This window comes from Felis catus, chromosome F2 (genome assembly GCF_018350175.1).
Source record: "Felis catus isolate Fca126 chromosome F2, F.catus_Fca126_mat1.0, whole genome shotgun sequence".
NCBI classification, from domain to species: domain Eukaryota; kingdom Metazoa; phylum Chordata; class Mammalia; order Carnivora; family Felidae; genus Felis; species Felis catus.
The window spans coordinates 36,656,704-37,189,137 of NC_058385.1; the positions used below are offsets into that span (position 1 = coordinate 36,656,704).

Genomic DNA, 532,434 nt, shown 5'->3' on the forward strand with positions numbered 1-532,434 from the left:
TCTATGGGCATTCAGCAATCCTCTGTGTAAGGTTTATGCACTTGTCCACACTTCAGGCTTTCCTAGGCTGAAAGTCTCTAATGGGGAAAAGAGACACTGACAATGTTTTAAGTAGCTACATGGAGCTGTAGAGGATAAGAATGGGGCTTAAAACTTCTAAAGTTCTAGCACTATCAGAAAAATTATAAAATCACATTCTGTATTAGACTGTAATAAGCCAAGGACAATGTTGTAACTTCTAGAGTTACCATACAATAATAGCGATAGAATGTATAGCATTTTAATGAAATTTTTAAAAATTGCATATTTTTTGAAAATCTGATCAATCTAAAAGAAAGCAAAAGGAAAAGTTGAAAAGGAACATAAGAATGGGCCAAATGCAGATAACTAATAAAATAATAATATATTTCCAAATAAATCAATAATTAAAAGTAATTGGAAAAAATATTCTAATTAAAAGAATTGACTATAAGCATAGATGAAAATGAAAAACCCTAGAAGTAACAAAAAAGGGTGGGGACTCACAGCAACTAGTACATAATCTCTACAACTTACTATGGATCCTACTAACTGGTTCAGAGCTCTATTTGTGACCCCATAGTTCTCCTCACCCATGGACCCCCACAAATGGCATATGAGCTTCCACAGATGGCACTTGTGAGCTCCTAAGGACAGTATATAATGATTATCAGCTGGCTTGACTCCTAGTAGAGTCAAGTCATTGGGAGAAAGTGCAAAATCTTGGAGATTTCAAGGCACTTCCACAGGAAAAAGAAACTATAAGGCTATCAACACCTGGCCTGGCTTTGTGAGATTAAGAGAAAACATAAAAACCATAAGACTTTTTCCTAAAGAGGGAACAAGAGCAATGGAGCAGACACATCCATAGAAAAGGTCTGAGAGACAGACCACCAGAACCTCTAGTCAGGCAGACTGGTGAAATTCTTTCCTGAAGCCAGTCAAAAAACTAGAGGAGGTGACTGATTCTTCAAATGTGAAAATAGCAATGCAAGACTTCAAAGTATATGAAGAACCAAGGAAATATGACACCACCAAAAAACAAAAACAAAGCCCCAATGGTTGATCCCCTCCAAAATGGAGATCTATAAATTTTCTGAGAGAGAATTTAACATAATTGCCTTAAGGAAACTCAGTGCTATAATAGAACACAGATATATGACTAAATGAAAAAAAATACATGAACAGAGTGAGTTTAATAAAGAGGTAGAAATCATAAATAAGAACCATAGAAATTCTGGAGCTGATGAATACAATGGTTGAACTGAAAAAAAAAATTCCGTAAAGAGCTTTAATAGCAGACTCAATAGAGCAGAGGAATCAGCAAATTTGAAGGCAGATAATTTGAAATTACTATAATAGAAGATCAACAACAAATAAGAATGACAGAGAAATGAAAAAATCCCATAGGGCTTATGGTAAACCATTAAGTGAATCAACATAAACATTTTGGGAATCTCAAAAGTATCAGAGAAAGAGAAAGGGGTAGATATCATATTTAAAGAAAGAATGACAAAATATTTCTCAAAACTAGGGAGGGAAATGAACATTCAGATCCATGAAGACCAAAGAAATCCAAACAGATTGAACATAAAGAGTCTTTCACTAATTATTATTATTATCTTCACACATTATCATCAAATTTTTTAAAGGCAATGACAAAGAATTTTGAAAGCAGGAGAAGACTTATACAAAGGAACCAAGAAAACATATGAACATTTAAAACTCACTGATGAAGTACAGTTAGATTCAGAATACTCTAGTACTATAATCATGGTGCATATCTCACTTTTAGCTCTAATATAGAAAGTAAAAAGACAAAAGATTATAATAACTCTACCCATGATAATTTCTTAATGTTACATAATATAACAAGATTCAAGTTGTTAATGGTTATGTAATATACAAGATGTACATTGTGACATGAATACCATAAGATGTCAGGAGTAGAGAAAAGCAAAAATGTACAGTTTTGTGTGCAAATTAAACTCAAGTTTTTATCACCTTAAAATAGACTGTTATAAGATATTTAATGTAAGCCTTATGGTAATCACAAAGAAAAAATCTATAGTAAATACACAAAAGATAAAGAAATTAAAGCATACTATTATTAAAAACCACCCAGTAACAAAGTAAGACAGCAAGAGAAGAAAAGAACAAAGGAAGTACAAAATAGTCACAACACAAAACACTAATAAAATGTCAATAATAAGTCCTTACCTATCTATAATCATTTTAATGTAAACTGATTAAATCTTCAATTAAATAATATGGAGTGACTGAATTAATAAAAAATACAAGACCCAACTATATGCCACCAAAGAGATACTCACTTTAGCTTTAAGGATTCATATAGGTTAAAAGTAAAGGGATAGAATAAGACATATCATACAAATAGTCAACGAAAGTGATCAGATATGGCTATACTTATATCAGACAAAATAGACCTTAGGTTGAAAACTGTCAGAGACAAAGAATGACACTATATAGTGCTAAAGGGGTTAATGTATCATGAATATACAATAATTGTAAACATAAGTGCACCCAAAATCAGACCACCTATGACATATAACTCAAATATTAAAAGAATTAAAGAAAGAAATTGACAGCAATGCAATAATAGTAGACTTTATTACTCCACTGCAAACAGTGGATAGATCATCCAGACAGAAAAATCAATAAGGAAACCACGGAGTGGAACAACACTACAGACCAAATGCACCTAACAGACATACAGACCATTCTATCCAAAGGCTGCATAATACACATTTTTCTCAAGTGCACATGCAATAGTCTCCAAGATAGATCATAACAGAACAAGTCTTTAAAAATTTTAAGAAGGGTTAAATATCTCAAGTATCTTTTTGGTCTACAGTGGTATGAAACAATAAGAGGAAAATTGGAAAATTCACAAATATGTGTAAATTAAACAACAACACGCTCTGAAATAACAGGAAGGAAGAAATCACAAGGAAAATCAAAAAGTACCTTGAGACCAAAAAAAAAAAAACCCCCACAAAACAAGATGGAAATACAACATACCAAAACTTATGGGATGCAGAAAAAGCAGTCCTATAAGTCCTAAGTTTGTAGCAATGATGATTACATTAGGAGAAGAAGAAGAAGAAGAAGAAGAAGAAGAAGAAGAAGAAGGAGGAGGAGGAGGAGGAGGAGGTCTCAAAGAGCCTAGTTTTACACATCTAGGAGCCAGAAAAAGATGAACACACTAAGAACAAGATTAGCAGAAGGAAATAATAAAGATTAAAGCCAAAATAAATTACATAGGGACTAGAAAAACAATAATAGATGTAAACGAAACAGAGTTGGTTTTTTAAACAGATAAACAAATTTAACAAACTTTTAAATAGATTAAGAAAAAGAGAGAGAAAACAAAATAAGGAAATGAAAGAGAAGAAACTATAACACCACAGAAACACATAGGATCATAAGAGACTACTATGAACAATTGTATGCCAATAAATTATAAAAGAAACTAAAAGAAATGCATTAACTCTTAGAAACATACAGCCTACCAGGACTGAATGATGAAAAAATATAAAATTGAAAAGATCAATTTCTAGTAAGAAGATAACAAGTGCTGGCAAGGATGAAGAAAAGGAAACCCTGATGGGGATATAAATTGCTATAGCCATTATAGAAAACAATATGGAGGCTCCTCAAAAGTTTTAAAATAGAACTACAATATGATCCAACAACCCCACTTCTGGGTATTTACACAAATAAATTGAAATCAGGATTTTGAATAAATACTTGTACTCTCATGTTCAGCGCAGCATTATTCACAATAGCCAAGATACGAAAACAACCTCAATGTCTGTCAACAGATGAAGGGAAAAAGAGATTAGATTTGTGCTTTCAGAAGTCAAGGGGTGGGGGGAGGGGGAATTGAAGGAAAATGGTCAAAAGGTATAAACTTCCAGTTATAAGATAAATAAGTTCAATGGTTGTAAAGTACATGATAAAGTACACTGCTCTATGGTATTTTTGAAAGTTGTTTAAGAGCATAGATCCTAAGAGTTTTCATCACAAAGAAAAAAAAACTTTTTTTTAAATTTTTAAAATTTTTTTTGTGTGTGTACCAATATGAGATGATAGATGTTAACTAAACTTTATTGTGGTAATCACTTCACAATATATTTAAGTCAAATCATCGTCCTGTACACTTTAAACTTAGACTAACAACCCAGTAGAAAAATGGACAAAGATCTTGAAGTATATTTTATAAAAGAAGATATACAAATGGCTAATAGACCTGTCTAAGGGCAGTCATTAGGGAAATTAAAATGAAAATCAGAATGTTATATCAGTACACATTTATCATAATGGCTAAAGTTTTTTAAAAGACTAAAAGTACATGTTTGGCAAGTATGTGGAGTAACTGAAATTGTCATAGACCTGATACAAATGTAAATCAGTAAAACTGCCGTGGAAAACCACTTGTATGCTACTGCTCAACTTGTACATACCACATGACCCAATGTAACATATAACAGAAATGTGTACATATGTAAACCAAAAAAAAAACAAAACCAAATGAACAAGTACTAGAATGTTCATAGTAATACTATTTATAAGAGTTTGTATTGGAAACACCGAAAAATACACCAATAGTTTAAAGGATAAACACATTTTGATGTTTACACAATTGGACAGTATTACAAAAGCTCAAAATTATGTTCAAAAGCATAATGTTGAGTGATTGAAAGAAGCCAGACATAAATAAACAAGAACTGGATGCTTCCACTTATAAAGTCCCAAAACAAACAAAATTAATGTACACCGTTAGAAATCCTGGAGGTAGTGTCTAGATGGAGCTTCCTCTGATTACTATACGGGCTTGTCTGCATAGTGAATGAAATGTGCATTACTTCAATAAAAGTGTTTTTATAAAGTAAAAAAAATTTTTTCAGAGTTTTCAATATCTTTATTGAGGATTTTCTATAAATATCTCTTTATTTTTCTAGTTTAATAATGGCAGATTTCCTTTCTTCCTTTCTTCTCCCAATTTCTTTTCTGTATAAGAAAATGGATATGATAGGGGAAGCTGGGTGGCTCAGTCGGTTAGGCGTCTGACTTTGGCTCAGGTCATGATCTCGCACTCTGTGAGTTTGAGCCCCGTGATGGGCTCTGTGCTGACAGCTCAGAGCCTGGAGCCTACTTCTCATTCTGTGTCTCCCTCTCTCTTTACCCATCCCCTGCTCACTCTCTGTCTCAAAAATAAACATTAAAAAAAAGCTTAAAAAGAAAATGGATATGATATTCAAAAGGATAGTCAAATGGGGCACCTGGGTGGTTCAGTCAGTAGGGCATCTGACTTTGGCTCAGGTCATGATCTCACAGTTCATGAGTTCGAGCCCCGCATCGGGCTCTGCGCTGACAGCTCAGAGCCTGCAGCCTGCTTTGGATTCTGTGTGTGTGTGTGTCTTTCTCTCTGCTCCTGCCCTGCTCGTGCTCTGTCTCTGTCTCTCAAAAAGTGAATAAATGTTAAAAAATAAAATAAAAAATAAATAAATAAAAATTTAAAAAAGGATAGTCAAATGATAAGGAGACCATAACACCCTTTAGGGAGAAGAGCAAGTCAGGAAGCCGTCGATGTGGATTTAATAATACAGGTGAAGGGTCAAGGACAAAAAAAGAAAAGGGAAATCTCAGGAAAATGTTCAATAACCCTATAGTAAGTTCTCAGCGTTTCATTTTACCACCCAGCATATAAAGTAGACATTATGGCAGCTCCTCTCACTATTCTGAATCCTTTCTGACTGTAAAAATCTCGCAGTTCTCATTTCATTTTTAACTATATTACTCATTGATCTTAAATTATTTGCCAAGAATTTCAGCTCCATCATCGTTTCAGCCTTGAAAAAGTCTGTGATTTTACTAACAACAATAAACCTCTTTTGAAAGCTATCTTTGTTTCTAAAATTGCAACAGAGAAGCAAGCTATAGTAATAATATATTTAGCACCATGGAATTCATTTATTCCCAATGCATTAAAAACCTTAAGATCTAGTTCCTATTTATTATTAGAAGTCATAATTTTTCACATTGCTGATGTTAAAGAATTAATATAGCAATGTTTGGATGATCTGAATGTATTTTAAGTGAATTGTTCTCCATTTTCCACCTTTCATGCCTCTGTTACATGCATCGCTTTCATTTTCTATATATGTTCCCATGATTTGTTTTATACATAAATATATAAATATATATATATATATTACATATACTAATATTTATTCCTTAATATAAAAATCCACATTATTTGTGATAATTCTTAGAAATTATTGAGGGGCGCCTGGGTGGCGCAGTCGGTTAAGCGTCCGACTTCAGCCAGGTCACGATCTTGAGGTCCGTGAGTTCAAGCCCGGCATCGGGCTCTGGGCTGATGGCTCAGAGCCTGGAGCCTGTTTCCGATTCTGTGTCTCCCTCTCTCTCTGCCCCTCCCCCGTTCATGCTCTGTCTCTCTCTGTCCCAAAAATAAATAAACGTTGAAAAAAAAATTAAAAAAAAATTATTGTAAACTTAGAAAATACACAGACAATTTTACATGTTTTAGCTCTGTGCCTCAATTAACTGTTTTTGTGACGGGTGTCAAATGCACCCTAAATTAAGTAATTCAGATACCATGAAGATAATCCGTCTTAGCAAACTGAGTTTCCTAGAAAACCAAAATATAATTTTTCTGTAGTTGTTTCATTTTTTTTCTATTTTTTCTTTTATCTCTGTTTATTTTTTCATTTTTTAAAAATTTTAATTCAAGTTAGTTAACATATAGTATTGTACTCATTTCAGGAATAGAATTTAGTGATTTATCAGTTACATTAGAATACCCAGGACTCATCCCAACAAGTTCCCTCCCTAATGACTACCACCCATTTAGCCCATCCCTCCACCAACCTCCCTTCCAGCAACCCTCAGTTCTCTGTATTTATGAGTCTCTTATGGGTTGCCTCCCTCTCTGTTTTTATCTTATTTTTCATTCCCTTCCCCTATGTTCATCTGTTTTGTTTCTTAACTTTTACATATGAGTGAAATCATTTGATATTTGTCTTTCTCTCACTGACTTATTTCACTTAGCATAATACATTCTAGTTCCATCCATGTTGTTGCAAGTGGCAAGTTTTCATTCTTATTGATGGCTGAGTGATAATTCCATTGTGTGTGTGTGTGTGTGTGTGTGTGTATCCAAATGTATATATGTGTATATACACCACGTCTTTATCCATTCATCAGTCGATGGACATTTGGGCTCTTTCAGTAATTTGGCTATAGTTGATAGTGCTGCTAAAAACATTGGGATGCATATGCCCTTTCAAATCAGCATTCCCATCAACAGTACAAAAGGATTTCCCCTTTCTCCAAATCCTCACCAATACATGTTGTTTCTCGTGTTGTTAATTTTAGCCATTCTGACAAGTGTGAGGTGGTATCTCATTGTGGTTTTGAATTGTATTTCCCTGATGATGAGTGCTTTTGAGCACTTTTTCATGTGTCTCGTTGTCATCTGGATGTCTTCTTTGGAAAAGTGTCTATTCATGTCTTCTGCTCATTTCTTAACTAGATTATTTGTTTTTTGGGTGTCGAGTTTGAGACGTTCTTTATAGATTTTGTAGTAACCGTTTATCTGATACATCATTTACAAATATCTCCAATTTCGTCAGTTGCCTTTTGTTTTGTTGACTGTTTCCTTCACTGTGCAGAAGATTTTTATCTTGATGAGGTCCAAATAGTTTGCTTTTGCTTTTGTTTCTCTTGCTTCTGGAGACATGGCAAGAAAAAATTGGTGTAACTGAGGTCAAAGACGTTGTTGCCTGTTTTCTCCTCCAGGATTTTGATGGTTTCCTGTCTTATTTTAGGTCTTTCATCCATTATGAGTTTATTTTTGTGTATGGTGTAAGAAAGTGGTCTAGTTTCATTCTTCTGCATGTTGCTGTCCAGTTTTCCCAGCACCATTTCCTGAAAAGACTGTCTTTTTTCTATTGGATATTCTTTCCTGATTTGTTGAAGATTAGTTGGCCATACATTTGTGGGTCCATTTCTGGGTTCTCTATTCTGTTCCATTGATCTATGTGTCTATTTTTGTGATGATTATAGCTTTGTAATCCAGCTTAAAGTCTGGAATTGTGATGCTTCTACCTTTTGTTTTCTTTTTTCAATGTCACTTGGGCAATTCAGGGTCTTTTCTGTTTCCATACAAACTTTAGAACTGTTGTTCTAGTTCTGTGAAAAATGCTGGTGTTATTTTAATAGGAATTGCATTGAATGTGTAGATGGTTTTTGGTAGTACAGACATTTTAACAATATTTGTTCTTCCAATCCATGAATGTGGAATGTTTTTCCATTTCTTTGTGTCTTCTTCAATTTCCCTCATACGTGTTCTGTAGTTTCAGTGTACTGATCTTCTACTTCTTTGGTTAGGTTTATTCCTAGGTATCTTATGGTTTTTATATGCAACTATAAGTGGGATTGATTCCTTGAATTCTCCCTCTACTGCTTCATTATTGGTGCATAGAAATGCAACAGATTTCTTTATGTTGATTTATATCCTGGGACTTTGCTGAATTCATGCATCAGTTCTAGCAGTGTTTGGTGGAGTTTTCCATGTAGGTTGTCATGTAGTCTGGGAAGAGTGAAAGTTTGACTTCTTCCTTGCCAATTTGCATGCCTTTGGTTCTTTTTGTTGTATGACTGCTGAGGCTAGGAGTTCCAGTACTATGTTGAATATCAATGATGAGAGTGGACACCCCAGTCGTGTCCTGACCTTAGGGGCAAAGCTCTCAGTTTTTCCGCATTGAGGATGATATTAGTTGTGAGTCTTTCAAATATGCTCTTTATGATGTTGAGGTACGTTCCTTCCATACCCACTTTCCTGAGGGTTTTTATCAAGAAAGGATTCTTCATTTTGTCAAATGCTGTTTCTGCATTTATTGACAGGGTCATATGGTTCTTATCCTTTCTTCTACTAATGTGATATTTCATGTTGATTGATTTGCAGATATTGAATGACCCCTGCAGCCCAGGAATAAATTCCACTTGATTGTGGTTAATAATTCTTTTAATGTGTTGTTGGATCCAGTTTGCTAGTTAGTATCTTGCTGAGAATTTTTGTATGCATGTTCATCAGGGAAATTGGTCCGTAGTTCTCCTTTTTAGTGGGGTCTTTGTCTGGTTTTGGAATCAAGGTAATGCTGGCTTCATACTATGAGTTTGGAAGTTTTCCTTCCATTTCTATTTTTTGTAACAGTTTCAAAAGAATAGGTATTCATTCTTCTTTAAATGTCTGGTAGAATTCCCCTGGGAAGCCATCCGGCCCTGGACTCTTGTTTGTTGGGAGATTTTTGATTTCCTGATTCAATTTCTTTACTGGTTATGGGACTGTTCAAAATTTCTATTTCTTCCTGTTAAATTTTGGTAGTTTATATGTCCTTAGAAATTTATCCATTTCTTGCAGATTGCCCAATTTGTTGACATATAATTGCTCATAATATTCTCTTATAACTGTTTGTTTTTCTGCAGTGTTGATTGTGACCTCTCCTCTTTCATTTGTAATTTTATCTATTGGGTCCTTTTTCTTTTTGACAAGTCTGGCTAGGGGTTTATTGATTTTGTTAATTCTTTCAAAGAAACAGCTCCTAGTTTTGTTGATCTGTTGTTTGTTTGTTTATTTCTCTGATATCCCTGATTTCGGTTCTAATCCTTATCTCCCTTTTTCTGCTGGTTTTGGTCTTTATTTGCTGTTCTTTTTCCAGATCCTTTGGGTATAAGTTGTGTATTTGAGACCTTCCTTCCTTCTTTAGGAAGGCTTAGATTGCTATATACTTCTCTCTCATGACGACATTTGCTGCATCCCAAAGGTTTTAGACTGTTGTGTTTTCATTTTCATTGGCTTCTATGTACTTTTTTATTTCTTCTTTAATTTCTTGGTTAACTCATCCATTCCTAAGTAGGATGTTCTTGAACCTCCAAGTATTTGTGGTCTTTCAAAATTTTTTCTTGTGGTTGATTTCAAGTTTCATAGTGTCTGAAAAATATGCATGGTATGATCTCAATGTTTTTGTACTTGTTGAAGGCTGATTTGTGACCCAGTATTCTATTCTGGAGAATATTCTTTGTGCCCTTGAGAAGAATGTGTATTCTGCTACTTTAGCATGAAATGTTCTAAATATATCTTTGTTAAGTCCATCTGGTCCAGTGTGTCATTCAAAGCCATTGTTTCCTTGTTGATTTTTTGCTTAGGTGATCTGTCCATTGCTGTAAGTACAGTGTTAAAGTCCCCTAATATGATTATATTATTATCATTGAGTTTCTTTATGTTTGCTATTAATTGATTTATATATTTGGGTGCTCCCAAGTTGCTGCAGGTGTCTTATAGGCAGCATATAGATGGATCTTGTTTTTGTTTGGTTGTTTTTTGTTTTTTGTTTTTTTTTTTTGGCTTTGGTGTGTGTGTGCGTGTGTGTGTGTGTGTGTGTTTTAATCCATTCTGATACCCTATGTCTTTTGGTTGAAGCCTTTAGTCCATTTTACATTTAGAGTGATTATTGAAATTATGAATTTAGTGCCATTGTGTTGCCTGTAGATTTGGTGTTTCTAGTGATGTTCTCTGATTCTTTCTAGCCTTTTTCCTTTTGGTCTTTTTTTAAATTTTTTTTCTCCACTCAGAGTAACCCTTAAAATTTCTTGCATGACTAGTTTAGTGGTCACAAACTATTTTAATTTTTGTTTGTCTGAGAACCTCTTTATCTCTCTTTATGTTCTGAATGACAGTCTGCTAGATAAAGAATTCTTGGCTGCATATTTTTCCCATTCAACATATTGAATATATCCTGCCACTCTTTTCTGGCTGCCAAGTTTCTGTGGACAGATATGCTGTGAACCTGATCTGTCTTCTCTTATAGGTTAAGGACTATTTTCCCTTGCTACTTTAATGATTCTATCCTTGTCTGTGTATTTTGTGAATTTGACTATGATGTGCCTTGGTGATAGTTGGTTTTTGTTGAATTTATTGGGAGTTCTCTGTGCTTCATGGATTTTGATGTCTATGTCCTTCCCCAGATTAGGGAAGATTTCAGGTATAATGTGCTCACATAAACCTGACCCTTTTTCTTCTTTTCATCTTCTGGGATACCTATGATATGAATGTTAATCCTGTAATAATTCACTGAGTTCTCTAAGTCTTGTATCATGATCTTTTACCTTTGTTTCCCTCTTTTATTCTTCTTCATTATTTTCCATAATTTCATCTTCTGTATCACTGATTCACTGCTCTGCTTTGTCCATCCTCACTGTCATGACATCCATTCAAGATTGCATCTCAGTTATAGCAAACTGAATTTCAGCCTGACTAGATTTTAGTCATTTATCTCTGCAGATAGGAATTCTTTAGTATCTTCTATGCTTTTTTCAACCCCAGATAGTGTTATTATAATTGTTGTTTTATTTTTTTTTAATTTTTTGATGTTTATTTATTTCTGAGGCAGAGAGAGACAGAGCATGAGTGGGGGAGGGTCAGAGAGAGAGGGAGACACAGAATCGAAAGCAGGCTCCAGGCTCTGAGCTGGCAGCACAGAGCCCGATGCAGGGCTTGAACTCACAAACCGTGAGATCATGACCTGAGCTGAAGTCAGTCGCTCAACCGACTGAGCCACCCAGGGACCCCTTTATAATTGTTGTTTTAAATTCTAGTTCAGACATCTTACTTTTATCTGGGTTGATTAAATCCCTGGCTGTCATTTCCTCTATTCTTTCTTTTGGGGTGAATTCTTTAATCAAGAAAAAATAATTAATAAAATTAAATTAAAATTAAAAATTAAAAATTAAAAAAAAACAATCAAATAAAGGGAGCTAAATCCTAAGTGTGTTTTGGTCTCATTGAGAGAAGCTGCCAGGATATTTTGCTCAAATTATGCAGGTTGTTACATTAATCCTCAAATCAATTTCCTGGTTTTCAGAATGGTTTGATGCTGATCTAGCTGTGTTTCAGGGATGAGACAAGCTCAGGGTCCCCATACTACTCCACCCTCTTCTTTTTTCCCTGTTAAGAGAAAAAAGACCAAAATCTCAAATATTTTTCAACTTGTTTTATAAAAACAATTTAGCTTTCATTTTAACATTCAAATCTGATCAAACTTCTTTTGCCATTTAAAATATTTACTAGAATATGAGTATTATAGTCATACTTAGGAAGTTGAAAAGTAGGAAAAATAATACAGTGTGATTCCCACCCTCTCTTAATATATACACCATTAAAAGAACAGGGCTGAGAATCGCAAAAGTGCGAGATTTTTTAAAATAACTTCTTTAAATTTGCTAATGGAATTGAACTTTCAGGTCTTGTATGGATTTTTCTCAAAGACAGCTTTCTCTATATTGACCAAGACAACATTGTTTTAAGTTTATTTATTTATTTTGAGAGAGACAGTGTGCAGAAGAGGGGCAGAGAGCAAGCGAGTGAGAGATAATTCTACACAGGCTCCACACTGACAGTGTGGTGCCCAATGCAGGGCTCAAACTCATGAATCATGAAATCATGACCTGAGACAAAAATCAAGAGTCAGACACTTAACTGACTGAGCCACCCAGACGTCCCTGACCAAGACAACTTTTAATATTTCTTTAAGTTTCAGACTGGCTCTTTCCTGATTCTTGGCCTGATTTCCCATTTCTTAAAGCATTTATTTAAAAAATAATAATAATAAATAATTGTAGATTTTTCTCTGCTTCTCAAAGATGTAAACTTTTTAAAAGCCTCTTGCCAGTTTTATAACCTAGAAATGTTATTCTCAGGACTTAGGACCTTCTCTTTGAAATGTAAACACCAAGAAGAGAGCATTCCTATTTCCCAGTCTCTGTGCCAGGGTAGGGGGGTGAGACAAGGTGTAAAAGCCTAACTCTGGTGCATGTTCTGCTCCTGGTTGTAAAACTACTTCCTGTCATAAAAAAATACTAGGTAGCTTACTTTTCCTTGGACAAAGACAGTTAACAACACAGGTGGCCTGTATTCTTCCTCTCACCATAGAGCTTAAAAATCGTCCCACTCTTTTTTTTAGTGGAATTGAATTCAAACTGTGTTCTGGTTTCTCTCCCCTATTGCAATAGTTTTGAACAAAATCTTCCTTGTCTCTGTAACTTTACCCAGTGCATTTTTGGCTTTGACAATATCTACATTCATTTATTTTTGTAGTACATATATAGCCACCACCTTGCCAAAGATCTACAGTTGATGTATTTTTCCTTTGATTAGATTAAATGAAAATTTTCATGGAACACTTTATTGTTACCTAACTCTATACTGGCTTATCAAAAATGTTATGAACATGTGACATATTAAATTGCAAAATATAATTTTTTTAAATCCAGGTGATGGTGCAATCCCACTTACTTTTAACTAAGTTGTTCATAAAAATAAGACAACTATCATTTACTGAGTCTTTTCCTATGCCAGGTATTGTGTATAATTAAAAACTCTATAAAATAGGTTCTATAATTAACCACATTTTTACAAACAAGGAAAAGAGGTTAAATGACTTGCCCAATGTCACAAAGGTAATAAATGATACGTTCAAATTTAACATAAGTCTGTCTGATTTCAAAATGAATGCTTTTCCATTAGTCCATATTCTAGACTTAGAATCACAGCATCATTAATTTGAACAAACTAATTTAATATAAGGTACTGTTTAGGAATTTATACCAATTCGTCAAATATAAGCATCTGTAGGTATTTCATTTGAGTAGGAATTAATTGCCATAAAACTTTTATAATCAGCAAGCTAGTATATGATCATTATTTGGGTATTTGCAAATTAAAATAAATCTAGACACCTGGTTTTATCACCTATGAAAGCTCATCCACTTATTCTATAAATATTTTATTCATTTCAAAATGAAATAGGAAGAGTGTTAAACTCTTTGAGAAAATCCATCAGAAAAATTCTACCTGATAATCAAAGGGTAGAAGAATTTTACCATAAAATTCAGGAAGTTCAACAGAGAATCACTGAGATCAAGGAAAAAGCTTAATTAAATTTGACATCTATATTCAGTAATGTGTCCTTGTTCTCCCCATCTCTGTGTTGCCTTTGGGGTCTGTACTTATTGTGACATATCTTTTGGGGATATGGGATACTTCAAAGTGGCAGTTTAGGGTAACCATGTTGAAGCAGTTGCTTTGACATAGTCACGTTGATGAGCAAATATTCTGATGAGGTTTTAAAAACAAAACTTTGAACTCATTTGCCCTATTTCCATGTAATTTATAAAACATTCTTTTTTTTTCTTTTTAACTTACTCTTGAGCCTTGCCTCATTGCTGAACATCTCACCCAATCAAATTCCTACCTCTTGAAGAAAGATGGAAGATAGGGTAGGCATGAACATGGAAATTATTCATGTGAAAAAACAGTGCTCCGCTCAGAGTCCCTATTCATGGTCAATGTACCCAACTCCTAGCTACCAGGAATATGTCTCCTAGCTACTGGCAGCTCAACAGCTACTTCCCTCATGGTTATAGGGAAGTAATTTGTTCAAGGTTACACTTGGCCCCAGAATGTGGCCATAGCCAGTGACTGGCTGATGAAAGAACACTTAAATGTGAGGCATCTTTAAAATGGCATGTCAGCCCTAGAACATGCAATATGATTGCCTAAGGCCTCCATTGTAAATGGACTGCTGATCAGCTTCCTTCCCTGTCAATTTCTGCCTTCCTGTTTTTTGTTACTGTTTTGTTTTGTTTTGTTTTGGATGGGTATATTGCCCAAGAGCATTTCCAGGGAACTAAGCCTATGACATCACTTGAATTTTGAATGGTTTAGGACTCAAATTCTCTAACATTACCCTTAATATTCCATTGAGAAATTGATTTTATGTTTCATACTGGCACATCATAAGATTTTTATTCTTAGTTAAAAACAGCATATTTTATCTGTATTTGTAACTGGCTAGTAACTCTGTCTTTATTTATTTGGCTCACATATTGTGAGGGTAGAGGGCAGGATGGGAAGGTAAGAGGGATAGAAGAGGTTAATTTTGCTATAGTCTGATTCTTTTTTCTTTATGTCAGATACTCAAATTTTCAACTATTATATCAGAGTTCAACACAAATAATTTCTCATTATAAATATAATGCAAACTATTAAAATTTTGAAACAAATAAATATATGAAGAAGAAAAGTCCTACTTAATTGAGTTTAGAGACAACAAATAATGAGTTTTGTGGCAGACAGTGTAAGGGCTTATCGAGTTTTATAGTACAGTCTCTAATAGATATTGTCCCCAGGACGCCAATGAAAATACAAAAACTTGGGAGGAAAAAGTCTTGCCTTTTAAACTATACTTATTCAGATTCTTCCCCTGATATTTCAGTATATCCACATGAATACAACATTGTTTAGAAGTCTGATAAGTCAAAGGCTGTATATATACACTACTGCAATGCCTGGCAAATAGCAGACTCTCAACATATATTTTTTTAAGAAAATTAATGAATGGTGACTCACATGCAGTAATGGACTAGAAGGAACTAGTTGTGATAAAGCAACATTTTTCCAGCCTGATTGCCTCTGCCACAGAAGAAGAAAAACAACATGTACCTAGTCAACTGGTATATATATTTTTCTTTTTCCCCCTATTTTGGGGGATATTTGTGTTCTCTCTAAAATGTTAATGGTTAATATCAGAGCACAGTAAAGTATATACTGAAATGCACTAAATAATATGGAAGTACAAAAATTTATAACATAGTACGATAGCTCCCATATACCTACCAGCTAGATTTAACAGATATTAGAATTTTGCAATATTTACTTCAAAAATTTTACTTAGAAATAAATATAACAGATGTAGCTAACACCCTACTCTTCTCTTCCAAGTTTTCTCCTTCCATCAACAAAAGGCAACGCTATTATGAATTGTGTATATCGTGCTCATTGAATGTTTTATATTTAAAAACACTTACATGGTTTAAAATGTATATAAATGATATCATGCCATATGCATCTTTTTGCAGTTTGCTTTTTTACCATATTCACATATGTAGATGTATCTAATTTATATTAATTAGTATGCTTTCCAAAATGAAGAAATTACAGCTTACTTTACTAAGGGATAGTTGGGCTATTTGTACTTTTAAGACTCTTAAATATACTGTTTTAATAAACATATTTATACATACTGTCTTTTATAAATGAGGACACATTTCTCATTTAGAAATAGTTAGAAATAAAATTTTTGGTTTGTAGATTATGCATATCTTCAATTTCACTAGGTAGTGACAGTTGCTCTCCAAAATTGTTCTATCAATTTACACTTCCACCAGCACTGCATATTAATTTGCTACTTCTTCCCAATCTTTGCCAAAATATAGTGCTAACTTGAGCATGAAGTGGTACTCATTGTGGTTTTAATTTAAATTATCCCGCCATTAGGAAAGTTAATCATATGTTTGTTGGATATTGAGGTTTCCTTTTGTGCAATTTGCATGTTTATATTTTCCCTATATTTTGTTGTTTTTCCTATTGATATGCAAGACTTTTATTTAATATCCATGATATTGCATATATATTTTCTTAATTGGTAGTTTGTTTTGGCTGCTGCTATTCAAATGTTTTTAATTTTAATGAAATCAAATTGGTTCATATTCCCTTTGTGGCTTGTAATTTGTATATAATAGTGATTAAAGAGCATGGATTCAGGAGACAGCCTGTCAGGATTAAAAACCCATCTCTGCCACATACTGGGGAAATGTTTTTGCAAGTTGAATGCCATTTCTTCATCTGGAAATAGGAGTGGTGATAGAATTTACTTCCAAGGTCATTATGAGGATTGAATTAGCACATGCCAAGTGCTTAAAACAAGGCCTTAAAACGAGGGAAACCGTTCTCCCAGTGAGCATTAGTGATTATTATAACTGTTATTATTAGTAGTGGTGGTGGTAATACTATGACCATTAAAGAAATACTTCTCCAGCAGTTTAAGTGTCACATCTATTGATTTTGTTATGTTCAATTTTGATTTTCATATTTGGATATTTCACGTATCCAGATTTGGTTGAAATATGAGAAAACATTTATTTTTATATAAATATTCAATTGTTCTAATCCAGATCGTTTATTGAAGAGTCCACCAATTTCCCACTGAGATGTCATACTACCTCTGTTATATTTCATGTCAATTCTATTTATTAATTATGTATTCTATTGTAGTAGTCTAGTGCCCTGCGTAAAACTACCTGGATTTACTTTCTATAGATTTTTAAATAATTGTTACCTAGAGTTAACTTCCATTTCTTATTATTCTTCACAAAATTCTTGATGATTTTTGGAACTTTATTCTTCATGTGAATTTTAGGATAAGTTTATTAAAAGTCTCTGAAAAGTCTTTTGGAGGTTCAAGTGAATATTTGAGAAAACGTACATATTTTAATATGAGCCTCCCCATGTATGAGTATACAGTAGGCAGTTTTCTAAAGGTTTCCTTGGTTTTAATCCATTTCATTTTTAAGATAAAGGAGGTAGAGGGGCGCCTGGGTGGCGCAGTCGGTTAAGCGTCCGACATCAGCCAGGTCACCATCTCGAGGTCCGTGAGTTCCAGCCCCGCGTCAGGCTCTGGGCTGATGGCTCAGAGCCTGGAGCCTGTTTCCGATTCTGTGTCTCCCTCTCTCTCTGCCCCTCCCCCGTTCATGCTCTGTCTCTCTCTGTCCCAAAAATAAATAAACGTTGAAAAAAAATTTTTAAAAAAAAAGATAAAGGAGGTAAAGGCCATTTTATACCCATCTGCAGTTGAAAGTATGGACTTGATCCATATATGAGTAACACAAAGATGAAAAGACTATGTCCCAGTTCTCAAGGAGGTCAGAGAAAACAAAAACATGTAAGCCAACAATGTCACTAAAAGATAGATGTAATTATGATGAGGAGAATGTACAAGATGAAATGGAAGCAGAATGCAGTCTTGGGAAAAGTAGAAGTGTGTAACAAATGGGCAAAGGGTAGGAATTCAAAATCTAGGAATTCAAAATCTAGTAAAAAAATCATGACAAATAACATAAAATCAGGAGAAAGTTTTATGTGGAATGGGCACTGCAAATGCTTATTTATTCTTGGAATATAGAAGACAAAGAAGTGAAGGAGGATGAAGGCCAGAATGATGAAGGAACTGTTGAAGTCAAATTTGAGCAGGAGAGTAAGATTTGCATGCTAGTATGACAGCACTGTGGGAAGGACAAGAGTGGAGTCAGGAACAATAGCAAAGAAGCTACTGCCATAGCTGAGGGAGGTAAGGGTGCTTGTAGTAGGCATCTGCCATGTTAATAGAATTGGTCCATCTTCCTTCTGATTAACTGGGGCGTTTGGCAGAGGGTGGGGAGGCTAAAACAGCTTCTAGATTTCTGGTTGGATGACTTGGCAGGTGACAGTATAATTCACCAAGCGATTTCAAGGGGTCCTTTTATAAATTAGTCTCTCTTCTTTGACTGGTCCTACTCTGCAGCCATAGACAGACACAGTTGGTTCCCACTTAATATATTTATGTATAAATATACATATATACATGAAAATATACATGAAATATTCCTGTAATATCCTTGTGTACCCTGAAAGCATCAAGGCATTACATAGAAACATATTAAGAGAATACAGCTATTAGATTCGTTTTAGAAAAAAGGCAATGGAAGATAAGGACTGCATCTACCTTATAATTTCGCTTATATAGTAAATTATATAGCACCCTTATTGACTATTAGTTGTCATAGGACATTTGAAACAAATAAATCAAAATCTGAGAGTAATATAAATGTATTAAGGACTTAGTATTTAAACAGGTAGGCCTTGAAGACATGGCTATACATAATACAAACAAGGTTGTCCTCTTCATTGACTAACTTTCAGGGCCCTATAATATGTCAGTATATTATATATGGATAATCCATGCTTTTTGCAGCAACCTGAAGGTCAAAATAGAGTTCAATTAAAACTACTATTTCTCCATTTGTAACCTTCCTTGAATTAGGGGAATCTCTCCTCTCAGTTTTTGGAGTCTCCAAAAGATGTCTCACATCTGCTTTGTATATAAAGTTCCTTACACTCTGACTTCTCATGCTCTCACTTGCGCACTCGATAATAAATTTGATCACATTAGTTAAGATGCCATGCTCGCCAAGGGTGCTAGTGTTATTAGTGCTTGTTATTGTCTGCATTGAGGCTCCTGATTTGCTACTGAGGGCAGTGACCTTTGCCCATAGAGCACCCATGCCTGATGCTGCTGTAACTGTGCAACATCTTCTTTCAAGAGTTAGCAGATGACTTGTCTTTCATTATATCCAAAGCTCCTGGTCCCAGTATGCTTTGCCCTCAAGCTCTGAAATGCATTTTTTTCGTAGATATGTCTTCTTCTAGTAGGTCTATTTTTTTGCACGTCCTCTCTGCAGGACTCGAGATTGCAGCTAAGAAAGTTGCGTGGGAAGACAAACTACAATATTGATGCTATCCTGTATTAAGAACCACTTCATTCCTCCAACCTTGACCACTGCTCTTGAAAAGAACAAAGGAAAATTGGTTCTCTTTTCCTCCAGGATTATCTGTTCCCAAGAGAAAGTTAACTTTTAATGGAGACCTCATTCCTGCCCAGAAATTGCTAGTTAGATAAACAAACAAAATTCAAGCAATATTTGGGAACTAAGCCACTTATTTCACATGGCAACCATCAAGATTTTTCTGTTCCACAGTCCTTTAAAACATTATTGTGGATCCAAATGAACTAGTAAGAGAGTTTCAAGAAAATAAGACTGTATAGCTTCTTTCTCCAACATTGTGTTCTAAATTTATAAAGGAGCCATTTGTTGCAATATCTGCAAAAATGTTGTGGATGAGGAAATAATAATGGTTGTGATTTTGCACAAGGTAATACTAATTACAAGATAAATTAACCATTTAATAACCAGCATTCCAAGGAAGAGACAAAAGTCCTAAATTACAGTGTTTGATGGTTTTTATGTGGTTTGGCTGATTTTAAGCTACAGTGTGATGTGACTGATCATGCAGTTAGGAAGAGATGCTAACAATACACTCTCATAACATGAGCCAGCTCAGACACACTTTTGATTAAACTTTATTTATGAAGTTTTTAAGATATTTGGGAGAGATGGTTTGACCTATAGAATATCCACACCAATAATAAGCCACCCCATACTAAGAATAACTTATATTTCATAATGTCTTACTGCAGAAGGCAGTCTTTTCTTAAAAAGGAATCCCTCACTTTCCATACTGAGGATTTTAATTTACTTCCTAAACCATTGCTATGTGACAGAAAATAAATGGCAAACATCTATAGACTACCAAATTGGTGTATAATCTACTATGTCCATCTACCTGGGTTTGACAGGAACTAAAAGGAAAAAGAAAGATTCTTTCTTTCTTTGAGTCATTCAAGGAAAGAGATGTAAACTGCAGAGGAGCTCTACTCTTAAAGTCTCCACTATTTGTGAGACAAAGGTTACTTCCAGAAACTTAAATCATCATATGAAAAGTGAAAGCAGGTGACCATGTCATATCCCTTTAACATGACTCTTGCTCAAAAGTAATAGCTCAATTTCACTCATAGACAAGTGAACAAATACACAGAAGGCAATAGAAAGATGTAGCTTTAAAGACAGAATCACTTTTGTCTCCAAAATATAGGTCGAATGAGTGAGTAATCGCAGAAGTGGGAGATGACATATGAAACTGTTAATCTCTTCTAACTACATATTGAACCCAATTCTGACTCACATAGGAGCACATGAGGGGCAGAGCCATAGAGATAAGGCAGTGGCCTTGCCTTTCAAACAGAAGCTAAATAATATTGTCTGGGCTTTTTATGAGTTCACCCCCATTTGAGAGATTGACCTGAGGTAAACTGCTTGGGAAATAGTATTTTCCTTAGATAGGCTGAGGTTTCTAACAGAGTACTCTAATGCAATTTTTGACAATTCTTTTCCCTTCTTATTTTCTTACTACTGACAGGTAACAAGAGATCAGACTAACCTTTGGCTACTCCTTTAAGCACTATCTAAACTTAGCTATCTCCTGTTCAAATACACTAGAACACAAATTATTGTTAGGTGGCAATAAACTTAACCTGATAAACTCATTCTGAATACTATTCTTCACCTTGAAATATTAATGTTCCAAGTTTAAATTTAAAACACACACCATTGGGGTGCCTGGGTGACTCAGGAAGTTATGCATCCACCTCTTGGTTTCAGCTCAGGTCACAAACTCATGTTTTGTGAGTTTAAACCCCATGTCGGGCTCTGTGCTGGCAGCATGGAGCCTGCTTGGAATTCTCTCTCTCTCCCTCTCTCTCTGCCCCTCCCTCAATCACGCTCTCCCTCTCAAAGATAAATAAAATATTTTTTAAAAATAGAGGTAGATAGATGTTAGATAGATAGACAGACAGATAAAGCATGCACCATCCCAAGGATGCCTTTAAGAAGACAGTGGGGGACATCCTGGACACTGTGGGAAGGGGAATACATTTTGTAGTAGACATATCTTCCACGTATTCCTCAAAACTCACAGAAGAGACTATTTTCATCAAGGTTGGGCTCACCTAGAGTTATATTATATAGTGACGTCCAGGGGCATGAGTAAAGGAAGATTCATCACCAAAATTAATTCCCTCACAATGGTAGAATTTTTCTTTTTCCCCTTAGATTTAAAATTATTAAACACTTCAAAAATAATGTATAAAAATATTACATCATTAACTTCTACTACTACACATTACCAAAATGTATCAAACGTTATTTAAATAGTTGTTTCGTATTATTTCTTAATAAGTAACTTATTGCAGATGAGATCAATTATTACAGTCCACCACTACCAATTCATATTTCCTCTTCTCTCTCTCTAGAAGTAACCACTATTTTCATTTAGAGGTTTGTCATCTCTTAGATTATTTTTGTACTTTTACTACATATATATTTAGAAAACCAGATTGCTTTCCATGCTTAAGCACTTACACATGCTTAGATATCAAAGAATAAGCAAAATCTAGCAACTTCCTTTATTATTCAAAATTATGACAATACATATAGCTCCATTTAATTTATTTCAACTGCTGTCTTGTATTGGTAAATAGACTACAATTTATTTTTTGCCCATTCTCCAGTTAATAGGCATTTAGATTGTATCTAACATTTTGTTATTCGGAACAAAAAAAAAATTCTTATACATGCCTCCTTGTAACATGTAGAGAGTTTTCCTAGAGTAGATACCAAGAAAAAGAATTAGTCAGTTACAGAGGCTTTATATTTCCAAATTATTTTTCAAATTGCCAAATAAATTTATCCTCATAGGATCCAGCACATGCTCTACTTTCTTCTCAACATTTAGGATTATTGAATTTTATAATTAATGCAAATAAATCAGATGCATAACAATTACTCATTGTTGTTTTAATTTGTTATTTCTGCGATTACTAGTGAGAATAAGTATATCTTCACGGATTTCAATGGTTTGTAGCCATTGAATCATGTTTACTATATCCTACCTCTCTTTGCCCACTATTTCATTTTTGATTTTTTTTCCTGCTTAGAGGTATTCTAAGAGGTCTTGTGCTTATATGCACCACAAGTATCATCTCACAGTCTTTGCTTTGATTTATAGCTTTGTTTATAATAAATGTTGCTGAGACAAATAATTTTATTTGAAAAAGAAATTTGGATTCCTACCTCATAATATACACATAAAAAACTCCAAATAAAATATGGAGGAAAAAATCTTAAAGCTTTTGAAAAATTATAGAAGAATATCTTTGTGAAGTTGAAACACAAAGAATACATAAAACAAAAAGTAAATGACTAATAAATTTTCCCCATCCATACTTGGCACTTTTAAAGAAGGACAACAAAATCCAGACACTCAAATGTAGTATTTCAGTGTTCAGCAGAAAATAAAAAAAAACAGTTATAAAAAAAAAAAAGAAAACCTTGACAAAAAGTTGTCAATAAGACAGAATCAGAGATGATATAGGTATTGGAATTTAGGGGGAAAAAGAAATAAGTAATCTAATATAAATATGTTCAGCAATTTAGAGGACTAGATGGGCTTAGTGAGTGAACAGATAGTAAAAATAAAAAAAAGGAACTCTAAAAAGAACTAAGTGCAAAATTCTAAATATAAAAATTCTAGAGATTAAAAAAAATCAATATCAGAAATGAAATCTTCACTAAATAAGCTTAACAGCACATTGGACACTAAAGACAAAAAGATGATACCATGTGCTTAAGGGCAAGCAACCAATAGAAACAATCCAAATGGAATACCTTCTTTAAAAAAGTCTCAGCCAGACTGATGGGAGAACCCAAGGAAAAGATGTCTATTTGAGGAATCCTTTGTCAGACAGGAATGAGCTAGAACAAGGATCTCCCTGTTCTCAGTTATTGGCCAGCAGTCCAAGGGAAACCTGACCTTGGCCAGAACATGGTGATGGATCTCAAATGATGGCAGCTGAGGCAATTAGGTAACTCTGACCCCCACAGCAGTCTCTCTTGAAAGAAATATGAGGAACACACCTCCTCACTGCCACATAAGCATCTCAGAAACTGTTTCATGTGAGAATCAACCCAGAAGTAGGAAGACTTATCCACCTAAAGACAATAATGCTGAACCAGCACAGGCATGTTTCATGTAGGTGCAAGCATAGTGCAGGGAGCTGAAAAGCCTACCTGGCTAATACTGACATACTGATAAGGGAAGAGAAAATAAAGAAGTTAAACTCATTAAAAAAAAAAATAGTGGGAAGCTGACATGAGGTGACATGTGCACTTTATTTTTTCGTGGGAGCCATCCCCTCCCCCACCTTCCTGGAAAATAAGTGGGTAAAGGAGTAGAGAGGCTATCAAGGATAAGAAAAAGCTTGGAAGGAAAAATTAGAAGTGTCAAAAAGTGTGCATGGTAGTCGTTTTTGTTACCTTTTGTTGTTTAATTCTATTAGCGTACATAATTTTGTGGATGAAATTGATACTTTTCTACTTGACAAGTTGTTTATTGCCCATTTTTTTCCTCCCCCTCCTTATTTTTACTCCTGCAAACCACTTAATAGTTAAAAGGAATATGTGGACATATCAGTTTTAAGATGACAAAAAATCTTTTACAAGGTTAGAAAAATTGATTTAACACACATTTTCAAAATTTGATTGAATGTCAAAATTAGGTATATTTCATAAGGGGTTAAGAGTAGAAATTCAAATGTACAAGAAGACATAGTGCTGAAAACTAGAGTAGATATTGGGTAACTATAAAACTAGAAGACGACTGTGAACAGAAGAAGAAAGAAAACAATTGATATCTGCAACTAGCAGACTATTAATCTTGGCAGTTATATTTTAGAACTTTCATTATCTCAGTAAAACCTGTGAAAATCAATACCTGCAATGAGTGTGACTTTCCCTGATTTCTTATGTCATAGTTCCTGTTATCTTCCATATAAACTCTCTTGGGTGAGACAAAAATTAAATCATACCTTCAATGATGTCATTTAGTGTAGTTTATCATTTTTGTTTGTCTCATGGTTTTGTTGGTTGTTACAGTGCGAACACGACACAAACACATCCAATTAGTATATTTCAAAATTTACAAAAATTATCTCCGACTAAATAAAGTGCCACTTGTTATGTGACCACTTTAACTAAAATACTTTGTCAGGCAGTCTACAATAAAAAATAATTGTCATCCTGGTAGGGCTGAAACCACTTCTATTTGTGACTGTCTGTACCTTTACTTCACTTAAAGTGGATGCTTTCACTTTACCGGAAATTTTTATTTTATTTTATTATATATATATATATATATATATATATATATATATATATATGGAAGGGCAAAGGGAGTGGAAGAGACAGAATCCCAAGCAGGCTCCACACTGTCAGTGCAGAGCCTGATACAGGGCTCGAACTCACGAACCATGAGATGATGACCTGAGCGAAAGCCAAGAGTTGGACGCTCAACCAACTGACCCACCCACGCACCCCACTTTATGGGAAATCTTTAAAGAAATTAGTACCATTCTGGATTTGCAACTTAGTAAGCTTTCTTGATATAATATTTAATTTATAGCTACCTAATTGGGAGTCATAAAATTCTTCACAGTATTTTCCTACCATCAACAACTTTATTTTTGGAAATGTGTTTAATTATCCTTAAGGCAATAGAATCTGAACACATTTAACTGTTCTGGCAAGTTTCTTCCACTTTTTAAGATACTACCCTTTTTTTCATCCTCAATATATTAATAGGTATATTATTTGATTGCAGTTTTGTTTTCATAAAAAGTTATGAAATAGGGGCACCTGGGTGGTCCACTCAGTTGAACACCTGGCTCTTGGTTTTAGCTCAGGTCATTATCTCATGAGTTCAAGTCCAGCATCAGGCTCTGCCCTGACAAAGCAGAGCCTGCTTGGAATTCTCTCTCTCTGCCTCTTCCCTTCTCTCCCTTTCTGTCTTTCACTCTCAAAATAAATAAATAAAAACTTAGAAAAAACTTATGAAATAAATATACTAAGTCATGAACCTGCCAAATTTCCAGATAACAGCTTCTTCTGCCATTTATATATTCTAAATCATCATGTAATTTCTTTTCTATCGCTCACTCTGAGCCTATCTTATGTTTTAGCCCACATCTTTCCTTACTTTAGTTTACATAACAACTATAACATGGATTTCTTTTTTCTTCAAGATTCCATTGATCTACTGTAAAGTACCAACACTTCTATCATAAGCATCTGCATAATGAGTACATTATGCTCATAGGAGTACAGAGTTTTTACATTCATGTGGTAATAAGAACTTTGAAATCCCTTTAGTAAAATCAAGGTGAACAAACCTGTCAACCAAATAAAATGATAAAATAATCAATTATATAGCAATACATCTGATATGATAATGTAATAAAGAGTTTTTGTAGCATGCATGGAGTATATAACAGTAAAGCCAGGTGATATGAACGCTCCTTTTAGAGTTTCCATTTTATTTTTTGAGATTCACTGTATGTCCACTCATTCATCCCATCTGCAAACAATAGTGAGATACACTGAAATGTGGGAATTTAAGTCTCCAAAGAGGGATTCTGAATTGAGAAGGGAGCATAGTTTAAAATAGGCTATTCTGTAGCCTGACTAATTTTATCTTCAAAACACTTGACCCTCTGTGGTTGCAAACATGGTTTCCCAAGTTCTAAGATATTGGGTCCAAGGAGGCCTTCATAAGAAAAGAGATAATTATGGTCCGTAGAAATATTTGCTCCTAATTAGCAATATCTTTGGCCTCTGGTGTATAATTTAGTCAAATTCTCAAATTTAAGAGTCAGGTCTCGCTAAACAGTTACCACCACCAAATGTTACGCACCTTTGGAAGTAATTTGAACAACCAAACAACCTCCTCTGATGTTGTATTTTTTTACATTTTTTTCTATGTCAAATGTTTTTGTCCAACTTAGTTCTATTTACACAGTATGCTTCAAAAGAATATGACTATATATATTTACATAGTGTATATTACATGGTGTATATTTAGAAGTATACACCACTTTATATTTACTTTTTGCTTATTAAAATTACCTGCTCTCAAATGGTTGCAATTAGATGTAGTTTTATGGAAAACTCTAATATTCACAGGTCTCCTTTTTTATCAACTATTTTCTATTATATAAAACACATTAAATAAATTTAAAAAGCAAACAAATCTACATTTAGAAATTTCCTAAGCTAAGGATAACTGGTAAATCAGAAGAACACAAAACACAGACGGAGACCGAAGAAGAAAACAGAGGAAAGCAATGAAAAGGGAGAGTATTCCCATAACCTTTGCTAAGTCTGGACAAAGGCAGAGAAGGGCTGCGGAGCCAGAATTTTGTGATTCATTATGTTTAAGAGTAATGGTCTAAGAAAAACTAGTGTATTTATTTACATCTTCCAAGAAGTGTGTTTTCCAGGAATTAACCAACTTAACTAGAGGGCAGTATGTCTCCAGGCTGAACAATATATTGAGCATTTCTTATTTCTAAGTTGTGTAACTATCTTAAGTGCCCAAAAGCCTGTCTCTGACTTACTTGATGGCAATAAGGTAGATCTCTGATATTAGACCTTGGCATTCTTTATGCATGTCTGTGGCTGATGGAATGTTTAGAAAGTGAGAGTCAGAGGTTAATTGATTTGATTACCAAGTTGAGAGACAAATCAATCAGCCAAATAGGTTAGCCAAATCAACTCAAATCTAACCCAGAAAGCATTGTATTTCTAACAATAAATATAGTTATCTCTCTCTCCTAATTATGATTCAGGGACTGTGATATAATGAAATCACAAAGTACTTCTTTCACATGTACAAATGATTTGCTTAATGTGTATGTAAGATTCTTCCCACAATTTTACTGTACTTTGACAAAAATAGTTTTAAAGGAGGCAGTAAAGAAACCCAAAGCTAATACTGATCTCTCCAGTCAATTGCTTATGCTCAGTTACACTGTGAAACCATTAGGAATTAGTGATCCAAGAACTTTGCTATATTAGGCATGAAAGAGCAAGTGTTTTCAGTGCTTAACCTTGTCCGTGCATCAGAGCCTAGGGGAGGTTGCAGAAGATGTCCAGATGATTACAAACACCGTTACTGTCTGGGTAATGGTAATGCCATTACTGAGCTATGTCTAAGTAACATGCAATAAAGCGACATAGTAACAATTTTCCAATTCATTTACTAATCAAGTAAACAAACAAATTTTGGGGGCATGAGTATTTAGGGTTGCTTTAGTTTGCTCAACTAAATTACCTAGCTTGACCATGTTCGTTGATCATATTCACTGGATAATTTCAGTCTTGATTTGATTTGGAAAAAAATAGCCTGCTTGTTCTCATCCCATTATCCTTTCATCTATCATAGTCCTCTTATTAACATCTCATCTACTTTTGGAGGCAAATTTTACTGTGTGAATCTCTGGCCCTGACTTTGTTTCAATTTTCTATTCAGATTTAAATGCTTTAATCCAGTTATATCATCTGGTTTATTAATTGTTCTATCTTCCCAGTCATATTCTTTGGTATTTTGGTAAAATCTCCACCCAGCAAAGGAGAAGGCTGAAACCCTCTTCTTTCCTTGGGACAGGCAGCTGTAGGGCCTATTGGCCCCTGAATTAAAAACAAACAAACAAACAAACAAAAATTTCTATCTAAACTGAAGACAGGCTACTGGCACAGATTTGGAAGTCCTGGAGTGACCTAATCATGTACATGAAGCCAGAGGCCCCACTCAGTACAGTATTTCTGTCATCGTGGTCATTTGGTCAACTTAGGCTATTCTCTCTGTCCTGGGAGGAATAGGTACTCTGTCTGCAGAATGAGTGCTTCTAACCTTGATTCTTTAGCGCTAGGCTTTTCCAAGAAGCTATATGCATACTCTTAGCAACACCTGCTAAACAATTCTGGTATATCTGGATAAATCTACATATCTTTCTTGAGAGGGAACATAAGTAACTGGCTATTGAAATCTTCAGATAAAGGTCTTTTGTGTGGGGTCCAATAGTTGCCAAAAGCATGTGAACCCCTGCTGTTGGACTGATCCTGCATCCTTCCCCTGACTTCAGATGAGAGTGCTGTTTGTCCTATGACCCTTCCCATTGCCTATTTACACAATAGATGCTCTCATGAATGCCTATCTTACTATCACCTGACTACAGCTTTGTCCAAGGTTGTCTCATCCAGTAAAGGATTTGTTCAATTAACCACTGGCTAGCTAATGAAGAGACAATCAGTAATATACCTAAGTTTACTAACAGACAAGGTCTTATGGTTTTTTTTTAATATTTATTTATTTCAAGAGAGACAGTGCATGCAATCAGGGAAGGAGAAGGGAGAGAGGGACAGAGAGAATCCCAAGCAGGCTCCATGGTCAGCACAGAGCCCAATACAGGTCTCAATCTCACAACCATGAGATTATGACCTGAGCTGAAATCAAGCATCAGATACTTAACTGACTGAGCTACTCAGGCACCCCAGGTCTTTTAAATGAATCACTGGCAACAGTGTCATACTTTACAGAAATTATAAAACTAGGCCATGTAAAGGCTCACACAGAACTGTTCAGCTCACATTTAGTCTGGGTGCTTCCAACTAATAGATATTACCCATTGTTTTTCTGGGTGCATTCCAAGAGTCAGGAAGTCTCAAAGTCAGAACAAACTAGCCAGATGAGAAGCTTATTGAATCCTATCCTGTGAATAATAAAAAAACTACAAGGTATTCTCAAAATCCTTATTATATTCTTATATTCATAACATTTATAGAGAAGGTTTGAAATGTAAGTTTTATTGGTCCCAGTAGGGGAGAACCCATTCACAGAATATGAAGATAAAAATAATGACAATATTGAGTATTTATTACATGCTTACTATGTATCTAGTACTGTTCTAAATGCAATATTTATATCAACTCATTTAATCCACACAAAAACCCCTAAAGTAGATATATTGCAGCACCAGGGAGGAAATTGTGGCATAGAGAAGTTAAATAACTCTAAGTGGTAGAGCCACAATTTGAACTAAAGAGCCTGGTTCTGAAGCCCGTGCTCTTAGGTGCCTAGCTTAATACTGCATCAAAAAACAAAAACAAAAACAATCCCAATACTATATAATTTTTAGTAGCTCCTGGCTACGAAAGAAATCTAGCACTCTTTCAGTTCTTTCTGAGTCTTAGAACTATAAGTCAATTAGAGGCTGAGTCTAATGCCTTGATAGTCACATCTAGTTATAAACTAATCAGAAACCATTTGGGAAGCAAGACTACCAGAATTGGAAGAGAATGAAGCATTGACAATCCTGTACTTCTCTAAATGGGAATCTCATTTAAAAGACAAACCTTATACATTGTAAATATAAACTGGGCTGAGATTTTTTTTAACAGTTAAAGATGTCTACGAGCAGGTAGTTCCTTCAATGAGTTTACACATTGGGAATATATAATGATTCTTTTAGTTATTAGCTCTGTGGCTATGAGCATGTTACTTAATCTCTTCATGTCATAGTTTAGTCATTTGTACAGTGAGTCATTTAGAAAACAGTACATATATGACAAGGTTTTATAATAATCAGGGGAGTTGATAGCTGTAAAATGGTTTGAAAATTACCAGAGATATGGTAAATGCCAGGAAAATAGTATGCTCATATCATTATTATTATTATACAGAACTTTCAACCATTGTGGTCAGAAAAAAGTTCAAATAAATAACTATGATATCGTTCAAGTTTATGTTTTATCCATGATTCCATTACCATCTCCTCTCAGAGTCTGCTGGTTTCTTTTTGTAAGTAGAAAGGCGCCAACTAGTATTCCAACAGTCCTTAGGATCTTGATTTCTTCTTATACATTCCCAATCTACCCGTACTGATGTTTTAGGTTCCAGTTTGTTATTATCCCCAAGCTTAATTCAGCCTCAGAAGCCCAAAGAGGAAACAGAGCAATCACACAGCCCTCCTATCTTGATTCCCCCATTGGCACTGTGCTCTAGGCTTCTAGTCCATTCTTTGGGACTCCACAAAGCTGTTCACCTGCCATATAAGCCAGGACAGCTGCATCCGTAGGGGAGACCATCAGGCATACAATCTTATCCCAAATAACTCTTGTGCTAAACACCCTTACTCTCATTTTGCCCTAACCAATAATCAAACCTTATTTCCCCTAACTCCCACATACACCAGTCACTAACTTATTAAATTACTTGCAAGTTTTCATCCTTTCTTTATCCATAAATTTGACATTTGTGATTTTACTTCTCAACTCTGAACCTTGGCTCACCTAAAAAGAATCCAGATTCTCCAGCCTTTTTTTTTTTTTAATCCAAGCTATGATGCTTCAAGCTGACAGGAGAACTACTCCTGCAAATTAAAGAGTCCCCAGCAACCTGACTATCCAGTTCAGCTCTAGGGACAATGCCCTGAGAACAAGGTATCAACCTAGATACAAGCTATGCCTTCCATTAAATAAGCGGTGTTGAATGAATATAAAGTGCATGATTTTAGTTATGCAAAAATTTTTGTACGGCAAACAATATTTGCAATATTTTCATGTGTTTAATAATGCTCCTTTACAATTTATAACCTTTATCCACAAGAGGCAATACATGCAAAAAAGAGAGAAATTCTCCTGTATTAAATGTATGATGACATTTTTAATTCTGTAAAAAAATTATAAGTTGAAAAAGAATTTATTTATAAAATTAATGACTGATCCAAAGAATTTCCAAAGTTCTAATGATCTAAACTTCATTTTGAAATAATTAAGTAATGTGAATTTCCTGAATATGAAACACAAACAATTGGCTTGAAGTCAACTTGGTAATATTTAAAATCATACATATTCTTTGAAATATTTTATTGAACTAACAGAACATGTTTCAGGTCAATTATTACAGCCGATTGTGTTTCCCATTTATTTATTTATTTATTTCCAAGTTAGTTAGCATACAGTGACATATTGGTTTCAAGAGTAGACTTTAGTGATTCATCACTTACATATGATACCCAGTGCTCATTCCAACAAGTGCTCTAAATTTTTAAACTTTATGTTGGGAAATAATTATCTATGAATATAGATACATATAGAACATTTCCGCATGATCTAGATCTTCTAAGCAAAGGCATTTATAGTCAATTTAAGAATTGTTTATGTAAGGTGGCATTGCAGGATCATAAAATTTAGAGATATCTCTGTCTCTTGAGATGTTCCAGAGTGGTGAAGATAAAGACTTCTCTCTGGAGAAGATCTCCTATATTCAAGAGAAAAGATCAGGTCTCTATCTCCAAAACTAGATTCAGTTCACCAGCACTTGGGTACATATTCAGAGTTTTCTAATTCTAGGATTAATCCCATTATTTATTCTGCATGTATAGATACATTTGACTTCCAGCACATCACCCTGTGGGGACTGGAACTCAGGGAACTGGTGCTATGAAGTTACTCTAGCAGATGTTTTATTTTTTTACATTTGTTTGTTTCTCTGGTTTTTTGTTTTGTTTCGTTTTGAGAGAGAGACAGTGCGTGCATGTGAGCAGGGGAGAGACAAAGAGAGAGGGAGAGAGAGAATCCCAAGCAGGCTCCACATGGGCAGCGCAAAGCCGGGGACTCTCAGGGCTCCAACTCACCAACCATGAGATCACGACCTGAGTGGAAATTAGGAGTCAGATGCTTAACCAACTGCACCACCCAGGCATCCCTCCATCTGATGCTTTTGCTATTACTAATAAACTGTCTTTGTCTCTGACCCAGGTGTCTTGTGATTTTATATATATTGTTATGAACTGAATATGTCCCCTCCCCCATCAAAAGAATTATATTTTTTATGAATATTAGGAAGTAGAACCTTTGGGAGATAATTAGATCATGAAGGTGGAGCCCCCATGAATAGGATTCATGTTCTTATAAGAAGAAACATGAGAGCTTTCTCTCTCTCTCTGATCCCCACCATGTGAAGACACAATCAGAAGACAGTATCTTCAAAACTTGAAGAGAGCTCTCACCAGACACCAGAAAGTTGGCACCTTGATCTTGGGTTTCCTAGCCTCCAAAACTGTGAAAAATAAATTTCTGTTGTTTAATCGATACAGTCTATGTTAATTAGTTATAGCAGCCCAAACTGATCAAGATAGTTCAGATAGAGTTTGGTAAAACCTCAGACCCTTTACAGATTCTGACTTAACTTTATTGAGATATGCATTACATAAAATAAAATAAAATAAAATAAAATAAAATAAAATAAAATAAAATCATTTTAAATATAGAGTTTGATGAGCACTGTACATGTATACGCATCTATAGCCACTATGATAATCATTGTATAGAACATTTCCATTACCCAAAAAAGTTCTATTGTGTTCATTTCCAATCAGTCTCCTCCATACCCTCAGATACATGCAATCACTGATATGTTGCCTAAACTATGGATTGGACTGATATTTCCTAAAATTTCATAATGGATAAAGAAATTGTGGTTTATATACACAATGGAATACTACTTGGCAACGAGAAAGAACGAAATATGGCCTTTTGTAACAACGTGGATGGAACTGGAGAGTATTATGATAAGTGAAATACATCATACAGAGAAAGACAGATACCATATGTGTTCACTCTTATGTGGATCCTGAGAAACTTAACAGAAGACCATGGGGGAGGGGAAGGAAAAAAAAAGTTAGAGAGGGAGGGAGCCAAATCATAAGAGACTCTTAAAAACTGAGAATAAACTGAGGGTTGATGGGGGGTGGGAGGGAAGGGAGGGTGGGTGATGGGCATTGAGGAGGGCACCTGTTGGGATGAGCACTGGGTGTTGTATGGAAACCAATTTGACAATAACTTTCATATTTAAAAGAAACAACAAACAAAATAAAAATAAAATTTCATGTAAATGGAATCATGCAGTATATAATTCTGTTTTGGGCTTATTTCATTCGTGATTATTTTCATTAATGATTTCTGAGATCCGGTCATGTCATTGCTTATTATAGGAATGCATCCCTCATATTTACTGATTAGTATTCCAGTGTATGAGTATTCTACAATATGCTTATGCATTCTGCTATTAAGAAATACTCAGGCTGTTTTCCAGTTTGGAGTCACTATGATAAATCTGCTATGAGCAGTTGGCAAGTCTTTGTATGGAAACACATTTTATTTCTCTTGAGTAAGTACATAGGACTGGAACGATTAGGTTGCATGGTAAGTATGTCACTAGCCTTATACAATACTGCCAAACTGTTTTCCAAATTGTACCATTTAACATTCCACCAACAATGTATGAAAATTCCACTTGCTCCACATCCTCTCTAAAACGTGTACTGTTCATCTTCTTAATCTATCCATTCTAATGGCTACATAGGGATGTTTCACATGCTAGATACTGTCCATTTCCATTTGGCATCCATTTCTATACTCTTCTATTCCCCCTAACCCTAAGTGTGACGGGAAACTGAAAGCTGTTTTTCTTAAACTCCCTTTGGCTAGGCTTCTCAATACAGTTTAAGTTCTTTCAGTGAGATTAATCTTAACACATTTGGAAGGTGTCACGGAAGTGGGGACTATCCTCGAACGGTGCAGTTGGACAAGTGGGCTGGGGGAGCAGCTTGATTCCATGATTTTCTCCATCTTACCAGATTCATGGGGATGGGGAAGCTAAGATATCGAGTGGTCAAGAAAGCATCCGGTTCCTGACCTCAGGGTTGCAGCCATAGTAGTGTATGTTCCTGAAATCAGAAACGGAGTGGTGACTTCCTGACTTTTATTTCTGTAGGCAACCAATAATTTTGAAATCACTTAATATTCTTAATACTTTTCTGCTTAGAATGCCTAGAGTACTTTCTGTTACCTGAACTCAGATTGACTCAACAGACATAAAGAAAAAAAAAGTAAAAAAAAAAAAAATGCTTGTGAAATATAGACAGGAGATTTTAAGAGGGAAATGGTTCAGCATTCTCAATTTCTCCATCTTAATTCTCAGAGGGATTCTTTAATATCATGCTATTATTGTAATAATTTGTTAACAAAAATATGTCGGCCGTATATTAGCGATGCTGATATTTATTGAGAGTTTACTATGTACCAGGCACTGTAAGAATCAATTCAATGCTTATTACAAACTTAAGTCAGTCATAGTTCAGGCATTATCTTCAATCCATTTTAGCATTTCCTATTCTGTACCAGAGGAGGATTTAAACCCAAGTCTGTCTGAAACAAATTTATACAATTTCACTTCCACCACGTTGCTTCTCAGACAAAATTTGTCACTAACCATACTTTTCTACGTCACTGGGAAAATAGGCACGTATGCTCCCAAATCCTTGGTCTTACCTACAAACTAACTCACTCTGAATTCCTTTCTTCTTTTCAGGGCTGTAATGGAAATCATCATTTTCTCCTTCTACTTAAGAAAAAAACCCTATTAGAACTACTACGATCCAGCCATCCCTCTTCTGGGTACATATCCAAAAGAAATGAAATTAGTACCTCAGAGAGATAGCTGCACTTCCATGTTCACTGTGGCACTATTCACAATAGCCAAGATTCACAAGTGACCTACATGTTGTTGATGGATAAATGGACAAAGAAACTGTGGTATATACATACAATCCAATATTATTCAGCCTTAGAAAAGGAGATCCTGCCATATGTAATAATATGGATGAAACCGGAGGATATTATGCTAAGTGAAATAAGACCGACACAAAAAGAAAAATACTGTGTGATATCCCTTTTATATGAAATGTAAAGAAAAAATTGATTCGCAGAAGTTGAGAGTAGAGGGGTAATTACCAGCGGCAGGGAGGTGGGAGAAATAAATAAGAGATGTTGGTCAAAGGATGCAAAGTTGCCGTTTAGTAGGATGAAGAAGTTCTAGAGAGCTAATGTACAGCATGATGACTATTGTTAATACTACTGTATTGAATAAAGAAATTTGCCAAGAGTAGATTTGAGATGCTCTCACAAAAAAAAAAAAAAGAAAAGAAAAAAGTTAACTGTAAGAGGAGATAGATACGTTAATTAGCTTGATAGATACATGAATTAGATACATATCATCTCACTCTATACCTATATCAAAACATCATGCTATATACTTTAAATATATAATTTTTACTTACCTACTTACCTAATTTTTACTTACTCCCTATTTACCATATACGATTAAGTTAGAGATCTCAAACTCAAAACAACAGTGAATAAAATAAAATTGATGTGTATTTCTTTATTGTGTAACGTTTGGATATAAGAACTCCAGGACAGAAAAGAACTTCACAAAAAGACTGGAATTCAGATTCCTTCCATCCTGCTATTCCACCAGTCTGAGCATATAGCTTTCATTTTAGGGTTGAAGACAACTGCTCAAACTCCAGCCATCTTTTCTACCTACTAGCCCACAGGGAAAAGGAAACACGGAAACGTAAAATGGTGTCTTCCTCATTCTAAGCATACTTGCTAAAAACTGCACACACCTCTCTGCTTAGAGTCTATTGCTCATAAATTAGCCATCTTTAAGGTGAGGTACAGGAGGTGGGAGGGAGCAGTTAAGAGATCATCTTACCTACTAAGAGACTCATTCTATAAAATGTATACAAATCCATCATGATCTATAAGGTGTTCAATGACCTGCATCGTATTGATCTCTTCTGTCTCAACTTCTGCCATCTCCTAGTCTCCCTCACCTCCAGACACTGGACAATGCATTGTTTTACACAACTCTGTGTGTGACACTGAAGGCTCAATCAGATGAGCCGCATTAGAGATAAGGACCATGACCAATAATATTGAATAAAGAGCTTAGTATAGGAATTCAATGCTAAGCAGGAGTAGAGGTGGAAAAGAAATCCACGCAACACTGTTGTCTCTGAGCTTGAGGATAAGCCTGAAGAAGTATGACTCCCTTGGGCTAGGGGTCAGACAGAAAAGCTGAATATGGAGGGGAAAAAATGAGAAATCAGAACCACCAGGATGAGAATTTGCACCTGATTCTAGTGCCTCTGCTATCTGCTTCAATGCTAGGATTGCCCTGCAGGAAAAGCTGACTCCCCTGAGCACAGATCTGCTCACATCCTGGCTCAGGATTCAGAGAACTTACGGGAGAAAATCCAGCAGGAGAGAAAGGAGCTGTAGGTCTGCATGTCGGCGCTTGCCAACAAAGGAAGCCAACACTGCCACGCGCTCAGCACCCCAGACCAACCTCCAAAACATAAAACACTACCGGTTCTCTCAGGTCTGGCTGCCAAATCACATGCAAATTCATCTTGTTGTCATCCACAATCCAGAACAATGCTGGGAAGGGGACGTTTGGAAAGGTAGTTAGAGCTCAGCTTAATTGGCACAGTATAAACCTGGATGTGTTATTTGGGTCTCATTTTTAAAACATACTTCTTCAAGATTCCTTTCTGTAACTCCTGAGACCAGCCTAACTACTAAAATGTAGCTCTGTAGCACTTCTCTTTTTTTCTTCAGTCATACGTAGTTTTTGTTTGTTTGTTTTTTATTGCTTATATCAGCCCCACAAAATGAAAAAATAAAACTTTTCAGCCTGGAAAAAGGCACATACACGTTTTTCACTGGAAAAAAAAAAGTTCTGAAATAGTGCCTGCGAAGTTCAAGATTTCTCCATCTTCTCCCCATCTTCTCCCACCTAGAACAGTTTTTGGCATTTATGGAATTAATTTCATTGAATTATTTCATTTGTACAATTCTAAAAATTAACTCTGGCAGTTTCCATATACACAGAAGTTTTTTTTCTTTCCAAAAGGTAACTTCCATGATGGCACACAGTAAAATAGAGGCCAACGTGGTGAGTGGTTGGTGAATCTTACCCAGCCCAAAGGTCTGGGATGTTTGTTACGCAGTAGATTTTCATCTTTCTTCCCACATCTTTACCGCATAAATAAATGTTGGAAGCAATGCAGTATTTTCTTTTAAAACAAATTTTTAAGTCCTTTCTGTATTATTTAATAGAACGTATAAACAAATACATCAAGGTAATCAGCAAGAAAAATCAGTTGAGTACCCTGTCAGGCTGCCTGGCCCCCATTAGCTTTTCTACACCTGTAATAAAAATATCTCTAGTGAAAGGAAACATACAAAGGATGAAAAGTATACTTCTTCCATAAAAATTAAATTTTCAAAGTTGTTCCCAACACACCTGTTTTCTCCCTAGAGAAGTCAGTACTTTGTTGAACTTAATTAGGAGTGAAATGAGTTGTTCGGGCCACAGGCTAAAAAGGACCATGGGATTATTTAAAGCATCAAATTTGAAATACAATTTATATTTTTTCCGGAAAAATTTTGTCATATTTTCTGACTTGCATTTCAGAAATGTTTCATTGTATCAAAATATTGGTTGATTTTAAATATTACATGTTAACAAAGAACTTGCCTCTTTCAACTATGCTTCTCCTCACACCAAACGTGAACTTGCCCAGTTTTTTCAGGTTGGACACATATTGAACAAAGTGTCTTTATGCTAATTTGAAATCACTCTGCCCTATGCTTAGCAATGAATTAATATCAAGATGGTTTTTCATTTTTGAAAAATGAACTGTGATTTTTTAATAAAAATAAGTCGAGTATTATTTATTATATTTGACAAGCTACCCAGCTAGCTAGGCAACATTTAGTGATGTCCCAGATAAAGATGTAGGTAACATTCTTTAAAAATAGGAGTCCCTGGTGAATTCTCAGGACTTGGCACTGTATGTGATTGTTAGTTTTGCCTGTACCTCTGAAAAATGGCAAAACGTGAATCCGTTCATTAAAAAGCTGTCAGCCAACTGAAATTCAGAAATAGGCTAATGGTAATTAATTAAATTCTACTTTTTTTTCTTAGTGTGTTAAGTGCCTTGACTCAGTTACAAAAATGAAACCAACAACTTGTTGTTTTTAAGTCAACTAACAAAATGTTGCATCAGGTTTAAGAGAAATCAAAAATTATTTTTAAAAATGTAAACCGAATAAAACATTGAAATATTTATTCTTTCTCAACAGATAGTATCGCTTTTAAAATGGGATGGATAGGGCGCCTGGGTGGCGCAGTCAGTTAAGCGTCCGACTTCAGCCAGGTCACGATCTCGTAGTCCGTGAGTTCGAGCCCCCTGTCGGGCTCTGGGCTGATGGCTCAGAGCCTGGAGCCTGTTTCCAATTCTGTGTCTCCCTCTCTGCCCCTCCCCCGTTCATGCTCTGTCTCTCCCTGTCCCAAAAATAAATAAACGTTGAAAAAAAATAATAAATAAATAAAAATAAAATAAAATAAAATGGGATGGATAAAAGCAGTGCATTCTGCGGTCCCATGGACCTGTCTCTTGCTTCAACAGCATGTGGATGGAACAGACCCAGAAACGCCCCTTCTACCAGCCTGGACCACCCTCCAACTTTTCTCCCAGTTGCTACCTTCAGAGCCATCTTCTTGTCTCCAGGACATCCAACATCCTATCTTGAGCTTAGCTCCTTATTACCATCAACCCCAAGCTTTCAGATTTGTCAGAATTGTTCCACCAAGGGGAAGGGTGCCGTCAACCCTCTGGTTAACAAGCACCTGCACGCCTCTTACACCTACCTGTCTCAGGCTTCTATTTCTACCACCACAGGGCAGCTCTGGATTGTGTGGGCCACTTCTCTTGGCCCTGAGGAGAAGCACAAGCACGCTGGGAGTCTCTGGAAGTTACTAGTCCAGTATGGCCTCCATGCCCTCTTCCAGGACGTGCAGAAGCCATCCCAAGATGAGTGGCATAACACCCTGGACACCATGGAAACTTTCCTGGTTCTGGAGAATAACCCAAACCAGGCTCTTTTGGTTCTGCATGCCTTGGGTTCTGCCCCCGCAGACCCCCCATCTCTATGACTTCCTGTCAAACCGCGTCCTAGAGAAGCAGGTGAAACTCAAGAAGATGGACAATCCCCTGACTAACCTCTGCAAGCTGGCTGGCCCCCAGCCTGGGCTGGGCGAGCGGCTCCATTAAAGGCCAACCTTCAAGCATGACTTGGAGCCTTTGAAGCCCAGCAACCTTAGAGGGGCCCCTCTGACATCCCCAAGGTGCCAGGGCTTGGGCCTGAGCTTGTCCTGGGAGCTATTCAGCAGCTTTTTAACTAACCTGAAGCGCTCTGGCAGGTTGTGGGCCAAGTGGAAACAATAAATCTTTTGTAGCCAATCAATAAAATGAAAAATTAAAAAATAATAAAATCTAATGGATAAAAAATATTTTGGGGCCTTTCTTGTGAATTATCAATTAACAGTTCACATTCCTTTTTTTTTTTTAAGTGTACTTATTTATTTTGAGAGAGAGAGAGCATGGGGTAGGGGCAGAGACAGAGGGAGAGAAAGAATCCCAAGCAAGCTCCCTGCTCAGCACGGAGCTCCACTAAGGGCTTGATCTCATAACCCACGAGATCATGACCTGAGCTGAAATCAAGAGTCAGACACTGAACAGACTGAGCCACGCAGGTTCTCCGAAAGCTCACATTCTTATAAGCAACACTGTTATGAAAAAAAATCTAGATATGAATACATCTGGTTGCTGTATTACAGAAAACATGCAGGGAGGACTACGTTCTGCCCCTCTGAACAGATCTTCTAAACAGATTGCATCCACCAGTAAGAATTACTAAATATCCAGACATTGTCAGAAAAAGACAGATAAATGGAAATACTCAAAGTTAAATAGGAAAGACAGTCTTTCAGTTTTTACTTTGTGGTGATATGCTACTTGAGATATGCCAAGAGCTATAATGCTGTATATGTGGGATAGAGTTATTACCTGTATCCTGCCACACGATTTAGAAAAGCTTTAAGGACAAAGCAGAATTCTAAAGAAGTGAGGTACAGGTTGGGAATGAGAGAAAGGTGGGGACAAGAGGATCACGCATGTAGCAAGAAAGTAATGGCCAAAGGAACGCAGCTATATGAATTGTTACTACATTATTATGTATTAAAGACCATAAAACAGATGATACATTGATTTTTCTGCTAAACCAAACAACCTTAAAAGAGTTTCCAAGTGGGGTGTCTGGATGGTACAGTCGGTTAAACATCCTACTTCGACTCAGGTCCTGATCTCGCAGTTCCTGAGTTCAAGCCCTGCAAGGGGGTCTGTACTGACGGCTCTTTGCTGACAGCTCAGAGCCTGGAGCCTGCTTCAGATTCTGTGTCTCACTCTCTTTCTGCCCCTCCCCTGCTTAAGCTCTGTCTCTCTCTCAAAAATAAATATTAAAAAAAATGTTTTTAAGTTTCCTATCTACAGGAAAGCTTTACTGTAACAGATTCAAAATAGAAAGAATCCATAGTTATTTTACAGGGCCAAGGTTTTAATGCACCAAATGAAAACTAAACCCTAAAGGGAGGATGCAAACTAGCCCAGAGAGAAATCAGTCATATCACTCATAGGTGGTAATTGGATTTGATTGGTGAAATTTGAGTTTGAGAAGTGCTATGTTTTTTATTATGTGAGTGATCACAGCAACTTGAGACCAGATTAACTTTACCGAAAGTTTCTCCCCTTACAACTCAAATTAAATCTGCAATAGTGGTTGGGGAAACTGCCACATATACCCAAATGCTTTGGTCTCTCTGCCTATCAGTCAATAAGTAAAAGCATTTTGTAAACCTACCTGGAATGCCATCTATGATAGAAAGTGCCATTGTATCTAGTAAAGGACAAAAATTATCCTTGTTCATCAGAGACCTCTGTATTGGAAACTTCTACAGAAACTTACAGTTTTCTCCACATTGGAGTGGACCTACATTCTTGAACCACTAGGTAGCTTCCTGAAGGTGGGATCATGGTGTGTGCAAATGAATATTCCCTAGATGCCTAATAGAATGACTTGCACACACAGAAAAAGGGCTGTGTGTTGGATGAATGAATGAACAAATGAATTTTCTGGCCTAAATTGTGTTTATATAACTCAAAGCATAGTGACAAGAAAGGTTTGCATTAATTAGTAAAAGCAATACTCTTCCTTTCATTCTGCCCTAGTGGCAATAAGATACCCAGACTGAGATGACCTCTAGACTGTCTGTCTGACCTTATGTGTCAGCTTCAAATCACATCCTCCAAATACTCAGAATAATAAGGGTCTGCATCCGACTAGGAATGTTGAAGGAGATAAAAATCAGTCTAAAACTAAGTGAAGGTTTCCGTGAGTGGTTCTTTTTTTAGACAAATAAAGAAATTCAGATGGAGGGGATACACTTATGTTTACAGATTCTTGTTGCCTGCCTGAAGCGTGCAGAATATCCCTTATTTTCTTCTGAAGTCGTCCTGACATCAATAGTGCTACCCTCAAAAAATGCGAAACCTAATTTGAGAGAAGATCTACCAACACTCATGGAATATAATATAGCAATGAAATATAAAGCAACAAAGAGGGGGTAGCACAGAGTCATGGAAAGCTTAATCAAGGAAGGAGGGTTGGGCAAGACCTTGAAAATAAATAAGATCTGAGTGAGCTGGGATACATCTGAGTATATTCCATGTAAACAAAACAGTCTTTAGAAACCAAGGTTTTGCATTTGCTCCGTTCTACATGCTTCTAATAGTTTCTTCAGTCCCATTCCAGAAATTGAATCTTTACTATTTCTGTATCCCCTCATTTTATGTCCCATCTGCACTGGAAAAAAAAAAAAAAGGTGCCTCCTTCTCCTGATACCTGATTGTTCTAAGGTGCTTCAGAGAGTTTTCAAACTGTGTTTTAAGCTGATGCTTCCAAGATAAACAGGACCTCAGAGATAATACAGCTTAATTTCTTTATTTTAGAAAGAAAGAAAGAAAGAAAGAAAGAAAGAAAGAAAGAAAGAAAGAAAGAAAGAAAGAAAGAAAGGTCTAGAGATAAAAGGTGACTTTTCCCAAATCACATAATAATTAGTAGCAACTCAGTCTAGAACATAAGTATCTAAAATCTGTTTAGTGGAAAAGTGTAATACTGGCTGTTCAGAATCCAAGGCTTGCTATCTCCCAAGATCAAAGAAAATTCAATATGGTGGCTTATAGCTTTCTTTTCTCTTACTAATTATCATTGTTGATATCATCAGACAGAACAGGGGCTGGATTAGAGTCCCCTCAACCCTAACCACAAAATCCAGCATTCCTCAAGAGCTGAAACCCAGTGCCTCTTGAGTAACATATCTTGCAGGAATGTGGAAGCAGAATGCTAACCAAAGGAGGAACTCAACTACAAAGATTGGTGGACCCCAGAACTGACGTTTCCTTGATGTTCTCCGTATTATAATACTGAAAATTATGACCAGGGGTGGAGTTTAACAGGCAAATGAGGCACACAATGCATATTCTGTCCACTCTGCCAGTGCACCCAACTTCCTGTATTTCTACCTGTCCTATATGCTTAGATGTCACTCTTTTCCTGCCTTACTACCTTCTTTAAATTTCCCGGGCCTTTGTTCTGAGAGCCAGCATGAAGGACACTTTCCTGTATGCTGTCTCCTTTCTGCTGCTTTGCCTGGAAATTCCCTTTTGGCCCCAATTTCTATTGCTTGGAGAGCCCAAGGACCAGAGTAGGTAACAATTATATTCTGATAATATAAGTACTATGATTATTGTGTGGTACATATCAATTGCTTGCAATTGTCCCTTTTCTAAACTCTGTATTCTTTTATCAGCATACAAGAATAAAACTTATAAATGTCTACAGGCTTTAATGTATGTTCTTCAATTATGATGTGATTTCTATAGTTCCTCTATATCAATTGCATAGATTAATATTTCAGGCATACCCTCTGGTCTCCTTATTTTCTTACGTCTAAGCAGAAATAATTACATTATTTAACTAGCTTCATCTGTCTGTGAGTTTTCCCGTGCCATTACCTAAAGATTTTCCGTATGCCCTTTGCCTTACTCTGTAATTGTTAAAATATATATAATTGATTGACTAGGTTTTATATAATTTTTCACTTTATTCCTTACCTTTGCTTGTCACATTAATTTGCATTTTCTTCACTTAGTCCTGGAATATTTCTATTTCTTCTCTGCACCTAAACTGAATACTATATGGATTCAGCAGAAAATAATATATCTGTCTATGGAGCATCAACTTAAAAGCTTTCATGTCACCCATCCTTACCAAAGGATGCCAATGGAATCCTATGAAAGAAATTGGAGACTGTGTTTCTATACCAGAGCTGCTAATTCAAGCAAGGCATGACCTATTCAACAATGAGAACAGCCTGATTCCAAGGAACTCAAGGGGAAACATAATTATGTTCTAGTAACCAGTCACATAAACCAGATATTAGTCCCAGGGTGGCCAAAAGCACACAACATTTTCTACTTAATAAAAAATTATATTTGGGGGAATGATTTGAGTGCTCATACTAGCTGCATCAATTTTTTTAAAAAACTTTGAGAAAAAAACGTAGACTTTATATAAGAAGGAAAGAAAAGTCATAGAGATGTCTTTTCTGGTATGACAGAGATAGCCATATACATGCACTGAAACAAGAAAGCTACAATTCTCCAATCCCTTCTTTATTCAAAGTTTAGAGATAATATTTAATGAGTCATCTAGTGGTCAACGGAAGTTCACCCAGTCTCTTATCTGCAATTCTGATATCCAAAAATCAGAAAATTGAAAAAATATATAATTTATTTTGAGGCAGTCTGAAACCCCTATGCAGTCTGAACCCATTTAACCTCACTTACATTGATATGAACTCATTTATAATATTTATTTGTCCTACCTAGTATGAACATTCACAAATGTCCCTGCAGAAATATTTTATTAATGTGTTTGATTATCCAATGCCACTATTCTTCTCTGCTGTTTGTAGTACATAACAGACTACATTACTTTTCTAAAATGTAAAGATATTTGAATTCCAAACTCATCTGGCTATACAGACATATATTAATATTCTTACTATATATAGCAATATATAGCTTTCAAATCCTTTTCACATGTTTGATTCTCTATCTTCTTGAAAATGTTGAAAGTCATAGACACTTTCAGATTAAGAAGTTGAGACTTGGGATAGCTTGGTGACTTCTCCAGAATTATGAAGCCAGTAATAGCCAGGCCTTGAACCTATGACTGAATTAAAGTTCAATCATTTGATTTAACCTAATGAGTGCCTGCTGTTGAGTGCCTACTGCACAGTAGGGTTCTCTCCACTTTCCCAAATCTGATTCATTATCTGAAGTTGTTTAGTATTTGAAGAGAAAAGCTATTCACAGATTTTAAGGAAAAATTTCTAACTTTGGCAAACATCAGCAATTATTAAATGTAGGTTCAAATATCATAAATGAAGCTGGTATCCTTTCACTTTATCATGCAAATGTTGAGACTCCTACATTGTCTATCACTCAAACAATCTGACTACCTATTGAAATCTCTCTTCTTTATGAATATTTCTGATGGTTTTAGTTAGCAAACAAACTAAATCCTAAAAAACAATAGTTTTCCAATTCTGAAATGAATGTAAGATTCATTTTAAGAAAGTTCTGTATAGTCTGTCTTTGTAACTATATCTCAAATCTTGCTTGTGTTTCAACCTAAGATAATGAGAACAGCCTGATTCCAAGGAACTCAAGAAGGAAACGTGATTAGGTTCTAGTAATCAATCACATAAACCAGATATTAGTCCCAGGCTAGCCAAAAGCACACAACATTTTCTACTTATTAAAAAATTGCATTTCAAAGTATGAAAGTTCGTTTTCTTGGCTCCTGTAGTTTTTCTTCTTTGTTAGTGGAAAGGATACCACTTAGGCCAGGCATTTTTGTGTAGTGACCACTAAAAAAAAAAGTTCCAATCTAAACAGTGAGTGGATCAATTCACCAAAGACGGCAAGACATTCCTCCAGAACAAGTGTCCACCTAATACTTAAGCAGTTTCCCCTTTCTTGTTCCACAAGTATGGGTAAGGCCAGCTGACTGCTGTCGGCTAGCCTCTGCATCACCATCACAGAATTCCTGAGTTAGAAGTACCCTTGGAGAACACTGACCTTAATGACCTTATGAACAGAAGCCCAGAGAAGAGAGGAGTCTTGCAATTGGTCACATAAACAAGTCACCAAGTAGAAGCAATTGAGTGAGACAAAAAAACACCCACGCCAAGAACTTTTTGAAATAAAAGCAATTGTCTTCTGAACCCAAACTACTGACTGGAGTAGGGTGGGGAGGGACACCAAGAATGGGTTTTTAGTAGAGTAATTTGGGGATTCCTAGGACAAAAGACAAGAAAAACATGCCTACCTCTTTCCTTGCTTTCTTTCTAAGAGAAGCAAGCTGATATATAAAGCATAATGGGGAAATAGAAAAATTTTTAAATGTTGTCACTCTTAATGAGCTAGCTATATCAACTAACATATGGGTGAGGAAAAAGTAGATTAAAAATGGATTAGGTTTAGAAGAAACCACGCAAAGTTGGAAAGTAAGAAATACCAACCATGAGCCCATGTATACTTTCACCACATACCTGTTTTGTTCCAGTTGCCTATATATTCCACAAAATTCGATTCGTAAAATCTATTCTATTACTTTCTCCTTGAATCTGTAATTTCTGACCAGTGTTTGTGCCATTTTTTAACCCTACAAGTTAGGTATCCTTCTTGTATTTTTGGTACACTCAGCACACATCTAGATTTACCAGTAAGCCTGCCATCCTTGAACTGGTCCCCTCATTTTCTGCCTAGTGCCTGGTCACATGACTGCCCTGAAGCTGAGAATTTAACCTTACACAAATCACCTACATCAAGACAGGGGCAGGGGTGTTTTCACCAGAAAGAAAAATCACCTAGATGCTGATACCAGAGAAAAGGGAGAATGGATTCTGGGCAGGCAAATAGAGCAGATGTCCACTACAGATGGCCTGGCAGAGCTGAGCAGAAGCCCCTCTCGCTGCCATTCTCTACACCACACCTAGATTTAACCAGAGCTGGTCTGCCGCTCTCCTATGAAGCACCCAGGGTGTTTTAATTTCAGGAGTTTTACAAGATGGGAAAAGGAGACCATTTTGAAATGACTAAGTAGAGGTAACTAGCCCAAGCGGGACTATTATAACCACAATTCCAACAATTTCATGAATATCAAAACAAATGGCAAAGCAAAGAAATGTTCTGGAGGAGATTTAGCAGGTCAGCAATTCGTACCAGTGTAGGCTGACTGAATCAGCTCCTGCCACCAGAGACGAAATAACAACAGGCTGTTCTTGAACAAAATAATGGAGAATTACAATTGTCTAAAAAGCCATCCACCCTGGTAGCCCTGAAGTGTCTCCTGTAGTGAATTTCTCGAGTAACAACCCAGCAGGCAATGGGAAAGGGCTGTTTATCTCCCAAGGTTCTGAGCCTTGTTTCTCAGCTGGTCTGCCTGTGGGGGCTTTGCCTGTAAGCTTTGCCTGAAGAAATAGGGTAATGTGATTTTGAATGTGCTGAAACACATATTCATTAGAGAGAAATAAAATTGTCTGAAATTTTTTAATGGGTATTTTCAGAAACTTTAAGATGTTTAGCCCTTGCCCAGCACTGGCTTCTCGCTGTACTGCAGAGAAGCTATTAGGGAAATGATTTAAGCACTTTTGGGTAATGAAGGTTTTTGTGTCTATTAGTGTGCTTCTAATTGCATATTTAAAGACTGAGGTACTTGGAGTGATGGTGCTACATACCCAGTGACCAAGAAAAGAGCAATAGAGACAGCACGGTCTGTTGGATTAAAAACCCACAAGGTTCTACCATCCACCCCCTGCTACCAATAGAAAGTTGCTCAGCTGTGCCACGCCGAAACTCCTCCATCTGTAGGAAGGCATAAATTACTGGTAACATAATGACAATAGGAATGTCATCCACGGGATGTAGACATATTATATAGATATATACATATTTATTATTTATAGTACCCTTATGTGACTACATCAAATATGAAAATTGAATAGGAAAAAATATGTGCTACTCGGTAACGTGGGCTAAGACTGAAAGTCTGAAGCATGATTATTAAAGGAAATGAAACATTCTACTGCTACAAGAGAAAGGAATTGAGAAGATAAATTATGGCCATCTTATGAACAAGCCTAGAATTAAAATGTCCCAAAATTCAAAACACGGGACTCTAAAGGGAACTTGCTGTGCAGGTTGTCTGAGTCAATGAATTTGTCATTGTAGATACATTCACTGCATAAAATGTGAGCCCTTTTAAAAAGGGGAGCTGAAAATACAATGGTTGTTGCTTACCTGGCTCATGCAACGGCACTCTCCCCTGTTACTCCATCTACTCCCCTGATTGGCCTTTATTAATAATTTTCTACTCCTCTGTCTGGCCCTTATGGGCTCAGGATTTTCCTGGGATTCCATTTCCCAGGAGGTCACTTTTCATACCGATCTAAACCCTTTCTTTGAGGCAATGCCAGTCATCCATGATTTCAAATCCAGCTCTTTGCTACCTGTGCCCCAGGTGAATACTCCAGATTCAATTTGCCAGTTGCCCACTTGAACTGCAACCCTGAAAAGGCTCAACGGTACTTCACATTTCATCTGTGTTCAATGAATCTCATTATTCTTTTCCCTTCTTCCCCCTAATTTATTCTTCCTATAACTACTAATTTATTAAATAACAGTTCACTCAAAGCCAAATACCACTTCCCTACACAGACACTCTATTCACTCTCAAGGTCCATAAGTGGTATTATCAAAATGCAATCTCCCTCGTTTCTATTACAAATGCCTTAGTTAAGGATCTAATTACTTCTTTAAAAAAAATTTTAATGTTTAAAAATAAAAGTTTTTGAGAGAGAGAGAGAGAGAGAGAGAGGCAGAGTGTGAGTCAGAGAGGGTCAGAGAGAGAGAGAGAGAGAGAGAGACAGAATCTGAAACAGGCTCCAGGTTCTGAACTGTCAGCACAGAGCACAATGTGAGGCTTGAACTCAGGAATGGCTAGATCATGACCTGAGCCAAAGTCAGACGCTTAACCCACTGAACCACCCAGGCGCTCCATGATCTAATTCCTTCTTACTTACCCCTCCACCTAAGTATGGTCTCTTCTTTCCAATCCACATCTATTTTCCTAAACTGCAAATCTACATCACTGTCTTTATATCTAATATCTTTTCAATGACTACAGAAAAAAAATCAAACTCTTTTTAAAAGGCATTCTATGCATTTTCATCTAGCCCAAGCTGACCTCTGTCTTCAACGTGTCACCTAATTCTTTGGACAAATTTCCTCTAACTCTGGGCACAGCGTGTTTATCGATGCAGCCATGATGTTATTCCTGGTGTGCTCAGACTCCTTCCCTCCAACCTTCTCCTTGAAGAAAGCTTATCCATTGTTTAATATGCACATTAACTGATGCCTCCTTTCCCATGACTCCACAAATGATGGTTTGCTCCTGGCTAGATTCCTGTTCGTAGTCTCTGTTACTAGTTATCAGGTGGCAGTGAAAGTGTCTGTCAGCTTCCGCCATCGCCTCCTGTTCCCCTCTAAGCTCCTCAGTGGTAAAGATAGATTTTATTCGTCTGCTATGCACAGACCCTCTCACTCAGTACTGGGTAACGGAATATTAAATAAAAAGCAAGAGAGTTAAGCCAAATACATGACTAAAAAAAAAAAAATTAAGTAAATCAGATCATCTAGGTTTATGTCCTAAATCGTTAACTCCCTTAATGATCCTGAAAAATAAGCTTTATACTTCTGTCAGTGTGAGTTTCTTCATCTGTCAAAAGAGGGAGTTGGACTAGTTTTTTCTCAGCACTTCTATCCCATAATATCCATAATTCATAGTTGAAGTTTCATGCCTAATTTTTTTTAAGTTTTATAGAAATTTACCATATTCACTCATGAAAAGACAGTATTTCAAAGAGTCAGTGCCCCGCCCAATATCAAAATATTTTGTAAAGTTTTAAAAATGTAAGCAGTGTGATCTTGCCATGGTACTAGACAAATAGATTGCTGGAACAGAATAGAGAACTCAAAATTGATCTATGCATAGGTGGTAAGGAATAACAGAATAGGACTCACTAAGCAGTGGTTAAAGAATAAGCTAGTTAAATATGCTGTTAGGAAAATTGATCATCCCTATGGGAAAAATAAAATTATATGACTATAATACAACATACCCAAAAATATATTACAGATGAATTAATGACCTAAAATATGGGAGATGAAACATTTAAATGATTATAAAATAATATATTTCTATAGTGTTTGCTATATCTTAGACACTGTTAAGTGCCATACAGACATTAATTCTATCAATAACCCTAGTAGGGAGGGAAATTCATTTATCATTTTTTATTATTCAATTTACGGAAAAGGATAATTATGGAACAGAGAGGTTAGTAAATTTACTGATAATAAGAGACTGCGTTAGGATTTGAATTAAGCATTCAAATTTCTTGCCTCAGAAACTGAGCTCTTAAGCAAACTGCCAGCAATGAGAGACAGAAGGCTTTCTTTTAAAAGAACTGAAAAGCACAATAGCAAAGAGAAAGACACGCAAATGTAACTAAAAACTTTTTTTTTTAAGAATAAGTCAATTTCATGTTTTAAAACAAACCAGCCTGGGACAAAATACTTGCCTCACAAATGACTTGTAAATAATTGCTCTGACCCTACATATAAATAAGAAAAAAAAAAATCACCCAACAAAAAAGTATAGACAGTATATGAACCTACAACTTTAGAAAACCTAATCAAATTCTAATAAGTAAACGAAAAGACACTCAATACCACTGATAACCAGATAATTTTTTTAAAAAAAGGAGATAATATTTTTGTCCATCAGGCTGAAAAAAAGTCACTATAATTATAGTCTAACTACTGACAGATACTCTCCCTAAGAATGGAAATTGATCAACCAATTTGTAAAGCAATTAGGCAACACATAAAAAAGTTCAAAATGTGACTACCGTTAAAAAAAAGTGACCTAACATCTTCTCTTGTTAGTATCTATTCTAGAGAAATCACCAGTACATAAAATAATGAAAATGTACATAGATATTCATTGCTACAATGTTTGTAATAGTAAAATATTGGGAACACTCTAAGCATATATCAGAAGACTGGATAAATAAAAGATGGGATAGATAGATAGATAGATAAATCTAAAAGCAATTTTTGCATAAAAATAAGAGTTGTTCAATAGTGCAAAAACAGAATTCAATTGATATAAATGTGTAAATCACATAAAACAATATTATAAATTCTCTATGCCTACATATATGTTCATTTATAAGTTTATTTTTAAGAAAATAATATATACCAGTTAAGATACGATTGTATCAAAAGAAAAAAGAAGTGGGTAGGTAGAAGCTGGTCAGTTTTATCTCCACTGTTACAATTTTCTTTAAGTTATTGTGTTTGTATATTACCCACATAATTTTTCTTTTAATTTTTTTTAACATTTTTTAATTTTATTTTTGAGGCAGAGAGAGACAGAGCATGAACGGGGGAGGGGCAGAGAGAGAGGGAGACACAGAATCGGAAGAAGGCTCCAGGCTCTGGGCCATCAGCCCAGAGCCTGACGCAGGGTTCGAACTCACGGACGGCAAGATCGTGACCTGAGCCGAAGTCGGACGCTCAACTGACTGAGCCACCCAGGCGCCCCTATTACCCACATAGTTTTGAAAAAACATGAAAAATAAACTATTTGCTTTAATTATAACACAGATCGTATTATGGAAACCTATAGAGATTTCAAGGACTTTCAAAGTTAAATCTTAATAACCAGGTTGATGCAAATTATTGGAATTTTGAAAATATCAAGTAGGAAGCAGAAAGGGATGAAAACTTATGCAAACATTTTTTTTCCCATCTATCATAAGGAAGTGTCATTAAATTATATTTTAAGCTACGGAAATGCTATTACAGATATTAAAGCAATCTGTGGTAACTGGAGGAGAAATACGTATCCACTAGCACTCTGATAAACTGCTAGGGTTTCTGCTTTTTTATTTCTTATTCTTTGGAAAAGCATAAAGGAACTGATAAGATGGTTTAATTAAAAGAAGTAGAAAAAATAGTGTCCTGGGAGATAGCCTAATAATACTGCCATTACTTCCACATGCGCTCAGCTCTAGGTCTTATTGCCTATCTGAAAGAATACAGCATATTATGAAGCAAAATTCTTTTTTCTCTGTGTTACTTTTATCCCTGAAATATACATAAGAGAAGAAAGGTAAATTTCCTTTTCTACTCTAATTTTTCAAAATTCTGTTTGCAAGATTCACGTATTTGTTCTAATATAGACACTATGTGTGATTATCTCATCAACTGAGCAAACTATTTACAATCTTAAAACCAAAGCCTTATGCATAATTTTATTTAAGTCAATTTGTGATTCATTCATCTGTGAAAAATAGAGGCATGACATTTATTTAACAGCAGCTAGTGTGCTATGGGCCATTTTTCCTCCCTTGGCCGGGATACATTTTTCTTGGTTGGAATCTCATTGCAGTCTTTTCTCTGGGTAGAGGTGCAGTTTCATATTCTTTTATAGAATTCAGAGTTTGGTCACATGGCATAGAAATATCATTCTAGTTCATGCACCGTATCTTTGCTCCAATATTCAGTTTCTCTTACTATTAGCACAGCAAACACTTTCTAATTTAGAAATGTCACAGCGAGTTGATATGACCCATCAGTGACTACATCCTATGAGTCAATGTAGATTACCTGATTACATAGTGTAAACACACACATGCACATGCACACACACGCTATGCATATAGTACACATATATATGTATGTATATATTCATTTATGTATTTCCATTTGATTACTGAGTAATCATACTTACTCTATACTCTGCACTCACACACACACACACACACACATTCTTGCACATACATTTATGAGGTCTCAGATGGAGTAAAGCAAGAACTGACACAATGAACATAGCTGAAAGAGAAAAATAGGCTAATTTTATGCATAATTGAGGCTTAAAGAAATTAAATGACTTTCCAAATGCATACACTATACATCTACAATGCCCAAATCATTCTTCCTGGAGTTAAATCCACATAGCAAATGTATAACCTCTCATTTTATTCTTTATTCAGAATTCTTTTTTAAATTTTTTTATGTTTATTAATTTTTGAGAGACAGTGCATGTTCTAGCAAGGAAGGGGCAGAAACACAAGAGAACAGAGGTTCCAAAGTAGGCTCTGTGCTGACAGCAGAAAGCCCGATGCAGGGCTCGAATCCATGAACCATGAGATCACGACCTGAGCCGAAGTCGGATGCTTTAATGACTGAGCCACCCAGATGCGCCTTTATATGGAATTCTTAATGTAGAATTAGGTCAGAAAAACCGCGGGCTCCTCTAATGTTCTTCTGACTTTAAAGGAAACAGGTGAGAGAAGAAATGTCACATCCACCCAGATGGATGAAACAATTAGAAGTCCCACAGATGTACATCAGCCTGTGTATTATCTACGTATGGTCATATAATATATCCAAGGAATGTTCAGATTCAAACTGTATTACAAGTATCCTTAAAATTCTTACCTCAGGCAACTAAGTGGCTCAGTCGTTAAGCATCTGACTTTGGTTCAGGTCATAATCTCACGGTTGGTGAGTTCAAGTCCCACGTCGGGAGAGCTTGACCCCGCTTTGGATAAAAACATGAGCCCTGCTTCAGGGGAGTCCCGCTTCTCTGTCTCTGTCTCTCTCTGCCCCTTGTGGGATTCTCTCTCTCTCTCTCTCTCTCTCTACCTTTCACTCAGTTGCTCTCTCTCTCTTTCCCTCTCAATAAATACATACATACATACATAAAATTTTCACCTCATTAAATGTTTTCATCTTTACATGATTCTCTTTCCCAGAAAGACAAAGCAAAGAAAAAATACAGATAAGAAGAAATGATTAAGCCACCTGATGTTGATTTTCTTTTATACTGTCTCTTAGACCCGAGTTTACTAAGCACAGTTTCAACCAAAATGTTACCATTCAGGATTGGGGTTGAGATTTTGTTTATCTATAATACTAAAGCTAACTTTCCAGACTCTGGCACAATTGGTGGCAAGACCTCACAGTTTTGCTGAGTTGGGCCCTGGGCCTTAGGTAATACTTGGGACAGAATTTTAGAAACTCTAGAAAAAACTCGAGTTACTTATTAAGAAAGAATCAAGTAAATATTAAATGTTAAAGCTTCCTTTTCTTTTTCTCTTTTTCTTTGAAAGTGAGACCAAGAGTTGAGTTACTAATAAAATCATAACCATTAGCCTGCTCAAATTTAATATACACATTTTCTTGTGGTCTTGGACTTGGAGAGGTGACTTAACACTCACGAGGGCAGAATTTTTCTTTTATTGAGGTGGAACATAGCCTTAAACATAGTATATATGCATATAGTCCAAATTAAAATTCTTATTTTGATATGAACACATGTAAAAACTATTATTTTGCTGATATTTTTCAGAATTGTCTTCACAGTCTATGGCAAGAGAAAAAAGAGAACATTTTTTTAATGTCTATTTCTTCTTACTTTCACTAAGGCTTTCAACATACTTCCAGAGAATTTTATGGCTGATTTAATGCCGAGGAAAATGTTATCTTATATTTAGTTGAATAAATTATTATGCCCCCAAATAAGCCTTTCCTTTTCCTTTAATTTGCAAACAACAGTATAATACCTTGTTACAAACTTGCAGCAATTTCTTCTCAGAAATTCGGGATGAAAGTGACTCCCCTCCTGGTAACTATAAAATTTGTTTTGACAACCTCTAAACATGGGCATTCCATAATCTGGAATTTTTGATCATCTGAACTCTTCCTCTCCACAGAAAACATTTCCCAATTGTGCGTTAACTTCCCTTGCACACTGAGCAAAAACAGACCTCAGTATATCCAGAAGCATCTTTGCAAGGATCTGGAGTTTTCATCAGTGATTTTTGTTTATCAAGTTCAACCCGGATGGAATGTCAGTGGACTAGTGTATTATTCACTAGAATGTACTCAAATAAGTATATATGTGATATCACGAATTTTCCACGCAACACCTTTTCACTGCCAACTGCTTGTCAAAATATTTAGAAGTACAGGTTCCCCCACCAATTTCTCAGGTGGCACCAAATTACTTTAGGTAGCAAATCCTTAGCATTAGCAAAGAATGTGTGCAAAAATCTTCTAGAGGACCTGCTTTCATGGCTAACATCATAGCCTACTGTATCATTAATTTCTATATCCGAAAAAGAAAGCAATAACACCAGAATAACACAGTTCCTATGAGGTTTTCATGAGGTCAAGAGGAAGAGCTGAGATTTCTGGATGGCAGTGAAACAGAGTCCCGGGCAACCTGACGGCATCTGCCCTCCAGCCCCAGAACAGCTGCTTCTCCAATTTGTTCTTCAACCAAACGTACATGATTTTACCTGCTTAAGGTAATCAAAAGTCAGAATGTTAAATATATGAATACAAAGATTATACTCCATTTCCCTTTTTTGCAAAAACCCTGCAGCTTGTAATGAATGATCTTTTATATACTTCACCTCCTATCAGCTAGCATATAAGATCCTTCATGACTGTGACACGATCTCTATCAATATCCAGTAACATTGATTACCTCGCCCTCTTGCAGACACGAAACCTCCAATAATCATGGAACCAAAAAAAAGGCTGGATTTCCTCCTCTCCTACCACCAACACCAGAAGCAACAACAAAAATAAAATACCTTTTATTTTATATATCAGTGTCTCACATCTGCATAATCTTTGCTTCCTTGTTTTTTATCTCCTACTATTCATCATTAGCCTTGCAACATTATCTACAAATATATTTTAAATCTTGCTACTTTTCTCCGCTGCCTTTCAGTGCGAAGACCTAGAGTTTCAACCCCCTCCCTTCCCTGGATCAATGCAAGACTTTCAGTTGGGCTCCTTGCTCCCATTGGCATTTCCAAGTATTGTTCATGCACCTGAAGGGGCACCATTCTTATAATAGACATGGTATATTTGTTTATTTATTACAACACTTTTCTTAGGATGGAAGAATTGTCATATTCTGACAAAATCTTAATAATATGATAATACACATTTTCTGACAGGTAGAAGTGAAGTGTCTTAATAGATACTTTTTTCTAATTTACAGGAAAGCATTATGTGGGTTATTGGCATCTCTATTTCCTCCCTACAATCTATTCTCCACACAGCAAGCTGGAATAATCTTTTTTTAAACAGGTGCGAGATTATGTTAATCCTCTGTTTAAAACCCTGCTATGATTCTCATTATATCCTGAATAAATTTCTAATTCCCCACCATTGCTCCTCAGTCCTTAAAGAACTTGACCCTGGCCTATTTGCACAAGCTCGTCTTAAACCTATCTGCCAAATGTTCATCATAACTTCAGCCAACCTGGCTTCCCTTCATTTCCTCGAACATGAAACACTTTCCCTCGTCAAGTTTTATGCACTTGCTGTTTCTTCTGCCTAGAAAATTATTTTCTCTTATCTTCACATGGCTGGCTCTATTTCAATCTTTTCATCTTTGTTAAAATATTACCTCTTTGGAGAGGCCAACAGCATTAACTTTCTAAAGGAGTATTCTTTTCCCTTCCTAGTTAGTCTACCTTATCACCCTACTTGTGTATTTCATAGAATTTGTTGTAAGCCACAAACACACTTTTATTTAGTGACCATCTTTTAATCTTTGGCCTTTCTCCAATAAAATATTAACCCATGTAATTAAGAATGTCCCACAATTATCTCAAACACCACAAATGGTGTTTGGCGCTTAGCAGGCATTCACTACATTAGAAAAAAAGATTCTAATTCTTTTGGTCTTTTAGGTGACTTCTATGAACAGAATTATTTACCCCTAAAATTCCTATAATAAACCTCTAATCCCCCAAATTTGGATCTTTAGAAGATGATTAATGTTAAATGAGGTCATAAGGGCAGGGCTCTAATCTGACAGGTCTGATGAATTTATAAGAAAAGTCTCTCTCTCTCTCTTGTCTCTCTCTCTCTCTCTCTCCACACACACACACACACACACACACACACACACACACACACTCAGAGGACTGATTATGTGAGGTCAAAATGGCCATCTGCAAGTCAGGAAAAGAGCCTTCAACAGAAAAGGAGCCTTGTTTGGGGCATCTGGGTGGCTCTGTCCATTGAGCATCTGACTTTGGCTCAAGACATGATCTCACCATTCTGGAATTCAGGAGCCAAATCAGGCTCTGTGCTGACAGCTCAGAGCCTGGAGCCTGCTTCAGATTCTGTGTCTCTTTCTCTCTGCCCCTCCCCCACTTGCACTCTGCCTCTCTCTCTCTTTCAAAAATAAACATTAAAAGAAAATGAGAAAGAAAGAAAGAAAGAAAGAAAGAAAGAAAGAAAGAAAGAAAGAGAAAGAGAGAGAGAGAGAGAGAGAGAGAGAGAGAGGGAGCCTTGCTAGAACCTCAATCTTGGGTTTTCCAGCCTTTAGGGCTACTTGAAAATAAATTGTTGTTTAAGTCACCTAGTCTGTGACTTATTATGGCAGGCCATAGTCTTATTATGGCAGGCCACACAGATTAAGAGAGTGACCAGTGCTAAGCACTGTCTATGCCATCTGTGTATTGAAGCATAGAGTTATTGCCTAATTTTTTCACACTGTATCCCAAGTGTCTCACTAAGCCATAATAGGACATGAAAAAACAAAATGTGCTTTATGACCATATTTATGATCATATTTGATTTTGATTTCGATTTTAAAAACCTTAAATTCTTGAGAACTATACAAGAAATACAGTCAAATGACAGAGAAGAACTAGGATGAACTGCTGGTTCATGAGTAACAAAATTTAGATAGCTCTGCTCTCTTCATTCTCATTTGTTGACATGCTTTACATTTGGAGGATCCAACTCAAGTATGTTCTCCTTCTATCCTTCCCAGCACATTTAATCAGCCTTCTTGCACCCCCTAGGCCCGACGCATATACTCTTCTGTGGTACTGATTCAATTCTGCCTTGTCGTTAAGGTTATTAGTCAATACCTGATCTCTTCCACTAAGTTGGAATCTACTTTGGAGTCAGGGATTTGCTGTGTCCAGAAATCGTCCTCAACTATTTTTATTTTAAAGTGAATGAGTGAATAAACAAAATAAATGAATAAGCAAATGGGGAAGAAAGAAACACTGATACAAAAATAAGGCAATTCCTCCCAATTGTTGGAAGTTACATCCCTGAAGACACCTCATTAGCATGCCTGAGATTGGCAAATTTGAAATTCCAGAAAATAAGTAACAAAAAATATATATATGTATGTTTTCATGTATGTATACATGTGTGTATATATAAATATGTTTATATATATATATGCATATGTGTGTATATATGTTATGTAAAATTAAATTTACAGTGATATTTTCTCACTCTGACCCTCCTGTCTCCTTAAGATAACTCTTGACTACATTGGGCCCACCCAGGGAATCCAGAATATTCCCATCTCAAGACCCTTAACTTAATCACATCTGTACGTTTCCATTTGCCACTTTAGAAAACATATTCACTGATTCTGAGGATTGGGATGTGGACATCTTTCAGGAGCCACTATTTTATATACCACACAGCCTATTGGACAATAGCAGCAGAGCTTGTGACCATGATTTTTTGGAACTGGCTATCAAAAACTAGTGAGGAAATCAATTTCTCATGATCTAGAGAGAGTGAGGGCAAAAAACTTTTTCATGTTCTCTTTAAGAGCCTGCACCAAAAGTATATAAATATCAAAATTTAAGTTAGTTTGCAAATATTAAACTGTGTTAAGTTCAAATAAGCATTGATTACAGATACTTAAAAGAAAAAAAAACAAATCCTAGGACTTTAAATAGAATAACACAGGGGTGCCTGGGTGGCTCAGTCAGTTAAGCATCCGACTCTTGATTTGGGCTCAGGTCATGATCTTGCGTTCGAGAAATCGAGCCCTGGATCACACTCTGTGCTGGGAGTTTGGAGCCCGCTTGGGATTCTTTCTTTCCCTCTCTCTCTCTGTCCCTCCCCTTCCTCTCAAAATAAATAAATTAACATTTTTTAAAAGTTAAAAATTAAAAATGGAAAAACATACACACAACTGCTTAGTTAACATTTATTCAGTATTTTCTGTATTTTATATATACATATATATGTATATATACATGTATATATACACATGCAATATATACAAATATATTCTTTATATATATATATATATATATATATATATATATATATATATATGGAGAGAGAAAGACAGAGAGAAATTAACTACAGAAATCTGCTGACTGCAAGCTAGAGAAAAGTCACTGGTGTAATTCAGTCCAAGTCTAAAGGCCTGAGCAAGAGTCCAAGTCCCCAGTATTAGAGGGCTGTTGGAGTAAAGCACAGTCTGAGTCTAAAGGCCCCAGAACCAAAAGCAGTGATGTCTGAGGACTGAGGACAAAAAAGTCCTCTGCAGCTTAAGCAGAGAGGGCAACTTTGTCTTTCCTCCACCTTTTTGTTCTGTTCAAGCTCTCAGCAGGTTGGATGATTCCCATCCACATCAGTCTACCAATTCAAATGCTAATCTCTTCTAGAGACACCCTGACAGACTCATCCAGAAATAATGTTTCACAAGCTGAGCATTCCTTAGCCCAGTCAAGTTGACACATAAAATTCTTGCGAAGTGTATGTACATGTGTATATTGTAAATCCTTAGAGAAAATATAAAAGAAACAATGCAAAGATAATTAGATAAAATGCTAATCGATGTTTTAAAATGTCAGTAGAAAAGAAATGGTTATATTTGAATAACCAAAAAGAAAAAAGAAAAAAAGAAAAGGCAATAACAGGGAACAGGACAAACAAACAAAAGAGATGGGAGAGACTGAAAATATATAAAATTGGTAGATATTAATCCAACCACCTTATAATTACATTTAATGAAAATGGTCAGAACAATTAAAATTCAGTGACTGTCAAATTAAGTAAGAAGAAGTCAAGATCCAAGAATATTCTGTCTCCAAGAAAACCAATTTAAACATAATGACATATAGGTAAAAAGTGAAAGGATGGCAACAAATTTAATGATTAAATACAAATCAAAAGAAAGCTAGAATAGCTATACTGATGACAGAAAAAAAGTAGACTTCAGAACAAGGGAAAATACTGAGAAAAGGGGCCAATACATGACTATAAAGGGTCAATTCATTAAGAAGAAATAAAACTTCTAAATATATATGCACCTAACAACAAAGCTTCCAAACTCAGGAAGCAAAAATTTAATAAAACTGAATAGATAAAAAGGCACTTATACCTAAAGACTTCAATACTTCCCTATCACAGATAGAACAATTGGATGAAAAATGAGCAAAGATACAGAAAATCCTATCAACCAGCTTATCTAATAGATATTTAAAGATCACTATCCAACAATAGCAAAATAGATATTATTTTCAAGTACATGTGGAACATTCACAAACACAGACCATATTCTTAGACACAAAACAAACCTTTACATATTTAAAAGGATAGAAATCATACAAAGTATTCTCAGGCCATATAGATTTAAACTGAAAATCAGCAATAGAAAAGCAACTAGGAAATTCTCAAATAAATTTGGCAATTAAACAACATAATGTAAGTAATTCATGGAACAAAGAGGAAGACTCAAAGGAATTAAAAAAATATTTTTAAATGAATGTAAATAAAAATAAAATATCAAAATTTGTGAAGATAAAGTAGTGCTTGGGGGAAATTTGCAGCACTAAAATATCTCTATTGGAAACAAAAGATCCCTGTGGTAGTTTAAAATACATTGTCAAATTCTTTGATTCTCCTCCCTTTCAAGAGGTGAAGCTCCTTCTTTGAGGATAGACTAAAGGTTACTTGATTTCATGATGTATTACAAGGTCACAGTAATTAAGACAGAGTGGTATTGGTGTCATGATAGCCAATCAGATCAAAGGTCCAAAATATAGTCTGGAATTAGATCCACAGACATATACAAATAACAATTGTGACAAAGATACAAATACAATTAGGTAGAAAAAGCATAGATAGCCTTTTTAACAAGTAGTGTTGGCACAATTGGACTTTCATTCATCACAAAAACAATAAAACTTGACCCATACCTCACTCCTTTTACAAAAATTGGCAAAAAATAAATCATACCTAAAGAACTATAAAACTTCTTGAAGAAAACATTGGAGAAAATATTTGTGACCTCAGATTAGGCAAAAAGTGCACAATATATAGAGGCACCTGGATGGTTCTGTCAGTTGAGTTGACTCTTGGTTTTGGCTCACGTCATGATCCCAGGTCATGGGATTGAGACCCACATCAGTCTCCATGCTGAACGTGGAGCCTGCTTAAGATCCTCTCTCCATCTCCATCTCCATCTCCCTTGGCCCCTCTCCCCTCCTTGCACTCTCTCTCTAAAAATAAAATAAATCTTTTAACAAAAATGCACAATGTATAAAAGAAAACCATGATTAAATTTTACCAAAATTAGGAACTTTTGTGCCCTGAAAAGAATGAAAAGAGAAACCATATGTTTGACAAAAGACTAGTACCCAGAATATGTAAAGTGGTTTCAAACTCAACACTATGGTGACAAACAATACTGTTTTAAAAATAGGCAAAAGATTTGAACAGACACTTCACTAAAAAGAATATATGAATGGCATATAAGTCTATGGAAAATTGCTCAACATCACTATTCAGAAAATATGAATTAAAATCACAGTGAGATATCATTAAAGGCTCATTCAAATGACTGAAGTTTAAAGGAAATAAAATAAAATTAACAATAACAAGCACCAGTGAGGATATACAGCTATTGAAACTCTCATACATCATTGTTGGGAATGCAAATGGAACAGCAATTCTACTCATAGGTACTCATCCAAGATAAATTAATTTTAGTTCATACCAAAACTTGTATATGACTGTTTAAAGCAGCTTCATTCATAATTTCCAAAAACTTGAAGTAACCCATATGTTCTTCAACAACTACATGAATGAACAAACTGTAGTACATCTATAGGATGGAATACTCAGTAATAGTAGGGGGAAAATGAAGAACACAATATGGATGAATATCAGATGCCTTATGCTAAGTATAGGAAACCAGACCCAGTGTGGTAGGGTCCCCACCCTAAGGAGAAAAAAAAAAAAAAAACTCAAGGCAACCTGGCTATATGTGTACGTGACAACATCCCTCATGATCTTGTAACAGGAGACCAGTTAATCAGACTGCATTTTTTTGCGTGTTAACATATATGGGAAACAAAGAAATATAGAATATATAAAAAAACTATGCCACATGGCGTTCGGGACTCAGTTCTTCGGGTACAAACCCAAGTGAGCGGTGCCGGCACGAATGAAGTTGCTTCCTGGAAAGAAAAGCCTCAGTGTCACAACTCTCTGTGTGAGAATCCTGCTACACCAGAGGCTGCATGAGACATGATTCCATTTAGAAGACTTTCTAGAAAGACAAGACTGTCAGTACAGAAAAGAGATCAGTAGTTTCTAGGGGATGTGAGGTAGGAAGAGAGGTTGTTTACCAGGGAGTACCCCAGGGGAACTTTTGGTTGGTGGAACCATAGTCATAGACATTTGTGACAGTATGAACTTTTCAAAATCCATAGAGAAATCTGTGATGAAAATCAGCTTTCCTTTTCTTTTTAGCAAACATTTCTTTCACAGAACAGTTACCATTGAAAAATAAATAATTCTTGAAGCAGATGCATACACACACACACACACACACACACACACGCCGTCATTCCTTATTATTCATGGATTCCATATTTGCAAATTTGCCTGCTAGCTAAAATTTATTTGGACCCTCAAAAGCAGTACTTAGAATCCTTCATCGTCATTTATGGGCATGTGCATATACAGGATTTTGAAAAATTTGAGTCACATGGTCTGCACCTTTCCGGATGAGACCGAACAAGACAACACTTTGCCTTCTTATTTCAACTCTCATACTGTAAATGAGCGTCCTTTGGGGGGGTCTATCTAGTGCCACGTTTTTCACATTTTTGTGCTTTTCGTTGGTGATTTCATTGTTTACAATGCCCCCCCCCAAGAATACTGCTTCAGTGCCGTCTCATGCTTCCAAGGCTGGGAAGGCTTTGATGTGCCTTAGGGAGAAAATATGTGCATGAAATAAGCTTCATTGAGGCTGGAGGTACAGTGTGGTTGGCCATGAGTTCAGTGCTCATGAATCAACACCATCTAGTATACCAAGTATCTGTTTACAAAAACACACATAAAACAAGATTATGTACTGATCATCTAATGAAAATGTTGTGATCAGAGGCTCAGAGGATTCGCCCTAGGAGAAATGGTTCAGTATTCATTACGTCAGTGTTCACAGTGACATAGGACAGAACCACTGTGACTAATGAGAGCCAAGTGTATTATATAGATTTATATACATGTATAAAAGATATACATAATTATATATTTGAAATAGCATTACATTTAATTCTAAATCTTACAAAAGTCAGTAAGTGACCATTTTTTAAACTCCTAGACTAGGTTTCATGCTTGTATAATCTTGTATAACTTGTACAATGCTGAAATCATTTTTGCAGTCATATCCCTTCTGGAGCTTATTCTCAGTTCAAAGACTTTATGTAATAAAGTTTGGCATCACAAGTCACTTTTCTGTGGTCTTCTTCAAATTTCAAGTTGTTCAGTGATTTCCAGTGGGAAGGGTACAGCTTAATTCCCTCTTAGCGGTAGTGTGATTGCAATGGACATTTTGTTCAATTTACATTTTATCAGAACCCCGAATCTAATCTCTCCCTCTCTCAACCAACAGAAAGGATGAAAAGATGAGAAAAAAAGTCACATATTTCCTTCTATCTAGTCTCTGCTCTTAACTTTCAATAAACAAAACCATATAGTGTTTCTACCTGTATTTTAGGATCATGGTTATCATCATTTATTCTATAATTAGAAAAGCATTATTGATTAGTCTTTCTTAAAAATAGAGAACTTTCTTTATACATGAAAGTTCAAGAATTTAACTATGCTCTACAGGGGTTACTTGAAATACACTCACATCTCTCTTAAAAGCTGATGTTGCATTCAGCACCAGTAAATACTTCCAGGCTTCTTTAGTTAAAGGGACAAACACATCTGTGATGGAAATTTAAACATTTAAAGCCACTGAGGTTTTTTTAAAAGGATATTTAAAGTGTTCTCAGAAAATCAATTACAATTAAACTGTGATAATGTTTGAAGAGGTGGCAAAGAAGAGACATCAAAACCAAAGCCTTCCCAGGGAAATGAAACATAGTTCCCTTTTCCTCCCTCCTTCCCTCCCTCCTTCCTACCCCCTTTCTTCCTCCCTTCTTTTTACCTGCCTTCCTTCTTTTTTCCTTGTTCTTCCCTTCTTTTTCCCCTTTTTTCTTCCCTTCTTTCTTTCCTTCTTATTTTATTCATTTATTGAATGTTTATTGAGCCCTTTGCAAGTTTATATTCCATCCAGTTCAGTCTCTCTAACTTTATTTTTTATAAGGATATTTATTAGGACTAGTTCTGAACCAAAATGGGAAGTTTGTCTTCTCTGACTCTCCCCTTATGGTACCTACAACAGGTATCTCCCGCACCAGACTCAGAGAATCTCTTCTCATGGCAGCCAAGTAGGGTACTTACAGCTTATCCAAGTTTGAAGGAGAAAAATCACGCTATACATGCTTTTATTTTTCCTCTGTGATGATGATAATACCTTTGTAAACTTTAAATAATAGAGCATTTGTGATCTTTTTAAATTCTGTCGTAATTTCTCTAAGGTCTAATGATTGGGAGCACTGAGTCTTTTGGAAATACTAAAAGAGCTGAGAAAAAAAAATCTTAGGGAAAACGATAAGGAATTGCTTTGGAAATATCGGAGTACTGAACAGCTCTTGCTTATAAATTGGAAAAGACTTAGGAAATTCCACGGAGATAGAATTGTTTCTGGCTAAGGGCTTTATGTAAGGGATTTACACATTTTCTACTTTTTTTATTGTGAGTCATGGAATACATATCCCGTGAAGAATGCACATATGGGACTGAAACACTTTTACGTGCGTGTCTGGGCGGCACTGGAACTCTTTCAGAAAATGAATACGAACCAGTGAAAATTGTCAAATATTTAAGCCATTGTAAAAATGGACCTTGGGGCTACTGAACACACATTGGGAAAATAGCAAGATTTGGCTTAGGACTCAGACTGTGGGAGGAGATGGTCCTCTGTCCAATTTTACATTTCCTGGTAGGAAATGTTGGGGCATGCAACTTCAAAGGCCATTTGTAGGGCATTACTCTATAGAAGTCCATTTCCAGCCATGCTATTATATGCAGCTATTGAAAGCATGTATAGAAGTGTTTTAGGGGAGAAACGGACACCAACTAGCTCCTTTCACTCTGAATAAAGGTTTATTAATGCAATTAATTCAATAGATTTTTACTAAAGGACTCCTGATGGAGGCATTGCGTTAGACACCAGGAGAAAATGATGAAAAAGCAATGGTCCCTGTCCCTACCAAAGAGCTCATTGTTTATCTAGGCCAAGACATATAAAAAATAAACAAACAACCAAATAATTGAATGGCAAAATATATGCTATGTTATTAAATTGATTCAAACATATGTGCTCACATTCATACACATACTGTGGCTCCAACTAAATTTCACAATCATTTGGCTAAATTCCATGTTAACCAATATGCTTTGCTTTTATCATCAATATACTGTAGCCTTGTATGATAGTTCATATCATCAGAATATGCCACATTTTGAAATTTGCTATAATGTCATTCTGCTTTTTCCCAAAAAGACTGCCCATACTATTATGCCCATTACACTGTAACTTTGATTTAGTAGCAAGAGGCAGAATTTTTCACAGAGTATTAAACCACAGATCTGTAGGTTTGACTTCCAGGCTCAGTCATTCATTCTTGGTATGATATTGACACAATCATCTAATTTTCTGTGGCTTCCTCATCTGTCCAGTAGGAAAATAATACTTTCCCTGCTAACTAAAAATAAAACAAACATAGACAAAAAATATTTATTAACCAATAACAAGACAAAGTAGCAAATATCCTTAATTTTCACACTAACATGCAAAAACTTCTTTTACCAATTTTCTTACCTTGAAGTGTCTGCTTATATTAATATTTGATTAAACAAAATTATATAAATAAATTTGATAAAGAGGTCTCAAAATTTCACATTAATGTGCCCAAATAAATTTTAAAATTGAGAAGCAGGGGCACCTGGGTGGCTCAGTCAGTTAAGTGTCTGACTCTTGATTTCATCTCAGGTCATGATCTCATGGTATATGGGATCAAGCCCCTCAGGGGGCTCTACACTGGTTATCTCCCCCTCTCTCTCTGCCCCTTCCCTGCTCATGTTCTCTCTCTCTCTCTGTCTCTCTCTCTCTTTCTCTCTCTCTCTTTCTCTCTCCCTCTCCCTCTCTCTCTCCCTCTTCCTCTCCCTCTCTCTCAAAATAAATAAGCAAACATTCTAGAAAATAAAAGTTTTAATAAATAAACAAAATTGAGAAGCAAAGATAATATGTAACAGAAGTGACTTTTAAACTATGGTGCTCAACTTGAGATCTTTATCAGAGATATTTTAATTAGTGCCATGAAGTCATTATACTTTATCCTATAGCTTCCCTCGTGTCAAACATGTCAAAGTGCTTTTAAAAGAAAATAGAGATTCAATTCTATCTTTCAAGGAAATATGGTTTTATTTTTATGCCAAACTTCTCAGAGCTTATTAATAATCCACAAAGGAAATGCAGAGCCACAAAGCATTTTCACAGAAAGCATCACCTCAGATGCAAAGGAAATAAAAAGCCACCTGAAAACCCACAACTTTTAATGGCTCTTCTTTAATAATGAAAAAGCATTCAATTCTCTGCTCAATAATCCTATTAGAGCCACCACTTTGAAAATTTATACCAAAATAATCAGTTTAAAGTAAACGATTTTTCTCAGAAAGAACTTTTGGTCTGAAATCATATTTCTCCAGTTTTTATCTAGTATGATTTTAAGGGCCAATCCTAAGGCATGATAATAGAATGCTGACTGATCCTTAATCAAATATCAGCTAGTCGCTACTGCAACTGTGAGCAGTTCTAATAAAATGTAATTTTGTACTCTCTTTCTCATCTTCTTTGCAGAGAAGGTTGTTACTGCATAGAAATAGTAAATAATGGATTATCATACCAATTGTCCCTAAAGATTAGTGTGTGAATTAGGGAAATAAAAACCTATCAATCCCTTCTTTGTAAGTATTTTTCTGAAATTGAATTTGACTGCATGACTTTCTAGCTCTACAAAACAAAGATTAATTCTTAACTCTTATTTGTTCCATCGACTACAGAGCAGGTTGTGTTTTACTTGATATTCTTTCAAGGCCTGACCAGGAAATATGATAAGGCAGAAATTCTAGTAAGCTAAGAAACTGGGTTTGCCAAAACAGCTAAACAATCAGGCAGGGAAGAACATCATGTGCGAGCTAGGCTGGGCTCAGTCAAGCTGCTTAGGAGAGAACAGGAACAGCTAGGGAAACATTGGCATACAAAGGGCATGTACAGAGAGCAAATTTGGTTATGCTTCACATTGGTTTCTATGAACTCCATTTAAAAGGTGCAGAGAGAAACAAAAGGCAACCAAATTGGCAAAGAAGAAATCAAACTTACAATATTTGCAGATGACATGATACTCTATGTAGAAATGACGAAAGAATCCCCCACAAAATTGCTAGAACTAATACATGAATTCAACAAAGTCGCAGGATATAAAATCAACATGCAGAAATCTGTTGCATTTCTACATACCAGCAATGAAGCAGAAGAAAAAAAAATCATGGAATTGATCCCATTTTCAATTATAATAAAAACAAGAGGATACCTAGGAATAAACCTAACTGAAGAGGTAAAAGATCTGTATTCTGAAAACTATAGAACACTTATGAAACAAATTGAAGAAGACACAAACAAATGGAAAAGCATTCTGCACTCATGGGTTGGAAGAAGAAACATTGTTAGAATGTCTATAATACCCAAAGCAATCTACGCATTTAATGCAATCTCTATCAAAACACCAGCAGCTTTTTTTGCATAGCTAGAGCAAACTATCCTAAGATTTGTATGGAATCAAAACAGACACCGAATAGCCAAAGCAATCCTAAAAAAGAAAAACAAAATTGGTGGCATCATGATTCTGGATTTCAAGCTATATTACAAAGCTGTCATCGTCAAAACAGTATGGTACTGGCACAATAACAGACACATAGATTAATGGAACATAATAAGAGAACCCAGAAATAGGCCCACAATTGTATGGCCAACTGATCTTCTACAAAGCAAGAAAGAATATCTAATGGAAAAAAGACAGTCTCTTTGGGAAACGGCACTGGGAAAAATGGACAGTGACATGGAGAAAAAGAAACTGGACCGCTTTCTTACACCACACACAAAAATAAACTCAAAATGGATGAAAGACCTAAATGTGATACAGGAAACCATTCAAAATCCTAGAGGAGAACACAGGCAGCAACCTCTTTGAACTTGGCCACAGCAGCTTCTTATTTGACATGTCTCCAGAAACAAGGGAAACAAAAGCAAAAGTGAACTATTGGGACCTCATCAAGATAAAAAGCTTCTGCACAGCAAAGGAAACAATCAATAAAATTAAAAGGCAGCCTGTGGAATGGGAGAAGATACTTGTAATTGACATATCTGATAAAGGGTCAGCATCCAAAATCTATTAAGAACTTATCAAAGTCAACACCCAAAAACCAAATAACCTAGTTAAGAAATGGCCAGAAGACATGAATAGATATTTTTCTGAAGAAGACATCCAGATGGCTAACAGACACAGGAAAAGATGCTCAACATCACTCATCCTCAGGGAAATACAAATCAAAACCACGATGAGATACTACCCCACACAAGTCACAATGGCTAAAATTAACAACACAGAAACTCCAGATGTTGGTTAGCAAGGATACAGAGAAAGGGGTACCCTCTTGCACAGTTGGTGGAAATGCAGATTGATGCAGTCACTCTGGAAAACAATATGGAGGTTCCTCAAGAAATTAGAAATAGAACTACCCTATGATCCAGCAATTACATTATTTGTTATCTACCCAAAGAATACAAAAACGCAGATTTTAAGGGCTACATGTACCCCAATGTTTATAGCAGCAGCATCAATAAGAGCCAAACTATGGAGAGAGCCAAAATGCCCATAGACTGACAAATTAACAAAGAAGATGTGGTATATATATGCAATGGAATATTACTCAGCCATCAAAAAGAATGATATCTTGGGGCACCTGGGTGGCTCAGTCGGTTAAGCATCCAACTTCGTCTCAGCTCATGATCTCACAGTTTGTGGGTTCAAGCCCTGCGTCAGGCTCTGTGCTGACAGCTCAGAGCCTGGAGCTTGCTCCAGATTCTGTGTGTCCCTCTCTCTTTGCTCTTCCCCAGCTTGTGCTCTGTCTGTCTCTCTTAGAAATAAATAAATGTTAAAAAAAATGAAATCTTGCCATTTGCAATGACATGCATGGAGCTAGAATGTATTATGCAAAGCAAAATAAGTCAGGGAAGGAAAAATGCCATATGATTTCACTCACACATGGAATTTGAGAAACAAAATAGATGAATATATGCAAGTGGGGGGAGAGAGGGAGGGAAACCATGAGAGACTCATAATGATAGAGAACTGTGGGTTGATGAAAAGAGGTGGGAGATGGGCTAGATGGGCGATCGTACTAGGAGGGCACTTGTTGTGATGACCACTGGGTGTTGTATGGCAGTGAGGAATCACTGAATTCAACTCCTGAAACCAATGTTGCACTCTATGTTAACCACGTTTCTTTTGTTGTTGTTAAAAAAAAAAGTAATAAAAAACTAAGAAGTTGCAGAGAGTAAATGTGCACAGGCGAGGGCAGGACACTACTTTTAAATCCGCTTTCCTGACATGGATTTAGGAGGAGAACAAAGGGCAACAAGTAAAAATAGTAGAAATGTCAAATATTTATTAATGTAGACTGCCGATTCTTCCGCTGGTCTTCACTACTGCCTTTTCTTTCTCCTCCATGTCACTTCCCTATTCAAAACCTTGAAGTTGCCTGGTTGATAAAGTCCACGATGCCTGACTTTCAGATTCTCCTGCTTACGTCTACCTACTGATCTAGTCTCAGCCCTCATTACCTCATGCTTCCTAAAATAGTTATTTAGTCTTACTTCTAAAACTTCCACAAACCAGACCTAAAACTTTAGACAAACGAGAGTGTTCACTTCCCCAAACTCATTTGTTTCCTCACCTCTACCCCTTTATTTACACTCTATTTTTCTGCCCGGAAAATCTCCCTCACCAAATGCCATCCATACTCATAAAGGCTCTGTCCAGGGGCGCCTGGGTGGCACAGTCGGTTAAGCGTCCGACTTCAGCCAGGTCACGATCTCGCGGTCCGTGAGTTCGAGCCCCGTGTCAGGCTCTGGGCTGATGGCTCGGAGCCTGGAGCCTGTTTCGAATTCTGTGTCTCCCTCTCTCTCTGCCCCTCCCCCGTTCATGCTCTGTCTCGCTCTGTCCCAAAAATAAATAAAAAAAGTTGAAAAAAAAATTTAAAAAAAATAAATAAAGGCTCTGTCCAATGTCACCCTCTTCCAGGAAGCCTCCTGAAATTCTTATCTCAGCCCCAATTCATTTCTGCCTACTCCTCGCATCCACAGTACTACACTATTCCTTTTATTCTAAAATATATAGCATTCTGCACTCCCTCACAGTTACTTATATGCCTTACAACCGGAGTAGTATAAACTACTTGAGAGTAGAAATCCAATGTACACACTTCAGTTCTCCACAGTGGTTAAGAAAGTGCTGTCTTGTCTTAACAGTTTCCCGTGCCTGTTGCATAAATTAAGTCTTGTTCAAAGTTATCTCCTCTGAAAAATATAGCCAATGGACAATTAAAGGAAATATTGGGAAAATAGATGGGTGATAAAATTTTGGATGGGGAGAAAAATATGGCTGCTATCAAAACCAACTACAGTTCCCAGGGAATTGTTAGCTCTTTCCTCCTTGGTTTCTTAGGCAACTGAGCCAGACAACTTTTCTATGTGATGCGTTTGTTATACAATGTATCTCACACACTCTGACATTGATTAACTGCTTGAAACTTTAGAAAGAGGAAGAAATAGCAGAATGCATTATTTTTGCTTTTTAAAATTGCTTAGCATCAATTGCGTGAGGATATTTTTTATGGTAACTACCAGATAAAGGTGAGTGCATTTAGAGTGGATGGATGAAAAGAGAAATAGAGAGAGGGAAACAGAGAACACAGACGAGAGATGGAGATTATATATAGTCATGGTTGACAGAATGACTTACTTGTACTTGCTTCAAGCACAGGTAATAATCTTTCATTTTCCATTGGCTAGAAAATACATCAACTGAAACTTTCCTTTACTCATCTTCATATATGTGTGTATATATATATATATATATATATACACATATATGAAGAATATATTATATATGAATAATATATATATTCTTATATATATGAATAATATATATATTATATATATTATATATTATATATATAAGAATATATATATATGAAGAATATGTGTGTGTGTGTGTGTGTGTGTGTGTATAATCTCAAGGCCTTATAGCAACTGTGTGTGTGTGTGTATAATCTCAAGGCTTTATAGCAACCAGAAATATCCTACATTTTAAAATATTAATAAGTACTTTGTTGTCAGTATATAAGACAAAATATATAGAATACATACTAAGACTCTTAAGAGCTATAGAAAATTTTAATTCATTGGAAATGAAAGTGTCAAAGCCACATTTTTATTTTTACATGTTGTACCAAGAACATTAACTTCTACATTTTCAAATATTTCTTTTTTAAAATGACAAAATTTTAATATTCATTTTGTTGAACATTCTGAATCAATAGAAGTAATAATAATTAATTACGCTCCTGAAAGCCATCACCTGTTAGTATTTCTGTGTTAAGTTGCTCTGTAGGTTACCTTCATACTCTAAATAATATGCTTACATGGCTATTTCTTATCACCCTTAGATAATTTCCATTGATTTTCAGTCATGATGGATGAGGATTTATTTCGCATGATTCCAACCACCCTTCCTCAATTTTTCTAGTTAGATTGTTATTTTTAGTACCTATGCCTTTATAACATATATTACACTTAACTTTTAATTTTTTGTTCCATCAACCATGAACTATATCCTTGGACTCCTCACTTTGTAAAATGATGCTACATAAAATAAAATGGTCAAGTTTTCAAATCACAAGTGTAAGATCAAGCCTCTTTTGTTTAATAAAGAGAAGGAAGGAGACTGTGTCCCTACCCTCTCTTCCTTAGGGTGTCACCTTGAAAACCTAATAACTCTGATAAGATGTCAGATCTTTTAGTCCCTACAATGCAAGGTTGTGGACCGCATGATCCTTGAAACTGTGGACATACATGTCCAAGATTAAGTGAGAAGTCTCTGGCAAGTTATTCAGGAGACAGCCACAAGGTTATTCCTCTTATCTCTCAAGGAGATAAGAGTTTTCATTATTCTCTCTGACTTTTCTGTATAAATCTGTGTGAAAGTCTGTCCAGACTTTGTAAACATTTCCATACTACCTTTACATTCGCATCAATCTCTCATGTTTACTCACTGATAAATGCATTCTTTCTTTCTCCTATATTGGTATAAAGAGATGGGGGAGAGGGGTGTCTTTTGTTGGCATAATTATTTTATCTCATCTTTCCAATAGTTAGGAAGACTTGTACCCTTCCTTCTCCTTCTCCTAGTCAGTATAACTTCACTTTTTTACATTGTCAAGGCTAATAGAATTCACAATCTGTCTTTAATCAGAATATTTCCCATACATTGTCTGTAGGTTGATTAACATTGCAAGTCAATACAATAGTTTAAACTGTTATGAATATGCAGATATTATTCATTACCAAGTAATAAAATGATAATACATATTTTTATGCAATTCAAAGGAGAATATTCCTAGCATCAAGATCAAAAGGTCTATCCTTCACGCCAAATTATTTTCCATGTTAATCTACCTCATATTTGACATTTTAGTTTTCTTATATAGTTTTGAGGCTGCTCCTCCCTGTTTTGTTTTCTTTTTGAGAGAATAAACATATATTCTCTTTAGGATATTCCTGATGTCTGTATCTTCCCACTTATTCTGTCTAAATATCAAAATGCTTATCACTATTGAAGACATTATTCTTAGAGCCCACTGAACCATTCTAATTTGTACCAAATTTCTAAAAAGAGACCAACTGTTACACTGTGATTTTTTTTTCATTTGATGCCTGAATCGATTCCACTATTTCTTGTATTATGTATCTTTTTTTTTAATATCATTTTATGGAATATACCCTCAAATCACTTTGTCATAAAGAATGCATAGATAATTAACTTTCCCAATTACAACATACAGAAAAATGACTTCATATAAATTGATTGATAATTTGATTGAGATTAAATTCTAATCTCAGAATCATTTTCACTTAGAACTCCGAAAGCCTTCTTCTCCTATATTCCCAAACATGCTAGTTGTGACTAATGAGAAGTCTAACATCATTTGAAAAATGCTCTTTTGCAGGTGGTTCTTTTTGCTGGTGGCTTTGGGTTTTGATGATTTTTTAATCCAGGCTCCCTTCCTTGCAGGCATCCAATCCCTGACGTCTTTGTCTCTACTTCATCTGTTAGCTCTCTCACTTTTTATCTTCCCAGGATTTTTTTATGATTGTTAGTGAAGAAAAGGCCAACAATTTGGCCTTGGGGAATCTTTAAGGGCCCAGGCAAAATAGAAAAGGTGCCAAAAAGATACGATAGAAAAGTCGAGGAGGTAAGATGAGAACCAAGAGAGAATGGTTTGGGGGAAGCCAGAAAGAGGGACGCCACAACAGTGTCAAAAGTGAATGAAATTGTATATTCCCCAACTTTGATTTCATCTCTAGGATGGTGAAATAATCGCCTCAGAATTCCTCAAGGTTTTCCATGATTCTGTCTCTACTGCAATCCAGGAACTCTCATGGCTGCTCTTAGATCATATCTTCACAGAGAAATACTGCACTTCTGAGCTTCTCTATGCCAATATTCCAGTTTCTGACCACAGCAAAGGAAGCCTCACATACTAAGAAATTTTTTAATCCTCTATGTATCTATTGGTTTACATAGGAAACACAGACACAAGAAATAGTCTAACAAGCAGTGAAAATAATACCTACAAAGATGTAACCAATGCTGTTTTTAAAGTAAAATCATAGATTTATTTATTTTTATTTATTTTTAAAGTTTATTTATTTTGAGAGAGAGAGTGAATGTGTGTGTGAGCAGGGGAAGGAGTAGAGAGAGAGAGAAAGAATCCCAAGCAGCCTCCATGCCCAGCACAGAGCCCAATATGGGGCTCTATCTCACAACCCTGAGATCATGACCTGAGCTGAAATCCAAAGTTGGATGCTCAACCGACAGAGTCACCCAGATGCCCCTAAATTTACAGATTTAAATAGTCCAAATACTATTTTCAAAGAAAAAACTAATGCCCTTAGTCTTCAGGACAACTCAGAATCTAGTCTATGAATCATCTTGAGTTATTTTTGCACTACAGGATCATAGAAAATGTTTCAAAGTAGCTACAGATCTTCTAGATCCCTCTTGGAAATTTAGAAATCGGCTACAAGCGAAGTCCTCTTTACCACCTTGTGATTTGACTCAGACACCTACCCATTAGTCTTCATTAGCAAATATATTTGTGTTTAATAAGGATATTCTGCCACTTGGAAAACATAGGCAGCTGAAGAATTTCCAGGATGAGAAGAACATCTTTTTAACAAATGTAACCATTAGAAAACATAGTCAGAATTCTGTGTATGCATTCTAAGAAGGTTACCTAAAATCACAGAATGCCTAGTTAAATTCAGATTTCCAAAAACAACAAATAATTTTTAGTATAAGTATGTCCCATGCAATCTTTGGGACATCTTTCTACTAAAAAAGTACTTGTTGTTTATCTAAAATTCAAATTTAAATGAATGTCCTTTTTTTTTTTAATTCGGTGACCTTAGTTCCAACACAATTAACATATATTCAGTCAAAATATAACTTTTATATGAATATTGTAATTCTAATTTACCCAACAAGCTATGACTACCTATGGGGGTGGAACCATCAAAATGACTTTTTGGAATAGCAAAAGATAACAAGGACCAGTGTCCTAGATTGTTTCATGGATATAGATACACACACATACACACACACACACCCTTTAGAATTTCTAGAAATTGCTATAAGGGACTGGGATTTCTAAGTGAGCAAGGAGACTTTAAACTAGAGGTAACTGAATATTAGTATTTATATAACTTCTATTTATACCCTTGGGTTGATGGGGCCTATAACCTTCAAGATACCCATATAATGTTTTAATGTCTGCCAAATACAACCAATATACACCCTATTTTAATAAATGGCACCCCCATCCATCCAGTTATTCAAACTGGAAATTGTGGATGCATCTCTGATTTATCTCTATTCCTCACCCCTCACATCATGCTAAGTCCTATCAGTTCTACTTAAGTATCTCAAAATCTGTTCTCTTTGTGCATTTGCCACTATCAACACCCACAATGAAGTCCCCATCCTCTCTAACACAGACTTCTGATGAGAGCCAGCTCATTTGCCTCCCTCCATCTCCTCTAACTCCCAATCAATCCATTTTCTACATTGCCATTGCAGTAATCTTTTAAAAATGAGGTTCCGACGGTGGCCCTCCCTTGTTTGAAGCCCTTTCGTGTTCTCATTCTTCTTATGATATAGGTCAAAATCTTTAAGCTGGCACTGCATGATTTAGGCTCTTTCTTCCTTGGTGATTTTGGGAAAGCCTTATTAGCCTTACTAGTCACACAGACAAGGATAAATTCCATTATTCCACATTGTCTCAGTACCTGTTTCTCTCCCTCAGGGTCACATCAAATCAACACTTAATTATTCAGGTCATAATGTATGTCATATGTTTGTGTCATTATTGCTTGATGTCTGTCTTCCCTATTAAACTGTAAGCTTCTCATAAGCCTAGTTGTTATCTGTAGTTCTCCCTTACTACATTGCCAGTGCCTAGGCAATGCCTATATTTATGAGACAGAAGAAAAGTATTTACTATATAAATAAAAGAAAAAAAATGTGCAAATATTTGTAGATCCCCCATAAGTAGCTATTACAATGGGGATTTGTTCCCACCTAATGCACTTGCATTTCCCAGCAGGGAAGAAGCTGTATTAAAGAGATTTAAAAAAAAAAATTTAAGTAGATTTTTATATCCTTTCTAGGAATATTCATTTGAATATTCACACCTTCTTCTCCTGCCAACATGTCTCAAAGTCACACACTGAGAAAAAAAAAATTCAGAAAATTCTGAGAACAGCTGGTTAGCATATTTCTTGATTTTTTAAAACTTATATAGAAAATAAGTAAAGATAAAGTCATGAAGATCAGGCCTGTGTATCGTCTTTTCAAAGAGGGAAACTGAATATAACCCTTTCAGTTGAGTTTGCTTTAAAGAAATCAGTACATGGGGCGCCTGGGTGGCGCAGTCGGTTAAGCGTCTGACTTCAGCCAGGTCACGATCTCACGGTCCGTGAGTTCGAGCCCCGCGTCAGGCTCTGGGCTGATGGCTCGGAGCCTGGAGCCTGTTTCCGATTCTGTGTCTCCCTCTCTCTCTGCCCCTCCCCCGTTCATGCTCTGTCTCTCTCTGTCCCAAAAATAAATAAAAAAGTTGAAAAGAAAAAAAAAAAAAAAAGAAATCAGTACGTAACAAATTCTAGAAAAAATCTCCTTAGGTAAAGGTTAGAGACTGTCAGGGGACCTCAGTTCCTTTTCCGTTGTTCATTAAGTGAGCCCAAACTAAGGCTATTGAAAGCCATTCAAGCTTGGTGGACCCTGACCATGATTCCAAAAAAGTGGAATTTGTGCACCGGGGAGGAGGAGGGTAAAGAGTCCTATGCTATTTTCAAATCTTGATATTATACTCCCAATTTCTTTGGTTTTATTGCTCATCAGGGCAATTTAAAAGACAAGAATGAGTAGGCAACAAGGCACTATTTAAATAGATCATTCAAGCTTACGATAAAATCTAATCACTACATCTAATGACAAAGAAAAGGAATCACTAAAGAAATTATTTCAAGTGTATTAAGAAGAATACAATATGCTAAAAGTTAAACAAGTGGCTGCCATTTTATTGGCACTGTTTGAACAGATGTAAACAAAACATCTGAAAAGGAGGAAGGCAGTAACTTCTGACACCTTAGACCGTCTAGCATAAAATATATGCCGCCTTATATAAATGGATCTAAAAGAAATTCAGCTAAAACTACTGAAATTAAGACAGCAAGTATATTCATTTTCTAGGGTTACCATAACAAAGTACCTCAGACTGGGAGACTTAAACAACGGAAATTCACTTCCTCTCAGTTCTGGAAGCTGGAAGTCTGAGATCAAGATGTGGGCAAGGTTGATTTCCTCTGAGGCCTCTCCCTTGGCTTGCAGATAGCAAGTTATTCTGTGTCTGTCTGTATCCTAATCTCTTCTTATAAGAACAGCAGTCATATTGGATTAAAGCCCACCGGTATGACCTTCTTCTACCTTAACTACCTTTTTGGAACCCCTGTCCCCAAATACAGTCACGTCTGAGGGACTATGGGTTAGGATTTTAATGTTTGAATTTTGAAGGTACACAATTCAGCCCATAACAAAGCATATCCATTAAAAAAAAATCTCCTATTGTCCTTCTACTTCTATTTTTTTAATTGAGGCATAATTCACATACTGTAAAATTCACCCTTTTAAAATGTACAATTATGTTTAATAGGACTCCTTGGGATGAAAGTCTACATATATTTGCTTCCAGAAGGAATCTGAGTTTTCTTAAGTATGGTTTTATGGAAACCCAGTAGGTTTCAGAAAATGATAAAAGGAATTTAGTTGAGACACTGACAAAATTAAGAGGTGCCATGTATTTTTAGCAGTTGAATAGAATTTTTATACATGTATCAAATTTCAAAATGGTGACTTCTATTATTGCCTTTTAATTTGTTACCTCTTCAAACCAATGGTTTATTTAAAACTTGAAATTCAGGGGTGCCTGGGTGGCGCAGTCGGTTAAGCGTCCGACTTCAGCCAGGTCACGATCTCGCGGTCCGTGAGTTCGAGCCCCGCATCGGGCTCTGGGCTGATGGCTCAGAGCCTGGAGCCTGTTTCCGATTCTGTGTCTCCCTCTCTCTCTGCCCCTCCCCTGTTCACGCTCGGTCTCTCTCTGTCCCAAAAATAAATAAATGTTGAAAAAAAAAAGTTAAAAAAAAAACTTGAAAATCATATATAAGAGTTCATTTCCCAACTCAACCAGATTTATTTAAATGATGGTGGAGCATGGCCAAAAAATTCCCCATCCCCCCACAAGCCCTCCATAATGGGAAGATGGCACCTGAACAGCTTTCTTCCAGAAGGAAGTACAGTGAGGCACTCGTGTGTGGAACTGAACCCAAATGCCCCTAAGCATTTGTTTCATAATGATAGGTCCCTGTCCCCCAACTAAAATATCTCTTTGTTAAAACGTAGCTTTTCCTTTTCTCTCTGTGTGATTTGTTTGGAGGTTTCCTGTTCTCCTAAATGATAAACTTTGCTTTTTCTATAATAAAAGAAGTAATATATACTTTCTCCAACAGGAAATCAGATACTCTATACTCCTTACCCCACCACACACAAATACACATAGGGAAAGAGAGAGAGATGTACATTTAAGGAGGATAAATACTCAGCCTATACAATGATTGTAATCTTTTAAAGAAAAATAGGTACATTACATCTATCTGTAGTAATCTTAAAAAAGTTGTCTAATTTTTTAAATGAAATATATACTCCATTTGTATTTGCTGTTTGGTTTTATTAACTGTAACATTTCCATATCTGATAACATTTTGCAGAAAAAAAAAAAAGTTCCACCAAGTAAGTTGCTCTTACTAGAAAATTAGTAAGTCACATCATAATTTTATTGAGGGTAAAATATATTATTGTAATTCACTAGAATTGCCTTTTCCTTGGTCTAGAAACAAGCTATTACATAGCAGCATCCAATTAATATTTCTTTGTATTTTTCCACAGGCTGTTGGTATTCACGCAAGAATAAAAAGGGGCACTTAAATCAGTGCTATTTTTCTTGATGGCTCCATTGATCCAAAGCCCAATGAAGTCAATAGGATTTTGTCTTTAGCAGAAGTGTTGCAATGTTGCATTTACATTATCTCCATGGGAAAATACAGCCAAAAAAAAAAAAAAAATCTTTTAACTGGCCCAAATGGCTCAATTACTTTCAGATACCCAGCCTGGTTTATTTTAAAACATATTAGAGGTTTCACTAATCTTTAAAGCGAAAATAACAATTTTAACATAATTTAAGTAATGCTTATAATAGTGCTATAATGCATCAAAAACTCGACTTTTTTTTGATATTTTATGAGTTTCCTCCCTTTTTTGAAATATTAATTTTCTTTGGCTTCATGTCAACTAGTTTCCTTTAAAATACTGATACCATAGTTCCCCAGTACTCCTGGCTGGGAAATGAAAATAAACCAGTCCTGAAGCCTTTCTTCACTGATTGTCAAGGCAGATCTGATTACACTAGAGGCCTTCCTTCAGTTTCAGGACCGAAGCAAATGCTTCTCTATGTGGAACACCAGTTAGAGTGGCACGCATTTCCTCCGATCTGACTCATCATCACCGCAAGGTGAGACTATAGGAGAAAATAGGAAATATTCAGAGATGTTTTCTTCTTAACAGCTGAAGTCTTAAGTCTTCAAATGATTATCCTGAAGGTCTATCACCTCACAAAAACAATCAGGTCCAGAATCCCACCCATAAACAGGTCTCTCATTTAGGCATCTGGGCTGTAGAATTAGACACATTCCATTTTTTTTCTTTCTTTGGAAAAGTTATTTTGTGTCTGTCTCAGTATCCTAATCTGTATAGCATCTGTAAGGACTGCTGTGAGGATTAACTACAATGAAACTTTTGAAATACTTCACACACAGTAGCTCAAAAAAAAAAGAAAAAGTTATTTCTAGAACAACTTTACAATTTGTCCTTGCATAGATAAATCTTTTTTTTTTCTTTTTAATGTACAATAGCCCGAACAACTATTGTCACAGCAACATTTGTTTTCCAGAAAGCCCTTGGTTTAGGGTAATTAGATATTTATTAAATATGACAGTCATCTCTTAACATACACAGAAAGTAGACAATATCTGAATTTAGAGGATTAGACTCACTCAAGAAGAGAACACTACATGTCAAAAAATAACAGAATATAGCAGAAAAGACCTTGTAAGCTGAGTTTGAACCAACATCTCAGTGTAATCAGCTAGGTCAAAAGAGAAATAAATTTCATTTTTTTAATCTAGAAACATGTCAACACTATTGCTCGTATGTTGAGTCATATATTTAATTTTTCTCTGCTTTTGGAAAAAAAGTGTTTTGCTTTCTTTATCACTGTACAATATCTCTTCCCTTTTATTTTTTTCATTTTCTTCTTTTATTTACTCACCAGATAAGGCACTAGACAGAACTGAATTATGAAGGTTTTTAGAAGGGACCTCAGTCCAATGAGGAAGGCAGATAGATAAACCTACTTCCTTAGTGGGGACATACACATTGTGTCCTACTGTTTGCCATGGTTTTTATTTCCAATTGTTTTGCTTTGTTTCTCAAGTCCCAGTTTAAAAACAAACAAACAAACAAAGCTGATTCAATTGTGTTTAAATCAGAGAACAAACTCAGGGTCAGTTACCCAGTCACAGATTACTATTCTAGTGCTTAGTCAAAGGTTAAAATTGATTGAGGCTGTCAGGACAACTATTACCGCTCCAAAAAATAAATTTCCAAGGATTCCTTTTCAGATGCTAAGGAACGACAATTAAGTTATCGATGGCACCATTTCCACCCTCAACAACCATCCCATACCTCAATGGGACTCCTATGCAGCCAATGCATGAGGATGCTTATTCCACTCTTACAGTGACTTCTTTCATTACAGCAAGTTTCCATGCCAATATACCCTATAGTAGATATTGAGGAGGCTTCAAAAAACGAGTACAATTGGACATTTTTTACAGCTTAGCTACATTATGGCTTATATGATCAGTAGTGTTTAAAACAGGCTTTATACCTTTAAAAGTCAATTCCTCTTTATAAGAGAAAAGAGAAGCAAGATAATATTAATGAAATGCCAGTCCAGGCATAATATATCTTATAAGAAAAAGTGAAGACCCAAGACAAAGGTCAGCAAATTGTTCTGTAAATTTAGAGCTAGATATAAATATTGTAGGTTTGGGGGGCCACACGGTCTCTGTCACAACTATTCCACTTTGCCATTGTAGCATAAAAATGACCACTGACAATAAGCAAATGATTATGCTGATGTCCAATAAAACTTTATTGATGGACCCTGAAACTGGAATTTCATATAGTTTTTGTGTCTTGCAATATTCTTCTTCACTTCATATTTTTTCAACCAACTTAAACATGTATACACTATCCTTAGCACAGAAGGTACAATAAAAATAAGAGGCAGGCCAAATTTGGCCACAGGCCCTCCTTTACCAAAGCTTGACCCGAGATATAAAGAATTTGCCCAATCTGAACACAATGAGATCCCTCCTTTCCATAGTCTCTTCATCTTACCTATACCTCTTGCTAGTCCTCTAAAGAAGAGAGATACAGACAGTGATGCGAGAACAAATCATGGGGAAATTGGAAAAATTGCAAGAAAACCCATAAGAGCAAAGGGTACATTTCCAAGTTTCAATGCCTCTTTGGACAGATACATAGTCACAATAGTTAAGAGAAATTGGATAGGTTTTAATCTTTGAGTTCAATTTAGTTTGGAATCAGGTGGAGAATAGATAGGAATCAAGTTTGGATCCAGTAGTATGGATTTCAGCAGGAATTACATGTAAGTACAGTTAAACTATAAATTCGGGAACCAGGTTAATCACCTGTCACCTCATTTTTATACCACCAGCATTTACCCAGCTGCTACCCATGCCTGGAAACTTCTCTGTATTTCCATCATCTCCAACTCAGATTCCCCCCAATTTTTAAAAGCCATATTAAATACCACCTTTGCATGAACACCTTGTTTCCTCCATATAGAAGAAATAGTTTTCCTCTGTCCTTCAAAATCATCTTACATATTAGTGGAGACACATTAATTCTTGAGATCTACAAAAGCCAGGTAGCAGTTAAGCCCTTGAGAAAGGACATCCAAGTGGAAATTAGAGGGAATCAGTACACCAGTGTGACAAATCTGGGTTCAGAACATCAGCTGTAGGTAAGTACTGGAAATTGACCTGAGGTCAAAATATCCCAAGGAAGTTACAAGTTGAGGAATGTTTCAATCAATCTGGATGTTCAGACTGCAGGTGTGACAATGCAGTAATAGATCTAAGCCAAAGCTACAACTCCAAAATCAACCAGCCTGCAGCCACAGATCCAGAGATTTTGCTCTTACTGGATAGTAAATAGAGGCTATACAGAGACTATAGTACTAGGCCCCAAGTCATGAAAACTGAGAATAGGGTTCCCAACCAAGTAAGGAGTAGTAATTACAATCAAAGAACTGGAACAACTATTACTCCTACTGTTAATTACTACTAACAAGAGTCTTGTGGATTTACACCACACCTAACACTAAATTAGGTGTTTTATGTACATTAGATCATTTAATCGTCAAAATAATTTTATAGGGGAGGTACTATTATTGGCCCAAATTTACGTATAAGAAAACTAATCCCAGAGCTTCAGTGTCTCTCCCAAAGTTAAACAGCACTGGTGTGCTGGAGAAACCCAAGTTTCCTATAAGCCAGTGGAATTAGCCAGATAAATCTGCCCAGGAGAGTGAATGAGAACTGAATGTGTGGTTTATCTCTGACTCGCCAGTTTTCAGATGCAACTAAAATGAAGCATTGGAAGTACCTCAAGTGTTTGATTTGCCCCAGGTTTTGGCTATGAATCTTCATTTTCTAAATCCTATTTGTAAGAAAGCCTGGAGATTATGATAGCCAATTAAGATTGGCTTAGAAATTACACCAAACAGGGCCTACTAGTTTGTCCAGTGGGAAAGATAGATATAAAAATGAAAGGGAACAATTAAGTAACTGGAATTAAAATAAAAACTTAAAAAAAAAAAAAGAAAGGGAACAAGACAGCGTTTATACGTGAGATGGGTGAGGGAAAGTAAGTATCACAGGATGGTTTGCAGATTTCTGGTTTATAACATTAGATGAGTAGCAGAGACTTTTAAATGAGAAGGAATAGTGAATAGTTTTACATTTCTGAAGGATGCTAAGTAACACAAGAACTGAAGAATTAACATTGATAGCAATTCCACTTCTGGGTATTTATCCATGAATACACAATTGAAAACAGTACTTCAAAAAGATATCTGCATCCCCACATTTATTTCAGCACTACGAACAATAACCAAGATATAGAAGCAACCTAGGCATCATCAGTGATGGCTGAATGCCTAAAAAATATATACTAAAATATATATAAACACACACATAATGGAATATTATTCAGCCACAAAAAAGAAGGAAGTCTTGCAATTTGTGACACGGATAGAGCTTGAGAACATTAGGCTAAGTGAAATAAGTCAGACAGAGAATGACAAAAACTGCATGATCTCATTTTTATGTGGAATCTAAAAACAAAAACTCGTAAGAAGCTATCAGGAGTGGAGGGTGTGGGATGAGTAAAATGAAAAGGAGTCAAAAAAATTAACATTAACATTGAATTTTTCCAATTAGAAAGTCATTGGTGACCTTGACTTACACTCTTGTAGTGGACTAATTGGGCCAAAATGCAGAAGTAGTGTGGTCGAATGCAAAATGGGAGTGGAAATAATGAAGAAACTCTCAGAAAGAAGTCTCAAGAATCATACCCTCGGCCACATTTTCTCAAAGTGGACAAACAACATTTCCTCAACGTAGACACTACTGAAAGCAAATATGAGGTTCCTAAAATATTTTTGTTTACAAATAAAAGCATTCAGAACACATACACTAACTCTTCTACAACTGTGATGTCTCAGTTTAGATATTAACTCTTCTAGAAAACCGGTGCTAAGACCTACAAGACTAAACCTTGCTAAACCTGCAAGACTGTTGGGAACCCCTCTCATGTATTCCTACCACACCCTGTGATTTACAGCAGTTTAATGCATACTATATTTCATTTAAATATCTTATATCTTTTGTCTCCTTCATAAAGACAATAATATTAATGGTTTCATAGTGTTGCTTAAAAAATAACACTTGGCCCATAGGAAGCACCACATAATGTCAGATGCCGGCTACTATCATTTCATCATGATTACTGGCTGAATGTCAACTACCTTGAAGGAGGGATAGTTTTATCCACGTTACCTAGAAGAAGTATGAGTTTTCAATAAATTTTTGTCAGTTGTTGACTAGTGGGGAAGCAAATTTACAAACTATCAATTAATAAATACTATAAAGATAAAGTTTGAAGTTGACTTTTGAGAGTATTTTCTATTTTCTCAAAAGGAAAACCATTAGTGACATATAGGATTGCAAAGGACAATATTTCTCACTAGAACTATAAAAATCTCTAATGCTCCGAATATCTGTGTAGAAATTAGGCAAAGGTAGAAGTAGCCATTAAAACATTTAAATTTTTGCCACTAGAACTTACCTTATCATGAGAAAGCTTCTTTCACAGAGTGGAATTTCTAAAACACTTCAAAAAAAAAGTAGGTGGTTTTATGAATATCTTAAGACATAAACCTTCTGAAGATCAATTTGGCAATATTTATCGGAAGACTTAAATGCAGCAATTCCTTTCTAGAAACATCCTCAAACAGTAATAAGAACATAAATACATGTTTGTTTTTAAGGATAATTGTAACAACATGATTTGTAATAGTTAAAGACAGTAAAGAGGGACACCTGGGTGGCTCAGTCAGTTAAGCATCCAACTTCAGCTCAGGCCGTGATCTCACGGTTCGTGAGGTTGAGCCCCGTGTCAGGGTCTGTGCTGACAGCTCAGAGCCTGGAGCCTGCTTCGGATTCTGTGTCTCCCTCTCTCTCTGCCCCTCCCCCACTAGTTCTCTGTCTCTCTCTCAAAAATAAATAAAAAATGTAAAAAAAAATTTTAAAGACATTAAAGAATCTAATGCCAATAAGAAGATTAAATAAATTATTCCACATTTGTACTACGGAACACTGAGCAATTATTTAAATTGATATTTTTATGCCATGTTTATTATAATGAAAGATTTTCATGATATGATAGGCTACAAAACAATATGTAAAGAATAATGCCATTTTTGTTTTATTGAGAGAGTGGTAATAACAATAGGGAAAGACAAAGAGTATTAGTAAAATGGTAGTATGCAAGCCCAAAAGCTGATAATCTTTCTGGAGTACTTACTTCTCTTTGTATTCTATCCATCATCTGATCCTGTCCTTTCTATTTTTTAAATGTTATCTACACTTACCATTCTCTTCATCATTATTGTCATAATCTTCACTTAGAAATGGCATTATTTTTCCTGTTTTTGCAGAAAAACTAATAACTGATGTCTCTGTCCCACTGGTACCCTTCTCAAGCCCACACTCCACAGGGAAGGTAAGAGAATGGTCTTTCTTAAATGCCAGTGTGAATAGCGCATGTTTTCAAGGCAAAGTCTATACTCTTTGGTGTCACATATTCAACAATTAAAACTATGATCCCGACCTACTTACCTCTGCAACTCATTTCACATGGTTGCTCTGTCCCTTTACCAGGTGAATTCAAACCAAATTGAACTATTGGCATGTTTCCAAAGTTAACCATGGTCACTTCTGTACGACCCAAAGCAAGATGCTTTATCCACCAGAAACAAGTTGTCTCCTTATCTAGTGGCTATTCATCCTTTGTAGATAAAATCATTGCTGTGTAAAATCAAACTGACTATAGGCTGTTTTGCTAATGAAGGCATTCATTTCAATGATAAACCATAGTTCCACATTCAGAAATGGATAAGGGGCATGGAGACTAAAACTTCAAGGGCTCTGTGTGCTTTTCCATGAAGCTGAACAAGAACCAAAAATGAATGAAGCAAATAACCCTTTACTGAATGAACTCAACACATTTCTGATCCTTTGGGTAGGCAAAGAGAGTCCTTATTTGAGAAGGATATTCAGAGTCGATTGTTTTGTATAACATCAAATGTTGATTTGCACTTAGAAGCGATAGGACTGGCCAGAAATTGGAGAAGGGAGTCTTGAGAGAAAAATGGAGGTGAGCACTATTGCAGAAGGCCAGAACCGATGGAGGAGACTGACCAGTGAGAAACTGCCAGGTCAGAGTGACCATAGTAGAGGTGGTTGTGTTCTACTTATATCCCCTCTGACAAGAAGATGCAGGTGCTCCCACCCCCACCCCACCTCTGTGAGCATTGGCTGCTAACAGCTCACAGCGGCACCCTTCTTCTGAAAATCGCCTCTTAATTATAGTAGCACCAATACAGAAATGCCTGGGAAGATATACCCTCCTCTCAGAGGTAGCCTGCAGCTGACTAGCACAGAGGTACAAAAAGACTGGTCCTTTGTCCTCAGCAAGGACAGTAGTGTAGTACCATTTTGGTTCTAGAGCTCACTATGGGGGTCAGTTGAATCCATGTTTTTGCCTAGCTTTTCCCTTTGTCCTATGTCTTCTTTCCCTATGTCCCTTTCTTCTTTCCTGTACAAATTACGCTGGAGCCTCTCCCTAATAAATCATTGCCCAGGAAACCTTGTCTCAGGCTCCACTCCTAAGGAACCCTGCCCAAAATAGCGGCCTATGACTTTTCAAGGCTAAGAATGTGAAATACCAAATTTTAAGGTGTTTTTATTGCAGAGATGAAAACTCTTCCACTGACCTCATCTTATGAAGATTGTGCTACACACACATACCCATCAAAAGGCACCCTACAAAAATGCCTTCTGTAAGTTTTCAGAGGAAATTGAAGATAAATGGCCGAGTTCCACATAGGGTTGGCACAAAACGGAAGGAAGAAAATCGCTACAGTGAAATAGTTCACTGGAGTTAGGAACTCAAAACCAACTAAAAGCACTGGGAATTCATGAAAATTATAGGGAGGGGAAGACTTCACCCAGAAAATGGGAATTGTAGCACATGCATATTGATACTTTCCCCCATATCCCTTAGGCTCACCTCAATTTATCTGCTGCTAGTTCCCAGCATCCTTGCAGCATATGGCTCTTTTAGTCTGAGGGCTTTCTCTAGTACCACAGAAGCTTGTTCCACCACACACAGGTGAAACCAAGAAGTGCAAGGGAGATAAAGTTCCAAGAGGCAATACTCAACCAAAAAGGGGATGGATAAATACCCTGGCCTCCCTGGCCGCATAGGCGCTCCAAGAATCACCAGTAGGACTAAGTCTCAGGTGCCCATACTAATTAACTCATTAACACATGCTCTATTGGTTTTTTTTTTCTCCCCATACCTGTCTCATTTCTTCCATTCCGTCACTTGTGCTTCTCGGAATTACCTCCCTAATTTATTTAGGAGGTAATAATAAACTACTGTGCCCAAATCCTTGTGTCAGTGTTTTGGGAGAAAATAAAATTTAGGTAGAAATCAAGCCAGTTTTATTTAAATGTGTATTTCCTTGAAGAATTAATTTAAATATCACTTCTCTAGGAAGATTTCTATAGCCTGCTCTCTTCAAAACCTGTGCTTCCTTATTACTCCATGAATAAGTCTAATACATTGGAATAATGTGTGTGTTCTCTCAAGGATTGTGAGTTCCTTGAAGTTAGGAACAGTGTTTTATATCCATCTATATCCTCAGTGCCAAAAGCAGTGCCATTAATTTTGATGACTGTTCCAGTTAGAATTATTTCTTCTGTTAATAACAACTTAAGCCATAAAAGGAGTAGGGGGAGGATTTATTGTATTAAATAAGTAAGGAGTCCAGGCGTAGATATTCAGGCTTATTTTCATTCAAGGCTCAAATGACAAATGATGGCACCAAAAGTCATTTTCTTTACTTCTTTGGAGATGCTACGTTGAAGTTGGCTCCATTTTCCACCTGATTTCACAAAGACTGCAACAGCAGTAGTTACTAATCCTCTAAGGTACATATCCAAAGAGAAAAACAAAGACTCTTTATCCTAGCACACCCAGAAGAAACATCATTGCATCTTACTGACACTCAGATCACACGGCCATCCCTGGCCAATCACTATAGCCATAGGAACGCCATGTGTTAATTGGCTGAGATCTGTGTCCCTTACTTCATGGTTGAACTGGAGGAAGAGCCCCACATAACGCAAAGGACTGAAAAGGGATTGAAGATATTTCCTGGAGGAAATTGGAAAGTTGTTAGCAGAAGAGAGGAAAATATATGCTAGAAAGCAAATAATAGATGTTTAACTGCAATAAAATAAAAAATGATGAATGGTATTATATTGCAATACCACAGAATTTCTCCGTGATTTCCGCAATTGTATATCATATTTGTATGTGTGTGTGTGTGTGTGTGTGTGTGTGTGTATACAGGTATATATATGCATATGTACATATATATCACTTTACATAATAATATGTATAAAGTGGCAAACTAAAAGAATCATTTTAGTCTGGAAAGTTCTATCTTGCTTGATTAGAGCTTTCTTTGTTTCCTTACTCAGGCTCAGTGCTATTGTCTGCTTGACTGGATAGGAACATTTGTTTTAATAAAACTTGCTTAATACTTGGAACTATAACAACATATTTAAATTTATTTCTCGGACAAGACTGGGTGTAACCTCCAGGGAATAGATTTGCCCCATTAACTAGAGCTCTCATCGACTTCAAATATGGAGAGAGTTGATGTTCTGAGAATGAGTGTTAATAGGTGCTGAAAGAATGGGCACAATTTAATGCTTATAACAAATACAGGAGACTATAATGTGAAAATGTGTCCAGGGAAATCCAACACTTCCTCTGCGGTGTGTATTTTACCAGTTAGAGCATTAGAGAAATTAGTATTGTAGTTAAAGTGGAAAATAAAATCTCACCTTAGTTATAGTCCCCATTCTTTAGATTTCAAAATTAAATGAAAAATTCTTATTGGATAAAATAGTATTCAACTACACTATAATCTCATGAGATTCTTGTGGACATGGAGAGAAAATGGCAAATAAAAAAAAAAAAAAACACCGGGGATAATATACATTGGATTTGTTAAAGAAAGACTTACAAAAACAATCCTAAACAATAAAGAAATCCCTTTAAATAGCAAGAGGCCTTGTACAGTTTAGGCCATGTATTATTCTTATATTTTTCATATATATATTCTTTTCAGAAATGTATCCTAAAATACCCAAAAGTGAGAGTAATGAAAGAAAACTTAGCCTGTTTTATGAGTTTCACTCATGTCTCCTTTTTCTTCACCCCATAAGTGCTGGTAAGCCTTCCCACACATTCCTGGAGTGCAAAGCTGGGTCTGGCACTTTCTGATTCCATATGCTTCTATGCACTAAAAATCAGCAAGGATGAAGCTTTATCATCTTCCGCATAAATTAGGGGTGTGATTTGCCAATATGACTGGGCACTAGTCCAGCTGTCTTGAAAAATCAAGAAAAGGAAGTGAAGAAAGTTTTTTTTTTTTTTCCCTATCTCAACCTGGGAAGGGAAGACACAAGTTCAAACTAAATGGAATCATTTAGTATTTCAAACCCAAAGTACTAAAGTATCTGTGACTTTATGGGAGAAGGAAAAGAGATCCTTGCTTAAGTTATGGCCACTGCTGGAGATCATTTGATGATATAGTCTATGCCTTGTCAAGGATATTGCCAAATTTTAAACCCAGGTTTCTTGGTCATTGAGCAGAGTAGGGTGCAGAAAGTGAAGGAGGAATGTTCAAGATACAGCATCATTCTCCCTTTGGTTTTTGTATTCCTTAAGCATTATGCCCAAATAGATGCATATAAAACTTAGGTAACCTATCACATGAAGAGTCAAATATAGCTGTCATTGAGGATGAAGTCCTAGATATGGAGCAGAGGAGAGCTCTAAACCAGGAGAACCCAGAGTTGCGGGCACAGAAAAAAAAGCTAGTAGATTACTAAATATAACACTGAGAAAAGCTGTTCTCATCGCTAATATTTTATTCATGGACCTAGGAATCCTAACTTTGGAAGAAACAACACCATATTGTACCAGTGAATCAATCACTGACTCCGAGCATATACTATAGCCTACAGGACATAATTCCAGCTAGAAAGTGCTGCCACACAGCTGATTGTTCAAAAAAAAGCCATTTAACTCATCTATCAGGTCATCTGTGTTCCAGTGATGGGGAACATGATAAGATCAGTTAATTCCATAGGCATGAACCAATCTCATATTTTACTTCTTGTAAAATGAATTCCCATGTCAAAAGCAATGCTGTGTGAGTTACCTTGACAGTGAATAAAGGCAGTCTAAATATTCATGGATGGTAGATTTTGTAGAAGCATTTTGGGCAGGGGTATAAAGTGGATATTGAAAATATTCCAAAAAAAAAAAAAAAAGAAAAAGAAAAAAAAAGCACTGAGCTTTCCACAATGGAAGTGATCAAATGTAATCAGTTTTCCACAGGTAACTGATCCGCCTGAGGAATAATGCCATATTGGAGCTAAATGTTGGTCCCTGCTATTGGCAGGTAGGGCACTCAGCAACAGCTCTAACCATATTGGTTTCAGTGAGCAAAAATCCAGTTTGCTGAACCCATAATGATTTTATTAATGCATCTATTGGGCAAGAACAAGGTAATGAGTGAAAGAGGAGGACTGACATTCACAGAACAAGTGATCTTAACCACCTGATTATTAAGATTCTCCTTTGTTAAAAGTACTCTTTACTGAGCATTCACAGGGGATACAAATATCTTCATACTCTGTGCCCACATGGAGACATTCATCCATATACCACTTATGCAGACCACCTCAAGACCAGTTTTCCAATCGTGTTCCCTCTAAACCAAACTATTAGTCATTTCAGATAGTGTCAGCATGTCATACAGGAATATATGTAATCCAGGACCAGAAATATTCTTCCTCAGTATATTGGTCATAAGGAACCTCCCATTAAATAACCATAAGTGTGGGATGAGAAAAAAATTTTAAAGTGTAGAAGCAATAGACACTATGAGAATCTGTGTCACTTGTAAATGCAACTCGCTTATGCCTTTAGGACTAGCTCAAGCCTGATCTCATATAAACCACTACCACTTAACAGTGGAATAAAGCACCACGTACTCAAATTTATGGCTTAATAACTCAGACAACACCTGACTTTTCTGATGGTCAGATCAGGTTACATGATAACTTGATAACCCATGACAGTAGTTCAGGCTCTTCTAGGACCCAGTAGCAAGCTAGAAGTTTCTCGAAAATAGAATTGTCATCTGAAAAGGGTGGCGTGGCATATTCCAAAATTCTAAATGTTTGCACTGTGATTTACCTATAGGTCCTGATAAAAATTCTGTAAAACTTTTCTGTCTGCCACAGACATTTTAAGTACCATTAGCTCTGCTGGGTCATATGGTCCATGCCCCTGAATCTTTCTCTGGCCCCCACTAAAAATTGCAACCTTTCCAGTTATTCAATAGTGAGATATATGTTATCTATATAATCTAAAGAAGCTCTTGAGATAGAGACATTGAGCTTGTTTTTCCACAGAAGTTGCCAGACACAGCAACCTGTCCTTATCTTGGAATGACATATCTTAACATACCCCAGACCATTTTCCTGAGGTATGCTCCTTTAAAATTTTGTGGAAATACAATTACCCTCTGATACACATGTATCCTGCCAAGATGTCTAGAGCAGTTACTACTTTCTGTTCATCAGGTACAAACATTGATGTAGTGGAGGAGTAGGATGTTTGATGAAATGCAGAGACAATCAGAGTCCCTACAGACTGGTTACGGCCGAGAGCTGGAAGATTGCCATAGCCCTGGAAGTAGGATGGGGAAGGTGCGTTGCTGGCCATGCCAAGTGAAAATGCACTGTGTTAGGGGGTCTTTAGTAACAGGTAGGAAGACAAAAACGTGCACCAAATCAATAACTGTGTAATAGAGGATGTTTTGATCTGCTCCAGTGAAGAAACCGTATCTTAAACAGCTGCTGCAATTGATTTACCAGATGATTAATTAATTCTCTAACATCTGTCTTCTTCTGCACAGGCCAAATAGGAGAGGTGATTTGGGAATTTATTAGAAATGATCGTTTCTACAATCTTAAGTTTCTTATGGTGGCACTAGTCTTGAAACCCTTCCGAGAATGAGGTGTTGCCATTGGTTTACTATTTTTGTAGCTATAGGTTATTCTAGAGGCTTTCTCAAGTCAAGGAACCAATATAAGTATTCTGGCAATTTTTTAGTATGTCTATTCCAATTAGGCATTCTGTAACTGGGAAACAGCCACACGGTGTATTCGGGGATAACCCTGCATGAGACAAAAACAACCTAAACCTTATTAATATTCTGATCTCCAAAACTCTCCCATCTAATTGATGGGTCACAGTGGCATTTTGTGTCTCTAAGAATTATTAGCAGTTCAGAGCCAGTTTCAAGCAATACCTGAATTGTATGATGACTTTTCCTTTCTTAAGGCACCTGTCACCCTTAAAAAATGGCCAAAGATTCTTTTGGGGAAAGCTAGAGAAAGATATACTGGATGAGTTTATATGCAAACTATCCAGCTAGAGCCACACCTGCTTTATCTGACCTACGTACATCAGGAGGCAGTACTCCTCTGCCTTAATCATCCCAGGCTCAGATACCAGACAACTACAACTCACCCTTAGAGTTTAGAGCCCACTGAAATTATTCCAGCTAGCCAGTCCTCAACTGTTTACATTGCACTGCTTTGCCTTTCCCACAGAAACCCCAATAAAGGCTCTGGCCTAAACCTATCACTAGCTTCTGCTTCCCAATCAAAACTTGGTGTTCCTCCTGTGGCTCTGTGTAGCAAGCTGTGACTCTTATTTCTGGGGGAACTGTGAGTAACATTAAGCTTTTAATGGCATTGACCTCTTTGCAACTTCACTCAGTCTCCTTCATAAATTAAGAGCTGGGCACAAAATACACTGTAAGTGTGAACTGGCACAGGAATGGTAAATGATTCTTCATTCTGATGATCCAAGTCAAACTTCTATTCACCAGACACAGAGCTTTTCCATCTTTTACAAATCAAGTAAGACTTGAATAATGTGCCCGTATATTGCAGTCTTGGGGATGCCGTGATCAACTAGCTAAAGACGATTGTCTCTGTGGTTGAAATCCACTTCCTGATTACCTGATTACCACTTCAAATGTGCTACTCATAGTAATTCCACCTATATTGTCTCAGTTAAGTGCTATCACTTGGCCTCTGCCACCTTGAGACCCCATCATCCCAGCTGAATTCAGAGATCCTGTTTTGATGGCACCACTTCTTACTGTCATTCTTGGCCTGCAGGGAAAAGCTACTGTAGAGATTTTTAAAGACAACGGTCCTCCTTTCATCAATGTACTTCTCAAAGCCTTCATAAGAGAAATGTCTTCCAGACATATATAGGTAGGTGAGCCAGTCTTATAAGATAAATGTAACCCCTCATTCAAATATCTGTAAGCCTTTCCATAGTGTCCTCTATAGGATATCAAAAGAATTCTGGCAACTCAACTTCATTTTAGTCAACTAACCAAGCCCAAAGTTGGAACTACTTACCAGCCACGCAAAGTACACTGAATGAGAATCTGTGCTTAGTGAACAAAACTCAATATATTCAAATTGACCCAACATTACATTCTCCCGCCCTGATCCAATACCTTTTCAATCTACTTCCATACATATTCCCAGATTTCATTATATATGAATATAAATCGTATAAATTATTTTGGTGCATATAGCAGTTCTTTTTCATATCATAATTTTCCTCTGATCCCCAGAAGCATGCCAGAATCTGAGTCTTGCCATGGATCTAGAAAGAAGGAAGCAGAAGTGGTGAGGTATCTTTAAGGAGGAGATCAGCATTATCTGGCAAATTAAGTTCCTCAGGCTAAGACAGTTAAGTTCTTTAGTCAAGGGGAGACTAATTTTCCCAGACTTGGGACAAAAGGTGCTTCTACTGGCAGGTGAGGCTCAATAAAATGTAAAGATTCAAGTTCCTCTACATCGTCAAAACCAGCCCATGTATCTCCATCCCAATATTCATGGCCCTACTCCTTCTCAGTCAATGCATTAATTCTAATACAAGAAACCCTGAGAGATTAGATTTAATTGTAATTCGGCTACTCTGCACATTAGACTTTGATCTTCAGAAATTTTGTAGGAAATATGGATTTTTCTTAGAGCATTCGTAGAAGCTTTACAATCCATTACCCAAACTTTGATTTGGGAATTTAAAACCCTGAGCTCATTTTCATTCTCCACGGTTTCTAACACACTTAGAACCAACCAGCCAACCATTATATTTATTTTTATTAGAAGTATTCTATAGCAGCAACTATTTAGTGACTCAAAGCCTTTTTTTCTACAGTCGTTTGATTATAAGTGAAACCACAGGTGATAATTTAGGAAACCATTTTACCACAACATGCCATGGACTGTAGGTGTCCCCTTTGCTATTGGCAGCAAGAACATTAATGTCTTTAAATCTAATAAGACCAGAGAATCACTTATAAATTATCATCTTTGGGGCATCTGGGTGGTTCAGTCAGTGAAGCGCCCGACTTCGGCTCAGGTCATGATCTTGCAGTTTGTGAGTTCGAGTTCTGCAACGGGCTCTGTGCTGACAGCTCAGAGCCTATAGCCTCCTTCAGATTCTGTGTCTTCCTCTCTCTGCCCCTCCCCTGCTCACGCTCTGTGTCTCAAAAATAAATAAATGTTAAAAAAATTTTTAAAAATCATCTTTAATGGTCTGTTTTCTCAGAACCAATTCTGATACCAATAATTGTAGTAATCAGTATTCAATCATGAAAGTAGAACATATATGACTCATTTGGAATAAGAGATTTATTATAGGAATAAGATTCTATGCAATTGTTGAAACTGAGGACACAAGTTGCAGGATTAGAGAAAGAGACTTTTGGAAGCACTGATGGGAATAGACAAATTGGAGTTCTCTGAGAAATCCAGATCTGGTATATCCAGCTCCTAAAATGGGACCACAAGGATAGATGGTAGAAGAGAGAATGGAAGCCTTTTGATTTTGTATTTATTGTCAGTCTGGAATCTCTATTGTTCAGGAATGGCATTTGTAATGGAGTTCTTAATAGGTACAAGGGACTTGAGGTCACATTTGCAAAACTGTCATTATTAGTGACAATGAAGACCTCTAGCTCATAATGGCTCCTGCTTCCCTTCCACCTTCCAAATATCACAAAAATTTCTCTTTGGGCCAACTTTAACTTATAACCATATGGAAAAAGGAATTCTGGGAAATATAGTTTCAGCTTAGCCAAGTTGACAGTATAAAAATACCACAGCATATTTTCCATATTTAAATCCTATTAGACTTAAATCATGTGCCATTGGTATTAAATCATGGGCCTGTTGGCTTTTAAGTTACGTGCCAACTCTGACTAAAGAAAAATGGTATGGATTATGAGTTTTTTTGGTTGCAAGCCACAAATATTGGCTCTGGCTAACTTGTGCAAAAAGAGAAAGAAAACCTTATTGGAATAATATTATTGGGAAACTCACTATTTTAATGGGAACGCTAGAGAAGATGGTTTGAAATTTTAAAATATTTTTAAAAATAAAATTAAGCAGGAAAGTAGCAGGTAACTCTCTACTGTCTCATGTAGCTTTCTTGTCTGAGAGGAATGTACAGTTTTGCTTTTTTTTTTTTTTTTTTTTTTTTTTTTGGCATGGGGATGGGGGTTGTTGCTCTTGATTTTGTTTTCTTGTTTTTTAAATCCCAAATAGCTCTGCTCAAGATTCTAACTCCTTGGAAAGAATGTTTTTGTCTAATTAGGCTTAGATCACATGTTCACTTCTTGGTACTATTGAGAGTATAAGATCTGGCAAAAGTATCCTGCCACAGCCTTCAGGAAGCTCTTCATACTTCACAACTAAATTGTTTTATATAGTTTATGGTTTTACCCACCTTGTGAAAAATGGTGGCAAGGTAACTGCTCATAAGGAAATAGGACTGATGCTAAGAAGGAAGAATAGTTATGGATCAACCAAAAGCTTCTAATGAATACTTCCTAATAAGGGCTTTGAGGCAATGTGCAGAACGAGCAAAAAATTGCATATGATCTGTCAGCACTGGCTTTCACAGTTGCAAGAAAGAATACTAATAGCAAGATGGCTGAACATTTTGCCAACAACCCTTGGTTTTGATACAGCCTCTTCAATTCACAAGACAGCTGAAAGAAGGTTATGATTACTGAATAGAGAATGTTCAAACACTTCCTCTGCCAGACTTTGAAGGCCTGTCATAATCTAGATCCAGGTTTATTTTCATTATTACATTCCACCTGTGGCACATCAGCCCATGGTGGAGAAAGCGATCCTTCAGAGTTGGGCAAAACTGGATTTGAACACCATCTTCACTCTGTGACAGCTGTGTGGACTTTAATATTTTCTTAAAATTTTTGACATCCAGTGTCCTCAGCTATCCACTTGATAGTGTCAGTGACAGAATTAAGTGGAAAATCAAGCTAACAAACACAGTGTCAGAGTCAACATGGCACTTAGTGCACAGGGAACATTCCATATACACTAACTCTTTCTGCCTTTGCTCCCATAGTACCCCTTTCTTAAAAATTTTCTGTTACTTTTACCTAATTGAATCATGCACTCAAAATACAGCTCAAATGTTATCCTTTTCTTGAAATTTTCCAAACAACATAAAGTTTTCAACCTCCATATAGCTTCTTATATGTTATATAGTATTTATCTAGAACTTATAGATAAACACCATATAACTTCACATATAAGTGCAACATTAGACACTTCATTATCTCTTTATTTTTAAGTTGTTATTAATTAATTATTTTATGCATTATAGCATCTCCATGCTGGGTCATTATAATTATGAATATCCAAAACCTTCTTAACACTCAACATGTGAATGTTTTTCCTATTTGCTATTTACTATTTGCCAGGTTCTGGCTTGGAAATTGGTAGCACAAAAATAAATAAGGCACTATTGGTGCTTACTAGACACTCACAGCCTAATGGGGGAGATGACTAGGCAAATAGTCAAAATCAAGAAATATTCAAGAATCTACAAAAGAAGAAAAAAAATTACTGTTTGAAAAACTGTAAATAATTTACTATGACTGGAAGGTAGAGTGAGAAAGGGAAACAGCAAGATAAGAGATTAGAGAGGCCAACCAAGGAGCCATCATAAAAGGCCTTCTATATCACCCAAAAGGTTAAGACTTTATCTTAAACTCAGTGAAGAAACACTGAGGAAATTCAGCCAGAAAGAGTTATAATACGGATCCACAAAAACAATAAGAAGAATAACCATAGTAATAGCAGCAACCAAATACTGAGCACCATTTAATGCAAGCACTGTACGAGATAGATAACTTATTTAATTCTCAAGACAATGCTCTGATGTAGGTATTATAGTCCCAATTTACCAATGAGGAAATTGAGGCTTAGAAAGGTTAAACAGCTTGCCCAAAGTTACAGTTAGTAAGTATTGGAACGGGTTATAAATCCAGGTCTGTCTCATTCAAGAACCCACAATCTTAACCACAATGTTAAGATTTATGTTTTAGAAAGATCACTTTGGCAGCAGTGTAGAGAACTGATTGAAGGAGGCCAAACCTAGAGGCAAAGACTCCATTTATGACTACTGCACAAATACAGCTTTAAAAGGTTAAAACCCCATTTCCAGAGATAGTAGCACAGATAGAGAGAAAGAGATGAATTTAATAAATGTGAAGGAGATTTCATAGGCAAGAGTTAGTAACTGGCCAGATATGGGGATGAGAAAGAAAAATCAAAGGTAATAACCAAGTAACTGAGTTGATGTTGTATCATCAATATACACTGTTTGGGATAGAGAAATTGAAAGATAGTGAAATAAGTCTGAGGTGGGGCAAATGCAAGATGGCAAAAATCAGTGTTGAGATTGTGGCACTTAGAGAAAATTCATATCAAAGTAGGTATCTAGGAAGAGATCTGACAGGCCTCAGAACATAAGTTGTGGATGCAGCCGTGGAGCTAGAAAAAAATGAACTCAGGGAGAATCTATAGAGTAAATAAGATAATGAAATGAAGATATAAAACATTCGAAACATTAATATTTGAATGTATTTGGGGTACAAGATGAAAGTTTAGCAAAGACTGAGAAGCAACTTCCACAGGATTATGAATATAACCAGAATAGTTTTTTAGAGTGGGAGTTGCAAATAATTTGAAAAGTTGTAAATAATGGCGAAAGCCACAGAAAATAACTTTTCAATTCTTCATGGAAGAGTTACAGGTGATTTTATATTACTCTTTATAAGTTACTTAAGTATATTTTTAAAAATACAAATTTTTCAATCATAGAATGAAGCATTTCTCATAAAAGTTAGCAACAAGATCACTAGTGTTCATGCGAGAGAAGATTCATTGAAGTGCATTGAAGACACAAAGACACATGGCAATTGATGGAGGAAAGGAAGAGAACAAAAGCACAGTTATTTTTTAAACTAAATAGAAAGAAGAAAGAGAGAGACAGGGTAAGAGATGGTCAAGAGTATCTAAAATGTACAAAGAGTGAGTTTTGTGTTTAAGATGAGAAACACTTGAACATACTTATATTGTTAAAGAATAAAAGGCTGGCAGATAGAAAAAACAAAGCTGGATCGCTCTGCTTGCCAGCCAAGAGAGAGCAATCTCACTCAAGAAATGCATTCGAATGAGACTTCCCTAACTGAAAACAGAAGGTAGAAGGGGGAGTCGGTTCTGTATTAGGAGGAATTCTAAGAATGAGGAGAACATTGTCAAGCGTCCCTTGGGTTTGGTCATGCTCTGTTATATGTTACGAAAATATGGGCATGACAGAAAGGCTCTATCAAGGTCAGAACCAAGTAGGGACACTCTCCCCCGAGCATGCTTGGAATTGGCAACTTTTCCTTTAACACTATGCTGAGGAGCCAGATTTACTAGATATGAAGAGGTAGAAGACAGCAGAAAAAGAAGCTAACAGAGCCAGGTTCCTGGCCAGAAGCTTTTTAGTGGATTGGACAAGAAGTTGAGAAATTTTCCGCTTGATAGCCTCTATTCTTTCTGTGAAGTAAGAAATTAGACCCTTCATTGGAAGGAAGGAAAATGTAAAGATAATGTCTGATAAGATTAGGATAACAAATACATTCCCGTTTGCCTGGGAATTGCCTGGCTTTTTACTAAAAATCAATGTCCTCGAACCCTCTAGTCTAGTCTTGGGTAAAGTAGGACACTGGTCATCCCAGATAAGATTGTCATCAGTTATAGTTGTTGAAGAGAATGAAGAAATAATTAGAAGATAAAATAATAATAAATAATGATAAATAATTAGAATCTAAGGCTGGAGATCAATGATTTATAATCATTCCAATGTATTTAGTCCTGTGATTTAGCAATTTCCTGTGCTCAGGTCTGTTTCAATGCATCCCAAGTGGTGGAATAGAAAGGCAAATATTTTTAAGAGCTTTAAACACCAAATATCCTTGTTGTTTCTAACTTCTGTACTTCCTGAAGACGAGGTAGGACGAGCTGGGGCAGTCAGAGGGAATGAAAGGAGATTCAGAAATTCTGGTGTTCTGTCTTGCCTAAAGGGAAAGGTTCTCATGGGACTCTCTGATGCCATGCCGGGCCTAGAATTTCAATTTATGTTTTCCAAAATGATAAATCACTTATTTCTTCCTCCCATAGGAAGCAAAGCCAGATGAGACCAGTTTTAAAGACTCAAATACTATTGTGTTATTGCCAACGGAGTAGATAAAGAAAGAAAAATAAATCTTTCTCTGTCTTTAAATCAGAAATAGAGAACAGAAGGACATTTTAGCAGAGAGGCCTAACATTTCAAGATATATGTCTGCATCTCTGAGTCAAAACTGCTCGAGGTCATCAGGCATGGTTTTAAAACCTAGCTGTGTGTCTGAACCACCTATGGAGCTTCTTAAACAATTACAGGTGCCCGGGTGTACCTCAGACTTCCTGCAGAATCTCCGGGGCCTAGGCCTTGAAATCAATACTTGCAGCAGGCTTCCTTGGAGTGGTTCTGATAGACCACCAGCATCAGCGTCAAGAGATCTAGGGCAAGATCCAGAACAACATGCAACACTTGGAAGCTGCAATGGGAGCTCTACGAAAGTTTCTGTCCCTAGAGATGGCCCACTCGTAAAAGAAAAATAAATTAGAACCATCCTCGAAACTCACTGGAAATAGATTTCTTTCTCCCTAATCCTTTTTTTTTTTACAATGGGTTTTCATTTTCTCATACATAACTGATCAACACTATTTTTAGTTTTGCTCTTTCAGTGGCAAGGAATGGAGACTAATTTAATCTGCCTCAAGAAGATGAGAGTTTATTTTAGGAATACATGTAGACTAGGCCTGGAACTAGACAACACTGAGGAACTAAATCTAAAGCAGCTCTAGGGACCATCTATATAAGATTGCTCTCTAGGGGCAGAGAGACAAAGAGCTATGTGACATAAAATGTACCTCCCTAGAAACAGAGCTTTTGAAATCGGTAGTTTTCGTTAGAAGGGGATGTGGGTAGTGGGGTGCAGCGTGCATTTCTAGTACAGATATCTATGCTGTTTTTGTAAAATATTTTTTTACAGTAGAAAACTGAATCATGTTTCCATCTATGTCTTTATAAATACTTGAAGACTGAGTTTGTTTTTATTTTTATTTTTTTCCTAAATGTGCGTCAGATTCACTTTATCCCACATGCATCACTCCTGCTGGGACAATGAGAGCTCTTTTTACAAAATCTTTAAAAATTTCCCATTCAAGAGACTATACTTAAGCAAATCAAACTTACTGGAATGTCTGAGACATATGCCCAGGTAGATTGTAAAGTACTTGAAGTCAGATTCCTCCCCTACTTCCCCTAAACACATAACTATATGACTAGCACAGACAGACCAGACAACCTCTTAGGATTTTAGAAATGATAAAGGAAAGCCATAGACACTAACCCACCCACTGTAATAGTGAAGGATGACTATAAAACAAGTCTTCTGCCTCCATAATGGCTTCCTACTCCAAATTACCCATAGAATGAAAATTGATTTGAGTAAGACTCCAAACTTATAGGACTTCAAACTAATCATATAATAATTTTAGATTTGAGGACAAAGAGATTTTAATAAAATATTATTTGATCCAAATTCTCTGAAATACAACTAAAAACATTGATTTGTTTGCCTTGTTAAATGGCTGAAAAATTACAAGCTCAAGTAATTTTGTACTATCTACAGATTAATACACAGATTAACTTTGTGGCTTGTTCTTTAGGCAGTTCCCCTTACGCTGTTATTGCTTGAATCTGTTTACTCCCCTAGTTCTTTATCCTAATATCTTCTCAGAAAGCCAAAATATTCTGCCAAATTCAACCTAAAGTCATGTCTTCAACAAATTATTATTGGGCCTATGAATGAGGTAATAATGCTGAATATGGTCTGTGCTCTCCAGCTACTAGCTGTTGATTTGTTGGGAAAACAAACACATAAACAGGTAGCTACATTATAATGTGAAATGTACAATGCTGGGTATTGTAACAGCACTGTAGAGGGGACACTTGCCCCAACGTGCAGAGGTCAGAGAAAGCTTCCAGAGGTATGTGACACAGAACTGAATCACAAGACTTTTTTCTGCTCGGTCCCTAACCTGTGTTAACAGTCTTGTGTCTTTATCGCCATCAGCAAATGCTGGTAAATACATCTTGATTCCATAAACTTCTATAAACTACCATTATTTCTTACCTAGACTACTACAATAGCCTCCTGCCAATTTTTCCCAATTGCATTTTTTATTTCTACATATTTAGTTTCCACATGGCATCCAGAGTAATCAATAAAATCATGCTACATGTTTGTTGAATTCTTTCATGACTTCCCATCACATTTCAGAGAGCAACCAAATGTCTTCCTGCAGCTGAAAAATCTCATAGATTAATTTGGGCCTGCGTGTGTCTTTCCAGTCTTCTTTCCATTTTCCTTCCTCACTACCCTCCAGTACCACTGACTTTCTTTCAGTCTCTCAAACAAAAGTTCTATATCCCTTCAGGGGATATGCCATTTGCCCTGTTTGAGACACTCTTTCTCCTCTCAGTCTCTTTTTTCCTCAGGCTACTTTTCAATTTTCAGGTCTGAAGGTAAATCCCTCCCCTTCAGAGGTTTCTGATTATCTAAAGTAGACTTCCCTTGTTTTCTGCCTCCAACCTTTGTTTATATCTTCATAGCACCTATTACCACTTGAAACAGTATATTCATAGCTTGTTTATTACTTGCTGTCTGTCTCCTCACCAGGTTGTAATTTGCTCCATAAAGGCACAGACCAAATCTATTTCATTCACCATTGTACTCCTAAAATATGGCATTAGAACTAGGCATTCATTAACTTTTTGCTGCATGAGTGAATGAGTAAATTCACGCACTTTTGATTCAGCAAACCATTGACCACTCACTATTTTTTAGTTGACTTCACTCATGCTCCCACCTCTCTCATGAATACCCTCCACCCAGGCACTGCTTCTGCTGATTGTTGGGGACCAATTCCGAATTCCACTTCCTTCATGAAATCTTCCCTAATTTCGCCAACACCACTCATCACTCTTTTCTATGAACTGTGCATAGGATTTCTGCTTCTTTTGTGCCTGTTTGCATCATAAATTTTTGTGTGCTTGTCTATTTCTCTTACTAGATCATAAGTCCATTAAAGCCAGGAACAATATCTCTGTCACTTTGAATCGACCATAGCACCAGTTTATCCTTACCAGCAGTGACAACTCTGTAATGGTGATAAGTATGTCAACTAATAAAATAATTTTGGGTTAAGTTAAAAAGAGAGACCTTTCTGGAAGTAGAATTTAAAGATGGAACTTAATATGGCTCCAGAATCATTTATTATAGGTCTTAGTTGAGCTTATTCACTCTTAATATTGGTATCTTGATCACACTGTGTCCTTTTTCAGTGAAACTGTCAAAACCCATCTGGCTGGTCAGCAAAATGTTGGTGCTGCTGTGACACCCTGTCAACAATGACACTCTCCATACCTGCCATATGAAAAATAAAATAAAATAAAATTAGCGTGTTATACAAAAAAGAGAATTGCGTCAAGAGTAATATGAAGGAGTTGTTACAAAGAAGACTTTCTGTAGTATCTGGGAACAGCCCAAGATAGATAATATTCTATAAATTCCTATGACCAGTTCCACATAATTTGTTTTCGCATAAACACTGAACTCAAACCCAGGTTTCGATAACTAGAGACGCTAAGAGATATTAGCTTTAGCTTTAAAAGAAACTTCAAAAAAGGATTTCAATTAAAGAGTAATATGGTATGTACACGTTTTCAATATAATTCATCTACCACCTACCTTACATATTAAAATCCAATTTATACAATTTAGATTTCATGAAATAATAATGCTAGCCACAGTTATTTGTAGCACAATGAACATTGTTGAAAGTCTAAAACATGACAGTGACCTTTATATTAGTCTGTATTACTACCCAGAAAAGGCAATTTTATTTCATAGCCTATTGAATATAGGAGCCATTTTCAGATGCATCTAGTTTAAGTGGTAAAATTACAGAAAATTACACATACAGTATGATAGCTTTTTTCCTACTCTAAGGAAAGCACCTAAATGCCTTCAAATTCTGTAAAATCATTGCTCTTTTAGAATCAGTGGTTCCAAAATTATCAGATGCTGTCAAATTTTGCAAATATGTGCTTAGTTTATGGTTAATATATCTTTATTGATGACCATTGATTTAACATAGATTATTAGGACTATTACACTGGACCTAAGCAAACCTCAGACAATAGCATCCAGCATCATTCTGTTGAGACAAGAGGGGAAAAGGACGGTAGGAAGTGGAGGAAAACACGCCCCATGAGATCATCAGCAAGGAAATGCCTGGAGGAAGACCAGGCCTTAACCACTGTCAGTTCCTAGACACTTATGGGTCTTTCACATCTAAATTTATCTAAAGTCTCTAATTTTATTAATGTATACTAGTTACATACGTTCCTTGATGGTTCTCTAGAATTGTGATTCGTATGTTTGACAGATAGCTCATAATTCTAATACTGAGAGTTTGAACAAATCTCCCTGTCACTCCTTTTCACTTTTGTGATTGGATGAACACTGGTCTTCTTTCTCATTCATCAGCATTTGACTTTTCAGACTGGAGTTCAATATTTCTATTCCATCATTTTTCAGAGTTTAGAAATCTCCTTAGTCATTTAAATTGCCCTTCCTGAGAGCTTTCTAGCTGTTTTAGGGTGTTACTATTCTTTTTAACTCTGTCAAAGCCAGGTCATCCCTGCTTTTTGAGATCTAAGATTTTTAATATCCCAGCATTTAAAGATTTATGCATTTTCTAACAGATGCAGAAATCAATGGGAAATCTCATGAGATCTTGGAAACTATAAATTAAAAGTAACCCAAGGCTCACACTGTAGATACCTAGACAGCTAATATCTACCTGGTGGGCTAGTCTTATCTCAGTGTATCAGAACACCTGTCTATATAAAAAAGTCTTTTCTAACTTGTTGTATACTGTGCTATTTCCTATGTTAAAACTACTCCTTAACATGCTAAATTTACCTATCCAGGGAAGGAAGTATATTAGTACATTGTGATCTGATTTAAAAATAAAATATTCTTCAGTCCTGAGATATTAGTGTGCCAAACAGGTAGAATTTAATGGAATAAGGGTGTCAAAAAGTGGCTGAGTTTAAAGAAATATATGCAAAAGTAGGCCTGGGTAGGGTTTCTCGGGAGCTAAAGTATAATTATGTGTAAGCATCCAGAAAACAGGTCCTCAGAGATAGGGACCTGAAAAGAGGGGTAAAGGTAATAGTAGCAGATGCAAGTAGGTTTAAAATTAGTCCCAAATAAAACATTGCAGTTATCTTAACTCAAATGGCACAGTCGTATAAGAGACAAATTGAGTCTATAATATAATGCACTAAGTGGCTGCATAAATATAAACAATTACTTTAATCTTGATTGTTAACCCTTACAAACTGATAACGCATTAAAAAATACTGGCAAAGTGGATCTCCAATTAAAGACATAGAAATTCATTCTCTTTTTAAAGGTCATTCTTTATTTTTTAAAATTTACATCCAAATTAGTTAGCATCTAGTGCAACAATGATTTCAGGAGTAGATTCCTTAATGCCCCTTACCCATTGAGCCCATCCCCCCTCCCACAACCCTTCCAGCAACCCTCAGTTTGTTCTCCATATTTATGAGTCTCTTCTGTTTTTTCCCCCAATGTCTATCAATGGATGAGTGGATAAAGAAAATGTGGTATATATAATGGAGTATCACTCGGCAATCAAAAAGAATGAAATCTTGCCATTTGCAACGATGTGGATGGAACTGGAGGGTATTGTGCTAAGTGAAATCAGAGACAGACAAAAATCATAGGACTTCACTCATATGAGGACTTTAAGAGACAAAACAGATGAACATAAGGGAAGAAAAACAAAAATAATATAGAATTCATTATTAATTAAAAAAAATTTGTGCAAATAATCAAACTCACTATTAAACAAAGATATACAAATTAAAATAAGAATAGAAGATATTTTTAACCAACAAAATGGCAAGAATTAGAAAACATTATCCTAAAGACAGTAGCAATACACCTGGTAGGAATATAAATCGGCACAAACTTTCTGGGAAATACTTTGACAATATGTATCAAGGTCCTCAATAATACCATAGTGTTTCAGAAATCTCTCCTTTGGAAATAATCAAAGATGCAATAAAGGACATATTACCAGCATTACTTGTAGCAAGAGAAACTAAGAAATAGATCGATATTATTATATAGATGCATAGAAGCATATCCACAGGGTTAGATAAATTAAGGTTGAAATATAAAAGAATATTATATAACTACTAGACATTGTTTTTAAAAATATGTAACTATGGGGGGTACCTGGGTGACTCAGTCGGTTAAGCGTCCGACTTTGCCTCAGGTCATGATCTCATGGTTTGTGAGTTCGAGCCCTGCGTTGGGCTCTGTGCTGACAGCTCAGAGCCTGGAGCCTGCTTCAGATTCTGTGTCTCCCTCTCTCTCTGCCCCTCCCCCACTCACACTCTGTCTCTCTCTCCTTCAAAACTAAATAAACATTTTTGTAAAAAATGTAACTATGGGGAAAATAGCTGTGACTCTTAAGAAGAAAAGTGTGGAAGAGAACATTAAATCTTATGTGAGATTTTCTCTGAATAATGGAATTGTACTTGATTTTTTACTTTCCCTTTTATACTTTTCTGTATTTTCTACAGAATGATGTACTCCTTATCTATTCTGAGGGAAGGGAGAGTCACATTTGTAAAACAAATGAAACTCCAAAGGGGAACTTCTTAGGCCTTGCTATTAATAGTAAAATGCTTCCAAGAAAGTAGAATCCAGATAGGAACTGAAGTCTGGACACATTAGGATAGTGTCAATTGCTAACTTTTCTCCATAGTCTCAAAGTAATTTGAAAGACAAGTGCTTGCGTTATTACCTTACAATTTTTAATCTTGAAATTATGGATTCTAAAAGACAGAGTCCCTCTTACGGAACAAAAACTTAAAGACTATTAACCAGAATTGATCGAATATTAAATGCTTTACCTGTATTAATTTTTCTTCACAACCCTATTTCTGCAGATGAAGAAACCGAGTGCCAAAGAGACTAAAGGACACATGGTTGCCAGTAAATAATAAATAACACACAGTTGTCAAGCAACAGAGACAATATTGGAATCCAGGAAGCTAGACATCAGAGCAGATGCTTTTTTTTTTCAATTTATTTATTTAAATTTATGTTATTTAACATGGGTAGTATATTGGTTACAGGAGTAGAACCCAGTGCAGAACGCATGCTTTATCCATTAAACTATTCCACCTCTCTGATGGTATTGTGCCTCTTAAAGTTTCTAATTGACTAAATCCATTAGTTGCAATGGGCAGTGATTTATTGCTCACATACTTACTTCTCTGTGACTGTATTCACCAGGGCTACAGCTTATCTGGTTCCAGGCCCCTGAGACAATCATGTGTGCCCATATCATTTGCATGAGAAGTTTACAAGTGAAGGAGTGGGATGGGGGTGGTGTTAAAAGAGGGACCAAAAAAGAATACTTAATTTCATAAAATAGTTTTAGGTTATTGCACCAATCAGTTCTTTCACTGAGTTTGCAGACATAGAAGGACGATTGGCTTCTGCAAAAGTCCATATAACACACCCAACACGAGATTGCTTTCCCCTTATCACTTGCTCTATGGGCAAGAGTCTAAAATTCAGGGTGTAACTAAAATTTTAATGAAACACGTATTCCTTGTGTAGCTTCAATGTTATGGTTGGTTTAAAATTATTAAATTCTGAAACTGTCTGATTTACTTTGTCTTCCAACTGGACAAAAAACTTTTTCCTATAACTAGGAATCTGCCATTTAATAGCTTTATAAAAATTCAGTTGTCAACAAATTCTCCATCAAAAGCTCTCCTCAACCATCCTATTGCACTTTTAAATAAATCAGAAAAGCATTCTACTTCAAATGAGAAGCAGATTGAATATGCAATAAATTCCTTCTTTTATGACAATTTTCCCTGGAGCTATGTTTATCAATACCACTGAGATGCTGCAAACTTTTGTTGTAAGATCAAAAAATAGAAGAGTTGATACAATGACCATAGAAAGCTTTGTTCTCCTTTGTCTGAACTTAACAGAGAGAATGTTGTCATATTTTAAAATTAAAATAAAGGAGATAGGACAACTGGCTAGTCAATTATTTAAGAAAAAATAATAAACCAAGTCTTTTCCTCAGGCCTTCAAAGAAGAAGAAGAAGAAGAAGAAGAAGAAGAAGAAGAAAAGAAGAAGAAGAAAAAGAAAAAAAAAACAATCATATAAAACTTTAGCTGGATTACAGATATAAATTGAAAAAATAAAACCATAAATAATAGAGAAAACATGGTCACATTATTTTATAATCTGGAGACATGGAAGGCTGTCCCTAAGTTCAATATAAACCAGAAGCTATAAAGGAAAAGACTGATATGTTTTATTGCAAACAAATAAATTTTTTTATCAAAACAAAGTCAAAAACAAAGAAAAATGAGGGAAAATATCTTCCAGACCTGTGAACTACATTGAATTATGTCAATTTTTTAAGACCACATAACAGTAGAGTGGAAAGAAGCAGGATAGGTGAAAGAGACTTCCACATTTTACCAAATAACCTTCTAAAACAGGATGTTTGCCACAAACATGTATTTTTCTTAAAATTCAAAAGTAAAGAGAGAGTGAAAGAGCTAAAAGAAGAGTGAAGGAAAAGAAAATTTTAAAGACACCATATTTTCCGTACATATCAAAATTGCCATAGTCTAATATCTTCCACCATTGAATAACTAAAAGAGGCCACAATGATTTCCAGGTGCAAACACATCTGAATTCAATCAACCAGAATGACATTTTGGTACTCTTGACATTCAGAAGTCATATGCATCTTGCTTTTTAGAATTTTAAACCAAGTACCAGCCATTTTTACTCCACCTGCTGGTCAGAGTGTATGTCATAGAGATGCATTGGCATAAATTATTGCAATTAGGATTTATATTGATTAAATGAGCTTCTTTCAGTTTGTAAACTATACTTTTCCTTCATGACAATGTGTTTTGTTTTTCACTCTGCTAGAAATTGTTCTCATATCATACTTATCAGAAAAACAACGGGATTCTAAACTTTGTAATCAACATTGAAGAGGGCAACATACCTGCCAAGATCAAATTTCCCAATGACCTCCAAAATTCATAGTCACAGATCATAGTCCAAGCTTTGTAAACAGTGTGTAGCAGCTACAGTCTGTGTCATGAGGAAGAATAAAGAGATCAACTAGGTACAAAAATCTGGTTTTTTTGTTTTAATATTCTTTTCCTTGTCCACTTACTCTTCGTACGTGTCTTGCAAATGCACAGTATCGTGCTTATTTTTTTTAATGTCTACTTATTATTTTTGAGGGACAGAGAGAGAAAAAGTGAGAGAGAACACACACCCTCGTGAACAGGGGAGGGGCAGAGAGAGAGGGAGACAGAGGATCAAAGTAGGCTCCTTCCACCCTGACAGCAGGGAGCCCAATGCCGGACCCTAACTCTGGAAACAGGAGATCATGACGTGTCGTGAGCCGAAGTCAGTTGCTTAGCTGACTGAGCCACCCAGGTGCCTCCCCCCACAGTACTGGTTTTAAAAATAACAAAAGAGGAACACATGGCTTTACAAATTTTTATAGTTCGTGAATTTATATTGACTCTTGCAAAAGTACAAAAATCAATTTGTATTTTTGAAGCATAAGTAATGCATTATATTAATTTTTAATTTTTTTGTTTACATTTATTTATTTTTGAGAGACAGAGCCCTAGTGGGGGAGGGGCAGAGAGTCAGGGAGACAGAATCCAAAGCAGGTTCCAGGCTCTGAGCTGTCCGCACAGAGCCCGATGCTGGGCTTGAACTCACAAACCGTGAGATCATGACCTGAGTCGAAGTCAGATGCTTAACTGACTAAGCCACCCAAGCATCCCTATATTAATTTTTTAAATATGATTCTATGAAACCAATATTATCTTAATCCAGGATTAAATATGGAACAAGATTTATTTCCTCTAGGGTTAATTTTCCACTCTACTAAGAGACATTTCTTATTTTATTTTATTTTATTTTATTTTGTTTTGTTTTATTTTTTTTAATTTACATCCAAATTAGTTAGCATATAGTGCAACAATGATTTCAGAGGTAGATTCTTTAATGTCTCGTACCCATTTAGCCCATTCCCCTCCCACAACCCCTCTAGTAATCTTCTGTTTGTTCTCCATATTTAGGAGTCTCTTATGGTTTGTCTCCCTCCCTGTTTTTATATTATTTTTTGTTCCCTTCCCTTGTGTTCATCTGTTCTGTGTCTTAAAGTCATCATATGAGTGAAGTCATATGATAGAGACATTTCTTGAACAAGATACATATAAGATGAATTAAGGAAAAAAAGTCAGAAGATTGGTTTAGCCATGTACATGAAACAATCTTAAATGGCTAATTTTATAACACTGTTGCTGCATCATCAAATTCTGGTTATATTGAAACAAAATTCCAAGCTAAAGGGATTAAGTATTTAAAATATATTCTAATGACGAGTATCCAGGATCTATAATTCTTTTCTTGAAAGAATGATAAAGATTGTCTTTTGGAAAAGCTCCTTATCGCATTTTTTTAGAAACATCTGAATTCAATTTACATCTAAAGAGTAGACCTCTCTATTCAGTAGATCATATTATCAAAACAAATTTGCATCCATTGAAAGATATTGATATATTATTCCCACTAATACCCAAATGGAAGGTAAAACTCTTCCTTTCCAACAAGAACATTTAGATTAAGAGCTGAAAAAAACCCATCCACTAATATGGCAGCTGATCAAATGCATGATTTTTATTGGAATCTTTTCCCCACTCTGTTGGAAAGTGTCTAACGTTGTAGCAGATATTTCCTTTGAACTCTTGCCCAGAACTGGATTGCTAATATATATATTAGCGATGTATATACATAGGCACCACTGACTTTCAGTATTTTTGCTTGAAGACTATACAACATGTTGAGAATTTTTTTTCTAAAAAAACTTCTTTACTTACACCAGGATGTGTTGCATCTTACTTGTAAAAGTGTTGACACCATACCAAAGCTACCAACGATGAAAATTCTCTGACCCTGGGGAAAGCAATCAGTCCAATCACATATTTGAACTGAGTAGTTAAACATGCCAAGGCTCTTTTGTCTGTTTATGCTTAGAGCCGCAAATTTAGAATAAGAAACTACCCAGCTTCGATTATTCAATAATAATTTATTAATAGCTGAAAATAATACCAAGAACCTTGGTACAGATGAATAGAACTAATTCCTCTCCTTGAGGAGCTCCTATTATACAATCCACCCCAGTCTCACCTTCCTTAGGTGTCCTGGTGTGGATCCATGAGGGGAAAGAGAGAAAGCTAGTTGGGAGATGCCTTCGTTCCTAAAGTTATCCTCAAATTTGATGTTTCTCTAGATGAATTCACCTCAGTTTTCCAAATTAATGCCTTTCAGTCTAAAAATAGACATTCACCCTCCTTTCAAATTGTCCACATTAATCCCTTTAACTGAATAATGGCTAACTGTACCTGCAGGATATCCTCTCTAAAATAGAAAACATTTGATTCTCAGACTGAGGTAGGTTTGTGACAAGTACGTGTGAATTTGCTCTGAGAAGTTAATGGTGGTGGTTTTTCAAGGTGCAATCCTAGCAGTGTGTTGAAGGAAAAAAAAAATCTTTTTTGTCGATGATTCAGAGGAGTTCTCAAACTACATGTTCCTATATTTTAGGTGAGAAGAAACCCACAATTTATTAATTATCAGGTGCTAATTATGGATTATTTCACATAATCCTCAAAACAGTCTTATGTGTTGGTGTCTTTAGTCCAATTTTGCAGAAAATACAAAGTTAAAGAGGCAAGTAGCTTGCCTGAGGAATTCTAGGATTCAAACATAGGTCTGTATTGCTAAAAAGTATGTTTTACTGCTATTATATCACAAGGCCTGAACATGAAACAACAGGTATAAATGCATGTATCTTGAAACCATTTCCTTTAAGGTGATAAAGCACAGATAATGAAGACCACTCTGAACAAAAAAAACCTCTGAGCTTATTTACTCACCAGACAAGGGACGAGAGTGCACACAGGAGTGAAGAAATTCTTTAAGTGGGTCATTTAAGGAGAACATATCATGGTGGATGAGGAATTCATGGACTCCTTGTTCAGTTAAGTTCATTGTTCAGTTATCCAGAACTCTGGATAAGACAGAATGAGTCCATAAATCTGCGTGCTGTTGGTTAAAAAATTTCTATTGTATGTGGTCAGGAAAAGGTCTTCAATAAGAAAAAAAGTTTCTGCAAATGGAGAACTCAAAGTTTATGGTCATTTACCAGCTTCAGGTGATTATAACCAGTTATGGTGAAAAGTAGTATTCAGGTTTTTGGTTGTTGTTTGTTTGATTTTTAAGGACGTTAAAGATTTTTTTAATATGTCCATGAGGGAATTAGCAAGGTGGCAAATCTGGTTCAAAGGAGAAACACTTGTAATTTTAGCCACTAAAAGAAAGAAGGCTAGGATAAAATTGCTAAATTATGTGCAAAACTGGTTAATGTCCTCTAGGACAATACTGTGAACTTTATCTTGTAAACTCTGTTACATAAAAAGAAAATACATTTGCATATCTACTAGACAAAATTTATTTGCATCATTATTTATTGTAGCATTTGCATCATTATGTTTTCTGTGAGTTAACAGCTAAATATATAGAAGGGTAAAACACCCCAATGAACAGTAAACAGTAAGTCAGACAAACCTCCATTATCCTGAAGAATTAGAAAATTCTTAGGTGGACATATAAGATAATGCCTCAGTAAAACATTGAAAAATATGTATTTATTTTTTTGTCTCTTTCCAAATTTGGGTATTTTTTCCTCAATACTCCTCCTTTGTATTAAAAAAGGATCACCGATTAATTATTTTGATCACAGAAATGCTGAACGCATATGTTTTTGGCTTGCTGTCTGGACACAAGATTTACAATATTTGTTAACTTGTATAAGCCTCCTTATATTATGGTCAAGAAACGCAGAATTAAATGGTAACTAGCAACTACTAGAATCAGGCAATTATCTTCTATCTGGAGATTTTATAAAGAACCTAGGATGGTTTTCACAATGATCTCCACCATCCAGAGGTGTTTTGTTTTTTTTATTTGTTTGTTTGTTTGTTTTTTGAGTAACTTAGCCTTTATAAAGCCGAAAACAAACAAACAAGCAAACAAAAACCTAAAGCAGTAGAGGATTACCTTACACCAATGGCAAGATATGGACTGGCAGGTTAAATGAGAAGGTATCAGGTTAGGATTTCAACATATGAATTTTAAGGGGACACAGTATTTAAACCATATCAGACCACCTGTTGAGTCACAAAACAGGTATCAGTACATTTGAAAGGATTAAAATCAAATAGGAGATATTATCTGATAACAACAGAATTAATTTAGAAATGAAAAAATAAGATAAATAAGTATTTGGAAATCACGCCATGCACTTATAAATAACTCATCAATAAAAGAAATCCCAAAGGAAATTAGAAAATATTTTAAACTGAGTGATAATGAAAACATAGCATACCAAAATTTGTGATACACAGTTAAATGAATGTTTACAGGAGTGATTAGGTTTAATATCTTATACAAAGAGTTAAGGGTAAAATCAGTGATATAAGTTTCTGCCTTAAGGAACTAGGAAAAGTAAAGTGAACCTGAGGTAAGCAGAAAAAAAACAAAAAACAGTAAAAATAGGAATGGATGTCGACTAAGTAAAAAACAATCTGAAAGAGATAACTGATAAAGAAAAATTTGTTATTTTAAAGGATTCATAAAAATTGGTAAATCCTGATTAAACTGATCCAAAAAAAGAGTGATAATTACCAGTCTTGGGAATAAAAAGAAGCTATCACTACAGATTTGATAGACATGAGAATAATATTCAGACAAGACAGTGAACAACTTCATGCCAATAAACTCAACAAAAGAGATAGATGGAAAAACTCCTTTTCCCAAGAAACAACTTGATCAGAATATTGACAAGATAGGAAGTTAGAAAAATATGAGTAGTATTGAAACTATTAATGAAATTGAATACATATTTCAAAACATTGCCACAAATGACTGAACTAGTGAATTCTATTAAATATGTACAGTGGAAAAAAAACACTAATCAAACAGAAAACTCTTCCCAGAAATAGAGGAGAGTACTATCCACTAAATTTATGTTTAGAATAAAAAAAAAACACTAATTAAACAGAAAACTCTTTCTAGAAGAAGAGAGCACTATCCACCAAGTTTATGAAATCAACATTGCCGTGTTTAAAAAAAAAATCAAATAAGGTCATCACAAGGAAAAGAAAATATAGACCAATATCTCTCATGAACACAGGTGCAAAAAATCCTAACAACATACTAATATATCTCAGAGATAATGCAAGTTTAGTTCTAAACCGCCACAATAGAACAAATATTGCAATAAAGCAAATCAAATTAACTTTTTGGTTCCCCAGTGCATATAAAAGTTATGTTTACAGTATACTATAGTCTATTAAACATTCAATAGCATTATCTAAAAAAAGTGTACATACCTATTAAAAAATATTTTATTGCTAAAAAATGCTGACCATAGGGGCGCCTGGGTGGCTCAGTAGGTTAGGCGGCCGACTTCAGCTCAGGTCATGATCTCGCGGTCCGTGAGTTCGAGCCCCGCGTCGGGCTCTGTGCTGACAGCTCAGAGCCTGGAGCCTGTTTCAGATTCTGTGTCTTCCTCTCTCTGACCCTCCCCCGTTCATGCTCTGTCTCTCTCTGTCTCAAAAATAAATAAACGTTAAAAAAAATAAAAAATAAAAAAAAATGCTGACCATCATATGAGCTTTCAGCAAGTCATAATCTTTTTTGCTGGTGGAGGGTCTTGTCTCCAAGTCGATGGCTGCTGACTGATCAGAGTGCTGGTTGTTGATGGCTAGAGTGGGTGTGGCAATTTCTTTTTATTTTGTTTTTTTTTTATTTTTGGCAATTTCTTAAAATAAGACAGTAAAGTGCCACATAGATTGACTTTTCCTTTCATGAATGATTTCTCTGCAGCCTATCATGCTGTTTGATAGCATTTTACCCACAGTAGAACTTCTTTCAAAATTGGAGTCGATATTCTCAAACCTTGCTACTGCTTTATCAACTAAGCTTATGTAATATTTTAAATCCTTTGTTGTCATTTCAACAATCTTTGTAGCATGTTTACCAGGAATAGTTTCCATCTTAAGAAACCACTTTCTTTGCTCATCCATAAGAAGCAACTCCTCATCTGTTCAAGTTTTATCATGAGATTGCAGGAATCCAATCACATCTTCAGGCTCCACTCCTCCTTCTAGCTTTCTTCCTATTTCCACCACATCTGCAGTTACTTCCTCCACTGAAGTGTTAGCCCTTCAAAGTCAGCCATGAGGGTTGGAATCAACTTCTTCCAAATTCCTCTCCATGTTGATATTTGGATCTCTCCCCACAAATTACAAGTGTACTTAATGGCATTTAGAATGGTGAATCCTTTCCAGAAGGTTTTCAATTGACTTTGATTAGATCCATCAAAGGAATCACTATCAATGGCAGCTATAGCCTTATGAAAAGTTTGTTTCTTATATAATAAGACTTGAAAGTTGGAGTTACTCCTTGATCCATGGGCTACAAAATAGATGTTGTGTTAGTAGGAGAAAAACAACATTAATCTCATTGCACTTCTCCATCAGAGCTCTTAGGTGGCCATATACAATGTCAATAGGCAGTAATGTTTTGAAAGAATTTTTTTTCCTCAGCAGCAGGTCTCAACAATGGAACTAAAATATTCAGCAAACCATATTGTAAATAGATATGCTGTCATCCAGGATTTGTTGTCCCACTTTTAGAGCACCAGCAGAGTTGATTTAGCATTGCTCTTGAAGGCTCTAGGATTTTTTGAATGGTAAGTGAGTACTGGCTTCAACTTAAAATCACAAGATCCATTAGCCCCTAACAACAGAGTCAGTGTGTCCTTTGAAGTTTTAAAGCCAGACACTGACTTCTCTCTAATCCTAGATGGCATCTTCTTCCAATGTAAAGCTGTCTCATCTATATTGAGAATCTGTTGTTTAGTGCAGCCACATTCATTAGCTAATATTGTTAACTAAATTTTCTCAATAACTTGCTACAGCTTCTGCATCAGCATTTGCTATTTCACCTTGTACGTTGATTTTATGGAGATGGCGTCCTTCCTTAAACCTCATGAACCAACCTCTGCTAGCCTCAAACTTCTCTTCCTCACCTCTTGCAGTCCTCAGAGAATTGAAAAGAGTTAGGGTCTTGCTCTAGATTAGGCTTTACTAAGGAAATGTTATAGCTGGTTTGATCTTTTATCAAGATCACTAATACTTTGTTCATATCAGCAATAAGGCTGTTTTGCTTTTTTATCATTCATGTGTTCACTGGAATAGGACTTTTAATTTCTTTCAAGAACTTTTCCTTTGCATTCACCACTTTGCTATTTATCACAAAAGACCTAGCTTTTGGTTTACCCTGGCTTTTGACATGCCTTCTTCACTAAGCTTAATTTTCTCTAGCTTTTGACTTAAATTGAGAGATGTGCAACTCTTTCCTTCACTTGAAGACTTAAAGGGCACTTGTGGGATTATTAATTGTCTGAATATCATTATTGTTGTATCTCAGAATAGGGAGGCCCAAGGAGAGAAAGAGACGAAGGAATGGCTGGTCAGTGGAACACTCAGACACAACATTTATTAATTAAGTTCTCTGTCCTATGTGAGCACAGTTCATGGCTCCCCAAAACAATTAACAATGTAACATCTAAGATCCCTGATTACAGATCACCATAACAAATATAACAATAATGAAAAGTGTTGAATTATTGCAAGAAGTACCAAAATGTGACATACAGACACAAAATGAGCAAATGTTGTTGGAAAAATAACAGTGGTAGGTTTGCTCAGTGCAAGGTTGCCACAAACATTGAATTTATAATACATAGTATCTGAAAAACATAATAAAGTGCAATACACTAAGGTATGCCTATTACGCATATCAAATCCAGCAATATGTAAAAAAACATCATGAGCAATTAAGCTTTATCCCAGGAATGCAAGTTTTAACATCTTATAATGAAGGAATATAATTTAGAATATTAAAAATAAAGTAATTAAAAATAACAAAAATAAAAGAAAAAAACAGATGATCACCACACTTTATAAAGCACTTTTAATATTCAATAGTCATAAAAGTGGAAAATCTTAAGAAACTATGAATAGAAGGAAATATTTCAGCTGATAAAAAGGACTATCTATGAAAAATATAGCTAACATAATAATTAATGGTTACAAATAGAAAGCTTTCCCCCAAGATCAATAACAAGACCGCATTATCTACTCCCACTTTGTACTGAATTTCCTAGTCAGTTCAAGAAAGAAATAAGGAGAGAGACAGAGACAGAGAAGAGAGAGAGAGAGAGAGAGAGAGGTAGCAAGAGGGAAAGAGGTTAGATTGAAAGAGAAAAAGTAAAATTTTCAGGGCACCTGGGTGGCTCAATTGGTTGAGCATCCAACTTTCGCTCTGGCCATGGTCTCATGGGTTTATGAGTTCAAGTCCCACATTGGGCTCACTGCTTTCAATGCAGAGCCCTCTTGGAATCCTCTGTCCCTCTCTCTCTGCCCCTCCCCTTCTTGCACTCTCTCTCTTAAAAATAAACATTTTTAAAAAAAGAAAAAGTAAAAATTTGTATTTGTCAGTCAACATTAATTATTAATTAAGGAATCTATCAAAAAGATACTGTAACTAATAATAGAGCATAGCAAGGTCACAGGATAAAAAGGCAATATTTAAAAAGTAATCACACTTCTACATATTAGTAATAAACAATCATTAAGTGTAATTTCAAAATACAATTTATGATAGTATCAAAACCATTAAATACTTAAGGAATAAATTTTTAAAATATAGAATGTACAAAATAGTGGTAAGAGAAATTTTACAAGACCTAAATAAATGAAAACATATATTGTACTCATCAACTGAAAGACTCAATATTATTAATATGTCCATTATCTACATTTGGATCTATATATTTGAAGTAACCTCAATACAAAAATAAATAAATAGTTCTAAATCTTATGAAACTGCATTAGACCCAAAATAGTCAAATCAAAGGGTGCCTGGGTGGCTCAGTCAGTTGAGCGTCCGACTTCAGTTCAGGTCATGATCTTGCAGTCCATGAGTTCGAGCCCCGTGTCAGGCTCTGTGATGACAGCTCCGAGCCTGGAGCCTGTTTCAGATTCTGTGTCTCCCTCTTTCTCTCTCCTCCCCCGCTCATGCTCTGTCTCTCTCTTCTCAAAAAATAAATAAACATTAAAAAAAACTTTTAATAAAAAAAATAGTCAAATCAATTTTGAGGGAAAAAAAAGAAGGAAAGAAAGAAAGAGAAAGGATGTATGCTACCTAATTCAAGACTTAACAATAATAATTAAATCAGTTTGTATTGGCATAATGATGGGCATGGAGATCAATGAAACAGAACAGAGTTCAGAAAAAGACCCACATGTATATATGTTAAATTGATTTTTAATTAAAGCTATTGAGTAAATTCAATGAAAAAGTATTTTAAATAAATGGTACTAGAACAACTGGATATTCTAACGGGGAAAGACAAAAATGCTTACCTTGCCCTCTGCCACCCACCATACACAAAAGTTTATTCAAAAGGACTCATAAACCTAGACATATAAAACTATCAAACTCCTGGAAGAAAATGTGGAAGAAAATCTTAATGACCTTGGGCTAGGCAAAGATTTCCCAAGACACAAAAACCACAAAACTTAAGAAAAATAATTGATGAGTTGAACTAGAGCAAAACAAATACATTCCTAGCTTTGAAAGATATCAAAATGAAAAGACAAACTGGAAAAAGAGAAAAGATTCATGTATCTACATATGACAAACGACCGTATCCAGAATATAAAATAATACAGATTGGAGCAAAATTAAATGATAGAGATTAGTAAAATAATAGAAAATATTAACAATGCTAATAATTGTTTTTTTAAAGTTTATTTATTTATTTTGAGAAAGAGAGAGAGAGAGAGAGAGAGAGAGAGAGAGTAGGGGAAGGGCAGAGAGAAACAGAGAGAGAGAATCCCAAACATGTTGACAGCTCAGTGCAGGGCTTGATCTCATGAACCACAAGATCATGACCTAAGTTGAAATTAAGAGTCAGACGCTTAGCTGACTGAGCCACCCAGGTGCCCCAGGAGTTGGTTTTTCAAACATAGACAAAATTGACAAATATTTAGCTATACTAACTGCCAAGAAAAGAGAGAGGACTCAAATAAATTGTAAGCAAAAGAAGAGATGTTACAAATGATATCAAACAAGTAAAAAAATCATGAAAAATTACATGCCATCAAGTCAGACAACCTAAAGAAATGGATAAATTCTTAGAAATATACAACCTATCAAGATTGACCCATGAGGAAATAGAAATTCTGAACAGACCAATAATAACTAAGAAGATTGAATCAGGGGGTGCATGGGTGGCTCGGTTGGGTGAGCTTCTGACTCTTGATTTCAGCTCAGGTCATGACCCCAGGGTAACAAGACCAAGCCCCATGTCAGGCTTCACACTGAGCATGGATCCTGCTTGATCTCTCTCTCTCTCTCTCTCTCTCTCTCTCTCTCTCTCTCTCCCCTTCTGTACCTCTCCCCTGATCATGTTCTCTCTCTAAAAGAAAAAAATAAAGGGGCGCCTTGGTGGCTCAGTCAGTTAAGCATCCAACTTTGGCTCAGGTCATGATCTCAAGGTACATGGGTTCGAGCCTGACATCGGGCTCTGTGCTGACAGCTCAAAGCCTGGAGTCTGCTTTAGGTTCTGTGTCTCCCTCTCTCTCTGCCCCTCCCCTGCTCACACTGTGTCTCTCTATCTCTCTCTTAAAAATAAATAAACATTAAAAAATAAAGAAAGAAAAGAAGAAAAAAATTAAATCAATAATCAAAAATCTCCCAACCAAGAAAAGTCACCACCAGATAGTTTTACCACTAAATTCCACCAAACATTTAAAGAAAACATAACAACAGCTCTTCTCAAACTCTTTCAAAAATTTGAAGAGGAGGGAACATTATGAAACTCATTTTATAAGGCGAACAATTGCCCTGATACCAAAGCCAGATAGGGACACCACAAGAAAAGAAAATTAGAGATCAATATCCTTGATAAATATAGATGTAAAACTTTCCAACAAAATATAAGCAAACCAAATTCAACAGCACAATGAAAGGTTCACACACCATGATCAAGTGAGATTCATGTCTGCAATGGAGGATAGATCAACATATCCAAATGAAAAAATGTGATATCCAACATCACAGAATGAAAGATAAAGATCATATAATCATCTCTATAGATGAAGAAAAAACTTTTGACAAAATTCAGCATCCATTCATTGATAAAAACATCCAACAAACTGGATATAGACAGAACATACTTCAACCCTATAAAGACTATATATGGCAAGTCCACAATTAACATTAAATTCAGTGGTAAAAGTCTGAATATTTTTCCTCTAAAATCAGGAGAAAAAAACAACAATGATGCCTACTTTCACCACTGTTATTCAACATAGTACTAAAAGTTCTAGCTAGACAAGGAGGAGAAATAAAAGGCATCCAAATTGGAAAGAAGAAACTAAAACAGTTTGTGTTTACAAATAAGATGATCTTATATACAAAAAACCCTAAAGGCTCCATGAAAAAAAAGCTGTTAGAAATAATAAACAAGAGGCACCTGAGTGGCTCAGTCAGTTAAGCCTCTGACTTTATCTCAGGTCATAATCTCATAGTTCATGGGTTTGAGCCCCATGTTTGGCTCTGTGCTGACAGAGCCTGGAACCTGCTTCAGATTCTGTGTCCCCTTCTCTCTCTGCCCCTCCCCTGCTTGTACTCTGTCTCTCTCTGACTCTCAAAAATAATTAAATGCTAAAGAAAAAATAAAGAAATAATAAACAAATTCAGTAAAGTTGTGGGATACAAAATCACCATGCAAAAATCAGTTGTTTCTATACACTAATAATAAACTATCTGAAAAATAAAAAAAAAGAAGAGAATAATCCCATTCACAATAGCATTGAAAAGAAAAAAATGTTAGAAATAAATTTAACTAAGGAGGTGAAAGACCTTTACACTGAAAAACTGTAAGACATTGATAGAAGAAATCAAAGAGGACACGGATAAATGGGATGATATTGTGTTCATGGGTCAAGAGAAATAATATTGTTAAAATCCATATACCCAAAGCCATCTAGAGATTCAATGCAATATGTATTAAAATTCTAGTGGAATTTTTCACAGAAATAGAATAAACTATACTATAATTTGTATGGAATCACAAACAACCCAAACAGTCAAAGCAATCATGAGAAAGAAGAACAAAGATAGAGGCCTCACACTTCATGACTTCAAAACTACACTACAAAAGTATAATAATCAACACAGCATGGCACTAGCATCAAAATAGGTATGTAGACGAATAGACCAAAATCGAGAGCCTACATGCATACATGGTCATCTAATATTTGACAAGAGAGTCAACATACTCAATGAGGGAAAAGATAAATCTTCAATAAATGATGCCGGTAAAATTGGATATTCACATGCAAAACAATGAAACTGGACCCCTATTTTACACCACTCACAAAAAGTAGCTCAAAACGGATTAAAGTCTTGAATGTAATACCTGAAACCATAAAAGTCCTAGAAGAAAACATAAGGAAAAAGCTCCCTAATATTTATCCTGGCAATTTTTTTGTATGGCACCAAAGCACAAGCAATAAAATAAAAAATAAACAAGTTGGACTACATCAAACTGAAAACTTCTGCACAACAAAACAATCAACAAATTTAAAAGGCATCCTACAGAATGGGAGGAAATATGTGCAAATTATATATCTAATTAGGGGTTACTATAGAGAGAAATACTTGTAAATCATCTACCTGGTAAGAGGTTAATACATATGGAACTCATACATCCAGATGGCCAACAGGTACATGAAAAGGTTTCCAACATCACTAATCATTAAGGAAATGTAAATCAAAACCACAAAAAGATATCGCCTCACACTTGGGAGAATAGCTATGATAAAAAAGCTAAGAGATAACAATTGCTGGTGAGGATGTGGAGAAAAGGGAGTCCTTGCGCACTCTTGGTGGGAATGTAAATTGGTGCAGCCACTAGGGAAAACAGTATGGAGTTTCCTTAAAAAATTAAAAATAGAACTATCATATAATCTAGCAATTCCACTTCTGGGAATATATTTGAAGGAAATAAAATCACTATCTCAAGGAAATGTATGCTGCTCCATAGCTCCATGCTCATTGCAGTGTTCTTTTCTTTTTTTTTTTTTTTTACAAAAGCCAAAACATAGAAACAATCTAAGTATCCATCAGTGAATGGCTTAAGGGATAAAGAAAATGTGATATGGAATATTATTCAGCCACAAGAAAGAAGAAAAATCTGCCATTTGTAACAACATAAACGAATACTGAGGGCATTATGTCAAGTGAAATATGTCAGATATGAAAGAAAAATGCTATATTATCTCATGTGGAATCTCAAAAAACATTTAATTTAGTTTAGTTTAGTTTAATTTAATTTAAAAAATAAAATAGTAACTTAACCCTGCTAAAGAGGCTCTCTCTCTTTTTCCCTCATCTCATATCTATATATGTCACCAGATTATAAAGTGATTTCAAGATAAAAATATCAATTTAGGGTAGAAAATATCAATTTAGGGTAAAAAATATCAAGACAAAACAAAAAGATCAGCCTGCAAAGCTCTATGAGGTAAGTATATTTATAGTACTTATAGAGATAAAGGAGGATTAAAAATTCTAACGAGAGTTCACTATGTTAAAAAAAGGCCTATTTATAAAAAAGCATATCTTATAAAGGGACAAAATATAACATAGTAATAAAAAATAATCTTTGGAAATGAAACTTTGTATTAAATAGCAGATTAGTCATATCTGAAGAGTAAATTAGTGAGGTAAAAGGGTATGAAAAAAAGCAAGAATGCAAAACAGAAAGACAATTTAGAAAATAGGAAAGCGTTGTTAAAATGATGTGAAATATTCATCCAGAAGGAATTCCAAAAAGAATACGAAGAATTGAAAAATGGTAAGATTGACTCCATTAATATCCCTAATGTTTGCCACTCCCTGTATCATATTCTTTACATACGATTTTGCTGTTCCTCCCATAAAGAGGTTGAAAATATCTTCCTACCTTTCAATTCCGAGGTAAGCCATATAGTTTGATTTAGCCAATGGGTTGTTAGCAGATATAACATGAGCAAAGACTTGAGAAGTCCTTACACTTCCTGCTTATCTCCTGAGCTCTGTGAATGCCAAGAGAACATGCATGACCGGCATCCTGGAAGATGAACCATACGACACGGAGCCAAGTTACCAGCCATCCCAACTGAAGACAACCTAGATCAGGTGGCAAAGTGCGGATCCCAAGCATGGGAGTAAACCTAGCCAAGATAAACAAAGATGCCTAGATAATCCACAGCTGATCACAAAAGCATGGGCAGCCTGACCAAATCAATCAACCTTAACCCAGATCAGATGAATCCCATAGCCCATCATTTAAATTAACGTTCATCGCTAATCAAAACACAAGTTTTGTCGATGTTTGTTATGCAACATTATTGTTACAACGGAGAATGCCTGTAAGAAGATAACCCATATTAAAAGAATGGTGAGAATTTTCCAGAACTGATGAGAATGCAGCACGTTAAAAAATGTGACATCTTGGTGAATTCAGGAATGGAAACGTTTAGTGGTCTCGATTTAGAGGAAGGATGCCCAAAAATGTCTCAAGAAGTGTCAACAAATTTTTAAAAACAGGACTACTCTTACTTCACTATAATTTAAAATATATTAATATCAGCCATGCAGTTCTTTGAGGTAGAAGAATAATACCATAAAATCAAATTGTCCCAGGTCTGATATGGCAAATGATTGACAGGCACCAACATCTCTACCTTTTCACCACATACTACTTTCCTAGGGCTGCTGTAACAAAGTATCATGAACAATGGACAGCAATTTATTGTCTCACAAATCTGGAGATTAGAAGTGTGAAATCAAGCTGTAGGCAAGCATGTGCTCCCTCTGCAGTCTGTAGGGGAGAATGAATTTTCCCTTGCCTCTTCCAAGTTCTGGTAGCTTCCCAGCAATCCTTGACTTTCCTTAGCTTGCCAGCTGCAGCTCTTCAATCTCTACCTCTGTTATCACATGGGTGTTTTCCCCCGTATCTCTTCTCTTCCTAGAAGGACACCAGTCATATTGGATTAGGGTCCACCCTAAACAAATGTGACCTCATTTTGACCAGACTATATTTGAAAAGACCATACTTCCAAGTAAGTTCACATTCACAGAATGAGGCTTTGGATTTCAATGAATCTTTTTGGGTGACATAACTTAAAACATAGCAAACTCTATTTCCAAAGCTCATAAAATGCATCCATGGTTCTTACGTTGCATGTGCATTCTAATGTGCTCAAAGATCATGTGAATATTCTAAGTGTCAATTACATGTACTTGAGAGTAGCGTATGCATGCTATTAATTAGTACATTCTGGTTCTAAATTAAAATTAATGTACTGTCATTCACAACTATTAATCAATGAATATGAAATCATATTCTTTTGACTAAATTAGCTACAAGTATTCAAGATACATGAGATGAAGTATTTTTCAGAATGTGGCGGAATTCTTGGGATAAGATTGCGAATAGAGGTAGACTGTAAGGCTTTACATTATTGGATTCGGAAGGATCATAATATTCTTTAAGATGCTTTTCAAAACAAGAACTTTTTCAACTAAGAATCAACGTTTATTTTTACATTCCAACCAATTTGTGTGCGTAATAATCGAGATTATTATGAATAAGTTTTAATAAAATGTCTAGCAGAATTCCCACTGACTACATTTAATATATGTTAAATATTGCCTTTTCTGTTCTTGAAGTTAAGATCTTTTTAATCTTTGTTTTTGTTATAGAGACAGAGTTTTAAATTGAATTCTGGCGGAAATGATTCATTCCTTTTTAGTCTTGATCTCTCATGTAAACTTTTATAATTATTTATATTCAAAATACTTGGTGTTTTAAGCGCTCTGTTTTCTTTGGGAAAATAAATTTGTAGGAAGCTCAGAGTTCATATTGTCACTAATGACCACACATTTGTAGTTAATCAGAAATAAAATTGTTAAAAATTTTGAAACAGAAAGGTACACAAAAACCCAGAAACTTCCTCCATTGTATAAGATAGATGTTTGCTGTGGCAATGCCAATAGACACTCATCTGACAGGCACCAACCTCAACTATTTTAAACATACTTCCTAAAATGTTCCATGATAGTAAAGCTCCTTTCCAATGTGACATTATTAAAACATAGAGTTTAGAGAAATAAACCTCAGCATTTCTTCAAAGCCAATTTCCATGAGGTAGCTTTCCAAAAATATCATCAAGAACTCTGTTCTTAGGAGTGGAAATGCAGATGAACAACACAAACAGATTGGACAAGACTGGCAGATATGGCTGCCACTCAGAGGTTTTGCTAGCTAAAGATGATTAATTAAATAAAGAATTGTCTCGGTAAGCAATATGGTAAACATTAATACCATGGGCATCTAGAGAACATTGTCATTTCTTTAAAATTAGTGTACAATAGTCAATAGTCTCTAAATGGATGACAAGTAATTAGCAGGATTTTAAGTGAACTGATCTCTATGTACCAGATGATCAGATAATTTGTTAAAGTATTACAGCATTCCAAGTAGGAAACAATAAAAATGAACGATGAACTTAATGCTTTGTGGGTCAAGCCAGGCCAAAGAATGCTTATTGCTAATAATTTCCTAGAGCACCAGAAAGTATTGCTGAATTTGCCACTCTTGAAAGCTAGTCAGCGCTTTGTTTTTGCGCAGCATTGGTTTCCTATTAGAGGCATCAGATAAGAGTTTACATTATGTTGAATGGTTTTGTGGCTGCCTGTGTTCCAAAATTCTATGTAGTTCTCATTCACCTGAATCGTTATTCATAGATTTATTGAAAGGACAGAATAGCTTTAAGAATGTCAAAGAGGAGGGTGATATCAATCTACAAAATAGACATTTTCCCAGGCACGGTTGCATGATATATTTTAATGTGGTTTATCTAATGTTTAGTACCAAGTTTTTTAATCAATGAATACCTATTGAATGCTTGTGATGAGTCAGTTCATTATGCTTGGTGCTGCAGATAAAATACAGAGTAAAATCCAGACACAGTCCTTACCTTTAGTGAACTTAAATTCAGGTGGTGACGTCATCAAATCTCAGAAAATGCACACGTGTGCAACTCTGAGAAACGCGAAGAAAGAGAGTACATCGAGCTGAGAGCATGTTTAATAATAGGAGCTAGCTTTCTCAGAGAAGACAAGGAAAGCTTCCCTGAAGAAATGATGATTGCACAGAGATCTAAAGGATATTAACCAGGAAACTAAGAAAGGAAGAGCTCCTAGGCAGATAGAATAGAAAAGGTCAGGAGAAAGCAGTTGTGACCAATGAACCGATGTCAGGAAGACCTACCTTCCTGGGGAAGTCTTGGAGGTAAGTCAGACACATGAGGATTGGTTAGCAAATAATAATAAAGGAGGCTCAGTACAATGAACTAAGAGATTCTATTTCGTAGGTGACTCACAGATACAATCAAGGCCTCTGTGCCAAAACTAGAGGCATCCTGTACCATCTCACAGAAAGGATACAAAAAAGAATAACATGTTGCTTAGGAATTGAGAAATATTGGAAAATTAGTACATAAAGGCACAGACCTTTAAAAATAAAACAAAAATGTTTAAGTCATAAAAACAATCTAAACAGATGAATACCAGTGATGTTCTAGCTGTGGAAATTCATTATGATCTTCACAAACGTGGCAAATCCTTCCACAATTGAGATACAGTCAAACCAGGAATAAACCATTGGATGAGTGGTATTGGATCAATCCATGGAACATAATAGAAAGTTCACAAAGAGCTCCTAGTGTTTATAGAATGATCATGAGTGATAAAGTCTATATACATGCTTAAAAATTCCAGATATATTATAGATTAAATTCATGTATTCATATATTAATTCAAGATTTAATGGAGACCTACTGTGGCTTTTGTAGGAAGATGGAATACAGCGATGAAAAGATTGACTAGGTCTCTGCCTCGTGGAACTCGGGTCCAGTGTGGGACAATAATTTGAGAAACAAGAAAATCTATAAAATCAGGTGCAGAGTTACTACAATAAAATAACCAGAAGAAGCCTTTCTGAGGAGACACCATCTGAGCTGAGTCCTGAATGAAGTGCATGTGAGGGTTCTGTGAGTGACTAGAGAAAACATTTTCACTAGGAAAAAAAGGAAGTACAAAGGTCTGAGGAGGTGTAAGCCTAGCATGATTGCAGATCAAAAGACAAAAGTGGTGGCTGGAGGGAAGAGGGAGCATGATCTGGGGAAAAGTTTGAGAGGAAGACAGGGGCCCAATCATGAGGCACCTCCCAAGCAAAAGTTTGGATTTTATGCCAAACGAAAGGGGAAATCACTGGAAGGTTTTGAACTGTATTGTATATGATTTACATTTTGTAGATATAATACTGGAATGTCTATGGAGGACGGACTTCAGAGATAAGAGTGGAAAGTGGGAGGTCAGTTGGGGGGTTCCAGAAGCAATGTGATAGCCAACCAGCCAAGAAAAGAAATGGTTTCAAAAATGAAGGAGTGATCATCTCTGTCAAATGCTTCTGATGGTTGGGGGGATAAAACTCTGATGGAGTAGGTACAAGAAAGTAAGTGTAAAACAATTAAACAAATATTTTTGGAAGAAATATAAGAAAATATATCCAGACACTACAATGAAAGATTGAAATAGTTCACAATGGAAGAATAAAAAACAAAACCTTTCAAAAGCAAAAGATACCACACATTTAGTCAAAACAAAAATAGATCGCAAAAATATCTTCAATAACATTAATATGTGTAATGTAAAAAGAGTTTTCACAATCAATGAGAAAAAGCAACCAATAGAAAAAAAAAACGGATAAACGTTATGAATTGAAAATTTATATTTGAGGTAAATCAAACATCTATGAAACAAATGAGAAGATTCTCATTCTTACTGATGGTGAAACAGCAATGAATACACAATGGTATGTTTTTGGTAGGAAACACAATTTTTGAAAACAATCTGATACTGTCTAATAGAATTTAAAATACACTTATCTTTGGCACAGTTATTCCAGATCTAGGAATTTACCCCATAGGGAAAGAATGCACACACACACCAGGAAGTTCGCAGTGGTATTATTTTAAACAATCGAATGTGAATACTGATCAAGCGGGAAATAATCGGACCAACTTCAGTTCATATACGCACATAATATCCTACAAACTTTTAAAAAATGTTAGATTGATATCAAGGGACCTGGATTTCTACAATGTATTGATCGGGGAAAGCAAGATGCAAAGCAGTTTGTATAACATGATTTATATACAACATGATTGTGGTACTGTCACCAAACTATTAATGATAACTTCTCTCTGATGAGGTTTCTAGTGATTTTCACTTTTTTTATATTTAAGAGGAAAATTACTAAAACACATTCCAAGTATGATTTGTCACAAAAATTATAAATGCTAGTATTAATTAACCTTAATTTCTATATTTATCTAATCGTGTATTTAGACAAAACAAGCATTGAATTTCAGATAGGTACCACTTACCATCTAACATTTATATTTAATCCTTTCTTATTTACAACATTCTCATATATGCTATTGAATTCTCACAATCTCTGACTAGCATCATTTCAGATAGAAGAAAAATTAGACTTGGGGAGGGCAAGTATTAAGTGATTTGTAGGGTCCAGATCATTTAATTCGTAAATTAATGCTTTCACATTAATTTCACATGTAAAATTAAACTTACTAGTATGGATTAGAAAGTCAAGTAAAGGCTTGTCATCTCAAGTCTTATCAAGTCTTAGACTTGAACTAAATGATTGGCAAGGCAAAAAAAAAGCCTCTTCTAGCAGATGCACAGGTAAAGTACCCCCTTGGTAAAGTGTTTTGGTTCAAAACAGTGATCTGTTTTCAGTTGGAACTCTAGTCCTCATATGGCAGTGTGGAGGAACTTTCCCCGAATAGTACTCTTGACCAATCCTTGCCTTTTACTCAGTTGTCCCTGGCAGATGAGGAATGACGTAACTGACTGGGGAGTCCTAGAAAAGAAAACAAACATATAGGTCTGAGCCACTCTGGGCTCTCCCTTGTCAGTGCTTGCTTGAAGAGAGGGAACACTCAAGGCTTAGTCTTGCAGGTAATGGTCCCTTTCTCCACGATGTCTGTCGAAGTTCATGTAAAATACTGGAAGCCAAAGAATTAAGTCAGGTTCTCTAACCAACTCAGGAACAAGGCTGATGTTTTCTTTTTTCCTGCCCATCTTTTGATTGTATTCAAGTAAGGGGAAGGAAAAACAACAACAGAAAGTATTACAGATTGGTCCCCTTAAACTTGAGTATTTGGTTATTTGGGCCAGGAAATTTGCTAATCATATATAAGCCCTGGTATGTGAAGAATAAAGTAACATCTGTGGAGACTGGCTGTTTTTGGCCAGGATGCATGGCTTTAGGCTATGGGCTTATTGCACAAGGCCATAAAAGTTTTCAAACATAGTTGTTTGTAACACACTGTATTACATTTCATAGTTGGTTTATACTTTGTGCATATTGCTTTTATCAGGTACATCTGGGAGAACACCTTCAGTCTTTGGCTTTGTGAGTATGGGCGATACAGGAATTTAATTTTGTTAGGTCAATTTGTCCAAAGGTGAGTAGCTGTTCTAAATAGGCAGGGCTCATGTTAACAGGGTCTTAAACATAGGAGTACAGATTTCAATATGTATCCTCAGCTGTGGCAAAAAAAAAAAAAAAATAGGGAAAGAAATTCTAGCATTCAAGACTTTTAGTTATTAAGACACAAGAACATTTTGCTAAGTCTGCAAAGCAGGCCAGATTTTAAACTTCATAGGCAAATGATTTCTGCATATACTACATACACTAACAAGACTCTAGATTTAAATTTTAGTGGCAGCCATGAAAGGCCATGCCAAAAAGCCCATATTGCTGGATTTATATACTGAGCCTCTATTGTCATCACTCTGCCTTTTCCTGGGCCCAGAGTGTAAGAAATGGGATGAGCAAGGATACATCAATCACATTGTCATCCTGATCGTTGAGTGCCTCCTCTACAGTGCAGACTTCTGGGGGCATCTAAACACATCGAGCCAACTCCTGAAGAAGCATCCACATACCTTTCCTTCACACGATTTGCCTCCAATCTTTCAATCTTGTTTCTCTCATGTTCTGACCAACAACCATCCCTTCACCTCTGCCCAAGACTACTGCATACATATCTTTACATCAGACAACTTATCCCTCCACACAAAGTTATTCAATTGTTCCTTCCACAGCTCTTCGCCACTGGAAAGATTTCCCTTTACCACTGTTCTCTAGGACTAAAAAGGAGGTTTTATTGTGACAGTAGTCTGCTTTTTCAGCTCATGTCAGAATACTGAGCAGACCTATGAAAGGGCTACACCTGAATTTCTTCCTGCTGTAAGCTGGTCATAGGGAATGCTCATAAATAAATAGCTGTTGGCTGAAAAAGAGGCATTGACAAGAGTTAGGTGACATGTAGGACTAAGCCACTCGTTTATGCATCTGACACTAGTTCACATGTCTGAATCACGTACTCTGGATCTAGTCAGGCCCAACTCCAAATGATAAAACATGATGGATTGCTTTTGTGCCCACCTGACCTATGACCATAGTGGATCTGCCAGATCCCAGGTCATGATAGGCAACTCATTTTCACAGTAATTTAATACCCGATGGTCTGGTTCTCAGTTGCTACTGGCTCCCAACAGCATGGCAGAGATTGCTTTTCAAATAGATCACTATTTCTCTTCTGCATAAGGCATGGCCACGCTTTATAACTGACTGTAGGACCCTCTCAACCTCTGGGCTCCTCTCAAAACATCAATCAAAGTCACTGAATAAACGGATCAAAGAAGTATTCCTCAAAAATACAAAGAATGAAACAAACACGTTCACCTAATTTTTTCAGCGGTAAGAAGTACAACGTGAAATAATGTCATTCTCTTCAGAGAATTGTTTTAGTATGGCCCCAGATCATTGGACCCTTAACATCTTCACTAATTTTATCCATCTTTGAATCATTGTAGGGGGTGTTCCCCATCCTCTGGCACCCATGAGTTTTACCAAGGCATCGAAGAGAGGAAAATTAGTAGAGAAATTGAAGGGTTTTTTTCAATATGGTAGCAAATTTAAACTTTTAAATAATTTCTTTATATGCTACCATTTGAACTTTCTGGATAGAGATCTTCTGGATATCCCAGCCTACACTGAGTTAGTAGTTGGGTAACCCTCTTAGCATGCCTTTTTTTTCTTCACATTATCTGGAATATTTACTAAAAGCTATCTAATTCCAAAATCTCTCAAATGACCATTGCTCCCACATTTTCCCATGTGCTACACATTGCTTGAGCCAGTGCTTCTACATCTACTTGTACATTATCCCAATCCACCGAGAAGTGAGAGTTTAAGTGATTGTGCTACTGCAAATCACCCACTCACCAACAAAGGGTTTCTTGTTACCATCTGATGGACAATAGTTGCATTTCCAGGACTCTAGTCTGAGGGTGTGCTCTCTAAAGCAACTACCAGTACAAACTGTCTTAATTTGGGCTACCCACCTCCAAAAAAATAGTGGGACAAAGAGCTCGGTTGCAGATAGTTTATGTAGAAATGGTCTCGTGAAGCACAAGTGAAGGCATACAGAAATGAGACAGAGAACAGAGAAAACCCAACAAATTATACATTAATGAGTGGAACCATTAATGTAAATATATGACTAGACTTCATTTTCACTAAGGACCATCTGACAAATCATTTTGAGTTTGCTTCAGAATTTTCTCTCAACAGATGAGGAAGCTGGAATATTTATCCTCACAGTCTTTTCTCTTACCTACTAAAGTTTGACTCTTAGGACATTAAATCCCTCACTTACAGGCTGCCCTGTGCATGGGCTGCATAAATTTTTATAGCACTATAGAAAGCTCTCAGGCTGAGAGGCACAGGAACACAGGCCCTTAGAGTCAGCATATGTGTAAGATGGGATGGACATCAACAATGTCTACTTATCTTATGACTTGCACATTGTTTTTCTTCCAATTAAAAATAAAAGAACATTCTATTTACACATAATTTGCCCAGTTATACCCATAATTGCACTAGGCTCAGTAGGCATCTGTTTGTCCATATCTTTTCCCCAGAATTGGTATCTCCTTTTTGATACCAAATTTCCTCACATAGCTCTAAAGGCACTTCGTCATATGCCTGGCAACTACTTTTTAGCATTCCTATCAACTATAGTCTTCTACCCAATGAGATATCATGTCCAACCACTCATAATTTTACTGATATGCTCAGAACCATGTGACTTTATTCATAGTGCTCCTTAAGTCTGGAATAAAATTGAAATCCCTATCCTCCAACATCCAATTCCATCATGAAATCTTCCTGTACACTACCCCTGTGAGAATTAATTGTTCAGCATCTTCTCGTTAAGACATAATTCAATTTGCTTGCCTCTATTGAGGAGGCAATTTTTAGAAAACAACTTGTTTTTAGAAAACAAAATAGTCGTTTTATTCTATTGTATATATTATGTCTGCCTCTCCACCAATTGGGTCGTTGGGTCCCTTTTTACATTTCCCCTCTCTGTGATATCTAGTGTGGTATACTGCAGATGAGAAGTACTCAACAAATCACATGTAAATATGTATTGAATGAATGAAAGGCAAATCATATTTTCAGTGGGGAAGTGAATAGAGCTGAGAGCTGTTGCCATTTGTCCTGCTGTAGGCACTCTTGGGTCTTTGTCTCTGTCATCAGATAGAGGGCAAGAGAATGAACAACAGTGATATGAGGGAAAAAAATGATGGCAATTGTCACAGGGGCTGTCACTAGTTTGCAAAAGCTAGTTTGTACTCAAATGCCAGAAGAAGCCATTGGGCCTGTTTAGGTTACGATATTTTCAACTTACTAGCCCTATGGTTCTCATCATGCAAGACAGACTGACATCTTTTAGTAATCAGAATTGGTTTACTGAGGGACCAAATTTCCTAATCACGTGGTGAAAATTTTTCCAAATCTTTGTTTATAAAAGATGTCAAAAAGAATCAAACAGGAGGATAATAACAACCAAGTGGGGAAGCAGAAGACTACTTTGCAAGCTGAAAACTACAAAGGAAAGTGTGGTGGTAGTTTTCACCAGTTTCCTGTTTTCTCTTTCTCAGTTAAAAACAAAAAACTCAAAGAATCTAGGAACTGTATATTATATTTGAGGTACACAAAACATTTTGAAACACAAGAACTCATTAATTAACAGACAAATTGAATTTCATCAACTTTTTTCAAATTCAATTTACTATAAACAATTAAATATGAAAATGCTCAGTACAAGGTAAGTGCTCAAAATATGTTAGTGTTTAGTTTTCTTTTTTTAAGTTTAGAAACATATTTCATCTAGTTAATAATATTGAGTTAGCAAAAGACTAGCTCTGTTAATATTTCCACTACTATGTAGATATAGATAGTTAAACACAGATCTAGATCCTCCATTCAAAATTCGTATATTTAGTGTAGGTAAAATCATGACAGCAAACATTTACATCACAATTATCAATTTGTTACATGTAATATCCAGCTTCCTTAGGGAACTAAAAGAAGCTAAGTCCATTATCCAAAATGCTACATCAGAAAAGAATCCAAGAGATACCACTAGATTTGAAAGAGTATATGTAGGCATCTTATCGTGGTAATAGTGACAAGACTACAAAAAAAGGGACATAAAATACCCAGGTTCCAACCCATTTATATATATATATATATATATATATATATATATATACACACACACACATATTATTTTAATTCTACAATGGTCTCTTACACATGGAATTCACAGGTACCACAGAAACCACAGTTCATGAATTTCCAACGTTTCCCTAAGGGAGGTCATTTATTCATTTCTAAGAATCCCAACAAATTTTTTGACAAAAAGGAGAGGAGAGAGGAAAATATTTCTAATTATAGCAAATTAAGCTTGGAATCTGACATAACAAAAATAACACAAAATGTTTACTCCAAATGTTTACTGTTTTTATCGGTTTTCTTCTTTCAAATGGAAATATAAAAGTAGGAAAAATATAGAAAGTTGTCCATGATAGACTAAATCATCCTTGTTCTCTAACATTAAATGATTTACTGAGATCTGAAATTACCATTATGACTGAGATTTATGTACAGAAGTCATTAGGCTTTAGGTTTATTTACTCAGTATTACAAAATTACTCTGTAGGTAAATTCTCATTATTCCACATATCTGCACAGTAAATCTCCCACATTTGATTAAGAAGCAAGTGTGCAGAGCATAATTTGCCCAAGGGTCCTTCAGAGATGGACCCGCAATTAGAAACCAGTTCTCAGTATCACCTACCAGTCCCTAGCTCCTTCCACTCATCAAGATGATTCTGAAAAGAAATGGTCTTTATATATCAGAAGCATAGTTCTAAAACTTCAACGATGTTTTGTTTTTTTAAATAATAAACCTACAAGAATACCTTTTGCATGTTCCTGATAAATAATGAAGACACATGAAGTCTAATTTTTAAAAATGATCATGAATATAGGGCACCTGGGTAGCTCAGTTGGTTAAGCGTCTGACTTCCACTCAGGTCACGATCTCAGATTGTGATTTTGAGCCCTGCAATGGGCTCTGTGCTGACAGCTCAGAGCCTGGAGCCTGCTTCAGATTCTATGTCTCCCTCTCTCTCTGCCCCTCCCCCATTCGCATTCTGTCTCTCTCTCTCAAAAATAAATAAACATTAAAAATGATCATTAATAAAAATTTTGAAATTAAAATAAATAAAAGAACAAAAACACTTCCAAGCAATCTCTTCAATGAATTTTGAGACACTGATTTCAAATTAAATAATTATTTACTCTAACTGTGGGAATAGTAAATTACAATAACAAGACACAAGTGGTGACATTTTTCTTTGTTTCCTTCCCACTTCTACTCTTAGTCCTCAGCCACCACCCCTCCACGCCCCCCCCCACCCCCGTCCATCTTCTATCCTCATGACCACCAGGGGCATCTTTTCATAACCTGGCCCTCTTCTAGACATTAACTATCCATAACTGCTCATGTATATTAGCTAATAATGCTTCCTATTTAAATTTCATACAGGAGTCTAAAACAAACAAAAGCCATTAAGACCCAAATAAATCAACCTGAAGTGGTGCCAGTCTAACATAGTGACAGTTTATGAGCATATTTCGGATGTAGGGTTCTATGAAATACCTCTTATTCATAAAAATGATAAGGTTATGTGTGGTATGAAAATGTGGCAGAATAGTCATTCTCACAATTTGTGATTTACCATGTAAAAACTGGTAATGCCTTGCGTTAAGTAAACTCATCCATTTAAATGGTAAACACTTCCTAAGTGTTAGCTATTAGCAATGACATTTGTTCACACCTAAAAGTCCTTCAAGATTCTGTTGGTTTGTTTTACTTTTATTCTTTATTTGGAATTATAGTAGTGATTCCTGCATTCTGTAAATATTCAAGGCAAAAAAAGAAACATCTAAAGTGAAAAAGACTCTTCACTCCTTTTATCGTGTGGGATAATATCAAATTCATAGATTAGTAAAAGGAAAAAGGAAGAATTGAAATTGACATCTATATTGTGTGGCATCTTTTTATCCAAAAACAAGAAGCATTAAAGTATTTTCCATGCATTCCACACCTCAGTGCAGAATTATAAATAATATTTTTATAGATGTCTATACATTCCTTTTAAAAAATGTTCTTGCTTATTTTATGGTTTTTATTTAAGCAGTATATTTTCTTCTATTTTATTTATTATATTTCCTTTCATTATATTTGCTAGCAGTATATTTTCTTCCATTCTTTTAAACAGTATATTTTCTTCCATTATATTTCCTAACAGATTTTTGTTTGTAAATGGGAAAACGGTGGTTAATTTTTGTGTAAATATATTATGTTTGTACCTGACCTTGTTTCTTAACTGTCTTATAGTGTGTAAAATGAATTTTAGTCAACCTTCTTGTATGATTGCATATAATATTATCTCTTAGTAATATGCATGCTAAAGGCTTTGTATTTTTATCTGAGGACAGATTTAGTCATATAACATAAACTATGATATTCAGTGTTTTCATTATCCTCATTTTCTAGGTATTTCAAATATTCTGTTTTGAATCTTTGTTCAGAAAAAAGTTGGCTGGGTGGCTCAGTCAGTTGAGCGTCCGACTTCGGCTCAGGTCATGATCTCACGGTCTCTGAGTTGGAGCCCTGCTTCGGCTCTAGTGCTGACAGCTCAAAGCCTGGAGCCTGCTTCAGAGTCTGTGCCTCCCTCTCTCTCTGACCCTCCTCCGTTCATGCTCTGTCTCTCTCTGTCTCAAAAATAAATAAACATTAAAAAAAATATATGTTAAAAAAATGTTGAGAAGTTTATCATTTAGTTCTTTTTCTTCTTAACTTTTAGGTAATTGAAGTTTTAGGTTCCTATTTTTGATGTTTAATTTACTGCTACTTGTTTTAATGTTTATTTATTTTGAGAGAGTGCAAGCAAATGCATGAGTGGGGGTGGGGCAGAGAGCGAGAATCCCAGGTAAGCTCCACCCACACTCAGTGCAGAACTTGACATGGGACATGATCTCAGTAGTGTGAGATCACGACCTGTGCCGAAATCAAGAGTACGATGCTTAATCGTGCCCCAATTTATTTCTACTTCTATTCAATCACGGTCTATACCATTTTTACTACTGGAATTTACTGACATTATTTCGAGGCTTAATATTTGGTCAAATTTTGCAAACGTGGTTTCCAAGAAGTTTGCTCTCTGAATGGAGGATACAAATTTTGGTATGTTTACTAGAGCTACTTTATTTAGTACTCTATATTCTATATTCATAAGTATTTTTGACTACCCTTGCCATATTTTGTATTTATTTCAAATTTCCTAAAGCTTTTGCTTTATGAATGTTATGCTATGCTGTGGGACATTAAGATTCAAGACAGAGCTCTCTTGTGACCCCTCTTTACCTTGCTGAATATATTTTGTCTTGAAGTCAACCTTGTCTGATGTTTGTCTTTGTGTTCATCTGGTGTATTTTTGGCTTTCGTTTTCATTCAACCTTTACCTTACCTGACTTCCTGACTTTATTCACTTTACCATACTCTATCCTGCTTTATTCTTTTGAGCTCTAATTTCAATTAAACTATAGATCCATGAGGCTTGGTACAATATCTTTTTGTCACCACTGTATCACCTCACAATTAACATAGTATCTGCTGCTTAATAATCACTGTTCAAGACTTTGGAGGCACTTTGTTTAGATGTAGCTCTGAATAAGCGTCCAGTTGAATTCCTTTTAATCCAATCTTAGAATCTTTCGAACAACTGATGAACATCCTCTTTTTATTGATTGATATGATAGATATGTTTGATCAATATTTTGACACCTAATTTTTTGTTGTTTTTCCTGTCTTTAACTGGCTCTTCATTTTCTAGCTGTTACTCGCTGGTTTCTATTTTCTTGGAAAGTGTAAAGGAGAATTTTCCTTCTATTAGTTAATTTACAGCCTATATTAAATATTTCAGGAGCAATTTCTATGACTTCTAATAACATTTTGGTATCTATTTGTTGATTTATTAGTATTTGAAAGTAAATACCATGAAAGATAATGAAACTCATGCATTTGTCTCTCTATTCACCTTTTATTCTTCTCCTTCTTGTAACTCACATATATATTTTACATTTTCAGAGTATATTAATTTTATAATATATTCTAAATATGTCACACCCACAGTTGCTTACTTCTGTATTTAAATTGATTGATGCAATATATGACTACTTATATTTTCACATTACTACATCTGATTTCTTGAGCTTTTTATGTTTCCCCCAAAATTTTTACTTGGAAAAATTTTAAACTTTTGGACAGATAAAATAATATACCAATAAATAGCCATATACTCTTTACTTAGATTCACAATTATGTCCCCACAGTGATTTTAGTTATATATACTTCTTTTGCTAGCTATTTATTTACATTATTTATTTATCATTTATTTATTTTAAGTTTTTTTTTTTGTTTTTGCTTTTGATCTTTTTTGAGACAGAGAGAGAGCAGGGGAGGAGCAGAGAAAGAGAGAGACAGAAGATATGAAGCAGGCTCCATGCTGAGAGCAGAGAGCAGACACAGGGCTCAAACTCACCAATTGTGAGATCATGACCTGAGCCAAAGACAGACACTTAACCCATTGAGCCACCCAGACACCCCTATTTATTACTTATTTATTTATTTATTTATTTATGACACAGTGATACTTAATCCTAAATAGTGTATCTCCTAAGAATAAAGAATCTCCAACATAGTTACAATGCTGCTATTCATAATATTTAATATCCAGTCCATATTCTAATTTCTTTAATTGCTTCAAAATAGACTTGATAGTTTCACCGTTGTTGTTCTAGGATACAGTCCAGGATCATTATGTCCCTTAGTTCTCTTTTATTCTAAAGCAGAAACACAACTTGTTTTAGTAACATTGACTTTTTAAAGATTCATGCCAGTTTTAGGCAAAATATTCCAGGTTCTGAACATATCCAATTATTTCTTCTGAATATCATTTAAATTGTTCTCTTAATGGATATTAAGGAAGGCATTTGTTGTGATGAGCACTGGGTATTATACATAAGTAATGAATCACTAAATTCTATACCCAAAACCAATTTTGCCATATATGTTAACTAACTAGAATTTTAACCAAAAACTTGAAATCTGGGGCATCTAGGTGGCTCAGTCGGTTAAGCATCCTAATTCAGCTCAAATCATGAACTCACAGTTTGTGAGTTTGAGCCCCACATCAGGCTCTGTGCTGACACCTCAGAGCCTGGAGCCTGCTTCACATTTTGTGTCTCCCTCTCTCTGTGTTCCTCCCCCACTCTCACTCTGTCTCTCTCTCTCTCAAAAATAAAGATTAAAAACAATTTTTTAACTTGAAATCAAAATAAATAAATTGCTCTCCTATCCTCTTTATTCCAATAATTGATTTCTACAGAGTTGATTTGATTCAGATTAAAAATTTTTGATAAGAATATTTTATAAGTGATGTTTTGTTTTATATTACATCACATTAAGAAGCACATGATGTTACATTGCCCCATTATTTTCATCACTTCATAAGGTGAATTTAATCAAATAACTAAAGTTTTTTTCTTTTTCTAATAATTCACAGGGTCTTATGCATTTGAGAATGTGTCTGTTGCCATTTTATATGTGTATGTTTTCATTATAGGATATAAATATTTAAGTCACATCTTTTTTTATTTTTTTTTTAATTTTTTTTTCAACGTTTATTTATTTTTGGGACAGAGAGAGACAGAGCATGAACGGGGGAGGGGCAGAGAGAGAGGGAGACACAGAATCGGAAACAGGCTCCAGGTTCTGAGCCATCAGCCCAGAGCCTGACGCGGGGCTCGAACTCACGGACTGCGAGATCGTGACCTGGCTGAAGTCGGACGCTTAACCGACTGCGCCACCCAGGCGCCCCAAGTCACATCTTTTTTAACTCAGACTTTTGTGGACGTTGGTCTACTATTTTCTGGTTTTGTGACATTTCTGTGATTAGGTGGATGCTAGTCTGATTTTTGTCTCTAAAGGCAATCTGCTTTTAGTACTTAGAGAAAATAGTAATGAATAATCAGAATTTAACTTGGTGTTTAGCAACTATTATGAATTTTTCTTGTGATTGCTGCAACTTTTGCTCTCCCTTTGAGTGTGAAGTTTTTAGGGAAGGTTTTTTTTTTTCTTTCACATCGTTTAATACTATCTCTGTTTCATTTGCTATTTCTCTTCTTATATAGTACTATTTTTTTTATTTGAATAGAGTTGAACTACAATGTTACATCAGTTTTAGTTGTACAACATTGTGATTCAACTTTTTTATACATTATGCTATGTTCACCACAGATGTAACTACCCTGTGTCACCACACAACACTATTACAATTTCACTGACTGTATTTTCTATGTGGTGCTTTTGAGTCCAGGGACTTCTTCATTCCCTAACTCAAAGCCCATATCTCCCACTATCCTTCTGGAATACTACTGAGTATATTACATAGTCTTCATCGTTCATAGTAATCATTTTCTTATTGCTGGGAGGCAATTCTCCATGGATCTCTCATATTTCTGCATGTATTATAAGCAGAGTTATTAACTTTCTTTTCGTTCCAGACTATTTTCAAGAATACTTACATAGCAGAAAATGTTGGAAGATAAAGACAGTCTCCCTGCAGAAGAGAAGACAGATTTTGTTGATATCTAGTCCAATAAGGGTACTATTTCCTTCTGGAGCAAAGGTCGGGCAGATTTGGTTACTGCCTATTTTAAAAGATTAGGATTAGTTAAATTCAGCATTCCTCAAATGTGATGTAACCCAAAGCATTTGCAATATCCAACTGAGCTAATCCCAGGACTATGGGTTAAGGTCACACAAAAATAAAGTTTGTACTACTTACAAGGCTGTAAGTAGTTAAGTCCTTTGTCTCTGAACCAAAAATCTTGTGCTTTCTGCCAGCATCCACAAAAATATGATGGGCCAATTAACTTGCAAGAAGGGTAATATCTCGGACTTTTCATAGTTTTTGACTCATCCATCACTTTTGTCTTTTTTTTTTTCTCTTCCTCATGTTTTAAATAATTTTTATAACAGTTTTCTAAGACCCATAGTTTGTTTTCTAATCAGGTTATATAATCTCTGAGTTTCATTTTTCTTATCTGTAGGAGGACAATAATAATAATTTTGCTTCATAGGGTTATTATGAAGATTAACTTAGATATGTGTCACTGAGAACAGTCATTGTTACATTGTAAGTATCCCAGAAATAATTACTGATTATTTTATGATATTCTCATTCATATTTTCTACTTAAAACTTCATATCTAATAGTTTCATTTTTCTCTTCCATCTTTTTTATTCTCAACCAGTTTACTTTTCTTATCTGAATATGTCTTATTATTTGGTAATCTTATATCTGGTTTTGGAGTTATATGTGTTTTTCAATTTTGAATTATGTAGATGTTGTTGACTAACATTTCTTTGTGATGCTCAGGACTAGATATCCTGATATGTAGTCAGAAGTAGAGACAGTATTCAAAGCAAAGAAGAAATGCTGAAGGTTTTATGGGGGGAAAAAAAAGAATAAATGAAGATAACTGTATAAAGCATTCTTATAGGAGAGAAATGAAAAATAATGATGAAAAATATTATATTTGAGTTGATTGTGAGATGCCTTCAATCTAAAATGACAAATTTAACTTCAGGGGGAAAAAAAGTAACAATAAATAAATAAATAAATAAATAAATAAAATGAAAAATTTAGACTTTGTCCTGTTAGCAATGGAGATACTATGTGGGGTTTTTAAATGTTTATAGCAGAAACAATTAACTAATTAATGTGGCATTAATGTATATTAGAACTTCCCAACCAGGATATAGCAGCATACTGTTTCGCCTTCAAGGCTTGTAAGTGTTTCGAAATAACTTTTCCAATCAGCTCTCAGAATGGATGGAACTTTCTGAGCCAGTTGCTGCCAAATGAGCAGCCTCCTCTGTTTATCTCAGGATGCTTTACAAATTTATTTTCTATATAAGCCAGGAAGTAAAAATAATTGGGAAGCACAGGTTTGAAGGATGGTCGGGGAAGGGATAGACTAAAGATACGGGGAAACAATGAATAAATAATAAAGAAATAATAAAGATGGGGGAAATAATACATAAATTAATATTTATGTGAATGATGATAAAGGGACAAACTGGTCACAGGCCTTCAGAATGAAGAGAAAAAAGCTAATTCTGAAAATGGATCAAAGTTGAGCTGAATTGAACTTGGTGATTGACTGAATAAAAGAAAAGACGGAAAGCAGATTAAAATTGTACCATGGATTTCCTTCCTGGGTGATCAGCTGGATGATAATACCTACCAGCACATCAGGTATTAGAACCAAGAATCCAAGAAGAATGATTAATCTAACTATGAGACATGCAAATAAAATAAAAGACCTGGTACTGTAAGGACTTGGAATGAAGAAAATCACATAGATAGACAGGAATATCTGCTATGTGTACATATTCCTTAGGTGAAAACAGGACTCTCTAAAGATATGTAAACCTAACAGCAATGACCAGATGGTCCTGTTCAAATGCAAGTTACCAATCTAAACCAAGTGAAGTACCAATGCAATTTGAAAGCGATTTATTAGCAATGCAAATGTCAAGCTAACTCTGATTTTCCCAAAAGCAGGATAAACAAAATAAATGAGCCATTAGGCGGCACAGGTGAGACACTCAGGCTTCAAGGACCCTGCTTTGATTGCTTTGAAAGGCAGAGAAAGGCAGCATAACAAGTTTCCACTCGAACAGAGTGTGTTTATTCAGCTTGATGCAAGTCAGAGGAAATAGCCCTAATAGTTTTGAATTGCTATAAAAGGTTGCATGCACTTGTCAAATTTATGCGTTTAGGCCATAAAAGCAAAAGAGTCTTACAGAGGCATTTTCTTAATTAAGCAATTTATGTATAAATTCACGGATAGAGAAGAAATGCAAGCTTCACATACATCACAGCATGTGCCCCAAATGACCTCTCTTCCATTTTTCAAGCATAAGATTTCCTTTTCAGTTTTCAACACTAGCTCAAAGATTTCTGCCTCAAGAGAAGCATCTCCTGAACACCTCTGCCCATCACTTCTGCCAGCTAATGACTTCTAGCAACTTGTACATACTTCAGTTGGAACAGTATTTTCTTTCATAATTATTTTTCTATCTCTCTCTCCCCCTGTTCTGTGAGTCTGTGTTCTTGTTTTCAAAGGCAAACATTGTACACGATTTGTGTCATCAAACCTTCCACAGAGAGATTCTGTGTCTACTCACAACCAGAATCAAAATAGAAAAAAGATGATCCTTAATTCTTTAAAGTTCACTGAATTTTTATTGAGCTCATAATGGCTCTTATAAATTTGATAACAGAGTGCAAGATAAGTATGTTAAAGGAAAATTGTCCATAATGGATAAAATCATGACTCTCATAAATATATAGTAAATACATATTAATTATTTTATTTAACTAATTATTAACAATGGAATCAGGTAGATACTACAACTGATTCAAAGCAAGTATACGGGGTAAAATTCCCCAGTAAAGAAATGTTGAAATGAATTTACAAATGGATGCAAAACTACCTTTTTCCCCGTGGGAGGAGACAGGAGGAAAGTCAATTGAACCTCCACCAGACAGAATTTATTTGCATGTCTAAGAACAAGAATTATTTTGCATTGCTATCAGTTATCTACTATTTTCAGTGTTGTAAAATAGCTCAAAGGCAATGAAAGGCTGGGCTTACATAACTTAGAAAGTGTGCTCTAATCTAAACAATGCGTAGTTTTCCACTAGAGACATTAGTGATCTTTTTTGCTTATTCTAAATTTCCTTACAATTAGAAGTATCATCTTAAAGATGGAGTGAGGAATCACATGTTCTTAGATTAGAGGATCAATCTTTGATCAAAAATTGGTTTCCTCAGTTTGTAAGAAAATATGCCTACCCTCCTCACAACACATTGAGTTCTATCATTACCCTTTCCTTAATAACAACAACAACAACAACAAAATAGCATTAATTGAGAGCAGACTATTTTTCAGGGAGTGTGATGAATACTTTGCCTACAGAATTCCTTCAATTCTTGTGTCAACCTGATGAAGTAAGAATGTTATTATTCTTTTTTATAGAAGAGGAAACTGAACATTAGCAAAGGCTCTACATTGCATAACCAGCATGTACCAGTCCTGAGTTCTAAGCAGAAAGCTCTAGATCTCTACTGTCCATTGTGGCATCTCATTGCCACATTGAACTATTGAAACTTGAAATGTGGCTGGTCTGAACTAAGATGTGCTATAGATCTGAAACACACACTGGAATTTTAAGACTTAGTATCCAAAAAAGTTTTGAAAGATAATAGTTTGGCCATGGAGAAGAAGAAATGTTTTCCCTCTACTTCTCTAGCTTTGATGGCTAACAACAAGCAGATTAATAGAAGAAAAGGTATGGAAATTTATTAATTTTTAATATTACATGCCAAGAGGCAACAGGAAAAGAAAAAGTGACTACTCCAAAATGTGATGGGATTTGAGAGGTTCTATACCCTCTTAACAGGAAAAAAGGGAGGGGATATAGGCAACTTAGGAGAGAGTCAATAATTTTTAGAAAAGGTGAATGAACTCTTACAGGAATAAATGGAAAACATAATAGCTGTGACAAGTTTGTGTGGGTGTGGTATCCAAATCCAGTTTCCTCCTCTGTGATAAGACCCAATCCTTCCAAGTTGAGATTTTTGCCAACTGAATTCCTTTTGGAGGACCTGTCTTTAGCAAACTTTTATCTGAATTTGTTGTTTTTCAAAAGTTGTCTTCTCAGAATAATCAATAAAGCACAGCAGCATAGTTTAGGGTGGCATGTCCTGAAATTTTTCAGAAAGATTGGATTAAATAAAATATATTATTAACGTTACCACCTATTTCTTTTCATATTTTTTTATTTTTCTTAAGTTTATTTATTTATTTTTAGAGAGACAGAGACAGCAGAAGTGGGGGAGGGACAGAGAGAGAAGGAGAGAGAGAATTCCAAGCAGGCTCCACACCACCAGCACAGAGGCCTATGTGGGGCTCAAACTCAAGAAACTGTGAGACCATGACCTGAGCAGAAGCCAAGAGCTAGACACTCAACCAACTGAGCCACCCAAGTGCCCCATATTTTCATCTTTTTAAATACGGCTACTAGAAATTATATAATCACCTATGTAGCTCACATTATATCTTTATTGGACAGCACAACTCTAAAATCTGCATTCTTAGTAGCAGACTTGAACAACAGAGTTTTTTCAGCCTTAAATATAAAATAGTCAGTTAGTTTACTAGCAAAATGAATTTATTCAGGTAAGCAGAGGAATTGCAGTTCAGGACATGCAAGCTATGATGAACCATAGGCAAGTCAGAAGAGAAAAGGAAAAGTTCAGCTTTGTTAGAAAGGAGGAAATTGGGTGGGTTGTTTTAAACAAAAGTTCATTGGAGAAAACAAGAGTTTCAGGTTGTGGCAGTTTTTTATTAACTACAACTGGTGGTTAGTGCATTGTTGCTGGGACAGGGAGGGATCTTTCTAAATGAAAAATGTATTCTCGTATCAAAATAATTCTTATCTTCCTTCTTCCTGCTGGTTATGCAAGCTGCAACTGGTACTGTGGTATGTGCATGAAAGCTCACCTTGCAGGGTTTTCCAACTCCATTTTTTTTAATTTTTTTTTTACGTTTATTTATTTTGAGACAGAGAGAGACAGAGCATGAACAGGGGAGGGGCAGAGAGAGAGGGAGACACAGAATCTGAAACAGGCTCCAGGCTCTGAGCTGTCAGCACAGAGCCCGACGCGGGGCTCGAACTCACAGACCGTGATGAACTGAGCCAAAGTCGGATGCTTAACCGACCGAGCCACCCAGGCGCCCCTGCAACTCCATTTTAAATGAAGTTTACTTTATGTATTTTCACAGTTGCCAACAAAAATCATATAAGTTCCCTTTTTTGAGCAATTAGATGGGTTCTGATTCAAGATGGCAATGTAAGAAGGTCCTAAACTTACCTCTTCCCATGGACATAACAAAATCAATAGCTGCATATGGAACAAATTCTTCTGGGGGAAAAAAAAAAACCAAACACCTGACCTCAATCAGAGCAGAAAAATAGAAAAAGAAAAAAGAAAAGGAAAAAAGTGAAGATTGCTTAAGCGACTTATAGTACAACATTAATCAGACCAACATTTATACTTTAGGTGTCCCAGAAGGAAAAGAGAAAGAAAAAAAGACAGAAAAATTATTTGAAATAATGGGAGGTGGAAACCCATTTAACCTGGGGAATAAAACAGTCATCCACATTCAGGAAGTCCAGAATTCCAAATATAAACTAAAAATACTCATACCAAGACACCGTATAATTAAAATATCAAAATTTAAATACAAGGAGAGATTCTTAAAAGCAGCAAGAGAAAAAAAAAAAAAACCTTGTAACATACAAGGAAACCTCCTTAAGACAATCAGCAGATTTCACAGCAGAAACTTTGCAGACCGGAAAGGAGTGACATAATACATTCAAAATCCTGAAAGAAAAAGCCTTCCAACCAAGAACACTCTATCCACCAAATACTCTATCAATAAGATTTGAAGGAGAGATAAAGACATTTGTGAACAAGCAAAAGCTAAAAAAGTTCATCAACTATAAACTGACCTTATAAGAAATGTTAAAAGAACTTCTCTAAGCTGAAAACAAAATGGTGCTAATTAGGGGCAAGAAGACATATGAATGTATAAATCTCATCGGCAATGGTAAATATATATTAAAGATAGAGGATTGATCACTTATAAAGGCAATATAAAGGTTAAAAGATAAGGCAGTAAAAAATAACTGTAACTAATAGTTAAGAAACATGCAAGATAAAAAAATGTAAAATATGACACCAAAAATGTAAAATATGGTGGTGAGGGAAGAGTAAAAATGTAGCACTTTAGAATGCATTCAAACTTAAGTTGTTATGAACTTAAAATAGATTTATAAATAGAAGCTGATATAAGTGGTATAAATAAGCCTTATGGTAAGTACAAAGCAAAAATGTGTAACAGATATAATAAAGATAAAGAGAAAAGAATATAAGCATACCACTAGTGAAGGTCATCAAACCATAAAGAAAGAGAGCAGGAGAAGAAAGGAACAGAGAGGAAGTGTAAACACTCTGATATCAATTAACAAAATGGCAATAAGAATATACCTATCAGTAATACTTTAAATGTAAATGCAGGGGCGCCTGGGTGGCGCAGTCGGTTAAGCGTCCGACTTCAGCCAGGTCACGATCTCGTGGTCCGTGAGTTCGAGCCCCGTGTCAGGCTCTGGGCTGATGGCTCAGAGCCTGGAGCCTGTTTCCGATTCTGTGTCTCCCTCTCTCTCTGCCCCTCCCCTGTTCATGCTCTGTCTCTCTCTGTCCCAAAAATAAATAAACGTTGAAAAAAAAATTTTAAAATAAATAAATAAATAAATAAATAAATGTAAATGCATTAAATTCCCTAATCAAAAGACATAGAGTAGTTGATAAAAACAAGACCCATCCATGTGCTGCCTGTAAGAGACTTACTTTAGATGGAAGGAGACACACAGACTAAAAGTGAAAGGATGGAAAAAGATATCCAATGCAAATGAAAATATAAAGTAGCTATACTTATATCAGACAAAGTAGTCTTTAAAACAAAGATTGTAGGGGCGCCTGGCTGGCTCAGTGGGTTAAGCGTCTGGCTTCGGCTCAGGTCATGATCTCGCGGTCTGTGGGTTCGAGCCCCACGTCGGGCTCTGTGCTGACAGCTCAGAGCGTGGAGCCTGTTTCAGATTCTGTGTCTCCCTCTCTCTCTGCCCCTCCCCTGTTCATGCTCTTTCTCTCTCTGTCTCAAAAATAAATAAATGTTAAAAAAAAATTTAAACAAAAAAAATAAAATAAAACAAAGATTGTAATAAGAGACAGAGAGGGTTATTATATAATGATAAAGGGATCAATCCATCAAGAAGATATAATATTTATAAATATTTATGCACCTAACATATAGGCACCTAAATGTGTAAAGCAAATATTAACAGATCTAAATGGAGAAATTGACAATAATACAATAATGTGGAGAAATAATACAATAATAGTAAGGGATTTTAATACCCTATTTATATCAATAGATCATCCAAACAGAAAATCAATAAGGATATATCAGCCTTAAATGACACATTAGACCATATGGGTTAAATAGATATATACAGAACCTTTGTCCAAAAGCAGCAGAATACACATTTTTCTCAAGTTTGCACGGAACATTCTTTAAGATAGATCACATGTTAGGTCAAGAAACAAATCTTAATAAATTTAAGAAGTTTAAAATCACATCAAACATCTTTTCCAACCTTAATGGTATAAAATTAGAAATCAATTACAAGGAAAAAAATGGGGATTCCACAAATATATGGATATTAAACAACATGCTACTGAACAGCGAAGTCAAAGAAGAAATTAAAAGAAAAATCTTAAAAATACCTTGAGAAAAATGGTGATGAAATACAAAATATCAAAACTTATGGGATGCTGGAAAAAGCAGTTCTAAGATGGATACTTTTATTGATAAATGTCTATATCAAGAAACAAACAAGAAAATCTCAAATAAACAAATTAACTTTATACACAAAGAAAAAAAAACTAAGCCCAAAGTTAATGGAAAGAAGGAAGTAAATGAAATAAAGACTACAAGAACTACAGAAAAGATCAATGAAACTAAGAGTCACCACTTTAAAATGATAAAATTGAGAAACATTTAGCAAGACATGCCAACAAAGAGGGACAACTCAAACAAATAAAATCAGAAATGAAAGATGCAACATTACAAACATTACCACAGAAATACAAAGCATCATGAGAGACTTCTGTGAAGAATTATGCACCAATAAATTTGATAACCTCAAAGAAATGGATAATTTCCTAAAAACATATAAACTACCAAGACTGAATCATCCAGAAATAGAAAATATGAGCAGAAATATTCTACAAGTAAGGATATTAAATCAGTAATCAAAAACCTCTTAACAAAGAAAATTCCAGGACCAGATGGCTTCGCTATTGAATTCTACCAAGCATTAAAAATAAATACCAATACTCCTCAAACTCTGCCCAAAAATTGAAGGAACACTTCCTAACCTAACTCATACCAGCATTACTCTGATATCAAAACCAAACAAGGAAATCACAAGATGAATACTGATAAATAACCCTGATGAACATAAATGCAAAAATTCTCAACAAAATATTAACAAACTGAATTAAATAATTCATTAAAAGGATCATATAGTATGATAAAGTGAAATTTATTTCAGGTTCAACATCCACAAATCAATCAACGTGATATACAACATCAGTAAAATGAAGAATAAAAATTCTATGATCAAATCAACGAATTAGGCATAAGCATTTGACAAAGCTCAAAACCTACTTATGATAAAAACTTTCAACAAAGTGGGTACAGAAAGAGTGTAACTCACATCATACACGCCATGTATGACAAGCTCATAGCTAACATTATACTCAATGTTAAAAGCTGAAAGCTTTCTTCTAAGATCAAGAATAAGACAAAGATGTCTACTCTTGCCACTTTAGTTCCACATAGCATTGGAAGTCCTAGCCAGAACTATTACACACACACACACACACACACACACACACACACACACACACAAATACAAGGCATTCATATTGGAAAGGAAAAGGTACCTCTATCACTATTTGAAGATGACATAATATTAAATATAGAAAACCTTGAAACTACTAACCAAAAAACTACTACAACTAATAAAGAAATTCAGAAAATTGCAGGATACAAAATCAACATGCAAAAATCAGTTGCATTTCTATACACTAATAATAAACTATGAGAAAAATTAAGAAAATAATCCCATTTACAACTGTATAACAAAGAATAAAATATATAGAAATGACTTTAATCAAGGAGGTGAAAAACCTATGCACTGAAAATCATTAATAAAAAAACTGAAGACACAAATAAATAGAAAGATATTCTATACTCATGGATTAAAGAATTAATATTTTCAAAATGTCCATACTGCCCAAAGCAATCTACAGGTTCAATACAAGCCCTTTCAAAATTCCAGTGACATTTTCCACAAAAATAGAACAAACCACCCTAAAATTTGCATGAAACCACAAAAGATTCCGAAAAGCCCAAGCAATCTTTAAAAAGAACAAAGATCTCTGATTCCCTACTATATTACAAAACTATATTAATCAATACAGTATGACAATAGCACAAAAACAGATACAGAGATCAATCGAACAGAACAGAAAGCCTAGAAATTAACCCATGTATATATCGTAAATTAATTTGCAACAAAGGAGCCAAGAATATACAATAGGAAAAGACAGTCTCTTCAATCAATAGTTCTGGGAAAAGTGGACAGCCACACACAAAAGAATGAAACTCAACCAGTATCTTACATTGTACACAAAAAATAACTCAAAATAGATTAGACTTCAACATAAGAACTGAAACCATAAAACTCCTAGAAAACACAGACAGTAAGTTTCTTGACATCAGTCTTAACAATGATTTTCATCAACAGCAAAGGCAACAAAAGCAAAAATAAACAACCACAGCAAACTAAAAAACTGCACAGCAAAAGAAACATTCAACAAAATGAAAAGGCAACCTACATGTTTAGAGAAAATATTTGCAACTCATATATCTGACAAAGGGTTACTATCTAAAATATATAAAGAACTCATACAACTGAATAGAAAAAAAATTCAATTAAAAAAACAGGCAAAGTATCTGAATAAACATTTTTCCAAAGAAGATATACCGATGGTCAACAGGTACATGGAAAAGTGTACAACATTGCTAATCATCAGAGAAATGCAAATCAAAACCACGACGAGATATTACCTCATACATCTTAGAATGGCTAGTATCAAAAAGAGAAGAGGTAACAAAAACTGAAAAGGATATAGAGAGAAGGGAATACATGTGCATTGTTGGTGGGAATGTAAATTGGTGCAGCCACTATAGCAAACAGAATGGAGGTTCCTCAAAAATTTTTAAGTGTAACTACCACATGATCGAGCAATTCCATTTCTGGATATTTATTCATAGAACACAAAAAGACAAATTTGGAAATATATATATGCACCCCCATGTTCATTATAGCATTATTTACATAGCCAAGATATGGGGTGGCGGGTGTGGGGGGGGAAACCTGTGTTCATCAATTGATGAATGGATAAAGCAAATGTAGTATATATTTACAATGGAATATTATTCAGCCCTAAATAGAAACCTTGCCATTTGCAACAACATGGATGGATCTTAAGGGCTTTATGCTAGGTGAAATAAGTTAGAGAGAGAAAAACAAATACTGTATGACCTCACTTCTATGTAAAATCTAAAAAAAGAAGCTCATAGACACAGAAAACAAATTGACAGATTGTTGGTTCCCAAATGTGGGAGATAAAGAGATGGGTGAAATGGGTGAAGAGAGTCAAAAAGTTTAAACTTCCAGTAATAAAATAAATAAGTCATGGGGATGTAATGTACAGGAGGGTGACTAAAGTTAATAATACTGTATGAAATGTTGGAAATTTGCTAAAAGAGTAAGTCTTAAAATCTCATCCTACACACACAATTTTTTTATAACTATGTATGATGACAGATGCTAACTGTGGTAATCATTTCAAAATACATACAAATATCAAATCATTTTGTGGGGCCCCTGGGTGGCTCAGTTGGTTAAGCATCCAACTTCAGCTTAGGTCATGATCTCACAGTTCGTGGGTTCGAGCGCTGCATCAGTCGCTGTGATGACAGCTCAGACCCTGGACCCTGCTTCGGATTCTGTGTCTCCCTCTCTCTTTGCCCCTTCCCCACTCATTTTCTCTCTCTCTCTCTGTCTCTCAAAAATGAATAAATGTTAAAAAAATTTTTTAATTAAAAAAAATCATTTTGTACCACCTAAAACTAACATGTTATATATCAATTATACCTTAATTAAAAAAAGTTCATTTATAAGCTTTTACTCCACTTACATCAATTTAATTCACTTGTTCTTAGAATTGTGTTTGAATGTAAATTTATTAAACAAGTTTATCAAGCAAAAATAGCCATTAAAATTTATTTTTTTTTATAAATCAGGCAAGTTTTAAAATATTATAGAAGGAAAGAACCTAAAAAGTTAAACATATGGCTTTTCTCTTTTGCTTTTTTTTTTTTTTACCGCTTGGTATAATATACATTAAGCAATTTATTTTTTATTGTTCATCTCGGTTTATTCTTAGTTTCAATTTACAATTTTATTATCTTAAACATCTAGTAGAGATAATAAAATCTTATTCAACTAGTAAATCTAACTAGAATAAATGTATGCTCATGTTACACTGAATGTTGATAACTCAGAAGACATACCCATTTTTATTAAGCCAACAATATTAAACTAATCTTACTTCTCAGAGATTTACCCACATCACTTGTGAACGTAAAAAAAATTTGGGTTGGTTTCTATATTTCTAAGAATTTTGGAAATTAATTTAAATAAGTGGCTGTTTATCTCTAATCCAAAGTGAATAGAACCCCTTTAAAAGATTTTATAAAGTAATTTTTAAATTCTCTCTGGAGATAGAAAAATATTATATATACTTAACATATATGCATACATACACACATGCATTAACATATAAACAGTTACAAACATGGGTGCCTGGGTGGCTCAGTCAGTTAAGCTCAGCAGGTTAAGCATCAGACTCTTGATCAAGAGTCAGTAAGGCATAGTAATATAAAAATCACTGATATATCTCTATCTTGTTATCCAAATGGTGTCTCTGTCAGAAACGTGATGAGTTTACCTATTAAGTAAGGTATAAGTCTTTTACCAATATTTGTGAAGACTTTTATGACTTTCTTTTGCCCTGATATATAATCTTTCAATGACGCCATAGACTACGTTTTAGGCTGAGGACACATCCAGTGACTGTCTGGATGTCTCCAAAGCCATCTGAGTGGATAAAATACTCAGTCTATTTCCAACCAAACTTTCAGCCTCAAAAATTGACTTCCCTTAAGAGTTCTTTAAGAGACCCTAATGGGGGGCCAGGACCTAAAATTCAAATGACAGAGGGGCTGGAACAGGAAGGGAAACGTTCCAGCAGGGTGCAAAAAGGGATGGAGGTAAGGGGTTTGAAGGCCATTTTAAGGGTTCAGGGGAAGTGGAGGGAAGATCAAAGGCAGCAGTAAAAGGAAAAAGGAGGAACAGAGGTGATAAGACGAAAGAGGTTTTAAAGGAGCCAGTTTGTGGTGATGACCTTGTTTCTGAAAGAGGTTACTTAAGTTCCAAATTATCTTTAGTAAAACGGTACCAGCAAGAAAGGAAGCAGACAAAATTAGTTGCACATATAGTCGGTGGGGTCAAAAAGGAGATTCTCAGACGACTGAGAGGCTCCCATGTTCTTAACTAACGGTACCTTTATACTTACGAACAAAGAAACTTGGGATTTTTAACACAGCTTCTGTTCCTTGCTGTGGAACAGAGTCTCTTATAAACAGACGCCTAAGATTCTAAAGCAAATATTATAAACAGTTTCTTGCCTGAAACTCTAACCCAGCCTTTTACAAACAGAGAAACCTGGAAAGCTAACTCAGGCTCCATTCATCTGGGACTCAAACCCAGCTTCTAGAGTATACTCAGAATCTTAGGAACCAAAATTGTCCTTACCAGTTTCAATAGACATTTGTCCACAGCTATGGTTTAGGAGTTGGACCCACCAGTGGATCCCTAATTAATCAATCAAGAATGAACACAGAGCCTTCAAACGTGCCCACTTAAGGTCCCGAGTGAATGATCCAGGATCCAATGATGAATGTGATCCTATCTGAATCATAGCAACAGAACTTCCAAAGACAAAAACAGAGCTAGACAGTTATGCGGTAAAAACAGATTTTATTCAAGAATAATACAGAAGGGGAAAAGAAACCCCATAAGAGAACTAAGCTCAATTCTGAATACAGCAAGGGTAAGTGGGAATTTATGGCCAAGGAGCAGGGTTGGAGGCCAGTGGATGAAAAATTACCAAAGAGGAAACGTTAGAGGTAAGGAGGATTCTGGAAGAACTGACCCTAACAGGATCAGGATTGCTGAAGACAGGCCAGGGTGATCAGACATTAATCAGCTGGGATATGGTGGAGGATGAGGAACCTGATCAGACATTGATAGTGATCAAACATCAGACAGCAATGGAGGGAGGGGGTCCTTGCTAGGCTGACTTAGCAGGGTTCTTGCTAGAACTGGATTTTATAAGGAAATGCACAGATGAGCATAGAAGTTTCTGGAGCCTGAGTGAAGTTTGTTCAAGCAAAGCATCTTGGTCAATGATATGATTAAAATGTTTATTCCTCAAAATATCTGTTACCATTATATTAGCCACATGTGATTAGCAGAAAATTTTCTGCTTAAATTATAAAATGTTTTAATAATTTCCCTCTCATACAAGAATAGACAATTTCACATTTACTCACCCTGAAATAGCAAGAGCATTATTAACACCAACGTGGGTAGCATGGGATTTGACGTATATTGTAGCAGGGAATAATGTGTGTACCCGGGTAAGAAGGCCTGACTTCAAGTCCCAGCTCCATACTAACAAGTAACTGCCTGAACTATGATTTCCTCGTCTATAAAAAGGAAAACATTTAACTTTGAGGTCTTTTTAGCCAAAAGAATTAATTAGTTCTGTAATCATTCTGGACCTTCACCTGTTACCTTCTGTAGCAAGACTTAGAACAGCTGTTCTCAAACTTGAGCATTAGCAGAATTACCTGGATGGTTGATAAGCTTCCTGTCACAGGGCCCCACCTCCAGAGTTGCTGATTCAGTAGATCTGGGGCAGAGCTAAGAATTTGCATTTCTAATAGGTCCCTGGGGATGTTGGGGACCATACTTGGAGAACCAGTGTAATATGGCAACATCATAGAGCCATTCATGTGTGGTGGTACCCCAGGGGCTTCAGGACAGAATGAACTAAATCCTATTCAAGAGGTTAACTGAAAGTTAGGGATTTCTTAAAGCTTTTTATGGAAAGTGATTCTTTTCTATATGTTCCCATCCAGGAAGGAGAGAATTTAGACCAATAATGCCATGAACAATTATGTTTCCTGCTGGCATTTTGCCTTTCTTTTAAAGAATTATGCGTTCTAAATGGAAGTGTCAGATCAGGTTCTGAATTTTTTTATTGACTTGGTTTGAAACTCTATTGCACTTCACATGGGTGGTGGGCAAAGTCTCTATTTACACTATTACAAAGCAGACACACCTAAACCCATGTTTCTATTAATGAGCTGATGTACAATATGTTACTTTCAAAGAAAGGTCAATGATAAAAGGAATAAATTTCCCCCCTTATTTGCTATTTAAAATTTTTATTTATTTTTATATTATCACAAAGTCTGCTTTGTGCCTTTTGGGGTAAAGTCAGCTTGTTCTAATTACATTTATAAAATAAAAGCTTCCTCTGTTCCCCTAATGTTTCAACTTTTATTGCTTCGCATCTGGCTATTTTTAGGGCCTAATATGCAACTTCATGGTTCTTTGAGAACACCAACTGACTGTGCAAATACGCATTGAAGCTGTGGGAATGTAGGTTGCCTTGTCCAGACAATGCTGACAGAAGCACTGTGCATAGGAGATGGCAAATACGATTTTTAAAATCATAACAATGGCAAATGCATTTACCTAGCTGGGAAAATAATGTGGATTGTTTTTGTTGTGGTTCTTTGTTAGGTTTCGTTTTCATAAGTTTATAGCTATTACTAAATGTGCTGTGGGCAAAAAATCTGCCTCAGTTTCTTTTTTAAAAAAATTCAACCTAAAATTATCTATTAAAAATTTTGTATTTTTAGGTTATTTTCCTCTTAGGGACTCCAGGTAAACCTGATCTTTGTGAGAAATGAAATTAGTAGATATTCAGGTCCTTGTTTTTTTTTTTTTACCCATAAGTTATAAAGTGCTTGTGATTATCCTTAAACTCACTTATTTGGAATTATCGGGAAAATGACAAAGTCAATCAATTACCCAGATGGCATAATGTAGTTAAAGTACCCAATTGACAATGGATTTTGTTTTGTTCCTATTCTTTTTCTGAAGTTTGGTTTATGTGGATATATCTATGTCTCTGGTATGATTGATAGTTCAGCCATTTTAATACTTATTTTTAGGCTTCAGAGCTTTCATGATTATTGTCCCCTATCCTCGTCATTAATAATAGCCATCTGCACTTCTTTGCCTTTAATGAGTGGAGTGATTTTACTTTATCATCAGTATGTTCTGGGAATAGCACCGTTAATGCTATACTCAGACAAAAAAGTGCCCGAGGTAATTATGGAACCCATCTGAAATTTCAAAATTAAAATATTTCCCCAAGCTTTGTAATATTCATTTCAGGCACAAGCTCACCACCATTTTTGACTAACAAATATCCAGTAAAGCACTTCTATCAAATCTTTTTTGAACCTGAAATGAATAAAATCAGTGAAAAAATTAAAGTCGGCTGTTCTAATGGTGTTATTCTAACCAGTGCCCCAATTAGAGCTAAACTTTATTACTTTTTAAAATGTCTCTTACTTTTCCTCTTTTTTAAAAATGTAAAGTAAACCTGAAAGTAAAAAGAAAAAACTGAGTCATAGTTGCTAATGAATAATACCTAGTATCAGGACTAATGTCTACACATTTTGGCTATGTCTGCACAGTCCTTTAAAGGTCACAGTTTCTTAAAAATTTGAATTCTCTAAAGGGTAAATTTTTGTTCTATAGCACCAAATAATGATTTTGGCTCTGTATTTTCCATTGTCTTAAGTCTTTTTATTTATGTCTCTTAAGATCTATTTCTTTTGTTTGTTTATTTATTTTTAAGAGAGAGACAGAGTGCAAGTGGTGGGAGGGGCAGACAGAGAGGGAGACACAGAATCCAAAGCAGGCTCCAGGCTCTGAGCGGTCAGCACAGAGCCCAATGTGGGGCTCCACCCCATGAACCATGAGATCATGAAAGCCAAGGTCGGACACTTAACCGACTGAGCCACCCAGGTGCCCCTTAACATCTGTTTCTACTCACAGCAACTCTGACACCAAATGTGTAGAAGTTTCCTTCCACGTCAACCAGTTTTCCACCTCTGCCGAAACCAACTGGTTGTCTTACAATTCAATTCAATTCTGACACTTACTACCTGGAGTTAAAGCATACACCACAGGTTAAGGGCTCAGTCCCACAGGATGGTCCCCCAGTTCATATGCTACTCATAAATTCTCATCACACTTCTGAGCAACTGCTTATGAACCAGGAATCCCCGTGACCTCCTTCTCAGGTTCCATACCTTGCAGAAAGGCTCACAGAACTCAAGGAAACAGTTTACTTACTATTACCAGTTTATTATAAAGGATACAACTCATGAACAGCCAGAAAGTGACGTACAGGGCAACGGGCCCAGAGCTTTTTCTGCCCTTCCCAGGGGCACCATCCCTTCAGCACCTCCATGTGCTCACCAACCCAGCAGCTCTCCAAATCCTGTGGTTTAGGTTTCCTATGGAGCTTCCATTATATAGGAATGACTGAGTAAATCATTGGCCATTGGTAATTCCCTCAATCTTCACCCTCTCTCCACTCCCTGGAGGTCAGGTGGGTGGAGATTAAAGCTTTAACACTACTCACATGGTTGGCTGCTCTGCTAACCAGCCTCCATCCTAAAGGTATCTAGAGGCCCACCAAGAGTCACCTTATTAACATGAACTAGGTATGATTGAAATGGGCTCCTTATGAATAACAAAGGACACCTCTCTCACCCTATCAGTAAGGAAATTCTAAAGTTTTAGGAGCTCAGAGTCAAGAATTAGGAATGAAGACCAAATACATATTTCTTATTATGTCATACTATCAGTCATCATTAAACTTTACAATTAAGGCATAGGTAGGTTACAAATTCCAAATTGCTAGTAGAAGACACCCAAATCTCAGAATTACATTTGAGGAGTAGCATAATGAGCCCTGTAAAGTCAAGTCTGATATGTTCATCCATTCTGTCTTATCAATCAAGAAGTTCTAATGTAACCAACTTGATGTCACATCACACCGTATTATCTCAAAGTTAGTCACATTCAACTAATCAAACATGTTTATTGTTTTTCTTTTTCATTATTATTGCTATGAATATCATCACTATTCCTCTTACTCAAGATGTCACGCACAGTCAGTGCACGATGGGTACCAGACAAGAGTCTAGTTTCCATTTGATGATAGGCACTGCAGCCCTGAGACTCAGAAAAAAGAATTTGGAACAGTGCATCCAGATAATCTAGAAAGCTTTTAAAAATTGGCACTGCGTAATTCTAGTGTCTTATAGACAGAATCTATGCCTCTGATTATGATTAGAACTACAGCTCTTTCGTTAGTCATTTTCAATGTTCCTATCTTCCATGATTATTTTCTATGATTCTGCTTTGATAGGTCTGGGATGCGACCCAGAAATTTATAGCTTTGAAAGCTCATCAGGTGATTCTTCTGTGCAATCAATTTACAAACTCTTTAATCATATAGGTGGAAAGCTTAAAGCCCAGAAAGTGAAGGGACTTACCCTGTTAAGGTGCCTGAAATTTTACCATCACAATTTTCTACCTCAGAACTTTAAGACTTCTCAGTCTTCAATATTTAAATGGAAATATTTTCAAGGAAGTTTGTGTCAACCATATGACAGTAAGATCAAGGACCAAAACCCAGTATATATAATTAGGGAGAGTTGAGATTCCTAGGGAAACAAGGACACTGAGATTACATTCATTTTCACTTACACTATTGCATCGAAGAGTGCCAATGACCCAGGAAATAGGTAGAACAGGGGGTCTTTGCCCTGTTGTAAAGGGATAATGGAACTGGAGCTCTGAAAGTTTCAGTGACTTTCCCCAAATTTATACAATGTTATGCCAGAGCTGTGGCCTAAATCCCAAGTCAGGACCCCACACTCCACATTCTTTCTGCCATTTGTTGCCGAGTGATTATCTAATTTCCACTTTTACTTCAGGATGACCCCTGTAGTGGGGAATAGGTGCATAAGGGAAATCATAGTTAAAGATTTTTTTTAATAGTTCTATCAGTATCATGCACAAATCCTAACATATGATTAGCAATCAAAATTATTTTATATTTATAGTTGTCAAAATAACCCATAAATGTTTTCATCTTGTTACTTCCCACTTATTTTGCCATCTTTCCTTCAATCGAGTTTACTTAAAATTGTAATCCTGTTATTCGACAGCTTCACTTTCCATATCATAGATATGGATACATCAAGATCAATCTTTGTCCCACTGGTGTGTCATAATTTAGAAACGTAACAATAGGCTAAGCATAAGAATAAAGGAGTAAAAAGTTCTTTCTTGTATTTTGTTTTGTTTAGTTCTTCAGCAGAATATACCAAGATAGAATTTGTTTTTTTTAATGTTTGTTTATTTTGAGAGAGAGAGAGAGAAAGAGCATGAGTGGGGGAGGGGCAGAGAGTTAGGGAGAGGCAGGATCCCGAGCAGGGTCTGAGCTGTCAGCACAGAGCCCAATGACAAAACGTGACATCATGACCTGAGCAGAAATCATGAATGAGACGCTTAACCGACTGAGCCACCTAGGCACCCCTGAGGTAGAATTTCTGAAAGAGTTCATAGAACTTCTTAGCCAAAATCCTTAACCTGAAATTCAAGCCCTCCACAATCTGACCCAGTTATCTTCCCCCCCTCCCCAACTCCTTTCTCATTACTCTTCTCACATCTGCAACATTCCCCTAATGTTATGGAGAATGTGTGTGTCCCCCCCCACCCAAATTCATATATTCAAGCCCTACCCTTAATGTGATGGTATTAAGAGGTGGAGCTTTGGGAGAAAATTAGGATTAGATGAGGTCATAAGGGTGGGGCCTTCATGATTTAGGTTAGTATCCTTGTAAGTCAGGAAAGCCTGTCTCCTGTCTCTACTCTCCTCCCTGTGAGGATGCAACCAGAAGTCATTGGTCTGCAACCAGTATGGGGCTCTCACCAGGACCTGACTGTGCTAGGACCCCAATCTTGGATTTCTAGCTTCCAAAACTCAGAATAAATCTCTGTTGTTTATAAAACACTTAGTCTATAGTATTCTGTGATAGCAACCTGAACTAAATCACTTCATCTGAGCAAGCCAGTGTCCCCATGTAGTTCCTGTTCTTTCTTACAAAAGTATTTTTTTGTACATTCTGTTTGCCCTCCCAATTTCTGGGGTAGTCATATGCTACCTATTTCCCTGAATGGGAACAATTCTCTTCTTCATATACGTTACACTTATCATTTCTACCCTAAACGGTAGTTATTTCTGGACATTGTCTCTCCTACAGGACAATGCTTTGCCCAGTTGTCAATTATTCCATACACAAATGATTGAATTGATGAATGGATTATTGACCAGATCTTTAAATTTAGGACTTAATTTCAACTGTTTTTATTTTTATTGAGCAACTTAATTCACATTTTCCATGCCCATTAAAAACAACAATAACAACAAAGCACTGCAAAAAATAAATCTATATGATTCCTAAATGCATCATTTAAGTCTATTTTTTGATGTGATTACTGTAAAAGTCATTGGTACCTACTTACAATTGAAGACTATTAAAAACAAAAAGGAGTAATTCTGTTCTCTCCTTGTATACTTTTGAGTCAATATTCCCAATTCCTTTTTCCCATACTCACATCCAAATTTATAAAAATAGAGTGATCAGGGCACCTGGGTGGCTCAGTCAGTTAAGCATCCGACTTCGACTCTGGTCATGATCTCACAGTTAATGAGTTCAAGCCCCACATCGGGCTCTGGGCTGACAGCTCAGAGCCTGGAGCCTGCTTTGGATTCTGTGTTTCCCGCTCTCTCTGCTCCTGCCCTACTCACACTCTCTGTCTCTCAAAAAGTGAATAAATGTTTAAAAAAAATTTTTTTTTAAATAGAGTGATCCCTATAAAATAAATAATATTTTATTTAAGAAAGAAACTGCTGCGTTAAGAATTATTGAAATGTAATAATGATTTGTTAGGGTTTCATCTTAAAAGAATCACCCCAATTTAATTAAAAAAGAAATGTTGAAAAAGTAATTACTTATTCTAAATAATGTGAGAGGCATCTGGGTGGCTCAGTAGGTTAGGTGTCTGACTTCGGCTCAGGTCATGATCTCATGGTTTGTGGGTTCAAGCTCCGCATCAGGCTCTGTGCTGACAAACCGGAGCATGGAGCCTGCTTTGGATTCTGTGTCCTCCCCTCTCTCTGCCCCTCCCCTACTTGTGCTGTCTCTCTCTGTCTCTCAAAAATAAATGTTAAAATTTTTTTTTTAAATAAACAAAAAATTAAAAATGTGAGGGGCACCTGGGTGGCTCAGTCGGTTAAGCATCTGACTTTAGCTCAGTTCATGATCTCGTGGTTCATGAGTACAAGTCCCATATGAGGCTCTGTGCTGACAGCTCAGAGCCTGGATTCTGTGTCTCCCTCACTCTCTGCCCCTCCCCCGCTCACAGTGAGTCTCTCTCTCTCCCTCCCTCTCTCTCTCAAAAATAAATAAACATTAAAAAAAAAAAAGGAATAGAAAAAATGTGAAAGAAACTTCAAAAACTTCAAGCTGTTTGGGAGCATTTTCTCTGTGAGTTTTCTTACTTAAACTGCAGTTAAGGGAGATAGGTTTTTCTAAACTAAATATGACTTAATAAGTTTATGCTTCTGCTATTTAACAATTAATCATAAAAGGGAATAAAATTATGAGGTTTATGGGTTTTGCCTAAATATCTTAATTATAGTTTTTCTTTTAATTATACTGCTAAGAAATTCCATGATAAAAGAGAATCTTAATTTTAAATGTAGAATACTAAAATAACAAGGTAATCAGGATATTAGATAATATGTTGGGTCAAGAAAATGACATTAATTCATTTCTTAGACAAAATGTTGTGACTTTACTCTTCAGAGTTGGTAAGGAGATTATTGTCCTGTATAGTTAGGATTCTTGCACTACTTCTCAGTTAAATTCAGATTAACTGATGGAATGATGTGAGTATCTGGGCATACATTAGAACAAAACTGTTGATGGCTTTGAATGAAACTACAGCTATGTGACAGATTCTTCAGTAATATTAATACATAATGAAGGAAATGCAAACGGGCCTTAAATGCATAAAAATGCCATTTTGTTTCTACATGTTTATTCTAAAGAAATAACCACAAATGTGAACAATGATCTAGCAACTCACCAATGTTTATAAACTCAGCAATAAACCCTGTTTACCACAGAGAAAAATTAGAAAACGCCTGTTTCTAAGAAAGTGAAATCTTTAAATTATGGCTTATTTATACAATGGAAGAGTATGAAAAATGATGTAAAACAATGTAGTGGGGTAGAAAACTGTTGATATACTAATTTTATTTTTTAAATTTTATTTTAATGTTTATTCACGTTTGAGACAGAGAGAGAGACAGAGACCACGAGCAGGGGAGGGGCAGAGAGGGAAGAGACACAGAATCTGAAGCAAACTCCAGGCTCTGAGCTGTCAGCACAGAGCCCAACGCGGAGCTGGAACTCAAGGACTGTGAGATCATGACCTGAGCCTGAGTTGGAGGGACACTTAACCAACTGAGCTACTCAGGGGCCCCGATATACTAATTTTAAAATCACATCGTAAAATGTAACTTCATGATCAGATTTCAAATTAAATTAAATTAAGTAATACAATAAAATAAAATAATTCTCTATTTGTTAGGTACGAACCAAACTGCCGTAACAAAGATACCCCAAAACACAATGACTTAAGCAAGATAAAGGCTTTTCACTTATGTAACGTCCATATGAACTAGGACATGCAGTCACCTGATCCCCATGAGGATCTTCAGGAACCCGATATTTCTTCAGTCTTGACAATTCATGAACCCTAGGGCACAGATTTTAATTTTTTCTTTTGAAAATAGGGGTTCACAGATTTGATGAAAGGTCTGAACCCTCACCTCAGAAAGATGTGCATGTGTTTGCCTGTGTGCATGTGTGTGTGCACACACACACACACACACACACACACATACACACACACACACCTCTACACTGTTTCAGGCTGTCTTCAGGGGTTCACAGATCTCTTACTAGTATCTGCATGGCTGAAGCTAGCTTATGAGTGAATTTATTTAATTTACACTGAAGGAAAGCTTGGAGGGCAGCTGGAAAATGTAGTCACTACTTGGGTAGCCATGTGCCCTCTTAAAATCTCAAAAGAGAGTGGTGGTCTATTTCTATAGGGAAACAAGGAAGAGGAGAATGGGTTCTGGGAATATTTCGCTGCCTCTGCCACAAATTGCATAAAAATACTAAATCTACATATCAGATACTACGTATCTGGATACTACGTATATCTGGATGATGAAATAATGAGTTATTTTTAAATTTTCTCTTTCATTCATTGTATTCTTTCACATTCACTTTATGATATTGGACATTTCCATACTCTTCTGAATTCCTAAAGACATCCTTTGTAATCTAGTATGTGAAAATAATTGTAAATGATTCATATGTGCTGTTGAAAAGTATGTTTTCAATTTACAGGGTTCATATATATCTCTTACATTAAGTTTGATAATGAGTTCTTCAAATCTCAGTTCCTATACTAATTTTTGCCTAATGAGAGAAGAATATAAAAATCTTCTAGTATAATTAGGAAACATTTAAATGTTTTCCTTGCAATGAAATAAATATGTGCTTTCTATATTTGAGACTGTGTTGTCTTTGCCCATAAAAGTATCATTTTATACTCGTGGTGAAACATTTCCTTCATCATGTACTGACACCATTCCTGTTAATGGTTTTGCATTAAATTGTATTTTGTCTGATATTTATATTGGCACACCAGCTTTCTTTTGCTGAGTATTTCTCAGCAATTTTTTTTAATTTCCATATTCTTAACATTTCTGAATTATATTCCTTTATGGATATCTCCTGTGCATTGCATAATTTAATTTTCTCTCTTATGTAATCTAATTTCTGAATAATTTTACTTTTACCATCATTAATTTTTTGTCTTTTATTTACCATTTTTGCTTATATTTTCATCTTTTCTACGATCTGTTGGATTGAGTTTGCTGGGGCTTTTTTAAGTGTTCCAAGGCACCTTTATTTAGAAATTATGCACTCTATTTTTATTCTTTAAGTAGCTAACTTTAAATTTTTAACATGGATACTTAAAAAGATTTAACGTTAATCAATATCTCTATTCTCTTCCTGAATAATTGAAGGGCCTTAGAATACTTCAACTCTGATCTCTCATCCTAAACTACTTCTATATTATTGTAGTCTAATGATCAACCTAATATATGGCTGAAGTGAAAAAGGGAGTTTTCCCAACTCAGTCTTCCATGTTGACATGAGATCTATTTTAGACCTTTTATCCCATAAATTTTTATACCTACATGTAACAAATAAGTAATAATAAATAATAAATAAATATTTATATTTATAATTATTTATATTTATTTAATAATTATTAAATTATTTATATTTATAATTAGTTAAAATAAATAATTTAAATTTTTATACCTCCATATAATAAATAAATAATAAATAAATAAGTAATAAAATGATTATTTTACAGGGTATTTCTAGAGAGGAGAGACAATTAAGTGAAATATGATTCTGGAATTAAAATATATTTTACTGGAATAAAGAGAATATAAGGCAAATGACTAAATATCAAAAACAATATGAAAGTTCAAGTCATTTTTCCTAATTTAAGAAAAAAAGAACCAACTTACACAACTGATCAACAGCAAACAAGTTGAAGATACAAAAGTTGAGGATGTTTTTGCTGAGAGATACTGTCAAACTTCTCTTTCAGTTATGATCATTATTCCATCCTTATTTCATGATTTTCTTATAAGAAGGAGAACTTTTAAGCATGATTTGTAGATATCAATGTCTAAAGCTGTAAAACATGAAACATACTGAGCTTCAAAAATGAGGAAGGAATTAGAAACTCTGCACCCCTATCTCACCTCTGCTGTATTTTCATCTAATATTTTAGGCATAAGTAAAGAGGTGAGTAATAAAGTGGCATTATCTGAGAGGTGCCAAGAGTTCTGCCTATTCCCAAATCTTCCTATTTAGCCTAAAAGTCTCTAAAAAACCACCAAAAGAGTCACCTTCAGGTTTCAATCATTTTGTTTCAAAAAAAAAAAAAGATATATGCACAAGTCCAATATATACATTTGGTTGTATTAATACATAAAATACAACTCATGAATTATGTAAATGTTTTCTACTTATCTTCATTTGGTTTGAATCAATGTATCCCTTTTGTTGTTTTCTAAAATTCCTTATCAAAAACAACAGACCATGGGGTGCCTGGTCTCAGTTAAGTTAAGCATCTGACTGACTCTTGATCCTGACACAGGTCACGAACTCTCAATTCATGAGATGGAACCCCACATCAGGCTCTGTGCTGACAGCATGGAGCCTGTTTGGGGCTCTCTCTGCCCCTCCCCCATTCGTGCTCTGCTCTCTCGCTCTGTCTCTCTCAAAATAAATAAACTTAAAAAAAAAAAAAAACCTCTTAAAAAACAACAGACCAGCTAGAGTACACTATGATAGAAGTCAAGAATGAGTATACATCTGACAGGTAGGTATATTTATTAAAATCAAGAACCCAAAATACAATCTGTTTCTGGTAGTCTATGAACTGAGGTTACATAAATGGCATTTACCCTTGTTGAATCTAGAATTCAAAATAAACTTCTAGAGGTGCCTGGGTGGCACTCAGTCAATAAAGGTTAAGTGCTCAACTCTTAATTTCAGCTAGGTTATGATCCCAGGGTCCTGGGATGGACTCCTGCATAGGACTCCGTGCTGAGTCTGGAGCCTGCTTCAGACTATTTCTCTCTCTCCTTCTGCTCCTCTCCCCTGCTCCTTCTCTCTCTCTTTCAAATAAAAAAAAATAAAAATAAAAAAAAAAACTAAAACCAAAACAAAATAAACTTCTAGATGTCTCAATGATAATGATGATGATGATAGCAGCACTGAGAGTCCTCCCTGTATAAGTGATTCACATAAACAACCTCTTTATATTTATCACATTCCTATGAGACAGGTAACTATTACAAGGTCATTTCACAGGTGAAGAAACTGAGACTATGAGAGAGTAATTAACTTGGTCAAGTTCACATATTAAAATATGGTAGACCATATTTTGGGTCTACCTGCTTATTTAGGTCAGGCTGCTTATTTTCAAAGCTATGCATTTAACTATTAAACTAAGAGTATCTCCTGGCTCTGCTATGTTTACACAGCATCTATACCTTCCTTTGTTCCACTCTTAAGAGGCCCCCAAGTGTCCATACCATTTCTTTGTTTTCCCTATGGCAAATCCATATGGCACAGCAAGACCTACGAGGTACATTAATTCTCACATACACTGAAACATGGGTACAATGGGGAAACCTGCTTTAATTATTGCCAGCACCCTCTCAGGGACATTATTCAGTGAAAGGTAATGTTGAAATAAAAGTTGTCCCCAGGTATGAAACAGCCAATTTTGTAACAAGTGTAATCATGAACAGTCAGTGACTGTTCTTGGATGTTCTCCAGCACATGCACCATGAGAATGGCAATTCTTTGTCTATTGCTTATTTTAAATAGCAGCCAGTGAGGATTTGGATAGTCACAGGGTGTTTAGTGTTTTCTTCACATGTAGTAAGTAGAAAATGCCAGCACACTTTTTCACGATTATATTTTATCATCTTTAAAAGACTGAGATAGCCCTTGCTTATTGTTGAAATCGTGTTTGAAAAGAATCTCCAGCACTCTCAGTTTAAAGAAAAAAAATGCCTGTTTGTTTGTTTTTGACTTCTTATGTTAAAAACATATTGCATGAAAAGATATGATTTCATCATCTTCAGACAGACTGTCTTCTGCCTCTTTCCCAAGTGTGTTAGCAGAAATCAAAATAAACAATATTTAAAAGTAAAGTTATAAATATTTCTAATGGAGTGGAGAAAAACATCCAGAGAAGAGCTGCTTTCTAGAACTACAGTGACCTAGATTTAGGGCCCACTGGGTTCTTAACCTCTGTTCCCACTGTTATATTTACCTTGACCATCTATTAGTCTTTTAGTACAGTGATTACATAGCATATTTCCGAATAAAAGACCCATGTATACAAATAGTTGGATTTCTTTTACTTTCATAACCTATATTACACAGATGTTCAAAGCAAATTCTATCTTTAACTTCTCTTCAGAAAATGTTTTTACTTCTCTCCAGAAAATGTTTTGAAGGATTCAAAATACAAGTAACGCCTCACTTGTAATCTTATATTGGAGACTGATGACACTATATCATCTTTTCTCTTATGGATAAAGGACAGGGTTTTTCCTCCTTTTAGCAGTTAACGACGAACAAAGGCGTAAAATAGCAATGGAGTGTTGTAACTCTTTCACACAGCATTTTCCTCTCATAATACATTTGTTAGGTTGGTAAAGATTAAACAAATTTTTTTGTAAGCCTCATTTTAAGAAGGTGGCATTATCACATAAAATGCTTCAGTAAAATAGTGTCCTGTAGTTCAATGACTGTCATAATATTGCAGAACCTCGTTAAAAAGTAGAGATGACCAGAAAGTGTTTGCTAAGGGGAAAAGGTAACTGTCTAATTAAATAGTTGCTTTCATAGAAACAGAAACTTAAATAGTCAATCCGTCTCTTCTAATAAACTTCTTCCAGTCTTAGCAAAAAAGAGTTTGTTTGGTCAAGTTTTCTTCCTGTATTTGGAGAAATTAGAATATGTTCTGAGATTATGCTATAAAATATGGTGAAGAAAATAAGAGAATAAGTAAAACGTCAACCAAAGTATAGCACATGACCTTGGGGTGCCTGGGTGGCTCAGTCGGTTAAGTGCATGACTTAGGCTCAGGTCACAATCTTGCAGTTCGTGGGTTGGAGCCCTGTGTCAGGCTCTGTGGGGACAGTGCAGAGCCTGCTTGGGATTCTCTCTCTCTCTCTCTCTCTCTCTCTCTCTCTCTCTCTCCCTCTCTCTCTCTCTCGCTCCCTCTATGTCCCTCTCTCCTGCTCCTCCTGTGTGTTGTCTGTCTTAAAAATAAATAAATGAAGTTAAAAAGATAAAAATAAAAAAATGAAGCCCAGCACATGATCTTAATCCAACATATCCATAGCCCTCTGCACACACAAGCATACCCCCTACTGCCCCACAATTGAATATGAATCTAAAACTCAACTAACAAATACATGCATGTCTCTGGGAGTGGACCTTTGGTAAATCATTATAAAAAAGCAAAGAAAGTAAATAAAATGGTAATTGTTAGTGATAACTCACAAATGTAACCAATGAAGGAATAAAATACCTGACACACTGATGGCTACAAAAATCATGCACATGTATGGGAAACAGAGTTCAATGACTAGCGAGTATATTAGTGACTCATGATGCTGTGTACTTAGATTGTAGAAAGATGCAATGACTTTGAAACGATGCAAAATAATCAGCCTGCAACCTTTGTGATGTCTGTTTCTTTGCAAAAAATGTGTGAGAGTTCAGAAAAGTGTATTGATGTCCATTTAGCTCACCAATGATGCAATCCAGATGGTTACTAGGCAGTAAAATTATCTTCCCAAGAGACAGTTGCACAGATTGTCTTATCTGCTTCTGCAGTCTGAGTTATCTGTTCTCAAAAGTTCTCGAAGTATATTCTGGTTGAGAGGAAAGTTGCCAGCCTTTAAGGTAAAATCTGATGGACTAGTTCATGGGAGAAGATTTTTAAAGGACATTCATTCACTTAACATACACAAGAAATTGCATGTTTTCAGGAAATAGCAGTTGAATGCAAAATGTTAGGGAATCTTCAGAAGCTACTGCATGTAAGAAATGGCACTGCTGACCCTTTAGGAATGTGTCGTCTTCTGTATCGTATGAAATGAAGTGTCTACTTTGCCATTCTTCGGTAATTTGATCATGAGACTGGATTGTAATACCCATGGAGATGAAACCTGAAACTTACGTTTTTACTCTTGGCAATGACTCAGACACTAGAACTGAGAACGTTCTGACAAGATTTCCGAATGATGCCAAGCAATATCTCTATGTGACAGACCTCGATAAAGCATATTTTTCTTTTAAATCACTCACAGACTTTTTAATTTAATTTTATATTTAGAAAAAGTAAGAAAGTCACCTCCTGGATGTTTAGTGGCAGAGTAGAAACAAGTGGTCGAGGTTCTCATCTTTCATAGGAAAAGAGTGCACAGCTTTGGAGTCAAAGTTAGGGTCTAATCACAGCTCTGCCATTTACCACGCATGTGATACTAGGCAAGTCTGTCAACTTTATTGAACAAGTCTGTTTTCTTATCAATGAAGTGGTAATAATACATGACTTACAGGACTGTTGTGAGGGTTCAATTAAATCACAGATATGTAACATGCATGGTATACTGTCTTGTACAAACTCCTCAGATGCATTCATAGTATAGAAAGTCTAATTGTCTTCAGTACAAATATAAGATTATACCAAGACTATACCTGAAGTCCAACCAGGTATAAAGGGAAAAATTGAGTATCAGGATTGCTCTTGTAAGGCTTGCTTGATGACAAATTATCGGTTTGACTTTGTGCCTTCATTGAACCTATTTTGACCGAGAAATCAACCAAAACAGTTCCTGAGAGCTATATATATTTTTTAATTAATGTTTATTTATTTTGAGAGAGAGAGTGAGTGGAGGAGAGGCAGAGGGAGAGAAAGAGAGAGGATCCCAAACAAGCTCATGCTGTCAGCATAGAGCCCAACGTTGGGCTTGAACTCAGGAACCATTCAGATCAAGATCTGAGCCAAAACCAAGAGCCAGAGGCTTAACCAACTGAGCGGCCGAGAGCTGTGTTAACACAGATTTCAGTTTTCTCTTTCCTAGGTTCATCTAATATACGAAGGTAAATAAGACCAAAACCCGATATGTATATTGAATGCTTAAAGTTTCTATTAGTTGTAGTATTTATTCAATGAGTAGTCAGAGACAAGGGCTACTCAGCAGATGCCAAGAAGATAACTACCTTGTCTTTTCCAAATTGCACTATTATATTTTAGAGCCTCATCAAAGCCACATGGTCAGTGTTAAAAATTCCAACCATGGCAGGAAGTTAAGGAACAGGCTAGTGAAAACGGTAGTTCTTACAGGAATAACACTCATTTGAAATTACACTCTGGTTTAAAAATTAAACTCGGGGCGCCTGGGTGGCGCAGTCGGTTAAGCGTCCGACTTCAGCCAGGTCGCGATCTCGCGGTCCGTGAGTTCGAGCCCCGCGTCGGGCTCTGGGCTGATGGCTCAGAGCCTGGAGCCTGTTTCCGATTCTGTGTCTCCCTCTCTCTCTGCCCCTCCCCCGTTCATGCTCTGTCTCTCTCTGTCCCAAAAATAAATAAACGTTGAAAAAAAAATTTAAAAATTAAACTCTAAAATGCAGTAAAAACATCACTATGATGGGCAAATTTTTGTGAGCCTGGAAGAATTTTTGAACACATGCTTTAAAAAAAATGATTATGGTCACATAAGTTTAAATTAGACTGAGAAATAGAATACTCAGCTTTGTTCTTAGGAGGAGGCAGTCAGGCAAGAGAAGTACATTTTAGTTAAATGTCATATTCAGACAATACAATTAAAGTATCTGAAAATTAATAAACATCTTCTTGAGTTTCAGAAGAATTGGGCATAAAAACTTTTGCAGGATCCTGTTGCTAACTAAGATATCAGATTTCAAAATATGCATATTAAAATTAAATGGTTCTTTCAAAACAGTGAAAATAAAAAACCATTTGTATACAATCGAGACAGGTAATGATGCAAAAAATTGCTCCATAAATCAATCAGCTCTCTATACTTGTTTCATTAAAGGATAATATACTGGGATATCGTTTCAGCAACATTGCCAAAGCTTTCCAGAATTTGATTTCAATCCAAAACTTTTAGCAGAACTCAGCACTTTAGAAACAAAGCAACAAAGGGAAAAGGAAAATCCAGTGCACATGTACGTTTCCATGATATTTAGCGTGTAACAGCATAGTTGCAGCATAGTGGTCAACCAGTCCCCCTAAAATACTAAAGAAACTTGAAGGCAAGCTGAAGGTTTCTGTTCAATCCTCCCATAACAATATTGTAAAGGCCTTAATATTTGTAAACAATCTATTAGTTTCATGTGCATTTATAGTTATGTAACTGCATCTTTCCACAAATTTTTGAAAGTCTGGAAGTAGACTGTGGGGGTTGGAGAGAGGCAATGTATTACTCAATCATCAAATACTTAACAATATGCCCAACAAACCATGAGGCTATTTGAGTGAAACAACTACATCCTTGTCTGTTGTTGCTTCTAATCAATTATCAGGATTCACTGACAAGATACATACACTTCATCGTGTTACTTTTTCAAAGAGTCACCTACATATACTGAATCTAACATACACAATGATGTAAAAACTTAAAGAACTAACAAATGTATCTGAAAAAATAAAGCCTCAAGAACAGTTGAGTGTCAGTATAGCATAAGCAAACACTCGGAATTAGACAATACTTAAAATCTCAGATCTATCACTTACTAGAAATCAAGTTGAATCTCTGTATTTCTTCTGTTTCATGTATAAAATAAATGGCATAACATTGAAATGGAATGTCCCTATGCCTTTATTTTAGGGTATGATCATTTCCCTAGAAAATTTAAGGAAATTAATGAAAATATTCAAAACTAGTAAGAACCCAAGAAAAGCAACAACAAAATAATTTTCCAATATTCCAGCATGACCTTTGAGAAAAATATAATTAAAAAATATTATGCCATTAAAAATTTTTTAATAAAATAAAAAAAATACTATGCTGCAAATATTGAGTATCTAGGAATAAAGCCTATTAGAATTGTATAGGACAAAAATGAAATACATCATCAAAAATTTACTGAACAATATGAATATGAAAGGAGACTAGAAAAAATGGAAAGACCATGTCCCTGATGAAAAAAAATTCAGTACTTCCTAAATTAAGTTTACAAAGTCAAGAATTTTAACAAAAACTCCAACGGAGTGTTTTGCATCTTGACAAGTTGATTTTAAGGCTCATGTGCGGGGAAAAAAATGCAGAAGGCAACTGACCAAGACCACCTTAATTTCCTCTCAGCTTAGGCAGGTTCCTTCCTGATTTGAAGACTTCCCCTCACTTAGATCATTACTTTAGAAATTTGAAATTATGAATTCTCACTCTGCCATTCTGAGATATAAACAATTTCCTCCAAGCCTCTTGCCAGTTTCACATCCCAGGAATGTATTTGTCAAGAACCTGGAAACCATCCTTTTGAAACATAATCATCAAGTAAGGCAGTACCCTTTTATCCCAGTCTCTGAGGGGAGATAGAGCCGAATTTCCACTAAGCACCTAACAGCAGATACAGATGGTCTGGTCACATTGACCAACCTCCCCCTCATATCCTGGAATACTTTTCTACCAGCTCACCCCAGCACTTAAAGGTGCTCCCATCTTTTGTGTCAGCACAATGGAGTTCAATCTCTCTCTCCCATTGCAACAGGTATGCCAGTCTCCTAACGGGGTCAAAACTTGGAATCCCCTGGAGAGGTTTTTAAACCACAGACTGCTGGGTCCTACCTTTGGTTTCTGAATCAGTAGGTCTAGCAGGGACCAAGAATTTGCCTTTTTAAACTTGTTCCCAGATGCCACTGATGCTGCTATTTTGAAAACCAGACTTTGAGAAACGATTACCTAATTTTCACAACGTCACTGTGTTTATACAGTGGATCCTATTGTGTGTCAGATGAAATGTATTTTATAAATTATTGTAATGAGAGGGTACCATGGCTGCTTCCATGTTATTACCGCATGGCCAGGCAGACATTGGCAATCTTGGTGCTGCATTTCCAAAAATATCCGTGATCTTGGATTATTTTCTATTATGCTCTATATTAGTTTCTTAGGGCTGACAGCCCAAAATACCATGAACTAAGTGGCTTAAAACAACAGATTTTTTTCTCTCACATTTCTGAAGGCCAGGAGTACAAAATCAAGTTATTGGCAAATTTGATTCCTTCTGGAGACTGTGAGGATGAATCCGTTTCATGTGTCTCTCTTAGTTTCTTGTGGTTTCCAGAAATACTTAGGGTTCCCTGGTTTGTAGATCAAACATCGCTCAAATTTCTGATAGCCTCTGCCATCATGTAGATGTTCTCCCTGTGTATTAACTAATTAAATCTGCAAAGACTTTGTTTCCAAGTTCTGAAGCTCTGGGTGGACGTGAATTTGAGGGGACACTATGCAATTCAGTACATGCTCTCACCTGGAGTTTCTTAACTGCTTTGTCGTCCATGATGGCAAGTGACAAAATATGGTCTCTGGTTCTTTTTTAGCCTTCAGAATGGCTGGGAGCAGTGCAGGGCAGAAGGAGTCCACATCCTCGGGCACTATATCAAACCTCAACTGAGTATTCTGTGTGCCATACAAACATGGTCATTTTCTATGTACGCCACGATACGAAAAAGATTGGAAAGCGCTATAGCCAACTGAGCTAAATAAATACAAAGAAATGAAGGTAATAATGTTGTATTCCTCTTTCACCACAATCAAATCAAATTATGCCAAGTCCTCCTAGGAAGTAAGAAATCCTGTAGGAAAGAATATTAGTCCTCTTGTACTCCCTTCGTGGAGAAAATTAAATGGTCCTACTCCAAAATGGTTTCATTGGAGTTTTATACTCCTTAACAACTTTGAGGCTCCATTATGTTATATTTCAATAATTGGCAATCTTGCAGGAAACATTTTTTAAACTACTACTATGTGTCTGACTAAGGATGCAAAGATACTATATCAGCCGAAGGAGCTTAAAAATTCAGTGGGAGATGCAATTCAAAAGAGATAATTACAAAACAGTCTGTTAAATTCAGATACGGAGATCTACGACAGGAGCTGCGCCTTATAAAATGTGTCCACACAGATCTCATTTATTTCCCCAATGCCCTGTGAGATACGCAGAGGAATTATTAAGCCTGCCTTAGAGATGAGGAAATTGAGACTCAGAGAGGTTAGGGAATCTATCCAGGGTCATATAGCTAAAGCAGGAACCCAGGTTTTAGCTCCTCCTCCATTGCTGTTCCACTAACACCACTTTATCCATCTCGCACAGAGGATTTAGGAAACCACAGCAGGGTTCTTTCCTTCTCTGTACAGACAGGGAGGGGAGGAGGGTAACCTCACCAGTGCAGAGAATCTTGTGTGTTGTTACCAAGACTAAGCTTAAAAGCCATAAATTTATGACAGACATAAATATATAAAGAGCTAAGTTTCTAAGAACAGTAACTTGTCGACCTAGCAAGAATATAGTCCTCTTTTGCAGACGACTGACTCGAAAGTCATCCGAAGAAACCCTGTCTTATTACTGAGTACTCTCCATGGTCTTTTATTCGTCAGGTTCAGAAACGAAATGTTACCACTTCAGGAGTCCGCAGACAAGCCTTTTTGGAGCCCCAGAGCCCCAGTCAAGATCGTAGTCCCAAGGTCCTCTGAGGGCAAGTGGTGAAGCCAGGCCACACAGGACTAAAGAAAAGACAGGGTCAACCACAGCACTGCAACGCTTTCAGTCTCATTTCTCCTCAAAACTGGCTGCAGTTGTGTCAAATTCCCAGATAGTTCGCACACTTTCCATCCTCACACTCAGGCAGAAACAAAAGCAAAAACAAAAACGCTTCTTTTAAATACGTTCCCTATGCGAGCAGAGCTCCTTCCCCACTAGTCCACAACCCCAAACAACACTGCATTCAAAGTTTCCAAGGAGCAAATGAAGATTTCCCGGAGAGCTATAACTGCTAGACCTACAAAAGAGGTGTGTGTGTGTGTGTGTGTGTGTGTGTGTGTGTGTGTGTGTCTGCCTTCCTAAACTCAAACCAGACATGGGAGATGAAGAAAACATAAGGGAGATGTTTTCATTGCTATTAATAACATTTTCACTCTTTAATGTCAATAATGTATGATTTGATGCTTATATAAAAAATTCAAATAAAAATAGATACCTCAGGAATAAATCCAGAGCGTCGCTGTTCTGCATGCCCACAATTCCAAGTTCTCTCCCTGTCCAGTGGCCAGGCTTTGTGTTCAGCCTTTTGTTCAATTCCTATTGTATACATTTGCATACATATGTGTGTACTTATACATATGTATCTTTGGGGTTTTCTTTTTCATGAATAAATCATCTTTACAAGTTGCTCTGCAACTTGTGGTTTTCAATTTAACAATGTCTCCACAATTTTACTTGTGTCAGGGCATAGGGAGCAATCTCATTCTTTTGTAAAGACGGCTTGTTATTCCGGAGTATAAATGACTCATAATGTGTTTACTCACCGTGTTTACCCTGCGGTGCCACTGCAAAGTTTTTCCATGAAAATCCCACCATCTCTGGTGGACATCATTCCCATTCTCTGCCTCGTGACTGGCCTTTAAATATATTACACACCAGCGCTTGATATTTGGAAAGCATCCCAGTAAAACAGGATGGAAGTTTATATCTCTTATTTGCAGTTTTGTATAGAGCTACAAATATATACACATGAAGTCTGTGACACCTGAAAAATCAGCCAATAGAAAATCCATATGTTTTAATACAATTGATTCCTATTTTCCATTAGAGTTGCATATATAGAGAAAAACCAATATAATGATCTCTTCTTGAAATAGCACTCATAAATTACCATTGATGGAAAGAGTTTTATTGCTAAAAAGATTACAGAGTATGTAATTTTAAACACTATAAACAATGCATTCTCCCTAGTGTTTAAGTTTTCACATTTTATAAAGTTCTTAAGCACTCCCTCAGAGCCAAAACAGTCTGATTGGGGATTTCTTTGAGAAATTGTTTCAGGATTATTTTTGCTTTCAAGCATCTGTCTTCAAAGGGAAATGGCCCTCCAGCCCCAGGAAACAGTCACCCCTTGAAATTACTATGCAAAATTCACTAAATAGGGATAAATTAATGATTCACAACCAAAACCCTAGATCACTCTCTTTCCAGTCCACAGTTTACTTCTAAAATCTCATCCAGGGGCACCTCAGTAGCTCATTTGGTTAAGCGTCTGACTTCAACTCAGGGAGTTGGAGCCCTGGGTTGTCAGGCTCTGGGCCCACAGCTCAGAGCCTGGAGCCTGCTTTGGATTCTGTGTCTCCCTCTCTCTGCCCCTCCCCTGCTTGTGCTCTGGCTCTCTCTCTCTCTCTCTCTCTCTCTCTCTCTCTCAAAAATAAACATTACCAATTTTTTTAAATAATAAAAAAATAAATATCATCTAAACCAAAGAAAGGTAATCCTCTTGCATTGAAGAAATCTTCAAAATTATATCAGAAAAACAGGCTTTTTGAGATGAGAGAGAGGGCTGGTTGAGGATGTACTGCTTAACACTTAGGAAACAGAAACAATAGACCACAAGATCAGATGAACTGATCTGTCACTGGCCAGGAATAAGTGGCCTTATCGCTCCACAGGGAATGAAAAAGTCACTGGAGATGGATCTTGTTTCACTGGCCCTACTCTAACTTTGCTAAGGATGATGCTGAAATAATAAATCTGTACTTAAACTTTTGTTGCGGTCATATTAATGAGAATCTTAATACTCCTCTGTTGTCATCTTTCCAAGAAAGGCATGATCAAAACTGGAAAAAAAAAATGAATGTATACTAACTTTTTCTTATCTCCCTCCCTTCTTTCTTTCTTTTTAAAATTTTTTTTTTAATTTTTATTTCTATTTTTGAGAGAGAGAGAGGCAGAGTGTGAGCAGAGGAGGGGTGGAGAAAGAGACAGAATCTTAAGCAGGCTCCGGGCTCTGAGCTATCAGCACAGAACCTGACGCAGGGCTCGAACCCAGGAACCATAAGATTATGACCTAAGCCAAAGTTGGATGCTTAACCGACTGAGCCGCCCAGACACTCCTCCCCCTCTTCTCTCATTCCTTCCTCCCTTCCCCTCTCCATCCCTCCTTCCCTTCCCTTCTTTTCTTCCATCTTTCTATCCCTTCTGCCATGCTTTCATTTTCTCACCCTTGTTGGGCAGGGTTTCTCAACCTCAACACTACTGACATTTGAGGCCAGATCACGCTCGCCTGCGGGGTAATACCCTGTGCATCACAGGAAGTTTAGCAGCCACCCTGACCTCTACCCACTAGGCTCCAGCAGTACCCCCTCAGTTTGGACAACAGACATGTCCCCACATATGGTCAAATATACCAGGCAAAATCATCCCCTGTGGAAATCACTGTTGTAGTGTTTGTTAATTATGACATTTACTGCTGCAAATTCTTTATCCAACCTACTCTATCCACACACGTTGTCAGCCTAGGAACTGATGTTACTTCCCCCCCATGCCAGGTAGCGTCACCTCACGCACTATTCTCAACATCCTGCTCACCCCAGCAACAGCAACATAACAGAACTATTACAGTAAAAGTAATTATCAGCTTCTGTTCTAAGTGCTTTAACATGTTTTAACATAATCCCTGTGTGATTCAGTTTCCTCACCTGTAAAAAGGAAATAATAATAGTAATTAGCTGCAGGATCCTGTAAGAACCAAACAAACTAATGTATGGAAAGCATTTAGTTGGGTCTGGCATTTAGTAAATGCTGCCTTAAGCATTAACGATCTTTACCTTTATTATTATTGTTACCATCTTGCCAATTCAGTCTCACTACTGCCCTGGCAAATGGGGGAACTGGGATGTAAACACGAATCTACTAACCCCCCAAGCCTGGGCTCCTAAGCATTAACGCTGCCTTAGAAAGAGAAGCACTAAAAATAACGTACAAAGAGGTATATTTGTAATTTGTAATTTTCTAGGATCAAGATTTTAGGAGGTAAAGAAAAACAAGAGAAAAGTAATTTTATGTTTTACTTTAACCCAGTGTATCAAAAGTATCCTAATTTCAACATGCAGTCAATATAAAACATCAATGAAATAATTTACATACATATTTTTGGTACCAAGGCCTCAAAATCCGGTGCTTACAGCTCATCTCAGCCTGAACTAGACACTTTGCAAGTGCTCAACAGCCATATGTGGCAGGACTGTTATATTGGACGTACAGGGTCAGACTCAGGACAGATCAAGGAAACTATACACGTGAAGAGCCCCCTCCGCATCATGTGCCAGTCATGTGGTTGAATGTCTTGACATCCTCATTCAATGGGATCCTCTTTAGTGAAGTTCCTATAGGTTGCTAGTCATTGCATAGCACACACCAATTGGAAGCGCTTGATACTTATTGAACAGAAGCGTGAACGCAAAAATGAATAAATGCATGAATTTAGGACAGAATGACATAACATAAAAACCAAATAGCAGGCTGCATATATATATATTTTTTAACCTTAGAAAGCAGGCAAGTTGGGAAATTCAAAACCTCTATTGTAAGACTCATTTGGCTGCTGAGAGAAAAGTGTCAGAACTATAACAGATGCATCACTCAAGTCTCCTGCTGTCAATCTGATAAAATCCTGAATTTTTTCACATTAAAAATGCACATTAAATGTTTTTATGTATTCACATTCCGCCTGTAGAATTACATGATTGTATAAAATTCATTTTAAACTCTCTTGAGGATAGAATGTAAGTAAAATCTCTTCAAAAAATTTTACAGAAATACCACACAAGAATGGATGGTTGATATGAATGCCAAAGTCTGAATTGTGGCTAAATAACAAAAGTAGGAACCTCAGGTAACATGCTTTTCAAAAGTGAGCAAATACTCTCAGTCATGTGAGCTATTTTGTTGAACACGATTCCTTATTCACTTTTTTCTTAAAATATGGAGCCCAAGCCAGGCATAATATTCCAGATCATTGAACAAGCACAGGATACAACGGATTTATTACCTCTTAATACATTTTGCAATTATAAATCTGTTCCATTATACTAAATTTTAAAAGCTCTGCTAACTCACTTCTATGGGTCATTTTCTTTTTTTTTTTTTCAGTATATGAAGTTTATTGTCGAATTGGTTTCCATACAACACCCAGTGCTCATCCCAAGAGGTGCCCTCCTCAATACCCATCACCCACCCTCCCCTCCCTCCCACCCCCCATCAACCCTTAGTTTGTTCTCAGTTTTTAAGAGTCTCTTATGCTTTGGCTCTCTCCCACTCTAACCTCTTTTTTTTTTCCTTCCCCTCCCCCATGGGTTTCTGTTAAGTTTCTCAGGATCCACATAAGAGTGAAACTATATGGTATCTGTCTTTCTCTGAATGGCTTATTTCACTTAGCATCACACCCTCCAGTTCCATCCACGTTGCTACAAAGGGCCATATTTCGTTCTTTCTCATTGCCACGTAGTACTGCATTGTGTATATAAACCACAATTTCTTTATCCATTCATCAGTTGATGGACATTTAGGCTCTTTCCATAATTTGGCTATTGTTGAGAGTGCTGCTATAAACATTGGGGTACAAGTGTATGGGTCATTTTCATATACAGGCCCACAAATCAAACATTGCCCAACCTCTGCATAAACATATGTAAACAGAAATGCATACTACATAGATACATAGATGTAACACTAAATTTTAACAGTGTCACATGAGCTCCTATAACATGAAATCTTCCTCGATTTCAGTCATATTTCCAGATTTTAGGTCAAAATTCATTTTGCTCTGATGTCTACCATGTTAACTAACTTTTCTAGCTTTCTGGCAATCACAGATCTGATCAGCACACCCATATCTTCATTCAAATATTTATGAAAATATTAAACAAGGCAAAATTGAGGAGGAAGTGCTGTGGGGGGGGCACTAGGTGCAATAGTTCTCACATTTCGTATGCAAAAGAATCACCCTGGGGAGCTTCCTTAAAATGCAGACATCTGGGCCTCTCCTTCAGTAATTCTGATTCAGTGGGTCTGGAGTAGGGCCTAGGAATATAAATTTTTAAAAAGCACCTGTGGAAATAAAGGAAGAACACCAAATGAGAGCAAGCAAAGGCTATTTATTCCGAGCTTGCTCTAGCAAGGGAGTTAGTCCCATCTCTTGCATGTGGCAGACAGGCAGCGAAGCAGAAAGCCTTTATGGGGGGGGGGGGGGGGGGCGGGGATAGGACGAAGGCTTCAGGTGCTATGGACTGAATCTTTGTGTCTCCCTCCCAAATTCAAATGTTGAAATCCCGACTCCCAGTGTCATGATACTAGGAGGTAGGTCCTTTGGGAGGTAATTAGATCATGAGGATGGAGTGCTTATAAAAGAGACCCCAAAAGCTTTCTCACCCCTTCTGCCATGTGAAAACACAGCAAGAAGTCTGCCTATGAACGGGCTCTCACCAGACACCAAGCTGTCAGAGCCTTGATCCCAGCCTCCAGGATTGTGAGAAATAAATGCTTATTGCTTAAACCACCCTTTGTTATAGCAGCCCCAACACCTTAGAAATCAGATATGACCAGATTGAAGGCTGTCGGCATGGGAAAGCTGCAGGCAGGCAAAGGAGAAGGGGGACATTCCATGTGACTTGTTAGAAGTACGTATTTGGCTTTCTCCCACTAACCCTAAATTGGAAACAGGGGTAAAAATGAGGACACTTACAGTTATTAATCAAGTCCTGACACCTTGGGGCCAATTGTTGTAGGGGTTATTTTTTGGCTTCCTGGGCTGTTAGATACAGATAATAATCTGACTTCCTGCACTAGTTACTCTTCGCAGTAGGTTGGCTTATTAAACTGGTTGCTACAAATTATAGGTCAGAGTTCTATTCTTATATATAGTGTGATCATTGTCTCTGATGCTCCAGGAAATTCTGATGCAGGAGGTTCTCACACACGGCATGCCAGATGTTTAAAGAGCTTATCTTTATCTCCCTGGTTGACTCTGGTTAAACCAGGCTCTCCACCAGTTGACATTTCCCCAACTGGCTCCAGTCCATACGGATATTAAGATAAAATGACCAGTTGGAATAATAACCACTTCTTTGTGTAGCCTTTCACAATTTACTATTTTTTACATTCTTCTTCACATTTAGTCTTCATATCACCTTCATTTATAAGGGGCATGATTTTATATTTCCAACTAGTGGAGCATGCGTTCTCAAATATTGCTAGCAACAATGAGAAATGGCCTAGTCACTTTGGTTGGCTTCCAGTTGGGAAAACTGTTTCCAAGTTTCTTATAAAGTTAATATTCATCGATCATATGACCTAGCAATGCTACTACTGGATATATACTCTACTAAAATGAAAACTTATACTCATGCAAAAATCTGCATGTGAATATTCACAATAGCTTTATTCATTAACGCCCAAAACCAGAAACAACTCACATGTCTTTTAAAATGGGTGACTGGATAAATCAACTGTGTCACACCCAAACAATAGAATACTACTCGGCATCGAAAAGAAATAAGCTATCGATTCAAGAAACAACATGGAAGAATCTTAAATGCATTTGCAAAATGAAAGGCTACCTAGGGTCTGTTTCCATTTATATGACATTCTAGAAAAGGCAGAACTGTAAAGATGGACAACATCAAAGGCTTCTAGTGGCTTAGGAAGTATGAGGGAAAAGTAAATTACAAATGGGAAGCATAAGGAAATTTTGAAGATGGTAGAACGGCCCTTTAGGGAACAGTCATAGTGGATACATGACTCCATACATTGGTCAACCTTCATGGAACTGTATTGCACAAAGAGTAAATTTTACTCTTTGTCAATGTTAAAAAATCAGCCAAGATATTAGAGGAATCTAAAATAGAATGCAGCCTGTGACAAAAGAATTTAATTGTATGAATAATATAAGTACACAGAAGGGAGTGGGTAAGAAAGGAGCTGACCTAAGTTTGCAAAACAGTGACTTGACTAAACACTATAAAGCTAAAGATAAAAGAACTATATACAAACACAGTACTCTAGGTGGTAAATTTGTTTCTCACTGGGGTACGAGTTAGTAGTTCTGACACCACTATATATATATCTCTCTATATATATCTCTCTCTATATGTGTGTGTGTGTGTGTGTGTGTGTGTGTGTGTGTGTGCATGCATGCGATGAGTCAAACAAATATGCAAGTAAATTACAAATAATGAAAAAATGCCTGGAGGCCCTACTCTTGAAAAAAAAGGCAAGGTTTATAACATAGATAAAATATAAAATTGTTTGTGTCCAGGACATGGTAAAAAAAAAATGTTTGTAGCATGAAATTTGAGTCCTAGAGAATAACACATTAATACAAGGGAACTGGGCATTTCTAAACATGATACAGAAAATACAGCCTGTATTTCTTTCTGCTTTTGGTTTAGAGCTTATCTATAGCAAGAGTGGTCAATGATAAGATAAAAAATATAATAAACCGTTACAAGTATTTCAAAATAGTAGCAATAAGTAAAATCATCAATCAAAAAAATTGAAGGCTTTAAACCACCATGTAACATGATCCTATTACTACCTGTTATTGAAGTCAGCATAGTGATTACAAGAGATAACAAAATATATAAGTGCCAGATGATCAATGGTGATGGCTTTCCAAAGATTGTGCTTTGTGAAATGAAAATAAAAAACTGCTAACCTATGATCAGAATCAGTTTGCTTCTATGCTTTTCAATGGTATTGGAGTACATCAAATGAAGAATGCTGTATGGTAGGATCATTTTAAACCTATCATAGGTGAGGAAGACCACTCCCCTCATTTAACCTCAGGTTTCAGAGATGGGATCTGCTTTCCATGACATTTATTTACGATGTACACTCTCTGGGGTACTGAGCACATTCACTGAATTTTGTGAGCCATCTAGTCCATTTTGAGTCACTCTGATGCTCATTCAATGACAAGATTGAAGCATGTTTTGCCATTCCATGAGAATTTTGCTGTGTAAATACTATGGTCTTCATCAGAAAGGCAAAGAGTTCAGTAAGTAAAGCAGAAAACCTTAAGCGCAACTACCTTGAAGTCGGAATTTTGAGTATCAGTCTTGTCACTTTCTTGTTGTAGACAGAGCACTTACTCCGGGCCCGTTTCTTTGGCTGCCAGATCCTGATACTGATCCCGTCCCTGTTCTTTCCACACGCCTGTCAGGAGGTCCAAATGAAATTGTGCAAGCATCACTGCTTTGTAATCTCATTACGTTCATACATAGGAGAGTTGCCATGATGATCATAACTATTAACAAGAAAATTCTTGACATGAATGAAAATTGAAGAAAAACTCTTTATAATGACAGAAACATTACATAATGAGTGATTTGTTACATTGATCAAATGATGTCGTTCTGAAAATCACCAATATGACCATTAAAATGTTCTTCCAATTATAGAATGTTCAATGATAAAAATACAAGACAATTATAATGTAGTAACTCAAACAATTTATGAGTATCAAAAATTATGGGGGTGCGTGGGTGGCTCAGTCAGTTAAGAGTCCGACTCTTGATATAGATAGGCTCAGGTCATGATCCTAGGGTTGTGGGTTCAAGCCCACGTTGAGCTCTGTGCAGAGTGTTGAGCCTGCTTAAGATTCTCTCTTTCCCTCTCTCTCTTCCCCTTTCCCCCCTCAAAAAATTATGATTTTTTTTTTTTGGAAATGGAAGTCATGATACTCCCCTTCTTTCCTTGCTTGACTTAACTAAGAAATAAATAAAGCATGCAAATTCATTCACACAAAGACATTGGAAATTTTCCTCCCAGGTGTACCTCTGTGATTTAAAAGGTTGTGAAAGCTGAATATAAAAGGAAAGAGTTATTGATGGTAGAATCCTGTCATCAGGGAAAGATTGACCTCTTTTCAATCACAGGAGATGGCAATTATCTGTTCTTACATAAAGCTAGATCTACTTTTGTCAAGTTAATGAAAGTAAATAAAACAAGGATTCTTTTGTTAATCCTGGAGATCAGATGATATAAAGAGAAAACCCTAGAAAGAAGATCAAGAGGCCTATTTCTAATCTCAGTTCTCCCCTGTTACTAGCTACACTGAACCTCAGATTTTTTCACCAATGTAGTAACATTACCCCACCTACTCCAAAGGGCGAGTGCAGAGAGAGACAGAAAATAAGAAAAAAAAAATGTCAAATGAAACAAATGTGAGAGTGCTAAACAGTGGAGGTTATCAAGAGTGAGATTACAGTTTTCCATTTGGGAACTAATCGTACCACTCAGTAAACTCAGTGATTAAAATAAGAGTCTGCCCATAATCGAAAGATCAAAGTCTTTAAGACTAAATTCTTGGGAGTGGTGACGAATTTAACTTCTATCATTTCTTAAAAACATCAGTTCCTTTTTTGGAGGAGCACTGTGTCCCACCAGAGGCCGTTGTCCTTACCCAGGGGTCCACCTCTGCTCTTTAGTTTCAGCCTGACTGAGAAGAAGTAGAAATAAATTTGTGGAACTTTCTCTGTCAGCACCCTCTCAAGAAGTTGAATGTTACGTCCATTGCCCTGGGGCACTGTGGCAACTACCTGTACACTTTTCCATAGGTCCACTGCTGAAACAGGACTTAGAGACTTTATAAAGCCATGATCACTCTCAGCCTCAGTTTCCTCACCTGAAAAACGATATTATGCTAGATTATATCTTTGGTCCCTTTCTGCCCTAAAATTTCATGCTCATGTTCCGAATTGACAAGAAAGGAACCATGCGTACTTGGCTCCCAGTGGGAAACACTCCTGTCCCTGCAGAACACAGAGCCACTGTGCAAAGAGGCTTCTGAGTCTCCCAGGAGTGGACCCAGGATTTACGGGGCCTGAAAGTCATACATCTGGGGTGGGGGATTCTGCAAGCAGAAGAATACAATATTTTGAATATAAAATTAAATAAAGAAGACCTGTTTATTTACAATGAGAAAAGGAATTGCAACAAAATTATAAATTTTAAAATGCTAACAAATAAACCGCAAAATCAAAACAGCATGTTTTTCTTAATTAACTGCTGATATACCTCATAGGACTTTTTCCTAGTTTTTCAGCTGTGTGCTCTTGCCTTCTTTGTATGATAATGGTATTTACAATTCTTACATAAAGAGAATAAAATAATTTTGTTTTTCCTCTATCGTGGGCAATCCAAAGTCGTTTTTTTTTTTAATTTTTTTTTTTACGTTTATTTATTTTTGAGACAGAGAGAGACAGAGCATGAACGGGGGAGGGTCAGAGAGAGGGAGACACAGAATCTGAAACAGGCTCCAGGCTCTGAGCCATCAGCACAGAGCCCGACACGGGGCTCGAACTCACGGACCGCGAGATCATGCCCTCAGCCAAAGTCTGACGCTTAACCGACTGAGCCACCCAGGCGCCCCTAAAGTCGTTTTTTATTATCGATGCTTAAGATGCATCAAACATGTGACTGCACACACACATGTACTGTTTACACTACTGCTACCAGTGTGTGCCCTGCAAATGCAAGGCTCCTGAGAACTTCTGTATGTCTCATTACTGTGAATGCTACAACATTTCTGTTGTGGTGAGGCACTGATAAGAACCAAATTCTCCACTTACAGCTTTGCCCACTGATGAATAAGTATTTCTGGAAGCTATTCTTGAATTAGCATAGCTAGCAATAACTTCACTATACATGAAAGTGGCTCTAAATCACATCAATACATAGCACCGACCCAAATTAAGTGTATCCTTAATTCAACTTTTCATTAATGAGTTCCAATGCCTATGGTCATTCCAACACCACGTGACAGGAGGAGTCATTTGTAGGGAAAGTAGCATTGGGAAGATGCAGAGGACCTCACAAATTATACTTGGAATGTCTAAATTTTGAAACTTTACAAGGAAAAAAAAATGTCCTCTCAGGGCTTTGGAAAGCACAAGATGAGAGCTGCTGAAGGTTATATGTCATTAGATTTTCATGGAAAATCTTCCTCTGTCTCTCTCCAGGTGGCCTCAGCCTGCCCCTGTCAGCAGCAGCCTGGGTCGGAAGGAGGGAGACTCAGACTATTATCCAAAAGAGGACACCTGGGAAAGTCAAGAGAAGGAGCAAATTCTAGAGTATTTGGAATAGCTCCTAAAGAGAAGATGAATGTAGTTTGAAAATAGTTACTGCCTCCATCTTGCATGAAGGACGGTAGGAAACTAGACAGCTGCTTTCCTAGGTGTAAGAATAGGAAATGACCAAGCCTGGGTTAAAACTGGATCCTGCCAAAGGGGCCAGAGCGTTTGTGTGCACCGGAGGCCGCACCAGAGGCTGCCAAATGTGAAATGGGGTAAGAGTGTTGGGAGCCACGACTGGTTAGTGATATCTGTAGGGCACTGAATTCCAAGGTGGTACCATCTTTTTTTATTTTTTTTAATATTTAATTATTTTTGAGAGGGAGAAAGGCAGAGTGCGAGCGGGGGAGGGGCATAGAGAGAAGGAGACACAGAATCTGAAGCAGGCTTCAGGCTCTGAGTTGTCAGCACAGAGCTCGACGTGGGGCTCAAACCCACAAACCGTGAGATCATGACCCGAGCCGAAGTTGGACGCTTAACCAAGTGAGCCACCCAGGTGCCCCAAAGGTGGTACCATTTAATCCAGATATCCAACACCCCCGGCTGGATATGTCAATCCAAAGCAGAGAACATGAGCAAAATGATTGGAAATAGTATATAGAGATTCAAACTACATTCAAACTACTACTAGTATGTAGAGATTCATACTACACATTATGAATATATACATGTACACACACACACACACACACACATAAAACTGTAGGCACGTAAGAACAAGTAGAGAATATAGCTCAAGTGGAAAACACTATGTCCAAGTCAGATACATGTGGGGAGAAATTAAAAAATACTATAATCAATGAAGGAGGGAAGTCTCTCTCCTGGTTTTCAGCAGCTTCCCTCCTTTACCCTTCCCTTTACCTCCTTCCCTCTCTCCTGGTTTTCAGCAACTCAATGGTATGAGCAGGTAAAGCAGGCAGTCACGTTCTGTTACCTAAGCCTAAGAAGGGTTATTTGCAACTCATAACCACAGCACTGCTAGAAGAATCTGGAATTTTTTTCTGGTTCACCTAGATAAAAAAAGATAAAACATGATCTCTGCCTTCCCAGTGTATATGTTTACATGGAAAACTATATTAGGTCACAGAACCTGACTTGGAGATTTGCTTGCAGCAATCTTACGGGGAGCGCTCTCAGGAACCAGTAATTCAGTACCAGTAATGAAATGAGAGTAGCAGAATTGGGCAGAGAGAAGTCAAACCATAGTGCAGTTTCAACAGAGCTGTTCAGCCTATTCCCCAGAATGCGCTGGAGTGAGAATAAGTTTTCAGAGTTGCCTTGAAGTGAGGACATGAGGTCTTTGTACGCCTCCAGTGGGCCAGTCACTGGATGGAGGTTTCCCTGGGGAGGGGTGTCACCTTGGGTGAAGCAGCTCCCTTCAGGTCCAGGGTGGTTCCCATAGGGAGGCTCAGCTGTGAGTCCTTTGCAGCCAGCACTCCCCATAGCCAGTAGTATGAATGTCATTATCCTGAACAAGCAATCTGTCCAGCACATCAAAATGTACACTCCAGACGAAGTATGAAAAGAAACGAAAATAAGCTCTAAAACAGTAGTGTAAGATCTGGAATTTAGTCCTGGTTGATGAGTCAATTGCAAAATGAGTGGCATGGACAGCAGAGAGCGAGCATCTTTCTGATCATTCTCCTCTGTTTGAGTATCTTAGCTCTGAGCTGAGATTACGTATCTCTCACGACTTATGTTAAAATGTAATGAGTCCCTTGAAAATTGTGAGGCACGGAGCTAAGACACCAATGACCACTGGGAGAAGAGAATAAAGATAGGTGTGCTGGGGCGGACCGTGCTGTGAGTGTTCTCATTGGAAAATCACAATGGAGGGCCACAGTGCACAGGAGGGCATTTCAAGGGCAACAGCTACCCTCGAAAAAGACGGCAAACTGCAAGCCCTAGGGAGAGGGAGAGAGCTTTTTAAGTCGAATTTGCTATTTCTTCCTATTTTACTAGCCCCTGCTGCTCATGTCCTGTTTTGAATATTCTATTTCTGTTTAACTGCATTCTGTAATTCTGTCCCCCGACAGCAGCTGCTCGGCACTTGGCAAACTCTGTGGGCAATTCAAGGATTTGTTTACCTTTGCTCGGAAGCTCCATGACACTTGTTCTTACATTCCGATAGAGGCAACAGAAGGAGAATAAATGCATAACATAGAGAACCAACTACCGTTACCTCAAAAATAGGCTGGCTCAATGTGTGTTTTCCCTTAACCGCAATTAAATATTTTTTATAATAGTGAATGCCAAATAAGTGCAATGGTCCAAGAGAAAATAGAGAAAACAAATGCTAACAGCCGCCATGTGGCAATCCCAGTTGTATTTGGATATAATCATTAACTTTGATTCTCAAGAATTTACAGGGAAAAATAATGTTCTCTCACATTACTCAGGAACCTTGCAAATGAACTCTCTGTCAAGTGATTTCAAGATTTGCACTTGAAAAATGTGGAAAAGGATTAGGAAGTTAGCAGGTTGGGACTGAGGGATATCTTTTGTTTTTCAAAACATACCTAGCCTGAGCTTTTAAAGAAAAGTGGCTAGCGCAGGATAGAAACCTTACAGTCAATAATCCATGGTTTTATAAGGATGGTATTTCCTTGGAGACCATGATTTTGAACGATATTATTATGTACGTTAGCTGAATTCTTGAATCAATTTTCAATTTCCAGACACAGAGAATCACTTCTCTTTTCTTCTTCCTACCATAGTATCTTTTTATTTTTACAGACCCAACTAGATCTGCTAAGGCCCTGAATTCATACATACCTGTGGCTCGCTGTTTGACTTTACTGATCTTCATGAAATAAGGATCACTTTCCATACTGTTTGCATTGGGTTTTTGTTGTTGTTGCTGTTGTTCCTGATAAAAAAAAATATGACAAGCAGTACCTTAAGTGTTTCTTTCAATTTACTTTTATTATTCTGTTAAGTATTCCCTTCCTAGAGAGCCAGACAGATATTTTCAAAAGATTTTATCCACATGACCCAAAATTAGGTGATTTTGTTCAGTCTGGGAAATCCTGATTATACTATGGGTCATTTTATATTTCACTCCACTTGACTTCTTTTTTTGGGGGGGGGGCGGGGTGCCTTTCTCTCAGAGTAGATGACAATGGCCACTCTGGTCCCATTAGGACTTTAAGAAGAGTGTATACACATAACAGTTACCCTAAGATTAAATAGGCACTTGTAATATAAAATTCCTCTGTCAATTATAACTTCCCCTTGTGGTTTGTGAATTATTTTATATGTTTGAAGTATGTCCCTACACCAAAGTCAGGCCTTACAAGTTCTTCCCACTTCCTCTTAAGTATGGAAATTAATCATTTGGGACTATAATTAAACATAAGATTCACAAGAAAGGAAATCTAGCACAGAGAGTTTCCTACAGACATGTTAGATAACACTTAATGAAGCATTTTATACCCTGTTAGGACTTTATGCCATGTAGTCTGTGTATAAAGTGGTTATTGAAATGGTTTTAATATTTTAAAAATTATATAATTCCTCATCTAAATAACAAAGTTGGGAGTGACACTATAAAACAGGCCACAGGCAAGTAATGTATGATACTTGTTACTCTTAGTCATTACATTAATATTAATAATACTTATAAGGAATTAAACTATCAATTTTTCATAAGACCTAAAAAAAGTCATATTATTGCAATAATTCAATCACAGAAAACACAAAGGGTGCAGGATTCCAGCTGAATGCAAATAGAATTTAAATATGTATGTTTCAGTTTAACCACATCAGTATGTGCTGTAGATGTGGCTTAGTTTTTATTCTAGCTACGTAAAAGAATTCAACCAACTTTCTTCTTTGCATACAAAGGAAATATTTTTTGCAATATGGTTTCTGCTTACCTGAGCTACAGAAATTTCTCCTACCCTGGCCTTTAATCCATCTTTTGAAACATATTGGAGCCTGTCCTGAAGTGAATATCATTCTTATAGAACCAAGATTCTTGCTAACTGAGAAAAGACAACTTTTTTGTGCTTACTCTCACACAATCTGGAGCATTTGTCATTAGAGAGAGCTGCTAGCCTTACCATAGACACCCCAATCATACCCTCTTTCTCGTAGAGATTATAGCTGTGTTTGACGTACCTTTTTCTGCCTGGAAGCAAATATAACTGAGTTGTCATACCCCTAATTGTGAAAGGGAGGATTGAAACGGCAACACCAGAAGTCAGTTGGTCTCAAGGGTAATTCCTCTCACTCACCTCTGGATAATGCTGGGTGGTATTCAGTCACTATTTCTTTGGTCTGTTTAAGTCATCTCCATGCTCCATTTACACATTCCCAGTGTAGGGTCTGCCTCCCGGAGTGCTGGGACATGCCAAGTGCCTACCTCCTAAGTCAGTAAAGAATTTCCTGACTATATTAGTCAGAACGGGCTAGGCTGAGCTCTGGTAACAAATTAACCCTGAAATTTCAATGGCTGAACACTACAAAGATCTCATGAAGTCTGATGGCCTCCTGCAGTGACTCAGCGATCTAGCTATGTCTATCTCGTGGTTCTGCTTTCTCAACAATTGCAGAAGAAGATGTCACCTAAAGATCATACAGTTGCCCGTCCGTGTTGTGGCCCAGAAGTGACACAGGCACTCGCACCCTCAACCTATTGGCCAGAACTAGTTGTACAGTGTTTCATCTGGAGCCAGGGTAGGTGGGCCAGGGTGGTTGAATTCTTGTTGTACTCACCATTTTCCCAGTATAAAAGAAATTGTGGGGACATTTACACAGATCAATCTCTTCTAACCCTTTAAAAGAAGAGAGGATCAGGAATATAGGCCTTTCTTGAACTGATTCTTTAGTTTTGTCCTATTTGATATTTATGAAACAAGCATAGCCATTAGCTTAATATAACCTGAAACTTCAATTAGATATAAAATATTTTATAGGTAATTTTTAAAATACTTTTACATTTTACTTTTAAATTTACTTTTAAATTCCATTTAGAAATGCAAAGACTAATATTAATGGAGAGACACTGATGTTGCAATGCCTCTTTAAATTTTTTTTAAATTTTTTAAATTTTATTTATTTATTTATTTGAGAAGGGGGTAGAGAGAGAGAATGAGCAGGGAGAGGGCATAGGGAGAGAGACAGAGAGAGAATCTCAAGCAGGCTCCACACTCAATGCAGAACCTGACACAGCGCTTGATCCCATGATCCTGGGATTATGACCTAAGACAAAATTGAGTCCGATGCTCAACCGACTGAGCCACCCAGGCACTCCTGAAACTTTTTCCTAGAGCCCTGGCTTCTCATCTTTGCACTGGTAACATGACTGTTTATCATTGTTGATGATTAGTTTACCAGTTATTAACTTATTATTAATGTCTATGTTGTATCCACCCAGTCAAGCTGCGAATCAAGAAGGCCTCCTGCTCCTTTGTCTCATCCTTCATATGCAAGTGATCATTAAATTCTGTCAATTCTACCTCTCCAATATCCCTCACATCCATTCATTTCCTGGCTTCTCCATTGTCACAATATCTTATTTCACATTCCTACCATCTCTCCCCTGCATTACTGTGAAAACCTCATAACTGGTTTTCCCGAATCTCATATTGTACACCTCCAATCCGCTTTCTGCCATTCACCTAGATTCTATAAATAAAGCATTGTATGTGTTTGTGTATTCAAATGTGGCCATATCATTGTTATCACTCACTAGATGAAGTCAAACACCCAGCCTAGCCATAGCAAGACATGATATGTCCTGCTGACCACTCTGGATTTATCACCACCAACCTCACCCGCTGCAGCTACTGAGATCAACTTGTTTTTTCTCTGGAACGCTCTTCTCTCATTATTGGAGAGATTCACATGCATCTCCATATGACCTCATGGCTCCCAGTTCTGACATTTCTTTTTATTCTCCAGGACTTGATTTAGCAGCAATCTCTAAACATGGGTGAGGTTTTCTTCCTTCAAGCTTTCATGCCATGTGCTAGCCCCATCAGAGCTCTTGTTGCACAAGATGGTAATTTTTCCCTTGTTGCGGGTCTCTCCAACTATATTGGAATTGTTCAAATTAGACTCCAAAGAGCACCTTTATCTGAATCATGTACAGAGCTTGTTAAAATTATAGATCCTAAGATGCCACTCTAGATCAACTGAAACAGAATGCATCATATGAGGTCCAAGGCTCCATCATTAATTACCCAGATTATTCTGAGGCCGACCAGTGTTGAAGAACCATTACTGCAGGCTATAGGTCCTTTCGGAGACAGACTGCTTTGGTCATTTTCTCCACATGCGTCTCTTTATGGCTAGCACAGTGCCTGGCATGGTAGGCAAGCAAGGATTTAATGCTAGAATTTAATATTAGTTGTATTCAAATGACTTGATGTTTTCATATTTATCACTAAACTATTTTACTAAGTGTTTCTAATTTAATCATTGTTTTCTTTATGTTTCTATTGAAGTTTTATTTCTAATATTATTTAACATGTGTGAAATTTTAAAATAAGTTCTGATTTTTTTCTTCCTAGAATTATTTTATATTTTCCTTAGCATGAAAAGGTGACTTCTAAACATATTTAGAATTTCCTTTCAAAAAGCTCCAATAAAGTTTCACTATATGGGCTTCATAGGTAACCTGTCTCCAGATGGTTCAGCTATTCCTATGTGTATTTCTAAGATTCATTTATTGGATGAATATTAAAAAGCTCTTACCACATGTCAAGCACAATGTTAGACACTGAGTATACATTGGTAAATGAGAGACATAGCCCTGCCCTTACAGAGCCTGCTTGTATTATTATTATTGGGATACAAGCAAACAAATACATGCGTTGATGGAGAAGTCATGTATATGTTGGTGCAGTACAAAATGTTAAGTTCTGGGAAAGAAATAAGTAGGGTGTTACACGGGGATAATGAGATGATGAGTGTGGGGACTTATTTAATGTCCAGTCCAGGCTTCTCTGGGGAAACAGGCAAAGCTAAAGGGTGAGTGGAATCATCTATGAGAGACGAATGCTCCAACACAGAAGGAACAGCAAGTGCAGAGCCCCTAGGGCAGGAACTTGGGTGGTCAGGAGCCTGGAGGAAGCCTGAAATGTCTGGCTTAAATCAACAATAATTGCTGATGAGTTCTATGGGGAAAAGTGGGGCAAGGTGGAATTAGGGAGAAAGGAAGGCAAGTTCTGTCTTTAATATTTATGGCATCATTTACTGCTAGCAGAAAGCCTAGGAGAGAAACAAATTGGGAGTGGAGGAGGCAACAAGAGTTTGGTTTAGGAGATGCTAAGCTTCAGATGCCTCTGAGACATGTAAGTAGAGATCTCAAGTAGGTAGTTGATTAATTCATATAATATTTAAACCACAGAGGAGGCTCACAATGGTATTAACTTTAGGAGCACTTCCATTTTCTTTATTATTATTTTCTTAGCTATCTGTGACCACTTTCACAATTCATGTAGAGATAACCTCTAAATTTACCTTTCTACCCTGCTGTGTCGTTCTGCTCTGAAGAAACTCAGAAGACAGAACAAATTTATTTAAATTCTAAAGTAATTTCATATTTGAACTGGGGTAAAATTATCATCTATATTTAACCCCAAGACATGTCTGTGAGCAAAGTATGAATAAAAGAAATTGGCCTTAGAATTCAAGAAAATATATGCATTTATTCTCAATTTATTGTTGAATAATCCTAATGTCTCTTCTTGCTGTTTTACAGACTCTAAATTGACTATAAATTTGCAATGATAGCTGTTTTACATAGGAGAGAATAAATTAGTAACTGAGCTCAAAAAGCATTTACTGAGCAAAATCTTGATGGCAATAGAGAATTTCTACTAAGGGGTTACCAAGGTATAGACACCACTGTTTTTACATATAATTTTTAGTTTGAATCTCATAAACAGTCCAAGAAGCAAGTACTATTATAGTCCCTATTTTACAAGGCAAACCGAGGCTATACAGCAATTACATCTTTCCTTAAATCTCAGGAAGTAGCAGAGAGAGGACTCAATATCGTTCACCTGACACCAAAATTTCTATTAAGAAATTTTCTATTAAAAACTATGAACCATATGAAAGAATATAGTGCATTTAAATTATTTATAATTCAGTCAAAGGAGGAGAAAGTGAGACAAGGGATGCAATTCGTTGAGTGACTGCGCCCACTCTGTCATGTCTAAGGCACAGAAGAAACCTTTCTTCCTGGTGAAACCACCTTCCTTTTCCCCTCTGCTCCACATACAAGCATATAAATAGGGAGCTGTATTGAGCGGCCTCTAGAGCCCTATGGAGGCCATAGTCTACAGAGTTGAGGCTGGAATCCCAGGTGAGGCTGATTTCTAATCCCAGGCTGGACACAGATGGAAGAACCAAAGCAGACTGCTTAGGTGTCAAGAAATTGATGCCTATGAAACTTAGGGAAATGGAGTGTTCCATGTGTATGTGCTCAAGCCTCACTCATTCAGAGTCTTTGTTGGCATTTAGGAGTAAATTTCAGTTGATACGTGTTATTTTTACCTTGACTTCCTTCCTTCCTTTCATATATAAACATTATATATATATATAATGTTTATATATATATATATAAACATTATATATATAATGTTTATATATATATATAAACATTATATATATAATGTTTCTATATTTATATATATATAATGTTTATATATATATACACACATATATATGTCTATATATATATATAGAGACATATATATATATATATGTCTCTCTCTCTCTCTCTCTCTCTATATATATATATATATGCTTGGGATTTTCTATATATATATATATATATAGAGAGAGAGAGAGAGAGAGAGAGAGAGAGAGAGAGAGAAACCACGAATGGGGGAGAGGGGCAAAGGGAAAGAGAATCTTGAACAGGCTCCATGCTTGGAGTGAACCCTATGCAGGTCTCAATTCCACGATGCTGGGATTATGATCTGAGTCAAAATTAAGAGTTCAAACACTCAACCAACTGAGCCACTCAAGTTCCTTATTCTTCATTATCCTTAATACTTTTAATGTGTTAAGACTTTGAATACAGTTTATCCTTTTCTTCACAGAGATTATTTACTTTGAAAATATAATTGTGCCTTCTATGATGGGAGGCTCATAATTTGAGAATTCAATAAGCCAGAATTTAAATTTGCCAACTCTGCAAGATTCTTATACACTCAAAAACTACCTTCTTCTAAATGAACATTCTGTGTTAGGGGTGATTGTAGGTATTCTGTAGAGTTAAGAAATAGCTTATGGTTTAAACCCTGGCATACTAAGTGCATAATTTTGAGCAAGTCACTCAACTTTTCTTTCTTTCTTTCTTTTTTCATCCAACCTTTCTGGGCCTCAGTTGCCATAGATATAAAAGGAACGTGATGGGGCACCTGAGTGACTCAGTTGGTTAAGCGTCCCACTCTTGACTTCAACACAGGTCACAATCTCGCAGTCTGTGGGATCGAGCTCCACATCAGGCTCTGTGCTGATAACATGGAGCCTGCTTGGGATTCTCTCTCCTTCTCACTCTCCCCCTCTCCCCTGCTTCTCTCTCACTCAAAATAAATAAATAAATAAATAAATAAATAAATAAATAAATACATACATAAATAAATAAAATAGATAAACTTTAAAATGAAAGTATAATAAGATCATGGTAAGGTTCGAATGATATATACACTGGAATGCTTATACCAGATAATACTGACACACAGTAAGTACTCCAGATGCTAGATCCCATTGCAATATATCCTTTTGCACTTTTCACAAAACCTTTTACCTGCAATTACTAACCTACTAGATATTCTCTTAATTCCTGGACTATATCCCCTCAATGTCCCCTATGCCACTGAAATACACAACATAATCCATAAAAAGAATATCTATTGTGTCATTTTACTAAGTCTTTGCATCTCATTTCGATGTCTCTCATTTTGACCCATTTTTTTATACATTTTATATTTTATAAAGATTATCCACCTCTATTTCCCATGGTTTCTAGGTGATTCCAACTCTGCACTGCCAACAGCATTTTCAATATATCCCTTTTTCATTTTATCCTCATAAAAACGCTTCAAGATATGTTTTATTATCCCCATCTTACAAGGAAGGCAAATACATACCCAAGGCTGTGTATTAAAAGAGTCACCACCAGGATTCAAATCAAAACTATGCTGTTCCCCAAGTTACTCAGAAAAAATAAACTAGAAATATTAGTGATGTGTTAATTTAAGGGGTGCTTGCCTTGAGTGCAATGTGATCCTAAAAGAGAAGCCCAGAGAAGGTACAATTCTATATGGAAGGCTTCGATGGGAAAGTGAGGCCTGAGTTTGTCCTGAGGGAGAAGTTTGATTAGAAAGCAGATTAACGGCAGCTTTGCCTAAGCAAGTACATAGAGCCTGAAAATAAAAAGTGGCAAATCCAGGATACCATGAAGAATACTTACTTAAACAAAAGTTGACTCTTAAACAAAAGAAGGAGATATGGATAAGTAAAAAATGGGCCAAGATGCAGAGGGTTATAAAAACTAAGTGAAGAATTTTGAAATTAGTAAAATACAACTTTTCATTTTTGATAATTTTTAACATTTTGCCCCTCTACTAGTATCATGCTTATTCTGCTTGACTTCATTACAATTCTCTTGTATCCCTCAAATTTCAGCTGAAATGTTTTCTCCTCTAGGATGTCTTCTCCAGGGGAAGTGAAGCATCCTCCTCCCATAGATCTAAGCCAGAAGAGTGTAGCACTTCTCCCATTAATACAATGATTTCTCACCTATTTGTGTCCCCCACCGAATTGTGGAAGCACTGGAAGACAGGAAATGTGTTATATGTGTTCTTGGATCCCCAGCATTCCGTCCTAATGTCTAGCACACAGCAGGTATTTAATAGATTGTCTTTCCAATGCATTGTGTATTACATGCTTTTGCTGAATCACTATAATCATACAAGAGTTTAATCCTGTGACCCTGATTCTCCAGTGTTAGCCTATCAAAATCAATAATGGGAAAACATACTTCAGTTTAAATAGATTTGACGAATGAGGCAAATATGATTTCATGCAAATCAAAAGTTATGAGGCAAAAATTTGTGAGCAATTTTTCTAATGAGGCTCATATTCATATGATTCAACAGGAGGTTTTAGAGAATTATTGTTAAACTAAACTGTTCATAACTTTTGGATTTCTTTTTCATAGGCATAGTCTGGAGCAATAATTTTAATTCACCATGGAAAAGTACACATATTTGTAATCTATAAATAAGAAGATTTTATAGCATTACAAGACTACAGTGTCCCGTATCTATTCCTTTTACTCTTTCTTGCTTAGCATACAATGTACCAAGAAAATCTAGCATTCTTTGTGGAGGAAAAAGAAAAAAGAGTAAATTTCCATGGCCTTATTTCTAACTCTGGCCTTAAGCAATGGAAGATTTTGAATGTGCCAAACAATTAAAAGTCTCCATTACATTAAATGAATTGGCCTAAATGAAATTTTATCTATCGTACCTGGTGAAATCATTGCATCGACCTTCCTGAAGAATGATCCAGTTATTAAGAAGAGATTGAGTGTGGATTCAAGTTAAATTTTATATTAATATTAAAATATATTTCCCTTTAAAATTTTGTACATTTATTAAATCATTTTTATAGGGGAAAAAGAGGATAATTTAATTGATTTCCACCATTGCTCAATGAATACCACCAGCTGCAGGCAAAATCCATTAGAAGAACATCTCTACCAGAATGAAACACAAATCCAATGAACACTTATATGCAACATTTGGAAATTCAGGCTTCAGGCTGATGAAAGTGATTCAAATGACTGCCTCTCATTAAATGTTGAGAGCAAAACAGAGCTGATATGCCACTCTAAATGAGCAACTGTTTCAACTATTATAAAGGGTAGTATAGTGAGTGTCTTACACATTTCTTTTTTTAAAAAATGAATTAACCTAATAGTTAATGGCATAACTCAACTATGAATGCATAAATTACTATATACATAACATATATTCCAAAGTAGAAGACAAATAAAGAGAAGTCATGCTGCTAAAAATAGAACTAATAAATGCCATAATTTTGCTCACAGAATCACTCCCAAGTATAAGTAAATCTAAATTCATTTTTGTTGTATTAAAATGGCATACTATTTGAGAAAAAGATTGCTATTTTTAAATCGTATGCTTATTGCATTGGTGGAAGTTATTCAACACATCTCAAAGAATAACACTTTAATTCATTTTCCATTTTGAACATTTAACCAAAAAATCCTCTGTTATCTTTTAGATCATTTCAGGAAGATTGAACTCAATTAGTCTGGGGAAAAAAGATGGATAAAAATTGGTCAGCTCATATATAAAGAGTAGTCAAAGAATCACTTAATCCCAGAGATAGTTTATAGCATGGGTTTTTCAAATAATGTATTTTTGTGTCTGTCAACAAAGAGAATTAGAAAAGAGAGTTTTTCCTAAAAGAACATGGGGAAGGAATGGAAGAGAAAGATGTAGGAGTGTTTTGACAGCTAAAGGGACGACTAAAGGGAGTGGTGAGATGAATGAGAATGAAGAAAGGAGAGAAACACTCCAAAAAGGAAAAGGATCAAACAGAGTGCTCAGAAAGTTCACCCTTCACCTCCTGGGATTCTCCCATTCTATATATGGGATACAACCATACCATATAAAGGTTTTACAATTCTCTCCATCCTGGGGACTTTGCCCTTCCCATTTTTTACTAATATTCAATAGAGTAGTTCTTACCAGTGACCCCAGCTCTCCTTGCTCCGGCAACACATACTCCTCTCTTGCCCCTTCCTACCTATAGGCAGTAATGCTCCCTCTGTGGTCAGTCCCCGATACTTCAGTAGAATTGATCATTCATTTAACCCCATCTACACCACAGTGATCTGCTCATTAACTTCTCCTTAGTTAAACCCACCAAATGTGCCTTCTCTTGACTTTCAGGACCCTTATATAGCCCAGAAACAGTTCTGTATTACACATCACATGCTTCTCCCACAGTTCTGGGGCAGTCAGAGAATTGGTTGCTCTGGAAGGGTAGAGCTAGAAACAACAGGTCTATAAACATCATCTCACCTTTTACTGACCAGGATCCACATACCTGAGAAATTTATCAGAATGATTGCAAGTAACCCCAACACCTATCATATATGTGATTGACAAAGAAGAGGATATTGCTAATAAAATACAATGGGTTATCAGTGGGTATTTAAAATAAACAAATACAAATATTACTTACAATCTTCACCCCACAAAAATGTTACAGAAATATTTCCTTTAAGGTCATTCTATGACAGTTCTCTGTTTCTTTTTTTTTTTTTTAACGTTTATTTATTTTTGAGACAGAGAGACAGAGCATGAACAGGGGAGGGGCAGAGAGAGAGGGAGACACAGAATCTGAAACAGGCTCCAGGCTCTGAGCTGTCAGCACAGAGCCTGACACGGGGCTCGAACTCACAGACCGTGAGATCATGACCTGAGCCGAAGTCGGACGCTTAACCAACCGAGCCACCCAGGCGCCCCGACAGTTCTCTGTTTCTTTCTCACAATATTACAAACTATAGAAGTTTTCTTATTTGTTTTTGTTTATGTCTGTCTCCCTCACTTCACAGAAGCTACATGACAGCCCATGTCTGCATCTTTGTTGAGTATCTCCAGTGTCAGAGCAGAGTACGTGGTACAGAGCAGTAGCCCCAAAAATAATGTTTATGAATGAGTTATTGAAAATAGGTTTTCATAAATACTTTTTAGTTTAAAATGTATTTATTTTTGAAAGAGAGAGAGAGTGAGTGTGTGAGAGGCAGAGAAAGAGGGAGAGAGTAGGGGAGGGGTAGAGAAAGAGGGAGAGAGAGAGAATTCCAAACAGGCTCTGTACTGTCAATGCAGAGTCTGATGTGGAGCTCAATCCCACGAAGTGTGAGTTTGTGACCTGAGCTGAAACCAAGAGTCAGAGGATTAACAGACTGGGTCACCCAGGCACCCCTTTTCTAGGTACTTAATAAGCCCTGTAATAAGAGCTCTCATGGAGCTCATAGCCAAGAGGAAAAACAAAAAAGTAAACAACTGCAATAGGGTGTGATAAATGTGAAGTGCCAGGTAATAAATTAAGAACTTTACATTTATTATCCCATGTCATTACACCCACCCTCCAATGAGTCATGTATTACTATTATTCCCATTGATAGATGAAGAAACATTTCCAAAGAAGAGAAGTAACTTGCCTAATTTCACATAGCTAGCAAGTAGAAAAGTTGAGACTTGAGCCTATATCTGTCATCTATGTCCCTATTCTGTTTTAAGGAAGCTCTGAGTATTCATTCATCAATTTATTCAGTTAATATTTATATAATGTTTATTTTTATACCATACACTGTTCGAGGCACTGGACATATTGCAATAACAAAAGAGAAAAAGCCTCTTCTTTCATTGAGCTGACATTCAAAGTTGCAAAGACAAACAACAAAAACAAATCAATAAGATATATAATAAAATATCTGAGCCATTGTTTTTGGAAGAAAACTAAAGCAGAGTGAGGGGATAGAAATAGTCAGCAGGTTGCTATTTTAAACTGAGTGGTCAAGGAAGACCAATCTGAAAGCTGGACGGTTGCATTATAGGGCACATTTGGGCATTTTTCTCCAGGCATTTGCAGCCCTTCCTGGGCACCAGCATGGCTCCCTGTTTCCATAGCAATTACCCTAGTCCTCCTTTTCTCACATTTGGTTCAACTGCAAGAGTTTTCTGATTTGTCTGTCTACCTCTTCTGTCCTCTGCTATCAGATTAATCTTGCCTATGAAACCAAACAGAGGCAACATTTCAGCCTCCATTTCAATCTCATCCAGGCAGCTATGCGTAAGGGTCAACTCAATGCAGTGGCCTGTTTGAGGAAGGGATGTTTGACCAAAGCCTTGACTAAAATGAGAGACCAAGCCATGAGGACATGTGATGGGAAGAGCAATTAAAAGAAAAATTCCCCTAAAACGAGTGCATGTTTGGCCGGTTGCAGGTAGAACAAGAGCAGTGTGGGAGTAAGCAAGAGGAAAGTATGAGGAAAAGGGATTGGAGACATAGCCCTTGTAAGCCTAGTATGGACTTTAAATGTTATCCTAAGTGTAAGGGAAAGCCACTGGAGTAGGAAGGTATTAATTCGCTCTCTTAGCAGGAAAAAGGTTTCACGTAAGGATAAGGAGGTAAGATTTGGCCTGAAGATAGGAGAATGAGTTGGAGTTGTCTCATGGCTAGAGTGTCCATGTAGAAGGAATCTGCAAGGTTGGACGGCATGATCAGAAATAAAATTGTTAGACTACCTAATCCTTGCTCCTGGAAAATCTCACACAAACCAGCAGCATCAGCATTACCAGAGATGTTGTTAGCAGCGTAGAGTCTCTGGCTTTTCTCCAGATCCACTAAATTATAATTTGCATTTTAAATAAGATTAGGTAAATTATAAGCATGAAAAGGGATGGTGCATAAGAGGGAATAAATAATCAGTGGTCTGGTGTTGCAAGATTCCAGGGATTAGGCAAGAATGGGAATAGAGGCCCAAGGGGCTGGAGAGTTAGGTTGGACCCAAGGGGGAGGGCTTTAAGTACCATGATTAAGAGTCTGGAACATTCTGACAAGTGAACACATTTCCAGATCACCACAACATAATAACTGCCTCACAATGACTGGGTACAACCATCTGTGAAATTCAATACTTAAAAAAAAAATTTAGAAAAATTTCTTGTATTATTTCAAATAAAATCAAGTGGATTAAAAATATGGATAGAAATGCACTGTTTTTCTTTAAACGGGGCCACATTAATGTCTAATTCAGATAAAAATTGTTATCTGGTTAAATACGGTTACTCACCCCATGTTAGTTTATATCCATCCCTCAGAAGCCCTGAAATATACTGAACAAAATGAGAAACAAAATAGCCTTTGTAGATGTACATCAGTGAGTTGTTTATTCTTTTCCTTTTTCATGTTCCAGAGGGCAGGTTAAATTGCAAATGTGTTCTTTCTAGGAATGTAAATGTGATCAATTACAGGGCTTTTCCCCTCTTTGTTTTGGTACACAGGCTGTTCCACTTTCTCTTGCTTCTTCCTAAACATGATAAATAGGAATATTCAGAATTCACCACAACTGGAGAAGGGGTCAAAATAACAGAGAAATTGACAAATCAAAAAAAAACCGACTTGAACGTTAATTTTACTGGAATAATGTTTTACAAGATGTTTTTTAGTTTTCCTTGCTTCTTTTAATATTTTTCCTTCATTGTTATTTCAGCTTGAGCTTTAAGAAGCATCAGGATGGACAGATAGACATAGTAGATACCCAAGGGCCTGAGAGCTGCCCAGAGGGAAAGTATGAAATGAAGGGCACTGTAAAAACAGAGAGCTTCAGTCAGGCCTTGTAGACTTCAGAGATAGATGACATCAAGAACTTGGCAGAAATTCAGTGTGCAGGGACAGAAGTTCACTAAGGGAAGAGAGTGGAAGGTGGAGAGGTAATTGGGAGCCGGACCAGGAAAGGCCTTACATATGTGATGAAGAGGCTGTGTTTACCTTGACCCCTGAGCCATATGTATCTCTTCTTCTACCCCCTCCATCCAAGTCATGATCAATCCTCATCGACAATAGCTTCCTAAATGACTATATCACTTTCATCTTTGCCCTATCCTAAGGCCCCCAATTTAATCCATTCTTCACAGGGTAGATAGAGGGTAAATCTTGTCACTCTCCTGCTAACAGTCCTTCACAGACTTCCCAGTGCACTACAAATGAAGCCTGAATTCCTTAGTACTTGGTCCAAAAATCTACACACTGGGGCTACCACTCTCCTTCTTTCTTATACAGTGGCCTCTGATTCCTCCAATGTGTCAAATTGTTTCCTATTTCAGAGCATTTGCATCAAAAATTCTCTCTGCTGACATGTCATCCTCTATTCCATCCCAAGATTTCTAGCTCCCCTCTGTCAACATAACATCTCCTCAAGAGACACCTTTCCTGATTGTTCCATTTAAAGTAGCCATGTTCCATTTAAAGTAGCCACAGTCTAAATTTTCTATAATATCACCTTATTTGTTTCCTTCATGTGTTAACCCAATTTACACTCTTTATGTTTACTTGCTTGTTATCTTTCTCCCCGTGTTAGTTTTCTGTTGCTGCAGAACAAACTTAGCAACTGCAAACAACACACGGTTGTTATCTCACAGTTTCTGTGACTTAGTAGTCCAGGCAGGCTTAGCTCCATCCTCTGCTAGGCTGCAATTAAGCACGTCAGCCGGGACTGGGACTACATCTGGAGGCTTGATTCAGTTTCACTTCCAAGTTCACTTAGGCTGTTGGCAGAATTCATTTCCTTGTGACTGTAAGACTGAATGAGTCGCAACTTCTTGCTGTCACCTATAGACGATTCCTTGCCATGTGAGCCTCCTAACATGGCCCCTTCCATCTTCAAATTCAGCAAGGGAGGAAGTCTCTAAAATAAGTCTGCTAGCAAGATGGAGTTTTTCATAACATGATCACAGGAGTACCATCCTATCACCTTTTCATATTCCATTGGCTAGAAGCAAGTCACAGGTCCTACTTACACTCAAGTGGAGGTAATTATAAAAGGATGTGAACACCAGGAGGTGGGAATAATGGGTGCCATCTTAAAGTCTGTCTTCCATATTCTGTCCTTTGGTCCCCAATGATTTATATCCATTCCACATGCAAAATACATTCATCTCCCTACCAAGGTTCCTATTATAGCATCCTATCATGGCATCCTAACATAATGTCAGTTCAAAGGCCAACATCTCCTCATCTAAATCAGGTCCAAGTGAGGATGACAATCCTAGGTATAATTCATGAAGTGCAGCTTCTGAGACACTATTTCTCTACACCTATGGATCTGTGAAACTAAAAGGCAAGTTACTCCAATACTGCCTCCAACTGCCTCCAATACTGCCTCCAATACTGCCTCCAATACTCTCCAGTTAGAATCTTTGTTCTGTGAATGTGGAGATTAAGCCAATCTTATTCTCTGCTGTATCTTCGAATGAGCTCTATACCTAACTCACTATAGATGTTTAATAAATACTGCTTAATAATGAATATATAATCAAAATCTCAGCAAGCACACAGATCCTGGTCCTGAGGTTTGATAAGAACCCAGACCAGAGAATGAAGCTTGAATCTGAGAGTAAATTAGAACTAGAACTAGAGAGAGGGAGAGAGGAAGAGAGAAAGACAGACAGGTAACAGGACTGGAATATATGATCAGAACAAGACCAGTAACAAAGTGGATGCCACTGAACGAGGTTCTTATGTTATTTCATTAATCCATTTAATAAGCATTTATATGGCTCTACTACAATGCTAAAAATGGTGGTATCAGAGATATGATAGAAAACAAGATACAGTCCCTGCCTTGAAATAATTTACCGTCTAGTGGGAGAGACTCGATACAAAATGATAAATGCTGAAATAAATAAACAGAAAGTTAATGAAATACATGGGAAGAATAACTACTTTTTCATGGAGGGATATCAGAGAGTCATCTGAGGGGTAAATGCCCTCTAAATAGTCTTGAAGGTTACGTAAGAGTTACGTAACAGCTAACTCAACAATTGCTCCCTGGATTATGCAGGAAAGGGGGAAAAAATTTTGTCCCAGGAAGAAAAGAAAAATGCATGTTAAAATCCCAGCAGTGAAAGAGAGTGTGGCACATTCAGGAAACTAAAAGAAGGGCTCTATAGTAAAATGAGGAAAAGTGTCAAAAGATAAGGCTAGGCATTTTATAAAAGGGGACCAGATCATGACATGAAATTTGTACTTTATTTTGAGCACAGTGGAGAGGCATTATAGTGTTTCAAATAAGGAGATTAAAAAAATCCAACTTATGCTTTAGAAAGCACTCTGAGTTCAGTGTAGATAACCAACTGGAATGGGAAACACATAAAGACAGCGACTAGCTCGGAGAAAGCTGTTGCTGGAATGTAAGTATGACATGAAGGAGGCTGGAAAGGTAGAGTCAAAAAACACAGAGGAAACAGGTGAGCCACACTGGGGGAGTAGATGGATAGAAGAAGTTAGCAATCATTTGCATGCTGAGGAGGGGAGTGAAACAGTAAGGATATGAGGATGAGTTCTAGGTACCTGTCTTTGAAAAGTGGGTAGAGAGTGATACCATTTGCTGAGGTAGCCAATAAAGCAAGAGAAGAGGTTGGGTGCTGGATAGGATGGGGCTAAGTCAAGCTGGAATATTTTAGTTTTGAGTTGTCTCTGGGAATTCCAAGTGGAGAGGACTGGAAGGCAGTTGGATATACCTGGCTCTAGAGCTCAAGAGAAAGACCTCACTCAAGCTTTCTGACGTCCTTCTTCCTATCTCTCCAGGTGAGGGAAAAGATTAGCCACAAAGTCTAGGTACTAAGGAATGACTGTAATGGAAAAATGAGACATGCACACTGCCTGCTACGTAATGCAGAGGGACTTAGAGACAAGAAATCCAGCAAATAGTTTCCTAAATATTTCTACACATTATAGTAGGTAGCTCATCAGTTTAAGACTTCTACTCAAACATGGAAAATTGTGTTTATCTCTGCTCTCAATGGAAATAATATTAAAATATAAATACTGTTTTTTGAAAAAAAAAAGTATAAATCCTAACGACAAAGAGAAAATGAGCGGGAATGAAAGTGAAAAAATGTCAACAAGTGTTAACATGCAGAAAGGAAATAGTGGGGTAGCTAACCTAGTGGGTAAAAGGAAATTGAAACCTAGGCCTTTACAGCTGGAGCCAATACTAAAAAGCAGGTTTTCCCCTACAGATTACTGGAGATTTGGAACTTGAGACACTAGGCATATTGACTGGCCATAGTGAGGGATGGAGCTGGAAATTAGTTGAAAAAAATCTGTACATGGAATAATCAGACATCCTTCTTCCTATTCCCTCAACCTCGTCCTGCACAGCCAAGTTCATGGCTCTTTGTAACTTTTCCAGAAAACCAGATGTTTAGTCTCTGAGAAACTGATCCTTAGGGACTCTGGAATGGAGGGACCAAGAACAATAGAATATGATAGTGCTGAAGTGAAAAAGGAGGATGAAGTGAAAACATACATTTCCAAATAGTAATTTCTTATAAACTTTCCAGCATTATTTCATTTTGAAGTAACATAGAGGTAATAATTCAATAAAAATTTAAATTTGCCTAATAAGAGACTACCAAATCATTAAAGAATCCTTCCTCTGGTAATGTTTTGTCTTATTTTTATTTATTTATTTGCTTATTTTTGAGAGAGAGAGACCAAGCACATGAGTATGAGCAGGGGAGGGCTGAGAGAGAAGGGGAGAGAGAATCCCAAGCAGGCTCCATGCCCACTGCGAGCCTGGAAGGACTCAATCTCACTACCATGAGATCATGTCCTGAGCTGAAACCAAGAGTCAGATGCTTAACCAAATGAGCCACCCAGGTGCCCCAAGGTAATGTTTTACTTATTTATTTTTTTATGAAGGAAGAAATAGGCAAAACTATTCAGATCTTGAGACACCAACACACCTTAGGACAATGTTCTTCACTTTGCTTGTGATGTAAGGGAAAGAAAACAGGACACCAACTTTGGAATCAACATCTCTACAACATGGTCTCCTGCCTGATTCTTTTAGGACTAGGAGTATCGGTAATAACAAAAATATCAGCAGAGACTTGAGTCCCTGGAAAATTTGGATGGATCTTCTCAAGTTCCTCATCCCTCCAGTAGAGGATTCTTCCAGTGAAAGGATGTGGGCAGTTCCTTAAATGTGAAGATGTTGGAAGATTAGTACAGAAGAACCCAATCCTGCTCTTCCATAAGGGCTCCAATTATCTGCCCTCAGTTGTTAGAGTCCCTGCTGCATCACCTCTCCTGGGTTCCCTCCTGTAAGACATGGGGAGTGCTCCTGCATTGCCTAGTGATTCCAAAGCCTGCCATACCCCTATTTTCCCAACACTAACTCAGAGACCTGAAGTATGAGAAACACCTCTTTGTCTTTACCCTACTAGCTGGAATCTCTGGGTGGAACCTACTAACCTATCCAAATCCAATTGTTTCACCCCATTGTTTCTCCTCTCCTAACCCAAATCAGCAACCCTGCAACAGTGAAATTCTTCTCTAGTATCATGAGACAGAGTTGAACATCTGCTGCTGGTTCTGTGACCCTGAACGATTCAACCACTGTTCTTATACCTTCCTGCTGACTTCAGAGACTTGAAAGAAAACCCTCATTTTTCATAATGGAGAATTCTAACTCCTGTCCTTGGATGAAGTCTTCTTTTCTTTTTGTTTAAATGCTTTTTTTTTGTTTGTTTGTCTTCTTTTTAATCACTTCCCAATTGTTTCTTCATCTCTCCACTTAGATTTTTCTTTGGTCCCATTGTTTTCCTTTACCTCAACTGATCCTAGTGACAGTTCATTTTAGCTTCTTCCTTCTTCCTAATCACATGCTTCTGAAATTATATGTTCATGAAAACACACACACACACACACACACACACACACACACACACACAGAAGTGCTCATTCCCGGATGGCAGTTTCACTGTTACCATAGAGACATATCAGTTTCCTATCAAGTGAGGGAGATGAATCATGACTCATGAATATTTATTTCATTTTATATTTGATTATTCCATTTTTAACATCTGCAGCAAAAATGGATATTTTGTTTTCAATATCTTTTCAGTTCAACTTTTTTCTTTTAAAGGTAGCACTTTATTCTCATTCAAAAAAAAATGCAGTGAAACTGTCTAATGCTATTTGGGCCATTATCATATGAGTTAGTTTCTAAATAAGTTGATAAAGGTTTAATGTGTATAAATTTTGATGTACCACAGAGTATTGTTTTACATTGCATATTTGTTAACCAATATGCTCACCTGCAGAATTATACAGTATTATTAAGGGCTCTTCTAATTAATCACAAGTGTGTGTGCCTGTTGCTTACATAATGTAATTCCTGTGACTTATGTTGATGAAGAATCTTAGAAAATATCACTAAATCAGAGTATTTGAGTAACATTCACCCAGTCTTGAGGGGATTCAGTTTATACATTCCTTTGCATTTCTGGATCATTTTTCAGTTTTCCAAGCACTTTCACATATGTGACAGGATATGAGCATTCAACCTGATTTATTATAGAAACAACTGTTTTGCTCATCTTTCTTTTCTTCCATGCACTTACTTCTCCACACTTCCTAAGAGTGTTTGAAGTTTGAGATTTCCTTGACTTCAAAGAAACGAGACTAGTTTTTTTGTTTGATACTAATTCTAACTCTGAGTTTAATGGACCATCAAAGTCTTTATGAAAGCAATTGAAAATAGGGGGTGTTGGTCAGGAGGAGGATTCATGTGATAAAATAGAGAGTCTAGTGAAGGAATTAGAGAGGAGGAACAGGTTACTTTGATGATCAGATGGGACTCTGGGAACCTGAGGAGAAAGAAATGCCTTGGCTCAAAGAAAAACAGTGAATGGACTCAGCTAAGGACCACAGTAAAGGTACTATTGAAGTGTAGACAGATTTATCAAAAACTGACCATCAGGAAGGATAACTTTATAAGATACTTAGAACATCTCCAAACCCATATCCCAGAACACCCATAAACCCAAAGAGGGGTCCCTAGGACAAGTGGAAGAATGGTAGTGTGGAAATCCATGGTCAGTACTTTGAGGGCTAACCTCAATAAACTGCAGTCTTGTGTGTTGGGATGGATGTCCTAGGTTTGAAACACTGTGTTGATTATTTATTATCTCACCGAGCTTCACAAGAGTACAGTTAACTGGGTTGTGCAGGACTTTGATACCCACCTTTCTATAGATGAAGATAAAGTCACATGACAACATGGTTAGGAGCACAGACTTGGAGGTCAAGGAGATTTAGATTCTGAGTCTGACTTTTCCTCAGGAGCTGTGTGTTGAACACATCACATCTTATTTCTATAAGCCTCTCTTTCCCCATCTGAAATAAAATGAATAAATAGGAAAAGCAACTTTATAGGGTTTTTGGCATGATTAAGTGAGCCCACGAAAGTAAAAGTAACCCCGAGGCTGGATCACAATATGACCCAGTAAGTATGAACTATTACTACCATTAGGTAAAACACAAAGAGATCAAGTCATTTGCCCAAGGTACGATAGCTGGGTGATAACAGCATCAGGGATCCTTCCATTAACCCCTATTGTTTTTGAGCCATCTACAGAATATCTGGAAACCGGAAGCATCTCCTGGGAGCTGGAAGTTTCTCCTGGAAACTAGAAGCATCACTTGGGAGCATCCCCTAGGCTCCACCAACTTAACTGATGATAACTAGAGGGGACACTGGATTTCCCAATAACTTTGCCAGAAGTTGGTCTCTCTTTGTCTCTTGGTTTTGCACTACTCTGAGTTGGCATCATTTGTGGGTCTCATGTGCTTGTCAACCAGTTAAAATTTTGTCAAAAATAGAATGCATCTGTTTTTCAATAGTTCAAACAAAAGTCCTAGTCCTTTTGGATCACTTATTTTTCTTGAATAAATCATTATTATGTGATTTTTTTTTAATTGGCCAGGTTTGACATATATACCTAGCTCTGGAGAAAGGGGATTGAGGCGACACCTTCAGAAGCACATAGACTCAGAACAAAGAAGAATTTGGTCCCCTAGAATAAAGTTTAGATGCTTATATCAAAATATAAAAACAGTAGAGAATTCTTGATTGCTGGTAGCAATGAAAACTTCATAATTTTTGGACCTGCTGGGACTCCAAAGCAAATAGATAGCAATATCAAAAACCTTTGGATGAGATAGTTACAAGAAAACCTAGTGACAAGATATCCCTTGTTGAAATACAAGTAGATGGAGACAAGCCATCAAAAGCCATAAGTCTAGCATATTAGTCTTGTACGAGGAACTCAAGGATAAACACAAGGATGTCTGAATGATCTGAGAACCGGAGAACCATAAAATAAGCAATAGCTTTGGAATGCAACAAAGCATAATTTGAGAACAAAAGAAACTGAAAAGCTTTTCCCATTCTAGTAATGGCTTAGTGCAAGCAAAGTCTGAAGAAACTGATATAGTATAGCATATGTGAACCAGGCTTTCTTTTGTGGTAGGTCTAGTGGAGAAACTGCTAGGGGTAAAATCAGAAGTATAGGGGAGTCACAGTCTCATATAGCTTAATCTCAGAAATACTACCCCAATACTTTTGCTATATTCTATTCATTGGAAGTAAGTCATTACTCCAGCTTCAAGGGATGGGGATTACAGAAGAGTGTGAATACTTAGACGTGGGTACCATGTCTGGGAGCCATTTTATAAACTGTTAACTACAGAATTCATTCTAAAATGTGACCAGAAAGATTTCATAAATGAACTCAGCATCATCTATGTCTTGTAACATGGATAGGTGTTCATCAGGCAGACTAATATTCAAAGGGCAATCTAGACAGAGACTGCAGATAGCATAGGCAGAGATAAAACTCTTGAAAACATCTCTTCCCTTCTGGAAAAACCAGAACTACAGAGTAGAGAAACCAAGGAGTTTCTGAAATATGAGGCTGGAGATGTAGGGTGGTGTCAAACTATAGAAGGCCTGATGTATCACATTCTAAGTCTGATGCTTGGATGCAGTGAATTGCCAGTAGTTTCATGAAATTGATTAGCATCGTCAAGTGTATTTTCAGGATGGCCAACTTAACTCATTTTTCTAGCTTTGCTGCTTCCTTTTCCTATTTGCAAGAACATTTCCAAGAACATGGCCATACTGGAAGCACGTCAGGTTTGGGTCACACTTCCCCTCCAAGTTTGACATATTCCATGTTAAACCAGTCTGTTGTAAACAAAGACAGATTCCCTAATTATAATGGCAAGGTCAAATATGTTTACCTTTCATCAATAAAGAACTATTTCAGACTCAAATCATGAAATGACAACTAGTATCCATTGCATGATTCTTATATGATTCTTCAGAGTAAAATAATACTTGTAAAATATCATTTGCAATAAATAAAGATATTTCTACAATGATTTTTCAAAGGAACAGAAAATAAATCAGAGGAAAAGATTTTTTAGGACCACAGGCTATCTGAGAACAACAGATTGAGAATCCATGATATGTGCCATGTGCTTGGCACAATTGTCAAAGATAGAAACTCTCAATAGCATTTTACAGAGGAATTTCACACGTAACATTCGCTTTATGTCAAGAATATAAGCCTATGATAATAGAGTTTAATATCTGACATTAATATTTTCTTCCCCAATACTCCCATAGCATTGTGCTTGTGACGGTGTTAAAACACTTATTACAGTCTACCTTATTAGAGTTGTTAATATGACTGCCTCTCCCACTAGATAATGAGCATTGGAGTAAAGAGATCTTATCTTATTTGACTTTGTATTTCTGACTAAGCTCTATGCTTAATACAGAGAAGGCTCTCAGTGAATGGTGAGAACTTAGAGTGAATTTAAATAGAGACTCTTAAAATATAGATTATAAGAAGGTAATCCAAGGAGAATTGCTCTTGTTACCAATATGCTACCACATAATGAAACATTAGTTTTCAAACTTCAGTCAGCCAAACCACCTAAGAGAACAGAAGTAAAAATACTCAGTGATTATACATTTTGATGGTGAGGAAATTATCTTCAACAAATTCATTAATTATTCACTAACTTTATGTATTGATGAACTTAAATGCCCTATATCTGGCAGTGATGGAGCATCTATCCTTATATTAAAAATATAAGAATCAGGGGTACCCGGATGGCTCAGTTGGTGAAGCGTCCAACTCTTGAGGTTATGATCTCAAGGCTCGTGGGATCGAGCCCTGCATCAGGCTCTGCGCTGACATCACGCAGTCTCCTTGGGATTCTCTCTCTCTCTTCTCTCTCTACCCCTTCCCTGCTCCCCTCTCTCTCTGTCTCTCTCAAAATAAATAAATAAACTTTAAAATTAAAAAAAAAAGAATATAAGAATCACATTTCTGACTACAAATGATGAGTATTAATTAACACCTATTATTTGCTGAACGCTATGCTACGTAATTATGATAAATTCTGATACCAACTACGCAGAGTTAGGCCTAACTTTATAGGTTGAGGGGACAGTTTTACACAATACTACCTTTGCTTCAGACACTAACACAAGTTCAGAGCTCCCCAGATGGCAACAGAGGTCCTCAGAGGTCTGACCAGATGGTTACAAATTCAGGTGTTTCCACTACACTCTCAGGTTCACTAATCTGCTAGAATAACTCATTGAACTGAGGAGAGCACTATGTTTAAAATTACAGTTTCACTGCAGTGAAAGGATAAAAACCAGAATCAGCCAAAGGGAGAGAAGCATAGGGAGAAGTCTGAATCCTAAATGCAAAGCTTCCATTGTCTTCTCTCCTTAGAGTCAGGACACATCACCCTCCAGGCACATCATTGTATGATAACACCAAAAGCACTATACCGTACAATAGAAAAAACAGAGAAGCTCACCCAAACCCAGAATCCAGAGTCTTTGTTGGGGTTTCATTGTGTTGGCATGACTCATGGAATGGTTGGCCATGAGGTTGAATTCAGTCTCCAGCTTCTGTGTCCTCCTTGGGGTGGTCAGGCTAATATCACATGGCTCAAAGCATCAACCCTTTGATCATGGGGTTAGTCTATCTGGTATGACCAGCCCATCCTGAGTAATCTCATTAGGTTTAAATATCTAAGGCCCCACCAATTTTGTTAGCATAACTTATCATGGTCTACCAGGAATAAGAAATACTCCTAGTACTAGAAAAATTCCAGTTTAGAGCCTACCTCTCTGAAAACAGGAATAAAGGCCAAATTCATTATTACACAGGAGTGATTTTCATGTATTATTTAATGTAATTCCTCTGATTCATACATCCACCTGTTGAGGCAGGTGGTATTATTCTATACATAAGAAAATCCAAGTTTGGAGAATTTAGACAACTTTTGCAAGGCCATGTAGCTAATGAGTGGCAAAGCTGGGATTTGAAGTGATGTCTTCCTTTTTCCACCTCCTCTCACAAAATTGGCCTAATCTTCAACCTGATTGTGCCTCAAGTTCAATATTTATCAATAACATTGTAACAATTTTCCAGTTCCTATATTACAGTGACATGATCATATTTTCAAGGGAAAAAAGTATTTTATATGCAAGATATATAGCATGCGCAGTAATTATCTTCAAAGTCAGAGGAGGCAAAGAAATGTAAAAGACAGAAGAAGACTTGGGTTCTAATTCTTGCCAGTTTCTAATTAGACCCTAAATCTGTAACTTTAGTTAAAGCATTTATAATCTCTGGGCATCCGTTTATATCTATGAATGTTCTCCTATATCTCAAGATTATTATGAAATTCACATAACAGTCATTTTTAAAGCAGTGGTCACTTTTTTCTAATCCTTTATGTTCATTTATTTTTCTGTGACACTTAACACCTTGTAATATTTCATATGATTCAACAATATATGTTCAATAATTAAACCAGACTGCAAACTCTACAAATGGCAGAGAAGCAGTTTTTCAATGATATATCCCAAATTTCTTGATTAGGTTATGGTGAGTAATAGAAACCCAAGTTTCTGAACACTTAAGGACACAGTAGAAACACTGCATAGACAGAACTTTCAGATCAATCATCCCACTAGGGAAAACTAGAAATACTAGAAAGAAAGAAAAAGAACTTTTAATAAATGCATTGTCATAAGGAAGATAAGAAAATACCAAAAAAAAAAAAAAAAAAAATACTGGACCAAGAATCAAAAGACAAGTAAAATCAAAGATGTCACAGATTTTAGGCTCTGTACCCTCAAGGGCATCAGCTGATTGTAGAAGGTGCTGCAGAGTGGCAGGGAAACTGTGGACTACTTTTAACAAACTTGCGGTGCTACAGGCCAAGAATCACCAGCAGGGAGCAGGGAGAAGGCTGGTGGATCTCTGTAGCTTTGGACTGGATCCTCTGAGGCTACCCTTAGAGCATGGGTAAACTGCGAATAGACAGGTTCTTATAGGAATTGCAGCTCTCTGAATCCTGTCAGTCCTGGAGATTTTTAAAGTAGAACGGGGATAGTTAGTGTCCCTGAGGCACTTAGTAAATGCAAACATAAATACTCTCTGGATGAAGATAACATTTACAAACAATTTTGCAAATACAATATTTATTATATAATCAAACATAACCAAATACCCAAGGGAACAAAATTGCATGAATGAAAAGCAGCGGAAACAGGCAGTAGAAAGAGAAGAACAAAGACTACAACTATTGGATTCTCAGGAATAGAGGTAGAAAAAAAAAGAAGATAGAGAATAGAAAGGGGAGGGCAGAGAGAAAAACAGTAATATAGCCTAAAGTACATATAACCGGAGTCCTAGAAAGAAAGGAGGGGGGAAAAAAAAGAGAAAAACGGTAGTACGTACTTGAAATAGAACATTCAAAAAAGTTCCTATAAATCCCAAGATCAAAGAAGTCCTATAAATCCCAAGCAGAATGAATGAAAAGAAATCTCCACTTAATTACATAAAAGTATAAATGTTGAAAATATAAGTTAAAAGATCTTAAAAGTAGCTAGGGTTGGGGAAAGAGGGTGATAAAGATATTACCCTCAAAGGAATAATAGTGAAACTTTCAATAAAAACAACAGAATCCAGAAGGCAATTGAATGATATTTATAAGTGAAAATGGCCAAAAATGCCTTCTCAACCTAGAAATCTATATCCATTAAAAATATTCTTCAGAATGAAAGTGAAATAAAGGCATATGAAGAAAAAACTGAGAAAATATTTCTCTAATAAACCTATATCAATAGAAATATATTATACTAATGATGAAATGTTACAAACTTCCTCTCTGAGATCAAGAATATACAAAAATGCCTGATCTGACCACCTCCAACAAAGATTAGAAATGAAGGAAATACATCAATATTATTTGTCAATCATATGATTAAATGCAAAGAAAATCCAAAAGATTCTATAAAATTATTAAAATTAATAAGCAGAGATACCAAGATTTCTAGATACAAGGTCAACAATATCAATTACATTTCTATATACCAGTAAAAAATAGAAAATAAACTTTTTTAAAAGAACCATTTCTAATAACATAAAAATTATCAAATACCTAGAAATCTAACAAAAATTTCAAAAGATGGGGTACCCGAGTGGCTCACTAATTTAAGCATCCTACTTTGGCTCAGGTCATGATCTCGCGGTTCATGAGTTCCAGTCCCACGTCGGGCTCTGTGACAGCTCAGAACCTGGAGCCTGCTTCAGATACTGTGTCTCCCTCTTTCTCTGTCCATCCCTCACTTGTGTTCATGTTCGCTCTCTCTCTCTCTCTCTCTCTCAAAAATAAAAAAAATAAACATTTAAAAAATGCAAAAGACTTCTATGTAGAAAATTCTAAAATAATAATGGGATATTTAGGGATCCTTTAATTTTAAAGAAGGCCTAAATATATCAAACAATATACTATGTTTGTGAATTTTAAAACTCACAAAGATGTCAAATACCCCCAAATGTGTCAATAGATTTCATGAAATTCCAATCAGAATCTCAGTGTGTGTGCGTGTGCATAAAATAAGAACTATCATGACAATCTTAGAAAGAAGAACAAGAAGAGAAGATTTGTCTTACCAAATATCAAAAACTTTATTATAAGCCTTTAATAAGATAATGTAATATGAGAATAAGAACAGACCATTAGGATAGAATAAATAGCACACAAACTGACCCCCCATCTCAGACATTTGGTTTACAATAAAGGTGATACTTCAGAGCAGTGGAAAAAATCTTTTCACTGTATGATGCTAGGACAATGGGCTATCAGTACCCAATATAAATGAAACTTTACATCTACCTCACACTGATCGCAAAAATTTTTTAAAAATCAATTCCAGGTAGGTTGTAGGTTTATATATGAAAGAAAGAACAATAAAATTTATAGAAGGTAATATAGGAGAATGTCTTCATAATTTTGGGTAAGAAAACGCTTCTTAACCAGAATATAAAAGCATAGCCAGAAAGAGAAGGATGAATAATTTGGACTACATCAAGAGACACTACTAAAAAAGTAAAAAGACAAACTATTGAGTAGAAGAAAATTATTTCAGTACATATGTAACTTATAAAGGTTTGTACTAGAATATATGAAAAAACCTACACATTAATAAGAAAAAAAGAGAACTCAACTTAAATATTAACCATCATTAATTACTTATTAACCATCAAAAATTAGCTCAACATTTTTAAAAGAGGATATCCAAATGGTCAGTCCAAATGGTCAGTAAGCATATGATAATGCCTTTAATATCATTAGTCACAGAGAAATACAAGTTAAAACCACAGAGAGATAATATGCTATACATGCACCAGAATGGCTAAAATTGAAAAATTGAAATACTAAGTGTAGATCAAGATGGGGAACTTTAGAAAAACTCTCACATTGGTGGGATTATAAATTTGTACAAACACTTTGAAAAACAGTTCACAATTTTCTTCTGCTAAGGGTCAAGTTACACATATCCCATGATTCAATAATTCCAGTCCTAAGTATACATCCAACAAAAATGACAACACATAAGCATCAGGAGATAGGCTCTGAGAATATTTATAGCAGCATTGTTTGTGATAGTCAAAAAGCTGCAAACAATTCAAACATCCATAAACATTAGAATGGATAAACAATGCTACACACATACAAAAAACTTACAACAATGCATATAAACTGCAAAAACACACACTACATGGATGAATCTCACATATGATTGAAAAAAGATGCAGACACAAACTCTAACTACTGTAGTAATCCATTTACATAAGTTTAAAACAAACAGGCAAAGCTAAAGTATGGATGAGAAGATTATAAAGAGCTGCTTGGAAAACAATTGTTATTAAAGTCAGGATAGTACACGCTTTGGAGGGAAGGGAGAGACTAGTGATCACAGGGGTACAACATGTGCTTCTCTGTCTTGGCATTGTTCTTTCCTTGCTTAGGCAATAGTTAGATGATGTTTTGTGATAAATATTTGATCCATACTTTTTTTAATGTTTTCATTAATTTTTGAGAGAGACAGAGCACAAGCGGGGGAGGGGCAGAGAGAGAGGGAAACAAAGAATCAGAAGCAGGATCCAGGCTCTGAGCTGTCAGCACAGAGCCCCATGCAGAGCTTGAACTCATGAACAGTGAGATCATGTCCTGAGCTGAAGTCAGATGCATAACTGACTGAGCCACCCAGGTGCCCCAGATCCATACATTTTTTTTTTCCCTTTTCTATATCTATAATTTCCCCATAAAGGAAAGTTTATAAAAATATGAAGAGAAAGGATACTTGCCAACTTCACAGTGGTAACTCCCTCTTTGAAGGGGGCGGGGCAAATAGCACAAGCAAGGGTGTATGAAGAAGATTCAAGTATATCTGTAACATTTTATTTCTTAAGAGGCATCTGAAGAAATAATGTCAAAATGTGAGCAGGTCAAGTCTCTTAAGTCTAGTAGATATGGTTCTCTGACCATTTATGTAGGTTTGAAATACTGGAAAATAATTGTTTTTAAAAGAATTTCACTACTTTTCACTCCATTTTGTCAACTGCAAAAGCGCAATTTTAGACCCATCTAACGGATCAGTTCAATGCATAGTGAGTTTGAAATAAATAATTACTCATTAACTGGTTTGTGATTTATTGCAATTGTTTTCCAATTGAGAAGACAAAATATTCTTTTTTTAATTTTTTTAACATGTATTTATTTTTGAGAGACAGAGAGAGGCAGAGGATGAGGAGGGGAGGGGGAGAGAAAGAGAAATACATAATCTGAAGCAGGCTCCAGGCTCTGAGCTGTTTGTAGCACAGAGTCCCGACGCAGGGCTCGAACTCACCAACTGCGAGACCATGACCTGAGCTGAAGTCGGAAGCTCAACCGACTGAGCCACCCAGGCGCCCCGAGAAGACAAAATATTCTTAATTAGCCCTGTATCTATCCAACACTGATGGCCTTACTTCTCCTCCCAAATAGGATCTGGCCAAGCTGGCCTTGGCACTTTGTTGTTTTCTCTGTCCAAGTTGTTTCTCCTTAGGTTTTTGCAGGGCTGGGGATCTTTGATCAATCAGGTTTGAGTTTAAAGCCTCTTCTTTACAGCGACTTTTCTTTCTTTCTTTCTTTCTTTCTTTCTTTCTTTCTTTCTTTCTTTCTTTCTTTCTTTCTTTCTTTCTTTCTTTCTTTTTGAGTGTGGTAGCCATCATTCTCTGATTGAATAGTCAATCATTATCCTATCCCCTTTTTACTTTCTTTGGACATTAATCACTGAAGTTACATTTCCATTATTTTCTCACTGGTTTATTGCCTTATTCCCTTCATTAATCCACAAAGCCTAAGAGGCAGAATATCTGTTCATATCATTCACCATCGTGAGTGGCACGTAGAGTAACACCTAACAAATAGTAGCATTAAATAACTAGTTGTTGGATAAATGACTTGATTAAGGTAATCAGAATTTTGTTATGCATATCATTTTATTGTCTATTTATCTACAGTTGATCCTTGAACAACATGGAGGTTAGGGGTGCCAACCCTCTGCAAAGTCAAAACTCCACACATAACTTTTGACTCCCTCAAAACTTAACTACTATGTTGACCAAAAGCTTTATGGATAACTTAGTCAATGAACACATATTTTGTATATTATATGTAATATATACTATAGTCTTATAATCAGGTAAGTTAGAGAAAGAAAATGCTATTAAGAAAAATCACAAGGAAAAGAGGTGCCTGGTGGCTCAGCCAGTTGAGCTTCCAACTTCAGCTTAGGTCATGATCACACAGTTCATGAGTTTGAGCCCCACATCAGACTGTGTGCTGACGGCTCAGAGCCTGGAGCCTGCTTTGAATTCTGTGTCTCCCTCTTTCTCTGCCCTCCCCCTGCTCATTCTCTGTCTCTCTCTCAAAAATAAATAAACATTAAAAAAAAAAAGAAAATCATAAAGAAGAGAAAATACATTTATAATACCATACTATATTTATTTTTAAAAATCCACATATATTGGGGTGCCTGGGTGGCTCAGTCAGTAAGCGTGCGACTTCAGCTCAGGTCATGATCTCACGGTTTGTGAGTTTGAGCCCTGCATCAGGCTCTGTGCTGACACCTCAGAGCCTGGATCCTGCTTCAGATTCTGTGTCTCCCTCTCTCTCCGCTCCTCCCCGCTCACACTCTGTGTCTCTCTCAAAAATAAATAAACATTAAAAAAAATTTTTTTTTAAATCCACATATAAGTGGACCCATGTAGTTCAAGCCTGTGTTGTTCAAGAGTCAACTGTATCTATCTATCTATCTATCTATCTATCTATCTATCTATCTATCATCCAACCATTCATCCATCCATCCATCCATCCATCCACATACAGACATACATACATATAATTGAGGAATTAAAGATGAACTTGAGAAATTTGGGAAATTTCTCAGGATAAATGAAATTTACTAACAGTGCATGCTGCAAACTATTGTCATTTTATATTAACTACAAGCTAAAATTACATTGACTCACATTTCAGATAAGGGAGAAACTTTTAAATGCTTTTTAGACTCAGAAAAGAAACAGTTAAAAATAGTACCATTTGGTACCTAGCTAATACATTCTTTGTACTCAAAAAGATAATGCCATCTATTAAAACCAGATTACAAAACATTGCAGAGGAAAAGAGAACTTTAGATGGTCAAAGAAAGAAAACACATTTCCTACTGGAGTAAAGTCCTTACAAGTTATTATAAAAAAAGTGTTATTGGTGGAAATTTTGAGAGAAAAATTCTATTTTACAAAACATCCACCAAGATTGATCATGAAGCAAAAATTTGTTTTGTAATAGTTGTAAATTCTGCATGCTAAAATTGTAGAATTTAGAATAACTCAATAACAAATCTGACTTTATTTTCTTAGACTATTGTAAGAAAATTACCTCAGTGATGAAGAGTTCATTTGTAAGAATCAGAAAGTTTCTAGGAAGGGAATGCCATTTCACATATTACAAAGCCTATATTTCATCCCTAAGATGACCAGAAAATTGCTGTTTTAAAATGCGGAAGCTACCTAGGCCATTACAGTATTTAACTGAAGCAATAATAGTGATAAAATTAGTAAATTAATTGTTGGTTGATAGGCTAAGTTAAATTCAAAATAGCAATTAGCAATAACCAGGAAACATTTGTCTTGCTTAAATCACATATTTTTAAATATAATGAAGAAATCACTAAGTAAAAAAAGCTATAAAATTATAAACATAAAATTCACATAAAATTAATGTATATATAAATGTAAAAACACTATAAAGGGTGTATATAAAATCTTAGCATGGTGCCATAAAATACAAAAAAAAAGATGTTTAAAGGGAAAAAAAATTACAAGGAAGATATATAACTGAGATAGTAAACCACAAGGATATCTTGAAAAAAATAAACATTTTATAAAATGATGAATAATTATCTTTTTAAAATTTTGTGGTCATTTTTTAAAGAACCCCTTTCTAGAGGCAGAAATACATGCTTTCATTTTTTCTTTTTTTTTTCTTTGTGAACCTACAGTTCCTATTGTTAGATTTTTTTTAAAGTTACTTCTTTTCAGGGGGTGAAAGCAGGGACCCCTGTGTTATTATTTAAGGAGGTCCTTTCGTATTTGGAGGAAGAAACTAGTTGTTTTCAACTAACAACTGTGATATCAGTTGATATAATGTGATAATAACCAATGTTACCCAATTGTTTTCATTCAAATTAAAAGCTTGTGATTAGCTGACTAATTGTATTTGGTTATAGTTCAAGCCTCATTTTATTCATTTTATTTATTCACTGCATATAGTGGCCCCACTTAGGTGCTGAGTGATAAGAATAATAAAATAAATAAGACAAAATAAATAATAAAATAAATAAATAAATAAATAAATAAATAAATAAATAAAATAAAATAAAATAAAATAAATAAGGAGGTTCCCTCCTTTCAAAGGAACCAAAATCTACTGGCAGAGTTTGACTTATGAGTAGATAATTATCATACAATGCAGAAAGATGAAAACTAGTAGAAATACCTTCAAAACAAAATGAAACAAAAAAGTTCCTTGGATTTCACTTAATTTTCCAATTACTGTCATATGTCTTTGGACATTTCCCTATCCCAAAATCTCCTAAATGTTGTCTAAACTTTCTGCCAATTCTTCACCTCCCACTTGGTCCAGAACTCTAATTGCAGCTACCTCTTGCACCCATGTGACTCACATGTCTCCAATCCAATGGGCTTGGTTTCAGCTCTCATCTCACCGCCCTTCAGCAGTATTTCATACCTGGACTTACTCACAGACTTTAATCATTGTTTCCTCAGGTTTTTCTGGCTTTACCCTGTAGATCATTTCTTCTAACTCCTCTGTATTCTCATTCTCTGTCCTTTCTGTAAACGCCTTCTCCTCTCCAATCATTAGATGTGGGTGTTCCTCGGGACTTTCCCTTAGCCTGGCTTCCTTTAAACTCCACTCTCTTCCTGAGTGATCTCATCCACTACCATGGCATCAATAGCATTAATATTCTAACCACTTTCAAATTTGTATCAACAGCCCAGACCTCAGTTCTGAGAATTAGATACATTTGCGCAACTTATTTCTAAACACCTCAAAGTTTCTTCCATGGGATATCCATAACTGAAATCACAATGTTTCCTCCAGGAAAATTGTGTCTCCTTCCTTATTTTCTCTTCATAACATTGCACAACATCCATCCAGTTGCTAATGAAAGACACCTGATAGCCACCCTTCTTGCTCTCCCTACACTCCCAACAGCTCATATCAAGTCCATCACCAAGTTCTTTCTGTTCCAGAATCAAAATATCTACTAAGGTAATTTATTTTTCTGCATCACCACTGCCACCACTTTAGTCCAAGCATCCATGATTTCTTTCTTGGACTTCATTAATAACTTTAAACTTATCTCCATACCACAAACTCTTCAATAAATTCCTCTCACTGCATTCAGGGTAATCATTTTTAAAACAGTTCTACCTATATTACTTTGGTGCTGAAACCCCATCAGTGTCTTTCTGTGGCTGCGGAGATACGAAAAGGAACTGGGTTTAGAGATACTTCTGAAGCACAATAAATAGGATTTGACATATGGAATGGAGAAGAGAGAGGAGTCTAAGATGTTTCCCAATTTAGCTTGAGATATGGGGGAATAATATTTTAAAAGATCAAGTTTATAGGGCAAAGAAGAGAATATGGGTTTAATACCAGACCTACCAAACTTAAGAGAACCTATAGGAAATTCAGGTGGGTATCAATATCCATGGAGAAGGTGGGAGCTAGACACAGATTGAGTTGTGGAAGCCATAGACATGAGTCCAACAGTCAGGAAATGTTTGTGCAGTAAGAAATAAGAACTAAGAATAAAATCTTGAGGAAAACTAACATTTCAGGGGAAAGGGTGACAGAGGATGAAAAGTAAGTAAAGGAGACAGAATAAGGGGGGAAGGAAACAGGAAAATTATTTAAGTATTCAAATAAGGAAATAATGTATGTTGCATCTTATACACTGAGCTCGGTTCTAAATTGTGTCTTTTGGAAAAAAAATGAAATGTGGCAGAAAAATGCCTAGTAATTTGGTGTGATCATTCCTTTACTGATTGAACTTTGTGTTCTGAGACCTCAGGTGAACAAGGTTGAGTTAATGTTGCTTCCTATTTTGTTATACAATACCATTGACCCATATAAGGCCCTGTCTTAATTACTTATTTTATCACTTTTTAGCCTCCATACCCACCATTCTAGTAGATAGCCATTCTATTGTGTATAATGCATATCTTTCTCTTCTTTGTGTTCTTATAAAACAATCTTTGATTAATGGGAAAATATTTTTAATTAAACAAGTGATATTCCATGATACATTTGGTTCTGATCCTTCCTTTTCACAAGCTTGGTATTAGATCCATTCATTGCTATGTGTACTGCTAATTCACTACTCCTATTTGCTGCAAGGTAACTCATGAGGTACAACCACCACATTTTAACCTCTCTACATTCCCTATGATGGACACTCAGGTTGCTTCCAATTACTAACAACAACAGCAATGCTGCAATACCATTTCCATTTACATATGTCTCTTTGTGGACTTATGAAATAATTTATTCAGGTTATATATCCATGAGTAGATTGATCAAAAAAAAATTCTGATTGCTCATTTTGATTGGTCAGAATGCACGCATATACTTAATTTGGGTTACTATTGCCATCTTGGTCTCTGAATGGTGGCTGCCCCAGTTCACACTACCTCCAACGGGACATAAGAGTTCTTGTATCCTCACATATCAATCAAGAGTTGGCACATCAACCTTTGTTAATTACTGGCAGGATAATAGGTGAAGAGTTATATTTTACTTCAATTTGCATTTCTGACCATTCATGATTTGGGGCGTCTCTTCAGATATTAATTTTTTTAGTTTCCTTTTGTGTAAGTTGCCCATTCATATCTTGTATCCATTTTTTTCTATCTTTTTTTTTTCTTATTGATTTGAGTGCCTTGGATATTCTCGATATTAGTGCCTTGTCAGTTTTAGACTGTGCGGGTCTTCCATATCATCATACATCTGATATATCTGCCCATGACATCTCTATTTAGTTTCCTAGAGTTGCTATAACAAAGCACCACAAACTAGATGACTTAAAACAACAGAAATTTATTCTCTCACAGTTTTTAGGTTTAGAAGTCTGAACTCAAGGTGCAATCGAGGTCTGAAAGTTCTAAGGGAAGACTTCTTTGCCTCTTCCAGTTCCTGGTGGCACCTGATGTGCCTTGGCTTGTGGCAGCGTCACTCCAATCTCTGCCTTCATCTTCACGTGGTATTCCTGCCTCTGTGTGTGTCTATGCACCTGTGTGCTCACATGGTGCCTTAATCTATTTAGGCTGAATAAACAGCAGACGCCTATTTCTCACAGTTCTAGAAAAGGCAAGTTCGAGATCAGGGTGTCCGATGACTTCTCCTCTCATGTGTCAAACTTCTCACAGAAACCTCATATGGTAGAAATGGCCAACTATCTTTCTGGAGATTCTTTTATCAAAGTACTAATGCCATTAATGAGGCTCCCCTCATGACCTAAGCACCTCCCAGAGGCCCCGCCTCCTAATTCCATAACACATAATTCCACACACACATTTCAACATGTCAAATTTTCAGGGATAAAAACATTCAAACCGTAGCATATTCAGACATAGCACAGGAATACAAACACTCAGACCATAACATATGGAACCAGTTATTGGATTTAGGGCCCATCTTAATCCAGCATGATGTCCTCATGACTCAACAAATCACTTCTGCTAAGACTATATTTCCAAATAAGTCACATTCTGTGGTCCTGGGTGGACATGAATTTTGGAGGGACACTATTCAACACCATACAATACCTTTCTTTGAATAAATTTTAAAAATGTTTTAAGATTTTATTTTTACGTAATCTCTACACACAACATGGAGCTTGAACTTACAACCTGGAGATCAAAAGTTGCATGCTCTACTGACTGAGCCAGCCAGGTCCTCCAAATAAATGAAATTTTTGTCTAATGTTCAGCATAGCAATTTAGTTAATAATACTGCACTATATACTTGAGAGTTGCTCAAAGAGTAGATGTTAAATATTCTTACCACAAAAAAGAAATGGTAATTATGTGAGGTGATAGAGACATTAACTAACACTACTGTGGTAATCATTTCATGGTATACAAGTATATCAAATCAACTTGTATAAACTTATACAATGTTATGTGTCAATTCTTTTTTCAAATAAATGTGTGGAAAAATAAAAAATATTGGTATTGAAATATAGATAAAATTTTTTATAGAATAACATTGTTCTTCTGAGGGAGGACTTCAAACAAAATATTCATTAGACAAGACAGTTAAAGCAAGATTTTATATATATCTGTGAGAGAAATACAACTATTGACTGACTTCCCAGAATTTAGCTGGGATTCATGTAGCTTGAGAGAAACTAACTGTACCTTTAGCTTGACCTTGATTAAGTTTATTCCCATGGTCACAGTAATTGATTTAGGCCTAGACACATGACTCAAGGGGGAGAGAGATTTGCTGAGGATGTCTGGGAAAGAAACTTCTTTGCTGTTCTAAAAGAACTCCCAGAAGAGATTCTGTCTTCTAGTTAGAAGTGACCAAGGGGACTTGAAGCCTGTGGAGCTGCTTTCTACCATGGAGGAAGTTAGCCTAAGGATGAAACTAATGACAAAGTCAGAAAAGATCCTGAGAAACTGTAGATAAACTGAAATTGTTTCCTAAGCTTTGGACTTTCAGTTATGTGGTGTAAGTTTTTCTAAGTGAATAAGCAGGCTTAGAGTTCTACTATTCTCCAGCTTTATGGCATTAGACAAGTTATTTAATTTCTCTAAGCTTCCCTTTCCTCAACTGTAAAATGGGGTATCCATAGTATCTAATTCCTAGAGTTTTGTGAAAATTAAATAAGACAATTGATGTAAGTTACTTAGTCCAGAATTAACCATTTATAAGTGTGAGGTAATTGTGAAATACTATGTTGTTATCATCCTGATTTTTGTTTCTATCACTGACATTGTTATTATCAGATTAAGTAGCAAACCTAGGATGCACTCTCATATCTTCTGTCTTGCTTTATGCTTCTTCTTAAGCAAAGTAAAACCAAATTATTTGTTGGTCCTATAACCACTGCATTAATGTCTCCAGTATACTAGTTCATAGTTATTTATTTATTTTGCAGAGAATCCTATCAGATGCAATGCACTAGGCTAAGCACCATAGACACAGCTGTGAACACAAAGATGATTTCTAATTGTCGAGGAATTTATAGGAGGCTAGGAAAACTGGACTAAGATACCATCCACTGCTGACGAGTCAGCTATCCATGAACAAGGCATTTTTTACTAGATAATCAAGTGAATCAGGATTTCCATATTCAGAAACCATTGTTATAAAGCAATTAGTTTGGAAACTACAAGAACAAGAACAACAAAAACAAAACAAAGGAAAACAATTCTAGAAATTCTAGCCATCTAAAGCAATTGTGTCTTGAGAAGATGATAAAAGATATCTATCATAGATCGGAAGTATGGGGCAGGGTTAAAAAAAATGTCCTTTCCATCTGAATTCATTCCAATTCTCTTAAATAATAGGTCTCTTTATGATTGTTATTAAGAAACTGTTGCAAAAAGGCCTTCATAACCTTAACTTATTAATATTGCTCAACATAAAAAAAAGCATTCCACCTAAAAATGGAAATCCAAAAAATATAAGCACAACTTTTTCTTACCAAACTTGGTAAATGAGGCATATCATAGTAGAATTCTAAAACAGGTTGATTATTTTCATGACTTAAAAGTAAAGCCCATTGTTTACTGCTCATGCATGTATTTTCCCAGGCAGACAGTGGAAGTATTTTATCACAGAGGATAAACATATCAGAGGTGTAATGCTAGGGGGAAAGCTGTTCAAAAACATGTGGGGGGAAAAGTAAGCTGAGATAGAAATATTTTCTTTCTTTATGAGAAGATAGCAAGGAATAAAACAAGCAGGCAAACGAAGGAAGAAAAAAGGGAAAATAAAACACAACTACATACCCTGAGGAGCAAGAGACAGAAAATCTATGTAGCCAATAAATAACTCTCTTGTCAGAGAATCTATACACTGTCCAAAGAGGCCCATTCGGGAAGTGCCGGCAAAGATAGGGAAGGCTCAATCACACCAGTTATTGAAAAGGAGAAGGCAAAAAGAAACCAATAAAAGAGACAGGAAGCATGCACCTGACTCTTCTGTGAAAATGATTACAAATTGAATCTACTGGTTTCTATGTTTCCAGGGAGTTTTTTATTTTCTGGGTTTGAGATAGGTGAAAAAGGAAGGGCCTTTCCCCTTCCTCCTAGAATTCTAATTCCCTTTCACTGTGAACAGAAATCACACCAAAATACCTCTCAGAGCCACCATCCAACCACCTTCATTTCTGTCCAGTCTTGTGTTTTTCCTTTCCTGACCTATTTCTCCCTGTTGAGAAAGATTGGAAAGAAAATTGGAAGAGAAGAAGTACTGAGATGGGAAACAGACTGTATCAGAAGACTGTATCAGAAGAGAGATGTGGGGAGGCAAGAGTGGGGTGCATGTCTTCCACACTGTGCCCCACCCAGCCTCTAACTGCCCATCACAGAAGTTACCACATTTGGTTTACTTGTCCGTATTCCCTCTAAAGGCAAAGATCATTCTATGCAGTTGTCCACTTTCTCCTAAATCTTGAGTAGGGGAATATCCATTATTTTACAGCAGGAACTTTTTTAATTGTAATTTTAAATCCTACTTAAGAGCCAAGTATCCCAGATGATCTGTGTTAATTGACTATGGCAGAGCTCAGACCCAGTGGAGTCTCAAGCCAAGTAAAACCTTGTCCTCTCATCTAACTATCCAGTGCTCCAGCATCTGAGAGCCAGGTAATCACTAGGTCACGTCTTGTCCAGGGCCTACTGAGTTACATTAAATTCATGGTTGATATAAAATCATCATTGATGTCACATAGGAGCCAGGCCCTGAAAACTTAACAACAAAGTAGAATGAACCAGGCAGTATTGTATATTCAAATTATCTAAGGGTTCAACTTAAGGGCTAAATTCTGCAAAACAAATAATTGATGGATATGAATGCATATGGTAAATTCAAGTGCAAGTGCATTGTACATAGAAAATGAGTGCATCCTAAGGGAGGAAGGCAGAAGTTATTGGATATGACTTGGATTCAAAGATAATTACCTTGTAAGGAGATGAGTCATTTGGGGGTGGTTTTGGGGGGGAGTCTTTTTTGCTTTTTTTTTAGACTGTGAGATGTTTAAAAGAAAGCTTCTGGATGTTGTTTTTAATACTAGAGGATTAAAAAAAGAAACAAGAGTAAGTTTTTTGTTGTCGTTGCTTTTTTATTTTAGAGAGAGAGAGAGAGTGCCCACGAGCAGGAGGAGGAGGGGCAGAGGGAGAGAGAGAATAATCTTAAGCAGGCTCCATGCTCAGTACAGAGCTGGAAATGGGGCTCAATCCCACGACCCTGGGATCATGAACTGCACCACAATCAAGAGTCAGACACTTAACTGAGCAACTCAGGCACCCAACGAATAGCTTTAATTAAGTAAATTCCATTCATGTTTCTTATAGAATATTAACCTTCTTAAGGTATTGGTAGAAATTATGAATCTGAATACATGTAAATATTTTAAATCAGTAGGAGATAAGGTATTATTCATAGATTATTTAATTATCTCTTTAAAATCTACCCTCTTTCAAATTAAAAATTTTAAATTTAATCTCCTTAAAATTTCCCCTATTCTTAAAATATTCTAATTTATTTGAAAACTTTATCATCTAAAGTATAATATTTATTCAATTCTGGATAAAAATGGAATTTATATTAAGGTATTTTTTATTATACCAGAAACTCATATTCATACAAGAAATTGAAGAGAAGACAGATAATGAAAAGAAATTTTAATCACCTATAATCTTACTACTCAGAAAGACATTATTAATACTTTGAAATATATACTCTAGTCTCTATTTTAGAGAGACTATTTCTGCACATTTTATTAAAAAGTAAATCTTAGGGGTGCCTGGGTAGCTCAGTCAGTTAAGCATCCAACTTCAGTTAAGGTCATGATCTTGTGATTCGTGAGTTCAAGCCCTGCATCAGGCTCTGTACTGACAGAATAGAGCCTGGAGCCCATTTTGAGTTCTGTGTCTCCCTCTGTCTTTGCCCTCCCCTGCTCATGCCTTCATTCTCTTTCTCTCTCTTTCTCTCTCTCAAATAAATAAACATTTAAAAAAAAATTGTAAAGGAAATCTTATTATATATCTGCCTCTTGCCTATTTCCTTTAACAATTTATCATAAGTATCAAAAGACATATACTTAAGACCAGGAAAATTTTTAGAATTTTATCTTAGAACTTATCTATACAAAGTTCACTTTCAAATTTAACGTATTACTTATTGGATTTTTTAAGTGGTTCTATTTTTCTCCTCTTTATTCCATGATACGTGAATATGAGGAGCCAAATAATTTTTAACAGTTATGAAATCAAAAGGAATCTGAGAACCCTCTTACAATGGAACCAGGTGTGGTGCAGAGTCTGTACCAACCACAAGCACCAAATCAAAATATAGTCCCAGATGACAGAGATCACTATACATGAGTTCATGTTCTGGCTTTGTTAGGGAACATCGTTGTCCTCTTGGGAAAGCCACTCAGCACTTCAAGATGTACAGATGAGATATTAAATGTTAAATGACCTCTGAAACTGCCATGAGTCTACTCAGAAGGCAGGTATAGGATATTCCAGAAATGGGAATACTGATAAGTTTAAATATGCAGAGATGATGCTGTCATCCTCAAATTCATTGGCCTTGGTCTGAAGACTGTTTCCATTCTATAGGTTTCTAGAAGGTTTGAGTCTATAATGAAATCTATGCACAAAATGGCAAACAACTTTGGGCAATGTTCTAAAACCTACTCTTTAAAAAAGAAAGAAAAGAAAGGAAAGGAAAGGAAAGGAAAGGAAAGGAAAGGAAAGGAAAGAAAAGAAAAGAAAAGAAAAGAAAAGAAAAGAAAAGAAAAGAAAAGAAAAGAAAAGAAAAGAAAAAGAAAAGAAGAGAAAAAGAAAAAAGCTCCTTTGGAGAATCTATTTTGTTCACTAAAATAAAACCAATAAAAAAATAAAACCAAGCTATTTCCATATAAATGACTTTTCCTTTTTAAATATATCTGTCACACTGTAAATAGAAGCCATTTTATAAATATAAGCAAACACCAGTGATATATATACCCATATTTTTAGCTTTTAATGAGAAGTATAAACACAAATTGCTGAAAAATGACATGTGAGGGACACCTGGGTGGCTCCATTGGTTAAGCATCCAACCCTTGATTTTGGCTCAGGTTGTGATCTTGGGGTCATGAGATCGAGTCCCATGTCAGGCTCCATGCTGAGCATGGATCCTGCTTGGGATTTCCATTCTCTCTGCCCCTCCCCTGATCACTCTCTCTCTCTCTCAAAATGAACAAATAAACATTTTTTTAAAAAAATACATGTAAATAATCATCAAAAGTTATCACCAAAAAATTACAAACATTCACTTCACTGCCTGGAATCTGACTAAACAGGTTTTTGCTACATAGTGTATCAGTAGATGCTAAAAAAAACACAAAAAATATTTTATTTTGCATCAATTATAAATTGATGATCTCAGCTAGCTATCAGCACTGTCCAATAAAACATTCAGTAACGATGGAAATATTCAATATCGAAGGTGTCCAATATGGCAGCCCCTATTAAAACGTGGCTAATGCAAATGAGGAATTGATTTTTTTTATTTTAATGAATTTTAATTAATTTAATTTTAAGTAGCCATATGTCCATATATGGCTAATGGCTACCATACTGGACAGCAAGATACAGACCATATTTGGGACAGAAAATTTAGTTAAGTTCTATATCTCTAAAGTTAAATTTTTTAAAAATATTTAATGAACATTGATGATATTTTCCTTCTGCAAGACCACATAAAATAATTTAGCAAACTTTACAATTTAAATTATTTGAAAAAATCTCCATAAAGAAAAATTACTAAAATAATAATTAGGTTTAGCCCTAGCAAAGCAGATCTTCATAAATCATACATTAAAAATAGAAATATATAAAATTCTACCTTTATTCTAAAGCTCTTTTTAAAAACAGTGAAATCGGGGCGCCTGGGTGGCGCAGTCGGTTAAGCGTCCGACTTCAGCCAGGTCACGATCTCGCGGTCCGTGAGTTCGAGCCCCGCGTCAGGCTCTGGGCTGATGGCTCAGAGCCTGGAGCCTGTTTCCGATTCTGTGTCTCCCTCTCTCTCTGCCCCTCCCCCGTTCATGCTCTGTCTCTCTCTGTCCCAAAAATAAATAAATGCTGAAAAAAAAAAAAAAAAAGAATCTAAAAACAGTGAAATCATGGTTTATCTGAAGAAATGTTAGTAACTTAAAGTATATTTTTTTACAGCTTCAGAGCATTTAATTAAGTATAAGTTACTTTCCTCCCCACCCCCCAAGTGTTAGTATCTAAATATTAACATAAAGTATGAGAAATGTTCAGGCAAGGTAATGGGGTTATTAACGCCTCCTATTCATAATAGCATATATTACTTAAATAAGTGGAATTAAGTGTATAACTTGAGTTAAAATGACAATTAAGAGATATAATTAGCATTTAAACTTTTTTAAAGTTAAAATTCCATGAGTTTAAAGCAATTATAAACCATATTTTTCATATATCTTTTAAAAGTACGGTTAATTAAAATATTTCTTGACTCTCGAGTTTTTAACTCACATAAAATATATGTGTTGATGTGCATAAGGAAGTATACAATGTACCTCACCACACAGAACAAGATGGAAAAATATCAAAATCTCCAAGAAAATAAACCATGGAAATTAGTGTGTATTTAACAGTGAGTTAATTAGAGGAAAACTAACAGTTTTTTGCTCTCATTCTCCCAGCTCACCTCCATGGGCATCTTAGAAAGAGAAAGCCAGTATTCAAAGGGCCCTCTGAAAAGAGAAAAGGGAGGTGGTTTGGATGGGTGAAGAATAGGAGATGGGATTTGGAGCACACCACAGAAGCTAGAAACATAGTGGAGGTGGTTTTTCCTGGTACTAGGGTTAAGTGAAAACCTTTGGAGATTTTACGAACTGAAAAGATTTTGGGGCGCCTGGGTGGCGCAGTCGGTTAAGCATCCGACATCAGCCAGGTCACGATCTCGCAGTCCATGAGTTCGAGCCCCTAGTCGGGCTCTGGGCTGATGGCTCGGAGCCTGGAGCCTGTTTCCGATTCTGTGTCTCCCTCTCTCTCTGCTCCTCCCCCGTTCATGCTCTGTCTCTCTCTGTCCCAAAAATAAATAAAAAATGTTGAAAAAAAAATTAAAAAAAAAAAAAAAGATCTGAAAAGATTTTGTGTCTCCCTCTCCCTCTGCCCCTCCCCTGTTCATGCTCTGTCTCTCTCTGTCCCAAAAATAAATAAAAACGTTGAAAAAAAAATTAAAAAAAAAGGGGCGCCTGGGTGGCGCAGTCGGTTAAGCGTCCGACTTCAGCCAGGTCACGATCTCGCAGTCCGTGAGTTCGAGCCCCGCGTCGGGCTCTGGGCTAATGGCTCGGAGCCTGGAGCCTGTTTCCGATTCTGTGTCTCCCTCTCTCTCTGCCCCTCCCCCATTCATGCTCTGTCTCTCTCTGTCCCAAAAATAAATAAAAACGTTGAAAAAAAAATTTAAAGAACTGAAAAGATTTAAATGGCCCTACCCACCTATCCATGTTATTCAAAATAAAACATGGTAGAACACAAACTTTACAAGTCTACTGAGATTGTATTTCTTAATTGCAAAACCCTAAATAAGTTCACCAAGGTTAGACTTATGCTCTTATTTTTGTGCTCCTGTTTTGCCAGATCCCTAAAGGAAACGTTCTGAGGCCTTATACCTGATGACTTACTAAGACCTGGAAACACATGCAAATACCAGCTCCCAGAAAAGGATGTCCAAAATGCAATTGTACCTCTGATAGAATAATCTATGATTATTTGGTGCCAAGATTTGGTGCCAATCACAAAATTATGTGGTGATGGAAGATATAAATATTAAAAAAGAAAGATCCTAGCGCCCAAGCCTGGCACAGAACGCTGTCCATTTTCAAGATTTCAAGAAGGCTTGAAAGTCCATCAGAGGTATACTAGACACCAGCTCACAACCCCAGTTATTTCTATCTACCTAAGACCCAGTGATTCTTTTTTTTTTTTAATTTTTTTTCTTTTTTTTTTTTTCAACCTTTATTTATTTTTGGAACAGAGAGAGACAGAGTATGAACGGGGGATGGGCAGAGAGAGAGGGAGACACAGAATCGGAAACAGGCTCCAGGCTCCGAGCCATCAGCCCAGAGCCTGACGCGGGGCTCGAACTCACAGACCGCGAGATCGTGACCTGGCTGAAGTCGTACGCTTAACCGACTGCGCCACCCAGGCGCCCCAGACCCAGTGATTCTTAATTTGAGTCAGGGAGAGTGAAGGGTGTCCCAACAATTATTATGATTCAATCTCCTGCTAAGACAAGGAATGGGAGAGAAGCTTAAAAGAAAGATGCACTTGATTCAGGGAAGTAAAGGAATATATTTCTTAAATCCAGAAGTTGGAGGATCCTACTTCCTGATCTGACATTGAGGCTTGCTCTGTCTTCTATAAGAATGTCATCACATTAGTCTTAGAGCAAGTCTTTCAATGAAGATATTAATCAATGTATTTGGGACAGGACTATAGACAAGTAGTATGACTCTTATGCTTATTTGGTAATAAATGCCTAAATGTGTAACAAAAATTAATCTGAGATTACTTCTCAGATTAAACTGAGATTACTGAGATGATCATGTAATGTAAAGTTTCAGGGTGTAAATGCATACCCTACTTTGGCATATAAACAATAGATACTAGGATATTCACCAAAATGAGCCTCAAATTCACTGAATGAAGAAATTGGCTTGGGTGGCTTGCAACATATTATCTTACCTATAATTTTAATGTTTATTAGTATATTGCACTTACTTTTATTTTAAAGAGAAACAAGAGGAAATGCATGGAAGTCAGTAAAGCAATAGACACTTGCCATCCCATCTTTCTAAATATTTATTTCATGGGGGAAAAAATAAAAATAAAAATAATTCAAATCAATTTGAACACTATTACAGAAAACTTAGGAAAGTGAACCATCAAAGTCCACTGTAACAGAGGGAAGACTGGCCACCCTACTGAGGTGTTATTGGCTAATCTTAAATATTTTAAGAGAAGGGATAGAAAGAATGTGCTTTCATGTTTAATGGCTAAATGCTTGTCAGATACAGTAAGAGAGAACAAGAAGAAGTGAAGATAATCATGCTAAAAATCCCAAAGATAAGTAGTTGGGAAAATGATAATTCTTCTTTTTGATCCCTCATCAACTGACTCATTGCCTAGGGGAGTTTTGTAATGTTGATCTCCTGAGAGACAGCCACCCACTGAGAATATATAAATTAGTAATGAGCAAAGAATCAGCAGATGGAAAGAAATCACAGAAAAGGAAGTAAGGACTTCCACTGCACAAATGACAAAACATAGGGGAAGATATTTTCCCAAGAGAAAGAAAAAGTTGGATTGGCTTGGTTAATCAGAATTTACACTCGAGAAATGGATATTGTTATACTAACAAAAAATGAAATTAGAATACTTAGTGTCATTCCTGATAATACAAATATTGGGTCACACTTAAGGCATCCTAGAGGTCTGGTTAAATTAAGGAAAGCCTCATGGCTTTGCTATGTGTTTGCAGCCTAGTAATAGTTGCTCTGTAGTCAAAATATCCACCTTAATGGCAAAGAAATAAGCATTCTAGAAACAAAAGGCATATTTAATTGGTTGGCCATGACTGAGTTTATCAAGAGATACAAAACTCCATCAGAATTACTAAAAGCACTAAAAGGACCTCGCTAATTAATACATTATGGAATAAAAATATGCTATCACAATCACTGTACACCCTACAATTGGTAGAAGTATGTTCATAGATAACTAGCTTCACTTGAGCCATTCACCAACTAGGTAGACTTTAGCCATTAGCAATAAACTAACTAGAGGAGAGTTGTAGAGAATTATGAGAGAGTGAAAGGTCCCAAAGGATAAAGTTGATGGGCAGTAAAATGAAGCATTTTTAGGATATAATCATGAAACCAACCCTAAACTCCAAAATTAGCCCACCAGGGGAAAACAAGTGGGGAACAGTTTTGAAATATAGTTCCCCAACGCAAAATACATAAAGCTGAAGCTGGCTTGAAAAAGCCCTACCTGAGAATCCCACAGCTCCTTAACACAGAGGTGACAAAGTATTCTAAAATACATATCCCAGATAAAATCTCTTAAGACACACACATATAGGAACTTGAGTAATCAATTTATCAAATGAAATTAATATCTAAAGCATGTTCGTATCAAATAGGTAACTTAAAAATATTTTAAACTACTAATTCCTATTCCAGCCATGACAGAACATTTAGCATTGGGCTTATTCTTTCACCTTAAACAATTATACATACATGAATCAACCATTTAAAGTAATCAAGCAGCAGTCATCTCAGGTCTGTGATCCTTGGGAGAAAGGGCACATATACATGAGTTCCAAACTGCAGCATAGAAAAGTAGCCTGAACAAAAAATCAGTGTTCTTGCTGGGTATGGGAAATAAAGATCAGAGCTAAGGGCTACTGAGACAACGGAAACTTTCAGGATAAGATACTAGAGAAGAGTATGCCATACGGAGAAGTATCTCCAGACATCTGCAGAGATGTCCATTTGAGTCTTTGGATCAATACTCACCTGCATACGTTCAAGACCACAAGACTGCAAGACTACATGAGGCTTGGTGGAGAATTGTTACTATGACTGTAAGGTAAATGAAGGAAGGACTCAGTGATCACCTAATATTGAGAGACACTGAAGTTTTTATTAACTATAATAATATTATTTAGTAAGTGGCTTCACCAAACTCAATGTACATGCAGTTGAGACCCTAGAAAGACAATACATTAAAAGTAGAATTTTTTTTGGTTGCAGGTTAAAGACTCCTGTAAACCTTTCCAAACAGGCTCAACAAGATAAAATTTATCAGATAGGAAATTGCTGCCAGAAAAAAACTCAACACTCTAATAAAGATTAAAAAAAAAAAAAAAGTAGGTTCTCAACAACGGAGTATTCACAATGTCCAGAATAAAACCAAAATTACTAGGCATTCAAAGAAACGGTAATATGACATATAATCAACAGAAAATGTCTATGAAAAAACAACTAAAAATGAATAAATACTGAAATTAACAAATACTATGGCATTAGAAATATATTAAAGGATTTAAAGGAAAATATAGACTTAATAAACAAATGAATAGAAAATCTCAGGAAATAAAAATTTATGAAAAACCCAATGAAAATACTGTATTTAAGAATTCCAATACCTTAAATGAAAAAAAAAATATTACTGGATCTACTTAATAACAGTTTGGACACTACAGAAGAAGAGACAGAATACCAGAACCCATCCATACACACAAAGACAGAGAAAGAGACAGAGAGAGAGAAAAGACTGGAAAGTAAAATAGAGTCTCACTTAAAAAACAAAATCTCATTGACATCTGGGACAATATCAAGGAGGATCGCATACATATATATAATTGTGGTCTCAAAAACAGATGTGAGAAAATGGAGAAAAAATATTTGAAGAACTAATCTTTGAAAATTTTCCAAGTTTAATGAAAACTGTATAAATGCACAAACCCAAGAAGCTCAATAAAACACAAGCAAAATAAACACAAATAGAGCCACACAAAGGTCTATCACAATCACATTGCTGAAAACCAGTGATGAGGAAAGAAGCTTAAAAACAGCTAAAGCGAGGAAAAATTATACTACATAGAGAGGAAAAATGATGAGTTACCTTTTCCTTCTCATCTGAAACAGTACACAATAAGTCAATGGAATGACAAATTTAAAGTGCTGAAAGAAAATAAATGCCAACATAGATGTCTATATCCAGCAAAAATATTTTTCAAAAATTAAGATAAAATAAAGACTTTTTCAGACAAACAAAAACAGAGTGAACTTGTTCCCAGCAGACCTGTACGTCAAGAAATGTTAAGGGAAATTCTTTAGGTAGAAGGAAAATAACACCAAATGAAAAATCAGATCTATACAAAAAAAAAAAAAAAAAAAAAGCACTAGAAATTCTAACTATGCAGGTAAATACAAAACTTTTTTTATTTATAAATTTTCTTAATTGATAGTTCATTGTTTAGATCAAAGCTAATAACAGTGTATTTGGGGAGTTATGGCATTGTAGAAGTAAAATATATGGCAGCAATAGCACAATGAATAGTAAAAAAAAAATAAAATCGGAAATTGTGGCAGCATAATTACAAAAATGTAGTTTTCATTCTCTAATCCCCAAAAGGATTGTGAAAATGATGAGCTATCACCCCATGATTAGCTTCTGTTATAGGGCAAATGATATTTTTTTTAATTTTTTTTTAACGTTTATTTATTTTTGAGACAGAGAGAGACAGAGCATGAACAGGGGAGGGGCAGAGAGAGAGGGAGACACAGAATCTGAAACAGGCTCCAGGCTCTGAGCAGTCAGCACAAAGCCCGACGTGGCGCTCGAACTCATGGACCGTGAGATCATGACCCGAGCCGAAGTCGTAAGCTTAACCAACCGAGCCACCCAGGCGCCCCAGGGCAAATGATATTTTTAAGTGTAATTAAGGTTACTAACCATTCACCTTAAATAAAAAGATTAACTGTGTGGGCCAATGCTAATTACACAAGCCCTTTAAAAGTAGACAGTTTTCTCAAATTTTCGCAGAAGAGGAAGTCAAAGACATTTGAACACAAAAAGTATTAGGTTTACCGTTGCTGGCTACAGAATGGTGGTGGTCAGATGGGAAGGAATGTGGAAGGTCTTGCAAAATGAAAAGTGACCCTCAGCGGATAGCAAGTAAGAAAACAGGGACCACATTGGCACAATAGCACAGGACTGATTTTTGCCAGAAACCTAAATGAGCTTCACATCCAATTCTTTCCCAAAACTTCCAGATAAAAGCTCATCCAGGCCAATTCCTTGATTTCAGCTCTGTGATGACTTAGCACAGACCCCAAACTCCCTTGGACTTCTGACCTACAGAACTGTAGGCTAATGAATACGTGTTATTTTAAGCCATTAAGTCCATGGTAATTTGTTAAGCAGTAATTGAAAACTAGTAGAGTACGCTTTGTAAAGTTCTTTTATCATACAGAAAATGATACAAGATTATTCAAAGATAACATTATTTGTTTTAAGTTAAATGTGCATCTTGTGAGCCCCACAACAATCACACACACATGCGCAAAATAGATATAGTTCAGAATCTAATACTTGGGATAAAATGAAATACTATCTTCTATGAATTCAAAAGAATATTTTGAGCATTCTTGGATGGGAGCAATCACTTTGTATCACTTGTTTTAGGGCAAAGGACAGCGCCTGGCATATAGTGGGCAGTCTTTAAACATCTATGGAATGAATGAATAAATGAATGCATAAATGAATATTCAAGTCCATGAGTTAAGTAACAAAGATCCACCGGTGTGGTTCTAGAACCAAAAATACTGAATGAAGACATCTTTTGGCCTATGAGCAATATAAAGAATAATCAGAAGGGAAATCACCACTTGAACAGAGAAACCAGTGAAGGCTTAGGCTTTCATTATTTATACCCAACCTGGTTCTAAAATGGATTTAAATTCCTTGACAACAGTTAAAAGACTGCACCAATAATAAAGATAGAAAATCAAGTACCTAAAATATAAATGTTGAAGGATCCATTATAAATAAATGGAAACACACAAACACTCCCTGCTTTTAGAGACAGGACATATAGGTTCTGGGCTTAACACTGTTCATACTGGTTTTTTGTCATCATGCTACACACACTGGGAAAAACGTCTGTATACTTGCAAAAGTTGCAAATCTAATTATAATATGCAAGGTCAAATAGCAACCCAGAAATAGAAACTGAGATTTGAAGAAAGTGCTTATATCTCCAACTAGTGCATAGTGCATGAGGTGAAGCAGCTTTTTAGCAGAATCAGCTAGAGTTTTATAAACTCCACATTGCTCATGTCCGACACGTGTAAGCAAACTTTCCACACAACATCATCTCTAATAAATGGTAAGGTGAAGGGTGAAGGCAAAGGAACAGAGGTATCGTAAGTGCCTGGTTTGGATAGGAGAGGACCTCTCTAAAGACCTTATCGAAGAGTAGCACGTATATTCTGTTCCCTTTGGGAGAATTCCTGGCACAGGGATACAGTTTGCAAGAATGTAGACTAATATACTTGGGGTCTTGGCAGTGCTCTGGTTTATTCTGGATGCTACTGCCTGCGATGTTTCAATTACTCTGTAATCCAAATCCTAGACCTGCACTTTCACATAATTGTGAAAACGGTTGTGGCTGTTCATATGTCCACATATTTCAGATAAGAATCTAAACTGTCTCAAGTTAACATTATTAAAGCATGCAGTCTTTCCCTTCCCCCCCACTTCACATAAGTCTACCTTTCCACAGACCTACTGGAAAATGCAAGGTATGCGTGGCTCTCTGCATTTATGCAAGCTTGGTCTCCCTCTGAACTAATGAATCTAGATCACTAATTAACAGCCAGGTGCAGGGTGTTTTACTAAAACACAAAGTGACTTGATTAAATGCAAGCTTTTGAACCACATACAATAGAAGTGTATCTTCTTTAAATTAGTGGTTCTAAAGCACCTTTCTCTGAGGATATCCTACTGGGGAAATGAGCACAATCTTTAACCAGACCTTACATAATTCACACTAATTAAACAAGTAGTTCATGGGTTTGAACCCATGACATTGAGTTATAAATTATGTAATTTAAAAGCTGCATTCACTTCTTCTAGTAACTAGAAACAAAGGAGAGGCTCCTTAGCAGTCAGTAAACACAAACTGATATTTGTGGTCACTTTAATATTTAACTAGTGGCTTCACTTTTTAAGAGGTTACTTACCAAATATGAAAAAAGGAAATAAATTTAGAGATACCACCAAACTTCATTTGGCTGGAAACATAAGGCTTCTATAGTACACCTGAAACTAATATAACGCTGTACGTTAATTAAACTCGAATTAAAATGAAAACTTTAAAAAAAGAATCATGGGGCGCCTGGGTGGCTCAGTCGGTTAAGCGTCGGACTTCGGCTCAGGTCACGATCTCGCGGTCCGTGAGTTCGAGCCCCGCATCATGCTGACTGCTCAGAGCCTGGAGCCTGTTTCAGATTCTGTGTCTCCCTCTCTCTCTGCCCCTCCCCTGTTCATGCTCTGTCTCTCTCTGTCTCAAAAATAAATAAACGTTAGGGGCGCCTGGGTGGCGCAGTCGGTTAAGCGTCCGACTTCAGCCAGGTCACGATCTCGCGGTCCGTGAGTTCGATCCCCGCGTCAGGCTCTGGGCTGATGGCTCGGAGCCTGGAGCCAGTTTCCGATTCTGTGTCTCCCTCTCTCTCTGCCCCTCCCCCGTCCATGCTCTGTCTCTCTCTGTCCCAAAAATAAACATTGAAAAAAAAAATTAAAAAAAATAAATAAAAATAAAAAAAACGTTAAAAAAATTTAAAAAAAGAAATAAAGAATCATATAGTAACTAATATACACAGTAAGTTAATCCTCAGTTATGTGCTAAGTATTGTGTAATATACCAAGGATACAAAGATGAAAAAGACGTGATTCCTTCTCTCCCAAGTTAGTCTAAAGAGACAGAACAATGAACAATCAGTAAGTTCAGGAACTGCGTTAGTTGCTCCAAGACGTGGCAGTGATCAATGATTTCATAAAGTATAAAACACATGAGCTGGAGCCTGAAATATAATTTAAATTACCTATTTTACAGGCAAAGGAAACTCAGTGAGCAAAGGCAGAATGATGTGAAAATGAGTCCGGTCTGGAAAAGCAGAAAGGATTGGGTAAGTACGGAGAGAAAGAGGAAAACTGCCTGTTGAGGAGGTTGACTCAGTGAATAGACAGAATATAGAAGACCTTGCTAAGGACTTGAGACATCTTCCTGAGGGCAAAAGAGAAATCATGGAAGAGTTTTAGACAGTTAAACTAACATGACCAGAATTAAGTCTTAGAACACCATCACAGGAGTGTGGAGGCAGGACTGAGGAGTGAGAGACTATAGGACTTGAGACATCTTCCTGAGGGCAAAAGGGAAATCATGGAAGAGTTTTAGACAGTTAAACTAACATGACCAGAATTAAGTCTTAGAACACCATCACAGGAGTGTGGAGGCAGGACTGAGGAGTGAGAGACTATAGGACCAAAAAATGAAACGAAATTAAAAGGCCAGTTAAAAGATTTATTACTATAGGTCGGATAAGAGTTGATAGGGGCCTAAAAATAAATGTATAGCTGTGAAGACAAAAGGGGAAACTTTTAAATTATGTTCCATAAATAACATTTCTAAGATTTTTATACTTACTGCGATTAAATTGTAAATTCCTAAATGCATGGTTTCTATCACATAATCATTAAAAAGACATTATTAACACAAATGGGCTTCACATTAAATAACAATTATATTTATGTATAATGCTTTGGGATGAGATTGTTAAATATTTAAGAGTATTAAATTTGATAACTTTCTCACAAACATTTGTTTTTCCCTTATTAGCGAATTCCAACTCTAATGGAACATTCAAACTCATACTACCCATCTTTGAGTCACTGAACTGATACAACATTTGCTACCACGCTAGTGAACAAAGGAAATAGTAAAGTAGTATCTACACATCAGTGGATAGTAAGAGGCTACTCACTACTTACCTCTTCAGTATTCATGCGGGGACTCACTCTGATATGGTTTACGCTTACCAAGGCACTTCTCATACATCATTTAATTGAATCATCCTAACAACCCTCAGCAGTAGACAATGTTACAGGTGTTTTTGTTTTTAATTTTTTTTAATGTTTATTTATTCTTGAGACAGAGAGAGACAGAGCATGAACAGGGGAGGGGCAGAGAGAGAGGGAGACACAGAATCGGAAACAGGCTCCAGGCTCTGAGCTGTCGGCACAGAGCCTGATGTGGGGCTCGAACTCACGAACCGCAAGATCGTGACCTGAGCCGAAGTCGGATGCTTAACCGACCAAGCCATCCAGGTCCCCCAACAATGTTACAGGTTTTTTTTTTTTAAATGTTTCTTTATTTTGAGAAAGACAGAGCAAGAGCACACGTGAGCAGGGGAGGGGCAGAAAGAGAGGGAGAGACAGAATCCCAAGCAGGCCTCGCTCTGTCAGCACAGAGCCTGTCACAGGGCTCCATCTCACCAACCACGAGATCACGACCTGAGTCGAAATCAAGAGTAGGATGCTTCACCAACTGAGCCACCCAGCCACTCCAATATTATGTTTTTTTTTTTTAATGGACGCTCAGAAATTATGTAACTTCCTCAAAGTCACACAGCTAATAAGTACTGGGACTCAACCCCAGATCACGTTATTGCAGTAACGACAGCCAACTCTCGCTGAGTTCTCATTGGATGTTAAACATTGTATTAAGTACCTCAGTGATATTATGTTATTCCCCACGAAACCCCTCTGAGGTAAATGCTAATACGCTTATTCCCACTTTATGAATAAAGGAAAAGAAAAGAAAGGAGTTTGTATAAATTGCCTCGGCTCACCAAACCAGCAATCAGCAACACCAGGTTCCAAACCCAGGCCCTTGAACTAAAGGGGCCACACCCTTCACCACTAAGCTGGCCCAACCACAACCACCTGCATTTGCTCTATGTAAAGAAAACTGATTACTCAGTAAACTAAACCCAGACATAATGTTGAATTATCCCCCCAGATCTGTAGCTAAACTGTAGGTTCATATATTCCTTTCTGAATACTTATAAACTAACACACTCCAAGCATTATCTGTACATTTTCTGGAAGGCTACCATAGCTTGACTTTTTTCCAGAAAAGAAAATCTGACAGTCATTAAAATGAGCTACTCTAAGCTTCTCTTGCTCCTGACTAGTTAATACATAAAATAATTTACAGTCTATACTCAGTAGTTTTCACAACAATCATTTTACACATATCAGGTAATTGTGATCTTATGCTGACTACTTTCTGCAAAGAGGATGAAACTAAAACATAGGTGCTTATCAGAATCAAACACTTAAGAACACACCGTAGTGGAAAGTGACAAGGTTTTTTTTTTTTTTAATTTTTTTTCAATGTTTTTTATTTATTTTTGGGACAGAGAGAGACAGAGCATGAACGGGGGAGGGGCAGAGAGAGAGGGAGACACAGAATCGGAAACAGGCTCCAGGCTCCGAGCCATCAGCCCAGAGCCTGATGCGGGGCTCGAACTCACGGACCGCAAGATCGTGACCTGGCTGAAGTCGGACGCTTAACCGACTGCGCCACCCAGGCGCCCCGACAAGGTTTTTAAAACACAGATATTAATGGTTTTCTCTAAGAAATGTTCAACTTACCAGGGCATCAAAACTCATAAAGAATACTACCTCCAAAGCCTAACAGTTTAGTAACTTCTCTCCCTTTAATTATAAGATTTTGTAAAATGCCTAGAGGCAGGAGGAACACAGAGCGAGCCCTATTTCCCTGCTTTCCTGCATCCTTCTTTTCCTATGGCTAGAGCAATAAGCAAGTTTCTTCTCATTTTGTATGTCTCTATTTACACATTTATCTCAAGACAGTTATACAAATGCCAGAAATGTCAGAGATCGATGTAGGGACGGAACAAGGGCCTTGTGAATGTGAGAGAATTATAAATAACTCTGCCTGCTTGGACCCTATTGTGGAATGGAAGAAGGTCCTCCAGATGGAGCCCCTCTCAAGTGGGTACTGACTTTGGCTGATACTTCTGCTTTTGTGCAACCTCTGCAAATCGTTAATCTTTTGCCAACAGTTCTATGGACAGAGGGAACCATGGCCATCGCTTCCTAAAAAAAAGATGAGCAATCTGGAGAATGAAAAAAAAGAGTGAGGAATAATGAATTCCTTGGAGGATGTTCTGCCACCATGTTCTAAAGGCAAACTCCAACTCTTTCCGGTTTGTTGTGTCTTCTATGAAGAACAGATATTTCTTTGGATCAGAACATCAGATAATGCACATGAAGACCTGGGCACAGGGCAAATCCTCAATACAGGGTAGGAAGAGGAGGAAGAAGAAAAAGAAGATAGCATTATTGCTATACTTTTTTTAGATTCTAGTAGGAAGAGGAGAAAAGGATTTTGGATGCTCATTTCTGATTGAGCATGCTATAAGACTAACATAATGCTTTTCCATGTGAAAACGTAAGAATTCAAGTTTGTCTCTTTTCAAGATGCAAAAGATAATGGAAGAACTACACATTGACATCGAGACATCTTACTTTAAGTCAGATAAACTGCTAAGTTTTTCAAATCATAAATATTACAAAGTTAAAATAAAAATTCAAGAGTAGGGCACCTGGGTGGCTCAGTCGGTTAAGTGTCCAACTTTGGCTCAGGCCATGATCTCACAGTTCATGTGTTTGAGCCCCGCGTTGGGCTCTGTGCTGACAGCTCAGAGCCTGGAACCTGCTTCAGATTCTGTCTCTCTCTCTCTATGTCTTCCTCCTCCACTCTCTGCCCCTTTCTCCACCAGAAAAACGCAGATTTTTTAAAGAATACCAAAAGAGCATAGAAAGAGGAAAATACTTCATTTAAATCTCACTAGTGGCATGACAAAAAGAAAATATATGAAAGTAAAGATTTATTTCTTATAAAATAGGGTGAGAAACCCAAGAGTTGTATGGAAAACTTGGCTGAATTATGAAAGAAATGTTTTAAAAAGAGAAAGTAGGTAGCTCTTGGTGATTTAGTGACACGTCCTCAAAATCCAAGGTTACAGGAAGGATGGAAGACTAATCAAAAAGGATTATTGTGAAAAACAATGGCAAGTGTGTTAAATGATGAGTTTTCAGAAGATGCTTCACCCTGGAAATTTAACATCCTTTAAAGCCTCTCTTTCTGACTCACTGGTCGTAGTTTTTAATAAAGTCTGGGAGAAAGGGTAGATGAGTAATGTTATGAGTCAGAGGTTATTTTTAAGAAAGGTGATATTAGATTTTAAAATCTTGGCGACCTTTAACATTTTATAATGCCTGCTTTTCTAAATTATTCTGAGAAAGTTACCAAGGTTTACAGAAAAGTTGGCTGCTTCATATCCAGTGTGAACTATTAAGAAGCAAAATTTGGCAAATGTTCAGTTGTCTTAAGAGCAGTGGCAAAGCACTAAAACACTTACTGCTACTTGGGTATTATTTTACTAAGTTTAGTTCATAAAACTAATTTTCTCAGTGAAAGAGTTGCTTCTTAAAAGTGCTGCAGACTTTTGGCACGTGCTACCAACCATATTAAATGGTAACCTCGAGACCTTTTTCTCTAAGATTTAGGTCAGGTGCTTTGCTTTAGATAAATCAAGATTTTGTTTCATAATAGCTTTGACAATTGTGATTATATATATATGTATATATATATATAATTTTTATAATATATTTATATATTTATATATATAATTATATATATAATATATATATATAATATATATAATTTATATATATAATATTTATATTTATATATATGCAAATGATATACCAGTCTAAGCTTAGCAGTAAATTCTTTTTTTGTTAATAATAGATATTGATCATGTCACTTGGGAGAGAGTTCAGTTGTTACGATTTTATATTTTTAATATCTTCCTGTCAAAATCTGACAGATTTTTAAAAGTTTGTAATGATAGCCTAATACAACGGGCTAAACCTGGGATGCTCGCATGTAGATTTTAGCTGTTTGAGACTGCAGGTTGCTCCCTTATGGTGGAATCGGGTCAATTAAAGCTCATTTATCTAATGGTAAATTGTTCTCCTTACTATATACCTAATTGAAGTTCTTGACCAAATTGAAATCACTTCCAATCTTCACCCTTCATTTTATATGATTCCCAACAAGATGGAACTTTAAAAAACAGATTTGCAGTTTATATCCTTATAGACATTCATACACAGAGCTGCCCACAAATATAACCATGCACAGAACATATCTATTTGCAAAAGAGACACTGTTGATTTGAAAAATGGCAGAGGAATGCTGCCCAAGACCAAGAAAAACTGTGTTAGAATTTCATATCAATTCAGGTCTTAAAAATGATAAAGTTAATTCCAAAATAAAATTTGGTGAGTTGCAAAGCAAACTGTGTATCACTATATTTTTAATTCCATGAAAACTTTAAGAAATAATTTCTTTGTTTTATAACACACCATCTGTTAACTCAATGAAAGCAAAGTTTTAGAAATATTGTAAACTTGCTTTAGAATTTATTTTTTGAAGCAAATGAGAGAAAATTAATTTTGTTACATTTTCCACTCCGAATCTAGCTTTCTTACACCCCAGTGCAAATCCTTCCAAACTTTTCTACATGGGACATATCAAAAGTAATCAGTTTCTTGATTACTGTTGTTCATGGATGCACACCATCCATGCAAAAGCAACAAGGACTGTGAACTGAGAAAGTCTCCTTGTGGTAGAAACCCTGGCACAGTTAGAATCTTGAGCTGGTAAAGAAGTGGCAATCAATGTGACATAACTTGGGGGGAGGGGTGCAAGGGCTTCTCAAAAATACACATTCCAATGTCAGACATTCATTCATTTTAATATAATTTCTTGAGATTGGGAAGGATCTTCCATTCTCTTTGCAAGAGAATCCATTAAAATTAAAATACATTTGAAAGGAAAAGAACTGATATTTATAGTTGGCTTAATATATGCACTATTAGATGTGCTTTACATAAATTGCTTTAGTTGTTATACAGTTAAGCCTATGCCTTAATTACTAGCTAACTTATGCATAAGGTTTAACAGGAAAGCTCCTGATGAACTAGCTCCAGAGAGTATTCACTGGGGCAGCGGCGGGGTGGGGGGGGGGGGGGCAGAAAAATCTAAGAAGGAAAAAAGGGTTCAACCCCAGCTCTTAGACTAAACTTAGGCCTGTAATTCTTACCACAGGCAGAGGAGAATGATGGTGACTTTATGATAAATATACCACTTCTTCATTTATGAGTTCATTCCTTTATCACAAAATACTCTGCTATGACATGTGAAAAATATACAAGCATATCAAACAACCAGGTAGAGGAATACAGAGGATATTTGGAAGGTACAATATCTGATACCTTTCCATAAGCAATAAACTTTGCCTCGACAGGATTACTTGGCAGGGAGGGAGAGGGTGGGCAGTGCACAAATGTTATTTTGAAATAATGAATAAGGTTTCTCTAAGCTTTCAAATATACGGTATTTTTAATTCACCTAAATGTTTCCTAGCAAATGGTCTCCCTTAAAAGGCCTTGGAAATTAATGTTCATCAACATAGCAAAGCACTAGCTCAGATAATATGGCAACTACTCTACTTGTACGTGAAAAAGCTATTTGTCCAGTTCTTAAAACTGTAGCTTCTCTTCCATCAGGGAGTGTCTTCTGAAGGCCGGTCACATTGTTCATTTGCTTGGCTATGATTTTGTGAAAATGCTCAGATGAACTTTCATCCTGTCAAAAATATAAAGTCTCTGATTCCGGATCCCAAGTAATGTGTAATGTACCAATCCAGATATGAAATTTCATTCTGCATTGTATATAATTTAGCTTTGCATTTAGAAGATATTATCTATTACGTCATTCATTATCCTGGATATAAAGCCCCACATGAGAAATTTACTTTAGAATCTTAAACTGAAGGGAAAGTCTCCCCAAAAGAACTGAAATATTTCCTCTTTTCCAATAATGGAGGTCATTTCTCTTTTTGCCCCGTTTGCCAGGAACCTCAGAAGCAAATCTGAAGTGCAATCACAAAAAGATCACCCTAACCTGATAGTCACACTTCTCAGTTTCTAGTTTTCTATCAGCTTAATTTTCTGTATCAATCTCTACTTTGTTTGTGGGCCGAGGAAGAAGCATAAATGTATTTTATTAATTAAAATAAAGAATAATATACTATACATACCACCAAAGTCATAAAGTTTCAAAATATGTAATAATTGCCCATCACTCTTGAAATAAATGATTAATATATTAACTTATTTGTCAAGCCATATTAAGCGGACTTAAACACCCCATTTTTAAATTAAAGTATAATTGACATACAATATCCTATTAGTTTTCAGGTGTATGTAATAGTGATTTAATATTTTTATACATTATGAAATAATCCCCATGATAGGTCTAGTTACCATAAATCACCTTACAAAGTTACTACAATATTACTGACTATATTTCCTCTGATGTACATAACATTCCTATGACTGATTTATTTTGTAACTGGAACTTTGTACCTCTTAATCACCTTCACTGTGGTGCCTGCCGCCTCAACCCCTCCCTGCTCTGGTAACCAACAGTTTGTTTCTTGTATCTATGAATCTGTTTCCATTTTGTTTGTTTGCTTTGTTTTTTAGATTCCACATGTAAGTGAAATCATATGGTATTTGTCTGACTTATTATACTTAGCATAATACTCTCTGGGTCCATCCATGTTGTTGCAAATGGCAAGATTTCATTCTTTTTCGTGATGGAGTAATATTACACTGTATATATGTACCACGTCTTCTTTGTCCATTCATCTGCCAATAGACACGTTGCTTCCATATCTTGATTATTGTCAGTAATGCTGCAATAAATATTGAGGTGCATATATCTCTTTGAAATGGTGTTTTTGTTTTCTTTGGATAAATAGCCAGAAGTGGAATTGCTGTATTTTAGGCTAGTTCTAGTTCTAATTTTTTGATGAATGTCCATACTGTTTTCCACAGCGACTGTACCAATTTATTTTCACACCAGCAGTGCATGAGAGGGTTCCCTTGCCTCCACATCCTTGCCACCACTTGTTATTTTTGTCTTTTTGATAATAGCTAATCTGACAGGTCTGAGGTAATATCTCATTGTGATTTTGATTTGCATTTCCCTAATAATTATGATGTTGAACCCCTTGTCATGTGTCTATTGGCATCTGTATGCCTTCTTTGGAGAAATATCTATTCAGGTCCTCTGCCCATTTAAACACTTCATTTTATTTATATGTAAGTTTATTTAAGTGGAAACCTGAGGATGTGAAAGAGAGTCTCATTTAATCCTAATTTCACTGTTAATGTTTTACCATCACTTTAGACTTTAGAAAATATCTGATCTGCTCCACTAGTAATGTAGAAAGCCAGTATCATTATTATAAATCACTATGCTAGGCGATTATGTATTGGGGGGGGGGAGAGCTTAAACAGAAAAAAAGAATAATTCCATTAACAAACAAAAAACTGCATGAGAGTGAAAAAGCTGACCCATGTACCTTTCTGAAAAAATTGGAAGCACTAGACACAAGTCGTATTTCTTAGATATAAAAGTTCATTAATTATGCCCAATGAGGGCTTTTTTAAGGAATAAGCAATAAGTGTAGCAGTAAACTGAATAGTATCTCTATTAATGTAAGATATTTATATTTTTGTTTTGTCTTTCCTTCATTATGAATTACAACAATATAATAATAATGCAAGAAATAATAAATACAAACAGATTGAATCAGCTATTCTAATGATATAATACTTGCTTTTTAGGGAAAATACGTATGGTTGCAATTTTTGCTGCTAAAATAGTGAAAAGAAAATAGATTGGCAGAAACTAAATAGCTTACATGTTCACTTTAGTCACCCTGCCCCCCTCTTTAAACCAAGCTTTCTGAAAAGAAGACATAAAAGTGAAGGAAGTGATCTGAGGAAATATAGCCTCCTTTACATTTTATCATTGACACTCAGCTGTAACAATCACTTAACAACTTGGCTTTTCCTTGCAGCTACTTACTTAGGAACACAGCCTCCTGTGTATTGTTAGTCATCTTAGAGCCACTCCTAGAAGCTCTTGCATTTATCCACTGTCTATTCAAAAATGTTGAAGACAGGGGCACCTGTGGTTTAGTCGGTTAAACGTCCAACTCCAGCTCAGGTCATGATCTCACACAGTTCGTGAGTTCAAGCCCCACATTGGGCCCTGTGCTGACAGCCCGGAGACTAGAGCCTGCTTTGGATTCTTTGTCTCCCTCTCTCTCTGCCCCTTCCCCGCGCTCAATCTCTCTCTAAAAAATAAAAATAAATAAACATTAATTTTTTTTTAAATATTGAAGGCAAGCTCTCCAAGAGATCAAGACGACCCTGACCAGATTATATCCTTGTCTAGCTTCATTGTCAAGTTTAGGCCATTTTTGAGCTTTCCTGATGTCCTTTACTCTGGCCACTTAACTCTGACCTTGCTTGGGTTCATGCTTCATGGGTCTCTTCTGCCTCCTGGTGAATGAGAGTGGCTTATTACTCTATACCTCTTCTCAATAAGCATCAATAACAATAATGGCTAATATTTATGGGGCATAAGTACTTTACATGCTTATTCAGTCAACAAAATTAATTGTTTACTATGTGCCAAACTATACTCTCTGCTAAACACTGAAAAAAATTGATTTAATCCAGACAAAAATCTCTGTTTCCAATAATTAAGGAATATGTGAATACAAACAGATAGAGACACTCTGAAAGAAAGGGTCAATTTTTAAAAAGAATCCATCAAAAGATTTCACCTAGCTACAGAAATAAGAAGACTTAGCCAAGGAAGTGATGCCCAAGCTGAAACATGAAAAATTAGGAGAATTCATTAGGTACCGAGGACAGAAGACACTGCAGATGGGCAAACAGTATAAGCAGAGAGCCTATTATGACAGATTTAGAGGAAATGGTAGAAGCAGAATGGCATGGATCATTTGAAAAACTAAAGAAAATGGGAATAGCAGGAACAGAGAAGGCTGAATCTAAAAAGACAGGTGATTTGAAGGGACACATGCACCCCCATGTTTGTAGCAGCACTATCAACAATAGCCAAAGTATGGAAAGAGCCCAAATGTCCATCGATGGATGAATGGCTAAAGAAGATGTGGTATATATATACAATGGAGTATTACTCAGCAATCAAAAAAGAATGAAATCTTGCCATTTGCAACTACATGGATAGAACTACAGGGTATTATGCTAAGTGAAATTAGTCAGAGAAAGACAAATATCATATGACTTCACTCATATGAGGACTTTAAGATACAAAACAGATGAACATAAGGAAAAGGAAGCAAAAATAATATAAAAACAGGGAGGGGGACAAAACATAAGAGACTCTTAAATATGGAGAACAAACAGAGACAGAGGGTTTTTGCAGGGGTTGTGGGAGGGGGCATGGGCTCAATGGGGAAGGGGCATTAAGAAATCTACTCCTGAGGGGCACCTGGGTGGCTCAGTCAGTTGAGTGTCCAACTTCAGCTCAGGTCATGATCTCATGGTCTGTGAGTTCGAGCCCCACATTGGGCTCTGTACTGACAGCTCAGAGCCTGGAGGCAGCTTTGGATTCTGTGTCACCCTCTCTCTCTGCCCCTTCCCCACTCACTCTCTGTCTCTCTCTGTCTCTCTCTCTCAAAAATGAATAAATGTTTAAAAAAAAAAAAAAGGAAATCTACTCCTGAAAATCATTGTTGCACTATATGCTAATTTGGATGTAAATTAAAAAAATAAATTAAATTAAGTGGTAAAAAATATTAACTACGCAAACCTATCAATATATCACAAAATATAAATAAATAAATAAATAAATAAATAAATAAATAAATAAATAAATAAATAAAGACAGATGAGTACTTAATGAAGGAAGGCCTGGTGGGTGATGTTAAGGATTTATCCTTAGAGTAGCAAAACCACTGCAAGTTTCGGGGCACCTGGGTGGCTCCGTGGGTTAAGTGTACAACTTTGGCTCAGGTCATGATCTCATAGTTTGTGAGTTCAAGCCCCACGTCAGGCTCTGGGCTGACAGCTCGGAGACTGGAGCCTGTTTCAGAGTCTGTGTCTCCGTCTCTCTCTCTCTCTCTCTCCCTCTCTCTCTCTGCCCCTACCCGGCTCATGCTCTGTCCCTTTCTCTCTCAAAAATAAATAAACATTAAAAAATAAATTAAAAAAAATAAAACCACTGCAAGTTTTTAAGTGATAGTGATACAATTATATTTGGACTTTGAAATGATAACCCTCCCAGGATTACAGCTGCAGGCTTGGATTGGAGGTACACAAAGACGGATAAAGAGAGAACAATTAGTATGCTGCAATAATCCAGGCAGGAGATGGTGGTATTTTAACCTAATAATAGCTCATTTTAACAGACTTCATGTGCCAGACGTATCTCATTTAATCCTAACATCAACCCTATGTATTAGAGACTATAATGATCTTTACAGATATGGAAAGTGAACTTTAGAGTTGACTTGCCAAAATCACATAGATAGTACGCAAGCTGAGTAGGACTTAAGCCCAGGCAGTGAGCAATCTAGCAATAAACTCATGCTTATATCTGGTGTTCTACATAGCTGCCAAGAAATGATAGCAGTACAGTTGAAAAGAAGTGCAGAGATTTAAGAGATACCTAGAAGTTGAAACCCCAAGATACCATGATGGACAGTTATGGAGAGTGGGGGGGGGGGGATGACACTGGTTAAAATAAAAAGGAGATACCAAAGATGAAATCCAGAAATCTGATTTACACAAGTGGATGGATGATGGTGCCATTCACTGAAATAGAGAACACTGAAAGTGGACCAGATTAATTTGCCGGACACTAAGGTGGTAAGAACGGATTTGAATTAGTTCTCACTATTACAATAGGGAAAAGAGTCCAACATAAAATCAGCTTCACTTCAGTTTCTACAGAGGTGACTAAGAGTTTCAAGGGGAGAATAAGGGAAAAGGGAGCCAGGTAAGTGATGGCACAGTATAGTTAGGGAAGTGAATAAGTACAAAAGTGGGAGGGGGATGTGAAATAATAAGAAATACAGATATCAGTCTCTGCCCCCAGTTTCTGACAAAGGTCCCCTGAAACTCTTGTAAATTTCTAAGTGATAAGAGCATAGGAGTATCTTTTATTCTAATGAGGTGACTCTGAGTGGGCTCCTGAATGAAGGCTGGTCACCAGAAAGATCAAGCCATAATTAGAAGCTTGGAATTTTCAGCCTTAGCCCCCTCACCCCCCTCCATAGAGAGGGGAAAGGGACTAGAAATAGAATTAATAATTAATCATGTCTACATGAGGAAGCCTCCATTAAAATCCCAATTGTATGGGATTTGCAGAATTTCCAGGTTGCTAAACAGATGCATGATCCAGGAGAATGATATAACCCAACTCTATGGAACAGAAGCTCCTGTGCTCAGACCCCGGACATCTGGCTATTTGTCTGTATCTTTTATCATATCGTTTAACAAAACAGTAAACATAAGTGTTTCCCTGAGCTCTGTGAGTGGCTTTAGCAAATAATTGAATCTGAGGGGAAGGAGGTCATAGGGAACCTCCAATTTATAGCCAAGTCAGACAGAAGCTGTGGATAACCCAGGGACCTACTACTTTTGATTGGAATCTGAAATGAGGAGCAGTCTTGTGGGACTGAGCCCTTAACCTGTGGGATCTGATGCTATCTGTAGGTAGATAGTGTCAGAATTGAGTTAAATTTTAAGATACCCAGCTGATGTTACAGACAATTGCTTGACGTAGGAAAACCCACACATATTTGGTGATCAGAAATAGGTGATAGTATAGGAGAAACATGGGAGAAAGACAGGTTTTTTCATAAAACAAAGGATCGGTCCATGTGAAACCCATCTGGGTTTGTTAGCTGGCACTAATCAGAGTTAGTCCCACCCCCCAACACCCTCCCGCCCACCACCAACAAAGTCTGAGAAAAGGGACCCTATCTTCAGGTATTGGCTGGAACAAACAGTAAATTCCTTTCCAGCCTTGACTGCACTTTAAGGGGGTACAGGGTCATTCTACGGCTAAGACCTTGAACTATTAGAAACCATGTTAGTGTTTTGTTCACTTCTTTTTGGACCAAGGTTGAAGCCTAGTGGAGAAGAAGGCTCAGAGAAGCCTGGCTAGAGATTAATCAAGGAGAGAATCTTTGTCAGGAGTGTTGAGAGGACTATGAGTTGAATACTGAAAATGTTGAATATGAGGACATTGTGAGACACCCAAATAGAAATACCAAATAGGGGGTTTAATAGTCTGGAGAACAGCAGAAGATCTTGTCTGGAGGTGTAAATCTGTAAGCTATCAGCATATGGAAGACAATGAGTCACATTGTACCTGAACTTACTAGGATGCATTATTTTTCCCATGCTTATGAAACTCACTCTACGGGCCCATTCTTTCACATTCCTATGAGAAAGACTCAGGCAGACCCCATAGCTTTTCAGTCAGAAATGAATAATAAAACGTTACTTACAAGTTTTAAGAAACAAATCCAATATAATGTTCAAAACGCCAAAATCTCTAACCCAGGCCTGCCAGAGCAAAGGATATGGTTGATTTTTTTTTTCCTCAGCCCATTTCCTCTCTGTCTAGTGACTGTTGTTTTGATTTCTCCTAGTGAGAACCCAGAGGATTAGTGAGAAAAGAGCACACAGTTGAAGTAGCTGACATAGTTGGAATGTGACATCTGTACCTGCAATGGAAATCCATATGTCTTATTGATTATCAATAACTCCACTTAAAAGTCTAGTAGACATTTCACACTTAATGTCTAATATGTCAAAGTTGATTTCCCCCCACCCACAAAACCTGATCTTCCCAGAGTCTTCCCACATAAGCAAATGGCAACTCTCTTCTGTCAGTTGTCTGGACCCAATATCTTAGAGCCCTCCTTTTCTCTCCCAATCCATTTCAAACCATTAGCATATCCTGTCACTATCTTTAAAATACAACTAAATCTCATTATTTACAGTAGTTATGTTCCATAAAGTCACTGCAAGCATCAAATTAGCCAACACTAAATCATTGCTCCTAGGGGAACTACAGGATTATGTTCCTGCATGCATTTTGGTCACGTTTTCCTCAACCAATCATCAACCATTTTCATCAATCAATATATAACCTTGCTTTATGTGTGTTTCTGTTTAAATACGTATTTAATATATATCATTGATTCATTAACATAGACCTTAACATTAATATAGTGCCAGCAGCACTATAAGTCATGCCTGAACAAACCTTACCTAACACATGTATTTTCTCTATAAGGCACATCACAGCCTTCTCCTGCTTATAAACACTAGGCAGGACTTCAGCACTATGCTTGGGATGATTTTTAAACAGCAAAATCACCAACAAAAGGCACAAAATGCAAAAGATGTGGCACTAAATATACCATGAAAAGGACACTTGTTTATGAGAGCTAAAATAAGAAGGCAGAGTGTCATCTTATTGGGACTCAGCCGGTAACATGCACACCAGGCAACTCAAATCAAATCTGTGCCTATGCATATCTGTGAATGACCACAAAATAAAGCACTCTGAGTATTGATTTGGGGGGTTACTAATCAATCTTTGTCAGAAGGCAAAATTGCAAACTTAGAATCTGTGAAAAATGAACATTAATTATATACCCAAAATCTGACCGCTTCTCACCACCATCACCACCACCACCCCTGCCCATACCACCATTATCTCTTCATTTGTGCTAGACTCCTCACCTGCCTCGCAGGACCTACCCTTTCTCCCAACAGTCTAGCATCCACACGCCTTTTAAAACTCAAATCAAGATCATGTCACCCTGTGCCCCAAACCTTCTCGTACCTTCCAATCTCTTCAGACATGAAATCCAAAGTCCTAGTCATTGCTACCCAAGGTGCTGAATAATCTGAGTCCCTTCCATTTTAGTGGCCTCATCCCTCATTACATTCTCACCTCCCTGAACTCCATTCTGGATGAGCATGTTCCCACTTGGGAGCCTTTAAATAAAGGCTTGTTTTCTACTTGTGAGGCTTTTTCTATGACTAGCCTTCTAACTTCTTTGAGATTGCTGTTCAAATATCTCCTTATCAGAAATAGGGCTTCCTCAGCTACCCCTATAATAGTACCTCTATTACTTTCTATTTCCCATACCTGCTTTATTTTTCTTGAGTGTACTTACTGCCACCTGACATATATATTTTTATTCTTGTTCTCTTCTCTTTTTTCGCTGCTGTCTTCCCAGCACCTGGAACATCTTGTACAATACAAGTACACAATAAATATTTATCAAAGGAATGAAGAGTCACTGACTTTCTCACATGGGACGCCTTTAGAGATTCTGTTGTAATCTATCTCCTGGTTGGGACTGGCACTCTTCTTCTGTCTTCCGAAACTTGTGCTTAAGCCTCTGATTGGCAGAATCTAGCTGGCACCCTACTGGCGAGGGAGAAAATAGTTTCCAGGCTTTGTCCTGCTATAGTACAAGCAACATTTAGAATGTCAGAAATGGAACTGAGAATCAGTAACCATATCAGGTAGATTCTACTCTTTGGATATTCAATGTTCACTCCCAGTCTTTGGCCCATTGTTACCTTCCAAACAATAATAATATCACAAATGCACTTCCAACTAACATAAATACAACCATTCCTGTACTAACAAAGGCACACTCAACTTTTCTCCCAAAAAAGGAAGATAAAAAGTCCCATGAATTATTGTATTGATGTCTGAATAATGTTCATTTATTTTTTAGCTCAGGAACAATCCCTCTTTCATAAATGATTTGTAATGTAAGTAATGAATAAAATGTGAATCACAACCACTACAAACATTATGAAACAGTAGGGAAAGGGGGAAGAGATAAACAATTAATATATTCAAGTATATACACAGCAAAGCAGGGATAAAGATATATTCATAGTTATCATAGCCCTTGATTCTGAAACTGGTCGCAAAGGCATAATCAGTCAACTTCACTCTACTACATGCCGTTTGCCTTTGTCCTCATCCAGCACCTAAACCAGTGATTGGAAGACAGTTCTCCACGGATCTCTCAAGTTTCTGCTTATCTTGTAAGCAGAACTGTCATTTCAAGGACAGTTGCATAGCAACTAGTCTTTGAAGGACAACATAATATCTTCTTTCCAAGCGAAGAGTAAGTTTATTTATTCTCCAGCATAATAAAGAAAGTGTCTCCCACTGGGGCCAAGGTCAGGCAGGCTTACCATCCATTATAAAGGATTGAGTTTCCCAAGCTCAGAGTTCTTCTCTATGATGCCACCCATGTATGTATATAACATTTCACAAGTGATCACTAAGGGTAATAGTTGGAGGAACTAATCCTACTTGCACCACTTTGTTCCAGGACCTAGCTTAAAGAAAAATTCACCACGCATTTGTTATAGCTCAGAGTATATATAATATCATGTAGAACATGACCTCAGCTTCATAAAGTGCTTTGATCTAACCAGCACTCTGATTAAGCCTTTAATAGATACATTTCACCATTTTGTCTTCAGTAGATTATTCCACCATTTTATTAGGCCAGCTGTTTCTGGATGATGGAATACATGGAAATAATAATGAATCCATAGGCATGAGCCTCTTCATCACTTCGTTTGCTGTTCTTTAGTCAGCAGCAATATTGTATGGAAAAGCAAGGTGGTGAACAAAACATTAGATGATGATGATGATGATGATGATCATCATCATCATCATCATCATGGTAAAATTTGTGTATGGGAAAGACAATCCATATCTAAAGTAAATGTCTATGGCCACCAGGGAGTAGTGGAAGGCTCAGTATTGCTCTTTGCTGTTGGCAGGCTGATCACTCAATAGTGGTGGCAGTAAGATTAGGTTTGGTGACAGAGAGTCTACATTGCTGAGTACTTGCATAGCCTACATCCCTGACCTGTGGCCATTTCTTACAGACAATTATTGAGTAAGCATGGGGTTGGCCAGAGAGAAAAGCTAAATGTTGTCTATAAACTGTCTCTTCTTATCCATCTATTGACTGTCCTCTGTACAGTAAATCCCTATGATCACGAGACACAAAATCCATACTCTGTGGCCATTGTGAAGGGATTCATCCTCACGTACTTCTTCCCTGGCTTCTCTAGTCAATAATTCTTCAATTGTATTCCTTTGAAGACCCTGATCATTTGGCCAAAATTTTAGTTACTAGGAATGACGTAATATATATCTATACCTCAGGCCATCTTTTCCTCTGGCTGAAGTGAAAATTCAGATGAATGTTTGAACTTCTGCCTTCTAGGAGAATTTTCTTTACACATTGTCTTTTAAGGTCATCTTGAATGGGGCTAGAATATAGCATTATTCACACCAATAATGTCATAGGTTTGAAGGAAAAGTGGCGATGCCATAAGACACAGTGTCACTTGGGTCTGAGCCACATGTTCAAGCAACTTAACTTATATCTTAGCTTCTGCTGAAGTTCAGTGTCATTGATGATACAATGCAGCTGTGTAGGCCTGAACATATGACTCAATAGATTAGATAATATCCATTTCACAATTAGATAATATCCCAGTGCTCCAAACCTCTGGCAGCCTTCACTACCATTCTCTTACCTGAGGTTCCCTACCTGTACCCCTATCTATCACAGGTATTTCAAGTACTAGTGGATCTGTTATGCCATAAGGCCCAAGTGGTAGATGCATGTATTTCCTTCACTGGCTGCTGAGCCTTCTTTTGCTTTGGGCACAAATCAAAGCTGGAAGCCTTACTGGTTACGAGAAATAGACTGGAGCAGCATTTTCAAATATATTCCAATGTATTATATGTTGACCTATATCCAAAGATTCTAAGTGCTTAATTCTAAGACTTTTTCTAACCTCTTCTATGCCAGAAGTACTGTATATTCTCATCAGAGCAATCTAGATAAATCTTTGGCTGTAGGAGACACTACTGCTTTACCTCCTGTGAAAGTAAAGAGCTTGAAATCTTATTTTCAATCTTTTGAGAAATTACAGAATACTACTAAAATTTCAAGCAGAATACACACAGGATAAAATGGTATAGTTTACTTCCTGTTTCTCTCTGAGGCATTCTAAGATTAATTTGTATTGAAGACGACAACTGAGTCATCTGTTTGCTGTCCTTAAATTAGAAATGACAAGAAATCTTGGGTACCTTGGAGCATCAGTAAATTGAGTGTCCAACTTTTTTTTTTTAATTTTTTTAAAAAAATGTTTAATGCGGGGCGCCTGGGTGGCACAGTCGGTTAAGCGTCCAACTTCAGCCAGGTCACGATCTCGCGGTCCGTGAGTTCGAGCCCCGCATCAGGCTCTGGGCTGATGGCTCAGAGCCTGGAGCCTGTTTCCGATTCTGTGTCTCCCTCTCTCTCTGCCCCTCCCCCGTTCATGCTCTGTCTCTCTCTGTCCCAAAAATAAATAAAAATGTTGAAAAAAAAATTTTAAATAAAAAAAATGTTTAATGCTTATTTATTTTGAGAGAGAAAGACAGAGGTGAGAGGGGGAGGGGCAGAGAGAGAGGGAGACACAGAATCTGAAGCAGGCTCCAGGCTCTGAGCTGTCAGCACAGAGTCTGATGTGGGACTTGAACTCATGAACCATGAGATCATGACCTGAGCCAAAGTCAGACATGTAATCGACTAAGCCACCCAGGTTCCCCTTGAGTGTTCAACTTTTGATCTCAGCTCAGGTCTTGATCCCAGGGTCATGAGTCCAGGATCTGCAATGGGCTCCAGCCTACAAGGAGAAGAGAAGAGAAGAGAAGAGAAGAGAAGAGAAGAGAAGAGAAGAGAAGAGAAGAGAAGAGAAGAGAAGAGAAGAGAAGAGAAGAGAAAGAAGAGAAGAGAAGAGAAGAGAAGAGAAGAGAAGAGAAGAGAAGAGAATGGGACAGGACAAGGGAGAGGGGAGGGGAGGGGAGGGGAGGAGAAGGGAAGTGAAGGGGAGGGAGGGGAGGAGAGGGATGGGAAGGGAAGGGAAGGGAAGGGAGAAAAGAAAGAAAGGAAAGGAAAAGAAAAGAAAAGAAAAGAAAAGAAAAGAAAAGAAAAGAAAAGAAAAGAAAAGAAAAGAAAAGAAAAGAAAAGAAGTCCTAATGCAGAAACCGTTTTGAGATAATCACATCTTGATTATAAGTACTTAAGTTTTCATATGCATGTAGGATTCATCAAAGGTTCCAGAGAATACTTCAATGCCTGAAGTCTATTATTCTGGATCTAACATGATTCTGGGATAACTGGTTCAAGATGATTAATGAGCCAATTAATGAGCCAATTAAGTAATACCATGGCACTATAACGTTTATTCCACCAGGAAAATTCATTTGAATTCTCCTATATAATATCCTCATCTTGGAAATTCGTACTTAATGTCCTTCCTGAAGAAAGCTAAAGACTATCCATACTACATAGTCTTAGGTTGTTAAATAAATCATTGAATTCATTCCTTAGCTCTTGCCTTTGACTCAAAAAAGAGAATAGGTCATCATCACTAGGTAAAATATCCAAAAACAAATCATCCTATAATTACACCAGTGATATGGAATGAGGCATTGGTGATGTCCAGTGGTTTTCAGGAAAATGTCAACAATTAGAAGAAGCCTTCTGAGAAGTGACACTGAAATACAACATCTTCCTCTGTATATCAGAAAATTGAGGTCTTTTTTTTTTTTAAAGGATATCTGCAGGCAGTGGTTATTTTCATCCTAACCTATTAGCTACTGATTACGTAGTAATGAATACTGATCAGCTTAGTAAGCAGAGAAAGAATTTTCTAAATTAAATCACTCTGACTAGCTGAATCATATTTTGGGTGGGACATCAATCACAATTTGACCTTCTCCAACAGTGCTGTTTATAGACTATAGCCAACTCTCAAATAAGCATGTAAAATAACTCATTCTTAAATTGTCTCATATCAGTGAAGTATGAGCAATGTGTTTCTGCAGAGAGGGTAAATTTTAAAGAACTAATGATGGATTATTGAGTTATAGTATCTATCTTTACAAATGAGAAAGATAACTCACAAATGTCTTTGCCATGAAGATAAATGCTGTGGTAGCTCATTTCATATAGATTATTGAACCTAATATTCCATTCCATTCTTCATTCTTTAAAATTCATTTCCATTGAAAAATATTCCATTTATGCACCAAGACAACAATAACCACTATGCACAAGAGGAAAGCACATCAATGAGGCACATCTAAATTGGAAAGAAAAATACACTGAAGCCACTCCAAATGCTTTGCCTTCCTATATATGAAACTGGCATGACTTAAATTAACAAAGAAGTCAGTCATCACGGAGCTAATGATCTCATCCCTAGAACATTGAAAGTAATGAAATTATATTTGTAAGCACTTGTTTTCCTCATGAATTTCCATAGGTTTATTTCAAATAGATTAAGTGGTCTAAAACATAAAGCATAGTTTTTGGCTACTACATTGAAAAGAACATAAGAAAGAAGAAAATTCTGAGTAGCTTCCTCAACCAACATTGTATACAATAAGATTTTGAAATCAGAATTATTTTGCAATGTGTTTTAAAGTAGTTACTACAAATAAACATTAATTCAAAAGAGGTACTCCTCCAAACAGTGCACTCAGTTCAGCTTTCGATAAGGGTCTCATATTCATTATTATCTGCGTTTTTGTATGAATCTAATGTCTGAGAGAAAGTCATCATCATTTTTAGTGTCTAAGTTGTTAAGATAAAACATTTTAAGATAAAAAGATATATCTTAGAACAATATCCTAAGACTTCATTCCATTATTTATAACATGAAACCACCATATCTTAAGAAAATCTCATCAAAGTTCCTTAAGATCTTAAGAGTATTTGGTAACTCAGTCCTCCTGGGGACAGCACCTAAGACGAGCTTCCTCATACTTAAACACATCCTCCAGTCTATAAAATATAATATTATAGCAATGTTCCAAATGTGTCAGAAACTGAAATAGGCCCCTAAATTTATGTTTAATCAGAAATCATATTACAGTAGGTAGCCAATTGAAGCATTACATAAATGTAATAGCAAGTGAGATATGTTCCCAAAATGCCCTCACTCAAATCCAAGAAATAGTATAACTTGGTCGAATAGAAAGATTCCTGGATTACATTATCCCACTTTTAAGTACTTTAAAATCTTTCTAAAATGTATTGGTAAACAACTGTCTCATCTCAATAAGTTCACTTTCCTAACAAAATGGATAATTAAGGTCCTGTAACATCTACAGAATATGATTATATATATATATAATTATATATATATATATATACATATACATATGTATATGTATATACATATGTATATATATATACATATACATATGTATATATATATACATATATATATACATATACATATGTATATATATATACATATATATATATACGTGTATATATATACACATACATATCAGTTCTTGCTAAAAAATAATTGTAGATGCAGATACAGAGTTAAAGACTGAACCAAATGCCTACTCCACAACAAATGTTGAAAGTCTTTTAAAAATAATTTCATTGATCTGAACGTATTTTTTCTTCTACTTGCCTACCTCCAAAAATAAATGCATTAGATTGAGGAGTTGGGGAAGGGACTCTGTGATTGAACAATTCCTCTATGAAAGCCATAGTACCTGGAGTGTTACATTATTTCACTTTATCTTCATGAGAACCCTTAGTGACAGGAATCATTGTTCCAACTTTACAAAAATGGAAAGGAAGGTGTAGAAAATTTAGTTAACTTGCCCAGGTCCACAGGCAATAAATGAGAGAAGCAGTTCTGTTTCCCAGACTTGTTATTTCTAGTACATCATGTTGCTTCAAAATCTAGCTATCTGGATGCTAGTTATCAGAAAGTTTTCAGATATATGAAAATATTATTTGCAACTGAACATCTGTATGTTGTTTCAATAATTTCATTCATTTTCAAATATCATTTATTGAGTGACTCCTACTAACTAACTTTGGATCAGGTACCATGCTAGGCACAATTAACAGTGGGTAATCTCTGCTCTATGGAATTTATAATTTAGATTGAGTGAAAAATAGAAAAGTAGAAAGACAAAATAATCACATACTACAAGAACTGCTGGCAAGCAAACAGAAAAGTAGACAAAATAGAATATTTTACAGAGTGGTCAGGAATTAGCCAGGGAGTAAGGGTCCCCAACAATACTGGATACCAGCAACATAGGCTGATGGGAAAAGTAAGGGACAGCTGAGACTCAAATAGGCAAAATAAAAAACAGATGGGCAACCCACTTGCTATTCAAGACAGTGAGAAGGGAAATCTTTATACCTGGAGTAAGAAAAATCCAGAAAAAAAATTGTCTTAAGGGAAATTGAAAGAGATGAGGATCTAAAACCCCAAAAAGAGACATGCTCGAGACTAAGCAGAGTCATTACATGTGTTGCTGTCAAGGTATAACTTTAATCCTAAAGAGAAACTGAGTTCAAGTGCGGTAACCATGCAAAAACTATAGAGGTTGGATCCAATGTGGGCAGTCAGAAAAAGAAGGGGTACATAGCTCAATATACATAAGATTCTAGGATTGGCTGTTAGTGAAATGGCCTTAGGAGAGGGAGGGCATGTCAGAACTCTGTAATTAAGACCAAGTTGGTCTATGTCTGATTGAAAATATGAAACTTTTTAGGAGGCAGCCGAGGCCACTCATGTAACCAGGCTCCACTCTCAGAGTTAGATTTGGTTAGTCCAGAGTGGGGCCCCAGCAATAGCAGTTTTTCAATAAACTTCTTACTTTGAGATAATAGAAGATCTACAAGCCACTGTAAGAGACCGGATCCTGTGTACATTTTACTCAGGTTCCCTCAATAAGAATATGTTGCAAAACAAAAGCACAATATTATGACCAGGGCACTAAGGTTGATGCAGTCAACCTTACAGAACATTGCCAACACCTCAGGATACAAAATTTTCCCATCATGTCGCCCATTTATAGCCACACGCACTTCCCTTTCACTCTCACCTCATCCTTAATCCTCCACAACTCAAGTATTAGTAATTTGGAACTTTTTTCATTTCACAGTGTTACATAAAAAGAATCCTAAGTACGCCACTGGTAGGGGTTTGCAATTGTTCACTCAGCATAATTCTCCAGCAATTCTTTTAAGTTGATGCTTGTATCAGTAATTTGCTCTTTTTTATTGCTGAACCGTATTCCGTGGTATGGATATACCACAGTTTATTTAACCATGCATCCACGAAAGGATACCTGGGTTGTTTCCTGATTTGGGGTATCATGAACAGAATTGCTATAACCATTTATGTACAAGTTGTTATGTGAACTTGGGATAAATGCTCGAGGGTACAACCGCTGGGTCCAGGGCAGTGACATGTTTAATTTTTTAAGGAACTGACAAACTATTTTCCACAGTGACTACACCATCTCAAATTCCCTCCAGCAGTGTGTTTCTCCACAACCTCTCCAGCATTTGGGGAGTAGGGAGACAATACCCACTGATACTTACTCGTATGCCACACATACATTCCAGGGGAGGGTTTCTCAACGTTAAGAAATCTGTTTTCATTTGTCATCACTGAAATCTGCACATGCAGTCACGTTAATTTTACTGCTTTAGAATAATCTAATAAAATTAGAATAATAAATAAGCCAAATGTGGTTTACAATTTACTATCAGCAATCTGTCATTCCTTAATCATCCTGCCATTTTGTAGAAATGAATAGTTTGAAAAAATACGTTAAGCCTGTCATTTTTTTCTACCTTAGGACTTCTTATGGGGCCTAAAGCAACAAACAAACCTCTTAAGTACATGACATATATCTGTGTCATGTCTAAACCTGGCACAAAGATTTTAAGGTCGTAAAGGGTAGAAGCCAGAGAAAAAGATTATTGTTTAAAAGCAGCAAAGTTTCTATCTCATCAGGGAAAATACTTCTGTTTTCCTTTGAGAAACACTTTCTTCATCCTGAGAAAACCATCTAATAGGCTCCCAAGTTTCTCAGAGTAAAAAGCAAGTACCTGCCCATTTGTTCAGAGGAACAAGTAAAACAGCCAATCTGAAAGCAGATGTTTCACACAGGGAATCTGAGTGTTCTGTCTGACCATATAAATTGTATCGAGTGGAAGTTCTAACCCTTGAACCTGCAGCTTTCGTTGCTTTTAGTGGGAAGAGTGAGAACGTTTCTGAATGGATTGAGTGAACAGAAGAATATCTTTCTCTCTGCACCTTGGAATACTGAAGTATTTCCAGGCTGGGAGAGGAAAAAGTGGGGGCTGGGAAGTGTGGGGATTTCTGTATTGGTCATTGAGGTCTGACAACAGCAGAAGGCTATCTGTTTAGGAAATGCTTGTAAGTGAACGTAAAGCTAACAGAAAAATTTCAAAAGTTAGCTCACGGTCACAGCTTCTTAATGGAGGATTAAGGAAAGCTCCTGTTTCAAGACTGTGCCCACGGTCACGTGTCTGAGTGGCTCAGCCAGTTAAGCAGCCAACTCTTGATTTCAGCTCAGGTAACCATCCCAGGCTTCAGGAGTTCCAGTCCTGCTTTGGGCTCTGTGCTGAGCGTGGGATGGAGCCTGCTTAAGATTTTCTCTCTCTCCCTCTGTCCCCCACCCCCACCCCCTCTCTCCAAAAAATAAAAATAAACAAAACAAATAAGATTGTGAGCAAGGTAAAGAAGAGGAACTGCCCCTTCGTGCTTGGTAGCAGTCATGAGCCAAGAGGCATCACTTATGTGGTCAGGCATAGCAGCTCACTGAAGACGCCGAATTTGCCTCTCAGCACATGGAACGCAGCGTATGGGGAACCTCTCAGAGAGAACTAAGAGACAAAATGAGGAGTGCCAAATTCCCAGGCTACTCCTGGAGGTCCACTCCGAGGTTACCTGCATTTGTAACGAGCTCTCAGATGATTTCAGTGCAATCTGCATTGGAGCCCCATTTCACTGGAGGTCAAAAGGCTGTGGTTCTGATGCTTCAGGGTGCTAAGAATCTCCTACGTGCTTGCTAAAAGGTAAGTCCCAGGGTTCCAGTCCAGAGGGCGTGGAGTCCCGTTTTAATTAGCTCTCAGATAACACTGATGCAAGCTGTCCAAGACAACACTTTAAGAAACACCACCCAGGGGCGTCTGGATGGCTCAGTCGGTTAAGCGTCAGATTTTGGTTCAGGTCAAGATCTCACGGTTCCTGAGTTGGAGCCCCGCGTGGAGCTCTGTGCTGACAGCTCAGAGCCTGGAGCCTGCTTCAGATTCTGTGTCTCCTTCTCTCTCTCTGCCCCTCCTCTGCTCACACTGTCTCTGTCTCTCAAAAAGAAAGGAAGGAAGGAAGGAAGGAAGGAAGGAAGGAAGGAAGGAAGGAAGGAAGGAAGGAGGGAAGGAAGGAAGGAAGGAAGGAAAGAAGGAAGAAAGAAACATCACCTAAAAAGTTAAAGCACTTTTATCAGGTATGTGAGACCTACATAAAAAAAAAAAAAAAAGCAAAGTAGTTTTTACATAAAGTAAGACAATACATTTTTGCTCTTAAATTTACATCTTTAAAGAGCTATCAGAGTATTGAGGACCCTGGGCCTCATTTTGGAATAATTATCTTTGGTGTGGGCTCTAGAAGCAATGAGCTTAACAAATTCTTCTTAAATATCAATAAATCATGTTATTGTTTTATATTTTAAAATCAACAATTTTATTTCATTCATTTAAAAATGTGTGTTGACAATGCAATACTACGTGGCAATGAGAAAAAATGAAATACGGCCTTTTGTAGCAACGTGGATGGAACTGGAGAGTGTGATGCTAAGTGAAATAAGCCATACAGAGAAGGACAGATACCATATGGTTTCACTCTTATGTGGACCCTGAGAAATTAACAGGAACCCATGGGGGAGGGGAAGGAAAAAAAAAAAAAACAGGTTAGAGTGGGAGAGAGCCAAAGCATAAGAGACTCTTAAAAACTGAGAACAAACTGAGGGTTGATGGGGGGTGGGAGGGAGGAGAGGGTGGGTGATGGGTATTGAGGAGGGCACCTTTTGGGATGAGCACTGGGTGTTGTATGGAAACTAATTTGTCAATAAATTTCATAAAAAAAAAAAAAAAAAGATTCTATCTCCCTCTCACTGCCCCTCCCCCACTCATTCTCTCTCTCTTTTTCTTTCTCTCTCTCCGTCTGTCTCTCTCTTTCAAAAACAAATAAACATTAAAAAAAAATTTAAACAAAGATTTTCTTAAGTAATAATTATGCACATAATTTCTTCTCTTGTCTACTGCAATTGAATTTTAAGTTCTTTATACATTTCTATAAATCTTTCCTATTTGTTATTTTATTGACTGCCTAATTACTTTCAGATTTTATAATTTGTAGATGTTTATATTGGATTTTTTTATTCAATAACATTGCATAATGCTCAAAAGTTATGCAGTTTATTGTCATTTTTATTTACTTAGCCAAAAAATTTTTAAGGAGGAAAAAAAACACACTTGTTAGATGGGGATATTTGATTCTCTGTTATAATATATGAAAGTTCTGAGTAATAAGAGCTAGTTTTCAAAACTTAATTCCAAAATGTCAACACATAGGGAGAATTTTAGAGGCTTTCAGTCCATCTCTTATTACAGCAGTACCAGAATTTCAAGGAACAATTAGCTTTTCATCTTAGAGTTCACAATTACAATCAATATTATAAAAACATTTCTGAAATATGCTTCTTTGTTTTGACTTCAAGTAAGATATTTATTTATGAGCTTTTATAGAATTTGGTAAGTTCTCAACTGTTAATACTGGATTAACATTTAAAAGGAACATTTAACTAAATTTTTTAAATAGTTCACAAAATTGTTTCATATATGCTCTAAGGATTTATTTCTTTTCACTTTAATTTCTCTATAAACTGCAAAATGCCGTCTACATTATGACAGTAATTACTGATCAGATTATAGGAGTCATGTTGAATTGCAAGGGAAAGGGGACACAATTAAAGCTGAAATTTAATATATGAACAGTCATGGCAGAGCTACAGAAAAAGATAAGGTAAGTCATTCAGTCAAACTGTTGTTGAAAGAGAGAAAAGGTAATAAAAGGGCAAAGAGTTTAGGGCATGAGAAGTAACCTGTTAGCAAAATGGTTAAGAGTCATGTTGATACAAACTTCCAGGAAGCTTTTCCAAGAATCATTGATCTTTCCAAGCATCTTCACCTGTTATCCCACTAAAAGTGTTATCAGAAATTCTTAGCTTTGTTTTTGGAGTTCTCTAAATTTTGTGTTTGGTTTGATTTCATCAGACTCAGTGAAATATAAGAAAAAATGGGTACATGTAACTTATAAGCAACAGTTTATTATGATTTCATCTCTTTATTATATTAAAAGTCTGACAGTGATGCTCTACATTCAATGCCTGGGGCATCATTGTTTCTAAAACTTTAGTAGAAACCCAACAGTTCTACAAAATTCTAAATATAAGTCAAAACATTAACTATGTAAGAGTGTTGTGTTTCATGTTTTGTGTCATTTCTCTCAAATGTTCTTGCTGGAGTTTGGTTTCACTCAGGCAGTAAAAACTACGGTGATGAGTCAAAACACAGAAATAAAATCACATGGTAAATGATAGATAAAACCCGTACCACATGGGTTCAAAATATAAAACTATGAAAATATGGGCTGAGTAGAGAAAAAATCATGTTCAAAAAACTTAGAAGTTCTTTTTCAAAGTGCTTGAGGTCAAGTATGATTCAATATAACAAGGATCTTTGTATCTCAATACTCTTAGTAAAATGCATACTCCTCCTCAAAAGATAAACTACGGGATGAATAAATAAGACACAAGTGATTGTCTTTAGGTTGTAGATCAGTCACACAGGTCTCATCTTCATTTCTGCCTAAAAACAGTAGTGTCATCAGCCCTCTTTTTTACACCTTCCACAACATTTCCCCCCCGACATTTCCATGGCCTAACTCTTCTGGACCCTCTCTATTTCACTGCCTTCAGCACGAGACAGACACTGCTGGTGTTAGGGCTAGTGCTAGCAACAGATTGACCCTCTATTCTCCCCTTCTTTTCTAACATTGTTTTATATGGGAGGTACATGCGCGAGGTTCAAAGTGCCTACTCCTTGTCTCCTCTGTGGCTGGTGGGGAATGTCTGACTCAGTTCTGGCCAATGAGCTACTAAGCTGAAGTCAGTTGAGTGGGTCTTACAAAAACTGTTGTTTAGATCAAGTGCTGAAACCACTTTTTGCCTTTCATTCTCTCCCTTATCTTCTTACCTGGAACTCGAACGTAGGGCCAGTGCCTAGAGGTAGAATGGCCATCTTTCGAACATAAGAACCAAAGCCTCACGCCAAGGATTGCAGAGAAAGAAGTAAATGGGGCCCAGAAAGTTGATGGTTGCTTTAAACAGCTATAAGAGTTCTGGACTGCCTACCTCTGGACTTCATGCCACATCAGAAAAATAAAACTGCTATTTGCTTTAATCACTATACACAGGTTTCTTTCATGTGGAATCAAATGTAACACTAACCAATACAAGCAAAATAAATGATTCCTCTTCTCACACTATCGTGTTTGTAAATATTTACACTGATTTTTTTTATCTTACATCAATAAACATTTTTAAAAAGAAGGAAAAAACAAACATACAGCCAAAAAAGTTAAATATACACAAATTTTTCAAGGATTTTGTTTTGTTGATTTTGTTGTTTGTTGGTTTTTATTTTGGGTTTTTTTTTTGTCCTTGGCCAAACAATGTTTAATATTACATGCAATAAAAACAAATCTTGGTTATGATGCTTTTTAAAAAATAGTTGCTAATTCTTTGACACTCTTCCCCCAAAGGTAGGATCTATGTCCCTTTCCTTTAGAATAGGAGTAGACTTGCTTATAACCAACAAAATTCAGCAAAAATGACTGTGTGTGATTTCCAAAGTTATATCAGCAAGGGCAATGCAGCCTCAACATCATGTGCCTGGACATTTATATTTAGATCCCTGAACCACTCTCTAAGATATCCAACTGCTCTAAGGACACCATAGTATCTCCAAGGATACCAATGGAGAGGTGTTCTTTTAGAGGCCTAATCTTCAAATTCTTCCAGTTTCTAAGCCAAATGTAGGAATTAGTAGGACTTCAGCCCCAGCAATGATCGAGTCCTTCTTGGCCTCAGAGTCTTTTCAGTAGAAACCAGACATCATGGAACAGAGACGTGTTCATTTTCGAAACTATTCTCGTACAGACCTGTCCAAACTACTGACCTACAGAATTTGTTAGCAAAATAAAATAGTTGCTTTATGCTTTAAGTTTTGGGGTTGTTTGTTTTGTGATAATAGTGGCCACAACACTGGAGAAAGCTGTTCCCCCACATTTGTAAAAAGAGAAGCTGTTCCCCCGCATATGTAAAAAGAGAAGGTTTTCAAAATGGACACAATGATACATGATAATGACAGGAACGATATCCAAGAGGATTGCAGTGATCATGCAAGCAATATTTTACATTTATATTGTGCTTTTGAGACAATGGCATTCAAGACCCATTACAAACTTAACTCCCTAACAACAAGATGCATAGAAACTTGTCTTGGTGTACTGAAATTCACAAGACAGAGAGTGAATTCAAACAATCAGAAATAAAAATCTAAAATTATCATATAACACTGAACTTTCAAAACTCATTCAAACTTTTAGTTTGGTAAACAGTACTCTTTTCCAGGGTACCTGATGCTTATATTCCTCTTATCTCCTCCCAATATAAAAACAGCAGCAACATTATAACCATGATCACCTTTATCTCAATTCTTTAACACAAGTGCTGGTCCAGATGATGAAATGCCATAGATTTCTATATACTGTAATCCATGTCTTTCATTTTCCATATTTAATGACATTTTATTTCATTTTTTCCCTTTTCATATTGTAAACTTAGCAAAGGCAAAGCCAACATTATGAAAACTTGATCTGTCACTAATATTCTTACACTTAGCTAGACTATAGTGACCCATATTGAAAATATAATTTTATTGTTTGAACCAGTTTCATTCTTCTTATTGAAAGGTTAAGGCATCCTGTCTAAAAATCTTATTCTCTGAAAGATTTTCCTTTGCATTTTATTTTTATAACAACAGCAGCATGTCTACAAGATGCTTGCAAATGACTTTGTGTATTTTGGTCTATAATTATTTTTCTCTTCTTCATAGTCTGTCCAAAGAGGCATGCAGATATAGATGGGGTGATGAAAACAAAATGTCATGGAAACCAGACTCACTGACAGTCAGCCAAGAGTTTCCCTTTAAATACTTCTCTGGAAACAGTGTTGAAAATTATGAACTTTTTCTTAAGTCCTGACATTGTCTTGCTCAAAAGAATCCACTTAGGTCTTTCCAAGTGTTTTGTTGACTGTCATATAGACAGACAGTCTATATCCTTCCTGAGGCCTAAATTGCTCAGATTACTGTCAGAAATCACTCAATCTAGTACTTTGTTTGGATATACCTGTCCTAGTGACTCTAACCGCCACAAGCTTTGTACTAAAAAATAGAAATGGGATTCTCTGCTTTGTGCTAACCATTAAAAGGTACGAATTTCTAAAATCTGAACACACGATTTTAAAGTTATTAGGTAATAGTAACAAAATTAGAAGAAAATCTGGCAAACTTATTTATGTTAGCTACAAGTATGATAGGGCTTCGTGGGCTTTGTTTTGTTTTCAGGTTTCTACCATAGCAGTTTGTAGGTTTGTGAAGCCACACAAATAGGGCCAGGCTCCATGTGTTAGATCATCGTTTGAGGTTTCAGATTTCATATTAATGGTACAGGTTTAACCATATCTGTTTATTTCTTAATACATTTCAATAATTGGTTAGTCCCTACCTACTTTGTACTTTCTTACGCATTTTAAAGCTTTCTAACATCTTTGAGTTTGTCTTCTCCATATACCAGGAGGGACTTCTGAAATATTTCCTCAAAGAAAATTTATTTTTCACAAACATAATTTATGTGGAGCTGATTCTATTCGAGTTAAATGGGATTTTTATCCCATGGTTTATATCTAAATTGATATCCAAAATATCAAATGTCTTGTGCTTTGCAATGTTATTGTTGGCTTTCCATTAAGTTCATCTGTTGGCATGACTCTTGAATGTAGAAAACATAACAAAGTATATTGTTATATTTCATGAGTTGATATTTTCAGAAAGTAAATGCTAAGTAATTAGGGAGTGGACACACATTTGGAAGATTGTTCAATTTTCTAACAGATTTGTTTTAACAGTTGTGGTAGTCAGGACTCTTGAGATCCGAGTGCTATGTAATGGAAACATGTGTTTATTAAGTTTCTGTTGAGTGTCTTCCAGTGTTTTATAAGGAAAGGTGTGCTGCTTTAATTGAGACAGTGCCTAAAACAACACAATAACATTCTCTTACAATAAATGCCTTGACTGCCAAATATAATTAAAGAATTTCCAGATTCTGCCAAGAAAATCTAATCAGAAACCTAACACTAGCAAGTGCATGCATTATTAGAAAATTAAAATGGTGGTCACTACTAAAGCCTGGATTTGTAAACTTTTTCAGGTATTCTACTCAAGTTCTTAATTCACTCACCCCCATTTACCAGGACCCCACATTTTTATTCATGCAACTTGTTCCTATATATTGTAAAGCTAGTTGCATTGAATTATAGTCTATATGTATAAAGTGTGTGTTTGTTCCAGTAAGATCTGAAGTTATCAAGGGCAGGGACAATTCTTTTTTCATCCCTGTATTCATCAACTAACAGAGTGTCTGAAAAGGAGAAGGCACAAATATATGGAAATGGAATGGAATGGGGTGAGGTGGATTAAAATCTGACACTGAGAGGCCTGATAAGGTAGTCTGTATGGAAGTTTATTATGTCATGACCATTGGTGTCCCCAAGGCACATGCTAGAAAGAGTTTCTTAATACTTCACCTCCACCAAAAATTACAAAAAAATAGGTACGTTGAGGGATAATTGAAAACACTATTGTTTCTAGTACCATTTTGTATTGTTTGAACATTTAAATTTTGCAAATATAATCAGCAATGTGAAAAGGACAACATTGACTACTTTCCAGAGTAGCACTACTTTCTTCCACACTGTTATTCAGAGATTTGTTTTTATTTTTTTTTAATTTTTTTTAATGTTTATTTATTTTTGAGACTGAGAGAGACAGAGCACGAATGTGGGAGGGGCAGAGAGAGAGGGAGACACAGAATCAGAAGCAGGCTCCAGGCTCTGAGCCATCAGCCCAGAGCCCGACGTGGGGCTCGAACTCATGGACCGTGAGATCGTGACCTGAGCTGAAGTCGGACGCTCAACCGACTGAGCCACCCAGGCGTCCCAGAGATTTGTTTTTAAAGATGTATTGTGGATAAGCTTGATTATCATAGTGAAAATAATGTATATGTGGAGTTAATCAGCTTAAAAATTTGCTTTCTGAGTAAACTAAATTAGGTATCTGCAATTGTTACAGTAAAGGCCTAGCCAATGAGATTCTGTCAATGGACATTTCAGAACTTGAAAGCATACTCCAAATACAAATGCAGGCCATGACATAAAGTCAATGGGATCCTACCCCTGGGTCAGCAGAATTTAGAAAATATAGGTTTCAGGTGAACTCAGACCTACGTGTCCCTCCCAGGCTGCTGAGAGAGGCACAAGTGCTCCGCTGACACATTCAAGGATGTGGCTGAAATTTTACCAGTTATTATGTTATTCAATTCATTCCATTAAAATGAAATCTAGGCAGGGGCGCCTGGGTGGCTCAGTCGGTTGGGCGTCCGACTTCAGCTCAGGTCATGATCTTGCGGTTCATGGGCAAGCCCACGTCGGGCTCTGTGCTGACAGTTCAGAGCCTGGAGCCTGCTTCAGATTCTGTGTCTCCTTCTCCCTCTGCCCCTCCCCCACTTGTGTTCTATCTCTCTCTCTCTCAAAAATAAGTAAGCATTAAAAAAATTAACAAATAAAATGAAACATAGGCAATGTGACAACAGTTCATGTTACCTAATATTAATTTTTGACAAGAAAACAGTTAACGTATGAGCGTTTCCAGACTTCTTTTCTTGCTTATTCAACTAGAAGGGAAAAAAAAAAAAAGATTTCTGGACTGACCCATTTGATCACTTTTTTTCTCTACCCCTTTCCTCCTGAGATCCACTCTCTCTGGCTTCGATTGCAAAACTGGATAGAAGCAAGGAGGGGCAGAAGGAGACTAGATTTAAGAGTTCGGGGTGGGGGGGAATTTCTCAGAGAATGTGGGATGTGAGGCATGGCAGCTTTCGTACACAAGGGAAATAAGGAGAAAAGAATGGCTTTTCTTTTTTAGTGTTACTACCATCTGCTTGCTCTTTCTCACCCCGGGCCCTTTCACACTTTTTGAAAATCAAGTGCAGAGCTCCAAGTTTAGAGGACGGTGGAGCCCACCTTTCAAGGATTACATGGCAATAACAATAAAGCCCCGAGGGTTTACATATTCAGGATTCAGCAAGATTCATCAGGATACAGCACAAGCTGCCAGACTTCAGAAGAGGCAGCGTTACATAATGGAAAGAAATCCGTGATATAGGGTCAGGAAGACTTAAGTTTGATACCTGGCCCTCCTACATACCACTAAATAATACTGAGCGTGTCGCTCTCCTCCTCTGGTAATAATACTGAGCAGGCAGGCCTGTAGACATGTACCTACTCTGGTGCTTGCTGTCAATGCATGTTCATTCTAACTGTGAAGCATCAACCATCAATAAAAATACCCTCCTACTATTTTCTCACTGAATCTTTTGTCAAGTACTGAAACAACGTGTTCTTCAGGAGTATCATTAATACTACACTGTAAAGCCTTTGCAGCTTATAAAGCACTTTTCACAAATCTTTTCATATAACCCCTACCACAGCTCTGTTAGGTAGGCTACGGTACTAATAACCCTAACATATGGACAAACTGAGGCACAAAGGAGTAAAGGAGTTTGTACAAAGCCAGCCAGCCAGCAAATGATAGAATTAAGGCCTGAATCCAGATCATCTGGACCTAATTTCCATGCTGTTTCAGCTATATCTCCATTGTTGCAAGAAGGCTACATCATGCCAAATTCAATAAAGATGAAGCAAAGTTCCTCGCTCCCCAGCATGGGAATCCGCATCTAAGATATTCGTGTCAATGAAGAACTCCACTTAATTGTTGACACACAGTCACTGTCGTATTCCCTAGGCAGAAAGGTAATGTCATTCCATCTGTACAGAGAAAATAAGCAACTTCACAGGACAGGAGTTTTTACTTGAAGGAAGTAAATATCCGTGACTTCATTACTACCTCTGTGCCTAACCCAAGCCCCTCTACCTCTTCTCTGCCTGGATCAATCATTTCATCCAGGAAGCTTTTCCTCATTCTTAGCCACACTCCAAACTGAGTTAGAGGACCCTTCTCTGTCTCCTCACAGCATTTTTTTGGGGGGACACCTCCCTCATAGGCTTTAGATGTACCAGAATGAAAGCCCAACGATGAGATTTTGGGTCTTCTCAGCTATTCTGTTCCTATCATTAGAATAGTACCGGGCATTTAAAAAAAAAAAAAAAAGGCGTTCAATGAGTATATGTACAATAAATGAATGGTGCCTTTCAGTACTTTCGAATCATTCAGTGTCTAGGTCATGAGCGTACACGTGCCTTGAGAAGATAGGTTCTCCCGTATCTGTACACTCAAGATGTACAGATGCCTGGGATCGATTCTGGCACACACAAATATTTCATATGGATTTGCTACATAATATGTTCTCCGCACCAGATACTAAGTCCTTCAAGGCTATTCACTCATATTTCTGGTCATACTCTAGGAAGACGGTGCTATTATCCTGCTCATTTCACAAATGAGGAAACCCAGGCACAGAACACCTTTAAGTAATTGCGTAAAGTCGCACAGCCGGGAAGTGACAGGGCCAGAACTACGATCTCAGAGTTCTGGCTTCGGAGTCCATGATCTTAACCACCACACTCTATTAAATAAATAGAATGAACTAACCAACAAAATAAAGATACTACAATGATACGTTCAGTAAGAGAGGACTGTAGTTGTGCCATAAACACAGATGAGGATATAATTAACTTGGCTTGGGGATGGTGGAAGCCTTCATGTGACAGCTAACATTCGAGTTCATCATTGAAGGATGAAGTTCACCAGGAAGCAAAAGTAAGTATTTAGTGCTATGCTACATATCATGTATTAGAAACAACATATTATCTATTTGAAATCCAGAGCTTTAACCGTGTTTTTCTTCAGCATCGATACTGACTTCACTCACCATTTTTTACTTCCTTGGGCATTTCTACCATGAAGCATACCTCACATTTTTTTCTATTTTCTTTGATCAAGACAATCTTTTGGGACATGCAGGCCTATATCTTTATGAAGTAGATGATTTTTGCTGATGCTCATGAAATGAACTGGAACAGAGCTGAAAGATATGAAGCGATTTTTCTTCTCCATTGCATAAGATTTGCTTTGGCTTTCAACTCAGAGGAGCTTGACACCGAAAACTGATCACTCCAAGAGCCACCAATCTATCTTACAAGGTTCGCGTCTGGTTTTGCCAAACTTCCGTTTGAGACCGCATCCAGACCTCAACCGAGTCCGGAGAAGGGAATAACAGGGAAGGGGTGATAGGAAATGTGGCCTCACTTGTCCAGAGAGTGTGACAGGAAGGTGGGAGTCACAGGGCTGATGTGGAGATGAGCTAATGCCACCATGGCAACATGAGGTATCGAGTTCCCCAAAACGATCCTACCGGAGATTAGATAGGCTAGAGCTGATTCTGCCCCGGCATCCTTTTGGCACGCTACGGCAAACAAGGCCAGCTTGCAAGTGCACAGCTGCCAAGCTTGCAAAAGAGCCAAGAAACGAATGTGAAAAACATCTGCGAGCATGTCACTCAAAAAAGACCCCGAGAGAACTTAACTCTAAATGTGCGGAAGTCGGGACTAAGTGGACAAGTACGTTTTGTGGTTTTACCCGGTTTCCGAATTGTGTGAGGAGGAAATAAAGTACACGGCTTCAGATCTCGGAAACGCTAGTTCCTTTCCACTGCAGAGGTCACTGTGTTGAATATTTCTGACAAAGAAATTTCAAACCAAATCTCCATGAAACAAAGCTACTACATCTCAGCTTGATCTCCTAAAAGAGACATTTTATCCCTTATTGTGCGACAGAGCATCAGTCTATAATCTCTTAGAGTGGAGTAAGATCACACATTTATCCCCTAACTACCTGCAGAAACAGTAAATAAAACACAGGCGCAGGTCGGGCTGACCCACAATTCTGCAAGCACAGGTGAGGGGAAGGAATCACCAGCAGAGCTGCGGAAGACACGTGGGGCTCTGCGAGACGTCATTAGTACAGTTCATTGGGAAGGACAGGAAACAGCCTTGGAAAACTTACAATGTCCAGCTAGTTAAAATGATGCAATGCATTGCTAAAACATTAAGTAAACGTCAGCACTCTGTCTTCCCACTGTTGGATATTACTCTATTTGGTAAAATATGATAATTCTCAAAAAAAAAAAAAAAAACAGTTCAATTAAATAAGCAAAGCAGACTCTTCTCAGACTCTCAGGACTTTCAAAAGAAGCCCTGATCAGAGCAAGTTATACCTTTTGGATTCATATATATTTAGCGTCAGACATTGTAGTTTTCATTCTTCAAATGCTCCAGGCCCAAACGGAGCTCCTAAGAACTCAAATAAACTTTTTAAAAGATCAGACACATACGAACTTTGAGTTTTGATTCCACAAAGAATATAAATGACTATAGATAGATAGATAGATAGATAGATAGATAGATAGATAGACAGATGGATAGATAAACTCATACAAACAAGTGGCAAATATTACCGAGAACCCAATGGAAAATAAAACAAAACTCCATCACCCTGAAGGAGATACAACATTAAGATTTTTTAAACAGACACATGGCAGGACTCTGGATGAATTTCACACTTTTGAAGTTTTTCATTTTATTGTTCTAGATAAGATAATTTACTGTCTTAGGTACTGTCGTGAACAGTCTATATGGTATAGACACCTAAACAGAAAAAACTAAACCAAGAACAAAGTATCAACTTGCTCAGTTCAGGAATTTCACTAATATTCCAGTTACTCAACATGAAATTATTATAATAGAAAATAATATCAGTGTCTTCAGTGAGGTCTATATTTGATATTTAAATGCAATTTTTTGTTCTTTAAAGCATTTTTATCAGTTTATCTTTATTTGTATTTCAATAACCCAAGAATGAAATGTGAATGTCAGGTAAAAAGTTTCCTCACTATGAACTAAAACTGTTCTAAAAAAATAAAATTTATTTTAGAAATTAAATAACACATATAGCATTACCAATGAAATAGAATATTTAATGGTTCAAAAAAATCTTAATGTGATTTAAGGGAGTTTCATACTCTATAGTCTAAATTTTTTTAAATTTTTTTATGTTTATTTATTTTTGAGACAGAAACAGAGCATGAGTGGGGGAGGGGCAGAGAGAGAGGGAGACACAGAATCCAAAGCAGGTCCCAGGCTCTGAGCTGTCAGCACAGAGCCCAACGCAGGGCTCGAACCCACCAACTGTGAGATCATGACCTGAGCCGAAGTCAGATGCCCAACCACCTGAGCCACCCAGGCACCCCTTGGATTCTATAGTCTAAAAGCTTCACCCAATTGCTAAAATTAAAGGGCTTAACAAACACGTATAGAAGAAATCCCAAATGAATACTATTTTCATTCTTTTTACTTTTCTATAATTTCATAAATATTTAAACTAAAGAAGAATATGTAATTTTAGCAAAAGTAATCTGGTACTTCATTCTCCACTCTGAATTCTTTGGGTTCAGATCAGAACTTGCCCTCAAGGAGAAAATAAAATCCAACACATATGATTATATACAAAATCAAAAGTATCAAAAGCATATAGAAGGAATGCCAAAATCGGAAGCTCTGGCAGAACACTACTTATAAGAAGACAGCACTGTGTAATAGGTAGAGGTTGAGGCTGAGAATAAGTAAATTTGGCTTCTCTTTAGATTTTGTGAGTAGCCAGATATGACAACTCAGAAAATGAATTAACGTCCCTAAATCTCGGTTTTTTTCTCTGCAGATGGGTATAAAAATATTTGTTCTGTCTACCTAATAGGATTGTTGTCATGTGAACCAAATGAAATAATATAAGTCAAAGGATTTCCAAAATACAGTATTACCCAATTTAAATAAAGAAAAGAACACAGGTGCCAGGGTGGCTCAGTTGGTTAAACATCTGACTTTGACCTAGGTCGTGATCTTGCCCTTCCCGAGTTTGAGTTCCACGTTAGGCTCTGTGCTGACAGCTCAGAGCCTGGAGCCTGTTTCAGATTTGGTCTCTCTCTCTCTGCCCCTTTCTCTCTCTCTCTCAAAAATAAACATTAAAGAAATTTTTTTTGTAAAAAAGAAAAGAATAATCACCTCCCCAACCCACACATACATCCTCCTCCTGAAAACATTACCTGAAATCTTCAGTGCCAGGCTCATCACCAGTTGACAAGGAAAATATATTGATTTTTTTTTTTCACATTCACCTACAGAAGTCAGGAGCTACACACTCACTTATAAAGTTTATGCATTTATATTCATGATACATGTTGAAAGCTCTTCACTAATTAGACCAGAATAATTAGAGAATTCAATTCATTCGCAATTCTAGACTACTGGTTTTTAAAAACTTTGAGATTTTCAGCTCTCCGTACTCCACATTTTTAGTAAAAGAATTTTGCTGATTTACTGTATGCAATCATGACTAAGAGTGAACCTGCTTGTTTTATTATTTTGTTCTCTTCCTCATTCTATGTGCTTATCAGTCACTCTCACACCTCATTACCTGGAAAGATGTGCCTCAGAATACACAACAAAGCATCTCTCAGAGGTGCCTGACTTCAGCAAGCCGCAAGTCACTGTTTTCTCTGTTTCAAATGGAAATCAGTGTCACATTAAGAAGGCTGGACAACACTGTCAGTTGTCATCAGTCTTTCACCGGCAACATTCAAAACCAAATTAGAATTTGTCCTTGCCCGGCTAGTCTTCCTTGTATTTTAGAAAAATTGTTTAAGGGAATGATGCTGAAGTTTGGGACTTGTTTTTCACAGAAATTTTTATTTTAAAACACTGGGTCACAGTAGGCTATGCTTTTGCAGAAGTGGCTGCTAGTAAACTAGGCTAATTGTCACAGTTTTAACCATGCCAAAGACTTTTATTTCTTGAATCCTTAGAACCTTTAATCCCAAATATCATTTGGATAGACTAGAGATCCTTAAAGGCACAAACCATACTTTATTCAACCTTGTATCCCCAATATCTAGCCCAGTGCTTGTCACATAAGCAGGCATTCTTGTATAATCAGAAAAGAGGTCCTTGATATTAATTACTAAGGTGACCTACTTCTAAATCATCAAAGCTTCTGGAATATTCTGCCTACTCAGATTTGAACTAACATATTTCAAGAACTGGAATACCCACTGTTAATCAACTCTCACTAAAACTAAATAGCTACTGTGTATTTAATTCCATTTTTTTTAAGTTGGTCTGAATAAGGCTGAAATTTCTAGATAATGCATCCTGGGGACGAATATATAAATTTGCTGTATTGTATCATTTGTCTTTGAGAAATTTTGAGAAAATATGGACCTATCTTTAACAGATGGAAATTTCCTGAAGAGGATATCTACATATTTTTCAAGTACCAATGCTCTTTCCTTGGGGGAAAGCCTTCTATTCACATTTAGTTGGTGATTCATTACTTAACTGACATCAGTAACTGTTGGGGTTTTTTTTCCTTTACTTATTTACAAGAATCTTTTGGCCTCCATCTTGATTTTTTAAATGGTTATTAACTTTAAAAGTGGCTCTTTCATTAATAGAAAATAATGCCGAAGCGGAAAGTGGAAGTGGCCCCTGTTGGCTGGGTAACATGAAATAAAGGGAGTCTGAGGTCATGGCCAGCGTACGAGATTTTCTGCGGTGTAGGAGATACTCAGCATTACCACCACCTCCCCAAATCCGTTTCCTCACACAGTTCCAGGACAGTGTTGTAATAACACGTCCAATTCCAGTTTTGATGTTTGCCTGGTGACAGCTTTTGAGCCACACCTCTCCCCTTTCCTCTTCCTCCCTACATCTGGGCAAGCTGATAATAAAGCACAATCTCACCTTCCTTTGATGCTGGCGGGAAGTGCAAACCATGCAAGCTCCAGCCTGTCTATGTGCAGTAATCATACCAACCCCACTTCCTAACTACAATACGAACCTTCCGGCCTCCTTTCCCTGCTCTCTCCAGCCATTTTTGAACCCCCTTGGTAGCCTCCCCAGAGAGTCTCATGTTGTGAGTAATAAACCTTTTCACCCTTTCTTACATGCATGGCTATTATCAGTCTTGACATCTGAACCAAATTTGGGGTGGAGAATCCATCCCATTTTTTCAAGGTGAACCAGAAAGTAGAAAGGGAATGAGCTGTCACATGGAGTTGGGTGAAAGGAGGATGTATTTTTTCATACGTTGTGCATATTTTACAACTTTGTTGAATAATTTGCTGTTGGTTATGCCAACTTTACCAGCCTACCTCAGGTTTTGCAGGTCTTTTTCCTCTTCCAAGGAATCACATGGCTCCCAATTTGCCTCAGCTATCATGCTTTGCATGAGATCTGGCAGGAATGGAGCCCACAGACTTATCTAGAAGAAAAGCCAGCTATGGGTTTATGGAATTTAGCAACAGCGAGCCGCTCCAAAACCTAAAGGTGAAATGTGTTCACTGAAGAATCTCTAGAGATGATTGTCAGAAAGTAAAACCAAGATGAGAACCGACCAATGTATAAATTTCTGGCATGCAGTCCCCTTGCACATGTTTGCCTGAATTGTTTGAGCACTGGCTTGCTACTCAAATTGGTTTTAATAGCCATGAAACTCGCAAGGAGAGCCTGTCTCTACAAGTCTTTAAAGCTGCTAAACAACTCTTGATGTTTTTAAGTTGTACACCATTTTGCCTAACAGGACTGCAGAAATCAACGACTCCCCTCTTACGTACGCATGAAACCATTTGCTGCTGCTGTGAATGTTGTACTACTAATTACACTAGTATCACAAACCAATGACTCACATTTTCATTTGATGTCTTCGCGTAAATATTTCCAGAACGTATCTGCTTATTAGCTTTTCCTGAGACCTCTTCTGACCCTTCTTAACTACATCTCCATCTCCTAATCCAAGATCAGTGGTTCCTTTTCTCTGAGTGAACAGTGTGTCCAACTCACTCTCGTTTTCTTCCCATTCACTTCCAAGATAAGGAGAAGACACTAGAAATGGCAAGGTATTTTTTATAAGTTTCGAATCTACTGAAAGAGAAGTTATGGGAGAACAGGGCAGGGAAGAAATATTTTGCTTGCTTCAGGCTGAAATCAACTTGTAAGGTACTAGACAAAAATATAAAGTAGACAGCAGTGACCTCATAACTACAAGTTTCCTGCTGAGGTATTAGGTACATCTCTAGCTTTATCCTTCGCTCTTGAAGATAATGTTGCCATTAGTATTGCCTTCTGATTCCTAGTTGAGCACTATGACCCTCAGTCTGGGACATAGAAACTTCTGAAGCAGCAAAGACATGAGTGGTATCATTTAAGCTCCGTCTTGGTGAGGGGAGTAGACGAGATGACAGAAAATAAGCAGAACACTGACAATCAATATTGGTACTCAAATGTTTTAGAAACAATAATGTAACACAAATAAATAAGAACGTGCCCCAATCCACACGCAGATTCCTCGCCTGTATGTTCTTTGTTATAGACGCACAAACACAAAGTCACATTCAGTCATATTCATCCTTTTACTCATGTGCATTTACATGCCACATGTGATAGGCCAAGCAAGATTCAGAAACAGAGCTCCCGCAGCTCCTTCGACTGAGGTTTACAAACACACGTGTACATTCAGGCCCACGGCACCCCCACGGACACTCACGCAAACATGCCACGACTGTGCCACTGCTGGTATTCAGGTCCACTCTGTCATAGGCGCTGATCTGCCATGTAAGTGTGTAATGTGACCAATTTTTCCCTTAAGTGTTTTGTCTCTTTTTCACTGATGAACAGTTAAGTTCCCATAGAAAGTTATTTTGACAATCCTATTGATGAAAGATTCACAAGAAAAATTAAAATAAAAACTGAAGCGCACTTCAAATTGCTGAGTGCAAAATATTGAATCATCTTTTACTACCATGAAATTTCCAAGTTACTGTTTAGTCCTCTTGTAGTCCTCTTGTAAAAGTTGAATTTTCTGGAGTACTTTTTAGAACAGAGGAGTCATTTGAATGGTAGTATTTTCCCCTCTGCAGAGGATTATGGTCTGCATAAAAGTGCTTTGAAAGCTAGAAATATTTCTACGCTAATTAAAGTATATAAACACTTCAGGCTAAGTGTAGGCATGTGAAGTTGCTATTCAATTTTAGGAACCGAGTACCTTAAAGAAGAAATAAACACTGTGGTATTAAATAGTATATCATTGAAAAAGCAGGGGAAAAAGGTCAACATGTAATAGAATATATATTGGGAATTCAGGAAAAGCCCACACTTGCAGAAGTAAAGATCTTCAAGTATAATAACTAAGACTATTGACGCTGTTAGCTATGACATAACAGAGTGTTTATCCAAAGGTCCTTTGTAAGGTTCGTTCTAGGTTTTGCTTTGTGTTTAGAAATGGAATTTCATATATGTTAATTATACTATTCCCCTGCTGTTTTTAGTACTAATGCAAATTCATAAGGCTTGATGTCCCTTCAAAGCAATTGAGATTTCAACCTTCAGTTCACCTACTGATGTGTCTGTGTCTCTTGAAGGAGGACGAAATTAACCTCAAAATCCAAGGCACAAATATTAATTTCATATGCTATTCAACACCTCCATGAGAGTTCATCTGATTATAAATTATATTCAGAAGGCTCCCTCTTGCATATTTTCAGATTAAGTCCCTGTTATAAACATGTCAAAGTTCATGGTTGGTAAAGTGCTACATCTCAGTACAGTGAGTGGACCATAAAACTGCCATTAGACACAAATTGCTTGGCACCAAAAAGTGCAAGAGCTGGGTCTAAAGCAGAGGTCCTACTCGGTCAGCAGCATCTTATAGACATCAAGGGCAAAGAGACCAAGACGTCAGGTAACCGTTACAAAGTCAGGTAGTTTTCCGTTTTGTGATCTACCAAGATAGAACATCCAGTTGGTAATAATTATTTTGTTTTTAACAAATCATAATATTACCTTTTCTGGAATGGCTTACTTATCATCCATTCTCTCCTTTCAGTTCAGAAGAGAGAAAGCCAAAGTTTATATTTCCCAGACTCCCTTGCAAACCTCCGTTTCTCCTGTTTTTACTCAATTGCTTGCAATTGTTTTCACATTTACCACAGCCATCATGTATTATATTTTGTTATCTCAGATTTAAGCTTCCCAAACATATTCTGGGACTCCAGCCTCCTGCAGATCAGTACAGACTCTACTTACTTTGAAACTGATGGTTTTGTGTTTATCAGGACAAATGTTACTTAAAGGAAATTATACGGGTGTCAACACGGAATGATCTGGGAGTTACCAGGATCACTCCAAGTGCACAAAGATATGTTTCCCGTCCAGATGTTATAGCATCTGACATTTCACTACTAGAGATTCATTCCTTTGAATTGTGTTCCTTACCATCTGTTTTCAGTGTTGGTAACATCACACTAATTCAGACTGAAGAGTCAAAGGGTTTTGTTCCAGCAAGGACTTCATTGCTATAGACGCTTTAGCGAAGATTTTTCTTCATTATTTGTAGCAATACCATCAACCGTTTATTGATTGCCTAATGCATACTAAAGTACTAAACATTTCATAGTTCTATTATGTAATCTATACAACAACCCTATAAAACAGGTGTTGTTATGATCATATTTTATAGATGACAGGAATTTTAGAAGAGTAAAGAGGAGAGAGAGACACGGTAAAAATCTCAAATTCATCCCTTACTAGCAATGTGTCCCTGGAAAATTTACAGCCCCATCCCCTGTAAAAACAATGGCAATGGTATTTTTCTCCTGAGCTTGCTATAAACAATAAATAAATGCCTAGCACTGAGTGGGTCTGAAATACAGAGGCTATATAAAGATACATGAGAAAACAATGATCAGAGGTCAAGCAAGCTGCCCTAGTTACCACTTAACAAGATCACCACAGCCTGGATGCCCTCCATTACAACATGGCAGTCTTTGCGGAGAGTATGCATGTCTGTACCTCCAGGTCCTTCTTCCAAAACAATGTGCACAAATATAAAACTGGAAGGCAATAGTCACTTCAGTGATCGCAGCAACAAACGCACTGCAAAATGAACTGGCCTCCCTCAGAATGGGCTGTCCTTTCCTCACCTGGATTGTTAAGGTCAGCTGTGGATTCAACAATGGCAGCCTTCATGTCTCTTCCCTGGTTTCATGTGGTTGGGTCAGCCAGTCAGTCTAGAATAGACACTGACTCCAGTCTATTAGGAGCTGTGTGAGTCAGTGCCAATGCCAAGGCTGAGTCACGTCAGATAAGTGCTGATGCAGCCCTCAGACACTGGAGATAGAAATTAAAAATGACCTTTGTTGGTGAATTAAGTACCTCCGCACTGCCAGCTCCATACCTTCAAATTAGTAGCAGGAGAGGAGGTACTGTGCGGTTCATGAGGAGAAAATGTAACTGTTGAGAAACATACGGTTATACAGGTGAGGAGAAGAAACAGAGAGCAAAGATTCTTACTCACGCTGTAATTGGTACTAGACACTTACCTTCCATTTTGCTTTTCAGTATGTTCAGCTTAGCGCTACAGACAGCTGTTTATTTCAAATATGAACTTCTTAAGGGCTCATAAAAAGAGCTCCTTTCTCTCTTATTGACATACTTTTTTCTCATTTAGCCATTTATATTGCCCTTTGTTCTAGCCTATTGTGTCCGGTATTTTGTTAGAATTACTAAAATAACCAAACGTAAATTCTAAGAAAAATATTGTTGTTGTTTTTTTTTTCCTACTCTCTCCTATTACCTCCTTTAGGGACACAAGAGAAAGTCGGCCTCTTCATTACCAATTGCAGATTATTTTAGCAAGATCTTTTTCCTTATAACAGTAAGAATATAACTCCCTAATGTTATTCCTTGGGCCTGAACAAGTCTGATAACTCAGCTTCCAAAGTAAAAAAAAGGAAGTAGAAATCATCAACCAGCTTTCTCTTTACTGAACGTTCTGTTTTTTTGACGAAGAAAACCTTTTCCTTTGGTAGAAAATGCCAGTTGGTTCTGACAAACACTTGTGAAACTTCTGTCTTCTTGAAAATAGCAAATATCTAAAAATTCACAAAAATGTTCACAGATTATAAGAAATTGGTTGGAATAGGTGTGCTCTTAAAGGCCAAGCTTCCTGAGCCCCAGTTCTGCTTTTGCAGCTGTCTTTCCCGCATCATCGTGTGGAAGTCCTGCCAAAACCTTGCGTTCAACTTGCTCAAAGCTGAAATCTCCACCCCACCCTCCAAACTTCCTCTCACAGAAAAGGGCATCCCCAGCTCGCCTTACAGAAGTCTGCAGATCCCCCCCACCCCCCAACCACTCACACCCAATTCATCACCAAGTGCCGGCGGCTCTTCCTGTCAATAATGACTCGTACCTCTGCCTCCTCCCTTCCATCCACACTGCTTGGCCCTCGCCGTCCTCAAATGACCTAACACAGGTACCTCGTCAGTGGCCTTCTTGCCTCCTCTAATATCCTTCACACCAATCACAGCAGAGTTTTCCCAGATACAGAATCGTCTGCAGCTGCCTACAGAATGTAGTTGGGGCATAGCCTGGCACCCACTTGCTTCCCAGGTCTCACTCATTCTGACATCCCCCACACAGCGGGGCAACACCGGAAAACTCACTGTTGCCCAAACGCGCGTCACACTTCCTAAACTCTCCTCCTGTGCTGACAGTGCTCCCATTTTCTGGAAAGCCTAACCCATCCACCTCCACTGCTTAGAGTACCCCCTCCTTCTCCATGTACTTCCTGACTTTTTCAATGAAATATCACTCCTTCTCTTCTTAGTGCCCAGGTAAACACTGTATTTCTTCACAGCAGCCGGAAGGATCTTTTTTTACAAAACAAATCAAATAAGATCACCTTCCTGCTTAAATCTTTTGGAGTTTCCGCTAAACTCGAAAGAATATATTAGACACTCCTAACCAAATGCACAAGGCCCTGCATTTTCTGGCTCCTGTCTGTATCTCCTGATCACATGCTACTCTGCCGTCTTCCTGGCTCTCTGGGTTCTTGCCACACAGTTTCATTTTTATTCTTCAAGATTCCAAGCTCACCTCCACCTCATCATCTTTGCACTTGCCATGCCTCTGCCTGGATGATTCTTCCCACACATCTTCCCGTGACTGACCTCTTCAGGCCCTCAGAAGCACTCTTCATCGACAGTAGCCCACGTCGACTCAGTAGCACAAACCTCTGCATTTTTTTTCTAGCACATTGCTGTCAATAGCTAGACTTATCTTACCTATATATATTTACTTTGTGTTCATGCCTGTCTCCTTCCAACGAAACGTAAGCCCCTTGAGGACAGATTGCTTATTTTTTTGTTTACCACTGAACCCTCAGCACCCAATACAGAGCCAGACCCATTCAATAATGTTTATTAAAAGAACTAAATGAGGGGCTCCTGGATGGCTCAGTCAGTTGAGTGTCCAACTTTGGCTCAGGTCATGATTTCATTGTTCATGATTTCAAGCCCCACATCAGGATCTGTGCTGAGAGCTCAGAGCCTGGAGCCTGATTTGGATTCTGTGTCTCCCTCTCTCTCTGCCCCTCCCTCAGTCACATACTGTCTTTCTCTCTTTCTCAAAAACAAATAAACATCTAAAAAAATTTTTTTAAGAACTAAATGAAAAACATGGCACTTTATCATGTATTATCTTGTATTTGTCATTATTCATCTTTTTCCCAAGATTCTAACCTTCTTGAGACAAGAAACTACATATTGATTATATTTACATTCCTTCACAGCATCTAGAGAATCCGATTGTTGTAATAGGTATTCAATACCATTGTCTTATTGGAATTGAGTTGAGGAACTTTATCCTTCACTGAACTATCCTATTTCCCCAATTGTGAAGAGCAGTGGATCCAAGAAAACTTGGCTCAGCCTCAGCTCTGCCATGTAAAGGCTGTGTGATTATTGTCAAGTTGCTTAACTTCTCTGGATCTCTGATTGCTCGTATGGAATCTAGAGATTATAAAAATGCCTCTGCCCAATTCACCATGTGCTTGTGAGGATGGAATTAAATTACATGTGTGCTTTTGTCTCTGATTAAACTACAAACTGTTCAAGGACAGAAGCCAAAATTGCTACTTCTTTGCCTCCTCTATATAGAATAGCCTTCTACTGCATGCACGTAGATCAACCCATAATAGTTCTTTATGGAGCACCTACTGTGATAGACACTGTGTTAGGCACCTTTCATATGACACTTTATTTAATCTAATCCTTAAAACTACCATGTGACATTAAATATTGGTATCTCTATACAGAGAGAAGAAAAATTGATACCTACAGAGATTAAGCAGTTTGCATAAGGCCGTACTTAGTCAATGTCAATGCTGGGATTTGATAGTAAGCCTGTGTGAACAACTAATTACAGGTGCTAATAGTTAGTTAGCATTTTTTTTAAACTATCCGAGATCTATTCTTTTCCTGAGAATTCCCCAACTACCTTCATAAATTCCTATCTGCTAGAAGCCCAACAAGTCCCTGGAGGCTTTTTTCATTCATTCCGCCCACTCATCATTCTGAAAAAGCAGAGGAGCAAGTACATGGCCTGAACCTGGCCATGTTCTCAGGGGCACTGAGCCTTGGTCATGGTGAGAGCGGACGGAGGAACGAAGGGGAGTTCATTCCAAGCATCAACAGTTTCTGTGCAACTGTCCTCCAGTCCCCTACCATGAACAACTTCTGGGGCTGTTTCTCTTCTGCTTCAAGTCTGGTTCTCCGGTCCTGCCCTTAATATAGTGAGTTCCCTAATATCCTTTCAACACATTGCCTTGTCCTTAAATTTGCCAGATTCGGCTGCTAGCATACACAGAACCCCAACTGATATGCGCAAAAGAAGAATAATGGGAATCATAATGAATTCTCAAAAAAAGTTATAATGAATAAATAACAAGTATGCTAATGAGTAAATATCCCTAATCATATGGCAGCATGTGAAGTGTTAGATAATACACTAAGTAGCACATTTAAAAAATCACCAAAAACAAATGCCACAAGATACTGTATGATTAATTGCCAAATTAATAACCCAGTCTATAAATTCTGAAAGAGATCAGAGAAAGAACACAGCAAGCTTGCATGATCCAGGAAGCCTTCAGAGTTAAATAAACACTTGGTGAATGAAATCTGGATATTATTTCCTAAGGCAAACCTGAGAAAACTAATGAATGCAATTCTCTTCTCAGAGACACAAAGAGTGGGTTGTTGAAATGACTCAGCACATAGTCATTTGAACTACCTACCATTCTTCAGAGCTACGAAATTCAACAAAGGCCCGTTACAGGAAAAAGAGTTCTCTGCCATACTGCTCTTAAGGGCTTTCAGGAAACAAACTTTATCAAGCTCCAAACCTATAAGAAGCGACCAGTGTCCCAGCCAGTGAAGGGCTAGAAATACAGAGAAGATTAAAATTCAGACATCCAGATGTGCACCACCTAAGTGAGGAATAGGAACACAGAATATTATGAAAATAATGTGCTGTTGCACATAGAGAACTGCCCAACGATTGAGGAAGTTCTCAAAAGGGCCATTTTCTCCAATGGGGGAGGCAAGAAGGAAAGACTTTTAGAAAGAGCTGTCTTGCTGGGTCTTAAAGAGTGAGTAGAACTGACAAAAGAAGAGGCAGGAAAAGAAACAAATTCTAGGAAGAGAAACAAAAATAAGCAAAAACACAGAGTTTCTCACACCAAGTGAGACAGGCATCATCGAGTGGGGAACACGGGCTAGGTTCTGGCACGTGATGACACTATACACACAAGAACAGAAAACCCTAATTGACCAGACCTGAGACTCAGGCCTGCACCTTTGGAAGCTGGAGAGGAGTCAATGTCACACAAGTTACATGCACTGGAGGTGAAATGGAGAGATATCCTGGAGGATTATGGGAAGTTATTTCCAGAAGAGAAAAGAGATGCTTGGTGGGAAATAGTTGATAATACCTATTATTCTATTCTGCTGAAGAAAAGACTAAAAGGGCTTCACTGTAATATACTAGACCAAAGAATTCAAAAATAATTACACTTATTACTTATGAGTAGTAATTTAAACTTCACAATGTGTAGGAATCTAAATAAATCTACTAGACTGTAACACCATCGGGGCAAAGACACTGTCTGCTAACCACCATGCTTAGTGCATAGTAGGTGCTCAACTAAGTCTGTTTAAAAAATAAATGAAAAAAGGGATATAATGCCATATTTCCTGTTCACTATCAATTGTATAAGGTTGATATTTTAATTTCCATTTCATATAGATACATTACTTAAGTAATTAATAACATTTTTGGTGAGAAAATATATACTCAGAGGATTACAAATATGTAATCAGTTATTCTTCTTAATATTGAATAAGAATAAATGATTCAAAATCTAGAAGACAGAATGTGGATTGTATTTACAAAAGAACTTCTTGGCTTTTAGCTTTATAATAATTAGAACTACTTGTCCAGAAAGTCCACAAATCTCCTACCACAAAGATGTTTTAGGCAGAGTAAGATACAGATTTAAATGAAAACTGCTTTCCTCAAAGCAAGGAGATGGACACGTTGAGCGTCAACAAATGAGTCTATAATTTCTCTTGTAATGATGTGGTTTCCTAGGGGAGAAAAAGTAGCCAGCTGAATGGGCTGGTTTCTTTTGCTATAGTGACACCTACTGTTATAGACAATACTTCGTTTTTAAGAAAAAAACATTTGGAAAATATATTTAAGCTCTAATTAAAAAAGGCTGCTAATATGAATACTATATTTTAGTGATTTAAATTATGAGTTATAATATTTATTAACGCTAAAAGAAAATGTATACAATTTATGTACTTTTGAAATACATATGAAATATTTATCTAATACTGTTAACTTACTAGTTTAATAAAATGGTCATTACCAGATCTATATACATATACACACATACACATATTCATATTACGTATGTATATGTAAAGGCACTTTAAAGAATAATTCCAGGGGCACCTGGGTGGCTCAGTCGGTGGAGTGTCCGACTTCGGCTCAGGTCATGATCTCACTGTCCGTGAGTTTGAGCCCCGCGTCGGGCTCTGTGCTGACAGCTCAGAGCCTGGAGCCTGTTTCAGATTCTGTGTCTCCCTCTCTCTGACCCTCCCCCGTTCATGCTCTGTCTCTCTCTCTCTGTCAGTAATAAGTAAACATTAAAGTTTTTTTAAAAAAGAATAATTCCAATAATTTTAATACTAAGCCTAAAAATCTTTAGACGTTTTTGTCAACTTAGTAATAAGCCTATGCCTTTCAAATGGAGTATCAAAATAACAGTGTGTTTTAGGTGTTCAAATAATCCTACAATGCCCATTTGAACAGTATTAAAGATAACCTATGTGATCATTTATGTTCACTTCATTTAATAAACACCTAATTCTAAATGTTTTTTTTTTCTCTCTTTCAAGGACTAGAAAGGCCCCAGTTGGATACTGGACCCACTTTACACGATCTAAGAAACTTGCTTTTAAAATCTCTTAAGATGTAAGTTGCTTCTCTATTTCCATAGCTTCCTGGAAATGGAATGTTGAAATGTTCCTCACATTGAAAACATCAATATCTTTAAGAACTCTTTGTGTTTTCATTTTGGCGGAATGAATATAATAATCAACCAAAGTTGTCTAGGTCCGGAGTGAGATAACATTGTTAGCTAGACTTTATTGAGTACTTGCTCTGTGACCAGGTCATGCTAACAGCTTTATAAGTTCGTAAGTTATTATCTTGCTTAATGCTCACAATAACCTGGAGAGTTCTACATTCTCCATATTGTAAACAAGGAAACTGAAGCAGAGATATCAAGTAATTTGCCCACGGTAGATCATCTAGTAAGTGGCTGTTGAAACTATTAAACACAGGGCAGTCAGAGTCCAGCGTACAGAGCCCAACCTAGGATCCCCTATATATATTTTGACACATGAAAAATAGCATGCAATTTAAAGGGAAGAAGGTGAAAATTCAGGAAAACTAAAGCCATGTGTAAGGGAAAAGTCCTCAGCATAGCTAGGCTCCCCCTCTGCAAATCTATCTATGCTCTCCCTCTGCAATCTTTGCTTAAATACTCTCAGCAAGATAAAATCAAGTGGGGAAAATACTCGGCATAAAATAATCAATGCCATATGCCTGATCAACTCCATAGCACAATTTTTACTTGCATAAAGACATGCTTTTTGGAAAGCATACACAGTTACAATAGTCAAATAATTCAGAAACAAAGGGTAGGAAGCAAAAAACCTTGTCATGATGATCATTGGAGCATACCACCAAGTGTAAATATCTTAGCATCAGTTAAGAGTGGGACGCAAAGATCAAAAAACTCAAACATTATTAGAACTAAAATGAAAAAGAGCTTCAGAGTTCGCGATCTTTCCCAGCACCTCAGGAACGAAATATCATAAAAAGAGTCAAGGACACTTCCTGAGATGCCAGACTTCACAACTATCAAAATTCTTATTCATTTGAAGGAAGTTCCCTAATATGTATTTATAGAGATATCAGTGAATACATATGATGATGAGACCTATACAGATATGGATATCTATATCTGAGCTTAGCCTTCCTGCCTGGTCTTCCATAGTATCACAAAACTATAATAATAAGTAGAAAAATCTGTCAATATGCATATTTTGAAGAGAAACTAGGCAGGCATTGAGAAGGACAGAAAGAAATGCAAGAATGGGGAGCAAATGCAAGCAAGTTGGCAGATACAGTCTACGTGTAAAAAGTAATTAACAGTATCAGACGGAAGAATTTCACAATTTAAAAATGGAATTTGGGGAAGGAATGACAACTCCTAACTTGGATTGTTACAGAGTATGTTACAGAGTTACAAAATAGATAAGGAATATGAACTAGATATTTTTTTTATTGGTAGTATTTATAAAGATGAAGAACAGAAAACATTCTGGACAAGGGGGAAGAGTCAAGTGTAGAACACAAGGTGAAGTCAAGACTGCTTAATATATGTTCAGCGACAGTGCTTGGATTCATTTGCCTGCAGAGTGGGGATCCTAGAAAGGCTGCAAGATTAGTGTCAGAAATGGTAGGTTCATAAGTACCATGAAGTGTGCTGAATGGCAAGCTAAAGGGTTGGTACTTTTCACTCTGTTTGGTGATTAGATTTTGAAAGATTTTGATCATAAAGGCAGCACTATGCAAACAATATTTTAGGAATAACATCCATAGAAATGTAAAAGGTAGACTAGGAATAATAGAGAAAGATGGGACCAGCTGAAGTTTGCTGCATTAGGTTCAGGTATGAGATTGTAAGCGTGTGAATTAGACTGGTCGTACCGAAGGCGGTAAGAAAAAACATGCATGTGAGTTGCCAAGATTCAATTTAAAGGACCTGGCAAATAGCAAGGATCCTGGTGTTTGGCTTTCGTGTGGAGGCAGGCTACAGAGAGCAAGAAGAAAACAAAATAGAATAATGACTCTGATAGATCAGCTATCCTGCAGCCTCAAGCTTTCAGAATGGCACCCAATCAGGTAGGGGGTAAGTACCTCTAGAAGAGGAAAAGAGAATAACAGCAAAATTGTTAAGAATAGACGAGCTGAAAATTACACAGAATGTGCAGCGATTGGTCAATTTGTTATATAGAATGAAAGGATATTCTCTAAATAGTTCGTAATGACTACAAGAGCCATGCCATTTTGTGCAAAATCCAAGCCGTCTGGACCAAGCAACAGAAAAAGATATAGGAGAGAAAAGAAATAAGAAAAATAAGCAAGTGGCAAGCAGCCAAGGAGACAAGCAAAAGAAGTGGCAATGGAGAATAGAGGCATTGGAAGTGACAAACAGCTGTCACCTTGACAAAAGAGAAAAATAGAGTTAACAGTGGAGATAGAGGTGTTAGTACAGCTCTGGAGTCTAGCACGAGTACAAAATTAAATGTTCATCATTTACTAACCACTACAAGTGACTGTTTCCAGGAATAAAAATTAAGAACCCTGTAGTCACCACTCCAGGTTCACTTTATGAAGGCAACAGATAGAATGCTAGATATTTGATATCTGGGAAGGAAGGGTAGAGAGAAATTAAGGGAAAATAGAACACAAGCCATATGAATAATCTCCCAAGACCCTTGCTGTCTGTTTTATGGAAATGTTCTTCCCTGGGATCTCCCCATAGCTCACAACTTCCCTTCATTCAGTCACTGCACAAATGTCCCCTCCCTGTGCTCACTAGCTAAATTCACCACTCAGTGATTAACCAATTAATTACTCTTTAACTCCCCAATATGTTTGGTTTCTTATAGAACCCACTGCTCTCTGATATTGTGCTCTTACTTTTGACTATTTTATTTTCTGCCCAACCTAAGATGTAAGCTCCATAAGGGCAGGTATATCATCTTTGTTGCTCATCACTGTGTTCTACAGCTTTGAAAAGCACTTAAATATTTGTTGAATAAATGGATAACCATATCTTCACACTGAGGTCCTAATTCACACAAATGTCAGTTGAAATTCTGACTCTGTCATCTACAGGTTTGCAGTGGGCATGTGCTTTCTTTCATCTCAGCATATTTTGGAGAGCCTCTCCTTCTAGTTTCAGTCCAACTGGCTCAGGAGTCTAGCCCCACCTTCTAGCTCCAACGGGGCATCTAATATAGATGAGTTACTTGCAGGACTCAGTCATCCTGGCAACAATGATTAGTTCATGGATTGGCATGGAATCCAAATTAGGTCAATTCAGACTCATCCCCAGGGCATTTTCTGGAGCTATCCAATCCACATATTCTCCAGGATCTCTTATGGGTAGAACATAAGCTTGGAACAACCAGCAATCATTTTTGTTACTGCCTGGGAAGTAGCTGCCAAAAAATAAAAATCCACCAAGAAGGGAAAGCTGAGAGAGTTGAAAAAAAAGAGACAAATGTCTGATGACATAGCTTGAACCGTTGAATCCAAAGATGCCTAACATTTAACCTTTCAACTTTCCAGGAACATAAGACAGTCAAAACTCTTCTTAAAGCTAATTTGAATTCCATTTCTCTCACTCGCAATGCAGAGTCCTGACTAGCGAAACTGTGAGAATTTGGGTGAGTCTCATATCAGTTATTTGCAAAGCAGTGATATTAACACCTACTGGATGTTCAGAAAATCAGTAATAGTTTAAATTATAAAAAACAAATAGTAATAACAACAAAGTAGATGCTCGATCACTGGGACAAGAGGCTCATGAATTGTTTATAGAAGACCTAGCAGGAGTAACAGCAGCAGAGCTCAGTTAGTAAGACATAATTGCTAGTATTCAAAACAAGCAATGGAAAAACATTTTCATGTCAGATCTGCGCATAAGAAAGAGGACTGATGTGAGCTAAATTTAGCCATCAGCACTAGACAGGTATCTAAAACAAGCATCACACCAGAAGGAAGAAGACAGGTCATAGACAGATATGGACAAGAGGAAAAAAACAAGAAGGTTAAGACTATCCATCAGGTCAGCAAATTAGTCACTGGGTTGATGGGAAGTAACAGAGAAGTCAGGTTATAAATGCTAGAGACAAAAAGAAAAAGGTGTTGAGACACAGGTGACTGAGGGACAATTGAGATAATTTTGCAACTATTTGCACTGATCCTCTCACAGGGGGGATTCACTGGGCTGATTTACTGGACCAATGACATGTCTTTGAAACATCAGAAACTTTGATATATTTTACCGAGTTAATTTACCCAATTAATCAATCAAAGCTAGGTATAGACAACCTCTTGAAATATGTATTCCTTTCTTTCTCAAGCTACGGACCAAGGTTTAAGAAGTTAAAAAAAGTTCTCTGAAAGAGAAAACAACTATTTGTAAATGAATTAAGAGCTAGCCCTGAAACCAGCTAACAAATCCTCACACTGTGCAATCCTCCCCATTATCCGACATCAAAAGGGCAGCTGGTCACACTATTTGTCACCTTTTAATCAACTAAATATTGTTGAGCATTACTATACCATGCAATGATGTGAGCAACTCTCAGTGAGAAGATGAATGTATTTCCCTATCATGTGTTCAAAGTTAATTAAAAAATAAATATAGATGTATATATGAGCAAATGCAATTAATTTATGGACAAGTCTTTTCTGATGAGTAATTTGGCATTTTGAAGTAAGACACATCAGAGAGAAAGACTCAGACAACGTTAAAGCCAAAGAATTATGGTTCCCCGGTGTATCCAGATTGAAATCAAAACCTCACTCATCTTTTATAATACAGCCCAATGTCCCTTCCTCTAGGAGACCTTTCTGACACCTTCCCTTGGAAGAGCTGATCTCCTTCTCAACCTTATTTTGTCCATATGCCTAGTGTGGCATTCTCCACAATGAAGTACTTCCTTGCTTACTTTTGTTTTCCTATCGACCTGCATTACCCCAATCCCACAATTGTGACCTTCTTGAAAACACATTCTTGCAATCCTAGAATCTAATACAAAGCCTGGCACCAGGCAGGTGAGCAATGAGAGAATGGTCACTGAATGAATGAGCACAACCTAATTTGAAGTGTTCCACACTGCTATTCAGATGAATCTATTTTGGCAAACCTTACCATTATTTGGACAGCTGCCAGTGAATCGAGTTTACCTAGATTTGGAAAAGAATGAAAGTGATTTGATTGTTCTAGCATTTGCTCATCTTGAAATTTCTCATAACTTAGAAAATACCATCATCCAGGAGCTTCCAAAGATATTTTCTTCTTGTTACTTACACAGTGAGAGCTAATTCATGGATGAATGAAAAACATTTTTTGTGTTATCATCTTTTCATATGTTTAGTGAAAGTTAATTTCAGAACGAAATGCTTAGCTGAAGATAGCAAAGCTGTTCTACTGCCATAATATTGACGAACTCACCCCGAGGAAGTAGGGTTATTGTCTGTTCATATTTTTAGCATTTTCCTGCTCCCCATTGTTACTTCATTGATTCAACTAATGGACCAGAGTGTTTTTCAAAAGATGAAATGCTATTAAGCAGAATTCTGAGGAAAGTTGATTCATTTGAAGGAATAACAAGAATTCTAAGCTCATTACAATATTAAAGATGCAGTTTCTGTCATATTGCTCATACTGGAATTCTAGTCAGAGTCAAATGTTATGGAAAACTTAGGGGGAAGTATGACCTAAGGTCAGTAATGCAGAACTGTTAATAAAGACTAATGAGGGGTTCAGAGCACAGACTAGTGGAGCTGGCGTGCCTGAGCTCGAATCCACCACTTAGAGGTGTGCGACTTGAACAGGTTACTTTATCTCTCTAAATAGATTCATTATTTGTAAAATGAGAAGAACAACAGTAACAGCCACGTCCAGATCAAATTCAGTAATCCATGTGAAATAGAGCATTTGGTACATTTTTAGCTAATACTGTTATTGTTATTACTCTATGAGCATGAAGCCATTTTAGGCTTGCAGGTTAATCAAGTCATTCTAAAGCATCCTGATGTTCATGTTAAAATGATAAGAGCTATCCCTCCTTCACGTCCATCAATCCACTCCCAGCTAATAAAGTAGATGTGTGGTTCCCAATTCAGTAAATACTACATAATATAGAATTGAATAATATTAACAGATGAAAGAACACAGGCATATATGTGGAGGAGGAAAAGAAAAAGAACTTTTGGCAGAATGTGAGAGAATCATTTGATAGAAGGGTCTTCAGCTCGGATCAGACATGCTGTGTTGAGCGAGTACTACCTCCGAACCTTTCCCGGGCCCTTAGCTTCTTCCAAGATACACGTGTGTGTGTGAGTGTGTGTGAGCGTGGGTGTGAGTGTGTGTGTGTACATGCACGTGTGCACACACATTTACATTTGCATTTAATACCTTTATCTTTTTTCATAAAGGAGCCATGAAATGCACTGATATAGGACCCCTAGATACAGTCGTCAGATTTAGCAAATAAAAACTAGACAGCAAACATAACACTAGATAATTTTGTCGTGGAAGGATACCCAGGTTGGTATACTGGGTGGTAGTGGTACTTATTAAGTATTATGGGTGGCCCTGCCCCAGAACCAGTGGTGAAAGGGAGAGTGAACTTTGTGAAAATACCCAATTAAATGAGGCTTTCCAAGAAGAGGTCAGCAAAAGCGAGGGACAGAAACACTATAACAGCCTCGGTTGAAAACGTGTTGCACAGAGGTTCTCCAATGTTATTTCTTGCTTTGTGGGCCATGGCATATCACAGAACTTTAAGATTTAAGTTCTTGGCACATAATAGGCCTCAAAAAATACATTTTTATTCAATAAGTAGAAGCAAAAATGTCATCAGGTTTTACGATGAATTCTTTTCTCAAAGTAAATGGCAATATACCTTTGTGTTCAATTGGTACTGAAAATTCAGCCGTTCTTAAGGAAAGGACCCTAAAATTCACTTCCTGCTTCCACATGTTCATATGAAGCTTTTAAAAACAATTCCCCTATCTATATCGAAGCTTCTTTGTGCCCCTGCTATTATATGACTAGAATCTTTCAAAACCATTTTCCCCAGCCCTTCAATATTCTAAGTGTCTGTGCAGAAGTCGAATTTATGCATTTGGAATTGAGATTAAATTCCCCGAATGCTTTTGGCATTGCTCAGTGCTGTCATCCCCCTCACTGCTCAGCACCAATGCCACTGGATAAAAGGGGGGCAGGGAGGTAAAAAAAAATATATTGCAGCAACTGAATGATATGTGGGACGTAGAGCCGTAATAGTGGCAGAGCTTGACACACAGTCTCACTCGATATGACAGAGCATGTGATGCACCTGGAATTGGGCCCCATGTAGTGACTCACAGTTTCCATTTTCTGAGGTTTATAGAATTCTGTATTATGTTTGACAGCTCTGTTTCACACCAATGGCCCATTCCATAATGCTAACGAGGTACAAAGATGAGAAAATCTCTCTCTCTCTCTCTCTCTCTCTCTCTCTCACACACACACACACACACACACACACACACAAAGAAGCAAAAAGTGTATGCAAGATACAAGCTCATAAAACCTAATTTCCTATGGGAAATTACCATTTTCATATTGTTATGACATTTTCAGGGTCCTGAGACTGCAAAATCCAGCTCTTGCCCACATATATACTAAGAAGCTCATTCAGGGTATATAGATTATGGCGGGGGGCGGGAGGGGGGGCGGGAGTGAGGCAGGGTGCTGCTGAACCTGTCCATCCCCCCCACCCAGTACATTTTCCTACTCCTTGCCATATTCATTGTCACAACCCACACCTGCTCTTAAAAACCCAGGAAGGTCACATTCATGGAAGAGATTTTTTCCCCCAGTCTGGTTAAAACACAAGGTGAGGTTCTAGCAACAGTGAGACAGGTAACATTCCACCTGGCCCTGGGCAATATCCATAATGTTGAGGACTTCAATACTCGTGCTACTCTGCATATAAAAATGAGAATCTAGCTCACTTTCTAATGGCTTGTCTCTCCCCACTGTGGTTCTTACTTCCTCTCTGGTCCCCCCACCTACCCGAGCTACAGTATTTCGGGGATGGTCTCCTGTCATCTCCTAGGGCCTAGAGTGCAGAACGTACCAGCCTCCTAGCACCACGTTGTCTTCCCAGACGGGACATTCCCAAGGACACGTAACAAGGTAACCGGATCAAAATCTCTTAGCCTACTCCACTCTGCCTCTGCCTTCTCTTCCTTTTCCAACTTTCTTCCTGCTGCAGCCAAATCTACGTTGTCTTCCTGGGTCCCCCTGCTTCCCTGGCTTCCCAGTTCACAGCTGGTCTCCTTTTTCATGTGCAGCCATTTGTCAGACTGATTAATTATCTGGTAGCTGCTCCTCTGACTGGGCCTCCGGGTCTTGTCTGGTGAGCTGCTCCCAGAGGTAGCCCTGGGGACAGTTTTCTGTCATTTCCTGGGTCTCACCCTCTTGATTCTGGTCCCAGAGCATTGGAGGTAGACACCTGTTCTCAATTCCCTAACAATAACAACTAGTAATTAGAAAGCACTTCATAAGGAGGCAATGTATCATGTTGGACACGGTGCAGGCTTTGAAGTCAATCAAGGGCTTGAGATCCTGACTCCTGCCCTGATTAGCTACATAATCTCGGCAAATTTACTGAACATTTCCAACCCTCAGTTTCTGCACCTGAAAATTGGATTACCAGTGCTGTGCCTATAAGGAGAGCAGTAAACTGAAGATTCATAGAGTATGTCATGGAATTATGCCCTGCAAACTGGATTTCCTGATGACCAAATACATTTCATTTTATACCTTAACTATCTTTCATCTTCCTTCCTGAACAAATGAAGGGTTTCCAAGTTATGACTGTCCATCCACTCATCCTCCATGCTCTATTTTGCACTCCGATGAATTTCTTTTTTGCAAGGTTGTTGAAGTACACGGGGTTCAACTCCGTGGGAAAATGTACTTTTTGACGTATCATTGCCCAATGGGAAGATTTGTGCTCATGAAATGCATTGGCCTCCTGCGTTTCTGTCTCATACTATTGTTTAAAAATCTGCATACAAATGAAAAGTTATTCATTATTAACAGGCAAAGATATTTTATTTAAAAGAGGCAGACTTGGGGCACCTGGGTGGGTCAGTCGGTTGGGTGTCCGACTTCAGCTCAGGTCACGATCTCACGGACCGTGAGTTCGAGCCCCGCGTCGGGCTCTGGGCTGATGGCTCAGAGCCTGGAGCCTGCTTCTGGTTCTGTGTCTCCCTCTCTCTCTGTTCCTCCCCCGTTCATGCTCTGTCTCTCTCTGTATCAAAAATAAATAAACGTTAAAAAAAAATTTTTTTAAAGAGGCAGACTGGTTGTTGCCTATGTGTTTATGTGATCTTCTGAGGTCACTAAATTCTAATACGTTATGGCCACTTGCTCTCTCATACTCCACCTGCATCCCCATCGGTGCCACTAAAGGGGCACAGAAGTAAAGTCATTTGGTACATCATGATTCCACAGAAATCCAGGCCAAAAAGTGCATCAACCATAGTATGTAATAATGATACAGTGATTGGTCACAGTGTTCAGCTGCCAAAAAATCACCTTCCTTTAGTCCTTTCAAATGCTTAAGAGAATCCCATGTGTCTGGGCCCTGGCCACCTGTCAACCAGTAACAAATGATACATCAAGAATAGAGACCGTGTGGCCAGCAACCACATACCACAGTCCCTGGTGAGAAGTCATTCCCAGAAACACTTCTTAGAAAGTGAGATTCGGAAAATGGAAGTAATCCAAAATACATTGCCGTTGTTACTTATTGATGTTAATACCTGTAACAACCATATTTGTTGTGCTATAAATGTTTATTTTTCATAAAGGAAATTCCATTAGCATTCTGTCTCAACCATGGGTATTTGAAAGCTTCCTTGATAAAGCTACAAAAATTAGGGCAACAGTAATGACAATGTATCCTACTGAGCACATAACATGTACCAGATACCCTTTAATTTAATCCTACAGCAACTCTGCTAGGTAAGAATTCTTATAACGTCCATTTCTTACCACTAAAAAAACTGTTTCTAATGCATTTTTACTTATTTTATTTAGTTGCTCTTCTTATAACCTTTTTTCTTGTAAATAAGGAATTTGAGACAGAAGATATGTACTTGGTCTTCACAGGTACTGCAAAACCAAACTCAATTGTAGGTTTTAATTATAGAATACAACTACTGATCAAAACACGAATACCATTTTGGTCATTTAGTTAGCCAATTTATGCTCAAACCAAGGGTCAAATCTGAAATACATTCAGCCATCACATAGATAAATAAACGAGGTTCTACTGTTAAAATGAGAGGTAGCGGAGGGTGTGTGGCAGAACTGGAGAGTATGGATTCCCTGTGAAGACATTCGCATTCAACATTTTTGTAATGTTGCTACATAACTACTTGGAGGGGCAGCCTCAATGCATAGACAATGTGCTTAAGACACTCAATTTCCTGACTGATTTTGAGAAAACATCAGCCATTGGGGGTTGCCTAGGTGGCTCAGTTAAGTTTCCTACTTCAGCTCAGGTCATGATCTTATAGTTCGTAGGTCCGAGCCCTGCATCCAGCTCTGTGCCGACAGCTCAGAGCCTGGAGCCTGTTTCTGATTCTGTGTCTCCTTCTCTCTCTTCCCCTCCCCTGCTCACACTCTGTCTTCTCTCTCTCTCTCTCTCTCTCTCTCTCTCTCTCTCTCTCTGTCTCTTTCTCAAAAATTAATAAACATTAAAAGAAAAAAGAAAACATCAGCCATGGAGTATTTTCAGAACATCCTGTGCTGTGTATAAATACTGGCTCTATGACCACTGGAAATAAAGCAGATAATGAAAACAAAAGAGAGTGAAATGTTAGCTTTCAAGGCAGAGAAAGTGAGAAAAGAATATCAGTATGATTAGAAATGACTGCGATAGTTTAATTAATAGAAAAGTCACTAGTAAGCAACAAAAATGAAGAATAACTTAATGAGGAATAAAGGCTGGTATAATAATAATAATAAACATCCCCTTATTTGAGAACAATTACAATAATATAAGTCGTTCAGCACATTTACCAACTACCAGAAAAGAGCTTCTTGGTGGCAGGGGGTGGAGAGGCCAGGTTGTGAGGAAGGAAATAACATATATGAAGTGCCTGCTATGTGCCATGCTTTTGCTAGGGGTTTCACCCATTCTAAGAATATCATTAAAAAGACAAAAGAGGGGCGCCTGGGTGGCTCAGTCGGTTAAGCATCCGACTTCAGCTCAGGTCACGATCTCGCGGTCCGTGAGTTCGAGCCCCGCGTTGGGCTCTGTGCTGATGGCTCAGAGCCTGGAGCCTGCTTCCGATTCTGTGTCTCCCTCTCTCTCTGCCCCTGCCCCGTTCATGCTCTCTCTGTCTCAAAAATAAAAAATAAAAGTTAAAAAAAAATTAAAAAAAAAAGACAAAAGAATCCTACCAAGCATGTATAAAATCCCGCAGCCAAAATCACTTTTAAAAATTCGTGATAGATACAATTATAATAACAAAAATATCATTAATTCATTTGTTACCTCCTATAATATCAGAGCACGTCATTAAAGGAAAATTCAGGAAAACTTGCTACAGAATTTTGGATACAAAAATGTTGTTAATATGTTGTTACAAAAATACTCCATAAACCGGCAGTAGCATGTAATTTATGAAATTAAGAAATAGTTGCCTATTTCACAGCTGCCTTTCAATGTGAAAATATTAAGGCTTCAACTTTTTTCAAGTGTTACTTAATAGCAGGCCTGACCAATATCTATATCTTACATATCTATACATAAATGACACATTTTCTTTTTATAACAATGGAAGTCAACAGGGGTCCTGGCATGAGTCCTAAATTTAATGACTATTGGTATCAGGATCATAAAAAACAAACTAAGTTTGGGGATTTGCCAAACTAAAGAAAATTGTAGGAGGTTTCTTGGATGTTCACCACAACAAAGAGTGAGGGGTATCCAAAACAGATTGCTGGGGAAGGAACCCAGTGTCAGCTGGTAAAAATTTAGATTGTTCATTGTCAAAAGAGAAAGATGGACAAAGTATGAAGAAGAATGTTATTATAGGAAAATAGATCATGAGAAATAATCTTCAAAGAGACACTCTCTTTTTAATTATTAAATTTTACTAGGCAAAAGAGACTTTACAACAAATCCTAATCTAACAGGTGCAAGGAACTGAACCAGATTTTTAAAAAATTGTCAATATTGTTCTATAATTGTGTATTTCAAAACAATGCTATAAACTTGACTGGCAATTTAATTAGCAACTTGAGGTTAGATGCCAATAGCAAAGTTGTAAATTTAAAAAAAGCATCCTTACAGAAAGCAAAGCCCTCCTTCCTTCTTTTTCCCACACAGAAATAATATATTTTCATTTGAACTAAATAAATCAAAGCAAGTCAAACATAGTCTTGAACCTCAGCTTTAGCACTTTCAAACTACATGACTGTAGACCTAAACCCTGTGCCTCCCAGATTCCTCTTTAATAAAATGGAGACAGTGACAGTTCTCTTAAGAAGTCCCACAACCTAACAGAAAAAACAAAACTACCTATCACAATGCCTGTCTGAGAGGCATCAGTCTACAAATCTATGTGTACATTCATTCATGTAATAGATATTTCTTGAGACCCACTATGGGTCAGACCATATTCCTGATGCTGGGAATGTAGAGGTGAACAGTTCATGCATAATATAATTTCAGGTAATGGTAAGTGCTTGAAAAAATAAAGCAAGGTAATGGAATAAAGAATGGAGTGAAGAGAAAGGCAGAGAGCAGAATTAGATGGAATGGTGAGGGAAGGTTTTTCTGAGGAGGTGATATTTGAGATGAGATCTGAATTAGGTAAAGGAGAGAGTCCTGCAAAGTCTAAGGGGAGAGAATTTGGCAGAGGGAAGACCAAAAGTTTAATCTTTTAATTCTGGAATGAATTTGGCAAAAATGAAAGGAAAGCTTGTGTGACAGAAACAGTGAATGAGAGGAGAGCAAATGGAAATGAGACTGTTGGGATAGCCACTGGCCAGGTTACAAAAGATCTATCTGCTAAGGGGTCATATTCTAAGAATGATGTGAAGCCCATTAGATGGCTGTAAGCAGCAAAGTTACAAAGTTTGGGGAGCAGTGCTCCCTGAATCACAATTTTATCAATCGCTAACCCTAACTACCTGGTGCATGTGTTTGAAATCTGGGAACGACGGCCCGAGTTTAGAAACGGCACCATTTACTGACATCGTTGTTCATTAAATCAGTCATTTGTAAGTGTGTTATACTTACGTATACTGCGTAAGCTAGATGATTCATTAAATCAGACATTCGTACTAAAGAATACCGCCTATAATGTATGTAAATAATAATCGCCATAAAGTGGAAACAGTACAAACAAAACACCTAAAGAAAGAAAATTTCTGAAATTCATAAGCAGGTGACCATGGTCCTTCATCCCTTCTTTCAACTACTACTATTTCTCTCCTACCTGCTGAGAATCCATTAAATGACTGATGTGAAAAAATTCAAAGGAGATCTGCAACAACACTAACAAAACACATGTACGATAGACTTCCTTAGTTTAAAAAAAAATGGCTGTTTGTCCCTTCAAAAATATATCTTTACTACCTGAGGAGAAGCAAAATGAAAGAAAGGTGTCATGCTGCATAATGTGGAATTCTTAAATGTTTAAAATAAATGTATTAATCTTGATACACTTGATTTATTTAACTAAAGAAAGAGAACCTTAAGACCTTAATAACATGCATCAATGGGTAGGAAACTAACCACAAATTACCTAATTTGGTGGATTTGAAAGTATGGAAATAAGGGCAGTTTTCAAATCAAAGCTATTATATTAACACATCATCATGCAATAAAAACATGAAAAAGTTGATCTCCTTCCCACCCCAGAATGTACCAGAAACACTTGTCCAAAGCAACACACACTTAGAAGTGTTGCCAAAATGTGCTTCCATCGTTGCTCATTAGCAAGGAGCTCTTGAATGTCTGAATGGGAATCACAACTCCCGTTGGAAACCAACAACCTCTGCGGAAGCTGGGTAACAGGCAAGGGATGTAAAAGGTGAAGAAGCTGATAGGGTTTCAGGAAACGTTGGTCACCTGGCACTCGGACGGCACCACTTTGCAGCAGCATCACATGCAGATCAGAGTAGAAAACACTTGCCCATTCAGATGTGAGTAAATTCTTCGTGGCTTCATGTGACCCCATTCTCCAACCTACAGGACGGGGCTCTGAATTCATTTAACTAGTCCTGGGATTTACCTAGCTGCAGATATAACTTTTTGAAAACTATATTCTAGGAAAGTGATGGCAAACTATGCCAATATCTGTATTTCAACAATGTGGGGAAATTAAGGATAAAGACCTTTCAGACCGGGAACTAAAGATCTGGGTCTATAAGGAGGTCAACTTTCTTCATGGCTACCTAATAGCCATGAAGAAACTTGAGGCTGCCGGTTATGTAAGACTGATGGCAGCAGCAGCAGCAGCAGCATAATGGGTAACATTTACTGAACATTCAATTAGCCCTATGCACTGTCCTAAACCCTTCGCATGTACTGTCTCACTTAATGATCACAATGCCTCTCTGGAATGGTGTTAAACAAAAGCTTATGGTGGATGGATATGTATTGGTGAAAATGCATTATCCATGCATTGTATGTAATATCCTAAGAAAGTACTAAAATCTATTTGCAATATATCTCATCATTCATTGGAATTAATTATAATGCTGACTTAATATCACCTATAAGATATATTTTATTATTTATCCATCCCTAGTAGGAGTTTCGCTTTTTAAAAAATCACATGTACATCATTAGGAATGAAGGACCTCATGCACGGTCCATTAATACACAGTCACACACATGGTGATTAGTTCATTAATCTCAATAAGCTCAGAGTAGAAAAGGTCAAAGATGCCAGCCCCAATCATGTTCTTTTATTCATACATTCACTCATTCATTCAGCAAGTATCATCAGAACTGTACTGTTAAAAACAGGAAGAGCATATCTGACTTTGCTGTTATTATAAGCTTAGTGGGGAAACATAATTACCCACTGATCAAGCATAGCCCTTTGAATTACCTTGAAGGTGCTTGGGGGAAAACTAATTCCTCTGTTAGACAATCAGGCAGTAACATAAATTGCAAAACATAACTGTTATTGGTTAGTAGGTGTTTGGCAAAATAGCATTTTCCTTGGCCAGCTCTGAGCATGTAGTATATAGAGGACAAATAATTAAATTGGTTTGGTTTTTTTTTGAATTTTGTACTTAAACATGTGTGATACACCCGGAGACATTTAAGAACACTTTTTTGAGGGTGGCTTTACACTCATTTAAAGATAGCGACTCTGAGAATGAATGATACTTTATTAGACCTAACTAAAAATATTCATTCTTTAGCACATCCTGGCAGTAGCAGTAGGAACAAGGGATGTTTTATGGGTGAGCGTGGTAGTTGCCCTACATGATACCAGCCTCGAAATGCCCATTTATCGTCTCAGCCCAAATGATTCCTTTAACTATCGTAAAAGCAGCACCTGCTATTATTTGTCCTAAAGTGACCTCCTCCAAGCGTTAAGATTTGCAAAAATCAGTATTCTAAAATGCGGCGTGCTTGCTTGTATGCAAAGCACGTATATTTCGTGTGTCAGTTTGTATCCAATTTGGAGTCTGTCCCGTGAGTGTATAGACAGCAGTCATATTTCCCCCAAGTCATCACTTTTTTATCAGTCCACATGTGGAAACAACCCTAACCTTGATTGATTTGGCTCTTCCCTGAGAGTTTCTTGTACAGTATTTCTTTTTAAAGTGGCAGCTACTCTACACAAGACTTTCCAAATGCACACAGTTCTGGTTTTTACTTAAGCTAGAGTAATGTTTGAAGAACTTTAGAAAAGCTACAGACAGGGCCTAAATAAATAATTAAGGTTATTTACTACCACGGTAGTAAGTGTTCCCATCCTGTAATCCTAAAATATTCAAAACACAGCGGATCTTTATAAGAAGATAACTCCTCACTATATTGTAAACCCCTGGGGGGGAAAAAAGCCCTCCTTTTTTTTTTCACTTCCAGAAAAAAAAACAGATTCTCAATACATTTTTATCAAGTTAAATTTGTATTAATTACGTTATTTTGAAATAAACATAGCATATATTCTGCAAAGAATCCAAATGGTTCATTTTAACCTAAAATGCCAACTGTATCAGCAGCAAAGCTCCGTATCTGACATTTTACTTGATCTCTAAGACCCCCTCATTTTTCAAAAACAAATAGTAGATGAATAAAATTTCTAATAGTTAAGGAACAATAAAGAAAGGAGGTCAACAGAATGGATATTATACCACAGCATAATCACTGCTGTGACCTCTCCCCATAGTCACCTCTCCCCTTTCATCCTTAGCTGGCTATGAAATTGTCTACTTGTGGCCCATAAAAAGAGCAAGGTAACTGAAAATATGTCAATGGAACTGACCTTTTATAAAGGAAAGACTCCTCACAAAATGGAAAACACAACTCATTTGATGAAATAATTAAGGAAAAACTAATGGAATTTTGGATACAAATGAAAGCTAAGAGATTCTAAAAGTAACACTGGATTAATGAAAACTACTGTGACCTTCTCTCAAAATACGTCCATACTACAGAGAAGCAATTAAAAGAGCTCACAAAATGTAGGCTGCAGAGCTACTGCCACAGAATGCAAGTCTGAGGAATTTACAGGGTAATAATAAAAATCTCTAATAAGTTGCTGCACTTGAAAAGGCAAAAAGACGGTCAATGGGGTTAATCACTAGACTGCAAAGTTTAAAATATTTGCTAAAATGAAAACTAATTAAACACATAAAGCTTTGGTAAAGGCAATCCTGAAAATACAGGAGCTCGTGTAGAATATAAATTCTGTCTGCCTCACTTCTCCTCCTTTGGAAACGAGGGTACCCACCACAAGGTATGCCAGGGCAGTAAGAAGAACAAGAATGATCTCAGGAAAGACGTGGCAACTCTTCTGTCAGTGATACTATATCGCGATATAGTGTCATGATACCTACATGATACTCATATACTGTTCCCTTTTCAATTTGTGATGTGGGGAACAGAAAAACCGCACATTGGTTTATTCAGTCAGTGATGAGAGAAATGATCCTCTACCCCACAAGCTTTACTAACGCATACAAGGGTTATGAGAATATGTTGCTACTCTATATGTCTCATGCAAATAAGAGAATTTGGCACAGGAGCTCAATGTTTGGACTATTGTGCCTGAATAGGCACAGAAGAAGAGAGAGCTTCTGCAGAGAAGAGCTTTCTACCAACTTTTTCTGTGGGTAAGAAAGGATATTTGTCCTCCTTCGTGGATTCAAGTGAAGTGTCTTAATGGGACTCCTGGCAATTCCCATCTCCTTTGGGGGCTATGGTCTAAATGGGATAAAGTTAGGGCAAAAAGGACTAGGCTTGGAGGCTCTAATTCCCACTAGGAATCCTCCTTAGGGTAGAGCAAAGGCCCTCACATAAAATTCCCAATACTCTGCTAAAAATGGGGATAAGTAGAGAGATCTACCGGAGATGGTGCCCAGAGACTACAAGAATAGCAGGGACTAGGAAAGCAACTCCTGATTTCCAGGAACTCAACTGTCTAAGCGTTGAGCAAAATGTGGAGGAAAGATGATCATTTAGCTAAAACCTAAAAATGAAATGGAAGCAAAGCTATTGCAGCTAAGCAACCTATTCTTTTGAAAATGTAATATTATTTCATTACATTCAGATAATATGCATTCACTATTACAAAATACAGCTTAGCAACAGAAAGGAACATAAAATATGACTAATGTTCTTGTCATCTAGAAATAAGTACTAGTAACAAGTTAAAATATTATACTCTGGGTGTTTTTATACACCTAAAACCCCTTTTGTTTTTGTAAAACGGGATCAGACCATAGATACTATTTTATAACTTCTTTTCCTCCACATTGAACACTTTTCATACCAAAAAATATTCCTTTAAAAGGCTGCATAATATGTCAATTTATGTGTATAGATGAATTTGTTAATTTCAACATTTCCCAAAGTATCTTATGTGAAACCACTAGTTCCACAAGATATAGTTTAAGTGTATTAAGGGGACTATAGCATACTGCATCTCCTAAACATGCAATCATGAAACACTTTTTTTAGAGATCTCTCCGGATTAATGTTCCTGAGAACACATTTTAGGAAACACTCTCTAGAGTGAATTCAAGCACTGATCTGAGTCAATACAAAGAACATCAAGCCCTGTTGCTAGGGAAGGGAACTGTCAAGAGAAGGAAAGATGAGGTTCAGAAGCTCTTGCCTCAGTGTGGAGTAGTAGAGGCCATGATCTATCTCTAACCTGGCCAAAGAAGTCCCTAAAACTCATGGTTCTCCGGAGGAGATAACAGATAAGGACTTGAGGCCAAAGAACTTGCAAGTAAGGAAAAGTAATTTTGTCTAATTTTTCCTCTATTCAAATAATCCTCAGAAGCCCAATGGCAATGTCTTCAGCCACAGTTGGTTGTCAAGTCAGGAGAATAAAGCCCTAACTACCTGTCTTTGGAGAAAGAACCAACAGCTAACTTCTTTCTCAGGTCTCAGAAAGTGGCAGGAAAGAATATGTGACTCAGATTTAGGATCCCAACACTTCTCTCCTTTTTTTTGGAGATGACTATAATGTAGTGTCAACCAACAGAAGACAGCAACAATGTGTATAGGAAAATGGTAGGCCCACAATGGGATCTCAACCCAAAATAACCCTTCTTGTAAGCAAAATCCCACACAGAAGGCAAAGCCCTTGAATTGGAGAGGATTTTGATCTCTGCCTGTAGTTGTGATCTGCAATGAAAAGGAAATGGAATCCATTCTGAAAGCCAGAGCTTCAGAACCATGAAGCTAAGAAGAAAGCTGCAGATCTTGTTGGCAACATTTCATGTGGAGCAAGCAGAAATTGGCCTGGGTAATAATTCAGTTCTGGGACCAGGGAAGGCTGGCCTTGTAGTAGGGAGAGTTTGAGTGTAAAGCCTTTTGGTTTGGTTCACATCAGGCATTTTTCAGATATAGAGATTTCTTACCTTAGCCTTCCCACCCACCCTCCTATTTGTTCTCTGCTGCAGCTAAAGACAAGAGACTAGCATATAGATTTTAGAGAAAACAAATCTTAGACAAAGGTGCAGAAAAAGATAATTTATATTCAAGTAGCATAGATTATCCAAGATCCATGAAAAGCAGAAGCTTTGAAAAGGTAAGATTTCAGAGAAGAGTCCATGACAGAAAGGATTCGTGTGGACCCTTGACTAACTTCCACAGTAAAACAATATGAAAGTTTGAATCCTAAGAGAACCTTAAAAATATAGATGAAATTCATGATCATCACAACCATGAGGTGTTATTCTTTCTCATCCAGACAAAAGCTGTAAGTTGTAACGTCTTCATTGAATTCAGAATCAGGGTATCAGGAATTTGTGATGAAAGGATGGATAGAAAGCCAAATCTAGTAGCTCCACATAAATGATTTAAGCAGAAAAAAATAATAACTACTAATAGCTAACATGTATTGCCTATTTTCTATGTGTGAGGCACTATTGTAATTGCTTTAAGGTGGGAACTATTGTTATTCCCATTTGTAGGTAAGGAAACTGATGCATAGAGAGGTTTAGCAAACTGTTCTCTGTTATACCAGTACCAACCAGTAAATTGGAGGCTCCAACCCAGATTGCCTGGCTCCACAACTTAAAGAGGAGGGACTTTTAAAAGACCTGCACATCGGGGCGCCTGGGTGGCGCAGTCGGTTAAGCGTCCGACTTCAACCAGGTCACGATCTCGCGGTCTGGGAGTTCGAGCCCCGCGTCAGGCTCTGGGCTGACGGCTCAGAGCCTGGAGCCTGTTTCCCATTCTGTGTCTCCTTCTCTCTCTGCCCCTCCCCCGTTCATGCTCTGTCTCTCTCTGTCCCAAAAATGAATAAACGTTGAAAAAAAATTTTTTTTAAATAAATAAATAAAAGACCTGCACATTGGGAATACCACCTCTACAAGTTTCCACTTTGTCAGAAGATGGAAGTGTTTTGACAGCCTCTCTATAAGAAAAGAGTTTGCACAAGTAGTCCACACTTTCCCCCTCATTCCTAGGTATAGTGGCCATCCTATGAACCATGGTGCTAAGAGGAGGCCATATCTGAAAGCAGAGTGACAAAATGGCAGAAGTTCTCACTTCTTCACGGAGTACTCCTATGGAGGATCTTCCCCTCATACTGGGTCATTTCCTTGTAGTGGCTACCACTAGGGTGACCAACCCATCTTGATTTGTTCAGGACTTTCCCGATTTCAGCACTGAAAGCCCTGGACAGGTCAAGAGGGTTAGTCACCCTAACTCATATAAAGTCATTATGACAAGAGACATCTACATTTTCCTCTCTCTTCCCAAATCAAGATGGGGCTCAAAGAAAAGTAGACAAATCCAGAAAAAGGATGTCTTTAGTGGTCTCTTCTAATTCACAGGATAGGACACCAGACCCATCTCAAAGGGGGTCACACAGGAAATAGCCAGCAACAGTAAATGCTGGCAGGGGTCACATAGGTATTCCATAGGTTCAAGTGTCTAAGAACCAGGAAGGCTACGTTGAAGATCTTACTGCAGTCCAGAAGAATCTAGTCGGATGAATGTTTCCTGGATAACAAACAGGGTTGAAAGTTTTGCATGTAAACCTGCCATTCCAATGTTTACCTGAGAAGGGTATCTAGCCAGTACACAAATGGAGGGTCCAAGGGCAATTCAGTAGTCTGTTTATTTGAAACACAGTAACTAAATTAATTCCTCACCATTTCAAGAATGAGTATTCAGAGGCACCTGGGTGGCTCCATCAGTTAGGTATCCAACTCTTGATTTCTGGTCTGGTCTTGACCTCAGGTTCATGAGATCAAGCCCCACATCAGGCTCTATGATGACAGCATGGGGCCTACTTGGGATTTTTCTCTCCTCTCTCTTTGCCCTCCCTAGCCTGCGCGCGCACACACACACACACACTCTCTCTCTCTCTCTCTCTCTCTCTCTCTCTCTCTCTCTCTCTCTTTCTCTCAAAATAAATAAAAAAAACATGAGAATGAGTAATCAGAAACCACAGGAAAAACATGCTACAAAACATGGGGAAAATAACATTATACCAAGGATACAGAAATCTTAGGAGGCAACCACACTGGGAATATTTGAAAAGTCACTGAATTATATACTTTACATTGGTAAAATGTAATGTATGTAAATTTTATCTCAATAAAGCTATTTTAAAAAAAGAAATCTTAGGATGCAAATAGATGTGGCCTCTAAAAACCAATGAAAACTTTAAAAAGTAAAAAGACTGACATGTGACAATAATAGAAGGATTTAAAAATGCCAAAAGATATAAGGAGTGAATGAAAACTAATAAACTGGGTGTTCATTTCATGGAGTCAGAAAACAAACCACTAAGGAATGCTAAGGAAAACAAGATAATGGGAATAGTAAAGAGAAAAGCCACAATCATTCAATTAGAAAACAAATACAAGAGTCTATAAATAAAGCTAAGCTTCTGATTATTGATGATTTCCTCTGTTACTATATTACACCCAAAAAAGCTAAATCTATTTTCATAAATTTAGATTAGCAATATATTTGTGATGGTCTGATTTAAAGGACTGGCTATGTCACAGAGCAGAATTTCATGTGGTGTGTGAGTGGGGTCACAGAAGTACTACAAAAACACGGGCAGGCATTCTTAACAGCAGCAGACATGACATCCTACAACAAATCTGTGTGACTGCCATTTGAGTCCACATAGTGGACACTAAAAAACAACAGTGGTTCTGGGCACCTGGGTGGCTCAGTCAGTTAAGCACCCAGCTTCAGCTCAGGTCATGAACTTGCAGTCTGTGAGTTTGAGCCTGGCGTCGTTGGGCTCTGTGCTGACAGCTGGGAGCCTGGAGCCTGCTTCGGATTCTGTGTCTCCCTCTCTCTCTGCCCCTCCCCTGCTCACGCTCTGTCTCTCAAAAATAAATAAATGATAAAAAAAAAAAAACCCAACAACCTACAACAGTGGTTCCAAAATATATAAATCCAAATAGAAAACAATGAGCACCAACCCTCTAGGCAGTAAGCAGTGATCTGCAATTAAGTTGCTTCTCCTGTGGGGAACTCCAAGTAACATGCTCTCCAGTATCAGGAATAACTCACCAGTGCCCCAGACATTAGAACTTAAAAATGTGGTATATAAAAATCTTTGTTTCAAAGCTAGAAATTTTACAGATCTGAATAACTATAATTATAGAAAAGTGTTGTAGCATTCATGTTATGTTTTTTAATTACATTCTATTTAATTCTGGCCTAAATGGGTCTCACACGTAGCATCAGGTAACAAAGTTAGTTGATAAAATAAATTCCAGAGCTGATTATTTTAAAAACAAATAAACATATACAAAACTAAACACAAAGAGGACCAAAAATAAGAATTAGTTAGAAGATACAACAAAGAAATGTGGAAGAGTTATATCATTTTTAAAGCATGAGGTATGGATGTGAATTTAATAATTTTAAAGATCTAGAACTTCAGCGGGTATCAGAATCACTTACAGAACTTATTAAAACCAAGATTTCTGACCCAGTAGGTCTAGGGTGGTACACAAAATAGGCTCATTTTTAACAAGTTCCCAGGTGATCGAGATGCTACTGGTCCGGAAACTATAATCACTGATTTTTGTAAAGTGGAGATATTCCTGGAAAAATATGAATAACTGAATAACTCAGGAAGTTGAAAACCTGAAAAATCAAAAAGTTATTGAGAAATTACTTTTTTAAATGGTACTTAAGCTAGAGAATTTGCCTATTGTGTTCTTTAAAATTATTAAGAAACATGATCCCCTTGTCAGAGCAACCATTTCTGTGCATCAAAAAATATGGAAATCTATCCAATTCATTTGGAAGTTAGTATAACTCTGAAAACCAAACCTGAAAAGGCACAAAAAGAAGAAAAAAGCAGTTGTTTTACCATTATGTCATTGTGGAACCTCATTCACATGAAATCCTACGTGGGAGGCCAATTCATAAAGCCAGTAAAAGCAGAAATGCTTTCTATAAAGAGACTGCTCAGCCCTAACACAGTGGCCACATAGAGGTCACTGTTTTAGTCTAAACACGAATGTAATATAAACTTCAAAATCCTAAGTAAAATAATCATAAGCTGATAAATAAAACAAACAACCAGATAAGTATTATCCCATAAATGCAGGCACGCTTTAATAATAGGAAAATCTATCAATATAAATCAAATTAATTACTTCAGTAAGAAAAAATGGTTAAAACAACTATTTCCATTAAAAATGCTTTTGTAAACTAGAAGTAGAACAGAACCTATTAATGATGATTAAGAATATCAAGTTCAGGGGCCCCTGAGTGGTTCAGCTGGTTAAGCATCAAACCTTGGTTCAGGTCATGATCTCGTGGTTTGTGAGTTCAAGTCCCGCATGAGGTTCTGCACTAACAGTGCAGAGACTTCTTGGGACTCTCTCTCTCTCTGCCTCTCCCCCCACTTGTGTTCTCTCTCTCTCTCTCAAAATAAGTAAATAAACTTAAAAAAAAAAAGAATATCAAGTTCAAACCAACACCAACATCCATTATAGAGATGCTATGGATATTTGACTACTTTTTCAAGACCTTAAGACTTTTTTAAGACTCCCAAACTTGCATAAAAACTGTTCTGGGGCACCGGGGTGGCTCAGCCAGTTGAGCATCTGACTCGATTTCAGCTCAGGTCATGATCCCAGGGTCATGGGATCCAGCCCGCACCAGACTCTGCGCTGAGCATGGAGCCTGCCTAAGATATTCTCTCTCTCTCTCTCTCTCTCTCTCTCTCTCTCTCTCTCTCTCTCTCTCTTTCTCTCTCTCTCTCCTTCTGCCCCTCTCCCCCTTTCATGCTCTCTAAAATAAAAAAAGAAAAGAAACTGTTCTAGACTGGAAACACTAGTTTTACAGGTTGGGGGGCCCTCACTGGAATTTGCAAAGTTTGTAAGACCTCTCGTCACATGAAACCAAACTTGTTTCTCACTGTGTCTAATAAGCATTGTGATATTCTATGCAATGTATCCCAAAGCTGAATGGCCACATACAATATTCTTTTTGATGAACAACTTATGGAACACTTTGGGGAAATCCTATGATTTTTTTTAAGTAGACAGGTGGCAGATACAATTTTCCCATTTTATCCCAAAGACTGGTTGCCTCTGTAGGAGCTCTCTGTGGCAGCCCTATAATCTAGCAGCACCGGCAAAGCTGTGGGTAGCAACAGAGAGCAGTGAAATACCCTGAAGGTTGTGTTTTCATATTACTTCTTGGGATGCTGTACATGTTGTCATAGTTGAAATATTTTGGCATTTTCTTGACATTCCAGATACTGACTAAAAGCTTTGCAGACATCTGGGAAGTTCTGTCTCTATCTTCTTGAAAAGATTTCCAAGCAATTCTTTGGGACCTGTCTTATACTTCATGTGACGTTATTTTTAAGTAAATATGATGTGCATATCATTTCATTTTGACAGCTCTGAGAAGCTGTGAGATGTACTATGGAAGTAATGCAAACAATTGCATATCTACTAAGAATTCTTTTCCAAACAATAACAAAGATTAAACGATGCATATGTTGGTCCATATCCATTTGTCAGCTCTGTAGGGAAGTAACACTACTAAATTTTTCTAGTGCACACACAGGTAAGATGAAAATTACTTCACAGATGTTTTGTCCGTCCTCCTGACCCTGGACAGAAATTACCCATTGTGTCTATCCAGGGTATCCAGTACACTTTGCGTTCTCTTCTCATAAGTTATACATTATTGTCTACCTCAATCATGCCTCCTGATACTCTATTCCCTCTTCTAATTTTTATCATGGAAAATAAATACCTTAATATTAAACTTCCTCCTTACTGAAATTGGAATGCAGTAAATAATTTCTAATTCCCTTTTGGAATCTAAACGGATTTTCCCCACCATATTTGTTGACCATTCCAGACACTTTCACACTGTAGCTCAATCATTTTCTCCTTTTTCCCTTCTTTTTTTTTTTTCTTGTCAGGGTTATATTAAGGCAAGTTTCTCAACATGTAAATCTCTCTTTGAAAGATTTGAAAGAAAGTAGAAGACTTAGGAAAGAAGTAACATTTAGTAATGAAAAAAAATGGCACCACATTAGTCTAAAATGTCTAGCTCATTTTCCAAGCATGACTACTAAGAAGTATATTAACCACTAGAGAAATCTTTTATTTATGTGTTAAATATTTCTTTGTATGTCTACAATGGCCTAATATATAAACGGTTTTGGTTTGTTTGTTTTTACCGGGGAAGGGGTGTTTGTTTTTGTTTCAGAAAATTTATTCAGGCAAAAATCAATTATATTAATTATCTCAATAGTCTTAGAATGAAGTTAATCATTCTCTCTTAGTATCTTAGGATAAAGAGCAAATAACTTCAGACAAAAAGGACTGACTAACCAAGCAACAGTGTGATTAGTAATGTGAAAGATACAAATAAAATAGAAAATATATTACCTGCTCCCAAAAAGCTTACCATCTACCTGAAAAGGGAATACTTAGAAGACTTAGAAAGCAGATACAATATGAGGACAAAGTTCTGAGGCCATAATTCATGTGGCTTTGCCACAGAACAGTATCCCATTTTAAGATAAAGCAAATTTAGGTAGAAACTTTAATTTTTACATTGACTTCTCAAAGGATATACTAAAGAATTGGTAGGTTCCATTTTCAGACTACCTCAGAAGGGCAAATGTAGCCCTAGGCTGGATTTAGAACATCTTCCCTTTCTCCAGAGACATGGCATATAGCCATATAGGTTGTGCACTGCACAACTCCAAAATGTAGCACTTACATGAAGTTTGATGCAAAGAGTGACCTGAGGGATCATGCAATGGGCCATTCTTCACTCTACTGTCAAACGTATCAGAATTTGTGCTCCCCACATCTATCGCCTCTTATCTTCTGCTATGTTGACGAAGAACACAAAGTTTTTAAAAAATCTTGATTTAAATTTCCCTTGTGCCTTTCTTTTCCTGTGGCCTGTTGTCTGGCTCTGTTTTCTGTCACCACTATCCACATGCACACACACACACACACACACACACACACACACACATATATGTACTTCATTTTATACTGAGTCAGGGAATATGTCTCTTCATCACACCTGCCCTTGGATTTCATTATGATACTGCTTTTATACATTTTTAAGTAAATTTTTGTCCGTAGGTTCTCTCTCTAAGACTGACTCCATTTTTGTTGATTCATCTATTCAGCTAAAATGTATTGAGTATCTACTACTCAATATTTACTACTATCATCTATTGAGTGGGTGTGTTCACATATATATATGTGCATTTTCATAAATATGTGCATGCCGCACATAATTCTGCAGCAGACATTTGACCGCCTCCCCCAAACGGTACCTCTTCATTCTTCTTCCTTTCTATTAGAATCAAGCTTTGGTTCAGAAGGAAGCCCTGGCCTTTAGTCTAGATGACAGGTTCTGAACAATGAGATGGAAGAGGAAGTCTGATGGGGGGAAGGAAGGCCTCTGGGAAATACTTTCCTCTCTCATATTGGGCCAGGCATGGGGGGAGTTTCTTGCCTTTGACATGATACCTGGAGCTGCTGAAGCTACCTTGCCATCATAAAAACAAAACCACGTAAATCACTGAGACACTGATTCAGAGCCACACATTAAGCCACAAAACCCATGTCAGAAACCCTACTTTCTTAATATGTAAGAGAGAAAGAAAGTCCTGTTATTTAACACATGACTGGTAAAGCAGTTTCTTAAAGCCTAAAAGTATTTCTAACTGATACAGCTTTTCTCTGGGTGAAATAAAATCTCACATTTGTTAAACAATTTTAGGTTTCAGCGAGCATGAGGAAGAGGACTTTGGAAGACTACGGACTTCCCCTGGGGCGTGATGTCACAGCACATAAGTACTGTGTCTTTTAGGACTTCTTTAAGGTCATTTATCTTACTACTGCATCTGCCTGTTCTCTGCATTTATCTAGTGAGCCCAGGTTTTAAACAGTCTAGCATGGAGAACTCTCAGAAAAAATGGCAACTCTCTGCAAACAACAATGTGAAAAAGACAAAGTGACAAAGCAAAGTTCTGCAAACAGTGAGTACTGGCCACACACTCAAGATCACCATATCTGTCTGTGCACAGCTCATATGGGGAGAACTACCCATTGTTTTTCACTCTCTTCAGTCGCATCTGAACAGGAGCGGCTGATCACAAGGAACAGCATCATTCCCAAGCACAAAGAACTCACACAGTGCTCATTCTGAAATGTTCAAAAAACAAGGTGAATGCATATCAGAGAATTTACTGAATACTGGCTTCTAAGCCAGATGATGTGCAGCTCCTCCCAGAGCTGCGTTCCAGCTTGCTGCTATTTTAAACAAAAATTTAAATGTGGATAAAATATGTCACAGCAGAAGCTGTAAAGCTGTAATAAATCACTCAGAAAGCACAATTCATAAAAATTTGCTTACATGAGCATTATGTTAGTAATTTAGCTGTGGATCTTCTTGACAGGTAGACACTCCTGGGTGCATGATTCTAAGAAGAAAAATAAAGACTTACTCTGGTACTAACCAAGTGTGCTCAGAATTTAACAGAACAGCAAGATGCACTGGCGGCACAGTTACCACAAGGGAACCAACTACAATGATGCCTATTAAGATAAATTATCTGAATCGTGAGCCATGAGAACAATGGCTCTCATTGAACAGACTCTACCATGTCTTAGGACAAATTAGTAGAAAAAAAATTCTTGCTGCCGATACAGGGTATACTTTATCTATGCAAAACTCTAAGACCATGAAATAAGAGTCTGAAAAAGGATAAACTCAAGACCTGGTTCTTGTATTTACTGTTGTATGTCATTGCGAGACTGGGTTCACCACTCTGAGCTTCCATTTCCTCATTTGATATCCTGCAGCGTTCAATCATAATTTGTAATTATCTATCTGTGCATTTGTCCATCTTCCTCAGTAGAGTATAAGCTGCAAAGAGAAGGATGATGCCTATCCCGGGTCTTTACAGTATCCTTATTGCCCAGCATAGCGCCCGGTCTATTACTCATACTCAATAAATATACTGAATAATTAAATAAAACTTGGTGCACCTGGGTGGCTCCATTGGTTAAGCGTCTGACTTTGGCTCAGGTCACGATCTCGCGGTTTGTGGGTTCGAGCCCCGCATCCCGCTCTGTGCTGATGGCTCAGAGCCTGGAGCCTGCTTCGGGTTCTGTGTCTGCCCCTCTCTCTGCCCCTCCCATGCTCATGCTGTGTCTCTCTGTCTCTCGATAGTGAATAAACATTAAAAAAAATGTTTTTAATAAGTAAATAAATAAAACCTTATAAGTACAACCAAATTCATTCAATTGTTCTAAGAACTACATGAAATACTGTGCTTCCAGCTGTTTTGTAAACTTTCAAGTTACTCTGAACTTACAGAAGGTTAGGCTATGCTACACATAACTAGTACTGCTGAATCACTTAAACTCTTGATGCCACAGATGGACCTTCTAGAATGGAGATAGCCTAACTCATCCTGATAGGAGAAGAAAATAAAATAATGTGTGGTGGACTGAATAACGTCCCCCAAAGTCTCAATCTCTGGAATCTGTAAATTTAAACTTATATGACAAAAGCGACTTTACAGATGTTATCAAGTTAAGAATCTTGAAATAGAGAACTTATCCTAATTACCTGGGTGCGCTCAATGTAACCACAAAGATCCTTCTAAGAGGGACATAAGAAGACTCAGACTTAGCAGAGAAGGTGACATGATGATAGAAGCAGAGGCTGGAGTGACATACTTTGAAGAGAGAGGAAGGGGTCATAAGCCAAAGAACAGAGGCAGCCACTGGAAACCTAAAAAAGGCAAGGAACTGGATTCTCCCACTCAGAGCTTCCAGAAGGAACCAGCCTTGTAACCCCTTGACTTTATCCTAGTGAAACTAATTTCGGACTTCTGGCCTTCAGAACTGTAAGACAGTAAATCTGTATCATTTTAAGTCACAAAGTTCTAGTAAGTTATTTAAAAGAGAAATAAGAAACTAATAGAAGTATGTTACATTGGTTTTAGTTGTGAATCAGTACATAAGAATAAGGATCAGTATAATGGGATCCTTGGGTTCAAAGGAGCAGTGCACCAGCCACTAAGTGATATAATTTTAAAAGAATGAACTGCTTAGGCCTTTGATGTTGTTAGAAGATTACTGCTAGGATAGTTATTAACCCCTACCTCTCTGACAAAGACATTTTGGAATTATAATTAAGGCCTCCATATGTTGTAGTATGTGTTTTTTGTACATGGCCTCATTTAATTCTTGCAACATCCCTATGTGGTTGGTATCACTGTCCCCATTTTATGTAAAGGAAAACTGTAGTTCAGAGGGATCAAGTAACTTGCCCAAGGTGAAACACATGTCTAGCTGGAGACCAGTTATTTTGGTGGCAACTTGGCTTTGGAATCAGGAGCACTTCTGTAGATCAAGCTGAGTGCAGTAAGGAAAAATTGCTTCCTCCTGCTTCCTGCTATATCATTGGTTGCCTAGGGACTTTTCACACACTCTCTCTCTATAGTACCTATACAGAACAATAGAACAAAATGAAATTGGACTTCTGCCTACAATTGCAGAGTCTCACTCTAAAATGTCAAAGATTGCAGATTTCTCTATCGGCATTAACTTCCCAGACATTTAATTAGATAGAGAGCCCTTATTCTGGTCCATAGATAAGCTTTAAAGCAGGAATAAAATTACCAGCAAATAGATTCTTTTTTTTTTTTTTCACTTTACTACGGATAGTCTGGGTTGGACATTTGAAATATTTTATCCTTTTCTTGGTCTCTCCCCTTTTGTACATATGGAAATATGGAGCTAACTTGCAGCTGATCTGTGACAGCTCTATGCTTATCTCCAGGCACCCCTGCCAGCAGAGATCTGATAAGGGTGGCCAAGATAGGGCTGAAATATACTAGCTGGTAATTTGTAATGTGCTCTTTAAATTATGAACGTCCCTTGGAAGCACCCTGTACCAGTTTGCCTACTTGTCTATTGAAAATTTACAGATCGATATTGTACACGTCGCTCATCTGGTTACACAACCTCATTTGGGCTATGTGGCCTGTGGGATATGAAAGATCCCTCAGTAAACTTAAGTCTTGGCTTCACAGATCTTGGTGGGCTGTGATCCAGAGACTGTGTGTGTCCTGAAAGAGGACCCTGAAAGCTGCACCTGAGTGTCTCAAATCTCCCTGATCTTCGCCTGTGCCGTCTTTCTCCTTTTACAGTTTTGTGTCCTTTGTCTTTTTTAAAAGTTTATGAAAGTATACGCGGTGGAGTCTTGTGAGTCCTTGCAACTACATGACCCTATGTAATTGCTGCAGTATATATTCTGGTCCACTATAACAGAGCCCAGAAAACCAATGGATTTTGTCACTTTTAAGAAAGTGAGAGTGAACAGTATATTTCAAGTGCCCAGGGTTTAAAATCTGCCACCCGGTTCTAGAACTTCAAGGGCATTTTCCTTTAATTTATTGGTTCTTTCTCAAACATTTAGTGTGGACTCACTATGTACAAACACATATCAACAATCCACGGGTACGTGAACTCACCCCTTGTCTCTACAAATCTCTTCTCTAAACAAAATACACACACCATTTAAAGTCCAGTGTCATTTGATTAACCTCAAGAACATTTGAATCCAACCCCAGAAACAAATGGTAGACTATATCTAACCTCGTGAGTTTTATTCTATGCCAAGAAGTAGATCTATTAAGTTTAGAAACTTCAAGCTCTTGGGGTGCCTGGGTGGCTCAGTCAGTTGAGCGTCTGACTTCAGGTCAGGTCACGATCTCACACTCCGTGAGTTCGAGCTCCGCATCAGGCCCTGTGCTGACAGCTCAGAGTCTGGAGCCCGCTTCAGATTCTGTGTCTGCCCCTCCCCTGCTTATGCTCTATCTGTCTCAAAATAAAATTTTAGGAATTTCAAGCTCTCTCCTTTTATATTCAGTGTCTAAACATTTTTTAATGTATATGATTGTTCAATGAGAGCCAAGCCTCATTATTTCCTACGAATTATATTCTCTGAAAATGTGTTTCCTTTCAACTAGATTAAACAGCAGTAGCTAATTAGTAACATCCTAAGATGAGGACCAAATTTTGCTCACATGCAAACAGTAACTTTCTATCTTACCGATCTTTAAAATGTGAATACTACCAATATTTGGGGCACCAAGTAATAGCACATCCTGTCACCAAGGATAATTTTGTTGACTTAGTGGCCTGGTGAAACAAACTATCAGGGTAGTGGATCCTGTAGGCTGCCCTCAGTCAGGATACAGATATTTCTATTTACTGGGGGCGAGCCATACATCTCCTCTCTTCTCGCCCTTCACATCATGCTCTTTTGTTGTCAGGTCATTGCACATGTTTTTTTCTCTGCCTAGAATGCAAGTCCTTTCCCTTTATCCCCCCTGTCATCCTTCCAAATTACTTGGCCAACATCTTCTTATACTTTAGATCTCAGTATGTTTCCTCCAGAATGTCTTGACTCCTTAGACAAGATTAAAGGCCTCTGTCAGATACATTCCAATAGCTCTCTCCACTTCCCCTTTCATTATATTATCACTTTCTTGTAATTAGCTGTGTAATCCTCTGACATCACCTCATAAATTGTAAGCCCCATCAAGTTCACACTGTTGAAGATTAACACCTAGGATAATGCTGGACACAATACCTTAATTGTGTTGACTCATAATCTCTCCAAGGTTTCCCCTTCCTCTATTCATGGGGGTTATATTCGCTTATCAGTGTGAGCCTGTTTTAGTAGCAGTGCTATGGAAAACATGAAGCTATCAGATTGCACACATGTGCATTTATATGCATAGGTGCTATTAGAAAGGCAGTCCAAAGAAGTTTCCCTTTGGACAAGACACAATGTATGAGCCCGGCCAAAACTGTAAAGTCTGAAGACCCTCTAGCCCCCAACTTTTATCACTGACTATCCCCAAACCAGTGCTGACATACCTTCATTTTACTCCTCAGCAAAGCATTTCCTTCTGTTCGGTGTCCATCCCCCCCAAAAAAACAAGTGTATCATCATTTCCATGCTACAAAACCTGAATTATTTATATATTAGTAACTCAATTGGTCACACATATTTGGACTCATTTGATTATTTTTTTTTTTTGGAGATTTAAAAAATAATTTTTCAAGGGAGCTCACCCTTTATCATAAAACCACACAAGGTCAAAATCTGGCCCATGAAGATAATACTTCATAATGACAACTACTTTAGGCTGCTTTAGTAATAGTTAGCTTTGACTGAGTGCTTACTATATGCCAGGTTCTACCGTAAACATTCCATAGGAATTTTCTCATTTAATCCCCATAACAAATCTATGAGATAGGTACTATTGCTGTCCTCACTTTAAATATTAGAAAATTGAGATGCAAGAAGAATTAAGGAATTCAGCTAAGATCACCCCATTGACTAAGATCACCCCATTAGTACAGTGCAAATCTGGGGCTCAAACCAAGGCAATCCAACCCACAGTCAATTTGTTTACCATTAATACTTCTCAAAAATAAGAAAAATCAAAGTTTAGAACTTCTGCCTAACCAAATTAGTTTTATCAGTTTTACTGTAAGTTTTACCTCTGGTGGCTGGTTATCTTATGAAAATATATAAATTTTTATGATTTTCCATGGCATATTTCCCTATAAGAATATGTTTCAACCACAAACAATTCATGACACGGTTGGCAACACTTTGTCTAGAACTACAGCTCTCACTTACATATGAATTTATTAGTATAAGCATGATGCCACAAACACTAAAACTGAATCATCGCTTGAATCCTTAAAAAAAAAAAACACTTTATGGAACTTTTAAGAGAGTACACGTTTCTACTGCAGCAACATTTGTTCACCTATGAATGTCTGAAAGTGTTTAATGAGTAATTTAACCAAGTCAAATTTTTCCACCTTTTTAACAGATGTAGTAAATAGTAAGTGAAACCTGTGCATCATGCCAAATACTTTTTATATTATGAAATAGAATTAGCAACTTCACATAGAAAATGTGTAATATGGTGAGTCACGTAAAGAATGCATGAATCTTAATTGTGAAAGGGAATGGGTGAAATAGGTGATGGCGATTGAAGAGTAGATGATGAGCACTAAGTAATGTATGGAATTATTGAATCACTATGCTGTACACCTGAAACTAATATAACACTGTATGTTAACTATACTGGAATTAAAATTAAAAACGTAATAAAAAAAATAATGTATGAACCTTAAATGTTCAGGCACAAAACTCATTTTGCTTGTCTTACATATTTCCATGAATGTCCTCTGCAGTCAGGTGAGGAGAGCCCCAGGAAGAGGGATTCTTCAAAAATATGAACCATATGCCCCCATGAGAGACGCAGCATTCAGCTGCCTGCCATACAAAAGCTCTCGATGGCCAGTAGATGCCAGCTAGGGAAGCAAAGGCACTAACAGAGGGGGACAGAAATCCTAGACAATTAAGAAAGGGATATTTGTCCTTTCCCTTTTATTAACCCAACACCAGCAGAGTCAGGCCTTGAAAAAGGGAGGGGAAGAAGTATCCCAGAATCAGACCCTTTACCACACACACACACACACACACACACACACACACACACATATGCAACTTCACCTGGATATCACCTAATTATCCTTTAGGACTCAGCTCAGCTCTCTTATCACTCTCTAGAAAACTACCTGTCCTGACCCCTATCCCACTCCCAACACACCTCCCAGCCCCCTCACACCTTCCTCCTTAAACTCCACGATAGGTGTCCTTCTCCAGGTCTCCCAGAGCATGCCTCTAGGGTAACACTCAGCAGCACCCTCTGCACTAAATGCTATCCTTTTCTCTTACCTCCATCCCCCTTTAGACTAAAAATTCTTGGGGAGCAGAGGCCATATCTTCATATTTACAATCTCTGATGCCTATTATGGTGCCTGGAATTTAGTAGATGCTTACTTATTGAATGAATGAATGATGACTGTTAAAGCAAGTGTAGTTTAGGACATTTTTATCCTGACGTTTATCATCCTCTACATAAGCATCATGGCAATCTCCTTGCAATTTATTCCAGGGTCCCTTCTCTTTTTATTCTCCCTGCAAGCAATCTTGTCCATCCCTCCCATGGCTTCAATTGTGACATTCATGACTCTGCATGTGTGTGAATTCCAAATCTGTATTACTATTTTTCATCTGAACTCCCAATGGACTTTTTCAACTGTACTGAACATTGCCACTTGGATGATAATTCTAAAATCCCTCATTACCTCCCTCTCAACTTCTTCTCCCTCCCCCTCCCTTCAGCTGAGATCATCACTCATCTGTGCCTTCATGTTAGAGACCTTGACCCTCTTGTCTCCCTCTGGCACCATTCTTGTCTAGTCAGGCACCAACTCCTGTCAGTTTCACCTTTTAAATCTTCCTAACTTTCTTCAGCTCAGCCATAACTCCTTCCGTTCAGATCCTCAGTCTCTTACATGAACTATGCTGAAAGCTTCTGAGATAATTCTCCTAACTTTAATTAAACCATCTTGTATTCCATGGAAAATCCAATAGACTCCACCAAAAGTCTGTTGGAACTGATACATAAATTCAGCAAAGTTGCAGGATACAAAATCAATGTACAGAAATCAGTTGCATTCTTATACACTAACAATGAAGCAACAGAAAGACAAATAAAGAAACGGATCCCATTCACAATTGCACCAAGAAGCATAAAATACCTAGAAATAAATCTAACCAAAAATGTAAAAGATCTGTATGCTGAAAACTATATAAAGCTTATGAAGGAAATTGAAGAAGATATAAAGAAATGGAAAAACATTCCATGCTCATGGATTGGAAGAATAAATATTGTCAAAATGTCAATACTACCCAAAGCTATCTACACATTCGATGCAATCCCAATCAAAATTGCACCAGCATTCTTCTCGAAACTAGAACAAGCAATCCTAAAATTCATATGGAACCACAAAAGGCCCCGAATAGCCAAAGTAATTTTGAAGAAGAAGACCAAAGCGGGAGGCATCACAATCCCAGACTTTAGCCTCTACTACAAAGCTGTCATCATCAAGACAGCATGGTATTGGCACAAAAACAGACACATAGACCAATGGAATAGAATAGAAACCCCAGAACTAGACCCACAAACATATGGCCAACTAATCTTTGACAAAGCAGGAAAGAACATCCAATGGAAAAAGACAGTCTCTTTAACAAATGGTGCTGGGAGAACTGGACAGCAACATGCAGAAGGTTGAAACTAGACCACTTTCTCACACCATTCACAAAAATAAACTCAAAATGGATAAAGGACCTGAATGTGTGACAGGAAACCATCAAAACCCTAGAGGAGAAAGCAGGAAAAGACCTCTCTGACCTCAGCCGTAGCAATCTCTTACTCGACACATCCCCAAAGGCAAGGGAATTAGAAGCAAAACTGAACTACTGGGACCTTATGAAGATAAAAAGCTTCTGCACAGCAAAGAAAACAACCAACAAAACTAAAAGGCAACCAACGGAATGGGAAAAGATATTTGCAAATGACATATCAGACAAAGGACTAGTATCCAAAATCTATAAAGAGCTCACCAAACTCCACACCAAAAAACAAATAACCCAGTGAAGAAATGGGCAGAAAACATGAATAGACACTTCTCTAAAGAAGACATCCAGATGGCCAACAGGCACATGAAAAGATGCTCAACGTCTCTCCTCATCAGGGAAATACAAATCAAATCCACACTCAGATATCACCTCACGCCTGTCAGAGTGGCCAAAATGAACAAATCAGGAGACTATAGATGCTGGAGAGGATGTGGAGAAATGGGAACCCTCTTGCAGTGTTGGTGGGAATGCAAATTGGTGCAGCCACTCTGGAAAGCAGTGTGGAGGTTCCTCAGAAAATTAAAAATAGACCTACCCTATGACCCAGCAATAGCACTGCTAGGAATTTACCCAAGGGATACAGGAGTACTGATGCATAGGGGCACTTGTACCCCAATGTTTATAGCAGCACTCTCAACAATAGCCAAATTATGGAAAGAGCCTAAATGTCCATCAACTGATGAATGGATAAAGAAATTGTGGTTTATATACACAATGGAGTACTACGTGGCAATGAGAAAGAATGAAATATGGCCCTTTGTAACAACGTGGATGGAACTGTAGAGTGTGATGCTAAGTGAAATAAGCCATACAGAGAAAGACAGATCCCATATGTTTTCACTCTTATGTGGATCCTGAGAAACTTAACAGAAAGCCATGGGGGAGGGGAAGGAAAAAAAAAAAAAAAGAGGTTAGAGTGGGAGAGAGCCAAAGCAAAAGACTCAAAAACTGAGAACAAACTGAGGTTTGATGGGGGGTGGGAGGGAGGAGAGGGTGGGTGATGTGTATTGAGGAGGGCACCTTTTGAGATGAGCACTGCGTGTTGTATGGAAACCAATTTGACAATAAATTTCATATATTGAAAAAATAAAAATAAATAAATAAATAAACCATCTTGTAATTCCTTTTCATCACAGGGATACATCCCTGTTTGAGTAAGTCAAATCTCATTCTAACATTGTGGATACAATGGTGAGTCAGACAAAGCCTCTACCTCTGTGTTAGCTGAAGTAAAAACTAAGCTTTTTGGAATCATATACCAGCCCCTTGATCTGACAACCATCCATCTTCTAGCCCTAGCTCCTCCCATTCTGCTCACATCCTATGCTTCTCACTTATGCATGTAAGCATTTTATTCTTTCTCAAAATATTTTCCCTTGGGACATGCTGTTTCCTCTGCCTGAGATTTTCATGTATAACCAGCCCGTTCCACAACCTGATAAATGTCTGGTCATTCTTCCAGATAGAATTCAGATGTCATCTGTTTGGTGAAGCTTTTTTCATCATCCATCGTTTCTTTTCCACGTGGTCATGGCACTCTATACCTGCCTCTAGTATAGCATTGGTCATGCTGTGCTGCACACATGTTCATATCTGTCTTAGCCTATTTGATAGTGAACTCTTCCAGAGGAGACTTCTTTATCTTTACATCTGAGCAGAATCCAGCACCCTGTTTGTTATACAACAGACCATAATACTTATATGTGGTGTTGAACAAATAACCAGAAGAGTAAAGCAAGAACATATTCTGTCTTTCTTAATCCTAACTCAGAAATAAGCATAAACATTCAGAAACAAGAAATCAGAAACATTGGGTCTCTTGATTCTTTAGCTTGAAATGTCTGTAGTTTTTACCTTAAGTGAATGGCACAACTTAATTTTAACAATTTAATGTTTTTTAAAGGCTTAAGTCTCTTTAAGAAACAGACTCTTTTTTTAATGTTTATTTTATTTATTTATTTATTTATTTATTTTGAAAGAGAGAGCATGAGCAGGGGGAGAGACAAAGAGAGGGAGAAAAAGAATCCCAAATAGGCTCTGTGCTGATGGCCCATGAAGGGCTCAAACTCAGGAACCACAAGATCATGACCTGAGCTAAAGTCAAGAGTCAGATGCTTAACCGATGAACCCACCTAGGCGCCCCACGAAACAGACTCTTTTTGAAATTTTTTTTAAGTTTATTTATTTATTTTGAGAGAGAGAAACAGAGACAGAGAGAGAGTGCACAAGCTGGGGAAGGGCAGAGAGAAGGAAAGACAGAATCCCAAGCAGGCTCCATGCTGCCAACATAGAGCCTGATGCAGGGCTTGAACTCACAAACTGTGAGACAATGACCTGAGCCAAGATCAAGAGTCAGACGTTTAACCAACTATGCCACCCAGGCACCCCAAAATGGAGTCTTAACTATAGAGAACAACGGATGGTTACCAGAGGGGAGGTGAGGGGGAGGTGGGTGAGATAAGTGATGGGGATTAAGGAGTGCATTTTGTTGTGATGAGCACTGAATATTGTATGAAAGTGTGGAATTCCTATATTATACACCTGAAAGTAATATAACACTGTATATTAACTAACTGGAATATAAATAAAAATTTCGAAAAACTAAAATAAAAAGGCTCATTTTACCAACTGAATAAGTAAATGTACATTTCTTTATATAGTGCACCATAAAGCAACAAATTGAAAATGAAAGACCAGAAGTATCTTTCAAAATGGTGAAGGCCAGTATAGTGACATATGTACTGCCTTACTTTACCCCTCCTCTGCCCTAGCAAGCTGGAAGCAGTCGGACATGGCATTTTTCTTCTCTGAGACTCAGATTCATCATCTGTAAACTGAGCAGAACAGACCCCGGCCTCTTCCAGTCTGATAATCAATGACACTGTAATACTCCATAGAATTGCCAGAAATGCCACCAATGCATAAAAATGAATACAAAAGCTACAGACCAGAGGAACTCACAAAGGGGCATCCTCGACTAAAGCAAACATGACTTCACAGAAGCAAGAAGACTAAGGTACGGTAATTTGAATTATGCCAAGGGATTCTGGCTGAAATGCCAACAAATACATGCAATTATTTTAAGTGTGCACAGGAGAAAAGAGACAAAATGAGATTGCTGAAGCTTTAAAACGTCTTAAGGAATGTGAATCTCACAGGGCTCAATCAAATGACACAGAAAGGCAAAAGCATTTAATGGCTTAGAGGCAAGGGTTTAAAAGGGCCTACTTATATCATGACATCTCCCCATTCCTTTTCGATTTGATAAAATAGATAATCACAAAATGTTCCAGTTATGTATAGTCTCCAGACTTGCTTAAAGTAATGCATTTTTTTGGGGGGGAGCCAAAGCCTGGCTCTTTTTCTTCACTAATATCTATGAAAGTAGTGAGGGAGAGAAGAAAATCAGAGGTAGAGTACCACCTATCAACCTATCAACTACCAATCTGAGGAATTAGTTGCACATCTAAGTATTTCTAAGCCAGATGTTCTTAGCCACAGAGGTACAGCATTTTGTTTGAGTTTCCCCCCTTCATCTCCCAAATGTCATGCTCTGTGCCCCCCACAGCTGCTGTATTCTGCCACTCTGTTGGTTTCTAAGCTGCTCTGCATGTGACTGGCTGTGATATGAGAAGAGGGAGAACAGATAAAAGATGAAGAGAGCGTCAGAGCAGAGCAAAACAGCTGCCAGAGGAAGGATGTGTCACGGCAAGGTACGTAAAAGCAGACACTGGAGACAGAAAACTTTTGGAAGGGACTTCTGCGAAAATGAAGATTAGAAACACGTGGAAGGTCAACAGACAGGGGAATTGGGCACAAATCTGCAAATCCATTTTCACAAGTTCTGTGTTCTGCTCATCCTTTTAAAAAAAGGTAATTTCATTCCACTTTAGTCAGAAGGGAATGATTACTTAAAAGCATCAAAGCCATGTCAAGGAACAGTTTGCTCTATTTTATTTTTTTTTAACGTTTATTTATTTTTGAGACAGAGAGAGACAGAGCACGAACGGGGGAGGGTCACAGAGAGAGGGAGACACAGAATCTGAAACAGGCTCCAGGCTCTGAGCTGTCAGCACAGAGCCCGACGCGGGGCTCGAACCCACGGACCGTGAGATCATGACCTGAGCCGAAGTCGGACGCTTAACCGACTGAGCCACCCAGGTGCCCCAGTTTGCTCTATTTTAAAGGACTCCTTTTTTTCAGCCTTAGAGACACTAAATCAACAAATTATAATATATTTAAAGAATACAATTAAAGATTTGATATACTTTTATACATTGTAAAAGAATTCCCACCATTGAGTTCACAAACACATTCATCACCCATTTTGTTTTGCCTTTTTTGTTTGTTTGGGGTTTTTTTGTTTGGGGTTTTTATTTTTGTTACTGAGTTGTATGAGTTCCATATGTTTTAGGCCTTAATCCATTATTGGATGGTTTGTGACTATTTTCTCCCATTCTGTGGGCTACCTTTTCATTTTGTTAATTGTTTCCTCTGCAGAGCAGAAGATTTTAAGTTTGATGTAACCCCTCCTGTTCATTTTGCTTTTGTTGCCTTTTAGTGTCAAATCCAAAAAAAAAAAAATTATTTCCAAGATCAATGTCAAGAAACTTACTCCCTATGATTGCTTTTAGGAGTTTACAGCTTCAGGTCATATGTTCAGTCTTTGATCCATTTTGAATTGAATGTTGGTATGGTGTAACATGGGGGTTTATTTTCATTCTTTTCTTTGTAAATATCCACTTCTTCCAACATTTATTGAAGAGATTGCCCTTTCCCCATTGTGTTATTTTTGGCTGCTTTGTAAAAGATTAATTTATTTTATGCCTGAGTTTATTTATCAGTCCTCTGTTCTGTTCCATTGATCAATGTGTCTGTTTTATGCCAGTACCACACTGTTTTGATTATTATAACTCTGTGATATAATTTGAAATCAGAGCATGATGCCTCCAACTTTATTCTTCTTTCTCAATATTGCTTCAGGTTCTTTTGTGATGCCATAAGAATTTCAGGATTGCTTTTAAATTTCTGTTTAAAATGTCATTGGAATTTCATACAGGTTACATCAAAACTACATCTTTTTATATTGTCTATACATTAAAAAATTATTGTAATAACTGCTATTTTTAATGCTTCATTTCTTTTCATCTTTATACTGGTGTTATAAGTGATTTACCAACCATTATTAAAATAAGAGAATATTCTGAATTTAACTATATATTTACTTTTACCTATGAATTTCATATTTTCATATGTTTTCAATGTTATTAATTAATACCCTTTCATTTAAGCTTAAGAAATGTTCTATAAAATTTCTTATAAGACTGGTCTACTTGTGATGAGCTCCTTCAGATTTTGTTTGTCTGGAAAACTATCTCCCCTTAATTCTGCCAGATGGAATGAATGTTCTTGGTTGGCAATTTTTTTTCAGCACTGTGAATATATCATCTCACTCCTTTCTGGCCTGCAAAATTTCTGCTGAAATATCCACTGATAGTCTTGTAAGGGGTTCCTTTGTATGTAACAAGTTTTTCTCTTCCTGCTTTGAAATTTTCCTCCTTGTCTTTAATTTTTGACAATATAATTATAATGTGTCTCAGTGTGGGTCTCCTTAGTTCATCATATTTGGTAATCTTCAGGTTTCTTGGATCTGGATATCTGTTTCTTTCTCCAGGTTAGGGGAATTATCAGCCATCATTCCTTTGTCTAAGCTTTCTCCCCCTTTTCTCTTTTTTTCCCTTCTGCAACCCCTATAATGTGTATATTGTTCTGTTTAATGATGTCCTCCTTTATGTCCCTTAAGCTAACTTCACACTTGTCCTTTCTTATTTTCTCCTCTTCTTAAAAAATTTCATGCCCTATCTTCAAGTTCATTGATCTCTTCTTTCATGTGATCTAGTCTGCTATTGAACACTTTTATTGAATTTTTCAGTGCAGTTACTATATTGTTCAATTCCATGATTCTTCTTTGGTAATTTTAAAATATTTTATCTCTTGTTGAAAATCTCAGTTTGTTCATGCACTGCTTTCCTAACCTGGATGAGCATCTTTAGGACATTAAATTTAACTTTTTACTGGGTAAATAACTTACCTTGAATTCTTGAAGATCAATTTCTAGAGATTTATCTTGATTTCGACCCTATTTCCCTGTTTCTTCATTTTCCTTGACTCTCTGTGTTGCTTTCTGTACATTAGATTAACCATTCTTGAAAGAGTAATAGGGTGGTCTCATGTAGGAAATGAAACTAGTTAGCCCCAGCTCTTGGTTGCCACTTAAACTTCTGTGATTGTCTAAGTCACATCTTTGTTCTTAGTGGTTGCCAGTGGTTGATGATATGCAAAGACCCATCAGGGTCTCAAAGGATATGATCATAGTCAGGGCCCTAGGTGCAGACTGATTAAAAACCAGACACCCAAGCAGCACCTGGAAAAGTATGTAGTTAAGCCTACTGGGAGAAAGAAACTGGAAGACAGGCATTTGTGCCTGTACTGAGCCTGAGGATATATAACCACAGGGGATGCTCCTGCGTTTGTTTAAAAAGTGTTTCTTTGCTACAATTTTGTGGGACTCATGAATGCAAGCCCAGTTGGCTATCAGAGCCAGGCAATCTGGGGCCTATCCCTTCTTTGGCAACTGCAAAAAAAGGGGTAGCACTAGATGTGTACAAGCTCCTGTCAGAGATGCTGGTGACCTGATTTTCACTTTGGAATAAGGCAAAAAGAGAAGCCACTAGCTCCTCTGAGTTCAGTGGAGGATCACAGGTAGATGTGAGTTAGAAGACAGACCCTCAGTCATCAGCCTATAGAGTATATAATCAAACCCCTTCCAGGGAAAGATGGAGATGCGCATTTTTCCCTGATCCCCCTGTACTGAGCCCCAGGGCAGGGAGGGGGGAGGGCAGGAGGGGGGATGGCTAGGGAGGGGCAGTAGCTGTGGCAAGTGCTCATGCAACCATTAAGAACTGCTTCTTTGTTATTGTCCTGTGGATCTTGGAAATTCAAGCCCCATTGGCTTTCAGAATTGGGGATTTGTGGGGGTTGGCCTTAAAAATTGGAGTGCTAGATGAGTGGCTCAAACCTGTCACTCTTCAGGCATAAACTGGCACCTTGGGGGTTCCACACCTATTGTATGTCTCTGTGCTGGGGTGATGTTTATGATTACAGTGTGTCTCAGTCTCCCATTTTGATGTGTATATTTTCTCTTTCACCCAATGTGTAGGAGTCATGCAACTATTTCCTGGATTTCTCTCAAAAGGAATCACTCCTTATGTAGCTGCACATTTGGTGTGTCTGTGAAAGGAAGGAAGTTCATGAGCCTTCTAGGTCACTATCTTGTTCCTTCATAAAGGAAAATTTTAATGTCTTTAATAAAATATATAAAGTTCAATTAATAAAATTAAACTAAATCAAGAACCAAAATAGTGTATAAATAATGTGCTTTAATTGGTTAAAAGGGCTTTAAAAAGTATTTGGCCCCCTCTGCTTCCTTTGGGACTTTATGCAGGCAAAATTCTTATTCTTAAAAGGTAGCAATACAGAATAAAATGAAAATAGTTGATTGAGATGATGAAGTTATTCATACCTAATATTTTCAGAGCAAATAAGAATAATAATATTAACAATATAAGCAAAATTTTAAGAGGATGGACACTTTCAGAAAACAAACCTATCTAACCGAATTCTGCCCCTTTTTCTCATTCAACTCCTTCTATGTGTTTTTGAAATATATAATATTGATTTTTTAAAGGTCTTCAGAGACCAATTTATCCAAAATAAATATCAACTTCCTGTAACATATTTGAGATAATGGTTCAAGCAATAGAAGATAATATATATATTTTCAATATATACATTTACCCTGTTTACTACTATATATATTTGCCCGCTCTATATATTAACCCCCTTGGTTAGAATCTCATTTCCCAAGCACATCTAGTGTGTAGTATGCCTGTGTGGGCCATCGTGTCCATGGGGTCTCTGGAGGACCACCTTGTACTTTCTCTCAACTTCAGTCATGAGCCTATTATTTAAGTTCATGAGAACCCTCATTCTATTGTCTCTCTGCTGGACACCCTAGTCCTCAACTAGAGATTAGAATCTTACCCGGAGTTGTCTCTCGCTTGCCTAGCATCCTGATGGCTGCATCCTGCTCCTGTGTCCAAGGTGTTTGCCATGAATAAATCACGAATAATCCTGCCAGACTTTACACCAGAACCTCACCCTGCCAAATACTGCTGCACAGCACCTCCTGCCCAATGAGCTCCCTGGCTACATTGACAGTTTCATGGATGTTGGCCTATACTCTCTGGTCTTATACTCTTTTTTTAAATTTTTTTAATGTTTATTTCTCAAAGAGAGAGACAGCGTGTGAGCAGGAGAGGGGCAAAGAGAAGGAGACACAGAATCCGAAGCAGGCTCCAGGCTCTGAGCTATCAGCAGAGTCCGACATGGGGCTCAAACTCACAAACTGTGAGATCGTGACCTGAGGTGAAGTCAGATGCTTAACCAACTGAACCATCGAGGTGTCCCATTGTTGTCTTATACTCTTATAACCAAGTAAATTTCTGAGATTTATCCAATCTTAGCTCTGTCCCTACCTTGACCACTGAAAGCTTCCTCTTATCCAAGATTATCCCCAATAGGAGAGACTTGTACTTTAATTAAAAATTAAATGTATGCTTCCAATGGCCCCTGTCCCACGCTGTTACTCATCTTTCTTCTGGATTCATGATTTCAATTTTCCTCTGAATAACAGGGAGCTGGTTTATAAAAATGTGCACAAGCATCTCTAGGTAATGGTTGTACAGAGGAAAAGAAGCATTCTGAATCCTGATCCAAATGTTCTTGAGACAATTGGACAGTGAGTTCACTGGGACAATCTCAAGGCCATCCAAAGAACCACTCTAGCCTCTCCCGTGTAAGGGATCCCCAGGTAGAGCAGTTTGCCCAGCCCAGCCCACTAGGGCAATTTATTCATACAGCTGGACTTAGGCTGCACAATCACCTCTCTCTTAAAACTACTGGTTGCTGCCAGTACCTGCTGATGTGACAGATTAGTTCAACCTGTGTTCATACCTAAACTAACCCAACCAACAGAGACTCACTTTCTCTACCACTTCAAGGTTCAGACGAAGCACTCATCATGGGGCATGTAATCTGACTTTTCTCATGGCTGCTCACAGGGGTTGGCTATCACAATCCACAAGGGCAGAGTAGTTAAATGCCCTGAAGAAAATACATTAATCAATGAGACACAGGAGATGACAAGGAGATTTAAGATAAATTCATTCCCCTTCTTCTTTTTTCAATTCCAATGGACTTTTCTAAGACACAGTGATTCTAGATAACCTCTCTGGAAATGTCCTATAAGTACACAACTGCCTGTCTTATATATAATGCTTCTAAAGCCTTGCGTATACTGTAAGGAAAGGGTTTTTTTTTTTTAATTGTCCTATCTATGTATCTGAGCTCTTAAAACTTTCTTATAGCTAAAATATTAGAACTTATCTGTAGGATTACAGAGAGATAATCCTGCCTTAAGTAGTGTGAAACAAAAACAAACAAAACCAGACAACTGATAATACACTTGATATTAAGATCTATTTTTTTCCCCATTTCTTTCTCTTTTCTCTTGCTGCCCATGCTAGGCCTTTATTTTATGAGCTCCTGTTTCTTGCATTTAGTCAAAAATAATTCAATTCTAAACAGTGAATTTAGACAGCATTTTTTCTTAGATTAAAAGTCATATACTTTTTTTTTTAATCTGCTTATTCATGAAAATATATTGGAAACCATTCTGCTGAGCTTCTATTTTCTCTGATGTTTTCAGTCAGTATTCTTTCATCATAAAACAGAAAACTTAGCAAAATTAACTAACATTTAAAAATTTACTGATGTAGGGGCGCCTGGGTGGCACAGTCGGTTAAGCGTCCGACTTCAACCAGGTCACGATCTCACGGTCCGTGAGTTCAAGCCCCGCGTCAGGCTCTGGGCTGATGGCTCAGAGCCTGGAGCCTGTTTCCGATTCTGTGTCTCCCTCTCTCTCTGCCCATCCCCCGTTCATGCTCTGTCTCTCTCTGTCCCAAAAATAAATAAACATTGAAAAAAAAATTAAAAAAAAAATAAATAAATAAAAATTTACTGATGTATATTTAAAGCCAATAAACTGCTTTGTTAATAACAAACAATAACAACAACATGAGATGTAATCAGCTCAGGAACACGCTGCCTTGTATTTGCTATCCTTTCTCCACTGCCTCACTTCCCTTCATTCTTGCTGTCCTGGGATTGCAGGCCCAAATAAAGCATGTGTAAATTTTGCCTCCTATCTTCTTTCTACGGAACTTGGACTAAGACATAGCATATTAATATCAGTTAATAATCCTGACTCTTGCCTCACCTCCAGAGAAGAGCAGAGTCATATATGGAGGCTGGAGAGGTCTTAGTACTTTTTAGCTTGTGGATGGGCAGTTCATTATTACCTCTCCACCATCTGCCTGTCTCTCCCTCTTTCTCTCTCTCTTCCTGTCTGCCTTACCCCCCTCTTGGTTCTCTCTCCCTCTCTTTCCCCCCTTTCTCTTTATCCTGTCCTTCCTTCCTCCCTCCCTCTTTCTCCTGTCCACCCTTCATGTTCTCTCTCCCAACCCAAGAAAAGATCTTACTAGAGTCAGATAAGAGGTGACATGAAGAAACTTTTTAAATTTAACCAATGCATGTGAATGACTGGGGTAAAGAGCTAAATAGGGAATAAGAGGAAATAAAAATATTTTCATTGACATCTAACAAAGAAAATGAAAATTTAAATTTAAATTCTGGGCAATTTTCAATGAAATTCATTTCAATATTCCTATCAGTTTAAAAAGTGTGGAGAGCACAACTTTGAGGAAAATTTTCCCAAAAAATTGTTCTAAATATGTGTGAGATCTGCCATAAATTTTGGCATTTGATTTTAAAGCACAAAGTGTTCTTGTGAAGAAGATAAGAAAATAGACCATGACCTTCTTAATAAATGTACTATATATTTTTTAATTCTAGGTTATTCTTTTCCCAGAAATTTAAAACTCTCCCTTATCTCTTAATTCAGTATTCATCATGGGCTTAGAAATCCCGTTGACTAATACAAAGAGTGAACTGGGCTTCACATTTATAAGTGGACTGCTTGGTAAATTTATTCTCTTGGGTTTAAAATAACCACTAAGTAGAAAATTGTAGCAGCACTATCAATGCAACAGAAGTAGGCTGATAAATTAGGAATGGAGGAGAAGAATTAATTGCTATTGGACATGAAAGGAGAATTTTAGTTCATAAACATTTGTGCTGTAATCTCCTCTAAACTTTAATTAAACTCTCTTGAGGTTTATAATCTTAAAATACATTTATTTTAAATTTACCCACTTGCCAGAAAGATTTATTCAAGCTGTCAGTGTTCTACTTTAAAGCATTTCATTTTGAAGTGACTGATTCCAATCATCATCCCTCTGATGCGGTAAAGTCTTTTAAAGCTGACTCAGGAAACTTCTGCTTTATAGAAGAAAGAAATAAGAAAAGAAAAGAAAAGAGGAGAGGAGAGGAGAGGAGAGGAGAGGAGAGGAGAGGAGAGGAGAAAAGAGAAGAGAAGAGAAGAGAAGAGAAGAGAAGAGAAGAGAAGAGAAGAGAAGAGAAGAGAAGAAAAGAAAGAGGGAGGGAGGAAGGGAGGGAAGAAAAGGAAGGAAGGAAGGAAGGAAGGAAGGAAGGAAGGAAGGAAGGAAGGAAGGAAGGAAGGAAGGAAGGAAGGAAGACTCTTCAATTACAGATGTGAGTGTAAATTGGTACAACCATTTGTATAACAATTAAGCACTGTTTGGGAAAGTTGAATGTGCACATGCTCTACAATCCAGTAAGTCCACTCCTAAAAGGCACAGAACAACTCTTATGCATGTGCAACTGGTGACCTTAATAGGAAACTTCACAGCATCATTGCTCATGGTAACAAAAAAATGGAAAAACTCAAAAATCCATGAAGAATACACAACTTGGAATATATTCAAATCAAGAATATCATATATAGATAAATGTGTGCCTATATATGATATATATAGATATATACATGTATCAGTGCAAATAACTATAGCCATACATAAATATCTAAGAATGTTAAAAAATTATAATATTGAATGAAAAAAAAGATCGCATTTATAAAATTCAAAAAAGAGACAACATAAATAAATCTACCTGGTAAAAGAGTAAAGAACCATAAAGTAATGATTAGCAAAAAATTTAGGAGAGAGATAAGCTCTATAATAGGAGGGAAAGGAAAATTTTCAAAGAGAAGCACTTAGGGGACTTATAAGTCACTAGGTAAGTACCATTTCTTAACCTGGTGGTGGATATGTGAATATTTATTTTATTATCATTATCAAATTGTGTCTATGTGTATTCCCTTACATTTGCATATATATTCTGGAAAAAAAGTTTTAATTATAATAAAAGGTATTGTTAGCAAAATGATGGTATAGGAATTTCTAATTCACACCCCTCCCAGAACCATCAGTTTGAATAACTATCCATGAAGAAAAATACCTTCACAAAAGCTAGTTTCCAAGTGACAGATTACAGCACTTGGGCAAAGCACAGAAATAAGAAAAAATGTATTGAGGAGGTTAGGAAAGATAGATTCATACTACTCCATCACTTTTCCCCCAACCCAGGCAGCCCAGTACAGAGAGAGACACTTTCCCCATGGGAGAAGGACCCACCCAACACCAGACAAACTCCTATGGTTCTAGACGGCCCCTACCAGACTCCTGTGAACCAGATACACAGCTCACACCAGCACCTGCTGGATTCCAAGCCATGACCTTAGGCTCCCAGAGACTTCCACAAATCCAAGCTCTGGGCACATCCCAGAGCTGGCAAATCCCATGTACCCAAATGGCATTTGTGGCTCTAGGCTCCTAATCAGCCCTTGTAACCCCAGACTGCAGGCAGGTACCTGAGATCCCAAGCTCCCAACTGTGCCCAGCTCCTGGCCTACTACCATGGACTCACACTTTCTCTCCACCCCAGTACCAAGCCAACCCCTAATGACTTTAGGTCCAGACTATCTTCTGTGGATCCAAGCTTCCAGCCTGCCCTAGCACCAGGCCAGCCCATACAGCCCCAGCCTCAAGGCCAGCTCTCACTGACTCAGTCTCCAGGCCCACCCAAGCACCAGACTGGCCCCTATAGATTCAATCTCCATGTGAGGCCCCAGGTTATGAGCCCATATCTATGACCCAAGGCTATAGGCTTACCCTAGTACCAAGACAATTTCCATGGTCTCAGACTCTAGTCCAGATCCTCTCGAACCAGGCTCTCAGTCTGTCTGAGTATGAGTTTGGCCCCCATAAACCTAGATGCCCAGCCCACACCAGCAGTCCCCAGCACTTGGTTGACCTCTGTGGACCAGGATCCAGGTCCACCTATGCAGACCCAGGTCCCAGGTGCCTAAAACTAATACAATTCCAATGACTGGCCCTCAAGAAATAAAGATGTATGAACTGTCTGAAAAAGAATTCAGAATAATATTTTTGAAGAAATCCAATGAACTAAAAGGGAACAAGTAGACAACTAATTGAAATCAGGGAAACAATGCATGAACTAAAGGAGAAGCTTAGCAGAAAAATAGATACCATGAGAAAAAACAAACCTAGAATTGAAGAAAATAATGACTGAACTGAAAAATTCAATAGAGAGCTTCAATATCAGACTCAATCAAGCAAGGAAAGAGTCAACTTTAAGACAGGTCATTTGAAGTCATCCAGTCAGAGGATCATAAAGGAAAAAGAATGAAAAAGTGTGAAGAACTCCTACATGAATTATGGAATACCAAGAGATATAACCTCTGCATTATTGGAGTCCAAGAAGAAAGAAATAAAGGGAAAAAAAGAATCTTTAAAGTAATAAAAGAGAACTCTCCAAATCTGGGGAGATAACTGGATATCTGACTTTATGAAGCTAATAGGCCACACTAAAATTTCAACCCAAAATAATCTTCACCCATACACATTATAAAACTGTCTAAAATTAAAGACAATAAGAGAATTTTAAAAGCAGAAAGAGAGGGGCACCTGGGTGGCTCAATCAGTTAAGCAACCAACTCTAGATTTTGACTCAGGTCATGATCTTATGGGTCAAGAGTTCAAGGCCCACATCAGCCTCTGTGCTGACAAGGCAGAGCCTGCTTGGGATTCTCTCTCTCCCCCTCTCTTTACGCACCCTCCCACTCATGTGCTCTATCAAAATAAATTTTAAAAAAATAAAAATAAGCATTAAAAATTTTAAAAAGAAACAAAGAAAAAAATAGTCACATAGAAGGAAACCCCGATAAGGCTATCAGATTTCTCAGTAGAAACCGTGCAGACCAGAAAACTGGCATGATATATTCAAAGTGCTGAAAGAATAATACTGCCAATCAAGAATATTTACCCAGCAAAGTTGTCTTTCAGAAATGAAGAAGAGATAAAGACTCTCCCAAACAAAACTGAGGGAGATCACCATTACTATACATATGCCTTATAAGAAATGCTAAAAAAGAGGTTTTAAAGCTAAAATAAAACTAATTAGTAACATAAAAACATATGAAAATATCAAACAAACTAGTACAGGGAATTTTATAGTCAAAGTTAGAATACTCTAATACTATATTGAGATGGTGCGTTAATATCTTAACACCAGTATAAAAGTTAAAAGACAAAAATTTGAAAATAACTATGGCTACAATAACTTGTTAATAAATATACAATATAAAAACAGGTGAATTATAATATCAAAAACAAAATTATGGGGAGAGGAGTAAAAGGAAAGAGTTTTCATATACAAAGTTAAGTTGATAATCAGTTTAAAATAGACGTGTGTGTATGTGTATGTGTGTGTATAATGCTTTATGTAAGTATTATGGTAAGCACAAAGTGAACCTAGAGTAGACACAAAAGATAACCAGAAGGGAATCAAAGAATACCACTATGGAAAATCATCAATTCACAAAGAAAGATGGCAAAAGAAGAAAGGTACAAAGGAACTACAAAAGAAAAACAAAAACACAATTAGTAAGATGGCATTAATAAGTCCTTACCTATCAATAATTACTTCAAATGTAAATGGATTAAATACTCCAATCAAAATACACGCATACAGTAATTAATAGATTACAAAATAAGATTCAACTATATGCTGCCTATAAGAGACTTGCTTCAGTTTTAAAGACATAAATAGGCTCAAATTAAAGTAATGGAAAAAGATATTCCATGTAAATGGAAACAAAAAGAAGCAGAGATAGCTATTTTTGTATTAGACAAATTAAACTTTAACCAAAAAACTGTAACAGTAGAGAGAAGGTCATTATATAAGATAAAGGGACCAATTAATCAAAATACACAATAATTGTAGAAATCTATGTACCTAGGGGTGCCTGGGTGGCTCAGTTGGTTAAGTGACCAACTTTGGCTCAGGTCATGATCTCACAGTTCATGGGTTCAAGCCCCGCATCAGGCTCTGTGCTGACAGCTCAGAGGCTGGAGCCTGCTTCAGATTCTGTGACTCTCTCTCTCTCTCTCTCTCTCTCTCTCTCTCTCTCTCTCTCTGCCCCTCCCCACTCACTCTCTGTCTCTGTCTCTCAAAAAATAAACAAATGTAAAAAAAAAAAAAGAATCAATTACAAGAAAATGAAATATGTGTACTCTTACATAGGAACTCTTTATGTATATTTAAATTGTGTACTTGATGCTACTAGAAAATGAATGTTCACTATAGATTCATTTGTAAAAATTAAAACACCTAACTCTTCATTAATAAAAAAATTGATAAATCATGCAACGAGTTCATACTATTGAATATAATAAAGTCATAGAAAGAATGATACAAATTTCTATTAGTGTTTCTAAAACTATGATCCAATGATCATCTTGATCAGAATCACCAGAGTTTTTGGTTAACAGATTACTGAGCCACACTCCAGGCCTACTGAATTCATGGGACTTAGAATTTTAATTAGAACCTCAGCTAATTCTCATTTATGAAAGCTTGAAAATAGCTACTATATATTCCAAGAGGGACAGCTCCCTAAATAAAATTGTTAGAAGAAAAAGCAAGATATGGAATAATATATGGAACATAAGCCTGCGTTTATAAAGACAAAACTGTAGAGTTTTGTGTATATTTGTGTGTACTTGTGTGTGTAGCTGTGCATATGCTTGTGTATATTAATATGTGTATGCGTGAATATAAACAAGTGATATGAAAACGTCCAGAAAGCAATATAGCAAACGTTAATAAGTCAGCACAGAGCCTGATGTGGGGCTCGAACCCACAAACCGTGAGACCATGACCTGAGCTGAAGTCAGATGCTCAACCGACTGAGCCACCCAGGCACCCCTCATTTGATAACCTTAAAAGAAGAAAAGCACGTGACTAAAATATAATTGCCGACCAATGAGAAATGTAGAAGATTAGTGTCTTGCCATGAAGGATAGGACAAACTCCAAAGCAAATAATACCAATTTTTTACCAAATGCATATTAAGCTTTTCTGGTCATCAAAGCGCACCACTCAGATCTCCTATTATTGTCCATTTTTGACCCATGGTACCAACAAACTGTGCTCTGAATCCTCCACTGCACGGCCACCACGAACACCATACCTCCCACAGGCTGTTCCCAGCTAAAGAATCAGTGCTCCAGGGTCCTAAAGCAGACCCATTTCCATGAAATATGATTTACACAGCCACTTGGGCTTGAAAAGTGACCATAAACCTTGCTAAAACTTTCTCAGGACTTCATTGCCGTCTAGGACTCTTCTTACTGAAACTTCCTGTCTTTCATCAACCCTTTATAGGGATTAGACCTGCAGTGTGGTCTGAGAGCTCGCCCACCTCCACTGACTCTTTCCCCAACTTCCATCACAGGGATTTTAGCCCAATAAATAACTTGCAGTCCTAATCTTTCTTTGGTATCTGGTTCTTAGAGAACCCAAATTAACAAACTATCTGAGTCAAAAGCCTGAACTCTTAAGAAGCACATTGTACTACCTGCCAACTGAAATCTGTAACTTTACAGAGTATTTCCCTACTTTTTAACAGATATCAGCCTGTCAAATGAACAAACATTTTCCAACACTGTCCCCAAACAAGCCCATTACCTCCCCTAGGATGAGGTAATGAACACCACCACTTGACTTTCCAACACCCTGAGTGAAGATTTGCCCAGAACCTCAAGAAGACCAGCCCAATTGACCCTTTCTTCATTCCTTCATTCATTCAGTCAAAATGTATTGAGTACTTACTATATGAGAATTACAGTCCCAGGCCCTGAGTAGGAGGTACAGACTAGGTCTCTGCTCAAATGTAATTTATAATCTGGAGGAGAAAAAACAGACACAAAAAATAAGCACAAACATATCATTAAAAATTACAAAAAGTAGGGGCACTTGGGTGGCTCAGTCAATTGAGCGTCTGACTTGGGCTCAGGTCATGATTTTGCAGTCTGTGAGTTCAAGCCCCACATTGGGCTTGCTGCTGTCAGCACAGAGCCCAGTTCAGATCTTCTCTTTTCCTCTCTTTGCCCCTCTCCCATTGTACTCTCTCCAAAATTAATAAATATTAAAAAATAATTACAAAAGCCCCATGAAGGAGAAGAAACAGAGTCTCAGGAGAGTATAAAAGAAGCAATTTTAAGATCAGAGGGTGAAAGGCTTTCTAGAGACTATGATGTATAAGCTGAGACAAAGGAAGAAAATGAGCCTGTTACATGAAGTTTGGGAAAGCAGTGCCAGCACAGGGAAAGCCCAGGAAGGCCTGCAATGAAGAAGAGCTTTGTAATGGAGACAACACAGGTGGGAGGCTTGAAAATAGTTACCTGTGGGTAGAGAGGTAAGCAAAGGTCAGATCGTTCAGGGCCTTGGGTGCCATGGTAAGGATTTAAGATTTTATAACGTCACTGAAAGGTGTTAAACAGGAGCTGAGGAGGGGGAATAATAAAAAGAGGCTAAGAAGAATATGGTCCCATTTCAATTCTTAAAAGACGACCTTGTCAGGCTTTTAGAAGCTGGCTTAGCAGAGCACACAGCAACAAGAGAAATGAGGTGAGCCACCAAAAGTGGGGACAAAGGTAAAGGTGGAAGGGGTCAAGCAAGAGCAGCATATAATGCATAAAAAAAATTGTGCAAATTGTCCCACATGTGAGACATCCCAAGAGATGCAGCATTTGGATACTTGCCATGCATTCAGAAGATGTTAACAACCACTAGTGGAAACAGAGAGCAGTAACCATCCAAGAGAAGACCGCAGCCACAGTTAGTTAAGTAAGGAGAACATTTTTCTTTCCCTCTCTTTCCTTACCACTCGAACGCACTGAGTGCTAGGGCACTAGAGCCTAAAATAGGTAGGAGAAAAGGCATATAGCAGTGGCTCCCAGAATCAGCATCGCCTGGGATCTTATTGAAAATAATTATTCTCAAATCCTTCCACAGACCTACTGAATCAGAAACTCTGGAGTTAGGGCTCATTGATTTGTGTTTTTAACTAGCACCCCAGGTGATTCTGATGCATGCTAACGTTTGAGAACCACCACCGTAGAACTAGGCCGAACACAGAAATCTTAAACTGTACTGGAATGTACATTTAATAACTATAAATGATCTGAAAGTTATGGGATCTGCCTGAGATGTTATTAAATGATAGGAAAGGGAGATTGGAAAGAATACAGTTGAAAGTAGTGGCTTGAGAAAAATAAAACTATTCTAATTTTTCAATCCTAATGATTGAAAGTTACATATTTCTTCTTTTAGGTGCATTGACAAGAATTGCATTTAGGATTTTATATTTGCAAATACCTATTACTTGAACAAGAGTGGAATGATATTTTATTTTTAATATGAAATCTGACCATAAGCTAGGCAAATGTCTTCCCACCAAAATTGTGTACTCAAAACAGCATGGTCTTCCAAAATGAGAAAGCAGAGGTTACCTAATACTACCCAATTCAGTTCCTCTTCACAACACCCTACACAACATCAAACAGATTTCCTTAAAATAATATAAGCAGTTTACTCTGAAGAGATATGGATTGGTGTGAGAGCATCTGGTCAATTGTTTACATATGCTATTTCTCTACTTCTGAATTTACTGCTTTAATTGCATCTGCTAATAGTTATTGAGTGCCCAGCATATTCCAGATGCTGCCAGGTGAGAAAATGCCTTAGGTAAATTTGCTTCTAGAATTGTCAACTGAATGTAGTTTCCTTACATTTGTCAAAATGTTTTATCCGTAGTAAATCATGAAGACCTACAAGTCATGAACTGTATACATTTACCCTTTGCATATCAAAGCCAGCACAGATGTAAAAAACAAAACAAAAAAAGAAAAGCAGTCTCCTTGATAAAAATTACAGAAATTATTTAAACAATTACCAAAAAATCTTCTTAGCAATTATTTCTGACATACCTACTATGCATATTTTCTGAGCACAGAGGAGGAAAGACACTGTCCCATGGCCACTCTGTAACTCTGCCTCAACACTGTTGAACCGGTGACTGCTGTCTTTGTGTGTTTCAGGTATATTAACAGTGTTCTCTTTATATTAAGAATTAAAAGATACCAGGGGCACCTGGGTGGCTCAGTTGGTTGAGCGTCTGACTTTGTCTCAGGTCATGATCTCACCGTTGATGAGTTCGAGCCCCGCGTCGGGCTCTGTGCTGACACCTCAGAGCCTGGAGCCTATTTCGGATACTGTGTCTCCCTCTTTCTCTGCCTCTCCCCACTCATGCTCTGTCTCTCTCTGTCTCAAAAGTAAATAAACATTAAAAATTTAAAAAAAAAGAATTAAAAGATACCAAATGCCACGCTAAGCACCTCACTCATAATCTTCACAACAAATCTTCCAGATGGGAATGATTATACCCACTTCACAAATGGAAAAAACAGAGTTCAGAAAGATTAGTAAACCACCAAGGTCATACCAAATGGTGTATCTAAGACTATCTTATTCCAGAGACCAGGCTCGTAAAGACTACAGGTTACTGTCTGAAACATCCTTTTGAATGCACAATTTAGAGGAATGAGGGGTCATAGGCTACCATTATGCCTAAGAGGGTCCACATTATCCCTATCATGAGGGAGAATCAGTACCATTTAAAGAGGCTACTGAGGGGGGAGCATGGGTGGCTCAGTCAGTTGAGTGACCGACTCTTGATACTGTGTTATGTCATGACCTCACAGTCATGAGATCAAGCCCCAAATCAGGCTCCACACTCAGTGCAGAGCCTGCTTGGGATTCTCTCCCTCTCTCTCTGTTCCTCTCCAACTCATATGTGCGTGAACTCACACACTCACTCTTTGAAAATAAATAAACATTTGAAAACATTTAAAGAGCTACTGAGGGTGAGCAGGGAAGTGGCAAATAGCAGACAGTGAAAGCACCACATTTCTTCACTTAGCTACATAAACCTGCAAAGACATCTCCCACTGATGGTTTATGATTGCCCAGCTTCTAGCCTGAGGATGGCTGAAAAAGATAAATGACTTATCTTGCTCCCACGGGCTACTACCACTCTTTTGGTTAGATCAGCTTTTTGCAAAGGTAATTTTTGAAAAATACAGGACTCACAAAATATACCAACAGGGGAGAAAACCAATTCCTAGGTGATCTTAGCAGGTTTAGCAAAGCCACAGAGGCACAGAAATAGGAGAGAATGGAAAAAAAACATACTGAAGTCTTAAAAATGCATATAACAGAAACAAGCAAGCAAAACCAGTATTTAGGTTTTGTAACCTAAATTCTTAGGAAGATGGATGAATAACAGTGCACTAAAAATAACCCAAATAAGAATCGCAAAACACATCTGCATGATTCCAAGTTCCTGGAGCTACAAAGAAAACAAATGTAATTGGATTGTGTTAAGAAAGCTCTTTCACTTAAATTTACTTTTCAAACAGATGTGTTGCTTCAGACGTGAAGCTATCCTATCCAACCTTCACTCTGCTTCAGCTCCAGCTCCTAGTAAGAGTCAAAGGGATTTGGTTCCATCTGTATGTCACAACAATGACATCCAGTGGCTAGTTCACTGAAGTGCATTTTCATGGAAAAATTATACAACCTCTTTTATAAAAGTGATGAAAATTTTGGCACTCAATGTTTTCAGATGCATCTCTAGTATGCACCTTCCTAAGGCATGGAAGGGTAGAGTGAAGAATTGTTCTCTTTAAGCAATTACATTCTGTGTTCATGATGAACACTTGTATGAAACTAGAGAAATTCACTACATAAACTGAGTCTGGAAATAAAGCCATATCTGGAAGGCAGTTACTGAAGTCATCTTTTAAGTAAAAACATAGAATTCCTAATAACTCACTTTTATACTACCATTTATTAAGGCAGAGGGAAATGTTTGACTAATCATTTCTTTTTTTAGGGTTTTTTTTCCTTCAACCCACAGTTTCTACTATATGTGGTTCTGAACTCTAGGTTCTACACAGTAGCATAGTGTTTTTCTTTAAGATGAAAAAATAGAAACATTAGCAAAGTGTTTCAGTTAAAGAATTAGTGCAGTTTTCTGGAGAACACACAATCCCAGAATACAGCGGCACAATGGAAGAATCTACTGTGTGGTTTCTTGCATTGTGCATATTTTTTAGTTGGCAGGTGTACAGATTCAGGAAGAGATTTGACTACACAATGTGTTTTGTTTTTTCATTATTTATTTTTTGTTTTGTTTTTGTTTTGTTTACTGTGTGAAGAGCTAAAGTTCAGACCTGCAAGAAAGAACCAAGCTATGCGTCGGCCAAACTGCAATGTGTGTGTGTGTGTGTGTGTGTGTGTGTGTGTGTGTGTGTGTGTGTGATGTTGTAGAAGGCCATATCACTATCCTGGCCCATTTCTGAAGCATTAGTATAGAAGAAACACTAATCAGATAAGTGTGGTCCCAGTAAAGTGTGTCTCATCTCAGTCATAAGTACATGTAACATAATCATCACTAATGGCATCTTTCCAATGCTAATTAAATCAAGACCTTGCAGAACATCTGATACTGTGAGAAGGGGATGAATAAAGGGAGACTACAAAACACACACACACACACACACACACACACACACACACACACACACACACAACATCTTGGATGAATGTATACTCCCAATGTTATCTGCCTCTGTGTTCTCTGGCCTTCCAATCAGCCCTTTTTGTTTAGAAGTTGGCGCAAACCTCCCATGCCACATGGGTGAGGAAATATGCTGTCCCTCATCTCCCTTCCCCCTACTCATACTCCAAATGATCCTGTAGGGCTTACGTTTATCTTACTCACCTCCTGTTATCATATCCCTGTCTCTGCTGAATTCTCTCTGTGTCTGCACCTGCAGCTCTGCTTCACTCTCAATCCAGCTAGACTGAAAAGTAAGCGGCTTAAAAGCAGGAACCCTTTCGAAAAGTCCTGCTCCTTGTCCTACATCAGGACTGGGTGCAGGGTAGTCACAATATCCTCTCATTTTTTTATTCAAGCAAGTCAGCGATGCTTTCATCCGTTCTCTCCTTCCAGACCCTGCCCTAAGCCCCATCTTGTCATGTCCAAGGGACATAATTATGTCACCAGAATATTCTACCACTTGTATATGATGTGCTTAAAACACATCTGGATAGAGTAGACTGATATCTACCAGAAACTAAGCCTGACTTCTTCAACACAAGAAGCCAAAACACCCTCTGTGTAGTTAGGAAAAGAAAGTGACCTTGGGGCGGATCTGAAGCACCCATTTCTGAAAACAAGCCACCTCATCTCTGCACAACAATCCGAGATCTCAGCATAGGTCAGACCAGGCTTAAGAGCCAGGGGGTCCTTGGGAGGGAAGCCGTGGTGTGCCGGTCAAGTATAACAAGAGGCTCTCTCAGCTTGAAGGCAGATGTTGGCTTTTTAATTTCTATTAATGAGTAAGATGAATAGAGATGAATGGTGAAACTTAACTCGTTTGATGATGATGGGAGCAACTACTTTGCTAATGAAGAGAATAGTTTTCAAACACTAAAAAATGATTTCGTGTGCTTGTCTCAAGGCAAAGAGGATAGACACAACCTACTTTTCAGTTTAATCCATATTATTAACATTTTCTCCATCATTTAAGTGTAGACCAAAGGTCAGCAAATTGCAGCCTGCAGGTGAAACCCAGCCTGCCAGGTATTTTTGTGAGCAAAGTTTTATTGGAATTTAGCCATGCTCCTTGTTCGAGCACTGCTCATGACCGCTCGTAAGCTACAGTGGCAGCATCAGGCAGTTGGGACAGAAGCCATATGGTCTGCAAAGCCTAAAATATTTACTATGTGTCTCTTTACAGAAAAAGTTTGCCAACCCATTCCTTACTCTCTCCCTTTCTGGCGCCCTCTTTCCTTGATCTTAGGTATCAGCATCCTCCTCTGGCTGATCAAAGACCCTGCTGCTCCCAGTGACAACCGGCCCCTTCCATTGCTTCTCTGACCTCCTTTTCACCCATGCAATGTTCATTTTCATCTATTTTAACTAAAAGTTGAGGAATGGGTTATATAATTATTTTATAGTAAGTTTTGACTGTGTATTAGATGCAATCCTAACTTTTAAAAAAGGAGCTTGTAGCTTGTTAAAGAAATCTTACTGAAATAACACCTGAAGAACATCAATATGTTCACAGCACCACCAAACAATGTGCCTGTCTTCTCAGCTTCTATCACAGACTCTCCAAGGAACAGTAATGGAGTAGACAGCAAGCCAGAGCCATCTACACCTCTGGGACCTATTTCTGAAAGGCAGTCACTTTTTATCAATTCTCTGTGAAAAGAGTGAGACTAGGTCTGGCCTTAAGTGCTATTTTAAAAGTGTTTTTCATGTTTATTTATTTTTGAGGGAGAGAGAGTCAGAGGGTGAGTGGGGGCGGGGGGCGGTGGCAAGGGGAGAGGGAGACACAGAATCCCAAGCAGGCTCCAGGCTCTGAGCTGTCAGCACAGAGCCCGACGTGGGGCTCGAACTCACAAACTGAGATCATGACCTGAGCCGAAGTCGGACGCTCAACCGACTGAGCCACGCAGGCTCCCCCTTAAGTGCTATTTTAAATTAAATTTGGTTCCTGTATCTTTTTTTTTTACCTTTTTAAGTTTATTTTTGAGAGACCGACAGAGGGTGAGTGGCAGGGAGGGGCAGAAAGAGAGAGGGAGACACAGAATCTGAGGCAGGCTCCAGGTTCTGAGCTGTCAGCACAGAGCCTGATGCGGGGCTCAAACTCATGAACCACAAGATCATGACCTGAGCTGAAGTTGGCCGCTTAACCAACTGAGCCACCCAGGCACCCCATCTTTACTCCCTTTTCTAAGGTTTTCTCCTACCTCTCTCATTTCTGGGTAAAGATTCTATAGGAATATTCAGATGTTATACCTTCTTTTTTTTTTGAGAGAAAGAGAGAGAGAGAGCAAGGGGAAGAAGAAGGGAGAGAATCTTAAGCAGGCTTCCCGTGGATCCCATGGCAAGGCTCAATCTCACGATAGTGAGATCATGTATGACCTGAGTAGAAACCAAGAATTGGACTCAACCTACTGAGCCACCCAGGCACCCTAGATATTTTGCCCTTTGTGTTTATATTTTATATGAAGCAAAATTATCAAACCTTTGATAAATGTCTTTCTCTCAAATTTCCATAACTTGATAGCTGCATTTAGAAGTGTAAGTTATATGTCTGCTCTTTCTTATAATTATTTGCATTTTTAAAAGGACCTTGTTTATTTTATATCATTTAAAAATATATAAATAACAAAAAGAAAATTGAAAACCTACCAGAGATAGTCATCATGAAATGTGAGGGGTATGCCTATAGTCTTCTCTCTACACAGACACACACATGCATACCCATCATTATTTACTATTTTAGACACTGCTGTTTTCACTGAGCTTTTATATAGCGAAGATCTTTCAATATCGCTGAACACTCTTCTACAACATCATTTGTATTGGCTATTTAATGTTTTAATGTATAGCTGGACAATGATGAATTTTCGAAAATAGTTTTATACACAGTATTTCATGTTTAAAAATATTTTAAACACTGCAACAAATGCCTTAGGAACCTATCCAGCAACTATTTCCTTGAGGAAAACCCTTTCTGAGTCAAGGATTAGATATCTTTTGATACCAATTGACTTTTGATATATTTTATTAAATTGCCTTTCCAAAATATGGTATTGTGATAATAGTAATGATCCCTGAAGTGGAATTATGGGTGGTTTAAATTTCCTTTTTTATTACTTATCAATTTTTCCATATTTTCCATAATGAACTAATTGAGATACCCAGGAGCAACTCTCATAATAGACAGACACATAGGTACGTAAACAGATATACCAAATTGTGTATTTATAGGTATAAGCTGGTTTTTAGTTATAAAATATAAAACAAGTTTTAAATGTAAAGTGCCCCTTTCATGGTATTCAGTCATTTAAAAGCAAATGGTCTATGTTGTATATATGCTTAAAAGTGTTAGAATAATAGAACAGAATCTGTGTCTTTAATGTGTCCATTAGTATCTCTCTCTAAAACATAAATGAGATCATTTTCCTTTCTACCAATAAATACAAGAGTATGTTTAATGAGTATACTCTCAAGTGTTTCATGACTTATTTCATTACCAGGAGTAACAACCTACTTCTGCCATCTTCCTAATGACAATTTTCATTATAGAGATAAGGAAAGGCATTACATTTAGAAACTCAGCATCTCAGGTATAACTCCTAGATGAATATTTCCATCAGTTCCTCTTATTTTCCTGTTCAACATTAATCAGCTCTTTCCCTGTAAATATGCTATGTTTCATTTAGAGATAATGTTTAAAGTTAATCAACTGCCTACATTGTTGTTTCACTTTCAGGAACCATTTAGGTATGCATTAGGGAAACACAAATATTAAAGCTGTAAATGTGTTTCTTAATGAATTTACAGTAACATTTCATTAAAGCCCTTTCATACAAAGAAGTGCAGCAATAGAAAAACCTCTTCATTCTATTAAAGTAATCTGTGAAAGTGATTGTGCCCAGAAGGAGGTTTTCCGAGCACAGTTTGAGGAGGAAGGTAAGGAAGATCACCTTGAGTGGGCTTCAGATATTTCATTGCAGTTCCTCAACCTACACGGAATGGTTCCAGTTTGCCAGTTCTCAGCAAATATCCAGACCTTTCCTTTCACAGATAATTCAAAGCAGCATAATTGAATTTCCTACTTACTGGTAGTTTCTGTCCTCAACCTGCCTTTAAACCTGTCTCACCGTTCCTATTTATCAAGTCAGTGTGGTTTGGATGTGACACAATGGACCTCAGAATGATTCTTCAAGGAGTTCTTACAGTAGGAAACTGAAATTCTTAAGAATGGATTGTAAAGGATCATCATGCTCCCTGCATTATTCATGCAACAAATATTTGTCAAATCATTACCGAGTGCTAGGCACCAGGCTAAGTAATGCTCCCCCTGTTCCTTGTAGATTGTATTTCCTATATTACTTTGTTCCAACATTACTATGATCTTTTAAATGTCCATTTGAATCATCCTTTGAACAAGCTGGCTTCTGAGTTCCTTAATTTGGTTTTTCCAAAGCAGATCCTGAAATAAGGACTTGGCTGTAGGTAATTTTTTAGAGAGGTGATTCCCAGAAGTAACAGTGAGGGAGCAAGAAGGGGTGTATGCTACTGTATTAGTTACCAGAATACACAAGAGCTACTCAGTCCTTCTGAGGAACCATGTTAAACTGAACTGCCTTCCAAAGAAGGGAAGCTGGGGCTCCATCAACTCCTGATCCCAACTGGTTTAGATTTGTCGCCAGAAGTATACACTCCTCCACAATTCCAGACTACCCTTCCCTGCACTTAGAGAGCTCTCAAAGGAAACCCCTGAGGCAGAAAAGCAGAGGTGAGATAGGTGCTCAAGGCAGGAAGGCAAAAACAAACAGGAACTGTTTGCCACAACTGCTGATGAAATCCGAGCTAGACCGAGGGGATGTGACCCAGGGCATGAAAATGTCACTGCAACTTCTTCTTTTTCAGTAACCTTGTTCTCTACCCATTTCAGATAGTCACTTGCATAGTCAACCCCTGGCCTTGTAGTTACCTCTTCCTGACTTTCACTTTTAAGAAATCCCTTCCCCAATCATAGCTTTTGTCTTTCAAACTTACTATCTCTAGTACTCTGGTTTAAACAATTCTTACTCCCTTTTACATCCTACAGTCCATTAATCCTACCACCTTTCTACTGGCCACCACCCTCCTTGTGTCCTCACTTCTTTTCAGTCTAAATACACCACCCATCTTTATCATCATTCCCTTGTACATATTCTCAACTCTTTTGCCTCTCTTCCCCCTTCTCATTCTCTTGTAGCAAAACTTTAATACTGGGTAAGTTCATCTCTCCATCTACTTTGTGCCTGCATCTTGTAGCTGGATGAATCCAGAGAAAACCTGACTGTTCTCATTTGAAAGGGATAGTCATTCTGCAGAAGTAGCCTCTTGATGCTGCCCAACAATCAAACCCTATTTCCCTGGTTCCTTCACACATGCATCCTAGATGGTTGTTTCATTTCTCACTTCTATTCTCACTTCAGTCCTCCAAGTTCCTCTTTATCTTCATTTGCAGTTCATAATCTTGCTTCCTGTACCTCTGAGAAAATAGAAGTAGAAAACAGAAGTAACTTGTTTTGAATTCCCATAAGCTCCATCGCCACATCTATCCATCTCATTGTACATGTGTCCATACACTCTGAATTATTCTACTAATACAAACTGTCTGTACCCCTATCCAAGGCCAATGCTTCAACTCATTCACTAGATCCCATCAACTTTCTCTTGCTCAAGGATATTGCTACTAGAAATATTCCCTCTTTTTCCTATATCATAGATGTTTCTCTCTCTGATGAATCCTTCCCACAAGCATAAAAACATGTTAACATTGCACCTAAAGTTATCATCACCACCACCATCATCATCATCATCATCATCATCATCATCATCATCATCATCTTCATTACCTTACTACTTCATTACCTACACTTAGTACCTCATTACCTACACTCCATTACACTCCTTTACTTTACAGCAAAAAGTAAAAAATTAGTTTACAGCAAAACTAATTTGGAGTTGCCTCTTCATTATCTCTGACTACGCCCATTCTTTTTTTGAACCAAACCAATGCAGTCCCAGTCAATATTCTCTTGTTCAAGGCAAAATATGAATTGCCTTCATATTTGACTGCTATATTCAATAAGAAATAGTCATTCCTCATATTTTTTGACACATCAACAGCATTTGACACAGATGATCACTCACTTCTTTGTGAAATACCTTTATTATTTGGCTTCCAAGACATTTCAAATAGTCCATTTTCCTTACTGGCTACTCCTTCTGAGTCATTTTTGCTACTTCCTACCCATCTCCCTGGTTTCTAAACATTGTAGTACCCCAGTGCTCAATCTTTGAGCTTCATATATATCATCCATTTTCATAGCCTTAAATTCCATCTATATACACATGAGTTACACATGTATCTCTAACCCAGACCTCTCTTAAAAAATTTTTAATTAGCTATTTTGAGGTATAACCTACATTCAATAAAATTATACAATTTATGAGTTTTGACAAATGAATACAGTCATATAACCACCACCAAAAGCAAGATGTGGAACATTTCTTTCATCCAGAATGTTCTCTTCTGCTCTTTTGCAGTAAAAACCTCCCCCCATACCCTGCCTCAGGTTCTGGCAACCACCAGTCTGCTTCCTGTCTTTAGAGTTTTATCTTTTCTAGAACTTCATATCAATGGAATTATCCATTATGTGATATTTTGAGAATGGCCTTTCACTTAACAAAAAATTTTCGATACCCATTCACATTATTACATGAATCATTGGTTCTTTCCTATTTACTGCTATGTAGAATTCCTTGCATGCATGCACAACAATCTGTTTATTCATTCCCACTTGAGGGAAATTTGAGTTTAAATAAAGCTACCAAAAATTGGCACATGTGGATATTTCACTGTGATTTTATTTTGCATTTCTTTCATAACCAATAATGTTGAACATCGTACATAAGCTATCATACATATGATACCATACATATCATACATACATATGTACATTTAGCATTCATACAACTTATTTGTGGAAGTGTCTACAAATCTGTCACCCATTTTTGTTGTCATATATTTATCTTATTATTATTAAGTTGTAAGAGTTCTATTATGGACGCAAGTTCTTCATCAGATCTAGGTTTTGCCAATATTTTCTTTCCAACTATAGCTTGCCTTTTCCTCTTCTTAACAGAGCATGTTGAAGAGCCAAAATTTTACATTTCAATTCATTCTTATTTTACTACCTTTTTTAAAAACAAAATGTATGGTTTATACATTTTGTATCCTAAAATGTATTTGCCTAAACTAAGGTTATAAAGATATTTGCCTATGTTTTCTTCTATAAGTCATATGGTTTTAGCTCATATTTAGGTGTATAATCCACTTAAAGTTAATTTTTTAGAGAATGTGTGCTAAGGGTCAAGGTTCATGTGGTTATCCAGTTGTTCCAACACCATTTATGGCAACAACTGTCCTTTCCCCACTGAATTAACTTGAAAACTTTGTTGAAAATAAGTTGGCTACACATGTATGTATCTATTTTGGGATTGTCTTTTTATTTCCACTTTCCTATATGTCTATTCTCATGCCAATACCATGGTATTTGATTACTGCAAAACTTCAGAGTAAGACTAGGAATCAGATAATATATACGTTCTCAAATTTTGTTCTTTTTCAAAAATTGTTTTGGCTACTTTAGCACTTTTAATTTGCCTATAGATTCTTGAGTCAATTTATAAATTTTTACCAAATAATAAAAGGTGCTAGGATTGGACAGATTACATTGAATCTATAGATAATGTAGGGACACTTGACATTTTAACAATAATTAGTCTTTCAATCTGTGAACCTGGTATGTGTCCCCATCTTTGAGATTTTCTTTACTTTCTTTCAATAAATTTTATATTTTTAAGTGTATAATTCTTGCACATATTTTATAAAACTTAAATATTTCATATTTTAAAACTATTAAATACTTTAATGCCATTAAAATGTATTATTATATTAAATTCAAATCCCAATTGTTGGTTGTGAATATATAGAAATACAATTAATTTATTGAATATTGACTTTGTATCCTGCTACTTTGCTATTTATATATTAGTTCCAGTAGCTTCTTTTTCTCCCCAGTATCTTCTTTGTAGATTCACTAATTATTGTTTTCAATGTAGATGATCATGTCATATGCAAATAAAAGCAGCTTCCTTTCCAATTTGTATGTCTTTTGCTTCTTTTTCTTATAATATTGCACTAGTTAGAAATCACAATGAAAATAGAAAAGAAGTGGTGAGAGTGGGCATCCTTACCTTGTTGCCAGTCTTCAGGAGAAAGTATTCAGTATGATACTAGATGTAAGGATTTTGTAGATGCCCTTTATCAGATTGAAGAAGTCCTCTTCTATTTCCAGTTTGTAGAGTTTTTATCACGACTGGGTGTTGAATTTTGAGGGAAAAAAAATGCTTTTACTGCATCTGTTGAGGTGGTTATGAATTTTATCTTCTTTATTTTCTGTTAATTGGTGAATTATATTTATTTTTGAAAGTTAAACTAAAACTGAATTCCTGAGATGAACTTTCATTGGTCACAATGTATTATCCTGGGGCACCTGGGCAGCGCAGTTGAGTGTCCAACTTCAGCTCAGGTCATGATCTCATGGTTTGTGGGTTCAAGACCTGCATCAGGCTCTGTGCTGACAGCTCAGAGTGGGAGCCCGCTTCAGATTCTGTGTCTCCCTCTTTCTCTGTCCCTCCCCTACTTGCATTCTCTCTCTCTCTCTCTCTCTCTCTCTCAAAAAAAAATGAATGGAAATTTTTTAAAATGTATTACCCTATGCAAATTAAAGCCACAATGAAGTATTACCTCATGCCTGTTGAAATGACCAATATCAAAAAGACAAAAGATAAATTCTGGCATAGATGTGGAGAAAAGGTAATCCTTGTGCACTGTTGGTAGGATTATAAATTGGTATAGCCCTTAAGGAAAACCGTGTGGAGGATCCTTAAAAAATTAAAAACAGAACTACCATTGATTCAGCAATTCCACCTCTGGGAATATATCCAAATAACGAAAACACTAACTTGAAAACATATCTGAACTTCCACGTTCATAGCAGCATTATTTACAACAGCCGAGACATGGTTACCAGAGGCAGGGAGTGGAGGGAAAAGGAATTGAAGGAAAGTAGTCAAAAGGATTAAGCTTCTAGATATAAGATAAATAAGTAGTAGGGATGTACAACATGAGCATTATCATTAATACTATTGTATGATATTTAGGAAACTTGTTAAGAGAGTAAATCCTAAGACTTCTTATCACAAGGAGGAATTTCTTTCCCTTTATTATTTTCTTCTTTCTTTTTTTTATATTGTACCTATATAAAGGTGAAGGTATATAGATATAAAGGTACCTATATCTATTGTGAAGATACATGTTAGCTGAACCTATTGTGGTAATAATTTCGTAATATATGTACATCAAACTATCATGTTGTGTGCCTTGAACTTATACAATGATGTATGTAAGTTATTTCTCAGCAAAAGTGGGACAAAAGATGTATTATCTTTTTTTATATATGGTGGACTATATTTGCTAAAGTTTCACTTAAAGAATTTTTCACTGATGCTCTTGAGTTTACAGTATGTTACTCTAACTACAGTTGAGTTAATCAGCTTCCAAGATGTTCTCCAATGATCTCTGTATTCTAATGTTCAAGCCCTAATATAGTCTACTCCCACACTGAGTAGAGATGACCTGTGTAAACAATAAAACTGACAGTGTGTGATTTCTTAAGCTAGGTAAAAAAGATATTTCAGCTTCCAACTTTTTTTTCTTTTTTTTTTTTTAATCACTCATTGAGGAAGCCAGCTGCCGCCCTGAGGACACTCAATATCCCTAAGGAGAGTTCACACAGAAAGTAACTGAGGACTCTGGCCAAGACCCAGCACCAACTTTCCAGTCACATGAGTGGGCCATCTTGGAAGCAAATTCTCCATTCCCAGTAAAGTGTTCAGATGACAGAAACCCCTTTTAATCTTAACTGCAGCCTCATGAGATATCTTGAGTCAGAGCCAACCAGCTAAGCCCATCCTAAAGCACAAAACTATGTGAGATAACAAATGTTCACTGCTGTTTTAAGTTGCTAAACTTGGGATAATTTGTTATTCAGGAATAGGTAACTAATACAATGATCTACCTTCAAATGATAAGTCATTTCATGCACATTATGAGGAACTTTCAACCCAATATTTCTATTTCACCATCCTGTCCTTTGAGCTATTTTATCATATACTTTATTTCTACATAAGTTTTAAACCCAAAAATACATTATTTCTATTTCACTTTAAGCAGTCCATTATCTTTTTAAAAGACTTAAAAACTCAGAACATAAAGCATTTTATATTTACCATATACTTACCATTTCTAGTACTTTCCATTCCTTAATAAAGATCCAAATTTCCATCGGGTATTTTTCTTCTGCCTGAATAAGTTCCTTCAGCATTTCTTACAATATAGATCTGCTGACACTAATTTTGTTCACATATGTTTGTCTGAGAAGTGTTTATTTCACTTCCCTTTGTGAAAAATCGGAAAGCTGGCTGTAGAATTCTAGATTGACTTTTTTTTCTTTTAATACTGAGGATTGCCGGGTGCCTGGGTGGCTCAGTCGGTTAAGGGTCCAACTTCAGTTCAGGTCATGATCTCACGGTCTGTGGGTTTCGGGCTCTGTGCTGACAGCTCCGAGCCTGGAGCCTGCTTCTGCTTCTGTTTCTCCTTCTTTTTCTGCCCTTCCCCCACTCACACTCAGTCTCTCTCTCAGAAATAAACATTAAAAAAATTTTTTTTAAATACTGAGGATTGTCTTCTGTGTTGCATAGTTTCTGGCAAAAAGTTCCTGATGTGAATATGTCTTTTTTATTCTGGCTACTATTAGGATCTTCTCTTTATCATTGCTTCCTAAAATTTGATTATAACGTGTCTTGGTGTGGTTTTCTTTATAATTTTCCTCCTTGGAATTTGTTGAGTTTCTTGGATCTGTGCGCTCAGAGTTTTCATCAGATTTGGAAAAAATTTGGCCATTTTCCTTTAAATATTTTCTACCCTCTCCCTACCTTGCTTCTAGGATTTCAATTCTAAATATGCATCATCTCCTGACATTGTACCTCAGGTCATTCATGCTCCGTTCCCTTTTCTTTCAACCCTTTTTCCTCTCTGTACGTCATTTCTATAGTTTCTATTGGTCTGTTCTTTTCTTTTGCAGTTTCTACTCAGTTTATCTAGCCCATTTATTCTTCCTTTTGGGTACCTATTTTTTTTATCTCCTGATGTTTGATTTGGGTCTTTTTCATATTACCCGTTTCTCTTTTCATCACATTCTGTTTCTCCCTACTCTTGTGCTAATATGAAGTAAATTCATAATAACCAATTTTAGTTATTCTATCACCTCTGTAATTTCTAGTTCTATTTATTGACATTTTTCTTGTGATTATAGGTCATGTTTCTGCCTTTGTGAATTTCTAGTAATTTTTACTGAACACTGGACATTGAGACCTTACATAAATAGGTGCCATATTTTGTTGGGTTCCTTTTAATAGTGTTGGGCTTTCTTCTGGCACACAGTTAAGTTGCTTTGAATCAGTCTGACTCTTTTGAGGCTTATTTTTAAACTTCGTGAGGGAGACTCAGAACATCCTTTAGCCTAGTGCTAATTTAGCCTCACTACTACTTAACTACTAAGGTACCCTTCTGAGGATTCTCTCCAATGCCCCACACAACACAAGGTCTTTCCTCTCTGACTGGTGAAAATGATCCCACTGAAAATCATCCCAGTCTCATGTGAGATTTAGGAATTATTTGGCTTATTGCATTGCAGTGGTCCTTCCCCCTGCCTGGGGTAGTTGCCTCTCTCACATGCATTTATCAGTACTCAGACTAAGGTCAAGAGGCCTCTGAAAATTTCTGAATCAATCTTTCTCTCTCCCTCCTCCTCTCTCTCTGTCTCACTGTTTCTCTTCCTCCCTCCCCCCACCAAAAAAGATTCTAGCCGCCTTAGCCTCTCTGAACTCCTATCTCTATTTCTTCCATTCAGTGAGACCAACAGGCTTTGTTTGAGTTTTCCCTCCCCCCACTGAAAACTGAAAACTGAAAATTGCTTCCAGATGGCAAGCCAAAATAGGGCAATAAGGTTCATCTTGTTTGTTTTTCCTTCTCTCAGGATCCCCAGTGCCTGTTATCCAATGTTTTGAAAACATCATTTTCCAACTTTCTAGTTCTTAAAGGTAGGAGAATAATTCAGTCCTTGTTAATCTATCATGGCCAGAAGAAGTAGTTTTCTCCTGAAGACTTTATTTAAATATCAAACCACTCGTTGGACACCTCTATTTGTAAATCTAATAGGTATATCAAATTTAACATGTACAAAGTTTACCTCTGATCTCCTGTGCATGCCCCACATCATGTCCCTCTTTCAGTATTCCCTGTCTTCAAAAATATATCCAGATTCTTATCCTACCACAACCATCTGATTTCACTCTAGTTTGCCATCACTCTTTGCCTAAATTATTATACTAGTACCTGCATGAAGCAGGCTTTACTGCATAAAAAATATCCTTCCAAATCTCAGTGGCTTCCAACATAATTTACTTCTTGCTCATAAATCGACAAGTCTGCTGTGACTTTCCTGTGCTTGGCTGAGCTTTGCTGGGTCATCTTGTCTTGGCTCTAGGCTGTTGGTCAAGTTCCTATCTGCTCCATGTCTCTCATTCTGGTGCGCAGGCTAAAGGAACACCTGCTACTTGGGCTACACTTTTGACAAAGCACAACAGGGCTGAAGAAAACCAGCTGTGTCTTTTAAAGCCTCATCTCTAGATTGGCATACGGTAACTTTTCACTCACATTTCATTGGCTAAGTCAAGTTCAATGAGCAAATCCAGTTTTAGTGGGTGGGTAAAATTTACCTAATGTAGAGGATAGGAATGTGAATATTTGTTGAATTGGTCTACGGCAGCCTCTTAGTTGGTCTTCCTGTTCTTTCTCGGGCCCTTTTCAGTCTGTTCTTAACATAAGATTCAGAGTGATCTTTTTAAAACATTCCAGGTCCCTTCTTTCCTAAAAACCCATCAATAGCTACACATTTCACTCAGAGTCCACACAATGGCCTATAATGTCTTGATCAGTCGAGCACCCAGTCACCTTCTAATTTCATTTTCTACCATTGCCTCCTCACTTTCTCAGTCCCTGTAACATAGGCCTCCTTGCTAACCTGGAATACTCCGCGCATATTCCTTTCTCACATCATCTCACACCTGTTAGGATGGTCATCATCAAAACAACAAGAGATAATAAATGGTGCTAAGAATGTGAAGAAAAGGGAAGCCTTCTACACTGTCGGTGGAAATGTAAATTGGCACAGACATTATGGAAAACAGTAGGGAGGTTCCTCGTAAAATTAAAAATAGAACTGCCACATGATCCAGCAAATTCCTCTTCTCCATGTTTATCTGAAGAAAACAAAAACACTGATTCAAAAAAATACCTGCACCTTTATGTTCATAGTGGCATTATTTATAATAGCCAAGACATGGGAAAAACCTGTGTCCATCCATAGATGAATGGATAAAGAAGTAGTGATGTGTGTGTGTGTGTGTGTGTGTGTGTGTAAAAATATTATTCAGCCACAAGAAACAAGGAAATCCTGCCACTTGTAACAACATGGACGAAGTTTGAAGGCATTATGGGTTTTTTTTTTTTACTTTTTTTTTTATAAATTTTTGTTTAACGTTTATTTATTTTTGAGACAGAGAATGAACAGGGGAGGGGCAGAGAGAGAGGGAGACACAGAATTGGAAGCAGGATCCAGGCTCCAAGACATCAGCCCAGAGCTCGACGCAGGGCTCGAACTCACGGACCGGACCCTGAGATCGTGACCTGAGTCGAAGTCGGACGCTTAACCGACTGAAACACCCAGGCGCCCCTAAAGGCATTATGTTAAGTAAAGTAAGTCAGGCAGAGAAAGAAAAATACTGTATTATCTCCATTGGAGAAAGGGGAGGGTCAAGGTACAAACTCCCAGTTAAAGGACAAATACTAGGGATGTAATTAATATACAATATGATGTAATTAATATACAATGTATTAATAGACAATTGCTGAATGATGTACAGGAAAGTTTTAAGACAGTAAATCCTAAGAATTCTCATTACAAGAAAATTTTTTTCTTTTATTTTTTCCTCTCTCTATTGTATCTATATGAGATGATGGGTGCTAACTAAATTATTACTACAATTATTTCACAATATATGTAGATTGAGCCATCATGCATACACCTTAAATTTATACAGTGATGTACCTCAATTATTTCTCAATAAAACTGGAAAGATAATTTGCCTCTCAGAGCCTTTGTGCTTATATTGCCCTCTATCTAAAACATTATTCCCCCAGATGTCTCACATGCCTCTCATCTTTACTCAAATATAACCCTCTTGGTGAGCCTTCCCAGAATGACTTATTTATCATTTCAAAGCATTCAATGCTCCCTAGCCATCATTTCTGCATTATTTTTCTCCATAGGACTTATTATACTTTACATTGTTTATTACCTGTCTCTTCCCACTAAAATGTGAACTCCAGGAAGGTAGGTCATTTTTATATGTTTTATTCATTTCTGTATCCTCTGGAATAGTGCCTTATACATAATAGACACTCAATAAATATTTATGGAATGAATTAACAGTAAGCTAGCATGAGTAACAATGCTCTATTATTATAAATAAATTGTCTTAATAGGGAGAACCAGTCATTCTACCAGGAAAAGTTTAATGTTCAATCTGCATCTATCCTTTGAATTCAGAGACCACATCTAGAATGATGAAGAAGTTCAGGAATCCCAGGGTAGCATTTAAAAAAATAACAATAACAACAAAACTTTAAGGAGTTTTTAATTATAAAGAATATCTTTGAGGAGCTTATTGCAAATTTAAAACTTGTACAAACAGGAATTATACAATCTAGGAACCTGTAGAAAGAGTACACATTAGGGCATTTGATCATTTAGAGGAGGTCAACCCCTATTCATTTTGGGTATATATATATTCAATATATATGATAATTCAATATATATGATAAACTGACTTTTCATCAATTTTAATATGCCTCTCTCCTATGCATATGGAATATAAAAGATGCATATTAAAATTGAAGAAAACTCAGTTTTATGGTCTCTGAAGGGATCTATAGAAAGTAAACTTTGAGGACCAATGAAATAAGGTATACAAAAAATGCTTTGCAAAGTTTAAAGGAAATTAAGTTTTAAAAATGCAAAATACATTTTTTCATGTTTATTATGATACAAAAAGTAAGTCAGGGCGTCGGGTTTACCATGGCACCTGTGCTGTCAGGACAGTAAAAGTTTCGGTGCCCACCAAGAGGACACATAGACTACTTTGGCCACTGCCATACAGGGCACTGATAGCAATGGAGGCATGGAGAAGGGAAAGGAAGAGAAGGGAGCTAAGGTACATAGTTAATTAGGGATAGAAAAATGTTGCATGTCTCTAAGCTAGTGCTCCTCCAACTTTAGTGGGCAAAGGAACCACCAGTTCTTGCTACAAACCCAGATCCCCCCTCCAGTGACACCAGTCATGTTGAGTATGGGCTGGGGTCCAGCAAACTGCATTGAACAGGCACCACAGGCAGTTGTGGTGGTGAGGCTGGGGTATCAGGCTTCAGAAAGCACTGCTTTCAGGCTCAATTCACCCTCTCCCATGCTCCTGTTTCCCACCTTCATTTTAGATGTGTTCTTAATAATGGCCAGAAGGTGGCATGCATAACACCTAACTCCAGAAATGTAGAACCAAATATTCTCACATGAATTGAAGAGTCACATCATCCAGAATACACGCCTCTGTTCCCAATGGAGACAACACAAAAAGACAAACGTTTACAGAAATGAGCAGCAGAAAGAAGGCATACACCACAACTACTATCTCCACTTGACCACTAACACCACATGAGATAATACACATTCTGAGAATCTTTTTCATTTTGAAATTGTAGTGTGTAACTCTTGGAGCACCTGGGTGTCTCAGTCAGTTAAGCATCCAACTCTGGGATTTCAGCTCAGGTCATGGTATCACAGTTCTTGAGACTGAGCCCCGCGTAGGGCTCCGTACTGACAGCACAGAGCCTGCTTGGGGTTTCTCTCTCTCTCCTCTCTCTCCTCTCTCTCTCTCCCTCTCTCTCTGCTCCTCCCCTGCTTGTGCTCTCTCTTTCTCTCAAAATAAATAAATAAACATTTTTTTTTAAAGAAATTGTCGTGTGTAAAAGTATTGGCTTACAGGTTATTCTGGATTTTTTAAAAAGATGCCTGTTGTTTGATTGGTTGCTTGCTTTGAGCCTAAATGACCGTCAACTGACAAATGGATAACGAAAATGTGGTTTATACATACAATGGAATACTACTTGGCAATGAGAAAGAATGAAATCATGCCATTTGCAGCAACGTGGATGGAACTGGAAGGTATGCTGAGTGAAATAAGTCAGTCAGAGAAAGACAGATATCCTATGTTTTCATTCATATGTGGATCTTGAGGAACCCAAGAGAAGACCATGGGGGAAGGGAAGGGGGAAAAAAAAAAGTTGCAAAGAGAAGGAGGGAGGCAAACTATAAGAGACTCTTAAGTACAGAAAACAGTCTGAGGGTTGACGGAGGGGTGAGGGAGAGGGAAAAATGGGTGATGGGCATTGAGGAGGGCACTTGTTGGAATGAGCACTGGGTATTGTATGCAAGCGATGAACCACAGGAATCTATCCCCAAAAACCAAGAGCACACTTTACACACTGTATGTTGGCCAATTTGACAATAAATTATATTAAATATATATGTATAAATATAATGTATAAATTATATATGTACATATATGTATAAATATGTATATATGTATATATGTATAAATATAATGTATAACTTATATATGTACATATATGTATAGATGTATATGTATACATATATGTATACATATACATCTATACATATATATGTATACATATATGTATATATGTATAAATTGTATATGTATACATATATGTATATGCGTATAGACATATATATAAATTCAATATGTTAAAAAATAAAATTTAAAAAATTTCTTAATTTTAAAAAATTTTAAAAAATTAAAATAAAGGAGCTAGATTTGCTAACAACTATATAAGGCTAATAAATAAATAAATAAATAATAAATAAATAATAACATAAAATACTGTAACCTACTCAGTTTACCCTTTGAAAATGGCAGTAATAAACTCTCAAGGCATTTTATTTCAGCAGTTCCCATAATGTAATCTTTACTAGGCTCCTCCCCTCATAGCAGATAAGCCTCCCAGTTCAAGGCTGTGAAGAAGTGATTTTTCAATCATCAGAGAACTTCCTCCTAAGTCTGCCAAAGACAGAAGGGACAGCATCCTGAGAAGACCAAAATAAAGAGACCATCCCAAATTGTTCTCTTCTTCCCGGTAGTCTCTGGGGATTGGGGTGGTGAAGTGGGGGGGCGGGGGGGGGGTGATAATGGGTTCTGTGTGCTCTAAAGAGCAAGGCACATACAAGCAGTTACCTGTATCTCATTATATTGTAATTCTCTGTTGTTAGCCCTGAACCTCTGGTAAACGTTGTTGGGGGGAACAGAGCGGGCTCAGCTAGCTGTGGTATATTCCCAAAGGGGTGTGTGTCTTTAGCTAGGCCTGGGTGCGAATGGCGGCAGGTGTCAACCTCTTCCCTGAGGGCAAGGGTGGTGCTGGCAATGATGATTAGTGAGATCCTCAAGAGACAGAGGATTTAAGGCCTGGGCACCTGGTCCCATAGTCCCTTCCCCCACAGTTGAATTGTTTAAATCAGGTGAAAGGTTATTTTGTGTGGAACAAAAAAAAAAAAAATTACTCTTTAACTAGGTGTCCAAATATTCCAACTTTTGACACAAGCTGCTTTGTAAACACTGATTGCAGTGACTTTCTTCATAATACATAATTAAAATAAGATGCATCAAAATCTTTTCCTTTTCTTTACAATCCCAAATATGGGCTTTCTTTTGAGAGGAAAACTCTATTTTCCTTGTGGAAAATTAAGGGGTTTCTGTAAGAAATGGGAATGACATACCAGAAGGGATATCCTTAAAGGGGGATTAAAGAGGAAGTTCTTCACAAACCTAGACTGCAAGATGGATTATAATGTAGCCAGTGTTACAATTGCAGTCATACATCAAAGACTAAATGTATATTCTTTACCTTGTCAAAACTGAGCGGAAGTAGAGCCAGGGACACAATGGAAGCCAAATGAAACTTGCCAGCATGACTGACTGGTTTGCTTACTTGGAGCCCATTGAAATGTAGACTAAAAATACTTTCTCTTTCCTTCCCAGACTCCTTCCTTCCCCAAAACCCTCCTTCCAATTCTGCCTTCATTTTGTCACTTTCTACTCTTGCTCCTGTCCAATTGTGCCAACTCACCTCTTTGAAACTTACATTTTTGTCTTTAATTTCTTATTCCAACTCATTTCTTGTATGTCTTTCATGCTTTTCCTTTATCCTGATACCCTCTCTTTACTAAGTTTTTTTTCCTACTTCCATAAAGATTACTCTAAAGCTGTCTAAAACAATAAAGTAAATATTGTCTTACTTATTGTTGAAGTCTTGTGGAAATTACATATGTATCTTTACAAGGACAAGATCTTTATTTGTTTGTGGTAAAATGCTATATGCAGTGCTATATGCACTAGGTACTCATTGAGAAGATCAGGGAGGGCAATTTTACTTAGGCCACATTATCTCCTGAGACCCTTCAAATATTCTATCTTGTGCCACTATACCTATGGTGCATATGGGTTAACAGCATTGGCAGTACCTGGGAGCTTCTTAGATCTGCAGGGTTTCAAGCCCCACCCATTCTTGTTGAATCAGAAGATTCCCAGGTGATTCATACATGCAATAAGGTTCGAGAAGCACTACGTTAGAGAACATACAGAAACTTTCGAGGCTTCTTTTCTGCCAGATGATTGTAAATGTCCAGAATTTCATAATTAAATCTTACTAGCTTAGTATAACAGAGCACAGAACTAAAGGCTATCTTGGTGGCTTCAAAGACTTAATGTCATGTAATATACATGACATTACAATCCAAGACGATGACTCAGACACAAAGGAGAGTAAAACATGTTAAATGCTTAGTACTATTGCAGTAGGGGATCATGAATAATTGGATGTTGTTCTCAATAAAAGGTATCCGTTTTATAGCCCTGTACAAGTGTGCATAAACAACATACATATCTCCCTAGTCTTTATTTGGATGTCTGACTAGTTAGAGAAGTTAGACATGTATAACCAGTTTAGTCATAACAATCATGTTCAGAAAACAGTCTCTAGACTTCCACCTAATTCCTCCTCTACGTAAGACCTCCCGTGAGCTGGTAGGAGTCCAAATTCTTGTGGTGCCTTTGTGAATCACTTTGCTTGATTCATGTATGTATCTTCATATAATGGCTTTTAATAATAAGGGATATTTGGAGATGAAAAGATTAGAGTAACCGAGCCCATTCCATTGGTAGGTTGCCATTTTTTATAAGGATTTACTTTACTGGTATACCATGTTTTCATTACCGGTTTTTTTGTACTCTTTTTGGCTTAGATTCTGAGTCCTGTATTCATGAAAAATCAAATGAAGTCCTTCAGCTATGCTGCTTTGTAATTAGGAAGCACAATGTGAATGCTTGTTATCATTCTCCAGTCACACACCTGCCTAGTGGGTAAAGGGTGGAATTCAGTCCATAATTTGCTGATCCAGGCTTTATTGTCAAGTAAGTTGACTGAAAGATTATAGTTTTGATTGACTAGAAAACTACTCTGCTCTTTTTGAAATAACTATTCAAAAAATTATTCAAAAATTATGGGAAACACATAGGGTGTTAAAAATGCAGAATTTGCATCAACCTTTAAGAAATTTTGTAAATGAGGGGACCTGGGGGCTGAGTCAGTTAAGTGGCTGACATCAGCCCAGGTCATGATCTCACGGTTCATGGATGCAAGCCCACATTGGGCTCCCTGCTGACAGCTCAGAGACTGGAGCCTGCTTCAGGTTCTGTGTCTTCCTCTTTCTCTGCCCCTATCCCTCTCATGCTCTGTCTCTCAAAAACAAACAAAAGTTAAAAAAAAAATTTTTTTTAAAGAAAAAATCTCATAAAGAACCAATGGCACCTGGGTGGCTCGTTCGGTTAAGCATCTGACTCTTGATTTTGGCTCAGGTCATAATCTCAGGGTTCGTGAGATTGAGCCCCATGTCAGGATCTGTGGTGACAGCACAGGCCCCTCTTGGGATTCTCTCTCTGCCCCTCCCCTAATTGCACACCCATGCGTGCTCTCTCTCTCTCTCTCAAAATAAATAAATAAACATTTTTTTTTTTAAAGAAATGTTGTGGGGCACCTGGGTGGCTCAGTCGGTTAAACATCCGACTTCGACTCAGGTCACGATCTCGCGGTCCGTGAGTTCGAGCCCTGTGTCGGGCTCTGGGCTGATGGCTCGGAGCCTGGAGCCTGCTTCATATTCTGTGTCTCCCTCTCTCTCTGCCCCTCCCCCACTCATGCTCTGTCTCTGTGTCTCTCAAAAATAAATAAACATTAAAAAAATTTTCTAAGAAAAATAGAAATTTTGTAAAGAAACAGAAGTATGATTCTCTTTACAAGGAAACACAGGAGCTTCCTTACTCACTAATAATTTGACCCTCTGTGATAGGCATTGGAGAGAGGACCTGTAAGGGGTAAGCCAGCACCAAAATTCCAATATATAACTCCTTTCGAATCCAGAGAGGGAAAGAATTGAGGCAACATCTTTTTACCATTGTTCTGTCTTTGAGAGTGAGAAAGGCAATTACAGAACATGAGGTATTAGAGACATGACATGAGACCTTCTTGGAGAGGTTTAAGACATCTCTACCTCAAAAGAAGAACAATCTAATTCAGGAGATGCCAGGACACCATTCCAAGAAATAAGGACTCTCAATCAGTGCACATTCCAGGAGAGAGAGCTAAAAGGTTCTCAGCAGCCCCACCAAAAGCAGTTTTCCTGCAGGCACAGACCATAAAGGCATGAACTTTAAGGATATTAGTGTTTATTAATCTTGCTATTTCTGGTATCTTATTTGGCAAATAATGCATACTTAACGAATAAGGAAAAGACCCAAGACATTAAGACCTAAGATCACAGTAGATGCAAGTAAATTAAAAAGTTAAAAATTTTTAAAAGATGAAAGTGAAAGAAAATAGTACTGCTTTACAACAAAATAGCAGGTGTATTTAGTAAGGATACCTAAAGGGTATGCACATTCATTTGTTTTATCTTGTCCTACTTTATTCTTCCATATTCTTTATTCTTTAATATTCTTTATTCTTTATTCTTTAATATTCTTTAATTCTTTAATTCTTTAATTCTTTAATTCTTTAATATTCTACTTTATTCTTTAATATTCTTAAAATATTTGCCTGGCAAATATTTTAAACAGTTAAATACACATACTATGTATGTTTCATGTTCAGAGAAAAATATATTGATATTGATTGGGTAATTACTGATATTAATGTAAAATGCTACCAATGGCTATCTTGTAGGAGGTAGAAGGAGTGATACTTTGAGAATTGGGGAGGGCTTTGGTTTATTCACATCTGTTGAATTTGTATGTACAAATATGACTTTTTATTGGAAGGAAACCTCCACTCCCTAGCTTCATGTATTTAAGTAAATACACTATACTAAAATTCCTTGCATCTCTCCCTCTCTGGCAGGCTCCTTCCTAAGTATTATCAGATAGGTGAATTAGAACAAGACACTGAGACAGTTCTCGGGCCCTTTCTCAATCTTTTCAGAGCTGGTCTGTCAACCAGAAGCATGTATTTCTTTATTGTCTCTGCTGCCTGTGGCACCCTGCTTTACACCCATTCCCCCACAAACAGAAGAAAAAAACATACGGGAGAGCAAGGATTTTGCCTGTCTTATTCACCTCTGTGTCTCCAGCATCTAGAACACCGTCAGCACTCACAGAGTGCACACTAAATAAATACTTTTTTGACTAGGTCAGTAAATTCCTCTACTCTTTACTATGCGGTGAATTGCCTGCCCTGCGAGAGAGGCTGGCAACTGTCCAGCAGTGCTGAAGACGAGCCCACTCACCGAATTCAGAGATGAACTTGAAAAGTCCACTACGGCTGCACCAAGCCTTGTGTTTGTGTTCAATCCCTTGCTGCTTAGCACGACAGTTGCCATGTGATACCTACTTGCTGACCACTGAGCTCAACTCTTACTTGACTCCAAGTTCAAGAGGAGAGGAAAGATATTGTTTGGTGGGTATACTCAAATCACAATACTTTTATCATGAAAACTTTTGCTTTGAAATGGACTTAATTAGGGAGCTATATTACTTTTTAAAAGCAATGTCAACTACACTGTGTGCTTCTACAACTCTCTAACATGCATGAGTAAAGAGCCTGCGTCCAATAAGCAAATATACACGTCACTAAATGCACTGTGGAAAGGGGGCCCATGAGGAATGAGAGCACCACCCCTTCTCACTTACCCCTCCAGGCTCAGAGTATCCGTGGTCCAATACAACATCCTGACCCTGAGACAGCAGGTGTGAAAGGATACTGGGTTAATGGAAAGGAACACTAAGCTCCACCTAAAAGGCCAACATACTTTTGCTTTTTCTGTGTTCTCACAAAGCCAATGACTCTCCAGCATATTTCAGAGGATCAGAGACCTCCACATGTATCTTTGTAAGGCCACTTGTCCAATCTGGAACTACCCACTAAGGACCAATGGGGCAGAGTTGAGCTTCTCTAGGCTTTTACAAATGCCTCCTAAACTGGATTGCAGAAGTCTGGGGTCAGCTGCTGTAAATACATGCTTATCAATTAATAACCAGCTCTACACAATGCCTTGCAAAACTACAGCTGCTAAGTGGCCACACATACACATATTTATTTGTTTAGGCTACTGCTGACCTCGAAGATTGTTCATAGACTTAAAAAGACAGAGAGGGTAGGGCACAGACACTTTTGAGGACGGTTTGGAAGTTTCTTACAAAACTAAATATACGCTTACCATATGATCCAGCAATCGAGCTCCTTGATATTTACCCAAAGGAGCTGAAACGTTTTGTCTACACAAAAATCTGCACATGGATTTTTATAGCAGTTTTACTCACAATTTCCAACATTTGAAAGCAATCAAGATGTCCTTCAGTAGGTGAATGGATAAAAAAACAAAAAACAAAAACAAAAAACTGCGGTACATCCAGGCAATAGAATATTATTCAGCTAAAAGGAAATGAACTATAAAGCCATGAAAAGACATGGAGGAAACTATAATTCATATTATTAAGTAAAAGAAGGTAATCTAAAATTACATATTATATGATTCCAACTGTATTATTTCTGGAAAAGGCAAAACTATGGAGACAGTAAAAGATCAGTGGTTACCATGGTGGGGATCATGGGTGGGAGTGAGAAGAACGGATGACTTTTTGTAATGTTTATTTATATTTGAGAGAGAGAGAGAGAGAGAGAGAGAGAGAGAGAGAGAGCGCTCAAGCAGGGGAGGGGCAGAGAGAGAGAGAGAGAGAGAGAGATGGAGACAGAAATTGAAGCAGGCTCCAGATTCTAAGCTGTCAGCACAGAGCCCTATGTGGGGCTCGAATTCATGAGCCATGTAGCACAGAGCAGTGAAACTATTTAGAGCAGTGAAACTATTCTGCAGGATACTATAAACGGTGGATATATGCCATAATATATTTGTCCAAACCTATAGAATGTACACCACCAAGAATGAACTTCAATGTATGGATTCTGCGTGATTATGTACATTTATCAGTTGTAATGAATGTACCACTCTGGTGAGGGATACTGATAATGGGTGAGATTATGCATGTGTTGGGGCAGAGATATTTGGGAAATCTCTGTACCTTTCCCTTAATTTTGCTATGAACCTGAAATTGCTCTAAAAATTAAGTCAAGAAATGAAGGAAGGAAGGAAGGAAGGAAGGAAGGAAGGAAGGAAGGAAGGAAGGAAGGAAGGAAGGAAGGAAGGAAGGTCATATTCTTCAAGAAAATAATAAGTGAAAGAGAGGTACATTCCTGTCAGGGAATTATTGGCACTATTTTCCCTTCTACTTAGTGTTCTAAGGCAGCAGGGCCATATATTGCAAAAAACATTCAAACCAACAGAAATGTCAAGACGAGAGAACGGATGTGCTGAAATAGGGCAGGGGTGCTAAATATACCTCCTTCCTTTCCCTGCTGGTTTCAGACACTTCTGTCTTCTTGCCAGATCTTAGCACACAGGTTGGATGCATACCCTTCCCAAATCTTAAAGCCTAGAAATACATCTTCCAACAAAATCTTAACTCGCAACAAAATAACTACAGTCAAGCAAGTTGGAAGTGGCATAGAATGCATTTCAAGTTGGATATTGGCTGAACATTAAAATCAATAGTTTAAAGGCCCAGAATAATTTTTATCAGTTAAGACTTGGCTATAACTTGAGAGTCATTAACTTATTAAATTCTTAACATTTCAGAGACTATAAAAGCAATACAGCCTGGCTATATATTTCAATTAGCATTCAGAGCACTTACCACCACATAGGGTCAAAACATTTTTAAGAGATTGATAAAATGCCTGTGTTGCCTGCTAGAGCAGAGGAGGAAACAAAGCAAGGGGGGAAAAAAGACAAAAACAAAACTGCAAAACAAAACCAGAACTCCAATCACTTGCTATGCTTCTAGATAACAGACCTCCCTCAAGATTCTTGTAGAATTCTTAGTTGATCTGAGTCCCTTGATAATATGGTGCCCCTACAGAAAAGGTTTAAGTGAGACATCTGTTTGTTCTATATATGCCACTGAATGCCTTCCACATATTCTCTCTTGAAACTCAGAGAACAAGTCACAGAGTCTCTCTCAGGGACAAGACTGCCAACTAGGCCAACTTCCTGAGGAGACGTTTATTTTTAACTTGATGGAAACATTGTAAAGGGAGACTTATTTTGTTGTTTTTATTTGTTTGTTTTGAGGAGACACCTAAGATAGCGAGAAATTGCCTTAGAATTCAAAGTCAAGGCTAGACTTTGTCAGATAGAACAGGAATCTGCCCAGTTCTCTGCTTACTCGCTGTCTAGCATGGGGAAGTAAGATTAACCCAACACGATTTAGTAAGGCATTGTTCTAAGTGTTTTGCTTGGATTAACCCACCTAACCCTCAAAAAGATCTCATGAGATGGGACCCTATAAGATGAAGTAACAGAAAGAATAAGTAACATGCTTAAGATCAGCATCACAGAGGTGACAAAATAAAGAATGGAGATTAAACCCAGGTAGCCCTGTGGCTAGAGACTATACTCTCAACCACTTCATTGGTGGTTTTTAAAATTTTTAAATATATCCTACTACAAGAAATATTTTTACTATAACCCACAGAAAGTAAGAAATATGTTCTATAATACAAGCCAGTACATGCACATACATATGTGTGTATTAGATATATAAATATATATATAACCATTCTTTTATGAAAACCATTTTCATATTTTATGAAACGATTCTTACTCTTACTTCATGTGATGCATTGATATTTTCTACTGTATTTTATTTTTTAGAGCTGCTGATCACTCGCCACCAAACCAATTTCAGGATCCACTGCGTGTCATAACCTGAAGTTTGAAAAACAAGGCACTACCTTTTTTTTACAACCATAGGAATTTTGTGAGGATTACATAGGCACATGTGTGCAGAACATTTAGCACAAGGCCTAGTACATACTGTATGCTCGACACATGGTAGTAATTTTTATTGAACTTGTAAGCTAGCTGTAATTCTAGGAGGCAAAGACACTGAGGGGAAAACCATGACTGGGCTTCAGTGAGTATCTATCCCTGGCAGTGAGATAGGGAATTTCCCCAGTATTTTTAACTTGCTCTGTAATGGAAGTCCACATTGGCAAGAGAGCTGACTGGTGGCCAACCCTGGGTTTCCTCTTCTCCACTAGAAAGGGTAATTTACATTTTGCTATGCCTCTCTGCTAGAACCCGCAGTAAACCTAAGTCACTGATCTATGTTTACATCCAGCACTATTCTGGACACTAGGGGCTGCACAAAATTGGTCTTCGTAAAGGAGTCTAGCTGAGAAGATGCATTCACTTCCTACTGATGCTTTATAAATTACCACGTAGTGGCTGAAAGCAACACAATTTGATAACCTTCCAGTTCTAGAGGTCAGAAATCTGAACTGGGTCTCACCATGCTGAAAACAAGGTGTTGACAGGGCTATTCGTCTCTGGAGTCTCCAGGGGAGAATCTATTTCCATACATTTTCTAGCTCCTTTTTAGAGGCTATTTATATTCCTTGGCTCCTAGCCCCTGGCCCCCTACACCACCTTAAAGCCTGCAACAGCAGGCTAAAACTTCACATCAAACCACTCTGACTTTGACAATGACTTGTTGTCTCATCTCCTTCTCTGAATCTTCTGCCTTCTTCCACCTTTTAAGGACCCTAGCGATTGATTACATTGGATCCACCTAAATAATCCAGAATAATCTCTCTATTGCCATGCAAGGTAAACTTCAGAGGTTCTGGAGATTAGGATGTGGACATTTGGAGGAGTAGGAGGGGCAAGTACTGCCTCACTTGGGAGACAAACTACCTACAGCAAGATATAACAACAACATAATGACACATAATGTTTATTGAGCATTTACTAGGCATTGTGCTGAGTGCTTGACTTGTCTTGGCTCATTTCCTTGTAGAGAAACCAAGACTCCAAGAGATAATACAAATTGACTCAATTCGTACAGATAATGTCAAACTCTGACTGACTTCAAACACCATGCTATTAACCCCTTCCCTACATATAACTAAATATTAAATATGTATATGTTTAGTGGTTAGCAACCTCTCCCCATCATGAACTCTTTTTACTCTTTTTCCCCCCAGGGACCTTATTTTGGAAGATTTTGTATATTAAATGTTTTCTTCATTAATCAAAGACAATTGATGTTACTTGTAACATCTGGTAGCTCTGAGCTAATCTCTTTGCCTCTTTTTGGATTCATATAGTTCCAGACAAAATAATGCAACACAGCATTTGTTTAATATGTTTTGGCATCATTTTGGAATACTGAAGATGGGAACTCAAATAACCCTCTTTGTAGATGCCTAGGAGTTCAGAGAAGAAGGAAATCAATGGGGATGAAGAGCTGCCAGAAGAAATGGGGTCTGACTTAAGTCTCCAAGAAGCAGAAATTTCACAGACAGAGAACGGAGAATATGAATGATACCTAGGAAACGGGGAAAAGTCCATTGAAAGATGAGATGTAGGCAGCTTGTTAGGGCGAACTGGAAAAAGAGACTAAAGGAGAATGTATAAAGCACCGATGCTTTGAAAGACATGTAAATAAGGAAAAATTTAACCAGGCAGGAAAATGCAGAGGCTGAAAAGCTTCTGAGCAGTAGCAATTCCTGGGCTTAGAGAGGTTAATCAGTTAGAACAAAGAACAAGAAAGAAGGAATTAAGAAACTGGCAATTGTATTTTAATTTACCTTTCAGGAGGGATATTGGATGGCTGGAAGGCATGGAAGGGGGCGGGGACTAAGTTTTCATATATCCCCTTTTGATTCTTCTAAATTTGTATGTAATACACAAGTATTAGCTAGCAAAACACACACACACACACATATATGTACACACACATACAATATGTGTATAATCTATATCTGAAATGTATTGATATGGGTATATAAGAGCATCTTTACAGACTCAAAGTGCTATACAGTAAAACCAGGTTTCTACTCTCAGTACACTTAAGAGCTCAGGATAAACCACTTGTCATTCTGCCCCTCCCTGCCCCTGAGTAAAACTACTTCAGGAATTTTCTCATTGGCTTAAAAAATTGCTCCTTGTTTTTTTGTTTTTGTTTTTGTTCTTGTTTTTTAGGGTTTTTTTTGTTTGTTTACCAACCTCATTCTAAGCACTAACTCAGGGTTGGGCTAGTGCCCAGGTATTTTGCATTACTTTTACATGTTTGCCCAACATGCATGAGAACCTACTTCAGAACTGACTCAGAAATCTCACAGGATCATGTCATTTACCCCCACGATCCATGATCAGTAACAAAGTCATAAGGTCTACACATTCTGACCTGCCTCAAAGATAGTGCCTGCCAGCTGGCCTCATGCTCACACCTTAGGCTCCACTTCATCAACAGTGGATTGGCATCAATGCTTGTCTATTAAATTACTATGCAATTTAGGGGTACCTGGATGGCTTGCTCAGTCAGTTAAGGGTCCTAGTTCAGCTCAGGTCATGATCTCACGGCTTGTGGGTTTGAGCCCCACATCAGGCTCTGTGCTGACAGCTGAGAGCCTGGAGCCTGCTTTGGATTGTGTCTCCCTCCCTCTCTGCCCCTTCCCTGCTTGTGCTCTTGTCTCTATCTCTCTCAAAAATAAAAATACTGAGAACAAACTGAGGGTTGATGGGGGGTGGGAGGGAGGGGAGGGTGGGTGATGGGTATTGAGGAGGGCACCTTTTGGGATGAGCACTGGGTGTTGTATGGAAACCAATTTGACAATAAATTTCATATATTGAAAAAAATAAAAATAAACATTAAATAACTAAATAAATTACTTGGCAATTGAAAGGAATTTTTTTTATCGCATAGATCAACAGGTACCCTACTGTGATCTTGTTTTAAAGAGCTAATGAAATAACTCCACCACTGTTTTTGTGGGAAGATATCGAACCTTTGCACTTTATGAATAATCCATGCTTTCTTGGAGTATTGGAAGGCTCAATAGTCAAAGCAAGCACCCTATGACGCTGAGGCAGCCAACCTGCCGCATTAGTGCTACAAGCAGTAACTAAGGCATCTGAAGGCTTTGTAATGAACACTTTAAATGTTTGGGGACTTAGGCAAAGAGTTGCATTAAAAAACAATTCCTTAATCAGGTTGTGACTTACCTGCATTCAAAGCCATTGTATTAAACTCTTGCTAAGAGCTTAGATATTACACAGGAGATTGTATAAACAAAAGACTTACAGCAGGCATAGGAGAGGTAATAAACCAAAATTGACTGGCACAGCTAGATCCCAAAGCCAGTTGGGTTACTCTCTGCACATTTTACCAACTTTCATCTGTAAGAGTACATGCTTTATTGTGTGAATGAAAGTGTTACATCAATTACCTAATCCCCCTGCCTTATGTTAGTCAGTGCAGAAACCTTTATTGAGGTCCCCACAGGAGAGAAATTTTAGAAACTATGTTAACAGGAAAAGATACAAGGGTGAATAATTGCTAAGGCTCTAAGAACTGTTGTCTCTTCTCTTGGGACTCCTTGAAGGCAGGAAATACTGTGTTTTTCTATATGTGCCTAGCACAGTGCTTGCCTTCAAATGACACTAAACTAGAATAAAAAGAACTATTCTAGAACTAGAATAAAGAAAATCTTAAAGCAGAGGCATGATTCAAAACTAAAGTAAATGTGTCACAATTCAGGAAGCACTTCCACATCTCTTATCTCATTCACTCCTCTCCTAACCCTTATGAATGAGGACAGCAAGTTCAGTAAGGACAGGCAATATGGATACTAAAATAGAGACTGAGCTTGAAATTGAGCACAATACTATTAACATGTTTTTATATGTGTGATTAAGGTCACACACACATTATACAGAATTAGAGCCCGTGACCATCCACCCATATATATAGATATTACAAACTCATATTATGGAACTCAACTCTTAAAACATTTTATTGTCCCAGAGTATAGTAGAGTACCGATTTGACTCACTATGGTTTTTGCTCCCTTGCATCCTGCAGGCCTATGAGTGGTCCTGAAAGGCATGGTTTTCACTCTTGGACTTTGCAGTCCTCTCTTAATGTACCAAAAAGTTTCTGGGAACAGCTTTTCTCCTATCTATAATAACAAAAAATGGTTCCTTCCTTTGAACTGCACCTTCAGATCACCTCTTGACATGTTTTCCCAATCACTTATACTCCACAAAATAATAGTGATTCAATTTGTCATTCATTACCTATCTAGCAACCTCCATGTTTTAGCTTGAATATTACTGAATCTCCTTAAGTATTTCTTTTTTTTTTAAGTTTTTAAATGTTTATTTATTTTTGAGAGAGAGGGGGAGATAGAGAATGAGCAGGGGAGGGGCAGAGAAAGAGGGAGACACAGAATCCCAAGCAGGCTCCAGGCTCTGAGCTGTCAGCACAGAGTCTGACATGCGGCTCAAACCCACAAACCACGAGATCATGACCTGAGCCGAAGTCAGACGTTTAACTGACTGAGCCACCCAGGCGCCCCTACGTTAAATAACTAACGTAATCTCAGGCATTTAGTTTCAGATGCACCATTTGAGTACTCACTAAGTAGAAATATACACAATGCATTTATTCTATAGAATTCATCAACTAATCACAAAGAAAATACGAAGACAGATGCAAGGCCTCCTGGGTGCCTCAGTCAGTTGAGTATGGGGACTCTTGATTTCAGCTCAGGTCATGATCCCAGGCTCAGTTGAGATCAAGCTGAGCTGCATTGGGCTCCCCACTGGGCATGGAGCCTGCTTAGGATTCTCTCTCTCCCTCTGCCTCTGCCCCTCCCTCACATGCACTCTCGCTCTCATGCTCTCTCTCAAAAAAGAAATAATAAAATAAAATAAAATAAAATAAAATAAAATAAAGATGGAAATTTATGATATTTAGCTCTTTTTTATGTTTATGTCCTTGTTTTACTGTAGCTCTAAGATATTTATCAAAGACTTAATTAATAAGAGCTCTCTGGGGCGCCTGGGTGGTGCAGTCGGTTAAGCGTCCGACTTCAGCCAGGTCACGATCTCGCGGTCCGGGAGTTCGAGCCCCGCGTCAGGCTCTGGGCTGATGGCTCGGAGCCTGGAGCCTGTTTCCGATTCTGTCTCCCTCTCTCTCTCTGCCCCTCTCCCGTTCATGCTGTGTCTCTCTCTGTCTCAAAAATAAATAAATGTTAAAAAAAATAAAAATAAAAATAAAAAAAATAAGAGCTCTCTGATGCAATGAACTTGAATTAGACTATCTGTGTTACTCCCAGCTCTATCACCTTCTACTTGTAATACTTGAGGTCAGGAACTCTACTCTAAGGCTCAGTTTTTCCATCTTTAAGTTGGGAATTATTGAGTAAAACACTTATCACCCCTACCCCTATTCCAGTATTTCCTTCTAGGAGAAGAGTTCTTTCATTGGAATCACATACCTGGCCTCTTGCCACACCATTTATTCCCAGTACTGCTTCCTAGGGCAATAAGAGTATCTTACCTGACTGGTGAGTTTAGGAACATAGGTGCTCATCTCCTTTCTTCCTTTTCTCTTTGGAATCTTCCTGCATTCAGAGAGAATAGATTCTGCCTTACTCCTGTGTGTAACACTGCCTAAAAAGAGGACAGGCCTCAGTTTGTTCTTCCTATGATTAAGTGGGTACAAGATTAGCAAATCCACTTGCCCAATATCTCTAAATCATGTTCTCCAAATTTAGTAAAAGTAGGCAATTTGGCCTCCATCCCCACTGCTCTTTTACTTGGTTCTCAGTTGGCCTTGAACTTTGAGTAAAGAATATCATTTATTAGCCCCATCATAACTCAATAGGGATAACGGTTAGAACATAAGATTGTCTTAATGATATTGTATTTTATAGAATGTAAGACATTTTTAATGTATAAGTAGGCAGTACTGAAATTTTAATACTTCTTTTATCTATTTATTTCATAGTAAATTTTTAAGATTCATTTATTCATTCAATGAGATGACAGAGTTTTGACTAAATCTGCTGGGAGGAATAAGCTTAAGTCAATATCTAATTATGCTTAAAGTAAATTATCTTCCATCCAATGTGTTCAGCTGTACATGGTTTATTTTTTTTTATTTTTTTTTTAACGTTTATTTATTTTTGAGACAGAGCATGAACGGGGGAGGGTCAGAGAGAGGGAGACACAGAATCTGAAACAGGCTCCAGGCTCTGAGCTGTCAGCACAGAGCCTGACGCGGGGCTCGAACTCACGGACCGCGAGATCATGACCTGAGCCAAAGTCGGCCACTTAACCGACTGAGCCACCCAGGCGCCCCACATGGTTTATTTTTTTAATAGTTAATAAAATTTAATTTTCTAAGTAGGTGACAGAAAATACTACTGCACTGGATACAGTCTAGAGTTTAGATAATTATTGGAATACTGGCTGCAAAGATTTTTTTTAAAATCTGGTACTTTTTTCATAACTTTACCTCCGCCAACTACAAGGATTTTTAAATGTGAACTTATAACTTTGAATAGACAAAAGCCTGAAATGAGCACATCAGATAATTCTGCATGCTTTTAACCAAAGAATTGCAGCCTTTGACTGGCTATAACAACATCTTTCCACAGCTTAAAGTGATAGTAGGTGAGTTATTATCATGTTCATTCATTGTCCTAAGCACTGGTAAACAAAACAGACATGGCCCTTGTCTTCACAGAGCTCACATTTGAAACAAGAACACGACCACATACTATACTTGTGGTGAGCGCAGAATAATGTATAAAGAAGTGGAATCACTATGTTGTACATCCAAAACTAATGTAACATGGTGTGTCCACTATAAGCAAATAAAAAAATTATTTTAAAAAAGAGCATGGCTACATAGTTTTCAAATCACTTTTCAATTTTTCACAAACCAGGCTTAATAGTCATCTTACAAAGTTGCTAATTCCCACTTAAACTAAAACCGGCTAGGTTCTAAACGCTTCATTTTGAAAAGGGAAACAAATATTTATTGGATACGACCTTATACACATAATCCTGATTTGATTCTTGTAACACCTTTAAGAAAGGTTCATTGAAATCACATGTTGCCAAAGAGGTCCTGCACACTGGTCAATGAGGAAGAAGAATTTTAACTCAAAGCCATCGGATTCCAAAAGCCCTTCTTTTTTCCTGCTAAAATGAATCAGTTAATGTCAATTATATCCCAAGTCAGAGTTGTTATTATAACGAGAAAGATTTTTTTTTATTTTTTTAACTTTTAATGTTTATTTATTTTTGAGAGAGACAGAGACAGAATGCGAGTGAGTTGGGGCATAGAGAGGGAGCCACAGAATCTGAAGCAGGCTCCAGGCTCCGAGCTGTCAGCCTCGGAGCTGAACTCACAAGCTACGAGATCATGACCTGAGCCGAAGTCAGATGCTCAACCGACTGAGTCACCCAGGCGCCCCGAGAAAGATTTTTAAAGGATAAAAATGGTGACCATAAAGACTTCAGTCATCAGCTTTGTAGGAAACTATGTAGGGAGCCTATTTATCTCTTGGTGTCCCTTATCATATACCAAAGATCCATTCACATCATCGACACTCAATAAATGTTGGATTAAATTGTTAATACGTAAAAAGAAAAAGCAAATTATACTCAATAGAATTGGTTCCATAAATTCTACGTTATTCCTAACAGTAAGCTATTATTAAAGAGATACACCGACATTTTTATAATTGTTAGACTGAACTGTTTTAAAAGATATTCTTGGTCACATATAAAATAACTCTTCATATAATAGTGTGTTGAGCTTTACCAAATCATTCACACTCCATCTCTCAGTAGTCTAGTACCACTTTGTGAGAGCAGTTGAATAGATTCAGGATACAGCAATATAATTTTCTTGATTCAGATCCAGGCTGTGCCACTTAAGTAATTAACATCTCTGTACCTCAGTTTCCACATCTTTAAAATGAGAATAACAACGGCATCTAATGCCTACAATGCTGTATTAAATGAGTTATTATATATAAATTATTTGGAAAAGTTCCTGACACATAGCAAACATTAAATAAGTGTTCTGTTATGGCTGTTGTTCTTGTTTTAGAAATTTGGCACCTGATGTCTACATCCCCATAATCCACAAAGGATTTGAAAGATGAGATTGTGGAGATCATGGCCAAAGTCTCTTCTTCAGGAGTTCTGGAGCACCAACACCATAGACAAGACACTAGAGAAGTCACAGGAGTCAGCTCTCTGACTGAAATGCTGATAGTGAGGACTCCTGGCTGGGTATAACTGCTGTATGAACTTATCAAGGTTCTCTGGCCAAAGACCACCACGACCACATCTGCAGTTCTAGAAAGCTGGGTATATTGACTCATTGCAAGGAGAAAGAAATGTGTGTCATGGGGAACCATAGGACATCTCAGTAAAAAGATGTTAGGAAAAAACATTATAGAGTTTGGCCTTGTGTTAGGTGATTTGTTGGGGTGGGGGGGGCGGTATTCAGGAAAACAGGCATCTTCCTCACCTTGGATGCTGTCTGCAAGTGGGGGCTATGGTCTGATTGAGTATCTCAATAATTCTTATCCACGAGAGGAATGAAGTTGAGCTAAAGTAATTAGTAAAAAAAGCAGTGGTCACTCATTATTAACCAGGAAAAGAGGATGTTTACTCTCTTTTGTGGTTTGGACGATGTTCTTATGTCTGTTTAGACATAATCATGAAGTGGTCCTATGTTGGTCTTGCTCCACTGAGTCACAAAGCAGTGTTGTCTGAGGTTGATCTTTAGTGAAAGTGCTTATACTCAACACGAGAACTTTACAGGTTCACTGTGAGTGCCAGGCCAGCTCCCAGTAATAGGGGCTGCCTTTCTCTTTCTCAAAAGAGAGGAGAATGTTTTGCTTGAAGGGCAGAGCTGGCCAGGAAAAGAACAACTATTACTGTTATTATTTACACGTATTGACAGGTTTGTAGTTTATAAAGTCCTTTTATATTCATTGTATAACTTGAGCCTCTCAGAACAATCCTGGGAGATAAGTAGAACCCGGGCCCCTATGCTGCACAACTCCAGGGGGCCCATTCATAATATATTCCATTGACTGGTACCTCTCCAATGTGAAGTGTCCCCTAGAGTTGTGTAATATGAATACATCTGCCCTATTCCTTTTTGCAATTATGAAAACTGAGTCAGAGAAACTTCTTGAGTGTTCTCTATTTCCCAATAAACCCTAGAGTTCTCTCTGGCAACCTGTTCAGCTGCTGTTATTAGATCCTTGATTCAGTCATAGTTTCCATTTCCTCACAATTTCTTCAGCCTGCTCTGTTACAACCTAAACTACACTGCCTACTAAATAGGAAAAGTTCTGCCTTCTGCCCTCTTCCTCTACAACTTTGTGCCTACCCAAAACAGGATGCTAGAAAGTTTACTGAACTTACAACCAACCTCTTTCACAGTCACTTCCTAGAGGGGGAAAAAAAAGTGTGTGTGTGTGTGTTGCCTAAAGAGTTAATATATCATAGTATACATTGCTTACAATATCAGAATGGCAGATGGAAAACATGATTTTGAGTTCTGAAGAAATTTTAAAAAGCAGAATATCCTGTTAAATTCAGGGGCTGGAATTTTTGAATGCAAACTGAACTGCTAAAAACATATCTTTCCACACTTCTGAAAACCAGACAAGGAAAATGTCAAAGGAAAATGGAATTTCCCATGAAATGTCCATTTATAGTGAATTTTTGTCCAGCATTGTATTTCTGCAGCTGGGAATTTCCCTCTTGCTATTAAAGTTCTCTCCTGAGACATTATATAAAGTGAAACTGAAAATAGAATATTCTACTGACATATCAAGCAGTTCTCGGAAAGACTACGGGCCCTGATTCAGATTTGTTGAGGAAATCCTGTCACAGTAACTCGCAAGCCCTGTGACTCTGGGCAGTTCATCTAACCTCTCTTTCATTAAGTTACCAGGCATGCTTCTCTCCTCTATGACCTGAGAGTACCCTGGACTTCCCTATGAGAACATTTATCACACTCTATGTTCAGGTTTCTGTCCCACTTAGGACACTAGAAGCATCTAGAGGGTAGGGACCATATGTACTTTTTTACCCTTGTACTTCCAGGGTTATGGCACATAAAATATTTGTAAAATGTATTTGTTGCCTTAGGGGAAATGAACTGGAGACCTGGAGAATCAGGAAGGTTTACTTTTCTTTTACATACCTCTTTATAAATTTTGAATATTTTACTATGCCGACTTGGTACACGTATTTATTTTTAACGAAAAATAATATTTACATGAAAAGAAAAAAGGGAGAAAATATTTCTTGCCAACAAATAGTTGGTAAAGGAATAGTAGCCACTCAGTACTGTTCAGTTGCCTTTCTTGTTTAAGCATGGGATCAAAGTCGGTGATTTAGGCAAATTATTTTCTCTATATTTTTCTACATAATAAACCATATGTATAAATTGAGGACTAAAATGTAAATTTACATGGATGAAATTTTTATTTTATTATGAAAAAGTGACAGACCAGCCAGTTCTATCTTAAATTCAGAACATTCCAGTTTGAGGTTAGGTGCAGGAGGACAGTGAGGGGAAAGATGAATTGCATCTTTTGCCTAGTGCTCCAGTCAGCTAATCAGAGCCTTGAAAGTATAGTATGACTTTTCCTTCTTTGCCACTGTTCTTTGTATATTTGGCTTCTATCAGTGCACCTTATGGAACAAGATAGCTGAGGCATGATATAGCTACTCTTGAGTCTCTTTTCCAAATACTATGAAATAGCACCAAAATCCCTAACTCCACCCACTAGCAATTTGCACTTTTTAGTAACCAATTTTCCCTGCATGGAATACTTCCAAAGATTTCCGTCGCTGATCATCTTACTCTGAATGACCACAATAAACCCTTTAGTCTTTCTAAAGGGCTTCTGTTTCTTTAGCCATACATATAAGATCATACTGATGTCAAAAGATTTGAGTCCGAATTTATACACTAATTGAATATTTTCTGCCAAGTCATGCTTTATATTTTCACTTTTAAAAACATAACGATAAAATAAAATCAAGTCTTAACAACATGATCTGTTTCAGTGAACAAATAAAACAAGCAATTTTCCCAGGTTATAATCTAGAATGTAAAAGATACTTTCTGTAGAGCATGATCTAGAGGTTTGTGGGTTTGAGCCCTGCATTGGACTCTGAGCTGGTAGTGCAGAGCCTGCTCTGGATTTTTCTCTCTCTCCATCTCTGCCCCTTCTCCACTTCCACACTCTCTCCTCCCCTCTCTCAAAATAAATAAATATGCTTAAAATAAGATATTTTCTATATAGTAATTTATCTGGTTAATTAATAAAGAGAGGTCTCTAGTAGTTATCTCTAGATTCTGAACTTGTTTTGCTCTGGTCTACGTTTTTGTTGAATTAAAAACACAGAAGGGAATGAACATAGCATCTACTGAAGATATGCCATATACTAACCGTTTTGCATACATTATCATACTTCATATTTAAAAAATTTGTTACAGCAATAATTTCACAAAGGGAGAGAATAAGGCTTAAAGAATTTAAACAGGCTACCCAAAGTTACACAGTTCATAAATAAAGAAGCAGAGATCTGAGTCAGATATGTATAATTCCAAACATCACATTTCCTGGAAAAGATTGCCAATATGGCAAAGTACACATTTAAGAGAATCATGGAAGGGTAGAAGAACTGACCTACAAAGATATGGTAAAACAATATGATTAAACTCAAAAATTGAACATGGGTCTACAAATGAGATATTACTATACACTTATTAGATAGCCAAAATAAAAAAAATAGAGAAAATACAAAATGCTGGTAAGGATGAAGAAAAATGGAGTCTCTCCTATAGCACTGGTGTGAATGTTAAATGGCATAGTCACTTGAAAAGTAGTGTGGCAGTTTCTTTAAAAAAACTCAGAAACAAAAATGTATATCCAAACAAGAACCAGTATGTAATAATTCATAGCAGCTTTATTTGTAATAGCTAAAACCTGGAAAAGTGAAAATGTCCTTCAATAGGTGAATGGTTAAAGAACTTTGGTATACCTGTACCATGGAATACTGTTCAGCAATAAAAAATAATCAACTACTGATACAAGAAAAAGTTGGATGGATCTCAAAGGCATTATGCTTAGTGAACAAAGCCAGTCTCAAAATATCACATAGGTATCAATAACATAACATTTGTGAAATGACAAAATTATAGATATGGAAAGCAGATTAGTGGTTACCAGGCTTTAAGGATGGAAGTGTATGGGGAAAGGGAGGCGGGGGTGTGGGGGTGTGGGAGGGAGATCTTTGTGGTAACGGAATAGTTCTGTATTTTGACTGAGGTGGTGGACAGGAATCCATGTATGTGATAAAATGACACAGAGCAACATACACACATTGGATGAATGTTGAATTTCTGGGTTTGATATTACATTGTAATTATGTAAGATGTAATCATTGGGGGAAACTGGGTGAAGGATACTGGGACCACTCTGTATCATCTTTGCCACTCCCTATGGATCTATTTTTATCCCAAATAAAAAAAAAAAAAAGTCTTTAAAAATTGTACCTGTTAGTGTCCTGGGGCTGCCATAACAAAGGACCATAAACTTGGAGGCCCAGACCACAGAAATGTATTGTCTCACAATTCTGGAGGCTAGAAGTCAATATGTTAACAGAGCTGGTTCCTTCTGAGGACTATGAGAAAGAATTTGTTCCAAGACTGTCTTCCTTTGGCATTCCTTGGCTTATATATAGCTTTCTTCCTGTGTCTTCACAATATCTTCACTTTATATATGTCTGTCTGTGTCAAAATTTCCCTGTCTTATAAGGGGTCCTATTGGATTAGAGCCCATCCTAATGGCCTCATCTTAACTGATCAGCTGCAAAGATGCTATTTCCAAATATGGTTACATTCACAGCTACTGGGGGCTAAGACTTCTACATCTTTTGGGGGAATACAATTCAACCCCTAACTCTGTGGTTAAAAGAATCAACTGCACAAATGCAGGAGAGAAAACCTGGCCTAAAGGCAGTTTATATTTAAAAGGAAGCAAAGAAACAAGTTAATAAACAAAAATCTCCAGTTTTAGTTGACCACAGGTCCAACCTAAATTAATAGTTAAATAAGACTGCTTTTAAAAAATAAATATTGTTTTTCATTGGACTAATAGATTCAGATCACAGACAGGCATAGCCACATGCCCCTCTCAGCTATGAAACTTCATATGGAATTTTTTAATCTATATGGATTTTGGAGAATACTGATGAAGTGAAGCAGATTCATAGGAAAACCACCATGAGTCTGAAAACCAAACTGAGGTAAATGAGATACATTAAGATGCCAAAAACTAAAGATGACAAAACTGTTTTCCAAGTATTCATTTTTTTAAATCCCTCATATCACCTTAAAAAGTGGTATCCCTGTGGGGCGCCTGGGTAGCTCAGTCAGTTAAGCCACCAACTTCAGCCCAGGTCATGATCTCATGGTTCTTGAGTTCAGGTTCTGCATCGGGCTCCTTGCTGACATCTCAGAGCATGGAGCCTGCTTCAGCTTCTGTGTCTCCCTCTCTCTCTGCCCCTCCCCAGCCCGCGCTCTGTTCCCTCTCTCTCTCTCTCTCAAAAATGAAAACAAACAACAAAAAACATTAAAAAAAAAGTGGCATCCCATTTGTGTTTGTTTAATGAATGACAAAACTCAAATTGTCTAGGTAGAACAATTAGGGTTATTCAATACAGCATAAACAGCTAATATGAAGACCAGAACTTCGTAAAACTCAATGTTAGAGAATTTTAATAATAGAAACTTATAACTAACAAAAACATCTTGTTCAAAATGTAGTTTATTCCCTACTGCCAGGAAACGCTCAAAAGAAGCCGGACAACTCTTTCCTAGGTGCTGTTTAGAAAGGAGATTGTACTAGTTCAGTGTCTTCCAACTTTTTTCTTTTTTTAAACTTTTCAGCACTTTCACAGAAAGTGAAATGTTAACTTTTTAGGAATTTGTAAAAATCATTTCACTTTTCTCTGACTGCTCAATGATAAAGATGCAAGTTTAGATTGAAAAATGTTTGAGATTGGGGCGCCTGGGTGGCTCAGTTGGTTGAGCCACCAGCTTCGGCTCAGGTCATGATCTCATGGTCTGTGAGTTCGAGCCCCGCGTCAGGCTCTGTGCTCACAGCTCAGAGCCTGGAGCCTGCTTCGGATTCTGTGCCTCCCTCTCTCTCTGCCCCTCCCCCATTAATGCGCGCGCGCGCGCGCGCGCGCGCGCGCTCTCTCTCTCTGTCAAAAATAAATAAACATTAAAAAAAAATTTAAAAAAAAAAAGAAAAATGTTTGAGAAAACTATTATCTATATTAACTATACTTATAGGTTGACTTTAATGTTCTTTATTAATAATTCTAGTGTGAGAAATGCTTACTTTTTTCCAATTGAGATGAAAATTTTGTTTAACTTAGCTTAATTACCAGAAAAAGCATCATCTTCAACAATTTTAAAATTACATGTTCAATTTTAGGATTGAGCACAATTAGAATGCTAAATGAGAAACATGATTATGCTCATTAACTGCAAAAACGTGTATTTTTCTGACTCTTCATAATTACAGACTCCATGTCATTACAGAGTTTATCAGGTTTGTTTTTGAGATTTTGGGGGGGGGAAGATATACTAAACGTGCCCTAAATGTCAGATTTCCCATGCAAAACTTACTAGGTGCTTTCAGACTGAAAAAATTAGAAAAAAAAAATGTATATGAGATGTTTGAAATTCTTGGATTTAAGTGGCTTATTTTTCAGTTTTCCATCTTTTTTCTAATTAAAGAGATATTAGAGATTTAAACTGCTATTTCCTAAAATAGCACTTGCAGTATAAATAACCTTAATTCTCACTTAATGGAAAAACAATCCTTAATGTGATTTTACAGAATTCTGAACAGATGAATTCAACAGACAGATGTGATACTTGTCTTCTCATCTAATTTGCATAATTTTTTTTCACTTAGTTGATGTAATTCAGCATCAATATTCTTTAAGTTTTCTGTCTTTAGCCTATTAATTATGGAAATTAATTTAACAATATATATGACTAAGAATACATTTTTAAACCGCATAATGGTGAACACTATCATGAAAGCTAAAGGCATGTGGTCATGACAAATAAATTGAACCCAAATATTTAGAAGTTTTGCAAGAAAAAGAATCTTAGCATTTAAGATTAAGCACTGAACTCCAGCAATCAACAGGACGACATTGTAGCATCTATCTCAAAAGAAAATGAAAGCCACTGCGTGGAGGAACAGCACTCTTACTGTTTGTAGGAAAAAAATTGGTACAACCTCAGTGAAGAGAAATTCAACAGAAACCAAAATTACACATAGGCTTAACTCTTTGGTCCAGCAATTCAGCTTCTAGGAATTACATATGTAGATATTTGTGAATGATATTTGTGAAGATTATTTATTGCAGCATTATTTGTAATAGCAAATATGTGGGAACAATCTGAGTATCCACCAATGGGGAATAAATTATGGTATAGACACTAACCATTAAAAACAAAGGATAAGGAAACATCTTATGTATTTGCATGGAAAGATATCCAAGATAGATTGTTAAGTAAAAAACAAGCAAGGTGAACATAGTGTGAAACTAATTACATAAAGTGAGAGACATAATACATATCCACATATATAGTTACTTTATGTTGAAACCTATTAACTTTTTGTTGAAGGATAACGATATACAAAAAAGTGCATGTTAAGTGTAACCCCAAAGAATGTTCATAAAGTGAACACACACCCATGTAACTGGCACCTAGAGTCCACGTCCTAGATCCAGAAACAGAACACTACAACCAACCCAGAAGCCTCATTATGCCCCTTCTAGTCACTACCCTTCTCCCTATGAGAGTAGGAGTAGTGATCAGTATCCTGATTTCTAAAAGCACAGATTAGTTTTATTTTTATACTTAACAGAAATGGACTCATACAATCTATTCTTTTGTTTTTTTCATCCAACATTATATTTGTGTGATTAACTTGTTGTACATTGTTCAATCTCATTGCTGTTTAGTGTTCCACTGCATAAATATGCCGCAATTTATTTACCCATTCTACTGTTTACGCGTATTTAGGTAATTTCCAGTGTGCGCTGTTATAGATAGCACTTTTATGAACACTAGCATTTGTGTGTCCACATAACTAGAAGAGGAACTGCTGAGTCACAGAATCTGCACAGCTGCAATTTTAACAGAAACTGCTCTACAGTTTGCAAAACTGGTTGTACCACTGACACCCGCACTAGCAGTGTACGAGTTCCAACTGCTATAAATCTCCACCCACATTTGGTATATTCTATCTTTTTGATTTTAGCTACTATTTGTATAGCGGTATCACACTGTGGTTTTAACTTATAGTTCCCTGATGACTAACAGTGTTGAAAGAGCCTCAACTCCCTCATTTGCTATTTGCTTTTAAGATACTCTCTTTTGTGAGCTGTCTGGGTCTTCTGTCCAGTTTTCCATGGGATTATGTTTTATACTCTTAAATGTTGAACCACATGATTACTTTAAAAAATTTTTTTTAATGTTTATTTATTTTTGAGACAGAGGGAGACAGAGTGCGAGTGGGGGAGGAGCAGAGAGAGAGGGAGACACAGAGTCCGAAGCAGGCTCCAGGCTCTGAGCTGTCAGCACAGAGCCCGACGCAGGGCTCGAACCCACGAACCGTGAGATCATGACCAGAGCCAAAGTCGGACGCTTAACCAACAGGCGCATTCCAGGCGCCCCTATATTACCTATTTTTTAAGCAATGTAACTAAAATATAAATTTTATAGAGTTCTATGCTTCATACTCTCCTTGGACATTTGTAAACTACTAGCATTGCAAAAGCTCTAAAGTCTTATTCTTTTCACCATCACTGAACAGTCTGTAGAAATGTTTTTGTATAATTTTTATTTCTCAACAAATTGCTGCCTTTTCACTTGGAGTTTTGTAAGTTCTTTTTCCAATTTAACACATATTTCATTTATCAAACATCTATAATATTTCCCCAAAACTCAAAATTAGATAATCTGTAAGTTCAATTTTTTTAACTAGAGTCTTTCTCTTGGAGTCTGTCATCTCCCACTCCAACAAAAAATGATTGCTAATTCTGCCACATCCTGGGCTTACCTTCCTTTTCTCTTGATCCTGTTTTCCAGATCCCATGTCTTTCTCTTTGATTTAGTCCCATGTTTTGTTGGAGCACATCCTCCAGTAGCTTTCTTTATTAAAAAAAAAAAAAAAAAAGTCGATGGAAGGAAAGGAAACATTTGTATCCTTGTATATGTGGAAACATTTTTTATTCTGCCTTTACACTTGATAGTTCAGCTGACTATAGAATTGTAGGTTGGAAGTTACTGTCTTTCAGACTTTGAAGAAATTTCAGTTCACTGTGTTTTAGCATTAGTGTTATTGCTGAGAAATCTAATGTCATTCTAATCCCCATCACTTTATCCTTGTTTCTTCTTTTTGAAAACCTTTAGAATCTTCTATTTATTCTCAGGGTTTTGACCTTGTTAATAACGTGCTTACACGTAGGCTTTTTTTTTTTCATTCACTGTGGATACTTGGTGGCCCTTTCCATTTGGAGACCCTTGTCCTTTGATCCTGCCAAAATTTCTTGAATTATTATTTTGATCATGTCCTCCCTTCCTATTTTTTGTTCTTTTTTTCTGGAATTCTTAGTTTGTTAACTGACTGGGAAAAAAATGAATGAATGAATGAAAGGGAAAAAGTTTCTGAGCACTTTTTGTAGAAAAAAGCACAAAGCATCAGACCATATCTTTAAAGCTAAGCATTTTATTTTAAATGACCAAAATTTTAAAACACGGTGTTTTCAGGGCATGTGGGTGCTTCAGTCTGTTAAGCATCGGACTCTTGTTGATTTCAGCTCAGGTCATGATTTCAAGGTGGTGAGATAGAGCGCTGGGTCCAGGGAGCCTGGTTAGGGTTCTGTCTCTCTCTCCCCCTCTCCCTCTGTCCCTTTCCAGCCTGACCTCTCTCAAGAATCAAAAACAAACAAACAAAAAACAACAACAAAAACAGTGTTTCATTACAACTTCCCAGTATTGTAGTAACATTGCTACTCTCATCTCAGGCAACACAAAAATACAGGAAACACTGGTTCTCTACAGGCAGAAATCCCCTATTCAAGTCAGGTATTCCTTATTACTGTGGCCTTAGAATTCATTAAAAATGACTAGTATGGGGGGGCGCCTGGGTGGCTCAGTCGGTTGAACGTCTGACTTCGGCTCAGGTCATGATCTCGGGGTCCTGAGTTCGAGCCCCGCATAGGGCCCTGTGCTGACAGCTCAGAGCCTGGAGCCTGCTTCGGATTCTAGGTCTCCCTCTCTCTCTGCCCCTCCCCCACTCATGCTCTGTCTCTGTCAAAAATAAATTTAAAAAAATAATAATAAAAATAAAAATAAATGACTAGTATGGGGCCACCTAGGGGCCTCAGTCCGTACAGCATGGGGACTCTTGATTTCTGCTCAGGTCATGATCCCAGGGTCATGCGATTAGGTCCTGAGTGGGCTTCGTGCTGAGGGAGGAGCCTGCTTAGGATTCTCTCTTTCTCTCTCCTCCCCCTCTCCCCCTCCCACCTTCCCCTACTTGCTCTCTCTCCAGAAAAATAAAAATAATAATAAAAATAAAGAAGTAAAATGCCTAGTATGGACTTGGTATTGTATATAATATTTGCACTCACACTCTACAAGAGCGTCATCCCAGTAGAAAAGGTGTTTCGTTCTAAGGTAAAAAAAAAGAAAAGATTTCTGGTTGCTTTGGGTTGACATTCAACGTTAATTGCGTTCCTCCCAGATGTGTGAGAAGGAAATTTTTGCAGTCTTACCTGGAATCAGAGGGATTGACTCTTCTCCGTTATTTTTCACCCTCTATATAGTTATGGACAGCAAAAGAGAGAAAAGTAGGTCCCTAGCAGAAGAGCACGGAACAGGAGCTCAACCCGCGATTTGTTGACCGAGTTCAACCGTGACAAGCTCTCTCACCCACCTGTCCCTCCTGACGCACCTGGAAGCAACACTGGTAGTGAGGGTAGGCAGGTGCATTTACACCCCCACGGGGTTCTCCCCACTCACCGAGGGGCGCTGGGCGGTCACCGCCACGCCTCCTCCCCACCCAAAGCGTTTCCTGTGCAGGCGCGGAGCGAGGAACCCAGGGCCCTCCGACCCACACCCTGCCGCCTGCGGGTGAGAAGAAAAGCCCGTAGAAACGAGATAGAAGGGGCCGGCCAGATGGCCGAGGCTGGATCCTCTCCTTGCATTCTTTTGGCTTCTATAATCGTTTGCCTCCTGTGTCCACCACCTGGCCGGAGCACCGGTGATAAGGCTCCCTCCCCTTTTTCTCGGGTCTCTCAACCCCCTACCATCCCAGCCGTAAAAGGAGGCCGATGCCAAGGTTCGGGGGCTCAGCCTTTGGAGGTGACTCCGCTGGGAGGGCACACCAGTGGCCAACACAGTTTTTTGTTGTTGTTGTTTCTGATTCCCCGAGTGCGCCTGGTTTGTTTGTCTCTTCCCGGGCACCGAGTATTTGCTGCAACATGTGGGGTCGGGCCACACCCCCAAGACGCCATCTCAAAGGAGATTCCTTCCCGGTTTGAGAGCCCACAGACCCACCGGACGGCAGGCTACTAAAAGGAACTTTTTGCCCTCAGAGAAAACTTTTCCAAACCTGGGAGCTGGGGGGAAAGAAGACAAATAGCCTCTCCGGCTCCCTTCCCCGCCCCAACCCCCCGCCCGCGCCCCTGCGGGTGTCGCCCAGAGCGGCGGGGATCCCGGGGCCCGGGGGGACGGGGGCCCTCACCCCGCCTCAGTGTCCGCCGCTGACGTCGCCCGAGAAGTTCGGGGAGGGAGGAGCTCGGACCGGCGGGCTCGGGCGGCTGGCGCGCCTAGGAGGGCCAGGTCGGGCGAGGAAGCTCCTCCTCGACGCGTCGCCGCAGCCCAACTTGACCCCGGCCCCCGGGAAAGTCCGCTCGGGCTCCAAAAAGCAGCGGCTGGCGTGGGCCGCGCGGGCGATGGGCTGCCTCGTGACCTAGTCCCCGGCGGCTGGGAGGGCCCGGCCGCTCCAGCTCGGGCACGGGGGGCGGGTCCCGGCGACCGAGCGCGGCCGAGGAGCCCCGGAAGCCTCCGAAGCGGCGGGCACACCCAGAGCCGGCCGCCGGCCCGAGCGCCCGCGCCGCGCGCGACCATGAGCCGGGAGGCCATCTGCAGCGCCCTGCCCACCATTCCCTACCACAAGCTCGCCGACCTGCGCTACCTGAGCCGCGGCGCGTCGGGCACCGTGTCGTCCGCCCGCCACGCAGACTGGCGCGTCCAGGTGGCCGTGAAGCACCTGCACATCCACACCCCGGTGCTTGACAGGTAGGGCGCCCGCGCGCAGCCCCGAACCCCGGGCTCTGGAGCCCACACGGCGGTGACACTCGGGGTCGGCCCCACCCCTTCGTCGCCTCTGGGCACGTCCTTCGAGGCTTGGGGCCCGCGTGGTGGGGAGAACTGTGCTGTGTGGAGGAGCTGCAGCCGTCGCATTCCTCTGCTGCTCACCCCTTCCCTTCACCGCCCTCTCCTCCTTCCCTCTTACTCTGGGCTTCGTCCCTCCCCACACCAAAGTCTGTTCGGCGTGGGTTTGCTCTTGTTCTTGTTTTGTTTGCGGTTTACTACGTGTGGTCGTGAAAGTTTAGATACCAAACTCGACTTGGCTTAGTTTCTCTTCTGACTCCGGCAGGGAGGCCTGTCCCCAGGGGGTGTGGATTATTTGGCTAACAGTAAACCGAATCAGAAGACTATTACATGGCCAGAAATTTTGAATGCCTCTCACATCCTGGAACCATTTACATGCACTGTCTAGATTTCAGAGGGGAAGGCTGGCATTAGTTTCTATTAACAGGAAAACATTTCAACCCTATACCATTGACCTGTGAGCGAAGGGACTGGTCAGTAGGGTCTAGTCGTTAGTCTTGTGTACTTTCCCTTCCAGTAGAGATATAACTGAGTCCCGCAATCAGTGAGTTAACATCCATGATTGCAACATTCGCCTCACCTCCCGTGTATCTAATGTCAGAATTCATCATGCTAGATGCCTGATTGGTCCGAGGTTGTTAGTATCCAGTGTCAGATAAATTCCTCAGTTTCAGCTCTGCCAAAGTTACTGTACTTTCATCTGCCTGTGGCTTTTCTTTGCTGTGTTGCTATCAGGCTTGAATGGGCCACTCTCACAGTAGATTCGAGACTGTTCCCGCCTTTTGTATATCCTAAACCAGGTCTAGTGATTAATAAGATGTGGTGTCTGTTTCACCGGGGCCTTGAGTTCTGTGGGGCAAGTGCTGGGCACACGTGGGTACGTACATGTAGTCGACTTTGAAGAGTGGTGGTTGGTTAGAAGGGGTGAATCGAGTTTAGAATCAGCCGTGTAGATTACGGATATCTGGCCCTAGTGGAGCCTTGTGGTATTTTAAAGCAAAGTGATCTTCCCATCTTGGATGCAGCTGCTCAGGATTTTCGTTTATCCAAATTTTGTGCTATTTGAGAGCAAAGGAATGAAGAGGGGGATTCCCTTTCTATTGTTTTTAACAATTTTCATAACCTAAAATTCTTCAGTAGGAAATTCTGTTGTCAAAGAAGCCATGAGGACCAGTTAAACCCTCTGGCATTACTGCATCACGTTCTTTCTCACACTTGTTGCCTATGATGTTAACATTAGCAGTATTTATGTAATCTGAGCATAGGGCTGGGCTATGCAGTTGACTCACAGGGTGTCCATTTCCTCACTTACAAAGTGGGAATAATAAATACATGTACTTCTTGAGCTCTGGCGTGGAAAATGTTTGCATTGTTCTCTGAGACCACCTGGAAGCAAAAAGTTTATTTTCAGTTACGTGTTCTCATTTTAATGATCGGTGACGAGTCATTCTCCCAAGCCTGACTTCTGCTCAGTGAGTGGGCCTTCCCAACAATCTCCTAACTCCGTATGTGTAGATGAGTCTGATTGGTTGTTCAAACATCCCATATGGATCACATAACTGTTTTGTGATTCAAATTTTGATCTGGGTATTATTGGTGATGTACCTATAAAAGCTGTATTTTTATTTTACATTTTTGTGTTTTTTTTAAATAAAAACCTACTTTTGACCTTTTTTCTGTTTTGCCACTCACTCAATCTTCCTGAAATCTGACTTCAAAAACTTGATTCTTTCTTTTCTCAGATCAAACACCAGAATGGAAAGAACACAGGCTTTGGAGTCCTACAATTGTGATTCAAATCTGACTCCAACTCTGCCACTTAATGTTGGCCTATTAGAAAATTATTTATCTGAGCCTCAGTGCCCTCATATGTAAGGTGGTGATATAAAACCAGGTTTAGAGGGTTGGTCTTTAGATGATAGTCCATAAACAGTGGCTGACACATAATAGGATGACAGAAGGAAGAATGCCAGATACTCTTGATGGGAGAATGAACAAGTGTATTAAGTATCACTGAGACTTCCCCAGCATGCTCGTGCTCCTTCGCGCACATGTGCTCTGTCTCTCTGTCTGTCTGTCTGTCTGTCTCTCTCTCTGTCTCTCTCTCTCTCTCGTTTTTTTTTCAATGAATCCAAAAATCTTTAAGTCCATCCTCTGTCTCACTGCAAGAGTGCTGAAGAATATGTTGTTCTTGTTGATCTACATCTCTTGAGGCAAACACAGAACTGTTTAACTTTAGGGAAGATAAGTTTAATTAGGATAAGCTTCATAAACTGATATAACTGGTTGCCTTACGGTTGGGGTCTTAAAAAGGGGGCTGAAGGAGTTGGAGGCTGAAGAACAGGGAGAAGTAAAAAAAGTTTTTTACTTTATGATAACTTGTAACTCTTGAATTTTAAAATATGTAAGTATATTACCAAAGTTTTGCTTTATTTTGCTTTTTGTTTTTAAAGCAAGCCTTGTAGTCTGGTCTGGAATGTCTGTTGTTTTCTTATTTCAACAGCCATTCATCCAGGGCTTGGGTGGTTTAAGCACTAACTAATCATCATTGCTTACTTAATAAGCTTCTCCTGGAGATGTTTTTATTATTGCTGCTACCAACATACATCCATCCAGGGTAAAAACGGTGACATCTCCAATTCCTTTGCCTTTTTTTTTTCCTTAATTCTTCTTTTTTTTTTTTTTTTTTTTTTTTTTTTAAATACATCCACCTTAGTCTGTCACCACAGCCTGGGCATTCTATTCAGCTAGTGTTTTTCTTCCCATTTTCACTGTGACCTGTATAGTTTCAGACTCTCATTGCTTCACATCTTCATTAGTATTATAATAATCTAATATTATAGAATATTAGAATATTCTGCCCCTTTGTGCTAATCCTACATCTTTTTGCCAACGTAATCATCCTAAAAGTTTGTTCTGCTGATGCCTTTACCCTGCTCGAAAGCCTGCAGTCATGATTTGGTGACTACCAAATAAAGTGTAAACACCCTCACCTGGCTTTAGGCTCTGAGATGAGGCTGTAGCCTGCCCTATTTACCTGCATTCCTTTTACATGCTCTGTTACATATCCTGATTCATATGAAACAATTTGCCATTTTCCAAACACAATCTTCACTGCAACTCCCTTGAATACGTTTGATACATATCTATTACATATCTACCAGGTGCCAGGCCCTGTTTCAGGTCCTGGGGACACACAGGTGAAAAAAAAAGTCCCTCCCCTCTTGGAGACCACATCCATCTTGACTGCCCATTTACCAGTAGTTGATAGTCTATCCATCCTTAAAGTACAGTTGAAATCCCTCTCTAAAGACTGACAACTCCTCTAGCCCTCAGTTTACTCTTTTTCCGAGTTTCCTATAGTTATTTGCTTGCTTACTTATTTGTTTTTGGCAGCACTTACCACATTCTACCTTATATTTCAAGTACGTATTCTCTTTCTTTTATATGCTTTCCTTTTTTTAAGTTTATTGAGGAATTGACAAATGTAATTATATATATTTAAAGTATACAACATGATTTGATGAACATATACATAACATATACATATTACCAAGATCAACATAATTAACATATCCAAAGAAGACCTACAAATGGCCAATAGGTATATATGAAAAGGTATTCAACATCACTAATCATCAGGGAAATGCAAACCAAAACCACAATGAGTATTTGTTTTTCTTAAAAGATTTCTGGGCAGCTTGAGGACACAGACCATGTTTATCTTTATATTCTCCATAATGCTGAGCATAGTCCTTTATTCATAATAAATGTTCAATACTTATTTATTTGTTTTGTGAATGAATAGGCAAATCAACCTGAGATCCAGAGTTACCCAGGGATCTGTTGCAAGCATTTACTTGTTCTAAGTGTTCTTTTCCTGAATTCCATTGTATAATTTCTAAGTATTTTTGACCTTTATGCAACTATTATCATCTAGTCATTTAAATCTACATCTAGTCATTTAAATTATATGGTTTGAATATCTGGAAAAAATTTACATGGTATGCAACCGTAAAATTTAATATAATACTGTAATAATACAACGTAAACTTTAATTCAAACAGCAATCATGCTAATATAGACATTATAAACTTACTAAAATATTGTGTCCTTTCCCTTTCCTAGGAAAGTATAATAATAATAACCTGTGTATAGCACGTTTTTTTCTGTCAGTGGCTTAGAGAAGTTATTCTGATTTGTAAACAGACCTGTGAAATACATAGGACAGGTGTTATCCCTTCTTTAAATATAAAGAAACAAAGGGACAGAGAAGTTGCATAATTTACATGAGGTCAATTAATGAAAAAAAATCTAGGCTTAATTAATACTATAGATATGATTATTGTGTATTTTTCATTACCATGAAATAATTATGCATTTTGTTTCTTTAGCGAAAGAAATGATGTTTTAAGAGAAGCTGAAATTTTACACAAAGCTAGATTTAGTTACATTCTTCCAATTTTGGGAATTTGCAATGAGCCTGAATTTTTGGGAATAGTTACGGAATACATGCCAAATGGATCATTAAATGAACTCCTACATAGGGTAAGTATTGTGTATTTTCAGTAGCTATAATTCTGTTATTCAAGTGATCTAGTGTTTTGCTTTTACATATGATCAGATTATTTAGAGATATATACATGAATCAAAGTAAGAATAATGGAAAACAATTACAGTAGTAAAGTTACACAATTTATGTCTTCTTTTGTTTTGTTAAAAATACCATAGAGTCAGGTCATGCATTCTACGGAACCTAGATTATTTTGCTTAGGTTACTGACTTTGAGGTTTAAGCTGAATTCCGGTATCCACATGTGTATATACAGAGAAAGGAGTAGGAAAGAGAAGAGATAAACCCTGCACACTATATAATACCCTGTTAGGTAAGCCAGATTTTATTTTATGTTAAAAACAATTTAAGATTCAGATTAAGTATTAATAATACCAGCCCATTAAGTTCTGAATAGGCCAAATAAATCTGTCTCTGAGTACCAAATATATTAGTTTTTCCAATAATAGACAATGGCATGTGCCATTTACCTTTCTGTCAAGGTACCAGTTACTCAGGCTTTGATTGCAAATCCCATCAGTGAGCCAACTAGACGGGCAGATCCTACCAGTAAGCGAATTTGGATCCTTAATCTCAAACTATGTGTATTCACCTATTATTGTTTGCTTGATCTTATATTATTAATATTATCTGCGTTAAGCCTGCTTAACATTGTCTCTCTCTCCCTCTGGCCCTCTCCCCCACTGGCACCCCCCCCTCTCTCTAAGGGGAAAAAAATACATATATATACATATATATGCATGTGTATATACATATATGTATGTATATGTGCGTATATGTGTATATATATATATTCTGATATTTTCTTCCCACACCCCAGTACCCATTAGATACTCTGGTACCCAAATTTGGAGCCCATTAGAAATTATAGAGCCTCCTTCAGTGGACTGCCAACTCCTAGAAGGAATCAGAACATATAGAGTGAGTGCTCTTCTATTTCCATCTCCATGATCAAAACCCTCCATATGATACCGTTCTGCACAGAGGCCTCGTTACTCCTTTGAACTACATAATTTTCAGAAAAAAATGACCTTTTATGGATTAAAAGATTCAGTTACTCACCAAGGCGGGGGTCTGTGTATACCAAAGGAAGTAATGTTTTATGTCTCTTTTGGTTTCCTGTGTTGTATTATTAGGGTGGGATTTACCTTGAAAGTATTCTTCCTGCAACCTCAAAAAAGATTGTTGAAAAAAATCAAAGTGCAATGTAAAACCGAGTATTTTGAGCCTGTCAATGAGTGGATTAACATGTGATGTCTAGTCAATGAGCTATAAGCTTACCCATTTGTAGAAAAAATTCTCAACAACAGATTTGAGCTTTTAGTAAAAGCATACTTGTTCATGTCATTTAAAATGTATTCAGTAGCTTGGTGCCTGATGATTCATTGTCAGATCTTCCCAAATTACCAAATTTTTCTGGGTTTATTCATTTTCCTTGGAAGCTACCCTAACTTTTATGTTCTAAAGCTCAGATTAATATCACTTGGAAGTACAAGGAAATATAAAAGATTCTATTTTAAATATGTCTGTATTATATATGCTTAGAAATGGAGATGATCTTTGTCTCTTTCACAAAAGCAAAATGTCCAAAGGCTAATTTTTCGTTAGAATACAAAAATTATATAAGAAGCATGAGATATTAATGTATAGTAAATATAATATGGTCCTAATTTTAGTTGATGTAATGATAATTATAATAAAGTATGATTTCATAACAGTAGGAAAGTTAATATATAAATTTTGTATTAATGGTTTGTTAGGTACTAGAAGCAAATTTTGTTTGTGTTTGTGTGGGTACATGTAGGTTACTTGATGTAAACCATAGAATGAAGAGATAGGTGTGAGTATATGTGTTCAGGTATTACACAGAAAAAAATTGAAACTGTGTTAAATGAAGAAAGAAGAGCCTATACCAAGTAGTTATATTACTGACATAAACCAAAAGGAAATATCAGTATTATAAAGCCATTATTTTCTCTAAAAACTGAGGGAAATAAGATACAAGAATGTTAAATAATAATTGATAGCATGATACTATGAAATAAAAATGAGTATATGTTTTGACCTGAGTTTATGCTGTATTTCCACATGGAATATTTAATTTTCTAAGTGGAAATGTAATGAATGTGGTCACTTATTTTGGTTTTATTTTCATACATATGAAGAAAATGGAATATCCTGTTGTTGCTTGGCCACTGAGATTTCGCATTCTGCATGAAATCGCACTGGGTGTAAACTACCTGCACAATATGAATCCTCCTCTACTTCATCATGACTTGAAGACTCAAAATATCTTATTGGATAATGAATTTCATGTTAAGGTAATTTGGAAAAAAGTTTATCTGCATCCTTGAGTTTAATAGTGTTGAAGACTTTTTAGGATTTTTTTCATTCTACCTAGCCGATTTAATACCTCACTTTTCCATAGCCCGCAATTCTTTTCTTCAGTGCCCCTTCTTCCTGTTGCAGTGGCTTAGTTCTTTCTAGACTCCAGACGTAGATAGAATTATGGTACGAAATACAAAGTCATTATGTCCTTAATTGAAATTGTCACGTAAACCTTTATTTTTTCTTTTGATTTTGAAGTTCTTACAGATTCATGTATGTAGTTTTATGTCACTTTATCACATGTGTGACCGCCATAACAATCAAGATACAGCACTGTTCTGTCACCACAAAGCTATCATTCCTGCTACCCCTTTATATTCATACTCACCCTCTTCTATCCCTAACCACAGACAACCACTAATCTGTTTTCCATCTCTATGATTTTGTCATTTTGAGAATGCTGTATAAATGCAATCATGCAGTATGTGATATTTTGAGATTGGCTTTGTTTACTTAGCACAACACATTTGAGATCCATCCAAGTTGTTGCTTATATCAGTAATTGGTTCTTTTTTATTGATGAATGGTAGGTAGGGGTATACCAAAGTTGTTCAACCATTTACCTATTGAAAGATACTTGCATTGTTTCCAGTCATTGGAAATTACAGTAAAACTCCTATGAACAATCCTGTGCAACTTTTTGAATGAACATGTTTTCATTCTTCTAGATAAATGCCCAAGAATGCAACGGCTGGGGGGTTTGTTTAGTTTTTTAGGAAACTACCAAACTGTTTTCCAGAATGACCATACATCCTACCAGCAATGTATGATTGACTCAGCTTTTCCACATTCTCACCAGCATTTGGTATTGTCACAGTTTTTTATTTTAGCATTGTAATAGGTATACTGTGATAACTTATCATAGTTTTAATTTGCACTTTTCTGATGGTTAGTGATATTGAACACTTTCTCATTTGCTTATTTTCTCTCTATATATCCTTTTCAGTGAAATGTCTCTTCATGTCTTAAGCCGTTTTCTATTTGAATTTTTTGGCTTTTTACTATTGGGTTTTGAGAGTTCTTTAGATTTCTTAGAGAGAAGTCCTTCATCAGATATGTAGTTTGAAAATATTTTCTCCCAGTTGATTGTTTGTTCTTTTCATCCTTTGAACAGGGTCTTTCTCAAAGGAAGTTTTAATTTTGATGAAGTCCAGTTTATCAATTTTTCCCCTTTATGACAATGCTTTTCTGTCATATCTAAGTAGCCTTCATCAAGCCATAGGTATTGAAGGTTTTCTTCTACGTTACCTTCTAAAAGTTTTAGAGTTTTATGCTTTATATTTAAATCTAGGATCTAGTTTGAATTTTTTGTATAAAGCATGAGATTTAGGTACCTAAAGGCATCACATGTAGTGATTCCATAGTTTACATCTAACTGATGACAGCAAATAAAAAGTAGTTGCTAAGTAGCTAATACGAAATGTAACTTGCTTTGTTTTTATGTTATTTTGCTACACCTTTTACAATAATATATATAATTGAAGATCATTGTAAATATCAAAAAATGTTCAAAGAAAAAAGTAACAGGGAAGTTGGAACCATAGAAAAATTAATACAAAAAGTGTGAGAAAAGTTAAAGGAAAAACTAAACCTCTGTTAAAGGCACTTCCTCTCCCTAGAATAAAATGGGAGCAGAAAGGAAACAGAAGCTAGGTGCTGCCTCAGTACTACTAAAAAAAAAAGAAACTAATCTGTTACAACAGTTATAAAACCTTGCGGGTAGAAGTGCCTTAATGGTCAGCTAGTCCCCTGAATCCTCACTGCGATAGTCCCTTGTCTCCCAAGGCAAATATCCTATAACAAGGAGTCTTAATATCCATCCTTAAATGACTGTGACATTTTCTTATATGATCTATCAAAACACCTTCCGTTTGTTTCCGTCCATTGGTCCTAGTTTAACTCTTTGTGATAACCTGAGTAAGTCCGATTCTACTTCCGCATGAGAGCCCTTTCAATGTTTGAAGATGACTCTAATCCCCCTGCCCCTCACATACACTTGTGTTTTGTTCTCCTTTCTAAACATCCTTAGTTCTTTCAACAAATTTCCTTATTACATGGATTTTAATCACAGGTGCTGTCTAGATGCTTCTGTGGGTAAATCTCAATTTTTATCCTCACAAAGAAAATACTCCTGATGTGACCGATGAATGTACTTTTCGATGGAAGTGTCATTTCCCAGGTCCCTAAATAGCATTAACAACAAGTCCTGAGAGGTTCTTTTTTTTCAGGTATTGTTGCTTAAGCCATATCACATACTTTGCAGAATACTTTTGAACATCATCACATTTTGTCTTGTTAGATTTGATTGATTACTTCAGCCTCTTAAGATCTATTTCAGTTTTACTTTTCTAGTCCAAGCGTTTTAATTTTATTTCCCAGATTGGTGTCACCCCTAGATTTAATTAACTAGTTTTTGTGTCTTTAATGATTATGTATTAACCAGTACACAACTCAGATCAGAGCTGCACAACATGCTGCTAGGACTCACGCTCTAGGTCACTATCAATCTTTAATTAGCACTTTTGGAGAATAATCATTAATTTTGTTTGGAATACTTCTAAGAGAGCTGTTATACAGCCCATATTTCTCCATTTTGTCCTTAAGAATATTATCAGAGTCCCGAGTGGACTGCTTTCCCAGGTATCCTCCTGGCTTATTCCCTCACCTTCTTCACAGTGGCTTTCCCTGACAACTCACCCAATTTCTCTATGTGTTTGTACCTTGATTTATGCTCCTTCATATTATTTTCACCACCTGTCATAATATTTTTGTTAATGTATTTATTGACTGTCTCCCCCAATTAGAATAGAAACTCCAGTAAGACTGAAATTTAGTCTATTTTATTAACTGCCACCTTCTCAGTACATGCCATATTGAAGTATTAACTACGTATTTGTTGAATAAACAAATGACTGAATTCTAGATCTGCTCTGTATACCAGATAGGCCTGATAACTTAATAGTCAAACATGTTACTTTGAATAACAAAGTGTTTTGTAAAATACAACTGTTTTAACATTTATGCTTTGACAGTCATACTACTGTCAAAAAAGGAAATGAAATTGGTCATTGTTTTATTCAGTAAATATTTATGGAGCAACAGTAGTATGGCAAGCATTGTGCCAAGTACTTGGGATATATCAGATTAGATTTGAAATTGACCACCAGTCAATATAATTTGTTTTTCATGACTTCTTGCTGGCTCTTCCATTAATTACTCATAACATACCCCTTTTATTAAATTTTCTAAAATTTTTAAACAAGGAGTAAGCACAGTCTCTACCAGTATGTAGATTTGCAAAATCAACATTTTCTTTCCTTTTTATTTTTTATTTTTTTAATTTTATTTTTTATTTTTTAAAATTTATGTCCAAATTAGTTAGCATATAGTGAAACAATGATTTCAGGAGTAGATTCCTTAATGCCCCTTACCCATTTAACCCATCCCGCATCCCACAACTCCTCCAACAACCCTCACTTTGTTCTCCATATTTATGAGTCTCTTCTGTTTTGTCCCCTTCCCTGTTTTTATATTATTTTTGTTTCCCCTCCCTTGTGTTCATCTGTTTTGTCTCTTAAAGTCCTCATATGAGTGAAGTCCTATGATTTTTGTCTTTCTCTTACTAATTTCACTTAGCATAATACCTTCCAGTTCCATCCACGGCATTGCAAATGGCAAGATTTCATTCTTTTTGATTGCTGAGTATTTCTTTCCTTTTTAAAAGTCAGAATGACATTTAGTTTTCTCATATACTATTCATTCTGTCCCACAAAGAGCACTAATAGCACCATGGAGGTATTTGCAAGTACCGTAAAACCTTGGTTTGTGAGTAACTTGTCCTGCGAGTGTTCCACAAGATAAGCTAACATTTCTAATAAATTTTAACTTGATAAATGAACAGTGTCTTGCAATATGATTAATACATTACATTGTACGTCGCATGATCACAGCTTAGCCAATGGTTCTTGAAATTTGCTTTGATATACAAGTGCTTTGGGTTATAAGCATGTTTCCAGAATGAATTATGCTTGCAAACCAAAGTTTTGCTATTCTCAATAACCTGAAATATATATATAATAATCTGAGATTTGCCCTTCTTGACCTTTTCAACATCCTTGAACTTGAGTTTCTTCATCTCAGTCTGGAAACTAAATAGAGAAAATAGGAGCAAAGTACTAGGTAATGATTCTTTCACTGATCAATAGGGTATCCTTTCTTGGTCTTTCTTTGAAATGAATAGAATTTAAAATAGTTTGACTTTGTTTAGTTTTGTAATTTTTATTAATTTTAGTACAGAGAGCTGTGACCTTTCTAATACTATTCTTATAAATTAGTAGCATTCTTTTACATGTATCCTGTATGTCTCTATTTTTTACTTTATAAATGTCCCTTAAAAGTCACAGTTCGGGGGTGCCTGGGTGTGTCAGTTGGTTGAGCATCCGACCCTTGGTTTTGGCTCAGGTCACAATCCCAGGATGGTGGGATCAAGTCCCACATCAAGCTTTGTGCTGAGAATGGAGCCTGCTTGATATTCTGTCTCTTTCCCTCACTCCCTCCCTCTCTCTGCCCCTCTCCACCCCTCTCCCCTGCTGGCTCTCTCTCATGCTCTCTCTCTCTCTCTCTCACTGTCTCTCTCTTTCTCTCTCTCTCTCTCTCTCTCTCTCTCTCTCTCACTCTCCCTCTCCCTCTCAAAAAAAAATTCAAAGTTCATCACTGACTCAAAAAAGTAAGTTATTTAACCTATCATCTTGGAAAGGCATTTAAATGAAGTACGTATCTTTAAAAATACTCAATAAAATTAAATGGATGTTTACACCTTGCTACCATTTTCTGAAGTAAGTTTTTTCACTGGAATGCTGGCCAGAAGCATAATAGCTGAAAGAAAAATATTTACTACTGATTTAGATCAACTGAGACTTTTCTACTTTAAAAAGAATGCATTAAGTTTGGTAATCTGTCAGGTGTTCATTAGTGTACTGTATATACAAATGAACCAGTGATAGGCTTCTTTGAAATGAAAATATTTATATGTACCATACTTGCTTTCTCTGCTATTCTGTCAGTCTTATGTAGAAAACAGAATACTTCAGGATTAATCTTCAAAACATTTTGCTGCTGCTGATTTTATAGTTTTATAGATAATGGATAGTATATGTAAATGAAAGTAGCTATTCTAGTAGGGTGGTAGGATTGTGGATGATTTTTATAGTAGTGTGTTTTAATTTCCTCTAATTTTTAAAATAATCTTCTTATTTAAAAAGAAAGCCTTTAGCTTTGAAATGCATGTTAAAATCTTGCATAGTATGGGAAAGTTCTTATTCTCTGTCTTCATGGCTGAATGATTGATTTATTAAGACCTTCAAGAAATCATTCCTTCCCTCACATTGTTCACTTTTTTCCTGTTGAAGATCCAGATTTATTGCATCATGCCTTTTGTAATGGTATTGTTTGTAATAGAGAAAGGGGAGAAGTATAGCTCCATGTGAAAACCAAACTAAATCAGCTCAGAGAGAGAATTCTGATTTAGGTTTTTAGGTCAAGTTTGAAAAGAGGAAGATAAAGATCTTAGGTGAAAAAGCACATAAGGAGGCAAGCTCAGGAATACATTTTCTCTAACGCTGTGTTCAAACCAACATTTATCCCAGGAGTTTGCAAATTATGGTTCAGGTATAAGGTGAGACAACATCTCAGATTTTTTTTTTAGAATTTTTCACTTGTGGCACAAAAATAAACTCTACTTATAGTAATGCTTATTACTCTAGCAAATGTGCAACTGGAGTGCTGTTTTTGCCCTTAGAAAGTAGGTGGGAAGAGCAGATTGTATTGAATAAGAGCAACCCAGATACAAAACAATAATATTAACACATACGGATCACTTATTGTGTGCCAGATATTGTTCTGAGGGCTTTGCTTAGAATAAGGCATTTAATTTTCTCAAACCTGTGATATAGTGTTGTTGTCCCCACTGCACATGTGTGCAGATGGGTCATCTGAGGCAGAGAAATTTAAAAACTTGCTCGAGTTCACACATAGTTAATTAAGTGGTAGTATTGGAATCTAAATCTAAATAACCTAAGCTCCAGAACCCGTGTTCTTAGCCACATGGTATATTGCCTTTCACAGTCAATCCAGCGTAGCTCTCATGTATTGGCACCGTATTTTCTCTGGGTCTTTTCTACTTTTTTTTTTCCTTAGACTTACCCTTTTATTTTAATAATGTATGGAAAAATTCATATAGTGTACCCCCTCCCTTTTTAGAGTGGAGCCATAATTTTTTTTTAATAATGAATTTATCTAAACACTGAACAAATTGTTTCTTCTATTAAAACTAGTAAAAATGGAAGAGTTAAGTAATTGAAACACAAATGATGTGCTGGATAGAGCTCATTTCCCTCTGTTGATCCTAAATTATGCAGTGTGAAGGTCTAAGTAATTCAAATATTTTTAGAGTCCTATACCCTTTTGTCCATAAAATACTATTTCTGTTATTTTGTCTTCCATTTAAAAAAAATGTTTTTTAACGTTTATTCATCTTTGAGAGACAGAGACAGAGCATGAGCGGGGAAGGGGCAGAGAGAGGGAGACACAGAATCCGAAGCAGGCTTCAGGCTCTGAGCTGTCAGCACAGAGCCCAACGTGGGGCCCGAACTCACAAGCTGAGATCATGACCTGAGCTGAAGTCGGATGCTCGACCTACTGAGCCACCTAGGTGCCCCTTTTGTCTTCCATTTTAAAAAAAAAATAAGGAACCTTTATTTTTTTTATTTTTAACATTTTTTTTTCAACATTTATTTATTTTTGGGACAGAGAGAGACAGAGCATGAACGGGGGAGGGGCAGAGAGAGAGGGAGACACAGAATCGGAAACAGGCTCCAGGCTCTGAGCCATCAGCCCAGAGCCTGACGCGGGGCTCGAACTCCCGGACCGCGAGATCGTGACCTGGCTGAAGTCGGACGCTTAACCGACTGTGCCACCCAGGCGCCCCAATAAGGAACCTTTTCAATAGAGAGTTATAAGGTGTTGTAGAATATCTGCATAAAATTTACAAGTGAAGCAGAACTTTAAAGGATATATCAAAAGCACAGAATGTCACCCATAATTCTTCAAGCAGTCCTTGTCATGGACATAAATATGCTTTATATGCTAAATAGACTCTTGCCAACAGATGTGACTCTTTTAGCAGTAAGCATAAATCATATAATAATGACCTATACTATATCGAAATTTTACTTCACAATTGAAGCTTACTATTTTTAGGGCATTATAAATAAGAACATATAAATCTGAGTTGCAAACAATACCCAGTGGCAATCATATTAGATACCAGTAGTTTAGCAGTTCTTTGGGGTGTGGGTGAATTTTGAAAGCACATGCTATAAAACTACTTGTCTTAAAAAGTAGTGTTTGGTGTATATGCTCATTCAGAATTTAAGGCACAAAATATTCCTGCTTAATTTTTCAAAACTCATTCTCCATTTTAAAATCTGTGATATTATGCTGAACTTCAAGTCAGTATCTATTGCTTCTAGAGTTATTGGGCTCAGTACTCTAGAATTAATAAAGAAACTGATAGAATATTTAGAAAGAAAATATTAATATAGAACATTTCCTCTAGTCTCATATCTCAATACAGTGAATATAGACAAAGAGTCAATTCTTGTTTTTTTAAAGAAAAAAATTTTAAATTCAGTTATTTACTCTTTTCCCTTACAGATTGCAGATTTTGGTTTATCAAAATGGCGTATGATGTCCCTCTCACAATCACGAAGTAGTAAATCTTCACCAGAAGGAGGGACAATTATCTATATGCCACCTGAGAACTATGAACCTGGACAAAAATCAAGGGCCAGTGTCAAGCATGATATATATAGGTATAATTTGTTACTTTTGCTCAGAGTTAACTTTGTATAAAAATAACATTAATCAGAATTTCAAAGCTACATTTTAAAATGTGATTTTTACTCTTCTCTCATAAGTGTGGCAAAAATAGAGACCACAGTGATTAATATTTTTCAAATAAAAGATTCCTTGCTTTAAGCTACTTTTACATCCTTGAAAAAAATTTAAGGCACATTTTTTGTCCTGTGAATTTATAATATAGTACTCAAAGGTTTTTTTTTTTTTTAATCATATCTGACATTGATGGAGGAGGGAAGGAAACAGTGTGGTCAACACTTAACACTGCAAAAGGAGATAGTATTTAGACCAAAAAAAGTCAATAGAGTAGGGCTGCATAAAACCATCTTTTTTATTGCTGTTTATTTTGTGTGAATAATAGAATCATGTAATTAGAGGTCTTTAAAGAATCATCCACAACAAATTATCCTTTCCTATAACTTCAAATTTTTATTATAGTAATTTGCTAATTTTTCAAATTGGATTAATTCCCTTTCAAAACAAACCTGTATATAAATATTCATGGTCTTGGTTGTATTGGTAGTTCTTTATATAGTATTTCACTACCTTGTCCCTTTCAAAAATGATCTCTCCGTAGTCAGCTTTTAAAATCAGTGCTATTTTAGTTTATTATGCATAGTTAGTTTATAATGTATTGTATGTATATTTTTATCTTAAACAGCTATGCAGTTATCACATGGGAAGTCTTATCCAGAAAACAGCCTTTTGAAGGTACGTGTACTTTTTTTATTTTTTATTTTTTTTTATTTTTTTTTTTAACGTTTATTTATTTTTGAGACAGAGAGAGACAGAGCATGAACGGGGGAGGGTCAGAGAGAGGGAGACACAGAATCTGAAACAGGCTCCAGGCTCTGAGCTGTCAGCACCGAGCCCAACATGGGGCTCGAACTCACGGACCGCGAGATCATGACCTGAGCCGAAGTCGGCCGCTTAACTGACTGAGCCACCCAGGCGCCCCTGTACTTTTTTTAAATCTTTAAAAAAAAATTTTTTTTTTAATGTTTGTTTTTGAGAGAGAGAGAGACAGGGAGACAGGGTGTGAGTGGGGAAGGGGCAGAGAGAAGGAGACACAGAACTCGAAGCAGGCTCCAGGCTTTGAGCTGTCAGCCCAGAGCCTAACATGGGGCTTGAACTCACTAACTGCAAGATCATGACCTGAGCCAAAGTCAGATGCTTAACTGACTGAGCTACCCAGGTTCCCCTCACTTCCTTGTTCTGGATGACATCATGTTGTTAGGCCACATTCAGAACTATCTAAATAAAGCCCATCTTATTTTGAATCTGCCTTTTTGTGGAAACATACTATAAAAACATAATAGTTTATCAATTCTGAATCCACTGTATATTGGAAACTATACTGGATTAAGGGTCAGAAAAAGGTAGATTATAATTCTTGTTCTGATAGTAATTAGCTCTGTGATCACGCCACTAAATCTCGAGTCCTCTTTTTTTTTTCATTTGCAAAATGAAATTTTTGAATATTTATTTTTGATTCAGTCCAGTTCTAAAATTCTTTATTTGAAAATTTAATTCATGCTTCTTCTGTAATAACCAGCAATCATTAAAGAATAATTTCAAAGTTTTCTGATAATATTGTCCATTTCTTTATTCTAATTCTTCCATTCTGTTCATAAGGGTCAGTTTGATGTGTAACAACCTCAGAATCTCAGTAGCTTACTAAATAAACGTATATTTCTCATTCACGTATGATATGAGTGGCCATCCTTGGCTATACTAGGTTCTACTCAGTTCTACTTGTGCTCTGCTGTATTCACATTCCATTGGCCAAATCAGATACATGACCAAGCTTAAAATTAATGAGGTGAGGTGAAGCTATAAACTCCACCACAGGAGGCAGACAAATCTCAATGACTGGAATATATATTTGTACATATATATTTCTTTAACAGAAAGCGGGGGGGGGGGGGGGGGGGATAATGCATTATTCCCATCAGTTTAAGTTTCCCTCATATTTAAGTAATCTATTAGATCATAATATATTTCTAATAAATGAAATATATTTGTTTTGACAGAAGTCACCAATCCTTTGCAGATCATGTATAGTGTGTCACAAGGACATCGACCTGACACTAATGAAGAAAATTTACCATTGGATATACCTCATCGAGCACTCATGATCTCTCTAATAGAAAGTGGATGGGCACAAAATCCAGATGAAAGACCATCTTTCCTAAGTGAGTGTACAGTTTTAATTTGGACATTTGGAATTAGAAAAATAGTGACTATACTATGAATAAAATATTCCTTGAAAAATTACACAAGTTAGATGGCAAACTTAAAGGTTTTTTTTTTAATTCAGGTGCTGTTTTTATTTTATGAGATGAGATTAGAGAGATAAGGAGAAGCTGTTGGGCTACCACCAAAAGGTTGTAAATCTACTCCAAGTACAATAGAATAGCATTAATATGTGTGTTGCATGGAAATGACATGATCTGATTTAAGTTTTGAAGACAGCACTCTTGTTGCTGTGTGGAAAATTGACTGAAGAAGGGCAGGAGTGGATGCAAAGAGACCAGCTAAGAGACTGTCAAGAGTTTACTAATTAAGGTGGTAATCCTAGATAGAAAAATTAGATAGATAGAATTAAGATTTATTTCAGAGGTAGAATGGATCATCATCTAAATGTAAACATAGAAAATTTTTATGACCTTATGGTGAGCAAAGAACTCTCTATATGACATCAAAAACAAGATACATGAAAAAAAGGATAATTGGACTTGGAAAAAATTGAAAATTTTTGCACTTCAAGACATGTGATTAAGATAAAGAGAAAAATAAGCCACAGACTAGGCTTTTAACTATAAAAGCAATGAAATATATTTAATTAAAACATATTTTAAACATATAATTAAAATATATTTAATTATAGTTAAACATCTTTTAACTATAAAAGCAATGAAATATATTTTTTACTCGCAATTTGTGTTCACTGCTTATCATTACTATATTTAAAAAATCAAAAGTTGCTTGTAATGGATTCACATTTATTTCCCAGAGCTATCTGGGAGGGTCTATATCTCCCTTGTCCCCAGTGCCACTTCCAAATACTCATTTCTTTTCCATTCTCTAAAACTTCTAGCTCCTATGAAGATCATACCATTAGGCAATACTTACTTTTCTATAGACTTCCTGGTTTTTCTTTATTGTTCTTTGAAGACTTTGACTTTTGGCTTAATGATTTCTCTACCCTGCATTGATCAGTACTTAAAGGAGCCCTCTGCAGATCACAGAGCTGTCTCTCTGTGTTACCTCTCCCCTCTCTGGTACTGTCCTCTGAACTCTATCTGCCTTGGTCTACCCAGACTCTCAGCCCCCTCTCCTCAATTAACTTTCCACTCAGTTGAGAAGTGAGGTCCCACCTTACTTTCCCTATAAGCTGCAGCTGGAAACTCTCTCTAGGCAGCAAGCCTGGGCAGTCCTAGGGCTCACCTTATTTGTTTCCCACCTCAGAGATCTCTGTCCTTTGTTGCCCAGTATCTAGTGTATTGAAAACCACTGTTTCGTGTATTTTGTTTGGGTTTTTTTGGTCATTTTAGGGCAGGACGGTAAATCCTACCCTATTGCTTCAGAAGTGGAAGTTATTGGTTTCTCTTTAAATTAGTGGCCAAAACTACACACTAAACACTACTTAGCAATTCTATTATGCTTCTCAAATACATCTCTAGTATTCTATTCTCAGAGATCAGCTGTTCTTAAGGTGTGGTACAAGGACCCCTGGGGTGGTTGGTTCCTGAGACTTTCACAAGGATTCACAAAATCAAAACTGTTTTCAGAATAAGAAATAGTAATATATTAATTTCCCTTTTTATTCTCATTCTCTCATGAGTACACAGTGGATTTTTTCAGAGGCTAAATCAGGTATGATGGTTTCACTGCTCCAGCAATTAATGGAATGTGTTCTCATGCACTCCGATGTTTTAAAATTTTCTCAGTTATAATTTCTAATATAGTAAGTATCAATAGATATGACCCACATATACAAAAACTGGGATACTCAATAATTTTAAAGAGTCCTGAGACCTAAAAGTTTGAGATTTGCTGTCTTAATCAGTGATTATATTGTATTACTGTCGGAGACACACAATCCCATTTTTTTTATGTTTCCAAAGTGAAGATGAAATTCCATTTCAATCCCCAAAAAAGCAAAGTATAGGGAGAATATTTTCTAACTTCTATGTGTCCCTCAGCAGTCTTCCTCAGACTTTATCTTATTTGTTAATTTTGGAGAAAAACTGAGCATGCTTACCTGGTCCCTTCTCGGTTTTTTTTCCTTCTTTTAGAAGTCAGCCTATCTAAAGGATACGTACATTTTCTGCTCCCCCATGTGGAAGTAGATGTAGACTCTGGCTGAGTAAAGCTGTGAATTCTTTCCAAGCCCTTTGGCTATAGATCTAAAGGTAATTTCTCTATTAATCTTTATTGGTCATAAAGGTGATACTTTAATCATCATTTATCATTTTTTTGTGGCTTTTCTTGGTAGATTCTGAGCTTAGGAAAAGAAGACAGGGTTAATACCTTAGCCTCCCTTCTTTTAAAATTTTTTTTTTTATTTTAGAGAGAGAGAGAGAGTGCAAGTGGAGAGAGGGGCGAGGGAGAGAGAATCTTAAACAGGCTCCACAGTCAGCATGGAGCCCTATGCAGGGTTCCATCCCACGACCCTGGGATCACAACCTCAGCTGAAATCAAGAGTGGGACGCTCAACCAACTGAGCTAACCAGGTGCCCCATAGCATCCCTTCTTAAACCTCCTTCGTCCCATGCTCCATCTTCCCTTTAACAGATCACCTGTTCTCACACTGCACTAAGAAATAGAAACCATAAGAGAGTACTACCTCACAGTTCCACTACCGTATCCACAAACTTCAAACTTCCTTGTACTTGTATCCATCTTTCCTGCCTTATCTCTTTTCCAGTGGAAAAAAGTGTCCATATATATACTTAACACAAATGTAAACGTATCACTTGTGCTCTGGATACAGTTCCCAAGCCCTCTTCAGCTTCTCGTCCTTATATTCTGTCTCTGTTCTTGAGTGTCCATCTCAGCCTATCTAGTGGGTCATTCAGCTGTCATATAGATATATTCCATTATTGTCTCCTATCTTTATATAGGAAAAAAATCTTAACCCCATATCATCTTTCAGTGTCACCTCATTTTTCTGCCCCCATTGAAATCTAAACACCTTGTAGGAATTACCCGTACTTGTTTTCCCTGCTTCTTTCCGTCTAATTCAGTTTTTGACAAACTTACATCAGTCTTCTGTTTTCATATCTCCACGAAAGCTACACTCTTGGAGTTACCAAGGATGGTAATGTTAGAAAATCCTGCTTATCTCACTTGGCTTCTCACCAGATTAGACATTCCCTCCTTGAAACTTTCTTTCTGGTGGCTTCAAGACAGAAGAAGCTACACTCTCAGCATCCTCTCTTTCTCAGTCTCTTTCACTTCCTCTACTCAATTTCTAACTGTTGGAATGCTTCAGAGCTCTAACGTGGATCCTTTACTACCTATTTACTATCTATACTCTCCCCCTAGGTGATCCAGTCCAGACCAAAGCTTTATTTACCATCCGTTAGTGATGCTCAGTTTTATATCCGGAGCCCTGGCCTCTCCCTTTGGCAACAAGTTTATATGTTGTTGTTGTTGTTGTTGTAGTGATTATGATTGTTTCTATTTCTTGGCTATTATGAATAATGCTGCTGTGGCTGCTCATATGCAAATCTTTGTGTGAACATGTTTTCAGTTCTCTTATATTGGTACCTATGAGTTGAGTTGCTGAGTTGCATGGTAAATTTATCTTTCATTTTTCAGAAACTCCCAAATGTTTTCCAAAATGGTTGCATCATGTTATATTCCCATTTTTGAATTGGTTTATTTGCCTTATTATTGTCAGAGCTCTTTATATATTCTAGGTATAAGTCTTAGCCAGATCCATGATATGCAAAAAATATTCTCCCAGTCTGGGGCTTGTCTTTTCATTTTTCTTAATAGCAGCTTTTTGAAGTGCAAAAGTTTTCAATTTTTTTGAAGTGCATTTACAATTCTTTATGGACCCTGTTTTTAATGTCATATCTAAAAATTATTTACCTAACCAAAGGTCATGAAGATTTTCTCCTGTATTTACATTTAAGTGCACAATACGGTTCAAGTTAATTCTATGTATGGCATGAGGTAAGAGTCTAAATTATTTATCTTTTTTCATGTGAATATCCAGCTGTCCTAGCACCACTTGTTGAAAAGATGATCCTTTTCCCATTGAATTGCCTCAGCAACTTGGTCAAAAAGCAATTGACCGTAACTATAAAGGTTTATTTTTAGACTCTCAAGTGTATTCCATGATCTATATTTCTATCTATATGCATATGTAAAGGCTCTTAACAGAGTTGAGTGTCATCAGTTTGGGGAAAAATTGACCTAGGGCCTTATCAGGTAAATATTAGCATTTATATTTTTCAATTTAATGATTAGATCTGAACTCAAATAGTTTTTTTTTTTTTTCTCATGTAGAATGTTTAATAGAACTTGAACCAGTTCTGAGGACATTTGAAGAGATAACTTTTCTTGAAGCTGTTATTCAACTAAAGAAAACAAAGGTAAATTGCTAAATGAAATAATGGAAATTGAACCTTAAATAATCATATATAATTCATGGAGATTTTCAGCTTAGTTAAATTCCATTTTTATGTATCTACTTTTCACAAATACAGGCTACAGTATTAAGGCAATAGAATTTACCAGAGACTATGAATACTGTTTTCTCTGTCACCAAAGAGCTTTTCCATTTCATTCAAATAGCCAATTCTAGATTTCAGAGACATTTCTAGAACTCCCATATATCAAATGTAAATTTAAAATGTGTAATGAATACCAGTTATGTACAATGAATGCCCTAAGTCACTAGAGTTTTTTTAACCTGTATTTCTTCCTTAATGTTGTAATATATACAGAGTAAAGAAATCTGGGTTCTTTCACTTCTTTTTATTCAATGTTCTTGGGATTTTTTTAGATTTCTAAAAAGTTAAGCTATAGAATTGTATTAATTGAGACTAAAATGTGTATTTTTTATTGCTTTATTTTGGTTTGTTTTCCCACTCAAACACTCCATGTTACATAAATCAAAGTAACCGTTGCTAAGAATTACTTAGAACAATTGTCTTATTGACTCATTCTGGCTTTTGTAGATCAGAACAATTGAAGGGCCCTATTACTGAAACGTTTTCTTAATATTATAGATTTGAGGAATGCCTGGGTGGCTCAGTTGATTGAGTATCCAACTCTTGATTTCATCTCAGGTCATGATCTCATGGCTCATGGGTTCGAGCCCCACATTGGGCTCTGTGCTAATGCGTGGAGCCTGCTTGAGATTCTCTGTCTCCCTCTCTCTCTCTCTCTCAAAAATAAATAAACATTTTTTAAAATTTATCAAAATGTATTAAAAAGTAACCATACAGTACTTGAGGGACAAAGTAAGCATAGTTGAGCTCAGCAAGTGCTGAGTTTCATTAAATTGCATTTGAGATGTAATAATAAAAATAATCAGCTATTAACCAGAGTCTTAAGTTGTCAACAAGCATAGTCTACAATTTATGTATCACTACATGACCTTGATTGCTTCTTGCAGTTTGCTGTATCTTTGACATAACCTTGGTTTAAAAGGGAAATGTATGAAGAAAACGACTACCTTTAGCCAAACTGAAAATTGAAGATAGCAGTATCAGTGCCTCTTTTTAAGGCACTAAAGAACTGTGTTTTAATTCTTTTGATAGCTTTTCACTGACCTTCCTACTTCTCAGTAGGTACAATCTTTTTTAGCACATTCCAGTGTCTCCACTTCTTAGTAGCTACAGACTTCTGTAATACTTATTTTTGCTTTATCTTTTCAGTTCTCTTTGTCTCCTTCCAGCTTTTTCTTCTTCTGCCAAGCAAAGGTGAATAGAGGAATTGGTTCTCTTGGTTGTAAAGTGGAAGAGAACCATATCAGTTTTTTTTTTCTTGTCCCCAAACTACTTAAATACTATGACCTATATTCAAAATGGTTAATTTTGGGCTGTGGCTCAGTCAGTTAAGTGTCCAACTCTTGGTTTCAGCTCAGGTCTGGATCTCTATTTGTGAGTTTGAGCCCTACGTCCAGCTCTTCATGGTAGCATGGAGCCTGCTTGGGATATATTCATATTCATTCTCTCTCTCTCTCTCTCTCTCTCTCTCTCTCTCTCTCTCCCCCCCCCACCCCCACTCACACTGTCTCTGTCTTTCTCTAAACATAAATTTTTAAAAATTAAATAAACTTTAAATTTTAGAAGAAATTTTGTTTTTTTAAATAAAATAATTTAAAGTACATATTTTCAAATACCTGAATACCCTTTGATGATAGCATTGCTAAATTACTAAAAAAGCATTACTTTCTTTGGCGTTTTTAAATAGCTGTATTGTTTTCACTCAAAATTTTTTTAAAAAGAAATTATCAATTCTGTGAAACTAGTAGGGAAAGAATATCATTTCTATTTGATGGATGAGGTAACTGAGGTATAGGAAAGTTACATAATACCCTACGTAGCTAGTTAATGGCAGGGCCAACAATAGAATACAAATTTAATAAGATTTTTCATCAAGAAACTTCTGAAAACAAAGACCACCAGTTAAGGTGACTCGTTTGAGGTTCCTACATTTTTTTCATTTTTTTGAACCAGGTCCCATAATTTATGTTTTCACAGATAGCCTTTCTTATAAATTAAATAATAACAACTGAACCAAAAGGAGTTTCTCCTTAATATTCCATTTCATTTCCTTCTAGGGATTGATTTACTAGTTCGTAAATAACTTGAATTATCATAACTGATTAGTTATGAAAAATAATGTTACTAATTCAAGGATATTACATTATCAAAAATGTTTCAGTAAATTTAAAATCACAGAAAAGCGTTGTATAACAGAGACAGACCCAAAGAATAACTCTAAAAGTTCACATAAAAATGTATTTAACAAATGTTCATTGGACTACTTTGTGCAAAGTGCTATGGTAGGTAGATTATATATACAGATGAATAGTTGCTTTTCTTCTAAAATTCCTTACCCGGTAATGGAGAAGACCGTAATAAGTATGAATAATGGAGGGCTGGGAGCAGTTGGCATTATGTTGGTTTGGAGAAAAAAAAAAAGCATAGTGATAGGTTTGTTTTTTAAATCACTCACTAGTGATGGCAGTTAATCCAAGATTGCTTTATAGAGATGGGAATAAATCACTAAATGAGTTTAATAGAGAGGTATAGCATGTATGTAACTCATCTGCTTAATAGCTAGTAGCATTTATTGAAGGCTAACTAAGTAATCTTAGGGCTTTTTTGTTTATAATCCTCCTTACGGTATTCCTGAAAAGTAGGTATTCTTATCTCCAGTTTGCAGATAAGTAAACTGAAATTAAGTCTCACACCTAAAATCCAGTGGTTAGGTACCCTGAGATTCTAAACCAGACCTGATTGGCTACGTAGCCCCCATCATTCCATTAGTACCCTCTGCATCCTTTACTTACTCCAGCCCTCAGTTTCTTATCTGTAAAATAATACTGTACTTACAAGCACAGTGCTTAAAATATAGTAAATGCTTAAGAATTATGGATAGATACATACACATACATAAATTGAAATTTATTAAGTACCTAGTTTGTATCAGACACTTTATATTCATTCCCTCACTTAATCTCTAAAACGATCCTGCATGTAGGTATTAGTCAATCTTTAAAGATAAATGTGCTCAAGGTAACCAATTAATATGAGGCAGGATTCAAAGTTTGTTTCTCTATAAAGTTATTACTCCTATACTACACTGTCCCTACATTTAGATCATATATCCTCAAATGATGTAACTTTATTTTCCATTTGTTTTGTACAAACATAAATTATGTTAAGTAGATTGTATTTTATTCATAAAGCTTCCTAATCACTTCCAACTAAAGTACATGTATGCATTCATTCCAGTTACAGAGTACTTTGAGCACTATTCACTTATGCGACAAGAAGGAAATGGCGTCATCTCTGAACATACCTGTAACTCATGAGCCACAAGAGGTAAAATTATGTCGATAAACTCAAAATGTGAGAAGAATATGAAAAATCATTAAGTCTTGGGGTGCCTGGGTGGCTCAGTCGGTTAAGCCTCTGACTTTGGCTCAGGTCATGATCTCACGGTTCATGGGTTTGAGCCCTGCGTTGGGCTCTGTGCTGACAGCTCAGAGCCTGAGCCTGCTTCACATTCTGGATCTCCCTTTCCCTCTGCCCCTCCCATGCTCACACTCTATCTCTCTCTCTCAAAAATAAACATTTAAAACAATTTTAAATTAAAAAACAAGTCATTAGTCTTAATTCCTTCCTTAATATGTGGGAAGCTAAAGCTAGGGAGATTTTAGGATTTATTAGGTAGCCCGTGGCAATCTCCGGTTTGGAATCCAGTGCTCCTAATTCTCATGCCATGTTCATCTCATTGAATCCTACATCGTCCTTGCTTTTCTGTTTGCCCTTAACTTTTGTCCTGTCATTGTTTTATACAATGAGCAGTATTCCTGTGTGGTATATAGACAAATCATTGATTATAGTTTTACCATTGTATTTATCCAAATGTAAACTATCCAATGTACACCCTTATCCTTACCTCCTACAGTGATTACTGGAAGGAAAATGCCATTTGCATGACCATCTAAAAGGAAAGATTTCTTCAGTAGCATTCATTCATATTTCAAGTTAATAATTTCTCCTAAGAATATATAAAGCTTATTATTTTATATATGTGTTTCTTTAATTTTGTAAGGTATAAATTGTAATAGTTTTGTTCTTTTTTATAGTAAACCAAAAGCAACAACTATTTAGAAATTAAAACCGTATAACTTTTAAAATGATTTTCTATTAATCTAAATCATTTATCCTCTGTTTACTTTAGGAATCGTGTGGATCCTCTCAGCTCCATAAAACTAGTGGTTCCACTGGAGCCTCAAAGTCCCTGTCAGCGTCTCAAGACAGTGATTTTTTACCTAGTATGTAAACTTTTCAATCAGTATTGCTGGCAAGGTTTCCTTTTTTTTTTTTTTTTTTTAAAGATCGTATCATTGGTAAGCAGTCATGGTTTATATGGAACATGTCTTTCATTTGCAGTCGTGACTCGTTTTTTTTTTTAAGTGTCAGAATCTAAAGATGTGAAAATAGTACTGGGATGTTCTACAAATACATTAAAATATTGAAGGCATTGTGTTAGACTCTAAAAAACATATCTTCTAAGGGAAGAGTAATATTTCTAAATAACCGTAGTAAAGAGATAGAAAGTGATATGGATGTAGAGCTATGGTAATACACTGGAAAAGTAACAGTTTTTACAAAGTATTTCACAACAACCTTGTGAGGGAGATATTCCTCATTTTACAGATTTTTAAGATCAAGACTTCCTGGATCACATAGTTAGTAGCTGGCAAACCCAAGACTCGAAGCCAGGTCTTTTGATAAATATTTTCATGTCACTCCACTACACCATGTTGTCATCATGAAGAAATTGTTTCTGACTGAAGGTTGGACCTATAGTTATAAAGATGGGCCTTCCAGGCAAAAGGAACAACATAGAGGCACAGAAGCAAGAAAACACAAAGAACAGTGAGTAGTTGGGTTTAGCTGGTGAAGAGGATATGAATTAATAAAGATAAAAGATCAGTAGGGTAGAATCATACCATCACAATTTCTAACACTAGGCTAAGCTATTTGGGCTTTTTCTCTTGGGTGGGAAGCAACTATTGCAAATTTTTGAGCAAGGGTGTGACTTGATAAAAAACTTTTTGCTCTAGGAAGACTCATCCTGTCTAGAATATGTAGAATATTTTGGAAGGAAAAGGAGAATGGAAGTGGGGAAACCAATCAGTTAGACTTTTGGCCTGTTACTGCAGTACACGAGAGATTATGAGACCTCAGAGTAGAAGAAGGAAGAAAGAGTGAAAGGGATGTTATGGAGAACACACTGAGGGGCTTTATAGCTCTTCACTTGTGGGAAGAAAGAATTTATAGATCTCCACTTGTAGGAAGGAAGACAAAAGAACTGAACAAGTTATCAAGCCTGGTGACTGGGAGAACATTGGTGCTATTAACAGAAATAGTTGAAACGGATTTTAGAGTTAGATGTGTAATTAAGTTTTTAGTGTTTTGTTTTTAATTTGAGGTGCTTAGCAGCACACATGAGGGTGATGTCCAGTGGGCTGTTGAAAATTTAAGACTAAGGCTCAACGAAGACAGAAAATTTAATTACATAGATTTGGGAAGAGAGGTGACAGTTGAGGCCCTGAGATTGAATAGGATTACCAGAGAAGGGTGTAGAAAAACACACATCATAAATAGATTTAGAGGACACATTTAACGTGCTGAAGGAGAAAGAAGACAACAGAAGAAATGTGGGATTATGTGAAGAAGTAAAATTCCATAATTTATAATTTACATAAACACAAAAGTATGGTAAAAAACTTTCATAAACCCTTTTTGTTCTAAAATGTATTTACTTGTGGATTAGATTTATGAACCAGCTTTAATTCCAATGAAAATGTAAAGACATTGAATACTATACTCTGTATGATCCAGATGTTGATATTGTAGCTAATAAGAATAGCTAAGGACTATTCCCCTAACGAAGACACTGTGTTTTATAGGAAAAACTCAAGACTTCTCTACGCTGTGTCACTATCCAGTAAATCACAGTTGTGACAGTCACATTTCTGTAGCTCAAAAGGTGACCTGTTGTGATCACAGGACCGCCCCATGCTCTTTAGCAGTGATAAATCCACTCTCAGCTGAGGGAAATTCAGGTAAGTATACAACACTTTGTAAATGATGCCGTTTACTTCACAGCTATATGTTCGGTAGATTTGCCATACAGGAAGTTTTGTCTTTATTTCTTCAACATGATAAATATGTACCTTCTTAAGAAAGAAAGCAGTTCCAATCCTGGAAGCTGTGAGTGCTGACATGTAATAATAGGCCCACATGGTATTCCATGAACACCTATCTAGTGAGGGACTGCCAGGAGGAGGTGTGACTTAATATGTTACTAAAGGTAGGGTTATTTTTGTTTTTTTTTAAAATATGCAGGTGTCTTTTATATTAAATATATAGATAGTTATAGAAATATAGATACAGATATCTGCAACAGAGTGGGGCTTGCTCCTATGGATCTATAGCATATAAAAAGGCTTTTTCTGGGAAGGGAACTGAAGGGAAAAGAAGAGAGAACCCAAATATCTGTATGTTTCCTGAAAATTAACAGCATCCCCCAAAGTACTTGTATTTCATATTAGCCTAATCACGGTAAAATTGGGTTTTATTCCTTACTGTTTCTTTTTTCATCCGATTTTTTTCATAGCTGTCTCTCTGTCCTCAACTCATTTGTCATCCCTTGCTCTCCTACAGAGCGATTACAGCCTGGCATAGCCCAACAGTGGATCCAGAGCAAAAGGGAAGATATTGTGAGCCAGATGACAGAAGCCTGCCTTAACCAGTCGCTGGATGCTCTTCTGTCCAGGGACTTGATCATGAAGGAGGACTATGAACTCATTAGTACCAAACCTACAAGAACCTCAAAAGTCAGACAGTTACTGGACACCACTGACATTCAAGGAGAAGAATTTGCCAGAGTTATAGTACAAAAGTTGAAAGATAACAAGCAAATGGGTCTTCAGCCTTACCCGGAAATACTTGTGGTTTCTCTATCACAATCTTTAAATTTATGTCAAAATAAAAGCTTGTAAGTGACTCTCTTTCAAGAAGAAAAGTTATTCTATGAGAGTATTTTATATTTCTGTTGCCTTTATCATATTGTTTTTACAAAATCCACATGAGTATTAGAAGCTTTAATGGAGTTTCTTCCTCAGGTAAATATTAGTCTTCTCCTGTGACATTACAGTTTTGTTTTTTTTTTAATTAATATAGTAGAAAGTTTGCATTTTGCTAGATAGTTCGATTTGTCTCTTTGGTTAATTAAATTAGTTTTCAAATATAATGTCATTCTTGTACATAACAATGTCTTAAGGTATCATGCATTTCTCATGGAAGCCATTTTCATATTCACTTTCTTTTGGATTATTTATTACTTGTCTCAGATAAAGTTTGGCTTTTTGAAATGTAACCTTTAAATTAGAGATAGTACAGCATTTCTCATGCGTAGTCCCAGGTTCAAATCCTCTCCAAAAAAGTTGTTCATTAAACTTTATTATCCAGATTACATTTTTAAATCTTATTCATTGGAATCTCTTTAAAAAAATATTTCCAAGGTAAAATACAAAATACATGAAGAAAAAGTGTATCTTTCAACATGTTTCCACCCTCATTTCTAACCACAACCAGCAACCAAGGTAACCAAAGTTAACAACATAATGTGTGTTTACCCTTCTTCCTACTCCTATGTAAAGTATATGCTCATTTGGGAAAGGGTCTTTCATTAGTGTTATCATTTTAATATGTTATATGGCACTAATTTTTGCACTTAATAGTACATCATGTGTAGCCTTCCAGATCATACATAAATCTAACTCATCCTTTTTAATTGCTGCATAATATCAAGGCTGCATCTTTATCTTATTAATCTGTTCACCAGATTTAGCCAAAACAATAAAGATAGAGCATGAGTTATTTTTATGTTTAACAGCTTATGTCACTAAATGAAAACTTACAAGGCATAATCTCTCTTCTGAAAATGTTTATTACCAATGTCAGCAAAAAGTGTGATGCAGGATAAATTCAAAAGTACAGACTTTCAAGAGGTATCAGACCCACAGTATTATAAAAAAAAGTAAGAGTCAAAATGATCAGAAGGTCCTCACAGGGCTATGTGCCATCAATGCAGAGCCCACTTCAGATCCTCTGTCCGTCCCCCTCTCTCTCTGCCCCTCCCTTCCTCCCTCTCTTTCCCTGTTAACGTCTTTTTTAAATGACCAGAAGGTATTGGGGCAATTAAATATTTTATTAAGATTATACAATGAGTGTTTTAATCTCCATTTGGAGCTTGACACTAACTGGTGGTGCCTCATTACTGTATCTCTGAGAAATATGGAAATTACTAGGGAAAGCTGGAAACCAATTAGGTATATGAGTTATCTATTCTATCTCCTATTTTTAAATGTTAGGATAAGGATTTAATTTGGGAAATAAGTTGAGAAAATGAGATTGTTTTAGGTAGTACATAGATACAGCACCAAATAACATTTGAGTCATATGGTACAGAAGTTCTTTCAGTTCTTCCTTGAGCCTTCTAATTAAGTAAAGGAGAATGTCACAGTTGTGCTGTCATGTTTTAATCCCCCTTGTTAAGAAAAAGAATAGGCTTCAGTCTCAGAACTTCAGAAACAGTATTTAGCAAGAATTTTACAGTTTTTTTAAAAATTGTATTTTATTTGAAAATGATCCACATGTCACAAGTGGTACTAATTGTGTATGTATAATATATAAAGTTTCATTTTATAATCAAGACAATCCAAAATACTGAATTATAGGTAGAATGTGAGTGTACCAGCTATCATTGAAGCGTAGTAGAAGGATGATAGTAAGATTCAGTCACTTAAGGAAGGGACCTAATAATCTGTAATTATCTCTTTTTTAACTAGATAGTACTAGATAATCTGAAAGTGGCATTCCTTGCAGTGTATTTTTTTTTTTGTACTTTGGTTTTTGGTTTTTTTTTAAATTTTTTTTTTTTTTTCAACGTTTATTTATTTTTGGGACAGAGAGAGACAGAGCATGAACAGGGGAGGGGCAGAGAGAGAGGGAGACACAGAATAGGAAGCAGGCTCCAGGCTCTGAGCCATCAGCCCAGAGCCTGATGCGGGGCTCGAACTCACGGACCGCGAGATCGTGACCTGGCCGAAGTCGGACGCTTAACCAACTGCGCCACCCAGGCGCCCCTTGGTTTTTTTTAATGTTTATTTATTTTTGAGAGAGACATTCCTTTGTAATTTTTTTTAATTTTTTATTTTTTAAAGTTTACATCCAAATTAGCATATAGTGCAACAATGATTTCAGGAGTAGATTCCTTAATGCCCCTTACCCATTTAACCCGTCCCCCCTCCCACAACCCCTCCAGTAATCCTCAGTTTGTTCTCCACGTTTATGAGTCTCTTCTGTTTTGTCCCCTTCCCTGTTTTTATATTATTTTTGTTTCCCTTATGTTCATCTGTTTTAAAACAGTCTTACCCACAAATGTAGTCCACAGAACAGCTGCATTCACATCACTTGGAACTTGTGAGAAAGGCAAATTCACGGGGCCCTTCTCTCAGACCTGAACTAATCTCAGGTAGTAAGGTTCAGAAATCTATGTCAATAAACCATCCAGACCATTATGTGTGTCCTAAAGTTCAAGCCCCTTTGTTTTTAGGAAACAAAATAGAACTATGCATAAGCTAATTTCCCTTTAGTTCACAGATCAGTTTTCCTTGTGTCTGCCACACTTGTCTTCAGGAGGTGTAGTCTCAGAACTGAGGTGTGATTAGGAAATTTAACTTTTGGGTTTTTTTGCATCCACTTGAATTCCCAAAACAATATTAGACATGTTTTGCATGTTGGAAAGATTGCTTAAATATGATAATCAGATCAGTTGATTGGATCTATCACTCGGCTCTTTAAAGAAGTACTTTAGAAGGGATCAGACACTTGAATTACGACAGCAGAAGAGCAGAGCTGATGTGGGGAAAGCCAAGAAGCAAGACTGGATGCGTTGAAAGTTATACTAGAGAAACTGGCATCACGGGGAAAAGACCGGGGCGTGGCAGTGGAGGTACCCAGCAGCGGCAGCTGGTTTCTATCTCCCTTCTGTCGGTAATCCTCTGTTCACCCTCCCCCACCCCAACTCAATTTCCTAATTTACGATGAAAAACTATGACCAATTGGGAGAACAGGAGAATCAGTAATCTTTCATGTGTAGCCATCCTCAAAACCTCTCACTGGTTTCAGAAATGCGTTTTTTCTCTGTACTCTCATCTCTCAAGCCCAGTTCCCAAACAACCTCCTGCTTTTCCTCCCCTTCCCTGGACTTTTTTTCTTTTCAAAGTCACACACCCAGATTTCTTTTAGAAACAAAATTATTTTATTTGATCTGTCCCTTCTCAACCTTTTCCTGGAAAATTATGCTGCCTTTAATCTTGTTACCAATTTCACTCTTAATCTTTTAAAATTTGATGTCCTAGAATTAATGAATGTCTAGGTTGAAAGGAATAATTATGCAAGGTTATGCCTCAAATTCCTCAAAGACTTTAGATAGATAAGTATCTCATGATCAAAAACTTGTATTGATGAGGGGGGAAACATTTACCTATTCAGGCAATATGCTTCATCTCCAGACAGGTCACTTCTTTCCTACAGTGATTTAAAAATCTATTTCCCTATTGTTTGTATCTATTGGTCATGGTTCCAAACATTGGGATAGTATATAGAGTACATCTATTCCCTTACCCATATGGCAACTCTATATATTTCCAGGTAACTTCTGTTCCTGATGGCTTTTTTTGTACTTTAAAATAATCCCTTCCTTCAATGGCTATTTAAGAGGTATGATCTGTATTTCTTTTAACATATGGTACCCACAACTGCATCTGTTGCTTCTAATCCATTTAGGTCTTACCAGCACAGTTGGGATATCTCCTCCCTTGTAATTAATATATTAAAAGCCCATTTTTTAACACTCACATGATGCTGAGTTGATATTTAACTATGAGCTAAAAATCCTCTGTCTTTTGTAACTATGCTATTTTGCCTTTTCTGTACTAAAAGTTGAGTTGGGTTTGGGGCCCATATATAAGGCTATGCCTTTATCCCTCTTCATTTTTCTAAATTCATTCCTAGTTCCACCCACTCAGTATAGTTTTGATTCCTAAATCTGGAATCTCCCAGCTTGTCATCCACAAATTTGACAAAGTTGCTGTTTGTAATTTCCTCCAAGTTACTAATTAAAATGTTGAATGGTACTGGGCCAAGGAAGAGTCTGCAGAATGCCACAGGCTTCCTCCCTTAACTTGACAAAGCTCAACTAATCATCACTATTTAGGTACAACTATGCACCTACTCACTAATGAATATAATGGAAATATTCTTAAAGTGTTACACATTATCATAAAAGACTATGTAATCTACACGTTTAACCAAAATAGTATCTATTTCCAGGTCAGTTTTTAGAGCATTGGCTTATTTTTTCATCTAAAATGTGTTTCAATGTAAGCATACTTTTGTTGGGTGTTTGGGGGGTGAGTACATTAAATATTAAAAGGAACTTGTCTCCTGTCCTTACATAGAAACAATATGGTATTGTTCAGGCTCTGCTTATGAAATCTAGGTGCAAGGCACTGTGCCCACCAAAATCTCATGATTTAAGTAGACCAGCTGTATAAAGAATCCCCAAATTCAACATCTGAAGAAAATAAAAATTAAAGACTAACGAGAAGACAACCTTAAAATAGGTATAAGTAATACCCTTAGAGAGATTTGAGTGGGAATATCTTTAAAAGTAGAAGTTGCTATGACGTAGACACAAAGTAAAATCTAGAAAAATTTCAAGCTATGATCTTCAAAATAGTAACCCAGCAACTGTTTCTTCTTGAAAAACGTCCCACTTCTCACTCCCACTTCTCATTCCTAGGGAGTTTGTTGTGGTAGAAAAGGGAGAGCTCGGAGAGATTTCCCCTAGGGAAGAGGAGGAGTCTGAGGTGAAGATGAGAATGAGTGAGGCCAGTGTTATTGGAGGTGGTGACTGAGGTCAAGGGAGCTGTGAGCTGAAGCCAAAGTAGTAGGCAGAGGCCAGAATCACACAGGACTTTGAGGAAGAGTTTGGGTGTCATGATATGTGTAATGGAAGCCACTAGATAAATTCAAGCAGAGAAATGACATGACGTCTTGTGGTTGATATGTTTGAAGATTACTAAAGATGACTGGAGAGGGGCTAGAGCAGGGAGAGCCATTTAAGAGACTGTTCAGTAGATGTCTTGACTACAGTGGATAGAAATGGCCTGATTTCAAAATTGAACTGCTGGAATTTAATATTTTTTTAAATTACTGTAAAGAAATGCCCTGTCATTCAATGCCAGACCACCTTTCTGAAATAGAAATGTATCATGTCACACCTGTTTAATCTTCAAGGGTCCCCCAAACATCCACAGGAGAGAGGCCAATCTCCTGATGGCAAGAAACCATTTAAGTTAGCAGCTATGTAGCTTTTCAGGCTCCGCTTCTAGCATCACCCTCTCTATGCCCTAAACTTCAGCTACACCAGACTACTTTTTTGTTTGCGTTTTTGTTTTGTCATCGCCTTGCGTGTGCTGTGAACTTTACCTGGAATACCACTTACTCTTCCTCTCATGCACCCCATGGACACTGAGTCATCATTCCCAACCATAAGGACACTCTCATAAAATCCCAGACAGGTTAGTTGCTGCTTCCTTCATGAGCTCATTGCAGCCCAAGTGATTTTTTCATTGAGTTCTGACTTTTTGCAGCAGACTGAGAGCCCTGAGGGCAAGGACTAGGCTTTCTTATTTGTGTTCCTAGAACTATGCCTCCTGAGTTCTTTAACTGCTTCTCGAAATGAATAAATGAATGGGTGGATCATGCTGAAAATTGACTCATAGTGTATTCCCTCAGTGACACCATTTCAAAACTTTCTCCTGGATATCCTTCAACCATTCTTTACGTTATTATGGTTTGAGTCAAAAGTTGTTTTTGTCATTCTCTTGTGTCATCTCATGAATAGCATCATTTTTTTTTCTTTTCACCAACCCACAGGAATGTTCCAGCACAAAATGGCTGGTCATTTTTCTTTGTGCTGTGGTAAACATGTCACACCCAGTAATGGAGAACCAGCAGAAGACAAGCAAGACAAGGACCAAGAAGAAAAAGTCCAAATTAAGCATAATATTGTACTAACTGGCATCTGTCGCATAGTGGGATATATGAGGCTCGGGCACACTTGTATCACCCACAGAGGTGCTTAGGCTTTTCCTGAATGTTTGAGCTATTACTAGACTTTTTTCACTGTTTGGGGCTTTATATTATGGAAAGCTCCACCCAGTGGTCAAGGACAAGCTATGCATCTTGGAAGCATTTTGTGGATTTACTGTCTTCATCTGACTTTCGTCATCTTTACTCATTGAGCCAATAGGATAGACAGGCCATAAAGACAATCACATTTATGAAATTTGTTATCACACCTCTTTGGACAAATTGTGAGTCGCTTATGAGGAAGGGAAATGGATCGTGACTGCCTGCATATGTGAGTATATTACTTTTCCCTTCAGACTCATAAAATCTTACTCTAATGAGGGAGACTTCGTAGGCTATTTTAAAGCCCTGCCAACCTAATATTTCAAATTTAGCTGACGACTAGTCTATTTGTGGAAAATAGTCATTTGTATTTCTGATAATACGAGATTTTTTAACTTGGGGCCTTCATCTCCCTGAAAGTTACATTCATTTATTTCATATTGATTTTACAAATTTTATGAAAAATAACTGGTAACTCCAGGTTCATTACCCACTAACAGTTCATGAACCTGGACTGATAGTTTAATTCTGTTCCCTTCTATTCAGTTATGAACCTTCTACACATTAGAAACTGTGGGGACATAGAAATAGGGTCTTCCACAATTAGCATATATATCCTAGTGAGAGCATAAGACATATAAAGAACAGCATAAGCAAAAATGACATTCCATCAGAAAAGTATAAACAAGTGCTGTAAAATTTCAAAAGTGAGGGAGCTCACATTTGCACTGGGGGTCAGGAGAAGTTTCTTAAAGAAGGTCACTATCAAGATAGACTTTGCAACACTGGATTTTGGCAAACACAAGGGCGTGTACAGTAGAGGATGCCATCTGTAGAAAACAGCCAAGCAAAGGTCTGAGGACAGGCAAACAAGAGAGGTCTTCTGTGGGAATGCCCTCCCCAAGGGGTGCAACAGGTGAACTCCACTTTTCCCACATATGCAGAAGAGAAGCCTGGTGAGATGCAGGGAGGCGCTGCGACCAAGTTCTACTTCAGGATCATTTTCCGAACTCATCAAGCCACTTTCACCATGGGTTGTAGGTAGATAGGAAAATAAAAGTAGATAAAGTTTGAAAACTACCGTGTAAACGGAAAGTGTAGGATTTTTGTTTTTTTAAACAATGGACTTTTATCCTGTGGAGCGTCCTTCCTGAACCCTGATTCTTGTGAGGGCCCAGGCCTCAGATGTGAGCAGCACGTTGTATTTCACTCACTACACTCATTCTTTCTATAGGAACCACAGCATTTACTCACTGCATGAGTGTGAAGTAGGAAAGCTGAGTGAAGGATATCTTCATGTACGCGAAGATCTTGATGTCCACCTTAATTATATCGATGAATGGCTATTTTGTTTTTAAAGGTAAGACCAAAAGCTGGGCATATGTAATTAAACAAACAAAAAACACCTATGAAGTAGTTAAACGAATACAAACTACTGTATTACATGAATATTAACCTACAATATAGTTCTCAGAGACTAAGCTAGACTGTTGAGGAGGCTCCAAGTTACGTTATGCAGTTTCACATGTAGCCACTAGGAAATGTTCCAGCCCTGAGAAAAGTAAATTTATCTAGCTTTTCAGTTCTCGATAGCTTTTCAGCATAATTGTCTCATTTAATCATCAAAGCCAACCTGTGTTACCTGATGGCCATTTTAGGAAATCCAAATATTGTTTATTCACAAAAGACATCTTAATAGTTTTGTTTTTCTTTTTTTACTTTTGACTACAGGGTCTGAATTTGGGATAGGCAAAATCAAAAATATTGTTAAGAAGACCAAATATAAGTCATAAATACTGAAGAATAGGAAATATTCACAGGCAACATTGTCAAAATACACAGCAACAAACAACAATGGTTATTAGAAACAATATTTTTAGAAATAATTTTTTTAAAGTAAGGAATCTTTGACAACATGATTTGAGAGAATGTCAAAAAGCACTAACAGTTGTGTGGGATCAAAAGGAATTTTTACTATTTCAGGCATAAAATAACTTAGTCATTTTACAGAAAAGAAAAAAAAGACCCAAGTTCTGATTGTAATCCTTTATCCTTTTGTTCATTCATATAAAAATTTGCAGTAAAAGATTTAACAATGCACTTTTATATGTTTGTATTTAGCTATATCCAGGTATATAAATATATGAATAATTGATACATATAAATCTTTAAAATATTAACTTATTAATATATCAAATAAAATAATGTATATATTTTTTCCTATGTATATAAGTATGTATTTTTCAAAATGGTAATTATATGTATGCCATAATAAAGTTACCATTTTGAAAAACTATAATAATTTTCTTAATAAGCAAACATAAATATATATTTTAAAGCAACCTAGGAATAAATAAGGTGAGTTTTGTTCCCATTTTATGGATCAGGAAGTGAGAATTGGGAAGACGAAGTGATTTCCCAAGGTTACCCAGGGAAGACACTCATGAAACCTCTCATTTGACAAATGCTGACTCTGGCCCAGGCATAGTGCTAAGCTTTAGCTAATCAAAGATCAATAGGCACATCCCTGTCCTTGAGGAGCCACATCCCATCTTGAGTGCAAGTCTTCAAAATCTTAGATATGTAGGAAAATTTTTAAAATGCTCTAACAGACTATGGAAAAGGTACCCTAATACCAAGTCAGGAAACTTAGATTCCAATTTAACTCTAGCAGCACAGAGCCACTTGAGAAAAGTACTGAAATATACCAGCTTGCAATTTTCAGAGCCATTAAATGAGTGACTCTCAGGTGAAATTCCTAAGAACCTGCCAGTACCAAAAATTCAATGAACATTAAGAATTGCTACTTACAGGTTTAAAGTCAACATTCACATCATTGTGTGATGAACATACCTTTTCTTATTAGCTTGCGATTTTTGTAAAGTACCTACTTTTTAAAAACCTTCTGGTAATAGCATTTGTTTTATTTACTAAAACCTTCTGGTAATAGCATTTGTTTTATTTACTACTAATGTACTTATAAGCCATGCATATTAGCGCCATCCAAAGAAGCTCCAATACCTCAAAGTAAGTCAAAACCTTCACAAAATTATTTTTCAACAAGCATATATTTGAATGCTTAGGGAAAAAAAATGAAAAAGAAGCATTCTTGCCTTTAAAGAGATCAGCCTCGGGGCGCCTGGGTGGCGCAGTCGGTTAAGCGTCCGACTTCAGCCAGGTCACGATCTCGCGGTCCGTGAGTTCGAGCCCCGCGTCGGGCTCTGGGCTGATGGCTCGGAGCCTGGAGCCTGTTTCCGATTCTGTGTCTCCCTCTCTCTCTGCCCCTCCCCCGTTCATGCTCTGTCTCTCTCTGTCCCAAAAATAAATAAAAACGTTGAAAAAAAATTTAAAAAAAAATAAAAATAAAGAGATCAGCCTCAGTATAAAAGCAGAAAACCAAAACCAAAGAATTATCCAAAATGTACAAAGCATGGAGCCTGATGCGGGGCTTGATCTCACAGCCCTGAGATCATGACCTGAGCCAAAATCAAGGTTGGAGGCTCAACTGACTGAGCCACTCAGGCGCCCCTCAACATACTTTTTACAGGATATGACCGTGTTCATATATGTAGCACTGCATTGGACATAGCACACAATAGCAGAGAGTGAACTTTATTATTTTATTCACGTAGGTATATATGTGTGTATTTTATTATGTTTGTGTGTAAGACCCCTGATACAGAGCTCACGAGGCTAAAATCTAGGTGTAGGCAAAGCTGCATTCCTTTTTAGACTCTAGGAATGAATCCATTTCCTGGCTCATATAGGTTATTGCCAGAATTCTGTTCCTTGCAGTTGTAAGTCTGAGGTCCCCATTTTATGCCATTGTCTTCTGAGAGTTGTTCCCAGCTTCTAAGGGCTGCCTACACTTCTTGGCTCATGGTCCACTTCCACGTTCAAAGCCAACAAGGACAAGGAGAACCTCTCTGTAAATTTCAGCCTCTCCTGCCCCTCTTCCAAATGATACAAGGTGATCTCTTCAAGTCTGACTGGCACCCTTAATTCCATCTGTAACCTTAATTTCCTTTTGCCACCTATGCAGCATATTCACAGGCATGACACTGGGTTTAGACTGAGGGGGACAAAATCTTTCTTCCACACTGTTAATGCCTCAGCATATCTTCCTTTGTCACCTAGCAAAAGTTTAAGGGAAGATATTTTCTCTGATGGGAAGCTATAAATATGCTTGTAGGAAAGTGAATATAATTGACTTTTTCAAAACAGATCATACCAGTTTATTTATTTCAGGATGACAGTTTCTTTTCTTTTTTTTTTTACATTATATAACTTTATTTATTTTTATATCTTTAATATGAAATTTATTGTCAGATTGGTTTCTATATAACACCCAGTGCTCATCCCAACAGGTGCCCTCCTCAATACCCATCACCCAACCTCCCGGCCCTCCCACCCCCCATCAACCCTCAGTTTGTTCTCAGTTTTGTTTTTTTTTTTTTTTCAACATATGAAATTTATTGTCAGATTGGTTTCCATACAACACCCAGTGCTCATCAGGATGACAGTTTCTTAATGTATTAAAGAGAAAGTGAGAGAAAAGATGTCTTGGAGGAAGTGCTCTAAACTGTGAGGAGAGTCATCACCTTTGCCCACAGGAAAATCTTCCATTTGGATGCAATGCTTATATTCTTGGGTTCTTTTCAAATGTTCAAACAGTAAAATGTCCTTTTGTTTTTCTTCTTTGGACTCTACCAGTGTCCGTTTCTGTATCCATGCCCGTTGTGACCGTCCTTTATTTGCTGACCAATGTGGCTTACACTGTCATCTTACATATGCCTTCTTTCCCGAAGCTGTTGCTGTGGTAAGTTTGAAATGATCCACTGCTCCTTGCCTCCATTGAGAATTTTTTCATAAGAGGAAAATATGGGCAATTTGCACCTCTCTGTGCTAGATTGGTTGTTGGAAAAAAATGAGAAAAATAATAACATGGGAGCACTGTGAGAATTAAGTGAGCTAATACATGCATATCTTACCACAAAGTGTGGCACAGGAATAAAGGTTCACTTTCTTCAATTGTTGTTGTTGCACTAACTCCAGATCAGGATGAGACACGCATTAATGTCACAATTTTCCACTAAGGACCACATTATGCATACCAGGCAGCATCAGGAGGGGTGGTTCTGTTTCCCTGTGGAAACTTACAATGGACCCACAAAAACAGGCATAGGATTTCCTCGTCAAATCTGCTTACAGACAAGGTAGTCACCAGAGTTGAAACGGGAATTTTCCAGCCATGTTTACATTACTGTGTTGGTGACCTGCGTGGTTTTCAAAGGGCCTGAGTTAAATTATCTACTTTCCTGCCCAAAGACTAAGACTGCATTTATAACAAATTCATATGAGGCGATTGGTTGATAAAACTTGTGTGAGGAATTGATTGTGTCCACAATATCCTAATATACAGTCTTGTTTAGCTATTTTTCTTTTCTAACCTTTTATTTCCACCTTTGGAAAAACTCCAGATTATATACCCCTAGATCTGATTCCCAAACTGCCACATTTTTATAGATATTCTAATTTCTTATGAAATCAAGAAAAAAAGAAGGAGGAAAAATATTGGGAGGCTTCACATGAGAGTAGTGTTGGCCTAGTATGAACTTATAATTCAGTGTTAGGTAGTTGAGGGGAACTCAACCTAGAGACATATTTGCAAACATGTGTGATATAAGTATTATTTATCTTTTACATGTTAATTGACTGACTTACAGTTCATTGATACTTCTCGACGCAAACCATAGGGATCATCAGTCTCTTAATTAGTATTGAGTCCATTTCATTCCAAATTTCTGTATCCTGAGGTTAGTGCTAAAAATAAACTAGATTCCCAATATTGAGTTTTCTTTTCACTAATAACTTTCTTTTCTTATTCCCTCTCTGCCCCCAGACATTTGGTAATGAGGTCCAAAGCCGTGTTCAGGGACTAATTCCTATTACAGTGGCCATGGCTTGTGTCAGTGAACTGAACTCAATCAGTCATTACAGCATCCAGGTAAGAAAATCAAATGTGCTGTAGGTTATTTGTGTTTTCAAAGCTCAGCTAAGGGAAATCAATCACTGCTTATGTTTAATGCCACTAATGAACAACAGCCAAGCATTTTGATCACCTCTTGGTCTTGCTTTTACCATCAACCTATTTCAGGGATTTCAAATGCTAAACTAGAGATTCTGTTTGGTCATGTTTGTCTTTTTCACCAGTCAGTGCATAAATGCGGCCCATTTTAAATAGACTCTAAAAAAGAGTCAATCTTTTCCGGGATGTGGGAAAGCAGGGTTTGCATGAAAACTGTTTAGTAACATCACATACTGCAAATAGTTGTTTGTCAGGGATAATTGCAAAGCAAAGTACAAATGTGGAAATGTGCTGAGTGCATGAATCCAAAGGGAGAAGAGCCAACTGATGAACACAGCAAAACAGGCTGTGAAAAATCAATGCTAATACACACCCGCTCACCTAGTGTACTTAAAATCAGATCCCTTGGTTAGCCACCTTAGCCCTACAGCTGGCTAGCATCATGATGGGCCATCAGAAAACTGCTCAACAAAGTAATTGTGAAGAGAGGAGAGATTACAGTATAGGTGTGCTGGAAGGAGATTTGGGGAAAATGTTTCTAGTTTGGGATGGGGTGTAGTAAAGACGGAGCAGTTCCCACCACCCTCTGGGTCCCAGCTATTTTTATTGAAATGATAATAACAAATCAGTTTCGCTAATCTTGTTTCATTTAACAAACATGCGAAATTGTTGCTAATGATAGTATCATTATGAGTTGAGTAAACCCAGCTCATTCAATGTGACCTAACGGATTTATCCAAGGTCATATCAGTAAACAGCAGAGCTTGGAACTCACATCTTCTGACTCCAGTCCCTACGGCTTTTCCACCTCACCATGCCTCCCCTTGCTATTAATGCCTGAGTTCTGCTTCCATCCAGTGAAAGACAGGATTTGGCTCCCATTTTCATTTTCTCTCGGTTGTGTTATTTAGTGGTTGCACAAAACCTCAGTGGCAGCACTTAGTCCTATCTGCTCTTTGCTCATCCTTTTCCTTACTCGTAATAAGCAACTAAACAAAATGAGAAGTACAAGGGGATTTCCAGTTCTACTATCTGGTTTCTGTGTGGCCTTTGATTTTTCCGGAGTAATCAGAAAAAAAAAAAAAAAGTACCTCATTATGTGTGCCATCTGAATTTCTTTCTTTTTCTTGCCCTAAATATTTACAATAGAAATGCCAAGTGCTCTGTTTGCAGAGCACCTAACTGATGGCAGCCAAAGCCTCTCATTCTTCACACCCAGTTTTCAGGCTCCTTTATGTGGGCCCAAAGGAAGGGCACCTTCCCTGTGGTTTAAGCATGATCCCTGTGGAATGATTCACACTGGTCCCTGCTCTTCTCTCCAAAGTAAGTGAATCCAATGTACATCTTACAGAAACTGTTATTGTCAAGAATTCCTCACTTGTCCCACTCATTTTCTATATACATTTACTGGAGAATATTCAGCTCTCCGCCCAGCTATAAAATAAGGAATGCAAGGGCCTATGTCTTGCCGAGTCCCGAGGGAGAACAGCATCTTAAAGCATCTTATTCTATGAGGGAACTAAGACCCTGGGCCAAAGACTGAGCAGGGGTAAACAAGATGTAGATTCTAAAGATAGGAAGGCTCCCAGGAAGAGTAAGTAATGCTTTCGCTGAGTTGTCATGAATTGGAAATTTCCCTGTAGTCAGGGAAACAGGAAAAAAAGGGATAGTCAAAAAAGAGAGATTATATTGGAGAAGATATTGAACATAAAACGGATAATTTGTACTTAGTTGTTCAGTGTTTCCTATGTGCTAGATACTAGATGTCATCGCCAGATGGGTAAGTGATTGACCTGGGACAAGACATACAGCAGCCAGATGATCTTTTAGCACATCATTCCATTCTCCTATTCGATAACCTCCAAAGGGAGGTTCTCCTTACAAACAAAGTAAAAATCCAAATTCCTTAGCATGACCCACAGTGCCCAATATGATCAGCCCTGAGAATTTCTTCAAGCTCATCTCCTGCCACATCGACCACACTCCAGTCCCTCTGGCTTTCTTTCTATTTTACAGGACAAACCTTTGTTTCTCCTGGGCATTTGCAATTATTGTTTCCTGGCCCCCTTATCCCTCAGCTTTCAGGTCTTAGTTCAAAGGCTTTGAGAAGTCTTTCATTAGCACTCGAAGATAGAAGCCATCTATCCCCAACCCACCACATGACTATCTTTGTCCAATCTCCCTATCTTACATATAACCTCATAGTACTGATTAAACCGAAAATGACTATTTGCTTTGTATTATCTGCTTTCTCCAACAATACTGTAAGCTCTGTGGAAACAAAGATCTTAATCTGTCTCTTAGACATTGCTCTGTTCTCAGTATCTAGAGAACTTGGCAATCATCTGTTGGATAAAGGAATGAATCACTGTCATGAGGATGAGTAAGCTGATGAGTGTTCATAATCAGGAGAAATGAGATTATTTTAAAGAAATTTTCTGGGTAGGGTTTTCTAGAGTAGAAAACTTAAAGGCTGAGTTGATAAGACATAAATAATAATTCGTGAGGAACTGTGTTATAAAAGGTTCTTAAGAGGATCTTAATATAGCAAGCATTACTATATTCATTGTGAATGTATTCATTGTGAAATCCTGGAAATATAAACCAATGAACTCAAATATCATCCATATAACACTAGAAATACATTCATTACGTTGGTAGAGCATGGTAGCCATGATGAATCTTCTGGTGGAAGACATCTTTCAACTCTCATCATTCCTTCTGCTACTGGTTCTATGCCAGGCTCTCCATTATAGTATTAATGAATGTAAGGAAAACACAGTCTGAAAGACCAAGGCTAACCAGAATGAGCAACATATATACTATCTGGAAATGTCTTACTACATTTCTTGATAATTTTTTAACTAGTATAATGCATTATTTATATAGTTTCTTTTTACATTTTTTATTATTTATTTATTTATTTTAACGTTTATTTGCTTTTGAGGAGAAAAGAGAGGCCATCAACAGGGTAGGGGCAGAGAGAGACGGACACAGAATCTGAAGTAGGCTCCAGGCTCTGAGCTGTCAGCACAGAACCCTATGCAGGCCTCGAACCCACAAACCATGAGATCATGACCTGAGCCGAGGTCAGATGCTTAACCGACTGAGTCACCCAGGCGCCCTATTTCTTGTTAAAATTTTTAAATAAAATAACCTATGAGAAGCATAGACAACTTTTGAAGACACCGTTCTTTACTCAACATGGATATAGCTAGGAATTTATTCTAAAGATAAAATTTAACAGAAATGAAAGCATATGTGTGACACTATATCTTTATTTGCAAGAGCAAAAACAAACCAGAGAAAATATCGATCAACTTGGTGGGGAATTATATGAATAATAAAAATAATAGCCATATAAATGATAGAAATACTTACATGACAAAATATTTAAGTGAAAATAACATAAGATAGCATTAGTAGTATGATATGTTGGGTCAAACACAGATTTTTGAATATGACATCCATATTTATACATCCAAATTACATGTAGTTACTTATGACCCATATGACTTGGGTATCTCCATTAACCTTACTAAGCTACTGTTTTCTCATTTATAAACTAAGAAATACCAGGGCACCTGGGTGTCTCAGCGGGTTAAGTGTCTGACTTCAGCTCAGGTCATGATCTCATAGTTCATGGGTTCGAGCTCCATGTTGGGCTCTGTGCTGACAGCTCAGAACCTGAATCCTGCTTCAGAATCTGTGTCTCCCTCTCTCTCTCCCTTCCCCTGCTCATGCTCTGTCTAACTCTGTCTCTCAAAAATGAAAAAATGTTAAAAAAAAATTTTTTTTAATAAATAAATAAACTAAGAAATACCAATAGAGCAATTCTATTTCACAGGGACAATTTTTTGTTAACTAAAATTCATTTATAAAAATTTTATTGAAATGCCTCATTAAAAATATTCATGTGAGGGGCGCCTGGGTGGCGCAGTCAGTTAAGCGTCCGACTTCAGCCAGGTCACGATCTCGCGGTCCGTGAGTTCGAGCCCCGCGTCAGGCTCTGGGCTGATGGCTCAGAGCCTGGAGCCTGTTTCCGATTCTGTGTCTCCCTCTCTCTCTGCCCCTCCCCCGTTCATGCTCTGTCTCTCTCTGTCCCAAAAAATAAATAAACGTTGAAAAAAAAATTAAAAAAAAAATATTCATGTGAAAGCCATGGACTCTGAAAAATTGTGAAATATACATTACATTGTAGACTTAACTTTTATATCTCAACACCAAAATAATTAACAGAACCTGCGACTGTGTTATGGGGTGCTTTGCAAGCCTAACTATTCAAACTTCCTGGTGAATAATACATAAAAATTAAGAACTAAGACTAAGCAATATGAAATAAAGTACTAATAACATAGCGAAGTTATGGCTTTCATTTGTTTTCTTGAATTGTTTTCTCATTCAGGTATAATTAAGAGATGTTGAACTGTTAATAGAGATGAAAGAAGGAGATAATAAATCACAAATAAGAGGAAAAGAAAGCAAAAAGAGTGAAAGAACATTGCTAAAGAGCACAGATGCAATGGGTTGGAGCAATAAATCTGGGTATAATTTTCACAGATGGCTGTGATTCCCAACAGTGGTATAGGATATCTATGAACAGCATTTAATTTTACTTGGTAGTTTCATTTCAATTCAGCAATTCTAAATCTATAAAATTTACAAAAGTTGAGATAATATGGCGTGCTGTGTCTGGCTCATGATTTACACTGAAGGCTGTGACACAAAATACATTACCGCACTTACACTGTCCCTGCGTTTTAGGGGTAAGGCTGTGGCAATATCATATTTAACTACAAAAACTAGCTAGCTTATTGGTTTCTATAACATTAGCAGCACTGGACGAATATTATAAATACCAGCAGCCATTTTTATCACCTCTTTTGTAAGTTTATTGGGAGATTTATACTCTTACCTAAAGATGTTTTTGTTTATAATTGGTATTACGAATTTGAAATATTGCAGTAATATATCCCAAACTATTTCAATCCAGATAAGAGGTTAATATGCTTTTTAAATGTAAGGCACAGATGAAATGATTTTAGCTTCCCATTCTCTTCATGCTTTTCATGACCAAATGAAGTTTGGGTTAAAGATGTCAGTATTAGGGGGTTACCATAGGCAGTCAAGAGTCATGTATTCACGTGACTCAATTTTCCTGGGTTTAGGGTCATCTTAAATGTCCCATAAGTTCTGAATTTGTCACTGTGTTAGCAAAACTAAAATACCTCTTGACCCACTGTTTTTGTTTCTACCATGAGGTGAAGTAGAACAGGGGAGACAATATGGAAGCAGTTGTAGGCACTCTGCATGGGGAAAATAGAGCTGGTGCAGCAGAGCAAGTGCTCAAGAGAATAAACTAACTGGTAGTTCCTATTTTACGTACTCATTTATTTTTGTTTCCTTTTATCCTAGCTAAGACTCTTCTTTCCTGTAGTTTATTGCTTGTGTACCCTCTCTATGAGATACAGTCAACTCCTTAATTGGAATTGGAATTTATCTGGAATTCCTGCATATTTCTTAAGAGTATATTTATCAGCAAAAATGACCTTCAAATTTACAAAGACTATGGTAAGAAAACAAACTCAACTTTGTTTCCACTTCACTCTGTGACTTGCAATGCCAACCATGTAAATGGAATAAAAGCTTGTATGTGTAAAATCCAAGGACTTCCCTCTTTCACCCCACTCCAAAACACACTCACACCTACGTATCTGTGAGCATTTAGTGGTGTCTGGCACAAGCCAGGCACTTAACAAATATTACTCTCCCTTTCCTTTGTATAGAACTGTATACATCACCAAAAATTGGCTTAGCGAATTAATGGCTAAAGCAAAAAGCAGGGAGATAACTCAACTGTTAGAAATGTGAGCTTTGGTATCAAAACTGGTTTTGAATTCTGATTTCACCGTGTAGCAGTTCTCTGTCCTTAGGAAAACTACTCAAACTCTGATTCTCAGTTTCTTCAAACACAAAGTAAGGATAATACCACTAGGCCACAGGACGGTTGTTAAAAGTAATAAGCTATTGCATACAAAGCACTTAACACAGTACCTAGCACATAGTATGTTCTCAATTATAAAACCAAAACATTTTAAATTAAAAAAATAGTGCATACTTACTAATCATTACAGAAATGGAAAACAGAATCCCAATGACACATTAGGATGGCCACTATATAAAAAAAAATAGAAAATAACAAGTTTTGGCAAATATGTAGAACCTAGTAGGGAAGGTTCTCAAAAAACTAAATGTTAGAATTGCCATATGATCCAGCAATCCCACCTGTGGGTATATATCTAAAAGAACTTAAAGCAGGATCCCCCCAAAATATTTATACGCCCATGTTCATTGCAGCATTATTCACAATAGCCAAGAGGTGGAAGGAGCCAAATGTCCAGTGATAGATGAATAAAGAAAATGTAGTAAATATAAATAATCAAATACTATTCAGCCTTTAGAAATTAGGAAATTCTATTACATGCCACAACATGGATGAACCCTGAGGACACCACGCTAAGTGAAATAAGCCAGTCACAAATATGAGATGTCTAGGATGCTCAAAATTATGGAAACAGAAAGTAGGAGGGTAGTTGCCAGGGACTGGGGTGAAGGAGAGTAAAATGAGGAGTTATTCAATGGATATAGGGCATCAGCTTTGGGAGAGAAGACCTCTAGAGATCTGTTACAATGTAAATATAGTAAAGGTACTATACACTTGAGAATGCTTAAGAATTTTACATCATGTATTTTTGCAATTAATTGTCTTAAAAAATAGGGTCCCTAAAAAAAAGAGCATGTCTGTAAGGATGTGCTTTCCAGCGCTTCTCCAGTGCCAGAATAGAAAATGGGAAGGAGAAAGGAGAAACATAGTTGAAGAAAGAAAAGAATGACTTTCAGTGCTATATCTATGTTTGTGGCATTCCTTCAGATTAGAGGGAGAGGAAAGGATATGTAACACTAGAAAAGGCTGATCGGAAGCAGCCTTTTCCCCTCAGTTTTGGGAATACTCAAAAGAGGACAGTGGAAATAACCCATCATGAGTAAGCAAGTGTCTGTCAGTGTATTTGTATAAATGCTTTGCCTCAGAATTGGAAATGAGAAGTGTTGTGAGGAAGGTCACACAACTTTGAAAAGGAGGGAAGGAAGCAAGCATTGCAGAAAAAGCCTGTAGTGTGGTGTAAGGATGATGAGTGTGAATCTTCTTTCCACCACTTGCTTCTCCTCCCTGGGAATGACCTTATTCATTACTAGAAATGGGGATGATCATGTTTTTCTAAGAAGTATTGTCAGAGTTAACTCAGGATATTGTGCCTGAAACATTCTTTTTTTTTTTTTTTATCCCATGAAACAATATACATTTTGCTTGTGTTTATTACAGGTAATCAAACTCTGGTTAACAACCAGAGCAGGGAGGGGCGCCTGGGTGGCTTAGTAGGTTAAGCATCCTGTTTCATCTCAGGTCAGTTAAGCGTCGGACTTCGGCTCAGGTCATGATCTCACGGTTGGTAGGTTTGAGCCCTGTGTTTGGCTCTGTGCTGACAGCTTAGAGCCTTGAACCTGCTTCGGATTCTTTGTCTTCCTCTTCTCTCTGTCCCTCCCCCTACTCTCACTCTGTCTGTCTGTCTGTCTGTCTCTCTCTCAAAAATAAATAAGCATTAACAAACAGAACAGGGAAAAGCAATAAGTAATTCCACATGCCTATTCACAGGGGTAATCATTTATTATTTTTATATCTCCTATTAGTCTTGTTTATAGATGTCAATACTGATTCAGTAGGGGCGTGTAGGATAATTCTTATATTCAAACTGAAAATGTGACAGCTGGCTCCTGTGCATTGCAAGCTCTTATTAAAACAAGGATGCATGCCTAATTTTAAGACTATACACTAATGATATTAGGAAGTTCATTAACAGAAATTTACTAAGTAGCATTACACTCATAAAGTAAACAAGTTAACGAAAGTAAAGCTCTACACTAAAGTAGTTATCGCTTATTTAGAAGCTCAGTTTCATGTCACAGTGCGCGGGGTATTTTTGCCAATGTTGCCGGAATATAAACAATAATAACATTGTTCCACTGGTTTCCACTTCACTGATCTATTCTTGATTTGTGTCAACTGTGAACCTTTCCACATAGGTACCTCTTTGAACTTGTTCTCAACATATCCTGTTTCTGTGCAAACAGTAGGAAGAGAAAAACTTGCATGTATATGTGAGAAGAAAGAGAAAGATGAGGAAATAAAAGGCTATCAGGAAAGTAGAAATTTCTATGAAAATCTCCAGCACATTTTTTAAAAAACATTCTAAACAATCTTCCTGAAACATCCAACCTGAGTGTTAGCTGTTATGCAACAGATTCTTTAAGATGAGGAACTTGAGGGGCACCTGGGTGGCTCAGTCAGTTGTGCATCCGACTTCAGCTTAGGTCATGATCTCATGGTTCATGGGTTCAAACTCCAGGTCAGGCTCTGTGCTGACAGCTCAGAGCCTGGAGCCTACTTCAGATTATATGTCTCCCTCTCTCTTGGCCCTCCCCTGCTCGCGCTCTGTCTCTCTCTCTCAAAAGTAAATAAACTTTAAAAAAAAGATGAGTAACTTGAACATTTAAACAGAAACAAATGACATATGCTTTGTCACATTTCCTTCTCTAAGTAAACCGAGGCTATGTCATGGTCTTCAGTTAGGTTCCACATCCAAGGTATTCTGGTTTAGAGGAATGAGCGCTAGAATTAGAGTCTGAATTCTAGGCCTATCTTTGTCCAGTAATGTGACCATGGGCACTTTAACCTTAATTCACTGGCTTTACTCTTCAAAGTTGCCTAAAATTTCTACCATTAAAGATTAGGAAATACTGCATTTTACAAGAATTCATAAGTCTGAATTTATCCTCTAGAAATAAAAAAAAAAGCCTGCTTTGGACTCTCATATGAAGACATCATATGAGATGATGCCTTGGCTTGTCCAAATGGATCAGGAAGACAGAGAAAGCCCCACTGGGAGGTGTGGAAACAACAGATACAGTTGATTGAGGCTGAGTGTCTCTATGAAAGGAGAAATATGGTGGATTATCCTGTGTCCTTATGCTCACCTCTTTTACTCCAGGCCATGGCTGACTGAGATCTGGAAGTGACATAGACTAAAGAGAGGTTGTTAAACGATGGCAGGAGAACAGTTGCTCAAAGGTGTCACCAGGAAGCAAGGAGAGAGACATTTCCCTGGTACTTTTCAGTGATGTTCAGGAGTGAGGATTATATCTGAGATTACATTAGAAAAAGAGAAGGTCGGGAGGAGCCAAGATGGTGGAACAGCATGGAATTGTATTTTTTGCATCTTGCATCCATGAAATACAGCCAGATCAACACTAAACCTTCCTGCTCACCTAGACTGGTCTGAGGATTAACACAACAATCTGTACAACATGAACCAAAGAACTCAGCAGGTACATGGCATGGAGAGGTGAACTGGGGGAAAGAGAAGCTCTGCAGGGCAGGGAACTGTTTTTGCTTGTGGACAGAGGATGGAGGGGGAAGTCGGGGGGGGGGGGACAATACAGGAAAAACACCCCCAAAAGCAGCTGGAGAGAAAGTGGTAAAGTAGAAACAGGCACAGGGACTGAACTAAAAAGAGAGGAGAGAGGAGAGGGTTTAAATTCCATTAAGACACTATAAACGGGGGAGCACAGAGTCTGAAACAGCGCAGCTCGAACCTGGTGGTGGTCTGGTGAGAAGGGTGAATCCTCAGGAGCAAAGTGAAGTCCGGAGGTCTTTGGGCCACACGGGGAGAGCCAGTTCCCCTGCTGGGAGGACACCTGGTAGAGGCTGTGTGGCTCTCCCACAGGCAAAGGCCCCAGTGGACCCAGGAAAACAACCACATTTGCTGGTGCCGGAACAAGGTCCTAAAGGGTGAAACCTAGTGCCAGATGTGTGTTGTGATTTTCCATAATCTCTGAAACACTGCTGCTACATGATCGCTTGAACTTTTTCTGGGGTTGACTAGAACCCAGCCGCAGTCTCTGGGCATCGGCAGCAGCACAGTCCTGCGAACATTCCTGGGTGCAGCCAGCACCCAGGCATTGCTCGGTGAGACCCTCCGGCAGAGGGGCAGAATGGGTCAAAGCCACAGTCCCTCAGAAGTGAGGGGTCGGGAAACACAGCCGCATCTGAGATAAAACTCAGGAGGGAGATGCTGCCTGGGGCTGGATCACAGACAGTGTGAAAGCAGGAAGTGGATGGAAGCCAGAGACAAAGGACAGGTGCGTGATTGCTAATTGGGGAAAACAGAACTCCGATACTAGAGACTGGGTAGCTGGGTGACACCATTTTCACCACTCCCACACATGCGCATATGCACATACGAGCGCCACAACAATCCACCCCAGTAAGCTAAGCAATGCCATCTAGTGGAGAATGGAGCCATTACACTAAGCCCCGCCCAACTGGACCAACTCTGCTCCTCAGGAACACAAGTCTCTGCCTGCTGAGTTTATGGACTATAAAGTACTACATAGTTTGACTTCTAGGGGAAAACAAAGTAATTTCAATCATATTTCAGTCTGCTGGTCCATCTATTCAATTTTCTTTTTTTTCTCTTTTCTGTTTTCTTTTTCTTGAATATAGAAAGAAAATATTTATTTTTATTTTCAACTTTTATTAAAATATTTTTAAAATTCCTTTCAACTATATTTTTTTTACTTTTTTGTAAATTTTTCAAATTCTATTTGACTTCCATAATTTCATTTTATTCTATTTCAGTGTACTTGTACTCATTTTTTCAAATTTTCAAACGGTTTCCTTCCCCCCCCCCCGTTTTCTCTAATCTATCAAGCCCCTTTCAACACCCAGACCAAAACACACCTAAGATCTAACATCATTTATTTGATTTGTGTGTGTGTATGTTTTTAAAAATTTTTTAATTTTAATTTTTTTAATTTTAATTGTTTTAAATTTTTTTACCTTACTAATTCCTTTTCTTCCTTCAAAATGACAAAACGAGGGGCGCCTGTGTGGCTCAGTTGGTTGAGTGTCCGACTTCGGCCCAGGTCATGATCTCACAGTTCATGGGTTTCAGCCCCGCATCGGGAGCCTGCTTCCGATTCTGTGTCTCCCTCTCTCTCTGCCCCTCCCCCACTCACACTCTGTGTCTCTCTCCAAAAATAAATAAACATTAAAAAAATTTTTTTTTTTAAAAATGACAAAACGAAGGAATTCACCTCGAAAGAAAGAGTAGGAAGAAACAACAGCCAGGGACTTAACCAACACAGATACAAGTAAGATGTCTGAACCAGATTTAGAATCCGATAATAGAACACTAGCTGGAGTCAGAAATAGATTAGAATCCCTCTCTGTAGAGAAAAAAGAAGTAAAAGCTAGGCCAGATGAAATTTAAAAAATGCTATAACTGAGCTGCAATTTCGAATGGATGCCACAGTGGCAAAGATGGATGAGACACAGCAGCAAATCAGTGATATAGAGGACAAACTTATGGAGAAAAATGAAGCAGAAAAAAAGAGGGAGACTAAGGCAAAAGAGTACGATTTAAGAATTAGAGAAATCAGTGACTCATTAAAAAGGAACAACATCAGATTCATAGGGGTCCCAGAAGATGAAGAGAGAGCAAAAGGGGTAGAAGTGTTACGTGAACAAATCATAGCAGAAAACTTTCCTAACCTGGGGAAAGACACAGACATCAAAATCCAGGAAGTAGAGAGGACTCCCATAAAAATTCAACAAAAATCGACCATCAACAAGGCATATCATAGTCAAATTCACAAAATACTCAGGCAAGGAGAGAATCATGAAAGCAGCAAGGGGAAAAAAGTCCTTAACCTACAAGGGAAGACAGATCAGGTTTCAGCAGACCTATCCACAGAAACTTGACAGGCCAGAAAGGAGTGGCAGGATATATTCAATGTGATGAATTAGAAAAATATGCAGCCAAGAATTCTTTATCCAGCAAGGCTGTCATTCACAATAGAAGGAGAGATTAAAAGTTTCCCAAACAAACAAAAATTAAAGGAGTTCATAACCACTAAGCCAGCTCTGTAAGAAATTTTAAGGGGGACACTCTGAGGGGAGAAAAGAATACATACATACATACATACATACATACACACATACATACATAAGTACTAAAAGCAACAAAGATTAGAAAGGACCAGAGAACACCACCAGAAACTCCAACTCTACAAGCAACATAATGGCAATAAATTTATATCTTTCAGTACTCACTCTAAATGTCAATGGACTCAATGCTCCTATCAAAAGACAAAGGGTAACAGAATGGATAAGAAAACAAGATCCATCTATATGCTGTTTACAAGAGACCCACTTTAGACCTAAAGACACCTTCAGGTTGAAAGTAAGAGGATGGAGAACCATCTATCATGCTAATTGTTGACAAAAGAAAGCTGGAGTAGCCATACTTACATCAGACAATCTAGACTTTAAAATAAAGACTGTAACAATGGATGAAGAAAGGCATTATATCATAATCAAGGGGTCTATGCACCAAGAAGACCTAACAGTTGTAAACATTTATGCTCCAAATGTGAAGCAAAAAAATATATAAATCAATGAATCACAAACATAAAGAAACTCATTAATAATAATACCATAATAGTAGGGACTTCCACACCCCCACTTACAACAATGGACAGATCAACTAAGCAGAAAATCAACAAGGAAACAGTGGCTTTGAATGACATGTTGGACCAGATGGACTTCACAGGTATATTCAGAACATTTCAACCTAAAGCAGCGGAATATACATTCTTCTTCAGGGCGCATGAAACATTCTCCAGAATAGACCACATACTGGGACACAAATCAGCCCTCAACAAGTACAAAAAGATCAAGATCATACGGTACATATTTTCAGACCACTACGCTATGAAACTTGAAATCAACCACATGAAAAAATTTAGAAAGGTAACAAATACTTGGAGACTAAAGAACATCCTACTAAAGAATGAATGGGCTAACCAAGAAGCTAAAGAGGAAATTAAAAAGTACACGGATGCCAATGAAAATGAAAACACCACAGCCCAAAACCTCTGGGACACAGCAAAGGCGGTCATAAGAGGGAAGTATACAGGAATCTAGGCCTTCCTAAAGAAGGAAGAAAGGTCTCAGATACACAACCTAACCTTACACCTCAAAGAGCTGGAAAAAGAGCATCAAATAAAACCCAAAACCAACAGAAAACAGGAAATAATAAAGATTAGAGCAGAAATTAATGCTATCGAAACCAAAAACAAAACAAAACAAAACAAAAAAACAGGAGAACAGATCAATGAAACCAGAAGCTGGTTCTTTGAAAGAATTAACAAAATAGATAAACCACTAGTCAGTTTGATCAAAAAGAAAAAGGAAAGGACCCAAATAAATAAAATCAAGAGTGAAGAGGAGAGATCACAACCAACACAGCAAAAATAAAAACAATAATAAGAGAATATTATGAGCAATTATACACCAATAAAATGGGTATTCTGGAAGAAATGGGACAAATTCCCAGAAATATATAAACTACCAAAACTGAAACAGAAAGAAATAGAAATTTTTAACAGACTCATAACCAGTAAAAAATTGAATTAGTAATCAAAAATCTCCCAAAAATCAAGAGTCCAGGGCCAGATGGCTCTCCAGGGGAATTCTACCAAACATTTAAGAAGAGTTAACACCTATTCTCTTGAAGCTATTCCAAAAAAATAGAAATGGAAGGAAAACTTCCAAACTCTTTCTATGAAGCCAGAATTACCATGAGTCCAAAACCAGACAAAGACCCCACTAAAAAGGAGAAATATAGACAATTTCTCTGATGAACATGGATGCAAAAATCCTCAGCAAGACATTAGCCAACCGGATCCAACAATACATTAAAAAGATTATTCATCACAACCAAGTGGCATTTATACCTGGGATGCAGGGCTGGTTCAATATCTACAAAAAAATCAATATGATTCATCACATCAATAAAAGAAAGGACAAGAACCACATGATCCTCTCAATAGATTCAGAGAAAGCATTTGACAAAATATAGCATCCTTTCTTGATAAAAATCCTCAAGAAAGTAGGGATAGAAGGATCATACATACAGATCGTAAAAGCCATATATGAAAGACCCAATGCTAATATCATTCTCAATGGGGAAAAACTGAGAGCTTTCTCCCTAAGGTCAGAAACAAGACAGGATGTCCACTCTTGCCACTGTTATTCAACATAGCTTGGAGGTCTTAGCCTCAGCAATCAGACAACACAAAGAAATAAAAGACATCCAAATCAGCCAGGAGGAGGTCAGACTTTCACTCTTTGCAGATGACATGATACTCTATATAGAATACCCAAAAGATTCCACCAAAAAACTGCTAGAACTTATGAATTCAGCAAAGTTGCAGGATATAAAATCAATGCACAGAAATCGGTTGCATTCCTATACACCAACAATGAAGCAACAGAAAGAGAAATCAAGGAATTGATCCAATTTACAACTGAACCAAAACCCATAAAACACCTAGGAATAAATCTAACCAAAAAGGTGAAAAATCTATAGACTGAAAACTATAGAAAGCTTATGAAAGAAATTGAAGAAGACACACACAAAAAAGGAAAAATATTCCATGCTTCCTGATTGGAAGAACAAATATTGTTAAAATGTCAATACTACCCAAAGCAATCAACATATTCAATGTAATCCCTATCAAAATAACACCAACATTCTTCACAGAGCTAGAACAAACAATCCTAAAATTTGTATGGAACCAGAAAAGACCCTGAATAGGCAAAGCCATCTTGAAAAAGAAAACCAAAGCAGGAGGCATCACAATCCCGAACTTCAAGCTTTATTACAAAGTTGTAATCATCAAGACAGTATGGTACTGGCACAGAAACAGACACTCAGATCAGTGGAAGTGAATAGAGAACCCGGAAATGGGCCCACAAACGTATAGCCAACTAATCTTTAACAAAGCAGAAAAGAATATCCAGTGGAATAAAGACACTCTTTTCAGCAAGTGGTGGTGGGAAAACTGGACAGCAACATGCAGAAAAATGAACCTGGACCGCTTTCTTACACCATACACAAAAATGAACTCAAAATGGATGAAAGACCTAAATGTAAGACAGGAAACCATCAGAATCCTCGAGGAGAAAGCAGGCAAAACCTCTTTGATCTTGGCCACAGCAACTTCTTACTTAACACATCTCCAGAGGCAAGGGAAACAAAAGCAAAAATGAACTACTGGGACCTCATCAGAATAAAAAGCTTCTGCACAGCGAAGGAAACAATCAGCAAAACTAAAAGGCAACTGAGAGAATGGGAGAAGATATTTGCAAATGACATATCTGCTAAAGGGTTAGTGTCCAAAATCTATAAAGAACTTATCAAACTCAACACCCAGAAAAACCCAAATAATCCAGGGAAGAAATGGGCAAAAGACATGAATAGACACTTCTCCAAACAAGACATCCAGATGGTTAACCAACACATGAAAAAAATGCTCAACATCACTCATCATCAGGGAAATATAAATCAAAACCACAATGAGATACTACCTCACACCTGTCAGAACAGCTAACATTAACAACTCAGGCAACAACAGATGTTGGCAAGGATGCGGAGAAAAAGGATCTCTTTTGCATTATTAGCGGGAATGCAAGCTGGTGCAGCCACTCTGGAAAACAGTACAGAGGTTCCTCAAAAAATTAAAAATAGAACTACCCTATGACCCGGTAACTGCACTACTAGGTATTTATCCAAGGGATACAGGAGTGTTGTTTCAAAGGCACACATGCACCCCAATGTTTATAGCAGCACTATCAACAATAGCCAAAGTATGGAAAGAACCCAAATGTCCATCGATAGATAAATGGATAAAGAAGATGTGGTATATATATATATATATATATATATATATATATATATATACACACACACACACACACACAATGGAGTATTACTCAGCAATCAAAAAGAATGAAATCTTGCCATTTGCAACTACATGGATGGAACTAGAGGATATTATGCTAAGCAAATTTAGTCAGAGAAAGACAAATATCATATGACTTCACTCGTATGAGGACTTTAAGACACAGAACAGATGAACACAAAGGAAGGGAAGCAAAAATAATATAAAAACAGGGAGGGGAACAAAACATAAGAGACTCTTTTTTTTTTTTAATTTTTTTTAAATGTTTATCTTTTTTTTTGAGACAGAGAAAGAGCGTAAGCAGGGGAAGGGCAGAGAGAGAGGGAGACACAGAATCAGAAGCAGGCTCCAGGCTCTGAGCCATCAGCCCAGAGCCCGACGCGGGGCTCGAACTCACGGACCGCGAGATCCTGACCTGGCTGAAGTCGGACGCTTCACCGACTGCGCCACCCAGGCGCCCCAAGAGACTCTTAAATATGGAGAAAAAACAGAGGGTTACTGGAGAGGTTGTGGGAAGGGGGATGGGCTAAATGGTTAGGGGCATTAAGGAATCTCCCCCTGAAATCTTTGTACACTATATGCTAACTAACTTGGATGTAAATTTAAAAAATTAAATTAAATTAAAAAGAAAAAAAAGGTCAAATATGGAAGCATGGAAAACATAAAAATTATGTTTTTATTCAAGTAACACGTGCACATTGTGGAAAAGTCAAAAGGTGTAGATAGTCACAAAATAAGCTCGCTACCAATAAGCACAAAAATAAGTACTGTTGACATTTTCCTGCATATCATTCTAGGCTTCTTATGTATAATCTATACATAAATATATGCCTTTTAAAAATAGGCAGAATCAAAAGTGCCATCAAATTTTAGGATTAGTATAAATTGCATTCTGTTGACAAGAGGTTTTTTTTCACCATGTACAGCAGTGCCCTTTAAATTTGGGAACTTCTGTATCATTCAGATGTGTACTTTAGCAGTTGTAAAAAGTATCAGATTCTACTCTCTGTGGGCTGCCTGTGCTAGACAAGCCTTAAATTGTGATTTTAAAAAATTTTTATTTTAATCTATTTTATTTTGAGAGAGACAGAGAGAGAGAGAGAGAGAGAGCGAGCGCACGAGCAGGGGAGGGGCAAAGAGAGAGAGAGAGAAAGAGAGAGGGAGAATTCCAAGCAGCCTTCATGCTATCAGCACAGATCCCGATGCAGCCTCAATCCCATGACTGTGAGATCATGACCTGAGCTGAAATCAAGAGCTGGATGCTTAACTGACTGAGTCACCCAAGCGCCCCTTAAATTATGATTTTTAAAATCAAGGTTATGTAATTTCTTGTAAATCATTGTGAAAGGATCAAGAACTCAGGACAGCCATTCCTCTCATTTCCATTTAAAATCTATTATTTTCATGTTAGTAGAATTAAGTTGTTACCAAGCAAAACTATATTTAAAACAAAATTTTAAACTATGTATAGGTATATGTTCATATGCACCTATGTACGTAACGTATTTAATCCTGGTTAAAAATTAAAATTTATATGTATTTAATCCTGGTTAGAGATAAAACTTTAAAATGCTGTGAGTTTTTTCTTAGTGAGGTGTAATTGACATCTAACATTATACTAGTTCAGGTATACAGCACAATGATTCAATATTTGTATACACTGAAATAATAATGAGAAGGATGTATAAATGCTCTAAAAAAAAAATGGGCTCCCTGTCTTGGCACAAATGTTCTCTTTTCTATGAGGTTTTACCCATCTTTTTTAATTTTACCAGACTTCTCTCTTTGCCAAAATAGTAATCTCCTTTACCCTCTTCCCTGCTGTTTCTCCACAGCAAATACCACTGGACAGCATACAACATAATTACTTCCTTGTGTTCGCTGCCTCCCTCTCCTCACTGCAGAGTGAGTCTCTTTCAGTTTTGTCCATTGATGTGTCTCAAGTACCTAGAACAGTGTGTGGCCCATAATAAATACTCAAAAATATTTGCTGAATTAATGGAAGTGGAAAAGGAAAGGATGTACTACCAGGGATTGATGCAGGTTTTGTGAGACCTCACACTTGTAAAATTGGGGAGGGCTCTCTTTAAGAAAAAAAATTTTTTAATATCTTATTTCCGCAAATTTTACAAAAACGTATTATGACTATGTGAACACATCTGTAGCCTGTAAACTTAACTTGAAAGTTAAGTTTATTAGTTCCGTGGTAATAAAAACTAGAATTTTAAGGATTACCCATTTCATGCTTTAGATATTGATAGATTTAGATTTAGAGATTTTTGTCAAAGGATAGTAACAATATTGCTCTGTGAAAGAAACAAGTTACAAATGGGGTGTATACTATGACACCATTTGGTACAAAATGAATGGAAGAATATAGAAAGTATATCTGTGGGTGATGGGATTACAGGTGTGATTTCTTCCATTTGCTTGTCTATATTTTCTAAATTAAATAAATGAATATGGATTACTTTCATCATGAGGGAAAAAGTTACTATTTTTCATTATAAAAGCAGATTCAATGATAATTAGAAGGGTGTGTTCTAATTCCTTTTAAAGTATTGATGTAGGGTTCCCTAAATTATTTATGCTACTTCTCCTTTTCCTGATGAAAACATACCTTTTTTAAAGAACTGGTCAAGATCTGAGAACGCTTCTTGGCCATAGCTATAACCACTACCTGCCCAACCCCACCCCCCAACTGACACACATCTTTGTTCCTGTCCCCCATCCCCACAATCACTCTAAAAAGTTAAGCACCCTAGCTAAGTGGTCCATGAAAGGTACACAATAAAATTCATTTCCAATGAAATTTAAAGAGTTAATATATATATATGGATGTTAGAACCGCCCTTTATATCAATAACAACATGGACATACAGACTTGGCAGGGAGATAATGGTCTACTCTTTGCACACATTCAGGTAGTTCTTAGCATTTCCAATGAGAGTTCCTAATTTTATTTACAAATGGTTATTATTATTCTGAATTGTATTAACTAATTTGATGTAGCCAAAAATGTTTTTGAATGCAATTAGAAATAGGTTTAAGCAGATTTTATTTTTAATTTATTTTTTCAAGTTTATTTATTTATTTTGAGAGAGATGTGAGTGGGGAAGTGGCAGAGAGAGAGGAAGAGAGAGAATCTCAAGCAGGCTCCATACTCAGCATAGAACCCAACAAGGGACTCATCCCACAACCCTGGGATCATGACCTGAGCCGAATTCAAGAGTTAGTCGCTTAACTGACTGAGCCCCCCAGGTGCCCTATTTTTACCGGATTTTAAATGGATTAGTAAAAGCACTAGGACATTTCTGCCATTTGTTAAGAAGCCAGTTTTATTTTCAAATTGTGAGGAGCTATCTCAGCACATTTTTAACCTACCATGCTTCTGGTTCCTTTTCTTTTCTTTCCAATTCCAACTTTCATTGGGAATAACCTAAAAGTAAACTGTTTTGCACATGGCAAAAATAATGTTCTAAGTTCCATAAAAAAAAAAAATCATTTTGGACGCTGCAAGCTTTTGCCTTTTCAAAAGGATTCAAGTTCTAATGGACAAAAGGGAGTAGAACTAGCAAAGGAGACTGAGAAGGACTAGAAAGATAAGAGGAAACTCAAGAGAACATTGGACTAATTAATCCAAGGAAAGAGTTTCAAAGAGAGGAAGAAGGGGTTATAAAACAGAGCCAGGGAAAGAGAGTACTTACTGCATATTCCCAACACCTTCCTCTGTGCCTGAAAATAGCCAGTTCTCGCCTGGCTAGTAACTTCCTCCTTCCTTTCAAAGAATTGTTATGAGAGGCACCGGGGTGGCCCAGTCTGACTTGGCTCAGGTCATGATCTCAGGGCTTTTGAGTTTGAGCCCCGCATTGGGCTCTGTGCTGACAGCTCAGAGCCTGGAGCTGCTTAGGATTCTGTGTCTCCCTCTTGCTCTCTGCCCCTGCCCCACTCGTGCTCTTTCTCTCACTCTCTCCAAAATAAATAAACGTTAAAAAACAAACAAAGAATTGTTATGAGAATAGCAAAGAAACTGAAGTACAAAACGCAAACATGAAGGAGCTCTGCAATCAGTAAAATGCTGTGTCTGTGACTAGTCAGGTGAATAGTCTGCTGGTCTAGATGATTCAGACATGTCCCCTTTATGGGAAAGAGCTATTGCAACACAGGTCAGAGGTGATGGATGGAATCTAGTGCCTCAGCAGGGGAGCTGTTACATAGGAGATATTCGACCAGCAAGGTCTTCAGAATTTGCTGTTCATGCCTCCTGTATTTCAACACCAACGGTTCACTATTCTCTGATCTTTAGTTTCTCCTCTACCTTAATGCCCCTGAGCTACTAACATTGTGCATGGAGTTCTTTCAAACACTCAGACTTTAAAAAGGACAGGTACATGGGGCCCCTGGGTGTCGGTTGGGCAGCCGACTTTGCCTCAGGTCATGATCTCGCGGTCCGGTCCGTGAGTTTGAGCCCTGCATCGGGCTCTGTGCTGACAGCTCAGAGCCTGGAGCCTGCTTTGGATTCTGTTTCTCCCCCCCTCCCCCCACTCATCCTCTGTCTCACTCTTTCAAAAATAAATAAATGTTAAAAAAAAATAAAAAAAAAAAGGACAGGTACAGAAAACAATAGTGGTATAAAATCCAAAGCAAATTTAGAGTTGTGGCCAGCCCTCTATGAATAATGACAGGAATGCTGAAGCTTTAAATGAGGTTAGACTTGAGGGAAAAAAAAAAAAGAAAAAGGCCAGAGATAATAAAGACAAAAGGGGTTCCTTATCCTTATAGATGAGGTCCTGTTTAACACTTAAAAAAAAAAGTAGAATACATAACTTCCATCTGACTTTCTTCTTTCCTATCAAGAAAAAGATAATCAATGAAAAGTTCCCAACACTTGAAAAGATAAACCAAACACATTTAACAAGGAGCTGAAGTCCATTTGATAGGTGAAGAATGATACGATCATTTAGCTATTTTCAGTGTTCAAGTGAAATACTTTCCGGAGCACTGAAAGGAGTGAGTTGTCAGTGTCGGCAAAGGACTACTGTCAGTAATCTTTGAAAATTGCAAAGAATGGTTGAGATGCAAGAGAACGGGATACAGAGATGCCCTAATTTAAGAACAGAGAAAAAAAAATGCTCTCTTCTTAGAGAGAATTGCCCCATATGTGGGGCAAGGTTGCTGTGATCCCTGTTAGAACTTTCTAACCCTAGGTTATCACAGAAGGTGGGGGGGGGGGGGGCAGTGGTGGCTTCCCACCAAAGCTGGCTGACTAAACACACACATTTACCTCTCTTCCCAAATCCCAAAGGAATGTCAGAAGAGTAGCATTAAAGCAAAATAAATCTAAATAAGTTTTAGAAAATTCAGAAGGGGGTTACTAATAGTCAACCTGAACAGTGAGAAATTTCTGGAATATATAGATGCTGAAATGAAACAGAGCTAGTAACCCACAAATCCAGACCATGAAAGAAAACTTTAAAAATACGAGTTTTCCCTTAAAGACCTGAATGTGAGACCTGAAATCATAAAAATCCTAAAACAGAGCACAAGCAGTAATTTCTGACATTGACCATAGCAACATTTTTCTAGACATGTCTCCAGGGGCAAGGGAACTAAAAGCAAAAATGAATTATTGGGACTACATCAAAATAAAAAACTTCTGCACAGCAAAGGAAACAATCAACAAAACTAAAAGGCAACCTACTGAATGAAAGAAGATATTTACAAATGATATATCTGATAAAGGGTTAGTATCCAAAATCTATAAAGAGCTCAAAACCCAAATATGTATATAATTCAAACCCAAAAAACAAGTAATTCGATTAAAAAATGGGCAGAAGACATGAACAAACCTTCAAAGAGATATACAGGTGACCAAAAGACACATGAAAAGATGCTCAACATCACTCACTATCAGGGAAATGTATATCAAAACTGCAATGTGATATCACCTCACACCTGTCAGAATGGCTAAAATCAAAAACAGAAGAAAACAAGTGTTAACAAGGATATAGAGAAAAAGGAACACTCATGCACTCTTGGTGGGAATGCAAATTGGTGCCGTCACTGTGGAACACTCTGCAGGTTCCTCAAAAAGTTAAAAATAGAACTACCCTGAGATCCAGTAATCACACTGCTCAGTTATTTACTCAAAAAATACAAAACACCAGTTCAGAGGGAGACATGCACACCTATGTTTATTGCAACATTATTTACAATAGCCAGAACACGGAAGCAGCCCAAGTGTCTGTCAATAGATGAAAGGATACAGAGGAAGTGGTACATATATACAATACTATATACTATTTGGCAGTAAAGAAGATTGAAATCTTGCCATTTGCAAAAACATGGATGGAGCTGGAGAGCATAATGCTAAGCAAAATAAGTCAGAATAAGATACATACTATACGATTTTACTCATATGTGGAATTTAAGAAACAAAACAAATGAGCAAAAGGGAAAAAAAGGGGAGAGAGACAAAGAAACAGACTCTTAACTCTAGAGAACAAATGGATGGATACCAGAGTGGGGCGGGGCGGGTGACATCAGTGATGGGGCTAGAAAAGCACACTTACCATGATGGGCACTGAGTAATTTATAGAATTGTTGAGTCATTATTTTGTACATCCGAAACTAATATGACACCATATGTTAACTATACTGGAAATAAAATTAAAACCTTAATTTAAAAAATACAAGTTTTCCCAGAAGAATTCTGCAAAGGCCTTGCCATCAAAATAGGCAGAAGCCGGCTGGAGGAAGTGAACCGTGGCCAGGAGGGAAGCTAACTTGTGAAGCCAAGCCGGTCCCTGTGCTGTCTAACGCTGATGCTGACACATGGCCCAGGCTACGTATGGTCACTTTTCAGGTAAGATTCTCTCAAAAAAGGATCTCACGATTCTCTCTGGTGCAGAGAATTAGGACCTTGTCACAGGCAAAGGAGAGCCGCATGTCCTCAACATAGACCATACTCACATCTTAAAGGAAAGCCCACCACCACTGGAGTCAGAGCTGATTTAATCTAAACGTGAGCTTCTCGGGACGCCTAGGTGGCTCAGTTGAGAGCCTGACTTCAGCTTGGGTCATGATCTCACTGTGGGTTTGTGGGTTCGAGCCACTGTGCTTGGAGCTTGCTTGGGATTCTGTGTCTCCTTCTCTCTTTGCCCCTCCCCTGCTCATGCTCTCGCTCTCTCTCTCTCTCTCTCTCAAAAATAAACATTAAAAATAAATTAAAAATAAAACAAATAAACTTGAGCTTCTAGCCAAGCAAACAAGAATTCTTACTGTCTCCAGCCACCAATAATATTCAAATTAAGATCTCACTTACAAATATGGCCAAACAACCAAGAACAATCAAACAACAAAGAAGCTGGCAAGGAAAGCACTGAACCCAATAAGCAGAAATAACCCCTGAGAAAACACAATATAGGCCAGAGAATAAAATGCTAAAATAGTCATGTTTGATATTTTCAGAAAGATTCTAGAGAGTTCTGAGTCTATAATAAAAGGAAGTACAGAGAGCTACTAAACATTTAGGAAGGTGCTTAAGATTATCCAAACATTCAAAATAAGAAAATGAGGAGAAAAAGGGGAAGCAGTGATCACTCTGAGGCAGCATGACCTTATGAACACAAGTGCTGGCTCAATTTCTTCATTTCCTTCTTTGCGAGGTCATCAGACTGGTAGATCAGGGAATGCCAGGGGCATGGGGTGTCTGTCTGGAATCTAGCAGGCCATTAAGTTGTTTCATGATAGGGGCACGTGGGTGGCTCAGTCGGTTGAGCGTCCGACTTCAGGTCAGGTCATGATCTCTCGGTCTCTGAGTTCGAGCCCCACGTCGGGCTCTGGGCTGATGGCTCAGAGCCTGGAGCCTGCCTCCGATTCTCTGTCTCCCTCTCTCTCTGCCCCTCCCCCGCTCATGCTCTGTCTCTCTCTCTCTCTCTCTCTCTCTCTCTCTCTCTCTCTCTCTGTCTCTCTCTGTCAAAAATAAATAAACATTAAAAAAAATTAAATTGTTTCATGATACAATACCCTGACAACAAATTATGTCCTACCAGTGACTGATAAAACAAGCTGATAGAACTTTATAACACCTATTTTTTTTATTTTTTTTTATGTTTATTTATTTTTGAGAGAGAGTCAGAGACAGAACACAAGCGAGGGAGGGGCAGAGAGAGAGGAAGACAGAATCCAAAGCAGGCTCCAGGCTCTGAGCTGTCAGCACAGGCCCAACGCGGGGCTCAAACCCACAAACCGTGAGATCATGACCTGAGCCGAAGTCAGACACTTAACCGACCAAGCCACTCAAGGCACCACTCACCTATTTTTTAAATCTCTCATTGATCTGTATTTTTCTCCAGATAGTAAACTTCTTAAGATAAGAAACCATTTCTCTTGGGGCACCTGGGTGGCTCAGTCAGGTGCCAACTTCAGCTCAGGTCATGATCTCACATTTCATGGTTCAAGTCCCATGTCAGGCTCTGCGCTGACAGCTGGGAGCCTGGAGCCTGCTTTGGATTCTGTCTCCCTCTCTCTCTGCCCCTTCCCACTCACATTCTGTCTCTCTCTCTCTCTCTCTCTCTCTCTCTCTCTCTCTTTCTCTCTCAAAAATAAATAAACATTAAAAAAAAGAAACCATTTTTCTTTATTATATTCAGCCTATCTCCATTGTCGAAGAGATATTTAGCAAATGACAGATTCTCAATAAATATTGATTGATAATTAAATTTAATATTAATTATCACAAAGCCTCAGCTTAAAAGTATGTATGAGGAGAAAGGGGAAGAGCTAGTTTCTCCGTTCATTTGGAAACAAAGTAGGGCTTTTAGCTGATTGCTTACTTAATGTCAACATTGTGGCATGGCTGACAAGAGAAGCATAAATAAAAGGCTATAGTAATGAACAAATAGTGAGGAACAGAAGAGTTGTGGCAGATTGTAGTTTGCAAAGATGACCACAACAATATCTCTCTCACCCCCACGTGTATTTACAATGTGACTTTGACTTTTGACACTCCACCCATTGAATGCTACAGATTATGTTCCCTCCCCTTGAAACTTAGCGTGTTCGTTACTATGGCAGAAGTGCCACCATAGGACTTTCTGGGCTTAGTCTTAAAAGACAATATAGCTTCTGGGGCACCTGGATGGCTCAGTTGGTTGAACCTCCAACTTTGGCTCAGGTCACGATCTCACGGTCCATGAGTTCGAGCCCCACGTCAGGCTCTGTACTGACAGCTCAAAGCCTGAAACCTGTTTCAGATTCTGTGTCTCTGTCTCTCTCTGCCTCTCCCCTGCTTGTGTTCTGTCTCCTCTCTCAAAAATAAATAAACATTTTAAAAAATTTAAAGACAATACAGCTTCTGCTTTGTTCTCTTGGGACATTTGCTCATAAAACCCGAGAGCTGGACAGCTCCAGCAGAGGTCTGAACTGCCAGACATGAGTGAATAAGCTTTCAGATGATTCTAGCCTTAGGCATCAAGTCATTTCAGCCTTCCTATCTTCCCAGCTGAGGTCTCATACATTGTAAAGAAGAGAAAAGCCATCTGTTTAAGAAAAACTCAATTTTCTCCTTCTGTGTGGGGTAAACCCCAGTTCTTTCTTATGATGTTTCTTTTCTGTATCTCTCTTCTAACACAGAGAATGCTTCTCTTCTGGGTCACCAAATACATGTAGGTTTTTCCTCATGCCAAGCAATTATCTGTGACTGGGTGTGTTCACCAACCTGGAAGGTCCCTGAATATCCCACTATTGGGATTTTGTGGAGGTTTCCTCATGTAGGCATGATCAATTATAAATTCCATTTCTAGACCCTTTCCCTTCTTGGGAGGTGGGGAATAGGGCTGAAAATTCCAAGCTTTTAATAATGGCTTGGACTTTCTTGTGACCAGCCCCTATTCAGGAGCCCACCCAGAACTACCTCATTAGAGCAAGAGATGCTACTTATGTTCTTATCACTTAGGGATTTACAACATTTTAGAAGTTCTGTCAGGGACTGGGGCAAAGACAACCATAAGAATAAGAGATACTCCTAGTATTGTTATTACGAAAGAAATTATAAGGGCTTTAGGAGCTCTCTCTCTCTCTGTGTGTGTATATATATATATATATATATATATACACACACACACACACACACGTGTGTGTGTCCTCATTGTTCCGTTCTTAGTTCCCTTGGTTTTAACTTCTGATGATGTCCAGAATTCTATCTTCACCTCTGGTCTCTATCTTGAGCTCCAGACTTATATATTTGAATAGTTACCTGCTCTCTTCAATTGGATATCCCATAGGCACCCCAAACTGCTAGTGACTGGTGCTAATACCTACACATCCAATCCAGAACCAGCAACCTAGAAATCAATTGGAGATTTCTCTCTCACTCCTCACCTCCCACCACTGAACAACCCCTGCCTCCACAGCTGGAGAGGCCACTGAGCCTGCCTCCTGTTATCTGAATCAATCCCTTTTTCTCCAATTCATCACCATTCCCTGGTTCATGTCATCATCACTGCCTCCTTGGGTTCCTTGATCTTCCTTCCTGCCACCACATGACCTCAAATTTATACTAGGCGATGCTGTTATGTTGTTTCATAATATACGAATATGATTATGTTACCATCTTGCTGCAAATCCTTCACTTCCGAATAAAGCCAAAGATTCTAATCATTGCCATATAAATGGTGGGGAGGTACAGAACAACATACACAGTATGATGTCACTTCTATATCTCTATCCTTGTACTCATATGTTTATATACATAGAGAAAGATACTGGATGTTCAGTGAAATGTCATAGTTGTAATCTCAGAGTGAGAGAGAGTAGTGCAGGGGGTTTTTAGTTTCTTCTTTGTACTTTTATGAATTGTTATCATATATATATATATATATATATATATATATATATATATATAAAATATCAGAATCCTTTTCAAAAAATAAACACATCTCACTTTTACAGAAACAATAAAATGTTTAAAATATTAAATAAAGAGACTCTTCATTACCTGGCCTTCACTTATTCAGCTTTCTCATTTCTCTTCTCTCTTCTAGTCCTTCCCTTGGCCCCTGCTTCATACTATGTTGGTTCCTTCTGTTCACTCAGCAAACCATGGTCTTTCAAGCATTCATACATCCGGTTTCCTCTGCCCAGAAGGCACTTTCCTCCCTCTTTGCCTGTCTGATATCTACTCATTTATCAGGATCAGGTCAGATATTGACTCTTACAGGAGGCTTTTCCTAACCAATGCCTTCGCCAAGCTCCTGTGTTGACTTCTACTAACACTTACCACACTGCCTCGTATTATCTTTGGCCTCCATCTTTGTAATGAGTGAATCCAACCCCTCGTATCCACAGATCCCTTACGAGGATGACACAATGAAATTGTTCCATACAATGTTTCCCAAGGAAATCAGTGAAGCACTGTTTAGGGAGATAAGAGCTGAAGGGCGAAGGTTTTGGTATTTCACTCGCTGTGTTCAAATTTCCAGTTTTGCCATTTGCCAGCTGTGGAAATCTAGACAAGTTACTTAACTTGTACCTTAACTGTACCTTAGTCGCCATATCTATAAAGTGAAAATAATGCTAACCACATCACTGGGTTGTGAAGATTAAGTAATGTCAAGTGTAAAAAAGTTTCACATAGGGTAATAATTTTATTATTAATTTTATTAATATATTATTATTTATTTATTATAATAAAGGCTGTGTTCTTTATAACTGTATCTCCGGAATCTTGAATGTAATAGGTGTTTCATGGTTTGACAAATAGCTACATGAGCTCATATATTCTTGAATGTTCTGAGAAATATTTTCCCTTTATTTAATAATTACTTCATGACTATTTTCTCCCTGGAATCAATCCTCCCCTAAGAGCAGCATGACAGAGTCTGCAATACTGGAAAACCCTCATATCTTTCCAGGGCTTGTACGATGCCCAGATAACCACACCCGGCTTTGAGAACGGCTGATTGTGCATTTCCCTGTCTTTCCTCCAGAAGGTCCTTTGCTTCCACCGTTTCTGATGTGTATTATATTTTTCTGAATTTGAACATGTCTCTCTTCCTTCCTATGTCTTTCCTCCTCTGCCCATACTCTGCATCTTTGATGAGAGATGTTGAATAATAGCAAAAAGAGTCACACAGGAAGGTGTGGAGACATCCAATCCAGCCTTGGGTTTCTGAGATAAGACCTGCCTTAGATCATTCAAAGGGAATCGGTGATTCACATAGAGTCCCAATGAAAGGATTCCATTCAGGGACCCACTGGGACCTTCAGAAGTTAAATATGCTTCTCCAGTTCTCAATCCTGGTCACTTAAAGCCCATTTGAAAAATAATTTTATTGAATTTGTAGGAAAGATGAAATGAGATGATAGATGTGGAAGCTCTTTTGAAAAGTTAAAGTGCGAGACACTGGGGCAGTTAAGTGTCAGACTTTGGTTCAAGTCACAATCACGGTTTGTGAGTTTGAGCCCCACATCAGGCTCTCTGCTGTCAGCTCGAAGCCTGCTTTGGATCCTCTGTCCCACTCTCTCTCTGCCTCTCTCTTGCTCACTTAAAAAAAATAGATGATCATGTGAAATTTTGAGGATAAATTATCCTGTGTCTTCAGGTAATCAAAATTGGCAATTTTAACCAATATTAATTTGAAATGCCAAATGTTTCTAAATTAAACACAAGAAAATCTACAGATAAGTTTTTTGTGTGTCATATTCTTAGAAGTATCAGGGCCTATTAATTTTGACAAAATCAGAAACTTGGGAAATATTTTGACGGTAACCAGGCAACCTCTGGTGAGTAGTAAGCTTGGCATCCTTTCCCACAATAGGAGTCACCATGAAAGTGAGACAGCTGGATTCTTTCTGCTCGCCACTCAGAGGCAAGTCCGTAAGTGTGGACTTCCTGAGACACCCCAATATCACACAAGTGCATCACAATATTTTCAAGTTAGCTGCTGAGAGATGCATATAGTATACTTTATACTCCAGAGTAACTTTCCTGAGCTAAATGTCTACTGAGGAAACGGTGTTTTAGCTAATCTGTAAGGATAGTGACAGAGAAGATTGAGGTACAGGCAGTCCAGAAGGAAGGAAGGAAGGAAGGAAGGAGAGAGGGAGGGAAGAAAGAAGGAAGGGTTAAAGAAGAGATAAGGGTATGTCTGAGGACAGTGAATAAACCAGTTTGGCAGCAGTAAAGAATCTGTATTCAAAATAGTGGAGTGTTCTTGGGGCTCCTGGCTGGCTCAGTCGGTTGAGGGTCAAACTTCAGCTCGGGTTGTGATCTCACAGTTCGTGGGTCCGAGCCCCACATCAGGCTCTCTGCTGTCTGTATACAGCCGGCTTTGGATCCTCTGACCCTCTCTCACTCTGCCCCTCCCCTACCTGTTCTCTCCCTCTCTCTGTCTATCTCTGTCTCAAACATAAACAAACATTAAAAAAAAGAGTAGAGTGTTTGTTTATAAAAGGGAGTCTCGGAAAGATGGTTGAGAGATTTTAGCCACGTGCAAAAGAATTTAGACTCCATGGAGTCAATAGGATCAGGTAGGAAAAAAATTAGGTTTTTGTCTTATTACTGAGGACACTCTCACAAACCTTTCTTGAAACAGAAAAAGTACTGTTCGGGAAAGCCTGCTGCTGAGAGACCTATGTAAAATAACCAGCTCAGGAATTGGCCTCTGCCTTCTTCTTCAGACAGCCTATCACCTTGCTGGGGTTTTGTTACATGCGAGGGGCTTATCTAGTCTTGGGAAGTAGGTACTGTTATTATTTATCTTCATTTTTCAGACAAAGTGTACCAACTTGCCCCAGATCACCCAGCCAGCAAGGGTCACAGCCAGGACATGAACCCAGCAGTGTGACTCTGGATCCCTAGCTCCTGTCACTGCTGACTCTTCCTTCAGGCCTCGTAAGTAGGGCAAGATGGGGCTTTTCAAATGTCATTCTGGTGCTAAGATGGGGGAAGATAGGAGGGGAACAGCAAGTGTCCAATAGATGTTTCTGTTCTAGTAACTATTTTAGGTTGCAATTTTCTTATATTGAATCATGAACACAAGATTTGAGAATAGATGATATGTAAGATGAGTGGTTTGGGTGTAGAAAATCAAAACTCACAACCAGTACCATGTTGGCCTCTTTGGACTTTTGAAAACACATTAAAAAGGGGCACCTGGGTGGCTCAGTCGGTTAAGCATTTGACTTCGGCTCGGGTCATGATCTCACAGCTGGTGGGTTTGAGCCCAGTGTAGGGCTCTGTGCTTCAGATCCTCTATCCCCCTCCCTGTCTGCCCCTGCAAGGCTTGTGCTCTTTCTGTCTCTCAAAAATGAAAAGGGGCGCCTGGGTGGCTCAGTTGGTTGAGTGTCCGACTTCAGCTCAGGTCATGATCTCGTGGTCCCTGAGTTCAAGCCCCGCATAGGGCCCTGTGCTGACAGCTCAGAGCCTGGAGCCTGCTTCAGATTCTGTGTCTCCCTCTCTCTCTGCCCCTCCCCCACTCATGCTCTGTCTCTCTCACTCTCAAAAAATGAATAAATGTTAAAAAAATTTTTTGAAAAAAAAAATGAATGAACATTAAAAAAAAATTTTTTTTTTAACACATTCAAAAGGCATAAATAAGCAAATAGTCTCTCCTTTGCTGTCCTGCCCCTGCTCCCTTCGGTATATTCAATAAACTTTTATCTCCTTTGTTCTGCCTTGGGTGAATTCTTTCACCACCCATGCCACTGGCCTCCTCCACCCAATCCGGTTGCCCCACATTTGGTGGCCCGTACATGGAGGCTTTGCCAGCCTGGGGCTCTTCTCAGGTTCTCTGGGATTTTCTCGGGACTTTCCCTCAGTGCACCAACTCTAGTAGTCCTTGGGAAACTGATGATCTCTAGGGGAGGTTACTCCTTGGTGAGGATCTTAAGCCCCAAAAGGAGCCAGTAGGACCCTTCTTGCCCCAAATGGTGAGGGATTTCCCCTCTTGCCCTTCAAAGGGATCCTTCTCTCCCTCTCCTTTCTCTTCTCAGCCCTTTGGTGGTTTAGCTAGTACTCCTCAGACAACTGAAGGTCTCTGGCCAGGATGACTCCTTCACGTGATCTAAAGGTCTGAAGGCCAACAGGTTGGATTGCCTGCACCTGTGAAGGGAAGGACCCCTTTTCTCTCCACTCCCACTCTGTCTATGGATCATCTGGGGCAAATCTGCACATGCCACAGGCTCACCTGGGACCCTTTCCTAATGCTAGCTGACTCTCAGCTACCTCGCTTCTTTCAGGCCCCTCCTTTTCCTTTGTTCCTGTGCATCCAGCCGCCATCTTGATCTGCAGGCAAAACATGTTCCTATGTGTCTGAGTGAATCCAACAATTCCATATCCGAATGGTGGTTCAACAAGGATCCCAGCCCATACCATCAGATGGTCCCCTCCCCTCTAAATCCCACAGACCTGGCCACCAAGGAATTTCACTCAAGATGCCTATCATCACATTAATACAATATCATGCTCTGGTCTAAAACTGCACAAACCCCCTGATGGACTGACCAGTTTAGGTAGGAACAGGGTGCCCCCTCCTTTCCAGCATGAAGCAGTTACAGAAGATGAGACCTCTGTCTAAATGCCAAAGACTTGTCATTATTGATATGTGTGTGGGGGGCAGGGGGATGTAGAGACCTCTTTTAGGCAACAGGCCTGAGCAATGCAAACTCGAGTAAGGTAAAAGCACCCACAGCCACCATAGCCACCACAGCCACCACCACCGGCCTGAATGCAAACAGGCTCATTAGGCAGCCCTCCTCAAAATAACCATGGGCCCTAAATGACCAATGGGCTACTCACCACCAGGCACAGCTACCAAAAAGGGAAATTCCGTGTGTTCCCATACCTCCTCACTTCCCCCTTAACTGTAGCCCCTCGTCACCACTGCATCCGGGCAGACAGTCTCTCCTTTGCTGTCCTGCTCACTGCTCCCTTGCAGTGTTTTCAATCAATTATATATCTTTTTAAAGAAAAGGCATGAACATAGCCCTAATGGTTCATCAATAAGACATGCTTACAGGATCTCTGTTTTTCCTATAGTGGTAGCAGTTATCCCCTCCATATCCAGGGAGTAACCCACATCTTACTCTCAACATGCAAATGAAGGAGACCCCTATTTGTTGGACATCAAGGAGAGTATATTGAAATAGAACTGGTGTGTGTGGGTGTGTGTGTGTGTGTGTGTGGTGTTGTTGTTGTTGCAGGGACAAGGGGTGTCTTATACGAACACAGTATTCTGGAATATTCTCTTATTTACCCTATGCTATAATCACACGAAACGTTTTCAGTTGTAATTTCCATTTTTAGTGATGTTTTCAAATTATAGTTTATTAAATGTTTCTTCACAAAATTCTGACTCAAGAAATAACGTTGCATGAGGGCACCAGGGGGGCTCAGTTGGTTACACATCTGACTCTTGATTTCAAATCAGGTCAGAATCTCACTGTTCCTGAGATCCAGCCCCACATTAGGCTCTGTGCTGACAGTGTGGAGCCTGCTTGGGATTCTCTCTTTCGCTCCCATTCTCTCTTTCCCTCTCCTGCTCGCACACACTCTCTTTCCCTCAAAATAAATAAATAAACATTAAAAAAGGCAATATGTTGTATAAAATTAAGTGGAATGGAAAGTAACTAAATTTAATGGAATTAAAAATAATTGACTCATACTGTGAAATATGTACAATATCCAAGTTCTTAAATGCCGCTGTATCGTGACACTAGAGGGAGCTCAGCATTTAATTTGTATTCTGAGTCCAGCACCCTGGCAGTCTCATCACGAGGCAGCTTGCATCCTGTTGGGCTTTGTGTAAAAGGGCTTCCAAACAAACCAATGTCGTTATTTTTCCTAGTAAAGAAAAGTGATTGAAAGCGTTAGCTCTCCTGCTTTTCATGGTATTTGGAGCAAGGAGAAATGCCTGTGTCCCTGTGGCACCACTGTCAAAATAACACATACACTTCTTTGAATGCCCCCTCTGAAGTGACTCATGCTCTTTGCAACCGTCCAAAAAGGAATGGATGAGTGAAGACTGGAACACAATGCATGAAGCGTGCTGCAGCCTACTGTCTCAGGACGAGGGTCTAGAATGGTCAGTAACAAGATGTGAGCCTCCATGAAGCTCCGCCTGGAAATCCCCAGTATTATAATGTATCAACTGCTCATAAATACACCTCTTGTGATAGATGCATTTTTTTAAAAAACAAGGGAGACCTCAATTTTGTCACCACTGTTCATGGCCAAAACCACTGAACTTTGGACTCAAGCTGTTTAAAAAAAAAAAAAAAAAAGATTAGATGAGACTTTTAGAAGACAATAAACATTCACCAAGTCCTGCAGCTGAGGGCTTTTGAACAAAAATAAAAGATAATTCTGGGTCTCAGAGAAATAATTGGATGAGACTCGTAAAAAAGAATGAAAAGGATAAAGGGGCACCTGGGTGGCTCAGTCGGTTAAGTGTCGGACTTCGGCTCAGGTCATGATTTCAGGGTGTGTGAGTTTGAGTCTCACATCAGGCTCCAGACTAGTGGTGTAGGGCCTCCTTCGGATTTTCTCTCTCCCCCCGCCCCTCTCTGCCCCCTCCCCACTTGCTCCCTCACTTTCTCTCTCTCTCTCAAAATAAATACATAAACTTAAAAAAAAAAAAAATGAAAAGTATATTAACATCACATGTCTTTTCTCACAAGCCTGATTTGTAGTGAGGAATTAAAACATAATGAAAACAAGGGTTCCAGTGTTCCTTTCTGCTTTCCAAGCGGGAGCCAGTAAATAAGAGCCTGAAGTTTCTCAGGACATGGTTATTTGCATGTCCTGGGGAAAAGCTAAAGTTCATAAAGTCACAGACCCTTCAGTTTGGAAGGAACTCAGAAGCCATTGTCTATCTCTTACCCACACGGGAAACGTCCTGCGGCCTCTAGGCTGCGCGGTGCTCAGGTGCACGGAGGAGATTCCCACCGCCTGCTAAGGCAGCTTCGTCTATCGGATAGCTCCAATTCTGCAAAAGAATCTATCTTCAGAACTTCATCTTTCTGCTATATAACATTGTACTTTATTCTCATTCTGCCCTTTGGCTGAAAGTCAAAAGTCTTCTTTCTTGGTTCTCAGGAAAGGCATTGTGGACTTTTTGTCCTTCCTCCTTTCCCAGTCCCACCCCCTCCCCCAACCAAAGCTTCTCATAGCCAGCCAAGAGAGTACCGGCTCATTTGCAACACTTTTAATTAAAATACACTTTTCTCATTCTTCCCTTGGGATAAAACTTTGTAGAGAAATTAGAAAATTCAGACTTCCCAAACGAAGAAAAATGACATTACTGCTCATAATTTATTTTTCTATGTCATTGTATACCTCTTTGTTAAATATGTTTGCAAAAATAGAGGATTATCCGTTTTGTTCAAAAAAGTTTTGTTTTCATGTAACCAACCAATAAGTCATCTATAGCAACATTTTTAAAGTTGAATAGTACTCCACTGTGTTCTTGTAGCATATTTATTTAAATAATCCACTATTATTGGACATTGAGGCAGTCTTGCATTTTGGCTATTAGAAAACTCACTAAAAATTCTTGCAGATGCATTTGTGGCAAGACACTTGTGTTATTTTCTTATGTTTGAGTTTCTTAGTATTTTGGAAGTTAAGATCTTTTCATCTTTTTAAAAGTGACTTGTTTCAAAAGTAAAATATGTTTACCTCCTCAATAACTTCTTATGAAACATTGTCCAAGTCTATCATCACCTTTGCCAATCTTAAAATTGAGAAATTTACATTAAATTTAAATTAAAATTTTTAAAACTTGAGAAATTTATTTCTGTCTGAACACTTTTTCTGAAAAGCCGTCCCCTTCCCCCAACATCATTTTTCTAAGTTTTCTGAGCCCCCGGTCTAAGTTAGGTCTCTGTTATAATGTCTCATTGTACTTTTTACTTGTCCTTCCTAGTACTTTTCATGATTGTAATTACATGGTTCACTGTATGATGGTTTGTTTAACTCTGTTGGCCTGTGAAAAGCACAAGGACAGAAATCCAGTCTGCTGTTTCCGCACAGCGTCTCCAGTGACTCACATGGTACCTAGCAAAAACAGGTCCTCGAAACCCTTCTTGAATAAATGGAGTCACAAATTTTCAGTGACTGGGTTAACAAAGTTCACCATCTCAGGTAGACAAGAAATGTGATTTAATATTCTGTCTTCTGAGTCCTTATTCTACAGGGCTGGCAGAAGACTTAACCCAGTCATATTGACAGGTTTCTACATCTTGCCCGCCTCACACCCTACTGATCCATAGACACTGGGTCCACACAGGGCAAAGGAATTGAGAGAGGAACTGCTTGTTGGTCCACATGTTACCTGTCCACTGTTCTTTCTGCATGGCCTCACTAGGTCTAAGGCTCTTTCCAGCTTATGTGACATGTCTGGGACATGTGAACCTTCTCAGAAGGCTGCCTGCACAACGGTCTGCACCCCCAAATCAATTTCTCAAACAAAATATGTATAAGGATCACTTGAGGGCTGTTGTTAAAATGCAGGTCCCCAGGCTCCAATCCCCCAAATCCCAGCAGGTCTGGGTGGAGCATAGGAATCTGTCCTTTTTAATAAGAGCCACCCACCCAAAGTGACATATCACCTTGGTAGATCACAAGTTGAGACACATTAATAAAGGATTTTTTAAAAAATACTTGTAGATAGGGGCACCTGGGTGGCTCAGTCGGCTAAGCATCTGACTTCAGCTCAGGTCATGATCTCACAGTCTGTGAGTTCAAGCCCCTTTGCTGACAGCTCAGAGCCTGCAGCCTGTTTCAGATTCTGTGTCTCCCTCTGTTGGGGGTATAGCTCAGGGGTAGAGCATTTGACTGCAGATTCTGTGTCTCCCTCTCTCTCTGACCTCCCCCGTTCATGCTCTGTCTCTCTCTGTCACAAAAATAAATAAACGTTAAAAAAAAAATACTTGTAGATATATCATTTCATCCCCTCAGTTATATTTTAAAGTAAGGAGGACTCGTATTGTCTTCATCTTATAGATCAGGAAACTGAGTGTTTAAAACATGACAGGGGCATCCCAGATCTTTTCTACAGGCTGGCCCTTTAACTATCAGAGAGATTGAGTTTATCTTATACAGAAAACATGTAGATGTTTATGCACTAAACTGTATATACCCTGAGGACAGCAAGTCTTATCCATTTTCCTATTTCTAGTACTTAGCCAAGCACAATAAATATTTAATGAAAGAACTAATTTTTGAATATCTAATATTTCAAACAAAGCATCCTTTGAAACATTTTTAGTTTTTCTCAATCAACAAAAGTTCCAGAAAAAAAAAAAAACACACAAAAACAAAAAACCCTTCAAGCTACAGTTTTCACAAAATATAAACCTTTCTTTGTTTCTTAATAGCTGAGCTAAAGGTAACTTTCTCACAGTTGGGGAAAGATCGTGAGGTCACACAATGCCACCTGGAATGGAATGGCCACTTGTTGCTTGTTCATGGAACTGATGAGGCCAACAATCCTTTGTTTCTGGTATAATCAGACTCTGAAGTTCGTCCAGGCCTCTAGGTCCAGGCTGCCCATGCTGGCTGCCTCGCTTCCAGATAACCGACCTCGCTTCTGCTGACTCATAAAGACAACTCCCAGAGTCACACAGGGCCCCTATTCAGATGGAACCAGTTTCTTAACCTTTTTTTTTTTTTTTTGCGTGGGAAGGGGAGACATAAAACCCTTTGAAATAAAAGGGACTCCTTTGAATCTTGCAAATAATGTCAATGGACACCTTAAACAAGATTTTTGAACCATTTTGCAAAACCAAATATTTTCTGATTACTCATAAAATATTTTCTGCTGGAAATAATTTGCGCAAGGGTATAGCTCTAAGTGGTTTATCTAGTAAACTGAGCGACAGCAAAGTGATTTTGATGCTTATTATGACCCCCAACATAGTTTATTCAGCAGCAGCTTGTTCAAGGCTATTTTTTTCATTCTACAGTGGAATGTTTGGGGAAAGCTTGTATTTCCATCAAAGGTAAACACAGAAATCATATGGAAGGAAATTTGGTCTGGAAGTTTGTATAGTGACAGTACTTAATGCGAAGAAAACTGCTCAATATAATTCTGTTTTCACTGACAGCGGAGCTTGGCAATATATCACAAATTAAAACTTGGGGTGTAATGTGTAAAATGTTAATTATCAAGGGGTTACAGTCTCGTCTCACACATTTAAAGTTAACAATACATATCAAAGTATGAAATAAGAAGAGCCTCTCTCCAGCTACTCCTAGAATCAAGACGATGCCCTGACCAGTGTTTTTGACTTTACAGTATCTGCAACTACAAATAGCATAGACTGTCCGCAAGCACTTTCTTGGCAAAACCAGTTTGGAAACTTTTATCTTACTGGTAAGACATGTTTCTCTTTTGTAATACAGCACCCTGTGATGATTCACAAGGACAGGAAGAATTGTGCCCTGTATGAAATTTCTAGGTCAGAGGTGGAATAACATAGGAATATCAACTAATGAGACTATAAAGATAAGATGTTTTATCAAGCTGTTGTTGAGTCCGATTGTAGTGATCCAACAAAAGGACTGCTGTTTTCTCTGATAAATATTTTCATTTTATCCATTTTACAATCAGGGAAACCAAGTTTTGGGGAATTTAAATAACTTCCCCTAACCAGCAGTGAGAAAACAAAGTCTGCCATATGACTCCATATCCCAATACCACACTAACCCCAACACACTTTCTTTAACTGAAACGTATGTGAAAAATACTATGGTTTAGCTAATTCGGGTACTCTGGGAAGCAACATTAGTGTGAGTAATACAGAGAGACAATAAAAGACAAATTTTCTTAAGCTTTGGAATAAGTTTCTATACCTATGTCTGGACATGGGTGTTGTTAATATTCTGAGATTTGATAAAACTGTCTTGTTCTCCAAAGCCAGGGTAGATAATTTGCTATCTTGATTTTGAAACAAACATCATACCTCCTTCCCTTTCAACGACTTTTGGATTGGAATTCCAGAAAATGTAGTTACAGGGATAAAAGAACAGATTTAGAGGCACGTGAGTGGCTCAGTAGTTAAGTGTCCAACTCTTGATTTCAGCTCAGGTCATGATCTCACAGTCTTGAGATTGTGCCCCGTGTAGGGTTCTGCACTGAGTGTGGAGCCTATTTGGGATTCTCTCTCTCCCTCTCTCTTTCTCCACCCCTTGCCTGCTAGTGCTCTTTCTCTCTCTCTCAAAATAAATATATATTAAAAAAAAAAAAAAAAAGATTTAAAACCAGGATTATCTGAAATACCTGGTTGCTTTTTTTGTAACATATAACTTAGGGGTATAAACAGGAAAGGTGATCATGTTAACAGGTGATCAGATTAAAACTGACTATTAAAACTGACCAGATGGAAGTATCATAGGAGAGTTAAAGGCAAGATTTATTTGGTATAAGTCTGTATTGTTCATGCATTCATGACTAGAGGACGAGGCAGGTGATATTTCAGCAACAACATACCTTGCTATTTCGAGATCACCGAGGAGACAGAAAAATGCTTGCAACTAAAACGCAGCTGAACTGATTAATTTGCAATGGTGCTTTCACACTGAAATGTTATATTCTAAGTTTCTAAAAGAATTACTTTGTTGTCAGCTAAAGATTTTGGAAAGGAACACACATATTAAACATTCTGATAAATATTTTCCTTTACGGGGTTTTTAAATCACTAAAATGCCTGCAGCTGTGGTAACAAGGAAAGCCTAAACAGCAAGAACTGTTTTATGTAATATGGGGTTGTGATTTTCATTAAATAATAATAAAACATTTAATAATATGAAACCAACTATAAAAGTAGTGTATATTTTTGGAAAATTTAAAAAGAAATTTTAGGGGTACCCGGGTGGCTTAGTCAGTTAAGCATCCACCTTCGGCTCAGGTCATAATCTCACAGTTCGTGAGTTCAAGCTCCCTGTCAGGGTCTGTGCTGACAGCTCAGAGCCTGGAGCCTGCTTCAGATTCTGTGTCTCCTTCTCTCTCTGCCCCACCCCCTACTTGTCTCTCTCTGTCCCTCAAAAATAAATAAACATTTAAAAAAAAATTTTTTAAAGATGTTTAAAAAAAGAAATTTTAAAAAGAAAATTTTAAAGTTCAATATACTGAAAAGTAAACAGCAAAGACAAATCTCAAACCATCTAAGAATAGAAATAATGATAATACTTTTTAAAGTTTTTATTTGAATACTAACATTTTAATGTATTTTCTTCCTATCATTTTTCTAAACATTTTTCTAAACATTTGGGGTATTTTAAAAACATATATAATTGGGGCGCCTGGGTGGCTCAGTCGGTTGGGCGACTGACTTCAGCTCAGGTCATGATCTCACGGTCCGTGAGTTCGAGCCCCGCGTCGGGCTCTGTGCTGACAGCTCAGAGCCTGGAGCCTGCTTCAGATTCTGTGTCTTCCTCTCTCTATGACCCTCCCCCATTCATGCTCTGTCTCTCTCTGTCTCTAAAATGAATAAACGTTAAAAAAAAAAAAAGAAAAAAAACCATATATAATTGAAATGCACTCTGCGTGAATTTATCATATCTTATTTAACTATTACTTTGTAGTCAGAGAATATTTTAATTTTTATGATTATAAATAACGTTGTGAACATCATTTTTCTTTTTTTTTAAACATTTTTAACATTTATTTGTTTTTCAGAGAGAGAAAGAGAGACAGAGTGATTGTGGGAGGAGCAGAGGGAGGGAGACAGAGAATGTGAAGTAGGCTCTGCACTCAGAGCGCAGACGTGGGGCTCGAACTCACGAACCATGAGATCATGACCTGAGCTGAAATCAAGAGTTGGACGCTTAACCAACTGAGCCACCCAGGTGCCCTGTGAACATCTTTGAATACAGACTTTTCTGCATTTATTGTTATTTATGCAAGATAGATTCCTAGCAAAAGAATTGTTGCTAGCAATTGGATCAAAAGATATAATTAGTTAATTTCACTTAATATATAATCAAATATAATTTTGTTCACCATTGCAAATAATATTTTACTGGCTCTATGATGCATTTTAATATCTCTGAAATCAGAAGGCAACATAAAATCCACGGTGTCAACATCATGGTTTTCCAAGCCCAGACCTGGCTGTCATTTCCTGTGTATGTGTGAATGTAGTGGTTATACCTGGTGGCGACAGCTGGAGCTCTGTGACCCTCCCCAACTCAGTCAACAAACCTGGTTGAGACCATATGAAGAAGAAATGAGCCCTGGTTATTCTCCAAACACTTTCCCTTGACACCCATTCCCGGGTGAGGAAAGCACATGTCTCAAAACACAAAACAGTTTTTAGCCCCTTCGAGCTCACTTTGAAGGAAGGTCATTAACATCTCACCCTTGATAGCACAGAGGACAAAATTATGCAGAAAAACATGTACACAAACAACTCCAAGTGCAAGAGTGACACAGAAGAGTTGAATTCCAAATTTAAAGAAGTTGGCTTATATTTTTCTTTTCTATACATGACCTACAATTATAAATAACACAATTTCATGCCTAAAAATGTCTAAACTTGTTAAGTATAAAATCAATGTTATACATGAAAGAAATCATTGGATCTGCCGTTGTATATGGCAGGCTTTATTTCTTTCCTTGTGATAAAACAAAGTTGTATCTTAAGATACATCTTCAATGCACCAGGACACTTGTATTGCCAAATTAGTTTTCATAGGTGTTATATCAATTTACAAGCCAGCAGTTTATTACGGTGGGAAAATAGCTTAAAAGTTTTAAGTTCTATTAAATATAGAATACGTTAGAATATAGAGTAATGTAGCATATAAAAAAATTATGAAAGGCTACTTAAAAGATAAATTTTCACACATTTTTCACCTTGTGTGAAACAATAAATAATTGGTGATGATAATGCACTTATTGCTGTAGCAGCAATTTTAAAATATAATATTATTAAGGTAATATTAAACATTAAATGTTTAAATGTGAAACTATTCTTCTTTTCAGAAAAAAAAATTAAAGGAAAACTTATAACAGATTTACCTTCAACTCCTTCACAACTAATATATGTTATTTTCCTAAAATGTGTCTCTTCATTTTATTTTTAAAAATTTTTAATGTTTATATTTGCGAGAGAGAGAGAGAGAGAGAGAGATTCCATGACCAGGGGAGGGACAGAGAAAGACAGAGACGTAATCTGAAGCAGGCTCCAGGCTCTGAGCTGTCAGCACAGAGCCTGACACGGGACTCAAACACACAAACCGTGATTTCATGACCTGAGCTGAAGTCAGATGCTCAACCGACCAACCGAGCCACCCAGGCGCCCCTTAAAACTGTGTATCTTTAAGTGTCAGAACAATAACAGTTGGGTTCAAATCAAGATGAAACAGTATCTGGAAGTTCAGGAGACCAAGATAATAAAAATGCACAAAACAATTTCCCTTATTGAGCATCTACAGAACCAGGCCAACTACATGCACCACAGCAAACGGGAATTTCATGCAGTAGGTATTATTATCCCTAGTAAACAGAGAAAGAAACTGAGCCTCAGACCAGGTGTTTAGTGTGACTGGTGGTCAGTGAGAATTATTTTGAAGCCCATGATTTATACCATTGTTTTCTCAATTTATAATAAAGTATTAAGTCTTCTCTAAAGCCAAGCATAGTTCCAATCACTGCCTTCATAGACTTAAGACCTAAACAAAATATTTGCAACATGCGAGACACACGATTTATATCCTTTATAAACAAATTACTCCCATAGACAATGTAATTAAAAAAAAAAAAAAAAAGATAGTTACAGATAGGACCAATGCAGGGCAAGAACTTTCTCCATTATCCTCTTAGCATCGCAAGCTGGGCCTAAGAATTTTATTGGTACAAGACAGATTAACAGGAGAAAAGGATACAAATTCATGTAATTTTTTTGTGTGTATATGGGAGCCTTCACAAGGATTGAAGACCCATGGAAATAACCAGAGCAGGGAGCTTTGATATCCCTTGGGCAAAGCAACAACATACTTGTGAAGAATTGACAAGACAAAGGAATGTAAGGTAGGGATAGTAAATGGTGAGGAATTAACCAGGAAGATAAGGATTCATTTAACAAGGTTTGTTTGTACGGATTTCTTGGCTCCAGATTCCCCATCTATGATAAAAAGAATGTCTTCCTTCTTTCTGGTAAAGGGAGGGTACTTTTCACATGGGAGTTTTATCTCCTGCTTTCAGGGGGAAAAGGTGGGTCAGAGCATCCTTCTTGTACCTCCTGTTTCCAAGATGTCTTGAATTTAAAATATTCAATATGCCAAAGTGGCAAATTCTGGGGTGAGAGATTCTGTTCTCCTTTACCAGGCAAGTCTAGGAACATAAATGCAAATGGCTAATAAACATAGTTTAAAATACTTAACCTTACTAATAAATGGGGACGTGAAAATTAAGGTAAGATATCAATTTTCCTTATCAGGCAAAAATTCAAAATATCACAGTGGAGAAAAGGATACTCTCATATACTATTTTTAGGAGTGTAAAATAGTACCTATCAAAAAAAAAAAAAAAAACAAGTCAAGATACACATATCTTTTGCCTCAGTAAGTGCATTTCTTATTATCCCTTAAGCAGAAACATTCACATAAAATGGGAAGGATATCTGTTCAAGACTATTCTTAGTAGCATTTTTGAAATTATTAAGAATTAGAATAAGTTTATTATTTTTTTATTTTTTTAATGTTTATTTATTTTTGAGAGAGAGAGAGAAAGAGTGTGAGCAAGTGAGGGGCAGAGAAAGAGAGAAAGATATAGAATCCGAAGCAGGCTCCAGGCTCTGAGAGCCCGACACAGGGCTCGAACCCACGAGCTGAGAGATCATGACCTGAGCTGAAGTAGGACACTCAACTGACAGAGCCACCCAGGCGCCCCAAGAATTAGAATAAATTTAAAGTTAATCAGTGGAGGACCGGTTTAAAAAGCTGTGGTACATTCTTTCACTAGAATAAAATTCAGACTTAAAATAATGAAGCAAGTGTATAAGCAGTTGAAAGGTACACGTGATATGTCACTGAATAAAAAAGCAAGTTTCAGAATAATATGTTAGTCATGATACAATTTGGTTAAAAATAGATATGTATATCTTCATTTGCATAAAGAAAGGTGTAATAGGATAAAAATTGAGAAAAATGGTTACATCTAAGGAAGGAGGGCTGTAGGAAAAAGTAGATAAGGAAGAAACATTAAATTTTGTAAGATTTGATAATTTTTCATTACTTCCAACTTTTTAAATGAAAATATGTTGTAAGTCAAAAGACAGAAACATTTTAAGAAGTGAGAGCAACACATTCCTCAAGCAGTGTTGCCTGGATAGACTCGAGAAAATCTCAAAGGGAAAGTCAAACTCAAGCAGAGCTGGAAACCACTCAGTCCAATTGTTTCTCGAATTGATTCCAACCCTAAAAACTGAAAAGTGCAACATTTTGTTTGCTTGATTTGTTTTTCATTTGAATTATTAAAGTGCAATTTACGGGGCACCTGGGTGGCTCAGTTGGTTAAGTGTCCCACTTTGGCTCAGGTCATGATCTCATGGTTCCTGAATTCAAGCCCCGCATCGGGCTCTGTGCTGACAGTTCAGAGCCTAGAGCTTGCTTCAGGCTCTCTCTCTGCCCCTCCCCTGCTCACCCTCTGTCTCTGTTTGTCTGTCTCGCTCTCTCAAAAATAAATAAAATTAAAAATACATATATATAAAAAAATAAGACTGCTAAAGGGCAGATTGTTCATCTGTATTAAAAAAATAATAAAACAAAACAAAAAAAACACTTTTCATTATAGAAATTTCCAAACACACCCCAAAATAAAATGATATAATGAATCCTCATTATCCAGCTTCAACAATTACTAATATTTTGCCAATTTTATTTCATTTATTCCCCCCGATTCTTTTTTTTTTTTTTTTTTTTTGGCTAGCATATGATGGCAAATCTCAGACATCATATTATCTTATACTAAATCATACATATATGAAGTGGATAATGGTAGATAGTATGACAGCTCTTTTTTATTTTTTAATTTAATTTTTTTAAGTAGGTTCCATACCCAGCATGGAGCCCAACATGGGGCCCAAACTCACCAACAACTCTGAGATCAAGACCTGAGCTGATATCAAGACATCGACACTTAACTGACTGACTTACCCAGGTGCCCCTGACAGCTCTATTTTTAAATGTCAATATTTACAAAATACCAGAAAGTCTTGTATTTTCTTATTCTGAGATATTTCAACATATCTGAAATTGGATAAAAAAATAAATTTGACATTTATTTCTTTCCCCTTTTAAATGAATTCGCTCTAAAAAAAAACCCAATAACTTTTTTTTTATGTTTATTTATTTTTGAGAGAGAAGGAGAGCACAAGTGGGAGAGGGGCAAAGAGAGGGGGACACAGGATCTGAAGCAGGTTCGGCACTGACAGTAGAGAGCCTGATGCAGGGCTCAAACTCACAAATCTCAAGATTAGGACCTGAGCTGAAGTCAGATGCTTAACCAACTGAGCCACTCAGGCACCCCTAAAACCCAGTAACTTTTAAAATATGTATTTTATTTTGGACATAGCATAGATTATAGCCAGAGAAAAATATAATATTTTGCCTTATGGCATCATTATAGGTCTGTTTTCCCTTCAATTCCAACATGCAAAAATTCTGTAGCTTTTTTATAATTGTGGTGTGAACTCATTAGACAGCAAAACCTGCCTAAAAAGATATGAGGTTATTTATAGTCCTTATTCATTTCACTTAGTGTGAATATTTATTTTGTTGTGAACATATTAATGTGTTTGATTATAGGGTGATTCCTCAGACCCTGGTAAGATTATTATGTGCATGATGAAAGGCATATGTTTAAAAAAGAGTTGAAAACACATATGAACCCAAGTGTTTCATATAAGGGATGGGTATTTTATTTTATTTAGCTGCAGAAAACTTACATTCTGTATTTTTAATCTACTTATTACATTACTGACTGCATCTCGTGGTCTCTCTGCACAACATATTCATATGGCTGAGGCCCATAGAAGCAGAGAGAACTATGTTTATAATTAAAAATACCGAGACCTTTAAATAGAACTCAGCTAACACATGACAAGTTTTTTCCTTTAGAATTAAACTTGTTTTTTTCCAGAATAGAATCAAATGCTAAAAGCTGGCATGTATTATTAGAGCCATTTATGTTACTTCCCAAACTCACCCTGATTTCATATCATTACGCTCCCCAAGGTCCACAGTCCCTGCCCCAAATAGAATAAATGGGATGGTTATAGATAAGTAAACAATGACGTATATTTTGTCTTTTAGGAAAAAAAGAAAAAAAAAAAGACCAGTTCTACAGGAATTTTCCAAAATAGAAACAGTATGTCTTCCTCATATTTTGACTTTTGACCTTTGGAAGTGTTTTATTTTTACAATCTGAAAAAAAGCCTCCATTGTCCAATGTAATCTCAGTCCACAAGAACCAACACTATAGTGAACATCAAAAATAGTCACAGCAGTGGGGCACCTGGGTGGCTCAGTTGGTTAAGCGTCGGGCTTTGGCTCAGGTCAAGATCTCACCGTATGTGAGTTTGAGTCCCGCTTCGGGCTCTGCGCTGACAGCTCAGAGCCTGGATACAGTGTAGGATTCTGTGTCTCCCTCTCCCTCTCTCTATGCCCCTCCCCCACTCACACTCCGTGTCTCTGTTTCTCTCAAAAAATAAACATTAAATTTTTAAAAAAATATATAGTCCCAGCAGTAAGCGTGTGAATCATAGAAGAATCATTTGAAATTTGTTTAAGAATTAGTATAACACTAAAAATAACAAAAATTAAAGAATAATTGTTTATGCCAAAATATCGGACTTAGGCTTTTTCTTCAATGTTCAAAGATCAACTCCTTAATAAGGCCTTATTATCCAAATAATCCAAATTATCCAATAATCCAAAGATCAGGCCTTGATAAGAATTATACACATTATAGAGTTTTGTTTATGAAACTACCTAAAAAATAGATAAGCTCTTCATCAGAATGTTAATCAAAATTTTCAATTATAAGATCAATTTAAACTATAAGTCTATAAGGTTTTATCTTTTCCTTTGGCTGGCAGGGGGTCTGGTCATTATTTATGACAATTAATTTCCTCAGAATTGTTACAATAACTGAAAAGGCGTTTGATCAGAAAGAAAGAAAGATCATCTTCCTCTCTTTTTTGTCTAGTCTAATATTCTGGTGTAAACATGTATTCTTTAATTTTTGAACAATTTTTAAGTGAGTCTTCTGTGATTCACATGCTTACTGCTGTGGTTTTGCTCTTGATTGGGTGAGTTACCCACAGTCAAGAGCAGAAGTTGTATCTATCCTGCTTCTAGTTCTCCTTCCCAGTGTACCTCTCCCCCCCCCCCCTTTCCTCATAACTGAATCATCTTTCCCTATCATTGGGCTCCAACCTGTGGCACAGCAGAACATAGTAAGGGCAGGGTCCACGGCAGTCCGAGGCGCCAGGACAGATGCAGTAGCAGCCAGCCACCTATTTGAAAAGAACCAGGAGATGGAGAGTACAGCATAGGGATATAGTCAATAATATTGTAATAATGCTGTACAGTGACGGGTGGTAGGAACACATAATGTGGTGAGCGTTTTGTAATGTATATACTTGTCAAGCCATGTTGTATACCTGACACTAATATTGTATGTCAGCTATACTTCAATTAAAACAAAAATTAAAAGTAAATAAAATAAGACCAGGAAGAGAAGAACATGAACAGCACTAAGCCAACCAGCAGAAGTGTAACCACGCTCTGCGTGACTGCTGCGGCACCGCGGGTCACCTCACTTGCGGTTCACCTTCAGTAGATGAAAGCAGGAAGGGGTATCGAGCCCAGGTCCCACCTCCCCAGTGTTATCTGGAGACAGACACTCTGAGGCCGGCTGTGTGGAGTCAGCACCAGGAGTTCCATCGGGAGTAAAAGGAACTACCGATACAATGTTATCTTTAAGGGGAGATCTCACAACTGCTAGAGCTTTGTGCTTAAAACAATGAAAAACAATACCTTATAGTGTTATTTACACATTCGCATGTGCTATATCATTTTTCACTCTCAAACAACTAAGGTGGGTAAATCAAGGAAAGGAAAACAGAGAAATTGAGAAATGCAATGATGTATTCAAGCATTCACGTCCAGATGGGCATAGATCTGATATTCTCAGAGAACAGTCGCTGACGGTGTGGGTTGGAGATCCAGGCTTGGAAGGCTGGAATCCTGACTTCAACATATCTGAGCTGTGTGGTCTCGTGTAAATGATTTAACCTCCCCATGTTGTCCGCGGGGATTTTCACAGGGCTGTGTTCTGGAATAGCTGTCAGGCTCTGTAGGTGTTCACTCTTATTCACCTCCCATGTAATAGCATTTTCTAATCTCTTGATATGTTTTTAAGTAAAAGGAAAAGTCAACATTTTTGCTTCTGGTTGATATTGCTTACCTAAACTTTGAACCAATAGCCAATGACATTCTAAACTAGGGGAATAACCTGGGAGAAACAGCTATCCTAGAAAGGCATAACATGTAGAGGGTTAAAAAGTAGTGACTCACCAGTGATAACCTGTCAGAAGCCCAAACCCACCTTCTCTCAGAATGTAGATGAGCAGCCTGGTAACTTGGAGCTGTTCAGGCCTTGCTTCCCTCTAAGCAGTTATCGACCTGCCCTTCTTTAACTACCTTTTACACTCTTCCCCATTGCCTAGATGTAACTCAAGAATTAGGTCTTCCTCTGCTTCATTTATGTGTAATGACTAACAGGCAAACATTACTCGTTATAATGTAATCAGAAATAAAATATATTTTATAGTGAAAAAATTTCCTTGGTATTTTTATGAGGTTTAAATGGATTGATATATAAAATGTTCTTAGAAGTGCCTGACAAATACTCTGTATTAGTTATGATGTTTCCCTCTTCCTTATTCTCGCCCTTGGGATCATGTCAGTCACACATTCTGCATTTGCTTTCACCAAATTAACACAATATCTAAAGGGCCACAGTCCAAAGATGTGGCTCCATTGGTCTCACTTCCACATTATCCCAAGCCTCATTAAATTCATTTGAGGGGGGTGCCTGGGTGGCTCAGTCGGTTAAGTGACTGACTCCTCATTTCCAGCCAGGTCACAATCTCTGAGTTCATGGGTTCGAGTCCCGCGTGCTGCATTGGCAATGCGGAGCCTGCTTGGAATTCTCTTTCACTCCCTCTCTGTCTGCCCCTCCCCTGCTCTTTCATGCTCTCTCTCTCTCAATAAATACATAAATAAACAAACAAACGTTCTTAAAAAGTTCACCTGAGGAAGAAGTCTTGGAGAGAATCTTAGCTCTGCACTCTCTGGGCCTTGGGTGTGGGACATTTGAGTTATTTGGAAGTGGCTATAGGTTCGTGGTATGAACCCAGAGTTTGTCCTAATGGTAGAGAGCTTGTCCAATTTCTGTGAGGAATGAAGGGGACAGCTGTGGGCTGTGGGAACGAGGGTTGTGAGCCTCTTCCTCACCCTCAGTTCCCAGCCCACCAAGCGCTCTGCGCCCCTATGACCAGCTACATCTCTAACTTTTCATTAAGATTGTAATGTTGCTGACCTAGCCTAGCTAGCCAGTAAGCTCTGTCTTATTTACATAGTTACGAGGTTGGTTTTTCCTAAAATATAAGGGACATATGATTCTTAAGTTATTTTCCTTTACAATTTTATCCAGCTGGTGTTTCTGAGTCTACATTTTCAGATCAAATTAGTTTTTCTTAAAATATCCTCTGTAGAAAGTACAACATTGCATCTTCAGCTTCTTTCATTCAAGATTGTTTGATTCCAGATAAAGACCTTGTTTTTCTGGTAAAGAATTACTTACCTTGAAAGAACTTCCCTCTTAAAGCAGTGACCAGTCTGATGCCTAATACAATCTGTGAGCATGTGGCATCCATTGGACTACAGCATGGTTTGCTTTCCACTCTTTCTTTGGAAGAACTCCCTGTCAGCCCATGGCCATATTTGGCAAGGAGGAAGAGAACTGTGATAGCTGGGGCCACAGTGACCTAGCTGTCTGCAGACAACTGGATTTGATACAAAAAGACATCAACAATCTGAGCCAACCCAAACTTACACTGCACTGGGGGATAAACACACACACGTACATACACACACAAGGGTTCAGAATGGAATTTGCCTGGTTTAGATGATTAAGTAAGTCCCATGTTTTATGCCCAAATGTTCAACAAGAGGGAATACTGTTAAATATGTTAGATATAAAATATAGGGTATACTATTAGGAAACTATTAAAATATTATTTTCAAAAACTATTTAATGAAAGCAGGATTTTAAAAGTGTATATATATATATATATATATATATATATATATGGGGCGCCTGGGTGGCGCAGTCGGTTAAGCGTCCGACTTCAGCCAGGTCACGATCTCGCGGTCCGTGAGTTCGAGCCCCGCGTCGGGCTCTGGGCTGATGGCTCAGAGCCTGGAGCCTGTTTCCGATTCTGTGTCTCCCTCTCTCTCTGCCCCTCCCCCGTTCATGCTCTGTCTCTCTCTGTCCCAAAAATAAATAAATATTAAAAAAAATAAAAGTATATATATATATATCTCATGAATTTATATATGTATGTATATTACAGAATGGAATGTGCAAATATATTAACAGTGGTTACATTTAGTGGTATGATTCTTATAATTCTCATTCTTCTCCTTATAGAAATGTATACACTTTTCTTAACTTTATGTAATAATCAGGTATTATTTCTAAAGTAGAAATTCAAATATATATTCTTAAAGGAAGGAGGTTTTTAATTTTAACATGTTTGAAAAGTATTTGGATATAAGTGCTTTTAAAGCATCCAGATATTTGATAAACCCCAAAACGCCTATTCCTAATAACATTAGTTTTTTAAAAATTACTAAATTGCATGTATCTGAAATATCCCATTTTCCCTTTAATATCTGTCCAGTCTTTGGGTATAATAAAAATTTATACTTTTATAAATTTATTCATTTTATAAATATATCATTCATTTAGCTTAAACATTTATTTGTTGCTTGATTACTGATTTACTCAGATATAGCTATCAGCCTAAGTAAGTACCTTAAGTAAAATACCAGTGACCTTGGAAATCTTCGCTCCCAAGAATCTCAAAACGTGAGCTCTGTGTTTACAACTTAAAGCCATGCCTTATCTTTAACAAGGATCAACTTTAGCTCAGCATTCCTAAAAGTGACTAATGTTGAATCCTACTTGCTTTTCACTAATAATGTTTTGAAGGAGGTGGTAGAAATTAAATGAACAGCTTTCACAATTAGACTACTTAAAATATCTCACTACCTCTTATTTTATACTGTGTCCCTGCTTCCCCGGGTACTGACTGTGGCACTTTGCCAAAGGACCAGAAAAAGCATAGAGTGATTGACAGTAACGAAGATACAGAGGCTTAGAATTGGAAAGAACATTAGAGACCAGATGGTTGAAGTTCTGTCCAACAGATTCCTTTGCACAACATGCTGAAGGCTGGTTGTCCAGCCTCTGCCTGAATAACACCTCAGGAAGCAGGAGGCTTCGTTCTTCCTGAGGCAGCACATTGAATGCTGACCAGCGCTAATTTCTTTTTTTTTTTTTTTATTTTTTTTTTTAATTTTTTTTTTCAAATTGGGACAGAGAGAGATAGAGCATGAACGGGGGAGGGGCAGAGAGAGAGGGAGACACAGAATCGGAAACAGGCTCCAGGCTCTGAGCCATCAGCCCAGAGCCTGACGCGGGGCTCGAACTCACGGACCGCGAGATCGTGACCTGGCTGAAGTTGGACGCTTAACCGACTGCGCCACCCAGGCGCCCCTGACCAGCGCTAATTTCTACACCTATGTTTATTTTTATCACTACTGCTTCTGCTACTGCTCTTGCTACTGCTAATTCTATTGCATTTGCACAGACCTTTCACATGTATTATCTCATATCACCTTTACAAAACTCCTTTGAAGTAGAGATATGAAAAATTATTATCCCCATGTTATACATTAGGAGAAAGAATTTTGAGAGTTTAGGTAACTTGTCTAGATCACATCGTTAGCAAATGCCAGCCCACAGCTGAATTAAAAACCCATCTTTTCCTTCTACATGAATCATTTTGCTCTTTGTTGGAAAGTTTTCCTGTTCTGAGCCAAAATTTTCTTCCTTGTAATTCTCCCCTACATTAATGCAAATCACCCTCCCCACCACTAAGAACTCCATTAATGTTTCAAATCCAACTCCTTCAACTTTGATATAGACTGTTAGAAGGAAATTAATGAACCGAATTCCCCCAGAGGTTAAGAAGAGACAGGCAACATACTACGATGTGTCTGTTTGGATTGGTATCTAGTTCAGCTACTAGAGAGAGAAATTCAAAATAACTGGCTTAACTTCTCTTCCATGAAATGTGGAGCAAAGTCATCAAGGGTTGATAGTATGACTTCACAAACTATTGCACATCTTTATTGCCCCAGGGAAAACTAAGAGGAATGAATTGAGTAGAACCTTCTATAGAGAAACTCTATATAAAGAACCTGTACTCAGAATCTAAATAAGCAGATAAAAAGATGCTCAACAGTATTAATCATTCATGAAAAGCCGATTACAACCAAAATGAGATGCTACTTTCCATACTACCAAAATATATAAAATTAAAATGACTGACAACACCAAGTGTTGTTGAGGGTATTAAGCAACTGAAACTGCCATGCATTGCTGATGAGGTTGGAAAGTGATACAGCCGCTTTGGAAAACAGTTCTGCATTTTTTTCTAAAGGTAAGGATATGCTACCGTTTGACTCAGCTATCCCACTCCTGGGTATTCCCCAGAATGAAACGAAAACACATCTACAAGGATGTTTACAGCAGTTTTATTTTTAAATTCTTGTCCATGATAACCCCAAGTGGGAAATAACTCCAATATCCATCAACTGATGAATAGTTGTGTAGTTTATATAATGGAATACCATACATGGAATACCACTCAGTAATTTTTTTTTGAAAAAAGGACATTCCAGGGAAAGAATAAAGCTGACACAAAGGCTCAAGACAAGAACTATCTTGGAGTATTGCCATAACTGCTAGGATTTGGATGTCACTGGAAAGTTAAGTGGAAGGGGTTAACCAGCAGTTAAAATAGACCTCATACCCTGCATTCTCTGCAAAGGCTTAAGGTTGATATTTTTGGTGAAGGGATAATTTCTGCAATTTGTTTTGGTCAGGATATGGAAAACAGGCAGGTATTGAGATCAAATAAATAGAAACGAAAATGTTTATCCAACAGAACATGAACTGACTTATTGTCAAGGAATCCTAACCTGTGTAGGTAGGCTAGGGAGTCAAAGACAGGGAAGAGAGCAGTGGCACCCAGTGGAATTTTCTGGAGTGTGTGATTTAAATATGGAGGATAGGTGAGATCCACAAGTATATTTCTATGTCATTTCTGTGTGGTTGCATTAAATGTATAGTTTCTCTTTCAATGTCCAGGTTAACATGGTTAACACATTATGAAAATCGGAGAAGTGGTAACTATATCAACACTATCAGAAATACGGTACTTTTTCAAGTAACCAGAAGTAGTCAAAAGTAACTTTTTCAAGTAACCTCTATCTATAGAGGAAAAAAAGAACATAATATTTTCTTCTGTCAAGAGAGTAAATAAAGCTTTAACTCTATTTTATTTCAGGTTTTGGCTCTAAAATATATCTTTAGAAGATGAAGCCAAGAAGTGTAACACATCGGTGAATTACATAGGGTTTGGGGCATTCCTCAACATAAGAAAGTAAAAAGCTTTGTTGAACAAAACCCACCAGGATGGGTTGATGGTAGGAGAGCCCCAGATAGAAATACAAAGCGGGAAGAAAACCTGGGTTACGGTCACTAGGGAAAAGTTGGAACGGAACTAGTGGAGGAGGTAGAAAATGCAGTTGCCAGAGTTGCAATAAAGCCAAGTTGTCGTAATGGAGGCTTGTTGCCAACTGCTTTCTTTGCACCAGGTTTCTCCTTGCCTGAGTGCTCTGCCTGGGCCTGTAAGTCTTCAGAGGGCAACAAATGATCATGTTGGAAGGAAGGGATGGATGTCTGTTCATGTCTGAAGGCGTGAATAACAAAGAAGGGACTGAAGAAGAGTGTAATGAATCCGCTCCAGTAGCCTCTTCTCTGGGAGCTCGTGGCCCACTTGGCCCCATTTGATTTGTAGCTGTGCCATGAATATCGAAACTCAGTACATGCGTGGACTCTGCCTGATGGGTTCAGCTCATCTACCTTGTGACTCAGTTCTGGTAACTAGATTTTTGTTGTAGGCCAAAAACCTACTGCCCATTTTGACTTAATTCAGATTGAAAAACAGGCCTGCTTTGTTCACATGTGTCAGTGTTGTTTTCTGTTAGTTTTCTCGGTCTTCGGTCTATTCAGAACTTTCTTGGCTTTTGCTAGTCCCGCTCTCATAGAATGGTGTCCTGACTCTAAGCAATGAGCAATTAGGTATGAATTCTACTGCCAAAGAAGTTTTTCTGGCTGTAATTACATGTCAAATAGCAATAACGTATTATTAAGCTTTGGGCACATCAGTAGTAAATTCAAGTTTCAAGTACTAGTTTGATCCTCTGAAAGAAATAAAAGAACTATTTTACGTTACCCTAGGAATGATGAACATCCAGAAACCATATAGGACTAGACAAAATTCAGTCAACTATTTCAAGGGGAAAGTTATTTACTACCTTTGTACCTAGGATACAAGTAAATGTGAGTATAATAATAGGGAAATCGTTAATAAACTCAATTGGAACTCACAAGGAGCAGGAAGACTTGCATATATTAAAGATATTCATAAATATAGGTCAGCGGATTCAGAACGAGTTGATATTGGAAGGACCTCTTCCTCCTAACACAAACACATGGATCACCCCAAACAATGGAAATTGTGTATGTACTATCAAGCTAGAAATTGACAGGAAATTCTCCAGATTGTAGAAATAAAGAAATGGAAAACATGGGGCAGTGATTAGAGAGTAGGAGCAGAAGCCAAAATAGCTTACACTTTAGAGTGACACATGTACTGGTTTGATAAGGATAGGCTTGCTTTGCACCTGCTGCTTCAGAGTAGTTAGAACAATGTCCCCTTCCAATTTTCTAAGTGCCCTGATCTGGATGCTAAGTTATAAGGTCCTCCCAGCTAATGGACATGTTGAAACCAGATATGATGCTTGAGAGCAGGGTGCTGGGATTCTGAGAAACATGAATGAAGTATGTCCTAGCCAAAAGACCTACCTATAAACTTCTTGCCTATGAGCAGGAGTCATAAGGAGCTGACCTTCTCATGAAATGGAAAAACTTCAGCCACTGATCCTGCTTAGGAAATTGCAAGGAAATGGGGCGCCTGGGCAGCTTGGTCATTTAAGCGTCCGACTTCGGCTCAGGTCATGATCTCGCACTTTGTGAGTTTGAGCCCTGCATCGGCTTCTGGGCTGACATGTCAGAGCCTGGAGCCTGCTTTAGATTCTGTGTCTCCCTCTCTGCTCCTCCCCCACTCGCACTCTATCTCCCTCTCTCAAAAATAAATAAACATTAAAAACATTTTTTTAAAAAAAGAAACTGCAAGGAAGCTGGGTGGAAAAGAAGTCACCCACAGGAACCTACTATCTCAGCGTGTGGGTAGCTCGAGTCAAACTTCATTCTCTCTGCTTGGCTCAAATGATCCTCAGCTGAGATATTTTCATTAAAACTGGTCTAGATTTGGCCCAGTCTAAGCAGAAGCAAATGTGCAACTAGGCTGTGGTATCTACATCCTGAGACCCCAGCATAAGCTCCAAAGTTGGCTCCTGCTGGAGATGAATTTATAGCTAGAGATCATATTCTTCTTGAGGAAATCAATCACTGGAGAAGGTGCTAACAGACACAACAAATAGAAGAATTTGCACACCAAGGACTAGAAAAAAGGTCACAATCTAGTCTGAAAGATACTTTGACGTGTTTATAAAGAAGGAAAGAATATAAATCACAATGAAAGAACAAGACAGTACGTTAAATAAGAGCAGACAGATTTGTAAACAAGCCAAACAGAATCTTTCTGCAAATAAAATATATATTCATAAGAAAAACAGTACTGAGTAGATAGATTTCAAATTTCTTTATTTAATTAATTTCTGTAATGCTCCAGTATCTTTTGTTAACTCTGGAGATCAAACCTTGCATATGCAGTATTTTTAAACAGGAAAGAAAATTGATCCTCCCATCCTCCCTGGAACTGCATGTGAAAGCTAGATTTGTTCTACATGCTTCTACAGAAATTGATTCCAAATTCTGATTCTGGGCTCCGGGTGCTGCATTAAATTTCTAGCATACTTTGCTTGAGTTTTTATTGACTTCTATTATTGTTCCTAAAAATAAAACACAAATAAACACAGTCCTTGGCCACCTTCCAAAAGTACAACCCTATCAAACATTCTAGTTATAGAAATGGAACAGGCAATTAGACAGTCGATAAAAGATTAATTTAACTATGTTACGACTGGTACATATTCTAAAACACAACTTAAGAAATAACTGTATGTTCACATTTATGGGTAAAGCGATTATTTCTGGGATTTATAATAACCTGTTTTAAGATTGAGAGCAAGGACAAATACATAGTTATTTTAGTAATGCTATCTATCTGATGATATCCCTGTTACATAAATACAGGGTATTTGTCTTATTTTAAAATAATTTTTAAATCGTAAGTGCTTTAAAATGCCAGGTTTGCAATTCCTCCTCTTTTATCACTGAAACATGTCAAGAAGAGATTATATAATGTTGGCTATTCAACTTTTCTTTCCAAGTAATCTGATCTTGATGTATTTCACTTTACAGCTCCTTCTTTCAAATCTATAGGGCATAAATGCAAAATAGCGGTGGATGTTCAAAAGGAGTGAGAATCTTCAACCAAGTCACTGTTAATTGTTAAGTAACTCGAAAGAGTCTAAGATCCACACATGCAAAAGAACTGCTATATCATATAACTACACATACAAGAGTCATACATACATGAGACTCTTTTATTAACCGAGAAGGCCAAATAGTCTCAGAAAATGAGAGAATAAAGTTAGGAGCAAAATAACAAAAATCCATTTTAAAGCAAGAAAGCAAGGTCAGTGCCCTTATGAAATTATCCTATTGGGGGCATAAATTGAAATGCTAAAGCCTCTGGAGAGAAATGTCAGAAATGGGTCCCTTTCCAAAAATAACTTTGCCAAGCTCTCAGAATTTCCTCTAACTTCATGAGCAAACAATCATTGAAGAGGATGAGTAGGTAGAGAGGATATCTATAATTATATTTGTTCTAATCCTTTTTTATGGATAAAACTGATTAAGGGGAGGTAAATATACTTTGCAAGACGTTGATTGGATGTTTGTATCAACAAAATGTCAATATTTAAATCAAGTAAATAACTGATCTATTAAAAAAACTAAAACAATCTATTTTCCTGCAGTCACTATTCTTCATAACCTTACTAATAAGTCTCAGCTACTGTCATCATCCAGATCGAATCTTCTTCTGGCACTAAAATGACTCTTAGTGGAAACAAAGTCTAAAACTACTATATCGATGTAAATTAATGAATTGAGTTAATTAAATTGCCCAGATTTAATATTATTCTGAGATATTAAAAAGCCTCATTCAATGAAGGAAATTAAGTTTTTACTGTATTCTTATAAATCTGAGAGACTGAATATGCAAACAGACGATGATCAAACCATATATAAAAATAGAACTTTGGGGGTGCCTGGGTGGCTCAGTCAAGTAAGCTTCTGACTTCGCTCAGGTCATGATCTCACAGTTTGTGAGTTTGAGTCTGGAGCCTGCTTCAGATTCTGTGTCTCCCTCTCTCTCTGCCCCTCTCCCGCTTGTTCTCTCTCGCTCTCACTCTCTCTCTCCCTCTCCCAAAAATAAACATTTCAAAAAAATAGAACTTTGACCCACAACCTGCAGCAACTTGCTCCGGGAATCCAGCCCCCTATCGATAATTAATAGCCCAGGAAGCCAGCCTGTTTTGTCATACTTACAGGGAGCTAGATTGCTATCTTTCGTGACAATCCAGGAAGTTATGGCAAGTTACAAAATAACTTCTGTAATAATAGGCTCCAAATGTCCGGGACTTGCTAAATAACTGCGAGCTCCCCTATTTTTTGTTCCTGCTTCCGACTTAGTAGCAAGCATAGAAAGCCAAATATGTACCCCTAACCAGTCACATGGATGTCTGGCTTCTAGGTAGCCTGCCTAGAAGTTCCCCTCGCCATCGGTCTCCAACCAGAGGGGCCTACCTGAAAACTCCCCTCTTTTCCACTGAAAGCCTTCCCACTCATCTACCTGCCTTTGAGTTTCTTCCAAAATACAAATGACGGTGGCCAACTCTGCTCTACAGAAAGCTCAGAATAAGTAGCCTTCGCTTTTCTCATCTGATTAGTCTTCATTTATTTCCACAAACCCATGCAACAGAAAATATTGCTAAGATTAATATTTCATAAAACGTTAATAGCTAACAATTATTGAGGCCTTCTCAAGAACCATGCACCATATTAAATGTTTCGCATGGGTTATCTATTTTCACAGTAAATACAATGACTTTTGAAATTGGCACCATTACTATATTCATTTTACAGAAGAAGGGACCTGAGGCTGAAAGGTGTTTAATAACTTGTTTGATACATAGCTAATGAGTAGCTAAGCAAGGATTAAAATAAGGACAATCCAATTCCACGGAAGATAACTGTTAACCACTCTACAGTTATATATAAATTTTATATAAATTCATCTTGTAATATGGCAATAGGTGCATATTTTAACTGCTTTTATAGGAAAATGGAAGACAACACAAACTTTACATTGTGTTTCAGTCTCACAAGTGGTAATAAAATATTTTATGATGGAAGAGGAAGAAAACTTGGAATTTCATTTATACAAATCTCCTTTTATAGATTATGTAAGTGAGGCTAAGAGAGGTGAAGGTAACTTGCCCAATAGAATATACCTAGTTAACGGCCAAGACTAAAGCCCAGGTTTTCTGACTCCCAGCCCAGATATCCAGCATGCTCCGCTGGGAGACAGAACATTTGTGGATAGATTTACAACTCCACCAAGACTTTATGTAACAGTGTAAGGCTAGCACGTTCCAAACACATCTTATTATAACATGGCTGAACACATATATTTTATAGAGATAATGAGCTAAATGATATTTAAGAGCCCACTGAAGCCCAGCAAATATTTATTGAGTGCTAACTATGTGATAGGTACTATTCTAGACACTCAAGTTTCATTCGTGAAAATGGAAAAGACCCTATCTTATTGGTTCACATTTGAAGGGGAGGGAACAAACATCACACAGTCGATCCATTTAGCAGGAGTATTATATATTAGAAGGTAATAAGTGCTATGATAAAAAGAAAAGTAGAGTAAGGTGAGATTGAGAGTACCGACTTGGGACAAGGAGAGCAGGTTATAATTTTAAACCAGGTGTTCAGAGTCAGCCTTATTGAGAAGGCGGTATTTGACTAGACTTCGAGGAGGTGAGGGAGTTACACGTGTGATATGGTAGGAAGAGTGTTCTAGAAAGAGGGAAGGAACAGTCAATGCAAAATCCTAAGGAGAGATTGCTTTGGTATGTTTGGAAAGAACAGTATGGCGGGGGGGGGGGGCAGCGAGGGGGGGTGGGGAGACACTGAGAATAAAAGGACAGATTAGAACTGTAAGCTGCTATGTGTGTGTAGGGGGCTTTTGACCAATCAGTTAACTTTATTAATGAAATATAAGCTATTCGTTTTCTATTTACACTATAACTATGTATTATGGGATCAAAGAAGTGAGTGTAGTTCTCCCTCAGACTCACTATGGTATGAATATCAGGATGAAAAGTGGTTTAAGCTCTAATTTGTTTTGTCAGTTCAACCAGTTATGCAAAACACTGCTGTGAATTGCACGTTAATGACTTGAATCAGGTGCCTGGAGTCCCTTCGCCAAGGACTTTTCATTTCATCAGTAGTACTTCATACTACCTGGGCATTGTTTTTTAAACACTTCCAGGTGATTCTTTTTATTTTTTATTTTTCCGCCTCCAGGTGATTCTAACATGCAGCCATGCTTGAGACGTGCTACTCTGGTATATGTGAAAAAGAGAAGGCTTTTCTTACTCTTGCTCCCAGGTAGTCTGCCCAATACCTCATCATGTTTGTTTCGTGCTCATGTCAGTTTGGGACTCCAAAACCACAGATCGCCTCCACAGAAATCGTGGGACCTCCCCCAGTCCCCAAACTGGTAGAGAAAGGTAAGACAGGCTTATTTGTCCTCTGCTTTCCCATCCCCAGGTTCCCCACAGCACCAACAAATAAGACTGGATGTGGGGGTCAGATGACTGAAAAGTTTATGGTAGAACATGACAAGGTAAGAGGAAGGGTTTTAAAGAGAGGGGAGGAACAACATGGTTGGAATCAATTGCCTAATAATTTTTTTAAGAACAAGGCTAATGTTCTATTTTAAACTTTGGCCTTGTTGTGATAGAAAATATACGGTGTCTCCAAATCTTCTGTTTCATTTGTGTGCCTGGCACATTTTTGGTACACAATACATATTTGTTATATGAATGAATGGATCAGGTCAGGTGGGTTGAACACAAAGCAATGAGCCCCAAACCCATCCTTGCCCAATTCCCCCAATCTTGTTCCCCAGAGGCAATCACATTTACCTCATTGGTACCCTCTTCTCTCTAAATATTATTACCTATAATAATTATTTATTAAAATAATATTTATTAATAATATTATTATTATTAATTAGCAGCTTATGCTGCTCATTCTGAATTTACCAGTTTAGATCTTGCATGCTCACTTCCTGCCCAGAGAGGTAAGAATTTAGTAAATTAACCACCTCAGATTTTCCCTACCTGCAACTCCTAATGAATTATATGGCTACCATTAGCTTTCCCATTAATTACATTTATGATGTTGAATAATTACTGTATTTTATTTTCAAGTTTATTTATTTATTTTGAGACAGAGAGAAAGAATGAGTCAGGGAGGGGGAGAGAGGGAGAGAAGAGAATCCCAGGCAGGCTCTGTGCTGTCAGCACAGAGCCCATGAACCATGGGATCATGACCTGAGTCGAAGTCTGACGCTTAACTGACTGAGCCGCCCAGGTGCCCCAATAATAATTTTAAAAAGATATTTCTTGTTTCAATTATAAGCAGTATCTCTTTACTTTGTCAAATAAGAATATTGTATTCCATACTTTTCTTTTCACCTCTCTTGGTCTCTTTACATTGTCATGATTAACATTTAAAATACATTTTGTAACCATTGTTATGAGATTCTTGCTTCGTCTACAGGTGAAGTGTAAATCTGAATATCCGTAAACAATGTTTACATCTACATTCGCATTGTCCACTTATCCACTGCCCTCGTGAGTTGCATTCCATGACTAGACTGTACTTGTTTTTTGTATACTTTTGGTCATACACCCGCTTGACTTCTAATTGCCTTTTTACTTTTATCTCAAATTGTCTGCTTTCATGGCAGTTCTATTGTTCTATTGTTCATACATCCAACCTGCTCCAATTTCTTGGATAATTCCCTTGTTTTGCCAGCCCACATTCTCAAGAAGCATCCTAAAAAAAAGAGTATTTGGGAGAGAAAGCTTTCTTGGTTTATGTTTACCGTTCTTTTTCATTCTGCCCCCATATTGTATTGATAGTTTGGCTTGGTTTGGAATTCCAAGTTCAAAATCATTTTCCTATGGAACTTTCAGGCTTGTTCATCCCAACATCCAGTTCTGTTGATGGAAAGCTAGCCTATTGCTAGCCTGATTCTCATTCCTTTATGGAGGATCTGTATTTGCGCTCTGGAAGCTTTTAAGATCTTTTTATTCTTGCCATCCTTAAATTTTAAGATATGCCTCCATTACAGACTTTTTCCTTTTCAGGACTTAATAGGTCTTACACATTGCAGATTCATGTCTCCCTTTTGTTCTGAACATTTTTTTCTTGTAAGTTTCATCTAACCATCCTCTCTGCTCTCACTCTCTGGATCTTCTGATGTTGAAACCTTGATTAATTCTGTATGACTTACCTTTTAGGACATGCTTTCTGTCTCTGGCTACCGCTCTCTATTCTCTAGTTTTCTCCTTTTCTTTAATCTTGGAGAAATGCAAATAGAGTCTATTCAGTTGACCTTACAGGCAATGACCAACAAATGAGTTGTAACTCATGTTAATGCCTTCCATTTAAAGGCTTATCCAACATCAGCCCTGCTGGTTTACTGGATGAGTGTTACTTATGATGCTGTGTTTATCCCTACTACAAACCAATATCTGTCCTCAGTGCTGTGGTACATAACCGCGAACAGAAAAACTAAGTTCCTTTGTGGTAGAGGGAGACAGACAACAGGTAAAGTGTTGCAATGTCAGGTATAGTTCTGGAATCAGCAGCTGTAGGCAAAGCAGTCAATTTGGCAGACAGCATCTTGGTCACAGACAGGAGGCAGCTCCCTTGATGGCTTACCTTTCATTGTGACTTCAGGTATTTTTCTCAGAGTTGTACCTATGTTTCTTTAGTCTACTTATGATTCTGTAACATGTTAATATCCTATAAGAAATTTTTTTTTCTTAGAGTGAATTCTAGGAGTTCTGTTCCCTGCAACAGAACCTGACTGCTACAATATTTACAAAAATAAATTGCATTTTTAGCAAGCAGCCTTTTTGGTATTTTTCCCTCTGTCCTAAGTTCAAACTGCAGGAACAAACTTCAACTTAAGTATCCAGCACCAGCTTCTGTCTCCAGTTTTCTGTGGAGTCAGGAAAATCCTCCTACGATTTGCCATCGAAATAGAGAAGTGAATTAATAAGAATTGCAAACTAACAGCTAAACAGAGGTATTCACTGTACCAAAAAGTACTGAAGGCTTGAGGATAAGAAATCTGAAAAGCGTCTGAGCTTCCCAGAGCTTCAATAAAGGAAGAAGTGTTTTTTTTCTAGAATGTTTTCTAAAATGCATTATAACTGAGTATCGGGGCACCAGGGTGGCTCAGTCAGTTGAGTGGCCGATTGTGGCTCAGGTCATGATGTCACAGTCCCTGAGTTCGAGCCCTGCATCAGGCTGTCAGCGTAGAGCCCACTTTGGATCCTCTGTCTCCCTCTCTCTCTGCCCCTCCCCTGCTCACGCTTTCTCTTAAAAATAAATAAAACGTTAAAAAAAAACCCGAGTATTACACTGCCAAACTACTGCATGAGATGGTCCATTGACAGATATACCTAATTTATGAAATGCAATGGTTTATTTTGAATAGTTTACATTAAATTTTTTTTTGTTTGCTTCTAGAAAATGCAAAAGCATACTGTCTTAGTGAGCCTGGGCTGCCTTAACAAAATGCCAGAGACTGAGTGACTTAAACAACAGACATTTATTTTCTCACAGTTCTGGAAACTGGGGAGTCTGGAATCAAGGTGCCTGCCAGTGCGGTTCCTAATGAGAACTCTTCCCCGCTTACCACCCTCTGCTGTCAGAAAAAGGGAGCTCCTCTTTTTATAAGGTACCAGCCTTTCTGGATCAGAGTCCCACACTTATGACCTCATATAGCCTTAATCAACTCTTCACAGGCCCTAATATCACAAATAGTCACACTGGGGGGTTAGGGCTTCAACATATGAGTTTGGCAAGGGGCACAATTCAATCCATACTTTCTGGATTTCTGCTTTAGAAAATGTAAAAATAATTTACACTATTATTATGGGTAACAAGGAAAACTAACATTTATTCAGCGACTAACATGAGCCAGGCACTGTGGTGAGTGCTTTATAAGTATTCTCTTATTTCATCCTTATAACCAATGAAGTTAAGTTCATAACAGATTAAGAATCAAAGCCCAGAGATGCTAAGTAACTTGTCTACGATCAACAACAGAAGACTCCAACAGACAGTCCTTTTAGCCACTATTTTATAATTAAATGTATGAAATACTGGTACACTATATACCAGTTAAGAAGAGTCGCTCAGGAAGGATTCTACAACCACATAACACTAGGAACCCACTGGGTACCATGGAGTGACAAGGTTACTGGTGTGGTATGGACCCCACCCTCAACCTGCTAGTGTGGACACTGAAAGGTTGGCTGAGGTGCGGCTCTGCAGGTGAGGGAGCGTTGGATTACATACTAATTTACATTCTCCCCAGCTGTATCTGAGTCTGTTGCCCCACAACGTCACCTGCAATTTATATCTATTTTATAATACAAAACCTGGGCTTTCCATTTAAATAAGACCTCACCTACAGTTCAGAATAAAAATACAAACACTCTGACATGCCCCATTTCCTGTAAGAAAAATCCTCTATGTAGTCATTGTGACAGGATTTCATCACAAGCCGTTATCAAATGTAAACCACGATAGCAAGTTCACAGGGTTTAAATACAAACCAGAGTCAGCCTAAAATCTGAGATGCCCGCTCGGCTCTTTGATCTGAAATACTACAAGAAAACTCCTAAAAACAAAGCCATAAGGGAAAAATTACGGAAAATAATTACAAACATTCTTGTAGTTTTAAATATCTCAATTCTCTGGGTTGGCATAAATTTTAGGCATCTAGGCCCTTTAAAAGGATAATGTTATGAATATTAACAGAAAAGTAACTTCATGCTTCACTCTTCGAAACATTAAAACGAACTGAACGTGTCAAATTTCCAGTAATTGAAAAAGAAAAACAAATTTTTTATAGTTCTGGAGGCAGGCTGAGTCCTACAACTTTCTTTTAAGCTTCACAAAATCTAAAATACCTAAGTGTAAGTTCGTTCAATGACAACATTCAGCAACACTTGTTAACTTAAAAAAAACACAACTATTTAAAAACAGAAATGATGTATCCCACATTTTAATTGCAGAAATACTTGGGCTTTTTTTTTTTTTTTTTTTTGAAGTAGAGCTAGAGACACGTGTGTGTAACAGTACATGCAATTAACCACTTCTAGGAGTTTTTCCCGCCTATATTTTTTGACAACATCGAATAGGGACAGGCGGTACTTTTCTAACTCTTCTTGCATCACCTTCACCTGGAGGGACTCACGATACACCTTCCTGCCATTTCCCCCTCCCGGAAACGGGCTCAGTGAGCCTTGGGCGGGGCTAAGCACTGGTATTTTTAACCAGCGATGCAGGTGATTCTCACACTCTTGCAGACGGGTGAGCTGGTCGAGGCTCTCCCGTTCCAGAAGCCAGACTTGCACAGTCAGAACAGTGGGGGTTGGAACCCGGGCACCTGTGGTTCGGGGTATCTTCAGCCCCACTCTCCACCCCTGGCGATGGTGATGGAGGAACGGGAGCCAGAAGCGCGCAGAAGCTCCCAGCCTTAGTGAGGAAAGGCGCTAAGGTGGGTGTCCTGGGTGGGAAGGTCGGCCTTTCCGGGCCTCCTGGGTGGGAGAACCGCGCGGACCTCCTGGGGGCGAGCTCGCGTGGCTCGGGCCGCGGAAGCCGCGCTGTACGGCGGCTGTCTGTCCCCCGAGCCATTCCGCTGCCCGGGTTAGCAGCTCTCTCGTCCCCTCACCACCTCCCCCTCCCCCCTCCTTCTCCCCCTCCCCCCTCCCTCCCTCCCCCTCTCCCCCTCCCCCCCCCCCCGCCTCCCCACGCGCATCCGCCCAGCCCTGCCAATCCCGCCCGGCGCAGAGGGGGCGCACGCGGAGGGCCGCAGGGCGCAGGCCGAGGCCCGGCTGCCGCCCGCCGCCGCAGCCGTCCCGCTTGGCGCGCGGCCCTCGGTCCCCGGCCCGCGCAGCCGCCGCTCGCTCAGGCCCGGCCCCTCGCCCCGGCCGCGGCTCCGCCAATCGCCGGCCTCGCCCGTCTCCGCCGCACCTGCGAGGAGGAGCCCGCGCGCCTCCGCCGCAGCCGTCGCTGCGTCCCCGCCCCGCCCCCACCGCGGCGCCCCCAGATCATCCGCCGCCGGCGTCTGGCTCCCCCCGGGCGAGGAGCGGAAGCCGCTATCCCGAGGCGGAGTTCGGGGCGCCGGAGCCCGGCCGGCTGCTCAGCCGCAGCTTCCGGGCAGCGCCGGCGACGCGCGGGGCGCTGGCGCCCCGCGGACCCCGCGACCCCGGGCGAGTGGGCGGGCGCCCCGGACGGGCAGCCCAGCCGGCGCAGGCGGCGGTGGCGGCGGCCGCGGTGGTCGCGCTCAGACGCCCCGTGCGCCGCGCTCCATGCCGGTGTGGTGCTGCCGCTGCTCCCTGGCCGGTCATTTCAGGTGACTTCTCTGCCAGGGAGGGGAGGGGATGGGAGCGGGCGGAGCGCTTCCCGGCCTGGATGCTGCGACCGAGATGGGCTGAGGCCGGGCGGGGTCGGGACGGGTCCGGGATGGGGGGCGAGCGCCTGGTCTGCAGCGGCCTCGGCCGCAGCTGCCTCCTGGTTCCTGCCTGGTCGGGGTTCCCGCCTCGGCCGCCTGTGCTTGGGGGCTCCTCGCTCCGGGGGACTGCCCTCTGTTGTCCCCTTTTTCTTTTCCCTGGACTGTGCCAGTCATGGGACTTCGAAACCGGCTAGGCCCGGAGTGAGTCGGTTACGGCGACCTGAGACTTCTAAGTGGTGCAAAGTTTTAGGGAAGTATTGGCGAAGCTTCCTCCCTACCCCACCTTTACTATATATGTATACGTATGTACCTATACCAGTATCTATGTGTTTATTTTAAACGCGATAAGTTACTGTGTTGAAGGGAGGTAGGGAACTCTTTTAATTGGAATGATCTAGTAGATGCTAACTTTGTTCTAAGATGTTTGTCATTGTGAGCCATATATTGTGGAAATTTGAAATAGGTGGCCATTCCAGACTCACATTATGGCAAAGTTTGTAGGGATGATCAGGTTAATGCATTTTAAAATAAAAGTGAGTATATTATGTGTTCTAGATCTAGCACACTTGGCCAATGCTTAAGTCAGTTGTGGAAAGACCAAAGACACTTGGAACTGGTTTTAACCCTGTGAAGAAATGTTAGACTTAGCAAAGAATAGTAAAGCACCTTACTTTGGCGTCTATGAATGTGCTAGGATAATGCTGTATAAATTTTTTCTAGTAAAATATGAAACTCAGATCAAGGGTTTTTTTGTGTTTTTTTTTTTACGTTTATTTTGGGGGGAGGGGGAGAACGAGCAGGGGAGGGGCAGAAAGGGAGAGGGAGACACAGAATCTGAAGCAGGCTCCCCCGGCTCAGCCCTGTTGGCACAGGGCCTGATGTGGGGCTGGAACTCACAAGCTGTGACATCATGACCTGAGCCATCCAGGCATCTCTCAGATCAAGAGTTTTAAAATTGGAGTTCATGGGTAGAACTCACATGGTCATGAACTTGTATGTAAAGAAAGGTACAACTGATACATTGGCTAAAAACTTCAATCAAAATTTCATGTCCTTCAACTATGAATATAAGCAACAAGCAGCATAGTATTTGTGACCTTGTCACCAATAGAATGCACATTTTCACTTCATAGTGGTAGATTTCTAGGAACACTGTATACTTATTTCCTCAAAATTACAGTGCTTACACATCACTAAACTTGTTTTTTAATACAATAGAGAAGTGCAAATAAATGTCACAAACTTTTTGTAACTGTATTTTAATGTAATTGGTTTCCTTGTAAATTCTATGTATCTTTTATGTGTTTAATATATTATTCAAAGAAGAGGTTCAGAGGCTTCACCAAATTGCAAATGAGTGTAAGGCACAGGGAAGGTTCAGGACTCCTTTAATAGAGAGCAACAGTCCAGGCTTGCCCAGCCTCTCAGTCAATGAGTTCTGTAGGGATTTCTAACTTCTGGCTATTTAAAAAACATTGTTTTATTTAATAAACTGCTGAATTTTGGGTTCTAGGCAAATTAGTTTGTTGACTGCTTGACAGACGTTGTTTTGAGAGTATCAGATCCACTTTGGAGAGTTTCGAAAACCCATTCCTCTAGTGAAAACTTGTTAAACTGAAGCCCCTGAGAAATTAAACATGCCTTTCAGAAAAGTGCTGTTCAAAAGTCTTTTGACTGCTTTTGGTACATTTGAACCCCTAAAGACACAGGTTGGGATTTGTATCCATTTAACTAACCCTAGGTTGTGGATACCATACGCTTACCTCTTTGTACAGAAATTTGGAGGATTTGTCTTTCCCAAAAACAAAGTACTTGATATGTTTTGATCTTGAGGGTTAAAGGAAAGCAAGACTTGATAGCCAAAAGGTGAAAATTATGATTAATAAATAATATACCCATTGTAAAAAAAAAAAACTGTATTGTATCTCATTTAAAAAAAATAAAACATCTAAGATGGCTTCTTTAGGAAGGTGTTTATAATTTACTCATGTTATTTTTTTTTGAGCGATTTTATTAGGAATAATACGTTTTAAACAGGTTGTGATAACCTGTATTTTGGATCTTACACAATATCTGAAAGGAACAGGTATTCTGAGAACTGTCCACTGACTTCTCAACCATCTAACTGTTCCATGCTTACTATTTTGGAAGATGAACAGTGTGGTGAACATTTGTAACTTTAGAGCCTTTTTTTCCCATATAGCAGTATAAATTTGGTAACAGTTTAGGATAATGTTTCCAAAGACTGTAAAAACTCTGGTAATATTGCTAGATGTGAGAAAAGTCTTTTTGCTACCCAAATTTTATGCCTGTGCCATCCTCTTAAATTTGTTTTGAGACTGGACTATAATATTTCAAAAATAAAAGATGGAAGGTCTCCAAGATCATATTTATCAAATAGTCTTTTTTTATTTGTATTGAGGAGTAAGAGCATGGGGGTGGGGGACAGAGAGAAAGCAGGGGAGGGGCAGAGAGAGAAGGAAAGAGAGAATTCCAAGCAGGCTTTGTACTGCCAGCACAGAGCCAGATGCGGGGCTTGAACTTAACAATCGTGAGATCATGACCTGATTCTTAACCAACTGAGCCACCCTGGGGCCCCTCAAATAATTTTTTAACTTGATACCTAATAGTAGGACAACTATTTTTGCATGTGTGTAATTTTGTATTTTCTAATTTAGTGTTCCAAATGGAGGAAAAGGAGATTTTTTTTATTAGAATAAATACTTGTTTTAAATACAACATTCATCAAATTGGATATCTCAAGTAGAAACTGAAAATGTTGATAGACCTGTGATACACTATGCATATATTATAAAACTAAATTGTAGCTGAATTTTTTAGCAAGAATACTTACCAGTAGGCCTTCGTTTTATCATTGCTTTCTCTAAAACCAGTGAACCATACTTTTGGTTTTTGTTTCTCTTGATTCAGTTTTTTCTCTCTGTTAATCTGTATTAATCAAATACCATGCAAGTTTATTGCAAATAGTTTATGCCAGTATTATAGATAATACACATATACATACAGTTTATACTAATGACCAGTAGGAAATCAGAACAAATTACTTACACTGTACACAGGATTTAGATAAGCTAGAATGCTGGCTCTAGTTCATGTACTAGAGTATTGGAACAGACCGGTTAAATTGTTTGAGGTCCACACACAAAACCTATTAGACCTAATAAATGAATTAAGCAACATTGGAGAATACAAGATCAACATACAAAAATCAGTCATTTTTCTATACTCCCTAGTGATGAACAGTCTGACAATGAAATTCAGAAAAAATTCCATTTACACTAGCATCAAAAAGAATGAATAGGAATAAGTTGTAAGACTTGAATAGTGAAAACTACATAACATCATTGAGAAGAACTATAAAGGAATCCCATATTCATGGATTGAAAACTTAGTATTTTTAATTAAGATGGCAGTATTCCTCAAACTGGTCTATAAATTTAGTGCAACCCTATCAAAATCCTGGTTGCCTTTTTTTTTTCCAGAAAGATAAGCAGATACTAAAATTCATAGGGAATTACAAGAAACTCAGAAGAGCCAAGACAACTTGAAGAAAGTTGGAGAATTACTGCTTCCTAATTTCAGAACTTAATATAGAGAAACAGTAAGCAAGACAGTATGGTGTTTGCATAAAGATATAGATCAGTGGAATAGAATTAAGAGTTCAGAAATCCATACATTTGTGGTTGGTTGGTTGGTTTTCCATGGGATCACAAGATGAAGGGGAAATTCCAGTCTCCTCAACAGATGGTTTCAGGACAAACGGATATCCACAAGCAAAAGATGTCTTACCTGACACCTCATGTGTATAAAAATTTAATTCACAATGGATGAAAGACCTAAACATAAGAACTAGAAATCTAAAACTTACAGAAAATGGTAGTCCATCTTGGTGATCTTGAATTAGGCACACAGTGGTTCCTTGGACACCAAAAGCACAGCGACAAAAGAAGAAGTAAATTGGACTTGATCAGAAATTGAAACTTCTGTGATTCATAAGAAAACAAAGAAAGTGAAAGACAATCCACAGAATGGGAGAATATACTTGCAAATCATCTATTTGAAAAGAGACATGTACTCTACACGTGTAAAGGATTTTTAAAGTTGAACTATAGGGGTGCCTGGGTGCTCAGTCGGTTAAGCATCTGCCTTCGGCTCAGGTCTTGATCTTCTGGCCCATGAGTTCAAGCCCTGCATCGGACTCTTTGCTGACAGCATGGAGCCTACTTGGGATTGTCTCTCTCCTTTCTCTGCCCCTACCCTGCTTGTGCTGTCTCTCAAAATAAATAAGCTTTAAAGCAATTAAAAAAAAGAAAAACCTCAATTATAAAAAGCCCAGTTTGAAAGTGGGCAAAACATGGAAGATTTCTACAAAGAAGGTGATACAAATGGCCAATAAGTAAATTGAAAAGATGCTTAACATTATTAGTCACTAGGGAATGTGTTAGGGAAATGCAAGTCAAACTGCAACGAGATGTCTCTTCACACCAATGAGGATAGCTAAAAAAAAAAAAAAAAAAAGTGTCGGTGAGTGTGTGGAAAAGCTGGAACCCTCTTACATTGCTGGTGTGGTTGTAAAATGATACAGCCACTTTAGGAAACAGTTTGGCAGTTCCTTAAAATGTTAAACAGAGTTTATGATCTAGCCATTGCATGTACTCCTAAGAGAAATGAAAACATTTGTCCACACAAAAATTTATATGTGAATGTTCACAGCATTATTTGTGTAGCCAAAAAGTGGAAACAACTCAAATGTTTATTGACTAGTGAGTGGACAAAATATATTCTATCCATACAGTGGAATGTTACTTAGATGTGAAAAGGGGTGGAGTACCAACACATCCTGCACCGTGGGTGAACCTTGAAAACATGCTAAGTGGAAGAAGCCAGACACAAAAGGCTACATAATGTATGAGAGGTTCCATTTGTATGAAGTTTCCACAATAGGCAAATCCAACAAGACAGAAAGTAGATTAATGGTTGCCAGTAGCTAGGGGGAGGGAAGAATGGGGACTGAGTTTTAATGGGTGCAGCAGTTTACTACTAACTAGTTTACTATTATTAACTCGGTTTATCACTTTTACGGTGATAAAATTCTAGAATTAGTGGTGGTGATTGCAAAAACTTGTGATTATACTAATAACCCTGAATTGTACACTTTAAAGTTTATTTAGAGAGAGAGCAATAGAGGGGCAGAGGGAGAGAGAATTCCAAGGAGGCTCTTTGCTATCAGCACAGAGCCCAACATGGGGCTTGATCTCCTGAACTGGGAGATCGTGACCTGAGCAGAAATCAAGAGTTGGACGCTGACATGACTGGGCCACCAGGCGCCCTTGAATTGTTCTCTTTAAAAGGAGGAAATGTTTAAGGTTTGAAGGACACCTCTCCTTAACAAAAAGAGTGATTATCATTTTTTTTTAATTTCCCAGATTATATATATATGGGAACAACGTTTGAGATAGGGAAATCTGGAAGAGACTGAAGGTGAGGTGTTCATCTTCAGACAAAGAATTGTGGCCTTTACAGCCTCCACAATGATATTAATCAGGCCCGGGTATCCAAAAGGACTTTGGTCAGAAGCATCCGAAGTGAGCTAGGGAACCTGCCCTTGGCACGCTTTTTGGAGAAATATCAGAAACAGGCATGAATATAATGCACTGATGTTGAGTTCTGTTAAGAAGTGGAAGCAGGCCAGACAGCTAGTATACCTGGATCTGATCAGAGAAGTAGTTGGAATGATCTGAAAGGGATAATTTGAGTATAAGACACTTCTTCCAGGAGCAGTCTTCACTTTGAGGAGGGGCTATCCCTAGTAACCATGTCCAGAGGGTATCTATTCTGGCCCAAAGAGCCATGTATCCTTAGGGGAGTCCAGATATTTGGGGTGGAGGTTATACCTTCAGGAAGGTTGTCGGTGTATTCTGGAGAAGCCCACTCTATCCTGGTGCAGACTGGGACCTTGGGAGGCTATAGGGAAGCAGGAATTTTGGTTTTTGCCTCATCTTCTCCATTTATCATTGTCCTCCAGGATCTGTGAGCCTATGAAATAACTGACCCATCTCATGTTTATCATTTTGGAAATGGTAATAAGCATACTCACCCATAGTTGGTGCTCAGTTTAATATTTCCAGTTAGTGGCCTTTTACTGACTATATGAAGATGAAAAATAATTTGGGGATTCTATTCTGAAATAATCACTAGTATAATGCAAAACATTTACTGTGTTTGGAGGATATTCTATTTATTGCAAGAGTGTGTCAGAATGTTAAAATTAGTTTTGGGATGCCTGGGTGGCTCCATCAGTTGAGTGTCCGACTTCAGCTCAGGTCATCATCTCATGATTCAGAAGTTCAAGCCCCACGTCGGGCTCTGTGCTGACAGCTCAGAGCCTGGAGCCTGCTTCGGATTCTGTCTCCCTCTCTCTCTGCCCCTCCTCCCACTCATGCTCTGTCTCTCTCTCTCTCAAAAATAAATATTAAAAAAAATTTTTTTAATTAGTTTCTAGGGAGGTAACTGGGGAAGAAGGTAGATTAGAAATGAGCATTAATACCTTTCCGTATTTCAGGGTGCCTGGGTGGCTCAGTTGGTTGAATGTCCAGCCTCGGCTCAGGTCATGATCTCACGGTTCCATGTTAAGTTCTGACAGCTCAGAGCCAGGACCCTGCTTCAGATTGTCTCCCTCTCTCTGCCCCTCCTCTACTTGCACAAATGTTCTCTCTTTCTCTCTCTCTCGCTTTCTTTCTCTGTCTCTCAGAAATATTAAAAAAAAATGTGAGATCTTTCTATATTTTAAAAAAAAATTTTTTAACGTTTTATTTATTTTTGAGACAGGGAGAGACAGAACATGAACAGGGGAGGGTCAGAGAGAGGGAGACACAGAATCCTTAACAGGCTCCAGGCTCTGAGCTGTCAGCACAGAGCCCGACGCGGGGCTCGAACTCACCGTGAGATCATGACCTGAGCCGAAGTCGGCCGCTTAACCGACTGAGTCACCCAGGCGCCCCTCTATATTTCAATATTTAAGAATTAATAAGATGTATAAACCTTTCTTTTACCAAAATGCGTAGTTTATAATGTATAAAAACAGTAACTTTTCCTTAAAATACTTTGTGACTTCCAAATATACCACCTCTAGTGCACTTGTCTTTTTATTAACTAGAAAAAAGTAAAAGAGAAGCTGGCCATTCCTAGGAAATCCCAGAGAATTATAAAAATCCCCAATACAGTGCTGTCTCTTCTGTCTTTGAAGATGGCGTCTTATTTAGAACTTGTCTAGAACTTGGCCTGCTGGTAACGGAGACCTTAGCGGCCATTTAAGATTTCTGACTTTAACAATGGTACAGGTTGACATGCAAGCTAATCTACTAATTTGAAAGCATTCCTTTCAGAAAGGACTTCCTTTTCTCCTTTTATGGGACTTGAATATTTTATGGCTAAATCTGAAGAAAGACTTTTATAAAGGCTATATTGACTATATCTCTTGTTTTTGTTCCGTGTTTGTGTGTTTGTTTTTAAAGAAACTATAGTGACACTGAAACCGAAGGAGAGATTTTTAATTCCTTAGTGCAATATTTTGGTGATAATTTGGGGCAAAAAGTTAAAGCTATGCCATTAGTTGAAGAAACTTCTTTACTGGAAGATTCATCAGTGACTTTGCCTGTGGTAGTAATAGGTAAGTTACTAAATTTTGTCTCTTAAAATTATGGTCCTTACTGTCTACTCATAGTTACATGGCACAAGTTCTTTGGATTGTCCTGAAAAATACTCTTAGGTTTTTTGGTATGTTTAACCAATAACCAAATCTTTGGAGAGAGTAATGGGTTTATCTGATACTAGATTCTGTGTTAGAATGTAACACTCTTTTGTTGAAAGCCTGATATTACTCTATTATGTTATACTATCAATTGAGTTAATTATGATAGCGTCGTGGCAATGATGATAACCAGTATTATTAGAGCTCTATACAGAGCATTCTGTGTGCATTGTTGGATTATGCCTTACAACCTTAGAGCCCTCTTTTGTAGGGTAGATACACTCAGGGCAACTCAGAAGTTGAGTAACTTATGCAAGTAGTAACCAGTTCTCAGTAATGAACGTTATGGTATTCTGCAGTAATGTTTATAATGACCTTAACCAATAGCTAGTGTTCTATATCCTTTGTACCACCTCAACAGATAGTCCTATAAGATACTAAAAATTAAGCAATTAATAAGATCTAATTACTTCAAAACTACAGAAGTTTTTATGATAAAGTAACTGCATGTGTTTAACTACCTGTCACATATATCTTGCATCTAATATTCAGACTTACCTGGTCAGACAAGTACTACAGGTACTGCTGCAGGAAAGCATTATGGGGCATAATGTACCTTGATGTCCTATAGCTTCCTTAGTTTCTTTGATAGCCCCTTTTCAAAGTTAACAGGAAGGGGAGAAAAGTGCTGTCCTCTGACTGGCATATGGGGGATGCGGGGAAGGAAGGAAGGAAGGAAAGGAGGAAAGCAAGATTGTTCTATCCTAGATTTCTCTCTCGGGGAGATGGGAGAGATGACGGTGTCTTTAGTGGCTTGCATCCAGGATATCTTAGAGACCATACCTCATGTTCCATTTTCTCACTTTCATCCAATCCTGAGCCCAGGATTTTCCTTCCCAAATGTATCGGCATGAGTAAAGAAACCCTATTTTTGTTTCAGCTGGGCTGTGGGAGCATCAGAAAAGGAAAAAGTACCGTGATCTGTACCTGCCCACCTCACTCCCCCCAATACCATCTACTCGTGTTTTGCTTCAGCTAGCCAATGGGTAGCTTAACCTAACACTCTAGGACTGTTCCTGCTGGCAATAGCCCTCCGCCGGAGCACAGAGCAAGAGCTCGTTTCCGCTGTCAAATTCCCACAAACGCTAGTGGCTTTAAATGATGTAAATTTATTATCTTACTGTTCTGTAGGTCAGAAGTCCAACACTGGTTTCACTGGGCTAAAATCAGGATATCTGCAGAACCGCATTCCTTTCTGGAGTCTCTAGGGTAGAATGTTTCCTTGCCTTTTCTAGTCTCTAGAGGTTACTCTAATTTCTTGGCTCCTGGACCTCTTCTCCATCATCTAAGCCAGCAGTGTTGGTTCTCTCTTCATCTTCCATCATCACCTTTCCCCCCTCAGCAGAGCTGGGAGAGAGTCTCTGTTTTTAAGGACCTGTATGATTAGATGGGGTCCACCTTTGTGAACCAGGATATTCTCCCCATCTCAAGCTCCTTCATTCAGTCACATCTGCAAAGTTACCTTTTGCTGTATAAGGTAACAAGCTCAGGTTCTTGGGGTTAGGATGGAGACATCTTTGGGAGTGAGGAAGCATTCTACCTACATATTTATTTCTCTCTGAACTGCCTGTGTGCATTTATTGCCAATGTCTGTTGAGTGTTTTTTCTTTTTGATTTAAGGAACTTCGCTCTTTGCCTCAGATCCTAATTCCCGCTATTTTGCGTTTATTTAATATTTATTTTAATTAATAGATTTTATTTTTTAGAGCAGTTTAGGTCTACATGAAAATTGAGTACGAAGTACAGAGAGATCCTATATATTCCCCTTCTGCTACCTCCAGTTTCTCCTATTATCAGTATCTTTTTATTGGTGTGGTGTATTTGTTATCACTGATGAAACTCTGTTTATAGGTTACTATTAACTAAAATCTGTAGTTTACATTAGGGTTCCCTCTTTATGTTGTACAGTTCTGTAGGTTTGCTGAGTGTATAATGTCATGTATCCTCATGTATCCACAGTTATAGTATCTTACAGAATAGTTTCACTGCCCTAAAAGTCTTCTGTGGTCCACCTATTTGTCCTTTTCCTCAACCCCCCGACCCCTGGCAACCACTGATCTTTTACTCTGTGTGTTGTTTTGATTTATCTAGAATATCATATCCATGGAATTACACAGTATGGAGCCTTTTCAGACTGGCATCTCTCACTTAACAGTATACATGAAAGTTTCCTCCAGGTCTTTTTTGTGGCCGGATAGCTCATTTCTTTTTTGTCACTGAATACGATTCCATCGTATGGATGCTTCAGTTTATTTATGCACTTATTGAAGGACATCTTGGTTGCTGCCCGTTTTTTACAATTATGAGTAAAGCTGCTGTAAACATGGATGTGCAGGTTTTTGCATAGCCATTAGGCTTTCAGCTCGCTTGGGTAAATACCTAAATGCTCATCGGATCATATCATAAGACTATGTTTAGCTTTTTAAGAAACTGTCAAACTGTCTTCCCAAGTGGCTGTATCATTTTGCATTCCTAACAACTGTGAATGAGAGTTCCAGTTTCTTTAAGTCCTTGTCAGCATTTGGTATGGTCTATGTTTGGGATTTTAGCCATTCTGATAGGTGGGTAGTGGTACCTCATTGTTTTAATTTGCAGTGCTGTGATCATACATGATGAGTGTTTTTTCATATGCTTATTTGTCATCTGTTTATCTTTGATGTCAAAGATAATTTGTTCAGATCTTTTGTGTGCTTTTTAATGGATTGGGTTATTTACTTTCTTATGGTTGAGACTCAGTAGTTCTTGGTACAAGTTAGAAACAAGTACATTATCAAACAAGTTTTGCAAATATATTCTCCCAGTCTGTGACTTATCTTTTCATTCCCTTAAGAATGTCTTTTCCAGGGGCGCCTGGGTGGCGCAGTCGGTTAAGCGTCCGACTTCAGCCAGGTCACGATCTCGCGGTCCGTGAGTTCGAGCCCCGCGTCGGGCTCTGGGCTGATGGCTCAGAGCCTGGAGCCTGCTTCCGATTCTGTGTCTCCCTCTCTCTCTGCCCCTCCCCCGTTCATGCTCTGTCTCTCTCTGTCCCAAAAATAAATAAACGTTGAAAAAAATTAAAAAAAAAGAATGTCTTTTCCAGAGTTGAAATTTTAAATTTTAATGAAGTCCTGTTTATTAGTTTTTTCTTTCATGGATCCTGCTTTTGATGTTATATTTAAAAACTTACTACCAAACCAGGGTCACCTAGATTTTTCCTGTTTTGTCTCCTAATTTTATGCTTTATTTATATTTAGGCCTCTGATCTATTTTGAGTTAATTTTGGTAAACGATGATATAAGGTTACTATCTAGATTCAGATTTTTGCATGTGGATGTCCAGTTGTTATGGTACCATTTGTTGAAAAGACTATCCTTTCTCCATTGGGTTGCCTTTGTTCCTTTGTCAAAAATAAGTTGACTATATTTGCGAGGATCTAACTCTGCTCTGTCCTTTTCCATTGATTTGCTCCTCTTTCATAATTTCCACACTGTTTTGTTGACCATAGTTTTATGGTAAGACTTGAGTTTGGATGGTGTTGGTCTTGACTTTCTTCTTCAATATTGTGTTCGCTATTCTGGGTCTTTCACCTTTCCATTTAAACTTTAAAGTTTTTTATTATTATTTTTAATGTTTAATTTTGAAAGAGACACAGAGTGCGAGCAGGGGAGGGGCAGAGAGAGGGAGACACAGAATCCAAAGGAGGCTCTAGGCTTTGAGCTGTCAGCACAGATCCTGAAGTGGGGCTTGAACTCATGAACTGTGAAATCATGAGCTGAGCCGAAGTCAGATGCTCAACTGACTGAGCCACCCAGGCGCTCCTCCATGTAAACTTTAGAATTAGTTTGTCAATATTCACAAAGTAACTTTCTGGGATTTTTATTTGGATTGCATTGAATCTGTAGATCAAGCTGAGAAGAGCTAACATCTTAACAGTATTGAATCTTCTTATTCGTGAACATCTATTTAGATCACCTTCAGGCTCTTTCATCAGAGTTTTGTGGTTTTCCTTGTACGCATCTTCTATATATATACTTATCTTAAATGTATAGAGATTTATACCCAAGTATTTGTGTGTGTGCGTGCATGCACACACACGCTCACAAATTAAACGGTGTTGTGTACTTATTCTAAAATGCCACTTGTTTATTGCTGGTATATAAGAAAGAAATGACTTTTGTGTATTAACCTTGTATCTTGCAATCTCGATGTTCTAGGAGTTTTTTGGTCAGTTCTTTGGGATTTTCTACATAGATAATCAAGGCATTTGTGAACAAAGACAATTTTATATCTTTCCAGTCTGTCTTTCCTTTTCTTATTACATTAAGACCTCTGTCATGGTGTGTGTTGAGTAGGAATGATGAGAAGAAATATCCTTGTCTTGTTGTTGATCTTGGAAAGCATCTAGTTTTTCACCATTGAGTATGCTGTTAGCTGTAGATTTACTGTACTCCTTATGAAGTTGGAGAAGTATCCTCCTTCTGAGTTTGCTGAGGTTTTTTTATTTTTATTATGAATAGGTGTTGGATATTATTAAATGCTTTTTCTGTATCTTTTATTTGTATTGATATTATCATATGATACTACTTCCTTAGTTTTGTCTCTTTGGTTTGATTAAAGGAAATTAACTCTGCCTCAGGTCTTAACTTCTAGTATTTCTTGTTTGATTTTCATTTTTAGAAGTCACATGGTTTCATTTCCTTTCTGTCTTTTGAGTTTTGTGTCATACTTAAAGGCTTCAGCATTATAAGTAGAAGAATTAGCCTATATTGTCTAATATTCTTATGAGTTTACTTTTCATATTTACATCTTGGAGTTTATTTTATTTGGGGCAAAACATTAGAGATGGAAGAGGATTTCCTTCCTGATAGCTGGCAGTTAGCATAGTTGGATTAAATTTTTGGTAGTTGGAGATAATAGAGAAGTGGAAACCCGGACTAAAGGAACTACAGAAATGGATGCAGTTCACCAGAGTTCAGCAAAAAATTCAGTTTAGTTTTAGTTTAAGCAAATAAAAATATAGGAAGATGGTATCAGGAGATCAGTCTGGTCTGATTGAGACCAGAATATGGTGAGCACTGGATAGCTAAAAGCAAGCAGTTAAGGCCTTCCAAATGGAGGGGGGTAGCATGATGAGGATTGTGTGTTATCAGAATTCATCTGAATGTAGAATGTGAAAGGATTTTGGAATAGAAGTGTGTTCAAGTCTCTTGAGGAGAATCAAGAGACTTTTATCTTCTGAGATCATAAGAATTGACACTAACAAAGACAGCTGAATGGATATAGTGATTAAATAGATTTAGAATCAGAACCTGATTAATTTAGGAGTTTGTTAGCACCAGACTTTGAGAGGGGTTGATATTTAAAGGAAAGGGCACCTGAATGAAGGAACTCATGAATATGCTTTTGAACACATGATGCACCTGTCTCCACCTTTTTTGTTTGTTTTTTGGTAATAGGAAATGGACCCTCAGGAATCTGCCTTTCTTACATGTTATCGGGCTACAGACCATATTTATCATCAGAAGCAATACATCCAAATGCAATCTTACATAGTAAATTAGAAGAAGGAAGACATCTTTCCATTGTTGATCAGGTATTTATTTCTTACATGTTAGTGCTTTTGCCTTTTTTTAATACTCAAGGTTAGTTTTGTACTTTTATAAGCATTGTATTTTTTTTATTAAAAAAGTTCTTTTTTAATGTTTATCTTTGAGAGAGACAGAGTACGAGGAGGGAAGGGGCAGAGAGAGAGGGAGACATAGAATCTGAAGCAGGCTCCAGGCTCTGAGCCCGACACGGGGCTCAAACTCCCAAACCGTGAGATCATGACCTGAGCCAAAGTCGGATGCTTAGCCAACTGAGCCACCTGGGTGCCCATAAGTATTGTATTAACTTAATTGAAAATTCTTTCTTCTAGACAACATCTTCTAACATTTTTATTTTTGATTTGTAAATATAGTCTGCCAAGTTACTTCTGTTTATTTTCCTTTGATTAAAGCAGAATTTCCCAAATTATTTCCTGGTGGGAGTTTTAGTAGGTGCTGTATGTTCAAATAAGTTTGGGAAGTGCTGCTTTTTGTTACTGGAATGTCATAGTAAATATTAAGGCATATTAATGTATTAAGTGGATCTTCAAGATTTTCAGTAAAAGGATCTGATTAGCTTTGTTTGAAATCCTGTCTTATATTCATTTGACCAAAGCATCTATGAAGATCTCAAGGTGTGTTTTGTAGCAACACTCTCTAGGAAGTGCTGGATTTGAGTAATGGCTTTCATTCACTATTAAAATAGCTGGGGTGTTTTAGTTTTAGTTTTGTTTGTTTTTTCCTTCAAACTCTACCTGCCTTTTTTCTTTTTTAAAAAATTCATTCAGGACTTAGAATACCTGTCTGAGGGCCTTGAGGGCCGATCATCCAATCCAGTGGCAGTACTTTTTGACACACTTCTTCATCCAGATGCTGACTTTGGGTACGATTATCCATCCGTTTTGCATTGGAAATTAGAACAACATCATTACATCCCTCACCTAGTTCTCGGTAAAGGTCCACCTGGTGGAGCTTGGCATGTGAGTATATTTTTCTTAGCATTTTAGTCCATGTGAGTTATTATATGTCGTCTTGAGAAGGCTGTTTGAATTCTGAAACATTACAACATGAAGTACAGTGTTTACCACATTTGTATCTGAGAATTTTAATGCTGTTCAATACAATATGGGTTACAAGAAGGTAAGCCACATTTGATTACTGATAGTCTTAGCATAAGCTTCTCTATACTGTTTTACAAGAATTAAGTAGAAAATACTACAACAGTGGTTTGCACAGTAAAAAGTTTTAAATTCATTTTAGACTTTACAAAATCTCACACAGCGTCTCATCCCAGTGAAGTTGTATTATTGGGCTGCTATAATGATATAACATAGACTGAGCGGCTTAAGCAACAGATAGGGTTTTCCATTACCTCTCAAGTTTTACTGTCACCTTCAGTAACTACATATGTGACACAGAAGCAACACCTTAACCTCTTAGTCTCTTATCTCTTCATTCTTAACGATCTCTTCCATTCCTCCTTAGACACGAACTCCTGGGGTTCCACTGTAACTACTCAGTGAAAATCTAAATTCTCAAATATCTTTGTGACCACACCTTTTGATGCTTCCAGCTCCATTACCCAGTTCATACTGTACCCAGTTTTCAAACAGAGCATTTGAAACTCTGGTCTTAACCTCCTTACCTGCCCCAGCTTAGGTTCTATAGTCCCTTGATTTTAGCCATTCTCCTTAATTCCCTTGCCTCATTGTCCTTCTGCTACACAGGCTTGGCAGTAAAAGCAATTCACGTAACTGTCAATTTTGTCTTTTCCTATACTTGTGCTATTAAATATTGCCAGAAAAAAAGTTGTACAACTGTGAAAAGTATTCTCCAACCTCATTTGGGTCCTGAACACTGTTTGGTAATCCTTTGATATTTACTTAGTAAATGTTCTTGTCAAACTTCTATTGCTTTTTTAACTTTCCTATTTAGAAATATTCTTAATTCCTATGTGATGGATTCTGTTTTCTAATTTTGTACTCAAACCTACAAACTTATCTCCATTCATACTGCTTCCTTGTTTCTTATCCCCTGTTAGAGTGGAAATGGTATCATTTCTATCTGAGGCTTACCTTCCGACTGTATCCTGTATCCCTGTCTTCTCCAGAGACATTGTATCTTGAGTTTCTCTGCTGGCTTCTGTTCATCAGTATATGAATATACTAAAATTATTATCCTTTATTGAAAAGTTTTTAGGGGCGCCTGAGTGGCTTAGTTAAGGATCCGACTTTGGCTCAGGTCATGATCTCACAGTTCATGAGTTCAAGTCCTGCTTCAGGCTCTGTGCTGACAGCTCAGAGCCTGGAGCCTGCTTTGGATTCTGTGTCTCCCCCTGTCTGTCTCTCTCTCTCTCTCTGCCCTCCCCCCACTCATGTGCTGATTCTCTCTCTCAAAAATAAACAAACATAAAAAAAAAAAAAAACAAAGTTTTTATGTGGAGCGCCTGGGTGGCTCAGTTGGTTGAGTGTCTGATTCTTGATTTCTGCTCAGGTCATGATCCCAGGGTCATGGGATTGAGCCCCACGTCAGACTCTGTGCTGAGTGTGTAGCCTGCTTGAGATTCTCTCTCTGCCCCCCTCTGCTTCTCTTGCCTGCTTATGGCCCCCACCTCTCTCTCTCTCTGTCTCAAAAATAATAACAATAATAAAGTTTTTATGTGCCAGCTTATCTGTATCCTTTGCTTTAGAGCCAACTTCTTGAAATAGTTACCTATCCTTTATTTCTCTGCCTTTGCCTCTTATTCCTTAGCTCACTTGACTGTAGCTTCTGTCACTGCCTTTTCTCCTGGAGCTTCTTTTTGAAGGTCAGTAACTTCCTTTTTGCTCAGTCTGAGTCTCAGAATGTATCCCTCCTGACCTCTGCAACATTTGGTAGTGTTGATATCCCTCTTAGATTCTCTGAACCTTTCATCTCCTCATTTTTCTTCCTGTTTCGTCACTCTCTTTTTCAGTTACCTTATGTACTCTTCTGTAAACTCTGTCCCAGGCCAAGGTCATCTCGTTATATTCTTCATTCTCCCTGGCTTTCCTCATACAACTCCACTGTCTTGCACTGAGTGATTCCTGAATCAAGAACCGTAGCCCAGATTGTTTTCTTTTGTATAGTCACCTCGTTACCTTCCCCTGATTATTCCTTGGTGTTCTCAAACTCAACATGCCTAAATAGTCATTTTTATTATCAGATTTCTTAAATTCCTTATGGAATAGCACTATAATGTAGTTACTCAAGCAAGAAACCTTTCTTGATTATTCTTTCCTCAACTCCCACTCCAAACCAATTATCCTATCTTTTCCATATTTTTCATAAACATATGGTAAGTCCGTCTACCCTACTTTTCCCCATTGTAATTATAATTTTGCTATATTGGCCATCGTCATCCTTGACCCATATTATTGGAAAGGCTTCCTACTTTTGCTGGGGGGTCCAGGTTCACCATCAGACTCTAGATTCACTAGGATTGACAGGATTCCTTAAAGGTCTTGTGCTCATGGTTATAGTTTATTATAGTGAAAGGATACAGATTAGAATCCTTAAAGGGGAAAAGTTCATAGGATGAAGTCCAGGAGAAAACAAGCTCCAGTTTCTAAATGTTCATTTTTACTGGAGTTTTACTGGGGATGCACTTAATTCTCCCAACAATGATTTGTGACAACGTGTGCAAAGAGTTGCCAATCAGGGATGCAGGGATGTTCACCCACACCTTGGTGTCCACGATTTTCTGGGAGGCAGTCATGTAGAACAGCAGTGGCCACATGACTGATCTCAGTAACTGATTGCCTTGCCTCTCAGAGCAAACATTGGTGTTTACCATAAATCTTGTTGTTAGGATAAACTACAGTTATACTGGTACAGCATGGCCCAAGGCCTCTGGCCTACAAAAAAAAAAAAAAATCACTCATTACGTAGAATATTCAAAGCACTCAGTGTTGCTCTCATAGGAGGCAGCCAAAAGCCAGTCCTTAAAGACAGACCTTTCTGAGTAACGTGTAAGTTCAAGCAGCCCAAACCTGTTAATACTTTCCTGCACAAGGCTGACCTTCTTATAATTCCTTGAAGGCACTCCTGTTCTTTCTCTTTATAAACTGTCACGTGATGTCTTTATCCAATCTAGAATATTCTCCCTTTTTAAAAGATATTTTTTTAATTTTTTTTTTTTTTAATGTTTATTATTTGAGAAAGAGACCAAGTGTGAGCAGGGGAGGGGCAGAGAGAGAGAGACACAGAACCTGAAGCAGGCTCCAGGCTCTGAGCTGCCAGCACAGAGCCTGATCCGGGGCTCAAACCCACAGACCGCAAGATCATGACTTGAGCTGAAGTTGGCTGCCTAACTGACTGAGCCACCCAGGCGCGCCCCTAAAAGATATTTATTTTTGAGAGAGAGAGAGTGGGCAAGAGTGGGGGAGGGGCAGAGAGAGAGGGACAGGAAGAATTCCAGGCAGGCTCCGTGTACTCTCAGTGTAGAGCCTAATGTGGGGCTCAGTCCCGGAACTGTGAGATCATGACTGAGCCGAAATCAAATGGGATGCTCAGTGGACTGAGCCACCCAGGAACATCCTCCTCCCTTTTTAATATTACACTCCTTACAGCCCATTTGTGTCCTTTAAGAAACATGCTTCTGTTTCTTCTCTTTCTATATGCTCCTGTCAGGTTTGCATCTCTTAATATACCAAGTGTCCCTGACAGCAGGCATTCATGGCATTTAGATCACATAAGGGAAAACAAGGCAGATAATGAGAAAAGAGATCAGGGACTAGGGCTCTCAACTAACCGGAAGAACTGGTGCAGGGGGAATAAAGTTGAGATTATTGACAGAAAGTGGACTCTTAGTGCCCTAAGGGTTTTGAGTTCCAGATAAGACAATTATGGCTCCAGATAATTTCTGTATACAATAAATTCTTAAGTTTCCCTTCTGATGTTTTCCGTCTTCTTGGTTGTGATCATAGTATCAGGCCCAGCCTGCCTCAGAGCAGTGACCGCTTGCTGCCTTCTCTCCCGGTGGTGACCTACACACTGTCATAGATAATGGGCTTCACATGGCCCAGCATATAGTAAGTGCCTGGAAATGTTAGTAATAATAAGTACCATTCCCAGTACCGGATTGTTCAGAAAACAGGACAAGAAAAGTTAAGAAAAAGCCATAGCCTAAAGGAAATGGTTGAGAGAGATCACTGGGGTCATTGGGACAGGTGCTGTTGGCCCTTGGGCTTGTTGCTTTGAAGTGAGCAAAGCAGAAGTAAGTGGGACAAGGGAGCTTGAAGGGCTCACTTCCTTAAAGGCAGCATTAGCCTCAGCTGTGAGTCTGTTCTTAATCAGGTAACCACTGCTTATTTCCTTAGTTTTAGAAAGAGATGCTGCTGTATCCAAGCCACCTTGGACTTCACAATTATAATTGATGGAGGGGGAAAGGTTGTTTCACTGCCCAGTTTTTAGAAATCTGTTAGGGGTGCCTGGGTGCTACGTCAGTTAGGCATCTGACTCTTGGTTTTGGCTGAGGTCATAATCTTGTGGTTTGTGGGTTTGAGCCCCACATCGGGCTTTGTGCTGACAGAATGGAGCCTGCTTGGGATTCTGCCTCTCTTCCACTCGTTCTCTGCCTGTCTCTCAATACATAACTAATTAAATAAATAAAATGAAGAAAAATCTGTTAAAATGGGTAGACATCTAAAGTGTTAGAAATTAACTTTTTTCCTCTTGTTTAAAAAGTGAAATTACAGATTTCCTATAACATATTCTGTATCTGAATTACTTTATAGGCCGAAGCTATCAACATTGTATAGGCATCTGGCAATATGATAAACTTGTTTTATAAATGTATACTTTATGAAAGGAATATAAATACTACAGAATGATAAAAGTATTTTTAATTTACACAACTACTTCTTTCAGCTCTCCTTATCCACATTCTTAATGATAGTGAATGAAGATGGGTTTGGTTTTTTTTACAAATCCATGTTACTGCTTAAATGTGTTTGTGCATTTTTCATTCAAATAGAATATGGAAGGTTCCATGTTGACAATCAGCTTTGGAAATTGGATGGAGCTACCTGGACTTAAATTTAAAGACTGGGTATCCAGCAAACGAAGGTAAATATCGAACTGTTAGAATCCTTTGATGTACAGTGGGAAAGTCCATTGGCAGTTTCCAAAATATTTGTGATACCGTCTTGGAATAGTATAAATTCATGTGTCTTTCAAATAAAACCTCTTCATAGCCAGTCATCATGAGCTAGTTTCCATTTAGAGACTAAGCACACACAGGTAAAGGTTTGTCTACAGATTGGGTTTCTTTGACTTTTGTTAGTTATGGATTTATCCCACTCTCCTGTTAAACCACTCTGTTTAGTTTCTCATCCACCCACAAATCCTTTCTACGCTTATTGTTATCAGTGGATATACACGTTTGTGTATGGATATCTCACGTATACGTACTTACAGTGTTTGGCTTTCAGAGTAGATGAGTGTATGTGCTTAATAATTTAGAATGATGGAATAAGCCAGAATCTGTGATGTGATTGGCTACACTGTTGGCTACTATAGAGGTAAATATTTAATAAGAAATACGAAAATAGAAGGAACTGAGAAGAAATCTCTCCTTGGAATAATATAATTTTGGGAGGAAAAAACCCAAAATTTAAGAAGAGAAATAATAGGAAAAACCTTATATTCAAGGATGGTAGTATTAAATTAGATAACATAGAGAAACCTAATTTGCTCACAGAAAGAAAGTAAAGCAGGAAGTTACTTAATCTTTGCAGGGTTGTAAACATTGAGTGCTTGACTTTCTGCTAGATAGAAACCATATTAATCCATGGAAATTATCCTTGAGAAGATTTAAGGAGAACAAATTCAGACCAGCATGGGCCATAGAGATTAAACCTTTCAAATATTCCTGTTGGGATTTTTTTTTAAGTTTTATTTGTTTAATCTCAGCATTCAACATGGGGCTCAAAGTCACGACCCCAAGATCGAGAGTCACACGTTCTGACTGAACCAGCCCTGCTTTTGGGTTTTTTTTTTTTTTTTAAAGGAGTTTTATATTGGTTTGAAACGAAAAGTAGCAAAATCAAGCAAGTTGTACAATTTGATTTTCATAAGCAAGCAAGTGAAATTGCTCAACATTCTTCCTTTTGTGATAGGGGTAAAAAAGGGAAGCCTTGGGGCACCTGGGTGACTCAGTTAAGCGTCCAACTTCTGCTCAGGTCAAGATCTCAAGGTTTGTGAGTTTGTCCTCCGTCAGCGCAGAGCCTGCTTTGGATGCTCTGCCTCCCTCTCTCTGCCCCTCCCCCACTTGCACACACTTTCTCTCTTCATCTCTCAGAAATAAAAACATTAAAAAATAGGGGGGGTGGGAAGCTTTATGATTATGTGCCAAAAGAATTCATTCTTTTACATTGGGCACATTGTATATCGAAGCAATATGTGAAGAATCTTGTAATTAAATACTGGCTTTGAGTCTGCTGTCCCGCACCTTTTCCTGCCCCTCCCCCACGCACGTGCCTGCACACCCACTTACATGTGCTAGCTCTCAAAAAAAAAAAAAAAAAACTTTTATGAACTTCTAGTTACAATTTGTAATGAATTATGTGAAATGATTTGGTAGGTTTTTACTGCTATTCTCTAACTGGGGCCCAGTGAGGGTTACTAATGCCTATTGCTTTAAAGTTCAAGTGGAAAATGAATGTGCTGTTTTTGAATAAAAGTACATAAGTGTATTTATAGACCTCTGTTAATAGGAAAACACAGAATTGTTTTATCTACTTAGATGTAAGATTTTATTCAGAAGACCGATTATGAATTATTTTCAGTCATTAGGAGAAAATAGCAACTTAGAAAAAATCATGTCAGAATCCTATTATCTTTAAGAATCATGTATTGTAGTTAGACCTGCAGTGTAATATCAATGTTATAATCTGTCATTCTATTATAGTGTGTAGACTGAATAGTATATAGATTGGATTATTTATAGTTGTGAGATAGACTGTAGTCTGAATTTCCACATTTTAATTCATTTAAAAAATTCATTGGTAAAGGTAGCTAATCTGAACAGATTCTATGCAAAGCCCTGGGGAAACAGATGCATTAAAATACAGTCTCTACTCTTGGGGGACTGACTGATAAAACTAATTCTTTACTTAAAAATGTTGAACTTTGTTAAAGAAGGCTTTCTCTGTTAAAGGATAACTTATAGTTAAGACAGGCGAAATTAAAAAGATCTATATCATAGCTTACTAGATGGAAAAGGAATAATCATGGAAACTATCAAAGTACTATCTTCATAGCATATTTTTCCTTTTTTAGGAACCTAAAAGGGGATCGTGTTATGCCAGAGGAAATAGCTCGTTACTATAAACATTATGTAAAAGTCATGGGTCTGCAGAAGAATTTCAGAGAGAATACTTATATCACCTCTGTATCAAGACTCTACAGAGATCAAGGTGATGGTGATGGACAAGACAGAAATATTTCAACGCAGCATTTACAGATAGAGAAGTCAAAACTTATCAAGAGAAATTGGGAGATCAGAGGTTATCAGCGAGTAGCGGATGGTTCCCATGTTCCCTTCTGTCTCTTTGCTGAGAACGTAGCTCTGGCAACTGGAACGCTGGATTCTCCTGCCCACCTGGAAATTGAAGGGGAAGATCTTCCTTTTGTGTTCCATTCAATGCCTGAATTTGGAGCTGCTATAGGCAAAGGAAAGTTGCGTGGCAAAGCGGACCCAGTGTTAATTGTGGGTTCTGGGCTTACTGCAGCTGACGCAGTACTGTGTGCATACAACAATAATATTCCTGTGATTCATGTATTTCGCAGACGAGTAACTGATCCAAGCTTAATTTTCAAACAGCTTCCCAAAAAGCTTTATCCAGAATACCATAAAGTCTATCATATGATGTGTACTCAGTCATATTCTGTAGACTCCACTCTTCTTTCTGATTATACCAGTTTTCCTGAGCACCATGTGCTTTCCTTTAAGTCGGACATGAAATGCATTCTTCAAAGCATCTCTGGATTGAAGAAAATATTTAAGCTCTCTGCAGCAGTAGTACTGATAGGTTCTCATCCCAATCTGTCTTTTCTGAAGGAGCAAGGGTGTTACCTGGGCCACAACTCAAGCCAGCCCATCACATGTAAGACTAATCCTGTGGAAATAGATGCATATACCTACGAATGTGTTAAAGAAGCCAACCTTTTTGCATTGGGTCCTTTGGTTGGAGACAATTTTGTTCGATTTTTAAAGGGAGGGGCATTGGGTGTTACACGCTGTTTAGCTATGAGGCAGAAGAAAAAACATTTATTTGTGGAAAGAGGAGGAGGAGACGGGATAGCTTAAAGTGAGTTTACAAGTAATTTATATGGACAGTTTACCATTAAAGATTTTTTAATAGTGGTTTTGCAGTGTACTGGCTTGAAGTTTCTGGACTTGAATGAACTGAAGAGAGCCTCAAGCTATCTATAGTAACTATTTTTTACAGTTACAAGAACTTGGCATCCTGATCTATATAGTATCAAAGGTATCACTGTCAGACCAATAGAAACACTGCCAATTTGGTATATTTTAAGCGCTTAACAAAAACGTTCTTTTCTTCCAAGACTTATTTTTGGTGATCATTTGTGGTTATGTTCGATTCCAAAATCTGACAGCCTTGAATAATGGATAAAACCATACAGTCCCATTAAACCAGAAATTGTCTTCACTGTATATTCGAGCAGCAAGGTGACCTAAGGGTGGTCTAAAGACCAACATTAGCTTCATTTGTAGCTTGGTAGAAGTGTGGACTTTCAGGCCCCACAACAGATTACTGAAATCAGAAACGGCATCTAATGAGATCCTCAAGGAATCTGTATGCTCATTTAAGTTTGAGGCATACTGGTGTAAAAGAACTATAACTTAGGTATGCTGGGGGTGGGCAGAGTAGGAAGCATTTATAACTCAGGTTTAATTTATTTTGAATGATCAATTCTATAAATCTAATTTATTACCAAATATGGTATTTTAAAAAATATTTTTATTGTAAACTTGGTAAGTACTTCATATTCTTAGCTTCTAATAATTTAAAGAGTCCAATAATGTTGGCATACACTTAAACATTCAGAAACCTGCCAAAATATTTTTGGAGATTTATTCTCTCTTTAACATAACAATCTAACTTGCAATTCAATAAATTGTGAAAACTATCCCTGTGTCAATTTTGAGTTACTTTGTCATTAAAACTAACATATTTGGGCAAAAATACTTATAATATTGTAATATTATTTGGGTATTCCTAGAATTATTTAAGGTTAAAACCTTTCTTTTCCATTCTCATGATTACTTTGAAATCTGTTGGACATGACCTAGCAGCTTATCCTATGGCTGTTTATTGAATTATATACCCTATTTACATTTATTTAGATGTGCTTAATGTCTGTATTTTCACACAAGTCCCCAGAATTTGTGTTAGGCATAAAAAGTCTGTCTTCTGAATTTCTTAACCTTTTTGTAATGGGTTTATTGAATACCTATTCCTTTTTCCTTAGTATAAAAAAGGACTAAAATGTCTGTATTTTTCTGTTCAGTTGCAATGTTATGTGCTTACAGGATCATAATTCACCTTAAAATATAATTCAAAATCTACTTCTCCAAGGAGCTGTTTCAGATGAATTCTTACACTCTTATACGTCCCATAATTCTAAATCTTTTCCTTATCACTGTCAACCAGCTATTTGGGATAGAGGAAAACACTCAATTTTAATTGATAGTTATAATGATGTCTTCTTCACCCCTTAAAAGTCTAGCTCTGGAAAGAATGTTTAAAAAGCAGAATCACTTGGGCACCTGGGTGGCTTGGTTAAGTGTCTGACTTCAGCTCAGGTCATGATCTCATGGTTTGTGAGTTTGAGCCCGTGTTGGGCTCTGTGTTGATGGCTCAGAGCCTGCTTTGGATTCTGTGTTATCCTTTCTGCACCTCCCCTGCTTGTGTGCTCTCTCAAAAACATTAAAAAAAAAAATCACTTCGGGGTTTGAAAACAAGATTTAGGCATGGCTCTTAGTGGTTTTAGGCAGTCTTGAGTATGTGAACTTAGTTCAGAACCTTTTAATTTTGAAAATCCAAGTATTTAAAAACAAGTGGCCAACAGAAGTAGTAAAAACTCTTCCAAATTAAACCTATTAAATGAGAGCAAGTCCCAGAATCACTGAGGCACCCAGAATGAAAATTAGACTGAAAGGTCATTTAAAAATTTAACTTGGTTACAAGCTTTATTGCATAAAGCCATTTTGATCAGATCATACAGACTTTTAAACTACATTGTATACATTCCTGGGAGAAAAAAGGGGCCGTGATCCCTAAGCCTAACCTGAAAAGAGTACATGGAATAAGGACTGACCAGACATTCTGTTGCTTGTGAATGTCCCTGCCTTCACCCCAGGATACTCAAGAAAAATGGTGTATGTGGGTAAGTAGCAGGGCAAATTAAAAATAGCCATCAAATTTAAATTTAAAAATAAAAGGACAGCTTCCCGTTTCAACAATGATGGAGTAATGGAGTATGGAGGAATGATTACCCTTCACTGTAATCAACTATTACACCAAAAACACAAACTGATGTTTTCACACAATGGACAACAGCCCAGGACTGATTTTTAGGAGAACAGAAGAGGTGAGTTATACAATTACCCAGACTGCCCGAGGGCATTTTCCAAAAGGACGCTGGAAGTGGTGTCTCTAGATGGAAGAAAACATCACAGTTTAGGGTTCCTTGCTGCAATCTGATGAGGTTACTGGAGAGGAGGGAGGTACGCTGAGAAGCAACTCCAGAAATCGGATTATTCTCTTAAATGTGTCTCAATGATAAACAGTACAAGGTGATGGCCAAAAGGCCTGGCAGAGAAGAGCAACATCAGCTGAAACTGAAAAGACCTGGATGCATGCAGTTCTGTGAGATACTGGAGTTCTGTACAAACAGAGTAACAAGACCTTGCTGATCACCCAGGCATTCAACAGAGGCCTCAAAAAAAGGCCAGGCTTTGGGAATAATTACTCAAGTCCAAGTTAGCCTAAAACTAAAGACAACAGGATCAACTCGACCTGCCAATAAGTTAACTGCCCGCCGGCACAAAACTGACACTCTTTAAAGGAAGACAACAAAATGCAGATTCTCAGCAACATCAAACACACAACAAAAAAATATTGGGTATGAGGACAAACAAAAAAATATGACTAAGGAGAAAAATATAAAAACACCGAGACTTGATACTGATGTTAGAAATAGCAGACAAGCACTTTGATTTACTGTATGATTATATTCAGAATTGTAAGGGAAAAGGTTAACAATGAACAGGCAGTGAATCTCAGAAAAAAAAATGAACACTGTACAGCTGAAAGATACATTCTGAAATGAAAAACTGATTAGATGACCATAAAAATATACAAGAAGAAAAGATGAACTTGAGGGCAGATTAGAAACTCCAAACTGAAAGCACAGAGGTAAAAGGATTTAAGAAACCAACAGACCTAATAACATATAGGATAAATAACAAGGGGCCTAACATGTACAGCTGGAATCCAGAAGGAGAAGAGAGACTAGGGCAGAAAAATACATATGGAGTAATGAAAAGTGCCCAAATTTGACTTCAAAAAACAAACAAACCACAGATCCAAGAAACTCAAACTGCAAACAAGATAAAGGAAATCTCACCTACGCATATCACTATCAAACTGCTGGAAAATAGAGGGGAAATTTTAAAAGCAGACAGGAAAAAAGACTCATTAACAAAACAACAAACAACTGACCAGAAAAAAAACATACTGAAGACAGTGGAGCAGTGTCTTTATAGTGCTTAAGTAAAAACCTGTCGAGCTTTATCTACATAAAATTCTATATCCTTTAAATTTTATGAAAGCTAAGAAAATTTGACTTCAGAAGACCGGCACTACACAAAATATTAAGTGAAGTTCTTCACATTGGAGGCACATGAGATCTGATGAAACATGTATCTTCATGAAGGATAAAAGAGTGCCAGAAATAATTTAGGCCCCAGAAAAATAATTTTTATTTATTTAAAATCCAATTAACTGTTTGCTGAATGTCATAGTGTATAACCAGAAACAATATAAAGCAAATTTAAGATTTAGGACATGGAGAAGTAAAATATAATTATACCATAAATAATGGGATAGGTGGAAGTACACATTTACAACATACACATTATACAGGCATAAATGGTATGTTAAATTAAAAAAAAAAATTTTAAGGTTTATTTTTCAGAGACAGAGCGTGAGTGGGGGACGGTCAGAGAGACAGGGAGACAGAATCTGAAATAGGCTCCAGGCTCTGAGCGGTCAGCACAGAGACCAACGTGGGGCGCGAACTCAGGGACCGTGAGATCATGACCTGAGCTGATGTCAGACGCTTAACCAACTGAGCCACCCAGGCACCCCATAAATGGTATGTTATTTAAGGTAGGCAGAAATAAGTGTATAACCTTACAACTACTAAATAAATGTAAAAGGTGTAGTTATAAAGCCAATAGAAGCAATAAATGGAATACTAAAAAATATTTAATCCAAAGGTGGAAATAAGTAGGCCAAGGAGAAAAATATGATGACAGACTTCAACCCAACCACAAATTATGTAAGATTAAGCACCACCACTTTAAATACAATTATCATCATCATGGATGAAAAGCAAGCTTCAATGGTGTTTATAAGAGACTTATGGAAATAAAAAAGACACGGATAGGTTATAAAAGGATTAAAAAAGACATAGCATAAGAGGCAACTTCAAGACAAGTATTACTAGAGATGGATATTTCATAGCAAAAGATAATAGTAAGTCCAGAAGACATATCAATCTTAAATGCATATACACCTAATTACTGAGTTTTAAGAAAAATAAAGTTCTGGTTCAAGACAGTGACACAGGAGGCTCCTGAATAATTTCCTCCCATGCACACACCAAATCTACAGCTACCCATGGAACAATCCCTTTTGCAAGAAATCTGGAAACTAGCTGAGAAACTCCTACATGGGCAAATGAGGAGAGGAAGAGGAAAAAACAAACAAAAAAAACAAAAAAAACCTCCACCTTAGTAAAAGGGGTAAGGAGGAGCTTAGACACACCCTTGCCATAAACCCCACTTATGGCACAGCAGCAAATAATCAGGAAGAAACTTATATATCCCACCCCCCTGCCAGATTGGAGGGTGTGGATTCAACATCTAATGTCCCCAATTTTAAGACTTCCTCTGAGGGATGAGCCTCCAAAACACCTAGCTTTGAAAGCCAAAGGGGCTTGTGTGTACAAGACCCACAAGACTAGCAAACAAAGAAATGTTTCCTAACTGGCTTGGACTTATTCTGGATATTTCACCAGAGGCAGCAGAGAAAAATGCTCATTTCCCTCCCAGTCTTTCTCTAGAAGAGGCTTATTTGCCGGTCTTAAAAGCTGCAGCCTGCAAGTCTGGTTGCTAATTTAGCACACATCTAGGACCAGACTGCTATCCTCTCCAGAGACCAGTAGATGTCTTCTTTGCATTCTCCCTTTGCCCTGCTCTAGGTCACTAGTGTTTTCCTAAAAGGGGCTGGTGCACATGTTTGGTGCACTAGCTTTTGTGGCTGCCCCCTAGAGGGCACATTCCTCGATAGCCTGGCACTGGTGGCCAGCAGTATTGTTTGTGGGTTCAATAGAACTATGACTAACCAAGAAAACAGTTCTTAACCAGCTATATGTCCAGGGGTCAATGCAGAATCAGTACAGAATTAGACACACCCTAATGCTCTTGTCTCAAGTCTCTCCCTGAAAGAAGCCTATTTACATATTATAAAAAGCTGTAGCCTAAGGGTCAGGCTTCTAATTTATCTTGCACCTAGGGAGAGACTGCCATCCGGCTCAGAGACTAGAGAAGCCAGCAGACACCATGCCTGCATTCTCCCTGTAGCCCAACCCAAATCACTAACCTCACTAGAAGGAGCTTGTGTTCAGGGGTCACACAGGATTGTAGCTAAGAAGAAACAATTCTTAACTAGCTACTCCTCTCTACGTTCAGCACAAAAAAAGACAAACATCCAGCTCACAGGTCCATGGAAGCCAGCCACTTGAATACTTTAAAATACTTCTGAGGGTCCAGCTTCTAAACAGCCTGCATCCAGATGCTAAGATTCTCCTCTTTAGGACACTTACAGAACTTGGCACACCCTCAACCACCTTATCTAATACACAGAGATCAACACAGAGAGTCAAGGAAAATGAAATATAGAAATATGTTCCACATAGAATAACAAAATAAAAATTCAGAAGCAGACCTTGGAGATTAGTAATTTATCTGATAAAAAGTTAAGATAATGGTCACAGAGATGCTGACCAAGTCAGAACAATATGTGCAAAAAATGATTATTTCAACAAAGAGAAAAACCTCACAGGGCTGAAGAATACAAAACTGAACTGAAAAATTCAACAGAGGGGTTCAAAAGAGACTAGCATAAACAGAAGGAAAAGTGAACTTAAAGACAGGACAGGGAATTAATCTAATTAGAGGGGGGGGAAAAAAAGAATGAAAAAGAATGTAGACAGTTTATGGGACTCATGGGACCAAGATCTGCATTAAAGAGATCTCACAAGAAGAGCTAAGGAGACAGAAAGCTTATTCAAAGAAAAAAATATCTGAAAATATCCCTAACCTGAGGAAAGAAATTGGCATCCAGATCTAGAAAACCGAAAAGTTCTTTAAAAAAAAAAAAAAAAGCTATTTAGAGAAAGAGACAGCATGAGCAGGGGAGGGACAGAGAGTGGGGGAGACAGAGAATCCCAAGCAGGTTCTGTGCTGTCAATGCAGAGCCTGTTATGGGGTTCGATCTCATAATTGTGAGATCATGACCTGAGCTGAAACCAAGACTTGGATGCTTAACTGACTGAGCCACCCAGGCACCCCAAAAAGTTCTAATTAGAAGAAGCTCAAAACACCCACAAGAACACATTAAATAATTGAACAGTCAAAAGTTGAAGATAAAGTAAGAATCATAGGGTGCCAGGATGGCTCAGTTGGTTGAGTGTCTGACTTTTGACTTCAGCTCAGATCATGATTCCAGGGTTGTGGGACTGAGCCCCTGTGTTGGGCTCTGCGCTGAACATGGGGCCTGCTTAAGACTCTCTCTCAAAAAAAAAAAAAAAAAAAAAAAAAAGACAATCTTAAAAGCAGAATGACAAAAGTCATTGTTACTTACAAGGCAACCCCCTACAAGATTATGAGAATTATTCATCAGAAATATGACAGGCCAGGACGGAGTAGAAAGATTTAAACTGCTAAAAGAAAAAAAAAAAAGTGCCAATCAAGAATAGCCTACCCAGCAAAGTTGTCCTTCAGAATTGATGGAGAGATGGAGTTTTCCAGATACAAAAACTGAAGTTTATGGTCACTCAACTAGCTTTACAAGAAATGTTAAAGGGACTTCTTCAATCTGAAAAGAAAGAATGGTAATTAGTAACAGGAAAATAAAAATCTCACTGGTAAACGTAAATACATAAATTGAAAATAATGTTGTAATGGTGATAGGTAAATCACTTATAAATCTAGTACGAATGTTTAATGACAAAAGCAGGGATGCCTGGGTGGCTCAGTTGGTTAAACATCTGAAACTTGATTTCAGCTCAGGTCAGGATCTCACCATTCTTGAGTCCAAGCCCCATGTTGGGCTCTGCCCTGAAATCATGGAGCCTGCTTGGAATTCTCTCTCTCCCCTCCCTCTCTCTCTGCCCCTCCCCTGCTCTCTAAATAAACATTTAAAAAAAGATGAAGGATTTTGTAAAAAAAAAAAAAAAACAAAAAACAAAAAGTAAAAAAAAGTACATACAATTTGTTAATAGTTACACAAGGTAAAAATATGTAAATTGTGACATCAAAAACAGCATAGAGGAAGAGTAAAAATGCAGAGTTTTAGTATGCATTCAACTTTAAGTTTTTTATCAGTTTTAAATACACTGTGTGTCTATAAGGTATTTCAAGCCTCATGGTTAACACAAAGCCAAGAATCTACATTAGATGTGAAAAAGATAAAAGGAAAGGAATCTAAATATACCACTACAGAAAATTATCAAATCACAAAGGAAGAGAGCAAGAAGAAAGGAATAAAGGAAAATATAAAACAATTTACAGAAATTAGCCAGGTAACAATTAGACAAATGACAATAAGTTCACACATATCCATAATTACTTTAAATGTACATGGTATAAATCCTTCAATGAAAAGACATAGAGTGGCTCAATGGATTAAAACAAAAGAAAACAAACAAGACCCAACTACATGCTGCTTATAAGAGACTCATGTCAACTTTAGGGACATACACAGACTGAACATGAAGGGATAGGAAAAGCTATTCCATGCAGATGGAAACAAACAAAAAAAGCAGCAGCTATACTTAGATAAAATAGACTTATATCCCGAGTGTAAAAAAGCAAAAGATCATTATATAGTATTAACGATCAATCCAATAACAACACATAACAGATGCAAATACTTATGCACCCAACATAGAAGTAGGATATATATAGGCTATAAATATATCCTATAATATATGGGATAAATTTAATAGACTTGAAGGAAGAAATGGAAAGCAATACAGTAACACTAGGGGACTTCAATGTCCCCATTTTATGTAATGGATAGATTTGACAGAAAATCAATCACAGAATATGGAGCTGAGGTGATGCATGAGACTAGATGAATTTAAACACATTTACAGAACATTCCATCCAACAGCAGCAGAATATATATTCTTCTCAAGCACACATGAATATTCTACAGGGTAGGTCATATATGTTAGACCAAAAAGCAAGTCTTAAAATTTTTAAGATTGAAATTCTTGTATCAAGCATCTTTTCTTATCACAATGTGAAACTAACATTCAATTACAAGAAGAAAATTGGATGGAACTAG

The 532,434-nt window shown here is 37.4% G+C and overlaps 3 protein-coding genes, 2 long non-coding RNA genes and 2 pseudogenes across 13 annotated transcripts; 4 read left to right on the forward strand and 3 right to left on the reverse strand.

The window, feature by feature from the left end:
* The first annotated feature begins 38,869 nt into the window (after positions 1-38,869).
* On the forward strand, positions 38,870-39,539 carry LOC101086536 (annotated as a pseudogene).
* Positions 39,540-102,663: 63,124 nt separating this feature from the next.
* On the reverse strand, positions 102,664-126,907 carry LOC123383148. 2 transcript variants are annotated; one of them, XR_006592585.1, is made up of 3 exons: positions 122,762-126,907; positions 111,528-111,661; positions 102,664-102,833 (listed from the first exon to the last, which is right to left on the reverse strand). It is a non-coding gene; the product is annotated as an uncharacterized LOC123383148 (long non-coding RNA). The 2 variants fall into 2 exon arrangements; XR_006592586.1 differs by lacking the exon at positions 122,762-126,907 and having other exon boundaries at positions 111,528-114,081.
* On the reverse strand, positions 114,326-117,273 carry LOC111558524 (annotated as a pseudogene).
* A 51,946-nt stretch (positions 126,908-178,853) lies between the features above and the next one.
* On the reverse strand, positions 178,854-394,585 carry LOC111558514 (intraflagellar transport protein 74-like). 6 transcript variants are annotated; one of them, XM_045049503.1, is made up of 8 exons: positions 394,164-394,585; positions 391,473-391,564; positions 379,817-379,929; positions 343,612-343,684; positions 208,297-208,447; positions 188,243-188,336; positions 182,425-182,640; positions 178,854-179,444 (listed from the first exon to the last, which is right to left on the reverse strand). In XM_045049503.1, exons 1-4 carry the CDS (start codon positions 394,583-394,585, stop codon positions 343,667-343,669), a joined length of 645 nt encoding a protein of 214 aa, XP_044905438.1. In that variant the 3' UTR covers positions 178,854-179,444; positions 182,425-182,640; positions 188,243-188,336; positions 208,297-208,447; positions 343,612-343,666. The 6 variants fall into 6 exon arrangements, with proteins under 6 accessions (XP_044905438.1, XP_044905441.1, XP_044905442.1 ...); XM_045049506.1 differs by lacking the exons at positions 178,854-179,444; positions 379,817-379,929 and having other exon boundaries at positions 180,750-182,640; XM_045049507.1 differs by lacking the exons at positions 178,854-179,444; positions 208,297-208,447; positions 379,817-379,929 and having other exon boundaries at positions 180,750-182,640.
* Positions 394,548-423,940, forward strand: RIPK2 (receptor interacting serine/threonine kinase 2). 2 transcript variants are annotated; one of them, XM_011291314.4, is made up of 11 exons: positions 394,548-394,720; positions 399,211-399,364; positions 401,554-401,709; positions 409,490-409,647; positions 410,355-410,404; positions 411,727-411,888; positions 416,219-416,304; positions 419,683-419,772; positions 420,638-420,731; positions 422,376-422,531; positions 423,133-423,940. In XM_011291314.4, exons 1-11 carry the CDS (start codon positions 394,548-394,550, stop codon positions 423,468-423,470), a joined length of 1,617 nt encoding a protein of 538 aa, XP_011289616.1. In that variant the 3' UTR covers positions 423,471-423,940. The 2 variants fall into 2 exon arrangements, with proteins under 2 accessions (XP_011289616.1, XP_044905437.1); XM_045049502.1 differs by lacking the exon at positions 394,548-394,720 and adding an exon at positions 400,209-400,309 and having other exon boundaries at positions 399,234-399,364.
* Positions 423,941-434,421: 10,481 nt separating this feature from the next.
* On the forward strand, positions 434,422-441,487 carry LOC123383000. Its single transcript, XR_006592152.1, has 4 exons — positions 434,422-434,557; positions 435,641-435,745; positions 436,976-437,149; positions 441,242-441,487. It is a non-coding gene; the product is annotated as an uncharacterized LOC123383000 (long non-coding RNA).
* A 58,541-nt stretch (positions 441,488-500,028) lies between these two features.
* Positions 500,029-524,698, forward strand: OSGIN2 (oxidative stress induced growth inhibitor family member 2). Of its 2 annotated transcripts, none has more exons than XM_006943295.5 (6): positions 500,029-500,170; positions 508,663-508,817; positions 514,394-514,530; positions 515,311-515,502; positions 520,518-520,609; positions 522,824-524,698. In XM_006943295.5, exons 2-6 carry the CDS (start codon positions 508,751-508,753, stop codon positions 523,851-523,853), a joined length of 1,518 nt encoding a protein of 505 aa, XP_006943357.1. In that variant the 5' UTR covers positions 500,029-500,170; positions 508,663-508,750; the 3' UTR covers positions 523,854-524,698. The 2 variants fall into 2 exon arrangements, with proteins under 2 accessions (XP_006943357.1, XP_019678427.1); XM_019822868.3 differs by lacking the exon at positions 500,029-500,170 and adding an exon at positions 500,849-501,028.
* Positions 524,699-532,434: the final 7,736 nt, after the last annotated feature.

Bases quoted from the DNA above. Each gene is read 5' to 3' on its own strand.
- RIPK2 (XM_011291314.4), top strand. From the start codon at position 394,548: ATGAGCCGGGAGGCCATCTGCAGCGCCCTGCCCACCATTCCCTACCAC. The intron at 416,305-419,682 runs GTAAATTGCTAA...CATTCATTCCAG, and splicing joins TTCAACTAAAGAAAACAAAG to TTACAGAGTACTTTGAGCAC. The intron at 422,532-423,132 runs GTAAGTATACAA...GCTCTCCTACAG, and splicing joins CTCAGCTGAGGGAAATTCAG to AGCGATTACAGCCTGGCATA.
- OSGIN2 (XM_019822868.3), top strand. From the start codon at position 500,985: ATGCCGGTGTGGTGCTGCCGCTGCTCCCTGGCCGGTCATTTCAG. The intron at 501,029-508,662 runs GTGACTTCTCTG...TTGTTTTTAAAG, and splicing joins TCCCTGGCCGGTCATTTCAG to AAACTATAGTGACACTGAAA. The intron at 520,610-522,823 runs GTAAATATCGAA...TTCCTTTTTTAG, and splicing joins TGGGTATCCAGCAAACGAAG to GAACCTAAAAGGGGATCGTG.
- LOC111558514 (XM_045049503.1), bottom strand. From the start codon at position 394,585: ATGGTGGGCAGGGCGCTGCAGATGGCCTCCCGGCTCATGGTCGCGCGC. The intron at 391,565-394,163 runs GTGAGGGCCCCC...TTTTTAATAAAG, and splicing joins GCGGCGGACACTGAGGCGGG to AAAGCTACTGGAGGATGTGC. The intron at 379,930-391,472 runs GTAAGCCCAGGA...TCCTCTTTTTAG, and splicing joins AGGATCAAGAGAAAAGGAAG to GCAGTGTTACACACAGGAGT.